Source organism: Armigeres subalbatus, chromosome 2, assembly GCF_024139115.2.
Source record: "Armigeres subalbatus isolate Guangzhou_Male chromosome 2, GZ_Asu_2, whole genome shotgun sequence".
Taxonomy (NCBI): Eukaryota; Metazoa; Arthropoda; class Insecta; order Diptera; family Culicidae; genus Armigeres; species Armigeres subalbatus.
In genome coordinates, this window is record NC_085140.1 from 437,593,341 (window position 1) to 438,046,959 (window position 453,619).

Genomic DNA, 453,619 nt, shown 5'->3' on the forward strand with positions numbered 1-453,619 from the left:
GAAATCATGCAGCACCGTAACCGCGCTTATTAAAATAGAAAACGACATTAGAGAAGCGTTAGACAAGAAGATGGTCACTTTACTGGTTCTTCTTGATTTTAGTAAAGCATTCGATTCTATTGATCATAGACAATTGTGTAACAAGTTAAAATATAACTTCTATTTAGATCAATTCTCCATAAAATTAATTCAGTCATATTTGTCCAACCGATTGCAATACGTTGACTTCAACAACCAACAATCTGAATTAATTCCTGTTCTAAGCGGGTGCCTCAAGGCTCAATTCTCGGACCGCTCCTTTTCTCAATGTACATTAATGATCTTCCATTGAATCTGTCACATTGTCGATTCCACCTGTATGCAGACGACTGTCAATTATACATATCTGGGGTCCCTGGCACAATATCAGAAATGGTAAATCGAATGAACTCTGACATTCAGAGTATATTGCTATGGTGCGAGCAAAACGGCCTGATTCTTAACGGAGGAAAAACCCAAACGATTATTTTTCACACAAAACGTGCCGTTTTGTCGAATGTACCATCAGTTAGAGTGGGAAACGATATAATTGAATATTCTAATGTCGTCAAAAATCTCGGTTTAATGATGGATACTAACTTGAACTGGTCACCTCAGGTTAATGCCGTGTGCAGTAAAATTTATAATGCCTTACACTAAAAGATATTTTAGTTACTAGATAAAGATTGTCGCTACTGTTCCCTTTGTTTTGCTGTCCGAAACATGTGTGGTACATACCTGTCAAATCGTATGGATTTTCCATCTTTGACATTTAGCTCCCCTATCCTCGCCAGCAAAAGATGTTCCGGACAGCGACGACAGCGACAATCTTTATCTAGTAACTAAAATATCTTTTCTTACACTCGCTTGTATTATTGAGACGGTGTACTCCCCATCATATCCGGATTCAACTGGTCAGGTCTCTTTTAGTTCCACTGTTTGATTATGGTGATATTTTGTTTGGCCTTGTAACTAAAAAAAACACGAAAAAACTAAATCAAGTATTCAACGCTGCTACACGATATGCTTTTAATCTGAAAAAGTTTGATCATTTATCCAATTATAGAAAGGCTATTCTTGGAACTGATTTTACAAATCATTTAAAGTTTAGAACCTGTATCCAAACATCCAAAATTATTAACAACTCTCCAATTTATCTTCGAGATTTTTTTAGATATACTCGTTCTTCGCGAGGTTCGTTACTTATCGTTCCTAGATGTTTCACAAACAGTTTAAGAGACTCCTTCCGCCTACGAGCTATAAGAATTTGGAACGATTTACCTAGGAATCATAGGTGCGAAAGAAGTTTTTCTTTATTTAAGCGGAATCTAAATATCTTATTCAGTATGTAGTTATTGGTATTAGATGTTGCATAGTAGCATAAGCATTGAAAATCAATATGTGATTATTTATGTTGCTATACGGTAATTGTTAACCTGTGTCTGTGCTCAAAAAAACTTACGTTGTCTGTGCTCTGGGGTCAAATTGACCCCAAATTGAAATTGCTATAACTTTTTTATTGTTTGGTCGATTTTGGATTTTTGGGACTGTTTCGAAAGATAATTTAATCATCTTTCAGGTCGTAGCCAGAGATTGACTATTGGTGGGCGGGTACATCGCGGGGAGGGGTTTTAGTGAACAAGGGTACAAAAACAGTGATTTTTCATGATTATTTTACTTATATCCGAAAATCCTACCCATTTTGAACTGCACCTTTATTTAAAAAGGTTATGCAGGAAGGCGTGTGTTTTGGCATGAGGCGTTGATAAGTTTAGATCTTGGCCGCTAGGTGGTGGTATATTTGAATTCATTATTTTAGACTACTCAAGATATTCCGATATATAGAATTTTCCTCATGTTTCCTCACGCCATTTCCTTTGTAAAAATGGCGTTTTGATCAAAGGTTATATAGTGGGAATTGAATAATTGGGAATTTTACAAATAGGCGGCAAATTAGCTGATCTTTGGTTATGCATGTAGACCCAAAGGCCTTAATTCCAGGGTTTTCTTGGATGACCTAAAACATATTCTGTGAACATATTCTATTATTTGCAGCATCGCTGGAGCAGGTTGAATAAAAATTCAACTTTTGATGAACTCTACCACAACATTCATGTTTGCCAAAAATGCTGCAAACCAAAATACATCAGATCTCACATGGAACAATATACTCAAATATAACAGCTCACTAGCGCCGCATCTTGGAAGAAGTGCTCATTATATTGAGCACCGCTTTGTAGTCCTGGACATCCTGAACAATGTTGCCGAATACAACTTGGGTGTAAGTATGAGGGATCTCAAGCTAAAGCAATATTTCAAATATGCAAGATATTGCAAGTACACTAGCGCCGCCTATTTGTAAAATTCCTGATTATTTATTCCGTCACATGACAGCACATTCCCACCAGACGAACTTTGTTAAAGACGTCATCTTTACAAATTTCAAATTTGTGCGATAAGAATATTTACATTGAGGAAAATTCCATATATCGGAATTACTTGAGTAGTCTAAAATAATGAATTTAAATATACCGCCACCTAGCGACCAAGCTCTAAACTAATCAATGCCTCATGTCAAAGCACACGCCTTCCTGCATAACCTTTTTGAAAAGGTGCAGTTCAAAATGGGGAGGATTTTCAGATATAAGTAAAATAAGCATAAAAAATCAGTGTTTTTGTACCCTTTTTTACGAAAACCCCTCCCCGCGATGTACCTGCCAATGTATAGTCAATCTTTGGTTACGACCTGAAAGATGATTAAATTATTTTTCGAAACAGCCCCAAAAATCTAAAATTGGCCTAACATTAAAAAAGTTATAGCAATTTCAATTTATGGTCAATTTGACCCCAGAGCACAGACAACGTAAGTTTTTTGAAAAAAGTACACTGTAGCGCATATTTTCAAGATTTTTCGAGCGAATTTGCACCTAGGAGACAGATCTCGGCGAGTTTTACCAAACTACCAAAAATTATGAGAATCGGTTGAAAACTAAAAAAATGGCAGTCACTAAAAGTGGCCTGGGGTCATATTGACCCCAGAGCACAGACAAAAGGTTAATAAATAAATAAATAAAATAAATAAAATTTCGACCTCAACAGTAACAGTACAGTTACTGTTGAGGTCGAAATACGTATCTGTCAAGATACAATTAAGTGGTGGAATTCAATGGGATTGTATAAACTCGTCTTATGACAGGTGAAAACATTCCACTAAAAAGCTCAAGATAATTTTCTTATAATTGAGTTGATACTTCGGCTTGGGACAACATGAAGACTTTGGTTGATTCGATAGACCATTTGATTTGAACTCCAGGACAATTTGGAGATCTTACCACATCTCATATGCCTGTATTTGAGACGTAAATGAAAGACTTATACTCAAAAGACATAATTGGGTTGACTCCACGGCTGGGAACATCGTGGAAACCTTGGTTGATTCGGTAGACCATTTGATTCAATCTCCCGGACAATTTTTAGATCTTATAACATCTCATATTCCTGGATTTGGAGAGATCTTACAATACCTCATGTAAGACGCAAGTGAATGTATTTAAAAGTATCCAACGATCAATAAATTAAGTGAAATACTAGAAATTTTAACAAAAATTCTTTTTACGTCACATTCGGTTTACGTCCCCCCAATAAGTGACGTAAAAAGAGAGTTGAGTGTATATAAACTGGGTAAAGACTGCATAGGGTGATCATTTTATATTCGGATGTTTGAAACTAAAACAAAACCAAATATATATTTATATTTATATATAGTATACTTCACTATACAAATTACCATTTGCGAAAAACATTTAAAATCGAAACTATTTGAAGCTACATAAAATCAGACTTGTGGCAGATTTGGAATGGTGTATTCCTCACATCACGCGGCCATTTAAAGATTCGAGTCAAATCGGTCGATGGGGAACATAAGCAAATGAGCTTTATGTTCTTAGTTGTTAACTTTGAACACAGTTCAGACTTCAGAGTGCACTGGGTTAGTATGCAAGCAAAACGACCGTGGTATCTAAAGCTCCATAGATTTGGAACTATGCAAAAATATACGAGCATGCTTGATTTCCATCCGTAGATGTCCCGGGTTTTACTTTACTAAACGAAAAATGTGAAAAATGCTTTCATTTCAATTTGTTTTCCAGGGTACCAGTAAGTGCTCAGTGAGCTGTGTTCAGAATGTTGTGGACATGAACACGCGTTCTCGTGTCCGAAATGCTGTGAAGACTTCAATTGTTGAAATCTGAATTCTTGAGTGAGCATATTACTGAATAAAGGATAAAATCTGTGGTTACTATCAGAGTAGAGCGATAACACTTTTTTCACTACTTCTCCAGTACTTATTGAACTCGATTGTTTACACATTTTGATGATATTCCCGACATCAAATAAAATAAATATCAACCGATGTGGCCCAAATTTAAAAAGAGCATCATAAAAATGCAGCAGGTCCGTGATGCGAAGGTTCATCCTAAATTTTACAAAATCCTAGGCACCCTAAAACACTTGTTTTAAATTCTTACTAATCAAAATGATTCAAAAAGCTTTCTCTCAGTATTGTAGTTATGTGTAAACATCAGACTTTTCAAATTTCTTCTTCGATTGGTTTGTAATCCGGCAATAGTTCCCAGATCTTCATGCGCCACCTTTGGCGACGCTGTTCCGTCTCTTTCTCAATTTTTAAAATAATATGCAGCCGCTGCCAACGTTCGAACACCTTCCATTTGAGTTGCCTGGTAAAATAATTAAGAAATATAAATGCGATTGTGTGTGGTGTATAAAGAAACTATTTACCATTCATAATGCGCTGCGGCATGGGACATTTTGCCTTGAAGAATCAACAGCGACTGTTTGGTGCGTCCAATCCACACCGAGATGACCTTCTCAGTTAGACGAACCTCCCACCAGTCCATTGCGACCTGCATCTTCTTGCGTTGCTCGTGGCAATACTGAAATATATCCAAAGACAAAACAGTATTAGACTGTTCCAACATCTAAAATCGACAAAGTTTTACCTCTTTCCAGCTGTTCATTCCTAGCTTCATCAGTTTTCGGTGAGCCAATTCGTTGGCCATTTCTTTCTTACTCTCCCACACAGAATTGGTCAATATCCACCATTTGCGGAAGTATTTCTTTTTGTAATACCGCTTGCGCGCCACCATCGCACGTCTCTCGTTATCTCTTCGTATTCCCAGTAGTAGCTTGAAGGCCATGATTCCCAATCGCTTCAGCTTCAGTAGCCTAAACTCCTTGGCTATCTGATTGTTAGCGATCCAGGCCTGTCGTTCCTGTTCGCGTATGATTTTTTGCAACTTCTCCAACTTCCGTTTCTCGCGCATCTCCCTGTAGCGCTTCTTGCGTGCTTCTTCGTCTTCCAAGCGTTTAGCTTCCTCTGCTGCCATTTTGGACTCTTCTCGTTCCTTCTCCAGTCGCAATCGACGTTCTTTGGCTTCCATGTGGCGTTGGCTACGTTCCATGGCTCGCTCCTGCATTTTCGCCAAAAATTTCGGAATCATTAGACCTTGCGCTTGCAGTTTCCTCATTTCATCCTCTTCGCTTGTGTCGTTCTTCATGTTGCCCACAATCTGAATACATTTTGCTTTGGCACGCAGCCGCACGTGGCCGGTGCGCATTGCCTTGTGCAATTCACTTTGGATTTCCATTTTCGATATTTTCGCTGCTTCGGAAAATTTGGACAATTTCAGTTCGGTAATGATACGCTCCTGTCGCTCCAACTTGAGCTTCTGAAGTTCAATGATGTCCTGCTGGACTTTCATGCGGTGCTCGTAGTCTTTCTTGACAGTGATGACCTGGGTGACTGTGGCGTTTGGTTTGGAAGCTTTCTTCTTGTTCGCACGAATGTTGTTTATGAAGTCGTTTATTCTTTTCAACTTTTGTTCTCGCGTTGACGTTATCCCAGCTCCTTTGGAGATTTTCTCCAGAATAGTATACTGCAGCCACTTAAAAAAATATTGCTTAAGCAGAGCGCGATCGTAGTTTTGCATAAAACCTTCTTTGAGCGCGGCGCTGATTACTTTGCGAGATTCTTCAGATATTTCCAATTTATCATCATTTGGCAGAGTTTCCCCTGGGCGGTAGTTCGTAACAAGCAGCTTACTGTAGTCTTTTTCCTCCATTTCGCAGCGCTTCACCATTATTAGGTCTCCTTCTTCCAGAGGAATGATGGGTTCCTCAACAACCTCAACTTCGTCGTAGTTATATGTGAGTTTTTCTTTTCCGAAATCAGCACTATCGTCCTTAGACGATCCGCCAGAGTCTTCAATTCGAGTTACCGTAAAACAATCATCACTTGAATCAGTGTTGAAAATCTTCGGCACCGGTTCATCTTGGGTTTGTTCACTCTCAGTGGATAAGAACTCAGCATCGTCGAACTCGTCCAAGTCCGAATCGAGTGACTCAAGGAATAGTTCGTTATCGTCAAAGTCATAATCGGAACCGTCAAGCGAAAACGATGATTCCTCAGCAGGGTATGTGATCACTTGGGTATCTCCGAAACGGACGATCTTATTTTCATCTTCCTCTTCTTCAGCTAGACTATCGCCGTTGCGTTCGTCATCGTCTCCGTTGGTTCGTTCCGAATATTTTTTCTGCAGAGCGTCCGTTTCCTCTCGGATTTCCTCGATTGTGGCTGGCTCTTTGAACATCATCAGCTTCTCTTGGCGCAACTCTTCGATAAAACTATCCGTTCCGCGTATTGCACTTTCGTAGAAGTCGTTGGTAAACTTTTCGCATTCATCCAAGCTTTCATAGATAAAACTATTGTCGATTTTGGGCAAATCGATGTATAGGTAACTTTTCTTCTGTTCGCTGACTTGATTCTTCTTCACGTTGGTTCCATTTTTGGTCATTTCTTTGCGAAATTTATTCAACTCGTTCTCGAACAGAGTCGACTCGATCACCCGTTTGTGGTTATTGAGTGCTTCTTGCTGGTATGCTCGTACAGGATCTGCTGATGGTTTGCTATGTGCTGTCTTAGGTTTACGTTTGATCATTTCATGCCTAAACAAAATGTTGGGATTTATATGATTAAGATTCGACTCACGAGGTCTTACATACATTTAAAAAATATTATTTGTTGAATGATTCCACACCTAGTTTTATTCTCCAATATCTCTACATTGTAACTGGAACTTGGACTGCTTTTCAAATATTCTATTAGCATTTCCTTGTGGCAATCACAATGGATACACTATGTCCAGTGTCGAGAATGTTTCCCACCCGAAAACTTCCTAGACCGGAACATAAATCAGAATCGCCATCTACAGATTAGCAATCCTACGCCTTTACTTGCAAGGCTAATTGGAGACCCCTAGTATTTTGTGAATAAAATAGTGAACTGGATTAGATCGCTCCTTGTAAGGCCTTTACTCTTGTGATGTGAGATAGTAGGCGATACTCTTAAGCACTTTCATCGTTTGTTCTGCGATTCGATTTAATTTGGTAAAGAAACCTCAAATGTTTTTTTTTTCGCATGCCAAATTGGGTTCCAATCGCTGGATTAGTTCTCAAGTTATACAGAAATGTGTGTTTCATTTCCTAGCGCGGGGAGGAATCTCAACCCATCATAGAAACATTTCTTGTCTTCAAAAGCCACTCCATGCCAAATTTGACTCCATTTGTTTGATTAGTTCCCGAGTTATGCAAACATTAGTGTTTCATTTGTATGAGAGCCCCCCTTCTTGACTGGGAAAAGATCTCGAACCATCTTATGAACCGTCTCCGGCTCCAAAAATCTCTGCATGAAAATTTTTACGCCGATCGGTTTAGTATATAATATAGTTTCCGAGTCCATAAGCGCCAGACAGACGGAAATTCTGTTTTATGTAGGATAGAAGAAGATTATGTTGAAGATACGCATCATAGTAGCTTGCAATATAATAATCAATCATAGTAGTCTATTTATATACATGTCAGACAAATAAAATTCATTCCATTGTTCATCATTAACCTAGCTACACGCATTTTCCCTTAATTCGAAGAGGTTCTGGACCCAGCTAAAGCTAGGAGTAATATTTTTTTTAAGATGAATCTCGCCAAAATCCGAAGCGAAATGGAATCAAAACTCATTATTGAAAAACTCACGAACGAGAACTACTCTCAGTCATCATTATAGGGAAAATGTCAGGGGTCAGGAAGGCTCGAGCGACGATTGCTTTACTAGTGGAAAAACGTCAACATCCGCTTATTCGAGATGCCAAAACTGCGAAGGAAACCTAGTGTTAGCAGGCCAAACTTAAGGCCTAGAACATCATAGCAATCTATTACTATTACTTTGACACTAAAAATAAAAAGCATTCTTGTTTTCACCTCAGTACAATCAAGACGTTATTTGTCCAGATCTCTGACTGTCCCATATATAACAGTTTTGGCGACGAGGATTACGGAAATTCAAAGATTTTTAATTTCAAGATGAATCCAGAGTTTCAAAAATCGCTTCTGGATATTTTTCAGAATCAACAACGGATTCTCGATAAACTGATGGAAAATCAATCATCTGCTGGTCAAGACAATGGAAGTTCATCAAGCCAACAATCCACGTTTTCGACCCAGAGGAACAACAATCAGGAGTTTATTATCGAGTCTCTGTCCAGTGGAATCACAGAGTTCATGTACAATCATGAGAACGGCGTAACATTTGCAGCGTGGTTCTCAAGGTATGAAGACTTGTTCCATGAAGATGCAAAAAACCTGGATGAAACCGCAAAAGTTAGACTTTTGCTTCGGAACATTGGTACGGTGGCACATCAAAAGTACATTAGCTATATCCTTCCGAAGAAGCCCAAAGATCAAAATTTCGATCAAACCGTATCAATTCTGAAGACCATTTTCGGACGACAGATTTCAGTGTTCAACGCAAGATATCAGTGTGTACAGCTGTCAAAGAACTCCAGTGATGATTTTTACACTTACGCAGGAATCGTTAGTCAAAAATGTGAAGAATTCAAGCTTAACGAAGTGCCGCCAGATCAGTTCAAATGCCTTATGTACGTGTGCGGCCTCAAATCACACCGGGATGCAGACATTCGCACCACTCTCCTGTCCAGAATTGAAAGGAATAAGCCTGATGATGATATGACGGTACATAGGTTAGCAGATGAATGCCAGCGATTGATCAATCTAAAACGCGACACAGCAATGGTAGAGAAGCATAGCAGCACGGAGCAAGCAGTATGTGCCATAACTCGTACAAATCCATCAAGATTCACTTCCAGCGATGAACCTAATGACGTTCCGAGATCACCATGTTGGAGATGTGGAGAAATGCACTATTCGAAGCACTGTTTCTTTGTCAATCATGAATGCCCCACGTGTAAGAAGATTAGTCATAAAGAGGGTTATTGCGCCTGTTTTGAAAAGCCGATCAAAAAGCAGAAAGATAAACGATTCAAGCAAAAGTTTCAAGCACAGGGGGTGTTCACTGTCAATCAAGTAGAACTATCGGATAGATGGAAGTATGTCACAGTGGAGATCAACGGAGTACCAATTAAACTTCAGCTCGACTGTGCTTCAGACATCACCATCATTCCAGAAGATGTTTACGTTCAACTAGGTTCACCCGTAGCAAAAGTACCATCCATTGATGCAGTTAATGCTAGTGGCGAAGAGGTTGGACTTATTCGTGAATTAGAGTGCAGCGTTTCTTTAAATGGAACAATAAAAAAGGAAGATGTTCAAGCTATGGGACGTTCCAATAAATGCTGTGTGTAACACTGTACAACTACAAAAAAAATCCTCGGACGGAGGGTCTTATTCAAGAACTTCAACATAAATATGATGCAATTTTTAGTGATGAACTTGGACTTTGCAAAAAGAAAAAGGTATCGTTCACAGTCAAACCTGGTATCAAACCCATATTCCGTCTGAAACGACCAGTTCCTTATGCATCTGCAAGCAAGATTGAAGTAGAACTGGATCGTCTTCAAAAACTCGGAATTATCATACCTGTATCGTATTCAGAGTGGGCTGCTCCGATAGTAGCTGTGACAAAACCAAATGGACGTGTCAGAATATGTGCCGACTACTCAACAGGATTAAATTCTGCATTGGAGCCACATCAGCATCCGTTACCTCTACCTCAAGACATCTTTGCCAAGCTGGCCAACAAGAAGGTGCTCAGTCAAATTGACCTATCAGACGCCTATTATAGGTCGAGATTGATCAAGATTCACGAAAGCTGCTCACAAGGGACTTTTTAAATTTACACGACTTTCTCCTGGTGTCAAGACAGCTCCAGGTGCTTTTCAAGAAATTGTAGACAACATGATCGCTGGTTTGGACGGAGTAAGTGGCTATTTAGATGATATCATCGTGGCAAGTGATTCAGTGGAAGAACACTTGATTCATTTAGAGCGTCTATTTGCACGTATTCGCGAATATGGGTTTACTCTCAAGATTGAGAAAAGCAATTTCTTCATGAGTGAAATTAAGTATCTGGGGTTGATCGTTGATTCTCAAGGTATACGTCCAGATCCTGAGAAGGTTCGAGCTATTAGTGAGATGCCGGCACCGCATGATGTCACTACCTTACGATCATTTTTGGGTGCGGTGAATTATTATAGCAAATTTGTGCGTGGTATGTATAAACTACGTGAACCGATGGATGCATTACTGAAGAAAGACGTCAGGTGGTACTGGTCTCCGGCTTGTCAACAATCTTTCAACCAATTCAAACGGATTTTGCAGTCAAACTTGTTACTCACACACTATGAACCAAGGCTCGAGATTATTGTTGCCGCTGATGCTTCCATGAGTGGAGTTGGAGCGGTTCTGCTACATCGTTTTCCAAACGGCACACTTAAGGCGGTTTGTCACGTTTCCAGAACCATTACTCAAGCAGAGAAAGAATACAGTCAAGGCAAGAAAGAAGCATTGGCGCTAATTTTTGCCGTCACCAAATTTCATCGAATGTTGTTTGGACGTCCATTTAAATTGCAGACAGATCATAAGCCTTTGGTTTCCATTTTCGGATCGAAGAAAGGAATTCCGGTTCACACCGCTAATCGGCTACAACCGTGGGCGCTAACTATGTTGTTGTATACTTTCAAAATCGAATTCAAATCAACGGAATGCTTTGGATATGCCGACTTTCTATCACGACTCATAAATCAGCATGCTAAACCTAAAGAGGAATATGTTATCGCAAGTACTCGAATGTAGACCAGCATTAGAATAATCCAAACCGAATCACTTTCTTCGCTTCCAATCACACACGAAATGGTTGTAGCTGCTACTAAGGAAGATAAAACACTTCTGAGTGTACTTCAACAAATCAAAACTGGATGGTCAACAACCAATATGCACGACAAGAATCGTTATACAGTTCAGGGGATTGCGTCATGTTATCGGATAGAGTGGTCATTCCAGATGTTCTCCGTACACCAGTTCTAAAGCAGCTACATGCTGGACATCCTGGGATGGAGCGAATGAAAGCTATAGCACGCAGCTACGTATTTTGGCCAAACATCGATGCGGACATTGAAGATTACGTTTGTGGTACCTGTCGCACTACGTAAGTATGGCAATTTAGATACTTGTATTAGTATTAGTAAGAGTTTGGTCAATTGCGGTTTGGCGGTACTCTGAATGAATGGTCACTCTCATTCTAAGATACACCTTGGCGTGCTCCGGTCACCACATATTGGCGACGAGGTGAAAGTTTCTCGGAAAAATTTACAAAGTGAAGTTCAAATTTCAGAAAATTTGGTTTTATTTGGTGTGGTTTGTGAATAAGTTTTCTATTCATAAAAAGGAAAAAGGTAAAAGGTGTGATGTTTAACGTTAATTTGAATAAAATGGAAACTCTCAATTGGTCAGTGTTGCGGCGGCCATATTGGCAGCGTGGGTAGCGTGGGCAGTGAAGAAAAGGTGAACGGATTAAACGGTTGAGTAGAAAAATAATTTTATAATGGAAAAAAAATGTGCTCGAATTCAGGAATGAAAATGATTTAAAAAAAAAACCGGAAGATTTTATGCAGAAGTTTTTAGTGGAAAAAGTGTGACTAGCTATGAAAAAAATAAAATCTGAAAGCTCAATGAATAACGACCAGCAAATGTGATTTGAGAAAATTCTAATACATCTATTCGGCCAAAAATTGAAGAATACTTGTGAGAAGATGAAAATGTGAGTCAGTGGCTGAAAGAAAAAAAAAGAGTGATCGAGGTGCATAACTACGTGCACATGAGCAATGAGGAGTACAAAACACGTATGTATGGGTAGGCTCATTGAGTAGCCCTGACTAGTGATCTGACCAGACTGTCCAGACCATGCTGTTTCTTTGTGTAAGATGTTACTTTACCATGATTCAGGTACGTACATGTGGTTGTGGTTTGAAATGGAACATTTTGACAAACTTTTGGATGATTCGGAGATTCTAATCAGATACTTTATTAATAATGACGATTTTAAACAAGAGTACCAATATAATATTCAATTATTGCTTTAGATCTGCTTGTTAGATTATTCTATTTAAATTCATTCATCTCAATCTAGTTGAAACATACAAATAGATGTATCCATTATTCAGGAACCAATATACTCCATCTGGTTCTAGTGTGCTAGAGAGAATGAAAGAAGAATCGATTTATGAATGAAGACATTCACGCTGTGCTATATGAATGGTTGGCATACATATGCTTGGAAATATAAAATGGGGTAGTTCATAATTTGATCTGTTTAGTTGTGTTGTGCATATGTTGAGAATGGTATAACACAAAATGAACGAGTGTAACGGTGGCAGGGTGGCAGCATCAATGCGACTGTTCAGCATCGAGTTAGCCTTTACAAGGGCTCGTTGTGGAGGGGAAATATATGTAGGTATGTGTTAGTTTCTTTTCGCTTCGAACAGTCGCTGCAGTGCGCGAGCCAGTTAGATTGGATGCGCTCTCTTTAGCAATTAGGTGTTTTTTTTTCTCTCCGGCTTAGCATGAGTGTCGTTCCAACGCCAACGCATTGATAATAAGGGAGAATACATATATATGTGTGTGAGTGATTCAATTCACTATAGATAGCGGGAGCTGAGTAGAAAAGTAAAAGCTGTATGTGATTCAATTCACTATGAATGGAGAGCCTCATTATAAATAGCAAGAGCGGCGCAGAAAAGTAAAAGCTTGATGTATGTGATTAAATTCACTTGGAGGGAGAACTGAGAGCAAAGCAAATTATTTGGGTGTGTGATTCAATTCACTGTGATGTGCGTTATGAATGAATTTGAAAATGGAATGCATGTGATTTAATTCACTCAAATACAGGAGACAAGATAGGGCATGTTGAAATTAAGCCAGAACCTCCGTATGAAGTAAAGAAATTGATGACGTGGTTAAATTCACTGATTAGGAAAATGTTACCAAAATGGGTGTGATTCAATTCACTATGATAAATGCCTGCCTACTCTGCCGATTGAGAGTTTTCTATGTTGTAAGGATTGTATCTAAATAAAATTCATCTTTAGGCAAAATGGTAGATTCCGTGGAAGAAATCGTTCAGCCGACATCGTTTTTCAGTCCTGCGTCGTATAACTTGCCGCAGTTTAAATTCTTGCATCTGCCATCATCGGAGATCAGAAATGCTTGGATCGGGTGGATTCGATGGTTCGAGAATGTCATGGTTGCTACCAATATTACTGAAGGCAGATATCGAAAAGCGCAATTACTGGCAATGGGCGGTATTGAGTTGCAAGGTGTGTTCTATGGATTACCTGGAGCGGACATTGATGGTATTGATGGAAGGGATCCATACCTAGTAGCTAAGGAGATGCTAAAAGAACATTTCTCCCTAAACAACACGAAAGCTTTGAGAGGTTTCAGTTCTGGGCGATGCGTATGGATAAGGACGAATCTATTGAAAAATTTCTATTGCGAGTGCAACAAAAGGCGGAAAATGTGCTTTTGGTAGAAATGAACACGAATGCCGTCAAATTGCTGTAATTGATAAGGTTATACAAAACGCTCCAGAGGATCTTCGTCGAAAGTTGCTCGAAAGGGACCAACTGAAACTTGACGACGTATCGAAAATTATCAATGCTTATCAATCTATCAAACACCAAGCGTCCCAGATGACCACTGGACCCAATTCTGTTGATGTGAATAGTTTGATTGTCAAGGGATCAGGAATACCGTTTTACAAGGACACTGGTATTCCTGCCTATAAAGCGAGATGTTCACGTTGCGGAAGGGTACAACATCAGAATATAGAAAAATGTCCAGCAGTGGACAAATCGTGTCATCGTTGTCGGCGAGTTGGTCATTTCCAAACAATGTGTAAAGCAAAATTGGAGAGAGAAGTAAATTGTAAAACTGTTTCGTTATCGTAAGATTTCCAATATGTTTTCTTTTCATTTAGCCTGCGAGAGTGCAAAAGCGAAGGTACTCGCCACCGAGAGGTGGTTCCAACAAACGATTTAAATTTGTACGACACATTGAGTCACGCGATGAGAGTGGTGATATTAAGAAAGAAGATCTTCCGGTGTATAAAATATTAGACGAACAAGATGAGTATATCACTTGCTGTGTAGGGGGTATTGGCATAGAAATGCTAATTGATTCTGGGTCGACATACAATCTCATAGATGACACTACCTGAGAGCTATTGAAGCTTAAAGGGGTGGAATGTCATTCGCAAAGATACGATTCCACAAAGCAATTCCTTGCATATGGAAAAGTACCGCTAAAGCTCATCACGGTGTTCGATGCGGAACTCGAAATCAAAGATGGTTTTGAAACAATTTCCTCCAATACAACTTTCTATGTGATCCAAGGAGGACAACAATCACTGCTGGGGAAGATCACAGCGCGAGAATTGGGATTGCTTCGAGTTGGATTACCTAGCACTGTCAAGGAAGGCGTCAACCGGGTAGAGGAACCGAAGGCCTTCCCTAAAATAAAAGACTTCAAGTTAGTTCTGCCCATTGATAGAACGGTGCCGCCTGTTATCCAACCACTTCGCCGGTGTCCAATTCCCATGCTCGATCAGGTGAAAACGAAATTAGATGAATTATTGTCAATGGGCATCATCGAACGAGTAACAAAGCCGTCTTCCTGGGTATCTCCCCTGGTACCTATCATGAAGAGGATAACGGTGAGCTGAGGTTATGTGTAGACATGCGGCGCGCAAACAAGGCGATTCAGAGGTTGAATCACCCCTACCAGTTTTTGAAGATCTATTAGCAAGGTTCAAAGGAGCGAAGTTTTTACGACATTGGACATACAGCAAGCGTTTCATCAAGTGGAGCTCGATGAAGACAGCAGAGATATTACCACATTCGTAACGAACTGGGGATTGTTTCGGTACACGCGGCTGCTGTTTGGTGTAAACTATGCACCAGAATTCTTTCAAAATCTAATGGAAAGTATACTTGCTGGATGCAAAAATACAGTAGTATTTATCGATGATATTTTCATGTGGGGTTCGTCAGAGGCAGAGCACGATGAAGCGGTTAAGAAAACGTTATCCGTGATAGCTTCACGGCTTATTGCTCAATATTCGGAAGTGCAAATTTAAAAGGACAGAAACTGAATTTCTTGGTCATAAGCTCTCAGCGGACGGAGTTTTGCCATCGGATTCTAAAGTTAACTCACTGTTACAGTGCCGTGCCCCTTGCAACAAGGAGGAACTACGCAGTTTTTTTGGGTCTGGTTACGTACGTTTCCAGATTCCTTCCCGATCTTGCAACCCTAAGTCATCCGTTGAGAGAACTGTTGAAAGATTCAAACAATTTCTATTGGCTTGCTAAGCATCAACATTCGTTTGAATCTCTTAAACGACAGATAGGACGTATTGATCACTTGGGATACTACGATTCTAACGATCAGACCATTTTGGTAACAGATGCTTCAGGTGTTGGCCTCGGTGCTGTATTGGTACAGATACATCAAAACAAAGCTCGTATAATCAGTTACGCTTCCCGAAGCTTATCGGAGACTGAACAAAGATACCCACCAATAGAAAAAGAAGCGCTCGCAATCGTGTGGGGTGTAGAACGATTTCGAATATATCTTTTGGGGATATCGTTCACCCTAGAAACCGACCATCGTCCTTTGGAAGTTTTGTTTACGACAAAGTCACGCCCCACAGCACGTATTGAACGATGGATGCTGAGATTACAAGCGTTTAGATTTAAGGTCGTCTACAAAAAGGGGTCATCTAACATTGCTGATACTCTCTCACGCCTTGGATCACATGTGAATGATCCAAGCTGGCAAGAAGAATCTGAGGTGTATATACGAAGAACTGCCGCTAATGCCTTAGCAATACTGCATAATGACCAATCGAAAACTGATTATGACACAGATACCGAGATCACGATTCGTGCTATTCAGGAAACGGCTGCTATTGATATATCGGAAGTAGTTGAAGCAACGAAGAATGATGAAGCAATGCAAGCTGTATCATCCTCCATCATGGAAGAAGACTGGACTTCAAGTATGGTTAAACAATATTCCCCGTTCCGCAGTGAACTTTCGTTCGCTAATGCGTGGATCTAAAATAGTAGTTTCATTGAGTCTCAGAGAAAGAATGGTAATGCTTGCCCATGAAGGTCATCCTGGCCAAACGTGTATGAAGCGACGATTGCGATATCGCTGTTGGTGGCCAAATATGGATCAGGAAGCAGTCAAAGTTTGCGAAAAATGCGAAGGATGTCGTCTTGTGCAAATACCGGACCCACCAGAACCAATGGTGCGTAGAACTCTTCCGGAAAAACCGTGGATTGATATCGCGATCGATTTTCTTGGCCCTTTGCCAACGGGAGAACACATATTGGTGGTGGTTGATTACTTTAGCAGACATGTTGACTTGGAAATAATGATGTCAATAACTGCCAAGGAAACTATTAAGCGTTTGTCAAAGATTTTTGGATTGTGGGGCGTGCCTCGCACAATCACGCTGGATAACGGAAGACAGTTTGTTGCTACAGAATTTGAGGATTTCTGCAAAGTTAAAGGAATATATTTGAACTATACCACACCGTACTGGCCACAAGCCAATGGCGAGGTGGAGCGCCAAAATCGATCGCTTCTGAAACGTTTAAAAATTGCAAATGCCCTTTACGGCGACTGGAGGTCGGAAATGACACAGTATTTAGAGATGTACAACAACACTCCTCATTCTACAACTGGAAAGTCTCCGAATGAGCTTCTACAAAACCGACGACTACGATTCAAATTTCCGGATGTAGAAGATTTATCTACGGCCGTTTCGTCAACAGAATATAGAGACAGAGACACGTTTAATAAATTCGTGGGAAAGGAAAGAGAGGATGCTAAGCGTAATTCGAGATCCAGTGATATAGGTCCAGATGACATAGTACTTCTACGCAACCTGAATCCAACAAATAAGCTCTCGACCAGCTTTCTAAGGGACAAGTTTTTGGTTGTAGATCGACGTGGAACAAACGTCCGTGTTCGTTCAATGGATACAGGTAAATCAATTGAATTACTTTCGATTATTTCAGCAAGCATAATAACCCTATCACTTTTATTAATTATTTCCCTCAGGCAAAGAATATGACAGGAATGTTTCTCATTTGAAAAAGATTCCAGGTACAACAACTGATCCCTGTAATAGCAGCTTATCAAATGATAAAAACGAATCAGTATTACTTCGTCGTTCTGAGCGTATCCGTAAACTTGTTGATCCTTAAGTGTTCTGTTCGGTGTCTCAAAGAGATCAACTAACTCATTACAGTACTAACGAAAAATGTGTTTAATAAAAACAAAAGTAAATTACCCGCATTATTAATCATTCAATTTAATTATAGAAAAGGGGATGTGGTACCTGTCGCACTACGTAAGTATGGCAATTTAGATACTTGTATTAGTATTAGTAAGAGTTTGGTCAATTGCGGTTTGGCGGTACTCTGAATGAATGGTCACTCTCATTCTAAGATACACCTTGGCGTGCTCCGGTTACCACAACGTTCGACGATGCTCCCGTTGTGCAGCAGTAGCCGAGTCTCCCACAAAGACAACACTTTCATCTTGGCCAATTCCTACACAGCCATGGTCTCGTATCCATGTGGACTATGCCGGGCCATACAAGGGCAAATTTTTTCTGGTTATCGTCGACGCTCTCACCAAGTGGCCAGAAATATATTGCACGAACTACATGACATCATCCGTCACTATAATCAAGCTTATAGAAACCATAGCAAGGTTTGGATTACCAGATGGTATCGTGACTGACAACGGGACACAGTTTGATTCAAATTCCTTCGCAAAGTTTTGTGAAAAGAATGGAATAGAACATATTAAAATTCCATCATTTCATCCTCAGTCGAACGGACAAGCCGAGCGGTTCGTCGCTACATTGAAAAGGGCGTTAACAAAAATGGAATGTGATGCAATTGAAGAGGCACTTCAAACGTTTCTGTTCACGTTTAGATACACTCCAAACAAATATATTGAAGATTCAAAATCACCTGCCGAAGTGATGCTTGGAAGAAAAATCAAAATGAATTTGGACCATCTAAAAAAAAACAACAACCCAAGTCGTTACAGGCTAATCACCAGCAAAATTACCAATTTAATAGATCTCATGGAGCCAAAGAAAGGATGTTTGCTGCCGGTGAGGAAGTATACGCAGAAATTCATATACGCAATAAACGATACTGGGCTGCTGGAAAGATAATCGAAAAAAAGGAAGTGTGACGTACAACGTGTTTCTTGACGACGTGAGAAGAAGAGGACTAATCAGATCGCATACAAACCAGCTAAGGCACAGACATGTTAGCAACACAATTATGGCGGAGGAAGAACAGTTACCAATATTAACGCTTTTGAATGAATTCGGAGTGTTGAAAAATGAAGTCGAAATCAGTCAACAGAATCTAGAAAATGAACCGCTGCTTTCTGGACTCAGTGTATGTATATCCAATGGAACAATTATTGACAGCTCCCGAAGTACGAGTCAACCAATCAACTGGACTTGAAAATGTTGATGCATTACAAGCCTCTGATGTTCCCCCGAATACTCCGGATGGACCACGAGAAACTGCCCAAATTAATTTAAACATTCCAGACACACCAACTCCAGTTTCCATTGTAAGGGAATCAAGAACACGAAGGTTTCCAGCATTTTTTAAGGATTACAATCTTTTCTAAGGGGGAGATGTTAGCAGGCCAAACTTAAGGCCTAGAACATCATAGCAATCTATGTTACTTTGACACTAAAAATAAAAAGCATTCTTGTTTTCACCTCAGTCCAATCAAGACGTTATTTGTCCAGATCTCTGACTGTCCCATATATAACACCTAGAGTCGGCTGAAAGAACAACACCAGAAGACAACAATGTGTTCAAGAGTATCACTCATCTGTCAAGTCTGTGATAAGAACCTTTCAGAAGGTGGAGATCTTGAAGCACACAATTACGAGCTGGAGGAGCTATTTTCAAGACATCAGGGGGCAGGTAAAGATTAGGGAGAAGATGTTCAGGTGGCGATTCTACTACGAAGTCTTCCGTTGTCTTTCGAGAGCATCCGGACGGCGCTGCTGGCTGGTTTTGAAGAACGACGAATTGAAGATGAATTTCGTCAAAGGAAAAGAACTAGAAAACTGCACGCAGCAGATTCCGTCGTTGATGAAGCTGCTCTAAAGGTAGAAGCAAAGAAGTCAACTTGTCATTTCTGTGGAAATAAAGGACACAAGAGAATAGATTGTCCATTGTCCAGATTGTCAAAAAATGAATCAGCAAGACAAGAACGGAAGCAAGTATCCGAAGTCGAAGAACAAGTTCAATAAAGACAAGTCGTACGCTTTCGTTTTGGATGGAACTGATCTGAGGAAGGTGGACTGGATCATTGACTCTGGAACAACGTCCCATGTTTGTTGCGACGGAACGTTTTTCGACATCCTGAAGTCAAGCTCAGAGAAATGTGTTTTCCTCGGTAAGGAAGCCAAAGTTTAAGGTGCTGTTTCCGTGAAGATTTTTTGCGTCGATTCCAATGGTGGTCGGACAGTCATAACCTTGTCCGACGTGCTGTATGTCCCTGATGGATTGGAAATGAATCTCATCTCGGTTAGTAAGCTGATTTAGAAAGGCGCAAATGTCGAATTTGGAACGAACGGTTGTAAAATGTTGTCAAAAAAAGAAGTTGTTGCTGTAGCGTTCAAGTATGGTGGTCTGTATCGATTGAAGATTCACGGAGAGCGAGCATTAGTTGCTGGAAAGAGTCATACGAAGAACTGTCAACATACATGACATAGCCATTTAGGTCACCGAGAAGCAAACGTTATTCAACAGATCATCAGTAAGAATTTGGCAAGGGGAATTTAAGTACGTGAATGTGGCATATTTGAAGTGAACGAACCTTGCCTGGAAGGAAAACAAGCACGGAAGCCGTTTCCGAAGTCCACTGAGAAGAAATCCACGATTCACACGGATGTTTGCGGCCCAATGGAATCGTTCTCGTTAAACGTATTCAAGTATTTCGTTACAATGATCGACGATCATAGCCGTTTCTGTATACTATTTTTTTTTAAGAAGTTCTATGTACCAGAAACGATTCAAGAATACGTTGAAATGGTTAAGACGCAACATGGTCGAGTTCCAAAGGCCATTCGATCGGATAATAGTGGAGAGTACACAAGTGTAGCCCAAGCAGGTTTTATCAACAGAATGGGATTCTAGCGCAATACACTACAAGTTTCTCGCCACAACCCAATGGTGTTGCTGAACGTAAAAATAGATACCTTTCTGAGATGACAAGATGCTTGCTCATGGACGCGAAGTTAAATAATCGTTTTTGGGCAGAAGCAATGAATATGGCAGTATATCTACAAAACGTACTTCCGTCGTCATCTGTTGGCACTACTCCTCATGAAATATGGTTTGGACGAAAGCCTAACATGAAGCACTTGCGCGAGTTAACGCCCGGCCACCCGGACTTAGCACATTCCATCGATGGCACCACCGACGTCAGCGATTTGGGTGCCCTCGGCAACGGCGACGGCACGGAGCTCGGTCAGCAGTATCATCGATTGGCATCGAGGCCAGGTGTAGGGTGCTGATATGGCATTATTAGGTTAGGTGGTAGGTTACATTAAGACAATAAATCAGTTTAAGTTTAGTAGTCAATCGACTTGGGTCTTTTTTAAAAAGAAATCCCAAACGCGAAAACGCGAACTGGCGCCCGAATAGGGACCCGTCGACGTGGGAATAGTATAAGTGTCCGGTAGTGAAAAATCGTTCAACAAGTGAAGTGTAAAAATCCTCAAAGTGATCTATCACACCATTGGTGGAAGGAGCCAAACACCACACCCTAGGTTCAACGAGCCTACCCTACGGACGAAGCGAGGATCAGGACACCGCATCCAGCCGGATCGATCGTTATTAGGGCCCGGAGTAGCCGTCAGCAGCAAAACGGACCAACCGGAAATAACTGCCTGGTTCTCCCCCATAGACGGAGTCCCGCTATCAAAAATCATCCCAGGAAAACCCAGGAAGTCCAACGGAGGATGTTGGCAATTTTACTGTAAGTTTCTTTTATTTTATTCAATCAAACAAGTGCTAGTGATAGTTTGTTAAATCCGAAAAGTGAAATTTGAAGTGAGTGAAATTTTTATTCCAATATCTCAAAAGTTTTAATTTTTGCTCCTATCTGAGTGATTTTTTTTATTACGGTGATTTTGTCGAAGTTCTCCTCAAGCTCTTGCCCAATTTGCTCAATATTTTACCGAAGAAGAAATCGCGAGTAAATTTCTATTACTCAAATATGATGAATCCTAACCCTAATCCAGTGCCCCCGCCTCCTGCTATGAGCATTCAACAGTTTATTGATTTAGGCAAAGTTCCAGACTTTGTCAAGGAAATTAAAATTTTCAAGGGTGATCCTACCAGACTTATTGATTGGATCACCGATGTTGATTCCATTCTCAGAACTTACCGCGACAACGGTGCGACACCGTCGCAAATTAATATCCTTGAACGGTCAGTGCGCCGGAAAATTGATGGCGAAGCTGCCGATATTTTGAATGCGAATAATATCTCGTCCTCTTGGACGGATATAAAAAACACGTTAATCCTGTATTATCGTGACCGACGCGATGTTAAGACGTTAGATTTCCAATTAACATCTATAAGAAAATCTGCCGAGGAAAGCCTCAGCAGTTATTACAGCCGTGTCAATGAGTTATTATCATTGATAATTGCTCAGATACAAACGGACGATAAACTGCGACCGAATGCCGCAGCACATATCGACTACTTCCGTGACAAGTCACTCGATGCATTTATCAGAGGATTGGATAAACCTCTGAGCATCCTGTTAAAAAGTACAAACCCAAAAACCTTGGGTCAAGCTTACAACTTCTGCACTGAATATTATAATTTAGATATCCGTTCTGCCCCCTTCCGAAACGAACATGGTGGCCAATCATTGCCTAAGCCAAAGGAACCTCCAAAAATACCTTCCAGGACACAGTTTTTAAATCCCAAAATTCTACTACCGCCACCATTACCTCCAAGAAGGCCTAGTGTGCCTCAAAATTATGCTTTACCTCCCAGAGTCCCCTTGCAAACCAACCCATTTAGGCATCAGCCTTCCCAAAATGCATTCTCATACAATCCATTTTCACAAAACCCCTTCAGGTCACCTCAAACTTCCCAAAGAGTAGAAGCCATGGAAGTTGACCCGAGTCAACAATCGAAATTCGTAAATTATGGTAATCGGCCGCCAATGAATTTAAAAAGGCCAGCTTCTCAACAATATCACCAAAATGTCAAACGACAAGCACATCCGTTAGAAAACGCATACCCTGTTTATGATTATTATGATAATTACGATAATTACAACCAGTATGCTTATCAGTACGATCAACCGTGCTACAACGAGTGCTATCCAGATTATCCTAGCCCATATCCCATGCAGGACGGCTCATATGACGAAGCGCCTCCTGCTGACAGCTTTGAAATAGGAGAAGCCTCTGGTACCGCTCCGCCAAAACAGAATGCTACTGAACAACAAGAACAGCACGCAAATTTTTTAGAATGGCTCCCCCGTTGGTAACCCCAACGATGCCTTACATAAACCTTCAAACAAACATTGGCGAATTCCCCTTTTTAATTGATACAGGGCAAATATAAACCTAATACATCCAATGCTAGCATACAATTATTCATTAACAAAACCGTATCCTTTCACGGCAAATGGTATCAGTAGCGCTAATGGGAAATTCAGCGCTAACTCGGCGATTGATATTGAATTTTTAGACCAAAAATACATTACCGAGCACAATTTCTACTACATGATTTTCATCCATTTTTTCACGGTATAATAGGTACCGGAATATTAAACGTACTCAGCGCAAAGATTGACCTCAAAAATAACACTCTCCAGCTAAGTAAAGACAATGAATTTCTGACTATTCCCCTTCTTCAATATTCCCCCACACAAATTGTTAGTTCCCTGGAAACAAATCCAAGACCATCCAGTTGCCTACCCCAACAATTGGCACTCGAACCACGGGCAAGCAACGTAGACAAAATGTTCAGAACAGCTCATCTTTCAGCCGACGAGAAGGACAAATTATTCGAGGTGATTGAACGGCATCAAGAAGTGTTTCATCAGCCCGATGCAAAACTGACTTGCAGTACCGTAATTGAGTGTGCTATAAACACCGCGGATGATATTCCAATCCACCAAAAAGTTTATCCATACCCTGCTGCATATGCAACAGAGGTAAATAAACAAGTTAAAAAACTTCTCGATGATGGAATTATAAGGCCATCACGATCCGCTTGGACGTCCCCAGTATGGATTGTTCCAAAGAAATCCGATGCCTCCGGAGACAAAAAATTTCGAATGGTAGTAGACTACCGAAAATTAAATGAAAAACTTTATCAGACAGGTACCCGATGCCTGAAATAAACTATGTTATTGACCAATTAAAAGGTCAACAATATTTTATCACCCTCGATTTGGCATCTGGTTTCACCAGATAAAGATGAAAGAGAGTGACATCGAGAAAACTGCTTTCTCGATTAATAATGGCAAATACGAGTTTACTCGTATGCCATTTGGACTCAAGAATGCTCCCGCGATATTTCAACGTGCAATCGATGATATATTAAGGAACATATTGGGAAAATATGTTACGTCTATATTGATGACGTAATCATATTTGGCAAAACACTCGAAGAAGCACTTAAGAATCTCGAGATAATTTTAAAAGCGCTGAATGATGCTAATCTGAAAATTCAATTGGATAAGTCAGAATTCTTACATAAAGAAATTGAGTTTCTCGGTTATGTCATCACATCTAAGGGTCTTAAACCAAACATAAAAAAAATTGAAGCGATAGAGAAGTATCCCGAACCATCAACAATCAAAGAGCTGAGATCATTCTTAGGAATGATGGGCTATTACAGACGGTTCGTAAAGGACTTTGCGAAAATCGCAAAACCCCTTACAAGCCTTCTGAGAGGGGAGGGATGTACCTCAAATAAAAGATCAAATTTAACGAAGTGGAATCAAACTGTTTTAGGAAAATGAAAAGTATTTTATCTTCCTCAGACATTTTAATTTATCCCGACTATAGCAAGCCTTTCATTCTCACAACCGATGCATCTGATTTCGCCATCGGAGCCGTCTTGTCGCAAGGTGAGGCAGGTAAAGATAAGCCTATCCATTTCGCCTCCAGAACTCTCTCGAAATCCGAAGAAGGATTCTCAGTACCAGAAAAGGAGATGTTAGCCATATTTTGGGCACTACAAACGTTTAGGAACTATTTATACGGTTCCAAATTCAAAATTCTCACAGATCATCAACCTTTAACTTTTTCTCTATCAGCAAAAAATACAAATGCAAAGCTTAAGCGTTGGAAGGCATATTTGGAAGAACACGATTATACCATTGAATACAAGCCAGGCAAAAGCAATGTGGTTGCTGATGCTTTGAGTCGAATAGTGTGTTCCATGACTGCTACACAACACTCAGCAGAAAATAGCGATCATTTCTATATCAAATCTACGGAATCCCCTATTAATGTATTTAGACACCAGGTTATTTTGAACAAAGGTCCCGATAAAGTCAATACAGAACACCCCTTTGAAAATTTCACCAGAGTAAATGTTTTTTATCAGTGATATTAACGACAATTCTCTATTGCAGGTATTGAAAAACCATTTTGATGTTAATAAGTTAAACGGACTCTTAACAACTGAGGAAATTATGGGTAAATTACAGGAAGTGTATAAAACTCACTTTGGAGATAAAAAGCTGTTAAAAATCCGTTTCACTCAACGTCAACTCCAGGATGTCCGAGAAGAGAACGAGCAGTGGGATTTGATACACAAAGAACATTATCGTGCGCACCGCGGCGCAGATGAAAATAAATGGCAGCTTTTGAGGAAGTTTTATTTTCCAAAGCTTTCTCAAAATTGCATGACTTTATAAAAAATGCCGAATCTGTCATGAAAATAAATATGATAGAAGCCCTATTCACTTCCCTATCCAAAAACCCCAATACCTAATCGACCGTTTCAAATAGCTCACATCGACATTCTTTTCATAGACAATCTTCAGTACTTAACTTATGTCGATAAATTCTCAAAGTATGCTCAAGCTCGTTTAATTGAATCGAGAGCCGCTGTAGACCTTATTCCGGCTGTAAAGGAAGTGTTATCAAAATTTAGTTTTCCTGAAACCTTGGTCATGGACCAGGAAAAGTCATTCATGACGGGTGAGCTAGTAAATTTTATAACACCAACAAAATCACGCCATATATAGTGGCTACTGGTCGAAGCGAGATGAATGGGATCGTAGAACGCTTCCATTCGACTTTACTAGAAATTTATCGAATAAGCAAAGCTGAGAATCCAAATCAAACCCTACAAGAAATCATGGACATTTCAATAATAAAGTACAACAACACCATTCACTCCACCACGAAACATACCCCATACGAAGTAGTCATTCCCAGCTCTCAAAGCTCGACAATATGTGAAACCGTTTATAGAAATTTGCTGGCGACACAGACTAAAGACCTGAAACGTCACAATCAAAAGACAAAACATACAGAAATTAAAGCAGGAATTGACGCATACGAAAAGACAAGACGTAGAGTAAAAACGACCCCACGATATAAAAAAGATTAAAATAGCTAAGGTCAATAAAAGTACAATAAAAACAGATGACGGTAGACGTGTCCACAAAAACGACATAAAAATCAGACAAATTTGACTGACAAACTCCAACAAACTTTTCAGAATCTCATCCCTACTGACAGAAGCATGGACGTTACACATACAACGACTGGAACAACCTATTTTCGTCTTCGACCACGGAATGAGCAGATTAAAATATTCATCGTATCGTTACATCCACCACTTCAGCATAGAGCCATTAAGAACACATGTCGTAGATCTCAGGAATAGATTTGATGAAATAGATAAAACCAATTTTCGGAAATAATACTACAAAAATTCGATGAAATTAATAAGTCTTTGGAAAGTATAATCCCTATTAGAAGGCAAAGAAGATGGGATGCTGTAGGAACTGTTTGGAAATTTATTGCTGGGTCACCTGATGCAAATGATTTAAAATTGATTAACAATAGCATTAACAATCTCATCTACAATAATAACAAGCAAGTCAAAATTAACAGAGAAATGACTCTTCAGCTAAAGGAATCCGTTTTCAAGACTAAAGAAGCTATTCAGTTATTCAAGAACAAATCTTCAGAACTATATTCAATAAACATTCTCTTTAACCTTAAAGATTTAAACGAGAAAATTGGAGATATAATAGATACGATAATGTTAGCTAAATTAGGGATTTTAAATGGGAAAATATTAACTAAAAATGAGAAGGAAATGTTTAGGAAAGATTTGGAGAGGGAAAATGTAACTGTCCATTCGTCAGCCGAAGTTGTCACCTATGCCACTACTTCAATAGCCACCAACAACCAGGAGATCATACTGTTCATCAAATTGCCGAAATTGGATCCTCGAGTTTTTCATAAGATCCTTGTTTGCCCAACCTTCCACAATCGACAACAAATACACACGACCAAGAAATATTTCTTAATCCACCCATCTGAAAAATTTACAGTCCACACGCTAGAACCAACAATTTACAATTTGGAAGATACTGAAGTAGCCGATTCCTCATGTATACCCAATCTCTTGGACGGAAAAACAGCTGTCTGCAACTATACATCAAACCCTATCCAACAAGAAGTCATTTCAATTGACACACACCATATACTTGTCAACACCGCCAAAAACTTCACCTTTTCATCCGATTGCAGCGGTTCTGAGAGGATCCTCTCCGGATCGTATTTAATCCAGTACGAGAATTGCACCATACAGATCAATGGTGTCCCATACACAAGTAAAACCAGAAACATTGCCGGAAAACCGATATATCTCCCTTTGGACGGGATAACCATCTCTAAAAACGGAGACGTTTTGAACATCAGCATGGAACATCTCCACAAACTCCAGTCAGAAACCCGAAAGGAGTTGGATCTACTTCGCTTGGAAACCAAAGCCTACATTTTCCACATTGGCCACTGTTTGGAGGAATTGCAATCCTCCCCATCATAATCGGTATTGCTATTTTCTTCAGTATTTTCTTCCATAGGACTACCAAGATCAAGCTGCAGACGGTACCAAGCAACAAGGAACATCATGGAGCAAAGGAGCCTAGGCAGGGCTTGGAAAATTTCAAAACCTTTTCCATAGTGGATACTATGAACCAGGAGATTCATCTCTAAGGAAGGTCGAGTTAACGCCCGGCCACCCGGACTTAGCACATTCCATCGATGGCACCACCGACGTCAGCGATTTGGGTGCCCTCGGCAACGGCGACGGCACGGAGCTCGGTCAGCAGTATCATCGATTGGCATCGAGGCCAGGTGTAGGGTGCTGATATGGCATTATTAGGTTAGGTGGTAGGTTACATTAAGACAATAAATCAGTTTAAGTTTAGTAGTCAATCGACTTGGGTCTTTTTTAAAAAGAAATCCCAAACGCGAAAACGCGAACTCGCGTATTTGGATCTCAAGCTTTTGTTCATGTTCCGAAACAACGACGTAAGAAACTCAACCCTGTGTCTCACTAAACGACTTTCGTTGGACATTCCTTGAATCATAAGGCATGGAGGTTTCTCGACATGAAAACGTTGAAGTTAACTACAAGCAGAGATGCGGATTTTTTTGAGCTAAGCAATACAGAAATGTTTCATAGCAGCGAAAGAAAACGTGAAGTATGTGAATATGATTTAAATCAGCAAGAACCGAAAGACATTATTGAGTATGTAAACCCAGTAGTTGCAAATATCGAGCCAGTTGATGATGAAGATAATAATCCCCCAGAGGAATTCGAATCTGCTGCGGAGTCATCATTCGATTCTATGTTGGACCAAGATGTGGATGTCACTGTTACACCAAGGCGATCAGAACGAGCTACTAGAGGAGTTCTACCATTTCGATATAGAGAGCTAACAGGTGCTGTTGTCAACTTGCAAGATGATCCACGTTCATACACCGAAGCGGTAAACTGTTCTGAGCGTACACAGTGGGATGCGGCAATACAGAAAGAAATGGAAGTCGTTCGTTATAAGGCTAGATTAGTTGCCTAGGGTTTCTCGCAACGCTATGGTTTTTTTAACGATTGCATCTCGTGAAAATCTTCTCTTCAAGCATGTGGATATAAAAACGGCATACTTGAACGGTGAGTTACAGGAAACCATAGACATGAAGTTGCCTCCTGGTTTGCAAACGTCGAAGCCCAATATGGTTTGCCGGTTGAACAAAAGTCTCAAGCAAGCCGGTTGCGTGTGGAATAAAACGTTCTTTTAAAGATGGGTTTCGTTGCATCTACGGCTGATCCATGCTTGTACAAACTGGTAACGAAGAAGCAGAAGATTTTTATCGCAGTTTATGTAGACGACATTGTATTGGCTTGCAAGAGTGATGAAGAATTTGAAAGCATAATCGCTGCGTTGAAAATGAGGTTCAAATTCAAAATGTCCCTGCTCGGAGATCTGAAGCTATTCCTAGGCATACATGCAGAGGTCAAGGATGGATGTTTTTCATTAAGTCAAACTTCTTACATTTGCAAGATCGCTGAAAAATACGGATTAACTAATGCCAAGCCATCGTCAATTCCTATGGATCCAGGGTACATCCAACAAAAGGAGGAGGATTCTGAGAAACTTCAGAGGAACCATGAATACCAATGTTTCCGTGATGACCAGACCTGACATCGCAATTGCAACATCAATTCTTGGAAGAAGAGTAAGCAATCCATCCAGTGCCGATTGAACTGAAGCCAAACGAGTTGTACGCCATCTATATACTACTCGGGATCTGCGCTTGCATTTGGGAACAAATAATTTCAAAGTTTTTGTTGATGCCGATTAAGCCGGCGATACAAGGGATCGAAAGTCTAATTCTGGCTACTTTATCTTTTTTGGAGGTGGATTGATCTCTTGGGGCCCTCCTTAGCCGTGCGGTAAGACGCGCGGCTACAAAGCAAGACCATGTTGAGGGTGGCTGGGTTTGATTCCCGTTGCCGGTCTAGGCAATTTTCGGATTGGAAATTGTCTCGACTTCCCTGGGCATAAAAGTATCATCGTGCTAGCCTCATGAAATACGAATGCGAAAATGGTAATCTGGCTTATGTCGAATTCGTTTTTAAACCTGGGTCAGTGCCAACCCGAACCCTGAATAAAAACACATTTTCAGGTCCATCTGTCATTGGATATGTTGGTGTTCGTAGCATCGTATTTGTTTTGATTTGAAACATATGATCCAGGACATCCAGTGCACTAGCAGTGCGTTGGCCTTGACTAATCAGATCATGATAAATATGTTAAATATCAATATACATAAAAATGAATTTCTGTCTGTCTGACCCTTATAGACTCGGAAACTACTGAACCGATCGGCGTGAAAATTTACATGCAGGGGTTTTTGGGGTCGGGGAAGGTTCTTAAGATGGTTTGAGACCCCTCCCCCTTTTGTAAAGGGGAGCTCCCATACAAATGGAACACACATTTCTGCTTAACTCGAGAACTAATCAGAGAATAAATCAATTTTAGGCGAAACAAAGTTCGTCGGGTCTGCTAGTGATAAATAAAAATGTTCAAGTGCGTGAACTGTTTTTGCGGATAATGGAATTTACTTTTGGGCGGCGGATATAAGTATTCAATTATTTATATTCTATAATGCCGTGCCCATTTTTATACAAAGAATTCCGTATAGGATTCATGTAAAGGAGATTTTCTATTCTACAAAAATTCATCTAATAAATCATATTGAAATTCCAATCACTATTTCTCCAAAGTTTTTTTTTCTTTTTAACACTCAGAAGCATGTAATAAAAATTCCTCCTGATAAAGGTAGCCTCACACCTCGGGAATATTTTCCGCCGGATTTTCAATGGGGCCGGGATTTTGATTTTCCGTGCCCAAATCCTGAAAACATATGTAAAAATACAGGGGGAAAAATCCGCGGACCAAATTCCCGAGTTGTGAAGCTACCCTAATGCTAGGATTTCCTTCTGAAATTCCTTATCTTTCAATAGTCCGACATAGAAAACATAACAACGTTTTGCTCCGGAAGTTCCTTCAGGAATTACCCCCCCACGGGTTTCATTTCTACATGTTCCTTGAGGCAATCCTACGAAAGTTCCTTGTGGATTTTTTCCGGAAGTTCCATGAAGAATTCCTCAGAAAGTTCCTTGAAGGACTCATTCGAAAGTTTCTGCAAGATTTCCTCTGAAAGTTCGTTCAGGATTGTCTCCAGAATCCTTCGGGATTTCCTCCGGAAGTTGCTCCAGGAATTCATCCGAAAGTTCATTAGGAATTCCTCCATTAATTCATCCAGGAATTTCTTCGAAAAGCTTCCTGCTTCCTGGAGGAGCTTCCGTAAGAATTTCTGTTTTAGCTTCCGGTGAAACTGGTGAAGGACTTTCGGGGGAATTCCTGGAGGATTTTGCGGAGGATTTCTTGGAAGAACTTCCGGCAGAACTCCTCCAAGAACTTCCAGAAGAGCTACTTCCCTTACAGAGGAATTCCTCAAGGAACTTCCGGATGAATTCCTCAAGGAACTTCCAGAGGAATTCTTCAAGGAACTTCCGGAAAAATCCTTAAAGACCTTCCGGGGGAATTCCTTAAAGACCTTCCGGAGGAATTCCTCAATAAACTTTCAGAGGAGTTCTTAAAGGATCTTCCGGAGGAATCCCTCAAGGAACTTCCGGAGGAATTCCTCAAAGAATTTTCAGAGGAATTCCTTCAAATTAATTCCTGGAGCAACTTTCAAAGAAAATCCTGGAACAGTATTCAAAGATATTCCTAGAAGATTTTCAAAGGAATTCATCTCGAAGAGATATCGCCAATGAATTCATACAAGAATTCAAGAAAGAATTACTGGAATTTAATGCTGAAACGCACGAAAGAGTTTTTGGAATTATTTCAAAAGAGATACTGCATATTATTTAAGAAAGAATTCTATTCGGTATTCCTCAAATATATTTGTCTTACAATCCGCTAAGATTTTGTGAACGGGTTTCAAGGGGAATTTCCAAACTAATTCCATCCACCAACCTAATTTAGGACACAATCTGTGTGGAAAACCCTGAATGAACGTATGAATAATTATTAATAATAACAATTATTTTTAAAACTGAATCTAGATAACAGTACCGGATTAATTTCATATAATACTACAATAACAAATATAACGAAATTCCTGAAAAAAAAATCAACGCGCATTTTATTTGAATAACAGATAGTTTCGTTTTTCCCTTCTGCTTGTTTATTCCGCCCAGTCCCACCCACTCATATGGTTTTGACTAAAGAGGCTGCACTCATAACAAAGAGACGAAGTGTCAAAATTGGAACAGCGCATTTGCTGTCAAATCAGTTGTTCCAATCGAGCACAAGGTTTGTTAAAGATAGGAGTATTGCGTCTCTTTGTTTTTCCAGGCTCGTTAGTTTTGACAGTTGAAGTACAGTTGTATTGGTGAACCCGGTGCGAAACCGTGAAAACAACTCAGTGCGAACCCGACAGCTTTGGGGTTGGAACTAGTGCGAACCTAGTTCCAACCTGAGCGAATAAAAAAACACTTTGACAGCACCAACCTAGGTTGGAACTTTTTAAAAACGAATTCGACATTAGAAACCTCGCAGTTAATAACTGTGGGAGTGCTCAATGAACACTAAGCTGCGAGGCGGCTCTGTCCCAGTGTGGGGACGTAATGCCAATAAGAAGAAGAAGAAGATCTCTTGGGGCGCTCGAAAACAGAATTTCGTGGCGCTGTCATCAACCGAAGCTGAATTTGTGGCATTAACAGAAGCTTGTCAAGAACTGCTATGGCTGCAAAAATTACTTGATAAATTCGGAGAAAAGAAAAAACAAACCACAATTATGAAAGACAACCAAAGTTGCATACGACAATTGGAAGGCGAAAGAATCGAAAGAAGATCGAAACACATAGAATATGCATTTGCAAGAGATCTGAAGAAATTGGATATAATCAAAATAGAATACTGTCCAACAACTGCACAAATAGCTGATATGATGACTAAACCCTTGGCAAGAGTCGAGCTACAAGAATTCAGAAGAAGGATTAACGTTATTCAAGACAACTACGCTTGATGAGGAGTGTTGAAGATACGCATCATAGTAGCTTGCAATATAATAATAAATCATAGTAGTCTATCTATATACATGACAGACAAATAAAATTCTTTCCATTGTTCATCATTAATCTAGCTACACGCACTTTCCCTTAACTCTAAGAGATTAACCATCAAATACGCATTGTTGTTTTAAAACAACAAACCGAAAATACGTTTAATGTTAATTATTTTAATGTTTGTTTACGTTAGAAATATTTTTAACGATTTCTAAAAAAATCGCCTTGCGCCTTTAAGGGTTAAAAGCAATAATATACTCTACGTATTTGAAGTCATTCATATCCCATGAAATGCTATAAAAACGGTTCAGATATACCAGTTCGACAGAATAAATGAAAATTTATTTCAAACTTAAATTATTCTAAAAAATCAAGATAAACTCATTCGGTACTGTTCACAAATTACGTAACGCCAAATTAAGCGATTTTAAGCCCTCCTATAAGGCATTTTATGAGACGTTTCGTGGTGGCCCGTTCATTTACTTCTAATGTTTTGTTTTAGTATGATTCTGCGTGAACATTCCGTTAGGTCCGAACACAAAATAATGTTTGTATTCGTGTTTTCTTAAGCATTTCATGCTTAGAATGCAATGGTATGAATTATCTAACGATACATTTTAAGAATCATATAAAAAACTATGTTCAAAAACCCTGGTAGACGAAAAGTAAAACAGGCACAATTGATCATGGGACCCATGGGAATGTTCGGCGCGAAATTACCAAACAAACGGGCTCCCATTAATTGTCAAAGTAGATAAACACGAGAAAAACAGCTGTTTCGATCTGTCTCATAAAATGCCTTATTGAGATTCTTACGTCTGAATGTGTGAGTGGCGATAAAAGGAAAACAAACACTCCTAGATGGTGCAACTCCTATATTTTTTGACTCTTTTGAAATCATTGTGATGACCCGATCATTTTTGAGGTTATTAGCAGAAGGAAAACAAACATGTTTTTACACATGACGAATTGCACATTAGTGTGCGAGCGCTAAACGTCACTCATCTCTATTTCTCCTTGTAACACTTTTTGCATGGATGTTACAAGTTGTTTGTATGTAGGGGAACTGTTCCGTTTCCCATCTAACTAAACATATGGTCGGGGTTCAGCCAAATCACACCAAGCGCCAATGGAAAATTTCCAATTTTTTTGATAAAGTTTTCGTACACTGATAAAAAAATACACGTTCGATTCATGTTTTTCGGAATATGGATATTTTCAATCAGCTTACACCATCAATTCTAGTGCAATCCACATCACTACGATGTTCTTGACATCCTCAGTTCAAATGTCATTGTATACATCCAAATTCATTATTGATACACTACCATATGATATGCACATCCATGAATAACCATAACAAATACACGTTCGACTCGTGTGTTTCAGAATATTGATATTTCATTCCAAATTACACCATCAAGTCTGATGTATTTCACATCACTGAGATGTTCTTCACAAACTCAGTTCAAATGACTATGTTTATAGCAAATTGTATAATTGATACACCACGATGTCATATGTTTATCTAAAACATGTTATGAATTACTTCAAACGAATTTGAGTATGCATTCAGACGATTCAGACGATCCTCCATATGTCATTATTTCAATAAAAACGGACATGTTCATGCATGTTTCGAAAGGCCGCAACATTTTTCAATTTCAATTATCGGTAAATAGTGAACTGATTTTATATTAATTTGCACTTATTAATTTATGAATAAAAAAGAAGGGATATTTTATTGTTGAGTGACCGGGAGGGCAGAAGATGTGTGGAACATGCAACCCTGCCAAATAAATGAAAAAAGTGAAGTTCACCTGCTATCTTAAGTAAAAACAAGTAGTACAGTATACCCCCGCTGATCCGACAAATGTATGGCCGGACTATCGGGGTTTCTCTCGTTAATCCGACTGTCAGATCCATACAAATGAACCAAAACAAAATCACAGCACAAATTTGAAAACTGACAGCATAATGTGTTTAAATGGGTGTTGATACTTTTTAATCCGGAAAATTCCGAATTAGCGAGATCCGGACTAACGAATCGTCGGACTAGCGAGGTCCGGATAAGCGGGGGGATACTGTATAATGTTTGATTTATAAATCTACGAAGGAACTCTAAAAAAAATTAATCCATATTTTTCGGAACTGTACACACTTAAATCATTTCACAGATTTCGGTGAATTTTGCTTCATTTCACCGAAATCTCAACAGCAGATTTGTTCGGTAATTATTTCACCGATTTTCTGCGGTATTTTCCTTTGTTCAACTGTCAAAACCACCAAAAAATCTGTAAAATTTTCACCGAACAGTTCTGCTGTTGAGATTTCGGTGAAATTTCACAGAAATCTGCGATTTATTTTAAGTGTGTAATTAAACGACAGGAAATGTAGATTTTTTACTTCTTTTTAACAATTTGTTTTCGTTTAATTTAATCTATCCGGAGTACGACTTTCGTTATACGGTTGAATCCCATTAATTTAATACATATTTATATATTAATATTTTAAAATAAATTTTCTTGCTCTGGAAAATCTGGCTGACCTGCTGTGGCTCCTCGTTTATGTTGAATCGCATCAGAGCATACTAATTTGGTACTTTTTCTAATTGATTGCATGTTCCCTTCCTGCTTTAGCAGCAGCAGGATCAAATAAGATGGAATTATACTCAAAACGGCGAAGACGCATCGTCAATACTGGCCTCTTCCGACTATCCTTTGCGACGTATGTACTTCGTGGCGGCTTCTTGCTAGCAGGAATAAGCACCGAACCGATCATGTTCTCCGGCAGCAGCTCTTTTAGATGTAGGTAACTTGAATTTTTTGTGATCTGTGTGGATAATAAAACCTTATTTACCGGTTGCAGATTTCGGAAAATAAAAGCACTTACCTGTTCGAAGACAAAATCGCCGGCCTCAGCTCATAAAATAGTATTAGTTGGTGTGGTTCAACTTCTTTTAAAATAATAAATGCAACCACCCACTGTGGATATTACATTTTTACCAACTTGATTTTTTTTCTATCTGTCCGGATATCAATTTCCGTCAGAGGTTCGAAAACCAACGAGACGTTTTTCTATACTTCCACTGTTGATTCGTCGAAGTTATAGGAAAACTATGTTTCTTGAAATGGATTTCGATCCGATGACGGAAATCGGAATCCGGACGGATATCTAATCATTATCATTATTAAAATGTGAAAGAAAACACGAAATTCACTCACAATTCAAATGAAAATCAACACAATTATTCTTAGATATCATATATCAAACAAGCGACTATGACAAGTCGAGCAACCGAATTCGATTTGCTTTACACGTTAATACCGTGTGGTTTGTTTATAAAAAAATGCTCAGTTTTGAATGAGCCATGTCATCTGTTTTACACGTGATATTGATTTGTATTGACAACATGCGCAAATTCATGTGTAGAACACACGGTCCTCTCGTGTATTTTTTTTTATAGTGTATAACAGATTCAATTATTCACAAATCGCATCAGACATCGTTCGACGCCATAGCTGAGGATATTTTACAACAAACAAATGTACGCATGAAGTGACATAAAATAATTCTTATTTTCCTTTTGCGAACAAAATATCACAAGTCAGTCTAAAAGCCGCTTGGTGCGGTTTGGTTGAACCCCGGCCATATATTCATCTCATCGCAAAACAGAAAAATACGCACCACCAATCTTGTCGCTTCTTTTTGCTAACATGCGTGCTCACTGCTAAAAAAAATTACAAAAAAAATAACAAATCAAATACCTTTTCATTGCTTTGTTTTTGATGGGATGGAAATGGGAGCTATGAGATGAAGTGCCGAACCGTTCCCCTATAAACTTTAACGCTTGAACTGGCTTTCGAATCCTATCACGGCACGCCCCTATGAGTGGACGATTGCTTATTTGTACAACTTAGATTAATAGAAGAATCGATTATTTTATCTTTCCGTTTCGTGAAAATGACTCCTCTTGAATTGAATTTCCACATCTTGTAAATAAATCAAAATTCAGATGGGTGTTGTCCATATTTTTCATTCCCAATATTATCATGATAGTAAATTACTTTTATTTGTCACTAACATTAGAAAAAACGGCCTACTCAGAAACGCACCTGATGTCCATCACCAATACCGGATTCAATGCGGATCGCTGCTGCGGTCCATCACCGTTCAGAATTCGCATTTGGCTTTCGTCGACAAAATCCATATTGAAGAATCGCTTCACTGTTTTCGATGTGACTGTTATGTTATTTAGGTGCTTCCGCCTGATACGGTCCCAGCGGTTTTCTTTCGGGTGAGTTTTGCTTAACAACCGTTCCAGCAGCTGTGCTGAAGTTGGCTCGGAACCAGGCGGTACCGGCTGATCCGGAGTATTCCCGTTGCAATTTATTCCGTGGAGGGTAAGTTTCGTTCGATTATCCATTTTTTGTTTAGAGAATCTATAAACTTTTCACTGCTAATGATGTAAAAGTTTGCTTTCTAATAAACAAGCCACGTGGTTGCTAAGGGCTACCGCACGAGGTACAACAGAGAGAATAGAGAGCAACGACCGACCAATAAACATCCTTCCGATTCAGACTTATGTTTGGGGGGTACGTTTCAGAGGATAACATAGTCTATGCAGTTGATTCAAAAGTATAAGATTGCTAATGTCGTTGCTGTTCGCGTGACTAACATCTAGGTTACTTCAACCTGGCAGCCAAAGTACTGGTACTACAAATGTCAAACCGAAGCTGGTGATAGAACCAAGCATGCACTTCAACATGATGCATAAATTATGACCAATTGAAACTTGTTGAAGCATAATTTGGCAAAATAATTGAAATGACTACAGCGTCACTAGCGTTCTAGTACTTATGCTTCTACTGTCTGTGCAGAATTATGAAGGTATACGATTGCTAATGTCGATCATGTTCGCGTAACTGGTTGTGCCGGTACAAGTAGTGTCAAACCAATGAGGGTTCTGAATTTTGTTTGATGAAGTACTTTCAGTGTTTCATCTTGTAGTAGTAGATAACAGATTGTATTGAAATTAAAATTAAAATTTTTAATGAAAAGCAAGATTTATTTGAATCCAAATGAAACTGTTGATCCAAGCAATGAAACAATATTTCGTGAAATTCCGTAACAAATTTTAACCATTACACCTGAGCGGCCACTAATTGGTCATCGGAATAGTTCTGAGTTTCCAATTATAAAACCGTTAGACTATTTAAAATCGGTTTTTGCAGCATAGTGAAAGCAAAACCATGTAGCAACACGCTATGACACGCCACCCATAAAAGTTTTCAAGTTCGTTTTTCAACATGCGAGGAGGCAAAGCATCCACCTTGGAGGCAAGTGACTGAATTTGAAGAACTTTTTAGATGGCCGTCCTTTGACCCTGGGTGGTTCGATGCTTTAGAATTTTATTACAGAAATATAAAAAGAAAAGTAGTTCTTCAGGCTGTATGTTTATAGAAGTGACCACTTCTCCAAGTGTTGACCCGAGCAAAGCTTGAGAGCAAATCGATAACTCGTTTTGATGTTGTGAAATCGCCGATTATGATTTACTTAATTTGATATCTTTTTGGTCGTTTTAACGGTTAAAATAACAAAACGTATACATAGCTGAAAAATATTTCTGTGACATCAAATCGAAAACTATTCCTGCTATCGATGAGAGCAAATCGAAAACTAATGTTGTTATTGGTTCCGATAACAAAATAAGTACTCAGTTTGATGTCAGATCATACAATTTAGAAATCTACAGCAAAGTGAGATCAAAATATGTAATCAATCAAGATGATTCATATTTGAAAACAAATTATGATTTCAATTTGATGTCGTAATCAAAATATGTTTTCTATATGCTCTTATTATGTTCTCAGACTTTGCTAGCGAAACGATTTAGGGAAGAGTATGTTTGTAGAACAAATTTGGAAAATTTGCCACTTTTCTAGATGTTATATTGTAGGAAATGCGCAAATATATAATTAAGATCATTTAGATAAAATCACACTCTTTAAATCATACTTTTACATATGTCTTCCTTTTTACCCATCCGTAGAACCAAATGTTCTCCTTTCAGAAAAAAACATCTCGTAAGCCTTCTCCCACGGCATTACTACCAGACAAATCGCAATCTGTTTGTTGTTACTGTTGGATACAAAAAATACGAGAAAGGCAAAAACAATAAATGAACAAGAACGTAACGCTTTATCATTACTTGGTGGAAAATTTGAAAATGCTCAAAAACTTGCTCAGCAGTTTAATAGTGCCCATAATTTTAATCTAGGTCTCACTAGTCCAATTGAGGATCAGATTACACGGAGCATTGAAGACATTCTCAATAAAGAGAATGTTTTTGACCCTTCGTTGAGAACTAATTTGGATTAGGTGAGATCTATTACTAGAAAATTTAATGAAAGCACCGGGTTGCGATGGTATTTTCTACATACTTATTAAAAAATTTCCTGAGAGCTCTTTATCCTTTTTGGTTAATTTATTTAACAAATGTTTTCAATTGGCATACTTCCCAGATAAATGGAAAAACGCCAAAGTTGTTCCAGGCTTCTAGTTATCGCCCAATTAGTTTGCTTTCTACAATAAGCAAACTGTTTTAAAAGATTATTTTAAATAGAATGATGGTTTGTGGTATTGATGATAATTCTATTTTTGCTGATGAGCAATTTGGTTTCAACCACTGATCAGTTATTAAGAGCTACGAATTTAATTCGACTCAACAAATCTGAAGGATATTCGACTAGAATTGCTCTTCTTGATATAGAGAAAGCAATTGACAGTGTTTGGCATGAAGGTTTGATTGTAAAATTGATGAATTTTAATTTTCCTCTGTACATTATTAAACTGATCCAAAATTATTTATCAGGTAAACTATCAGAATTCGAAATCTGATAGATTACATGTAAGAGCTGGTGTTCCCCAAGGCAACATACTGGGACCCATATTGTATAACATTTTTACTTCTGACTTACCTGATTTACCACCAGGGTGTCAAAAATCTTTGTTTGCAGGTGACACGGGCCTTTCAGCCAAAGGTCGAAGTCTTCGTATATCATTTGTAGTAGATTATAAAATGTTTGGATATTTTCTCCACTTTCTTACAAAAATGGAAAATTTCCCCGAATGCTTCCAAAACTCAGCTTCTTATTTGAATCCTTCTAGCAGACATATTGTCACTATGAATGGGTTTCCAATTAATTGGTCTAGCGAAGCTAAATATTTAGGGCTCATTTACAAATTACATAACGCAAAAAAACACAGATATGAACCCCCACCCACCCCTCCGTGACTTGTTTGTAACATTTCCTTTATACCCACCCACCCCCATCTGTGACACATAACGTCTCACCAAAATTTCACGAAAATGATAAATTGGTATTTTAGCGAACTCTTCCTTAACTTTCTTCATGGTACATAATAATACTGTCGAATTTGAATTTAATTAGGTGTTTCGTTTTTTATATTATTTTATTATCTTAAATGTCACCCGTAACAGAACTAAACAAACCCACCCACCCCCTAGACAAACCGTAACATTTTGTAACGCAATATTGTGTACCCACCCACCCTTTAATGCGTTATGTAATTTGTGAATGAGCCCTTAGGACTACTGCTAGATCAAAAATTAACTTTTAAAAGTCACATTGAAGGCATTCAAGAACAAACTTTTGATTTACAAGCAAATTTTTAGCCCAGCCTTATCGTATGGTGTGCCAATATAAAATAATTGCTGCAATATCAGAAAGAAGGCACTTCAGAGAATTCAAAATAAAATTTTGAAAATGATTCTGAAGTTGCCATTGGTGTAGTATCAATGAACTTTATAGAATTTCTAATATTGAGACAACAATTGTCCAATAAAATAATTTCCAAATTTAGAAAAAAAAAATCATTGCGACCATTAGCTCCTTGTACCCTCTGTATAAATTAGGTTAAGTTTAGTTTAAGTTTAAAACAGTGTTCGACACCCCACCTATCTTTAGAAAGGGAAGCTCCCATACAAATGAAACACCAACTTCTTCACTCCATTCATTCACTCCAATAATTATCAAGCAAATGGAACCGAATCTTAGATGTGGAGGTTTCGGAAGGGAAGATATGTTTCTGTGGTGGTTCGAAACTCTTACCCCTTCTGGAAAGGGGGGCTCCCATGCAAATGAGACAGAAATTTCTGCAGTGTTAGTGTTAAGAAAACACGAAACACCTAGTCTTAGAGATGAATCCATGTATTAGATAATTAGCTTATATAATAAGTTAAAAAAAGAAAACATTACTTCGTGGAAGCTGGATATTATTCTGATATTATGTTGTGAACGTACATGTATCCAGGTTGCACAAAGTTTGTTCTAATGACCTGCTAATGACTATTATAGAAATCGTTGGGAGTGAATTATGCCCATCTTTTATCTATCTCACTTCTTATTAGAACGAAGATACCTTTTACATCCAATCTATTACCAGAATGCTATTCTTTAATTGTTTGTAATTGATTCACGTGTGTCGTGACTGGAAATCGAAGTTCGTGCCAATCCGACCAAATACACGAACATCCGTGCCGTTTGTAACAGCACTGAAATTTGAACCTCCAATACTTCTATTTCAAAAACTGTGCTTGTGTTTCGGTCCCACTTGGCAGAGACGTTGATTATAGATATAATAATACCATCGTCTCTACCACTTGGTAGCTGCCAACGAACATTGCTGTGAGGCAAAATGAAGAGCCATCATACAGTGTGCAGTTTGCCCTCTCACAAGCTTATCAGTGTTCCGCTGCTCTTGCTGTAGTGCAGTATAGTACTATTCACGGTCCGGAAGCTAGACGGAATTAGCAATTGAGTTATGATTTACGGATGGAGTCCACCAAATTGAAGTGCATTCTGTGTAAAAAGTATCCCAATGAGGAAGTATACGAATGCAATAATCGTCACGTGGGATGTATATCATGTGTAAACAATAAGGATACTCGTCTATGCCCGGTACGTATTCAAATTTGAAGGCGTTTTACACGAATCAGGCTTTTGTACGCGCCAATTTGTATCGTGAATTCTGCAACATGCTTCTAAGTAAATTCAGTGAATATAGTTTATTGTAAACACAAATTTGAATATCATTTGCGCTAAAATGCAACAATTCAAAACCACATCCACCTACCCACTTGTGTCGTCATCAGTGTTGGTAAAAACTCAAAATCTGAAAACTCATGGATGATTCAAATCAAGCGTGAATTGAAACGCACCCGACTCAGCACCTAAAAACTAATGGATGAGTTGAATCATCCATTTGAATCATCGTAGGTTTTCTTTTGTTCTCCTTCGTTAAAAACAGTGAATTAACGTTTGTCGCATAAAATTATTTACACTCTTTTATGTATAAGCAATAAATTGCCCCCAAATTGATTTTAAATGCGTTTTTGAACCAAAATGATTTTTTGGCAAATGAGTGAAATGATGCGTTTTAGCATGAGAAACTCAAGCGTGATGCATTCCTTTAAAATCGCAGACGATTTCGTTCGCACGGGAGCGCTCGTTGATTGAGTTTTATGAGTGATTTTACCAACACTGGTCGTCATGCAGATTATCGAATGCAACGATACTGATGCTTATTTTCAAGAACTTATGTACACACAACAATGAGTCAGTATTTATTGAAGTTTTGATAGGTGAAGAAAGTTGCCCATTCAGTGAAACAGCGATAAGAGGGAACGTTTACCACGGCAAATGAATGTTTTTGATTTTGTTTTTCCAGTGCACACAAACATTCACCAGGAAGAAGCAGAATCCGATTGAAAAGCTGGAGAAACAGACTAAAATACCCTGCGAGTTCAAGGAATCCGGATGCACTTGGTTGTTTGGAGTTTCGCAGCTGGATAGCCACCAGCAGGAGTGCAAATTTCGCCCGTATCGTTGCATTATCGCATCGCTCAATGTTAAACCGTAAGAGTATTTTCATTAAGAAAATTATTTTGAGCTTTTTAGTGGAATGTGGAACTTGTCATAAGACGAGTTTGTACAATCCCATTGAATTTCACCACTTAATTGTATCTTGACAGATACGTATTTCGACCTCAACAGTAAGGCCGGCTTCAGTGTCTCGTACTCGAAAGTCGAGTCAAGTACGAGACACTGAGGACGGCCTTACTGTTGAGGTCGAAATACGTATCTGTCAAGATACAATTAAGTGGTGGAATTCAATAGGATTGTACAAACTCGTTTTATGACAAGTGGAGTATTTTCATTTTTGAACACATGCAGAGCATTTTCTTCTATTAACGGGTGGCCACTAAATAGCAGGAATGGAAAGACTGGCTTGGGGAGAAAACTACAAAGAAGTACATGTGGTAGTAGCGGATTGTAGTGTCTACTAAAGCCTACCAACGCAACGTTAAATTTCGGACACCCATCTTCCAAAGCGATTTTGTAAACATTTTTACCAGCCACTGAGACAATCTATTTACATTACAGCTCAATCTCTTCGCTTTACTGCTGCTTTCAGCATGTTTTAGTTCTCGTTCGAGTTGATAAATGACAACAATTACAGTCGCCCCTTCTCATCTCGATATTGAAGGGACCATCGAGATAGGGAGAGATCGAGGAATGGAAGGAAAATTGAATTGGCTACTAGATTCAAAGAAGCTCGTTGCTATGAAAAAGGACAACAAAACAAATGTCGTTTCCTGTTGTTGATATGTTTTTTATTGTCGAAAGATGGTCTAGTAGCCTAAAAATTAGAGCATATCGACATAAGGAGAGACACATCGAGATAGAGATAGAGAGGTTATCGAAATGTATAGAAAGCTCAAATGTATGTAGATTGGAGGGACTGAGGAAACCATCGACATAGGGAGAGATATCGAGATATAGAACATCGAAATGTAGAGAGTCGACTGTAAATTGAACATTAGCTAACTATCCGAAATTTTACGTGGACACTGGACAGGCTTCACCTGGAAAAATCTGGAAAACCTGGAATTATGGAATTTTTCCCCACCTGGAAAAATCCTGGAATTATCAGAGAATTCCTGACACAATCAGGGATCTTCTTCTTTCTTCTTCATTGTCATTACATCCCCCACTGGGACCTTGCCGCCTCGCAGCTTAGTTAAGCACTAAATTAAGCACTTCCACAGTTATTAACTGCGAGGTTTCTAAGCCAAGGTACCATTTCTACATTCGTATATCATGAGGCTAACACGATGGTACTTTTATGCCCAGGGAAGTCGAGACAATTTCCAATCCGAAAATTGTCTAGACCGGCACCGGGAATCGAACTCAGCCACCCTCAGTATGGTCTTGCTTTGTAGTCGCGCATCTTACCGCACGGCTAAGGAGCCCCCCCCCCCTATCAGGGATATTCAAATTTAAAAAAAAATCAAACATATCACAAAAAACACGCCTGCATATAATATAAGTAGCAACGTTTAAAGGCAAACTACAAGAAATCAATTGTAAACTTTTCGTTTCGTACTTTCCGTTTCGATGATACGAAATCATGCGATTTTCAAGTCGGAGGAGAATCTTTTTTCGGAGATTGTAGTGAAAAACATCTTTCTCTCACCCCTCTTTTCTCTAATGCAAACCCAGAAGATAAGCAAAAATCGTGACTACTTGATGAATTTCGTTTTTCGTTTCATCACTTTTACGGCTCACTCACTTTTTGCGAAAATTTGCGGTAAAACAATTACAAAAATGTTATGATCGCAAGGAGATTCGAACCTAGAACATAAACAAAAATGGTGATGGAATGCGGGTTAGGTTGTTAGTTTTCAAAAGAATTTCTTAAGGTATATACATATAGGGGAAGATGGTCGGTTGTCGGTAAGCTAATAACTATAGTGGAGAGATTTGTTTTATTTCATCTATTGGAAAACAATTATTACCAATTTTGTTAAGCGCTGATTTTATGTCGTTTCGAAAAAGGTGGTCGATTGTCGGCACCTTAAAAAACCCACTCGAAATTTAAAAAAATAAAGAGGTGGAGGCGTTGTGGCTCGAAAGATCAAAATTTAATGTGTCAATAGCAATGAAATTTATTGCATTTAAGTACATTATACACACTTTACTAAGATTTCAAAATTGGTTAGTTTTTTTAATCACTTGGCCTCTAGCCTGAAATTAGGCAATAAACTGATGATTTCCCTTGATAATCACCTGGGTGCCGACAACCGAAATAAGTAACCCTTTTGAAAAATGAAAATAATAGTTAAATTGTGACCGCTACGGTGGCATTCAATATTGAATCACAAAATAGAGTAAATTTGCTTTGTAAATACATAATACGCTTACCATTTCGATCGTTTTACGTTTTACTACGGTTAATAGCACTAAGCAAATGACAAAAAAACGAGCAATGGGTAATTTTTCAACCATAACCTCAAATTGACGTAGAACTTATAAACGTAACGTATTAACATTTAACTTTTGATTTAAGAAGTTTGATTATGGGTATTGATATTGAAAACAACAACTTCCATGCTTCTGGAAATAAAACTTAAATAATTAAATGTATGATTAGAATTCTCGCTTAACTTTTCAAAAGGATCTAAGTAACATTTTTTTCATGAATTAATTTGAGTACTGCAATCGAAAGCTTTCATGTTTTCTGTTGATTGTGCTATTCAAATTAATTCATGAAAAAATGTTACTTAGGTCCTTTTGAAAAGTTAAGCGAGAATTGCTTTGTTTTTAACTATAAGCGCTTATTTATTAAAGCAATTGTAGGGCATTTATAGCTTTCATATTCATGATAGCATTTAAAGTTAAAAAAAATTAAACAAAATTTTTAGAGTTGGGAAAAATGTGCTATTTTAGGGGAACTATCTCTCTGGGCTAATTTTATTCTTTTTCATCTACCACCGCCTGCTGTCACAAATTGTAATGAATCGCACACTGCAGGAACTGCTTCTTTTATACACAAAGAAAATCTTGCGATGGACCCAAATGCCCGTGACTCACTGCATTCTGATATCCGTGTTAGGAATGCATGGGATTGGTTACATATGAAATTTTTGCTGGCTTTGACAAGAATTAAAATATAGCTTGTCGTTAATAATCTTAAGTTTCAATGAAATTGACTGGAGAGTGTCCGAGTTGAATGATATATAAATATTCAAAATCCATCGATAGATGAAGGCGCTAGTAACGTTCGAAATCTTCCCTTTCAGTAAAGAAAGGCGTAAGTTCTACGTCAAAATTTTGGAGTAGGCTTTCACTTGACAAAAAAGTGTTTACTCTGTAAAACGAAAAAAAAAAAAGCTTCCACGGTGCTCCCCAAACCGTTATTAACAAAAATTCTCAGCCAAAACTAACACCTGGAGCTGAATTCTAAGGGCTATACTGCACCTCTAGAAGAAATTTGAAAAAAAAAACGTAGGATCCGTTTTGGAATTACGTTCTTTTAAAGGTCACTCCTTACGAAATCCAAGTTTCAAAGTGCTCGCGTTTTCAGGGGCACACTATTCGATACGGAAGCAACGCACAACTGTCATTTTTATTTTTTCACGCATGCTGCGACGCAGCAAAGCTAAATCAACAAAAATGACAGTTGTGCTAAATCAACAAAAATGACAGCCTCCGTATCGAGTGGTGTGGCCCCGAAAACGCGAGCACTTTGAAACTTGGATTCCGTAAGGAGTGTCCTTAAGACGTAAATGTATGATATTGAAGAAAATCAATATAATATCTCGTCAAATGCATATTTCTCAACTTCCGTCAGTAATAAAAGTAGAATCCTGATATACCAGTTTCATACTACAATAATGTACCAGCTTTGATTCAATGTATTAAAAACAGTAGGCATATCCTCGATTTGTTTCTTAAAGTTGGTATCGATAACGGAGGGAAATTATCAAAATAACACTCTCCCTGGTTTAAAAAAATCAAGATCAAACCAGTGTTCTTGTGTCTTCGAACCAATTTCTAAGGGAATTTTAAAAGGAACTTCTGGACGAGTTTCCAAAGTATTTTTTAATATTTCTGATGAAATTGCTGAATGAATTTCTGAAGGTTCTCGTAACAGAATTTACGAATGAACAGAAGAAGGGTTGCACTGCTATCTCGTTCAAAACCATTCTGATAATTTGCTGAAGGAATTTTTGAAAAAAGAAATTCCCAAACAAATTTCCGGAACAAATCATTAAGAAGTTTTCTAAAGTTTTTCTGAAGAAATCACCGAATTGAATCCAAAGGAATTCCTATAAACATTTCTAAAAAATAAATTTATCTTTCTCAAATGAATTTTAGACGAAATTCCTAACGGAATTTTCCAAGAAATTTTAAAAGAATGTCTCCAAATTTTTTTAATAAGATATTTCCGAGGGGTTTTCTCAAGAAATTTTCGAATGAGTCGCTGAAGGAATTTCCAAAGAAATTAGTGAAGGAATTACCAACGACATCTTTAAAGTAATTTCTTAAGGAATTTTCGAAACAATTCCTTGAGGTGATTTCTACAGAAAGAATGAAATCCTGAGGAAGTTCCAAAGAATTCCTGGCGGAAATTTGGAAGGAATTTTTGGTTGAATTACTGAAGCAATTTCTGAATAAGTGCCTGTTTTGTCGTGTTTCTGCTCAGTAAGCAGATAGTTCGTGCGGGCCAATTTTGTTTGTTCTGTGCGGTAGAAATGAAAACCAATCGGTGCATGTTTTGTCGTAGGACGCTGAACATTCGTGAAATCCGCGTTTGTGGTTCTGTTTTTAACGTTCGGTGAATAAGTGTGCGATTGAACGTGTTTTGTATATGATGCAAAACATTTGCAAGATCCGGGTTACTTTGTTTTGCTTTGGACGGTTCGTAAGTAAATTAATGAATATATTTTAATAATGTTTCAGCATATACTGTTATTGACAAACACTCTATATTGTCAAATAGAGCTCCCTATTATTCATCTTACCCAGTAACACAAATTTTCCTTCCCGATATATGAAGGTAGTATGTAGGGATCCTATAATGAGAGATATGCAAATACTTTTTCAGACGATTTAGCAACGCTGTTACTTTTGTTGGCAAACGCTTCCAGCACTTGCCGCAGCGCATAATGTTGAAGCTTGTATATGACTTTGCATTTGATAACAATTTGTAATATGTTTGTCTGTCCACTAACAGTGTCTAAATAAGCATTATCACTAAAATAAAAGTGCAATACAAATAGGCGAAACACGATACATAAACTAGATTACTTCTAATCGCGAAAGTAAAACAAATTGTTTATTCGATGAAACTTTTCTTAAATCTATCTCAATACCTCTCAACCTCGTCTCAATCTGCAACAATAACAACGTTAATTTGGCTCACGTTTTGACAGTTCTCAATGCTCGATTGGCTTACAATGGCCGCTTTCGCATATCTCTCATTATAGGATCCCTAGTAGTATGGGTTCCCTGCATCTTCAATAGTACATGTTGAACTAACATTCTTTCCTTTCCTTCCGTGATTGTAAGGACGTGACCAGATATACAACTGCTACTGTATAGGAAAAGGTACTAATCCCAAGTACCAATATATAGTAAATTGCTCAATTGAGCATTGTATAGTATAGCCACCCATGATTTGTATAATCACATATGTTATGTTACGCTAATTTCTTCTTTTTATTGGCATTACATCCCCAAACTGGGACAGAACCGAACCGCAGCTTAGTGTTCAATTATGCACTTCCACAGTTATTAACTGCGTTACCATTTTTGCATTCATTTTGCATTCGTATATCATAAGGCTACCACGATGATACTTTTAGGCCCAGGGAAGTCGAGCCAATTTCCAAATCTGAAAATTTCCTAGACCGGCACCGGGAATCGAACCCAGCCACCCTCAGCGTGGTCTTGCTTTGTAGCCGCACATCTTACCGCACGGCTAAGGAGGGCTATGCTAATAACTGAAGCAATTTCTGGATGAACTTCTGATTTCCATAATGAATTTCTTAAGTATTTCACGAGAAAAAAATTGTGAGGTCATCAATAATTTTCTTTGGAGGACCTTTTTCGCAAAATTCATTTTTTTAATTGACTACTTTGCTGCATACGGCATGTTTGTTTTTATCTGGAAACCATTGTCCAGCAGGGAGCAAGGAATTTTTTTAGAGATGAGTATAGATACCCTGAAAGATTTGGCCTTAGTCTTTAAACTTAGATTAATTAATAATAGCATATGGTCCATGGTTCGCCGTGCGGCGTAGTTTAATCTGGCAGGTATCACATGACCGCTGGACGGCTGCCATTTTCGGATGATGCTTGTGATCTTATTGATGAATTGCTTCGTGTCTTTGGCCTTTCAATCACCTTTGTATACAATGGAGCTGAGCAATGAATGTACTAAATATACGCGCCGCAGTACTTCCTGTTTTGACGGCATGTTGTAAACAACTGAACATATTGTAGTGAAATTGTGTGTCCGACAATTTCTGAATATTTTAAGGATTCATTCACATAAATAGGGAAATACTTCTAATGCTTTAATGTTCTCATAGAAAAGTAATGAAGTTTTGAAATTCCCGTTTTTTAGTGGCCCCCCGTTATAAATAATATTTTTTTAAATGACGATTTCGGCGTAATATGTGTCGTTTTATCCAGTCTTGGAGTGCGGCGAATTTTAATAGAGAGTCTCCCGTTAGACTTCGGTACAATTGCTTAATCGGTAATCGAAAATTGATTCTCGGTCCTATCTAGGATGATAAGTGTATCTATTGTGCTTCGCCACCGCCACACATGATACTTAATCATGCAATGGCAGTCAAAGAAAAGATTCTAAATAATAACTGTAAAAATACTAACAGAACTAACTTAGCTATGTTGAATTGCAGACGTGTGGGTTTTGAATAAATGAACGGCAACAATGATTTGATTTCCCCTTGCATTCAATACTAGATGTGAATGGACTGGACCACAGCACGAAATTGAGGAGCATTTAGAGGATGACCATCTGGAGCTAGGGACTTCCTTCAGTTACTTTCAAGAATCAGCGCAGGTTCCATTCCGTGCGAAGGAATCGAACACCGTGGTGAAACTGGTGGATGCTTTCAGTAAGAACTTCATGTTCTACTATCGATCGAACATCGACAGCCGCATGGTTTACTTCATGATCGTCTATTTCGGACGTCGCGTGGAAGCTCATCAGTATTTTTACGAGTTCGACATACGGTCGACGGCCAAGCACGGCGTTCCTCGAGCCAAATTCACCCAACAGTGCGTGGCAGATTGCGAAGACTTTGAACAACTGATGGAACAGGAGAAGGATTGCATTGCTATCTCGTTCAAAACCATCCAACACTATCTGCGTGACGGCAATTCTATTGAGTTTCGCTTCATCGTAAAGAAGGTGGAGAAGGATGTAGATAAAGGGTCTGGTCGAGAGCGTAAAATCTCTGAAAAGGGAAAGAAAGAGTCTCCAGGAATGGAGGAGAAAAGCAGAACAAGATACATATCCGGTTCATCTGTGGAAGATCCACCGTTGAATAAGCAAATCCCGAAATATGAATATCCTATATTTTGAAAATAAATCTGCAAAGAGTATAATTGATGTTGCCATTGTACTTACAATTTAATTCACAAACATGGAACCGACAATCCCAACAAACTATTGCGCATTGACACACCCCTGTAAAACGGCATTATCAATCTCGTAGTACATATACTTTTTGCCTATTCATCAAATATTTACAGACATAGTATAAAATAGTATCAGTTTGATTTTCGTTCAAATTGATTGCTTTATTCTTTATTGTTGTTGCATAAACAGGCAACATTTAGACCCAATGATGTAGTGTAGAGTATTTGAAAAAAAAGTGGACATGAAAAGATATTGTCAAGAGATAATGCAAAGTAGATATAAAACATTTAAACAAACATTGTCATTGTCTTCGTCTGTTTATGTCTGCGAAGAACGATGAAAATCTTCAAATCTTCGGCATAACATGCTCCGTGTTCCGGTTTATTTGTTCCAACAAAACTCCACAATCGATTTGTCCCTGTACGGAGTAATTATTGGGTAAGTATGCCCTGAGCTATGCTGAGACTCCCTTAACCAATGGCCTCAGGGTAGGCACGCTTACCTCAAGCTACTCGCGGGCAGGGAACTCTCGCAATCAAAATTCAGGGAAAACCACAGAACTTCACTTTGCGACACTTTATTAACCTTCCTCTTCACTTTCTTAAGCCTAACTAACTTGTCTTTGGGGCCCCTCTTCCTGGCAGCACTCCACCACTTCACTTCTTTCCTTCCTCTTCTCTCGTCCTTCCTCTTCTTCCGTCCTTCCTCGTCTTCAAACTTTCTTTGCGAGGCGACTCCAACTCGCTACGGTAACTAGGCTTCCTGCATCCTTGGGCGGCCCACGCGGCGACGGCGGCGAACTCTTCTCCTCGCGACTTTCTAATTCCTCTCTAGCTTCCTTCTACGGTCACCTACGCGTCGGTAGCCGATTATTCTGCATACTGTGGACCCGGTAGTAACGTCGGGGTGGCTGGGGATACTCCTCGCTTCTCGCTGCGTTCCAAAACGACCAATAAGATATCCGAGCGGCTATCGGCCGAATCAGGCCGACAATGGAACCTGGATACGATGGCGGTTCTCGATGGGCTTTTTAACTATAAAACGGCGGGGTTCCGAGAAAAAGAAAATGCTGGGATCAGTTTCTGTTTCCGGAAGCAGCCACTCCAAGTTACCTGACGTCCTCTACGCCTGGTCTTCTTCTTCCTCTATCCCTGGTCGCCTGGACATCCGTACACTTCGAAATGCGTTAGAATAGTGAACGATTTTAGGCTTGATTCCCACATCTTAGGGTCATCTTTTACAGGTCAGTCCCCTCGCATCATTGCATCAACCCGATTACGCCACCCTTTCATGGCTGCTTGACGGTGGTGCTTCTGGCCCTCTGGTGTTAGGTTGGAGGACTATGGTGTGTGGTTGGCTACGGTCTTAAAGCTTGTGGAGGCTAATCACGCTCTACTGCAGTCGCTACTGTACTGGGAAAACATACACATAAATACGAGTTTTACCTGCCATTCACAAACAATTCATGCATAACACTACAATTCCGCGAATTTCTCGGCAACACTCATCACATAACAAAACCAACACTTACAAGGGTATCGGCGGCCATAATGGCTTTGACGGCATCCCTCCTGTGGAGTGAAGTAGCTCCAAGTTGATCAGCTGACATCGGCTTTCGCAACTCGGTAGGCGAAACGGATCCTGCCAAGGTAGCCTACGAAGCGCGAATCAAAGGAAACGGCGTTGAACAGATTCGATTCTCTCCGCACCGTTGTTGTGAGACAGACTCCAGACAACAGAACAGTACTCTAGAGTCGAGCGCACAAGAGAGCGTTAGAGAGCTTTTAAACAGTATATGTCGGTGACATTCTTTGCAACTCCGGATGCTTTGTCAATGATGAATTAGATATGTTGCTTGAATACTAGTTGTGAGTCTAGGATTACGCCGAGGTCCTTCACATGGCTCTGCCAAGAAGGCTGTAATTGCAAACGATGGGCTGTTTTTTTTGTTGTGAAGACGTAATGGCAGAACCCTTGGCGTAAGTACATCGTTGAAATAGATCAGGAAGATCAGTGGTCCTAGATGTCTCCCTTGCGGTATACCGGATGGTGCATGAAAAATTTTAGAGGTGCATTCCCCAATAGCGGTCAGATGACGGTCAGAAAAATACGAATGAAATCAGTTCAGTAGACTGCCGCTGATTCCGAATCGGTCCGGTTTTGCAATGGCTAATGAGTGATTAATCTTATCGAATGCTGCAGAGAAGTCAGTATAAAACATCCGTTCGAGCCTGTTCTTTGAGACTGTTTGTGACGTAGGACGTGAGGCACAGTTAATTGGTGGAAGTCGAGCGACCGACAGTAAGTCCGTACTAAGAAGTTGTTTACAGCAATGGTTCCATAATGACAAGTTCGAATAGCTTCGAGACGGTACACAATGACGTAATCCCTTTTTGTGGACTGGAAACATTAATGCAAACTTCCAGCAGGAGGGAGAAAATTCCATTGATGGTCGAAGATCTGAACAAGAAAAGAAATGGGACGAGAAAGCTGTCAATATGCCTTTTGATGAAGACGGCTGGTACGCCGCGGGTTCGGGATTATGTGACGATTTTAGCTGATTTGCGGCTCTCAGGATCATGTCATCATCGATGTTGATTGCACCCAAAGACTGGTTGTTTAGGGAAACGTTCCTTGCTGCGTTAGAGACTTGGCTGTCACTCATCCTTTCGTCACTGAAAACGCTCGCAAATTTTTTGGCAAATAGGCGGCATACTTCCTGAGTAACTGAGGAGTAACTTTCACCATTCAAATTCATTGTCGATGGAAGCCCGGATTCCTTGCGCTGTTCGTTGAAGTAAAAATGGGACAGATATGCGATTCATGGCAGTTAACTCGTCTTAGACGGCTCAAGATCTCGTTGGTACCGTGCAAAGCTTTGCCGACAGGCTCGTTGGTATTCATGATTAAGCCTCACATAATGGTTTCTCAGAGGTAGCGTTCAATTTTTTTAGTGGACATCATTTTTTGTAGTTCTGTCGAAAACTGATGCTAGCAGAGTCATATTTGCCTCAGAGTGGTGTTTAGCGGATCCCTACATCAGACTCAAACCCAGGGCTAGAACGACTCTGGAGACAAGAAGCATTGCGGTGAAATCCGGAGGGACTGGGTTGAACGGTTCGGGGTCCTCCTGGAGGCGGCAAGCGATACGTTCTGCTAATGGCGACCGGTTATCAGGAGGCTTGGGTAAGGATCCATTGACGAAAGGCAGCATAAGTGCCTCAACGACACAGGTTCTGCTTGGGCGTCTCAGTGTCCAGTTGGTATCAATTGCGGAGGGACTGGAAACAGCAAACGATGTGCGAAATAACTTGATACTTTTGTTGGGGCCTATGTTGATCAACCCGTTGAAGCAAGGTTTTGTGATATAGCAATAAATAGCGATACTCAATATAGCTTGAGAGTGTTTGATAATGGGCAGGTAAATTATTATTGATGATAATTATGACTCAAATTCCTATTGATAGAGGAATGGATGCAACATGATGAACCTTCCGGTGTATAGTTGACGAAACGGGTTATGTTTTGTTTTCTTCGATAGTTTTGTCTAGAAGTTACGTTTAACAATACAAGAGAAATTCGGTACTAAATTGTGTGCACTTGCAAATTGTACGTTTTCGGTACTATTTTGAAGGATAAAGAAATTGTACGCGTGCAACGAATACTATCGGATTACGTAAACAATGGGAGTAATCACTTCTGGGCCTAGAATTCTAAAATCAACTGGCTATATAGTGGCACGTTTCCCATCCAAAATGAACACCAATCATACTGGGTCTTGCTGGATAGTGCGCGCCGTAATACGTCTTAAAGTACTGTTTTTTGGTAGATTCTTTGCTTCTGGGATCTGATTAAGTATTTGCATGATAACTGGTTTTACGAGTGTTAAGAGGGAATAAAAACTATAAAGCCAAGTTCGTTTTACATCTTTCGCTAGATTTTATCAGTCTACTTTTCAGCACTGCGCTGTGCTAGAGCTAAACACAGCACACATTAGAATCGATCTTCCCATTTCGGTAGCCGATTCAAACTGCTCCTCGTCAGAAATGGGCGCACTCGATCTATCATTGAGATTAGACTAATGAATTGATGATACTCTTAGTACTCTTAAATATAATATTTAATAGATCGGATAATTATTGTGTTGAGTATTATTTTGCTCTGCCTTCCTTTCTTTGTACGAGCAAAAACGATCATTTTAAAAGTTACTACTTACAGGCTAAGGGGCTGTTGGACTTAAGTTATTCAATGTAATAATTTGCCTTAACAATTATCTTTGCTTCACAATCAATCGTAATCGCGGGAGCAGGAAAAACATGAAACAGGAAACTCAACTGTTTTTCATTGATTTTATGTTCTTGTTACCTTCAACAGATGTTTCAATTCGAAGGCGAGAATTCTCGTCTCGGACCGTATATCGGTACGAATGTAAGGAGAAAACTTTTAAAACGGTTTAAAATACATACTTCTATGACCTATGTATACCGGATACTAATGATGGTAATAATAATAATCATAATATAATGATGCTCATACTCTTAGTCATTCACTCCGCCAGGTCACCATGTGTGCCATGTGTGAGGCTTTCTTATTGTCCCAGGCAGAACATCTTCCAGTTGACTAGACAATTCCGCCGGTTGATATGCTCACCTCGCTGCCACTCGGTTTCGGTGCATCCACGGGAAATCAGACAGGTCTAAGAAGTGTAAACGAAAGGATTAATATTGATACCGAATGAAACCCTTTCTTAATGTTACCTGTTTCAGTAGTGAGATTAGAATGAACAGTGACATCAGCAGCGCGTAGATGGCACCGGTGAAACAGAGAGCAATGCTGGAAAAGAGATGAGAACTTATTCACACATGTATTCATTTATGTAAGATTGATCAGCAGCACATGGATTTCTGGAAAATAGGTTACAGGAGGTCTTCCAAGTTTAAATAAGACGTTGGGACTCCACATGAATCCCAAAGCGATAGGAAAATAAAATTTTCCTGGTTATACAGGTTGAACAGGTTTACAACAATTTCCCTAGCGGAAGAAATCGGGATTTCATTAAATTGGATTTGATTTAGATTTAAATTAGAATCGAATTGAATTTAGATTGCATTTGGATTGTATTTGGTTTGAATTTGGATTGGATTTGTAATGGATTTGGATTGTATTTTGATTGGATTTCGATTGTATTTAAATTGGAGTTGGTTTGTATTTGGATTGGATTTAAACTGAATTTGGATTGGATTGTTTGAATTTAGATTGGATTTAAATTTGATTTGATTTTGATTGAAATGGATTTGCATTTGTATTGAATTTGAATTTAATTGTAATAAAATTTGATTTCTATTGGATTGGATTTGAATTTTATTTGGATTGGATTTGAATTTAATTTGGATTAGTTTTGGATTTGTTCTAGATTCAATTTAGATATTTGAATTGGGTTTGGATTTGATTTGTATTTGATTTGGATTGGATTTAAATTCGATTTGATTTGGATTTGGATTGGGTTTGTTTTGGATTAAAATTTGATGAGATTTGCATTTGGATTGGATTTGAGTTAAATTGGGATTGGATATGTATTGGATTTGAACTGTATTTGCATAGGAAATGGTTAGAATTTGGATTGTATTTGGATTGGACTTGGTTTAGATTTTCTTGTAATTAACAATACACAGTGGTTGAAACAGGAACAAAAGTTTATTGATCAATGGTAGCTTTGACTCCGATTATATGTATCACACCCCCTCTTAATCGGCCAGTCCAAGGGATTTGCAGTTCTAGAAAGTGACTATTATCGAGTGCTTTAGTGAAAACATCTGCCAATTGCTTGTTGGATGGAACAGATTCAATCTTGATATTTCCTTTGACGACATGGTCTCGCAAAAAGTGGTGCTTGACATCAATGTGTTTCGCCCTCTTGCATTCAAAATTCTTTGCCATTGAGATACATCCGTGATTATCTTCATAGATAGTAAACGATTCATTCATCGACATTATCTTCAAATCTGTAAGGATTCCCTTCAACCATATGCCTTCAGAAACAGCCAGACTTAAAGCACCATATTCCGCTTCACTTGAAGATAAGGCCACTGTTTGTTGTTTTCTACTGGCCCAAGATACCGAACTTACAAATACTTGAAAAACGTATCCACTTACTGACTTTCTGTCTGTACTGTCAGAGGCCCAGTCCGCGTCGGCATATCCAATTAAAACTGCTGAGGACTTGTTACTCGTATATTGAAGTTTGAGATTTTTCGTGCCTTTCAAGTAACGAGCTACCCGCTTGAGGGCTTGGAAATGTGAATCCCCAGGGGTTTGTTGATATCTCCCGAGGTATCCGACAGAATAACTGATGTCCGGTCTGACACACAACATTGTGTACATAATACTTCCCAGTAGCTCTCTGTATGGCTTAGTTGTCGAATTATTTTCTTGCACGTTTAACTAACACCCTTTTTCCATTGGAGTTTTCGCAGGGTTACAATCTTGCAGTCCGAACTTAACTAGAATGCGGTTGATACCAGTTTCATGCGAAAGATACAGTTTTCCTGCGACTTTATCATATTGGATCTTCATTCCCAAAAAGCAGTTCACATCACCACAGCAGTCATTTGAAATTTCTTGAACAGTATCTTTTTAGCTTCCTGTACAGAATTGATTTCGTCTTCAAAAATTAAAACGTCATCGACATATATTATCAATTAGTAAATATTGCCTTAATTGTTTGACTTGGTTTAAAGACAGTAATCATGTTTTGAGCGTGTAAATCCATTCGACAACAGGGTTTCGTTGAGCTTGTTATTCCAGCAACTAGGGCTTTGCTTCAATCCGCAAAGTGATTTTCTGAGCTTGCACACCAAGTTTGACGCTGCTCTCACGCCATCCGGAACAGCCAAATAAACTGTTTCTTCAAGATCACCGTACAGAAAAGCGGTCTTGACATCTAATTGTTGAATATGCATCTTCCGTTGAACAGCTACTGACAGGACGGTCCGAATCGTTGCCATTCTCGCTACTGGTGCATAGGTTTCACCATAATCCATTCCAGCCTTTTGTTGAAATCCCTTAGCTACAAGACGGGCTTTATAGCGGACAGGGTTTCCATCTTCGTTTTCCTTGATGCGAAACACCCATTTCGTATTGATCGGTTTGATTCCTCTAGGACATTCTTCAAGGCACCACACATTGTTTTGCTTAAGGGATTCCAATTCTTCCTTCACAGCTTGGAGCCACAATGCTTCATCAGGACGCCCGAAGATTTCCTCATACGACTCAGGAACATCGATAGAGCAGGTGGATATTGTTTCAAATTCTGTAGATGAATATTGTACGGCAGAAAATATTCGTCCAGTCAAGAAATCTTTAAACTTACCAAGGAGTCTGCGCTCCCGTTCGCTGTGCCTCGTGGTTACCGTATCAAGGTTTGAACCAAGTTCTTGTTGCGATGGGAGTGCTTCTGGTATTGAAGTGTCTGTATTGGATTCGTCATCTGTCATGAGCACTTGACTCGACTGTCATGGGCACTTGACTCGACCAGCATCAAACGCACCTTTTCTATTATCGTCCGATTCAATCTCTCGGCTACTCCATTCTGCTGAGGTGTATATGCGACTGTTGTTTCAACTTGAATGCCTTTTTCTTCATAGTATTGCTTTTGATCATGGAACAATATTCGCGGCCTTGATCAACTGTGAGTTTGGATATGACATGACCTATTGCTGCAGTTGCCATTGCCTCAACAACGAAACTTCTTGAAAACCTCGGACTTAGCCTTGATTAAGTAAACGGCTGCAAAATGCGTAAAATCATCTACAAATGAGACGAAATACCGCGAGCCATCCCAGGCTACAGGAGTGATAGGACCGCAAACATCAGAATGGATTCTTTCCAAAGGACGAAGAGTGCGGGCTCTGGTGCCGATGAATGGTTCACGGCATTGTTTCCCAAAAACACAAGCATCGCACATTTCCAGCTTACCATTCCAGTTCCAAACTGTTTCATACCTGTGACCATATCGAATCTCAAGAGCGATTGATTTCTTGCACAGCACACGAGTTTGCAAATCCATCAACAGAGTAGAAAACATCGAGCTCGTAGAAATCGCCTCTTAGCGGGCACTTTGCAATCACCGAGTTATCGTGCTTTATTTCTCCAAATTTTGGTCCAAAACTCACCATCACACCAGCCTTGGTCATACGCTTCACCGATAGCAAGTTTGCACGTAGATTCGGCACAAACAGCACGTCGTAAATGGTCATAGCTACACCTTGATGGTTGACACCGCAAATAGTACCTTTATACCATGCGGTCATTGACTGGTCATTCTTCGCCACACCAATAACGACAGGTTGCTCCAGTTTCTCTAATGACTTGAATACTTTCTTCTCATTAGCTAGATGGTGACTCGCCCCGGAATCTAGCTTGAATGTTATTATACTACGGGTATCCTTTGTTGTTTTACCTACTTCCAACCATGAATGCAACGGCTTTGTTATCCGTGGCAACGTTGGCTTCTCCATCTGCATTGGATTTAGATTGAATTTGAATTGGATATGAATTGAATTAGGTTTGGATTGGACTCGAGGTTTGGATTCGAATTGTATTAGATTAAAATTTGTTTGAATGTGGATTGAATTGAATTTGCATTTGGATTGGATCGGATTTGAATTAGATTGGGATTGTATTTGAATTAGATATGGAATGGATTTGTTTTGTTTTGGAATTGGATTTGATATTATATTTGTTTTGTTTTGGAATTGGATTTGATCTGAATTGGATTCGAATTTGCTTGGATTGGATTAGGACTGGATTTAAATTTGATATAGATTGAAATTCATTTAGATTTGGATTAGATTTTGTTTTAGAATTGATTTGAATTTTAATTGGATTGGATTTGGTTTTGATTCGGATTGGATTTGTATTGTGTTTGGACTGGATTTGAACTGGATTTGGACTGTATTTGAATTAGATTTGGTTTGAATCTGATTTGGGCTGAATTTGGAATAGACTTGGATTTGTTATTGATTGAGACTGGATTAGAATTGGATCTAAATTAGATTTTGATTTGAATTGGATTTTTTTAGACTGTGTTTTGATTGAATTTAGATTATGATTGGATTTGGATTAGATTTGGATCGATTTGGGATTGTATTTGGATTGAATTTGCATTAGACTTACATTGGATTTAGACTGTATTTGCATTGGAAATAGTTTGAATTTGGATTGGAACTAGGTTTGGATTTGCATTTTATTTGGTTTGAATTTGGATTGGATATGAATTGAATTAGATTTGGATTGGATTTGAATTGAATTAGATTGGGATTGTATTTGGATTGGATTTGAATTGGATTTGGTTTGGATTTGGATTTGATTTGGATTGGTTCGGATGTGTATTGTATTATGTTGGGATTTGGATATGAATTGTATTGGATTTGGATTGGATCAATTTGGATTTGAATTAGATTTGGATTGAATTTGAATTGTATTGGATTTGATTAGATTAAAATTTGTTTGTATTTGGATGGAATTGGATTTGCATTTTGATTGGATTTGAATTAGATTGGGATGGTATTTGAATTGGATATGGATTGGATTTGTTTTGGATTTGGATTTGATCTGAACTGGATTGGTTTTGGATTTGAATTGTATTTAAATTTGCTTGAATTTGGATTGGATTTGAATTTTATATAGATTGGATGATTTGGTTTTAGATTTAATTTAAATTTGATTTGGTTTTGATTCGGATTGGATTAGGACTGGATTTGGACTGTATTTGAAAAGGATTTGGTTTGAATATGGAGTATATTTTGTATGAATTTGGACAGGACCGTGTTTGGATTGGGATTGGATTTGGACTGGACTTTGTTTGGATGTGGATTGGTTATGGACTGGACTTGGTTTGGATTTGGATTGGATTTGGTTTGAATTTGATTTGGTCTCGATTTGGGTTGAATTTGGAATAGATTTGGATTTGTTTTTGATTGAATTTAGACTGGATTTGAATTGGATCTAAATTTGATTTGGATTTGAATTGGATTTTTTTAGACTGCGTTTCGATTGAATTTAGATTGTATTGGATTTAAATTGAATTGGACATGCTTTTGGAATAGAATTGCATTAGATCTGATTCGGATTTGAATTGGATTTAAATTTTATCGGATTTGGACTGTATTATTTGAGTGGGATTTGGATTGAATATTGTTTGGATTGGGATCGGATTTGAATTGGACTGTACTGGATCCATGAAGTAAGTTCAATTCAAAAATATATGGCCAGGATCCTATTTTTCGCTTTATCATACAGGCGACAAGATCAGAAACTTTGATTGCACACCGATGTTTTGGGAATACTGAAAAATGTATAGTATCTTGTTATTTTGTCCCAAGGAGCTGTTCTTTGACACGGTATCTTTGCGAGAAGTGGCTTTTTTTATCAGTAACTCTAAAACACCCACTAAACGAAAGTATAGGCTTTCCTTTTTCATGTAGGTGCCTTTTTAAAATGTTCTATCGGGAGTCATTTTTTCATACATTATTGGGGGTTAAACCGGCTATCATTTGAGATTTCTATGAAGTTTGCACCAAAAATAGTGAAAAAAATAAAAATTGTTCTGGATCCCTCGACAGAACATTCTAGTTTCTAGTTAGGAGATCTTCTTCTTTCTCGTGGTGGGTGTTTCAGAGGTTCTGATTTTTGAAAAATATTATTTCCAAATAGAGACACCGTGTTGAATTACTCTGTTGGCCATGTACATCATCAAAATCAAAAGTCAATTGAAGTTTGGATCACTTTTTGAACAGGTTTAACCAGAAATCATTTTGAAATATGGTTAATAAACGCATTCTATTGGTTAATGGACGGTCCCTAAAACAACTGACGACATTTAATTTAATTCCACCCATTTTACCATTTGATTGTAACATTGCAGAAGTGTACTTCGTATAGCCGTCTTGCTAACAATGCTAAGGTTAAATATGTCGTTTGCCAAATGTGTACATCATCATAACACTATTAGTCTCCTGGACCTCCTATCAAAAGTTCGTTTTTGGAGTGATGCTGTAATAGCGTATAATGCACTTTGTTAGAAAGAAAGCGAAAAAATATCACTGAATTATAATTTCAGGCCGTTTTACTTTTTTCGGTCGCTATCTGTTTTCTTTTCGGCAGAATTGGAAAAATATGCAGATCAGACCCAATTTTAAGAACAAACTTGATTCAAGCAATGTTTACTCCCGCATATAACGAAAAAGTCACGTAGACAGATAGATAGATAGGCAAACACCCCTTGCCATGGGATGGGAGAGATACATTAACAACATGCTGGGCTCTGATTAGCATTTTAAACCCATTCTGAAAATCCACACCCACCATAGCTTCATGTCGGTACTCACTCGTACTGGAAGTAGATATCGGCGCAGTCGTCTGGCAGCATGACGGTCACTCCAAACAGGGTGAAGATTGGTGTCGGATGGCACACGGATGTCAGCGAGAGATTGGCAAACAGCCACAGCGCCAACAGAGACGAAACACACCCAAACAGGAAGTACCGATGATTCGATCGCCCAATGCAGCAGTTCAGCCAAACACTGTGCTGGTCCTGTTTGATTACACACGTGGCACAAACCTTGCAGTGATAGGTTCGGGGAGGAACATACTTCCGACAGGTTTGACATGCCAATCGACCATCACTCTCGTCCGAGTCCTCGCGGTCTGATATCAAAATCGCCGTCTGTGAGTCTCCATTGCCCAACGGGTCGTCCTTGTACTGGGGTTGATTGATGTGATTCAACGATGCACGAACGTTAGTTTTGTAGAAGCAGAAGAACGACAGAGACATCAATGCCACGAAAGCAATATTCTCCTCTGGTAGCAATTCCAACAGTGGTACGGTTGACTCAAATAACACCACCAAGTAGATGCCACTCCAAAACAGCCATAGTGAGAAAAATTTAGTCCTAGAACGAGCAATTCTTGATAGATCTTTATATTTTTAATCAATTGACGGTATTATATACTTACTTTGGTAGCACTCGTCCCAGAAATCGTTTGAGAAATGCCATCAGCAGCGGAATCAGTGGAAATACTACCAGACTGCAGTAGAAGTCCAGCGCGGCCAGTAGTTGCAAACTAACGAGCAACACAACCGGCAGAACATTGTCCACGGTGACCTGTTTGGCACCGCCCCGCCACGGTATACGGAGGCGGTCCTGGAAGGTCAGCAGCATGCCACGCTGCTTGTCCACCGGGATCGGCCGACACGAGATGAATCTGCGGTGCGTTGCCCGAACCGACGACAAGACGCACCAACCAGCCAGTCGTCACGATAGCCGACGACAGAACCAAACGATAGTCAAACACACAGCAGCGACCAGAGAGAGGGAAAAAACGGGAAAAATCAATAACAAATGCGGTCAACTTTCCACCAACCAGCCAGAAGCCTACGCTCCTATGCGGCAAACGAAGGGGTGTTCATTTTCGCACTTATGAAGGGTGGGAATGATGTTTATGTGCAGATGAAGGGAGGAAGCATGTTTATGAAAATGAAGATAGAATGTATGTACTGGCCCTGGAGTTGCATGTATGTAATAGTTAAATATTAGAACTACCAAGACCTGTAACATATTCTTCTGAATACGTTCTAAAGTGTAGGGACCAATATTTCTAGTTTGATAGAAGAAACCATTAACAAAAATTATCATTCACTACATTCTTTTATGAATGAACTGACGTTTTTCACGATCGAAAAATCATTTTGGTATTGAAACCAGCATTGTGAATAATAAGTTATTTTGACAAGGAAGAAAAAGATAAAAGAAGATAGCAGAAAGATAAAAAGGAAGAAAACGGAGGAATAAAGAAGGAAGAAAGAAAAAGTAGGAAAAAAGATGGAAGAAAAAATAAGTAAGAAAGAAAAAAGACAAATGAACAGAGTAGAAAGAAGGAAAAAGGAAGAAAAAAGTTGGAAGAAGAAATAAAGAAGAAGGACGACGGAACAGGGAAGAAGGAAGGAATAACGAGGAAGATAGTTGGAAGACAGAAGAAGGAAGAAGAAAAATAGAAGAGTGAAGTAGGAAGCAAGGTAGAAGAAAAAAGAAATATTAAGAAAATAGTAGGAAGAAAAAATAAAGAAGATAGAAAAAGGAAGAAGGAAGCAGAAAGAAAAAACAGTTTGAAAGAAAATAATGTAGAAGGAACAAGAAACAAGGAAGTAGGGAAAAGAAAAATGAAAGAAGGAATAAAGAAGAAAAAAGATGAAAGTAGAAGAAGAAGAAATAAAGGCGAGAAAAGAAAGAAAGAAAAAAGAAGAAAGAGGAAAGAACAAGGAAAGAAGAAGGTAGAAGGAAGGAAAAAATAAATAAGGTGAAAAGAAAGAAGGAAAAGGAAGAATGATGAAGGAAGAAAAAAGAATAAAGAAGAAGAAGGAAGAACGAAGAAGAAATAAGGAACAAGGAATATGGTAAAAGATAGATAGAAGACAAAAGGTAGAAGAAAGAAAGAAGGACGACAAAAGAAGGAAGATGGAGAAAGGAACACGGAAGAAAGAAGATGGAAGAAAGAAGGAAAAAGAAAGAAGAAAGAAGGAAGGAGGAACAAAAAAGAAGGAAGAAGAAAAGCGGAAAATAGCAGAAAGAGAAACAAACGAAGAAGGGAGAGAAAATTAAATAACAAAGAAGAAGGAACTACGAAGAAAGAAGAAGCAGGAAGAAAGAAAATAGGAGGAAGAAGGATGAGCAAATAACAAAGAAGGAAGAAGAGAGTAGGAAGAATAAAAAATATAAAAGTAATCTTGGCAAGAATCAAAAATCAAATGCGAGAATCAAGAACAATTAAGTTTGTCTGTGAATTAAGTATTGTTTATTTCTTAGACTACCTCCAAATTGCTTGTGCTGTACCACAGATAACAGATATTGATGCTAGTATCCGGGACGTGTGTAAACATCCACAACCGTTGCAACACTGGACGGTGCACTGCAACAACCTTTATTTAATATGTCCACTATAATACGAAAGGATCTTCATATAGTTTTCTAAGTTATCTATTGATTTGTTCTACTATATCGGCCGGCCTTATTTTATTATTCTAGTGATTTGCTAAAATTAGCACAATTCACAAAATTCTCTCGAACTTTTATTGATGTTTTTGTGCATTAAAAGGATTTCAATGTATAGGGGGTATTAGACAGAATGAGACACTGGACAATGCACACTAAAAGAGATAAAACCTCTCTTTAATAAGTCCACTAAGTAAACAAGGATGCTAATATAATTTTTAGAGTTATTATCTATCTTATTTTAAAATTTCATTTAACTATAGGGGATATTTGGCAAAATCAGATACTATTCAACCCCCTAGGAAAAGTCGCATGTCATTGACGGCGACCTATCGATTTTCACATAATTTCCACGAGCTTTCAATTTGTGTGTTCTGAATCTGATAAATTGAATAAAAACGGTTCAACGTATAAGAGATATTGGACAAAATGAGACACTGAAGGGACACTGCAAAAAAAGGAGTATTGATATGCCTACAATAGTCTTCAAGGATCTCAGTACATTTCCTAAAATGAAAATTGATTTGATGTTATACTTTTGAAGATAATTTTAAATTATAGGGGGCATCAGACAAAAACGGACACTTAACATATTCCCAGTGAATTGTCCAAGGATATCACTATTTCATTGTCCTGAATTCCATAACTGACAGTAACTCATTTGATGATCTTCTCGAATCTTAAATTTGTATCATCTGAAGCATTTTATAGGGGATATTAGACAAAATGAGACACTTATTGTGTTCAACAATATATGGGAGCCCCATTATGATATTTCCCCAACACAAGTCAAGGTTTTCCCTGTCTTTACGATCGATGTGAACATATGCATTAGCAGAATCCTCTATTTGTAGGGGAAATTGGACAAAATAGGACACTTCCAGTATTCTAACGGCAAAGGGGGCACAATCAGATTCTTTAGATTTTTGTGATTTTTTAAGGTAATCTCCGGATATGTACATACCGTGGTTGAATTGCGTCCGTTTTTGGCTCGAATTTGCACACTGTGGCGTTCATTCAAATGTATCGAACAGCAGAAACGCAATTGGCATTCGTTTGGAGATGGCGCGACGATCATGTTAGTGTAAAACTCAGACAAAATGCGACTGTCAAACGTATTGACTGCGTTCGATGGTTGCTAATCAGTTGCGTCCGTACATACGGACGTTGTCAGTTGAGTAGATGGCATAGTAGTGATCGACGTATATCAATTTATAAGTTTACACAACATTTTCAATAAAATTTGTTCTAGCTTAAATATCTGTTAGCTGTGGCTGTACAGACAAAAAAAAAGAAAATCGTGTATCAAAATCGATGGACAACAAGTAGTTGCAAGAGGAGTTCTGTTAATTTCTGTTTGAGCCTCCATTCACGTTAAATGTGATTTTTTCCATTAAAATCTCAGAAAAAATATTTTAGGCTCTTTTTAGTGGAATGTATTCAACCGTCTAAGACGAGTTTAGTACTCTCCATTTAATTACACCAAATATTTTGATATCTTTGCAGATACTTATTTCGACCACAACTGTGTGATCGTCTTCAGTGTCTCGTACTTAGAGTCAAGTACGAGACACTGAAGACGACCACACAGCTGTGGTCGAAATATGTATCTGCAAAGATATCAAAATAATTGGTGGAATTAAATGGAGAGTACTAAACTCGTCTTAGACGGTTCATTAAAATCTGTTACTCGCGATTTTTCAGCCTTCCGTTATTTCAACCTCATGTAAGATTCTTACTTTTTGACTTTCGTTTTCACCCATGAGTTTTTAGCCTGATGTGATTCAGCCTTAAGGGTGCGGAAGGCAAAATGATCGGCCGGTCGCCGTAATTTTGCTCTGTTTTGCGCGGGTGAGTAAATAAATCAGAAAGTGAAAGTTCGTTTCTTGTCCCATCGTGTTTCTCCAGTAAGCGGATCGGCCGGTCGTCGAAGTTTAGTTTTGCTTTGTGCAGAACGCAAAATGATCGGCCGATCACCGTAATTTTGCACTGTTTTGCGCGGGTGAGTAAATAAATCAGAAAGTGAAAGTTCGTTTCTTGTCCAATCATGTTTCTCCAGTAAGCAGATCGGCCGGTCGTCGAAGTTTAGTTTTGCTTTGTGCGGAAGGCAAAATGATCGGCCGGTCGCCGTAATTTTGCTCTGTTTTGCGCGGGTGAGTGAATAAATCAGAAAGTGAAAGTTTCAGACAGCGAGAGTGTTATTTCCCATCCCATAGATCGCATCACTTACCGGAGTGAATCCAGATAAATTATCCTTTGTAACTAAAACGATATCCTATCCCAAGACAATCGTGGAGATGCAGAGGTGTTCTCGGTCTCTAGTAGCAACGAGAGTCGGACTAACAATCCTTCCCTTTTTATATGACCGTAAGGACGTGGCCGGCGCCGTTATTGACTTTAGATATTTGAGCTCCCGAAACGTGTACATTGGGAATGGGTAGCTAGTCCCAAGCCCCATTTATTGTGTTCTCTGTACAATTTCGCAAGTTCTAGTCAATCACGGAGTAGCAACTACGAATTGTGCGGTCATAATGCTCATGCTCATGATGTGATTCAGCCTTATGTGGAAATCACCTCACGACTCAAATTTCGGGCAATCGGAAATAAAATGTTCCACTCAGGGCTGGTAGCGACCAATGCCACTCAAAATAGTGACTTTAGTGACCAACGCTGACGAAAAAAGGGACCAAATAGTGACTTTCAGTTGCAGAAAAAGTGACCAAATAGTGACTTTTAGTTTCAGTTGCAAGTTTGATGAGACGAATTCAAGTGTTTTTGGGTCGAAGGAGAATGTTTTTACGTAATTTCTGGCGGAGAACATCTTTCACTCACCACTTTCTCATAACGAATCCAGAAGAGAAACGAAATCGTGCGAGCTAACTTTTATCTACTCAGTTACTAAGTAAAATTATATTGGCCGCTCTTTTTTTAACCCAAGGGAACTTCACTAAATATCAGTCAAAAGCAGGTTTACTCAAAATTATGAGTAGTCCTACTAGCAAATCAAATGTTTGCGCCACTGGAAGTGAACGAAACAAGGTTATCACTTATAAGACCTGTGTTTCTTTCCCGAAAAATAATTTCTACTTAAGAAAGATGCAGATTTGTCAAATGTGCCAGGGAAATTTTTGGAATTGTTAGTGCGAAAGAAACAACAGTACGGATCGTTTTGGTAGAAAACGAAACAACGAGCCTGGGATTAAACACTCGACCTCCTGCTTATAATGCAGGACCATCGGGCTCGACTTCAGATTCAAAAGTTATCAAAAGCTAACAAATCTAACAAAATCTAAAAAAAAATCTTACGTTTGGTCGGGGACGCACCAAGCGGCTTTTTGACTGACTTGTGATATTTTGTTCGTAGGTACAAGGACAACGGAAATCGTTTCATAACAATTCAAGCGTACATTTGCAATAAGATATCCTTATTTATTGGATTGAGGGATATCCGATACAATTTGCGATCAATTAAATCTGGTAAACGAAAGTTTGGGCAGAAAAATGGGTAATTTTTCGTTGGCGCTTGGTGCGTTTTAGCTGAACCCCTACCATTTATGCCATTTAAAATGTATAAATTATCATCATAATATATTTTGGAGAATTCTAAAATATTGATCGAAGTGGATGTTGGGAGGAAAAACGGCTTTTATTTTCTCATGTTCTTGCAGCAAAATTACTTTGGGGATCCCTTACATATTTAATGTACCTCCCCTCAATTCGATTGCAGATAGATGCAAATATCATTATTTCGATATAAAAATAAATATCTTTATTTTACCAAAATACCACGCGCTGAGAATCATTTGGGTATTAATCGTTTTCTCTTAATCGATTTGTTTCGTTAATAACTCAACTGTTTCCAAAGTTACAACCGTGATTGTTGCGTCTGGTGCAAGATACAATAATCCTTTATCGCACCAAACCATACAATCTTCGGCAAACTACCGCAATTAACAAAGTAACAGTAACATGAATAGGGTACTGTTGAAATTATCGGGGTCCACCTTGTCCAAAATGCATATCGGGATTCTAACGTGTATCTGAAAATAATGAATTAATGCAGTTACGGCCCCATGATTCTAAGCACGAGGTTTTCTCCATGAAATGTATAATTTAACTTCACGGATGTATGGTAGTCTGTAACTGTTGTTGTTATTGATACATAATTGATTTTTTGGAGTGCTGTCATCATGAAAAATATTCGAAGGGTATTGTTCCTTCTCCAAGAACTTGCTTTAATGAACTCTGAACTTTTAAATATTTAAATAATATAAAAACGCAGATTTTTCGACTTGCTGTGCGTATTCATCAATGATTTTTGCTATGGAACTCGACAGCGCATGCCATCTTCGAAATTGGATAGTCTTGGGGAGACATAGATGTAATGAAGGGGATTATTTAAACGATATCTACTCAATAAATATTTTTTTCGAGCAAACCCTTCATTACATCTATATCTACAAAAAAATTATCTGCTTTAGCACAATTTATATTTTCTTGAATTTTCTCGCCAATTTTATGTGTGACTAATGAGAGATCAAGTCCCCTCATATTGGGGCAACAATTAAAAATTCAAATATCTTTAAATCGTAATGTAATGCAGGAATTTTTATCAGTGCAGACAATTTAGCATACTTATGGCTTTGTGCTGTAAAAAATGATAGCATTTGGTCATTGTTGGGAGGAGATGTTCAAATTCTTTGTGGCCACTAAAAAAATCTTCAGGAGGGACAAAACACAGTAAGTAATGGAGTAAACAAGGTTGTCAATCCAAAAAACAACTCGCCTTATAACGATCATTTGTCTAGACTCTAGAGGATTTATTAGAAAATACCGCCAAGTCTCCCAAGGGGTCAAGTCTCTCAAGGAATCAAGTCTCCAAACCTTCCCTTACTGTGGAAAGCCTGATAGTTAAAAAAAATCCAAATAGGCAGGTCTCCTGCTTGCATGACCATATACCAATTTATAAATTCTGACGTAAAACACCTTCAATTAGCTACTGGTGAAATGCCAATAAGAGCGAGTAAAATTGCTGGCGAAGTTTCAGAGCAATCATTTTCCCAAGATCCGTAATTTCATTTCCGCCACGAACAAAGCATCATCCGATGGATACATAAAGCTTCATTCAAAAATATTAGTCAATAGTTTCAAAATAGTTGAAAATAGTGACTTTTTGCGAGAAAAAGTGACTTTAGTGACTTGAAGTCGAAAAAAGAGACTTTTTAGTGACTTGCTCGAAAAAAGTGACCAAGTCACTAAAAAGTGACCCGCTACCAGGCCTGTTCCACTGAATTCATTGTGTCGCATGTCTCACATTTCACCCGGAAGTCCCCACTGCTGGTGAAGTTATGAGTAACCTTGTGTGTCCTACCCGCAGGCTTGATAGGACTTGCTGGTCCTTCATCAACTTCATGTCCGTTAACTTCTCCTTTGATTTTCCTGACAAATGACCCGCTATTTAAACCATTTTTTTTTGGCATTCTGACCTGGTACTTCTTTAGTGAGAAAACGCCTGTTGAACCCAAGAGACGCCATTTTGTCAGCTGCGTAATTTCCAGGTATGTATATATGTTACTGTGTCCAGGCACCTAGGTAAGGAGGATATTTGTTGTTTCGTTTAGATGCTGTTTGTTTTTTTTTGTAATCCATGATCTAGATCAATTGTAATCAATAATCTAGAAGTTTGTGAAGTCAATGCTAAAAGTGCGCTTCATGAGTCAGTCACAATAAGAATTCTGCTGGTTTGTACACCGCCAACCAAATTTCCACGGCTTCCGCGGGAAATACAGAGTATGAATTCGATAACCGAAAGGATTCTCGTATCTCTCGGCCATGTACGTCAACGCCGACCTGAATCCTTAATTCACCGAGTAGTGATCAGGGATGGAAAAAATCAAATTTTTCAAAAATCGAGGATGATCAAACTCACCCGCGATCTTACTTTTAAAATATCAAGTTATAAAAACTCGCCAGCGATTAAGAATCGTTTCAAAAACGTATATTGATTTGAAGCATTTACCGTTACATTTTAAACTCTTTTACTAACTTTTACCAACATAAAACCATAACGCCAAATTGGAGATATAACGGGACTGTTGACAATTAGCTGATATTAGTAAAGATTAATGTTTGAATGAAAATTCTGTTAATTTACAATGTTGTGAAAACTTATATGTGAATATGTACGTTATGTGGAAGATATTGATTTGGAAAATGTATTGGAGGTAACCACTTTCCCTTCGATGGGACTCGAACCCATGACCCTACAGTACGCTAGACTGGTGCTTTAACCAACTAAGCTACGAAGGACCTCCGTAGTCCTTCGCAACCTAGCGGCTACTGAACGAGCTCAAGATTCCCAAATTGGACGCATAGTCAAATCACTCGCAATCCATTTCTCAAGCCAACACTTCCACAAGGGGGTCCGATGGTTTTCCTCGTTATATCGCTTATAACGGTGATGTAGGAACCGCAATCCAGTTGTAACTTTGCCACAGTCTTGTTGAAAATGACGGATATGTACTTCCTGCGGCAAGTGACCTGCCGCACGGTTTGGATGACCTTTGTAGAGAAAGATTTCTTCTTCTCGTTTCCAACGGACTTCGAGCTTGATTGTGTTGCGAAGCAACCCCAATAGTTGTCTTTGTGGCCTATTTTTCCGCACTGCTTGCAAGAGTGCTTAGAAAACTGGCAGTCCTTAACGAAATGCATCGCGCCGCACTGCCTGTACGGCGATGGTGGTGACTTACCGTCTGGTTGTTCGGCTGCTTTGTGTGCCGAACTGCTTGCACCGTGGAAGATGTAAGTTTCTTGGCACTCATTGGCAGTCATTGGCACTCGGTTACCAGTTCATCCAGGTTGATGGTGACAGCTTGGTCTGATTCAAGTTTTGCTAGGAGCCGTGTCCTAACTTCGGCGTCTTTCGCTAATTTGAGCTAATTTCACTCTTCTCCAGCTTGAGACAGTCGTAGCGCTTGCTGAACAGGGATTTTTGTTGACTGAAAATTTGCTTCAGCTGGACAACGTCGTCAAAATCGGAATCACGTGGGTGGGATGGCAGGATATTTAAAAAAAAAATCATGCATGGCACACTAAGGCTACGCAGCAGTAGTTTCGTAATATGTTCCAAAAGGATCAGCAGCTGGCTGTTTTGCTGGGCCATTTGCCGCATCATATCCGATAGCAAGATTTCTCCTCCAGTTACTGCTTCGGACTCGTTCGAATGGTTCATTTTCTGAGGTACTTCGGGCTTGATACTCGTCGCCAAATTGTTACCTTCCGGGTTTCTTGATGAAGAATAAACAGAAGTACTTGTGTCTATTTGCGTAATTGCGTCTATTTAATTCAAAAGGTAACTCATAACTGATGAAAATTTTACTCATGTACAAAGTAGTGAAAATCATGATTTGTACTATGATTTGTTATTTGAATATCCATGACAATGCTTCTACGGTAGCAATATCGATTACAAGCGAGACTACTAAAAGGTGAACAAAAGCGTCTTTTTGTCACAATACCAAACTGTCGACTGTATCATCACTCCACCTTAAACTAGTTTGTGGGCATCACCAGTTTTTGTGGTGATCAAAAAGGGCAACATTATTAGATTAGAAATTAACTGCAAAGTTTTTATCATGATACTGATTCCTAAACTTTATCAGCTGCCCGGCTATAGCAACCCTATAACCAGAGACCGGCGGAGTGAAAAACTGTCGGAATGGCAACGTATGAAAATGCATGATATCGTGAAAATAAGACTGGCAGCTCTTGAAGTTTTTGCTTGCTTCTTTTGGATGCAAAAAGTAAACAAGTCGAAATGGAACCGCTTTTGACGGTTCGATTGGAAACAAGATGGCGTCTTCGCCGATCTCTTATTGTAGTATTTCTACCCGGCTAAACAAAGATAAAAACACTAGTTCAATTAGGTTCAATTCAACGAACATCCCTATCGCCAATAAGGATATCACTAATTCTGGTTAGGCAAATTATATTGTTTCACACACATACACACGACACTTTGAAAGGACGAAAAGGTAAAGGTAATAATAAGAATAAAAATACAAAAATGTTTACCCTTTCGATTTGAATGATATTGCAATTAATATGAGTGATGGCTATCTACGACACCGATGGCCCCATTTAATTTTTGGTCTTCTTGGTCTGTTCAATCTGTACCAATTACGATATATTCTTCAAAAAACACACAGCCGGTTGTTGTGCCTCCACATGGAGGGTTACTACTAAATGAACTAAAGAATCGCAAAAAATAAGGAGTGAACCTAAGACTATATAAACATTTTCCTTGAGGAAGCATCAACATATAGGAAGAAGCACAAACGGAAGTAGCCCAGATTGCAGCTGTCGAAACATTTCCATCTATTTACAAATCAATTTTCATCACTACGTCAGACATAGGCATATTCACACGCCTGATGCACTCACTCCGGTGTCCAATATGCTGTATATGGGGTGCATTATGATATGATTTCTAGGAGGTTCCCAATCAAGTTTGAATTCAATATGTTATGCACCCAAGATGCTTTCATAAAGAGAAGAAACAAAAAAATAATTTTCCCTAGGTATGCATATACGAATAATTTAGCAGCGTATGATTAAAACGCTAGAATGTTGAAATTATTACAAGCTCAGAACCTGAACCCGAGGCTGAATATTCAATAGACGACTCTCAAATAACCTTGATTTACGTGTTCATGCAATCATATTTTAGTGATACAATGAAATCGGGTTTCTAATTATTCTAGACTAAACACTCAATAAAGAACGCAATGCTAACAAATTCAAACTGCTTGGGAACCTCTGCTCTACTAAACGACTACCCCGAAATATGAAACACAAAAATAACACTTCCGAATCAAATGTCCGACCAGGTCCGTTCGATCAAGAGAAGTAAGCAAATCACCATAAGTCTTTAGCAGTCCATGGATCGATGAATGGCCTTAGAAGCTCTTCTTTGAAATTGCACAAACCTGTCAAATGAATCGTCAAAGTCCACGCAATTACAGCAGCAAGCTAGAATGTGATTACGTTCATCGGTCCGATCGAAATATTCACAACAGCACAGCGGATCCGTGTCCACTTCACCCAACGAACAGTGCGAGGAATAGTAGTCCCGCGGATAGTCGGAATTCATAGCGCCGCCATGATTTTCACTGGGGCACTAACTTATGGACTCGGTATTCAACACTGGCACTGTTATTTCCAGAGAATAATTATTTTCAATGTTTACCTTGATTTTATAGGACTAATAGCACAACAAATTTAACACAGTCTGGATAATGGCCATTAATGCAGATTTACACAATTTTTTTCGGAATTGGAATGTTTGATGATCCTAATTTTATTGTAAACAAACCGGGTTGATAACTCCACCCACTATATGTAACTCAACCTGCCGAAAGTGGGTTGATGAGGTTGATGTTTATGTGCATGTCAAAGCGTTCAGAGTAGCCAGAAACTAAGATTTTATTTCTACATATAAAATTTAGTGGTCTTAATTTTATGCGTTTTTTTGTAAGTTATATTAAATTATCGATATAAAATTAAGTTTAGTGTTATTGATCAATAGAAATTAATATAGGAAGAACCTCCCATTTATCCATTAGAGAAATGTTCCATAAAAACGAGCCTGAATTAACTTATTATATAGTTTGTTCCGTTGTATAAAGTTGAAAAATTGACATCACTGCAAAGCAGTACTAGATTGGACAGCAACATAATTATGTATATGTTCAATGTTGACAGTTTCGCGCTATGGGCCACAACGAAAAAATACCAACAATAATTATTAAAATAAATACAGTGAGTAATGAATTTCAATATCTGTTAGGCACCACACAAGCGAATAAGACCTATGAACGCTGGAATGGCATTTTGCGCTTCTCACTCTATGTATTAACGATAAGTTCTATAGCGTTTCTTGATGCACAATGTGGCCCATGAACATGATATTGGAAGGTTACAATGAAACGATTAAATTGAACGTGTAACCCATAGTGTTGCAGTGAGAAGTGAGTTGAGTCCCATATAGGGTGCATTAATCATTTTTAACACTTTACTTGACCCATGCGCGACTATTTAACGCATTGTACCGTGCAAATTGTTTATTCGCCATAGAACTGAAGCTAAAATATTTATTATAAGGTTTATAAGCAAGTGATATAACCAACTTGTTAATTCGTGAATACATTCCAGGCCGAGGCGCCGAAAATTCAATCAAATGGACAGATATTGTCGTACTTGCTATCGCACGAACGCAGTCCGAAAGTTCGATATCAATACCGTATCACAGGTGACGAATGAGCGAATTGGAGATATGGTTATCTACTGCCTGCAGATAGAGGTTTGATATGATGTTTGATTAGCTTAATATCACCGGAATACACTAACTTATTCATCTATACCAGATCAACCCGTACGATCTGCTTCCGCAGACAATTTGCGAAGCTTGCCTAAATTCCTTGAATGCAATGTTTTTGTTCCGAAAGCGTTGCTACAACTCGGATACAGAATTGAAAAAAATACTGAAGTATGCACCACCTGAACATGTCACAACAGTCGTACCCAACATGGAACACGAGCTGGATCTCATAGATGCCATGATTCCAATTTCAACAGAAAGCCAGTCCATTGAAAACATAGATTCTTGTTCTAAAGAACAAAATTCTTCCAGTAAAACCGACCAGCCTGCACCGCACATCGACACTCTAGAAACAACTTCAGAAACATCCCACGTTGATAATCTTTCGGAGAATCCCGTCGTAGTGGAGAGGTACACCCAGAAACTATTTGAATGTGAACAATGCGACTACAGATCATCCTTCAAGTGCAATGTAATTCGTCATCAGCAGTGTAGGGATCACATCGGCATTAGGATTACGATTCCCAGCGGCAAGACTCCCTTGAAAGCCGTCAAGAAATTACAATGCTGCGATGAATGTGGTTTTCAAACCTTTATCCGATCCAACCTGTTAAGCCATCAGCGGGTCTGGAAGCACACTATGTGCAGCACAAGAGACGTCGAAGTGAAACGGATCCTCGAGAAGTGTCCCACCTGTCCGCACTGTGGAGTACAACGGGCCAACCTACAGGCCCACATGGCTCAATGGTGTAAAGTGTTACGCGGGAGGAAGAAACAGCATCCTCCTGTCATCGTCAATCAACCGTCTGAAAATACATCAACCGACGAAGTCCCTGCAATTGAAATGAAGTTTGAAATCGACGATACTAATGGAATGGTTAGTTGAATATGAACGAGTTCTTAATTAGTTCATGGTCTTGAGATGCGTGACGATTGTCGTTTCATACAAAATCTTTTTAAAAATATATACAAAAAGCGCGACATTTAAATTAGTTTTTTCATGTGATTCATGCATTTTATACAACTTAAGTATTGTATGAATATAGTCTTTTAAACATTACACCAAAAGATTTTTTTTTCTAAAATTAGTGCAGTCTAAACGGTCAAAATTTCGTTGCGACATACGGGATTAAATTAGAAATGTTTCCAAAAAATGTTAAACAAATATTGTTTGTTCACCAACGTGTTTAAATTTACCATCGTAGATCGTGTCCTTTTTTGTTTAAAAATTGTTCTTAGGTCACAAAAAAACATTTTTAAAATAACTTCCTATAATGCTTCGTTTAGACCTACAACTCATCATCACTCATATGCCAAACGTTTTCCAGATGTCGCTTCGGAGTTTTTACTTTGCGAATATTTTTGTTTGGGAGTCAGATTACCGGTCATTGTTTATAATGGCTTTTCAAATACTAACAATTCCACCAGTTTTGTGATGTTTTTTAAGTCGTTCAGCTCGTGTCCGCGCCGATTTCACGCAATGCATACTACACTAAAAGTAATTTTCAATATTGTGTACCGTGAAGTACTCTAATTTCGCGCACTTAAGATCTGACAAAGTTAAAACGTTCATTAAAAAACATGTAGTGGCCATTTGGAAACATTTGCTACTGCATCACGTAGTAGAAGGATTCTAGGTTCTCAAAAAAATGTTACTTGCAAATTTTGCTGCTATTTAAAAAAAATTGGAGTATGAATCCGAGACCGTTGTATGCTCCTTATTTCGCGCAAGAAAATAGGATAGTTCCTAATTTCGCGCAAAAGTGTTCCTAACTTCGCTCATGTTTGGAATTGAATATCGTTATTGGTTTGATGAAATATAATCAATTAACCAATAGAAGCATGCATCCATTGTTCAAAATATGCAGATAACGGTATCAGACAGCCGTCAGTGACCCATTCTTTAATCGAAATGGTATGTGCCTATATTTCGACCCTGGAGCTTTGCTTAGATTTTACTTCATGCATTTTAGTTGACACAAGTCATAACTCCTAAAATATCGTTTGCTTATGAAATATGTACCATATTTTAAGAAAAAAGGCATTGTGTAACAATGTTCAGCTGGTGTATGAAAAAAGTTTAAATTTTCGAGACGTCATGAAAGAACTTCTTAAATTCCGCTATCTCTTACATAGGACATCTTCAAATATGTGTTTTATTCAAGACATTTTCAATATTATATACATTATCGAAAAAGCTGCTGTAATTTTATCTTAAGTTTAGCATCATTTTACACATCGCACATTTTAGCATAATTTCACACATCGGATTAGATAGCTATTGCAGGCACTGATCTATAAGATTTTTCAAGTCAACATGTCGGTGGTTATCCGCCTGAAAATTAGATAAAAAGCGTATGGGAATGAACTTTTCGGGTTCTATTCAGTGTGAAACTGTCCTGTGTATTATATTGCTTTTGTTTAATTAGAATGTTGCAAATGAAACTACGCAACAACAATAAACGAAATTAGGCACCATAATTACTCTCATATACCTAATTTCGTTCACAAAGCGAAAGTCTAAATAAACACAAAATACATAAAATTTTACACTTTTCAATAGTAATGACGAATAAACATATCTAACAGAGCATAATGGATACAAATATTTCCAAAAAGTAGCCAGTTTTGTACAATAAAATCATTTGCTTACTTGGGTCATGTTCTTCGTCGCTGTGCTAAGCACAAGCAAATATGGCGGTCGATGGGAGGATCAAATTGAAATAATTTTATTTGGTGTACTAAACCAAGTTTGTTTTTCAATTTTTTTCGTGAAAAACATTCAACAACAATGATATTTTGTAATCCTCCAGATTTTTCAATTTTGACTGGTACCTAAAAATTGAAAACAATAAATGATTTTATAATGCGCGAAGTTAGGGCGCGCGCGAAATTAGGGCACATCACGGTACATCATTATGCTTTTAACATTTTGGTGTGGATGGTACTACGTTGGATTTAAGTTACTCTTAGATAATACATGGTATGTTGAACTAAACCAATAAACACGTTATTGGAATTAATTTAAGGTTATTATTCTATTGCTTTCAGCATTTTTAAATAAAAACATAATAATGCTTACACAGATTTGTTACACAACTAGACAATAAAACAAGTTGATCTGTACTTTCTTTCGGTCAAAAAGTAAATTTGAAAAGCAAAACAAATATCCGTTTTTCAATGATACGTTAGATGACATATCACATAAACCACTCGACACGCAAAACAGCAACGATCAGCGATACTTTTCTATAGGACGATTGAATGGATACTCGCATGGAAAGTCGTAGCAATAAAACATTACGTTGAGATAAGAAAAAAACAAACATTTATCTGCAGTTGGGAAAGTGTATAAAGGAAATCATATAGTTCAGGTTCAATGGGAATAATCTGTCTGATCTGTGAGCAAACTAAATTGTTGAAAAATGTCTAGGACTAATTATAAAACCACAAAAAAAATCCGCCTAAATTTTCACTTGACTTACTTGTAGACAATGGTGAAGTCAAACTTGGGCATGATAGGGCACGTCATAAACATCTCTCGCGTGCTATTGCTAACAAAGTAGTAGTAAAGAGAAAGTTGAAATTTTTTCGGTTAGTTCATTTCAATCAATGTTAATTGCCTATATTCCGGGGATTAAACCACCCGACTTGGACATTAATTTACAATGTTGTGAAAACTCATATGTGAATATGTACATTATGTGGAAGATATTGATTTGAACAATTTATTGCAGGTAACCACTTTCTCTTCGATGGGACAACTGAGAGTGGTAAGTTCGAGTCCCATGAGTTTTCACAACACTCCATTCATTGTTTAATTTTAACTGATTTGAAGCATAGGGTAAAATGCCCAATAGTGGACCCCCTAGTAGCGAAATTTTGCTCTTCCTGGCATAACGAGTGGAAATTTTCAAAATATTAATTTTGCGTGATATCTAATATCAAGCTCTGCATCTAGTCTCCACGATACATACATAAAACATATAAATATTCGACGTTATTCGTTGAAATTAACATTTTAAAGGCCGACTGAATTGGCCCTATAGTAGACCCCCTGGGGGTCCATAATAGGAAATTGCTTCCCTATAGTCGACACTTCATTTGATTTTTATGTTCCGTTTCGGGACGTTCTTCTTCCCTATTATGGACCCTCCAAAATATTCCTATAATGGACACTCTCGTGTTTATTTTTAATAAAATTGTAAAAAATCATCTAATTTTACTTTCTATAGCATTTCCAATGCATGTAATCAAATCATAGGACTGTTAGGTAGGTTCTCCCGATGGAATTTCATAGCAAAATATTTAGATTGTGCTGTAATAATGCAAAAATAGCTGAAGGGTCCACTATTGGTTGGGGGTCCACTATTGGGCACTTTTCTTTTATAAATGGGGAAACTCATGTAGGGTAAATGTGCCATTTTTGGCCATGTTTTCAATTTGATCAACTTTTCGCATAACTCCGAATATAAAGCAGTTTTCAAGGGTTTTATTAGCTCTAACAGGAAATATATCCCTTATGCTTCTTTGCTGTTGATAGTTCGATAGTTTTCGAAAAATATGCATTTTTCATGGTTGGCCAAACTAGGCACTAAGGTTGCCAAAACAGGCATTCACCCTATTTGTTCAATTACCAAGAATAAAGATTCAGCAGAAGTTCACAAAGGCAAAAGCCAGCGTGATCGACGTCAATTGCCTTCCTTGTGCTAATCCTCGTTGGGAAACCTTCAAGAAATAAAGTTACGGAACGGCGAAGTAAGTGCGCCAACAATAACGAAGCAATGAGCAGCGTGCTTGATTGACACGTGATTGACGTGATATTGCCAATTGCCACCTCGCGTTCTGGCCGACTCAAATGTTGAAACCAAAGTAGGCGTCGACTTGTTAAAATCGATCGTCCCTGATCGTCCTTTCGAATTTGAAATCACAGTAGGCGACGATTTTTATTGAACGGCTGAAACACTTGTTGAGAAAAACAAAATCTTTAAGGTCACTCCTGACAGAATCCAGGTTTCAAAGTGCTCGCGTTTTCGGGGGCACACCACTCGATACGGAAGCAACGCACAGCTAAAGCTAAATCAACAAAAATGACAGTTGTCCGCCGCCTCCGTATCGAGTGGTGTGCCCCCGAAAACGCGAGCACTTTGAAACTTGGATTCTGTCAGGAGTGACCTTAATATTAAGCAATAGCTGGACGTGAACGGTAACAAACCATTGAAGTTTGGTTTAACTCCGTGTCCATTTTGACGTAAACTACGACTAAGGGGAACGCTCGAATACAGGGTGTAAATAATGAAAATTTTAAAATTGGGAACCGTCACGAAATTATTTAAGATTTGTAAGAACATTAATTGGCCCTTATTTTTCAATGGATTTTAAAGATTTATATATCAATCGATTCGCAAACTCTCCACCAATTTGCCAGTAGTATTGAAACTTTTGATCATCAACGCTAAACTATTGAAAATTTTAGATTGTTCATGCATCATGCATCTCCTATGCAGCGTGTTCTAATCCTTGGTAATTGCCTACTTTTACTTAGCTGCTAGACAGTGGAGTCCCTACTCCCTCACAGAGTGGGAGGGGCTGCTAAAGCTGGGTAGTTGTGTCGGTGGGATGGTTCCTTCTGTTCTATATAGGGCGGAAAGATTGGTTCAGTGTATTTTGTTTTACGTAGTTTACGTCGAGCGGTCGTGTCTTGTATACTGCCGTAATACGCATATTTATCCCATGTTTGCTAGGATACGTATGTACATGGGACAGTTATGCGTATAACGGCAGTATACTGCCGTTATACACATAACTGACCCATGTATATAGGGAATCACAGGAAACATGAGACAAATATGCCCCAAGATTTTTTGAGTTCCGGCTGAAAAAAAATCTTTCAAATGTCAATCCAAAGGCGATTAACAAATCTGAAAAACATTCTTTGTGGTTTCTTTAACTGAACAAAGATAAAAAAACTGCTTTTCATTATTGTCTTTCGCTTTTGGTGTTATGTGCCCCTGAAAGTGTGATGTAGTTTAGAAATTGAATTCAAACGCGATTCACCTAAGTGATCCTCGATCGAGAATTGTGCTTCTGTCATTATTGAGGAACACTCAGTTATCTAATTGATGCTATATCTGCATGCAAATTGAAATTGAGGCTTTCGAATACTGAATTGAGGGCAATATAAATAGTTTTAAATATATTTAATTTACACAATTTTACAAATAAATTATCGACCCAGTAGATTCCATAAGTTTTAGTGTTTACAAATTGAATAAATTAACTACAACAGAAAACAGATTTCTCCTTCTATAAAAAAAAAACAATTTGAATTTCTCACGAACAAATTATATAGGCAAAATTTCCCTGCCTGCACGTTTTACTCGCTCCCAAACCGGGAAAATACCGAAAGCTTTCAATGAAATATTTAAATATATTTGCAAATGATACCCAACGACTATGAAACATGTTTTTCACTAATGCTCAAGCAGTTTTTTGGCTTAATCGATTTTTCATATCCCCCACAACCTGCGTAAGCCATTTTATTACCTTTTTGTATTTAACATATCACAATTCAGCCAAAACAGCGTTGCACGGGGTAGCCCAAACCCAACCATGCTATTCCGACTTATTCGAGTTTGCTGTCAAGTTCCTTCAAGGTGCTTTTTTATCGAAAGGCAAAATGAACTCGAATGTAATTGCAATCTACTTTGTTGAGCTCTCATTGAATAAAGCCAATCATATGTAGATGGGCTCTCTTGCTTTCGTTAATTTAGGTATAAAATCTACCAGGCCCATGATGTATCCATAAATGTTCAACAAAGTGCTGTTCTGATTAATCGACCGTGAAAATTAGGGATCTTCAGTCATAGTTTGCTCACTCGTATATTCATCATCAACATTCGGGAGCTCGATCTTCACCTCTACCGGTTCCTCCTGTGTAACGGTTTCTGCTGCAGGTGCAGCTTTACGTTTCCTCCGTTTTCTCGCGTTGCTGCCTTCCATCAACTTCCAGAGGGCAAGAACGTCATCGACACTCGAAAAGGAGGTAGTGTGAGTGGTGGTAGTGCTAGATGCACCTTCATTAATCCTGCTCAGGCATGATTCTCTACGATGGGCTTTCAGTTCATTATTGCTGAGGAATTCAATGCCACAGTCCCGACACTCCAGCATACTTCTCCATACGGTGCTAGAAAGAGGAGAGTCTTGGAAAGTGCTAGTCTTCGTGTGCTTCCAAGTCCCCTGATGGCGTCGGAAATTAAAGCTGTTATAGTTTTGGTAGCCACAGTCATCACACCTATAGAGGGTTCTGGTAGATTTGTATTGTTTCCGAGGTCGCACGGCTCGGGGAGCTTTACTTTTATCATTTTTCCGCTGCCTAGGAATTTTTGGCGGAGGCTTCGTTATTGACGGTTCAATATATTGTTTTAACACATGTTTAACCACATTTAACGGGCGCCTGGTTATAAGTCTGCTGAAAGAAAAGTGTTTTTGTGTTTGCTGGTGACGCTTGAAGTTGAAACAGCTCTGTGAAATGTAGCCGCAATCCTTGCAGGCATAGGTCGTCGGTCCCCAACCTCGCTTCTTGCGCGGCATAACTACACCCTCCGGCGGATTTTCAATCGGTTCCAGTGCCTCTTCAAACATTAAAGGAATAGCTGTACCGATCTGCGGATCTTCCAAATGTAGCTCCTCCTCTTTTATTCCCACGTCAGGAAGAATTGATTCGTTCGTTTCAAGTGGCATTTGAATTTCGGGTACGGTATCGCTCTGTAGAAGGTCGTCATCAACAGGATCCTGAGATTGATGATGGATTTGGACACTCATGGCGTTATCGATTATCTGACGAAACCCATTCTCCGAGTGTTGGGTCAATTTGCGAAACAGAAACGCGGAGTTTAGTGCTGTGAAACATTCTGCACATACCTGCTGCGGTAGACTATCACCGACGGAAACCTAAAGTATCGTGAGAATTACAGAATAATTATAATTTAGATCGTGTAAAAATGATTCTTTGGTGAAATTTAGCATGGCAAAAACCTATAGTGTTATATTTCAATCAAATCAGCTCAACGAACTAAGCAAATAATGTCTGTCCGTCCGTGTAAATGACAATTATATATTATATATTATTATTATCGTCAAATATATATCTTCAATTGTAGTACTAGATCCAATATTTTTTTTAATTTTTTATTAAAGAGGCTTGCTTTTATTAAAGAGGCTAGGCTGGCTCACCTCTGGATCATCCAATATAAATTTTATTTTATAAAGTTTAGAACAATATTTTTTTTGTCTTATTTTTGCCTTTCTCGTACAAAGTTTCATTAGTAAGATGATCATATTTTTTACATTATCTCAACCTGCTGCTGGGCTATCTATTACCTGCTGCTGGGTGCAATCGACGAGCATATCATCGATGCGAACATTACTGATCTGGGAGATGGTCGAGAGTTCGAACCTTTGGAACTCTCCAGTGCGAGAGCAACTGCGGCAGAAGTCCTCCATCCCGCCAAATATGCACGTTTAGTTTTGTGCGTTTCACAAAGATACACTTTGGTGTGGAAATTGAATGGTATTTTAAACTCTTGAAACTATTTTCTATAAAAATTTTACAGCAGCAACGGCAGCAACAGCTCAAAGGTAAATAAACTGGAAACGTCACTGTTTGCGGTGTATCTAGAGATGTCGCAAAATAATCGATTATTTAGATTAATCGATTCATCGATGTGATAATCGATTAATTTTGAATCGATTATGTACTGCGCTGCCTAACGGCTTATAGGCCTTTGACGAGACGTTTAAAATCATCCGATTTTATCGTCAATTGACAGTTCTTCTATGAAAGTGACAGCTTCGGGATTGCAGGCCTGTTCAGCGGTTGTGAACAATGGGCCTTTTCACGAGACGTTTAAAAACAGCTGATTTCATCGTCAATTGACAGTTCTTCTATGAAACTGACAGCTTTGGACTTGCAGGCCTGTTCAGCGGTTGTAAACAAGTGCAGCCTCGGCAGTGTCACATGAAAAGGCCTATATCCAGCTTTCCACGCTCGGTAATGGCGGCTTGTCGGTGTGTAAAAATCAATCGGCCTCACTGGCGAAAAGGCCTTTTTTCCCTTCCCCTCACCCAGGAACGCCAGTGGGCTTTCCTCCAGCTAGTGTCAAACAGTACAGTGGCCGATTGATGTTTACATACCGACAAGCCGCCATTACCGAGCGTGGAAAGCTGGATACTCAGGGTCTGTCTCATTTGGAGAATTAAACCGAAATTAAACTTAAAAGTGACATTTCGGGACTAATTTGCGATTTGGGCGTAATTTATTTTGTAAACAAACATTGGAAGGCGAATTCCAGCTACAGCAAGCATTTTCCGAGAAAATCGTGCTATGTATCCGATAGAATAGGCTTTCCTCTAGCAGGCAAGGGAATTAGTTTTGGAGAAAAACGCTTCCATTCTACGGAATCCACAAAACAATGTTTGTTTACAAAATAAGTTACGCCCAAATCGCAAATTGGTCCCGATTTCAATAATTATCAAATAACCCTGCTCAAAGAGCAAGCTTACTTTTGACAGATATCGAATTACTTCCCATCGATGTCCTATTGGGTAGCACCCAGCCATTCTTATGACCGTGTGATTGTTTTTATTTTTGAACTGTCACTTTTAAGTTTAACTATCCAAATGAGACAGACCCTTAAGTGCAGTCTCGGCAGTGTCACATGAAAAGGCATTGCGCGCGGCAAACCTAACCTCACTATTTTGACAGGTACTGGTCCTGTTGCTTCCCAAGCAACCAGAAGTTCGGATAAGAAGGGCTATTTTGGCGTAATCAGCTCTCATTTTAAGTAATTTTCTGTATGGTAGGAGCGTAAAAGTGAACTTTAAAGTTTCGTTAAGGATGCTTGGAACTTGATGTGAACCGTAGTGAACCAATTGGGTCCTAAAGCCCTACCTCGTTTATGGTTGCAAACGATAGTGCATCGGTCAAGAATACTTGAACCCATGTTATAAAAAATCTGGTAAAAGCAAGGGTAAAAGTCTAAATCAGTAGAAAAAATAGTATTTTTATGTTTAATACATTTTGAGGCAAATATTGGCCTGTGCAACATTTCAGAACGAATCAACCATCAGCCCAAAACGTCAGGCCCATATATTAACTGTCAAAGGTTGAGTCAAGTACCCTGCGGTGTTTTGCTAGTGCGTTTGAATCCTTACGTCAAACAAGATCGAAAATGTCGAGGAAGCATTTTTCATATATTTTCAAATTTCAAATTAAACAATGTTCAAAAGGAGTCAAAAGAAAAACTGACGCGTTCAGGATGATTAACTTTATCGTTCCCTGAAAGAAACTCCAATATCGATTCTACATTTTAGGACCCAATTAGTTCGGTTAAGAGTAAATTTAAGTAAAATCTGAACTTCTGGTTGCTTGGGTTACGTTTCGGACTTTTTTTTGATCCAAATTAAATCTGCATATTTTTTTGATTCTTTTTCAATGCTAAAGGTTGGTATCGTGTTCAAAAGAAATTCCTTTTTCTATACCAATCACATGTTAAATTCCGTTTACTGAATCGGAAAAGTAAAAAATTGAAATGAAATTTCTTCAACAGTATCCACCTGAAAATGACAAAAATCAAAAAGGGAATTTGTAAGGTTCCCACGCAAACTAATGGGAGCTGTCACTTTACTTTTGGAAAAATAGTCTGCTCGATTATTCCGCAAGTAAAAGTGACATTTTGCTCCATGCAGATCAGTTGTCAAAATTCTGCTTGGTAATATAGACGAATCCAAGTAAAAATAAGAAGAAGACACACGACGGTGTTAACTTTGACAGATCCTACAGCGCAGCATAGGGAGATCATTTTAAAATGCTTATAATAAATTCTAGACAAATTGTAATTAAAATCTGATTGATGTACGGTACGGAAAAAGTTCTGAATAACATATCTGGAAGCTTAGGGTTCATTCACAAATTACATAACGCATAAAGGGGTGGGTGGGTACACAACATTGCGTTACAAAATGTTACGGTTTGGCTAGGGGGTGGGTGGGTTTGTTTAGTTCTGTTACGGGTAACAATAATAATAAAATAATTTAAAAAAAAACAAATTTCTAATTAAATTCGAATTTGACAATATTATTATGTACTATGAAGGAAGTTAAGGAAGAGTTCAATAAAAATACCAATTTATCATTTTTATGAAATTTTAGTAAGACGTTATGCGTCACAGATGGGGGTGGGTGGGTATGAAGGAAATGTTACAAACAAGTCACGGAGGGGTGGGTAGGGGTTCAAATCTGTGTTTTTTTGCGTTATGTAATTTGTGAATGAGCCCTTATCTCAATTTTTTTAATATTTCTCGGGTACTTATTCAAAAGGACGTATGTGATTTTGTAAACAAAGATTCAAACGTCGATTTGTCCGATCTGATGAAACTCCCACGCAAAACAACACCACCAACAGGTAGCCAAAGCCTCTCCCTATCTGTATATGGTGATGGTTTGCGTGGGAGGGCAATCAGATCGGACAAATCGACGTCTGAATCTTTGTTTACAAAATCACATACGTCCTTTTGAATAAGTACCCGAGATTTTCCAAAAATGTATCTATCATGGTCCAATGCACCGAGTTCATCATTGACGTTTGAGCGGTGCGCTGTTTACTAAGAATGAATACTTTTTCATTCATCGAGTTCATGCAAGTGTTCATTTTTAGTAAACAGCGCCCGCCTCAAACGTCATTGTGTTCATTCGGTGCATTGGACCATACAGTTTTTACCAAGATGAATACAGTAGTAGGTGCTCCAACCTGTCAAGTTTGTAGAAGAGAAGACGGCGGGGGTGAAAAATTCATTTTCAGTGCAAAACGAAAACAAACCGGCTGGCTCTCCCATACTAAAATCCAAGATGGCTGAATCGTGAATTTGGCAGATTGGAACACCTAGTGGTGTATTCATCTTGGTTTTTACATTCCATACCCCCTCGTAGCTACACCGCGCACGGCCATATCGGCGGTGTATTACACTCGGCGTTTGCTGTCAAAGTTCGCAAACGGCAGCAGCCACGTTTAGAACGGGAACGACAGGAGTCGCACAACACAATTTTTCCGAAAGTTTTCTCACATTTTCACGGTGATTCAGTTTGTCCGCAAAAGGTTCGATTTCATCATACAGATTCATCGCGAGTAATTCGTGTGGATTTACTACTCAGTGTGCGTGTTCGAAAAACCAATCACCGAAATGGTTCTGGATCTGGATTTGTTTCGCAGCGATAAAGGCCATGACCCGGCCAAAGTGCGGGCGAACCAAGAGCTTCGCTTCAAGGATGTAGGCCTGGTGGAGACCGTCATCGAGCAAGACGTCGAGTGGCGTAAGTGCCGCTTCAATGCGGATAACTTCAACAAGCTGAAAAACCTTTGCAGCAAGGAAATCGGCGAAAAGATGAAAAAGAAAGAACCACAGGGAGCGGAGGATGAACTGGTGCCAGAGGAGCTTGCGAGCAATTTGCTCGAGTTGAAAAGCGAAGATCTGAAAAAGCTGACGGTGAATCAGATTAAGAAGGTAAGAGGGTTAATTGACTCCGCGGTGGTCGAAAACGAGAAAAACTTGAACGAGGCAGAAGGAAAAAGGAATTCGGCTCTACGGGAAGTAGGAAACCACCTGCATGAGAGCGTTCCCGTCAGCAACGACGAAGACGAAAATAAGGTGGAGCGTACCTTCGGAGATTGTGAAAAGAGACTTAAGTATTCTCACGTCGATTTGATTGTAATGATTGACGGTATGAACGGTGAGAAAGGAGCCGTTGTTTCAGGTGGTCGCGGGTATTTTTTGACCGGTCCGGCTGTGTTTCTCGAACAAGCTCTGATTCAGCATTCTTTGCACATTCTTTACGCCAAGGGGTACACCCCACTTTATACGCCGTTTTTTATGCGGAAGGAAGTTATGCAAGAAGTGGCTCAGCTGTCCCAGTTCGATGAAGAACTGTACAAAGTAGTTGGAAAGGGAAGTGAGAAGACGGAGGATGGTGGAAGCGACGAGAAGTACTTGATTGCGACTTCTGAACAACCAATCGCAGCTTATCACCGAGACGAATGGATTCCGGAAGCATCTCTACCGATTAAGTATGCAGGATTGTCCACCTGTTTCCGACAGGAGGTTGGTTCGCACGGGCGCGATACCCGTGGTATTTTCCGAGTTCATCAATTTGAGAAGATCGAACAGTTTGTTCTGACTTCTCCACATGATAACAAATCGTGGGAAATGATGGACGAGATGATTGGCAATGCAGAACAGTTCTGTCAGTCACTGGGAATTCCCTATCGTGTTGTCAATATCGTTTCTGGAGCTCTCAATCACGCAGCCTCGAAGAAGCTTGACCTGGAAGCTTGGTTTGCTGGTTCCGGGGCATTCCGAGAACTGGTTTCCTGCAGCAATTGTTTGGATTACCAAGCGCGCCGGTTATTGGTGAGATACGGTCAAACTAAAAAGATGAACGCTGCCGTAGATTTTGTCCATATGTTAAATGCAACCATGTGTGCTACGACGCGAGTCATTTGCGCCATTCTGGAAACGCATCAAACGGAAACAGGAGTTAAGGTTAGATTAGTTAATTCCTAGGGATGGCGAAATAAAACTAACATGTTTTTTTGTACTTTTTACGTAGGTACCGGAACCACTAAAAAAATACATGCCTGAGCAATACCGCGACGAAATTCCATTTGTAAAACCCGCTCCGATCGAACTAGAAGCGGCTGCCGCTGCTGCTAAGAAGGACAAAAAAGGAGGCAAGAAGGAAGGAGCTGGCGCATAATCAACGAACACCATGACCAGTAAGATATATCTAAGAGGAAAGCATTTACCGTTTGCAAATTGCATCAAATTTGTCGCTGTTAGAACGAAGGGGAAGTTAATTAATTTATCTCAATTTATCGCTGATTAAGAATTACTTTTAAAATCCGTTAATAAATCTTACGCATAAGCTTTGGGTTGCTTTCTGAGGCAATGTTTTCTATGGAAATTCACGATACGATGACATTCTTTGCCTTTTCGAAAAGTCCAAAAGTATTGGCTAGTGTTGAGATGATTGGCTCATATATCATAGAACTCAGTCATAGAGTTCTTTAAGCAGTTGAGAACTGTCTTACAAAGTTGGGAAACATATAAAGAATTATTTAAAACCTTCACGGATCCATGACAAATTTATTATGTAAGTTATAATTTAGATATAGAAGTCTATCTTTCGAAGCAATGAAGTATTTTTTACGTTTGGATAAGTTTAATGCCATTTACTATCATATCTGATTGAACCCTTGGACACATTCATTCCCCCTCAGAATCTGACGAACCAAAATAAGTGGACTCTTTGCGAGGAACTATCGAAGTACAGGTTTTCAGATGACGATTCATGTTGCCGCGTTTATTGGTCCCATAGCCACAATCTTGGCAGCTAAACAGCGATCCTATCCTTTCAACTTGTTTTCGAATAGGCGGTATTTCGCGGTTGATGTTCTTGCGGCATGTTCTGATATGTCGGTTTAAATTGCCCCGTACTTTGGTGGAGTAACCACAAAATCGACAAACAAGCGGTAATTTTTTGGTTTTAGCTCCATTGATTGTTTCCACTGGTATGATGATGGGTTGTGATGATGGTGTTTCGGAGCACTCCTGGTTTGGATCGTTCGAAGCTTTACAGATCATATCTAATGGATCATACTCTTCAATTTTGATTTCTGTTGCAAGTGATTCCAGTTCATCGTGTTCCTTGCTCAGCAGTTGCTCATCGGTGTCCATTCTGTTCGGTTCCGTATTATCCGATTCGATTCGTTTTCTAGTTCTCATTAAAGAAGCCAAAGTACATTTGCTCCGATGTCGCTTCCGATTTGCTGTTGTTGACAGTATTCTACCACAGAATTCACATGGGAAATTTCTTACGGCCACAAGCCGTGTTATGATCGATCGACGCACCCCTTGATGATTTTGGTTCGACTGATGTTCCCTCATGTTCCTGTTTCTGTAACATTGGTAATTGCAAGCCTCGCATTTCAAACTTTTCATCTGACGTATCACCAATGGGCAAAAACCAATAGCAAATGAATACCCTTGGGAACAAGTTCCGCTCTTGAAGTGATATTCCATTTCCCCAACACTCGCAGCTTGAAATATGCACGATTTACAGGCATAATACAGTTTAATTTGTTTTTTAGAATACTTGAGCTCTTTTTGGTGTAATCGATCAACGAATGTTCTATTTTTCACAATTTTATACTCTTCTTGGCTGATGCGCAAGAGATCGTCCGTGCCTTTTGCTTCGACTATACGTCGAATTAATTCATTCTCTAAAGCAGATTCTTTGTTTGTTTCATTAAATTCCTCTCCCGTATCTGGCCTGCACCCCGATGGACCGTCATGCAATGCTAATTTTTCTTCCGAATCAAACGTCTCACCACATCTGATACAGTCGTGAAGTTCGTGTCGTATTTTAATGCGTCTTTGGTGAATCTTCCATAGAGATCGATTGGAGAATCCTCCCAGGCAGATGTTACATATTAAGCGGTGATCCTTTTGTCTTCTCATCGCATTGCCATGCCTTCGTGCTTTGTGACATTTTGTCGCGTGTTCCTTCAGCTTATCGTATTCCTTTGTCCTCTCGTTACACCGCTTAAAGCAGCACATGAAAAACAGCGGCTTCTTCTCCGGTTGATCAGACTTCTCGTCGTCAGACTGTTGTTCAATCCGATCGGTATTAATCGCTGAGTTTGGAATGTTGAATAGAGTATAATTAATGATTAATCACCGTTATTAAACATCTGATGACCAATTTCAAATATAAATAGAGTGTGCAAAAATAATCTACTATCAACTTTAAATAGAATGATTCTACCTTATAATTTTCTGGGGTAATGAATACTTGTGAAACACTTACCTTGAAGTTGTTCCATGAACGAAACATCGACTTGCTCAATACCGATGTTTGGTTTCGATTCTCCCGGAGCGACGCGGTGCGGGATCTCACTGGATTCCATCCTCCGTAACAGATCATGAAATATTGCGTTTGACTGACGGCATTGTTTACGAAATTGAAAAGCGGATGATAAGTTCTTAAGACATGCATTGCAAATCTTTTGAGGTAGCTTATCGCCGGATGAAACCTATAAATAAAAAAAATATATTAATGAAACGTAACCTCGGTGGATTGACCTTCTGCTAGGAACTGTTTTTATTGTTGCAGCATCACCTCTAGTTGGGTGCAGTACGTAAACATATCCATGATCGTTTCTTTGAAAGATTCCGACCAAGAATTCAACCAAACCGGATCGAAACTTTCTGTTCTACAACAGATGCGGCAATTATTTTCCATGGATGCCATTTTTCATAGAAATATGTGCAGAACCACAAAAATTACAAAGTTTTGTAAATCGAGAAGCTGAAATGTAGACTTTTTTCTGGAATATGATTAAAATATATTCGCAGCACTTTTTTTTATGAAAATTTATTATGCGAACAATAACACTTCGCGTATCATCCATCAGAAACATCATCAGAAAACGTTAACAAACATTCTGGCGGAATAGGCCTTTTTATGACAGCTCCGTCGACTAGAGATGGGCGCTCCGCTCAGGAGCTGTTCCAAAGATTCGCTTCCTTACATTGAGCTGATGAGCCATGGATCTTTTTTAAAGAAACCCAGCTCAGCAGCTCACTTTAAATTGATGAAATCATTGTCAAACACGCGCCTAGAGAAACTCCCTCGAGCGTACGCACTCGAGTACGCGCGCTGTTGTATTTTGTACAGCACAAACGAAAATACTACGCTCGCGGTACACAACACAAGTGAGCTTGTATGAGCATTCCAGTCCAGTACCGCGCACGTGCTGATCGTTTATTATTTGTACCTCAAGCACCATCAAGTCAAGCGACAGCACCATCTAGCCAAGCAACAGAAATCATTTCTGCTGCAGAGAGGAATAAGAAATACACAAGCAAAAATAATCTAGCTTGCCGTCTATTTCTTAACCCATACCCACATACTCGGCACGGACACACAAAAGATACCTAGTAGTGCGGTAGCGAACGAACCGTACTAAGCAAAAGATCCGAAGATCCGAACAACTCTCAGTTTCGCATGTCGCCGTCCAGCTCGAAATTGCTGTGACATGGAAGCGAGAGCTGCGCCTCCAGCTCAGATCCGTGCGACACGGATCTCGATCCGGATCAGTCGCGACCGATTCTAGCGAGCGAACCGTGTGGTTCAAACGAACCGAACTGGGAGCTGTGTCTTGCAAGGAGCGGATCTTTTACTTGCGACGGGTTTTCCCGCCAGCATACTGCTACATGTGCACTCGGTTTGTTTGTAGCACCGTGCTCTGTATTTTTTTTTACTCTCTTGTTTTTATTCCTCTCGCATTTCGGGAACCCAATATACAGTAGACGTTCGATAACTGCAAGTCTTTTAACTGCAATGCTTTTTAACTGCAATTCGATAGTTGCAACAGTTTTGCAGTTATCGGACCGCTAAACTTCAAATCGGTGTCAAACTCAATGACAGCTGCATTGCGCTGCACATTTAGATGCACTTTTATTGCATCTGACGTCGATTGACAACCGTTTGACGTCCAGAATGCGTTGCAGTTATCGAACGGCATTCGTTAACTGAAAAGTAAACATTTTGCAGTTATCGAACGGCTACTGTAGATGAATGGGCTCACTTGTATGAAAATGTTAACTACGCATGGTTAGAAGGGTTAGAAGCGCGCGCAAACAAGGCATTGATTTACCTACTGCACCCAGTATGAAGAGAAAACTTTTGACACGTGATATGGTTCATATACATATCAGAGACTAGGGACTGAATTATTCAAATTAATGATTTGAGAAACGTTATCAACAAAATGTAACTTAGAATTATGAATAGAAAATAATGTTGAGTTAGTTTTTGTATAGAAATAAATGTGATGGTTCTAAATGAACTCCTAGACTTTAAAACTAGACGGTCAGAAAAAGCGTAATAAATGTTAGTAGTTTAAAATTGTCGGTTTTTCAATAGAAATTATTACCTCACTGTAGCTTAGCATTTTAAAAATTTCAAAGTGAGGTAAATAGAGATGAATGAATGAATAAATTAATGAATGACATAAATTTTTCAAATTTTTGAACAATAATTAACCCTTATCCTCCCTTGATACTTTTTAGGCACTAAAAAATGACTTCAAAAAATCATAACTCCGTTGATTCTCAACCGATTTTGATGATTCACCTACCAAACGAACCGGTTAGGTCTCTAGTTTTCAAACCTGAGAAGAGAATCGGCATTGGCCTCATGGTTCCGGAATAATTCCGGGGTCGAGTGGGGTACCTTTTTTTTCTCAAATCAAATGACCATGCTAAAACTCTGAAAACTAATTTTTTGATGTGTCCCACTTCATGAAATCACGAGACATGTTCATTAGTGCCTGTTCCAAGGTTCCCTGGTGGGTTTGGACAGGTTCTGCGGCATTCCGGGGACCTGGTTCCCCCGGGACATGGCCACTTTTCGATTTTATCCGAAACCCATCTTGCGATGTCTCAAACTTCATGATTTTGCAAAACAAGCTCAATAGAGTCTAATTTGAGGTACCTAGTTCCCCCGGGGAAGTGGCCACTTTTTGATTTGATCCAAAACCCTACTTGCGACGTCTCAAACTTCGCGAAACGAGCTCAATAGAGTCTAATTTGAGGTAGCTGAGTGGTACTGGTCAGGTTCCGTGGCATTCTGGGGACCTGCTTCCCCCGGGGAAGTGGCCACTTTTTGATTTGATCTGAAACCCTTCTTGCGACGTCTCAAACTTCATGATTTCGAGTAACAAGCTCTAAAGAGTTAATTTGAGGTAACTGAGTGGTTCTGGTCAGGTTCCGTGGCATTCCGGGGACCTGGTTCCCCCGGGGAAGTGACCACCTTTCGATTTGATCCAAAACCCATCTTGCGACGTCTCAAACTTTATGATTTCGCGAAACGAGCTCAATAGAGTCTAATTTGAGGTACCTGAGTGGTTCTGGTCAGGTTCCGTGGCATTCCGGGGACCTGTTTCCCTCGGGGAAGAGGCTGATTTTTGGATTTGATCTGAAACCCATCTTGCGACGTTTCAAACTTCATGATTTTGCGAAACGAGCTCAACAGAGTCTAATTTGAGGTACCTACACTCAAATTAATGTAATGATTATTTTTATATGCGAAACTCGCATAGAAGTTGAAAATTGATCTTGTTTCCCATTTTAAGTGCAACTTATACGAATTATATGTAATCGTATTGGATAACAAAACCGTCTGCAAGCATTTTATATGCAACGTTCTGATAGTTATTACATGCTACATATAGAGTTGCTTCTATAGACAACACAAATTGAAAAAAAAACAAAGCAACGAAACGGAAGTTTGGAAACGATACCAAAGGAAAACCATCTGAAATGTTGATATCGATTCAAAGGTAAGTTAAATTACGTTCATGATACCGCCTAAACAATCATTCCGAATGATTCATGATTATTTGATTCTTGCAGTTTACAGCTTATTGCCACAGCAGAAAAAAACTTTGTGAAGAAAATTATGCAGCACACACCAAATAGACGCTGACGCTCGATCATCCCCCGCCATCGGATACCTAGAACACGTTTTGGCGAGAAGACCGCGGATGTGGGTACGGAATTTGGTGCGGCTGAATTCGATCTCGAAATCAGAAGGGATTTGGAGCTGTAATCTGCATTTTTACATAACAACTTTGACCATCCGATATCAATTCTTAACCCTTGGACGCAATGTAACGAATCGATGATGAAAACAAATGTCGATCCAGCCGTTTCCGTCCATACCGCTGCATTGCGTAGGATGCTTAACAATATAATCCTCCGAATCCTGTTTTTTCCGTTATCGTTTTATTGCATTACGTTATAAATAAATGTGAATCCATGTGAATAATGACAAAATTACTCTAAAAATATAAACAAAATTGAAAAAAAATGTGCGTTGTTAATATATTTCGACCAGTAGGTTCAATATTGAAAATTATATGCAATACTAATCATGACTAACCTTAATTCGTAATGCGTTTTATGTGCGAAATAATGAAAATATACTCGCGACGCACATATAATATATAATGATTAAATCGACAAAAATCTAACAGCTCTGCACATACTTTTTAAGATCGAAACTCACTGGTCAAATTTTAAGTGCAAAACTAATGCAAATAATAAGTATATTATTCTGAGTGTAAGTGCTTCTGGTCAGATTCCGTGGCATTCCGGGGGCCTGGTTCTCCCGGGGAAGTGACCACTTTTCGTTCTGATTCGAAACCCATCTTGCGACGTCTCAAACTTCATAATTTCGCGAAACGATCTCAATAGTGTCTAATTTGAGGTACCTGAGTGGTTCTGGTCAGGTTCCGTGGTATTTCGGGGACCTGGTTCCCTCGGGGAAGTCGCTGATTTTTGGATTTGATCCGAAACCCATCTTGCGACGTTTCAAACTTCATGATTTTGCGAAACGAGCTCAACAGTCTAATTTGAGGTACCTGAGTGGTGCGGGTTAGGTAACGTGGCATTGTGGGTCCATCAAGGAAGTGGTCCTTTTTGATGTGATCTAAAATCCATTTAGCGACGACTCAAACTTCATGATTTCACGGAACGAGCTCAATTTAAAGGTACTTGAGTGGTGCTAGTCAGGTTCTGTTGCATCCCAGGATCCTAGTTCCCCGAGAAATGGCAACTTTTTGCGGTTACGACTTCTTGCGACGTCTCAAACTTCATGACTTCGCGAGACCTGGTTCTCCCGGGGATGTGGTCATTTTTTAATGTGAACTGAACTGAACAATATTTTGACGTCTCAAACTTCATGATCTCGCGGAACAAGAAGACGTTTCTCATTATGTCAGTAACCTGGTGTCCTCGGGGATGATTAAACTGCTCTATGTATTCTGAATCCTGAATCATGTAATCTGTAACATGAACAACGAAACATGAAATTCTAAAATGTTGTACATGCTCTTGAGTATACGATACGATGAGTGATACGATTCAGGAAGGGTTTAAAAATGCATCAAGAACCTGCCTGGTAAACCAGATTCCCTGAACGCCACGGAACATAACATGCACCACTCGAGTACCTTGAAAAAATCTCTATTGAAAATGTCTCGTGAAACCATGAAGTTTGTCTAGAGATGGGTTTCCGATCACTACAAAAAAGCCCACATCTCCAAGAGAACCAGGTTCTCGGAATGTCACGAAACCTGATGAACACCATTCAGATACCACGAAATAGAATCTATTGAGTTCGTTTCGTGAAATCTTGAAATTTGAGACGACGGAAATGGGTTTCAGATCACATCAAAAAGGGACCACTTCCCTGGTAGAACCAGGTTCCAAGGATGTAACATAACCTGACCAGCACTGCTCAGATACCTCAAATTAGACTCTATTGACTGCGTTTCGCGAAATCATGAAGTTTGAGGCATCGCAAGATGGGTTTTGAATCAAATCGAAAAGTAGCCGCTTCCCCAAGGGAACCAGGTTTCCAGAATGCCACTGAATCTTATCAGCACCACTCCAGTACCTCAAATTAGACTTTATTGAGCTCGTTACACAAACTCATGAAGTTTGAGAGGTCACAAGATGGATTTCGGATCATATCAAAAAGTGACCACTTCCCCGGGGGAACCAGGTCCCTGGAATGCAAAGGAACCTGACCAAAACCATTCAGGTACCTTAAATTAGACTCTATTGACCTCGTTTCGCAAAATCATGAAATTTGAGACGTCGCAAGATGGGTTTCGGATCGAATCAAAAAGTGACCACTTCCCCGGGGGAACAAGGTCCCCGAAATGCCACGGAACCTGACCAGAACCACTTAGGTACCTCAAATTAGACTCTATTGAGCTTGTTTCGCGAACTCATTAAGTTTGAGACGTCGCAAGAAGGGTTTCAGATCAAATCAAAAAGTGGCCACTTCTCCGGGGGAACCAGGTCCCCGGAATGCCACGGAACCTGACCAGAACCACTCAGGTACTTCAAATTAGACTCTATTGAGCTCGTTTCGCTAAATCATGAAGTTTGAGACGTCGCAAGAAGGGTTTCGGATCAAATCAAAAAGTGGCCACTTCCCCGGGGAAACCAGGTCCCCGGAATGCCACGGAACCTGACCAGAACCACTCAGGTACCTCAAATTAGACTCTATTGAGCTCGTTTCGCGAAATCATGAAGTTTGAGACGTCGCAAGAAGGGTTTTGGATCAAATCGAAAAGTGGCCAGTTCCCCGGGGAAACCAGGTCCCCGGAATGGCACGGAACCTGACCAGAACCACTCAGGTACCTCAAATTAGACCCTATTGAGCTCGTTTCGCTAAATCATGAAGTTTGAGATGTCGCAAGAAGGGTTTCGGATCAAATCAAAAAGTGGCCATTTCCCCGGGGGAACCAGGTCCCCGGAATGCCACGGAACCTGACCAGAACCACTCAGGTACCTCAAATTAGACTCTATTGAGCTCTTTTCGCGAAATCATGAAGTTTGAAGCGTCGCAAAATGGGTTTCGGATCAAATCGAAAAGTGGCCACTTGCCCGGAGGAACCAGGTCCCCGGAATGCCACGGAATCTGCCCAGAACCACTTAGGTACCTCAAATTAGACTCTATTGAGCTCGTTTCGCGAAATCATGAAGTTTGAGACGTCGCAAAATGGGTTTCGGATCAAATCAAAAAGTGGCCATTTCCCCGGGGGAACCAGGTTCCCGGAATGCCACGGAACCTGACCAGAACCACTCAGGTACCTCAAATTAGACTCTTTTGAGCTCATTTTGCGAAAGAGGCGTCACAAAATGGGTTTCGGATCAAATCGAAAAGTGGCCACTTGCCCGGAGGAACCAGGTCCCCGGAATGCCACGGAATCTGCCCAGAACCACTCAGATACCTCAAATTAGACTCTATTAAGCTTGTTTCGCGAAATCATGAAGTTTGAGACGTCGCAAGGTGGGTTTCGGATCAAATCGAAATGTGGCCACTTCCCCGAGGAAACCAGGTCCCCGGAATGCCACGGAACCTGACCAGAAACTCAGGTACCTCAAATTAGACTCTATTGAGCTCGTTTCGCGAAATCATGAAGTTTGAGGCGTCGCACAATGGGTTTCGAATCAAATCAAAAAGTGGCCATTTCCCCGGGGGAACCAGGTCCCCGGAATGCCACGGAACCTGACCAGAACCACTCAGGTACCTCAAATTAGACTCTATTGAGCTCGTTTCGCGAAATCATGAAGTTTGAGGCGTCGCACAACGGGTTTCGGATCAAATCGAAAAGTGGCCACTTGCCCGGAGGAACCAGGTCCTCGGAATGCCACGGAATCTGCCCAGAACCACTCAGGTACCTCAAATTAGACTCTGTTGAGCTCGTTTTGCGAAATCATGAAGTTTGAGACGTCGCAAAAAGGGTTCCGGATCAAATCAAAAAGTGGCCATTTCCCCGGGGGAACCAGGTCCCCGGAATGCCACGGAACCTGACCAGAATCACTCAGGTACCTCAAATTAGACTCTATTGAGCCTGTTTCGCGAAATCATGAAGTTTGAGGCGTCGCAAAATGGGTTTCGGATAAAATCGAAAAGTGGCCACTTGCCCGGAGGAAGCAGGTCCCCGGAATGCCACGGAATCTGCCCAGAACTACTCAGGTACCTCAAATTAGACTCTATTGAGCTCGTTTCGCGAAATCATGAAGTTTGAGACGTCGCAAGAAGGGTTTCGGATCAAATCAAAAAGTGGCCACTTCCCCGGAATGCCACGGAACCTGACCAGAACCACTCAGGTACCTCAAATTAGACTCTATTGAGCTTGTTTCGCGAACTCTTTAAGTTTGAGACGTCGCAAGAAGGGTTTCGGATCAAATCGAAAAGTGGCCACTTCCCAGGGAACCAGGTCCCCGAAATGCCACGGAACCTGACCCGAACCACTCAGCTACCTCAAATTAGATTCTATCGAACTCGTTTCGAGAAATCATGAAGTTTGAGACGTCGCAAGCAGGGTTTCGGATCAAATCAAAAGTGGCCACTTCCCAGGGAACCAGGTCCCCGGAATGCCACGGAACCTGACCAGAACCACTTAGGTACCTCAAATTAGACTCTATTGAGCTTGTTGCGCAAAATCATGAAGTTTGAGACATCGCAAGAGGGTTTCGAATCAAATCGAAAAGTGGCCACGTCCCGGGGGAACCAGGTCCCCGGAATGCCGCAGAACCTGTCCAAACCCACCAGGGAACCTTGGAACAAGCACTATTGAACATGTCTCGTGATTTCATGAAGTGGGACACATCAAAAAATTAGATTTAAGAGTTTTAGCATGGTCATTTGATTTGAGAAAAAAAAAAGGTACCCCACTCGACCCCGGAATTATTCCGGAACCAGGTGGCCAATGCCGATTCTCTTCTCAGGTTTGAAAACTAGAGACCTAACCGGTTTGTTTGGTAGGTGAATCGTCAAAATCGGTTGAGAATCAACGGAGTTATGATTTTTTTAGGTCATTTTTTAATGCCTAAAAAGTATCAAGGGAGGATAAGGGTTAACCCTTATAATAATATTATTAATAATTATATTAATTAATAATTATTAAAAAATAATTATTAATATAATAATTAATAATTAATTAATTAATAATAATATTAACAATTATGTTTTAATATATGTTGCATTAAAGAACTGAAGAGCTGATCCAAGGAGCTGACTCTTTTCAATGAGCTGAACGGATCAGATCCGTTCATTGCAATGAGCTGTTTTGCCCATCTCTACCGTCGACCGTCAGTAAATGTTGAAGAGCAACATAATGTACATCGTAGCAATACATAGCAACATTGCCGTAGAGCGGTGTAACATAGTTACCTTGTTGTGTTAAATAAATAAAATTTTCATTCTCTGTTCTCAACTCACTGAAACAAGACGTGTTTCATTTCCGTCCACCTGCATAACTCTATCAGGTTATGGGCCCAGAGTAGTGAGGCGGATACTGGAGTATTATAGAAAGCGAGAATCTTTAAAAGCGAAGCAGTTGTTATATTGTGATGGAGTGGGGAATAATTCCAAAACTCAACAGTTCCAACTACCAGTCGTGGTCGTTTGCGGTTCAAGCGCTGCTGAGACGGGAACAATTATGGAAATATGTCGACCCAGGGACAGCACCGGCTGAAGTAACCGAAACGTGGACTAATGGCGATGAAAAGGCACTGGCAACAATTCATTTAACTTTGGAAGAAAGTCAGTACAGCATTATCCAACATAAAACGACGGCAAAATCGACATGGACTACGTTGAAGGAACACCACAATAGAGCATCGCTGGGACAGAAGGTAACTCTCTTGAAGCAAATTACGAATCAGAACTATCGAGTTGGAGAAAGCATGGAAATGTATTTAGAAGATATTCTGAAGAATTACGCTCGATTGGAGAGCTCTGGATTCAAAATGCAAGAATGTCTCAAGGTCGCCTTAATTCTCCGAGGACTTCCAGATTCATTCAATCCTCTGACGACAGCTTTAGAAGCTCGCAACGAAGACGAACTCAAACTAGAAATGGTGAAAATTAAACCAATTGATGAAGCCGAAAAGCAGTCGAAACAGAGAGGAGGAATAGAAGAACAAGCCTTGAAGATCGCGGGCAGAGGTAAGCAGCTAAAATCAATATCCTGCTACTTCTGTGGAATGCAAGGTCACCGGAAGAAAGAATGCAAAGCGTTTCTTGCGGAGCAACATTCAAATGAAAAACATAAGAAGAAGTATCAGAAAGAAAAAGCAAAAACAGTTCGAGAAAACGATCGCAGCAAAGCCTTTACTTTTATGGTCCGGAACTGTGGTAATCCAACGAAATCCTGGATAGTGGACTCGGGTGCGACTTCCCACTTGGCAAGCGATGAAGAACTATTTCAGCGATTGGATAGATCAGCACGACCTGTGATTTCTTCTGCCGATGGAAAACTGATTCGTACCGCCGGAATCGGTGATTGTTTGATTCAATGCATGAATAACAGAGGTGAAGTAATTAAAGTCACGTTGACAGAAGTTATCTACGCACCGGAACTTGAAGGAAATCTTATTTCTGTGACCAAACTGGCGAAAAAAGGTGTACGTGCAGTATTTGATGCTGAAAAGTGCAGTATGTTTTTTTTAAAGATGAAGAAATCGCGACAGCAGATCGAATCATTAGTTTGTACCGGTTAAACACGGTGGATGAAGCGCGATCCATGTTGATAGGAAATCGTCAGCATAATAAGGATTGTCAACATTTGTGGCACCGGCGACTTGGACACAGAGACCCGGATGTTCTTGCAGAAATCGATCGAAAAACTTGGTATCTGGTATGAAAGTGAGAAATCGCGGAATACGAATGCCATGTGAATCATGTATCGAAGGGAAGATGGCAAGGCCGGCGTTTCCATCGGTTGCTGTGAAGACTACAAAGGATGTTTTGGATATCGTACATACTGATGTGAGTGGCCCAATGACGAAAACTTCAGGTGGATGCAGATACTATCTAACCATGATCGACGACCACAGCCGCTACACAATTGTATATTTTCTGAAAGAAAAGTCTGAAGTTGAAAGCAGAATTCGTGAATACGTACGATATGTTGAGAATCAGTTCCATAAAAAACCGAAGATCATCCGATCGGATAGAGGTGGCGAGTATATAAGCCAGAAACTTAGGCAATTCTACGCTGAAGAAGGCATTAAGGCAGAATATACGGCTGGATATGCTCCTCAACAAAATGGTGTGGCAGAACGAAAAAATAGAAGCTTGAACGAAATGGGACTTTGCATGCTTTTAGACGCTGGGCTGCCGAGAAGGTTTTGGGCGGAAGCTGTGAATACGGCTGCTTATTTGCAAAATAGGCTGCCTACGAAAGCAATTGACGTTACACCCTTTGAAACCTGGTTTGGCAGGAAACCCGATTTCAGTCATCTCAAAGTTTTTGGATGTCAGGCATACATGTGGAAGCCTCAACAAAAGCGCAAGAAGTTCGAACCCAAAGCCATCAAGTTGACGTTTGTTGGATATGCAAATGAAAGCAAGGCGTATAGATTACTCAACACTACTTCAGGAGAAATTTCAATTAGCCGGGATGTGAAGTTCCTTGAAAATAATGATGAAGCGATAAAGGAACCTACTGAATTCACTGACGAATCGATCAATACTGATGGAGAAGTTCAAGTACGATTGCTAGATGAAGTAGATGTCGAACTAGGTAATGAGATACGTGATGAATTGGATGATTCAGTGCAATTTTACGAGGCCGAAGGCGGAGAAGTAACAAATGAACCTAACGAAATGAGCAATGTGGATCATCATGCAAATGAAGAACAATGTATTGAATCTGTTACAGTACGCCGATCCACTCGAATGAATATTGGAGTACCACCTGGATGATATACGGAGTCAATTAGCATAGCAGTTCATCAGGCAGAACCTAAAACTTTTACAAAAGCAGTATCCTGTTCTGAACAAGAAGAGTGGAAAGCTGCAATGAAAGAAGAGATGATATCACACCAAGAGAACGGAACGTGGGAGATCACCAAACTACCTCCAGGACGCAAAGCCATAGGTTGCAAATGGGTATATAAACGAAAGCTAGACGAGACTGGTCAAATAGCAAGATATAAAGCCAGGCTGGTAGCTCAAGGTTTTTCTCAAAAATTTGGCACGGACTATGATCTTGTATTCGCTCCTGTAATAAAGCAAGCAACTTTTCGGGCTGTTTTAACACTGGCTAGTAGGGATCGGAAGCTGGTGCGTCATGTAGACATCAAAAGGGCATACCTGTATGGAGAGTTGCAGGAGGAGATCTACATGAAACAACCTCCAGGTTTCAAGATTGATGATACAAGTAAGGTGTGCAAACTACGACGTAGCATATATGGACTCAAACAAGCGGCAAGAGTATGGAACCACAAGATTGATGGATTTTTCAAAAAATTGGGATTTCATAGCTCAACTGTGGATCCCTGCCTATACGTTAGACGAACGAAGACTACCAAGATGTACCTTCTCCTATACGTAGATGACATTGTAATTGTGGTTCAAAGCGAAGCTGAGTATCAAGCCTTGGTAGCAGCATTTCAAGAAGAATTTAAAGTAACAGCGCTTGGAGATTTACGTTTTCCTTGGAATACAGGTTAAAAAGAGAGAAGGAAGATACACATTGAATCAAAAGGGCTATATTTCAAAAATTATGTCCCGTTTCCGAATGGAGAATTGCAAGCCCTCGAAAGTTCCTATGACAACCGGCATTCTACAACAAAAGGAGGAGAATATACTTGAAAATCAAGAAGAGTACCAGAACGTGATTGGGTGTTTGTTGTATATCGCTGTCAATACTAGGCCTGACGTAGCAATCGCAACATCTATTCTTGGAAGACGAGTATCTAAACCAACCACAGCCGATTGGAATGAAGCAAAAAGAATACTTCGATATCTCAAGGGCACTGCAGAACACGAACTGTATTTAGGCGGAGGGCCATCATATAAAATGGAGTGTTACGTAGACGCAGATTGGGCCGGAGAAGTCGGAGACCGTAAATCAAACACTGGATACATATTTAAGCTCGGAGGTGGACTTGTTCATTGGCGATGTAGCAAACAGACAAGTGTTTCATTGTCAAGTACTGAGGCGGAATACATCGCACTTGCAGAATGTCTTCAGGAATTGCAATGGATGCGACAGCTGATGGAAGATCTAGGCGAACCGTTGAAGTTACCCGTGCGTGTAAATGAAGATAACCAAAGCTGCATAGCTCTTACTATTGCAGACAGAATTACACGAAAATCAAAACATATTGATACAAAATACTGCTTTGTCAAGGACCTTGTGAAGAAGGAAATAGTTAATATCCAATATTGCCCAACGGACAAAATGGAGGCAGATCTTCTAACAAAACCTTTAGGAGCAGTCAAACTAAAGCAACTAAGAGAAGCAATTGGTGTACGATTAGTCAATGTTGAGGAGGAGTGTTGAAGAGCAACATAATGTACATCGTAGCAACATAGCAACATTGCCGTAGAGCGGTGTAACATAGTTACCTTGTTGTGTTAAATAAATAAAATTTTCATTCTCTGTTCTCAACTCACTGAAACAAGACGTGTTTCATTTCCGTCCACCTGCATAACTCTATCAGTAAAAACAACGTTTTTCGCGTTACGTAAATAATATTTGAACAGAGGCTTTTAATTTTTTTTGTGATAATATATGTGGTAATTTACCTAGATTATATAAACCTTGCCATTATAGCGTTATATAGCGTTAGCTGAGCGTTAGTATCCTTAAATCAAAATGTCATATTTGTTAAACGTCAAACCACCGCGTCAGAGTCGTGTCTTGATGGTGCAAAAGCTTAAAAAATTGACGCGAGTTTTTCTTTAATTTAGGAGAGAATTTCTGTGTCAAAAGTGGAATTTTGTAGTGCACGTAATGTCCGTTCCACCGGTTGCCGGAATGCAACATTTTCCAGCGCTGGTGCCATTTAGTGTCCCACCACCCGGTTTCGGCGCACCTGCTGCCGCCGGAGATGGAGCCGCCACCGCCGCGGCAATATCGATGATCCCCATTGGAGGGATGATGAGTGAATGGACAGAACATAAAGCACCGGACGGACGCGTTTACTACTACAACAGTGTGACCAAGCAAAGTTTGTGGGAAAAACCGGATGAACTTAAGTCCCCAGTAGAGAAGCTTCTATCACAGTGTCCTTGGAAAGAGTATCGATCGGACCAGGGAAAGGTCTACTACCACAACATTAACACCAAGGAATCACAATGGGTGGCTCCTCCTGAGTATTTGGAACTGAAGGAAAAAGTAGACGCGGAAAAAGCGGCAGCCGATGCAGCAAAGGCCGCTGCTTTGAAGACAGTTGCAGCCGCAGCTACCGGCATTCCAATGATGATTCCACCGGTGGTAATGCCCGTTATGTCTCCTGCATTGGCCGCCAGTGATTCGCTTACATCGCTGGCCGGAGTTACACCCGGATCTGCGGAAAACTCGTCATCTGCATTGGATCAGGCCATGGCAGCAACACTGGCTGCGATAGAAGTCCCTGAGGACCCGGAACCGAAGAAAGAGGAAGGCGAGGAAGAGAAACCACCGGTTGAGGAAGAACCCGTTGTGGAGTTTAAAGACAAGAAAGAGGCGATTGAAGCGTTTAAAGAGTTTCTGAAGGAGAAGAACATCCCGTCGAGTGCAAATTGGGAACAGTGCGTGAAAATTGTGCAGAAAGATCCAATGTTCAACGTGTTCAAAAAGCTACAAGAAAAGAAGCAAGCATTTAACGCTTATAAGACGCAAAAGCAGAAAGACGAGAAGGAAGAGCAACGCCTAAAAGTAAAAAAGTCTAAGGAGGAATTGGAGAAGTTCCTCATGTCGTCGGATAAGATGAATTCCACCTTGAAGTACTACCGATGTGATGAGATGTTTGCCAGTCTGGATGTGTGGAAAACAGTACCCGAACAGGACCGTAGGGACATTTATGAAGATTGTATGTTCAATCTGTCCAAACGAGAAAAAGAAGATGCCAGAATTCTCAAAAAGCAAAACATGCGGGTCCTTGGAGAACTGCTGGAAGCAATGACCTCGGTAACGTATCAAACAACATGGTCAGAAGCGCAGGTGATGCTCTTAGAAAATTCATCCTTCAAGAATAATGTTAATTTGCTTGGCATGGACAAGGAGGACGCCCTGATAGTTTTTGAGGAGCACATACGCACTTTGGAACGCGAGGAGGACGAAGAGAAGGAACGTGAAAAAAAGCGTCTTAAACGGCAGCAGCGTAAGAACAGAGATCAATTCCTCGCGCTACTCGATACCCTTCACGAGGAGGGTAAGTTGACGTCGATGTCACTTTGGGTAGAACTGTACCCAATCATTTCGGCCGATTTACGTTTTTCTGCTATGCTCGGTCAAATTGGTTCCACTCCACTGGATCTCTTCAAATTCTACGTGGAGAATTTGAAGGCTCGATTCCACGACGAAAAGAAGATAATCAAAGAGATCCTCAAGGAAAAAGAGTTTATTGTTCTGTCGATTACGACTTTTGAAGACTTTGCCACTATCGTCTGCGAAGACAAGCGATCTGCCACACTGGACGCAGGAAACGTCAAGCTTACCTACAACTCACTCCTAGAGAAAGCAGAGGCCGCCGAAAAAGAACGATTGAAAGAAGAAACCCGTCGCATCCGAAAAATGGAGAACGAACTCAAAGGAATTTGGATCGAATCCGGCCTTTCAGCGGTTGACAGTTGGGAGGTGGCGCAAAAGTTGGTTATGGACCTGGAGGTTTACGATGCGTACGAGAAAGAAGACAAGGTGGAACGACTTTGGGAGGAGTTCATCAAGGAAGCAGAGGACTCCTGCAGTCATCACCACTCGCGGTCCAAAAAATCCAAGAAGAACCGCAAGCACAAAAAGAAGTCTCGTTCGTCGTCTAAATCGGTAATTATATTGAATTATTGCAGTAGTTTTACATTCAATGTGATCTGCATCATCTATCGGAATGTTTTACTTCAATATTGTTTTCTGACATGGCCACTCAGTTGCTTTTTCAATGCGCAATAATATGCAAAATTCGCTCTCAATTGTTAATGATAGACAATAACATAGACTGAGGAATTATTATCCCAAAAACTCCCTATTATGCACTTATCAGTTTCCTTTGAATAATAAAATTTCACACATTTTCGTTAAGGAATCGGAGGCATCAGAACCGGAATATGAGAAACCATCAAAAAAGAAACGCAAGTCTCGATCACGATCGCGCAGCAAGTCCTCCGAATCGGTAAGTGACGAACAAGGTGAACGTGATCGGAAACGTAAGAAGAAGAAGAAGCACCGAAAACATTCGCGCACGCCATCATACGATGATAGTGCCGCACTCGAAGCCAAGAACGGTGGTGGTTCAGTTTCACGATCACCCTCACCTGAGGTTGAACGTAAGAAGGTAAATATGCTTGAACAAACTACAAGATTGTCACAATTCTCATTTCGTTTTTTAATATTCAAGAAAAAGAAAGACAAAAAGAAGAAAGAGAAGCGGCGCTCCCGCTCTGTGAGCAGCACCCGGCACCGGTCACCGCAGAACGGCTCGGGCGGTCGTAATGGAGATGGATCTACCCCCAAGATTGGCGATGACGCTGCCCTGTCCGAGACAGAGTTGGAGTCGCAACGAGCCGCCCTGTTGGCCCAGCTGAACGAACAGATGGATGAGTGATCCTTGTACGAGCCGATCGGTTTACACCGGACCGGATCTGGCAAAAGGATACGCAAGTAACGACGATGGTAGCACGTGTTCTGATGGATAATTATTAAGAAGAAAACCGCTGCGAGAAATGAGTTTGTCTATTTGATCCTACTATGAGAGTAAGGAATTGCGATTAAAAATATGAATATGCACTCATATTGACGTTTAAATTTTTCCTTAAACCTTCCGAACGCCAAGTGTACAGCAATCAACTATATTCTTCGCATAAGGAAAAAACGACATTCATTAGATAAGGCAAGATGGGTTCTGAGCTAACACATACATTTTATTGTAAAGATTTAAGAAAAATTAAGATCAATTATTGTAATATAGAGATTGTTCCAGACAGGGAAACCAAATTTTCTGAACAGCTGATTTGTTTTTAACAACACCGAACTGCAATTTGTTTTGTTTTGTAAATTTCAATAATTATTTGCTTATATAATTTACTTCACAAATAAACTGGTTTCCTTCTACAACTGCTTTTTGATACTTTTTTGTTTGAGTGTTGAAGTAAGGCTCAACAACCTTACCTCGTGATTGGCGGACTTGATCGTCACACTGTTATTCAAATATAATTTGGCAATTATGAATCAATATTCCTGCACTTTCTGGGTTCTACTTACGATCTACACATAAGGGACAGGGGATCAACCTAATTTGCCGTTTGTAGTTACTCCGATTAGATGCTAGGAGCTTCACTGTATCTGCAGGTAAGTATTTACAAATTGTTTATTTGTTATTGACTATTTTATCTGTCTTTTCAGATTTTACTCCTACCTGGATACCTGGTTGGCTACAGCGTCGTTACACCTATGCCTGGCGTATTAGAGCTCCATAATCATCGGTCTTCGGCGATGTTCCTCCGGTTTCCCTAAACGTTCAGGGTAACCAGGTCCGATTCCACCGCGTGCAGCCAGCTTGTTCGTGGGCTTCCACGAAGTCGCCGGCCCCTATCTGGTTCTCTGTTGAATATTGTTTTCGCTATTCTTTCTTCCGACATTCGCACTAAGTGACCAGCCCACTGAAGTCTGCCGTATTTTATACGATTCACAATATTTTCTTCTTTGATGCAGCTGATGATTCATGCGCCTGCGCCACACACCTTTTTTTTAGTTTCCTTCCGAGTATTGTACGCAGCACTTTTTAGTCACTGGTATTCAAATATCATCTGTCCGACACTTTTTCCTAGTGATCGTAATTCATTCGAATCCAATTCTATCAAAAATTACTAGGGTTACTGCTCCTGGACTTCATCTCATAGCTCCGATATTGGTCCTACGAAAAACAAAGCAACGAAAAGGTATTTGATTTGTTTATTATTTTTGTGATTTTTTTCAGCAGTGAGCATGCATGTTAGCAAAAAGAAGGAACGAAATTGGTGCCGTATTTCTTTGTTTCGCGATGAGATGAATATATGTACAGTGAGATTGAAAACGGAACAGTTCCCCTATCTTGATTTTTAATTATTCGATAAAACTTTGCAATAAACTGCGATGGCTAAGTTTGTTCATTTTTGGCTCATCTCTTTATCTCCTACACTATCTACCACCATGTAGCCCACTATGACAAGTAGCCCATTATTCTGCAACGCTGCTAATGCGACGTCGTAACACCCTAGCCCGTAACTATAGGGTAGGGTGTTATCCCACCACGTCTCTGAACCTTGCCGTCCGCCATTCGGATCCGTCTGTCCGAACCCTTCATCACCGCCACCACAATGCCTCGAATACCAGGTCGCCTTCGTCGATCGGCTTTTGTTCGTCAAACCATTTCGACCGTTGGTTGATCGTCGTAAGATACTCCCTGCACCACCTTTTCCACATTTTGTCTACCAGAAGCCGGGACCGCTTGTACACGTTCCTCAAAGCTTCGGCAGAACCAGTCGCAAACTTCTCCACTTCCAAGTCAGCACCCGACACCATTTCCCGTAGGAAATGCTTCGGCGTCAGTGCTTCTGCTTCGCCAGAGTCTTGCGGCAAGTAGGTCAACGGACGCGTGTTGATCATATCCGCCGCTTTCGCCAGAGTTGTCGCCAAGATCTCATCGTTTAGCTTTCTCCCGTCATCGAGCACCCGCATCGCTTCTTTGGCTTGGCTTGTCAAGTTTGCTGCGGAAACGAGCGAAGGCCATCCGACACGACTCGATTGTGAGACTGTGCACAACCTAACAGCCAACAGGTGAAAACTGCCACTCAACGTTTTTCCTTTCGCCGAACTAACCCTACAGAGCTGAAAAGCCGAAGGTGAGAAGTGACCCGTTCAACTGGTAGCTCGGTGTTCGTGGACGACACTTGTTGACATTACACCATATGCACTTGCTCACCACCTGCTGTATCGCCGGACGTATTTTCGGGATCTGAAATCGCTGCCTCATTCCGTTGAATACAGTCTCCGGATGACTCTGTCCGAACTGTACGTGGTAGTGCTGCATCAAAAATTCTGCGTTATCGCGTGTGAACGCGACAGAATTATCTGGTACACCTTCGTCGTCTAATGCCGGTGATAATGTAGATTTTTTCGCCCAGCCGGATACTGGTTCGACCTCGGGTTCGACCTTGATCACTCCGTGGAATAGGACAAAACCTCGAGCTTCTTCGTAGGTCTCTTCGAACCCTACTTCACGCGTTGGCCACAGTTTTTGCGGCCGATATACGGACGGTCCGCAAAACCATTCTCCCTCACTTTGTAACGGCGGATCTAGACCCCACTTCGTCAGCATGTCTGCGATGCTCAGCTTGGTCGGGATCAAGGATTTTTCTCTAGTTTGACGTTTGCTAACTACCGCCATCTGGTTCGTGATTTGCCTAACTAACTGAAATCAACAGATGTCGTTAGTGTTTAAACGACGACGAATTCAAGCTCTATCTGGTAAATCTCTTAGTCGACTTCCTTCTTTTTTAAATAAAAGTGACAAGCAGAGGATTTCTTCGCGGTTTATCACCACAGAATGCAAGACAGAATGCAAGTTTTCATTCTTTTCTTTCGTTCTGAGAGGAGAAACCGCAAAGAAATTCTGCTTGTCACTTTAATTTAAAAGAGGGGAAGTTGGGGAAGAGAATTCTCTAGAGCTTGAACTTGATGAGTGATCAAGTTCGACCACAGGGCACCGGTATGACCCATGAAGCTGACTCCGAACCCTTGGACCACCACTTATTTGCGCCTGAAATAGCCATCCTTGAGTCCACCTTCTGTGTAGCTCCGAGACGATTTGGACGATAGCCGATAAAACGGCGTTCCAGCCAACTTCATCTTTACACATCCTCCGAACTAGGTTGTCCGGGGTAGTGTCCAGACCACTTGTGGCAAGCATGTGGTCACGCATTGCGCGAAAACGTGGGCACACGAACAACACGTATTCCGCCGTTTCCTCTAAGCCTGCGCACACCGGACACTCGGGCGAGTCCACAATTGCGATCGAGTGCAGTTGCAGTCAACTCCACCTCTTCGATCGGTTCGCCGTAGACCTCCAGTGTAATATCGTCAGCGAAGCCGACGATTACCACGCCCACCGGGAACTTCAACCTCAAGACACCCGTACATGACGTTCCACCGGACCCGGTATGGAACCTTGCGGAACCCCTGAGGTTATGTCAACGCACTTCCGGCCCGCCTCCGTGTCGTATACCAGTACTCGATTCTGGAAGTAGCTTCCGAGAATCTTGTACAGGTACTCGGGAATTCCAAGACGCAGGAGCGCATCTGCAATAACTGCCCAACTGGCACTATTGAATGCATTTTTCACGTCGACAGTCACTACTGCACAATAGCGAACTCCCCTGCTCTTACGCTGGATAGCTATCTCCGCGGATTTGGTAACCGACAAGAAAGCGTCTACGGTCGACTTACCCTTTCGGAAGCCAAACTGGTTACTCGATAGACCATTCGCACCCTCCAACCTGCATCAACAACCTGTTGGGGATGATCTTCTCGAGCACCTTCCCCTCCGTATCAAGCAGGCATATTGGTCTATATGCCGACGGATCCCCCGGTGGGTTTCCCGCCTTTGACAATAGGAACAAGCTCTGCCTTTTCCATGATTTAGGGAAGACTCCCTCGTCCAGGCATCTCTGCATGACAGATCTGAACATCTCGGGAGCCTATATCGACTCGGCCCCGTTACAGCTGTAGGTACTTTTGGTACCGACATTGGCCAAGTCCACATCCAACATGGCCAGTGATTGCCCCCGTTGATTTCTTGGAACGGCTTCCCCATTCCACGGCCTAAGCGTTGAAGTCCCCATCTATCACCACCGGCCTACGCCCCATCAAGTAAGCCGTCAAACAATCCAGTATACGACCGAACTGCTCGATCGGGTTCGGGTCGGGTTCGGGTTTAGAAAATTAGAACAATGTCGGGTTCGGGTCGGGTACGGGTTTGTAAGATGATAAAATGTCGGGTCTGGGTCGGGTACGAGTTTAGGAAATGAAGTATTGAATGTTTTTTTATTCGCTTCTGGTAATTTTAAGGCTTGTTCGTTGTTTGGGCTTATACCCTTTTGAGTGTAAAGAGAAATATGAAAAATCCAGTTTGAGTTTTCCGCCAAAAAAATGTTCCGGGTCCAGCTCGGGTTTAAGACTGCAAAAATTGTCGGGTACGGGTCGGGATCGGGTTTGATAACAATTTTCATTCCGGGTTCGGGTCGGGTCCGGGTTTGAAAGGAATTTCTAAATCGGGTTCGGGTCGGGTTCGGGTTTACAAAATGTGAAACCCGACCATCTCTACTGGACGCCTGCTGACCAGCCAGCATCCTACCGAACGTTCCAAGCTCCTGATGAATGCCATCCGGCGCTACCCAAGACTTACGTGGCTGATCCACGATCCCACTGCGCCACGCGACTTATGCGGCCGATCCATGATCCCACTGCGATAACGTCGACGGCCATAACATCGCACTAAGATGGAGAACGGGAATCGTTCCTGGGCCCATAACCTGTTGGCCGGAGAAGGGAACCCCCTCACGAAGAACAAAAATTAGAGTTCCCTTTCACTCCACGGCAGGCTACTGACTGATACTTCTGCCAGCAGCTGCAGTTCTCTTTATTCAACAATAGGTGTATACAATACATCCATAACAATAACAATAGGTGTATACAATACATCTTAATCTATACCAAAGAGCAACTACAACTAACCGGCGCCCGCTTCTTATCCATATTCGATCTACAGCGAAGCGTCGCACACTACCTGATATTCCAACAGATTCTTCTTCTTTTCGCTCGAAAAAAAGACATCCGCTGCGGGCCGATGAACATTTGAGTGAATTCGGAGCTTTTAGTTCACCGGATGTTCACGTTGATGTTCATTTTTTGTAAACTTGACCCTCAGATGAGGTTTTCTTCTTACTGAAAATCGACGCGTACGTTGGTGTTGGTGTTGGCTACGCTAAACATGAACTCTTAGGGTCTCGCCGACATTTCTCACCAACACGAACGCACGGTTAATGGTTGCAAACAATCCCATTTGATTTTGCCGTGACAGCTGCTCGTGGTTGCAAACAAACTGAGTAAAAGTGTGAGTGAAAAGTGCGTGTGCGTACCACGGGACTGACACTTGTATACCTCTACCACAGTTCATTTCGTAGCCAACATAGAAAATTCCGCACTGACAGCCATAAGAAGAATCATGGGAAAGAAAGAAATAGGTGCGTTCCACACTGACAGTTCCATAAACGACAAGCAGAAGAAAGGAGACTGATCTACACTACGAAAACACAACCAAAACATCAGACCCCCGGTGCGTACACGCTCGCAGAAAGCCTAATTAGCATAGGCCTGGAAACTACTCAACCGTATCTCCGCTCGTCTATCGAATAAATTATGTTATAATGTATAAGATGAAGTACCAGATATAAACAATACAATCTAGTACCTCAAGAATGAAGTGAAATATCTCCTGAGAAAATAAATATTTAACAGTGCTGCCTCGATTTATAATAATTTTTGTTTTGATATTGTGATTCAGGGATTTGCTATAGATTTGTATACAGAATCTTTGATGTTCGTTTATAATATTATACCTATAATTATAAAAATAATATTGCTCGCACCTACTTTACTAATTTTTTTTTCTCCGTTTCAACGTGGATTAGAGTGCAAACTTGATAGACGCTGTCGACATGGAGGATAGCTGCCGTATTTGCTGTAAATCGGATCCTTTTGAACCAGTTCGACTGAATTCATGGTCCGATATTCTGGAGTCTACCATATCTGATATGTTTATGTACTGCACTCAACTGGAGGTATGTAGGCAACTAATTCGTAGCATATCACGATATAGCTTGAACTACCGAATATCTTTTTTCCAGGTGTCCACTGAAGATCAATTACCACAGCAGATTTGCAGTCAATGCTTAGGGAATCTTACGGTGGCATTTGAATTTCGAAAACTATGCCGCCAATCGGATGCTGCACTCCGGGGGCTAATTCGGAATAAGAAACCTTTGAATCATCCAACTGTTACTATACCATTTACATCAACACAGAAATATGGGCAATCCTCAATACATCTTTTGTCGGATAAGGCATCCACAGAAGAGTTACCGTGTTCTACTATTCCCTTGGAATCGGAGTTAGAACTATCAGGAAATAATTTACCGAACACATCGGAAGCGAACATGCTTGTATACCATTGTTGCATTACCCGATGCAAATGGAAAACCAAGGAATACAACAAGCTGAGAGAGCACGCCGTCAAAATTCACAGGGCCAAAAGAGCCGGGAACGAGCTGGGAAGGCATGCGAATCACCGTTTTACTTGCTCAATCTGCATGTGCGGATTCAGCAGCCGAACGCAGTGGAAAATTCATCAGGGGTTTATCCATGGAAATCAAAGACTGTACAAATGCACTACATGTGGCGAATCATTCGTTTCTGATGAGCAATTGACCACGCATGACGCCGTTGGATGCCAGGTGAGCCAAAAGGGTTTTTTTTTTTTAAATTTCACTCATTAGTCCTCTCATGCAAATGAGGGGGTGTAAGTGTCAAAACTTAGTTTTGAAAAAAAGGTGCAGTTTTTTAATATTTTTTTGTCGTTTAGTAAGAAATTGTATAGAAGTTCAAAAAAATACTAATTTTCTATGATTTTTCACCTTTATTATAAACAACGTAATAACTATATCAACGCTGTATATCAAACTATATTTGTTGCAAAGCGCTAAACCCAAAGCAGTCTCATATGTGAATATGTACATTATGTGGAAGATATTGATTTGAAAAATGTATTGGAGGTAACCATTTCGAGTCCCATCGAAGGGTAAGTGGTTACCTCCAATAAATTTTTCAAATCAATGTCTTCCACATAATGTACATATTCACATATGAATCTTCAGAACGTAGTAAATTAATGTCCAAGTCGGGTGGTTTTTCTCCCCCAGAGACAAATTTTTTTGAAGACATTTTTTATTTCGAAAAAAAATTGTTCGCCCCACTCTACTCTAAGTGCACAAAATTAAGAGTACTTCATGGTAATTCTTCAATCTCTCATAGGTAGACGCTAACAGGCCAAATAAAGCAAACAACGAAAACGTAGACATATCGATTGAAGCTAATCTGATTCGGAGGATACTGGATACCAATGAGTCGGACAGTCTCTTGCGTATCAGCTCGGAAGAGCAAAAAATAGTACAAAATGGAAAATTACTTAGTCGATTGAACAAAAATGAGTTGAGGCACTTATTGAAACAAATCAGATTGTATTTTGTCTGCGAAAATTGCAGCTTCAAAGCGAAAAACATACATCTTATACGAACCCACTTGGCAATTGGAAAGTGTGCGCAAGGGTACTACTCCGCCTTAGGATTTTGCCAAGTGTCTATGCGCAAAATACAGCGCATGGAATGCGAGACATGCGGCTACCAATGTATTAACACCAGCAATGTTCGGCGACACCAAGAAAAGAATAATCATTATGGGATACGGCGATCGGTCATAGCCCGTCCGATAGCGATGAGAAACCTTCCATGTGAATATTGCGGTAAAGTGTTGACAACTGCGGGTAATCGAAAAGCTCATATAAGAAGATGCTCACGCACTATTTTTAAAAAAGAAACTAAAAATCATCCATCGGAAGTCGCTGATACTGTTCCAAAACATACTCACGAACGTGACGACAATCGAGAACGTGGTATTAGCAGGTGCTTGAGGACTACTAGTGAGAATGAGGACCTTAGCCATTCATCTTTATCTACGACGAAAGGCCGAAATAAAAGTTCAACCAATATACTTGAAGGACATTGCTTGTCAAATGAATACGATGATCATCAGACGGAGGAACCAGTCGTATCGGAAATCAAAATTGAAGAATTTGATGCATTGGACATTTTCAATGAATCTACCAATGGAGGAGAATCGGAAATGGAACCAGAGACAACCCATCCCTCTCCTGTCTTGCAGGGGGAACATGTATCGAATGACGAACCGAGATCATGCATGATTTGCGGCTATAGTACCAACAAAGTAAGCAACCTGAAACGACACTTTCCAAGATGCATTAAGAAAGTTCCGGCCGATCAGTCGATTTACTTTCGTTCGATGATAGAACGCGAGTTGGCCAGCAGACGTAAGAAGGCATTACCGCGCTCGTGTGACATTTGCGGATATTCCAGCAAGAAAATCGGAAATTTGAATCGACACGTAAAAAGATGCGTGGAGAAGGTTAGGCTGAAATAAAATGTCGAAAAACGAAGTCGAAGTGTATTGATTTTTTGAAAGAAAAAGGCTTTTCATTAGAAATTTTTTTGCCTTTCTCGTACAACAAAGTTGTACCAAAAGGCTATCATTTCACTCTGAAAACGAACTTTTTACAGGAACATCTGATAGTAAAGTTTCTTATACCATTCGACTCAGTTTGATGAATCGAGATGATGTCTGTGTGTGTGTGTGTATGTTTGTGTGTCTGTATGGTCACTTTTTCAACCTCAAAAACTCACACGATTTTCATGTACTTAGACTTACACGCGCTTTAAAGTTGAGAGCGGACTCGATGTTGATTATTGCCATTATACACTCTAACTTTCACCTACTCAGTGACTGAGTAAAATTATATTGCCGTCTCTCTTCTTCCCACGGAAATTTTACTCAATTTCCGTCAAAAGCAGGATTACTCATAGTTTTGAGTTGTCCTGCTTTTGACGGAAATTGAGTAAAATTTCCATGAGATAGAAAGAGAGAGCAATACAATTTTACTCAGTCAATGAGTAGGTGAAAGTTAGCGCACAGACAAACAGACATAACACTCGACAAATTTCCATCGTTCACTGATTTACTGGTCAATTCAAATAATCATTAATTGGCCAATCGATCACTCGTGGCGCGCGCATCGTTTTTGCTGGAGTTTGACGTTTGCTCACTACCGCCATCTGGTTCGTGATTTGCCCAACTAACTGAAATGTGTTCAATGTGTTATGTCTGTTTGTCTGTGGTTAGCGTGTGGCAACAGAAATTGCACTCGATAACGACACGATTAACTGCTGGTTCGTACGCTCGTGGCCATGATGTTGTTTGCGTTTGTTTTGTGTCATACATTGGAAGGGGAAAAGAGGGGTTTCATTGATGCTTCTACATGCTGTTTGGGTTGGGTGGTGTGGAGTAATGGTGAAGTTTGGGTGATTTCAAGGGCAAATTTGAAGTTTTCGTTTTATACATCTCCTTATTTCCATATTATATTATGTATGCGGTTTTGTTAGTCTTCTATTTATATTAAGGAATCTTGTAATCTTGTAATATCAAGATTACAAGATTCCTAAATAAATATTTATATTTAGGAATCGTTCAAAAATGACATCGTTGCCTTGGCGAAGGGGGTGGGGGTGTCGTTGGTTGAATAATCTTAAATGTATTTAACGTCATATTTAAGTCGGCCTTGAGAATTATTGGCTTAATTTTCAAAATGTTCGAGTACATTTCACTCCGAAATCGAACCTTTTATAGAAGTCTTGGAGACCCATTATGTTATATACCAACCCGACCAGTTAGTCATAACAATTATATCAATATGTGTTACAAATAACAATACTTGAAATAATTTTGTTATAAATTCTTTGTCAAAAATGGATGAAAGAAAATTTAACGATCGTCATAACTTGATTATAACATAATGTATTATGCTTATTTTACAGAAAAACAAAATTGCCAACATTTTTGGTAGATATAAATTGGAAAAAACGAAGTTACCACCTTCAGTATATCTTGATTTAATCGAGAAAGGCATCGTCACCGCTAGGTGGATTAATTTGGGTTTTTCTATATGATCTTCATGATGAATCGCGAACGTTAACCGTTAAAGGAATTTCGGCTGTTTCGATCAGTTGTACACCCGGGGGGTATTTTTAGCTTACCTGTGAGTGCTGTTGTCGGTTGCATATTTATTCGAATTTTCGCAAACGCTTCACTGCGATTGTGGAGCAGGCCTACAAGTTCGTAGAACCATAGCAATATACTCGCCGCGGGCCGCACTGGTTTGTGTCCGGACGAAGCAGTCTCCTCCTAGCGATGACTACTTTCGTCTGGAAACTTCGCAGCAAACCATCGTTTTGCCTCAACGATGAATGTTGATGTGCAACCCCGTGTTCATGATTCTCTTGCACGCCCATGCCGTATAAAGAAACTGACCGGCCCGTGCCACTGATACGAGTTTTATTCGAGTTCAATGCCACGGGACGGCAACCGGCAAATCGAAAGTTAAATCGTGACGTCAAGGTTTGGTTGAGCTGCGGAAATTGCTTCTCGTTTCGATCGGGGAAGAAATCGTGAATCGTCGGCGGGGGCTTCAGATGGCAGGGTTTGGGATGAACGTTGAGCAGTACTTTCGGCGAAATTTTGTAGCATTGCTTGTTCTGGTTGGCTTTCTCGCGCAAACGATGATACTTTTGATATTTGCCTTCAATATGATCTATGTTCGAAAACAATATGTGAAATATTGAATAATTTGAAAAATAATTGTTGAGTCAAAAAAATGGAACTTACGTTCATACTGAAATATGAACGGCATCAAACCGTTTCCGCATATTTCGTAAAGATATTCATAGAGGAAGATATCACTTCTACCACGAAGAAACAATCCAGCATTCTGTAAAACAAAACGACATGTATACTGCCGTGAATCGCATATTTGTCCCATATGAATAGGAAACCCATCAAAGATGGGACAGATATGCGATTCACGGCAGTATAATATGTAGGTATATATTGTAATAACTACGCGATTGGCAACAGAATAAAACTAGTGATTTGGTTTAATTTACGAGGTAGGCAAACAAATGACTCAAAGTCCCATTTTTTTAAATATACTTACATTGAAATGTGGGTACACAAATTCCGGAACGACATCCGGTTCTATTTTTTCCAAATACGGTATCAGCTCACGGAAGGCAAACTCACCGACCGACCACAAACCCCGCAAAATACGTGACAGCCAATGGTAGTCGATCGACTCTGGCTTCCGGTGGCCGCCAAAGTAACGCTGCAAACGTTCCACTAGCAGGAAGGTACATTCTTGTTCCAGGAAGCCCCACTTGCTGGAGCAGAGCCCAATCACTCGGCAAACCTCATCCGCAAAATAGTCCGCACAAATCAGTGTCGTGATGTTCTCGCTTTCCAGCGTGGTTGAATTGGGATTGATCACTTCGCCGTTGGTGCTCTCGGACATCTGAAGACTAACGTTGTCGTCAGGGTCCTCTACTGGACTGGGTTCTTGCTTCAGTTTGGCGGTCATCTCCGGCGGCTTAATATCGTAGTTAATATCTGCCTCAGCAATCATTGGAGCAGGGTGCTGTACCATGAACCCTTGAGTGGAAGCATCAAACTCATTGTTGAATTCGGTTTTGATGTGAAACCCATTGCCTTCGCTTATGTGATGTTCCTGGTCTTCACCGACCTCCTGCTTACCCAGCCCTTGAACCATCGAGAATAAAGCTTCATATTCATCTTTGATGTTGTTGATGTCGATGCCATCTGGACCTTCCTTGATATTTTCAATGCTACGAAGAAATTCTTCCGTTGCATTAGAGTTCGAGTTATTAGAATCCTCCGACGGCCCTGGCATTCCACCTTCCATGATAGTCATAGGAACGGATGAATGACCGAAAGCACCAGCTGACTGACGCGGATCCATTGTGTCTTGTGGTGAAGGTTCAGTGCCGTTATGATTAATTGACAAAGGTTGCTGGACCTGTGTGGTATGTGACTGGGACTGCAACTCGATGTTTAACTGCTGAGTTGGGATATATTTTTCTTGCATAAAGCTGGCAGCTCCCAATAGGAGATTGACAAAAATTTGACTGAGGAGACTTAGTTCCAATGTAAGATCCGAATGAGAAATATGGTAGTTTCGCACTAAGGCTTCCAGAAACTGCAACGAACGTTCCAATGTGCATTCAGTGTACTCAAATCCTAGCATTTCGATGACTTTGGTCAAAAGCAACTTCATCAACGATGGAACATGGGCATTAGTGGACAGAATATTAATAGCCTCCTCGAAGCTTTGTTCATCACCTATATATACGGCATCGCAAATGTTGTTGTACAATTCGATTAGATCCTCTGCTAAAGCCGACTCAGCCATCCAGGAAGTTGTTAATACTGGTATATTGCTCTGTTCCATCGTAACATCTTTTATATATTCCTCCCGTAAATCCAGTACTTCATCGGAGTTGAAAAAGTATACGCCATCGTATTCAATTTTGTCCCATGGTTCATTATTGGCTCCCACAATTGGTGGAACGTCACAATCCTTCAGCACCTCGTTAACCAAATCGTACGTCACCCGGCCGCTAGAGTGTCGGCTGTAGGTTTTAATATTCTACGGGTTTAGAAATAAAGTTCAACCATCCTTCATCGGTTTATTTAAATATGTAATACTTACGTTGGCAAGTTCCCATAGTTTGTAAGTTGTGTCCTCCGCCAGTTTGGTATAAACATCCGGGGCCACCTCTGTCTCCTGCTTATCATGCTGCTCCCAAATCGTACGCACTGATCGAGAACTAAACCCAGCATAGGATTTGTACGAACCCTGAATGGTAAGTAAAAAAATCAATGATTAGGGAATCCTAAAATTCAAAACGGAACAGAGATTGTCGTTTCCCGTGGCATACTTTTTCTTTTCCGATTGAGGACGAATTATTCAAATCGTTTCCCGATGAGTTTGTATCGCTTCCGCCGGTAACCGCAGTGGACCGCAGATGATGTACCACATTACTCCCCACCGGAGTAATGTTGTTTCCAACGTTGTTGTAATTATTGTTCAGAGCGTTTGCCGCCGATGATGAGGATGAAGAGCAAGAACCGATAGATGATTTGCTACGTTGCTTTACTTTAGATGAAGCTGATTTCTTAGGACTGGGCTTCATGATTTCTAAGGGGAAAAATGTGCTTAGTTCAATCTAAATATATTTAAAAGGAAAAAAATACTTTTATCTGATGAAGAGTTTTGTGCTAGTACGATATCATTTCAAATAAAGCAACAGTTTTGAATAAAAATGAATAATAATTAATAATTATACAGAATAATGAACCAGAAAATTCCTATTTAATACCCGAAAATATTTACCAAAACAAAACTGTGTTGTCAAATCAATGATGATTTATTAAGGTGAGGAAATCAACACGGAAGAAATAAACTATAAGGAAAACTATCACTCCTAGATGGTGCAACTCAGCAAAGATTGAGTAAAAATGAGTATATTTCCGTATATTTTTTGACTCTTTTGAAATCATTGTGATGACCCGATCATTTTTGAGGTTATGAGTATAGATAGTGGAATATATAGATGAGCGAAGATAAATCCTCTGTCTCCAAACGAACTGTCAAACGTGTCTCCAAACGAGCATGACGTCACGATTTCAATGGAAACGCTAAGGCCCGCATTGAAAAATGTCTAAAAGCGAACAGGAATCTACCTCATTCAGACACAAACCACCCTAGTCAAGTTTCAAAGTAAGTTTGGACTCAAACCAAATGTATATGGCATTTCGATTTTTGCGAGTGTGTTTGTTTGTTTACCTCTATACATTCGACTATGAACCAGTTGAACCGTTGAACCGGTACAGCTGTCAAGTTAATTTTCCTCGCGCTTTTTATTGTCGCCATCTTTTTTTACTGTTATACATATTTACCATAATCGGAAGCGGTTTCTAATATTTTTAAAACTCCCGGAATGAAAAAGAAAATTGCGGAAATTTGACCAGTGGATTCTGCTGGATTGTTTCGGTGAGGCGGCGGTAGTAGTGGGGGTGATTTCGGCGGGAATCCATCCGAAGTGCTGAACGTCAGACATGTCAACAAAACATGAAGCAGCCAATTCATCTCCTACCGACGAAAAACGTTATCTTCCGACCTTTCGTGCTAATCCAAGTTTAAAATAAAACCATACACTACCTGTCGACGCCACCGTTCTCCTAAGGCCTTTGATTCCGTTCCTCTGGGGATGACAAGGCCTATCGAAGCTCCTGGGCCAACGTTTGTCGCCGAATGATCTCGAGTAGTTACTTGGTTTCCAAAGGAGAACACTTTCGCTACCGGCGACCTTTTGAATTGCTTTCAGCTACTTTTTTCTCCAGTCAAGGAGAGAAGTTTTCACTTAAGCAATGAACTAATTACCTTCTATTAACACTGAACTATTTACCTGCACTTAGTCAGGAGTTGTTCGGATTCATTCACGAGAACCCTGGAGTGAGTTTTGAACTTGATTTATTTGAGGCAATATGTACAATATGGGTCTTAATACTACATGGTGTAACATCGATATGTATATTAAATAATGGTTTTATTTCAGCTGGTATTTTTCCGAATCCCTTTCAATACCAGCTTTTTAGTCTATTTCCCTACTGTAATCTAAAAATAATACTATGGCCTCATAAGGGCTAAATTTTATTATCATTTTCCTATTTGCTTATGGCATTTCCAGATCAGGAGAAGATTGCAACACATTTGTAGAGCTTAACGTATCCTTGCTAAAGGATAAAGAGAGATGGATAATTTATGCACGCGTGTGTATTGCGTGGGCGTGTTTTTCTTATCTCATGCGCTGTCTCAAACTAACATCTGCTTAGCATAGAAAATGTTATGCAAAGGAGAGGGTTCGTTTTTGCCTATACTTTTCATTTCATTTTCTCAAGAATTGTATCTGCATCTAGTCGGACCAGAACTTGCCAGTTCGTTCTGATTTTCATTCGAAATTAATTACCTCGCGTCTACATCCCGGAGCCCGTAAACACCTAGTTTACTCAAACCCTTTCGTCAGTACGCGAGTATAATTGTGGATATAACGGTGCTAAAGGTTCCACTACTTGCGAAAGTTTTCATCCTGATTCGGAGATTGTATATTATTTTCATGTTGCGTTGATCTTTGCATATTATTTCTATGCGAAAGAAAATTAGTTATTGAGTCCCAAAACGACGCTAGTAATTGCCAACCCAAACCATATATATCGTACAAAATGCGTCCATGTATTATTGTGTCGATCGCGAATTTTATAATCCGACCAATCATATAGATACCTATGAATGTTGACGTTATGTTTCCCAAACGCGCCGACCACGACATAAATTTATCCCAGTATTTGTCTATGACGTCTTCGACTAATTTATTGGATACAAGTGCGTCGAAACGGAAGCCTTGAAATTCTGGTTGTTGTCCAATCAAGATTTTATGCAAGACATTGGACGCAACGCGTCTGTCTCCTTGCTCGTATATCATATTCCTCATTTTATGACACTATCTGCGTCGTATACCCCACTTTGCATTAGATTATGTAAATGTGTATATGTCCAGGAAGTTAGTATATCTGTCGAAAGTTTTAATGGTGAAGTGGTTTCCCTGATACGACTATCTGTTGTATACCATCTTCCACCTATTTGGAATTTGCTGGTAACAGAGGTGTACAGTCAATTTGCGTACCTCTTGTCTGTAATATATGAGTTACTGGGGCAATATACACGGATTGATTATTATAGTTAACAGGTATCTCCTGATAACAATTATCATCGGATCTTGGTGTTACATATACAGGTTTACATTCTAGGATGTGTAACACCTCTCCTGCTACTACCGCTGTATATCCTGATCTCTTAATTATGCTGGTCACAAATTCCGTTGGATTGAGACGCGCCAACGTGAGTTTCGTCTCCATTAATGTCTTATCGACTTTGCACATTTCTGTCATAACTGTATTATAGAGCTCTGACATACTTTGGCCGATATAATTTTCTACAAGGGTAATTTTAGAGTTAAAATATGTGAACAAGTCAAAGTTTCTTCCTGTTATGGATTTTCTTCTAAATGGAGAATTGAAACCTATGACTTCGACAATAAGAATTCGAGGATGGTCGGTCGTAAATCCTACATGGCCACAAATTTTGTCGGTTCTCTTGCTCGAATTGAAAACAGATGTGTATTAGAAACTGTGCTATAAACCACATTAGTTTTTCTACCGTTCTCTTTGCTGTTTTCATTTTTGTCTTGTTTACTATACCCTCAAAAATTACTTCATATTCGGTATCTTCGCATTTATTATTCAGGACTATATTCCAAGTTATATACCCATCTTCTGAGTCTAGACATCTCCCTTGAGAATGAACACAAGTCAATCCATTTTTAAATGAATTATATCATTTTCATAGTCTACAGTTGCAATGTAATCTCGAAGTGTTATTTCATATTCGTAGAACACAAGGGCGTCAACCCATGTATATACTGGTGTTCTGTATGTCCCTCCTTTGCAGTTACTTCCCAGACTGATCCTACAATCAAAGTTTCGCCACGGGTGGTTCCATTGCGTTTTAGTTCTCGCAATTGATGATCGTGTGTCAACTTTACTATTCCTAGTTGGTGCGACAGACGACACTCTTCAGATGTAAAGTCTTTTACGATATATTCGTAACTTCTTTCATATTCTGAAGTATGAGAGTGCATCCCACAATGTTGTATACGTCGCTTTATTATTACTTTACATTGAAAGGCTGGTATTTCATTTTTGACACTTCGTTGTAGAACCTGTATTTGGATCTCACTAGTAGAGAGATTATTAGTTGGGGGAATGCATGATGCAACATCCAACAATGAATAACTTGTAAGATTTACTTCAGGGTTTCCGCAATCATATGCAATCAGTCCGGATCCTTCAAATGATAATGCACTTCCAAATATTGCGCATGCTATATACAATATCGCCATCCAGTTAAACCAGTTTACTGGTCTTATCCGTGGTCCTTTCTTTATGGGCTTCGGTCTAGCCAGGGATGCGGCAATTTGCTTTACTTTATCTATGTCAATGCGTTGTCGTTTACCGTATTCGTATATTTGAACATTCCTTCTGTCTTCTTCTCGTACCATTCCCACAAAATTATTTGGTTTTGGTTCAGTGGTATTTTTACCTTGTAGGTTCATCCTTCGTTTTATGGCACCGCTTTGTTTGTTAATGTTAGGCTCATGCTCTTTGCTTTTTTCCTGCTGCTTTATTTGTTTATTTTGGCTTTGGTTTTGGGAATTACCATTCTGTTGACTCAAGGCTTGTTTTATTGTAGGTGGTATTGTTATTTCATCCAAACTATTTGTTTTAAATATGAATTGATCGTTCAGAGTATTCCAATGCATTCCTAGAACCTTATGGTAAGATTCGTCTTCGTCATCAAGACTAACTTCCGATAGCAAAGAGATTCTGTCATTCGGTATTTGTTTCAGTAACGATTTGGAGTTTGAGATAAAGTTTCTCATCCTAAAGTTACCTGCATCATGTATTTGTATGACGTCCGTTGTCACCTTGATTGCTTTATCCAGATCATGAAAACTATCTAGGTAATCATCTACATAATGATTCTTGATAATTGCTTCTACTGCATCTGGGCTATCATTTCTGTATTTCTCTGCATGTGAGTTTTTCACAAACTGTGCGCAGGCTGGTGAGCATGTAGCTCCAAATGACATGACCTGCATTTCATATATATCTACTCGAATATTGGGTTGTTTCCTGTAGACGATTCTTTGCGCGAACCTGTCTTCCTCTTTAATGGCTACCCGGTGAAACATTTCCTGGATGTCTCCGGTTACTGCTATTGGGCCTTCCCGAAATCTAATTTTGATTCCTAATGATGATTCAGTCATATCTGGTCCCGAAAGCAATTGTGAATTCAATGATATTCCGTTTATTTTAGCAGCTGCATCGAACACCATTCTTGGTTTTGCTTATTCTTGTTTATCGTTATGAAGTGTGGCAAGTAGAACGTTTTGAGGTTCTCAACCATATATTCCTCAGGGCTTAGTTTCTTTAAGTATCCTTTTGCTACGTACTCATCGATTTTATCATGATACCATTTTTCAAGTCATTCTGCTTTTCTAGCTTCTTTTCCTGCATCAAAAACCGACTTAATGCGGTTTGAAAGCTGTTAGGGAGTTCCACTTTATCATTTTTCCAAAGCAAACCTATTTCATATCCTTTCTCCTTTGGTTTCCAAGTGTCTTTCATGATTGCTAAAGCACGTTCATCAACCTTTGATATTAATTCGTTCTGAGGTATTTTAACTCCGAATGCTTCTGTGGAGAAGTAATCTGACATAATTTGTCTTATAGATTTCTCCTCGCTAACATCTTCCATTACAACCAGCAACCGTTCTGGTCGTCCGAATGGATTAGGTGGAGCTCGACTATTGCCAAACAATACCCAACCTAGTCGAGTTTTTGAAGCTATTGGTTCATTAAAACCTCTCGACCTCTCTTCTAAGCTTTTGAATAAATATGCATGCGGCAGTCCTAACAATATCGTAGGACTTGCCTCTTCGTAAGACTCCAACTCAATCCCGTCAAGATAAGGATATTGCCTTTTCAATGATTGGTAATCAATTGTTTGGGAAGGTAACGAAAGTTCTTTCATTGTACACAAATCTTTCAACTTAAATGACTTTCCTTCCGTGCTGCATATTTTCACCTCAATTGATTTGCTATTCTCCTCTTGAATGTCTCCATTCGTCCAAGCTAGGGTCAAGGATTTGTTAGTTCCAGATGCATTAAGCTGTTCCGACATATTTTTATCAATCAAACTTACAGATGACCCAGAGTCAAGAAACATGTGTGTTCTTACTCGTCGATTGCCATTGATTAATGTAATGGGTAAGATTTGATAATAAACTTTGTTACAACCTTGCGAATGGTAATTAACGTTACCAGTTATTACCTTCACTTCTGACTTTTTACTTTCCCCAGAATTGGAATGTAATAAGCGATTGTGATGGTTATTACAACCTTCAATATTACAAGGTCTTTTTTCCCGACAAGTTTTCAGCGAATGATTTGGTTTGCAACACGAGAAACAAAGCTGTTTATCGGCAACAAATTGTCTTCGTTTCTCAACAGTCATTTTTCTAAATTCAAAACAAGTCGATAATTTATGGTCTTTACCACACTTCAGACACTTTCTTCGTCTTTCGTTAAGGAAGTTTACTCTGTTTGGTTTATCATATCTTGTTGTTCTTTCGATTGGTTTACCTTTCTCTGCCAACAACATTGTTGCTAATTTTGTTGTGGCTTCAACCAGTCGTAGAAGTCTCCTATTGTTGGTGCTCTAAATGGATTTGCTAAAGAGGAAAGTTCCTTTTGTTCGTGTAAGTTAGTTAGCCAGTTCTGATGCAAACTAGGTGGTAACTTACAAGCAAGATCTTTGAGCAATCTGGGGTCGTTTAAATATTCCTCATGGTCGAGGCATCTCATATTTATGACCAAGTTTTCAATCCCAGAAATAAAATCTATCATAGTTTGAGGAAAATCAAACTTTGGGTTTTTAAAGCTAGAACATCTTGTAAAAGACCCGCGTATATTAACTCAATGTTACCAAATTGGTCTTCTAGTCTTTCCATAATTGAATGCACGTTACAAGAATCTATAAGGAGTACATTCACTGAACGCAATGCTTCTCCTTTAAGACTCTTCTGTAGTCTGTTCAAATTTTCTAAATCTGAGAAATTTCCTTGCTTAGTTGTTTCGAGAAAAATCTGTTTGAATCTAGACCACACTCTGTAATTTCCGTCAAAGTAAGGCAAGTCCATTAAAGACTGTCTTACCATGTGTCTTTCCACAGTGACGTTCCCTGTTTTATCTATACTATTAACTTTGTTCACAATAGCATCTAGAGCCTTTATTTGCGAAGTTTGAGGGTCGTCGTTTGATTTAGTACTTAATAATGCGACCTTTTGTGTAAGTGCCTGATAGTCGGCTTTAATTTTACCACATTTGAAACATGTCCATGGCTCTTCTGCTGTTGGACGATGTTTTAGATTAACACAGGGTAGGTGAAACCAGCGATCACAATCATCGCAGGCCACCATACAACTCTTGTCATCTTTGTCCTGGCAAAGACGACAATGCCCATTTTGTTGATGGTAAATTTAAAATCCATCTTCTCTAAGGATACACAAACTCTAAACCAAATGTAATTTTGTTATTCCTGATCTGGATTGAACGTGTTTGGAAACCCTATCAATTAACTTTCTTTGTGAAAAGGAAAATTTGACTATTATTCACTAGTGCTTCTCTCAAATTTTGAATATTCACAAAATATGCATAAATATATATTTTTGGAATTTTTGTTACGACTTACTTTTGTTGCATCGGCTTACGATCTCCCGGAAATGTTAACCGTGTCTGCAGCAGCGGATATTCCTCCAGATGATAGTCACCAGTTCCAGAATTTTCTCCACTTCGTCGGTGCTCGTTCCTCTGACCTCTGTGGACGCTGGTTATTTTAGCGAACTATGCGCAATCACTTTTCTTCTTCCTTTTTGTTTTTGTGAGTTGATTTTTTTTTTTTTCACAAGACTTCTTCTTCGTGAACTATTTTCGCGATTATTCCACGAAACAAAATCCTTCGCAAAGTTCACGCGATTTTCACTATTTGGTTTGAAGCTACACTAGAACAGTCAGATTTCAACTGACTCTGAGATCGCAATTGTTCACGCGGCTTTCACTAACTTCTTGAAGCCACACTAGAACAGTCAGATTTCTACTGACTCGAAGTTCGCAATTGTTCACGCGGCTTTCACTAACTTCTTGAAGCCACACTAGAACAGTCAGATTTCTACTGACTCGAAGTTCGCGATTGTTCACGCGATTTTCACTGACAGCTTAAGCCACACTAGAACAGTCAGATTTCTACTGACTCGAAGATCGCAATTGTTCACGCGATTTTCACTAACAGCTTAAGCCACACTAGAACAGTCAGATTTCTACTGACTCGAAGTTCGCGATTGTTCACGCGGCTTTCACTAACTTCTTGAAGCCACACTAGAACAGTCAGATTTCTACTGACTCGAAGTTCGCGATTGTTCACGCGATTTTCACTGACAGCTTAAGCCACACTAGAACAGTCAGATTTCTACTGACTCGAAGATCGCAATTGTTCACGCGATTTTCACTAACAGCTTAAGCCACACTAGAACAGTCAGATTTCTACTGACTCGAAGATCGCAATTGTTCACGCGATTTTCACTAACAGCTTAAGCCACACTAGAACAGTCAGATTTCTACTGACTCGAAGTTCGCGATTGTTCACGCGATTTTCACTGACAGCTTAAGCCACACTAGAACAGTCAGATTTCTACTGACTCGAAGTTCGCGATTGTTCACGCGATTTACTAACAGCTTAAGCCACACTATAACAGTCAGATTTCAACTGACTGGAAGTTCGCAACTCCTAGACGGACCTCTCCTTTCGTTAATGACCGTCCTCCAAAGGTTCCTCTGCTGGAGCCACCAAAATGTCGACGCCACCGTTCTCCTAAGGCCTTTGATTCCGTTCCTCTGGGGATGACAAGGCCTATCGAAGCTCCTGGGCCAACGTTTGTCGCCGAATGATCTCGAGTAGTTACTTGGTTTCCAAAGGAGAACACTTTCGCTACCGGCGACCTTTTGAATTGCTTTCAGCTACTTTTCTCCAGTCAAGGAGAGAAGTTTTCACTTAAGCAATGAACTAATTACCTTCTATTAACACTGAACTATTTACCTGCACTTAGTCAGGAGTTGTTCGGATTCATTCACGAGAACCCTGGAGTGAGTTTTGAACTTGATTTATTTGAGGCAATATGTACAATATGGGTCTTAATACTACATGGTGTAACATCGATATGTATATTAAATAATGGTTTTATTTCAGCTGGTATTTTTCCGAATCCCTTTCAATACCAGCTTTTTAGTCTATTTCTACTGTAATCTAAAAATAATACTATGGCCTCATAAGGGCTAAATTTTATTATCATTTTCCTATTTGCTTATGGCATTTCCAGATCAGGAGAAGATTGCAACACATTTGTAGAGCTTAACGTATCCTTGCTAAAGGATAAAGAGAGATGGATAATTTATGCACGCGTGTGTATTGCGTGGGCGTGTTTTTCTTATCTCATGCGCTGTCTCAAACTAACATCTGCTTAGCATAGAAAATGTTATGCAAAGGAGAGGGTTCGTTTTTTCTCTACTTTTCATTTCATTTTCTTAAGAATTGTATCTGCATCTAGTCCGGACCAGAACTTGCCAGTTCGTTCTGATTTTCATTCGAAATTAATTACCTCGCGTCTACACTACCCAGGTGGATGGTGCGACGCCATGTTGTGGCAGTCAACATCTAAGTGTAAAATTAATGATAGTATGTGTTTTGTTTACAAACATCACATTTGATTCTCATTAGGATACAGAACTGTCAGTGGGATACGGTCGCGCAATGTTGGCTGCAAAACAAACCTATTGTGTGAGATAGGGATGCCACCGGGCTGACACTACCATGAATCCCAATGATCAGGTCCAGTTTTCTGCCAGTTCGATTTGTGACGATCGTCGGATGTCTGGGCATCAGCGAGGAAGGTGCGATTCCCCTCGAAGAGGAAGTCCATGGAAGTGCATTACTGAGTTGCGATGGGATGAGTTCTGCCAAAGCAAGAATAATGTTTCAGCTCGGATGCCAGGTATGAACAATTCTTACTTGTTTTATTGTTTGTTTATCATTAGTGTTCAACAGGAATCAGCTAATTATAATCATTTTTCACTCCAGAAGCTGCAAAAGCAACAGGATCAGTTCTTCGAACTATAGCAGGAACATCAATGGACCAGCTCCAGTTCGTCATCCACCAACGGGAAACAGTCTTCATTGTACTGTGGAGTGTACCATAAGTGTAAGTGTCAAAACATAGTGTTCTTAAAAGATTTTTTTTACGCCAATTACGAAGTTCCTTTTAAAATTCAGAAGGGGTTTCTCCCGGAATCCAGTAGTGATTCCTGCTGGAATACAGTTGAAACTGTAGGTGTAACTGGAGTTCCGGTTTAGGAAGACCTCGGGCTAGTATATTTTGTTAGTCAATGTAGGGCTACGTAAGACATTGCATGTACGCGTAACAGAAAATTTCTTTTCAAAAAGCAAAACAAATTATGGCGATTCGTAGATTTAACTTTTCGTTTTTATTTGTAGATCCAGAAAACCCGGAAGTGGATAAACCCAAAACGGTGGTAAAGCTGCTGAGCCGAGAAACCGAAAAGAACCGACCATTGCGTGCCCGTGCAAATCTATGGCAGAAGAACCTTAAAGCGGACAATTCATAAAATATTTATGTATTATAAATTACGAATATAAACCATAAAAATATGTGTATTTAAATTTCAGAAAGTTATTTTTTAGATTACAATGTAAACAAGCCGAAAATAACAAAAAAAAAAGAATAAGAACAGAGAAAAGAAAAAGAAGAAGCAATATGGTACCCACATCTAGAAGAAGTCTAGAAGCGAGTCTAGAAGACCCGTGGTATTCGAGTCTAGAAGATATCGAGGTAATATCTAAGAGACCACACCTGTCATATCCCTATCGGTTCAAACGGTCTACTCGTCTAAAATTTGAGGTAGACACCGGTTTAAACGGTTGTTGCATTTGAGGCGGATTTGAGGTCTGACAGGTTCTAGAAATCGACCAAAAATATCTAGGAGACTAATTTTTTTGTCTCAGAGATATCACGGGAGATTTCTAGAAGACCTTTCCGAGCGGGGCTGTGACGTCATATGCGCGCGTGCACGGTCAAAAAAATCGACTCAGCCATGCTTTCGCTCATCTATAGATTCTACTATCTATAGTTATAAGCTGGGAGGGAGAAACAGATACGAAAAATGTGTGTGTCAAGCCGAGCCGAAATCAAGCTGTCAGTGTGAGCCGAAAACGAAACTCTCGGCAAGCAAATTTTTGAAGGCAATATAACAACAATAACACGCAAAACAGAATTTAGTCATTTCATGTGGCGCCTACGTTGATTGTTTTTTCTTGTTGAAAATTTACTTGTTGCATGACGACAGTATATACTTAATTTGAAGTGTAGTATCGAGAGCTCCCTCCCAGGTTATAAGCAGAAGGAAAACAAACATGCGATTTTACACATGACGAATTAGGGTCTCGCCGACATTTCTCACCAACACGAACGCAGGTTCGTGGTTGCAAACAATCCCATTTGGTTTTGCCGTGACAGTTGCTCGTGGTTGCAAACAAACCGAGTAAAAGTGTGAGTGAAACGTGCGTGTACGTACACGATCGCTGAAAGCCTAATTGCACATATGCATTATTGAAATGTCACTTAAGTTTAATTTCAGTTTAATGAATCGCCTGCTTTGAGCGTGCTTACAGCGGCACACTATAGGAGTTAACTTTCTGAAATCAGTATGGCGAAAGGCATCTAAGGTTCGATTTCTCAGAATTAAGTACCTTGATCAAAAAAATATTTGGTAGGCGTACTAGCGGACATCATCCTACATAACCGGTACCAAATAGCTTTTCATGAAAAGTTCCTAATTTTGAGAAAACCAGCGTTAGATGTCTTTCGCCATACTAATTTCTGGTATAAATAGTAGAATCTATAGATGAGCGAAAGCATGGCTGAGTCGATTTTTTTGCATGTGCACACGCGCATATGACGTCACAGCCCTTAACGTTTCCATTGAAATCGTGATGAGGTCATGCTCGTTTGGAGACACGTTTGACAGTTCGTTTGGAGACAGAGGATTTATCTTCGCTCATCTATATATTCCACTATCTATAATTTCTGGCGGTTAACTCCTGCTGGCTATTTTGCGCATATACTATAGACGAATCCAAGTAAAAATAAGAAGAAGACACACGACGGTGTTAACTTTGACAGATCCTACAGCTCAGCATAGGGAGATCATTTTAAAATGCTTATAATAAATTCTAGACAAAATGTAATTAAAATCTGATTGATGTATGATACGGAAAAAGTTCCGAACTGTATGATAGATACGTTTTTGGAAAAAATCAAAAAATTGAGATAAGCTTCCAGATATGTAATTCGGAACTTTTTCCGTACCGTACATCAATCAGATTTTAATTACAATTTGTCTAGAATTTATTATAAGCATTTTAAAATGATCTCCCTATGCTGAGCTGTAGGATCTGTCAAAGTCAACACCGTCGTGTGTCTTCTTCTTATTTTTACTTGGATTCGTCTATAGCGCCTGGATGTGGCTGCGGCGGGTAGAAAATCAGCCACTGCCAATAATTCATTCTCCAAATGAGACAGATCCTATATTATAAACGTCTCGTGAAAAGGCCTATTGAATTTAAAAAAACATTGTTTTGTTTACTTTTGTTACATACGTCCCTATGAAAAATTATGCTTGTAATTCGAATTAATTTTACCGTGCAGTGCTCGTTTTATGTTGCATCGCAAAAGAAAACAAAAAACATAACCTCAACATTTTAGCAAGCGCTTATAAGAGACAAGAGGCGGTCAGTATCGGCATTGAAGGTTGTTCCGCAATTTTGTTGTGAATTTATTCCAGATTCCCAACTCTAACCATGTCAAACTTCAACTTGGCTTCGATAACCAGCGCACTTGATGAAGCGCCAACCAAAACGGGCGTCAGTTTCCAGGGAAGAGCACTCAAATGGGAAACCGATGCTTCAGGTAAGCGCGATGCTTTTTCATTTAACACCTGCCGGTGACAGCTGCCTTTTTTCAGCCAAGGAACTAATCGACGCCATCGATGCGTGCGCTGGTCTACATTTCCTTAATCTGGAAGGAAACACGCTAGGCGTTGATGTGGCTAGGAGAATTGGTAAAGCGCTGGAAAAACATCCGGAACTGAAGGAGGCACTATGGAAGGATTTATTTACGGGGAGAATGAAAACGGAAATTCCGCAAGCTCTGAAGGCACTAGGTGAAGGTATGAATATTGCTGGGGCCCAGCTTACGGTGTTGGAATGCTCGGACAATGCCCTGGGTCCGGACGGGATGGTCGGTTTGATAGATTTACTGCAAAGTGCGAGTTGTTTCACACTTCAGGTAAGTTGTCTTTGAATGCAACAGGGCTGGTAGTGCGTTTGAGGAAAAAAAAATACTTGGGTGGGAAATAAAAAATAAATGATAAAATTCTTCAGTTTTCCGCTAGTTTTTTATGAGAGATCAAATTTTTATTATCTTTCGGATAACAATTTGAAGTCCCCCTCAAAAAAATTAAATTGGGCTACGAAATTATGTAAGACAATCTATCATTCATTCGTGTATTACCTTGTTTTGGCAATTTTATCTCTTGTCCAATTTATGAAAATGAATACCATGTTACTCTTTTCAATAATACAGTTGCAGTGTCTGGGAAATGCTCAAACTATACTGCAATTTTGTTGAAATCAATCAGTTTTATAGTTTAAGCTATTAACTCCATAAATAAAACACGCTAGAGTGTTATAAAACGAGTCGGTAAAACCATACACAACTGAAGCGACCATGCAATTCTCACTTCATTTTGAAGAAAGAGAAATCACTATTATTCGTGAAATAAATCCATTTTAATCAATAATCAGGCCTGTGTAAACACGTGAGATGACGTCAGAATCGTGGATCGTTTGATAGATATAAATTGACGATTGACCTACTTCTACAACTTCTCCACATCTTTCTACATCTCGTTCTATTCGTCTAGCGATTCGAAAAAAGAAACCCTAATAAATTTATCATTTCACAGGAATTGAAATTGAACAACTGTGGCCTGGGAATCACCGGCGGAGGAATGTTGGCTAAAGCCTTGCTGGCGTGTCATGCAGCTAGTTCAAAACAAGGAAGGCCTCTGCCATTGAAAGTTTTTATCGCCGGGCGCAACCGGCTCGAAAACGATGGTGCTAAGGCTCTGGCGGAAGTCTTCGGAGCTGTTCAAACACTAGAGCGTGTCGAAATGCCCCAGAATGGAATTTATTACCCGGGCATTACTGCGCTATCGGACGCGTTTAGACAAAACTACAACCTGAAGGTGTTGAATTTAAACGACAACACGATTGGACCAAAAGGGGCGGCTGCCCTTTCGGAAGCCATTTACGATCTTCAGTGCCTGCAGGAAATCAATTTAGGTGATTGTCTGCTGAAGACAAAAGGAGCAATACTTCTCGGTGAAGCACTTCAAGAGGCGCATACCAACATTGAGGTATTGAATTTCGGTTTCAACGAAATCGGTCCGGATGGTGGTTTTGCGATTGTTCATGCCACATACAACAAGAGTAATCTCAAGTCTTTGACACTAGATGGCAATCATTTTGGTTTTGAATGCCGTGAACAATTGAGAGAAATTTTGGTGCAGTACGATAGAATTGACGCTTTTGGTACCTTAGACGAGGATGATTCGGAATGCGAGGAAGAAGAAGATGAGGACGATGAAGACATTGACGAAGAAGAGGATGAAGAAGATCAGAATGAAGAATGCGAAGAAACTGAAGGTGACGAAAGTGAGGTCGGAGAGTCAGATCAAACTGAACCGGAAGAGTTTCAACAAAGTCCCAAAGAAACAGACGAACCTGTTATTCGTAACCTTCTGGTGGAGAACAACAATGCCTCAACGATAGACCTAGATCAGTCACTGCCGAACACAGTGGAGGCTTATTGTCAGACGCATTATCCATCGGAAACTATGTTCAATTCGTTAGAGGAAACAAACAAAGCCGAAGCGTTCAAAGAATATCTTAAATCCCTTCCCGACGAAGACTATTTAGTTTATCTTGCATTCACGATCCTCAAATTGTCTGAAATTTCTGAGAAGAGCAAGGAAGCGCTGGAAGTTTCCGAATCTCTGTTCGCCGATGCCTATGAGTATGCAAAAAGCAACAATCGACTCAAGAGCTTGAGGGACTTTCTGCTGATTCAACTAGGCCTGTTGAAATGCGAAGACCGGACCTTCAAGCCCGCTTACAACACACAAGGATGTCGCCATGCGCTGAAGAATGCCATCAAAAAGAACATCGTTCCAGAAGAGGAGCAGAGTTTCTTTAATGTGTTCCTAGAACACCGAGGTTAGAGATGTGATTTTACTACTTCTATTGTGTATGAGCTTCTACCTGTTTTATTATGCTAATAATTTAAAATATCGTCTAATAAAAAGAAAACAAAATTATAACTAAATTGCAGTTTGTTTGTGGCACTATTTCGACTATGTAAGTATTTTGCTCCCTTCCTCTTTAAAATCAGGTCAAAAACATAAAATCGGGGTAGATAAAGCGGGCCATGACAAAATCAAAATCACTAAATCGTCCTATGACTTGGATTATGGCCAGGGGGAGGGGTGGGGGATCAGCAGGGACTATGTCGAAGGGTTTTATGACCCCTCCCCACGGCCTTTGCGAGTTAGGGGGCCTGCCTAGGACGAGGTGGGGTTTGGCAGGTGGCTCTGTTAAACCTCTACAAAACGCTACATGTATCCGCAAGCAGGTCCTATCAAAGCGTACAGGAGCCCAGAGAGTGCCAATTGGCATGAGGAGTGTCCCTACTTTGGTAGGGTAGCGCGTGTGCTGCTTCAGCAGTCGCGTCACCACCAGAACTTGAAATATCCCGCATAATAGAAAACAACATGTTATATGGTCAGAATCATTATTACGATGTAAAATATAGCTTCACAGTTTTCGTTGCGGTTATCGAATACTTTTCGATCGATTCAACCATAACTGCTCGACATCATCACTAAATGTCAACATATAACATGCTGTCTCTAAAATGTTCTTTATTTCCTGCATTATATGTCAACATTTTATCATACTGTTGAGCGAAAATTTTGCACGCGAAAACAGACGATTTTTTATGGTGACATAACTTAACAACCCATTCAACATATTGTTATTTGTCAAATAACCGTACCACAAACTGTTAAAACTTTATATGAGATGGTTCATTTACAGTTGTCAACAGTAAAGGATACTGTTGTCGACCGCACGGGAAAATATCCATGTACAGTTTGTAATTATGCGGGATTTCATGAAGCAACTTCGGTCCGAATTTTGACAAACATCGCATGATTATTCAAAACATAGAATAGAATGACGACTACTCCACAAACTCATTCATTCGACTGTCACTGAGTTTGCTTACTATGTGCAGAAGAAACATAACTAGCATTGTTTATATTGATGTTGACCGTTAAAAGTGCCACGCGGATGAAAATCGGAGTTAGTTCCACGTGATAAATTACATTACTCATTTAAAACGTGTTCAGATTTCAGATAATTTATCAATTAGTAGAATGTGCCTAAATATTCAATGACTAATATTCAACCGAATATTGACAGTCCAGAGCTGACTATGAATGTGTTTAAACAATTTGAAGTGAGCTGACAAGTGAAGAAAGGTATATTTTATTTATTCAGACTAAGGCCGGAGTGGCCTGTGCGGTATATAAGAGTCTTCTCCATTCGGCTCGGTCCATGGCTACACGTCGCCAACTACGCAGTCTACGGAGGGTCCGTAAGTCATCTTCCACCTGATCGATCCACCTTGCCCGCTGCGCACCTCGCTTTCTTGTGCCCGTCGGATTGTTGTCGAGAACAATTTTCACCGGATTACTGTCCGACATTCTGGCTACGTGCCCGGCCCACCGCAGTCGTCATATTTTCGTGGTGTGAACGATGAATGGTTCTCCCAACAGCTGATGCAACTCGTGGTTCATTCGCCTCCTCCACGTACCGTCCGCCATCTGCACCCCACCATAGATGGTACGCAACACTTTCCTTTCGAAAACTCCAAGTGCGCGTTGGTCCTACACGAGCAGTCAGTGTAGTTTGGTACGGCGTGAACTCTATTCGTCTTGCGGAGTCCAAAGTATATACGATTTCCAGCCACTATGCGTCTCCGAATTTTTCTGCTGGTATCATTTTCGGCAGTCACCAGTGAGCCCAAGTACACAAATTCTCCTACCACCTCGATTTCGTCACCACCGATGCAAACTCGCGGTGGTTGGCTCACATTGTCTTCTCTTGAACCTCTTCCTACCATGTACTTCGTCTTCGACGTGTTGATGACTAGTCCGATCCGCTTGGCTTCCCTCTTCAGTCTGATGTAGGCTTCCTCCATCTTCTCAAAGTTACGTGTCATAATATCTATGTCGTCGTCGAAGCCAAATAGCTGGACGGACTTATTGAAAATTGTACCACTCGTGTTAATCCCTGCTCTTCGTATTACCCCTTCCGAAGCGATGTTGAATAGCAGACACGAAAGACTATCACCTTGCCGTAACCCTCTGCGGGTTTCGAAGGGACTTGAGAATGCCCCTGAAACTCGAACTACGCACATCACCCGATCCATCGTCGCTTTGATCAACCGTGTCAGTTTATCCGGAAATCCGTGTTCGTGCATTAGCTGCCATAGCTGGTCCCGATCGATTGTATCATATGCGGCTTTGAAGTCGATGAATAGATGATGTGTGGGCACGTTGTATTCGCGGCATTTCTGCAGTACTTGGCGAATGGCGAACACCTGGTCCGTGGTGGAGCGTTCGCCCATAAAACCCGCCTGGTACTGTCCCACGAACTCCCTTGCAATTGGTGCTAGTCGACGGCATAAAATTTGGGAGAGTACCTTGTAGGCGGCGTTCAGCAATGTGATTGCGCGGTAGTTGCTACAATCCAGCTTATCGTTCTTTTTGTAGATGGGACACACGACACCTTCCATCCACTCCTGCGGCAAAACTTCCTCCTCCCAAATCTTGGTAATGACCCAGTGCAGCGCTCTAGCCAGTGCCTCACTACAGTGTTTAAATAGCTCTCCTGGTAGTTGGTCAACCCCAGGGGCTTTGTTGTTCTTCAGCCGGCCAATCTCCTCCTGGATTTCCTGGAGATCCGGAGCCGGTAGAATTATGTCCTGCGCGCGTTCCCCCAGGTCCATCACCATACCGCCATCTTCGTCTGCCACATCGCCATTCAGGTGCTCTTCGTAGTGCTGCCGCCACCTTTGGATCACCTCACGCTCGTTCGTCAGAAGGTTCCCGTTTATGTCCTTACACATATCAGGATGTGGCACGTGGCCCTTACGTGAACGGTTCAACTTCTCATAGAATTTTCGTGTGTTATTAGCGCGGTAGTTGCTCCATCTCTTTACGGTCTCGATCTTCTTGCTGACGCTTTTTCCTCCGGAAAATCGAGTTTTGTCTGTTCCGCGCCTGTTTGTATCGTGCCTCGTTCGCCCTCGTGCGGTGTTGCAGCAATCTCGCCCATGCTGCATTCTTCTCTTCTCCTAACTGCTCACATTCGCCGTCATACCAGTCGTTTCTCTGATCCGGGGGCACCGTGCCAAGTGCAGCGGTTGCGGTGATACCAATGGCGGATCGAATATCTCTCCAGCCATCTTTAAGAGACGCTGCGCCTAGCTGCTCTTCGGTTGGGAGTGCCACTTCCAGCTGCTGCGCGTATTCTTGGGCTAGTCTACCGTCTTGTAGCCGCCCAATGTTAAGCCGCGGCGGACGGCTTCGACGCGTGTTGTACACCGTTGAGAGTTTTGAGCGCAGGCATACTGCAACGAGGCTGTGGTCAGATTCAATATTCGCACTGCGGTAAGTGCGGACGTTCGTGATGTCGCAGAAGAATTTACCGTCGATTAGAACGTGGTCGATTTGGTTTTCCGTTTCTTGGTTAGGTGATCTCCATGTGGCCTTGTGGATATTTTTGCGGGGAAAGAAGATGCTTCGGACTACCATTTCGCGGGAGGCTGCAAAATGTATGTATCGTTGGCCGTTGTCATTCGATACGGTGTGCAGACTATCCGGTCCGATGACCGGTCTATACATTTCCTTCCTTCCTACCTGTGCGTTCATGTCACCGATGACGATTTTGACGTCCCGAAGTGGGCATCCATCGTATGTCTGCTCCAGCTGTGCGTAGAACGCTTCTTTCTCGTCGTCGGGTCTCCCTTCGTGTGGGCAGTGCAGTTGATGATGCTATAGTTGAAGAAACGGCCTTTAATACTCAGCTTGCACATCCTTGCGTTGATTGGCTGCCACCCAATCACGAGTTGGCTCATCTTTCCCAGCACTATGAAACCGGTTCCCAGCTCGTTGGTGGCGCCACAGCTTTGGTAGGCTTTGGCCGCTCGATGCCCGCCTTTCCACACTTTCTGTCCTGCCCAGCAGACTTCCTGCAGTGCCACGACGTCGAAGTTGCGGGGATGTAATTCATCGTAGATCATCCTGTCGCAACCTGCGAACCTAGCGACTTGCAGTTCCATGTTCCAAGCTTCCAATCGTGATCCTTTATTCGTCGCCTAGATCGTTGCCGATTGTATCGAGTTGTATTATCTTCTATGTCGTTCGTAATGGTTGTTTTTAAGGCGGCTTATTGGGCCTGCGCAAACCTTCTGTCTCGTCGGAGGGCCGTCGTGTCGGGGCTGTTTATAGCGTCCCACCTAACACTAGGACTTGGGCTTGTGCGCTTTGAGCGATACACAGTCGCTATGGCGGAGGCTACTTGCGGATACATGCAGCTTTTTATAGCTGTGCAGCTGTCAAATCCCACCACATCCTAGGCAGGCACCACAACTCGCAGATGGGCTGGGGAGGGATCGTCAAGCCCTTGGACATAGTCCCTGCTGCCCACGATGCGTCAACCAATTTCTCTGCTGGTATCGTTATCTGAGGTCACCAGTGAGCCCAAGTCCACGAGCTTTTCAACCACCTCGATTTCGTCATTTCGTCTTCCTATCATGTACTCGTCTTCGACGCGTTGATGACTAGTCCAATCCGCGGGATGATCTACGATCTAGATTGCTATCAGAAATCAATACATGAATAAATTAATCGTTGATTCCAATCTAGGATAAAATGATATAAGCATGAGAATTTCTTTTGTGGACCACTCAATTCTGGCCACTGAGGATATTAGGAAATGTAGTATTTGTTGTGTCAGAATTGGCCAAGAGCTGGCAATGTGGTCATGGTAGTACTTACTCCGTAACAGATCAAATGAATGTGTTTATCCTGCGTTATGGGAAATTCTACCACCGACGAACCGACGTGTCACTGGCGCTCTCTGATTGTCTCACGCTTTTTAACGGTCATTCGCTTTTGCGGGCGATCGCTCCTGTCAAATGAGCTAAGACACAACTCCGCTGCAATGTTAATACCGTTAATACACGTAGGCTGGTGGCTGAGCTATGAAAACCGATTTTTCATCATGGCGTCGGGGGCAGCAAATTTGAATTATTTTCCATGTAGTGACACGTCGGTTCGTCGGTGATTCGACACCACACTAAACTTCTGATGTGTTTAAAACATTTAAAAAATAGGCCTTATGGAAATTTTTAATGGTTTTCTTTTTATTTCATTACATTTTATTCATATCCTCGTAGTAGCTTTATAATAATTGACATAATATGACATTTATTTCTTTCAAAATCATTTTACAATCTGTTCATTATGGCCAAAGCGCTGTTTTTAACATCCGGACACGTTCAAACTAGCCGTTGAAATATACTTAAAAACACCTCCCGCGTTTGGATCATACTCGTGTCTAATGGTTTCAACATACTTTCGTTGAAAGTCCACGCTGGTTCGATATTTTTGATTGATTTTCCAGAATGCTTTCCGCTGCAACTCGAGCAGACTTTCCTGAAAACAAACCTTGGGGACCTGCCTCTGAGCCAGGTACATACTGGTTACGTACATTGCCTTGCCTGTTGCAGCAGCAGAGAACTCGGAAGCAATGGATTCAATGGTCCTGGGTTCCAGCTGATTGCGACGTCTATTCGAAAACATTACAATTCAATAAAAAAAAAGATAGGAATACATATGTTCAAACCCATTACACTTTGCTTAGAATATGTATATGGAAAATATTTGTTTTATTTATTTATCATTATAATAATGCATGTGGCATGAATGCTTCGCAGCTAATGAAGTCAAACGCTTTTCTCTATATATTTAATGTGACCAGCAAGCGTCCTGCGAAACGCGGGACGCCTATCTGGATTTCGTCACTGGCTTGAAAATGGATCCTCCAAAAGTGCATTTCACATAGATTTTGGCCCACAAAAAAATGGAAAAATATTTGTAAGGCTGTATGAATTGTAATAAATTTGTAAAACGAAGTTGAAAAATGCAAATCTTATATATAATTATATATATATATTGAAGTGCTGAATAGCGTTTCATTAAATAAAAACAATGTACCATTCATCGAGCTTATTAAACGTGATGAAAACGACCTCGCGTAAGGGGTCTGTGATTGAAACGTCTTCGTGGGGTAAGACCTGGTAGAGTTAGATTGTGCACCTTCAACATGTTTCTAATTTCAAGAAAATTTTGTTTAAGTACAATCCCAACCCTGGTTTAAAGTCAACGCAGTCAACGTTATGGAATTGCTGCATAAAAATTCGTTACAGGTAGCATTACAAAACGATTACTTAAAAGAATAAACGAATTTACTTACACCTTTACTTCGTATTGCTCGAACACGTGTAGGCGCAGATCACCATCCGATTTCCCTTCCGAGACCATCTTGTAGATAAAGGCTCCCGTTAGATAGTGTCTCACGTTTGGGTTTATTATCGCTATATTGTTGTTGGTATCACGAGCTTGCTGTGGTGTTGACGAATGACCGGATGTTATCGGACGAGTTACTGACTCTTCTCTTGGAATCTTCGGGCTGCCCATCGATGAGGCATAACTAGCCATATGACGCAATCGTCGACGACGTTGAGTGTAACTGGTTGCCGTCTTGAGTTTCTTACCGCGAGTGGGAGTCATTCTGATTTAGTCTACAGCTAAGTGGAAATACAAAACTTATTAGGTACATATCATTACTATTAGGATCGTTACTATCTTCCTTGACCTAAAATATGGGATAACCTGTAGGCTTCCGTTATGACAATAAATAATTTACAAAATTTTTTTGTCCTGCCGGCACCTGCCAGTCACATCACATGTGCTGCACATGTGTTATCATGCAGGATAAACTAACCGATTATTGTTCCTAACAAAATTATTAACATATTTATTTTGGAATAACGCGTGAAAATAACCTCCAGCTGATAACAGATCCACGTACATTAACTGTTAATAAATTACAATTACAATACATTTAAATGAAAAATTCACCTGATTAAATATTCTGATGTTTTGGAATGTTTGGAATTTCATCACCAAGCGATAACTACACTGAGCCAAAATTCCATCCTTAGAGTAAAATCAGCAGTGATTCAAATCGTTCGAGGCTGCCAGTTTGAATATGAATCTGAAACATTCATTTTCCCAATCACGAGATTCAAATATTTTCCAATTCAAGCATAATTTTCCATAACGACGTATGTAACAATTGGGTTGTTTAGCTCAGAAAAATATCGAATTTTTGGCAGTTTAACATAAAGAGCATGCTTTCCTGATCTCCAACATATTTTTATTTTGTTTGTAAACCTTTTATTTACATTTCTATACAGCAAACAATAAGCCATTTTAATCGATAGAATGACACTAACATTCATAGAATGACAGTTAGCCCATGCAGCATAAGAACAAATTTTTAGTCCCATATAAATTTAAAATGCAAATTAAAAATAGTTCCGGGGCTCCAAAAATTCTGAAAAATTGGGGTTAGGCTCAGTTTTTAATGCAGATTCAGAATATGTAAAAACATATATACCCCTAAACAACCCAATTATGAGGATTCGAGAAATCCTTTGCAGAAAGTTGGCAAAACTTTTTCTAAAACTGTTTTAAAACTAAAGCCCCAAACGCAATATAACGGAACGGCGACGGAAACGGAAAATTTGACAGTTAGCCCATATATTTTCTGTCAAATTTGCCGTTTCCGTCGCCGTTCCGTTGTATTGCGTTTGGGGCTTAAATCATTTTTCAATATTTTTTTTCGCTGACGTGCATCAATACATGACACGTAATAAGCGTGATCGCTTAACTTTTCAAAAGGACCTAAGTAACATTTTTTTCATGAATTAATTTGAATACTGTAATCAATAGCTCTCACGTTGTTCTGTTGATTGCGCTATTCAAATTAATTCATGAAAAAAATGTTACTTAGGTCGTTTTGAAAAGTTAAGCGAGATTTATATCATAGCTCAATTCATTCAAAATTCCTGAGAAAAACGATAAAATTATACATACACCGGTATGCTGTACATACGTCGCTGTACATTGGTCGGTTTTCCATAGTGCACGATTGACGCAACTGCAGTTTTGTTTTGTTTTGCTTTTTTGTTACATAGGTCGTTCTTAGTTCCCAGCGACGTATGTAACAGTGAGACTTCAAAAATAGAAATTTCTACATACGTCGATTCATAAAAGATTGAATTAAAGAATTCTAAGATCTAAAATCAGTATAATCGATGCGTATTATATAAAGTCGCGTGTGACTTTGCAATTACGGCGCCTTTCTTGGTGCCAACATGATGATTTCATCTAATTGAAAATTTGAAAAGCATGAATAGAACACTGCTGAGGAAACCAGCGAGTTTGTTCTATTTGCTCCAGATTCAAACTAGAATAGTGGTCGAAAATTTGGAATGAAACTGAATAACTCCTGATTAATTTCACACTAAGGCTGTGAACCATTCCACCGATTCGTTTAACTTTTAGTTAAAATTTGACAGTTCGATGGTTATTTCGCCGTGGTTAAAAATAACCCTGTTTCGGAGCATGGTTAGATTTGACAGTTCAATAGTTAAACTTTGTTAGCGAGAAAATTGGCGCCAAATCCATTTCGTTCCGAATAACTATCAATCTGTCAAAACTCAAATGGGTCGGCTTCGGAGTAAAATTTTAACCACGACGGGAAAATAATTATCGAAGTGTCAAATTTTAACTAAAAGTTAAACGAATCGGTGGAATGGTTCACAGCCTAAAGGTAGCCTCACACCTCGGGAATCTTGCCCGCGGATTTTTTCCCCATGTGTTTTTGCATATGCGATGTTTTCGGAATTCGAACACGGAAAATCAAAATCCCGGCTCCCTTTAAAATACACGGGGACCAAATTCCGGCGGAAAATTTTCCCGAGGTGTAAGGTAGCCTTAGACTACGTTCAGATTATGAGCTATAATACTTGATATACAGCATCTTGACATCAGTGTTTGTACATCTAGTTTTCACTGGAAATAATGCATATGGCATCTCATGTCAAGATTCGCTATATCAAGTGATATAGCTCATAATCTGAACGTACTATTAAAAGCAGACATGCAAGCAGTTTTTAGCACGCAGCTTGTAAATAACTTCTTTGTCGGATTTGTCACATGGGAAGGCCTTTTGGATGTCGTCTTTTTATTCGCCAGACTACAGTAAAGAGTGACGTCACTATAGTCGACATTCGACGGTTTTTGACAGCTGTTGTTCAATGCGCAAAAAGGATAGCTACATAGTTGTGAAAGATGCGAAGCAATCCATATCCAACAGGCACATGAGTAAATGAAAGCGAAGACAAAACGACGTCGATGACGGATGGCCGAAATTTCACTTCAAAACGACAAACGAAAGGAAATTTACGACGAGTGTGAAGTGGAAATCGCGGAAAATATGTTTGCAGAAATTTCATATTAACTTTGCGCGGAAAATGTGAAAAACTGTGCTATTTAGTTGACATCTCTGCAATCAACTAGACGCGAGTGCTCGTATGCCAGTAAAACTTTCCATCAGCGAAAAATCAGTGAAAAGAAAAGTCCTTTACGTATACTCTCCTGGTGAGAAAATAAAAGAATTTAGGGTAGCAGCAGGTCTGACCCCGTGGCCTTGATCCGAGTGCGCGAATGGGACGACGTTGGTGGTTGAAACAGTATGAGCCATCGAAACAACGATAATGTTCCGTGGAATAATCGGAACCCACGGAATAATAACGACGGAGGTGGTGGTGGTGGAGGGGGTAATTATAAAGCTGGAAATTGGGGAGGAAACACTAGGTACGGAGGACCGGATAACCGATATAACAACAACAACAAGGACCGCCGCAACTATCGCGGAGGGTACGGTGGTGGAGGTGGTGGCGGTCGGAGAAGCTATGAAGACCGACGACCCTATCGGAACAATTCGTGGAACAACAATAACGGCGGACCGGATGGAGGGTATCCCCGCTATCAAAACAGCTGGCACCAGAAAAATGGCGCTGGGACCAAGTATAATATGGGTTCACAACTGCCTCAAGAGTCGGAAGTTATGCAGCAGCAGATTCCCCCCTTGATGATTGATTTTGATGATAGTGCTCCACAAGGGCAGCAAAATCAGGAAAAGGGTGCACAATTAGAAGCAAATGACTCCGTAAATGGTAATGAAATCAGACCCGAAGGAAACATTACTGAAAGGTGTGTATACATTTAAAAGCTTTTATATTTGTTTAATTTAAATTCGTCAATTTCAACAGCAATACTAACAAATCATGGGGACAGGAAGGTTTTGTCAGTCCCGTAGATGGTTTTCAAGGATTCACGGATGATGATTTTATAAAGGCTTCGAACGGAGGCTTGGATTCGAGGGTAAGTAATTTAAATGTATTTTTTGAGGATAGTAATCAAATTGCAATCGTTTTTCTTGACCTTACTAAAAACACTAGAACAATATGTAACTGTAAAACTATCAGTACACTATTTGTCATGATGACAAATATTTGTCAAATTTGTCTGATACCCAGGTCGATATCAAAACATATTGATAGATGTATGAATGAACTTGACAAAATATTTTTCATTATGACAAAAAGTGAACCACGAGCTTAATATATTTGAAAAATAAAATATACTGAACTGCAATTTACACAACGATGGTTACATATTTTCAAGTTTAGGTTAAACAATTATTAAGAATAAACCTAATTAAAAATGTTCAACACACTCATTTAAACCAACGAAGAATATTTTGATTTTTTTCTATTGAAGTGTTATTTTATTTTAAGCGATGTTAAGTCAAAGACTTTAGATTTTTATTTCAAGTGACTTGTTCAATCCACTCAAACCTTTCATTAATGTCTTCTAAGCACCCCTAGCGGTTCGCAGGACAAACGTAAAATATCACCATCCTGGGTGGCTGCTCGCTTCAGTTTTGACGTGGAGATCAGGTGAATCGAAGTCGTTTGATGCTCCATAATAATATGCTACCAGAGCAGCCCAGGCTACGGTTTGGTTTTATCTTCCGGGACGGAATCCTTCCTGCTGCCATCGGAGAGTCGTGTCTATTTTTTTCTATATCCGATTAAGAATAACTTTGCCCAGGACTTTGAGAACAATGCACAGTAGAGTGGGGCGCAGCTGTATGGAAAAAAACGAACTTCATCCAATCAAGAGAGATCAAGGTTTTTCTGAATCATTTTGGGACTGTGCAAAACATGTGCTCGATTGGTTGCATCTTTGTTTTCCGCTTAGTATTGAAATTAGTATGGAAAAACGTATTTTTTTCCTTTTTTTTTGCTCTCAGCGGCTTCAATTTATCGTCAATCACGTGACTCAATACGATAGCATATAGTCTGCAAGATGCCAAAAGAATGCGAAATGTTATTACACTTAAATTGATTGTACAAACCATATGTAAGCACTACCGGACAACCTATGGGTGTCAGAGGGCAAAACCCAACTTCCTTCTCATCGAAATTTTTACTTTGTGAAATGATTCCGAATAACTCCCAGTAGCTCCAAAGTCCTATAAGATCAATAATTTCGAAATAACACTCATTTAAATTATTGGTTCACGTAGTTCGGCAGAATAAACGATTTCTTGCATATGGTTTGAACAACCAATCTTCGGAGCATTATAACTTTTTTCGTAGACGTTCCAGCAACGTACCTTCTTCAGCATTGTTGTTCGGCATCCTTTGGGTTATAGGAGCGCAATATTTAACTTGGTTTACGATCACCTGTGATACCTCTAGATATAAAAATGCAAAAAATACGTTTTCTTATACTAATTTCCATACAAACTTGAAACGCGATGCGAAAAGCAAGGAAGCAACCAATCGGGCTCAATTTCTGCACAGTTGTTTGAGACCCAGAATGGTTTCGAAAAACCGTTGATTCGAAAAAATGACCATGACCTCTCTAATGCACAGTAACATGATGCTCCGCCAATTGTTGCACACAGCAAGATCCCCTTTTTTAAATCTATGTTTTGAGCTAGAGCAATAAGTTATGGTAATTGATGACTTATCTTCCAACAGCAGATTTTGAACGAAGTATAACAACATTAACATTACCTTGAAAGACTCGAATTCCCTCCGTTTGAGGCTAAACTTGATGCAGCGAAAGCAAATCGGAACATTTCGGTGCCCGATGTCCTGGGCTGAATTTCTAGCTAGGAAAAAATACGTACTGACAAGTTACTTTATAACCATCGCGCGAGCATGTTGTATACAAAATGTTTTTTTAAATGCAAGGAATGCGTAATCGGATTTCGCTGCGTTTATTCCGTTCATCAAGAGGCTCCATGTTCGGCTGATGCAGATGTGGTCGATTTCATGTTCAGTTTGTCCATCATGAGAGCCCCACATGACTTCGTGCACTGGACGATGGAGAAAGAGCGATCTTCCAATCGCCATGTCGTTAATACCATTGAATGTTGCAAACAGCTTACCGTTTTCACTCATTAAATGACGGTGATAAATTTTATCCAAGATTATGACGTCCCATGACACGCTCATGTCCGTGTTGTCGGAGCCGATCTTCTTATTAAAGTCGTCGGAATTTTATCCACGACGGCGTACAATTCCCTGTAGAATTCCTTATCCTTAAGAAAATTATGTTGAGCTTTTTAGTGGAATGTCTTCACTTGTCATAAGACGAGTTTTACAATCCTATTTAATTCCACCACTTAATTGTACCTTGACAGAAACGTATTTCGACCTAGGATTCGACGATAGGATTCCCCATCGAATAGAATTTGCTGCGAGTAATTCGTACAATGATCAGTTCCGAAAAGTGTGTCTACAAAATTTGTGCACATACATACAAACACACACACACTCTCATACAAACACACATACATCAACTCAGTTCGTCAAGCTGAGTCAATCGGTATATAATACTATGGGTATTCGGGCCTCCTATTAATAATTCGTTTTGGAGTGGTCAAATAGCCTTTCGGTACAACTTGTAGGAGAAAGGCAAAACTGGTTTCGATTTATTTTGATAAAGAATTCCTAAAGAAATTTCTGAAGGAATACCTGAAGAAAATTCTTAGAGTTTTGACCTTGAGAAATTTCTGGATTTATCTGGAGGATTTTCTGAATGAATCCCTGGAGAAATTTTATAAGGAATTCTTGGAGGAATGTCCAAAGAAATTGTTTAGGAAATTTAAGAATGTTGATCATTCCTTCTAAAGTTCCTTTTGAAATCGATTCAGGAATTCGTACGGAGATATCTGAAAATTCTTCCAACAATTTCGGAAGGAAATTCCGAAGGAACTACTAGATGAATTTCCGAGGAATCTTAGGAATACCAGAAAAATTCCAGTGTAATTATTAAAATAATTTCCGGAGGAATTTTGTAAGAAAAATTAAAAGTATGAATGTATGGAGTTATTGACCATTCTCGCTTGAGTCTTGCTCTGCATACGGCTCCACACAATACATAGTACAGTCGAATTTAATTACCATTCTGCTTTAAATGCACTGCTGTATGGAGGGCAAAAAACGTAGGTGACGAACCTGTAAGCAGAGGCAGTTACGCAAAGCCCGCGGCATAAAGAGAATGTCCTTTCAACGGTGTAATCCCACAGACTAATGAATAGATTTCCTTTTTGAGCTTTCCGAGCCGGATGGTTTCTTTGAGGAATCAATCAAATCATTACAACTCAAATCCATTATTCCAACAGAGGCCGATAGCAACAGAAATTCGGGATCGGAAGTGGGGCTGGGTCGGCCACACTCTACGTAGGGGCGGAAACGAAATCTGTAAACAAGCATTAGACTGGAACCCAGCGGGACATAGCAGCAGAGGCAGACCCAGAGGCTCATGGCGGCGAAGCCTCAATAAAGAAATAAAAGAAGTCGACCGAAATCTAACCTGGCAACAGGTTAAAGCGATAGCCGGGCAACGCTCAGGATGGAGATCTTGCAAGTCGGCCCTTTGCACCACCGGAGGTGTACAGGATCCATAAATAAATAAAAAAATCAAATCCAAATTAGCCGTAACGGGGGACGGAATATTCTTCCATTCTTCTTTCAACACTAATTTCAATTCGTTGTTGTTGGGAATATGATTTTCACGAATTTCACGAAAAATTTGTCGTCCAGAACCTTCCAATGGAGTTAAATTGGATTCATATCTGAGCTCTGAGGAGGCGTTTTGAGTTGATTGGGCTCTTATAGAGTTGCTACAGCTCAGTACTTTAGGCTGTGTGCTTGAGGTAATTATCACCCCGTAAGATGTATGTTCCCTGTAAGCCCAATTTTTCAGCACTGGCGTTAAAATTTTGTTTCAAAATGCGGATGAACATTTTGTGATACATAATTCCTTCAATAATGTGAAATTTTGCGCTCAAGCACCTCAGAGACTATGACGGAGCCCCAACCATGCTTTACTGCTCAAAAGAGATTCTGCGGCTGTATCTCAATATTCCTTTTCCGCCATACCATACATCGGCCATTTGATCCAAATATGCTGTACTTGCTTTCATCAGATAACATGACTTGATTCCGAAAGTCATCCTTCTTCCAGCGATATTTTTAGCTGAAATCGAGCTATTTTTGATAATTGGATGGCTCACTTGAATTTTCTTCCGTGATACTCGGCCATTATACCCATACTTTTCACAGGTATTTCTGTTCGTATTGGTTCATACCTGAGCTGAAGATTTTTTTTATTTTCCGTAATATAAATCCCTCATCGTTATCAGTTTATCATCGCTGACGACCACTCTGTTATTTGATTTTTGTGGCGCTGATGCGATCAATCACCAATTAAATGGTTGAATTCTTGCTATCCTTGGTCTACCCACATTTCTAGCAAAGTCATAAGTCAAATTTCACTAATTCTGCAGGCGTAGAATAAGTTTTTTTTCATTGGGACTCATCTTTTTACTTTTCCCACCCATGGTGCTTTTATTTTCCGCGTCAAGTTCAACCAAAACAAAAACATTATTTGATCTGTCATTGAATATTGACAAAAATGTTGCTAGACATCACTAGAGTGTGTTAGTGTAACTACATGCGAATAAAACTATTGTATTCGTGTTTCACTCAATTATTTTCTGAATAGACGAATACTTTTTGAGCGAGCGAAATTGACGAAATTTAGATATTCTCTACATACCAGAAAAAGGAATTGAAATTTGTATTTGTTTTTGAATAATAATCATGTGTTGATAAGTTTTCTACCAAATTTAGAAGAAAGTTTTTTGATTTCACTTCTATCACGCCTAAGTTTTACATTTTACTAAAGAATATGCAACTAGACGAATACTTTTTGGACCCACTATATTTTATGTTTACGTATGGATTTGTTATCCAATTGTTAACGAAGAAGAACACGCAATGATGCAAATCGCGAGTCGAATCATGGTCGATTCTCAGGGCCATGAGTCAGGTGAGGTTTACCTCGCGCATGATTTAAATCGTGGATGAGATTTGAGAATTTGAGTTTTTACCAACACTGCTTGTGAACCGGTCGATGAAGGAAGAACGATCCTCCGATCACCATGTTGTTATTACCACAGAATTCTGCAAACAGCTCTCCGTTTTCGCCCATTTCTCCGAGACCATGGCGTCCCATAATGCAGTCATGGTTCGAATTGTCGGATCCGATCTTCGCATTGAAGTCGCCCATACAGATCTTGATATCACCCTTCGGAATGCTATCTGCGACGGCATTGAGTTGGCTGTAGAAGTACTATTTGTGTTGCAAATCGGCAGCATCGGTTGGCGCATAACATTGGATTATAGTAAGGTTTCGGAGCCGTGTTCTAAATTATTGTTCCTAAATTATGTTCCTTTCACTTATAGGCTCCCACTTCATAAGCGCAGAGAGTGCCTGGGCTTAGTAGCCAACTCCATGATGCTGAGGAGCGTGTTCACCTCGTTAACTAGAATTTTCAGAAAGATTATTATTAGTACCAGACTAAGGCCGGAGTGGCATGTGCAATACATAGAAGTCTTCTCCATTCAGCTCGGTCCATGGCTACATGTCGCCAACCACGCAGTCTGCGGAGGGTCCGCAAATCATGTCCACCTAATCGATCCACCTTGCCCGCTGTGCACCTCGCCTCCTTGTTCCATTCGAATCGTTGTCAAGAACCATTTTCACCGGATTACTGTCCGACATTCTGGCAGCGTGCCCGGCCCACCGCAGTCTTCCGATTTTCGCGGTGTGAACGATGGATGGTTCTCCAGTGGTTCATTCGCCTGCTCCACGTACCGTCCGCCATCTGCACCCCACCATAGATGGTACGCAGCACTTTCCTTTCGAAAACTCCCAGTGCGCGTTGGTCCTCCACGAGCATCATCCAGGTCTCGTGTCCGTATAGGACTACCGGTGTAATAAAAGTTTTGTAGTTAGTTAGTTTGGTACGGCGGCGAACTCTATTCGATCGAAGCGTTTTGCGGAGTCTGGAGTCCGGAGAGCGTACGATTTCCTGCCATGATGCGTCTCAGAATTTCTCTGCTGCTATCGTTATTGGAGGTCACCAGTGAGCCCAAGTATACGAATTCTTCAACCACCTCGATTTCGTCACCACCAATACAAACTCTCTCTTCCTATCATGTACTTTGTATTCAACGTGTTGATGAATAGTCCAATCCGTTTAGCTTCGCTTTTCAGTGTGATGTAGGCCTCTTCCATCCTCTCAAAGTTACGTGTCATAATATCTATGTCGTCGGTGAAATCAAATAACTGGACGGACTTTGGGTAAATCGTACTACTCGTGTCGATCTCTGCCCTTCGTATTACCCCTTCCAAAGCTATGTTAAATAGCAGACACGAAAGACCATCACCTTGCCGTAACCCTCTGCGCGTTTCGAAGGGACTCGAAAATGCCTTTGAAACTCAAACATTACCCGATCCATCGTCGCCTTGATCAACCGAATCAGTTTATCCGGAAATCCGTTTTCGTGCATTAACTGCCATAGCTGGTCCCGATCGATTGTATCATATGCGGCTTTGAAGTCGATAAATAGATGATGTGTGGGCACGTTGTATTCGCGGCATTTCTGCAATACCTGACGTATAGCGAACACCTGGTCTGTGGTAGAACGTTCACCCATAAATCCCGCCTGGTACTGCCACCCGAACTCTCTTGCGATTGGTGTTAGTCGGCGGCATAAAATTTGGGAGAGTACCTTGTAGGCGACGTTCAGCAATGTAGTTGCTACAATCCAGCTTATCGCCCTTTTTGTAGATGGGACACACGACACCTTCCATCCACTCCTGCGGCAGAACCAGAAAGATACGTTAATGTTATTTACTGCTATGTATAGAAAATTTCGTCTTCGTTTGCAGACTACGGGATTTCAGCTGGTTACAAAATCCGCAATAAGCCCTATTTGCTGCAATACGCCGTTTCACCTCGCGGGTAACATTATTATTGCACGTCACAAGATTTCCCAGGTACACAAATTCTACAAATTTTACTGGTACAGCATGAAATTGTTAACCATCTAGCACCACTACTACCTCCACCCTTTTGAACCAACGTTGATTGCCAACGATGTATTAACTTCGCAGCCTCCTGTGGAATGGTAGTCCTAACCAAAAACGGAAAACCAAATCGACCACGTTCTACTTCTTTTTCTTCTTCTTATTGGCATTACATCCCCACACTGGGACAGAGCCGCCCCGCAGCTTAGTGCTCATTAAGCACTTCCACAGTTATTAACTGCGAGGTTTCTAAGCCAGATTACCATTTTTGCATTCGTATATCATGAGGCTAACACGATGATACTTTTATGTCCAGGGAAGTTGAAACAATTTCCAATCCGAAAATGGCCTAGACCGGCACCGGGAATCGAACCCAGCCACCCTCAGCATGGTCTTGCTTTGTAGCTGCGCGTCTTACCGCACGGCTAAGGAGGGCCCCAAGGAGGGCCCGACCACGTTCTAATCGACGGTGAATTCTTCTCCGACATCACGAACGTCCGCACTTACCGCAGTGCGAATATTGAATCCGACCACTACCTCGTTGCAGTATGCCTGCGCTCAAAACTCTCGACGGTGTACAACACGCGTCGAAGTCGGACGCCGCGGCTTAACATTGGGCGGCTACAAGACGGTAGACTAGCCCAAGAATACGCGCAGCAGCTGGAAGTGGCATTCCCAACGGAAGAGCAGCTAGGCGCAGCGTCTCTTGAAGATGACTTACTTACTTATGGATCCTGTACACCTCCGGTGGTGCAAAGGGCCGACTTGAAAGATCTCCATCCTGAGCGTTGCCCGGATATCGCTTTAACCTGTTGCCAGGTTAGATTTCGATCGACTTCTTTTATTTCTTTATTGAGGCTTCGCCGCCGTGAGCCTCTGGGTCTGCCTCTGCTGCGATGTCCCGCTGGGTTCCAGTCTAATGCTTGTTTACAGATTTCGTTTCCGCCCCTACGTAGAGCGTGGCCGACCCAGCCCCACTTCCGCTCCCGAATTTCTGTTGCTATCGGCCTCTGGTGACAACGACGATGGAGCTCGTTGTTTGAGATCCGGTTGTGAGGCCACCAGGCCCGAATTATATATCGCAGGCATCTGTTAATGAACACCTGCAACCGTTGAGTGTTCTCCACTGATACACACTATGTTTCGCTGTATATCAGAGCGCCGTTGTGCGAGGAGCGCAACGTCATCAGCCAATTCGAAGTCGTTTTCTGCCGTGTCAAGCATATATGTCCCATGTCGAAAAATATGCAACTGAGAAAAATGCGATTGAAGTTGGAAACATATTTTTCAGTTTGTAGCTAAATTGCCCCTTGAAATTTTGATTAATAAACGTATATCGATGAAAATAGTGTATTTCTAATGGCTTAGTATGTTTCAAAGGATAAACACTGTTTTTTTAGTGAAATTTATTCAGTGGGACATTTATGCTGCGAAATTAAAGACAAAATTGATAATTCCAAGCATATTTGTCCCAGTGCTAGAGTATCATCAGATTACTTTGCGCTTAGCAAAAGTTTAGTTGGGTCTGGATAATAACCTGGTTCAAATTAGGTGCATTAGGTCTTTTCAAAGCGTCTTGTAGTAAGGGGCTGTATACTAATAACGTAAGCTTTTGGGGGAAGGGGCTCTTACGCTCCATCGAAGAAAAAAAATGTGTATAAGAAAGCTGACATGGGGACGAGTGTGTCTGAAAAACCCCAGAGATATTATACCTTACATAAGGGTAAGGACAGTGAGAATTGGTTCCTATACATAATTTGATCCTGAAATAAATTCCGGATAATTATGTTTCAGCGCAGATGGGTTTTTGGATGAAGCATCAAAATCAGGTTCCGTGGTAACTCAATACCGCAATAATGTGAAGGTTTTTGATTATTCCTATGGAGATTCGGAGGTGAACTAGCCTTGGGCTAAAAACCTCTTTAAAAAAAAGATAATAATAATAATAATAATAATAATAATAATAATGATTCCTATGGAATTTATTTCAGACTAGCAGACCCGACAAACCTTGTTTTGCCTGAAATCAATTTATAATCTGATTAGTTATCAAGTTGTGTCGAAATTTCTGTTCCATTTGTTTGGGAGCCCCCCTTTCCAGAAGGGAGAGGGGTTTCGAACCATCACAGAAACATATCTTTCCTTCCAAAACCTCCACATTCCAGATTTGGTTCCACTTGCTTGATTAATTCTCGAGTTATGAAGAAAATAGTGTATCATTTGTAGGGGAGCCCCCCTTTTCAAAGGAGGGAGGGGCCTCGAACCATCTTAAGAACCTTCCCCGGCCCCAAAAACCTCTGCATACAAATTTTCACGCCGATCGGTTCAGTAGTTTCCGAGTCTATAAGGTTCAGACAGACAGAAATTCATTTTTATTTTTATTTTATTTATAGAAGAAGAAGAAGAAGAAGATTAGCATCTGATTTGTCGAGTAGAAACTTCCACCTGTGTGGGGTGCGTGTATGAACATTTGTAAACACATATTTAGGACCATTTTTTTTTGTAATAAGTTGCACTCGAAGGGAAACTCGGCCCCAGTGTTTGCTATTGAAAATCGATTAGTCACTTCGTTCCGAAGCTATTCCAAAAATCTTGCATATATGTAAATGAATTGGGGCTACCTTATAGCCATGCGCTTAGAAGCACGACTACAAACCGATGATGTATAGGTGGCTTGGTTGGACTCACGGTCAAAGGAATTTTCGGGTGCAATTAGGCATAAAAGTATTATCGTGTTAGCCTCATTATATACGAATGCAAAAATGGTAATGCCAATGAAGAAAGAAGAAAAAGTGTAAATAAATACATAGAATGCGAATAAAAATGAGAGACTATTCTCACTTAAGTTTTAATATAAATCATCTAAATATGATTCAATTATTACTTTTCAATTTTCATGATGCACAAGAATGGCGTCAACAATGTTAGGTGGATTAACTTTGTTTTACCCATTGAAACTATACCACAACCCATATTCTTTCTCTGAATGATTTGATAATGAAAATTGGCCTCTTCGAAGTAATTTAATACATGTTGTATGAAATTTGTTTCAGTGGGACAGTTATGCTTGGAAATTCTACAATGGGACAAAATGACCCGATATTTTTTCGCTAAGTTTTCGAACAAACTATATGTATTTATTTGTTCACAATAAAATATACATTAATTTAGAACGTTTGGTGCATAAAACACAAAAATGATAAAAATCGACATGGGACAGATATGCTTGGGACGGCAGTTTAGGTGCTCCATGGTTATAGGCTGCCATAACAGCCCGCGGTTTGGTTCACGGTCAATCGCATCTACCAGAATCTCATCGATTACGATGAGGAACAGTAACGGTGATAGAATACATCCTTGCCTCACACCAGCTACGACCCGGATAGGGTCGGACAGGACCCCATTGTGCAGCTCTCTACACGAAAAGGCCTCGTACTGTGCTTCGATGAGGCCGATGATTTTCCCAGGAACCCCCTTGCGTCTCAGGGCGCCCCACTTATTCTCGTGATTGAGACGGTCGAAAGCTTTTTCGTAGTCAATGAATACCAAGTAAAGGGACTCTTGGAATTCGTTGACCTGCTCCAGAATTATGCGGAGCGTGACAATATGGTCCACACAGGATCTTCCGGCACGGAATCCGGCTTGCTGCCGCCGGAGAGTCGCATCGATCTTCTCCTGAATCCGGGCTAGGATAATTTTGCACAGAACTTTGAGAACGGTACACAGCAACATAATGCCTCGCCAGTTATCGCATACAGTCAGGTCACCCTTTTTGAGCACCTTCACTAAGATACATTGTCTTGTCTTCTCTTGAAGATGGCTGGAGAGATATTATATCCGCCATTGGTAGCACCGCAACCGCTGAACTTGGCACGGTGCCCCCGGATCAGAGAAACGACTGGTACTGTGAGCAGTTGGTAGAGGAGAAGAATGCAGCATGGACGAGATTGCTGCAAAACCGCACGAGGGCGAACGAGGGACGATATAAACAGGCGCGGAACAGACAAAACTCGATTTTCCGGAAGAAAAAGCGCCAGGAAGATCGAGACCGTGAAGAGACGGAGCAACTGTACCGCGCTAGTAACACAAGAAAATTCTATGAGAAGTTAAACCGTTCACGTAAGAGCCACGTGCCACAGCCTGATATGTGTAAGGACATAAACGGGAACCTTCTCACGAACGAGCGTGAGGTGATCCAAAGGTGGCGGCAGCACTACGAAGAACACTTGAATGGTGATGTGGCAGACGAAGATGGCGGTATGGTGATGGACCTGGGAGAACGCGCGCAGGACATAATTTTACCGGCTCCGGATCTCCAGGAAATCCATGAGGAGATTGGCCGGCTGAAGAACAACAAAGCCCCTGGGGTTGACCAACTACCAGGAGAGCTGTTTAAATACGGTGATGAGGCACTGGCTAGAGCGCTGCATTGGGTCATTACCAAGATTTGGGAGGAGGAAGTTTTGCCGCAGGAGTGGATGGAAGGTGTCGTGTGTCCCATCTACAAAAAGGACAACTACCGCGCAATCACATTGCTGAACACCACCTACAAGGTACTCTCCCAAATTTTATGCCGTCGACTAGCACCAGTGGGGCAGTACCAGGCGGGTTTTATTGGCCGAACGCTCCACCGCGGACCACGTGTTTGCCAAGTATTGCAGAAATGCCGCGAATACAACGTGCCCACACATCGTGGACTGGGGCGTGGGATCAAAGCCCACCGAAGGGGCGGTTACCTTCCAATAACTTTTCCGAACTAAATCTATCACATGTTGTGCATATGCATAATCGAGTTTCAGACATAGTTACTTCTGATTTCTGCCTTATGTGTTTCAGCCTTTGCTAGGACATTCCTTTTCCATGACCATATCGTAGACAAGATTAATTTTGCATATAAGTTATGATCGGGAGTGCTTAATTATGGCCTGCTGGATCAATTCCAAAACAGGACCATTTTGAGTACAAATTATTGAAAATTCGACATTATCGTCGAAAGGATCCGCGAAACGAATTGCACAATAATTCTGCTCATGCTCATTCTCACTCGATTTTTTTTTGTCAAAGTGTTGCCTCAACTCCGTAATGCAATGGCAAACAAAAATAGGTTAACCGTTATTCGCAAATCGAATAATGCTTAGTAGGTGCAAATTCCTATGATACGGCATCGTCCTAGAGATTTCTTGAGTGTGGTTAATCTCATTCAGTTAGTCCCATGTAGTCCGTTATCTCAAATAGAAAACAAACTCCCAGTATTATTCTAATAATTCTGGTATCCATTTCAGGCACCCTCCGCAAAGCAGGACAAGGGCGATATGTCGCTGCAGGAAAATGAGCTTAGAACACTAATTGTGGACGAAGCAATGAAAATAATTTCAGACGCAGAGCAGCCTTCGTGTTCCAACGCAGCATCCCAAAGCAGTACCCCAACTACAAGCGCGGCTGCGACTGTCCCCACGGCTTCGGCCAGCAATCAATCAAACCCCGAACGTCGAGCTTCAATTGAAAGAAGTGCCGAGCAGGTGACTCGCAAGCTGATCAATCAGCTCACCTCGATGAACAAGCACAGCCTGAAACAGGTAATCAACAATCCAGACAGCAAGTATGAAACGGCGTTGAAGACCCACGCCCGACAAAAGTTGCGCGCCGAAGTGCGACGGCAGTTAAGGAACTTTAATTTGAATGATAACACGGCACAGACGAAGACTTCCTGCGGTATGTTGGAACCGGACGAGTGCGTTGATTCCGATAAGATTCCGGAAGCTTTATTGGAGCAAATTGGAAAGGTGCTGGATCTAAATCTGTTGGATTTAAATGTAACGGAGGAGCCTGAACCAACTACAGCGGGAGGAGATGAGGATGATTGTGTAATGCACACTGGCGATGTGGATTATTCCGCAACGGAAGTACTGGATAAAAACCTACGACTCACGGATGAGGATGATCAGTTCGATACGGTCGATTTGTTTGCCCGAGCTGAACTCCTATTGATGAAGGGTAGCGAGTCCGTGAGGCAGGGTAATTCATCGTGTCCCAGTTCACCCACCGATGAAATGTTTCCCAATGAGCAAATAGATTCGATCGTTAGTGAAGATAATAATGCAGACGCCAATGATGCCGAACCCGATACAGATCTCGATGGCGATCCAGATCAAGAGCAGATCGAAAAAATGCTCGACGAACGTCTGGCTCCTAATTTCCCTTGCTTTCTGAGAGTCAGTACAGTAGAAGAGTTGAACAAAAAAGTGGATGATCTACCTGTTCCCATGGAAGAACCAGAGACGCCAGTTGCAGACCACTCAACGTCTAATGTATTGTCGAAGGAACAGTTGAATGAGCCAACCAGTTCTAATACTCCTTCAGATGTCGCGGTATCACCAACAACTGTTGCTCCAGAACAGCCAGAAACACAGATTTCAACAGATGAGATAGCACCTGTCACCGCTGATGATCAATCGAATTTAATTGAAAGCATTTTGTTACCTGTTAAAGAAGATGTTGAAGAGCCAGCGACAGTTGATGAGACGACGGTGGTGTCAATTGAGGTCGCACCTAAACAAGAATTGAGTACAGGTAAATATTTTTTTTCTAAAACTTTGTAATACCAGACAAGAAATCGCACGGACTGAGTATTTAAAATCTAGCATTAGAGAACGGATAACACAATAACGCAACAGTGGAGAGTTATGTTTTGGATACTTTGCTTAGTAACTTGACTATTACACGCGAGTACTGATCATTTCTCGCGTGATTTTTGAAAACGTCGTAAGTCCAAAAGAGAGGCTCTCTTTGCTTACTTTCTCTTTCGATTATTACAAAGCCATACTAACATTTACATTGGATTTTCCAGTACCGATCTGAAGAAAATAGCTTTGTCTAGTGTGCTGATTTCAAAATATTGCAACAAATTTTAAACTAGCCTTGATATTAGCAAAAGAGAGCGTAATGAAAGAGAGTCTCTGATATGGACTTACGACGTTTTCAAAAATCACGCGAGATTTTTTCTTTATTTGAAGGCGTGGACGCTGTTCTAGAATCAAGCATATCTTTACAACTGCTTGTTCGATTAATCATATTTTTATTTGTGACGTCATTTTTTGTTTGTGACATAAAATAATCTGCAATGATTTTTTCTTCAACAGAATTGGTAACTATTTCAGAAGAGGACAAACCAGTTGAAGAAGCACCTAAGCGAGATAGCGATCCCAGTGCTCCTTCACCCGAGAAAGCAATCACCCCTGAACAACCTCCAGCTGCAACTATCAGGGCACCTACACATCCCGAGTTAGCTGCCCGCAAGCCGAAGGGTTCTAAAACCTACAAACCGAATCTCGTCCAGCATGAACACTCTAAACGAGACGGTGGTAAATCTACGGAATCACCATCACGATCGTCCACTGCGTCCAACAATGCAACATCTTCCAAAGCAATCACGAAGACCTCCAGCTCGTCGAATCTCAACTCGTCCAAACAGAATAAACACCAAAATAACAGCAATAATAACACTAACAGCACCGACAAAAACAATTCCAGTAGTAGTAGTAGGGGACGGAGTAGGGGAAGAAGAGAAACAGCCACTAGTCAAGCCACGAAAGACAATTCCGTCGGTTCAAGCGATACTGCAGCTGCCAAGAAGGACACCGATGAATGCCCTCCGAGTGCGACCCCATCAACAGCTTCGATGCATTCGGCAGCAAGCTCTCCCGCCCAGCAATCAGCGACGGAGCAACCACCTCCCCAGCGGTCTGCGAGAGCTAAAACGCCAGGCCCATCACTAGCCGGTGGGCCCATGGACCATTCGTCGCCGCTCGGGGTGAAGAAGAAAAAGAAAAAACGCAATAAACGTAAGGATCGCTCTCCTCCGCCGGACATGGGCATGGTGCTGGAATGTGACCTGCGAATTTCTAGACCCGCCGTAACTCCCACACCACCTCCAGTGCAATCGCGGTAAGTTATAGCTTTTACTGTTATTTCGTATTTTGTGGCATTGATTGTAGGTACTACGTTAGAGCAGCGATTCTCACCTGTGTTCTCGATTGGTAACCCTTAGAGGGGGAAGCCCATATGGCATAATGTAATTTGGCATAAAAAGTTAAATGTTTACGGGCTATAGCATAAATACCATTTGGCATAATGCGTTCGGTATCTTGCACTACAAAAAAGTTGTCGACTCAACTATTACATGACAAATATTCAACGCATTTAATCATTTGGCAATGATAATTGTGAATCCGATAATAGAACTTGTTATCATCTGATAAGAGACTGCCCATTTTATACGCAATTTCGTTTCCAAATATGTGAAAATTACTTAAAGAAACCTGAACCTTCAGAGTATTCCGTTGTTCATAACTCGTTGCCAAGAGCTAAAAGCCTCTTTAATAAAGAAGAAGTTCATAACTCGTTGTGGTCAGTGTCTCTTAATTCATGAGACTCATCGCATGCGCTAGGAATGCATAGCTGGCGTTCCTTAGGCGACGATATTATTGAGACCCGCATGCGCTAAATTTTATGTGCGCGTAGCTCAATCTCGTCTTTTTATTACGCGTGCAAAAATAGGTGGACATATGGCCTGCGATGCCAGTCCAGGTAGGTGGGTGTGTGCACAAAAGAAAGCACCACCCAAACAGAAAGAAGAAGAAGAAGAAGAAGGTTTTAATTTGGGCGATTTGTACTCGAACGTATCTTCCATGAAAAATCTAATTTCGCTAAACTAATTTGACGCGTATTTTTGAAGTGGGTTTCAATTTACGTGTATTGCGGAACTTATGCGGGTTTGAATTTAGTGTTCAGTTCAATTATGAAATTTAGGCGATTTCTTGACAGATAAATCATCTCAAAGTTTAAGTTAAAAATACTTACTGATGATAAAATCGCAGCAAATTTTATTAAAAATTTAAACAGTTTTTATTTTATTTTCCATGATATTGTCAAAAATAGGATGCATGGTTCCACCCGAGATTGTTCAGTACAACAACCCACATTTGAGTTGAATAAAGTCAACTTTAGGTAAACTAAAGCTACTAAACTTTGTTTTGAGTAATATGTTCTTACGTGGTTTAAGGTTAACTACATAGGGGGCTACCCCAAATGGCATAATTCCATTTGGCATAATGACGTTTGGCATAAGTCCGTTTGGCATAATGCCATTTGGCATAACGAGTTGAATAGCCAGGGGCCATTTGGCATAACGACCGTTTGGCATAATAAAGAAAAATAGTCATAATGATTTTAGGGCCATTTGGCATAAAAATTAAAAGAATTATAAAAACTCTAGGAAAAAGCTCAATTCACATCTGTATTATTAAAAAGGCAATATGCGTATTTTAAGGAGTGATTTACTTTTTCTCCTAACGGGTGGCAACCAAAAAATAGGATTAAAAAAATGGCTCGGGATAAAAATACAAAGAAGTACAGTTTAATCTGATATATGTTATACAAAGAGTTGTCCTTAGTCTTCAAATTTAGACTAATAAATATTGGCAAATATGTTCCGTGGTTCGCCGTGCTGCTTCTGATCCTGCTTATGAGTTGCTTCGTGGCTTTGGCATTACAATCACCTTTGTATACAATAGAGCTGAGCAAGGTGAATACAAACAGGTGTAGCAGTATGCCAATTACATGATTCAGCCATCTTGGATTTTTATATGGGGCAGCCACCGAGTTTGTTTATGTTTTGCACTGAAAATGAATTTTTCACCCCCGCGCTCCTCTCTCCCATCTACTGTCGAAGTGAGTGAACCCTGATATAAGAACCCTGGAGTAGACCAAATAATGCATTGGCAGTTTTCACAACATTTTCACGTTTAAAATGTTCGACCGTGTACTTTTCCCATGATCTTTGTTCGCTTGAAAAATTTAAAAAGCGCGTCGCAGTATTTTTTGTTTCTACGGCATGTTGTGAGCAGTGTTGGAATGAAAGTGTGTGTGTGTGACAATTCTTAAAGTCATATTTCTTTTGCCTTATTTCGGGTAAATGCGTACTTTGAAAGAAGGAGTCATCTGCTCTTTTGCTTCATGCGTACTTTTAAAGAAGGAGTCATCTTCTTTTTTGCTTCATCCAGGGCACATGCATACTTTTAAAGAAGGAGTCATCTACTCTTTTGCATTATTCCGGGCAAATGCGTACTTTTAAAGAAGGAGTCATATACCCTTTTGCTTCATCCCGGGCAAATGCATACTTGCAATCGTAAACAATGCCTTTTCCTGCAAATTTTTCAACAACTAGGACCGCTCCCAGCTAACAATCACTTGGAACTGGTGGCGCTCCGCGCCTTCTATCAAACAGAAGTGGAAAATATCGCCAAAAGTCTTCAACCTTCCTGAAATCAGCAGAAGAAGTCAATGTTTACGTTTCCGACTTTCGCCCTTTTGAAACAACAATGTCGATATATTCCTACGATTAACCTTTTTTGTGCCAAATGGTAGTTTTGCTAAACGGCCCGTTGTATTCAATTCATTTTTCGAGGATTATGCCAAATGGTCATTATGCCAAACGGTCGTTATGCCAAATGGCCTCGAGGTACCCAACAAATTATTCCAAATGGTCGTTATGCCAAATGGTCTTTATGCCAAATGGCCTTTAGACATTTAAATCGTTATGCCAAATGGCATTATGCCAAACGGCCTTATGCCAAACGGCATTATGCCAAATGGCATTATGCCATATGGGCTTCCCCCCTACATAGTGTTAGAAGAGTAATTTTACGCAAAATTATGTTATTGGGTCAAAGAATGGTTTTAAGCTAAAACAACCCACTTTTGAGTAGTTTAGCGTCCACACCATTTGAATATTTGATGTCAGCACTTAAGGTATTTCTGCTTTCTCCAGAGTTATTTAAAAAATTACATATTTCTCAGTTTTGTATTGGAACGAGATATTTTTTTCCTAATGCATAGTATTTCACTGTATGGTAATTTGAAGCACTTTGAATAATAGTTGCTTCCTCTGTTAAGTCGTTAAAACGGTTAAAACAATAAAACGATATATATATTTACTTTGCACAGTTGAAATAATAAAATAAAAGTTACTTGTAAATTAAATTACAACACCATTCATACTTGTAAAAGAAAGATTATTTATGCAACGGAAAAATACAAGTTACAAACTACTCTACTAATATTATTAGTAAAATTTCGATTATGCTACAGGCCCCTGGTTGTGGTAAGGAACTATACACTCTTGTACGTTTATGCGTTGTGTGCCCTCTTCAAGGGCCTCTTTCCCAAACTTTCCTTTTCTCCCATCCACATTTCTTTCTTTTTTTTTTTATTCATTTCCTTTTCCGTCAAGTGTGAAATGAAAAAGGCTCTGAAGGCAATGGCACAAATCTTCAAAATTGAGGTAAATGTGCCTCTGGAGCTGACGTTCTGATACCTGATACCCTAAGACCTTACGACCATTTTGCATAATGACCATTTGGTATAACCGTTGGAAAATTGTGTCGAAATCAGTGAGGAGTGAAGAATATGAAATATGTACTTAGGTTAGTAACCCCTTCTTTAAAAGTACGCATATGAACGCTCAGGTAGGAAGGGAGGAAATGTATAGACCGGTCATCGGACCGGATAGTCTGCATACCGTATCGAACGACAACGGCCAACGATGCATAAACTTTGCAGCCTTCCGCGGAATGGTAGCCCGAAGCACTTTCGTCCCCCGTAAGAATATCCACAAGGCCACATGGAAAGTACCTAATCAAGTAACGGTGCACAACACGCGTCGGAGTCGTCCGCCGTGGCTAAACATTGGGCGGCTACATGACGGTAGACTAGCCCAAGACTACGCGCAGCAGCTAGAAGTGGTACTCCCAACGGAAGAGCAGCCAGGCGCAGCATCTCGTGAAGATGGCTGGAGAGATATTCGATACGCCATTGGAAGCACCGCAACCGCTGCACTAGGCACGGTGGCCCCGGATCAGAGAAATGACGGGTATGATAGCGAATGTGAGCAGTTAGTTGAGGAGAAGAATGCAGCATGGGCGAGATTGCTGCAACACCGCACGAGGGCGAACAAGGCACGATATAAACTGGCTCGGAACAGACAAAACTAGATTTTCCGGAGGAAAAAGCGCCAGCAGGAAGATCGAGACCGTGAAGAGAAGGAGCAACTGTACCGCGCTAATAACGCACGAAAGTTCTATGAGAAGTTAAACCGTTTACGTAAGGGCCACGTGCCACAGCCCGATATGTGTAAGGACATAAACGGGAACTTTCTTACAAACGAGCGTGAGGTGATCCAAAAGTGGCGGCAGCACTACAAAGAGCACCTGAATGGCGATGTGGCAGACAACGGTGGCGGTATGGTAATGAACCTAGGAGCACGTGCGCAGGACATGCGACTTCCGGCTCCTATGACATTCGCCTAGCTCAGGGCTACCTTTCTCAGGGCCGTAATGGTTTGCTCCGGGAGGACAACCGGTCAACCTTTTAAATAACAAATTTTACTAACAAAACCAGATAACAAAAGCCATTTGCACATGGACAGACAGCAGACATCTTTCAGGGAACAAAGGAATTCAATACAAAAGCATGGGCTTAATCTAGTTTTTATTCTTAATTACTACACAATAATTCTTCACAATTAAGGGGGAAGGGGTATCATTGCGGCCGATAGCTGGTGCATGCAAATGACGAAAAGGAGTGTTTTGGTGGCATACTTGTCCGAGCATGTTGTTGATCGATGCGTGTTTCCCGGGGGGGGGGGGGGGTTCTTTTCAGGTGGCTTAATAGATTCACTGAAATCTTATCCGGAATTCCACACTGCCTGCAAGCTGACGTCCTACATGCTCGCGAACGGGGCCAAAACCTATCGGATATTGAGCACAAGGCTCTCACCTCCATAACACAGGCCATGGCTCTCCCGTAGCGTGTGGCGTGGCGATATCTTATGGGGCTCGCCAGCCACCAGCACAAGAAGGCTCGCCAGCAGCTTCTGCCAAATCGTCGAAACCACGATGCACTTCGGTAAACCGCTGAACTCCGGTTGTTAGTGTAGGCACTATGGTGTGAAATTCCACTTTGCGGTCCGTCTCTCTTCCGCGTTATCCCGGATTCACCGGTCGACACGTCTTTTTTCACTTTTTAACTTTCCGGCACCTTCGACCGTACATGCACGCAATCTCTATCAGACTCCTCCAAAATCTTTTCTCCTTACCTCCTCTCCTATTCGTCCATCCTTCTCCCTTTCCTCTAGTCCATTTTCCTTTTTTCCATTCCAGAAGCGATGACAGTGACCAACATTGGAGAGTACAAAAAAGAGCACACATAGATATGTGCGTCGTTGCCGCAAATTAAATTCAGGGGGTACATAAGTTGTACAAATTTAAGGAATTCAAATTCAAATACTAATTTTTCTTTACAACAATACTTTTACATTAAGGTAAAGCAAAATCTATATGCCTACTGTCTTATTATCAAGGATTTAGCATTTGTTTCCAATTGTGTTGGTAACACTCCGAATCCTCCAGGAAATCCAGGAGGAGATCGGCCGGCTGAAAAACAACAAAGCTCCTGGAGTTGACGAACTACCAGAAGAGCTGTTTGAACACGGTGGTGAGGGATTCGATTGGCTAGAGCGCTGCACTGGGTGATTACCAAGGTTTGGGAGGATGAGGTTCTGCCGCAGAAGCGGATGGAAGGTGTCGTGTATCCCATCTACAAAAGGGCGATAAGCTGGATTGTAGCAACTACCGCGCAATCACATTGCTGAACGCCGCCTACAAGGTACTCTCCCAAATTTTATGCCGCCGTCTAACACCAATTGCAAGAGAGTTCGTAAGGGCAGTACCAGGCAGAATTTAAGGGTGAACGCTCTACCACAGACCAGGTGTTCGCCGTACGTCAGGTATTGCAGAAATGCCGCGAATACAACGTGCCCACACATCATCTATTTATCGACTTCAAAGCCGCATATGATACAATCGATCGGGACCAGCTATGGCAGCTAATGCACGAAAACGGATTTCCGGATAAACTGATTCGGTTGATCAAGGCGACGTGCGTAGTTCGAGTTTCAAAGGCATTCTCGAGTCCCTTCGAAACGCGCAGAGGGTTACGGCAAGGTGATGGTCTTTTGCGTCTGCCATTCAACATCGCTTTGAAAGGAGTAATACGAAGGGCAGGGATTGACACGGGTGGTACGATTTTCACGAAATCCGTCCAGTTATTTGGTTTCGCCGACGACATTGATATCATGGCACGTAACTTTGAGAGAATGGAGGAAGCCTACATCAGACTGAAAAGCGAAGCTAAACGGATTGGGCTAGTCATCAACACGTCGAAAACGAAGTACATGATAGGAAGAGGCTCAAGAGAGGTCAATGTATGCCACCCACCACAAGTTTCTATCGGTGGTGACGTAATCGAGGTGGTTGAAGAATTCGTGTACTTGGGCTCACTTGTGACCGCCGATAACAATACCAGCAGAGAAATTCGGAGACGCATCATGGCAGGAAATCGTACATACTTTGGACTCCGCAAAACGATCCGATCGAATAGAGTTCGCCGCCGTACCATACTGACTATCTACAAAACGCTTTTTAGACCGGTAGTTCTCTACGGACACGAGACCTGGATTCTCGTGGAGGATCAACGCGCACTGGGAGTTTTCGAAAGGAAAGTGCTGCGTACCATCTATGGTGGAGTGCAGATGGCGGACGGTACGTGAAAGAGGCGAATGAGTTGCACGAGTTGCATCAGCTGTTGGGAGAACCATCCATCATTCACACCGCGAAAATCGGAAGACTGCGGTGAGTCGGGCACGTAGCCAGAATGTTGGACAGTAATCCGGTGAAAATGGTTCTCGACAACGACCCGACGGGAACAAGAAGGCGAGGTGCACAGCGGGTAAGGTGGATCGATCAGGTGGAGGACGATTTGCGGACCCTCCGCAGACTGCGTGGTTGGCGAAGTGCAGCCATAGACCGAGCTGAATGGAGAAGACTTTTATGTATTGCACAGGCCACTCCGGCCTTAGTCTGGTAATAATTAAATAAAAATAAATAAATATGCCCGGAGTGAAGGTGAAGATTAAATGATTTCTTCTTTAAATGTACACCTTTTTTTCAGAATAGGAAAAAAGAGTAGATGATCACTTCGTTAAAAGCATAAATTTGCCCAGAATAATACCTCCTTCAAATAAACGCATTTGCCAGGAATAAAAGACAAAAAGACCACAAAAGATCGAAAACCCAGACGACCAAACCACTAAAGGCCGAATGATACAAAATGCCGAATCTCCAAATGCCCAATCATCTGGGGGCGTTGGTCAAGTAGTAATACGAATAATTTGATCAGATCTCATGCTCCGTAATGGTCCCCTTTTTTATGAAGTCTAGTACCACAAAAAGGTTGCACATCTGAAGCGAGAAAGGTTTATTCTGGTATTGCAAAGAATGGGATGTACGAGTGGTTCATAACACTATAACAGGTACAACAAAACCTCACAATGACGCCCTCATTCGTACTGACTACTCAGGGAGTAGAAGGACGAGAAGAGCTCACTGCGACATCAGAAGAAATAACTTTTCCGGTTTTAGCTATTATGGTTTTAGCTAAAAGCTTTTTATTACTCACGATAATAGTGTATTTCATTTTCTCCAAATTTAAGTAAAACTGGCTTTTGACAACCACAACCCCTTGAGGTCAGCGAAGGTTCCCCCAGGGGTGCATGTAGCCCAGGTTGAGAACCGCTGTTCTAAATTATTGTAAGTCGAGCCTTTTGTGATTCGGCCTTATGTGCTTGAGGTCTCTCGTGGTTTCGGCTTTTTGTGCGTTCAGTCTTTTTTTGCTTTCGGCCTTTTGTTTTTCGGCTTTTCGTGATTCGGCCTTATGTAGTAGACCTATTTTTAAAGCACACAACTTCCCTTTATAACGCTAAGGATTAAATAACTCATTTATCAAACGCACACATTTGCTTGGAAGAATACTAATGAGTAGATCATTTTTCAATTTGAAGCACGCACGTAAAATGGCAAAAGAGTGAATGACTTCTTTTAAAAAATGCCTCACAGATAGGAAAATTAATACATTCTTCATCAAAATCACGAATTTGCCCAAAATTAGGCGAAATAGTAAATTATTCCTCAAAAATCACGCATGTAGGCAAATGCAGATGGATATTGTGAAGCAGGTTGCCCGGAAGTTCTTCTTATAGTTCTTTCAAATGTTATGCCAAATGGTCGTTAGACCAAGTGGCCCTTAGGCTCTCCAAATCGTTATGCCAAATGACATTACACCAAACGAAAGCTTATGCAATTTAAGGTAGCCCCTACTCCTACTCTGGCTATTATTATAAATTCAGTAGAAAATCGAATTATAGCCGCTATCAAAATTGGATTTTTCTCACAATCCATACGTTAAACCTAATTTCGGAAGTGGTGCGCTGTATAGCACATTACAAAATGAAAACAGCGCACTACTTCCGAAGTTAGGTTTAACGTATGGATTGTGAGAAAAATCCAACTTCGTTTGCGGATATAATTCGGGTTTGCACTGAATTGATAATATATTGCTTTCAGTACCCTTTAATATTTACAGTTTAGGCGTTTAGGATTGTAAACTATCATTTACCATTCAATTAATCTTTGGAGAAGGAAGAGTATTATTACTAACAAGAATTAATACTATCTCCGTAAGCCAGTTAGTATTTTAAAATTTTCCTCAAGTTGTGATCCATTTTCTAAAACTGCAATTTGTTTTTTTTAGTGAACCGTCATCGTCAAAAAAAAGTGTCGACCCGGAGCGGAGCGGCAGTAGCAGTAGCAATAAACCATCACGGGAAACGCGCGCCAAATCGGCCGATCCTAAATTCTATAACGATTCTAGGAAAGAGCGTCAGAAGGAGAGGGACAAAGATAAGCAACGGAGTAGGGAAGACGACAACAAAAAAGGTAGGAACAAAGAAGATAAGAAGGACCATGATAAGGATAAAGATAAAAATAAGCAAGAAAAAATGGCGGAAATTGTGACTGACAACGGTACTACCGCGATAGAAACAGGGAAAACAGATCGGAACGTGCGTAAAAAATCACCCTTGTCAAAGTCAGCTGGCAAATCATCCATTGACGCAGCTAAAAATTCCGCTAAGGATGACGTCAAAGAAGATCCAAAGGAAGAGGTTGCTGTACAAAAAGAGAAAGAATTGCCAAAAGATCCTGCTAAAGATGAACAAGACTTGAAGGTAGAGGAGTTTCCTTGTGAAAAGGATAGCATACCCAAAGACAAGGGCTTGGATGTTCCTGATGGCAATGAAACAAGCAGGCCAGTCGAAATACAAGAAAATCACGGGGCGCCTGAAATTCCTGCTGAGCAGGATAAACCAGTAAAACCGGAAAAAAAGAAAAAGAAGAAAAGCCTATTGAAAGGACCGAACTTGATTAAAGGTCGACGAGAAGTATTGGTAGAGCCGGAGACGCAAGAGACTCAAGAGCAACAAAAACAAAGCGACGATGTTATAATGGTCATTGAATCCACTCCTTCGCCATCAAGACAAAGTGAACCCGATGAACCACCACAAACTCGTGCTAAACAAAAAGACACGAAGCAATCACATCCAGCAGCTGCAATACCACAAGTTGAACATCCAATGCCTGTGGTAACTTCGACATCATCACTCGTTCAGAGAACGGCTTCTCCGCGACCGTGGAAATCTCCGGGAGAGAAGAAACTAATCCCACCCGCTATTACAAACTTGATCACTCAGCATCCAATGTCTCCGCCACCGTCCGAGCGAGCACGGAAAACTCCTACTCCAACACCACCTTCTCCAGTTATGTCCCCGGAACCACCGATTCATCTTCAACGCGCACATCTATCAGCTTCACCCGTCATCTCCGTAGCCCAGTCAGATGTTATTAGCAGAATGCCTCTTCAATCAAGCCTTGCTCCTTTGGTTACTCCACCAATGGGCACCTTTGCGCCAGTTATGACCCTGTTGAACCAAATGCAAGAGATTGACAACAAAATGAGCGAATTCCAAAGGCGTAAGATGCAAATCGACAGTGACATGATGCGACTCAATTCCGAGAAGTTCCAAATTGATCAGAACTCCATGCAGCTCCAGAACGAAAGATTCATGCTTTTAAATACCCTACGAGCTGCTTTGGTAGAGTGTGAGCTCACGACGATAGCTTCCATGCAGAGTGTTTCCCACATGTCGGTAGCCGCGACCAGTCCAACGGTGGGAAATCGTAGAAGAAATCCTGAACCAGAACCGGAGCTGGCTCCCAGGACCAAACGTAGGAAAGAAAACCATCATGAAGCGGCTTCCAGTACCCCGCAATCCTACCGACAAGCATCAGTGACTGCGTCATCATCTGTTACCGATCTCTCCGAAACGGAAGAACCGCCTACCCCAACAAGCGCCGCGGCAGGCGGTGAGCGCACCATTCGTCGTATAACGAAAATAAGTGGAAATACCGAAATTTTGAAGCTGTTCCAAAGAAGACGTCTGATTTCGGATCGCTCTGCTGAAGAAAGTCAACCGGAAGATAATGGAGCACCGTGCATCACGACGGATACGGTCCTCGAAGTTGCAGTCGAAAAGCCTGTACCAGCTAAGCGCCGTAGAACACGCACCTATGGTGGGGGTCAGACCGAAGTGCTCAGTACCGTAACTCGGTTACGTAGTGATTCAACTAGATCGATTGAGTCGGGAAAATCGATTGAAATCATCGACCAACCACCACCAGCAACTTCTGCAACAAAACGATTGAAGAGGGACGAAGAGATTCCCTTAGCAGTGCATCGGAATATTTTACCGCGTGAAGTTAAGGTAGTGGTTAACAAGCTCAACGTGGCTGGTAGGCGCGGTCCCAGCGAAAGCATTTGATCGGCGGGTCGACGATCCTTGCGATCAACTTCAGAAAAGCAAGTCAATGACGAATTTCATTAAGTAGGGTTTTCAAATACTTAATCTTCTTTCTTTAATACTATTTTGGACTGTTATGAAACAATTACAAAATACAACCTTCCCATCTTTGGAATCTAGGAACTAACAAAAATGCCTTGGAATTATAAATATGCAACTGTCTAACACTAGTTTACTTTCATACTTTTTGTTATATCATTTGCTTTTGAACAAAGCCTTCATCGTTTATTGTAAATAGACTGACTTGTACGTTTAGGAATGCAAATCCTTCAATTAATGAAATTATTACAAGGGACGAGTCTCATGCTAAGCTAAGTATGTATTGCCTCATGCCTGTGTTGTTGTGCAACAAGCAGAAAGGAGGGGTAATTTAACTGCGTTAAGAATGTACCTATCTACCCAATCTAATATTTAAGCAGAGAAGTTGATGTAACTGTAATCGTAACTGCCGCGAACCGTCATCATCTGGTTATCACGAATCGGACCGCGGGTGATCCCTTCTATGGCCATGTTTAGGGGCTGAACAAAAAATAGTTTGAGTAGCTATTTGCAGAAAATAAGCATAAGCTGGAAAATTATAGTAGAATTTATACAAGCAAGTCGGAAGTGCAACGAAATACACTTCAAATTGTCAATGTCAAAAAATAACTGACTTTGAATAAGGTTAGAGTATAATATCACCGCCCTTTAGAATAAGTTCATTAAATATGTCACGCTTGTACACAAATATACTGCCGTGAATCGCATATTTGTCCCATATGCATAGGAAACCCAGCAAAGATGGGACAGATATGCGATTCACGGCAGTATAGTATATTAACAGTATATACCAGTGCAATCAAAGTTAATTGCCTATTTTCCGGGTATTGGACCACCCGACTTGGACATTAATTTACAATGTTCTGAAAACTCAGATGTGGATATGTAAGATTTTGATTTGACAAATGTATTGGAAGTGACCACTTTCCTTTGATGGGACTCACCCTCGACCCTCAGTACGCTAGACTGGTGCTTTGAACCAACGTTTACCAACATTTAACCAACTAAAGTCGGACGCATAGTCGAAGCACTCCCAATCCATTTCCAAAACCAACGCTTCCACATGTGTGTAGTACACATTCACATTAGAGTGAGCGTGAGTATTTAACTGTATTGTCTGGTTTCTCAACTATTTGTCACTCTACCTGAATCCTTCGATCCTTTGGTGACTGCCTTAGAGAACCTTGAAGAGGATGCGCTAACTCTGGATGTAGTGCGTGAGCGTCTGTAGGGCGCTTGCTGGTCAGTTTGTGTGCCCAACAGATTCCCTTTGATTTTGCTGGGAAACGTTTTGTAACGAAAATTGTGTATAGCAAATTCCCTGTTAGCTGAAGAGCTGAAAAAGATTGACAGAATGGCAGATACTAGCAGGGTTGTTACGACTACGCGGATTTCGCGGTTTTCGCGGATTTGGCGCGGATTTAAATAACGATTTTAAGGTTTCGCGCGGATTTGGCACGGATTTAGTTTTAGTTGTAATTTAATAAATAAAATGCTAAATCTAAGGAATTTTATTTGAAAATTAGTTTGATGCCTAGATGGGTTTTATTTTCATGGTCAAATGTTGTTGAGAACAAATTAACGTTTCAAGGTTATTAACATTATTTATTTAATTTATGTAAGTCCTTATTTAATGGCATGCATTACACTCTCAAGCATTATTTAAACAAATGTTATGAGGAGAGATACGCCACTTGTTGTTATTTTTAATCCATTCTAAAACAAGACGCACACAAACCATGTCTATTGAAGGACATGAACACCCATTTTCATCTTGTCAATTTCTTTGTAATTCCAAGATATTTGTCAGTTTCTGTTTGTTTTTTTTTACGATGGGCCACTCAGCATGATATATTATATCATTCTTCAAAAGTCGTCAGGAATTCTTTCATAATATTGGAACATTTTATATTTCCTTTATAACATTCATCTAGAACGAATAAGGGTTTATACAACAATTGAAAACATAAAAATGTTCTGTGATTTAATGCAGATGCCTCATTTTAATAAGTTCTTCCGCAGAAAGTCGATCAAAAATTAGAAGATGATTCTCAAAAGTTATTTCTGGCGGTTTTTTTTATGATATTTTCGGTTAACTCCGATTTTACAGGAATACCAACAGAAAATGAAGAAACTTCCTAAAGAAGTTTCCACGAGGACCCTGTATAAATTCCTTGCAAATAAATTTCCACAGCGTAAAGAGGATTTCTGCAGCATTAAAAACTCAAAAAAAAAATATGAAGACGTTTCTGGAGGAATTTCTTGGAGCGGTGACCGCAGTAATGACTATAGAAAATCGAAAAGAATGCCGCCTTGAATTTACAAAAAGAGTTATAGCGTGATCATCGAAAAGAAATTTCTTTAATAAGTTCTAAAAAATAGAACCAGGAGTTTTTCCGCAGGAAGTCATCAATCAATTTCTGCAAGAATTTCTAAAGCGATTTCCGTAGGAATTCATGAAGGGATTTCTGCAAGTAAGCTCTGAAGATTTTCCGCAGGCTATTTTTGGAGAATTTACTTGAACTCACGACAAAATTCCCAAATGAATTACAAAATAATTTCCCTGGGGTATTTTTGTAAGAATACTCGGAGGAAATCCCACAGATAATTTTTAGCGACTTCTGCACTTCAGCAGATTCAAGGGCAGTTGGATTTCTGCAAACATTTCCATGAAAATTTCTGGAGGATGACCCGCAGAAATTTCTGGAATGAATCTGCACACGAAAGATGAATTTCTAAGGAGTTCTTGGAGTTTTTAAATAAAATTCCAGTAAGAATGGTCAAAAAATTTCTGCATGAACTTTTAGAAAAGCTTCCTTTCCATTAGTTTCAGTACTTCTAGTGGTGAATAAGACCATTTAGAAGGGTTGTAATACTTACTGCGGTTTTATTAATCCTATTAACATTTTGATACAAACATATGTTGCAGTTTAAAATCATATTTGAAATCAGTTATATTGTAAAAAAATGAACTTGAAGAGAAGACGTTCAATAAATTGTTATACAAAAATTGACATTTAGGGCCGATGCCCACGTAGCGTTTTTTCAACGCTGCATGCACGTGGCGTTGAAAAAACGCAGGTGTGCATCGGTGCGGCGACGCTGCGTTACCGCTTTTTCCCGATGCACACATGCGTTCGTTTAACGCCGTGTGCACGCAGCGTTGAAAAGACGCTACGTGGGCATCGGGCCTTAACGTGTATTTGCTTAGAATTTAGATCTGGATCGCGCGGAATGGATTTTATGCCGCGCGGAAATGGCGCGGATTTGATTTTAGTTGGCGCGGAAAATATTTCAGGATCTCCGTAACAACCCCGTACTGGGGCTGTCCACAAACCACGTAGACCGAAATTTCACATTTTCAAACCCCCCCGTCCCCCCTAGTAGACTTTCGTAGACTTTTACGAAACCCCTCCCCCACCCTTTGAAGTCTACGAAGACTTTTCTAAATTTTATAAAATCTTCGTCTTCTTCTACTATGACTTTACATTCCAACTGGAACTTGGCCTGCTTTTCAACTTAGTATTCTATTAGCATTTCTTCAGTTATTAATTTAATGCTTTTCTATGCCCGCTATTGCATGAGTATGTATCTTGTGTGGCAAGTACAATGGATACACTATGGCCAGGGTGTCGAGAGTGTTTCCAACCCGAAAACATCCTAGACCGGACCGAGAATCAAACTTGCCATCGCCGGATTGGCAATCCTACGCCTTTGTTCGCATGCCTACTGGAGACCCATTTTATAAAATATCATATGCGATTTTAAAAATATGGAGATCAAACACTTTTTAAACTATTCAGATATTCAAATCAATTTCAATATGTAAATATTACAATAAAATTCGAATTTCAAACAAATTAAACTGAATAAAATCCAACAAAACGAAAATCAATTTAAAACGTACTTAATCAAATTTAATCTTTTATCCATAGCTCCCGAAACCAAATCTCAACGCCAATTTAATTTCTGTTGAACTCAATTCCTGAGGTGTGCGGCACCGCCGCCGACACTTTTGCATAACCTCTCAAATAAAGACAACGCACAACTGTAACGCATCTGAACTATGATCCTCTGGGCTAGTTCAAATTTGTAGAAAACCGAACAATTTTCAGAAAGGTCACAGCGAACGATGCGTTACAATATCCAGCGATTGTCGACGGAAGGAGTATCGGCTGAGTACCGCCAGAAGCTCGACGAACGGATAAGTGCAATCAACGTTAGCGACAACATCAACGATCTATGGGAGTCGATCCATGGAGCGGTGAGCACAACAGCACGAGAAGTGGTAGGCACTGCAGAGGCGACCCAGGACGGGTTGGTTCGATGTGGAGTGTCAGAGAGTGACAGACGAGAAGAACGTTGCCAGAAGCCGGATGTTGGTGTCAGGTACCCGATCGAATAGAGATCGGTACAAGGAAGCAAGAGCAGCCGAAAAACGAACCCACCGCAGGAAGAAAAAGAGTACGAAGAACAAGTTATTAGTGAGGCGCAGAAAAAATGGAGCAGAACGATATGCGGAGGTTTTATGAGTCTGTCAATGGCGTGCGGAGAAAGACAGCGCCATCTCCCGTCATGTGCAACGACCAACAAGGGAATTTGCTGACAGATAAAACTGAAGTGGCTGCCAGGTGGAAGCAACACTTCGAGACTTTGTTGAATGGAGGAAGTGACGGTGCATCGGTGAACAGAATAAATAAGAAGCTGTTAAAGAGCTGAAAACAATAAGGCTGCGGGGAAGGACCAGCTCCCGGCTGAACTTCTCAAACATGCCAGTGAGCAGCTTTATGAAGTTCTGCACCATATTATGTCGAAAATATGGGAAGACGAGGAAATGCCTTCTAGCTGGTTGGACGGCCTCATTTGCCCTCTCTTTAAGAAAGGGCACAGACTGGAGTGCGCCAATTACCGAGGAATAACCCTCCTTAATTCGGCGTACAAAATTATGTCCCATATTCTGTTCAACAGATTCTGATTGAGACCGCTTGAAGAGTCCTTCGTCGGCGAATACCAAGCGGGTTTTCGTGAGGGCCGATCAACGACGGATCAAATGTTTACCCTGAGACAAATCCTTGATACATTCCGGGAGTACAACTTGCAGACACGTCATCTGTTTATTGATTTCAAGGCGGCGTATGATTCAGTGAAACGGAATGAATTATGGCAAATTATGCTTGAACATGGTTTTCCGGTGAAACTGATACGGCTGATTCGTATAACGTTGGACGGATCGAAATCAAGTGTAAGGGTTGCGGATGAAATATCGACGTCATTTGTTACCTTAGATGGATTAAAGCAAGATGAATACACAGCTAGGTGTTTCAATCTGTCCAATTTATGGACGAGAAGAAGGCGGGGGTAAAAAATTCATTTTCGATGCAAAACATAAACAAACCAGCTGGCTCTCCCATACTAAAATCCAAGATGGCTGAATCGTGAATTTGGCAGATTGTAACACCTAGTGGTGTATTCATTTTGGATTAAAGCAGGGTGATGCACTCTCGAACCTACTGTTCAATATAGCGCTCGAGGGAGCGATTAGGAGAGCTGGTGTGCAAAGAAGCGGTACCATTATCACAAAATCGCATATGATCCTGGGATTTGCGGACGATATCGATATTATCGGAATTGATCGCCGTGCCGTGGAAGAGGCTTTTGCCTTTTAAGAGGAGACAGCGAGGATTGGACTCACGATCAATACCAGCAAAACGAAGTACATGGTCGCTGGCAATCAACGTGGGTTCATTAGTGGTGGTGGTAGCGAAATAGTGCTGGATGGTGAAAAATTTGAAGTGGTAGAAGAATTTGTGTATCTTGGAACATTAGGGGAAGGTGGGTAGACTTGATCCCCGGGGAGACTTGATCACCCCCTGTTTTATCGAAGACTAAAGTAGTTTTGTTCTAGCGTATTTTTTAGTATTAATCCTCTAGACAAATGACCTTTATGTGGTGAGTTATTTTTTGGATTGACAACCTTATTTATTCTGCAGGGCGGTTTGCATGTTTTGACCTTCCTAAAGATTTTTTTATTGACCAAGCAAAATTTGAACAACTTTTCATAACAATGACCAAATGCTTTCATTTTTTTCACAGCACAAAGTCATAAATATGCTTAATGATCTGTACTGATGAAAATGTTAACATTCCATGAAAGTTTTAGGATATTTGCATTTGAAGTTATTGCCTCAATATGGGGACACTTGATCCCCCATTAGTCACCCATACAAAAATTTGGCGAAAAAATTCAAAAAAATATAAATCTATTCTCAGGCTTCTATTTTTTTGTAAATTTGACAGATTTGATGAAGGGTTGTCAGGAAAAAATATTTATTACGTAGATACCATAAAATGGGGATCAAGTCTCCCCTAATTTTAAAATTGCATGTGCTGTCAAGTTCAATAACAAAAATCGTTCACGTATACGCACAGCAATTCGAAAATTCCGCGTATTTTGAAGGGAAAATATTTTAGAAACCTGAGGGCACCTTTCTAATTTTATCAAAGCAAGTTCTTGGAGAGGGATCAATTTCCCCCGAATATTTTAAAAGTCGATTTCCAAAAAATGGCACTCCAAAAAATCGATTGTGTATCAATAACAACAATAATTTAAAGACTGTCATACATCAGCAAAGTTAAATACTATATTTCTTAGAGAGTCTCTGAGGAAAATGCGTATATAAACATTTTTGGTTGTGATACATCGGAAATCAGAAAAGGGGATCAAGTCTACCCAGTCTCCCCTATAGTGACCCCTATAGTGACGTGCGATAATGATGTTACCCGCGAGGTGAAAAGGCGTATTGCAGCTGCAAATAGGGCTTATTACGGACTTTGTAACCAGCTTAAGTCCCGTAGTCTGCAAACGAAAACAAAACTCGCGCTGTATACTACTCTGATTCTTCCGGTGGCTTTATACGGCCATGAGACATGGACGTTAAAGGAGGTTGATCGGAGAGCTCTCGGAGTGTTTGAGCGTAAGGTGCTGCGGACATAGTCGGCGGTAAATAGGAGAACGGTATCTTACGGCGTCGCATGAATCACGAATTGTACCAGGTGTATAAAGGGCTGGATATTGTTAAGCTTATACAACACGGCAGATTACGGTGGGCTGATCACGTTGTTCGTATGCCGGAAGAACGTCAAGCGAAGATAATATTTAGTAGAGAACCCAGAAGAGGCCGCAGGCTCCGTGGAAGGCCGCGTACACAATGGCCTGAAGGGGACCTGAGAGCGCTCAATGTTCAGGGCGACTGGAAGCGATTGGCCCAGGATCGAGTCCAGTGGAGAAGGATACTCCATTCGGCGTAGGTTCATCGAAGAGCTGTAGCCCATCAAGTATCAAGTAAGTAAGAAGATACAAGAAAGAAGGAAGACAGAAGGAAAAAGGAGGAACAAAATGGAAGAAGAGAGTCAAGACGAAAGAAAGAAGAAGGAAAAAAGGTGTAAGATTGAAGGAAGTAAAAGGAAAAAGTAGGATAAAGATGAAAGAAGAAATAATGATGAAGCAAGAATAAACAAGGAAGAAGGAAGGATAAATATGGAAGAATGAAGAAGAAAGTAAAAAGAAGGGACAAGAATGAAGAAAAACAGAAAAGGAATAAGGAAAAAAGAAGAAAAAGGAAAAAGGTAAATGGAGGAAAAAGAAAACAGGACAAAAGTAGAAAGAAAGATGAAGAAACAAGGGACAAGGAAGAAAGAAGAAAAGAAAAAAGAAGTAGAGACGAAAAAAGAAAAGGAAATAAGGTTGAAGGAAGGAAAAAAGATGAAGGAGATAGAATAAAGAAATAATAGAGAAAAAGGAAGAAGAAACCAGGAAAAGGAAGCAGGAAAGAAGACAGAAAGGGAGGAAAAACAAGGTATTGAAAGAAGGAAGAAAGAAGAAGAAAAAACAAGTAAATGGAAGAAGAAAGAAATAAGAAAGCAAAAGGAATGAATGAAGAAGGGAGAAGAATAACAAAAAAAATGAAGAAGAAACCGAAAAAAAGTAGTAGGAAGAAGAAAGAAGTAACAAAGAAGGCAGAAGAAAGAAATAGGAACAAGGAGGGAATAAAAAAATGTAATAAAAAAGAAGGAAGAAGAAAAAGTAGTAAGAATTAAGAGAGAATATAGAAGAAAAAAGAGAAGGAAGAGGAGAGGAGAATAAAGAATAAAAAATGAAAAATTATGAACCAAGAACAATAAAGTCTTCAGTACATTCAAAGTTAATTGCCTATATGCCGGGTATTAAGCCACCCGGAGTGGAAATTAATTACTATGTCTGAAACTTGATTATGCATATGTACAACATGTGATAGATTTAGTTCGGAAAAGGTATTGGAGGGTAACTGCCCCTTCGGTGGGGTTCCTCCAATACCTTTTCCGAACTAAATCTATCACATGTTGTACATATGCATAATCAAGTTTCAGACATAGTAATAAAGTCTTGTTTCTTTCAAATGTTACCTCAAAATTGTTTAAGCTGTGTAGACTAAAAAAATAATTCTGTATAAAAATTGAAAAACAACAAGAAGTTGCAAGAAGGTTGCGGATTATTTAAGTTTGTGCCTCTTTTAACGTCAAATGTGAATTTTTCTACTGAAATTAGTTTCTCACGATTTTTAGCCTTTTGAGTTTCAGCCTTTTTTTATTTCTGCCTCATGTTAGATTTTTACTTTTTCAGCCTTTCGTGTTCAGCCTTATGTGATTCAGCCTTTCGTGGAAGGCCCTATAGCAACTGACAAAACGCGGCCATTAATGCAAGCAGATTGGCCACCGAACCGGGAATAACGGGAAAAAGGCGGGAAATTGAAGTCACTATAAAAAAGAGGGAAACTCGGGAATTCAGGACATGGACCGGGAAAAAAAAGTTTCGTCAAGTTATACTCAAAATTTTTCAAAGTTTTTAATAGAGTTGAGATAAGGAAATGATTTAATCTTTAATGCCTATTCCTCAGTCGCATTCTAACAGAATTATTTGATTTTAGTTCTTGGTGTGTGTGAGATGCAAAAAATAAGTAGATCTTTCCCATATCCAGTTTGCGTTGTTACTAGATCAGTTTGATTTCAGTTTTAAGTGACATCATAAATATTTTCCATAGAATCGATTATAGAAATATTCATTCTTTTGAATGCATGTAGGGGAACTGCTCCTGGAATTCAGCTCATGGCTTCGATATTCATCCCATCATAAACAAAGCAATGGAAAGCAGTCTAACTTGTTACACGAAAAATAAGATCCAAAACTTTGAAAATTACAATATTCTAGTTTTAAAGAATATTCTAAAAATTAAAAATGTAAAATTGATTAAATTACGAATCGAATGTTTTTATTGCCCAAAATGCACTTAAATCCATTTTGGAAAATAATGAATACATATTTTGATCAGAAACGAAGATTTGGGTCTTTGAGTTAAATCTTTGTTTAAATTAGCGGTGTTATAATTTTGTGGATTTTAGGAAAGCGATAAAAATGTAGATGGGTAGAGAGAAAAGGGTGTGAAATATTGCCAAAGCAGATTCGATGGATGCAGGGAAATTGACTGATATTCCATCGTTATTAAATAGCTGGTTATGGAAAAACTTCTCGCAAGGGCAGCTGTTGTATAATTGGTAATACGTCCGTGTACTTAATGGAATAGTGTGGGTTCAAGTCCCACCGGCAGCCGAATCTCTTTTCGCAATATCTCATAAAAACTCCTTTAAAAAAAATGGCAAACCTAATTATGTGTATTGCTAGTCAAGCTGAAAACCGAAATGAGGGATTATCGAAGTTGGATTTTTCTAGCAATCCGTAAGTTAAACCTAACTTCGCTAGTAGTGCGCTAGTCTAATTAGGCCCTAATTAGACTAGCGCGCCACTAGCGAAGTTAGGTTTAACGTACGGAATGCGAGAAAAATCCAACTTCGCTAGTCCCGTATTCCGGTTTTCAACTTAATCGAGTATATCAAAATTAAACATCTTTTCCAAAAAAAAAAAAAAATCTGACTTAGTTACGCCAATAGATTGCATTAGAATAATAATCGAAAATACTGAATGATAGCATGAATTATTTGAATACCGTGGAAGCACCACGGCACGGCAAATGCTGGGTAAAGAGTACCATTGGTACTTCGCGTACCTGAAGGAATAAAATAGACCCCATCTCGCGGTCCTTAGCCTCTTACCCAGCAACTCCTATCCCTACCTCCCCGCGGTGCTGGCCGGGATACGAGCAACCTTAGGGAAGATCGGGTAACCAACCCCGGTGGGAACTATGGTCGTATGCTGACAGGGAAGGGGGGGGTTTGCTCCTCTCCGGAGGTGCAAATCTTATTGAGCGTCTGTTCTCCATGTCAGGATCGGCTCACAACAGCGTCTGTTCTCCATGTTAGGGCGGCTGATCATCGTCCGAGTGCCAGCGAGGGACTCTAAGTGAAACTGTGCACCATGGTCCACCGGAAATAAGGAGGAATGGTCTTCCTGAAATTTAGGGGCCCTGCAAGCCAGCCTTTAAAAATCATAAGCAACGAACAATCAACAAGAGAGTACGGACCGGAACCATCGGCGAAGACCACTGCGACGAAAAAGGACTAGCGATTGGAAACTCGGTTCGTGGAACTGCAAATCTCTCAACTTCATCGGGAGCACACGCATACTCGCCGATGTGCTCAAGGACCGTGGATTCGGCATCGTAGCGCTGCAGGAGGTTTGTTGGAAGGGATCAATGGTGCGAACGTTTAGAGGTAATCATACCATCTACCAGAGCTGCGGCAACACACACGAGCTGGGAACAGCTTTCATAGTGATGGGCGATATGCAAAGGCGCGTGATCGGGTGGTGGCCGATCAATGAAAGAATGTGCAAGTTGAGGATCAAAGGCCGGTTCTTCAACTTCAGCATAATCAACGTCCATAGCCCACACTCCGGAAGCACTGATGATGATAAGGACGCATTCTACGCGCAGCTGGAACGTGAGTACGACAGCTGCCCAAGCCACGACGTCAAAATCATCATAGGAGATTTGAACGCTCAGGTTGGCCAAGAGGAGGAGTTTAGACCGACTATTGGAAAGTTCAGCGCTCACCGGCTGACGAACGAAAACGGCCTACGACTAATTGATTTCGCCGCCTCCAAGAATATGGCCATTCGCAGCACCTACTTCCAACACGGCCTCCCGTATCGGTACACCTGGAGATCACCACTGCATACAGAATCACAAATCGACCACGTTCTGATTGATGGACGGCACTTCTCCGACATTATCGACGTCAGGACATATCGTGGCGCTAACATCGACTCTGACCACTATCTGGTGATGGTTAAACTGCGTCCAAAACTATCCGTCATCAACAATGTTCGGTACCGACGACCGCCGCGGTACGACCTAGAGCGACTGAAGCAACCTGATGTCGCCACTGCATACGCACAGCATCTCGAGGCAGCGTTGCCGGAAGAGGGTGAGCTCGATGGGGCCCCTCTCGAGGACTGCTGGAATACAGTCAAAGCAGCCATTGACGACGCAGCGGAGAACGACGTCGGGTATATGGGTCGAAGTCGACGGAACGATTGGTTCGACGAAGAGTGCAGACAGATTCTGGAGGAGAAGGACGCAGCGCGGGCGGTCGCGCTGCAGCAAGGTACCCGGCAGAACGTGGAACGTTATAGACGGAAGCGGAGACAGCAGACCCGAAGAAACGCCGCCTGGAAGAAGCGGAGTGCGAGGAGATGGAACAGCTGTGCCGTTCTCAAGATACACGCAAGTTCTATCAGAAGCTCAACGCACCCCGCAAAGGCTTCGTGCCGCGAGCCGAAATGTGCCGGGATAAGGATGGGAGCATCTTGACGGACGAACGTGTGGTGATCGAAAGGTGGAAGCAGCACTACGAGGAACATCTGAATGGTGCTGAGAGTACATGCAGTGAAAGTCAAGGCAGCGGAGGAGATGACTACGTCAGTTCAGCGGACGATGGAAGCCAACCAGCCCCCACCTTGAGGGAAGTTAAGGATGCCATTCAACAGCTAAAGACCAATAAAGCAGCTGGTAAGGATGGTATCGGAGCTGAGCTCATCAAGATGGGCCCGGAAAAGCTGGCCACTTGCCTGCACAAACTGATAGTCAGAATCTGGGAAACCGAACAGCTACCGGAGGAGTGGAAGGAAGGGGTTATATGCTCTATCTACAAGAAAGGCGACAAACTGGAGTGTGAGAACTTTCGAGCGATCACCATCCTTAATGCCGCCTACAAAGTGATATCCCAGATCATCTTCCGTCGTCTGTCACCATTAGTGAACGAGTTCGTGGGAAGTTATCAAGCCGGCTTCGTTGACGGCCGCTCGACAACGGACCAGATCTTTACTGTACGGCAAATCCTTCAAAAATGCCGTGAATACCAGGTCCCAACGCACCATCTGTTCGTTGATTTCAAGGCGGCATACGACAGTATAGACCGCGTAGAGCTATGGAAAATTATGGACGAGAACAGCTTCCTGCGAAGCTTACCAGACTGATCAAAGCAACGGTGGATGGTGTGCAAAACTGTGTGAAGATTTCGGGCGAACACTCCAGTTCGTTCGAATCGCGCCGGGGACTAAGACAAGGTGATGGACTTTCGTGCCTGTTGTTCAACATTGCGCTAGAAGGTGTCATGCGGAGAGCCGGGTGTAACAGCCGGGGTACGATTTTCAACAGATTCAGCCAATTTATTTGCTTCGCGGATGACATGGACATTGTCGGCCGAACATTTGCAAAGGTGGCAGAACTGTACACCCGCCTGAAACGTGAAGCAACAAAAGTTGGACTGGTGGTGAATGCGTCAAAGACAAAGTACATGCTTGTGGGCGGAACCGAGCGCGACAGGGCCCGCCTGGGAAGCAGTGTTACGATAGACGGGGATACCTTCGAGGTGGTTGAGGAATTCGTCTACCTCGGATCCTCGCTAACGGCTGACAACAACGTTAGTCGTGAAATACGAAGGCGCATCATCTGTGGAAGTCGGGCCTACTACGGGCTCCAGAAGAAACTGCGGTCGAAAAAGATTCGCCACCGCACCAAATGTGTCATGTACAAGACGCTTATAAGACCGGTTGTCCTCTACGGACATGAAACATGGACAATGCTCGAGGAGGACTTGCAAGCACTCGGAGTATTCGAGAGACGGGTGCTTAGGACCATCTTTGGCGGTGTGCAAGAAGACGGTGTGTGGCGGCGAAGAATGAACCATGAGCTTGCCCAACTCTACGGCGAACCCAGTATCCAGAAGGTAGCTAAAGCCGGAAGGGTACGATGGGCAGGACATGTTGCAAGAATGCCGGACAGCAACCCTGCAAAGATGGTGTTCGCTTCCGATCCGGCAGGTACGAGACGGCGTGGAGCGCAGCGAGCGAGATGGGCAGACCAGGTGCAGAACGACTTGGCGAGCGTGGGGCTTATCCGAGGATGGAGAGATGCGGCCTCGAACCGTGTATTGTGGCGTCAAATTGTTGATTCAGTGTTATCTGTTTAGATGTTAACTAAATAAATGAAAAAAAAAATGAATGGAAGCACCATATTTGACGCAGGTCCAAACTTGGCGCACTCTCAAATCAAATGATGCAGAAAACCTATTTTCGCCAAAAATATATCAACGAATCAAGCTAGATGGATTTATTTGCGCTTCTTCTTTGCATATATGGCATAAAAAGCATATTATTGATGAAAAATCAACATACCCGAATAAAATATATGGAAGTCATACTCATAATGCGTCAATTTTTTTCTTTCTTAGCCACAATGCTAAGGATCGAATGATCATTTTTTCACGCAAAATAACTTTTGTGAGAATCTTTTACCCCTACCTACAAACAGCTGAGCATTATTAGTAAGCTTTACCTTTTACGTTGAACATTCCAACATTCGAACGCATTTTTTAACCCAAAATGTTCTGCGTCAAATTTGGCTCACAATGCATTGTGATGTTCCTAATTAATCTTATCATACGAATAGACAAGGCAGTGCTAATAAACCTCAACCTAGTCATAGGAAAAGCAATATGTATTCATTAAGTTTTAACTAACTCTCAACTACTTTAAATATTAGTCAACATTGGATCATTCCACTGAGTGTCCAGCCCATGATAGTATGCCTTATGCTGCCTTCGATTTTGATGCGTTTATTTGACGCGTTTCTTACCGGTATTTGGTAATTATACAGTTTTCATACGCTAGTTTTAGAATTCTTGCGAGAAAACAATATTTTATAATAAATTAGTATCATATGATTCAATTTACTTTCTTTGTACGAAATTATAACAAGCCAAAACAAATTAACATATTTTCAATTTGTTACTCTGTCGCTACTAGTCGTGCAACCCTGAATATGAAATCAAACAAAAATATGGCTGCCTTTCTCATATAAGCTTCAGTTTATGTTAATAGTTTATTGAAAAAATGTATAAGACGGGCAGCTCATATTTTTTGAGATATATCTGCCGGTCACGTAACACTTGCAGATTGGTAGCTTCAATGTGGTTCTGAAAGCGTTCATATACAAGTTGCGTTTTCTGTATCCTTCTCAGTTTAGACAGAAGCTATACGAACTTCTCAGTTTATAGATTCAAAATTGCAGATTACCAAAGAAAGTAATTTTTTTATTACAAATACAACAGACTATGGTAGGCTGGTTATGTAATGAAATGTGAAAGTTAATCCTCCCGTAAATATATATTTTGACACGATTCTTACACCTAAATGAGAAGCATTTTGAATGATGTGCAGGGTTCATGAAACTAACAAAACACTTACATGCCACAGAGCATATAACCTGCAGAACAACTGATAAAAAAAAATGCCTCTTTGTATAATTAATTAACTTGTTATTTTATATCGTACCAAGTTCTATTACACTGTCTTTATATAATAATAAAAAAAGGCATTTAATTGATTGAGTTTTAACATAGTTTTGAAGTGCGTCAAATTAGGAACAACTTTGCGTCAAATAAGGAACATAGTAAAATTAGTGCGTCAAGTTGAGCACCTCAAGTACTACATAACAACAGATTAAAAACTAAGAAATAAACTTATATTTCGAAGTTTCATTATTTTTACACATTCTATAATAGTAGAAAGCTCGTTATGCAGAATATTAAGCGAATCCATATTGGAATTTTGTTTTAAATAATGATTCTTTTTAAAATTTTCTGAACTGCGTCAAATATGGTGCCTCCACGGTACCATGCGGTGGTATTTTTTGTGTAAAAGAGAGAAAATAGGAGGAAAAATTCGTAAAAAAAATGAGATAAGAAATACTTTCCGGTGGAAATAGACGGGGTAGCCAGAGACCAAGATGAATAATGCAATCTGCTACCACCACATGAAGATTTAGCAGTTTTAAAAATATGCGTATTTTGTCCCTAGATCTAAAAATATATTGGAAATCAGTAAATTTTAAATTGTCGTCCCTATTCAATCAGAGAATGGATATTTTCTTTCTTTTGAAAATTTCACTCTTTGCCACTAGATTTTCGACATTGGATTACTTCATCCGATATCGCTATTTTATTTGTATTAGGTACCTCCCTGTTTTAATGCTATGTGACATTAAACTGTGTTCGTTTAACAATTGGTTCAATACTTGGTATGTTGCCGAATAAACGCCTCCAGAATCGGGAGCGGATTACACTTAGTATATCTAGTCTATTCACAATCAAACATTCCTCAACAATGCCGTTCCAAGGGTGACACTATGTACAATTTCCAAACAATTCCATACATACATACAAATGCAAGCAAGTCTCGTAAAATCAGTTTCGTCCGCAACGATGTACGGTTTAGCCTACCGAATGGTCCACCTGCATAGGTTCCATCGATGCCGGTTCCTGTTCAAAATCCGACAAGACGTCTTCTGCCGTACGATGCGAATAGTCATGACTGTCAATCACCGTCGTTTCTTCATCATCTGTCACAGATTGGGGCAGCCTCACTTCCGGAGTTGACGACTTTTCTCGCTCAGCGTTATTGTTGTCCGTTTGCGGGTGCTCGTCAGGAGGAACTTCCGATGGTTGCTCAACAGATTCCTCCGCCGGTGGATCTGTTTCATTCATGACATCCTCGTCCACTTCTTCCATATCGTCCTCCGACGTAGGCAACTGATCATCTTGCAGAATTATTTCCTCCTGAACCGGTTCTGGAACTTCGTCAACAGCTTCGTGTAGCATGGGAGAATCCTGTGGTTGGTCGGCAGGAATTTCTACTGGGGATTGTACTGTCTGCTCAGATGTACTTGGGGTGCTTGGTCTGACTGGTTCTGGGCAGCTTTCCTTGGAAGGTTCGGTGAATCTTCCTACATTAGTTTCACTTGGAAGGTCCAATTGCTCTTGATCTGCTGGCTCTGTCATTGACTCTTCTTGTTCTTCATTTTCTTCGAGTGTTGAATTCACAGAATTTGCGGTATCCGGCCGTTTCAACTCGTTGATGCTTTTATTAGTAGTAGTCTGAAGAAATATAAGAGCAATAGAAACACAATCAGTAAATCTCCTAATGATTCACAACCTCTAATTTATTATTAATTTTGATTTATTTTATTATTTATGTTATACATAAATTATTATGATGAGTGTTTTGTGGATCTATATTTTTTAATACGCGAAATTATTATAGAAGAAAAAATAAAATAGCGGTAGAAAATTGGTCGTCAAATACAAAATTACATATAAGAATAAGTTCGTGTTTCACACATTAAAATAAATCTCTTGGATGTCTTGAGGTCATGACCGATATTTAAAACAAATTGAAGTAATATCCATTGCATAGTATACCTCGTTCCCACCAAAAACCATACTCACATTATCCTGATTAATTAGTTTGCACTTCAACCGCAAGTGCCGATCCAAATTGCCTTGCCTGGAGAATCGCTGCGAGCAATGCTGACAAACGATCGCAGCGGCGTCTCGTTTCACCGAACATCGCTGAAGGTGCTTCCGTATCAGACTCTCCGTGTCGAATTTGAGCTTACAGTACTCGCAGGGAAAGCTAGGATACTTCTTGTTACTACTCGCTAGTTTGCTCATCGGCTTTTTGCTTTCGATCAGCGAAGATTTTGCTCTGGCGACGTTGGACTTTAGAGGTTTGTGCAGTTTTCGCTGTTTTAGAGGAATGTTCTCCATTTCGTCATCTGGGCTCTTCGAATGATTGGATTTTTCCCTTTTGATCTTTTTCTTCTTTTTGACTAACTCTTCATTTTTGACTTTTTTCAACTTAAGGGGTTTCTCAGACTTTATGGGTTTAGCCAGTTTTTGTGGCTTTTCTAACTTATGCGATTTTTCCGTCTTATCCGGTTTTTCTATTTTTTCCAATTTGACATCTTCGGGTTGTTTCTGGAATGCACAATTTCCGTTACTGTACTGTCGATGTAAAAAATAAGGCCGATACGAATATTTAATAAAAATTATGCCCTAATGGTCTCAGAATATGATTAAGGGGGAAAATAAAAATAAAAAAATATAATAAAACACCTCTAAATTGTAAAAGAATGTTTTGAAAATCCTCAAAATTTCTTGAAAGTTTTATTGTTGCCTCTCAAATTACCATTTTTGACCATAAAAATCATAATCATTTTTAATATTTGTATCGGCTTAATAAAAAATACGTTTTGATTTCACTGTGAAGAACTAAAGAACTAGATATAATAAGAAGAAATATCAATTATCACAGTACTTACAAGTGATTTGCAGTAGGCCTTCTGATGCTTCTTCAGGTTCCCCCGGTTGGAGATCATCGATCCGCAGAACTGACACTTGACCTGTTTGTGCTGCTTCCGGACGGTACAGATCCGTTGATGCTCTATCAGGGAATCCCGAGCGGAAAAACCCTTCCGGCAGTACCCACAGTTGTAGCTGACTTCATTGTTGTTGAAGCATCGCTTCTCGGCGTGTTTCTGTCGGTCGGAGTCCCGGATGCGTTGGCGACAGTGTGTACAGAACTCCCGTTTCACAATGCTCGTTGGGGTTTCCTGCTGAAATTCGAGAACCTTTCTACTTGTGTTGTGCTTCACTGGAGTCTTCGTCTTCACTAGTGCTATCTGCTTCGGTGTGAGTTTGGCCAGCCTTCGTTGCTTTCGTTCCGGTTCCATGCTAATGGTCTTCACTGGCTCTTTTGTACTATTTTTCTGTTTCTGAAAAAGTTTTAAAAATACATATACTAAAGATGTACTTTTCATATGAATTTTGTATTGAACCTACCTTCTGTACAAGATCACACCGATGTTTTAGCAGGAGATTACGAGTCACGAATGCTTTCGGACAATGAGGACACTGATGATCGGCGTTTACTCGACCCAGCACGCACCGACCATTATGATGAAGGAAACGGGTTTTCTTGCTGACACTCTGCTGACAGTAGACGCATTTGGTTAACTGTTCCACAATGACAACAGGCCGCTGGTTCACCTGTGCTATTGGATCCTTAACGATGGCACTTTTATCGTCCAGCGAAGAAGATGATGGTGCGGGTAGTGGTAGCGGTACACTTGTAGTCACATTCTTAGCGGAAAGTCTCTCGGTACGTCTGCGGATCCACACTAAACACTGCTTTTGGAGGTGCCTGTTGAGGGCACTTTTCTTCAGGAATTTTCTGTTACAATACTGACATACAATGTTCCAGATTCCAGTGGTTTGTGGACGTTTGGGTTTTGACTTTTGATCGGAAGTAGCTGGCTTTGCGTTAAGCACTGGGGGGACTACGACTTGTGGAGCCTTGGTTCTAGCCGGTTCCGGAGTCTCACTGGGAACGGAAGAGGTGTCATATGGAGACGAAGATTGTTCGGCAGCTGGGATATTTATTCCCTTCGCTTCGCACACCTGGCGATACACGCGACAGCTGTTTCGCAAATGGCTTGGTATGCCTTTGCTACTGGAGAATGTCTGATGGCAATATGCGCACTTTGGTCGTGATGATGATTTGTTCTTCGGTTCCAGGCACTTGCCATTCCGATGCTTGTAGGGTTTCTTCATTTTCTTCTTGCAATGCTGGCAACGTTGCTGCTGACTTGGGTTGCTGCCCACTGCTGGCGCGCTTGTGCTGGCCAGCAGCGAAGCCTCTGGTATTACGCTAACAGAAAAGCGACCCCAGTCGCCGGTTTCCGAGTATCGGGGGGCTGATCCGGTCATGCTTGATGAGATTTCCTAGAAAATGGTTGATTCAAAAGGTGCACTGATAAAGATTTGTCATGGTCTGTGAAGCATAGGGCACTACAGAAGGGTTCGTTGCTTGGAGCTGCATTGAAGTCTTTCATCCCAATCGCCAATCAAGCTTTATGGGAAAATTTTCCCATTATTCTTACCAGTGTGTTCTCCCGATATCCGTATGTCCTCCGTATTTCTTGAATTCCGTAGAAGTTTGATATAATTTCCATTCATGATGACAGTGTGAAAATAAATTTCCCTATGCTTGCAAAAAAGTTCTTCATGCCATCCGTAATTTAACGAAATGATCGATTCTATACACTAGTTTTGCTTCAACCAAATTAATAATTAGAGGGAGATCCTTTAGTGCCGGACACACAAGCCCTTTGACAAAAAAAAACTCCCTAATCATTCGGATTAAGTTTACTGATACCATACAAAATATGATTAATGATGATTCATTCGAACCATATTTGGTCGGGGTTCAGCCAAACCACACCAAGCGGCTGTTTGACTGGTATTTTGTTCGTAAAAAGAAAATGGAAATCATTTAATAACAATTCATACGTACATTTGTTGAAGGATATTCACTATAATGAGGTTGAGAATTATTCGATACTATTTGTGATAAATTAAATCAATTAAAAAGCAAAATGGGTAGTTTTCTGTTGGCGCTTGGTGCGATTTGGAAAAACCCCGTCCATTTGAGTATTGGAACACGGTTTTAGACGATGTAATTTGATGATTAATTTTGGTGGAAAATTTCAAAATTCAGAAAAGTGTCCCCTAGGCCCTAGTACCGGACACTATTGCAGCATGTTCAAATATGACCAAGCTCGTATTACATGAGTAAAGACATTATTTAGAAAAGTAATATTCTTCACTTGCTTAGAGTTGTAAGATATTAAAATGCGTTAGTAGTATTTTTTTTACACTCCAGATCGATTTCAAGGCGGCATACGATAGTATAAACCGCGTAGATCTGGCTGCTTTTTTTGCCTAGCGGTGTTGATGCCTTTCTCGTGCAAAAAAAAACTAAAAAATATGACTGAGTGTTTTTTAGCGTGTTTTGCGCATAAAAAATAGTATTTTGGCCATAACTTTTGATCCCATAGTCCAATTTTCAAAAGCAAACAATGGGACAGGATTCTCAGTTGAAGGGAACTTGTTACGAGTAATGCGGCCAATGCTAAGTTCCAAAAAGTGTGTCTACAAAATTTTGTACACATACACACACACATACATACATACACACAAACAGACATCACCTCAATTCGTCGAGCTGTGTTGATTGGTATATAACACTATGGGTCTCCGAGCCTTTTTTTTTTTAAAGTTTGGTTTTGGAGTGATCATATAGCCTTTAGGTATACTTAGCATACGAGAAAGGCAAAAAGAATAACTGTGTAATTTGTGATAAAAAAAATTAAGGAAGTGTATAAATGAGTGAAGCCCCAGTTTGATATCCCATGACTTATGCAGCAGATTAAGGTTTGTTTTCTTGATTGCAATAAAGAACTCTTCCTTACAAGAGTTTATTTTTTAAGTATAATTTACTGTTATCCTTTTCATCTTTTAATATATAGGGGAACTGTTCCATTTTCCATCTTAGTGCCGGACTAGTCGATTCAAATACGGGACACTGAAGACGACCTTACTGTTAAGCGGTGGAATTAAGGTCACTCCTGACGGAATCCAGTTTTCGGGGTACTCGCGTTTTCAAGGGCACACCATTCGATACGGAAGCAGCGCACGGCTGTCATTTTTATTTTTTCACGCATGCTGAGACGCAGCAAAGATGAAAAATGAAAATTACAGTTGTGCGTTGCTTCCGTATCGAATGGTGTGCCCTTGAAAACGCGAGTACTTTGAAGGTTGGATTCCGTCAGAAGTGACCTTAAAAGGAATTTTACAAGCTCGTTTTATGACAAGTAAATACATTCCACTAAAAGCATAAAATAATTTTCGTATACAATTATCATGTTTAGTTCTTATCCAGAGAACCATTTGAGCACCTCCGAAATTTGTAATGATGTGCGACGAGAAGATATATAGATTGCCATTTGTTTTTCAATAATCAACCCGTTCCTCCTGTTCAGACATTGGAATGCAATCGCTCTTTCCGGTTATTTTTTTGTGTTGTTGAATTTAACCATTTTAGAAATTTGACAAAATCTACATTACTGATATGCTCTTTAACTCGAATCAGCATATCTGTAATCTAAATATATGTCGCGAGAAATGTCGATTTCGACTTTTTTTAGCGCAAAACGACCGTGTAATTTAAATAAAAGGTATCAAAAATTTTCATTACATTCAAAACGCTTCACTCTTAAGGTGACAATAAAATCGCTTAGAATGTTTTGTAATATTTAAATAGGGGAAAATACGGCTTTGGCAGGTTTTGTTCTATTATTGGCAAGGGGGTTTTTGTCGACCAAATTTTATGAAATTTGGCCACAATATTCTTCGATATGCTAAGAATGTTTAGGCCAAATTTGAGCATAATCAGTCATAAAAAAAACCCCTGACAATGATAGAACAAAACCTGCCAAAGCCGTCATTCCCCCTACGTTTATACTAAAAATATGCTCAAAAAATGGACCTAACAGTATCCTATTTACATTTTATTTGGCTAAATGTTTAACCTCATAACTTATGTTACCCCAGAAATCATCTTTTATTATACAACATGTTTATTGTAGACTTATGTGAAACGGTGTTCTGAATATTTTTTTTTAATTTCGAGAGCTTGCTCCAGTGTAGTACTACGTTAGCGAAGAAAGCACGCGGGTCGTACACAACATATATAAATAAATTTAATAAAAAAAATTCACCCACATATATTTACATACGCTATACTTTCATAATCCTACTCCTACCTATGATGGTCGTACCGGAGTTGCCGGAGCAAAACCGAATGTAATGTAATAAGTATACCAGTTCGCCAATCGCTAGTCCCCCTGAGGCCTGAAGCACATCTTCCTCGATTGCACACAGCCAGCGTGTGCGGGGTTTACCCCGGAGCCGACGTCCTCTTCCAGTTCCTTTGCTAAACATCACTTTTGCTGCTCTCTCTTCCGGCACACGCACTACATATCCAGCCCATTGCATTCTGCCGCATTGTAGCAGCCTGCCGATATCTGCATTTTTGTACAGTTGGTGCAACTCGTGCAATTCATGCTTATTTGCCGAACAGTTCTGCTGTTGAGATTTCGGTGAAATTTTACAAAAACCTGCGATTTATTTTAAGTGTGTACGTTGTTTAAATCTAGCATAAGGTAAAAAAAAATTAAAATGCTTACAATCAAGACAATAAAGCCATTTCGCTTGGCTAGGGCATATTGACCCTTTCCCTATAAGTTATAATCAATGCAAGTGTGTTGAAAATAAGTTGTGTTTTGACGGAGATAATCGAGATAACAGAACAGGCACGGAAAATATGGAACTGTTGTAAGTAAAATTGTTATATTGTTATCGATTTATAGGGCTTCAATTATTTTTTCATCGCTATGGTTAGTTTCTTTTCTTTTTTTTTTCGTTCCAGAGGGCGAGTAATGGCGCTTGAACCTAGGCTTGTATGTACACTGGTGGACATATAAGCCATTGTCATGTTTCCATATTGATCTGCATGAATTCATACGAATACTTTTGTTAATCAGTGTATAGTCCAGGGCACTAGGCTAAAAACTGTGCCCCATCTCAAGACGTTGAGGACCCGCGACACCAAGGAATGACTATATTAATCATCTTAGCTAAGTCACTCCCAACGATTAAACAACCATCACCTAATAATGCTAACGGAACGGTTGGTACGAGATGTCCCTGTTCTATGGCTTACATGTGAAATCAAGTTGAGAATTTGTTTTCACTGTTATATTTAACAACGCTGCACAGTAGCCCTGGCCGCTTTTATGTTTGAAATACAATTACGATGTTCTTACAATGTTAAGTCTATCACTTTCCAGGATTCTTTCACGTACTGGGTGTGTATGTGCAGACTAGCATGTCCGAGATAAGTGAAATTCAATAGTCTGCTGAACCGGTTAACCAGGTAACATAAAAGTGTTCATAGCATCAATAACGTTTTCATACGTTACTTCAAATTCATTATTACATATAATTAATAAAAATCTTCGCATGGCAGCTGCCGCGTCGAAGTCGAATGCCGCGGCTTAATATTGGGCGGCTACAAGACGGAAGATAGCCCAAGAATACGCGCAGCAGCTGGAAGTGGCATTACCAATGGAAGAGCAGCTAGGCGCAACATCTCTTGAAGATGGCTGGAGAGATATTCGATCCGCCATTAATAGCACCGCAACTGCTGCACTTGGCACGGTGCCCCCGGATCTGAGAAACGACTGGTATGACGGCATGTGAGCAGTTAGTAGAAGAGAAGAATGCAGCATGGGCGAGATTGCTGCAACACCGCACGAGGGCGAACGAGGCACGATATAAACGGGCGCGGAACAGACAAAACTCGATTTTCCGGAGGAAAAAGCGCCAGCAGGAAGATCGAGACCGTGAAGAGACGGAGCAACTGTACCGCGCTAATAACACACGAAAGTTGTATGAGAAGTTAAACCGTTCACGTAAGGGCCACGTGCCACATCCTGATATGTGTAAGGACATAAACGGGAACCTTCTTACGAACGAGCGTGAGGTGATCCAAAGGTGGAGGCAGCACTATGAAGAACACCTGAATGGCGATGTGGCAGACGAAGATGGCGGTATAGTGATGGACCTGGGAGAACGCGCGCAGGACATATTTTTACCGGCTTCGGATCTCCAGGAAATCCAGGAGGAGATTGGCCGGCTGAAGAACAACAAAGCCCCTGGGGTCGACCAACTACCAGGAGAGCTATTTAAACACGGTGGTGAGGCACTAGCTAGAGCGCTGCACTGGGTCATTACCAAGATTTGGGAGGAGGAAGTTTAGCCGCAGGAGTGTATGGAAGGTGTCGTGTGTCCCATACAAAAAGGGTGATAAGCTGGAATGTAGCAACTACCGCGCAATCACATTGCTGAACGCCCCCTACAAGGTACTCTCCCAAATTTTATGCCGTCGACTAGCACCAATTGCAAGGAAGTTCGTGGGGCAGTACCAGGCGGGTTTTATGGGCAAACGCTCTATCACGGACCAGGTGTTCGCCATTCGCCAAGTACTGCAGAAATGCCGCGAATACAACGTGCCCACACATCATCTATTCATCGACTTCAAAGCCGCATATGATACAATCGATCGGGACCAGCTATGGCAGCTAATGCACGAACACGGGTTTCCGGTGGATTTTTCGGTGGTGTTCGCATACCCTACATCTTGCTTAGTGTCCCACACTTTGCAAGTGTCTCGATCCATTTTCGAAGCCAGCTGATTTATCAGCATCCCTCCCCCCAAGCCGTCAACTTCCAGTCCCAAATTTTACAGGTCTTGGACGTTTTTTACGCAACTGTCTACTAGCTTCCGGAGTTCAATCGAACTGTTCTTCGTGATTCTCGGAAGTGAAAAGATAGCGTCTATATGTTTATCGATTATCAACCGCTTATCTTCAAATCTGTCCGTGAGAATAGCCCCAAGCTGCATCATTATTAATCATGTCCTGATCGATAAATTCAGCTGCTTTCCCGACAAGCGCGTTCTGAAGATGATACAATTAGATAGCAGGACTTTCCGTTGCGTATCGTGCCATGACGTTTTGGAACATGGACTTGAAAGAATACCATGCCGTCGAATGTAGGTATTTACGCTTACACGCCAACGGGTCGGCGACCTTCGAGTCGCGTGTGTTTGGGGGAACTTTTTAAGGTGTGTATGTAGCGGAATGGCCGGCAAGGCGCCGATAATTTCCCGCCTCTTTCTTTCCGGGCAGGCAGCAGACGCCGTGGGATACACTGCTACACAACCATCCACTCGAACAAAACAGTGGGATAATTAGGCTAAGTTAAACAATAAAATGGTAAAAAAAAGTATATTTTACTTCACCTTACCCTCCCCTCGGATATGTGATGTTGATGCTATAGGTGGGCTTACAGCATTAGCACTGAGATGGTAACCAAAGACATATCCTGTCGTGGTGGTATCCCATGTTGACTATTTTTATTTGGTGCCGCGTCACATATCTGGCATTGACGCATTGATTTTACGCATGTGCCTGTGATCCAACGGACATCGTGTCTTGGAGCCTTGAATGATAGTGCAGTCAGGCAGAGGCCTTTTTCATCAGTGATAATGATGTGAGAACTCTCCCTTCCGACAATACTTTTCTGATGCGTTCCCTATGACAATGAGTCGTAAGCTATCGGTACACTGTTTGTCATAATGACAAATATTTGTCAAGTCAGCCTGATATCCATGTCGATTTCTAATCGGTTGGGAATCGACTGCTGGATACACTGAGTAGAAGTTTTTACAAAACTAGGAACGTTGCGCCAATCTTGTTTTGTTATGTATCACTTCGAAGAGCCATAATAAAAAATACCACACATTATAATGATGGTATATGAACAATCTTATGACGGCATTATTTTCGATTCATAGATGGTGTGCCAATACACGTACGAACGCATATACAGCAATGACTGCTAGTTGTGTTTCTACGGAAACTCCAACCATGTTCATCTAGAGAACATTTGAAGTAAACGTCCTAATTCTAGTATGAAAGATGATTAAAATAAATTTTATTCCATCGTTCTGTGAAAATCAAAGTGAGTAAATAGAATAAGGTACAGTGGGGCAAGTGGGTAAAGGAAATCGTATATTTCATATTCATCAAGTCATAAAAGTTGAATATAATATTGAAATTGATCATATTTATAACATAACGAATCATCTATTCAATCTTGATATGCCTGCGAACAAGATCTTTGAAACATACTTTTAGGATACAAAATATTTGGAAAACAAAAAAATCGGTTTCAATTTTTCACTTGCCCCACATGTGGGGTAATTTGGTTTCTGATTTAGTATTACCACGTATCACCGTAATAACCCACCGTAATAACCAAAAGCCTTCGAATTGAATATCATTTGTTTATATACGCTTAATAGAAATTATTTTTTTTGGAAAAATAGAGAAATGCATTCAGTGTCGGAAAATTTTCACTTGCCCCACCCATGGTAAAAAACAGGCAAAGCAATAATTTTTTTTTTCAAGATTTTTGATGTTCATATCAATATTTTTGTGGCTGGAATTCAAAACAACAAAGAAAACCAACTTATCAATGCACTAATTGAATGTGTTATGGAAACCAACATAAAAAAATATTTGTATTTATTGACACGCAAAACAACTTGTGCAAAAGATAAACTTGAAAGGTTAATAAATTTTTACTCTCGCATGTTGAAATGGTTCATTATTTCATGTTTCACTTATTCAACGCGTTAATTTGAATAGCCTTGTATGATTGTGAAATGAAATTGAATAATTCTGTACTTCATCTGTGAAATACTTGCGTTTTTTTCACTTACCCCATCTACCCACTTACCCCACTGTACCTTACTAATATTATTTGCTACCTTTTTTTTTTTTTTCAAATTTCGTATGCCTGCGATGTCTAATTGGCGAGACCCAGCGATTTCCCATACTAGAAAAAAAAATTACTTTAAATGTAGTGGCGACATCTCTTAAAAATAACACCTTTGCTGACTTGTTTTTAAAACTTTACTGCCGTGAATCGCAAGTCAGTCCCATCTGTATATGGGATTCATATACAGATGGGACTGACTTGCGATCCACGACAGTTTATAGATAATCACAGTTCATTGATAATAATTGCTATTCCTTTACACAAGTCGCTTCGCGTTTAATCTGCCCGCATGGTTAACGGACTGCCAATGTGATAGTATGGATGCCGATCAGATCTCGCTCATTTCGAATTATAACAATTACTGCTAGAATTAGTCAAGTTGTAGGATTAAGCTAGAAGATGGAAATGTATAAAGTCAATTTCCAGTACTAGCGATTGCTATAACATGGGAAATGTATGGAAATATTTTATAATTTAATTACGAGGGATGAAACTGGCTGATCCCAAGATCTCCTACGTATGAGGCAGAAGTGGTAGCCATAAGGCCACCAAGCTCTTTACTGTTTTGCGACACACCTAAGCTGCCCTCATTCGCATATCAGTCCCATACCGTTTTTTTCACATACTGAGATAAATTATAATAAATAATAATAATAATAAATTCCAATCATTTAGTCTAAGTTACTGCAACTAGCGCTCTAACTCCGTTATTAGTTGAATTCTAATAACGAACCATTAGGCGAAGTTGTAGAAAAACCTTCGCACTAGAAGTCCACCATACAACATATTTTGAAATTCAGCTTCTGGAATGTGTTATTGACAAACTACTAAATGATCGAACGCAAATTACTGAATGATCGTTAACATCCTTGGAGATAATAAATAGCCATTGAAGATCCAAATCGCATCTTCCTTATAAAACTTTAAAAAAATTAATAAATTTAAACATTATCGGATCTTGTTCAAATTTTGCTGAACTGTTCATCATTCTAATGATTATTGTGTTTGCTTGGTTTTGTGCAATCAGGTCATGTAAATTCCTCATGGGAATGTTATGCGAATATTTCCAATATGGGACGCACATGACTTGCTCATGGACACACAAAATCGCAATTTTTATTATTTTCTAAAAAAAAATATTATTCTAAAAATGAACACTATTCATTGGGTTAACTCAAAAGTGATGAAAAATCAAATGGGACTGTTATGCGTGTGGGGGAAGTAAATATTTGCGGTAAACTCAAATTTTGCTTTGGAGAGTTTTCGAAAGAATTACCATTTAAATTCCCATTGACTACACTTCTATAAAGTGAACCGTTGTTGGTAACCTAGATTCTAGGGCCTATAACAAGAGCGTATATATTTTTAAACAATCGTGTATCTGAACGGGGTACCTACAATCATTCAGCAATTATTAGTTATCACTAGTTGCAAAAAAAATTATAGTTGTGGGCTTTGTGGCCGTGTGGTTAGCGACGTCAATCGTCTAGACGCATGTGCTGTGGAGTGTAGATTCGATTCCCGCCCAGTAAGGAGCAAACTTTTCTTATAACGAAAAGTTCTCCACTGGTCCACTGGGTGTTGTGAAAATGTTCTGTCCGTTGTCTCATGCTAGATGTTAAGTGTTCAATCTGTGCGACCTCTGGCCGAAGATGGTGATTAATTATTACGCCTTTCGTTCATCTGGTAACTGTAGATCTCCATCCAGTTTTTGATAATACATTATTATAATAGTGCTAAAAAACTCACAAAACTTTTCCATTCATTTATCAATACATTTGTTCATCAAGCTGATGTCTTTCTCGTATACGTCTTATAAAATAATTATTTTATCATAGAATGTAGAATAATAGAATTGAATAGAATAAAAGAATGAACCCTTTTCAAGTTAGGCGTTGATACAAAAAAAGGAAAAAAATGACTTATTTATAAAGTAGCACCTTTTGTCTAGCAACTGAGTTTTATTCAAAAAATTCTTCAGTTTCATAAAAAGTAATGAGAAAAACACATAAGAGAAATCAAAGTAGCTGTTTTCGTCAATGATGCGATCAATAAATCCAAAAATACACATTCCAGCTCCTAATACATCAGCCGAAAGCTGAGAAAAAGTTCATTTAATTATCGTACAATGTTCTGTGAAATTGTTCTGTAACATACCAACTGCCCTTTTTGCAATTCTGAGCTCAATCGAGCAATCAGAACCAATTTCCAGATCGAATGAGTGACGGAGGTGTATTTTCCTAAATATTTTGGCTGAAATCCCCATACAAACTTCAAATCAAATGCGCCAGCTTATGCAACAAGCGATTAAGCTGAAATTTTGAGAAATTGATTTTCTCACTAAAAGACACAATCCTGGCTGGCCCGGTGGTATTCGACAATTTTTTTTCACCCCATACTAAGCTGGGCCAGTCTAATACATACAGAGGACAGAGGCATCACCTGAATTCGTCGAATATAATATAACACTGTTTGTTTCGGAGTGAACATATACAATATATATAATATTATAATATATTGTACATGAAAGGCAAACATTGTATATTTTACCATTTTATGTTGCTCATAAGTATTAGATTTTATTAATTTACGGTAACCTATTCTTAAAATAACAATATCTAGACAAAATATAAAATTACGAAATTACATCCACAAAACTTCAAGCATTCATATTCATGAATAATCACAAATGACGTTGAGAATAAATTATTGAAAAGGGACATTATGTAGCATATGGATCTTGTGATGCATTAGCTTGATTTTCTTTCTATTAATTGGGTCGCTCGAAAGGACTGAAAATAGACTCAACATTGAAAGCCTCGCTAGCAGTGGTCTCTGTCACTTCCATCGAAGAGGCGTGACTACTAGAGCTTGCACCAGTGCTGTGCTTCTGGATATTATACTTGAGATTTTTGGGTCGATTTCGGTGCTTGGACGTCGTCATTTTGGACAGAACTCTCTGCTTGCTATTCTTCATAATTCGTTTGAAAAAGTTCTCACATTCCATCTCGTTAAAGCTGCTATCGGCAAGCATGATTAAATTCAAGAACAGTGCTCGGAATCGCTTATAGAATTTCAACGCGACTTTTCCGGTTTCCATCTCGAGGAAAGGTTCCTGATTGCCGTTGTCTGTGGACGTTGATGTTCGCGAATTTCCGGTCCACGAGCATTGCACAAGGAAGGGGCGTGTTATAAAGTGGTCTATAAGTTTATAGCAACAATCAATTCCATTGGCCCTGCCGCTGTTGCCGCAGATGAAACTGAGTCTGGCTACGTACTGCTGCATGCTGGCATCATCCTTCAGCAGTTCCTCCAACGCGTTTAATTCTTCAACAGAGTTTACCGGGTTCATGATGTCCGAGGTGAAGCTAACTGGGACCGATGCGTTAGCCGTGGATCCTGCCGCTGCAGCGGCTGCAATCGCAGATGCACTTGCTGCTGATTTGAAGCTTTGCGTTAAATATTGGACATTGGATATCGTATCGACTATCATTTGCATCATCTTCTGCTGGTTTTCCATCATTTTCGATTGATTGTTCACTATCGAATCAAGCATTTGTTTGGACTTTTCGCTGCAGACGAGAAGGCCGCCACGTGCCGGCGGTGGTGGTGGTCGGAAATGGGGAAGAACGGGTTTCTTGGCGTGTTTGGCATAATTTGGCACTGTGTCGATGCACTCCACATCGGGCTCGATCTAGAAGGATGCAGATGCGGAGAAGAATTCATTCATTGTAGAGATGCATAATTTTGACTGGTTTGGGATTTATTTACGAATTACGTTTTGGTAATGAATCAGCGGTTGGTTTGCACTTCTCCCGTTTCTACAATGCACGAAACTCTTGTTCGATACGAGTGACTTGAACGAGTACGTGACAAGGAAACCCGGTGTCTATTATGGTTGACTGAACGTGTGTACGAATTATTACCTTGAGGAAAATGAACAAAATATAAAAATGGGGTAATCCATTTTCAGCTTTAAGTACATATCTTTAAAATTGTAAACGTAGAATAATGCACCTGTCATAAGATGAATTTAGTACTATTCCATTTAATTCCACCACGTTGAAATCCTTACAGATAAGTATTCTAACCTCAACAGTAAGGCCGTCTTCGTTGCCTGCTTAACTCGACTTATGACAGGTGAAAACATTCCACTAAAAGAGCTTAATAATTTTCGTAGAATAATTGTTTCTATTCGCAAGTTATCGTTGGTTTCATTTACCAAAGTATTATTATCCTTTATCTTGGATTCAGTATAAGGTTGAAAGCGTGATCACCAGTTACGCTGACCAAACAAAATTTAGTCAAACCGTTATTCTAGTCTAATTAATGATTTGAGTGTATTACTTCTACGTGAAGTTAAACGATTTACAATGATATGGAAATGCTAATATCATCTTCCAAACTTGACGTACATGTTCATGATAGAATTAGAGGCGAAAGTATAGAATTGATAGTTCCGTTAGGATACGGCAGGCATGAAGAGTGGAGAAGGCAAGTGGAGATATATCAGCTTCCACACTGATATTCTTCCCTCCCCATTCATACGGGAGCTTGACAAAAGGAAGGTCGTGCGATATGTGCCATCGCTTTCAAATCGACTTCTAGGTATAAAAATATTTTTCACGGAACTATCAATTCTATACTTTTGCCTCTAATTCTATCATGAACATGTACGTCAAGTTTGGAAGATGATATCAGCATTTCCATATCATCGTTATTCTAATGTTATAATTTTCTCTTTTAATATAAACAGAAATCACGAATATTTCGGGATTTCGGATAGTTCTATGTCAGACTAAAAATAGCTCATGCCATCAAATAAATTCGAAAAGCTTTTTTAATACTTTCACAGTGGCATTACAGTTTCCACTGCAACGTTACAGAACATCCGTCAAGAAATCACATTCATCGACCCTCGCTGCCAAAATTGTCCACTATTGTGTCAAGAAACTGTAACGTTGGATAGCTCGTAAAGTTTGTCGCCACGTTCCGTACGGCCTCGTTCCGTACATCGTCATCGGTTCTCCGCGAGGAACCCATCCCAAATAAGCAAGTCGCCAGTTTCACCTGAGCTTCCTGCTGCTCGTGCTGAAAAGATCGGAACACATTGTGCGGATCTGAGTGGTAGGCCGTAAGAATACGAGCCATTCGGTAGTGCCAATCTTTACTATGTTGGTATGTACTGGGAATGGCTTGCATGATGTTCGAGTGTAGTGACCAGAAAGTTGGCGGAAACGTAGGCGGACACCGCACGGGTGCTCCATCAACAGTATTGACGACGATTTTACCAAAGATGTAGTTCTCCGCGAAGTCGTCTAGAAACCGATGAAGCTCTAGTGGGGCGTTCGATTTGAGAACAAAGTATGCATCTGGAATGTGTTCTGGAGGCAGATATGCTAGGGCTTTGAGTCGTTTGTAGTTTTGCAGGAGCCAGTAGTTCTTCTCAAAGGACATTGTTAGACCGTGCTTCTCGACGGATCGGAACAGATGGTGGGAGAAATGAAAGAAACAAAGGGACTGCCTTGTGTGAGGAAATTCTGCTTCCAATGCATTGACTAGTGGTTTTTCGAAGTCTGTCAGCACCAGCTGGGGATTCAATTTCTGTTCCATACTGTGAACGATTTGCTTCAGTTTAGAAAACATTTGCCGATATAGAGGTTCATAGGAAGCGGCTGCGAGCACGTAAATCGCTGGACTCATCTGTTGATGTGATGGACTAATGCTGCTATGAAGTACAAGCACTTGGCGTTGCAACCCCGTCTTGGCGGAAAAGGTCGATGCAACTATCCAGAACTTTGCATTAATAAGATTTTTAATATCAGCGAGAGTTGCAAATATGAAGGCCGAGTGGCTATCCGCTCGTACGTGTGCTTGATAGAATTGAGTACCGTCGATGGCTTTTACCAGATCAAAAGGCACTTCCATCGTGTCCAACGACATCGACTCCGCGGGATGTTCTTCGTTTCTGGCACGTTTGATAATTTTCCGCTGAGCATTCATGCTAAGACGCTTTTGATCCGGAGACAAAGCCGTCACATCATACACCTGTCGGATAATGTCAGAAGGTTTGGCGTCATCTGTGGCGGCAGCCTCTTTGAGCATGTTCCTTTGTTTGATTTCCTGTATCAGTGTCTGATCCGGGGCGTGAGTGTGGAATCCTTTGTACGATAGCAATTCGTGTCTGTTGTCGAAGAAATCGGTGGTCACTCGCGCCGGACACTTGGGCAAGGGTACTTGACCTTCGGGTTTCCGACTACGACCTTTGCATTCCCAGTAGCACCGGTTGCCTCTCTAAAATTGAACGAAAATATTACTTTTTTTCATCGATAGACCCCCACAAACATCACTACTGACTCACCTGGGAATTCCTGTAGAACACATACCCGTCCAACGCTAGGAGATCTTTGCCTCTTGAAGTTTTCAGAATTTCAACTTCTTTCGAATTGTGCGCACCGTACTCACCACCAACTTCTTCACTCTGGCAAGGAAAGAACAGAAAAATAAGCACACGATTGGTTCCTTGCGATGAAAAGAGGTTACCAGGTTGACTGGTTGATTGTAAGTAAGACGAGAAATCAAATCAAAAGAAAAATATGGAAACCAATAGGAACGGATAAACAAAATTGTAACTTTCTGTAATATCCTATTACGTCTTAGTACTAAACTTGAGCTACTTATGGAAGTGACCAAGATACATTTCGTGTGTAACTCCATACAGGTACCAATACATAGTTATACATTGGAATCGAACTCTGTAATGCATTGTCGATGAAAATATAGATCAGTTTAAAGTGATCCGTAAGTGAGATCGGAAGCTTATATCCTAGTGTTCCTAAATTACAACTAAATAGAAAGAGAATCCCTAAAACAAGACATTTTAAGTGGCGACGAGGAAAAGTGACTCTGTAATTGGATCTTCGTGGAAGATTAAGAGATCTCAAACAGAAACGTAGTTTCTAGAGTGAGCAGACTGTAAGTCTTTAGCAGAGTTGATTTGGTGATTGGTAAGGCGCCAAAAATATACTTGAGCAGCAGACAGTCGCTACTGGCCAGGGCGATTGTTGAGCAAATTCATATTTAATCAGTATACTGAAAATATTACTTTTGTGAAAATTGCATTGTAAGATTGTGAAAACTGTTTCTAATATCGCCATTTGCTTTTCTTCCTTTGTCTAGCTGTTCCACTATTTATCCAATCTTTTGTGTCGAGGCCACAAGAGAACGCTTTATTCAATTTCTTCATCGCAGCCAGCGCTCGGGTTCTTCAAGCAGAAAATTTTCTAGTCCGGCGGCGTACTGTGAGAGCCAAAGAGAACAAACAGCACATTGTTTAGTGGTTCGTTGGACGGTTGGTGGCTATCGAATTGATTAGTGCGAGAACGAAGGAGAGCAAGAAATACCATCGGCGAGCGGTTCATGTGACGGCCGGTAGTAAGCTCGGCGGCGAGTTAGCTGAAATATTTCATTTTTACAAAGCAGCCGTGGGAGTGGAATCGTGCTCCGGCTTTTGGCGTTGGACAGCACGGAGTTGATCAGCATTTTATCAGAGCGGATAGTGAGGCAGTTACGAGTATCTTACGGGCCGTGAGTGTTTCTGTATTAGCAGTTCCCGGTGGTGTGCTTTGGCAAGTGCACGGAGTAAGTCTTCCCTACAGAACCTTGGAGAAACTGTGAGTAACTTTCATTGATTGTTATTTGAATATTGTAGAATTGAATATAACCGCGTTATGACGTCTGCATCAACATCATCTGCGCAGATTGTGCAAGCAACACCAACAATGATTGGTTCGATGGATGTTTACCATATAGGTAAATCCTTCGGCAACTGGGTCGAACGTTTCGAAATCTTGTGTGCCTTGCATAATGTGACAGTTGATTCAAAAAGATCTTGGTTCATTTCCTTGAGTGGGGAGGAAGTGTTTGATGAGATCAAACTACTTTTTCCAAAACAGGATGTTAGTCAGATATCTTATGATGATATCATTAAGAAACTTAAGGCTCGTTTTGATCGAACGGAGCCAGCATTGATGAACAGATATAAATTCTACAATCGTTCGCAAGGCCATTCTGAAAGTTCAGAAAACTTTGTGCTAGCGGTGAAACTCTTGGCGGAAAATTGCAATTTTAAGGAGTTTAAAGATGAGGCTGTTAGGGATAAATTGATACTCGGGTTACGGGATAAAGTTTTGCAGCAGAAATTACTCATGGAAGATGACGTGGCGTTAGATGCGGTTGAAAAAACCATCATTAGCACTGAGTTAGCAGGGCAAAGAGTGAAAGACATTGTGGAACAAAATGATTCGGAAGTTTTATCTATTAAACATAGACTAGGAAGGAAAACACATGATTCTAGAGGCAATCGTTATGAACAATCGGTAAGATTTAGGTCGCGTAGTGACAGTAGAGAGCGTAGCCTTAGCAAGAACAGACAACCATACAAAATGAAGCGTGATTCTAAGAAATGGGGCTCTCACAGTAGTGCAGTGTGCAATTTATGTAAACGCAGAGGTCATATTAGGAAGGACTGTTGGTTTTTAAACAAAAAGAACACAGTTAAGTTCGTGGAGAAGGAGATAGAAACTCAACCAGTTGTGTTTGACAAGTTTAATAGAATGAAATTGAATGATTCGGAGGAAGACTCAGATATAAACTGCATGAACATTTCAGGATCCTGTGAGAATGATGCTTGTTTAGTGAAGGTTGCGGTGAATGATAAGTATATAATAATGGAAGTTGATACAGGGTCAGCAGTGACTGTTATCAGTGAACGTTTGTATACAAAGCTGTTTAGTACGATTACCCTTTTAATTGTAACAAGTCTCTCGTAGTGGTAAATGGAGCAAAACTAAATGTAGTTGGGCATATGGTAGCTCATATCATGCTCAATGGACATGAAGCTAATGGAAAGCTGTTTGTGCTTAAAACGGACAAGGACTTCAGACCATTATTAGGAAGAGATTTAATGTCTACGTTTTATCCAAACTGGAAAAACAATTTCATTAAACCGGGGAGCATTAAAAGTTTGCAAATCAGCTATAAACACGAAGAAGCTATAAGTATGCTCAGGGAAAAATATGCAAAGGTATTCAGCAATGATTTATCCAACCCTATTTCAGGTTTTGAGGCGGGTTTAGTTTTTAAATCGGACCAACCAATTTTTCGAAAACCTTATCAAGTGCCTTATAAGATTAAAAACAAATTCTTAGAACATTTGGATGGATTGGAGAAACAAGGCATCATTACACCAATTAAAGCAAGCGAGTGGGCTGCTCCCGTAATTGCTATTTTGAAAAAGGACAATGAATTGCGCATGATCGCTCTCGGTACGCATTTGCTAACAGCTCACAGGAATCAGCTAAAGATGGTGGAGCAAAAGAAGGAGAGAGTGAAAGTGATGATTACCGGACAGTTCAAGGCCAGGCGAAGTTCCATCGACGAACAGGAAGAATTCTTAGGTTTCCCCGCCGAAGAAGCACCGGAAGAAAGCCATGCTGAAATACCAGGGATAGACACGGTTGAGAAATCGAGACCGGTCGAACATACGACTGAAGCGGTTCGTCAATCTAGAAAGAGAAAACATGTCGAAAGGAGTCCAATTAGGACTCGATCAAAGCTACGACGCTTAGTTGAAAACTAAAAAAAAATAATAATAATAATTCGAAGTTTATTTTGTATTGTAAGAGATATTGAAGCACAAAGTGCAATCTGAATTCTAAATTCTTGTAAGAATTAACTGAAATGGAAAGAATTGTAATATCCTATTACGTCTTAGTACTAAACTTGAGCTACTTATGGAAGTGACCAAGATACATTTCGTGTGTAACTCCATACAGGTACCAATACATAGTTATACATTGGAATCGAACTCTGTAATGCATTGTCGATGAAAATATAGATCAGTTCAAAGTGATCCGTAAGTGAGATCGGAAGCTTATATCCTAGTGTTCCTAAATTACAACTAAATAGAAAGAGAATCCCTAAAACAAGACATTTTACTTTCTTGGATCATGGATAGTTTGTAGTTTCATCACCGTTGAGTACGGAGGCAAACGGATTATTCTACTCACAGCATGAAAACGCTTAAGAAACGGTTATTTATACTATACCGATTTGAGTCATTGTAGATGACCTTACAGAGAACGTCGAAATACGCTTTTGGCGTCAAGATACTGATAAAGTATTATTAAATGCTTGATATTTTGAATAATTCTTGATCTTATTGACCTAACTTCCCTAAAAAGATATTTCCATTAATTGATTGCTAAGGTTTTGGCCCGAAGTTACCCTTAATTGTTTTTAATACAATTCCGTTTTCATACGATTATATCGCATACAGAAGTACCTACAAAAAGCGCGAAACAACGGGCACGAAAAGGAATGAAAACACATGATGAACACTAGTCGAACAGTGTAGATTGGAACTACTTGCTAATGTAGCACGTCACATGAAATTGAGAACTCAGTTAAGTCCGCTGGCCAAACTTTGGAAAACACACAATGCCATAGGGACTTATATTACACGAATCCTGATATACTCTGTTTAACGAGGTGACCACGCTCCTCGGGACCGTGGAGCTCTCTACTAAACGCCCAGGCTCACTTTTTGCTCATGAAGTGTTTCCTATAATGATAATCGTTGCCAGATTTACAACCTGGTTTCGAAACCTTACTATAATTCAATGTTATGTGCCAACCAATGAGTTGCAGCAAGACAAAGAGAACTTCTACAGCCAACTCAAAGGCGTCGTGGACAGGATCCCGAGGGATGATCTGTATGTGCAACTTTAATGCGAAGATCGGATCCGGTAACCGGTCTCGGAGAAATGAGCGAAAAAGGGGAGCAGTTCGCCAAATTATGGTAAGGGGCCGTACACTAATTACGTAAGCAATTTTTCTGGGTTTTTCAACCCCCCTCTCCCCATGTATAGATTTTTCCCATACAAATCATTTTTTATTTATATGAAACGTAAGAAAATGTCAAACCCCCCCTCCCCCCATAAGTGCTTACGAAATTAGTGTACGATTCGACAACGGCATGGCTCTTCTATTATCGACCGGTTCACAAGGTCACGTGGGAAAATCAAATCGACCATATCAGTGTCATCCAATTTCACCCAAATCATGGCGAAAAAGGTAGGCATTTGGTTAAAAAGGGGGACATGAAAAACATCGATCGATTTTTGATTTTTAATATGATTAAAAATATTATATTTGTTAAAGTTTTGCTCACTAATGTTTATTAGAAGAAGTTATTGTAAGAACCAGCAAGTAACCCAGCAAACAAGAGATCGTATAACATTGCGAATAAGTGCACAAAGTGGCCATATACGTCCATAGGCCACTTGGCATGAACTCAAATAAAGGCATGTGCCTATATCACCTCCACCTTATACTTATTCGCTAGCACATGCAACTTTGTTTTAGCCGGGAGATACGACATCTTCTACTTTATTAGTATTACATCTCCAGATGAAATATTCCAAACTGTCATTATAGTCTTTCCAGTTATAAACTGCAAGCACCTTCTTTGTAATGGTAAGATTTTAGCTTCAACTAATTTTGAAATCAATAGAGAACAGAATTTTAACAAGAACAGCAAACAGTTCTGAAAATTTGTCAATAGATAATTTACTGAACATTAGGATCTATAAGGACCAAACACAATATGCTTAGTAGACCTGTAAAATTTGTTTCTTGAATACCATTAAGAATCACAATTTAAGGCATGTAAATGAGAATGATATAGTTAACTGTATTACCAAGTTCTTAACTGAAGAAATTTAAAACTGTTCAGATTTAGACTAAAGAAACTCAACTGTACAGATTAGTTCAGATTTCTATTCCATTCTAGGCATGGAATAGGGGCTGCTCTTTGCCGAACATATTCAAGAAACGTACCATGCAATGGCTTATCTTGGTAGTCAATATCTTGGTAGCCAGATGGCGTCAGACGGAGGTACCAAGATCGACATAGGCGCACGGATCAAGAAAGCAAGGGCTGCCTTTGCGAGTTTAAGAAATATCTGGAAAAACAGGCAGATAAGTGAACGCACCAAAATACGAATTTTCTACTCTAACGTGAAATCTGTGCTGTTATACGCTAGCGAAACATGGTGTGTATCAGTGGAGAACACTCAACGGCTGCAGGTGTTCTTCAATAGATGCCTGCGGTATATAACTCGGGCCTGGTGGCCTCACAACTGGATCTCAAACAACGAGCTCCATCGTCGTTGTCACCAGAGGCCGATAGCAACAGAAATTCGGGATCGGAAGTGGGGCTGGGTCGGCCACGCTCTACGTAGGGGCGGAAACGAAATCTGTAAACAAGCGTTAGACTGGAATCCAGCGGGACATCGCAGCAGAGGCAGACCCAGAGGCTCATGGCCATGGCGGCGAAGCCTCAATAAAGAAATGAAAGAAGTCGATCGAAATCTAACCTGGCAACAGGTTAAAGCGATAGCTGGGCAACGCTCAAGATGGAGATCTTTCAAGTCGGCCCTTCGCAACACCAGAGGTGTACAGGATCCATAAGTAAGTAAGTAAGTACAGTGCGATGCGTTCCAAACACAATTCGATGGGAAAATTTTGAAATGCATTTGCATTTTTCCTAATCCGTTTTTCCCAAAAACCTATTCTTCTGTTATCTTCGACATCTGTGTTACTGTAACTCAAGCCTTTGATTTCCGATATTAACATTGATTTTATTCAAAAACTTAAAGGAAAATATTTCATATAAGAGAGCAAAACACCATACACGCACAGCTGAAAGTATGCTCTTTTGGGGAGAAATATGCTCTTTTGCGGGAGAATGGGACTACCCACAAAAGGAGTAAAATTTGATGCATAAAAAGCATAAGTTTTACACATTTGCCTGTTTTATGCATAAAAGTTAATCATTTGTGAATAAAAGATAGTCATAATTGTGCATAATATTTATTCCTTTTTGTGTGTAGTCCCATTCTCCCACGAAAGAGCGTACTTTAAAGTCATAATTGAATACTTTATAGTCAAAAGAGCATTCTTCAAAGTCTTTTGTGTGTGAACATTTTTAGCAGTGTAGTATGTGCAACGATTAATTTGCGAATGGATCTCTGTTGCAGTAACTAGAATTACTATAGAAAAAAGTTATTTTTCAAAAAATATCCAAAAAGGAGGACATTTTAGCGCAAAATAAGGACATCTGCTTTTTAAAGAAAAAGGAGGACATGTCCTCCTTTAGGATACCATATGGTCACCCTATCCAAAAATGGCAAGGAAGCCTTCTTGATGTACCTACGCAATAAACGTTGTGCCGATATCCCTTCTATTCATCCTCGGCGAAATACGCCTGCGCGGAGGAAAGAGTTTGATGACGGTTTAGGAATAGCCGACTGTAAGATGCCATGGTGAAAAGGTCATTAGTTGAAGAACTGGAGACTCGTACTGTAGATATTCCAGAAAGTGTCAGCATAAAGACCAATGTACCGCCTTCAAGAACGCTTTCACCCAGAGAAAACAATGGACCTCCGATTTGACCTGGAAGATTATAGAGGAGTGAAGAGAAGCCAAAGCCGGGTAGAGTGAACACAACCCAGAGGATCCAGAATTTTAGCCCGTCAACGATAGTCGGCTCTTGAAAAGAAAGTAAAACGCTTATATCTACTTTCGCCGACGAAGGTGAGTAAGCCATATCAACTGGAGTAATTCGCCATGTAAAGTAATTCTAGCTCGGATTCAGGAGAAGATCGATGCAACTCACCGGTGGCAGCAGGCCAGATTTCTTGCCGGAAGATCCTGAGTGGACCATATGTCCACGCTCCATATCTTTCTGGAGCAGGTCAACGATTTCCAAGAGTTCCTTTATTTGGTTTTCATTGACTACGAAAAAGTACGAGGTCTTTTCGTGCAGAGTGCTGCAAAATGGGATCTTTCCCGGTCTCATCCAGCTTGTAGATGGTGTGAGTCAAAGATATAGGGGAAAATACCTATTCTTGGCAGTCTAAGACATTCGCCAAATTGAATGTTAAAAATAATTAATAATTACACTAAAACATAGGTACAGCTTAACTGGTATACATTTGTATGCTCTTTCTTTGATGATTGGTGTTCACCAAATATAACAGCTTTTACCACAAACTCAGTAAATTTATCATAAAGTAACAGGTCAACGGCATAGCAATTTCTATTATCAGCAATGGATTTGCTCCCTTTAGCAACTAGACATGGAAGTGAAAAACTGGTAATGTATTGGTGCCAAATGCTGGTTGTTTATATCCTCCAGGGAACATCCATAAATTACGTAACGCTTAGAGGGGGAGGGGGGTTGAGTGAAGTGTGACAGTCCATACAAAAAGTTTTGATGATTCATACAAAAAGTGTGACATAGGGGGGACGGGGGTTGAAAATGGTCGATTTTTGCGTTACGTAATTAATGGATCTTCCCCCAGTAGTAAAATTCATTCATATTAATCGGCCGCACGCTCATCTCGCTTCACTCAATTTTGGAACAAACTTTATTGTTTATCAAAACTGGCTTAACACAAAACATTAATTTTTAGCCTTGGCATAAATTTTATGTCATGTACACAGATAGGCAAAAGCATTTAAACACATTGTAAAACAAATTTAACCCTTATGAAGCCAACAAAAATCAGACATGAATGGCAGATAGGGTACCCGTGTACCCAGATATTGAAATTTTCATTACTTTTACCATTTTCAACCTATTTGAATAATGTTTGCCATTTAGGAGAAGGGAACTTATATGCTTTTTGTCCGCTGCCTTAGAGTCACGTAAGCAAAAGTCTATCAACCTGTTTCAAATATACAACTTGCTCTTTGCGGTCCTTACATGATGTTAGTTGTTAGGCGAAGCTCTTTCAACTGGAATTTTCAAGTATTATGTTCTCGCTGATTGTTGAAACACAGAATAATGTAATTGAAATGCTTTAAATGGAGATCATTGACCTCCAAAACAACGACGAGCTCAAATTGAAATTTTAGAAATATCTCTCATAAGATATTTTCTCTATTCGGAAGCTGTTTTCAATATTGAAAGCAGTAAACAAAATTGTTCCTATGTTTCCCATTAAATTTTCAACCAAAAGACCTTTTACGTAAAAAGAATAACGAAAATACACAACAAAATGAATTTCTAAGCGCAATAAAATCGTGTGTAGTTTCTCTTCAAAAAATTTCTGGCCATTCTGAAGAAATAAAAAAAAAGATTATTAAATATATATATATATATATATATATATATATATATATATATATATATATATATATATATATATATATATATATATATATATATATATAAAATTATGTAGGGGAGGACGAGGCAAGATCGCCACCCGGGGCAAGAAGAGCACTCCATAATTTTACCGCTATTGTGCTATTTTCTCTCTAAATAACCCAACAACAAATTTGACAATAAAAAAATATTATAAAAATAAAATGATTCTGAAAAACAGATGAATTAGCAAAAGTTGGTGAAAACTTGAATTTTTTTTATAAGAGATCAGCATTAGAAAATAGGGTTTTTAAAACATCTTAACCAAAATCTTGACCAATTACACATATTATATGTCTTCAAAAAATATTTTAGAGCCATTTAAAATATTCACAGTAAAATATCTGACCATGCTTAAAAAGACTTGAATAATTTATCTTATATGGGGCAAGATGAGCACCCCCTTTTAAAACAATCAAATAATACACAAAATACTAAAATTCGTTTGAACAACTTACAATTATGATTTACTATGCGCTGAATCTGTTGAGTAACGTACATTATAAAATTTACTGAAATTTTAAACTAATTTTTGTTATTCAATGTGATTTTGATGATGTCAATGAAAAATAACAACACATCGATCCCAAAAACTGTTTTATTCTTCTAATATGACCAATGCACATTAAAAGCTATTACTTTTTGTGAATAGTGGTGCTCTAATACTTTTCAGTCAGAAAAAATGATTTTTAGAAGGGTGCCCTTCTTGCCCCGTAGGGATGCTCATCTTGCCCCTTAGTGTATTTGAACCAGTCAAAAACAGAGTCTTAGTTAAGTCACATTTATCGGGATTACCGTTCTTTTTGAAATTCGCGTTCTAGTCTAGATGTTAGATGAGATGCAACAAAAAAGAACTGTTGTATTGTAATATAGAAAAGTATGCTTGCTGAGAAGGTATTAAGAATCATTCTTAGGGTGCTCACTGCTCATCTTGCCCCCTTCTACCCTACCGAATATTTTCTGGCCCGCCGCCAGCTGGTGTTACTTTAATCTAATTTAATTGGGAAAATATATTAAGCTCGTTTAGTGGAATGTATTAAACCGTCTAAGACGAATTAAGTACTGTCCATTTAATTCCACCAGTTAATTTTCGTTATCTTTGCAGATACGTATTTCGACCACAACTGTGTGGTCGTCTTCAGTGTCTTGTACTTGTACTTGTAGTCGAGTCAAGTACAAGACACTGAAGACGACCACACAGTTGTGGTCGAAATACGTATCTGCAAAGATAACGAAAATTAACTGGTGGAATTAAATGGACAATACTTAATTCGTCTTAGACGGTTTAATTTAATTGAATACAAACGCACCCAGCACAAAAAAAAGCATCCTGGAAAATTGAATTAGAATGAAGGCCCGCCTGCTCAGGTCTTACGTATGAAAATTGATCCGTGGCTTGAAAACGTTGGACAGACCTCATTTAAATATATTCGTAATGAAAACAATTGGTTTAAATTATAGTAGAAGATCGACGCCAGTTGTATGATTGGTTATCAGATTGAAGATAACCTGCCAATATTGTGACAGATTACTACAAATATCAAAAGCATCCAAATCAGTTAATGATGCTTTCAACGTGAGGCTACCGATATGTAATTACTTGCGTTTCAAGTTAAAAGTAAAACAAAATCGTATTTTCCTTAAATTACTAAAGAACTATCAAACATGTTAAAATGTAATAAATACTTTCAAAGAGCAGTCGATTTTTATTGCAACAGAAGGGATGTAGATTTGTGATAACATGCGATAAATGCATACCAAGGTATACTGCTTGGGCATTAGACTAGAATGTTTGAATGTTCTAATTTGAGAACAAACTAAATGTCAATGAATAGTAGACAAACCAGTTATGTGACAAACAAAAATTTAAATATACCGGAAGACAAATGGGTTGACGGATCAAAAGAGATAAGGCACTTTAAATTTTCAATTTCTGAAATTACATTTTTTCTGATTGTAATGTTTGTATATTTACAAAATCGACAGTCATATTTCATCAGTTCTTAACAAATAATAACGAATTCATGCAGATAATTAAACTGCAGAAGAAACTGTATTTAATTTTTAAACTACATAGATTTGTAAAACAAAAATAACAAAAAAATGTTTTATAAAACGTAAACTAAATAATAATAAAAAAAAACTCTTGTAAATCACTGCGTTGCTTCATTAGATCCTTCAGCCTTTACTGTAATACGAAACTCAGAGCCATCATTCAAATTTACAACTTCAGTTGACCCGATGGGATGCGCCATTATATTTCTAAGCGTTTCACTGCCGTGTGATTGATTTGATGTTTCGGTGTTACATGCTGGAATGGTTTGCCCAATAGGAACGCTTTGAGAAACCACCACTCCACCTGTAACCCGGCTGCGTTTTGCATATTTCCAGATAGTTGGTGAAGGTATCTGAAATGTGGTTGACGCTTTCTTGAAAGTCATGCCGTTCTCGACCGCCTTCACGGCATTCAGCATTTGCTCTGGAGTCCAAGGCACCCTAGAAGAGGAGGTTCCTGCACAGTAGGTATCTTTTGGCCGCGCCACTTCATGCTTCACTCGTTTGTAGATGGTGTTCTTGGGAATCTTAATCATAGAAGTCTTAGGAATATCCATGGACTGGACTGCCGCGAAGGTGTTGCTCATATGTTCATGACTTATATTTGCCTTCTCTAGTGCAACACTTGATGCATTACTGGGTTGTACAATTGTAGACGTTAGATCACGTTCACAACTTTTATTTGCTTTTAGTCGATTCCTTATTCCCGATCGTTTAGCGTAATCCCAAAGTGTTACAGCTGGAATGTTGAACAACACGGATGCTTTCCGGTAACTCATACCATCCTGGACAGCATTCAAGGCAATGGTCATTTGTTGATCAGTCCAATTCAAGTAAACAGGCGCAGCCCTTGTGCGCTTTCTTGATGTCGACGGCATCTGGCAAGGCAACAAAAAACCTTTATTAAGACCAACTGCCTTAGCATTTTGATGCGCTAGTTCAATCATGTGGAATATATATTGATGTAAAAAATGAGTGAAAAATGTGACGTCTCCAACATTTTTTCTCATATTTTCCGTACGACCTTTTATTGAATGTTATTTTTTAATAGCTAAGGTGCTAAGGCAGCTGATACGTTAGAATTGTAGGTAGTACGCTACCAATTTGTCTTCTAAGTAGGATAGCACATATAAACGGTTTCATGACGTTACATAGTATCAATAATGCAATAATGTTCTAAAGTAGCAACAGTAGGTATGGTCGTGACCCAGACGATGTTTCTAGCCTCATCAATTTTTCGCAGCAATACTTAGCAATCTGATTCGCACTTTGTTTTTACACGATCGTTGCGAAAAGTTTTCATGGTGCATTTAATCAAAATATCTTCAATCTAAGCGCGCTTCACATTCAAAAGAACTATATTTTACCAAAAGAGTATATTAACACATTTGCCCAAAAGTACACGCGGCGCTCCCTACATGAAACGATACTTTGGGTCATGGGGTGTCTAAAGCTGATGTAAATCTTTCTATGTGTTATATAGACCGCATCAAATGGAAACAGGTAATAGTAGACATTAAAACGGGGACAATGCATGAATCACGAGTTATATCAGGTGTATAAAGTAATGCATAATATAATGTTAAGCTGATAAACACGACAGACTACGGTGGACTGCTAAAATTGTTCGTCGTGCCACAATATGAACTGGCCTGATGTTGGTTCAATAAATGTTAGACCAAAATAAAGCTGCAGAAATTTTTGTCTTTTTTGATAAAAATTTAAAAATATTTATAGGCGTCAAAAAATCCATGATTTTGTGAGAAATTTTATCACAAATAAATTGAAAGACAAAAAAATTGACGAGAAAGGTCAATTATTTTATTTTCACTTAAAATTTATGGAGCGTTGAAAAACACGATCGCGCAGACTATCTGTGAAGTTAGCAGAACGCGTACTAATTAATTTTATTTGCGATCATACAAAGCAGCACAAAACTGGATCGCACGAACTGTCTACGTACTGAACAGAGAGGCGATCAAACGAGCACTAATGAATTTACAAAATCGGATCATGCGAACTATTCGCGTGCTCTGAGCAAAAGTACGATCAAACGCGCTCTAACTTATGTAATGTAAATTTAAAAAAACACCTAGGTACATAAAGATCACCTTGCTCGTTTCGTACCTCGCCTTCTTGTTCCCCAGAATCGCCGGGAAATTGTCCGAAATTCTGGAAACATGCCCGGGCCACCGCATTTGTCCTATGTCTGTAGTGTGAACGATGGATGATCTCCCCACAGCTACTGGATTACGTGATTCATTCGCTCCATGTAACGTCTTCCATCGCAAGTATGCATTGGTCTTCCACGAGCATTGTCCGGGTCACGTGCCTGTAGAAGACTCCCGGACTAATGAGCGTTTAGTAGAAAATCAGTATGGTATGACAGCGAACAGTATTCGATTGAACTGTCCTGCGGAGTTCAAACTATGATTTCCTGACGATCTGTTTCTAAATTTTTCTACGTATCGGTTTCCACGTTTTTTAGGTCTCCAGTCAGCCTTGCAAGCAAAGGTGTGGACTGTGGAATTACCAATCCGGAAATGGCAACTTCGATTTTCGATCCGATCTAGGATATTTTCAGGAGGGAAACATTGACGACTTCCGGAGCAAAGTGCATCAGTTACGCTTGTTACTACTTTTTCTTCTTCAATGGCTCTACATTCTAACTGGAACTTGGCCTGCTTTTCAACTTTATTCTATTGGCATTTCCACAGTTATTAATTCGGTGTCAATGGCTGCCATTGCATGAGTAGTAAGTATCTTGTGCGGCAAGCACAAAGGATACTCTATGTTCAGGGTGTAGAGAAAGTTTCCAACCCAGTCCATTCTAGATCGGACCGAGAATCAAACTCGCCATCTCCGGATTGGCAATCCTACGATTTTGCTCGCAAGGCTACTGGAGACTCATGGAGGCGTTTGCAACATAAGATACATATTCATGCAATAGCAGGCATGTATGGAAAAATCAGATTAAATGTGTGATAAATTTGCATTTTCCGTCTTTACATGGATCCATCGTTTCTATAACATTCTCCAGAAAACCACTCCCCAAAATGTACCATTCCCCAGAAAACTATTCCCTAGAATGAACCATTCCGCCGGAAACCATTCTCCAGAATGCACCAGAGTTTGTATCCTATATTCAAAAACAATTCTTTCAATGATTTGTATTTCTATATTTTTCTAATTTAGTAACTGTAGAAGCATATTTCAATGAGTGTAAAAATGGGCCTAGTTTCATTCACACCGTTGACACGGGATGTAATGAAGTGTCGCTTTTATCTGATTGGTATAAGCAAACTTTCCTGAAACAGAAATAAAATTTACAATAGAAGAACGCTAAACGCGCATCATTCCCTGTTCTTCGTTAGAAGCGAGCAGTTCGTTTTTTTATTGCTCCCATCTCGCGTCAAGTTTTTCCTAGTGTTTTTCTTCGTTTGAAGTTTTTTACACTCGGTTTTTCAACGCGATTTGTGCCCTGTGACTGGGAAGCAGCACACCCTGGCCGAGACCTCCGGTGTGTCTGTTAAAGGCACTTCCGGCTACGACAAACTGCCGGATCGCAAGTCGCATTTCTTGCAAAAGCTGCATCACCATCAGCAGCAGAAAGTGCGGCAATCGTTTTGCTACAGAAGCCCCCGTCCCCATCGTAGCAGCCAGTACGACGACGAAAGCCTGCCTGCAGAGGAGTTGCCATCGACACCGGTACGCTACCTACCTACACAAGGCTGTTATTGTCGGTAAATATCTCGCCTCTTGTTTTCGGTCTCTCGCATCTTGTGAATTGGTAGTTGAATTGGCAAGTGGAACTGTGAACTGGTAGTGAATTGGCAAGTGGAACTGTGCCAAAAGTTCATCAGATAAAAGTTATTTTTTGACGTAAACTACGTCTAAGGGGAAGACTCAGATACAGGGTGTCAAATGAGAATTTCAAAACTGGAGACCGTCACGAAATCATGTAAGATTTGTAACATCAATAGGTCCTTAATCTTTCAATGGATTTTAATGATTTATATATCAATCGATTCGTAAACTTTCCACCAATTTGCCAGTAATATTGAAACTATTGATTATCAACGCTAAACTATTGAAAAATTTAATTCTTTCATGCATTATGCATTCCTCTTACAGCGCGTTCCAATCCTTGGTAATTGCCTACTTTTAGGGTATTATCTTTTATTGAACTGGGTTTTATGAATAAGGTGGCCCAGCCGCTAGACAGTGGAGTCCCTACTCCTTCATAGAGTGGGAGATGCTGGGCTGGGTAGTATTGTCGTGTGATGGTTCCTTCTCTTCTATATAGAGCGGAATAGTTAGTTCAGTGTGCTATAATTGGTTTTACGTAGTTTACGTCGAGCGGTCGTGTCTTGTATACAACCCCAATTTTTTTACCGTTATTTTTTTTTATCGTTATATTTTTTTTTTCGTTATTAATTTTTTTTTTCACTATTTTTTTTTTCTTCATATTTTGTTTTCTAACTCTTTCGTATATATTTTTTTTTCGTTATATTTTTTTTTTCATTTTTTATTCATTGTCCCTAACTTTTTTATTTTTATTTTATTTATACGCCACTTTTTTTTTTCCTCTTTGTTGGAATTGTTGGAATAACTGCAATATTCTGCGTGCTCTTTGTTTCGATATTGGAATCATCTTATTTTTCGTTGCGGTGATCATTCTCCGCAATGGAAACTGATGACAAAGGCGGGGGTGATTCGCAATTCGAAATTTCTGACGATGATTACATTCCATCCCCGGTATACGAGCAATTTAATGAGCGAAATTTTCCACCACAAAGCGAACATAGCACCGAAACCGGCTCAACTCCCGCTGAAACTGTTTTGCACAAACCGGTCATCAACTCAAATTCTCCTGGGACTTTTAACCTGCCTTCTCCTGATCCTATGGATACTAACCAGGCAAGTGGATCTTCACCCCTGGCGACACCCCGCCTAAAAGCGTACCCGCCCGGATCTAAGGGCCCATTTCTGGTTTTCTTTCGGCCCAAAGGTAAACCGCTAAACAAATTGCTAATCGAAAAAGATCTGGCAAAATCGTTTCAGGGCGTTATTGAAGTGAATGCCCCAAGCCGTAATAAGTTACGAGTCACTGTAAGTGATCGTGAACAGGCCAACAGAATTGCTGCCTTCGAGCTCTTTCGATTGGAATATCACGTATACATCGCAAGCAGTGAAGTCGAGATTGCAGGAGTGGTCACCGAGCCGTTTCTAACATGTGCTGACATCAAGACTGGTGCTGGGGGGTTTAAAAATCGAGCGGTCCCAACAGTTCAGATTGTTGATGTCAGACAAATGAATTACGTGTCAGAAGATGGCACCAAAAAACCGTCTGATTCGTATCGTGTGACCTTTTCTGGGTCTGCCCTTCCTGACCACCTTGTTCTAGGGAAACTTCGATTACCAGTGCGCCTCTATATACCGACCGTAATGCACTGTAAAAAGTGCCAGCAGATTGGTCACACAGAGACCTACTGCTGCAATAAACCACGGTGTAGCAAATGCGGTGAGCAGCATGCCGAGGGTCTCTGCAGTAAACAGCCGAAGTGTACCTGCTGTGGCGAAGCTCCGCATGAACTCACTGCGTGTGCTCGGTATATAGAGAGGTGGAAACATCAAATCCGCTCAATAAAACAGCGGTCAAGGCGATCCTATGCAGAAATGCTGAAGACGCTTGCCCCAGCCGCTGTTCCATCAACCCGTTCTATCGCCAGCTCAAATGTCTTCTCTTCCCTGCCCTTAGATGATCAAGGCTCAGACTCTGGGGACGGTGAAGAATACACTGTCATCGAAACAGGGACAAAAAGAAAGCGAGCAAGGTGCAGGCCAAAACGCCAGCACGCTTTTCTAGATGTTCCTGTCGTTGAACAGAGTACTCGACCCTCCCCTGGAAAATTAGCAAGTGGTGGGAAACCCCAAAAAGTTTCTCCTATGGGGTTCAAGTTTGCGGCTGGCAATTTCCCGCCACTTCCGGGAACATCTAAAACCCCAGCTGTTCCAGTTTTCGCCCAGGAAGCTTACATCAGCAACAAAGTCATCAGGCGGTACAACCTAACCATGCTGAGATACCCGATAAACTGACTCTTACAGGGATTGTGGATTTCATCTTCAATACTCTAGAAATCTCTCCCGCAGTGAGAAACATTATCAACATGATAATCTCACTGGTGAAACCCTTATTGAAGCAATTGATTTCAAAATGGCCTGTTCTTGATTCAATCTTATTCCTCGATGGCTAATTTAACCAACGAGGTCGGGGATAAGATCGTAGTTCTGCAGTGGAACTGTAGGAGTATTTTTAAAAACCTGGATCCGTTTAAGTTTTTAGTTCACAGCTCATGTTGTGACGCATTTGCTCTTAGTGAAATATGGCTTTCTCCAGACAAAGTTCTCTCTTTCCACGATTTCAACATTATTCGCCAAGATCGAGGAGATGGATATGGAGGGGTGCTCTTGGGGATCAACAAGCTCCACTCCTTTTACAGAATAGATCTTCCCTCGATGACAGGCACTGAGGTAGTCGCATGTCATGTCACCAGACGAGGGAAAAGCTTCAGCATAGCCTCTGTGTATATACCGCCGAATGCTTCTATGCGACGCAGAGATCTTAACGAAATCTGCTCCGCTATGCCTGAGCCACGGTTGATTCTAGGAGACTTTAACTCACACGGTACGGCCTGGGGGGAACTTACCGATGACAACCGTTCTTCGTTGATTTACGACATGTGCGACTACTTCAATATGACATATTTAAATAACGGAGAAGCAACACGTGTGGCACCTTCAGGACTCGAAAGTAGAATTGACCTCTCAATCTGTTCGATTTCACTAACATTGGATTGTACGTGGAAAGTAATTCAAGATCCCCATGGTAGTGATCACTTGCCGATCGAAATCTCAATCACCAATGGATCGTATCAGTCTCGATTGACGTTGCGTACGACCTCACGAAACACATTGACTGGGGAAGATACACCGAGGCGATCATCGTCGGTGAGCATTTGGTCGATATTCTTCCTCCGCTGGAAGAATACCAGTTTCTCTCCGGGCTAATCCTAGACAGCGCAGTTCAATCACAGCGTCGATCTATACCGGGATCTCAAATACGTCGCCGTCCGCCTTCTCCTCTTTGGTGGGATGAAGAGTGTACCAAAGTCTATCGGGAAAAGTCCAACGCGTTCAAGGACTATCGAAAGCGTGGTACTCGAGATAATTACGATCGTTATGCCTCTCTTGAACGTAAGTTTAAGAGTCTCGCGAATGCTAAGAAACGCGGTTATTGGCGCCATTTTGTTGATGGTCTTTCGCGCGAAACGTCGATGAAAACACTTTGGGCCGTCGGGAGAAGAATGCGTAACGCGTCATCGATTAACGAAGATAGGGAAAGTTCCCCTCGATGGATCTTCGCTTTCGCCAAAAAAGTGTGTCCGGATTCCGTCCCAATTCAACGGTTCGCACGCGAAGCAACCTCCGGTCAACACGAGATGGATGCCCCATTTTCGATGGTTGATTTCTCACTTGCTCTCCATTTATGTAATAATACCGCTCCAGGAATGGATAGAATTAAATTCAACTTGCTTAAAAACCTCCCAGACGTCGCGAAGAGGCGCATGCTGAATTTATTTAATCAATTCGTGGAAAGCAACATTGTTCCGGATGAATGGAGACAAGTGAGGGTGATCGCTATCAAAAAACCCGATAAACCCGCTTCGGATCATAACTCGTACCGTCTAATCGCGATGTTGTCGTGTATACGGAAGCTGTTAGAGAAGATGATTCTCAATCGGCTCGACAGATGGGTCGAATCAAATGGCTTTCTATCAGATACTCAATTTGGATTCCGCAGAGGCAAGGGAACGAACGACTGTCTTGCGTTGCTTACTACAGAAATCCAACTGGCCTATTCTCAAAAAGAACAAATGGGTTCAGTTTTCTTGGATATTAAGGGGGCTTTTGACTCAGTTTGCGTTGACGTCCTTTCAGACAAACTCCACGAGTGTGGGCTTTCACCAATACTAAATAACTATTTGTACAACTTGTTGTCTGAGAAACATATGAGTTTTTCTCATGGAAACTCAACAACTTCAAGAATTAGTTACATGGGTCTCCCCCAGGGCTCATGTTTAAGTCCCCTTCTTTACAGTTTTTATGTTAAAGACATCGGACAATTTGTCTACTTGGGCTTTGAAGCTGGGTATCGAATTCTCTCCGGAGAAAACTGAGCTGATTGTCTTTTCTAGGAAGCATACGCCAGCAAAATTAAAGCTTCATCTTAGGGGTAAGAAAATCTCTCAAGGCATTTCACATAAATATTTAGGGGTCTGTTTCGACTCGAAAGGCACCTGGGGAATGCACATTAGACATCTGTATCAGAAATGCCAACAAAGAATCAACTTCATGCGGACAGTTACCGGTACGTGGTGGGGAGCCCACCCGGAAGATCTGATAAAGCTATATCGTACAACGATCTTGTCGTGTTATCGAATACGGTAGTTTTTGTTTTCAAGCCGCCGCGAAAACTCATATATTGAAGCTCGAACGCATTCAATATCGTTGCCTCCGCATCGCGCTAGGCTGTATGAACTCGACTCATACAATGTGTTTAGAGGTACTCGCGGGAGTACTTCCTTTATCAGATCGCATCGCGGAAATATCGTTCAGATTCCTCATTCGGTGTGAGGTTTTAAATCCATTGGTAATTGAGAATTTTGAGAAGCTAATCGAACGAAACTTCCAATCAAAATTTATGACACTGTACTACTGGTACATGAGCCTGGAGATTGGCCCTTCTTCGAACGTTCCCCATCATGGTTGCTTCTTAGACTCCTCCAGTTCTTCTGTAGTTTTTGATCTGACCATGAGAGAAGAGATCCATGGAATTCCAGATCCTCTCCGAATGGAGTGTATACCACCAATTTTCACAAGTAAATACAGCCATGTCAGTTGCGTCAAAAAGTTTTTCACCGACGGGTCAAAAATAAATGAATCCACTGGATTTGGTGTCTTCAACGAATTGCATAGCGCCGCTCGAAAACTTCAAAATCCTTGTTCCGTATATGTTGCAGAATTAGCAGCTATACACTACGCATTAGAGCGAATTGCCTCTCTTCCCTCTGATCAATACTTCATCAATACTATCACTTTGGTATGGGTCCCTTCACATTGCTCGATCCCGGGTAATGAGAGAGCGGACTCACTTGCCAAGGTGGGCGCTATGGAAGGTGATATATACGAGCGTCAAATCACCTTTAACGAATTTTTTTCAATTTCTCGTCAACAGGCCTTGCTCAGTTGGCAACGAAAATGGGATGAAGGAGATTTGGGTAGGTGGTTACATTCCATTCTCCCGCAGGTCTCGAAAAGACCTTGGTTCAAGGGGTTGGACCTTAGCCGAGACTTTATTAAGTTAATGTGTCGTCTAATGTCCAACCACTACTCACTAAACGCGCATTCCTATCGAGTAGGGCTCGCAGACAGCAATCGATGCGGTTGTGGGGCAGGCTATCAGGACATCAATCACGTTGTCTGGAACTGCCCCGAATACGGTATTGCCAGGTCCGATTTATATGCATCCCTCCGTGCCCGAGGGAAACCAGAAAATGAGGACATTAGAGATGTGTTGGGAAAGCTTGATATTGACTACATGGCCCTTGTTCACAATTTTTTGAAGCGCATCAACGTCATTGTTTGATTCCCTCTCCCCCCATTCGTAGGGCCATGTCCACCTTGTATTCTCCCTCTCCGCTCGGTAGAAACGTTTTGCTTATATCATTGCAGTTTGTCCCTGTTCTGAACCACACCAATCATCATGGGAAGACTGCATCAACGCTACCTACGGACACCAATATAATCCCAAGCCCCGATCCCATCCAATTTTTTTTTGTATGTACTCCTTAACCTCGACTAAGCCGCGAGTTTTTCGGCTCCCCAAAACTAACATAAGAACATAAGAAGCAAAAGATGAAATTGTAATAAAATTTCAATTGACTTTCGGCTCCGTTATGCCTTCGAGCGCTTGAGCCTTCAAATAAACGCTAATTGAAAAAAAAAAAAAAAAACGCTAAACGCTTGCTTAAAAGCCATTTATACTCTTTTGTCTCAGTTTGAGAAAACGTGTGCGCCTCCAGAAGCATCCATTTATGCTTCCTCTTATTCCGAGCCATTGTTTTTAAAGAAGGAGTCATCTACTCTTTTACCCCGTTAAATGCCTAGATTACTCAAGAGGAATACTCCGGGAAAATGCATGTTACCAAATAAGGCATCATCTACTAGTTTAATCTATTCGTAGATATCGGAATAATTGGTGGAATTAAATGGAGGTTGCTTAACTCGATTTAGACGGTTGACATAAGTCATAGATTTTAGTGTACTCCCAGTTCGTCCCGATGCTAGGAAAGTAAAGCAATTTCTGGATACCGATATCAATCTGAAGTATTCAGATGTGAAGAGCATACAGCTGTACTCTGTGTGTGCTTATCGAAATGCATTCACATGAAATAGTAACGCGCTAAGACGATTCGGGTCATGCATCTCTCCACCATTACATAACTCCACATAGCTGATTTCATACTGAAATTTGGTGAAGTTATTTCGATCAGGGATGAAATGTAGAACCACTATTTTCCAGGAATATCTAACGGAGTCCGGCTGCTGAGAATGAATTTACTCAGGCATGTTCCATCATTTGTCACTATTGGTAACGAGACTACAATGGTAACATATTTAAACCAGCCTTAATCTTGCCTGCAATGTGGCGAAGCGGCCCATCGGGGAACAAAATGCAAGGACACTTATATTCGTTAGTAATAAGATCCCATCAGCAGCTTCATCCTTGGAAATCGATGAATTGTTTTCTCAGGCTGATTTCGCTCCTTTGAACATAGAACTGCAAACAGCATCTACATCGACACAAAACGAATCTACGTTTGATAAGATATACGAAAAGAGAACGAATACGAGTGGGCTGACGTTGTCGAATTTGATTCTAGTTTCTAACAATCCTAAATGGCCTCATATGTAATTAATTTAAGCACCCTAAATTCCCTTCCTTTCCTTCAATATTATTGTATTCCCTAACCTCGACCAAACCGCGAGTCTTACGGTTCCCCAAAACTAACATTAGTGTATAAGAATCATAATAAACTGTATTTGAAAACATGATTCCGGCTCCGTAACGCTTCACGGCAAATGAGCCTTCCAAATAAAAGATAGATTAAAAAAAAATCCTAAATGGCCCTTGCACATCTAACTCGTTTACTTACTTACTATTCAGGGAAATGGTTTTCCGGAAAGTGGTACTTTCTGGGGAAAAGTATAGAACCGTATCCATCAGACAAATAAGACAATAATCGCTGGGCAGTGCACAACTGCGTCGCAGTTGTGTAAAATGCGGATAGCATTTAACATAGTGATGAAATCTCAACGAAAGGTAAAACTGTGGAAACGTGAAGGTTTTGAGAATTGTCAATGTCAGTGGAATCGAGACGATATAGATGAGAAAATGAACAAGTAAGTATATACGATCAGCTTCAAACGGATTGATATTTTCCTCTTAGTTCAATGGATTAACATGCAGCAGCAGCAACAGCAGTCACGTACCCGAAACAACGAATAGTGAATTCGCTCGTACGGTACACAACAGTTGGAAGATCTAATACCCAGCGTCCGTCGCACGTGCACAACAATGGAGAAGATTCTACCAATCATTTTCAATCAATACCTATATTAAATTTTAATATTGATATTCATTTAATAATTTTGTATTAGCTTTGTTAGTATTTTTAATAATACAAAAACAAACCTTGAACAGAAAATTTCTGGCAAAACAAGGCCTATCTGAGAAAAACACAGCATGTATCCGATGAAATAAGCTCTTCTTTAACAGATAGGGGAACATAAAATAATATTGGTATACAAAACCGTGTACGCCCAAATCGAAAAGCGATTCCGAATTGATAACGATGACAGCCTTTTTTATATCAAAATGCCTTAATAAATAAAACAATTGAAAATATAAATTCTAATGGATAAGGTTTATTTTATTTACAATATTATAATATATTATGAATCATAGTACAACAACTAAGGTAAGATTTCCTTCATAAATTTCTTGAAATTATTCTGTAAACATGCCTAATATTCCACTCTTGATATCTCCGCTCGTGCAAAACATTTCTTCATTTGCTACTTCCGGAGCAGTTTCCGTGGGGAGACGTGGTGGTTTATTTCGCTTGGTGTAATCGTATAGGGTGCCGGTAGGAATGTGAAATGTAGAGGACGCCTTTGATAAGCTCATACCGCCTTGGATGGCTTGCAAAGCGTTAACCATCTGTAGGCTGGTCCAACTTCTTATCTCTCGTCCTTTAATGCCATAATGCTTCGTATGCCGCTGTAGGGTAGCGCGTGGGATGTTGAACTTTGTGGCCGCAATTCTGTAACTCATACCACCTTCAATTGCTTGCAAAGCTTCGGCCATTTGTTGCTCGGACCAGTTTTTAACAGTGGATAGTCTTTGGGGCTTAGCTCCGGAGCGCGCTGCATAGTCTTGCAGTGTTCTACACGGCACATTGAACAGAGAGGCCGCCTCGCGATAGGTCATATCTTTTTGAACCGCTTCCACGGCCTTGAGCAACTGTTTTTTGGTATATGTCTTGTACTGCCTCCGATGTGTCATTTCGGAATTTTCCATTGTCTGCTTTTGCACACTATTATCGACTGCCATTTTTCGCTTAGATGCAAATTTTGGCGGCACCTGAAAATAGTTCGATTTAGTCCAACTACCTGTTTGCGACTGCAGTACATCAAACAATTATGCATGTATAAACCATTTTATCCCGATTAGTAAATATTTCAAACGGCTCTCACTGTACCAACAGTTAACCCCTGTATGCTGAAACAATATGAACATTGATTGTGAAGTCTCAGAGATAGAAAATTATATAGGAGTGAGAACTGAGAAGTCATCGGAATAAAACAATTACTATACGATACTTGTTTGACGAACTGAGTGCAGTGAGGTTATGTTGGGATCTAAATCTTAATTCTTGGTGTCCTCCTATTTTACTCTAGGAAAATTTTTGCCATAGGACTTAAAAGTTTGGCCCAGCTTTTTTTATTCAATATCACAAAGTATATAAAAAATTAAAATCATAGTTACAATCAAAATGCATCAAACGATCGTATTATACTTAATACCTAAAATCCGACAGCCCATATTTGATTATATAGTCTTGATTTTTATAACAGCATTGTCCATTACCCACAGCAATTTAATATTGATTCAAGGCTGACAACTCTCATCATTAGATTTACAAGATTCTGAACGACTACCTTCAATTAAGTGCTCCATGCTTTTTGTAAATAAGTTCGGTACAGCATTTCTCATTCATTACCGATCAGATTAAAAAAAAATCTATAGTGTACTCACCTGGCGTCGGATGCGCTGACTGTAACGTTCCGGGTTGGGAACATTTTTCTTCAATTTGTCTCCTGCCTTCAGCCCAAGGCCTGAGCTTTCACCCATTTCCGGTGCATCGTCCATTGCGTGAATCATACCCTGGCCTTCACGATCAGGTGCTCCTGCGGGCTCACCAGATGTAGCCGCCTCGTCGTAGTACTGTCCACCGGTGTTGTGTACTACTGTCATCGCCCCTTCACCAATGGTTCGGGGGTTCTGAATCACCCACTGGTTATCGTGGACAGACGGAACACTGTATTCGTAATCATAAATATCCACCTCTTCTTTGATATTTGTGGCGACCGCCTCAAAGGAACTATCATCCGGAACTTGAGATTGTGAGCGACGAGGAAGGTTTTGCTGCTGGCTCTGATGTTGTTGCTGCTGCTGTTGATCAACTGATTGTGCTGGTGTTCTTCGTCCCCAGTATTCACGAAACTTAGCTTCGGAGCGACGACACTGCTTCCGAAAGGAATATGCCAAACTAAGTGTCATCAAGCAATCGGGACAGATGTGTTGTGGTAAGCCGTCTTCTGTCGAAACCTAGAAAAAGACGAATATTCCTCATTATTGTTTTTGAATTGTGTCCTTCCACTTCGATTTTTTTTAAAGAAAATAAAGAAATCATAAACAATACAGAATAGTAATCCTAATAATGGGGCCTTTCTGAACCTATGGATAAGATACGCAGCTACAAAGCAAGACTGCTGAAGGTAACTGGGTTCGATTCTCGGTCCTCGGTTTAGGAAATTTGGTCTCCGAAATCTCCGGATTGGCTACCCTAAGCCTTTGCTCGCAAGGCTAATTAGAGACCCGGAGATACGAATGCAAAAATGGTTATTTGGCTTAGCAACCTCGCAGTTAATAACTGTGGAAAAGCTGATTTGTTGCAACTAGCAGCACCAGAATCTCCCCAGCAGTGATTTAGGATGTGGGTGGCCGTCAAGGAACTCGATAATATCATCGAGTTCGAGAGAGCAAGGCAGAACATCAGTAATAGGAACTGAAACAGAACCTTTGGATGCTCCGCCAGGCTGTTCCAACAGAACAGGACGCTTTTATCAGGCGGGTGGTGGCTGACAGAGGTGCCCAAACCGATGCTTTCTGCTTCTTTGGAGGAGCGACTATACTCCAAGAGGCGATTGATTTCGCACTGACGGCCAATGAAGAAAATACTGCGCCTAACCCGAAACAGCTCCTACAAAAGCGCCCAGAGCAAACGGAAACCTAAACTACGTGCGACCATTAAGGCCAAACTTCGTCTGGACGGAGGAGATCGGGATGCAGAGCCCCAAAAAGGCGAAAAGCAACAACCAGACGACTGAAAAGCTTTCGGCGCTGGGTCAGGACATGCGAAGCGTCCACCGCACCAAGACCGGTGAATTTATCTTGGCTCTGAAACACGGACCGCAAGCTAGCGGAACGGATTACAGTACAGGAAGCTGATCCAAGACGTCTGAGCTCGTTGGGGGCGGAAGTGACCATCCAGTGCACAGTGTTGCTTCGTTTCTGTTGATTTTTTCTAGTGTCTTCAGGAAAGTTGCAGCGGATGGTATTTCAAGCCACTTTGCCAAAGACACCCCATACCTGAGGCTTATATAGTATAAGATAAGTGACGTTTTCTGTGGAAGGTCCCTAAAATCAATTTTGAGCGTATGCTTCAGGCACTTTTACCATCTTTTACAAAGTTTTTTTAGCGCAAAATGGCGCACACAACTTTTTAGTACACTGAAACTTCTGTATTTTTATTGTTTACTCTTGTCTAGCGGTTGAAGCTTGTGTTTAAATACACAAAATTACACGTGAGTTTTTTAGATTTTAAATGTCCCACTTTTTGCCTTACTCGTACACTAAGTAAATGCCAATATGTGGGATGTGGGATAACAATAAAAATTAACCTTTGATAGGTGATATGAAAATAATTTTTAGCCTTTAGGACTCTTCTACAACAAAATGTTTTTTTTTTTTGAAACACCTACAATCAAGTGCTCTAAAAATAAGGACACTCGCCAGACCATAGCTTACCAAAGTTATGGGTTCGCGATTCCCTTCCATAAGATTTACACATGCTGGGGGGTCGCGACCTCCCAACTTTGGGAAACTATGCTCCAGAATAAATCAAAAGTCTCCAATCATTAGTTTCGCAGATGTCCCACTTTTTTCAAGCCCATACCACTGTGGTCGTGGAGTTCCTCGAGATCCACAAGTATGAGTACTACACTCATGACCATCCCGGCACTAAGCCGCTTAAGGCTTTGCTGTGAGGACTCCATGATATGAAGGAGGAAGAGCTCCAAGCAGAGCTCGAAAGTTGCGGACTGAAGCCAGTGGCCGTGCATAAAATCGCTCGTCACGACAAGACGAGGAGATATCTCGACCAGCTTTACCTGGTACATCTGGAGTATGGTTCCACCACCTGGAAGAACCTGAAGGTGGCCGGTGTTATAGATAACACCGTCGTTGACTGGGAGCGATATCGGCCCGTGCATCGCGACGTCACGCAGTGCACCAACTGCTGTTTAACCTGTTCACCAACGACATGCCAGAACCTCTATAAGGTGGCATTCTGTCTCTGTTCGCAGCCATCGTTTACAATGGTAGAATGAGCAGAGCGCTAGTGGCAAAACTCCAACGAGGCCTAGATGCCCTGACAGAGTACCTCACCAGCTGGAAGATCTGTATCAACGCGGCGAACCCAGGTCATCATTTTCACCAACTCTAAATCCCGTAAACATATTCCGCATGGGGACTGTAAAATCATCCTCAAGGGCACGACTGTGGAATGGGTCAATGAGGCCGACTATCTTGGCTTGACCTTCGACAGCAAGTCTATTTTCCAACAACAGGTTGACAAGACGGTGCCGAAGTGTAACGTTTTGTTGAAACTACTGCATGCTTTGATCAACCGTCAAGCAAATCAGCCTCCCTGTGGTCGAATACGACATACCGGTCTGGCTACTCTAAATCCCACCATCTAAAACGGGTTCAAAACAAATTCCGGATGACCATGGACACCCCACCCAGGACAAGAACATCCGAGATTCAACGTCTGGCGGAGATTAAAACTATACATGAACGCTTTGGTGAGTGCAAAGAAAAGTTTTGGGTCCGTTGCTTGCTCCAGCTCGTTCCAATCTAGGTTTTCAAATTGAAGTGTGAATAGGTAGTTAGGATCAAATTTAGGCACAAGTCCTTTTAAATTAAACAAAGTCTTGCCAAGGCTGGTGAGGCTCCATTAGCCTAACGGTAAGATGCGCGGCTATAAAGCAAGACCATGCTGAGGGTGGCTGGGTTCGATTCCCAGTGCGGATCCCTTTCCCTTGTCATAAGACAAGTTTGTACCATCCCATTTAATTCCACCACTTGATTGTACCTTGACAGATACGTATTTCGACCTCAACAGTACGGTCGTCTTCAGTGTCTCGTACTTGACTCGACTTCAAAATAAGCTCAAAATAATTTTCTTAACAAATTTTCGGATGGAAATCGTCTCGGCTTCCCTGGGTATAAAAGTACCATCGTATTAGCCTAATGATATACGATATACTGATGATATGTAAAGTATATGAAAACGTATATGAATGATATGATGAATGAAAATGTAAAGGATATGGATATGATTGAGTGACAAGAATGAGTTCAACCAAAATTTGGACTGTTACTGATTTCTCTGCATTTAATGCAGAATTTATAGGGAGTGGTTTAAATATGAGATTTCCAAAAAAATATCAACGTGCTCTATGAACGATTTATTATTTCTATTATAGTCATGACAAAATATGCATACTATCTTTACACCATAATGTATCTTTTTTTCACGTCGTTAAATGTGCTAGTTCATATAGAAATATGTTAATAATTTGCTTGAAAATGATAAAAAATCGCATTTATTTCAAATAGCACAAATTTTAAATTGTGGACGTTCGCGGACGAGTTTTCATGTGCTATACTTAGTTCATAGCTGGAAGGTACACCCTACATAATCCTCTTTGCTGGATCTTTCCGTATAGATTTACTTTTCTTCTAAAGAAAAACTTAAAAAATATAGGGAAATGTTCCGATCTCAATCTCACTGTACATATAGCCATCTCATCGCTAAACAAGGAAGTACGGCACCAAATTCGACGCTTCCTTTTATCAACATGCGTGCTCACTGCTGAAAAAATCACAAAAATAATAAACAAACCTAATTCCTTTCCATTGCTTTGTTTTTGGTGGGATGGAAATAGGAGCTATGAGATGAAGTGGCGAACCGTTCCCCTACAAGTGGCCTTCACTTCAGGTTCTGCAGCGTCTGTATCTAAGCTCAAACTGATGACAGATTAGTAGTACTTCGCGTTGGACTCGGGGGCAGCCAACCAATCACGAACTCGAACCTTGTCGGAGTCCTCGTCGGAGTCAGTGCAAAGTACTACTGAACTGTCAAAAAAGTTCATTTGACGAGGACCGAATTCTTTCGTGACGTCATGCTGCAGAACCTAATAGCGATAAATAATAATAAGATTCTGCAGCATGACGTCACGAATGAATTCGGCCCTCGCCGAATGAACTTTTTTAACCGCTTATACTAGACTAACGCAAAATGAACTCCCCCAATTAGGTTCTGCAGCGTCTGTATCTAACCTCAAACTGATGACTGATTAGTAGTACTTCGCGTTGGACTCGGGGGCAGCCAACCAATCACGAACTCGATCCTTGTCGGAGTCAGTGGAAAGTACTACTGAACTGTCAAAAAGTTCATTCGACGAGGACCGAATTCATTCGTGACGTCATGCTGCAGAACCTAATAAATTGTGACGTTTGAGCGGGTCGCATAATGAACGCAAAATGAACTTTTGTTCGAGTGGAAGACCCGCTCAAATGTCAAAATCCATCGGGTGAGTGAATTTGATGAACTCCTGCAAAGGTCTATACGCTAGGAGAAGAATGAATTCTGTCATCAAAAGAAAAAGTAGAATCATGAAAACAAATTCACAGCGAGGTATGGAATGCAGCTTTCAAAATAATTTTCAAAATTTCAAAATAAAATTTATTTATAAATAATTTATAGCATGAGGTTAGAATTTTTATTATCTACATTATACATATATTAATTTGATTGTTAATGACAATGAAGTTTTTTCTTGAAATGATTCCGGAGATGGTACTACTTTTAATCCTAATTGAATTTCTAATCCCGCCTAATAAATCATTTTCAAAAAAATCTCTGCTTGTAATTTTTAAAATTATTTTCAATTCCACTGGCTATACCTTGCCGTGTTAAATTTCAGTGATTCTACTTTTCCTCTGATGACAGCGTTCATCCACTTTTCCTCGCGTATTAGGTTCTGCAGCATGACGTCACGAATGAATTCGGTCCTCTTCAAATGAACTTTTTTGACAGTTCAGTAGTACTTTCCACTGACTCCGACGAGAACTCCGACAAGGGTCGAATTCGTGAATGGTTGGCTGTCCCCTAGTCCAGCAAGGAGTACTACCATAGACATAATAATCAAGATGTTGGGGTCAGAGCAAATTAGTACTCATTTTGTGGTTCCAGTGTACTAATGTTTCGGTACCCAGCTTTACCCGGTATAACTAAGCAATCCTTTGATGAAGATTTGAATTTGTTCTAATTGTCGTCGCCATGTTCGTGTTTGTTTGTTTGATTTTCCTGTAGAATTTGGTGATGTCGACTAATATCATTCATTCGATTATAAGCTTCTTATATTTACTAATTATTCTCTCATTCTAGTCAATAATCGGGGATCATTCGGAAGAACAAAACATACAAAAAATCTAGTGATGTTATGATCGGCCAGCCCTGTGGCTATACCCTCTCAGGGTCGGCGACAACTTTCTGAAAGAGGACTCAACAACACTCATATGTGCGACCAGACCATATCAGTATACTTCAGGGCTGACGTTGGTTGAACCGCTTGGCATTCGAAGCAAATTCTTTCGCCTCGGTTTATCAGTCGGTTTACGTGCCCGCTGGCGAAAGCAAGCCGCACTGGATAGGGTCCCCGGTAAGCGGGCACGAAATCACACAACCTTACCTGGTCCTTCTCCTCAGTAACAAGCGTGCTTGCCCACCAGCTGAGTCTGATCTTGTGAATTGGCTTCTGGGTCTCGCTAGTCACCGGCACGGGTATCCTTGGTCCGTAAGTTGATGCTCATTATGTAGGTAGTCAGGGGTTGCGATTGCCCGCCGACAGACGCTAAAAACCTAACAGTTAAGATTCCAGCAAGCGGGCGCAAAACCACACAACCACACAATCTTACTGGGTCCTAACCTCAAAAACGGACGTCCAGCGGTCACGTGACGTGTGGCCTAGCAAAATTGGCGAATGGTACTCGCTGATCACTGGCAAGGAATGCTGAGACGAATCGTGCGCGGTAATTCCTGGAATGGAACAACACTCCACTCCCGGCTACAAGGGTGTCAACAAGCTTCAATTTACACGCGGTAACGTCCCGGAATTTGTTACGGCAAATTTTATCTTCAACGGACACCAGTAGCTTGGTGAATGGATTAACCTCGCCTCCTCGGCTACTGTATTTTTTCCACATCCCCAGTTCTCTCCATCCTTTGATAGTAATTATTCTCTTTCCATTGCTCTAGCCTTCCGTGTTGTCGTATATCACTTTTTGTTCCCATAGAGTTGAACAGTATTTTATAGCACTCAAGCATTTTTGTATGAGGAGTATCATATTATTGAGTTATACAATTCAAATTAAAAATTAAAATAATAGGTATTTTCTTTATAGTATAAGGTTTTTTCCTGAAATGATTTTCGTTTACTTTCAAGTTAAAATGCCATGGGACAGCAAGAAACATTTTTTTTTTTTTTTTTTTTTTTTTCGAGAGTTGACCAGCTGTAGTCTTAATAGACTGGTATCTCGGCTGGGCTCTCCATGTGATACACAATACTAGCAGACGACTCAAGCTATGTTGCTCACTAGGTCACTGCGGCCTGGGTTTGTATTGTGATCATACCGATACATTATTCTTTCTATCTACAGTCTGTCAATTATAAACCGAACAAATAATGGAAGCTCAACATGTACATAGATGTTTTCTGAATAAGTAGTTAACATGTAAATTTAATTATTAGTTACTTGGAACCGACATTCAATACCTAATAGTAGTCTATGTTGACAACGGGTGGTACTGTTGCCATTTCCAAGTAACAATTTCGAATAAAGATGTAATGATATCATTCTGGTAGGGTAGTTTCAAAATAGATTAATTTAAGTACTATTGTAATAAATGGACATATTGAAGAGCTTCCCTTATTTTAAAACGGTTGAGTATCGGATGTTTGTCAATACGTTGTCGAGTTAATTGTATCCTATCAGTCACAGTAATGTCATATGTTAAATGTTAAAGTTTCAGTAGTCTAATAGTGATCATTATACAAAATTTCTGTCCAGTTGTTCCGTAATTGCTTTTTTTGTCAAGTTCTATTCCCTTTTCTAATATTCAAACCTTTATTATTTATTAAAATAATGAGGTCTAAAATTCAGTTATTCAGATTCAGGGTATACAATATTCAACGCATCATATGGTCTATCCTCATTTCCGTAAGTGGTCAAGTTATTAGTCTTGTAGCAATAATAGTGGTACTAGTTATTCTCTATCTTGTGAGTGCAATGGTCTCAATTAACTATTCTAAACAGAACTCTGTCTCTTGTCTTTCTGTCCACCGATGGTCATGTATTTATTTTTGTTTTTTATTATTTATTTGATATCTTTAAATTTCAGTCATTTATTTTACTATCGGTCATTTATTTTATTATAAGGTAAAGGTCAGCGAATTTGTCTTAATACGAGAAACACTAAGTCATGTCCCCTATATATCCGCTAATTTTTCTAACTAACCTAATAGAAGGAAGAGAGAAACAGTTTTTTTGCGTTGATCCATGCAGCTAGAGAGACTAAAATAAAAAGATTATCGAGAAGATATAATAGATACATTCACTATCTCCAATGCCAAATTAGTAAATCTACAAATTCTACTTTTCACTACTAAAATTCTACTTCAGCTATACGGGTACAAAATGAATTATTGTTAGCTACTACTACAAGTATAAATAGATGTATGCTATTTGGATAAGCGTTTGTTTCAGGGTCTTGTTAGTATTAGAGTTATGTTAGTTAGACCCTACTGAGCCCTGCCGGCACCTCCAAATTTACCAATAGGCAGTTGTTGTTAGATCGTGCGACACTAACCATTAGTTAACTTGGAGGCATGGTACCTCAAGTGTTTGGTATAACTGTTGACCTTATTTAAGTAAGATGTGATAAAAGTTTCTCTACGGAGCTTATTTTCAAACCATTACCATTAAAATAACGATATTCTTGTGAAAGAGATATAAAAAATGGAAAAATATCCTAATTTTTTAATTTAGTGTTGAACTTAACCTTTGTTTGAAAAAAGCACTCTATTAAACAACAAAAATAAAAATAAAATAAAAATCTTTTTAAGACACTTGAAATATCAACGTCAAGCCCCTTATCCATGGACAGGGATTTTCGTTTACTTTCAAGTTAAAATGCCATGGGACAGCAAGAAACATCAACAAATACAACTCGTGACTGTCCAGCAAAGATGAGAATCTTGGACAGTTCGTTCAATATTTCACTAAGTATCTAATCACTGACCAAATATGTCGGTCCTCTTAAATTTATGTTGTTGTGATGATAATGTAAGAATTGCTTTATAATTGCTAACCATATTTCGTACACCAACTCTAATAAAAAAAAATGTTTTGAAACTATAATAGCGATAATAGCGTATTAGGTTTTAGTGATTATCAAATGCTTAAGGCTCAAGGAAAGTTGGACAAAGAAAACAGCTTTCTGAATGATTCACCAGTGGCGGTGTGTCGTCTGTCTCTTTTCGTCCTTCGGAAAATGGTGATTGTGTTAGTGCAACACCGGGCAATATCACAAACACTTTTTCAAAAAATACGGATTTTTGTAATGGTGTGTTGCCAACCTCCATTCCCCTTAAACATTCAAAGATTTTCTATGTAAATCAGATGGATGGTCAAGTCAAATGATTTGGCTTGTCTTTTGAGAAACACTAAGTTACATCCCTTTATATGTTTACTTAAGACTTAACTTTCTCTCTGCAAGAGGTATGTTCCATCTCGACATAACCAGAATACAGACAAGGACTCGATCATACATATGTTGTTCCACGCAGTCGAAGAGAAATTGAAAATTAAATATTAGTGCTGTCCAATGAGAGCTTGAAGTAGCTCGAAGTTTATCCTTGTCCTGCTCATGCCCATTTGTTGACAAAAAAGAACGAGCTGGACGGGACAACTTCGAGCTACTTCGAGCTGTTCATTGGACAGCACTATTACTGCACTATTACACGTAAAGTAAGCTTTTAGGTAACTCTCGTACTGGACCCTGCACCAGGTGCCCTTAGTGTGGGGTTTAAGTAAGTTACTTTCAGCGTGTGATTATACATGTACATCTCAGCGTGTCAATCAGTGAGCAGCTAGCCATAATTCGGCCTCTTCTTGTCAGATTTCCGTGGCGTGCACACGCACCCACGGAGTGCTGCTATCATCGTATTGTCGGCGTAGCACCAAGTTAGAATTCGGAAGTCGGGACTTCCGAACCGAACTTTCTTCCGAAGTTTTATTTGTCAAACTAATTGATGCGTTGTTTAGCGCATTTTTAGTCGAATCCAGCGCACTACTTCCGAAGTTGGGAAAGTAGCCTGTATCTGGAGAAAAATCCAACTTCGGTATAAAAAGCGGTATAAATTTATTCCGGATAGACAATATTTCGCTTCGGCTATTTTGGGCCACACACTTAGTACACGGTTAGAAAAAAGTACCTAATTTTAGGTACTTTTCACTCAAATCGGGGGTTCAGTGTGGGAACCCAAAATTAAGTAATTTTTCCTTGAAATTAAGTAAAATTCACTTAATATCAAATAAAATATACTTAATTTTACATAGAAACTAACCAAAAGTTAGGTAAATTTCACTCAACTTTTGTAAACATGGGATTACTCAACGTTGGGTTCCCACACTTTAATGCCCTTGTTGAGTGGTTTTGCTCTTCATTTTATGACAACAAAGGGAAGAGGGAGGGAGATGCAAGAGAAAAAAGTACCTAAAATTAGGTACTTTTTTCTAACCGTGTAGGATTAAAACAAGACAAAATTTTCAAAACGACTTATCTGCTTTTGTAAACAAAGGTTCAATCGACGATTTGACTAATCCGACAGCTCTCCCACGCAAACCAACACCATCAACAGGTAGCGGAAACCTCCACCTACCTATTGGTGGTGTTAGTTTGTGTGGAAGAGCTATCAGATTCGTCAAATCGTCGTTTGAATCTTTGTTTACAAAAGCAGATAAGTCGTTTTGAAAATTTTGTCTTGAAAGTAGTTGTTTTTATGACATCGTCCTTAAGTACATATGCAAAGAGTTTAGGTACTTTTATCTCTTGCGTCTTCCTCTCTCTTCCTTTTGTCGTCATAAAATGCAAAGCAAAACTACTCAACAAGGGTAGTAAAGTGTGATAACGTTAAGTAATCTCATGTTAACAAAAGTAAAGTAAAATTTACCTAACTTTTGGTTAGTTTCTATTCAAAATTTATTATATTTATACTTTTTAATAAATAAATTTTACTTAACTCGAAAAAATACTGATTTTGTGTTCCCACACTAAACCACCGATTTGAGTGATATCAAATAGTTGGAATGCGCAACCCGGAATAGCGGGAGGCAATAGAGCTTGCTGACGTTAATCATCTTTCTCTTGCACTCGCACGGAGGAGATAGGATTTGTTTTCATCGGGAAACGCTTCCGAAGCGTTTCCCGATGAAAACAAATCCTATCCTCCCCATGCGCTTGAAAGAGAAGGATGAGTAAACGTCAGCAAGCTCTATACGGAGCAGAACTGGGTGCAACAGTCGTGGGAAAGAAATCATCCGATCGCACTAAAAAGGGTTTTGGCATACTACTCGGACTCTGACAATTCGTAATATGATAGTAACATGAATAAACTAATAATTACACTCTTTCCAATATTTTCTGTTTATAAGCTTCTTTAGCTGAATATATTTGGTAAAATGTTCCATTTTGGACCCCTAGAGGAAGTGCTTACCGATAACTGCTCATATGTATCAAATGACCTGTTTTATATAGGGGGAAATCACACCATTTCATAGATGGGAGTCTCATTTATGAATTAGAAATTGGGATCAAGTGTTGATAAATCGCTGAAAATTGTAACTTTCTGAAATGGAAATATTCTTCGTTTTGGACAGTACAGTGCAACATATTTTGGACCCCAAAAGTACACATTTTGGACACCCTCAATTTAGTCTCTTCAAAGTAGAATTTCTAATTTACCATGGTCAATTATCGCTATTTTCGTACAGGACACTAGTGAAACAGCTGCTGAATAATATTCTTTTCCTGAAGCCAATGGGGGATTTAGCAGCGACATTGTTTTTAGTTCAGAAATCAAGAAAATGTAGCCAGGAAGGTCCAAAATGTGTAGGGGTCCAAATTGAGTTGGATAACCTAATTTTCCTATAATAGTTTCTCTTTTGGCCTGAACTGAAATCTAAATAATCAAATTATAGGGTTGAGGTATCTACACTGCCGTGAATCGCATATCTGTCCCATCTTTGCTGAGTTTCTTATTCATATGGGACATATATGCGATTCACGGCAGTACATGTTTGCGGCACGGGAGACAAAAAGAAAAACAAAAGATGTGTACCCTTTTCCAGGCAAACATATATTCCCGCAACAAAATATTTTTAATAGGTGTTGCGAAATAACATTACTCCGCTTTACGGTGATGTCAAATGCAGCATAAGCAGTTGTTGTATAGGTAATAAAATATTTATGACTGTAAGGAAGGAAATCTACTAATCCACCCTATTGCAAAAGGGACCACAGCAAAGGAAAATAAAATTTCATGTGAAGCCAGAAAATGATTGTAAAAGAAGCGATTTGCGTGAAGAAAAATAAAAAGTTTTTCTCCAGTTTATTTACACTCCTCTTCATATTCTTCGGAACATTTTTCACATTGTCCTTGGTAATTTCCACATAGTGTTTTTCCTCTCGTAAACATATATTCTACAATTAGTTTGCTCAAGCAACCCAGTGAAATCAAATTTAAAAATGCATCGAAACATCCTAGCTCCCTTGGGAGCATTATCAATTTTGAATTTTGGGTGGCGCATCCTCCATTAGAAAAAATCATGAAGGCAGAATATACCTGAGTGTCACTGGTGTCTCGAATCATGTTGGCGATCACTTCCTGGCTCACTTCAGCGACCGCGTACAGCGAAAACCGCCGGAAATCATCACTCCGCGAACACGCGCGACAGCACGACTCCATCGCGGACCAATTTACGGACGCTCCGGTTAATTTACGGACACTTTTCACGCGGATAAAACGGAACCCGAACGCAAAAAGTGAAAATTTTACGATTGACAAGATGCCGGCGCGCTGGTGACGAAAATGTTGAAGCGAAACAAGGTCAACGCAAGACAGGTGATCAACTTTGGAATGTCATTTCAAGTAATCCCTTCAGAAACGTTCTCAAGCTCGCAGGGGTGTTCTCATTGCATCTCATTTAACTTTTCAAAAGGACCTAAGTAACATTTTTTTCATGAATTAATTTGAGTACCGTGGACCCCCGATAATTTGAACGGTACCTCATTCAAATTAACGGGGTTCACTTTTAATTTGAACTTCTGGTTACTCTATAAGCATCAGAAAAACTGGTTTCTGGCTGCTCTCTTTACTGGTTTGTTTTGATTCTGCGTTCCATTTCACGATGTTCCATTTTTCTTCTCTCGATTCCACGTGGTAAATGACGTTTGAACCATTTCTAATTTGAACGATGTTCAAACCAACGGGGTTCAAATTAAAAAGTGTTCAGATTAAAAACGGTCATATTACCGGGGGTCCACGGTACTGCAATAGGGGACTGAAGAGAAGACTAATACGACTTCATTCAATATGGCGCACAATGTTTTTGTTTTAACCTCGTTTAGTTCATGATAACAAAGCTTCGGACGTATCGACGGGCTAGTTTTCGACATAATAAAGCCATACAAACACAAAAGGCTCGATAAAACTCAAATAATTGCAAGTTTTCGCCAAGAATAGTTAATTGCCGATAAATAGCACCAACTGCGTACGAACCGAAAACCCAAAACGAGCAGCTGAATTCGGGTATACCAAAAGATATTTTAGTTACAAGATAAAGATTGTCGCTATCGTCGCTGTCCGGAACATCTTTTGCTGGCGAGGATAGGGTGCTAAATGTCAATGAAGGAAAAATACATACGATTTGACAGTTAGGTACCCAACATGTTTCGGACAGCGGAACAAAGGGAACCGAAGCGACAATCCTGTATGTATCCTGTATCTTGTAACTAAAATATCTTTTGGTATACCACCTAAAAACTACACGTAAAAAAATAACCTTATATGTTATGGCAAAAAACCATTCGAAAATACTTATACTCTTCATTATGCCACCTAATGAGCGATCCCATATCAAAAAGCTAATAACATTCATAAGTTAATGAAAAGTATAAGTTTCCAAATGTATGTGACTAATGCGATGTATAAGTTTTTTCTTATACATGTCATTAAGCGCTTGCTTTGGCAAAAAAGTATTAGAAATATTAATAATAAACAACATTAAATTTTTTTACGTGTAGGTACCAAAAACAATGTTGAGTAGAGTGCCGTTGTATACCGCGGATGACAAGCGTTTCGCCCTCCTGACTGCAATCAAAAGCTTTCATGTTGTTCTGTTGATTGCGCTATTCAAATCTATATAATAAAAATGAGTTGAGGTTTCCTTCCTGACGATTTAACTCGCGAACGGCTTGATCGATTTGCAAGATTTTCCCCCTAATCGATTCGTTTTGGGATTCGCAAGGTTTGTATATACAAAAAGTTGGTGAATTTAACGGGGAAATGTAAAAAATCATTAGAATACTATTTTGGGTCAGCTGTTGAGGAAAACAAAACAAACGGATGGAAATTGATCTAGAGTGCGGTGCTGCAAATAGCGAGCAAATTATAGTTCATTGGCAATCATTGGGCCATTTTCAACACCTGGGCAAAGCTGGGTTTCTTTCGCTAGATAATTCATGAAAAAAATGTTACTTAGGTCCTTTTGAAAAGTTATGCAAAATTTATTTATCATGGCGCCATGGACTAAACCACGATGACATCATACGCCGATTTCCAGTAAGAAGAAAACGTCCGCCGTGGCAATGTTTACAAAAAATGAACCTCGACATGAACATCCGGTGAACTAAAATGTTTCGAGTTCACTGAAATATTCATCGGTCCGCAGCGGATGTCACATTTCCTACTGATAAGTAGAAGAATCGTGGAAAAAGAAGATGCTCGTGGTTAAGTCCATATGACATCATTATGACGGCATTTTTGCCGGGGGTCTGGTGGTTTGGTTGTGTTTTCGTAGAATAAATGTATAATTTTCATCTGTTTTTCGTTTATGGAACTGTCAGTGTGGACCGCACCTATCTTTTTTCTTCCCGTGATTACCCTTTCAACTGTCAGTGTGGAATTTCCAATGTAGGCTACGAATCAAACTGTGGTGGAGTTAAACAAGTGTCAGCCCGGATAAAAAATATCATTAAAATATCATAAATTTTATTGTTACAACACCATTTAAAACATATTTTTTACCATTGAATATAATGGAATTTTGACAATAAAATCACATGAGAAATAATGGTTTTCCACGATAAAATGAATGGTAAATGGGACTTTTACAATTAAAAAGGGGGGTTGTTATGTATCTTTACAATAAAAAAATCGAAAATTTTCCATACAAAATTCGGAGCAAAACAATTGATTTTACGGTTCTTCAATGGGATGATTTCGAGCGACAAAACAATAAAAAACATTGTGTTTTGAATGTTTTCAATTACTGTTTCTATTGTTTTACAATAGAAATACAACAGGATTTAGAATACATTATACTCCAATATTACAATAAAAATACAATACAATTAATTGTTTTACAAATTATTTTATTTTCCTCCGGTTGTTCAGCATATCTTTAGACGAATCCAGCGCACTACTTCCAAAGTTAAGTGGGTTGCCTGTATCTGGAGAAAAATCCAACATCGGTTTTAAAAGCGTACTAACTTTGTTCCGAATAGACAATACATATAGATATAAACCTGTGAAAAATGTAAATTATAAAAGAATGTCAGTTTTATTAGAAAAAATACGTCGAGAAGAAAAGAAAAAATTACCTGCATCAGTTCTTATTATATTCCGTTGGTGAGATTGGCCAATGGTAGCCACTGAACGATCTTCAATCAGTGACCAGCAGTATTTTATTTATCATAAGCTTCATTTCTGTAAAGGAACAAGGATACATGTTAGCAGGCATGTCATCAGGTATTATGATGATACAATTTTAACATATTATTTCAGGATGAACCACTGCGTTCAATATGTACATTGAACTTTTGTAGTATAAGATTACAATTACTGGTGGTGAGTATAAACCGTTTGTCAGCGCAGTATCATTACTTGACACTTTACCGGTTTCTACTAAACGCGCTGCTAAAACAGTAGCGCAGCTGACAGGTGACCAAATTGATCAAATAACAGCACTACTATTTGATGAACATGAACTATCAAACGTCGAACGTCACCGATACAGAATGCAGCCACCGAAATGATAACCGAAAATACCGAAAATAGTGACCGATGCGAAAAAGAGTGACCAATCTAAAATGACAGTACAGTGAGAGTGATAAAAATACTCGCGCCCAGTAATGATGCTCTAACGCACTTCAACACTTTAGATACTCACCACGGTACAGAAGCCATAGTGATCTACCGCTTTCCCAGCAGCAGAAACTGCAATGAAAAAAACACTTCCTGCACCATACAGTTTCATTATTTTCATCTCTTCACTAATTATAAACAAAACTGTACACGCTCAAATGAATCCAGCCATTCTCCGAGTAAAATTATAAGCAAAAGTTTTTGTTCCGTTTAATTTTTTTGAAATAAAATTTTTATTGCAAAACATTTCTAGACCTGCAACAAGACCTGCAATATGAAAATATATACTTGAGAACCGGTATAACATTTTTATTTATTTAACAAACAAAGCTATTGTAATTTTATTGTTTTCAATTGTTATTTCATCAATATAATAAATCCATGAAATATTCCAAAATTATATTAATTCAATAACATTAGACGGATTTCCAGATCATCCAAACCGAATACATTTAAAAATTGTTTAGTTTTTGGATGAGCAATACTAAACATAAGCGAACAATAAAAATATAATAGAATATATCGGAAACATTTAAATATATTGTTATTTTAATGTACGTACAATAAAGATCTTTTACAACCGTGAAAATTTTACAATAAGCATACAATAGTTTGTATTTTTTGCCACACAATCTATTGTATTTCAATGGGTTATGTCATACAAGTTACTGTAAATTTTTATCCGGGAGAGTCCCTTGGTTTTCGCCTTTTCTCATACAACAAAGTTGTATCAGCATAGAAGGACATGACCGACTCGACTTGACTACAACAGTATTGACTACAACTGGTTTCATTCGCGGGACAAATAAGTTCCTTTGGACACTATTGTTTTTCAATAAATCAAGCAGTTTGAATTATATTTTTATTTTTCAATCAACAAAAACGCTGTTTACATTCACACATTCAAGCATTAATCATTTTGGCCGTTGCGTAACGGAACGGTGAAGGAAACGGAAAATTTGACAGAAAATATATGGGCTTACTGCCAAATTTTCCGCTTCCGTCGCGGCCCGTTGTATTGAGTTTGGGGCTTTACTCTCATAATTGAATCAAGGATGTTATCGATCAATTAGTAATGTTTGTTCGATCCTTTAGAGCATCATTATTGGTCGCGAGCATTTTAATCACCCGCGCAGCGCTTTCATTTTAGTTTCGTCACTCGTTTCCGTATCGGTCACTATTTTCGGCTCTCAATTTGGTTGCTGTATTCCGTACCGGTGACGTTTGACAGTTGACAGTTCATCAAATAGCAGCGCTCTTATCGCGCTACCAAATTTGATCACATGTCAGTCGCGCTACTGTTATAGCAGCGGGTTTAGTAGCGACCGTAAAGTGTCAAGTAATGATACTGCGCTGCCAAATGGCTTAAACTCACCACCGGTAATCTTGTTCTTGTTCCGCCGAAATCAGATGGGACTTCTTTGACAGCAGCTGCTCCGGGAACGAGCGGGTGCTGAGTCCTGTTTTATTTGACAGATAAAAAGTTTTCTGTTTTAAAGGATGAACTATTGAATGTGCTCTCAATTAAGGTAAAGAATACTTTTAAATCAAACGAAAAACTTTCACAGAGGACAAATTTACTTTCATTTCAATAAAATCGAAACACCTTTCGAAATAAAAGTTCAAAATATTTAATTGAACAATTTTTGTTTTTTCTGTGTAGTACACGTAAAAAAATAACCTTATATGTTATGGCAAAAAACAATTCGAAAATACTTATACCACCTTATACTCTTCATTATGTCACCTAATGAATGATCCCATATGAAAAAGCTAATAACATTTATAAGTTGTTACCGAAAATGGTAACAATAAGCAAACCAACGGACTCGAGTTGCGGTAATATGTAAATTAATAACCAAGTATTGTAATACTTTGCACGCAGTAAAAAGTAAGACTATGAATAAACACATCGATCCTCAATCAATGTGAGTATTCTAGCTTAACAGTGTATAAATATGTACCACTAATACTTCACACACCCCTACTCGGTGGCTCAAATAAAAAAAAGGTGAATCCATCGCGACAACCCCTGGAATTCGTGGAAATGTGGAAAGAGGAAAGCGCGAAGAGAAAGGATGATGATGTGAGATAAACGGGGAGTCGAGCTGAAACCATCGTTGAAGGAGGATGGTAACGACGATCGCAGAAGAAAACGGAAAGGAACTAAAACCGCGTGTGAAACAGAACGCCAGCGTTTGGTGTGATCCGCGTGAAAAAAAAACGTGTTCTGGATACGGCCCGAAACTATCGATCGGTCCTTATCAAACAGTGTCAACCAGCGGGTGCAATTCTAGCTTTTTGTTTACGGTATTCGTGAGCAGTAATTAACTCCAGCGGCCTCCGCCGCATGTGAATCTTGTCCCTCACTACCTGGCCGCCACCGGGCACCGAGTATCCGTTTTGATCCGGTCCAAATCGATGTTAGCTCCGCACAGGAGCGTTTGCCAAACCGGGACTAGATTCGGCCAATTTCCGTTCGCCGCATGGGAACACACAAGCCTCCACGTGTCCAACCCTCGACCTCCGGCGGATACTCCAGACGACAGTATCAACGATATCCCTCAGTGACCGGACGTCTTCTGATCGTCGGTTCAAAGCCTCTACGCTTCCAACCCTTGCCATCCGGCGGACAATCCAGACGGAATTATCGTCGCTACCCGTCAGTGGCCGGCCGACTTCCAATCGCCACAAAAGCCAGCACGGTCCATCCATCGCCATCCGACGGGAAATCCGGTCGGAAATATCCTCGCTACTCCGCCTTGGCATGTCTGCGGAACCAAAGTCACCACGTGTCCAAGCCTCTTATGTTTCCGCGCATCACATCGCTTTCCACCTTATCCGAATACGGACTCAATCGGGCTAATAGAGCCGAACGCTACAACGGTGAAGCCGTAAGCAGGTACCATGCAGACAAGGTATGTCAAAATTCAGCGCATGCCAACAATGGGTCCCAACGATCCGATCGGCCGCACCTTTACTAACCCTAAATAAAAACTAACCTTTTCGACAAAATTTAAATAAAAAAAATGCTTTAAAATAGACTATAAATATTCTTTTTCACTATACCTTTCCGCATGTTTGTCAACTCGTCATTGTAACGTCCGCTTTCGTACAGATAAGGTTCGTGTGTTCCCCTGAGCAAGTGTCTAGCCGACCCTGAGAACCCCAAAATAGCAAAGAGAGCTAGTTAGGAGGACGTGAGGACGTCCACTCCGCAGGCGTACGGACGCCGTCATAGGAGTATGTTACAATTGGCGATCTAGCGAAATAAAAAAATATTCTTACTTTGTTTCGAATATTTTGCACCTGCTCGGGGAGAGCCACGAAATCTATATTCGTTGGTTTATTGGAAAACTCTTGGTGGCGTCAATGAAAAGGGCTGTTTCGGGAGAAGGCAAAGGTTTGTTTGAGCTTCTGTTTAGCTCTTGCTGGTCCGAGTCACACCCTGCGATCATTCGAACTCTTGTGATTTGACTTGCGTTATATTTTCTTGTTTTATTGATTATTACAATCTTACTATTCTTCGCTATTATAAATATTGAACTCGAACTAAAAAAAGCTAGCTTAAGATTTGAATTTTGCATTCATAACGGTAGTATAGTAGTATAATCAATGGCAGAAGGAGGCCAGGAATTAGTGCTGAGAGATGATCTGAAAAAAATGTTTTACGACATCCGAGTTGATCATCTCAACGATGATGAACTCGACTTCGAATTAGAAGTTCGAGACATTATTTTTGAAAAGGACGAATCAATGTCCAGAAAACGTAGGGCCTTAAGAGATAGGTTGAAACAGGAAAAATTGGATGGGCGATGAAAGAGGATACGCGATGCAACTTGATCCTAGGAATGAGATTGGAGTTCTTAGGGAGCCACCAGCCCATGCGTGAACTCTTTCCTGACGCAAATAAACCCTTCTAAATCAGTTGCATCGGATTTAGAAGGACTCTGATTCCGTCGAATCCTTGATCATATCTTTATCGCAGCACAAAGATAATCGGCCTTATGCCACAATTCAAATTAACGGAGTAATCGTCAAAGGGCTTCTTGATTCGGGAAGTCAGTTGACTATAATTAGCGAAGCAGTTAATCACAATTTGAACGGTGCAAAAATAAGACCTCTTCAACGACCTATTAAGATCAATTCGGCAAATGGCTCCGAGCTTCAGGTTCAATTTCCAAGACCGGATTGAAATTCTTTCAACAATTGTGGTCCGAAAACTGACCGATGATTGCATCTTGGGGATTGATTTCTGGCACAAATTTAGTATATGGCCTAACGTTAAAATTTGTGCCTCATTCACTGCAGTAAGCACTGGCGTTACGAATGCCAGTAATTAATTTTTTTAACGAGTCCAACTCCGATAAAGTGAAGAAACTACAATTTCGGCTAACAGGAGTCGTCATATGAACTGAAGGACATCGATGGTATCTCCCTTGTTCTTGAGCCAGCATCATATCTAAAAGCGGAGTAATAACTCCTCTCTCTCATATGAACCAGGTAGGCTATCCAATAGTAGTATATAGGTACTCCGCCGTATGAAAATCTAAATGTATTTTATTCCAGGCTAGCTCTCAAAACGAACGATTATCTCAATCACTATGTTTTGATTTATATAAACTTTATTTTACTTTCATTCGCGAACTGTCAAATCGCAGAATGAAGTTCGCTGCGATGTCAGGTCAGCTGCGAACCGCACGAAAAGGGAGCGTTCACGAATTCAAATTCGCCGGTTTTCAACCGGATTGATTTCAGTAGCGGGATTGTTTACTGCTAAATTTTCCCACAAAATAGGGTAAAATGTACCTATTATAGGTAGTTGGGAAAAAACCCAACGAAGCATAAGAAATGTATCATTCGAGGCAGGAAGTGCCTCGGTGAAATCCGAATAAGACTGTAGGAGTCTTACGGAGACCTCGATAAAATCCGTATAAGACGGTAGGCGTCTTATGGAGACCTCAATGAAATCCGTATAAGACGGTAGGAGTCTGACGGAGGTCTTGATAAATTTCTGATAAGACGGTAGGCGTCTTACAGATAGTATATGATAGGCAGAATAGAAATAGTAAACTAGAATAATTTGTTAATATAATAGTATTGAGAGTGATTAAAGGAATGGATGAGTAAGGGCCCAATGAGTGTTGATGCATGAGAGGGACGTACGATAGTATGTAAGAAAGTAGAATAAAGGAAGATAGAAGCAGAAAGTAGCTTCTCCACATGGTTCAATTATGTTCCTTAAAGCAAATAGCGAAAAATAAATAAGTAATTTGACGAAAACTAAGAACCTCGAGAATGAGTTCAAACTTCATAGTCATTTCAGAAGAGTTCATTGTCCAAAGAAAGTGAATGCAAATTAGTACGAGCTCTTAAATATACTAGTTCCGAACTGGCGCTCAATCTGGATAGCTCCTACGTTGTCGCTGTCAAGAAATTATTTCCAGTATTCAACTTAAATACATCACTTATCACAAAAAAAAATTAAGCTGAAGCTTAATTTTTCCTCCTTCAGAGGGGTAATTGTTACCGAAAATGGTAACAATAAGCAAACCAACGGACTCGAGTTGCGGTAATATGTAAATTAATAACCAAGTATTGTAATACTTTGCACGCAGTAAAAAGTAAGACTATGAATAAACACATCGATCCTCAATCAATGTGAGTATTCTAGCTTAACAGTGTATAAATATGTACCACTAATACTTCACACACCCCTACTCGGTGGCTCAAATAAAAAAAGGTGAATCCATCGCGACAACCCCTGGAATTCGTGGAAATGTGGAAAGAGGAAAGCGCGAAGAGAAAGGATGATGATGTGAGATAAAGGGGAGTCGAGCTGAAACCATCGTTGAAGGAGGATGGTAACGACGATCGCAGAAGAAAACGGAAAGGAACTAAAACCGCGTGTGAAACAGAACGCCAGCGTTTGGTGTGATCCGCGTGAAAAAAAAAACGTGTTCTGGATACGGCCCGAAACTATCGATCGGTCCTTATCAAACAGTGTCAACCAGCGGGTGCAATTCTAGCTTTTTGTTTACGGTATTCGTGAGCAGTAATTAACTCCAGCGGCCTCCGCCGCATGTGGATCTTGTCCGTCACTACCTGGCCGCCACCGGGCACCGAGTATCCGTTTTTGATCCGGTCCAAATCGATGTTAGCTCCGCACAGGAGCGTTTGCCAAACCGGGACTAGATTCGGCCAATTTCCGTTCGCCGCATGGGAACACACAAGCCTCCACGTGTCCAACCCTCGACCTCCGGCGGATACTCCAGACGACAGTATCAACGATATCCCTCAGTGACCGGACGTCTTCTGATCGTCGGTTCAAAGCCTCTACGCTTCCAACCCTTGCCATCCGGCGGACAATCCAGACGGAATTATCGTCGCTACCCGTCAGTGGCCGGCCGACTTCCAATCGCCACAAAAGCCAGCACGGTCCATCCATCGCCATCCGACGGGAAATCCGGTCGGAAATATCCTCGCTACTCCGCCTTGGCATGTCTGCGGAACCAAAGTCACCACGTGTCCAAGCCTCTTATGTTTCCGCGCATCACATCGCTTTCCACCTTATCCGAATACGGACTCAATCGGGCTAATAGAGCCGAACGCTACAACGGTGGAGCCGGAAGCAGGTAGCATGCAGACAAGGTATGTCAAAATTCATCGCATGCCAACAATGGGCCCCAACGATCCGATCGGCCGCACCTTTACTAACCCTAAAAACTAACCTTTTCGTCAAAATTTAAATAAAAAAAATGCTTTGAAATAGACTATAAATATTCTGTTTCACTATATCCTTCCGCATGTTTGTCAACTCGTCATTGTAACGTCCGCTTTCGTACAGATAAGGTTCGTGTGTTCCCCTGAGCAAGTGTCTAGCCGACCCTGAGAACCCCAAAATAGCAAAGAGAGCTAGTTAGGAGGACGTGAGGACGTCCACTCCGCAGGCGTACGGACGCCGTCATAGGAGTATGTTACAAAGTTAATGAAAAGTATAAGCACAGACAAACAGACGTAACACTACAGAAATTCCCATCGACTATGACTTCAACGCTCAATTTGAATTTGATCGATTGCGCGTTTCACAACTAGAGGCGCTAGCGTCGAAACCCTTCGAGTTTGACATTTCACTCCAGCGCCTTCTGGTGACGATATCATACGAAATATTGTTTCGTGTAACATGCTCGCAAGATGGTGATAGAGCATTTGGGCGATGGATTTTTCTGAAAAATGTTCAAGCTGTTACGTCTGTTTGTCTGTGGTATAAGTTTCGGAATGTATGTGGTTAATGCGATGTATAAGTTTTTTCTTATACATATCATTGAGCGCCTGCTTTGGCAAAAAAGTATTAGAAATATTAATAATAAATAACATTAATTTTTTTTACGTGTAGTTTGTCAATAGCTCATTCCAGCAGCTGATTTTACAAAATGTGTTTTATGGTGGACTTCTAGTGCGAAGGTTTTTCTACAACTCTGCCTAATGGTTTGTTGTTGTAACGAAGTTATACACTACTAAAAATCTACACATATTTATTGGCAAAAAAAATCTATAGATTTAACTTATGATGTATATCAGCGCACACATAACCATTCTCCACGCAAACTACTAATAAAATATACATCCAAATAAACTTTATGTGTGGTCTTGAATTAGTTATATAGCTATAGTTTGAGTAACATAGACTAAATGGTAACACAATTTCGATCATTTAGTTTAAGTTACGGCAACTAGCGCTATAACTCATCTAGAACTTAGCTGAATTCTACACACAAAAAACAAACATGGTTTCAGAGAAAGTTTTGCACTTTCCACTTGAAAAGTGCTTAGTTTTCTTAAAAATGAAAGTGGTTTTAGTTGTTGTCAAAGTATTTTTTTCATTTGAAAGTTAATTTTTACTAGCTCTCATTGTGAAATCAAAAGTGCTCCCATTCAATCGGAAAATTGTAGAACTGTTAATTCAATCAACACGAGGAACCTTTGAGCATGAAAGAGAAGAAAAAAACGTTCTCACATAAAACGAACAAGCACTATGGAATATCTGGAGGTAAAAACACAATTATTTGGATTATCACCTAAATGATTGGTTTGTTATCGATCGTTAGAATTATCTCGAGAGTTATTAACTTTGTTTACACGCATATGAGAAAGCCATACTAAACGTGACGGCGCCATACGTTATATATTGCAATTCGACAAGCGAAGCAATGTGCGACAGACTCATGCGAATTTCTTAAGAAATTCCTTTGCATGGGTTTGTCGCATCGCATCGCTCTTCGTGTTTTCTCTGGCAGACTCCTAAAATAAAATATTTTCCATAATATTCATTAAAACTGTGTTTTGTCCATTTATTTTTTAAATAATTCCCATAGTGCCTCTCATTTTAAAGCAGCTGTCACTCTCATCAACAAAAAACAAAAGACAAAAAAGGAATCAGTTTTTTCAACCGCGGCTTCGTCCGTCCGCTGTCCGGTGGTGCGTCTAATTTTAAAACGGGATAAGTGGTGCGTCGGAATCTTGCTAGGAATGGAGAAGCTGAGCTGACGTGAATATACCATTCTGGTTTTCAGGCCAGGGAATGCCACGGTCGAGGCCACGGCTTAGGTCCTGTCCGCAACGGAATTGGAAGGTAAGTTAAGTTTATAAAAAAATCGTCTTTGGAGTGAATATACTAGCCTTTTCGATACCACCTTGGTGTACGAGAAAGGCAAAAAGGATCGAAAAACTATTTCAATAAACAGCAAGAACGAAGTTAGGCATTGTTTTGCTGGTGAAATCAGAGCATATAGTGGTATACTCATAGGATTCTCGTTTTTTTTTCAGATAATATGCATGTGTCTACGTGCCCAATATGCGCCTCCGAGGGGTGCTTTGGTGATTCTGTTGAAGCGGCAATTTATTTGAATAATAAATTATAAAGAAAAAACTTCATTGATTTATTTTAATTTGAAAAAAATGGGTGGGGTACAGGGATGGAGGGCTCCTTTCTGGGAAAATGAAATAATTTCCTAATGAAAATATTCTACTCTGTTTCCCGTAGTTTTTTCCGCTGTTTAGGTTGACAGTTCTACAACTTTGTTTTGAATGCTCAAACTTTTATTTTCACAGTGGTATGTAGCTTTTTAATCCATGGTTGTCGCAAAAGTTGGCGTACTTTTGTTTCTAATGTACGCAACTCTCTTCGAAAAAGAACCAACGCAACTTTTTATTTTAACCAATGATTTTCTTAATATTACTAATGATTTTTCTTTCTGTGTAACAACTAACCGTTAGGCAGAGTTGTAGAAAAACCTTTGCACTAGAAGTCCTCCATACAACACATTTTTAAATCCGGCTTCTGGAATGAGTTATTGACAAACTACTAAATAGTCGAACGCAAATTAATAAATGATCGATATTGTCGGCGTAGCACCAAGTTAGAATTCGAAAGTCGGGACTTCCGAACCGAACTTTCTTCCGAAGTTTTATTTGTCAAACTAATTGATGCGTTGTTTAGCGCATCTTTAGGCGAATCCAGCGCACTACTTCCGAAGTTGGGAAAGTTGCCAGTATCTGGAGAAAAATCCAACTTCGGTATTACGCCTTGCAAGAAAAACTTGGAATGCTGGAAAATTCAAATCGCCCCCAATGAATATTTTCCCGGTATGTGATCATAGGTAGCTATTGCTAAATTCGCAATTTTATGTTTATATTTATATTGATGACATTTCTTTATTCAAATCCTTTTCGATCAGTGGGAATGTTTCAAAGAATGTTGATAGTTCTAGATAACGCAATAAGGTTGGTATCGTGTTCAAAAGAAATTTCTTTTTCTATCTCAATCACATGTTAAATTCCGTTCACTGAATCGGAAAAGTAAAGAATCGAAACAAAATTCTTACAGCAGTATCCACATGAAAAGAACAAAAAACAAAATTGGCATTTGTAAGGTTCTCACGCAAAGTAATGGGAGCTGTCACTTTACTTTCGGAAAAATATTCTGCTCGATTATTCCGTAAGTAAAAGTGACAATTTGCTCCATGCAGATCAGTTGTCAAAATTCCTCGTGGTAATATTGAACAAAATTCCGTAACCTCTCTACTTTTCAAGTCGATACTGGCCTATAGGTGTGAAATAGAATACAAATGATTTTTGTTTTCCAGAGGTGCGCCAGCCAAGGGCTGAAAGCCTCCTTAATAAAGACACAAACACACACATGAATTAATCAAATCGTAAAACTTCATTCAATCAGTTTAGGTATTTCCCAGAAAGTCCTATGTTTTTAGTTTTTCTAATACCCCTCTCTAAAACAATAAGGGGAATAACGATTCTAAAATAAAAATGTTTTACTGACCGGGATAGAGGATGCCGTACAAGGTTTTGGCAACATCTCCTCTGACCGCTGAGAATTGTGGGGCTTGCCTAAGATGTGATATGGTATCACGTATCACAATGAGCACTGTTGAGCTATTATAAAAAGCTGTATGTATTAGAATGTACCTAGGTCTTACCGAAGCGAACATTTTTCGCTCAAAGCACGCTAGCTTAAGGACTGTTTTTGGGAAGACCTGGCACGATGACCCTTCGCCTAGACAGAAGGTTTACGCAAGCCTGTAAAAACAATCAAAAGTTTACTTACATGAATCTACCTACACGAAATCATTCTTCCAAAATTAATTAAAACAGCATTCCATGTTCCATGTCAATGCAGGCACACGCCATCCCAGTCATGACAGTTGATTTGTTTTTATATTTAAACTTGAATCAACGCACACTATGCATGATTTGTTCTATGCGGGGATTTACCTCTGCGCGTTATTTCCGCGTAGCCTTCCAAATTTTTCTTTTTCTCCGTAATATAAAAACGGTATAAATTTATTCCGGATAGACAATAACATCCTTGAATTGAATAATTCGACATTGATGTTTCATAAGGGCGAAAGTCGCAAACGTAAACATTGACTTCGTCTGCCAATTTCAGGAAGAGAGACTTCTGGCGGTATTTTCTACTTCCGTTCAGTAGAAGGCGCGTAGCTCCACCAGTTCCAAGTGGTTGTTAGCTGGAAGTGGTCCTATATAGTTGTTGAGGAATTTGCAGGAGAAGGCATTGTTTACGTTTGCGACTTTCGCCCTTATGAAACAGTGTCGAATTTTTAAGCAGCGTAGTAAATAAAATTGCATCAAATCTTACCGCCAAAATGTAGGCAATTAGCACTGCATTTACAACACTAATTCGAATATGCCTTTTCATGTAACACTGCACTTGAGATTCTCACGTCCGAATGTGTGAGTGGCGATAAAAGGAAAACAAACACTCCTAGATAGTGCTACTCAGCAAAGATTGGGTAAAAATGAGTATATTTCCATATATTTTTAGACTCTTTTGAAATCATTGTGATGACCCGAGCATTTTTGAGGTTATGAGCAGAAGGAAAACAAACATGTTTTTACACATGACGAATTGCACATTAGTGTGCGAGCGCTAAACGTCACTCATCTCTCTTGTTTACAACCTGCACTTGTTTAAAAACGTTGCACTTGTTTACAACCGTTGAACAGCTCCGCAAACCTAAAGCTGTCACTTTCATAAACGAACTACTGTCAATTGACGATAAAATCAGCTGATTTCAAACGTCTCGTGGAAAGGCCTATTCAACATATATTGAATTCTCGTTCGGAACAAAATGGTTATGGCGCCAATTTTCTGGCGAACAAAGTTGAACTATCGAACTGTCAAATCTAACCATGCTCCGGAGCAGGGTTTTTTCAATCACAGATAAATAACCATCGAACTGTCAATTGACGATAAAATCAAATCTAACCATGCTCCGGAGCAGGGTTTTTTCAATCACAGAGAAATAATTATCGAACTGTCAAATTCTAACTAAAAGTTAAATGAATTTGTGGAATGGTTCACAGCCACACACCCAAAAAAATCTGCACGTTCTTTCCACCTGAAAAAATACGTAGATTTTTTCTACCTGAAATTCACGTAACTTTTACCTGATTTTCCGATAGAAATTTCATTCTACGTGAAAATCAGGTAAGTTCTACCTGAGTTTTAGATAGAATTCACCGGACACGTAAGTTTCACCTGAATTTTCTGAAGCATTTGCAGCTACGTGTGCACGTAAAATGTACATGAAAATTCAGGTGGAAACAACGTTTAGATTATTTGGAGTGCAGTAGTCTGAACAGGCTTAACGCGATTCACCTTAACATTATTACAAGTGTGCATTTTTTTCTGCGTACATGATAGTGTTTCTGAAGGGATCGCAGTTTTCGAAGCTCGCACGCTTACTTCAGTTCACTCAAATATGGGTGAAGAGTACCTAAAATCCCCAAAAAGTGCACATACCTAGATATGGGTAAATCACCGTTCACCCATATTTGGGTGTTTCAGTATATGAACTGTTTATAGGTGAATATTACCCAAATTTAGGTACTTTTTTGAACTTTTACCTGAGGTCCTTTCTATTATGGATTCAAAATTGCATTTTGCGTTTTCCGATTTCTGAAGAAACAATTGTTAATATCAAACAAAAATGTACAAATAATCTTTATTTATGTATATAATATATTCCTCCAATATTATTTTTTAAAAGGGTATAAGCCGCGTTATGTTATGCCAATACGCTGCCGATGCAACATATGGCCCGTTAGCATTCCTGCCTGCTGCACGGTTGGGAACAACTCGTTGCGGAGATCATGTAGGATGGTGGTGACTTTCATCTGGTTCCACGGCTGTTGCTTGCCAGTTCTGTGAACGAGGAAGAAAAATTATATCAATTAGAGAGTGAAAGTATTGATAGTGATTAAGTTTTACCTGTTGATGATGCGTCCATTACATGGACGGTTATGGGGGCCAACAAGGGCTGCTGCTTCCGGTTTCCCTCTGCTTCCGAAGCGCATTGCTAGGCACAGGTCTGCGCCGAGTTCCGCACCGAAAAAGACTTATGTAAATGGTACCTACGAACAGTTGAGCCAATTATATACCTTATAACATGATAAATGGCAAATTAATGGAAATATATTCACCTATACGGGACAAGTTCAGCGCGTCCTGATTCGGTCCGGATTCGGTCGGTCATCTTTGTCTTCGTGCATTCCATTGCGTCCCAGAAACTCCGGGTAGATCAGTGGGACTGCTGCTGCTGGTTTACCGGATGATTACACTGCTGCGATACTGGCCCTTTCGGAAAAGATTCCCAATACCTACGAATAGATCAAACAATGTAATAGAAGAAATTATCAATCAGGTCAGGATGTACTTACGTATGCTGCTGATTCGGTGGGAATCATTTTTCTTCCGCATTTCATAGCGTTCCGGAAACGCTGGTGGGATCAGCAGGCGCGCCGGTTAGCTGCTGAGTTCTCAATAGATGTTCCGCTGCTAGTATCCATGAAGGAAGAGCATATTGCAATTTTGTAGTGCACCACCCTCCTCGGTGAAATAAATATAACAGTTAGTCCGAAACCTACGAATAGAATAAATTATAAAAAAAATAACTTTGACGATGAATTTCAACGATGATATATTTTCTTACCATTTAGTCCGCATTCTGGTGGTTTTGAAGTTCCAAATCCATTTTATGAAATCTGTCAAAACATTTTTTTTTCATCCAAATTTGGGTAAAGAAGATAACGCATAAATGGGTAAACTATAGATTTACCTATATTATAGGTAAATTTTACCAACTTTTTCGGTAAAATTCACCCATATTATGGGTATTGCTTAATACACCCAAATATGGGTGAATCAAGTACCTATTTATGGGTGAACTGAACTAAGCGTGCGGCTCGCATTCGGGCTTTGTGGAGTGTTTCCAAATATACAGATTGAAATGTATATTCCTATTATTTGGATTTTTTGATTATTTTTGTCTATAAAAATCTGCTTTTACAGTCTAATTTAAATTATTTTCGTATTTGAAAAAATGAAAAAGATTTACAAACTTTACAAAACAATTCGAATATCGTTTGAACAGAAATTAACGCAGATTTTAGATAAATTTCAAAACTAATTCAAATTTGGCAACTATGAACCGAAGTGCGTTGTCTTGTCGTTGTTGTTCGTGATTCTTCATTTCATTTGTTCATTCCATTCTGTGTGGTTTGGTTAGATCGCAAAATTCCTTTGCTCTCTCCATTATCGGTCGGGTGTTTTAGGTTATTAGAGGTGCGCGAGAAATTGGTGAAAATCCAGTGCAGTGTGTTACTATTTCGGTGATAAAACATAACTATTTGCTGTTTTCCGCATACGAAAGTGAGTAATTCGGAAGATATTGGGTGTGCCCTTTTTGTGAGTATCAAACTTTACTGGAAATGTGTGGAATTTAAGGATAAAATTGAGGTTGAAAAAATATTAGGCTTTCGAAAAGAACCGCTGATTGCAGCGTCAACACTTTCATTTTTTGGCCGATGGTTGCATTGGGTTTATCTGAAACAATAAGAGAAGGGAGGGAAGAAGGGTAGAAAAAGAAAAAAACGATGTAATTCACTCACTGCTGCTTGCCTGCTCCTTGCACTTGTTAATTTTTTTTTCTTTATTGAGAGTCTGCAAATTGCGCTTCTCTGTTTTGTGACTCCTATGAGAGCGGAAAGAGAAATAAACATTGCAAAATGGAAATTCCAATAAGATTGTTTATCACTCATGTTTATCATCTTGTACATATTCTAAACATACTCTACATAAGAGAGCTTTGCTCATCCCTTTCCTGTATTATCTTCAACTATGTAGGTATCTTGATTTTTTGTCTTGATCTATATTTTTCCAAAAAGTAAAAGCTTCTTTCGCTTCGAATACAATGTAACAAACATTTTGACGTAGAACTACGTCTGTCTCTTCTTTATTGGGGTACACTTTACGATTGCAAAAAAATATAAAAATGTCACGAAAATATGAACGACTTTGAACCATTCAATCAAGGAAGAGTCAACGCTTCATATTCGATGTACACTGAAGTTGTTTATTACGCGATTTTTCTCACGCAAATAGGTTTCTATGATAATCGGAATTTTTTTTTGACGTAGAACTACGTCTGTCTTTTCTATATTGGGGTACACTTCACGATTGCAAAAAATCGAAAAACGTCACGAAAATATGATAGACTTTGATCGTTAATTCTTCAGCCGTTTCTCGATGGATTTTCAATTTTCTTGGACCATTCGATCAAGGAAGAGTCAACGCTTCATACCCAATGTACACTGAATTCGTTTTTTACGCGTTTTTTCCCCCAAATTGCTTTTTATGCGATTTTTTTTACTTGAATTTCGAGATTTTCGTGGTTTATTCAGAAATATTTTGGAATTTACGCGGTTTTTTTACGTTGTGTTTATTTACGCGGCTGATATCCTCCGCATAAAAACCGACTCCAGTGTGTTACAATATTTATGTATGATAATATTTACTATTGAAAACTTGCTAACAGTTTAGCAATCGGTCAATCTCGTAAGTGCATCGCAAGCTTCTTCTTCCATAGCACTACATTCCAACTGGAACTTGGCCTGCTTTTCAACTTAGTAATCTATTAGCATTTCTTTAGTTATTAATTGAAAGCTTTCTATGCCCGCCATTGCATTAGTATGTATCTTGTGTGGCAAATACAATGGATACACTATGCCCAGGGTGTCGAGAATGTTTTCCCGAAAACATCCTAGATCGGATCGAGAATCGATCTATCCATCTCCGGACTCTGCGCCTTTATACGCAAAGCTAAAAGGAGAACTTAAGCCCTGTCCATGGATAAGGGGCTTGACGTTGATATTTCAAGTGTCTTAAAAAGATTTTTATTTTATTTTTATTTTTGTTGTTTAATAGAGTGCTTTTTTCAAACAAAGGTTAAGTTCAACACTAAATTAAAAAATTAAGATATTTTTCCATTTTTTATATCTCCTTCACAAAAATATCGTTATTTTAATGGTAATGGTTTGAAAATAAACTCCGTAGAGAAACTTTTATCACATCTTACTTAAATAAGGTCAACAGTTATACCAAACACTTGAGGTACCATGCCTCCAAGTTAACTAATGGTTAGTGTCGCACGATCTAACAACAACTGCCTATTGGTAAATTTGGAGGTGCCGGCAGGGCTCAGTAGGGGTCTAACTAACATAACTCTAATACTAACAAGACCCTGAAACAAACGCTTATCCAAATAGCATACATCTATTTATACTTGTAGTAGTAGCTAACAATAATTCATTTTGTACCCGTATAGCTGAAGTAGAATTTTAGTAGTGAAAAGTAGAATTTGTAGATTTACTAATTTGGCATTGGAGATAGTGAATGTATCTATTATATCTTCTCGATAATCTTTTTATTTTAGTCTCTCTAGCTGCATGGATCAACGCAAAAAACTGTTTCTCTCTTCCTTCTATTAGGTTAGTTAGAAAAATTAGCGGATATATAGGGGACATGACTTAGTGTTTCTCGTATTAAGACAAATTCGCTGACCTTTACCTTATAATAAAATAAATGACCGATAGTAAAATAAATGACTGAAATTTAAAGATATCAAATAAATAATAAAAAACGAAATAAATACATGACCATCGGTGGACAGAAAGACAAGAGACAGAGTTCTGTTTAGAATAGTTAATTGAGACCATTGCACTCACAAGATAGAGAATAACTAGTACCACTATTATTGCTACAAGACTAATAACTTGACCACTTACGGAAATGAGGATAGACCATATGATGCGTTCATCCACTATTATATTGAATATTGTATACCCTGAATCTGAATAACTGAATTTTTAGACCTCATTATTTTAATAAATAATAAAGGTTTGAATATTACAAAAGGAATAGAACTTGACCAAAAAAAGCAATTACGGAACAACTGGACAGAAATTTTGTATAATGATCACTATTAGACTACTGAAACTTTAACATATGACATTACTGTGACTGATAGGATACAATTAACTCGACGACGTATTGACAAACATCCGATACTCAACCGTGTTAAAATAAGGGAAGCTCTTCAATGTGTCCATTTATTACAATAGTACTTAAATTAATCTATTTTGAAACTACCCTACCAGAATGATATCATTACATCTTTATTCGAAATTGTTACTTGGAAATGGCAACAGTACCACCCGTTGTCAACATAGACTACTATTAGGTATTGAATGTCGGCTTCAGAAAACATCTATGTACATGTTGAGCTTCCATTATTTGTTCGGTTTATAATTGACAGACTGTAGATAGAAAGAATAATGTATCGGTATGATCACAATACAAACCCAGGCCGCAGTGACCTAGTGAGCAACATAGCTTGAGTCGTCTGCTAGTATTGTGTATCACATGGAGAGCCCAGCCGAGATACCAGTCTATTAAGACTACAACTGGTCAACTCTCGAAAAAAAAAAAAAAAAAAAAAAAAAAGCTAAAAGGAGAACTTAAGCCAGCATAGACGTCAAATTAATGCAACTTACAGGGCTTTTAGCGGGTGCAGCTTCTTTCTGCTAACTTATACGTGCGTTTTCTCTCGATAGCTTGGGAGAGTTTGACGGCATCTTCTCGCTTACGTCTATTGATGCCAGTAGAGGGGCTCGGAATCTCCTTCGCTGCTGCAATGGATGCGTTCTGGGAAACTTTCTTCTGCTCGTTTTTGCTAATTACTAGGTGTCTGCCGTAGTAAACGCAAAGTCCGACGCAACTCACGTGAAGGAATAATAATTATTATCAATCAACTGTTAAACTTCTTTTCCGCGTCTAGTCTGACTTCCTCCATAGGATGTCCACCAAACGCCGTTAACAGACCATCTTTAACGATGGGCTTTTCTGAGCCACCGGGGGTTTAGATAGACTTAGTGGCGGGTGCTTAGTCTCTGTTCCAGTTTGCGTCGGTGATGGTTTAAGTGGTACACTATCAGCCAGGGTTGTGCTGAATCATTCTCATACAATAATTATTGAAATTATCTTTTGATAACTTCTCAGGTGTGAAAACTAGGCGAGTTTTCATCGGCGATAACTTTTCAAATCTTGCAATCGATCGATAATAAAACCAAATTAATCATTTAAATGTAAACCTAACTAATACCAATTTAATGTCAACAATGAACTTCAATCGGATGTTTGGCATTGTGTTTTGGTTTTATGTAGGAAAATAAGTTAACAAGTAGCATTTATCAATGCTTCGAATCGAGATACAATTATTGAACGATTCTTACTCTCTAGCTAGTTTTTATCAATTTATAATTTGGTTTCCTATGTGATCGCTTGAGAGTATTGTGCATCCTTGATTATTTGAAAAAAATATTTTTATCTCCTTTTTCAAATATTGATCTAAAAATTATATACATCACCAGGGCCCGTAATGCTTACTCAATCTCAGGAGCACATGATAAACTTGCTTTGGTCTCATCGAAATCGAACAGAAAAGTCGAAATTCTGTACATTACAAACAGCTACGTAGTTCAACGTCACCATTGCGTACAACCCGATTGGGCTGCACCTTTGAGTTTTTCACTCGAATTTCGGCATTTCCGTGGTTCAATCAGACATATTTAGGGATTCACGCGTTTTTACGTTATTTTAGTTTACGTGACTTATATCCTTCGCGTAAAAACCGACTCCGGTGTGTCACAATATTTATGTATGATTATATTTACTATTTAAACTTGCTAACAGTTTAGCAATCGGTTTCGGTGAATCAGTTTATCTCGTAAGTGCGTCGCAAGATTCTTCTTCCACAAGATTTCTACATTCCAACTGGAACTTGGCCTACTTTTCAACTCAGTCATTTATTAGCATTTCCTTAGTTATTAATTGAAAGCTCTCTATGCTAGCCATTGCATTAGGTGTGGCAAATACAGTGGATACACTACCTGACCAGTTAATCATAACAAAATTTTATTACGATTATATCAATATGTGATACAAATAACAATACTTGCAATAATGTTGTTAAAAATTATCTGTCAAAGATGGAGGAATGAACATTTCATGATCGTCATAACATGATTATAACATAATGTGTTATGTTTATTTTTATCGAAAAAAAATTGCCTACACTACTAAAAATCCACACATATTTATTGGCAAAAATCCATAGATTTAATTTATGATGTATATCAGCGCACACATAACCATTCTCCACGCGAACTACTAATAAAATATATACCCAAATAAACTTTATGTGTGGTTTCGAATTAGCAATTATTTAATTTATGTGGTTCTATATCGATTATATTGGGGGCCCTCCTTAGCCGTGCGGTAAGATGCGCGGCTACAAAGCAAGACCATGCTGAGGGTGGCTGGGTTCGATTCCCGGTGCCGGTCTAGGCAATTTTCGGATTGAAATTGTCTCGACTTCTTGGGCATAAAAGTATCATCGTGTTAGCCTCATGATGTACGAATGCAGAAATGGTAACTTGGCTTAGAAACCTCGCAGTTAATAACTTTGGAAGTGCTTAATGAACACTAAGCTGCGAGGCGGCTCTGTCCCAGTGAGGGATGTAATGCCAACGAAGAAGAAGAAGATATCGATTATATTAGGGTGGAGCTATTGCAAAAAATTTATAACGGCGACACATATATCTTATATAGATATTTTTGGCAGTCTACATTTTGGGTAGATAAGAATTGGAAAAAAGTGAAGGTACTAACTTGAACCCACATTCATAGTTAAACCAGCTGAATAAAGTTAATTGCCTACATTATGGATAATCATAATCTTTTCAATAACATAATTTGTTATAGTATATAAGCTATTTTCACCACGTTTTATGTAACACATCGAGTTGTATTTTTATTCAACTGCTAACATATTTGTTAAAACTAGAAGAGATTTTGTTATTTTAACTACTAATGGTACAAGTTTTTTAGAAACCGCTGTTATAAAAAACTGCTGTAACAGAATAACAAGTTAGGAAAAGAAAGAAAGGAAAAATCACCGAAAATTTTGTGAAATAATTACCCGAAATCTGTGAAATGATTTAAGTGTTATACAGGGCTTTTATCTAGAGCAGTCCGTTTCTACTGACTTACACGAGCGTTTTCTCTCGAAAGCTTGGGGACGTTTGACGGCAGCTTCTCGCTTACGTCTATTGATGCCAATATGTGATCGCTTGAGAGTGTTGTTCATCCTCGATTATTTGAAAATTTTATTTTTATCATTTTATCATTATTTTTATCATTATCACCAGGGTTCGTGATGCTCACTCAAGCTCAGGAGCACAGGATACACAACGAAAACAGATTTACTCTGGGCTTGAAAATCGCTTGCCTTGGTCTCATCGAACAGAAAAGTCGAAAACCTGTACATTACAATTACATACAGTTACGTAGTTCAACGTCACCTTTGCGTACAAAGTGTGAAGGGGAATGAAATGGTCGGATTTTTAAAATCTAAAATAAAAAAAAATGTTAAAAAAGTCACTATTTGGTCACTTTTTCTGCAATGGAAAGTCACTATTTGGTCATTTTTTCGTCACCATTGGTCACTAAAGTCACTATTTTGAACGACATTCATTGCTATCAGCCCTGATATAGTATACTAGTCGATCCGGCAGACTGTCCTGCATAGTAGGCGAAAATGCGCCTGCTGAACTGCCCATGCGAAGTTTCCATACGATTCTTAATTTTAGTTTTTCACAATTTACTCAACATAACTCATAATTTTCGCATGAGGAATTATTATATACTGATTATACCTGCAAACAATGAGAAAATATGATTATCATAAGACGCTAATGGAATAGCCCTAGATCAAAGTTATACTTACAATTTTGAAAAATCCGAAGGAAAAATGCAATCACGCCTGAATCATTTTTTCCCCAAGGTTTGGTGTTTCCGAGTACTTAGGTAGGGGAACAGACGGCTTTGGCAGGTTTTGTTCTATTATTGGCAGTGGGGTTTTTGTCGACCGAATTTTATGAAATTTGGCCATAATATTCTTTGATATGCAAAGAATGTTTGGGCCAAATTTGAGCATAATCAGTCATAAAAAACCCCCTGCCAATAATAGAACGAAACCTGCCAAAGCCGTCATTACCCCTATATTTTTCTTCACTTTATATTTTTATCACATCAGTAGTCAGGCAGAAAACTCACTGACAATCGAACAATTTAAAAGTTTAGTTTGTTCTAAATTCAGTTTTGGTTTGTTTTCAAAGTTTACAAAGATAGAGTTTGAATCAAGTTATTCTTCACGCTAAATCAACCTAATATTTTATGTTGATATCAAGCTATCACAAGAGAGACAAATAAACTAATTATTGATTAATAAAAACTAAATTTTAGAATAATTCAACATAAAAATAAGGGTTTGAAACAACCAAAATTAATGTGGTAATGACATATTTTTTCAGGTAGAATTAAACCAAAAAGAAACTTAATTTCAAACACAAAGGTTGGTTTAGTTAGTTATGGATCCTGTACACCTCCGGTGGTGCAAAGGGCCGACTTGAAAGATCTCCATCCTGAGCGATGCCCGGCTATCGCTTTAACCTGTTGCCAGGTTAGATTTCGGTCGACTTCTTTTATTTCTTTATTGAGGCTTCTCCGCCATGATCCTCTGGGTCTGCCTCTGCTGCGATGTCCCGCTGGGTTCCAGTCTAATGCTTGCTTACAGATTTCGTTTCCGCCCCTACGTAGAGTGTGGCCGACCCAGCCCCACTTCCGATCCCGAATTTCTGTTGTTATCGGCCTCTGGTGACAACGACGATGGAGCTCGTTGTTTGAGATCCAGTTGTGAGGCCACCAGGCCCGAATTATATACCGCAGGCATCTGTTAATGAACACCTGCAGTCGTTGAGTGTTCTCCACTGATACACACCATGTTTCGCTAGCGTATAACAGCACAGATTTCACGTTAGAGTTGAAAATTCGTATTTTGGTGCGTTCACTTATCTGCCTGTTTTTCCAGATATTTCTTAAACTCGCAAAGGCAGCCCTTGCTTTCTTGATCCGTGCTTGATAGGTGCTCCATGGTTATAGGCTGCCATAACAGCCCGCGGTTTGGTTCACGGTCAATCGCATCTACCAGCGATTACGATGAGGAACAGTAACGGTGATAGAATACATCCTTGCCTCACACCAGCTACGACCCGGATAGGGTCGGACAGGACCCCATTGTGCAGCACTCTACACGAAAAGGCCTCGTACTGTGCTTCGATGAGGCCGATGATTTTCTCAGGAACCCCCTTGCGTCTCAGGGCGCCCCACATATTCTCGTGATTGAGACGGTCGAAAGCTTTTTCGTAGTCAATGAATACCAAGTAAAGGGACTCTTTGACCTGCTCCAAAATGATGCGGAGCGTGACAATATGGTCCACACAGGATCTTCCGGCACGGAATCCGGCTTGCTGCCGCCGGAGAGTCGCATCGATCTTCTCCTGAATCCGGGCTAGGATAATTTTGCACAGAACTTTGAGAACGGTACACAGCAACATAATGCCTCGCCAGTTATCGCATACAGTCAGGTCACCCTTTTTGGGCACCTTCACTAAGATACCTTGCATCCAGTCGACCGGGAAAGTTGCGGTGTCCCAGATATTACGAAATAAACGATGCACAGGGTGGCCACCGAACCGGGAAAAACGGGAAAAGCGGGAAAAAGACGGGAAATTGAAGTCACCGGGAAAAAAGCGGGAAAAACCGGGAATTCAGAACATGAACCGGGAAAAAATAAATTTTTGACAACTTACATTCAAAATTCTTTAAAGTTTTTAATGAAGCTGATATAAATGGAAAGATTTACTCTTTAATTTTTATTGTTCAATCGCATTTCAACTGAGTTATTTGATTTTAGTATATAATGTGTGAGGTATAAAAAATAAATAGTTTTTTTTTCAGATCTATTTGCCTCTAGATCATTTTGATTCCAATTTCGAGTAATCGGCTTTTTCCCTGTCCATGGATAAGGGGCTTGACGTTGATATTTCAAGTGTCTTAAAAAGATTTTTATTTTATTTTTATTTTTGTTGTTTAATAGAGTGCTTTTTTCAAACAAAGGTTAAGTTCAACACTAAATTTAAAAAATTAAGATATTTTTCCATTTTTTATATCTCTTTCACAAGAATATCGTTATTTTAATGGTAATGGTTTGAAAATAAGCTCCGTAGAGAAACTTTTATCACATCTTACTTAAATAAGGTCAACAGTTATACCAAACACTTGAGGTACCATGCCTCCAAGTTAACTAATGGTTAGTGTCGCACGATCTAACAACAACTGCCTATTGGTAAATTTGGAGGTGCCGGCAGGGCTCAGTAGGGGTCTAACTAACATAACTCTAATACTAACAAGACCCTGAAACAAACGCTTATCCAAATAGCATACATCTATTTATACTTGTAGTAGTAGCTAACAATAATTCATTTTGTACCCGTATAGCTGAAGTAGAATTTTAGTAGTGAAAAGTAGAATTTGTAGATTTACTAATTTGGCATTGGAGATAGTGAATGTATCTATTATATCTTCTCGATAATCTTTTTATTTTAGTCTCTCTAGCTGCATGGATCAACGCAAAAAAACTGTTTCTCTCTTCCTTCTATTAGGTTAGTTAGAAAAATTAGCGGATATATAGGGGACATGACTTAGTGTTTCTCGTATTAAGACAAATTCGTTGACCTTTACCTTATAATAAAATAAATGACCGATAGTAAAATAAATGACTGAAATTTAAAGATATCAAATAAATAATAAAAAACGAAAATAAATACATGACCATCGGTGGACAGAAAGATAAGAGACAGAGTTCTGTTTAGAATAGTTAATTGAGACCATTGCACTCACAAGATCGAGAATAACTAGTACCACTATAATTGCTACAAGACTAATAACTTGACCACTTACGGAAATGAGGATAAACCATATGATGCGTTGAATATTGTATACCCTGAATCTGAATAACTGAATTTTAGACCTCATTATTTTAATAAATAATAAAGGTTTGAATATTAGAAAAGGGAATAGAACTTGACCAAAAAAGCAATTACGGAACAACTGGACAGAAATTTTGTATAATGATCACTATTAGACTACTGAAACTTTAACATATGACATTACTGTGACTGATAGGATACAATTAACTCGACGACGTATTGACAAACATCCGATACTCAACCGTGTTAAAATAAGGGAAGCTCTTCAATGTGTCCATTTATTACAATAGTACTTAAATTAATCTATTTTGAAACTACCCTACCAGAATGATATCATTACATCTTTATTCGAAATTGTTACTTGGAAATGGCAACAGTACCACCTGTTGTCAACATAGACTACTATTAGGTATTGAATGTCGGCTCCAAGTAACTAATAATTAAATTTACATGTTAACTACTTATTCAGAAAACATCTATGTACATGTTGAGCTTCCATTATTTGTTCGGTTTATAATTGACAGACTGTAGATAGAAAGAATAATGTATCGGTATGATCACAATACAAACCCAGGCCGCAGTGACCTAGTGAGCAACATAGCTTGAGTCGTCTGCTGGTATTGTGTATCACATGGAGAGCCCAGCCGAGATACCAGTCTATTAAGACTACAGCTGGTCAACTCTCGAAAAAAAAAAAAAAAAAAAAATTTCGAGTAATCGGCTTTTTGACTGACTTGCGATATTTTGTACGTATGCGTACATTTGTTGTATGATATCCTCAGTTATGGGGTTGAGGGATATCCTTTAGTATAGGACCTAAACGATTTGTGATTAATTAAATCTGGTAAACAAAAACTTGGGCAAAAATATGAGTAATTTACCATATATCATAAATATTATAAGACATTGTGGTGCGCACTACCAACATAAAAGCATAGAATCGAATATCGAAATATTCATTTTTTCAAATGAATGTTTTCATCTATAAGTTATTCTTTTAATGTCCTAGTTTGCCTTTGTATGTACTTCTGTTATTTGTATGTAATTTCCAATTGCACAGAATTCGAAAAAAATGAATGTGGTAAATCATATATATGTTAACACATGTTCAAGAGTTTTTTTTTTATATTTGAAAATTCTACAAATCATTGAAAATGGTAATTTTTTAATACTTCGTGAATATGTCTGTAATATTCTAAAGAGTAAAATATCTTTAGTTTAGTTTTTTCACAACTAGCATTAGCATTGAGCAATTCGCACAAATTCGTAGGTGGTACAAGCCAAGACTATTGTATGAGAGTAGCATTACTTTCATCCGTTACCACAGATATTGATTTGGGACCAATCTCTTAGATGAAAGCAATGCACTTTCCAATAGAAAAGATCTGTCCTAGCTACGTTGGCTAGGATTGCTAGTTGGACACCTATTTAAGAAAGATGCAGAGAACTCTATGACCTCTCATAGGTGCCACGGGAGGTTTTGGAATTGTTAGTGTGGAAGGATTTAACAGTAGGAATCGTTTTGGTAGAACGTAAAACACAGAAAGAACTAAGATAGAAATACCAAGTAGGAAAGGGACGAGTCTGGAATTGAACCTACGACCTCCTGCTTATAAGGCGAAGCGTTAGTCACTAGACCACCGAACTCATCATAGTTTAGTATATTTTTCCACAACTAACCTAATATAATAGAATGTTATGATGGTGAAAAGGATACTCTAAGATAGTTTTCTAAATTGTTACACGGGGAATAATGAATAGGTTTCAAAGTTTTAAATAAAAAAATCCAAGATTTACTTTCTAGACATTAATTCTATAAATTAAAAAAGTGAAATTGAATAAATTACGAATCCAATGTTGTGTATAAAATGTGTATAAATCTTTTTTAGAAAACTGAATCATTATTTTGGTCGGAAACGAAGATTGTCTTTGGGTTAAATCTTTGTTCAAATTAGTAAATTGATAATTTAAGTATAAAAGGTATAAAAACTCTTACCCTGATTTTTTTTAAATTAAATTAAAACCGGGAAAATTTGACAAAAAATACCGGGAAAAGCGGGAAAAAACCGGGAATTTGAAAATCGAGTTTCAGTGGCCACCCTGGATGCAGTAGTTGAGCGGATGTCATGGGGTCAGCTTTGAGCATCTCGGCTGATATGCGGTCGACCACTGGGGCTTTATTCGATTTCATGCTTTGGATGGCTGTTTGAATCTCTAGCAGTGATGGAGCTTCGGTATTGACACGTGTTATACGTCGGATCCTAGGCAGATCATGCCGAGGTGGTGATGGCCTGGCTGGCACTTGAAAAAGTTGTTCGAAGTGCTCGAACCAGCGTTTCAGCTGGTCAGTTGGGTCGGTCAATAACTGATCATTCGCGTCTTTCACAGGCATCGTTACATTCATCTTCGCCCCGCTTAAGCGTCGTGAGATATCGTAGAGGAGGCGAATGTCCCCGGTTGCGGCGGCTCTCTCTCCTTCGTCGGCCAGAGAGTCTGCCCACGCTCGCTTGTCCCGTCGACATGAGCGTTTTACTTCCTTCTCAAGAGCCGTGTATCGTTGACGGGCTAAGACTTTGGCTCCTCTGGTTTTCGATCGCTCTATCGCGGCTTTGGCTTCTCTTCGCTCCTCTATCTTCCTCCAGGTGTCATCGGTGATCCATTGTTTTCTCTGGGCGTAGTTCGCCCAGATTGTTCTCGCTGGTGGCGATGAAGGCATTCTTGATGGCGGTCCATTGGTCTTCCACGCTGCCACCTTCCGGAATATCTGCAGCACGCGTCTCCAGTTCTTCAACGAAGGACCGTTTCACCGTGGCATCTTCCAGTCGGCGTGTGTTGAATCGTCGTCCAACTCTTTCCTCCTGCCGACGAATCCGCGCAATGCGCAGGCGTATTTCGCCGATGAGGAGGTGATGATCAGACGCGATATCGGCACTACGTTTATTCCGTACATCAAGAAGGCTCCGTTTCCATTTTCGGCTGATGCAGATGTGGTCGATTTGATTTTCTGTAAAGCCGTCACGGGAGACCCACGTGACCTTGTGAACCGGTCGATGAGGGAAGAGCGATCCCCCGATCACCATGTCGTTATTACCACAAAATTCTGCGAACAGCTCTCCGTTTTCGCTCATTTCTCCGAGACCATGGCGTCCCATAATGCGCTCATGGTTCGAGTTGTCGGATCCGATCTTCGCAATGAAGTCGCCCAAACAGATCTTGATATCACCCTTCGGAATTCTATCTACGACGGCTGTGACGAAGTCGACGCAGTCGTCACTGGAGTTTCGGGTGTAAGAGCTACTTATTTCTCCGTGTGAGGAGACGTTTTTCGCAAATGCACGCCGGCTTGGTGATTCCTCGAAACTACTTGTTTCTCCTGTTAGGGAGAGACCTTTTCGATCCAAGGAACCGGGTTGTGACGACCTCGCTGGACTGTCACTAATTTTCTGGGTGCAGGAGCTACTTCTTTCTCCGGTTAGGGAGATGTCCTTCGCAAATGCACACCGCGAGGTTACTTTCCCAAGGAACTACTTGTTACTCCTGTTACAGAGCAACTTGTTTCGATCCAAGGAACCAAACCAAAAAGTCCTTTTGATACTACTTGTTTCTCCTTTACGGAGAGACGTTTTCGAGTCAAGCAGGGAAGTTGAAGACCGGAGTTTCGAAATTCTAATTAAAGAATCAGGAGTAAAACATCGAACTTAATCTTATTTGAAACATTCACCCGGGTAAGGGTCTTACTTCTACATGATACATTAGTGATTTACAATTTAGAAATATTTGGGTCACATTTTTGCTCTCTTTTGGGCATTAGTGATTAATCTACGAATATTTTCTATTTCACTCATTACAACTATTCTTCAATGTGTGGTGATCTTCCACGTTGCGCCTAATGTAACTCTTGAATGTGTGGTGATCTACCACTTGTATAATAGTATTGAGCTTATTAACTAACGCCCATCCAGATCTGGTAATTATCCTTATTCGATTCTCTTTCGCTTGCTCTTACGGCCAGATCGGGAAGGGCTCACAATTTAAGGCGCGGCTTATCTTCTATGATTGCATAACATTAGCTTCTTAGGATTGAAAAACATTTGTATCGTTCCTGCCAAAGGACTGCATTCTGGCAGGACGAAAGAGAAAGGAAAATGTTTATTGCCACATGCGCCTACGCGTGGGCGTGTTTATCGCCTAATCTGTGTGCGATACTCGTTCCTAGCTGTCCTTATGTAAATTAGTTATGCCTTTTTCCGCTCTACTTATCACTTACAGTTTCTTAATATGACATCAACATCGGTATGGCTTAGACCAACGCGTTGCAATGCTGGGTGCAACGGCGTGATTGATTTTATGATGAACTAATTTTGTTCGCGCAGCGACATTCCGGAGCCCGTAAAACGCTAGGTTTACTCAAATTTGCTCATTAATCCGCGAAAATAAATTTGGGTAGAATGGAGCGCTGGGCTTGTCAAAATTTTCTTGAACGACTTCTACTTCGTGTTGCGGTGGATTTTCATTTTTATTATTTTGTGTTTCTGTTCTTTTCATAGCATTTCTATGAGAAAGAAAACTTGTTAAAGAATCCCAAAATGATGCAAGTAGTTGCCATCCCAAACCATATATGTCATATAATATGCGCCCGTGCATAATAGTGTCAATCGTAAATTTAATTATTCTTCCTATCATGTATATACCAATAAAGGTAGAAGTTATGTTTCCCAACCAGGTTGACCATGAGAGTAACTTAGACCAATATTTTTCAAAAACATTTTCAATCATTCGATCCGATATCAAAGCATCAAAACGGAATCCTTGAAAATCTGGTCGCTCTCCGACCAAAATTTTATGTAAAACATTAGATGCTGCTCTTTTGTCACCCTGTTCATAGATCATGTTTCTCATCTTGATCACGCTTTCTGCGTCATAAACACCACTTTGTATTAGGTTTGGAAGATGAGTATAAGTCCACGTGGTTATTAAATCTGTAGTTAGCTTTAACGGCGACGTGGTTTCTCTTATCCGTCCGTCGGTGGTGTACCATCTTCCACCTATTTGAAACTTGGCCGGAAGAAGAGGTGTACAATCAATCTGTGTACCTCTATTTTGCAGTACGTGGCTTACTGGTGCTATAAACATGGAAAGATTGTTATAAGTTACAGGTATTTCCTGATAACAATTCTCGTCCGACCTGGGAGTTACATAAACTGGTTTGCATTCCAATACGTGCAAAACTTCTCCTGCCACCACAGCGGTGTATCCAGATCGTTTTATGATACTGGTTACAAATTCTGTAGGGTTGAGACGTGCCAGTGTTAATTTGGTTTCCATCAGTGTTTTGTCTACTTTACACATTTCGGTCATAACCGTGCTGTAAAGTTCCGACATGCTTTTCCCAATATAGTTTTCTACTAGGGTTATTTTGGAATTGAAATATGTAAATAAATCAAAGTTTCTACCCGTCGTAGATTTCCTTTTGAAAGGAGAGTTGAAGCCTACCACTTCAACAATAACGATACGAGGATGATCGGTCATAAAACCTAAGTGCCCACAAATTTTGTCTTTTCCCTAGCTCTAATAGAGAACAGATGTGTGTCTGAAATTGTGCTATAGACGGCGTTTGAGATTTTGTTATGTTTATCCCCTTTTTCGTTTTGGGTTCGATTTACCAAACCCTCATAAATTACCTCGTATTCTGATTCTTCACATCCGTTGTTGGAGACGGCGTCCCATGTTATGTATCCGTCTTCCGAATCTAAACATTTTCCTTGAGAAAATCTGCATGTGAGACCGTTTCTCAAGTGTATAACATCATTTTCATGATCTACTACTGCCATGTAATCTCGCAATGTGATCTCATACTCGTAATAAACCACGGCATCTTCCCAAGTATATTTTGGAGTTCGGTAGGTGCCTCCTTTACAGTGGCTTCCCAAACTGATCCCACTATCAGTGCCTCTCCGCGAGTGGTAGCATTGCGTTTCAATTCGCGCAGTTGATGATCGTAAGCTAATTTAATTATGCCTAGCTGATGTGATAAATGACATTCTTCGGATGTGAACTCTTTCACAATGTATTCATAGCCGCGTTCATATTCTGAAGTGTGAGAATGCATTCCGCAATGCTTAATCCTCCTCTTGGCTATTACTTTACATTGATAGGCCTTGACTTCACTTTTAACACTCCTCTGCAATACTTGTATTTGCAATTCGCTTGTCGACAAGTTGTTCGAGGGTGGTATACATGAAGCTACATCTAACAGGGAGTAGCTCGTAAGATTGACCTCCGGATTTCCGCAATCAAAGGCTATCAATCCAGATCCATCGAAGGATATCGCGCTTCCCAAAAGAGCACATACAAAGTACAATATAACCATCATGCTTGTCCAATTTACGGCTCGTATCCTTTTCTTTTTTATCTTGGGCTTTGGTTTTGCGATAGCCGCAGCAATTTGTTTGACCCTTTCGATATCAACGCATTTTCTTTTACCGTACTCGTACCCTTCCGGTAATTTGTTAATTGCCCCGACAAATTTATTGCACTCAGAAACATTTTCAGAGGGCGCTTTCCTCTTATTTGACCTTTTCTTTTTCGGCTTGTCTTCGGAGGTAGTAACGTCATCTGGTGGTAGTACATCCAATACCGCCAGTTTGGCTACCGGACGAGTAAATTCGCCCGTTGCCGTTTTAACTACCGCTGATCGAATTTGACCTTCTTTCGATGGGTGGACTTTAATGATCATTCCCTTTCGCCATCTTGCCTTTTGATCGTCGTCAGCGATCATAACGATGTCGCCAACCTTAATGTTGTTAACTTCTTCAGCCCACTTTGATCTTTTGGCCAGGGAGGGAAGGTATTCGTGCAACCACCGATCCCAATAATTCTTTGCCATATGTTGTACCCTTTTCCACTGCTGTCGGTTCGCTTCAGGTTTAGAAGTATCATTTAATGATGGTTCCGCTCCACCAGCACATCCAATCAAAAAATGGTTTGGAGTGAGTGGTTCGTCATCGGTTGCATCCAATGATATAGCGGTAAGAGGTCTGCTGTTTATGATACCTTCAATTTCGGTTAGCAAAGCTCTAAATGCGTATTCTGACATGGTTTCATTAGGTAAAAGGCTCTTGACTTCCTTTACCATTCTTTCCCATGCTCCACCAAAATGTGGTGCTGCTGGGGGATTAAATTGCCATCTTATTCCCTCTGATGCTAGTCTATGTTGGATTTTTGCCATCTCGTTATTAGCTCCTACAAAGTTGGTACCATTATCGCTATAAAGGAATTTAATTCGTCCCTTCTACTCTGTATAGAATTCAGGCTTAGCAAAAAAGCTGCCGCGCTTAGATTATCGGCATTGCCCAAATATACCGCCCGCGTAGTCATGCAAGTAAACAAGACTCCCATCTCTTTTCAGTACGTCTCCCAATAGATACGTTATAGGGTCCGAAGTAATCTACTCCGGTATGAGTGAAGGGTTTCACATATGGTTGTAGCCGACATTCTGGTAACGGTGCCATCTTTGGTATATTTATCTTGGCATTTTCGTTTTTGCAATGTTGGCATTTATTTTTATTCTTTTCATCCCAGAATCAATATTTACTATATGGTACTTTTGTTGTATGGCTGCCACTGCCGTTTTTGTTTTCTGGTGTTTGAATTCCTCATGCTTGTTTTTCAATATGAGGTCCGATACAATATGTTTAGCCGGTAAGATGTACGGATACCTGGCAGAATATGGTATGCATTCTGCGTTTTGTATCGTGTTTCCGATTTCATGGTGCCATTCTTATCCAAGAATGGTGTGAGCGTACGAATCGGACTCGATTTATCAACTGTTCGCTTGGTGCTTAAATCCATCATTTCATTAGGGAAAGCTTCCCATTGAGTTTTTGTATAAGCAATATCTCAGCTTCCTCTAAGTCTTCAGCTGAGATGATCATATCAACGGTGACTTTTCTAATGTTGGCCTTTAATTTTCCCAAATATTTGAGTGCTCCACTCACGGCTCGTTTTAAGCGTGTCCAATCAGAGCACCATTGGATATTTATCCAATCCAGATCTGGTTTAAAGGTTTGCATTGTTGCAAGAACAGGACGTAATTCCTCATGGCTTAAATCGTCCGAGAAATCGTATTTAGTCACGTGTCCCCAATTTTCTTCCTTAAGCGTTAGAAATGAAGGACCTTTAATCCATGTTGTTTTCGCATTAGTAATTTTGGTACCTTCATCTGCGGGATTAGAATTCGATTTTATGTACTTCCATTGAGATCCCAGCGTACTCTCTAGTATCTCTCCTATCCGATATTGTACAAATTGCTTGTACTTGCGAGTTTCTGATTTTATCCAGCTAAGTACAGTTTTGGAGTCTGACCAAAGGGTAACACTATTAATCTCTACTCTTATTTCCTGTAGAACTGTATTGTGAAGTCTTGTTCCTAATACAGCCGCTTGAAGCTCCAAACGTGGTACAGACATAATCTTAGTAGGAGCTACCTTGGATTTACCCACGACTATTGTTACATCAATATCGTCGCGACATATAGTTCGCATGTAAATGACTGCTGCGAATGCGTGTAATGATGCATCGCAAAATACATGAAGTTCTCGTCTGATGGGATTTTTAAAATGAGAGTAGCATCTTGGAATTCTGATGTTAGTAATGGAAGATAGTCTATTTAGCCAAATATTCCATTTTTTGGATAAATCGTTTGAGATTTTATCATCCCACCCTATTCCGAGTCGCCAGATATCTTGCATTAGTATCTTCGACTCGATTGTTATATGTGCTATCAAACCCAACGGGTCGTACACACTCATTATAAATGATAAGACTTGCCGCTTCGTAGGTTCATTAGTGGGTTCACTAGGAAAGTTTATTCTGAACAAGAAGTTATCTTTCCGAATGTCCCAATACATTCCTAGAATTTTATCGTAGTCGCCTTCTTCATCATCTAATTTAATCTCCTTCAAAGGCGACACTCTGTCGCTTGGTAATTGATCGAGCAATGATTTTGAATTAGAAATAAAATTTCTCATTCTGAAATTACCTTCGTCATGAATTCTAATAACATCGGACACGATGTTTACAGCTTCACTTAAATCATCGAAACTGTCTAAGTAATCATCTACATAGTGATTCTTTAATATCGCGTCCACTGCTTTTGGACATTCGTCCTTATATTTTTGGGCATGATTATTCTTTACGAATTGCGCGCAAGCAGGAGAACATGTAGCCCCAAATGACATGACTTGCATTTCGTAGAATTCGAGTCTAACATTGGATTTTTCCCTGGAGATAATTCTTTGGGACCCTCGATCCTCTTGTCTAATTCCAATGCGATGGAACATTTCTTGTATATCCCTGCGACGGCAATGCTTCCTTCTCGAAATCTGATTTTTATCCTGAGAGATGATTCCGTCATATCGGGTCCAGAAAGTAACTGAGAATTTAATGATACGCCGTCGACTTTGGCAGCTGCATCAAACACCATTCTCGGTTTCGATTTGTTCTTATTTATAGTTATAAAGTGTGGTAGATAGAAGGTCTTACTATTCTCAATCATGTACTCTTTTGGACTCAACTTTCTTAGATATCCCTTTTGATATATTCCTCAATTTTGTCATGATACCAGATTCTTAAATCATTATCACGCTCAAGTTTCTTTTCTTGCTGTAAGAATCGACTTAAAGCTGTTTGAAAGCTACTAGGAAGTTTCACATCATCAGTCTTCCACAGTAAACCTATTTCATAGCCTTTATCTGTACGTGTGAGAGTGTCGTTCATAATTTTTAAGGCTCTCTCATCGGACTTTGAAACTAATTCCGTCGATGGTACTTTTACCCCAAAGGCCTCTGTTGAGAAATATGCGGACATTATTTCTTTCGTGGATTTTTCCTCTTCCTCCACCTCGTTGAGTACAAAGACATGGTTGAGAGCCGAAAAATTATTATTATTTGTGCAACCGTACAAGACCCACCCTAGTCTAGTATTGGATGCCAGTGGCTCGTTGAACTTACCAACTCTATCTTCGATGCTTCTAAAGAGATAAGCGTGTGGAAGCCCCAATAATATTGTGGGAGTTGCGTTATCGTAGGATTCTATGTCTAATCCTTCAATATGAGGATAACGTCCCTTTAATTGTTCATAATTTAGAGATTGCTTTGGCAGGGAAAGTTTTCTTACTGTGCAAAGATCCTTCAAAGTAAAATACCTCCCGTTTGATCCATTAACTCTAAGCTTGATAATCTCACTATTATCATCTTCTTGAACTTCTCCGTTAGTCCAAGCCAAGGATATCTTCTGTTTTGAGCCTTTCGCTTCTAATTCATCAGCTGTTCGCTGATGAATTAGACTAATAGAAGAGCCTGAATCAAAGAATATGTGAGTATTGATTTTATGCTCACCATTAGATAATGTAACTGGAAGTATAGGGTAATATACCTTTTGGGTTCTCCTCGAGTGATAATTTATATTTCCTTTCACAGTTTCGACTTTATCTTTACCCCCTGGGTTTTCGTGAAGCAAACGATGGTGTCTAACAGCACATCCATCTATATTGCATACGGTTTTATTTCGGCAATCTATTACTCTGTGGTTCGGGCTGCAACAGGAGAAGCAAAGCTTCTTCTCCACTGCGAACAACCTTCGCTTGTTCACAGGCATCTTCTTAAAATCGGTACAATCTACCAATTTATGGTTTTTGTTACATTTGGGACATTTCCGTGGCGGTAACTTATGGAAGTTTACACGATCGGATTTCCCCAGTTTGTTGGCTCCCTCATTACCCTTCAACTTTTCCGCCAACAACATAGTGGCTAATGTTTCATGTGGTTTCAACCAATCATAGAAATCATTAAGGGTGAGTGCAACGTATGGGTTCATTAATGAAGACAATTCTTTTTCTTCATTTACGTGCATCAACCACTTTTGATGCAAATTAGAAGGCAATTTATTTGCTAAGTCTCTAATTAACCGCTGATCGTTCAAGTATTCTGTACGATTTAATGTAGTCATGTTGACAACCAAATTTCCCACTGCGGAGATGAAATCAATCATAGTTTGGGGATTTTCAAATCTAGGATTTCTTGTCGTAAGAACATCCTGCAGTAATCCTGTGTATATAAGTTCTATATTCCCAAATCGGTTTTCAAGTTTATTGATTATGACCCCACATTATCGGGGTCTAACAAGAGCGCATTGACTGCACGCAATGCCTCTCCCTTTAAACTCTTTTGGAGCCGTGTTAGATTCTCCAAGTCCGAGAAGTTGCCCTGTTTAGTGGTCTCTAAGAAAATCTTCTTAAATCTGGACCAAGTCTTGTAGTTACCATCAAAATATGGTAACTCTATCATAGACTGTCTAGCAATATGCTTTTCGATAGCCGTTTGCCCATGGATGTTGATGTCGTTAACCTTTCGGATTAGAGCTTCAAAAATTTCTACTTGTGGCTCTATTTTATTTATGCCTTTCAACTGTTGGATCTGATCCTTCAGTGTTTGGATTTCTAATTTTATTTTGGCACATTTGGCACAAGACCAAGGTTCTTCTTTTAACGGTCTATGTTTTAAATTTACGCACATAAGGTGAAACCAGCGACTACAATCGTCGCAGGCCACCATTACATCCTTATCATCCTTACCCTGACATAAGCCACAATGGCCATTCTTGTTAATCTCAAATTGGAAATCCATTCCAACGTTTGTATATAAATTTTCTTTAATTTGACTCACTTGACTCCTTTCCTGGTTAACGAATGTCCTCTTGGTTGGAACTTGATGGTCTGACGTGCTCCTTCCTTGTACCGTCCCAGACTAGGCCCTATCGGTCGGGCGGTTAGTCGACAGTATTGATGAGCTGGTCACACCGGTCAGCTGGCCTGCTCCGAGGCGGGAGCTGATCCGATGGTTTAAGGTGCGCACCCGTATAGCTAGCCTAACGCCGAGGCGGAAGCTTACACGGTTGCGGTTTTTCTTTCTATGTGATAACCACTATCGTCTAGCGGGCTGGCCTGCACCGAGGCGGGAGCCCGTTACTGCTACTATGTTGCGTGCACCGTACGACGGACCTTCACCTGAAGTGTCGTTAAGGATGCGGTTCCGACGGATTCCGAAGGCGTACTCCTCCTGTGCTTTTTGTTCCAAGTGCACTGTTGTTCACCTTCTGGCCCAGCGAAGGGGTTTATACTTCGTGATGTTCTGCCGGTGTGTCCTTTCTTCGGTAGTCCCGGGCCACAATGTAATGGTGTATGTTCTTGTCTCCTCAGAACTTCTGCTGACAACGGTATCCGCATCCACCTTTGGTGCGCTGGAGTTTGTCTTACAAGACTCACTTGACGATCTATCTCGTTGAAATATTCGATCATGTAACGAACCTCGTCTTCCAACGTGGTCATTACTCGGTTCACTTGATTCACTTGGCCCAACTGGCCTACCACGGTTCACTTGGCTTACTGCCTACACAACTGATTCTTCTGGCGATCAGTACACCGTTGGCGCGAAGCCTACTTGGCTTATTGACTACACTTGGCCCAACTGGCCTTCCGCGGTTCACTTGGCTTCCTGCCTGCGACTGATTCTTATGGCGATCAGTACACCGTTGGCGCGAAGCCTACTTGGCCTATTGCCTACACTTGGCCCAACTGGCCTTCCGCGGTTTCTCAGTTAGATTTCGACTAACTGGAAGCTCTTGGCTTACTGCCTACACTTGGCCCAACTGGCCTTCCGCGGTTCACTTGGCTTACTGCCTACACAACTGATTCTTCTGGCGATCAGTACACCGTTGGCGCGACGCCTACTTGGCCTATTGCCTACACTTGGCCCAACTGGCCTTCCGCGGTTTCTCAGTTAGATTTCGACTAACTGGAAGCTCTTGGCTTACTGCCTACACTTGGCCCAACTGGCCTTCCGCGGTTTCTCAGTTAGATTTCGACTAACTGGAAGCTCTTGGCTTACTGCCTACACTTGGCCCAACTGGCCTTCCGCGGTTTCTCAGTTAGATTTCGACTAACTGGAAGCTCTTGGCTTACTGCCTACACTTGGCCCAACTGGCCCTCCGCGGTTCACTTGGCTTACTGCCTACACAACTGATTCTTCTGGCGATCAGTACACCGTTGGCGCGAAGCCTACTTGGCCTATTGCCTACACTTGGCCCAACTGGCCTTCCGCGGTTCACTTGGCTTACTGCCTACACGACTGATTCTTATGGCGATCAGTACACCGTTGGCGCGAAGCCTACTTGGCCTATTGCCTACACTTGGCCCAACTGGCCTTCCGCGGTTTACTTGGCTTACTGCCTACACGACTGATTCTTATGGCGATCAGTACACCGTTGGCGCGACGCCTACTTGGCCTATTGCCTACACTTGGCCCAACTGGCCTTCCGCGGTTTACTTGGCTTACTGCCTACACGACTGATTCTTATGGCGATCAGTACACCGTTGGCGCGAAGCCTACTTGGCCTATTGCCTACACTTGGCCCAACTGGCCTTCCGCGGTTTCTCAGTTAGATTTCGACTAACTGGAAGCTCTTGGCTTACTGCCTACACTTGGCCCAACTGGCCTTCCGCGGTTCACTTGGCTTAATGCCTACACGAGGCACGAAGCCGACACTTGGCACAAAGGCCTGTCACTTGGTTCACGGCTGATTCTTTTAGGTGATCAGCACACCGCTATTCACTTGTTGTTGATTCTTTAGGTGATCAACACACCGTTCTTGTGGCACAAAGGCCTACACTTTTGGCACACAGGCCTACTGCAGTGTCTCAGTTAGATTTCAACTAACTGGAAGCTCTCAATTCCTGACGATGATTCGCCCTCCGAGTTCCTCTCTGGAGCCACCAAAATGTGACGAAGTCGACGCAGTCGTCACTGGAGTTTCGGGTGTAAGAGCTACTTATTTCTCCGTGTGAGGAGACGTTTTCGCAAATGCACGCCGGCTTGGTGATTCCTCGAAACTACTTGTTTCTCCTGTTAGGGAGAGACCTTTTCGATCCAAGGAACCGGGTTGTGACGACCTCGCTGGACTGTCACTAATTTTCTGGGTGCAGGAGCTACTTCTTTCTCCGGTTAGGGAGATGTCCTTCGCAAATGCACACCGCGAGGTTACTTTCCCAAGGAACTACTTGTTACTCCTGTTACAGAGCAACTTGTTTCGATCCAAGGAACCAAACCATATACTACTTGTTTCTCCTTTACGGAGAGACGTTTTCGAGTCAAGCAGGGAAGTTGAAGACCGGAGTTTCGAAATTCTAATTAAAGAATCAGGAGTAAAACATCGAACTTAATTTTATTTGAAACATTCACAGGGGTAAGGGTCTTACTTCTACATGATACATTAGTGATTTACAATTTAGAAATATTTGGGTCACATTTTTGCTCTCTTTTGGGCATTAGTGATTAATCTACGAATATTTTCTATTTCACTCATTACAACTATTCTTCAATGTGTGGTGATCTTCCACGTTGCGCCTAATGTAACTCTTGAATGTGTGGTGATCTACCACTTGTATAATAGTATTGAGCTTATTAACTAACGCCCATCCAGATCTGGTAATTATCCTTATTCGATTCTCTTTCGCTTGCTCTTACGGCCAGATCGGGAAGGGCTCACAATTGAAGGAGCAGCTTAAATTCTATGATTGAATAACATTAGCTTCTTAGGATTGAAAAACATTTGTATCGTTCCTGCCAAAGGACTGCATTCTGGCAGGACGAAAGAGAAAGGAAAAATGTTTATTGCCACATGCGCCTACGCGTGGGCGTGTTTATCGCCTAATCTGTGTGCGATACTCGTTCCTAGCTGTCCTTATGTAAATTAGTTATGCCTTTTTCCGCTCTACTTATCACTTACAGTTTCTTAATATGACATCAACATCGGTATGGCTTAGACCAACGCGTTGCAATGCTGGGTGCAACGGCGTGATTGATTTTATGATGAACTAATTTTGTTCGCGCAGCGACAACGGCATTGAGTTGACTGTAGAAGTTCTCTTTGTCTTGCAGATCGGCAGCATCGGTTGGCGCATAACATTGGATTATAGTAAGGTTTCGGACCCGTGTTCTAAATCTGGCAACGATTATCCTTTCACTTATAGGTTCCCACTTCATAAGCGCAGAGTGTGCCTGAGCGCTTAGTAGGAAGCCAACTCCGCGATGCCGGGGAGCGTGTTCACCTCGTAAACCAGAGTAAAGCAGAACTTGTCCCGACGGCGTTCTGTGTTCTTCAAAATTTGGCCAACGGACTTCACTCAGTCCCAGGATCTCAAGCTTCATGCGGCGTGCCTCATTGGCAAGTTGTGCCAATTTACCCTGCTGGGCTAGGGTTAAAACGTTCCATGTTCCTATTCGTGTCCGTTGTTTCGCGCTAAGAGTCGTCGCCGTAAAATCAGTCCGTATTCTTTCATTATCGGATTCTCGAACAAATTGATGTTTCGGGAACAGTAGGTTGTTGGCCCAAGGTTCCCTATCCACCGGGATGGGGCTGCCATCTTAGGTATAGCTTCCGGGGAATAGCATTTCTCTTGGGATACCGAATTGATAGAAGAGTCAAAATGCGTCTAGCTTCAACTGAGGTTTATTGTAATATAACTGTTTGTGAAAAATAACAAGTTCCAGTAACTAGGGACAGGGTGTAGCTAGGGTGTCTTGATTGTTCAAATGTTAACTTGATTACACCCCCGCTCAATCGGATAATCCTAGTTCTGTTCTCAGGGTCTTGAATCTGTTGAACTCCAGCGCCTTTGTAAAAATATCCGCAACTTGGTCTTGAGTCCTAATTGGTTCAATCTTCAAAGTCCCTGAGGCCACATGATCGCGCACAAAGTGATGCTTAATGTCTATGTGTTTTGTGCGCTTCGTCTCCAGATTTTTCGCCATACAAATGCAACTTCTGTTATCTTCATAAATTGTAATGGGTCTGGACGATTGTTGAAGATCTTCAAGTATTCCTTGCAGCCATAAGGATTCTGCAACTGCTGCACTAAGTGCAACGTACTCCGCCTCGCTAGACGAAGTGGCGACAGTGGTCTGCTTTTTACTGCACCAGGCTACCGTACACCCAAACACTTGAAAAATATATCCGCTGATGGATTTCCTATCTTCAGTGTCGGAAGCCCAGTCTGCATCTACAAATCCTATTAATGCACGACTTTTGGATTCCGCTTGAACTGCAACATCAATTTCTTTGTGCCTTGCAAGTAGCGAACGATTCGCTTTAGAGCTTGCCAATGCTTGGTAGACGGCTGTTGTTGGAACCTGCCCAGGTAACCAACGGGATAGCATATATCCGGTCGAACACTAAGCATAACGTACATTAGTGAACCGAGTAATTCCCGGTACGGTTGGTTGATATTTTCTCCTTCACGTTTTAGCACCAGGCCTTTCTCCATCGGGGTTCGCGCTGGATTACATTCGGACATTCCGAAACGGGTTATCAGCTTATCAATGCTTGCATCTTGAGATAACTGCAGCTGTCCATCTTCGTGGTTGTACTCGATCTTCATTCCTAGGAAGTGTCGTAGCTCTCCACAGTCGGACATCTCAAACATTGAGGCTAAGTCCTTCTTCAATTTAATAATCGCCGCCAGATTGCGGCCTGCCACCATCAGATCGTCTACGTACATGATAAGTACAAGTTCGTCTCCATCTTCTAGCTTTGTGTATAAGCAGTAGTCGCGTTTTGACCTTTTGAAACCCATGTTCAGAATTGCCTCGTTAAACCGGTCGTTCCAACACCTTGGCGACTGTTTCAACCCATACAGGGATTTCAGCAATCGGCAGACTTGACCAGGTTGCGCTGACACGCCATCCGGGACTTCCATGTAGATGGTTTCCTTCAAGCGACCGTGCAGAAATGCTGTGCACACATCCATTTGATGAAAATAGTATTGCCGATGCACACCAACTGCCATAACGGTTCGAATAGTGGCCAATCTGGCCACAGGCGCGTAGGTCTCGTCGTAATCCTGGCCTTGCTTCTGGAGAAACCCCTTTGCTACAAGGCGGGCCTTATAGCGAACCGGTTGACCATTTTCATTTTCCTTCAGCCGGAACACCCACTTGGATTTGAGTGGCTTAATATTTTTCGAAGAAGTCGTCAGTTCCCAGACGTTATTTTTCTCCAAAGTCTCCAATTTTCCGGCAACAGCACGCATCTAGTTGTCTCTGTCATATCGATGGGTAATCTGACCAAACATATCAGGAACATCTGGAGACAAAGGAACACCAGAAATTGCTCCGTAACCAACGAAATAGTCTAGTAGCTTACCAGGTAACGTGCGCTCCCGTTCGCTGCGCCTTACCAACGTTTGTCCTTCGGACTCGTGGTTTTCTATTTGCGAAGGGAGCGCCGGTGCTGTTCGTTCGTCCTCTTCTTCATTCACGTTGTCTAACTGGCCCTCGCACTCCTGCTCTTCTTCGTCATTGGATTCATCTGCATGGTCTGTCTGCTGTCTCATCATCGTTGGCATTTCAAGTTCGATTACGGGGTCTTTATCCCCCTCTTTTCCGTAGGAATACGGGACGATTAACGGTGATTGGTTCGTTGACTCACCGTTTAATTTATACGGAAAACGAGCTTCGTCAAACTTTACGTCTCGAGCAATGATAATCTTCTGTCGGGTTCGATCCCAAAGCCGATAGCCGTTCGGCGCGTATCCTACCATGACTACTTCAAAACTTTTAGCGTCCAGTTTCTTCCGCTGTTGGCCTGGTATCCAGGCAAACGCACAGCAACCGAAAATACGCAGTTTCTCCAGATTGGGCTTCACTCCTATCCACACCTCCGCAGGGGTCGATTTCACTGGAAGAGCTGCTGTTGGACTTCGGTTGAGAAGGTAAACTCCAGTCAACGCAGCTTCGCACCACATATTTTCGGCATTCGGGAATCTAGGAGCATTGCGCGGACTTTTCGATGAGCGTTCGGTTGAACCGCTCTGCCACCCCGTTCTGTTGTGGGGTATATGCAACCGTAGTTTCGATTTGGATACCCTTCGTCTTGTACCACTTTTTCTGTTCGTTCGAGCCGTATTCTGTGCCTTGATCCACCGTGAGCTTTGAAATTTTCTTGTCGAATGCTGCAGTTACCATAGCTTCATATTCACGAAATTTTTCGAAAACTTGCGACTTTTTCTTTATCAGATATATCATCGAGAAATGACTATAGTCATCGATGAAAGATACGAAATAGCGTGAACCATCCCACGCAGGGGATCGATCGGACCGCAAACGTCCGAATGAATCCTTTCCAAGACTCTAGTCGCGCGTTGACGAGTTCCATGAAAGGGCTCGCGGCATTGCTTGCCCTGCACACACGGTTCGCAGATTCCTGTCTTCTCTGATTTTGAATTTATCCCGTTCACCATGCCTTGTTGCACCATTGTTGAAATTGCTTGATGGTTGAGATGGCCCAGCCTGCGATGCCACAAATCACTCGCTTCAGCTTGACATGAATTCGCATAGGAGTTTTTAACTTCAACATCTAGTTCATACAGACTTCCTTTAAGATATGCCGTTGCAACGATCGTGTCATCCTTCCGCAAAGTAGCTTGATTACCGCAGAATAGTACCGAGATTCCTGCCTTGGCTAGTTTCTTAACTGACATCAGGTTATCTCGCAGATCCAGTATAAACAAAACGTCGTTGATCTTCACCTTTGTTGCTGAATCCTTCGATGATGCCCTTCTTTCGTGCTTCCAAAGTTTGGCCATCTTTAGCAACGTTGATAAAGACAGGTCTGGACAATTTGCACAACGATGAGAACACTGCAGCGTTGTTCACCAGGTGATCGCTTGATCCGGAGTCAAGCTTGAAAACTAACCGTTCTTCACCGCTTCGACGTCCTCCTGTGCGACCGGCCATGAAACTTACTCCCTTTCTTCCAGTTGCCACGTTTGCTTCGTTTGGAACCTTCAGACGGCAGTCCTTCTTCATGTGCCCTTTCTTACCACATCGGTGGCACTTGCCTGCGAATTTCTTCGAATTTACTCGATCCTTATTACCAGCAAAAGCAGTAGACTTGTCGTTCGTGCCTTCTTGATGGCGATCGTGTTGCTTCACCTCTTCACCCAAAAGCCGTTGCTTCACCACATCTAGCGTCAGATCATCATCACCGAGATTTTCCAGGGCTGTTATCAGTGGGTCGTATGATTCTGGAAGCGTCCCGAACAATGTAACCACCATGTCAGGCTCCTTCAGTTCCGCTCCAGCCACCCGTAGTTGTCGAATAAGGTCGTCGAAACACACCAAATGATTTCGCATTGATTCACCTTCCTTCATCTTCAAACGCCCAAGTTGCTTTCGGATCAGATTCTGCGTCGCTAGTGATTTCTTGGCAAACGAGTTTTCCAGAGCCTTCCACATCTGCTTCGCCGTTTGTTTTTCACGGACAATTTCGAGACAATCATCTCCCAGGAAACTGATAATAATAGATTTGGCCTTTTGTCCGCCTCGTCGAACTTCGCTTTTTCCGCCGCCACGTCTGGGGCATCTTCCATCAGGGTATTCTTCACTCCCATAGCGTCCAGATACATTCGTACACGAAAGCTCCAGTTATGGAAACCTGGTCCCCCGTGAAATTGAGGAATTCCGTGCACCGAATCTTTACTGGTGGAGCCCATAACCTCTTGGGATACCGAATTGATAGAAGAGTCAAAATGCGTCTAGCTTCAACTGAGGTTTATTGTAATATAACTGTTTGTGAAAAATAACAAGTTCCAGTAACTAGGGACAGGGTGTAGCTAGGGTGTCTTGATTGTTCAAATGTTAACTTGATTACAATTTCCTACTCAGTCGCTGGATGCCAGAACAGACGCTGTTGGAGCCGCACCTCCTTGGTGGACAGACGCTCGATCAGTCGGGTCAAATTTGTTTAAAGTCCCACCCAACACCAGGACTAGGCTAGTGCGCTTTGAGCGGCACACGGTCGCTTTGATAGGGCCTGCTTGGGGACACATGCAGCTTTTTATAGAAGTTCAACAGAGCCCACTGTCGAACCCCACCACATCCTAGGCAGACCCCACAGTACGCACCCTCTCACTCTAGCTGATGTCAGAAAGACAACAGTGCCCAGGCTGCACTACCAGCTAAGTACGCAACCCTTAGCTGGCGGTCAATTGTCATCGGAAGACCCGTGGAAGCGTGAGTATTGGAACTTGTGAGGACCAGAGCTATGTTAGGCGCCCCTTCCCGGATGTCAACTCACCATTTCGCAGCCCCAAAAAAAGGTTGGTTTGCATTTACAAATTAACATTTAGAAACAACCAAAATTGTAGTTTGAAAAACAACCAAAATTATGGTTGCTAATGGACGATTATTAATGGCTAATTGACGATTATTCTCCGTGATGGATAATGGCAAACATATGGAAAACACGCTTGAAGATGAATCATTTATATGTCAATATTTAACTTTAATCAAACGGTGCACAGGTTGAAAAATTGTTCACGCGACGCCTCCTGCGATTTGACAGTTTGGTACCACAATGTTTCGGACAGCAGAACAAAGTATACCTTGTAACTAAAATATCTTTTACTAATATCGAAGCTAGTTATGCATTTATAACAATATTTCCACATCAGCACGCTAGACAAAGCTATTTTCTTCAGATCTGTGTGAAAAAAAATGTAAATGTTTGTATGGCTTCGTAATAATCGGAAGAGGAAGTAAACAAAGAGAGCATCTCTTTTGGACTTACGACGTTTTCAAAAATCACGCGAGAAGTGATAGAACGCTATTGACGCGGTTATCCCTGTGTTATCCCATACAGCATTTGTTATCAACATAAAAGGGTCGGTACCTAGAATGTCCAGACTCGGATACAGGGATACAAGGAAGACTAGCATACAGGGTGTACAATTAAAATTTCAAAATTGGGGACCGTCACGAAATCATTCAAGATTTGTAACATTAATAGGTCCTTTATCTTCCAATGGATTTCAAAGATTTATATATCAATCGATTCGCAAACTCTCCACTAATTTGCCAGTAGTTTTGAAACCTTTGAATATCAACGCTTAACTATTGAAAATTTTAGTTCTTTCATGCATCATGCAATGCATCCCCTATGCAGCGTGTTCCAATCCTTCGTGATTGCCTACTTTTAGGGTATTATCAATTGAATTGTTGAACTGGGGTGTATGAATGGGGTGGTCCAGCTGCTAGACAGTGGGGTCCCTACTCCCTCACAGAGTGGGAGATGCTGCTAAAGTTGGGTACACTGAACGAATAATTCAGTCAGTTACAGTATGATTTTTGCCTCACCCAAGCCCCATAACAAAAATCAGATGATTTGCAAATGACCATCATTCAGTTTATCATACGCCAATTCTATGAAATTCCATGTGATTGTCATCCAGAACACGATACATAATCATTCAAATGATAATCATAACAAACGAATCAGTGGATGATTTCCATTTGAAAATTAAACAGATAAGCATTCATTTGTCCAATGAAAATTGTTTGAAATAAGAAAGAAGTTAATATTTTTATTGGATCCTTTTAATACCAATACCAAAATCTCGCTCAACATAATTAAAAAAATATGAAACATAGTTACATATTCGTGATAAGGATAAATCTAATTCATTTCTTTTTTAGTTTCGATGAATGATCAAGTTGCATGGTAGAAAATAAAACATGGTAGGGGAAATTAATAACATAAAATTAAGCAACGTTCTGTAATGAAAATTATAGAATTATGCTGTAGGACAATTTATAATGGTTCGCCAACTTTGCGGAAATTGCTCCAGCCCTGGCGCCAATCTTTTTTGTAGGTCTTTGCTGACGGTATTATCTGTGAAAAAATAATAAGTTTTTCTCATTAATTGAATCAAATTTCAGTGTCTATACACTTACCCATTGATGTGTATCCTGCAAATTGCGTTTAGACATCAAACTGTTGTGTCCATCCTATACCGTCGTGAACCGTCAGAAAATGATTCCAACAGACATGATTACTGCAATAAAAAATGTACATTATTGTAGATTCTGAGCTTTCGATGCTCCTTCTTACATTGGCAGAATCTGTAATCACAACGCAATTATAATTACGTGCTGTTTTTGTTAGCGATTCCTTGAAGAAATGAAACTTACCATCTTGCGGAAACTTCTTTTCTTCTGTAGACTTGAAAACAGACAGTCATGACTTGCGACGACCTAAAGTCACATTTGGATAATTTTTATATGATCATGATGAAACGGATTTTTTTTTTTTCTTTTTTTTTTTTTTCCCTGTCCACGGATGATGGGATCGACGGTGGTTCGTCAAGTATCTCGATATAATATAGTTTAATGCAGTTAAATTAAATCCATTACCAATAATTATTTGCTCTTTGTATTGTGTACACATTATTTAATATTTGGCAAATCGACTAAGGCTTAAAACAAGTTTTCAATTACATGCATATTTTTATATTGTGAAACATACATAAAAATGTTGTCTAATTGTAATCTATAATTCTTAAATATCTGAACGGAATCATTTGAAACTTGACGCTCCACACCCCTAATATGCGCATTGAACTCTGGCACACCCTATATCGTCAGTAGACTATGCGTAAAGTTAGAGGTGCCGGCAGGGCCCAGTACGCGTCTTTACCAACCTTATACAGAAATAAGAAAGACTGCGGAAGCTAACGATCATCCACTGTAGCGCTTAGGTGTAGTTACAGTTGTCTTAGTAATTATTATATTATTCGTAGTAAAAGCATTAGCAATAGTAGTATTACTAGTAAGTAGTACCAAAGAGCTAAGTAGATACACTGCCTCTATTCGCGTATTTATATCAGGTTAATTCTTTTCTTGTAAAGTATATTAGCGTTGAGATTTTCGTATTCATTCTGTAAACACTTAATAGTTAACAAAATTGCAATCTCTAGAAAAACTCAAGACTGTTATCTTTATATTTATATCATCATAGAAGGTGATGATGTAGATATAACATAGGTAACCTTTCGTAGATTGGTATTAGACAAACAGAATGGAAGTAGTAAATTAACTGTAGACGCAACATAATTTGCTAATTAGATAAATATTTGTAGAAAATGGATTCAAATCTATCGACATTCATAGGAAATTGACTGCTATATTCATTGAGACGAATAATATTTTAACCATACTTACAGTAGCAAATGAAAATAGTGAATATTACATACAGAAGAAAACATAGAAGACACTTATAATGGAGCATATGCGTTATGCTAGAGGAAGTGTGTTAGTGAGAAGAATGCCTTCAGATGGACACTGCTTGTTCTCGGCATTAGTATGCCAGTTCTACCACTCGGACCCAGGTGAAGCTGAACATTCAAACAAAGTTATGGAGCTTCGAAGGCAAGTAGTGGAATACATAAAAAACAATATGGAAGACTTCCGGGAAACACTGAACGACACCGCAAGCACGTTGGACCACCTAAACGGCTATGATGTAGAAAGCAAAATAGAAGACTTTCTAACCAGGCTGTCAGAAAGCAATGAATGGGGCGGAGCAGAAACGATCTCTGCGGCAGCTAACATCATGAGAAGAAGAATCGACATATATAATGAAAACGGAGAAATAATTACCTTCAACAGGAGCGACACTTGCAGAGGAGTGCTCAGAATAGCATATCGTCTGGGTATCGATAAAAGGGGAAGGAAAGGAAGGGCCCTAAACAGGGTACACTACGACAGTGTAATCCAAAGAGTAAGACCCGCAACCGAATCTGAAAATAGTAAAGGAATCACCAACAGCTCAGGAAACTTTGCACCACCGAATTCGCAAATTCATAACTTCCAAAACATTGCTGGAAACAATGTATCCCAAATACCAAATGATCTGGGAATCCCTTCTGAGGAAATGCCAGCAGAACACAACGAGAAAGATAAATTCGTATTTATGAGCTGGAACGTTAGAGGATGCACTGACCAAGCAAAAAGAAACGATATGGATAACATGTTTAAGGAACATAACTACGAGATAATCGCACTACAGGAAACCCGAATCGCCGAATGCACTCTCGAAACGAGCAACTATTACTGGTTCAATGTAAACACCAATAGCACCAAAAACAGAATAGGAGGAGGTACAGCTATTTTGGTCAAAAAATCCATTATGATGGAAAACAGTTTCAAGAAAATCAGCGATAATGCGTGTGCGATAAGGGTAAACATATTCGGGTTCAATCTAATATTCATATCATGCTACATAAGAAACGATAATAATGTCGGAAATCAAGAATTCAGTTTGATTTCCCGATACCTACTATCACTACCCGATCAGTACAAGAAAAATGTGATAATGGCTGGAGACATGAACGCCCACATTGGAACCCACGACTACTCTGAATCAGACAAATCAATAATCGGAAAGAATTTGTTCCACCAAGTATGTAACACAAATGGTTTCGATTTAAAAACATTCCTCCATGGAAACAGAATGAAAAACTACCTCTCATTTAGTCAATCACAGTCAGTCCGGATTACGTGGACCAACGGGAGGAGTTCATCCCAATTAGATCACATTTTGATGACGGAAATGAATTTTATGAAAATTCCACGTATCAGAGCGTTCTACGACAGTACACTACGAAGCGATCACAAAATGGTTGAATGTATAATTACACAAAACCACTCTGGAAAACAAACCACTCCGGCTAGTATCGAATGTAACCCTAATCCTTCTAAGCGCATTAGATTTGACCTAGAACTATTAAGAGACGAGGAAACAAGAAAGAAATACCAACAACAAATGGATAAACTGATCTCAAAAAACACGAATGCAACCACGGACCGGAAATGGACATCAATAAAAGGTGCTCTACTGGGCGCAGCTAACACTCTCATACAATCACCTGGATCTCCCCCAACACCAAGACGGGAGAAGGCTCACAAAAAATATTTCCTTGCACGACAAAAGCTAATGGCTAACAGGAACGACTATACGCTGAAAAAGGACGCTCGAGAAGCAGCCAAAGGGAAACGCTTAGCATATGAACAACATTTCTCAGAAAAGGTAGAAAATTTCCTAAACGAAATCGAAAACGAAAATTCTCTCTCTCGAATGACTCAAACATTTAAATTTATCAAAGCACATCGAAGACAACGTGAAAACAAGAGAAAAACGTACATCAATATTCAACAATGGGAACGAAAACTGAACTCATTCGATAATGAAAACGGACAACCTGAACCTCTCCCCGAAAATGATGGTAAAAGCGCAGGCCCAGAGCCAACAAGGGAAGAAATACAAATGATCATATGGTCAATCAGAAATAACAGTGCCCCAGGAACGGACAACATCAACAATGAACTAATAAAATATGCATCCGAAACAGTATTGGAGGCTATTACCGAAGTCTTGAAGGAAGTATACAGAACAAACACTGTCCCGAAAGAATGGTCAAACACAATGCAAGTGCCAATTCCAAAAATTCCGAATCCCAAAAGTACTGATGACTTTAGGTGCATAACTCTTTGTCCAACAGTCTATAAGATATATGCAAAAATCCTATTGAAGCGACTTATGGATGAACTCGGACCAATACCAAATTACCAAATGGCATTTCAAGCCAAGCGCAGTGCTGCAGACCAAATATTTGTATTGCGACGCATTCTAGACGAAAGATGGAGAAAAGGCCTGAAAACAATCGTGGTGTCAATTGACATAAAACAAGCATTCGACAAAATAGATACGACGAAAGCAGCAATGATCTTAGATCAGCTCGGGATACCTCGAGCTTTGATTAACAGAATCATCACAGCCTGCCTGCATGAAAATACGTCCATTCAATGGTTTGGACAACGCACAACAATACGAAACAAACAGAGAGGCATTAAACAGGGATGTCCTTTGAGTCCAGCGCTTTTCATTATTATGCTGAACCATGTGTTAAAATTAGTTCAAGAAGTATGGCCAGAAGTCAGACTTGAACAAACAAATTATTTACTTTTACCATGCATATTATGTTATGCAGACGACATTTTGTTTTTATGCGAAAATGAAGAAGATGTTGAGAAATTGCTGGACCAAATTATACCGTTATTAGCATCAATAGGATTGGAAATCAATACCAAGAAAACAAAAGTCCTCTATAGAGACCCGTATGATATCTACAATGTTGCCCCAGAAACAAACAAGAAATTTGGAAAATACGAACTGAAGGTAGTTACTATGATGCGATATTTGGGAATCCACGTAACAAGTAGCTTATCAAGAGGATCAACTACATCAGATAGGATTAGTAAAGCATACAAAGCATTTTTCCACCTATGCTCTTTTCTCCGGAAACATAAGTTGAAATGGGATACGGTAAAACGACTATATCACTGTTTGGTCACACCGGTGGCCACCTATGGAATGGAAGTCTCAACTATATTAAAGAGAAATAGGAATGCTCTAAGAAGAATGGAAAACGAAATGATTCTTATACTCAAAGAACTCAGTAAAAAGGAAACAGACAATGAAAACCAAGAGATAACTACACGGGAAGACATAGTGATTGAAGAAAATATGGACAACACAGATGAACGAACAGAAAATAACAATCAAACAAATAACGCTAACCTTGAAGACGCGAACAACAACGCAGAAGAAAGAGAAAATCCGCATATTGCGCCGAACTGGCTTAACAACCGAACCATAAATAACAAAATAAGAACTGCTAGACTGAATTATTTCGGACACATAATCAGAAGTAACCACGAAGGTATACTAAAAACAGCTTTAGAATACAAAATACCTTCAAAAAAGAAAAGAGGAAGACCCGCATATTCCTGGCGAAACTGCATTTGGCAAGACATAGAACGGAGCGAAATTAATATCGAACAATGGCATGAAGCTGCACCAGATAAACAGAAGATGAAAAAACTCACCAAATCACTATATAATACAATGGTTGAATCCGAATACGAAACGAATGAGGAGTCAGACGGAGATACTTCGAACAGCTCATTACTTCCATCGGATTTTGCCGGGTTCAGCGATGAAGAAGACTTCGCTGGATTTTCAGAATAAAAGATCCTTCCAAATATTTAACAATCTAACAAACATTCTATACATATTTTTCGTTTTGTTTTTCTATTTAGATGATGAGCTGAATATATAAACGTAAGATCAAGCATGCAATAATCAAAATTAAATACTTGCATATCAACCATCTAACATATAGTACTAATCGTATACATACATATATATGATTTCAGACATATTCTACATACAATGGAAAAAGGAAATGAAACTCGTGAGAAATAACATAGGTTATAAGTGAGTAGATAATAAGAACATCGTCTTCAAGGTAAGAAAAACTTGCTCATACTTTAAAAGGAAAATAATTATACAAATAATGGACGACATGTTCCATCCACATTTCGAGAATTATCCCTAAGGAAATTAATCAAGATCATTAAAACCAGCTGAATCGGACAGCACGTTTAATTTTTTTAAGTGCTGCAAAGGCTATTCAGTGCGCACATCGAAATAAACATCTTTGAACTAGAAATACAATAGACTGGAAAACTTAGACACAATTCTAAATAAAAATTTGGTAAATCCTTATATAATACAGTACAGGAGCAAAAGAGACAAACCATAAAAATGACAAAAACAAGTTAAAACAAAATCATAACGAACCTTATAGCTGAACCAATAACCTACGACAAACAGTATATTATTACAACGACATGAATGACTACCAACATTACATAAATGATTATCAATCAATCCGCTTAAAAAATATAAAACCTTTTGAAACAGTTACAACAGTGTCTTTATGGACGACATGATCCTTGTACGGCTGGCGAACTGCTTCAAAAGGAATTGCTGTGTCATGTTAACTAACATTAGAATCATTATTGTAAGTCCTTTTATTTGATCTGATAATCAACATTCTGAACCAACTAATACGCTGACGAACAGCACGACCGCATACATTGAAAAACTGAAAATTGCTCCAAAATATTCAATGCACATTAAATAATATACATCGATGAACTAGAATTACAAAAGACTCAATCAACCTTAAAAATATAATACCTTTTGAGACAGTTACAACAGTGTCTTTATGGACGACATGATCCTTGTACGGCTGGCGAACTGCTTCAAAAGGAGTCTCATGTGTCATGTTAAATAACAAAAGAATAAATATTATGAGTACTTTCATTTGATCTGATAATCAACATTCTGAGTCAGTTAATACATTGATGGAAAGGACAGGACAAGGACAGGAAAGGAAAGGACAGCATACATTAAAAAAAAATGCATCAGAGGATTTCTAGAAAATAAAGACCTATACATGAGCAAATGACTATGACGAAATGACCCGCACAAAAATCTTAAACGTAATTCCTTTGAAGTAGTCTACAACAGCGTCTTCTTGGACGACATGCTCCGTGTACGGCTGGTAAACTATCTTGAAAGAATTTACGCAACGGTATCATCAAAGGCCTGGCGAAGAGGTTTCTACTCTATTCAGAGTCCCGCCAGTAAACCTAACAAAAAAAAAAAAAAAAAAAAAAAAAAAAAATCATGATGAAACGGATTTTTCATACTGCCCACGAATGAAATTAGATATAGAGTTGGTGTGAGTGCAAAATAAGCTATTGTTTGTCATTTTTGCATTCAACTTCTGATATGCATTGCTATCAATTTCGAACAGAAAATCATCCAAATGATATCATTCAGTATTAGGAAACATCAAAATACCAGTTCACTGAATGATTTTTCATACATTAACCGGCCGGTGATTTTCCCTGTCCATGGATAAGGGGCTTGACGTTGATATTTCAAGTGTCTTAAAAAGATTTTTATTTTATTTTTATTTTTGTTGTTTAATAGAGTGCTTTTTTTCAAACAAAGGTTAAGTTCAACACTAAATTAAAAAATTAAGATATTTTTCCATTTACTCCTTCATACTTTATATATATATATATATATATATATATATATATATATATATATATATATATATATATATATATATATATATCTTCTTATATATAAAAATGAAATGGTCTGTGTTCGTATCCGCATAACTCGAAAACGGCTGGATGGATTTTTTTCATTTCTTCTGCAGAAACATTCGTTATAGTTTCCGACGGGTTTATATGATATTTCCTAATGCGAAAATTACGAGTAAAGTTGAGTAAATCGTGAAAAACTAAAATTGTGATTCCTATGCGAACTTTGCATGGGCAGTTCGGAACGCACATTCTCGCCTACTATGCAGGACAACGTCTGTCGGGTCAACTAGTATATATATATATATGTATATATATATATATATATATATATATATACTTCATACTTCATACTCCTTCACAAGAATATCGTTATTTTAATGGTAATGGTTTGAAAATAAGCTCCGTAGAGAAACTTTTATCACATCTTACTTAAATAAGGTCAACAGTTATACCAAACACTTGAGGTACCATGCCTCCAAGTTAACTAATGGTTAGTGTCGCACGATCTAACAACAACTGCCTATTGGTAAATTTGGAGGTGCCGGCAGGGCTCAGTAGGGGTCTAACTAACATAACTCTAATACTAACAAGACCCTGAAACAAACGCTTATCCAAATAGCATACATCTATTTATACTTGTAGTAGTAGCTAACAATAATTCACTTTGTACCCGTATAGCTGAAGTAGAATTTTAGTAGTGAAAAGTAGAATTTGTAGATTTACTAATTTGGCGTTGGAGATGAATGTATCTATTATATCTTCTCGATAATCTTTTTATTTTAGTCTCTCTAGCTGCATGGATCAACGCAAAAAAACTGTTTCTCTCTTCCTTCTATTAGGTTAGTTAGAAAAATTAGCGGATATATAGGGGACATGACTTAGTGTTTCTCGTATTAAGACAAATTCGCTGACCTTTACCTTATAATAGAATAAATGACCGATAGTAAAATAAATGACTGAAATTTAATGATATCAAATAAATAATAAAAAACGAAAATAAATACATGACCATCGGTGGACAGAAAGACAAGAGACAGAGTTAGAATAGTTAATTGAGACCATTGCACTCACAAGATAGAGAATAACTAGTACCACTATTATTGCTACAAGACTAATAACTTGACCACTTACGGAAATGAGGATAGACCATATGATGCGTTCATCCACTATTATATTGAATATTGTATACCCTGAATCTGAATAACTGAATTTTAGACCTCATTATTTTAATAAATAATAAAGGTTTGAATATTAGAAAAGGGAATAGAACTTGACCAAAAAAAGCAATTACGGAACAACTGGACAGAAATTTTGTATACTGATCACTATTAGACTACTGAAACTTTAACATATGACATTACTGTGACTGATAGGATACAATTAACTCGACGACGTATTGACAAACATCCGATACTCAACCGTGTTAAAATAAGGGAAGCTCTTCAATGTGTCCATTTATTACAATAGTACTTAAATTAATCTATTTCGAAACTACCCTACCAGAATGATATCATTACATCCTTATTCGAAATTGTTACTTGGAAATGGCAACAGTACCATCCGTTGTCAACATAGACTACTATTAGGTATTGAATGTCGGCTCCAAGTAACTAATAATTAAATTTACATGTTAACTACTTATTCAGAAAACATCTATGTACATGTTGAGCTTCCATTATTTGTTCGGTTTATAATTGACAGACTGTAGATAGAAAGAATAATGTATCGGTATGATCACAATACAAACCCAGGCCGCAGTGACCTAGTGAGCAACATAGCTTGAGTCGTTTGCTAGTATTGTGTATCACATGGAGAGCCCAGCCGAGATACCAGTCTATTAAGACTACAACTGGTCAACCCTCGAAAAAAAAAAAAATTAACCGGCTGGTGATTTCCCTGTCCATGGATAAGGGGCTTGACGTTGATATTTCAAGTGTCTTAAAAAGATTTTTATTTTATTTTTATTTTTGTTGTTTAATAGAGTGCTTTTTTCAAACAAAGGTTAAGTTCAACACTAAATTAAAAAATTAAGATATTTTTCCATTTTTTATATCTCCTTCACAAGAATATCGTTATTTTAATGGTAATGGTTTGAAAATAAGCTCCGTAGAGAAACTTTTATCACATCTTACTTAAATAAGGTCAACAGTTATACCAAACACTTGAGGTACCATGCCTCCAAGTTAACTAATGGTTAGTGTCGCACGATCTAACAACAACTGCCTATTGGTAAATTTGGAGGTGCCGGCAGGGCTCAGAAGGGCCTAACTAACATAACTCTAATACTAACAAGACCCTGAAACAAACGCTTATCCAAATAGCATACATCTATTTATACTTGTAGTAGTAGCTAACAATAATTCATTTTGTACCCGTATAGCTGAAGTAGAATTTTAGTAGTGAAAAGTAGAATTTGTAGATTTACTAATTTGGCATTGGAGATAGTGAATGTATCTATTATATCTTCTCGATAATCTTTTTATTTTAGTCTCTCTAGCTGCATGGATCAACGCAAAAAAACTGTTTCTCTCTTCCTTCTATTAGGTTAGTTAGAAAAATTAGCGGATATATAGGGAACATGACTTAGTGTTTCTCGTATTAAGACAAATTCGCTGACCTTTACCTTATAATAAAATAAATGACCGATAGTAAAATAAATGACTGAAATTTAAAGATATCAAATAAATAATAAAAAACGAAAATAAATACATGACCATCGGTGGACAGAAAGACAAGAGACAGAGTTCTGTTTAGAATAGTTAATTGAGACCATTGCACTCACAAGATAGAGAATAACTAGTACCACTATTATTGCTACAAGACTAATAACTTGACCACTTACGGAAATGAGGATAGACCATATGATGCGTTCATCCACTATTATATTGAATATTGTATACCCTGATTCTGAATAACTGAATCTTAGACCTCATTATTTTAATGAATAATAAAGGTTTGAATATTAGAAAAGGGAATAGAACTTGACCAAAAAAAAGCAATTACGGATCAACTGGACAGAAATTTTGTATAATAATCATTATTAGACTACTGAAACTTTAACATATGACATTACTGTGACTGATAGGATACAATTAACTCGACGACATGTTGACAAACATCCGATACTCAACCGTGTTAAAATAAGGGAAGCTCTTCAATGTGTCCATTTATTACAATAGTACTTAAATTAATCTATTTTGAAACTACCCTACCAGAATGATATCATTACATCTTTATTCGAAATTGTTACTTGGAAATGGCAACAGTACCACCCGTTGTCAACATAGACTACTATTAGGTATTGAATGTCGGCTCCAAGTAACTAATAATTAAATTTACATATTAACTACTTATTCAGAAAACATCTATGTACATGTTGAGCTTCCATTATTTGTTCGGTTTATAATTGACAGACTGTAGATAGAAAGAATAATGTATCGGTATGATCACAATACAAACCCAGGCCGCAGTGACCTAGTGAGCAACATAGCTTGAGTCGTCTGCTAGTATTGTGTATCACATGGAGAGCCCAGCCGAGATACCAGTCTATTAAGACTACAACTGGTTAACTCTCGAAAAAAAAAAAAAAAATTAACCGGCCGGTGATTTGTTTCAGTGTAGTTAGTAGTGTCGGTGGGATGGTTCCTTCTCTTCTATATAGAGCGGAATAGTTGGTTCAGTGTAATATATTTTTTAGTTTACGTCCTGCGGTCGTGTCTTGTATACAATCCCAAATTTATTTTTTTGCTCATTCGAACTTTTGATGAACTAAAAGTTTCGACTGTAATCTAATGCTTCAAAGATGGCTTTTCAGTCTTGTCCGAAGTTTCGGTCCGTTTGTGACCTTCCTCAGGAACTCAATTCTTACAAATTTATCCTCAACTGTGATTGCAATAGTGATCGATCTTGTGCCAAGTACTAAATTCCAAACAACGATAAGCGATAAAGCGACAAGTCGAGTCAAGTACGAGACACTGAAGACGGCCTTACTGTTGAGGTCGAAATACGTATCTGTCAAGATACAATTAAGTGGTGAAATTCAATGGGATGGTATAAACTCGTCTTATGACAAGTGAAGACATTCCACTAAAAAGCTCAAAATAATTTTCTTATCTTTACAAGGTTTCAACAGATGTCACTCGCAAATTTCTCCAGATCTGGATCGGTTCCAAGTAATTATTACTCACTTCTTGGACTTCTCATTACTTTCAGAAATATCTATGGGATGATTCATTGCAAACTACTTAGAAATCGTATGAACTTCAAGAATCTTTTGGGAAGCTCAGAATCCCTTTCGGATTTCAAAAAATCCTTTTAGGTTAATCTTGAAAATTTCGAATTCATCTCATTTTCAGATTCATGAAGTCTTAAAAACAATCAGTAGATTTTTTCAAGATCCCAGAAATGTATTTGATCACTACTTAAATTCTGATTAACTTTGAAATCCCTATTTGCTAACACCCTGGTCTTGCCAGACAATGACTAAGTCTTCATACAAAAACTACATACTTTAAACTACCTAATATATCATGATATTTTTATAGACCTAGGAATTGGACAAACTAGAGCGTATTGCAAATAAAATTAATTAAATTATTACCTAGATATGTTCGAACCATAATCATGGGTAGGACAATGCCATGACTGTCCCACCCAGGAATATTCATGAGTAGGACAGGTCCTACTTGTCCTCCCCACTCCCGGATATCGGAGCAGAAAAAATGATCATAGACCAATTAAAATGTGTCTTTGCAAATGGTGAATAGTGGTTAAGGTCCACTGATGAATATCATATTCATCCATATTACAACACTTTTATCTCCCAAACAATGTTTTGGTAAGCTGAATTTAGATAGTAATGTTTATTTATTTTATTTGCAGATATCAAACAGGCGGTTGAAGGCAATTCCTTTTGGCTGAAAGGAAAATGTTTGTTTAGTTCTATCTTTCACACGAACGAAATTTTTGGTAAGTAAATATATTCCTGATTGATTTGAACATTATTTTGAGCTTGTCTTTCATCACATCAAGTGGTGAGATTAAATTAAATGGAATTGTACAAATTCGTCCTTCGACAAGTAATTTCATGATTTTCTATTAATTTTCTATGAATAGTAGTGAAATATTTTTCCTTTTATTTTTTGATAGCATTGTAAAAATACTCGGTTTATAAACATTCACCATGAACACAGCTGGTCGCTTCCAGTCTGCTAAAAATCTCCAACCAGCTAGATCACTACGCACACCGGCTCAAAATCGCAACGGTCCTGGCAACTACGGTCTACCTTTGGAACAGAACCAAACATACCATCAACAGAACAACCGCGAACAGAACAATAACGGTGCATTCGTAGCCTACAATAGCACCAATAACGGCTATCGAACGCCATCCTTGGTTTCATCGGTTTCGTCGGCAAATGGGTTCAAAGGGAACAATGGTTTCGCCAATGGCTTCAACAACAACAACAATACAGGAAATGGTACGGGATTCCATAGCTCGAAAGGTGGTCCACGTCGTCACGATGTACTTCGATCGCCCAACACCAGTTTAGGAAGCAACAATAGTTCAGCAAGCAGTGGAAGCAGTGTTAAGGAAATTCCAACTATAGTGACCTTCAGTTCCACAACGTTGACCATTGGTTCTGTTCATGAAGTGTATCTCTCCTTTGTGGAAAACGGACCGAAGCTCTTCACGGTACAACTTAAGGCGAAGGAAAAATCACTTAACCAAATGATGGCAGCACTGGAAAGGGTTCCCTTACGCAATCTGACACGCAAGCCGACGCTGGGAATGGCCTGTATTGCCCGGTACTCCGAAGATCGCGTTTTGTACAGAGCTTTGATCATGGGAATTAATCACGATTCTTGTGTTGTGTCTTACGTTGATTATGGTAACACGGAGACCGTCGAATTCAACAATCTGTATGAAATTCCCCCGGAATTCCTCAAGCATAAAGTTTTCTCGATGCGGTTTACTCTGTCTAACGTTAAAACCTTGGAAGATTCCAACGCAGATATTGCAGGATTGTTTTCCTCTCTGGTGATGGATAAGGTACTAAGCTTGAAGGTTATGCCACTCGAAGGGCCTGCTTTTGTGCAGTATTGCGAGTTATACGAAAACAGTGAGAATGTTTTCGAGAAATTGTCCAACCTATGCAAGGCAAAACCATTGAAGTATCCAGCTGCTCTAACGATGGATCGTGGCAGTAGCTGTATGATCATTATCCGTTACATTGAATCGTGTCGACAGTTTTACATTCAACCGTTGGAAAATATGGAACGTTTCGACAAATTGATGGACCAACTGGCCGAATTCTGCCGCAAAAGTTCGACGTTCAATGTGTTGAATGCGGGAGATTCCTGTGCCGCCTGCTTGAGCGATGAAGAATGTTACCGAGCTGAGGTGGTAAGCGTAGCTGGCAGTAAGGTGAAGGTCCGACTGGTCGATTACGGTAACACCATCACCTTAGAGCGAAATCAGGTGAAGCGACTTTCTCCGAAGTTTGTCGATGAGCCGCCGCAGGTTATTGAATGCTGTTTGGAAGGATTCCAGGTAAGTTTTTAGAACTACTTAGGTACATATTACTACTTTTAGGAAAATGATAAATTAGGGAAATGCAGTTTAGTTATTCAATATCTTTTTGAATGCCTTGTTTGTTTTCTACCCCACAGACAATCTTTTTGAATGCCTTGTTTGTTTTCTACCCCACAGACAATCAGCGATGATAATTTGTCAACGGCGCAACTTGAAATGCTAGCCGAGAACGAGAGTGGTGAAAGAAAGCAGTTCAGAATGATTGTGGCAGACGTTTTGAACGGGGTAGCCATAGTAACTTTGCTAGATGAAGCGTCTACTCCACCTTTGAACATCTCCAAACGGCTACTAAAGCTGAACAATCCTGCCAAGTTTATGAAAGAGCAAATGCAGCAGGCTCAGCAGAACAAAATGAATCTTGCTCCTGCTGCAAGCAAACCACAGCAAGTCTACGCTTCGCCTCCAGCAATGGCGCCACCCCAGCCCGTACCAATCCACCACATCTCGTCTTCCACTAATCCATTCCATTCCACGTCGATCATATCGGAAGTACCAAATCTGTCACAGACTACCCCGCCGCGAGCTGGAGAAAGCGAAGTTATCGATTTGACCAACGACGAGTGGCCCGGTGCTAACGCGCAGCCACTTGGTCATCACAGTTCCGGATATGAACAACAACACAATTACCAGGCAAGTACTGGCAGCGGTAGCTACCGGTCGGGAGGTAGTGATAACCGTGGATCACGAGATAACTTCAACACAAGTCGTGATACCAGTCAGAGCAGCATCGGAGCTAACAAGAAAGAACGCTTCCAACGGCCGGACATTCCACGGTTTACTAAGGAGAGGTACGCAATGTAAGGGTTCACTAACTGGGCGCATTTTAACTGGACTAATGTATAAAGCGGCATTCGTTAACTGCGCTACTGTTTTGGTGCAGTTAGCGAATGGTTCCTGTAATCGTGCTTTACATTTGAGATTTTTACCGTAGGAACCAAACACCGTATTATATCGAACATGACGATCGATGCGAAACCAACAGTAACTACGATCAGCAGGATAGAGGCTATGGACGCCGGGATAAGCCAAACTCAGGTGGTCAACGCACCAGCAGTCGTTATAGCGGAAGTGGTAGCGAGTCCGGATTTAATACGCAATCCGGGGACAGGTGTGTTGTCTGTTAGGTTAAGAATTATCCCACCATACTAACCCATCGATTTGGAAACATTATGAAATCAACATCCCTTTCGTCTGATTTGGATTAACTATTACTATAATAATTCATTTCTAAAGCTAAATTCAAATCATTTGACTGCAGTATCTCTATGTAGGAACATGTACAAATGTCATCAGTTCGCGATTTTAATTTTCTGTTGGGTTTTTTAATGGAAATACTATACCTTGATAACATAAGGTATCTGCGAACAGTAATTAAGTTTTGTTAGAAAGACAACATTTTTCTCATATTAATTTGTTAAAATAAATACAGGTGTTATTTTTGTCGGATCACAATTTATTCTATTATTTGAATTTATTGCCAAATTTTATGATTTATGTTCGTTTCCCGGTATCTAGAAAGTAAGGGTGACATTTTATTTTAAACTAGTTTGTCATCCTTTCGATTCTATAACATTCCACAGAAAATCATACCCCAGAAAACCTCTTCCTTTTTTGCAATTGCCGGATCACAATAGGCAAAATGGCGGTTTTGACAGACAAAGCCGTCATTTCCTCTACCTTACAGTTCTTACAAGTGATAAAACGGCCTTCTATTTCATACTAAAAAACGATTGCTTTGTACTCATACGCAGGAAGGCCGTGTCGTGAGTTTAATCCCAGACAAACCTTCCCCCCCGCTTCCGGTCTTTTCCTCCTACATTGTATCCTTCCATTATTTCTCATGTTCTAGCAATCGCTAGAACTGAAAATGGGTTTTCATACCGTTTCCACCTAACCTTAAAACTTGACTAGTTCTAGCAGGTAACTGTTAGGATTTGAAATGGGCTCGTTTCGGCATCCAATGAGAATAACACTACTCTTTCATATACCTCGTTAACCAAGACGAACCACTGCCATAGAATCTAACCCCCCAGTTCCCAAAAAAAAATCCACATGGACTCGTGACGAGTGCAGAGGTGTTCTCGGCTTGCAGTGATTGTACCATCAATTCCTCCTCATCCCCGATAAACCGTGAGGACGTAGCCGCCAGCGCCGTTATCGACATTGAGGATGAAATCCCATGCTTCCATCCATTGGTTCCTTGTGCAATTGCGATTGCTTTGGTCTAGCAACTACGAAATGCACGGTCAATCATCATGCGCTGCGCATGCTCAGAATAAAATTTCAAAACGTTACTGAATCAAATAAAATAGAACTACTCCAATACGTCTTTTTGTAATTCGTCCTTTGTAAATTATTATTTATGGTTACGCTAAAACATCTGTTGGTACTGTTTGATTGTACTTTGAACAAACAGTATTGAAGTAAAGTTTTCGTAGAAATAAAACAATATACAGCAAACATATATTTATGGAACACATTACTATTTTTCAGAGCTAATTTGTCACAGGACACATGGAAGACTTCCACGGCAAGCATCGACTGTATCGAGGATTACGTACCGTGCGAATTTACGTTTACCGAACAGGTGATTCCCATGAACACCAAAGTTGACATCAAGCTAAGCTGGTGGGTCTCGCCGGAGGAATTCTACGTTCGCATGAAGGACGAAGAGACTAAGTTCGAAGACATGATGAAGCAAATTCAAAAGTACTACCGTAACAAACCGACCGTCAGTGACATTCCGCCGGTGGCTTCTGCTGTGATCGCGCGCTACAACAAGCACAACACACTCTACCGAGCGAAGGTGATCAAGTACAACGAATCGCTCTGCAAGTTTAAGGTTGAGTTGGTCGATTCGGGTATGCGGGCCATCGTTACAAGCTCCGATCTGTGGAAACTTGAACGACGCTTCGTGAAGCTTCCCAAGCTGGCCATCCAATGCACGTTGGCTAATATCAAAATCAACTGTGAACCCAAAGAGTTGCAGAACAAAATCGACCGGTACATAAGCAATGATAAACCAATCGATTGTGTCTTTTTGGATAAAAGCGACGACAAGTACCTGTGCGACGTGGAAACGCAAGGAATGGATCTCAAAATGGCGTTACTGAAAGACAACCTGATTGCGCAAATATTGACTGGTGGGTATAATAATATCACTTTTGAAGGGTTTTTGTACGCATAATAGTTTTTTTTTCAATTAAATTTGTTTATTTAAAGGCTCACTCACCGTACCCAGCTCTACAGAGCCAAAATCCATGTTAAATTTACCATTTTCTGGTATATCCCGTCCCGCTTTTATTTTTCATGAACGTTATTTTTTCTTTTCGCACAACATTTAAAATTCTATCATTGTGAACCGTGTTTGATGAACAGTGGCTGCTACAATTTTTTTGGCTTCACTTTCATCCTTTTCGTTAGCCCGTCGCCGCTTGTGTCACTTCATTGTAGTCGGCAGATGAGCTCGATATATTGTCGTCTACGTCGGTCCATCGTATTCCTTCTCTTGCCTCCGTTCTTCAACAAGAGATTCGTTCGTTTCGATTGTTGATGGCTTTTTTTTGTTTCTTTATTAAAGTGATTTTTAAGTAGGACAAAGTTCATCACTAAAGTAGAGAGATTGTTGATGGTGTTTGCAGTTCGTTGTTGATCGAAGGGAAATAAGCTTGAGTGAACAAGGTTTAGATGTTGTTGGTATGGATGGAGTTAGGGCAGATGCCCACGTAGCGTTTTTTCAACGCTGCGTGCACGTGGCGTTGAAAAAACGCAGGTGTGCATCGGTGCGGCGACGCTGCGTTACAGCTTTTTTCCGATGCACACATGCGTCCTTTTAACGCCGTGTGCACGCAGCGTTGAAAAAACGCTACGTGGGCATCGGCCCTTATATTCTCAGTTGCGGAGGATGACTCGTGACATTTCTTTCCCCGATGGGCCACATTGCCGACATGATTTGGGCTGTTTCATGTATATGTCACCATTGTACACAGAAAAAATAAAGTAGGGTAAATCACTACTTGGGCCTATGGACCCGATTCCCGGCTCACTGCACAGAAAACTAATAATTTATACTGTTTACTCAAACCCCATCAAATATAGGCGCTAGCCGCTAGGATATACGATTCGTTGCCGCGAACAGAAGTTCCCATGCATGAGAGCGGTTGCTGCTGAAATAAAGAACAAAACACTATCACAGGACAGATGTTTCCACCATATACCGGACAAAGCGAAGCAGTTTCGTTCAACTTAGCAATCAACCTAAAATTCTAACTAAGAACATTTGTGTGCGATGTTCAAATATGTAAAACTTTCAACATTTGCCTGTTCTGAAAGTGTTACGGGGGGAATGTTACGTGAGAATGTGATTGTGAACCCCTGAACATGTGCCTAGCTGTCGGACTATCGTTATTATATGTGTCTGTTATTCTTTGGTGTTTTTCTGCTTCACTGTGACGTGCTTGTTGACGCCCAAAGAAGCAATAAAATATAGCAACAGCACGGGCGCAATGGAACCCAATCCACTGTTCCGAAGCGTAAAACATCGAAGATGTGAGTATTTTGCTAATTATTATTTCATGTATTAATTTATTAAAAGATGAAAATATATTTTAGCTTTATAGCATTTGGCAAAAACACAATTGTGTACTTTTTGTCCTGCTGGAAGATCGGTGCCCTTCGCTGCTGTTGGTAACACTTGACCTCAGGAATTTTAACCTAAACATATTCAAAAAAAATTTACGATGTGTAGCATGCAAGTTTCAACACGTTATATTGAAATTCACTGATGCACATGTTTACTTTCAACCACAACTTTAACTTAAATTTCAAATGTTTACACAATTTTATTTCATCATCATTTTCCTTTTTGATTCAAAATCTTCCGCATTTTTCTTCCGAACTAATTTGTTTTTATATTTGACTTTTGAGAGGTACATATTTGCAAGTTGGGATTTAGTGCGTGGCCCCGGCCGCTTACAAAACCTTATGTACCAAAATCAATATATTTTGTACATTTTTGCCATACTTTCCTTTCCTTTTGTACATTTTTGCAACACTTTCCTTTCAAAAACTCCCAGTGCGCGTTGGTCCTCCACGAGCATCGTCCAGGTCTCGTGCCCGTAGAGAACTACCGGTCTTATACCGTGATGTGCCCTAATTTCGCGCGTGCCCTAACTTCGCGCATTATAAAATCATTTATTTTATTCAATTTTTAGGTACCAGTCAAAATTGAAAAATCTGGAGGATTACAAAATATCATTGTTGTTGAATGTTTTTCACCAAAAAATTTGAAAAACAAACTTGGTTTAGTACACCAAATAAAATTATTTCAATTTGATCCTCCCATCGACCGCCATATTTGCTTGTGCTTAGCACAGCGACGAAGAACATGACCCAAGTAAACAAATGATTTTACTGTACAAAACTGGCTACTTTTTGGAAATATTTGTATCCATTATGCTCTGTTGGATATGTTTATTCGTCATTACTATTGAAAAGTGTAAAATTTTATGTATTTTGTGTTTATTTAGACTTTCGCTTTGTGAGCGAAATTAGGTATATGAGAGTAATTATGGTGCCTAATTTCGTTTATTGTTGTTGCGTAGTTTCATTTGCAACATTCTAATGAAACAAAAGCAATATAATACACAGGACAGTTTTACACTGAATAGAACCCGAAAAGTTCATTCCCATACGCTTTTTATCAAATTTTCAGGCGGATAACCACCGACATTGGCTACGACAATGTTGACTTGAAAAATCTTATAGATCAGTGCCTGCAATAGCTACCAAATCCGATGTGTAGAATGATGCTAAAATGTGCGATGTGTAAAATGATGCTAAACTCAAGATAAAACTACAGCAGCTTTTTCGATAATGTATATAATATTGAAGATGTCTTGAATAAAACACATATTTGAAGATGTCCTATGTAAGAGATAGCGGAATTTAAGACTTTCTTTCATGACGTCTCGAAAATTTAAACTTTTTTACACACCAGCTAAACATTGCTCATACAATGCCTTTTTTCTTAAAATATGGTTTATATTTCAGAAGCAAACGATATTTTAGGAATTATGACTTGTGTTAACTAAAATGCATTAAGTAAAATCTAAGCAAAGCTCCAGGGTCGAAATATAGGCACATACCATTTCGATTAAATAATGGGTCACTGACGGCTGTCTGATACCTTTATCTGCATATTTTGAACAATGGATGCATGCTTCTATTGGTTAATTGATTATATTTCATCAAACCAATAACGATACTCAATTCCACACATGAGCGAAGTTAGGAACACTTTTGCGCGAAATTAGGAACTATCCTATTTTCTTGCGCGAAATAAGGAGCATACAACGGTCTGGGATTCATACTCCAATTTTTTTTTAAATAGCAGCAAAATTTGCAAGTAACATTTTTTTGAGAACCTAGAATCCTTCTACTACGTCAGAGGTTCCCAAACTTTTGGATATGCGACCCACCTATCAGAATTCCATATTGCTTGCGACCCACCAGGTACCAAATGCATTGATTTTGTGAAATTAGATAAAAATGAGTTCGCGTTAGATTGGACAAATTATAATAAATTGCTTTATATCCCATCATTGTATTTGTCAAAAATTCGTCAATTTTTTGGATTGGATGTGGATGGAATTTGAATTGAATTTGGGTTGGATTTGAAATTTATTTAGATTGAATTTTAATTGGATTTAAATTTTATTAGGATTGGTTTTCAATTAGATTTGGATTGGATTTTAAATAGATTTGGATTTGATTTAGATCGGATTCGAATTGGATTAGGATTGGTTTTGGATTGGGTTCGGGCTTACATTTGGATTGTATAGGACTTCTTTCTACTTGCCCAAATATCGTATAACAAAAAAAAAAGGCCGTTGACCTCGTCAGGTTTGTTGTTCTTTAATCATCCAATCATTAGCTAGATCCTAATTTAAAATATGGAATAGATTTGTGGGACAAAATAGTAACAAAATTATGAATTAAGATTTGTCTTTCGCGACCCACCACTGAACAGCCCACGACCCCCCTGGGGGTCGCGACCCACAGTTTGGGAACCTCTGTACTACGTGATGCAGTAGCAAATGTTTCCAAATGGCCACTACATGTTTTTCAATGAACGTTTTAACTTTGTCAGATCTTAAGTGCGCGAAATTAGGGTACTTCACGGTAAGCGTTTTGTAGATAGTCAGTTTGGTACGGCGGCGAACTCTATTCGATCGGAGCGTCTTACGGAGTCCAAAGTACGTACGATTTCCAGCCACTATGCGCCTCCGAATTTCTCTGCTGGTATCGTTATCGGCGGTCACCAGTGAGCCCAAGTACACGAATTCTTCGACCACCTCGATTTCGTCACCACCGATAGAAACTCGTGGTGGGTGGCTTACATTGACCTCTCTTGAGCCTCTTCCTATCATGTACTGCGTCTTCGACGTATTGATGACTAGTCCAATCCGTTTAGCTTCGCTTTTCAGTCTGATGTAGGCTTCCTCCATCCTCTCATTTTTTTTTTGTTCGGGATGAACCACTGCGTCCATTTCATTGAACTTTTGTAGTATACCCGTGTCATTTGTTTAGTGCATGTCTTTCTGCTCCATTTCTATTGAGAAGAAATGAAGTAGTCATTTTTTATTCATATATTTCTCAAGCTTAATGTAAAGCCTCTTTAGATTAAGGTACCGCTATTTATACCCTTCGAAAAATGGCTTATACCAACTCTCAAAGGCGCGCCCCTCAATCAGTTTCGGCTCAACAATAAGCGGGATGATACTGATTTTGACCATGCATCGGTACTGAGTCCCTGTTCATTTTTGCATTCATTCAAAAATCACTATATTGCAATACATTTCAAAACATGTAGTGGTTACCTGCTGTCTTGTAGCTTTCACTAAAATTTCACGTAACCAGTACGTACAAATCACGTCTGGTTCACCTGATCAAATTCGTAACTACTTTCAAGCTTCACGTCATTAGTACTGGAAGATCCAGTCAGAGTCACCGGAAAAATCACGTAACTCAAGGAAACTAAATTTTGTTCAGGTTACTTGTCATTCAGGTCACTCTTACGTGAAAAGTAGTGTGGATGAGAACCACATTTGTTTTCAGGTAAATATGACGTGAAGATTTTTCTGAGTGTAAGTCAAGTTCTACTAAAAAATCACCCAAATGCGAATTAAAATCAAATTAAACTTAAAAGTGACAGTTCGGAAATTATGAAATCTCCCGCTCATAATGCAGCGTACACACTAGTCAAGCAGTTTGACGAACATTGACTCCTCCCCCAGGAAAACGATTCGGTTGCAGCTTTGTTTGAACGTGTGTGAAGTTGTTCGAACAACCACTTCTCGCGCTTAGTTTCATAGGGGCGTAACTGTATTGATCGATTTCTCTTCGTCGATATTTTCTTTTTATTATTGTACCGAATTGCGTTAATTAGTCGATTATTTAATGGTTTGGTGTGATAAAGGGTGATTGTAGCTTGCACCAGAATCAATAATCACGGTTATAGCTTTTGAAACAATTGAGTTATTACCAAAATATAAAATCGATTAAGAGAAATCGATCAATACAGTTACGCCCCTATGAAACTAAGCGCGAGACTTGATAGTTGGCGGCTCGGTTGGAAAAAATTAAAACGGTTTGATTTTGGTTTGAGTTGTCGGGGGTGGAGTCAAGGTTCGCCGAACATGTTTGAGCATTTGTAGTGAAGTTGCACAAACCCCCATATATTTTTTGATGGTTGGTGCTCAAGTTGGCGCTTCAGTTGTTCGTGTGTGATATTGTTGATCGAATAAATTGATTGTTCGTGCCGCTGTTGGTGAAACATGATGGATGTTTGAATAAATAAGAGGTGGAGTCGATGTTGGTCAAACTGCTTGATCGTGTGTACATTCCATGAGAATGGCTGGCGCTACCCAGCAAGATCAACAAAACATCTATCAAAAATGATTAAATATCTGTCAAAAGTAATCTTGCTCTGCGGGCATGGTTATTTTGAAATTATTTTTTAATTTAATTCTAATTAGCGAATCGGACCAAAGCCTCAATATACCTACGGAAACTTAAAAATTATAAATCAGCGAATATTTTTTGTTCATCTATTGAAGCACCGATGATTTGGCTCAGTGTATGGATGGCCAATAATGGCCATCATTTCACCCCTCCATCAGAGTGTGATGTTATTTTTAAGGTCGTTTCCAATTTCTTTGTTCTTATTTTTGTGTTGACTTTGTGCAGAAAACAATGGGCTATTGTTATCGAATATTTTTTTTGCAGATGTTGACTTAAATCGATTGAAAGGGCAGATTGTAAAACTGAAGCTTGTCGAGATAGCGTCGCTTGAGCAATTCCGGGTCAAACTACAGGGAACTGACGCGATTCTGAATTGTCGACACGTAGAGCACGCCGCATATCAACAAGCAGTTGTGGAAGAAATTAAAACCAAATGTCTGGACCAGTACTGCTTCGGACACATTGAAGATGTATCAAACGATGAAAGGTTAGTTTCCACGTATTATGAAACAGTGGTCGCGCAAAATAAGACTAGGTATATTTTTTAAAATAATTAACATATTATGTAAGCTATTAAAAAGTCTTATTTAACGCGAAATTATCATCTGAAATATATATACAGCAACCGTTCGCTAACTGGGCTAAAACACCAGCCCAGTTATCGAACGCCGCTTTTTAACTGGGCTGACGAGGGAATTCGCGATGCATTGTTGTGATTTTGTTTTACATGAAGCTTAAAGAATATACCATTCCGAATCCCCTCGTCAGCTAGTCTTTGTTGTTGTTTTTTGACGGATAACTGCTTTTTAACTGGACTTTGGCCCAGTTAGCGAACGCCCAGTTAAAAAACAGTCCAGTTAAAAAGCGCCCAGTTAGCGAACTGTTGCTGTAGTAGCTTTGTTCTCTTTTAAATTAATATTTTATATTTGCTTCACAGGTTGATACTAGCACTGCTGATGGCACCCTTATCTAACCAAGCGCAGCCGACCATCGTCGACATGCCCATCCTCCAGAATAGATTCACCGTCACGGTTCCTTGCGTGCACGAAGTGAACTGTGTCTACGTTCAGAACACGAAGTGGACCGGTGAAATAGAGAAACTGCTGGACGACATGTTTGATTACTACGAGAGGAGCGGCACAGTGATTACGAACCTTCAGATTAACGAGCTGTGTGCTTCCAAATCGAACGACGGCAACTGGTACCGGTCGAAGATCATATCCCTACAGGAGATCGACAATATTGAGGTGCTCTTTGTGGACTATGGCAATCGGGAACGGGTAAGGCACGAGGATTTAAAGGTTTTGGAACCGCAGTTCCAAGAGTACAGCGCATTCGCCCATGAAGTGTATCTCCCTATGGCCTGCCTAAACGAGACTGAGGAGAGTAAACTTAAAATGGAAATCGCCAGCATTACTGGTCAGCACGAGATGGAGCTAAAAGTTTTGGACTACAGAAACGGTATATGGATCGTGGACATCGCATCCAACGACTACAGCATTGTCAAGGCATTAAAAGAAAAGCAGTTGGTAAAGGACCTGGATCATGAGGAGATTTTCAATCGAAAGACAGTTGTGAATGAAAGTCTAGAGATGACCACGGTTGATAAACCCGAGGCAGGCGAAGAGGAGCAGAAGTATCAGAAATTAGAGGCCTTTGTAAGTCACGTGGACAATCCGAACCAGTTGTTTATCCAGATGAAATCCGATCTGGAGGATTTGGACCAGCTTCAAGAGAATTTGCAGATTATTTCGCAAGCACTGCCGGGATTGAAAGATTTCTCTGTGGGAAGATTTTGTATCGCTCCGTTTTCAGCCGATGATTTGTGGTACCGTGCAAAGATTATCGACAGTCACGACGATCTCATTATCCAGTTTGTGGATTTTGGCAATAGCGATGTGATAACTAGCAATAAGAAACACGAGCTGAAAGACGTCAATGACAGTCTGATGAAGTTCAAGGTTTACGCCAAGCAATGCTCGTTGTTGGTTGGGCCAGCTGCCGGAAGAAGCTGGAGCGAAGAGGCTATCGATATTTTGAGAGAAATGGAGTATGTGGATGTTCAATTCCTGGTTGAGTGCCGAGGAGTAAATTACATCAATTTGGTATGTGACGAGCGGGACCTTGCACAAGAACTGATAGCAAAAAATCTAGCCGAGAGAATGGAATATGTTCCCTCTAACCAGCGATGTTTCACTAGTCATATTGAATCAATTCAGGAGTTCTATTTGCAATTGGAACGGGATATAACTCCGTTGGACGTCATGGCAGATTACATGGCTAGATTCGAAGAATTCAGTAGCGTTTCGGATCCTGCCGTTGGATCAATTTACGTTGCCGAGTTCACAGACGATGGACTCTGGTATCGTGCCAAGATCCTGCAAGTACTCGAAGGCCCATCTTATGAGGTCTTTTTCATTGATTATGGTAACACATCGGTAGTGACTAACGTTAGAGAGCTAGAGAAATCCATCGCTGAGCTGCCACCTCTTTGCAATAAATGTGTCCTGAAACTGCCCGATGGTGTCCGGAGCTGGTCCGATGAAGCAGAAATAAAATTCAAAGAAATCGCTGCAATGGGGGAGACTGTATTCACAGTTCAACTACATAATCCGGGACTATTGGCCACGGTGGAACTGTTCCTGGATGAGGTTAACATCAATGATCAGCTTTTGGATCTGTGCGAGAAGGGCACAGCAAACGTGATGAATTCCAGCTTCTATCTCAATGAAGAGAAATCAGTTGACAACAGTTTTCCTTCGGAGGGATTCGTCTATGTAAGTCATGTGAACTCTCCAGCGGATTTCTACATCCAGTTTAAAAATTCAAACGATGCTTTCAAAAATATGGAAGAACTCCTAATGATAAAGGCAGCCCAAAGCGATCGGTTAATGGACGACGACGTCTCCGAAGGAATGCATTGTTTGGCGTATTCAAAATTTCTCGACAAGTTCCATCGGGCCCAGGTCATCTCCAAAGATAAACATCAATACAAGGTGCATTTGCTCGACTATGGCTCTGACGCTTTTGTTAACGATCTCCGCCAAATGCCCGAAGAAATCAATAATATTTCAGTCCTAGCCAAGCGGTGCTGTCTCGAAACGTACTCTCTGGACACCAGTGCGTTGGAAGTGGTCCAAAAGCGATTCCTCGATTTGGTCGATTCCGGTCGTACGCCGTTCTCGTTCGAGATAGTCCGCAACGATGTTGAGCCGAACATCGTGCGCTTGTTCACGGAAGATGGCCGCAACGTAGAAGATCTTCTCGAACTACCAGACGTAGACAATAACGGTAACAAAGCTCCAACGGTGGCCGTTGCGCTTCCTCCTCCTACACCGTCCGAACTGATAAAAGTGTCCACACGCGCGAAACCGAAGCAGGCCTTCATGCGCGAAAAAAGTGACCTGGAGTTTGTCCAGTGAAACACGAAAGTAAACGAACCAAATATTTAAACGAGATTCTTGATTAAACAAAAAAAAATGTGCGAAAATTACAGAAACACTAAAATTATTTATTCGAATTTGGTTATTAGATAAGAAACGAACATGAAGAGAACGAAAAAACTGCATAATTTTGAATTATTTGCTTTCACTTTTTTGATACTCTGTGCGGTTTTATTTTATCCTAAAATCAATATTTTTTGTTATCTTAATTACTTATGAAAAACAGCAAGATAATAATTATCTCACTAAGGCAAGTGAACAGAGGCCTTACACTTGTTATACTCTTGATCAAACCCCAGTGTTAACCGAACTGATCTTATGATTTCTAGTTGTAGTAATGCATATAACGATGAATGCTCTAAATTTGGAAAGTTTTTAAATTACAAAGCAATGGATTTCCTCTTCCATTTAAAAACATATAGACTAAAAGGAACCTAAACCACACGTACTGTTGTTTGTTATATCCCAATAAAAAGCAATATGAACTTGATGATAAATTATGATAATTAACATGCAATGCATATTTAGTAACGTGACGTGAAGTCCTAAGAAAATATTTATTATATTTAATAGTTACTAGTAAAAATGGACTTATTTAAAGCGACATACCACCTAGACAAATAAATCAATATATCTCACTTTTGTAATTATTTTTTGTTGATTTATTACTGGAAAGAACACGCATATGACTACCTTTATCCCACCAGTAGGCACGACAGTAGTCAACGTCTTTGAGCTTTACATTTTTATTTATTCATCTTACGGGCTTTATTACGGATTTTGAATCTTCCGCTTACTGCATTTTTATCTCTTGTATTAGCATGGGGTCTCCAGTAGCCTTGCGAGCAAAGGCGTAGGATTGCCAATCCGGAGAAGGCGAGTTCGATTCTCAGTCCGGTCTAGGATGTTTTCGGGTTGAAAACATTCTCGACACCTTGGACATAGTGTATGCATTGTAATTGCCACACAAGATACATACTCATGCAATGGCGGGCATAGAAAAGCTTTCAATTAATAAATGAGGAAATGTTAATAGAATACTATGTTGAAAAGCAGGCCAAGTACCAGTTGGAATGTAGAGCCATAGAAAAAAAAAGAAAATTAGCATGAAAGAATATTGAATACTGAAGTTTAAACATCTTATGAATTGGATTTAAAAAATATGTTTTTTCGGGGCGCTATCCCCTCGGGGCAAGACGAGCAAGGTCCATAACATCTAAATCCAAAATTTTAGTTTTAAATGTTTATTCTGTGATCACTGGTCATTTATTTGACTGAAACTAATTTTTATGGTAAACTTTATATCCGTTGTTTTGATTCAAGTTTTCTTCTATTAGTTACATTCTTGTTTAGTTGTTTAGTACAAGAATCTATCGATCCACTGTCAAATCTTGATGCCGATCACCCAGCGTTTGATTTATTGCTGAAGCTATCTATGCGAATCGAGTATGATGAGTCCCCGGTTGCTTCCACATACAATTTCTGACGATCCGACTTCGGAGCACTTCAAGCAGAGTTCGTCCAGATAGACAGGTTGTAGTTTAGGGTGAAAAGCGTTTCTTCTCCACAACAACCTCCATGGTCGAATAGTAGCCTGCGGAGTCTAAATAGACTAAGGGCAGCAGCTTTAAGAAGATACTCTAATCACCGTAACGTTTAAACGCAGCAAAATTTTACCCGCTGCAGGAATGACTACCGACTGTACAATCGATCCTTGTGTGGGGGGTCCCGTAGCGTAGTTGGCTATACGTTCGCCTTATAAGCGGATGGTCTCCAACGTTACCCTGATAAAATGGCAACCGAACAAATGCAATGATCATTAGATGCACGGCATGGACAAACAGACACAATGGACTCACGATGAGATGGACTGGCAACGACAACAATAAATGAGTAATGGAAATCTAAAAATAGATTCTGTGTGGATTCTGTACTGCAGAATCAATTCTTGTACGGTAAATATGTTTTACGGATGCAAAGAGACCTACGACAAAATCCAAAACGATTCTGGTCGTTTGTTAACTCGAAGAGGAAGGAGACTGGTTTTCCATCATCGATGCGATTTGTCTCAGGGTAAACATTCGATCCGTCGTTGATCGGCCCTCACGAAAACCTGCTTGGTATTCGCCGACGAAGGACTCTTTAAGCGGTTCCTCGGTAATTGGCGCACTTCAGTATGTGCCCTTCCTTAAAGAGAGGGCAAATTAGGCCGTCCAACCAGCTAGCAGGCATTTCCTCGTCTACTTATATTTTCGACATAATATGGTGCAGAGCTTTATAGCATTTTATTTGACGTTGTTTCCTCTAAACTAGCTTAACAGGAAGTGACGACTGGCGAGAGTTGACTCTGTGCAAAGGCAATAGTGGTTGAACTGAAATTGGAGGGATAGGGCTACTACTACTACTAAGGTACATACTGTTGAGGGGTAAGCCAATTCATTTTTTATCTTCTACAGCTCGGCCATCCTACAAAACACTCGCCAGTCCCTAGACCCTACATCTGATTACATTACATATTTATCATTGCGATCTGAACAGTAGGAAATACAAAATATCTAATATGCCTCGTCGTTTTCCTAAAACAAATAGAAAATGTAAGTTTACTCATCATGGTCACTAGATTCGCTTTCAGATTCATCATTGGATACTGGTGTTTGCCGCTTAAAAAGGCGCATATTCTGTGGGTCGAATATTCCCTCAAACCGTTTCCCAGAAACCTGATACCCTTCAATGTCGGAAATTACCTAACGGTTGTTGTCCAATACTTTATTCACCTGATAGGGGCCTTTGAAATTTATTTTCACCGACAACCGGGACACTACGTATCACTACCAGATCACCTTTCTTGAAAATGGTTTTCAAACACCCATCGTCATGTTTCCGCTTGTTATAATCCTGAATCTTACGTATATTTTCAGCTGCTTCATCTCGAGAATGCTCTATATCCTCACGCTCCGGAGACTCCAGAATGTCTTCGAAGTACTGCACGGCATCATTGTTAATCTTGCGCTGCTGCAAAACACCAAACAAAAGCTTCGACGGAACCGACCCTGTACCACGATTCAGCGTGTTATTTAGGCAATATTCAGCGTCAATTAATGCACTGTCCCAGGAACAACCAGAAGACTCAACTATCTTCGACAGTAGGGGCACTAGAGTGCGATTATACCTCTCCACTTGCCCGTTGGCTTGCGGACAAGCTGTCGCCGCAAGATTGTGGACGACACCGTGCGTTTCAACAATACTTTTGAAAGCTTGAGAAGTGAAACAAGTCCCCCTATCTGTGACCAATATTCTTGGAGTACTGTAATTGATGAAATAAGCCTTTAGATGCTTCATAACTTCGCAGGTGTTTGTCGTTTTAGTCGGATAAAGCTTAATAAATTTTGAGAAGCCATCAACCACTGCCAAGACATATTTATTTTTACCACGCGTGATTTCCAGTGGTCCCAGGTGATCGACATGAACCATCCAAAATGGTCGGTTACCCTTATCAATATTATGAAGCTCTCCGTCTGCCTTTCTAATTTTAGGGTTATACATAATGCAGGTAATGCACCTTTTGGTATGCGCCAACACTTTTTCTGCCATTTTTGGAAACCAGAAGGATCGCTTTATTAACTGTACGACCTTGTCTTTGCCGAAATGACCAAGGGAATCATGAAACCTGTATATCACCGATTCTTCCATCTCTTCCGGAATATACAAAAGAAGACGACCATGCTCTGATTTATACAACAAGTTATCGCGGACTTCATAACCAGTTAGTTCACCTTCCTCCACAGAGATTTTGAGGCGACACAACTTGTCATCCTTAATCTGGGCAACATACAGTGAATTTTCGAACACGCCTGTATTTTCTTCTACATCCACAGCATGCACATATACTCTAGATAACGCATCGAAGTGTTGCATTCGATTTCCCGCACGGTGCACTATTTGCTTGTCGAACTCGGATAGAAAATCAGCCCATCTAGCAATCTTGTTATTTTTTCGTTTCGCGTTCGTTTCTTCCGTATCGTTGTTCCGTATTCACTTTTGAACGGCCGCCGCGGATTACTGTTACGTTGGAAGACCGATTTCAATTGGACTAACTGAGTAATCCCACTTCTGATTTTCTATAGCATTTTATTTGACGTTGTTTCCTCTAAACTAGCTTAACAGGAAGTGACGACTGGCAAGAGTTGACTCTGTGCAAAGGCAATAGTCACAAACATATATGTTATGTGTTACTAGTGCAATCATAATGAACAAATAGTTTTACAAACAAAACTTTTGTAATTAAATAAAAACAAGAAATAAATCTTCTAGAATCAACTCCAGTTAAAATCAATGTTTCTTGGACAAATTATACGATTAGTTGTATAGTGGGAATCAAATGCGGTTACTTTTAACTTGGGACAAATCGACTTGGAATTTTTTTTTCGAAAAATTCATAACATATTGCATAGGGAGCATCCACAAATTACGTAACGCTTTGAGGGGGGAGGGGGGGTTGGCCAAAGTGTGACGATCCATACAAAATTTTCAGACGTTTCATACAAAAAGTGTGACATAGGGGGGAGGGGGGGTTGAAAATGCCCAATTTTAGCGTTACGTAATTAATGGATCTTCCCATAGTTTCATTCAAAGGCACAAAAATATATGAACCAAAAAAAGACCAATGCTAATCAAAACTCAAAAATTATGGAAAAGTCATATGGGACAGTTATGCGATTACAGGCAGAGTAGTGTGTTGATCCCAGTCAGACGGTGGACCTCGGAAGTTCGCATCATCCACAGCAACTTGTTTTGAACTTCTTTAAGTTTCAGTTTCAGTTAAGTTGGGGGCCCTCCTTAGCCGTGCGGTAAGACGCGCGGCTACAAAGCAAAACCATGCTGAGGGTGGCTGGGTTCGATTCTCGGTGCCTGTCTAGGCAATTATCGGATTGGAAATTGTCTCGACTTCCCTGGGCATACAAGTATCATCGTGTTAGCCACATGATATACGAATGCAGAAATGGTAACTTGGCTTAGAAACCTCGCAGTTAATAACTGTGGATGTGCTTAATGAACACTAAGCTGCGAGGCGGCTCTGTCCCAGTGTTTCAGGTGAAGCGTTTTTGCGCAGCACTACAAGACCGCCATGCCGTATTCGATCATGGGTATGATGATTTGCTTGTAGACAGCAAATTTATTTTTCAACGAAAATGATTACCGACGTTTGATCAACGGGTACAGTGGCAGTAGCTTCAACAAGACGTTACATTTTGTCACGGTTTTGTCAATCTATTGCCTAAAAATGAGCTTGCTGTCGAAGGTCAAGCCAGTAGTCGGCCTCATAGGCCCTCTCACTGTCGTGCCATTGAGGGTGATTTTACGTGATTTTATTAAGCGGAACATGTTTGAGGGATTTTGAGTTGGGAAGATGATTGCTTGGGTCTCCGCCGAGTCGATACAAATTCTCCTGCTGGCGAGATTATATTTTTGAGCCGTTCAGCTGTCGACGTAAAAACAATTCCTGTCGGGTCATGGATGAAAATGGCGTGAAGACCAGAGAGCATCTAGCAATGATAACAGTAGCACGGTCAGTTACAGAGAAACTTCCGACTTCGGGGAACTTCCTGTCGGGGTAGGATAGATTCGCCGCCGGGGACTGAGTAAACCGCGATCAAGCCGGGAGTCTAATGGATCAAGATTACAGAAGATTGGTTTCGGAAAGTTTCCACCGCCGGGGAGCTTCTAGTCGGAGTAGGCTAGATCCATCGTCGGGGACTAGACCGAGTAGATCGTGATGCGTTATAGTACTGGTTTCGGGTCGTCGGAGCACCATTCACCTGGACGCTATGCTCCACCCGAAATTTCTGGACCGACTTCAGCACACGACCAGTCACTCGCTGAGTTAAGAAAGGGCTCCATATCTGCGCCGATCTGGGAAATATCAGAAATATGTAAGGAGTGATGAATGATATTCAACAAGCCGAAGCGAGTCGTTGGTTCCGAGGGAAATTCCAACGCCGAACAACTCCCTGTCGAAGTAGGATAGATCTGTCGCCGGGAATCATCTGAGAAGTCCGCGATTTAGCTGGGAGCTAAATGGCTCAACGAAAAAGTGTTTGAGAATGACAAGAAAACCTGCTGGGAGTTGAATGGCTTAGTGTTCAAACAAGTTTAGTTCGGGGGAGTTTCTGCCACCGGGAAGCTTCTAGTCGGAGTAGGATAGATCCACCATCGGGGACTATGGTTGTCGGTTTCCGGGGAAGCTCTCGCCGGCGGAAATTATCTGAGTAGGTTGCAAGCACGTCTATGTAATGTTCCATTTTAGAGTGCAATGACAGCCTTTCGGTACAACTTTGTTGAACGAGAAAGGCAAAAAGGACAAAAATGGCCGTGATATTCCGCAATCGTAGATCAGGGTAAACCATGCAAAACCAATAGATGTATAAATAATAGAAAAGAAGTCCTATGGAACATCTTTATTATTAAGCTAATAGTTAATCATTAAAATAAAAAAAAAATCGCGCTCAGAATATGCATATGTACACCTAATCATATTATAACTCATCCTTACATTTGATTCGTTTTACGCAATATCCGGTAAATGAGTTGAACCAGCTGCATTTCAGATGCTCATAGATTATTAAGATGTTCAAATTTCTTTTCTAAAGGGGCTGGTAAAATAAATTATTGTTACTATCAAACAAAAACCTAATCGCGTTTTGCCTAGCCTAACTAAATAGTAACACGGTTACCGATCGTGGAGTTTGAGTCCGGCCTCAATCCGAGTCGGAATCGCTTTGCTCGTCTTCGCTGTCCTCTAGCTCCGGCATCGGGAAGCGAAGGATGGCCGCTACACCTGTAAGCTGGGCCAGTTCTGCGGGGGAAGGCGATATTTTGATTGCTTAATTGTTAACATTCTATTGGGCACGTGGAATACTTACGTTCGCCGGATACATGCATGCTAGAAAAGATTTTAACCTCACCGCCGGAGTCGCGTATTGAATCGACCAGCTGGACGTACTCTTTCCTCGTGGCGACGTCTTGGCATCTGTAAAATAAAAAAGTTAAACAAATGTTCTTAGAAATAATGTCTGCAATTTTGCACCAATAATAAAGTGATTGTTTGATTATAGTAAAGACTGTCCTCAAACGGTCACGTTACTGACATGGACATTAATTACAGTGTTTGAAAACTCGATGTTCATATGCACAGCATGTGCAAGATTTGATTCAAAAAATGTATTGTACGTGGTCAATTTTTCTCGATGAGATTCTAACCCACAACCTTTAGTATGCTACGCTGGTACCAATTAAGACTACGATACAATGGTTCGTGAGGGCTGGTGGCTGGTAGGTTAGTCTTCCGTGGTAAAAGAGTGAGCCAGAAATCTAAGAACATTCACACTACGTGGCAGTGTGTGCCGCAACTGTGTACCAACGAGATCGTCTAACTAGTCTAAAAGTCTGCGAATGTGATGATTATTGAAAGTGATTTTCTATTCGGATATGGCAATAAGTATATTCGTAAATTAATATGAGACGCTTCGAATGGAGCGTGAGATGTGGTGGTCTATCGAAACCTCTCATACCTAAGAAATATTGTGCACGGATTTTGTTTCCATGTATTTTCAAAGAGACGGGATTCACGGAGATCCACAGATTCTTGTACATCCAGTTCCATTTGCAAAGAAAGGGGACGGAAATTTGGACTATCTGACCCAAGATGAATACACCACTAGGTGTTCCAATCTGCCAAATTCACGATTCAGCCATCGATCTGACCTTAAGGTCACTCCTCACGGAATCCAAGTTTCAAAGTGCTCGCGTTTTCGGGGGCACACCACTCGATACGGAAGCAAAGCACAACCGTCATTTTTATTATTTCACGCATGCTGCGACGCAGCAAAGGTAAATCAATAAAAATGACAGTTGTGCGCCACCTCCGTATCGAGTGGTGTGCCTCCGAAAACACGAGCACTTTGAAACTTGGATTCCGTGAGAAGTGACCTTAAAGCTGGCACGGCAAATGCTGGGTAAATCGTACCATTGGTACTTCGCGTACCTGAAGGAATAAAATAGACCCAATCTCGTGGTCCTTAGACCCAATCTCGTGGTCCTCCATGTTAGGGGCGGCTGATCATCTTCCGAGTGCCAAGTGAAACTGTGCACCATGATCCACCGGGAATTTAGGGGGTTTGGTGTCAGAAGCTGCAAGCCAGCCTTAAAAAAACTTACGCAACGAATAATCAACAAGAGAGTACGGACCGGAACCATCGGCGAAGACTACTGCGACGAAAAGGGACCAGTGATTTAAAACTCGGTTCGTGGAACTGCAAATCTCTCAATATCATCGGAAGCACACGCATACTCACCGATGTGCTCAAGGACCGTGTATTCGACATCGTAGCGCTGCAGGAGGTAGATTGGAAGGACCAAACGGTGCAAACGTTTAGAGGTAATCATACCATCTTCCAGAGCTGCGGCAACACACACGAGCTGGAACAGCTTTCATAGTGATGGGTGAAATGCGAAGGCGTGTGGTGGTCGATCAATGAAAGAATGTGCAGGTTGAGGATCAAAGGCCTGTTCATCAACTTCAGCATAACGCTCAGGTTGGCCAAGAGTAGGAGTTTAGACCGATTATTGGGAAGTTCAGCGCTCACCGGCTGACGAACAAAAACGGCCTACGACTAATTGATTTTGCCGCCTCCATGAGTATGGCCATTCGCAGCACCTACTTCCAACACAGCCTTCCGTATCGGTTTACCTGGAGATCACCACTGCAGACAGACTCACAAATTGACCACGTTCTGATTGATGGACGGCACTTCTCCGACATTATCGACGTCAGGACATAACGTGGCGCTAACGACGACTCTGACCACTATCTGGTGATGGTTAAACTGCGCCCAAAACTATCCGTCTTCAACAATGTTCGGTACCGACGACCGCCGCGGTACGACCTAGAGCGACTGAAGCAACCTGATGTCGCCACTGCATACGCGCAGCATCTCGAGGCAGCGTTGCCGGAAGAGGGTGAGCTCGATGGGGCCCCTCCTGAGGACTGTTGGAATACAGTTAAAGCAGCCATGATTATAGAATGAAGCCCGTGGTGAATTTCAAATTCACACACGTTTATCTACATACATTTCCAAAAGCCCAAATCTGGCGTAATAGTTTTCGTACAGTGCCGAAACTCAAATTACGATTGTTCAGCATAACTAAGCAAACGATCTACCATTATTTCAGCCCCATACATGTTATGGATCTTTCATCTCGTGCTCTTGAAAAAAAATATTGGAAAAGCACAAAATGGCCGATTTCTGGCTTCATTCTATAATCACCTTTACGACGCAACGAAGAACAACGTTGGGTTTGTGGGACGAAGTCGACGGAACGATTGGTTCGACGAAGAGTGCAGACTGATTCTGGAGAAGGACGGGCGGTCGCGCTGCATCAAGGTACCCGGCAGAACGTGGAACGTTATAGACGGAACCGGCAGACCCGCCTTTTTCAGGAGCAGAAACGCCGCCTGGCAGAAGCGGAGAGCGAGGAGATGGAACAGCTGTGCCGTTCTAAAGAAACACGTATGTTCTATCAGAAGCTCAACGCATCCCGCAAAGGCTTCGTGCCGCGAGCCGAAATGTACAGGGACAAGGATGTGAGCACGAATGTGTGGTGATCGAAAGGTGGAAGCAGCACTACGAGGAACATTCAAATGGCGCTGAGAGTACAGGCAGTGAAAGTCAAGGCAGCGGAGGAGAAGACTACGTCAGTTCAGCGGACGATGGAACCCAACCAACCCCCACCTTGAGGGAAGTTAAGGATGCCATCCAACAGTTAAAGACCAATAAAGCAGCTGGTAAGAATGGTATCGGAGCTAAGCTCATCAAGATAGGCCCAGAAAAGCTGGCCACTTGCCTGCACAAACTGATAGCCAGAATCTGGGAAACTGAACTACCGGAGCTACCGGAGGAGTGGAAGGAAGGGGTTATATACCCCATCTACAAGAAAGGCGACAAGCTGGAGTGTGAGAACTTTCGAGCGATCACCATCCGCCTACAAAGTGATATCCCAGATCATCTTCCGTCGTCTGTCACCATTAGTAAATTAGTGGGAAGTTATCAAGCCGGCTTCGTTGACGGCCGCTCGAAAACGGACCAGATTTTTACTGTACGGCTCATCCTTCAAAAATGCCGTGAATACCAGGTACCAACGCACCATCTGTTAATTGATTTCAAGGCGGCATACGACAGTAGAGATCGCGTAGAGCTATGGAAAATTATGGACGAGAACAGCTTTCCGGGGAAGTTTACCAGACTGACCGAAGCAACAGTGGATGGTGTGGAAAACTGTATGACGATTTCGGGAGAACACTCCAGTTCGTTCGAATCGCGCCGGGGACTAAGACAAGGTGATGGACTTTCGTGCCTGTTGTTCAGCATTGCGCTAGAAGGTGCCATGCGGAGAGCCGTGTGTAACAGCCGGGGTACGATTTTCAACAGATCCAGTCAATTTATTTGTTTCGTGGATGACATTGGACATTGTTTGCCGAACATTTGCAAAGGTGGAAGAACTGTACACCCGACTGAAACGTGAAGCAATAAAAGTTGGACTGGTGGTGAATGCATCGAAGACAAAGTACATACTTGTGGGCGGAAACGAGCGCGACAGGGCCTACCTGGGAAGCAGTGTTATGATAGATGGGGATACCTTCGAGGTGGTCGAGGAATTCGTCTACCTTGGATCCTACCTTGCAAACGGCTGATAACAATGTTAGTCGTGAAACACGATGGCGCATCATCGGGCCTACTACCTACTAGCGTAGGGCGCATTCGAGGATGGAGTTATGCAGCCTCAAACCGTGTATTGTGTCGTCAAATTGTTGATTCAGTGTTATCTGTTTAGATGTAAACTAAATAAATAAATAAAATGATCTTAAAGCTAATAGTGAAGCTGAATCCAAAAAATGAAACCACCAATTATACCGAAATTTAGCTTCAACCATTTCAGATCAATACCGTCTGTCGAATTCTACTGTTTTGAACGAGAAAAGCAAGGAATCTAATTAAAACATAATGAGCTACTGTAATATTTTAAAATTGTTCATTCAGTATTAGTACGAAACATAACTTCATTAACACCTCTTCAAATTCAGTTATTTAGTTATGAAAGTCATATTAATTCATGGTCTACTGTGTCGTGCATTATCTGCTGTGGTGCACGTGGTTCAATGGAAATATTCCTAACGGACGACTGCTTTTTGTTGGGATATCTTATTTGCAATACTGGAGATACTAACACCGCACATTAAAATATTACTTATCTATTATAGAATTACTAAAGTTGCTGGTCTCTGAATTTAATCTCATGTACCCATTTCAATCACTATCAAAAACAAGTAATTAAGGCGTAAATTGTTTTGTTTCTTATTATTTTGATTTTTCAGTCTGATAGCAATAAGGTGACTCGGGGAGGCACTACACACCGTGTTATTTTTCCTATCTTTTGTCTCTTTCTAGCATTGCCACCTCGTAATTTTGGAGCGGCGTATTTCGGTTTTCAGTTGTTTGATGTAACTGTAAATGTATCAGCATGTAGATTGCGAGTAAGCACGCGCCTGTGATGCTTTTTCAACGTCATATTTGTTGTAGAAAAAAAATTAAGCATTCAATGATGAAATGATGACGATTTGATGATTGTTTGTGCTTCCCGTGTCACCATAAAAACGACACATATTAAACCAAAATTGCCCCATTTGTGAATAAGAATAATATAGTCAGAGCATGTTGATATAATGGAACGAATACCCCATACCGAAACAGTTCCATCTTGAGATAACGAACAAATCGTTCATTATCCTAAGTGTGCAATGATGCATTCCCTAAGTAGAGACTCGAGCACCACTTAACAAAGAAACAACACTTTCGATTGCCGCACAGTCGCACGAACCAATCGAACGGTGTAAGTTGAGTCAATAAAATGTGCAAATATGGTGCGAAACGGTTGTTTTATGTGTTGAGTACTATTATAACGCACTCGAGAGTCGATGCGGCCGCCACAGCTTCTGGACTCTGGCTATCGCTGGTAGGGCGGACACTCTTTTCTTCTTCTCGCCGCAAAAGAGATAAATAGCTTCGTGTGTGCATGTAATTAATACGCCCCAGTTAAAGTTCTGGTTCCAAGTTCCAGATATTGTTTTTTTTTCTAATTTGCCGGTTAAAGTTCGATGATCCGATAATCATTTTTATTCCTCAACTATTTCTCTGCCTATCTATCCCTTTCTTATAATAATTTAGTAATTTATTTTATTTTTTTTTCATTTTTTTTTTATTTTTTTAACTAATTTTATTTGCTAATTATGTAATACATGCATTCATCTCTTAGACTAGGTGTTCCGTGTTTTCTTAACACTATCATCCTTATTTTCTATGTCATATTTTTAGCTATTATTAATACATTTCAATTGCCTCTGGCAGGTCTAAAAATTTGTTTGTAAATCAAAAGTTTGTTCTTAAGACAAAGTTTTGATTTTCTGTTTATAAGTGGATATAGACACTTAATATATTTGTTACATTTAGCTTGAAGGCCTTCAATGTGACTCTTAAAAGTTAATTTTTGATCTAGCAGAAGTCCTAAATATTTAGCTCCGCTAGACCAATTAATTGGAATCCCATTCATAGTGACAATATGTCTGCTAGAAGGTTTCAAATAAGAAGCTCTCGGCTTATGTGGGAAAATTATAAGCTGAGTTTTGGAAGCATTCGGGGAAATTTTCCATTTTTGCAAGTAAGTGGAGAAAATATCCAAACTTTTTTGCAATCTACTACAAATGACACGAAGGCTTCGCCCTTTGTCTGAGAGACCTGTGTCATCTGCAAACAAAGATTTTGGACACCCTGGTGGTAAATCAGGTAAGTCAGAAATAAAAATGTTATACAATATGTCCCCCAGTATGCTGCCTTGGGGGACACCAGCCCTTACAGGTAATCTATCAGATTTAGAATTCTGATAGTTTACCTGCAGTGAGCGATCTGATAAATAATTTTGGATCAGTTTAATGATGTACAGAGGAAAATTAAATTTCATCAATTTTACAATCAAACCTTCATGCCAAACACTTTCAAATGCTTTCTCTACATATATCAACTCTCAAGAGCAACTCCAGTCGAATATCCTTCAGATTTGTTGAGCCGAATTAAATTCGTTACTCTTAATAACTGATGGGTGGTTGAATGCCCATGGCGAAAACCAAATTGCTCATCAGCAAAAATATAATTGTCATTAATATGAACCATCATTCTATTTAAAATAATCTTTTCAAACAGTTTGCTTATTGAAGAAAGCAAACTGATTGGGCGATAACTAGAAGCTTCAGCTGGATTTTTGTCCGGCTTCAAAATAGGAACAACTTTGGCGTTTTTCCATTTATCTGGGAAGTATGCCAATTCAAAACATTTGTTAAATATATTAACCAAAAAGGATAAAGAGCTCTCAGGAAGCTTTTTGATAAGTATGTAAAAAAAAACCATCATCATCCGGGGCTTCATATTTTTAAATTTTCTAGTAATAGATCTCACTTCATCCAAATTAGTTCCCAACGAAGGGTCAAAAACATTCTCTTGATTGAGAATGTCTTCGAAGCACCGTGTAACCTGATCCTCAATTGGACTAGTGAGACCTAGACTAAAATTATGGGCACTCTCGAACTGCTGAGCAAGTTTTTGAGCCTTTTCGCCATTTGTTAATAAAATTTTATTTCCCTCTTTAAGCGCTGGAATTGGCTTTTGAGGTTTTTTAAGAATTTTTGTTAATTTCCAAAAGGGTTTCGAACTGGGATCCAACTTCGAGACATTATTCTCAAAGTTGGTATTTCTCAAAATAGCGAAACGTTTTGCCTTTCTCGTACAACAAAGTTGTACCGAAAGGCTATCATTTCACTCCAAATTCGAACTTTTGATAGAAGTCTAGGAGACCCATAGTGTTATATACCATTCGACTCAGCTCGATGAGCTGAACAAATGTCTGTCTGTCCGTGTGTGCGTGTGTGTGTGTGTATGTGTGTGCGTGTGTGCGTGCACAAAATGCCATAAAAAACATTAGCCAAATTTTCACATAGAAACTCTTAACCGATTTTCTTGCAACAAGTTGCATCCGACAGAGACTAAAACGCTGTTGATCACTATTGAATTTCATAATAATTGCAAATTGCAAAAAATAGATAATATTAAAATAGTGATGAGACATAGTCACATAGAACAATAATGTGTTATGAAAAATGCATTGCATCTATGAATATTTTTAAAGTTTATCCGTGGCTTGCTCCCATTAAGAGTTGCATCGTACTATAAAGATGCTCGTGTTGCACGCATTCAGGCGTAAGTATGCTCTTCGTTCAGTTTCATAGTACCATGAAATTGTCCGAAAGTCAAAATTCGAACATAGGAAATTCGAGAAACTTTTGGCAGCGCCATCTGTCGTCTACTAGTGTAAATTTTCTATCATAACATTAGACGGTGTAACTGTTTTGTCTTTCTTATACATCATCGAGGTGTAAGCGTAAAGGCTACATTTTTTACCTTTTTACGCGAGAAAGGCGCCATCACCGCTAGGTTGATTAATCTGGGTTTTTTAATTTCATTTTGCAAATCTCGCCAAATAACTTTCAACGCGGGATCGCGAGTTCTTTGGTATTGCCTTCTTCTCACATTTTTAAGACGGATCAGTAGCTGAAGATCGTCGTCAATAATAATGGAGTTGAATTTAACTTCACATTTCGGAATTGCAATGCCTCTGGCTACGACAATTAAATTTGTCAAAGATACGAGAGCATTATCAATATCACTTTTGGTATCGAGAGGAATATCAACATCAAAAGTCCTATCGATATACGTTTTATATAAATCCCAATCAGCTCTATGATAATTAAAGGTAGAACTGATTGGATTATAAATGGCTTCTTGTGAGATTTCAAACGTCACAGGAAGGTGATCAGAGTCAAAGTCAGCATGAGTTACCAATTGGCCACATAGCTGACTTGAATCCGTTAAAACTAAACAAATTGTAGAAGGATTTCGACTGGAAGAAAAACAAGTTGGTCCATTGGGATATTGAATAGTATAATATCCCGCAGAACAATCTTCAAATAAAATGTTGCCGTTGGAATTGCTTTGAGCATTATTCCATGAACGGTGTTTGGCATTACGAAGAATTTTGATTTGTTGCGAGTCAGAATTTGAAGATCAGCTTTCAACAAATTCTTTTGCTGCCCATTGCATTGAAAAGGCAAGTAGGCTGCAATGAAGGAAAATTGTCCAAAATTTGTTTCAACAGAAACTCCCAAGGTTTCAAAAACTTTGGTTTCGAACGAAGAAAATAATTTATGTTTGATACGTCTATTGATGACAATGGCGACCCCACCACAGGCACTGTCAAGACGATCATTTCTGTAGATAAAATAATTTGGATCTCTTTTTTTTTTTATTGCGCGGCCGGTAGTAAAGTTAATTAGTTCAGTGCGAGTTGGCTCTTGTTTCGGACGGCAGAACGATCGCGCGATTTGCCGAAATTTTGTGTTTTGCATTGCGCGGCCGCTAATAAAGTTAATTAGTTCAGTGCGAGTTGGTTCTTGTTTCGGACGGCAGAACGATCGCGCGATTTGCCGAAATTTTGTGTTTTGCATTGCGCGGCCGCTAATAAAGTTAATTAGTTCAGTGCGAGTTGGTTCTTGTTTCGGACGGCAGAACGATCGCGCGATTTGCCGAAATTTTATGTTTTGCATTGCGCGGCCGGTAATTAAGTTAATTAGTTCAGTGCGTGTTGGCTCTTGTTTCGGACGGCAGAACGATCGTGCGATTTTCCTAAATTTTGTGTTTTGCATTGCGCGGCCGGTAGTAAACTTAATTAGTTCAGTGCGAGTTGGCTCTTGTTTCGGACGGCAGAACGATCGCGCGATTTGCCGAAATTTTGTGTTTTGCATTGCGCGACCGGTAATTAAGTTAATTAGTTCAGTGCGTGTTGGCTCTTGTTTCGGACGGCAGAACGATCGTGCGATTTTCCTAAATTTTGTGTTTTGCATTGCGCGGCCGGTAGTAAAGTTAATTAGTTCAGTGCGAGTTGGTTCTTGTTTCGGACGGCAGAACGATCGCGCGATTTGCCGAAATTTTGTGTTTTGCATTGCGCGGCCGGTAATTAAGTAAATTAGTTCAGTGCGTGTTGGCTCTTGTTTCGGACAGCAGAACGATCGCGCGATTTGCCGAAATATTAGTTCGCGCGGCTGAGTGAGTAAACAATTGGTGCGTGATCGGACGTGTTTCGGGTAGGATTTAGAACATTCGTAAAATCCGAGTTTTTGGTTCTGATTTTGATGTTCAGTGAATAAATGTGCGGTTGAACATTTGTAAAATCCAGGTTACTTTGTCCTCCTTTGGACGGTTCGTAAGTAAATTGATGAATATATTTTAATATTTTTTCAGCATATACTGTTATTGACAAACACTCTATATTGTCGAATAGAGCTCCCTATTATTCACCTTACCCACTAACACAAATTTTCCTTCCCGAGACATCTATGAAGGTAGTATGGGTTCCCTGCATCTTCACTAGTAGATGTTGAACTAACATTCCTTCCCTTCCTTTCGTGATTGTAAGGACGTGGCCAGGTATACAACTGCTACTGTATAGGAAAAGGTACTAATCCCAAGTACCAATTTGCGACAATATACAGTAGATTGCTCAAATGAGCATTGTATACCCACCCACGATTTGTACAATCACATATGCTACGCTATGCTATGCTATAAAATAATTTGGATCTCTTTTAATAGAGAGTCCTGGTTTTAAATAAGTTTCTGTTATAATGGCAATATGCACATTATGAACTGTTAGGAAGTTGAATAATTCATCTTCCTTACCCTTTAGAGAGCGGGCATTCCAATTTAGAACTTTAAATATTTAGTTATGTATTATGTTATGTATTTAGTTATTTATTATGGATTTTTTTAAATAACAGTTTGCAATGGTTTAAGTTTCCAACAAGCAAAAACAGAATAAAACTTCATATTACTTGATCGGAATGGAATCGTTGCTTTTCAGCAATAATTTTGTGAGGAATTCGATTTTGTAATTTGTTGCAGTGTACATAATAGATGCTATAGATTCTATAGACGAGCTGAGTCAAAGGACTTGAAGAAATGTATTACAGGAATGTATTATAAGATAAGTGTGCTTATAACGCCAGTGCATAACTATTCTTATTACGTTATGCATAACGGTTAACGCAGCACCTATTAAAGATAATTATTTGTCTCAAAACTGGTTTCTCGCAGCAGCAAAAAACAGCTCTACTGACATTTTTTAAATTGTTGCTCCCTAATTTGCCTAGTAAGAAAAGATTCTAGACACCAACGTTGCCTGATGTGGATACAAATGTAGGGTATCCAATCATGGTTTGAACTAGTGAAAAACGTATCATGGTTTAATACGTATCAAAAGTATACGTATGAAAAGCGTATCATGGTTTGATTTTGAAATCTTCCATTTCATTGGCAGGAAATGAATCTGAAACAGTATGAATGGCATATTTAGGTGTACTGGAAGTGATAGAGTTCATTTAAACTTCCGCACATAATGTTTAAGTAGTAAAATGGAGCGATTTGAAAACGTCCTGAATTTGCGCTAAATTCTCCTTACCAGTGGCACAACTTCTAAAAGCTCGTAAAGGACGCATTTCATGACACAGGAGTGAGATCAATATATGTATCAAAAGAATGCCATTTTTATCTGTAATCAATTGACATCAACGTACAATCGAGAAACAATTTCAAATTGTTGAAATAATAACATTTATACGAGGTAAACACTGATCCTGGATTTAACTAAAATGTATTGTGGTTTGAACTTGTAAATACAGTCATCACAGACCAACAGACCAGAAAAATTACCATCGACCATGACTTCAACGATTTATTTGAATTTGGTTGATTGCGTCTAACAACTAGACACGCTGCGTCGTAATCCTTCGAGTTTGACATTTCACTCCAGTGCCTTCTGGTGACAATGTCATACGAAACCGTGTAACATATGCTTACAAGATGGTGGTAGATAAGTTGGACGTTGGATTTTTCAGAAAAATGTTTAAGCTGTTATGTCTGTTTGTCTGTGCAGTCATGTTCTACTGCTGTCCGCTAGGAGCGCTGCATGCGCCTAGCTGAAGCATTGTGTTTACATTTTCCATATGCAAAAATCGCCATTTTCATATCGATAATTTAGACGATTTTTACATGCTTCGAATTACTAATCTAATGTAAAAAGATGAATAGTAAAACAAATTTGCTTTGCTATAGGTTTCCTCAGCGTTTAATACATCTTCTTCTCTTTGGCATTACATCCTGCACACTGGGACATTACCGCCTCGCAGCTTAGTGTTCTCTAACCATTTCCACAGTTTTTAACTGGGAGGTTTCTAAGCCAAGTTACCATTTTAGCATTCGTATATCATGAGGCTAACATGATGATACTTTTATGCCCAGGAAAGTCGAGAAAATTTCCAACCGGGAATCGAACCCAGCAATCTTTAGCATCGTGTTTTGTAGCCGCGCAGCTTACCGCACGTCTAAGGAAGGCGTTTCATACATGTAATTAGTATTATATTTAGGAGCTGCTGCCAGTAGTTCAAACCATGGTACGAGTCAAAGTTATGTAATTTTTTTTTTCAAGGAAACTAAGCATATTTATGTGAACCTAGGATGTTTTTAGAAAGATAATGAACCAAGCTTTCATATAAACTAGAGTTCGCAGTTGTAACATGCCTTATGTTTTGGTGGCTCATCTGGCATCTGCCATTTGGTTCAAACCATGGCCGGGGTTCTGCCAAAACGCACAAAGCGGCTTATCGACTGTGTTGCCCATAATGCGCATCCAAAATTTGAACACCGATAACCGTATTAAACTTTGACAACCCTAAGTAAAACAGAAGAGCAGAAAGTAGAGATCAATTGCTAGTGAGGAGGTGCACGCAGAGTAGAAATTATTTGTTTCTATAATCTGCCACCGAATTTGTAAGTTTTAAATGTTTGTAGCTGATTTCGTTTAATAAACTTTATTTTTTAGCTTTGTAGCTGATTTAAGGTTACTCCTGACGGAATCCAAGATTAATACTGCTCGCGTTTTCGGGGGCACACCACTCGATATGGAAGCAACGCACAACTGTCATTTTTATTATTTCACGCATGCTGCGACGCAGCAAAGCTAAATCAACAAAAATGACAGTTGTGCGTTGCTTCCGTATCGAGTGGTGTGCCCCCGAAAACGCGAGCACTTTTAATCTTGGATTCCGTCAGGAGTGACCGAGCCTTATTAAACTGACTATCCACAAAACGCTCATTAGACCGGTAGTCCTCTGTGCACACAAGACCTGGACGATGCACGTGGAGGACCAACGCGCACTTGGGGTTTTCAAAGACAAAGTGCTGTCTATGGTGGGGTGCAGATGGCGGGTGGTACGTGAAGGAGAACGAACCTCTCCGACTTTAATTTGAGTAAAATAAAGTTGAGTTAGTAAAAAGGAGTATATGAGCCATTTGACCAATAAAAAAATCCTTAGTTTTCGAGAAGAATAGAAAAAATAATAATGGGAAGTGAGCAGTGAGAATTACGAGAAGTGTGAAGTACATTTCTCACTTCTCATAAGGAATAAGACGAGTAAGTAAAAAAAGTAAAAAAATGAAATAGATTTCGTGTCCGCTCCTACGTAATGATATCAAATTGTGAGCCCTCAGGCTTCAATTATAAACTGAACTCGCTGAATGATCTTCACTAATACCTACACACCATATTTCACATGCGTACAACAGCTCAGATTTTACGTTGGCATAAAAAAGCTCGAATGTTGGTGCATTGACTGACCAGCCTGTGTGAATCTTAAACTCCAAGCCCTTCTAGATCTAAGCAACTAATGGGTGTACGGAATCAAATTGCATCAATTAGAAATAGTTGCCAAAAGTAAGTTTATTAACAGATTGTCATGAAATTTTCACGAACTGAGATACAATATGTAAGCTTGATATATGCATAACTATTTCACTTTAATTCGTTAATACATTCAAATGCTGGAACTTTTTTCTTAAATGAACTCATTAGATTTTGAACAAGTCCTAAATCAACATTTAACTAATTTTATTGTCGCAGTCGATTATTTGACATAATTAGGTTTAAGGACACTCCTTGCGGATTCCAAGTGACAAAGTGCTCGCGTTTTCGGGGGCACATCACTCGATACGGAGGCGGCGCACAACTGTCATTTTTGTTGATTTAGCTTTGCTGCGTCGCAGCGTGCGTGAAATAATAAAAATGGCAGTTATGCGTTGCTTCCGTATCGAGTGGTGTGCCGCCGAAAACGCGAGCACTTTGAAACTTGGATTCCTTAAGGAGTGACCTTAACATTAACAAAGAACCCATATTTTATTTTAATAACTACTAGTATTATGTACCCGGCCTTGCTCGGAGTTGCCAGTTTGGTTTGCAGTTTTTTTTCACAATCGGAAGATAATAAAACCGGTATTTGTGTTTACTTGTTGATACTTCATCATTTGATTAAAAGAAGGCTTTTGGAAATATTGACTGATTTTGAAGAAGGGATTGTGGGTTTGAATAGCCTTATTCCGGGCAAACGTCTATTTCTAAAGAAGGGAAAACATCCACCGATGTCTTATTCCGGGCAAACGCATATTTTTAAAGAATGGATCACACCCACCATTGCCTTATTCCGAGAAAATGCCTACTTTTAAAGGAGCAATCACATCCACCATCCAGAAGGAAACACATTATTCATTGCTTTTCACTGGGCAAACTATGATTCCGATGAAGGGTAACAATTATCATTGCTTCATACCCAGCAAATGCATGCTTTCTATGAAAGATTTTTCTGATGCTGTTCAGTATTATCCCAAATTCACTTCAGGTTGAATGACCTTAGGCCAAATAGTGTTATGTTAATGGCCTGCTTCATTTAGGGATATGTCATTTTCAGGGAAATGTCATATTCTGGGATATGTGTATCGGGAAGTATCGTTTCGGGAAATATCATTTTCGTTAGTCATTTTTTGGGAAATGTTATTATTGCGATTTTTTTCACCATTTAGACTCTTATGATATAAATTTCGTCGTTCTCAGATTTCGCTGTTGGCTCCCGTGCGCATTTCACTTGAAGATGTGACAGTTGCCGCCAGCCCTCTCATGTTTACAAAAATTTTTCATTGTTCTCAGCTCTCCAGCTTATCATCCCGCATAATAAAAAACAACATGTTATATGGTCAGAATCATTATTACGATGTAAGATATAGCTTCACAGTTTACGTTGCGGTTATCGTATACTTTTCGATCGATTCAACCATAACTGCTCGACAACATCACTAAATGTCAACATATAACATGCTGTCTCTAAAATGTTCTTTATTTCCTGCATTATATGTCAACATTTTATCATACTGTTGAGCAAAAATTTTGCACGCGAAAACAGACGATTTTTTATGGTGACATAACTTAACAACCCATTCAACATATTGTTATTTGTCAAATAACCGTACCACAAACTGTTAAAACTTTATATGAGATTGTTCATTTACAGTTGTCAACAGTAAAGGATACTGTTGTCGACCGCACGGGAAAATATCCATGTACAGTTTGTAATTATGCGGGATGTTTACACAACAAAACCAGCTAGTGCTTCGATGTTTACATTCAGTCCCATTGTTCTCAATCGAGCACGTGCCTATGAACCAAGGTATTCTATAAAAAGGTTGTCGAAATTGCCTCTTAAGACAAAATTGACAACTCTTGAATTTCGTCGAGCGAATCTAATCATTCGTTAAAAATACAATACCTGGAAAATGTTATTATCAAGAATTTGCTATTTTTAAGGAATTCGGGCAATTTGTTTTCGGAGCATTGTACAATGTCAAAGATCCTCGGATGTACTAAATAAAGGGAGTTTTCTAAACAATACCCAATCCCAATACCCCCCTCTTTCCCATTCCAAATGTCCCATCCAGCCTCTCTATAATAGTTTCCTTTGGGTGGAGATTACGTGTTTACGTAATTGGTTTTAAATGACCTATGCGATAAAAAGGCATACTAAACTGTTCGTTTAATGAATATACCCTCTCTCTAATTTAACTATGGCACTCCTACCCAGTCTGATATAGTCTTCCTTAGACAGATAATAAAGGTTCCAAATTTGGTGGACATCGATAAATGGGTTCAGAAGTCATGCTGAATTGATCGATAACTAAACAATACCCCTCTCCCACACCCTCCCTCTTTTAAAATGACTTAACTACATCCACTAAAATCGCTTCCTATTATTAGACAATATTTGATACAAATTTGGTTCAAATCGGTCATGAGGCTCAGGATTTACATTGAGTTGATCGATTGCTAAAAAATACCCCTCCCCCCATCCCCTCCCTCTTTTGTAAAGAGCATCCCGTCGTCTCCTTATGATAAAGAATTCGTGTTCCGAATTTGGTTGAAATCGGTCAAGGGGTTCCAAATTTACACTGCGTTGACCGATAATTTAGCAACATACCTCCCCCCACATCCTCCCCCGTTTCCAAAGAGCATGCTTAACCCCCCTATGGTCCCCTCTGTAAGATAAAGAATTTGTGTTCCAAATTTGGTTGAAATCGGCCAAGAGGTTCAGAATTTACACTCAGTTGATCGATATTTAAGCAATACCCCTCCCCCTTTTCCAAAGAGCATGCTCAACTCCCCTATCGTCGTCTCCTTAAGATAAATAATTTGTGTTCCAAATTTGGTTGAAATCGGCCAAGGGGTTCAGAATTTACACTCAGTTAATCGATATCGGGGCCCTCCTTAGCCGTGAGGTAAGATGCGCGGCTACAAAGCAAGACCATGCTGAGGGTGGCTGGGTTCGATTCCCGGTGCCGGTCTAGGCAATTTTCGGATTGGAAATTGTCTCGACTTCCCTGGGCATAAAAGTATCATCGTGTTAGCCTCATGATATACGAATGCAAAAATGGTAACCTGGCTTAGAAACCTCGCAGTTAATAACTGTGGAAGTGCTTAATGAACACTAAGCTGCGAGGCGGCTCTGTCCCAGTGTGGGGATGTAATGCCAATAAGAAGAAGAAGAATCAATATCTAAGCAATACCCCTCCCCCCCCCCCTCCCCTTTTCCAAAGAGCATGCTTGACCCCTATTGTTCCCTCTGTAAGTTAAAGAATTTGTGTTTCAAATTTGGTTGAAATCGACCAAGGGGTTCAGAATTTACACTGAGTTGACCTATAACTAAGAAAAACCCCTCCCCCTTTTCCAAAGGGCATGTCTAACCCCAAATTTGGTTAAAATCGGTAAATGGGTTCATAAGTTATGCTGGAACATACATACAAACATACATACAAACATTGAGTTTTATATATATTAGGGTGGCTCAAAAAACACTTTTTGAAATTTTTTGATGGGCCGCCCTCTTATTCGGTTCTATTTGACGCCCTGATGCTCTGGACAAAATTTCAGCCAAAACGGTCAACGTTTGGGCGGTGCTAAACTCGTTGGAAGTTTATATGCAAAAATGTATGCAGAAACATCCAAAAACAGTGAATTGCAGTTTGACGGCACAACTTACGATGAAGAACTATGATACTCATTCAGTTCTTGTAGAATTAAATACAGAATGTTATGCTGAAAACCGCGAAGAGATTAGAGTTTATTAGGCAAAGATATTAGCATTTTACTGGAGTGTTGTAGGGGTGAATTTATTTCTTCTCAAAGGTAAAAGAAACGAACCTTGCTCAAACCCCACTTCAGAGAAATGCTAATAACTTAGCCGGGCAAACTCTAATCATCTCGCGGTTTTCTGCATAACATTCTGTATTAAATTCTTCATGAGTATCATAGTTCTTCATCGTAAGTTGTGCCGTCAAACTGCAATTCACTGTTTTTGGATGTTTCTGCATACATGTTTGCATATAAACTTCCAATGAGTTTAGCACTGCCCAAACATTGACCGATTTGGCTGAAATTTTGTCCAGAGCATCAGGGCATCAAATAAAACCGAATAAGAAGGCGACCCATAAAAAAATTGAAAAAAGTTTTTCCCATACTAATTTGAGCCACCCTAATATATGAATATATATATATATATATATATATATATATATATATATATATATATATATATATATATATATATATATATATATATATATATATATAAATATAGAAAGAAGAAGATAGATAGAAGATATAAGATAGATAGATAGATAGATAGATTACAAAAACAAAAATTCAAAAAAGTGCTTCAGTGTGAACCAACCTGAATAATGAGACTGACGGTGTTTACTTACTATAGAATCGATGAAATAGATGAGGTTTAAGGAAAGCTAACTTGAAATTAATCAAAGAATTGAAAATGCGGACGTTATTATTATTAGCCAATAAAAAATGTTACCGCTCGAGATCAATACAGCATTTTATGTTCCATAATGCAAAATTAAGTTGGATTTCTAGCATCTTTTCTTAAGATGTGGATTGTTCAGTTAACCAGAGTTCCGCTCGTCAAATATTCTGTGTGTCTTAGATAATGCTGCTTGTGTCCATTTATGATTTTATGAACCTCTCAAATACAATCTCTACATGTTCAATGGTTGATTGTAGTAGATTTTTACAAACTAAATGGCGCCAAGAGCTGAGTGCAAATGACCTGTAGCTTCGAATGCGACATTTAATAAAAAAAATTGTTTATAACGCCATCTGAGTTGTCTTGTCTCTCGCCTCAACTCCGGTCGTGTCGCTGACCTAATAATTCAACGGACGCTATTTCGCGTTGGATCTTTTGCATTACACAAGAAAATTCCGCTCATTTGAATCAGCACAGAAGCTGTGAGCACACACGACTTATGTTTGTTTAGGACAGTGGTTCTTAATTTGGGATATATGTTCACCTTGGTACAGAAAAAAAATGTAGTAAAGTACGAGATTTTATTTTAAATTTCCACGGGAAATTCTTCGGCGTTACCATGGAAAACTCTTTAAATGTCATAAAACGAGTTCGAACTATCCCATTCAATTCAACCCCTTGATTGTAACTTTAACAAATACGTATTTCGACATCGACAGTAAGGCCGTTTTCAGCGTCTCGTACTTCTGTTAAAGTCACAATCAAATGGTGGAATGAAATGGCATAGTACGAACTCGTCTTATGACAAGTGAAGACATTCCACTCAAAGCTCAAAATAATGTTCTTATCAAATTCTTCGAAATTTTCAAGGTTTTTTTCTCGGAATTTTTTACGAACATCTCTTGGGAATTTCGTTTTCAAATGAAACTCTTCTGAAATTCCACGGAACTTCAACTTTCAGTTTCGACAAAGAGAAGTGATTCTTTTTTAATTTTAAGTTGTAGTTTCTGTAAGTTCAAACATACATTTTAAATCTGTAACGGATGCATACAATTATCCTAGAACTGTTCATTTCCTAAGTGAACTTATTGTCTTTCCATACACTATACACATACAGTATAAGAGAAAAGCAAAAATAAGCATCTCGTCCTAGAACTATGACCTGGATGTTGTACAACATATTTTATTTGAACGAAAATAGCATCGATCGTAAAATAAATACAACTAACTCGGTCTAAGTCCTCTCATTCTGTACTGCCATCGGCTGCTGCTACATTAAGCGATGTAAACATGGTCGATTGGTCATGATCTCGTGCAGCCGCTGCCGGTGAAAGCATAAAAATAGCATCCATTTCACATACATATGCAGTATTCCCATGAGCAGACATATGTTTCAATCCTGGGTTGGCACGCAGAATGGCAGCTATAACTATTTCTGTAACAAATCTAATAACGATCTGGACAGACATCCATATTACAACTGTAACTGTTGGATCGATAAGACGTATCGAACCTGTCTGTTACTAAAGCAATTTCAAAAACCAAGTAACAATATGCAAACTACGTTTTGGATAGCCACTGTTTCAGTGCCTAATTAGCAAATATCGCGTCCGTTCACGTTTTTCGAATGATCATCCAGCTGCTCACTGTTCATATGCACGTGAAGATCACGGATCTGTTGTATGCATAGGAGAGAGGAGGCGAACTGGGAAGATGGTAGACAACAACAGATCTGGTCCGTTTGTGCTGTACAGCTGCCGAGCTATAATGCAGCACTATGTTGCTTGTTTCATTTATTTAATGAGAGCAATTTCTAAACACCATGTCTCTGGCTAGTGAGAATTTATTTTTCACTGAAATTAGCATTTGCCAATTTACTAGGGCGCTGTCTTTAGAAACGTATTTACCATAATGTAAGATGGAAGAGCCTGAAGTTTCTTTTGAAATTTTTGTTTTGCTTCATAAAGAGTTACTCTCAGAGAGGCCAGTGATATTCTCCGTGTACTGAGTATACTGGGTGTATTGAAACAAATATGTAGGGAAGTGGTGGTAAAATAAACAGTTGGCTATATTTATATCAAGAAGAGTTCAAGAAACAAACCATATCAAATAGCGAAGATAAAAATTTGAATATGTAAATTTAATTAAAAAAAAAAACCCTGAATAATCCACCTAGCGGTGGTGGTGCCTTTCTCGCGCAAAAAAACTTAAAAATATGAGTGAGTGATTTTATGCGTGTTTTGCGCATAGAAAATAGTATTTCGGCCATAACTTCTGATCCCATAGTCCAATTTGGCCAATTTTCAATAGCAAACAATGGGACAGGATTTTTAGTCGAATGGAACTTTTTGCGAGTAATTCGGCCAATGCTAAGTTCCAAAAAGTGTGTCTACAAAATTTTGTACACATACACACATACACATACATACATACATACACACAAACAGACATCACCTCAATTCGTCGAGCTGAGTCGATTAGTATATAACACTATGGGTCTCCGAGCCTTCTATCAAAAGTTTGGTTTTGGAGTGATCGTATAGCCTTTACGTATAATTAGTATAGGGGAAGGTGGGTAGACTTGATCCCCGGGGAGACTTAATCACCCCCTGTTTTATCGAGAACTAAAGTAGTTTTGTTCTAGCGTATTTTTTAGTATAGATCCTCTAGACAAATGACCTTTATGTGGTGAGTTATTTTTTTGGATTGACAACCTTATTTATTCTGCAGGGCGGATTGTATGTTTTGACCTTCCTAAAGATTTTTTTATTCGCCACGCAAAATTTGAATTTGAACTTTTCATAACAATAACCAAAGTCTTTCGTTTTTTCTCAGCAACAAGCCATAAATATGCTTATTGATCTGTACTGATGAAAATGTCAACATTCCATCAAAGTCTTAGGATATTTGGATTTGAAGTTAATGCCTCAATACGGGGAGACTTGATCCCCCGTTAGTCACCCATACAAAAATTTGGCGAAAAAATTCAAAAAAATATAAATCTGTTCTTAGGCTACTAATTTTTTGTAGATTTGACGGATTTGATGAAGGGTTGGCAGGAATAATGATTTATTGCGTATATCTCAAAGAAAGGGGATCAAGTCTCCCCAAATTTTAAAATTGCATGTGCTGTCGAATTCAATAACAAAAATCGTCTGTGTGGAAATCGAGAGAGTCTGTGTGGAAATCGCGAATGTTTATTTATTCTTGGCAGTGATACATCGGAAATCAAAAAAGGGGATCAAGTCTACCCAGTCTCCCCTTAATACGAGAAAGGCAATAACTGATATTTCAAAACTTTTTTTCCTGTTTTTATTATTTTGATAATTAAGAGCTTCTCAAAAGATATACCAGATTTTTCAAAAGGCTCTGGTAATCTTAAATAGTTATATACATATTCAGTGCTGGGAGTTAAAAAAAGAAAATTAAATGTTTCACAAGGGTTTTAGAAACAATGTTCATTTTACCACCAGGCAGTGGTCATTTTACCCGCACTATTTTTGTACATACGAAATTTAGTTGTTTTTTTTTTCAAAGAAAAACTATATAAAACAATGCATATTAGCGAAAAAATTGCTCAGTGCAATAAGAATATGAGTTAAATTGACTTGGATTTTTTCACGGCAGAATTGCTTTAACCCTTTCAGGCCAATTTTTCTAAGCGGTATTACGCAGTAAATTTGATGTGTTCCATTTGTTTTCGTGATTTTATTTATACCTAAATGAGAACTGACAAAGAAGGTTGAAAAATATTATTTCGGGATGTACTAGATCATCCAAACTGTCCTTGAGTCCGGAACTTGCGATCTACAGTTACAATGCGAGCTTTTAACGTCACTATAAGCTAGGGTACGTATTCAACCACGTCCATAACATATTTCTAAAGATCAAAAGACATGGTCAGATGGTTTTGGGATATCCTGGGTCATCCAAAATGTCCTGCGATCTACTGCCACGAAACAAGATTTTTTCGCCACTATAAGCTTGGATTTGTATTTAGCCATGTCCATAACATACTCCAGAAGACCATGAGACATGGTAAGATGGTTTTGGGATATCCCTGGTCTTCCAAACCGTTCTTGAGTTCAGAACTTGCGATCTACAGCCACCACACTAGCTTTTTTCGTCACTTCAAGCTTGAATATGTATTCAACTATAACCATAATATATTTGTGAAGAACAAGAGACATGGTTAGATGGTTTTGGGATATCCTGGGTCATCTAAACTATCCTCAGAGTCAGAACTTGCGATCTACAACCACCACTCTAACTTTTTTCGTCGCTCCAAGCTTGGATATGTATTCAACTATATCCATAACATGTTCCAGAAGACCGGATGACAAGGTAAGCTGCTTTTGGGACATCCTGGATTATCCTTAGCCGTGCGGTAAGACGCGCGGCTACAAAGCAAGACCATGCTGAGGGTGGCTGGGTTCGATTATCGGTGCCGGTCTAGACAATTTTCGGATTGGAAATTGTCTCGACTTCCCTGGGCATAAAAGTATCATCGTGTTAGCCTCATGATAAACGAATGCAAAAATGGTAACTTGGCTTAGAAACCTTGCAGTTAATAACTGTGGAAGTGTCCTTGAGTTCAGAACTGGCGATCTACAGCCCCCACTTTAGCTTTTTTCGTTGCTTCAAGCTTGGATATGTATTTTTTCGTCGCTCCAAGCATGAATATGTATTCAAACATATTCGAGGATATCAGGAAACATGGATTGTCCAAGCTGTCCTTGAGTTCCTAACTTGCGATCTACAGCTACGACACTAGCTTTTCTTGTCACTTGAAACTTGGATATGTATTCAAGCATATCCATAACATATTCCAGAAAACCAGGATACATGGTAAGTTGGTTTAGGGACATCGTTTTTCGTCGCTTCAAGTTTGGATATGTATTCATCCATATCCATAATACATTCCTGAAAATCAAGGGACATGTTTAGATGATTTTGGGATATCCTGGGTCATCAAAACCGTCTTTGAGTTCAGAACATGCGATCTACAGGCACAGCAGTACATTTTCCAGCTAACCGTAAGCATTCAAAAATCCGTACGTGCGACTTTAACGCTGTCATAGTGCAAACATGCTTTATACTGGCTTATAGAGCCTGGCTTATATAGCTTTATATTGCCGAAAAGGCAAAATATAGTGCTAATGGTTACTTTGGTATCCGTCACTCAAAGCTCTGATATATCGGCACCAACATTTCAAATTTTCTCAAAGTTACTATTGCCGTCAACTGGGGGGAAGATGATCATTGAGGTGAAGATGATCATTTGATCAAGGGGGCCCTCCTTAGTCGTGCGGTAAGACGCGCGGCTACAAAGCAAGACCATGCTGAGGGTGGCTGGGTTCGATTCCCGATGCCGGTCTAGGCAATTTTCGGATTGGAAATTGTCTCGACTTCCCTGGGCATAAAAGTATCATCGTGCTAGCCTCATGATATACGAATGCGAAAATGGTAACCTGGCTTAGAAACCTCGCAGTTAATAACTGTGGAAGTGCTTAATGAACACTAAGCTGCGAGGCGGCTCTGTCCCAGTGTGGGGATGTAATGCCAATAAGAAGAAGAAGAAGATGATCATTTGATGTGTCAGTCAAAAGTGCCAAATTTTTTTATGAAACAGTAGTCAACAATATTCTCCGTTCAAGTAATGTTACCGCTAGGTAGAAATCCGAGTTTTTCGATTATAATCATGAAAATGTATTTTGTGGAAGAAATAGAGAGATAGTCATAAATGACGCTATTTTCGTTTCAAATATTGACTTCGTAGACTTCTTTACGTAGTAAATTCAACATTCATACAAATAACCTAGTGTATTTTGACTACTAGGTCATAATAATTTTAGTAGAGCTGTCTTGATCAACTTCACCCCAAACCAGATTACTCAAAAAATGCGTGATAAATTAATTTATTTCAATAAATGCGAATGCATTTCAAAAAACTAAAGTTGTTGATAATTGCAACATATAGCAGTACATGTTTTGAAAATATTTGTTTTGATTTAAAATGTAAACACACATTGTTATTGCATGTTTTGTCTTAAAAATGATCATCTTCCCCCCAGTTGACGGTACTCAAAGTTACTATATGTATTTGATTGACCTCCCGGGGAAGTGTAACGGATACAATGGAATTCATATTGAAGCTTTGAATAACGAAAAGAACTTCTTAACAGCTGTAGATCTGAAGTCCCGAACTCAAGGACAGTTTGGATTGCCCAGAATATTTTATAACTATCTTACCATATCCGTTAACCATCCGGGAGGTGCAATGGATATAATTGAACGGATATTGAAGCTTTGAGTACCAAAAAGAGCTTCTAAGCAGCTGTAGATCTCAATTCCTGACCTCAAGGACAGTTCGGATTGCCCAGAATATCTCGAAATTATCTCACTATATCCAAGTCGGGTGGTTTAATCCCCGGAAATAGGCAATTAACTTTGATTGAACTGAGGATATCCTACTGCAAATGTATGCTTAAATTGATGTGAAACAATTTACGTTGTCCTTGAACGAACAAAATATCGCAAGTCAGTCGAAAAGCCGTTTGGTGCGGTTTGGCTGAACCCCGACCATTTGTCTAGTGGAATTATTTAGTTTTTCAACAATATGTATCAAAATTTCGAAACAAAAACTATGGATTAACAACGAAAATAAGATTGCTTATCACATAACTATAGGTACGAGCTTATTTTTTGTTATTATTACTTGTTTTAAGTTTTTTTTGGCAGCTTACTGTGAGTTCAAAAATTATTGTTGATTTTGTTGTTCAAATTTTGGCAAAAAATAAATGCAAATTCATCCGAAGGTTATATCATTCAACAGCAAATTTAGTCAAGATTAGGATACCTAACTCACAATAAGTAATTGTGATAACAGGAAATAATAGTTTATTCATTTCTTGAAAATGGTGAAACTGATCAATGTTTCCCTGGTGATCAATGTTCCCCCGCATTGAGGTAATCGTAAAACCGAACACATGTTTGATGATTTAAATAAATACACGCATAGATCTAATCCGGCGTTCAATTTAGAGGCTTTTTTAGCGGCAAATGTCAGTATAATCAAGGCTAATTATGTTTCTTCTAGTGCAATTACCATACTCAGTGGTAATCAACTGAATGAATCTATGAAGAAGTAAACTGAGTAAGTCATTCTATGTTTTGAATAATCAAAACACGATTGTCAAAACTCGGAGCGAATGTGCTTCATGAAAGTGAATATTTTATGCTCTGAGTGCAACTAATAGATGGATATTTGAGTTTTCGAAATGTCACTTCAATCTGACAAAATGGTACACGCCAAATACAAGCGAACAAAGACACTGATGGCGTGTATTCTACACGCCGTTGTATCTGCTGTGCGTGCGCCCGCGTGCCTCCGACGTGTATTATTTTGACAGATCGAAGTGATATTTAGAAAACTCGAATATCTATCTATTAGTTGCATTAACTAAATAAATTTTATTCGATTGTTAAAATTTGTGAAAAATAACAGAGCAGATTTTTCGCCAGCTGTGTAGGACATCTCTGCCAGCATCAGGACCCTGAAACAGAACCTGGTTACCAAACGTATAAATGGGCAAGTATATAAGGAGTGTCTCACGAGTTCGGTGGCTAATGGCTACCGCTTCTGCCTTATAAGCAGGAGGTCGTGGGTTCAATTCCAGGCTCATCCCTTTCCTACTTTGTATTTCTACCTTAGTTCTTTCTGTGTTTCACGTTTTACCAAAACGATTCCTACTGTTATAACCTCCCACACAATCCCAAAACCTCCCGTGGCACCTATGAGAGGTCGTAGAGTTCTCTGCATCTTTCTTAAGTAGGTGTCCAACTAACCATCCTTCCCCTTCCCAGCATTCGCAAGGACGTGGCCAGGACAAATCTTGACTATTGGAGAGTGCATTGCTTCCATCTAAGAGATAGTGATTAGTCCCAAATCAATATCTGTGGTAACGGATGAAAGTGATCCTACTCTCATACAACAGTCTTGGCTTGTACCACCTACGAATTTGTGCGAAATGCTCAATGCTAATGCTAATGCTAAGTATATAAGGAGTGTCTCAGAAGCGATTTTTCCCATTCATTCAATCGCACTACGGCCCGTGATGCTTTGACCTGACTAAGCAACCTGTCATTACAGACGAGATGTAATGGAATGTTATCTCCAATTTTTTTGGGCAATTATCAGAGGTAAACTTAAGAAATGCTAGAAAACCATCTGATATGAAAAAGTAGTGTAAAAAAAAATGGCACTAACCGTTCCACTCTACTATGTCTACCGGACAACAGGCGCAAGAATCTGACGTTCGTCGGCTATGCGATACGCGGCAATGTCCCAGTCGGGGATGTAATGGCAATGAAGAAAAAGTAGAAGAAGTATGTACATATGTATGTAGTTATCGACCATCCTAGCTTAGGTCTTGCTCTGCAATGTCCGAATAATCCGTGTGTGAACCCAAAACCCGTCGGAAGCCACGATCCTGCCCTAACAAATTGTTATTCCTGTGCGTGAGTCGCGTCGGATCGCACGTTGCGTTTACCTAAGAGCTAAGCTAGGGTTGAAGAAATCGGCCCTTGTTTCATAAACGTATATTTAAACATTGACCTGTTCGGTGGACATGGACATGTTCCTCGTTTAGTTGGCTGCACTTCCCTTCAAAACAAAAACGAATACATATGCTTACTATAAGTGTGGAGAGTAACAATCGCTCCCAGTGAGCAAACGGCTCATGGAATGCGCCAGCCTGAGCGCCAAGTCAGCGAAACTGCGGTTAGTCAGTCAGTCGTCGTTCATACGTCGCCAAGATTGAAACGCGCTAGTCACACTTTACTCAAGTAGGCAAGAGGCGCGAAACCGCGGCTTAAGTCCACCAAAGGGAGCATTTCACGTGCGCGCTCGCGACCAATATAATTCAACGGGAAACATCTTCTTACCTCCAGACGTTGGTTGGTTATACATATTCAATTATTTTTGATTGAAATTGATTAATGGGTTGCGCGATTTGGTCTTCGTTTTCACGTCGCGAATTTGTCGCTTAGTGGATGAATAGGGTACTGAATCATCGTTGCTATTTTTTGTTCAAATCGGTACCATCGAAAGTGTTTTGGAAAGCGGGGAAGATAACGCGGTATACGAACGCAATCATCGGAATTTCGAATCTCTAATCTTTTGCAAACTTGCAATTGAGATCCGCGTGCACCTGCGGATGATGCAGCAAACTGAAACCTGACCACAGTCGCAGACACGCAGACCAGTTGGAAACGCCACAACTGGAATTAATCTGATCGCGTATTCAAAGTGCATCATTATTCAAGAGTTGTTGGGATCTCGAAATCGTCGCCGTCGTCGTGAATGCCGAGACTGCTACAGTGGGGGACGCCGGGCGCACAGTTCAGAGTGGAATGTTATATAAACCGGCGAAGCAGCAACGTGAACTAATAAAACAAGATAGTATCGCACAGAAAGACTTTTGGGGACACCAAGTAGTCGGCAGCAGCGTGGAAGGGCGGCTAGTGACGAATTAAAATCATAACACGCAGAAAACAAGCGGAGAACGGAGAGCTGAAAATAATAATATTTAAGCAGCGTCGGTGGCAGTCAGCATTAGGAAAGTTTGTCGCGAAGGTGAAAATGGAAACCACAAACTCTCGATCAGCGGATGGAAATGGAATGAGGAGTTGAAAGTGATTGCAAAATGCGCAATGTTTAGTTAGACTTATTGAGGTGCATATTTGCGTATAAGAGAAACGAAAGTTTTCTTCAAATGAGATTTATGATGAGCAAGATGAAATAGGGGTAATGTAGATGCACCCAGTGGAAGAACGTTTCTGTTTTAGCGTTTTCAAATAGCAATTACATTTTTTTTTTGGTAATTTCTTGACCGATTCCTTCGCAACAAGGTGCATTCGATCCGGATTGATCCCGTTTTTTTATTCATACTGGATTGAGGGAGGTTTTCTCCGCATAAAGTGACCATTTACAAATTTAAGGTCGTGTGACACCTCAAACTTCATTATTTTACAAAACAATGATGGGAATGATATTTTCAGGGTTTCTGCGCCACTCGGGTTCAATCCGGCCACAATCTGGGGGACCTAAGAAATGAACATTTTTTAAATTCATACAAAATAGGACGTGTGCAATCTTATACTTGATGATTTTACGAAACAATGCAATGGAATAAATTCTGTTTTTGTGGCTTTTAGGCTATTTGGTCATATTGGCTGCGATCCGTGAAACCTACTGAAGGAAAATTTGTTCAACTGAAGGAGGCCTAAAAATATCACTCCCAACATTGCATTGCCATGAAGCGGTGTCATACGACCTGTTTTGACTCAATTTAAAACCATTCCGTAGGTTCTACAGATTGAAGCAGATGTGACCAGGATGAACTCAAGTAGCCCAGAAACGCTGAAAATATCCCATCGTTACATTGTGAATTCATGTTTGAGGTGTCGCCCGACGCACTTTATTCAATTTAGAAAATAGCCATTCCACAGATCCTTCGGAATGTGACCGGGTTGAACTCAAGTGGCCCAGGAACCCTTAGAATATTATTTCCTATGATATCATGATGTTTGAGGTGTAACATGGTCTGTTTTGACTCAATCTAGGAACTGGCCGTGAGTCCTCCGGATTGTGTCACTTTTGCAGGGCTGGTAGCGATCAATGCCGCTCAGAATAGTGACTTTGGTGACTGAAAAAAGGGACCAAAAAAAGGGCGAAAAAAGGGACCAAATAGTGACTTTCAGAAGCAGAAAAAGTGACCAAATAGTGACTTTTAATTTAATTTGTAGTGACAAACATTGACTTTATTATGAAGGTAATAATTTTCAAAAAATTTCTCTCCCTTTATATCCGAAATTTGGGAGGGGGTTATCCCGCCCATAGTGTCTGTGGAGCACCATCAAAATTTGCACCTTCTAACCTTCACCGAATTGTATCAACAACAAAAAGCAATATTTGGCACATATTTTGGTTACATTAGACTGCAAATATAATCAATTTTGAGTGCACATAGCTAAACTATTGAAAACAATGAGTTAACTATTGATTTACAATTGACACTTTTTTCGTTTTCCACTAATTTTAGTTATGCCAAATAACTTTTGTTCTATCATTTTTGTTAAAGATGATTCCTTCCTATTGAAATCACTGAAAAAAGTCGTGGGCGGGAAAGGGTTAAAGAAGCAACAAATTAAAAAAAAAAATGAATTTCCAAAACATTATTCAACAAATCCGATGAAAAGGAAATTATGTGCTTATTTAGTGGAATGTCTTCACTTTTCATGAACCATTTAATTCCATTACTTTGAAATCTTTACAAGTATACGTATTTTGACCTCAACAGTAAAAACGTTTTTAGTCTATAAAGTCGATTCAATTATGAGACACTGATCAAAGTTTGCAAAGTCGTGGAATTAAATGGAATAGTTCGTCTTATGACAAGTGAGATCTGATGAGTTTGCTTTATATGATTATTCTCGATATTTTTTAAAATTTTCTTCCCTTCACCAATGGAAAAGCACAACTTTAAGGCAAGTCATGCAGAATAATGTGCACTCATGTTTAATTTGAATACGAACTTCTTCGGAAAATCTTTGCTTGTGTGTGAAAATGGATTTATGATATAAATTTATTTAATGAATATTTAAACATAGATTTAATCCGACTCACAAAGTTTATAAATATGAAACCCAAGAATAATTTTGAAACCTGAATATTTTTTTCAAAACATTAAAAAGCCTTATCAAGCAGTGCGAGCAACCAACCAACAAATTCACGATGTTTCTCGATGGAAGATCCAAAGTTTATGCAGCTTCAAATGTTCAAATTGCCATCAGATTGTATTTTGGAGTTCTTAAGTATTTATCGGAGCAGTTGTCGAGAGACTATTTATTTTGGTCCTTAAGATAGTCTCATATCTCGGGAAAATTTTCCGCCGAATTTTGGGACCCGGGTATTTAAAATGGGGCCGGGATTTTGATTGTCCGTGCCCAAATCCCGAAAACATCGTATATGCAAAAATACATGGGGAAAAATCCGCTGACCAAATTCCCGAGGTGTGAGGCTACCTTTACGAAAACATCATGGAAAATAATCTTTCTATGGGGGATCCCTTATAAACTTAGTTTTTTATTTCTGCAGCTCGGCATAAAACCGCGGAGCCGTGAGCCCAGCAAAAAAAAAAATACTGACCTCCCGGCAAAACTTATTTTTGTTAGCTTAGCTATAATTATTCGTCGATTGAGACAGATATCTCAGAAAAAAAAACTGTTTGCTGAGGCGCGCCTGTGCGAATCTCGATACAAGTTCAACAAATTGCAGAGATCCCATTACTTTTTGAACTTATTTGTCTACATAACACCAAAATAAAATTTGAGGTGACGCACGACCTGTTTTGACTCAATTTAGGAAATGGCCATTCAGGAGGTCCTCGAATTGTAGCCGGATTGAACCCGAGTGGCCCAAGAACCCTGAAAATATCATTCGCATAATTTCCCTTGTGAAATCATGAAGTATGAGGTGTCACACGACTTATTTTGGGTCAATTTGGGAAATGGCCATTCTGGAGGTCACCGGATTATGTCGATGTGGCCAGATTGATCTCGAGCAGCCCAGGAAACTCAAAATTATCAAATGATGGAATCCAAGGTGTCGCACGACCTATTTTGACTCAATTTAGGAAATGGTCATTCTGAAGGTCCCCCGGATTGTACCCGAGTTGAACCCGAGTGGCCCAGGAAACCTGAAAATATCATTCCCATCATTGTTTTGTTAAATCATGAAGTTTGAGGTGTCACACAACCTGTTTTGAGTTAAATTTGTAAACGGCCACTTTATCCCGGGACAGTTGACCCCAACAGATTCTGGAATCCTAAAGAGAATGAACAAGTCTCTCACTTATCATCTCTGTATACTAGACCTGTTCACCATTTTCAAAAGTATTCCAGATTCAAAGTGCCACCCCTCTATTTCAATGAGTATCTTAAATGGAGTCTCCTGACCAATTTTCAGCCAAATCCATGGAGATTTGGAGGTGCATCAAATGAGATTTGTGATTTTTTAGACTTTTTCATAGAAATGTCGTCTGAATGCATCAATTTTACTCCACATAGTAGAAGCATTAGTCGTGAATAGCTTCTTTAGACTATTACCTACCACTTTGTCATTGATACTAGGATGTTTAGAGGGCTTATTCTATGACTTTTTAGTAGATTTTGCTGAAAAAAATGGCTAAAAACCAGAAAAATAATTTTAGGTGCTTCTGGGGGTAGTAAAATTTTTCAATGTGTGCCCAATTCAATTATTCCGTTTATTTCCTTCAACTGTTGCGGAAGTTTCGTCCATACATCAGTTTATTCTGAAAAATAAGCTTAAGCATGTAATAATGCAGTTTTCATGAAATACTCAACATTTGAATAGGGTAGTCAAGCAAGACCATTCCCCCATGCTAATACCAAGTTGACCATGATTTATGAGCAATATCATCCAGTATGCTTGACCTACTGGTATGGAACTAAAGTGGGCTATGTGGTAGTGTCAGGGCCTGCAGATCAAGAGGTCCACGGTTCGAGGCGCCGAGTAGATAAAGATTTTTTTTTTGTCAAGTCTTATGGAAAATGTTATGTTTTCAATGACCTTTCGGGGTCGTTAACTACATTTGAATGTGACTGATTCTATACCCTTCTCCTAGCTATTGCATCACTCATGCCACTGACTAATTTTAAACAACCTTCAATTATTGAGATTATAATAAGTTCATGTCCATCATTGCAGTCACCAATGAATCGTCTACTTTGAGCGTGCCTACAGCGACACACTAGGAGTTAACTCTCTGTAATCAGTATGGCGAAAGGCATCTACAGTTGATTTTCTCGAAGTTAAAAACCCTAATCGAAAAAGTATTTGGTAAGCGTAGTAGCGGATTCCTTCCTGCATAACCGGTACCAAATATTTGTCCCGATAAAATTACCCTTTTTGAGAAAACCCACGTAAATTACATGTGTTTTGCCATATACAAAGTTCTGGCGGTTAACTCATATGCTGGCTATTTGCGCATATACGATAGCGCCTGGATGGTGGCAGCGGCGGGTAGAAAACCAGCCACTACCAATAATTCATTGTGAAGTAAGGATCGATCCGGTTTTGTTTGTGCCATGAGTGTGGTACAATAACTAAGGAGAGGATAACCAATAAATCAGAATGTTATTTAAACTTTAAACTAGATTTTTTTTATCACGCTCAATAATAAGTTTCCGACCGCGACAGATTATCGACAACATGGAATTAGCCACCTGGCTTGATAAATAAAATATCTTTAACTGCTTGGCGCCTCGAACCGTGGACCTCTTGATCTGCAGGCCCTGACACTACCACATAGCCCAATCTAGATGCATATCAGTGGGTCGAGCATACTGGATGACATTGCTCATAAATCATGGTCAACTTTGTTTTAGCATGGGGGAATGGTCTTGCTTGACTACCCTATTCAAATGTTGAGTATTTCATGAAAACTGCATTATTACATGCCGAAGCTTATTTTTCAGAATAAAGTGATGTATGGACGAAACTTCCGCACCAGTTGAAGGAAATAAACGGAATAATTGAATTGGGCACATATTAAAAAAAATTACTACCCCCCGAAGCACCTAAAATTATTTTTCTGGTTTTTAGCCATTTTTTTCAGCAAAATCTACTAAAAAGTCATAGAATAAGCCCTATAAACATCCTAGTATCAATGACAAAGTGGTAGGTAATAGTCTAAAGAAGCTATTCACGACTAATGCTTCTACTATGTGGAGTTAAATTGATGCATTCAGACGACATTTCTATGAAAAAGTCTAAAAAATCACAAATCTCATTTGATGCACCTCCAAATCTCCATGGATTTGGCTGAAAATTGGTCAGGAGACTCCATTTAAGATACTCATTGAAATAGAGGGGTGGCACTTTGAATCTGGAATACTTTTGAAAATGGTGAACAGATCTACTGTATACATATTAGACCTCTTCATGTTTTCAAAAAGTATTTAAAATTCAACTGGTCAGCCCAGAATCACAATTCTTATGCTAAAGTAAGTCTCCTGTCAAATTTTCAGCTAATTCGGATAAAATTTCGAGGTGGCTCAAGTCGATTTAGTGTTTTTGGGCTATTTTTAATTTTGGAAAAAATCTAACATGAGATATAAACGTCAAAAACTATCGCAACAACCTCTATACGGAAGCTATTGGTATCCTCTACAAGTCTTGTGAACATTGCGAGTCGTTCCGTTCACGTTTTGTCCATGTTAAAGTGATTTTTAAGCTTTTAAGTGCATAAAAATACTGTTTCCCCCAAAAGTCGTTGTTCTACAAAATTCTTGAGTTTATGACAAATGATTGTTAATTTATTATATTATTATTCCTCTTTTTTCCCTGGAAATTTGAGTAATATAATTGCCCATGTGCGATTTACCGTTAAATTCTTAAAAATCAGAAGCTGAACATTTGTCATAAATTTGCACGCTGAGATTTCTTCAAACAAGTTGTTCAAACAAAGAAGCTTCGATTTCACTTGTTACTACGATGCGCTCAATGTTAAAAGCATGCAGACATATGATAAAATTAACAAAATTTGGAAGTCGTTTGTTGTAAGCATCAAATATCATATGATTTGATTTATGTTTTGTTCGAACAACTTGCTTGAAGAAATCCTAACGTGCAAATTTATGACAAATGTTCAGTTTCTGATTTTTAAGAATTTAACGGCAAATCACACATGGGCAATTATATTACTCAAATTTTCAGGGAAAAAAGAGGAATAATAATATAATAAATTAACAATCATTTGTCATAAACTCAAGAATGTTGTAGAACACAACTTTTGGGGGAAACAGTATTTTTAGCACTTAAAAGCTTAAAAATCACTTTAACAAGGACAAAACGTGAACGGAACGAATCGCAATGTTCACAAGACTTGTAGAGCACATCAATAGCTTCCGTATAGAGGTTGTTGCGATAGCTTTTGACGTTTATATCTCATGTTAGATTTTTTCCAAAATTAAAAATAGCCCAAAAACACTAAATCGACTTGAGCCACCTCGAAATTTTATTCGAATTAGCAGAAAATTTGACAGGAGACTTATTTTAGCATAAGAATTGTGATTCTGGGCTGACCGGTTGAATTTTTGATACTTTTTGAAAACATGAAGAGGTCTAATACATATACGATATGTATCATACCGCGAGAAACTTTTTTCGCAAGCTGTCATGATAGAGAACTGATTCGGGAGGCTATAGCTTACTTATTTAGCTTGAGAGCTTTACGACACAGTCACAGTTTTATTAATCGAACAAGTGGAGTTTGAGACTTGCTTTCTCTTTTGATGTGCATGTCTCGAGACGTATTCTACAACATGAGTCTAGTGCTAGTGTCTATATGGCCTACGGAAAAGACAATTGAATCAATGTGGCTACTATCATTACTATAATCATTACTATAAACACCCTAAAACATCTATATCATCGTGATTGCCAATCAACTACCAGCTGGTGCTAAATTTTTATTTTATATAATTTATAAGAATCATATGAAACCACGATTCAAAATATAAATGAAGTGAAATCTTAACATATTCAAAATTAATAGGTTTTTGTGGTATTGCTAAACTAAATAAAACTTAAGGATTATGTAAAACCACGCCAAACTTGCTGAAACGAAAAAAAAACCTCGTAGTCAGCAATGTTTTGTTTGGCCGTGTAAACAAATTTCATACAACATTTTTGCAAAGTTCCTCTATTTTGCATGAATGCATGATTCATCGATAAATAATAATTAAACCTTTTTTACACGGATTCCCAAATTTTGAACTGAAAACTTTTTTTTCACGGAACGTATCCCCCGCATAAAAAAAAAGAATCGGTTGAATCCACTGATCTCGAGCCTCAACATGTTCTGTGGTGTTTCATAAACTTATAATTTGTAAGAGCAACGATTGGATTGATTCTGAAATCACAATTGATACTAGGTACTGTATCGAAGAGCTGTAGCCCATCAAAGAACAAAGAACTGTATATGTATATATTTTTTTCGGAGTGCCATTTCAACAAACACCGCACCGCCGCCGTAGCAGAGGAGACTACCGCCATTAAGTCTGAATTTATGGTCACCGTTGTCGAAAATATGCAAATTGGACATTCCTTTGCGTACGTCATTGAGCTTGAACCAAGTATGAGCGATCGCGAATTGCGTCCTTTTTTGGAACTCACTAATCAGACACGCAACTCGCGCTGGGCAAATTTTTGACACCTTCAACTAACCGCAAGTTAATGCATAGCGGCTTATATGGAAAATATTAATCAATCTCTACCTTTTCGATTCAGCTTTGGATTTTTTTAAAATATGTTCAAGAATTTTGGTATGCATTTTCCTAGTGAACTTTTTTCCTTTTCTCACTTTCTTACAGCTTCCTTGGGTAGGTGTAGAAATCAGTTCTTCAGTTAGATTGAATGTACACAAGCCTGCAACACACCGTGAGAGTTGTCTTTGCCACAACTGTAAATGAATGTAATTCCCACTGATTCCATATCCCCAGAAAAGCATGTAATTTTCGGAACTTTTTAGGACTTAACGTGCAACGTTATGCAGCACAGCATGAACGAAAGAGAAAAAGGTGTGATTAAGCAAGTTTATGATGATAGATTGAAGACTTGTGCTGCGCCAGCTCAACCGGTCTTCTGGTAGGTATAGCCCGCTTTACCAATGTTAGTGGGTGAATGGATTGGACAGCCAACGGAGGGCGGTTGTTGGTCGAGAACATGAGGTTGAGCGGCTCCGAGAATGCTGCAAGAGAAACAAGTTTGTCTTGTTCTATGCAGCCTGAGATAGGTTTTGTATCATTGCTTGGCATGTGGGTTCGGTCCATTGCGAAGCGAACCTATTAGAATCGGTTTCACTTAGTCTAGAGCTACGCAACGACGTTGTGCTACGCTTAAATGTCCAGCCGCCTAGGGACAAGTTTCCAAAATTATAAAACTCCCTCGCATTTTACCAACCGCACTTACCGACTGACTGACTGATTGACTGGGTGATTTCGCTAAGTTTGCGCACAAGGCCAATCAAGTTGATTACATGGTTCGGTTTTATTCCGTGTTGAATGCGAAAAGAACAACCGAACGGGTATTTGTGAATCAGATGGCATTTAGCGATAATGAAGAATGAAGTTTCGTGACTTGAATAAAATTAAGAAGAAAAACTAAGATTAATCCACCCACCGGTAGTGCACTATAAAATGTGATGAGAAAAACATATAAGAGAGCACTAAGTCTTTAGGGATTAATTGAATAAATAAAAATAAAAATTTAACACACGTGATCAATAACGGCGCCGGCCACGTCCTTGTAGTCAGTTCGGAAGAGGAAAGGAATATTAGTAGATGGATTTTGCTGTTTGAAGAACGTGCAGGGTTTGCAGAAATCGCTCTCAATAGATAACGAACAACGATATAAGAAAGGCAAAAACTGTTTCGAATAATAACAAGCCATGATAACAAATTTATCAAACTTGTATATAAGTGCGTAAACACAGAATCGGATAGGCAGCCCCCACAGAGAGGTGATGATTTTCTTTGTTTTCGCTCATTTTGTGTTGAAGGCCGCACAGTTGTGTAAAACAAGTTGAAATGCATCATCAGAACCAGTGCTCCCCGCGTTTGGAGCTTTTTAAAAGAAATTTATCATGGGGTAAAGGTATCCGAATCAGTGCTTTATCATGACAGCTTGCGAAAAAAGTCTCTCGCGGTATGCTACATATCGTATATGTATACAGAGATGATAGATGAGAGATTTCATTCTCTTTTAAATTCAATCCTTGAGAACGTGTTTACCTCTGCGTCTTCACAAAAATCATAGGAAGGATTATCAGTTAGTCGGTAGGCATCGTTGAATCTTGATTCTCTCTGATAAGCTATATGATCGTGTAATTGTTTTACGCAATGATTCGGCCAGAACAAACTAACTACCTGCACACCGAGCTGGAACACGATCAAACGCTTATCAATTGAATTCATTTCTCGACCGCACAAAACACATCAGATCGTTCGACGTGTCTATGACCTCTGTACTCAGCACTCTGTACTTACTTACCCGATAGCTACTGCAAACTATGGAAGATCGTACTTGACTCGACCGGAGCGAAGCGCAATATAAGCGCATGATCCACCGAATATCCAATAGATACTTTTTCCTCTGTCCGCGACAAATAAAACAAGCAATGCACTTACTTTCACGATGACTACCGCTAGCTATAGAAGATCGCAACTGTCTTGACCGGAGTGAAACGCAATACAAGCGAATTTTTTATTACATTATTTCCACCAATTGACATTTCCATTTTTCAATTTTAGTTTTATAATGGCTTTGAAGAGCGTAATTTACTCTACAAGAGTGTTATAAAACCAGTTTAAAACCAAAATGTTAATGGAGTTCTTTGCTTTATTTTTTTTTAATTCTAAACAAAATTGCCCAGTCCAAAAATGATTGTTTGAACGATGTTGAGAAATGGCATTTCGGTATCATGGGACTGATTTGATAATATCTTCCTCTTCTTCTTATTGGTATTACATCCCCCACTGGGACATTTCCGACTCGCAACTTAATGTTCATTCAGCAGTTCCACAGCTATTCACTGCGATGCTTCTAAGCCAAGTTACCATTTTCGCATTCGTATATCATGAGGCAAACACGATGATATTTTATGTCCAGGGAAGTCGAGAAAATTCCCTAGACCGGACCGGGAGTCGAACCCAGCCACCTTCAGCTCAGGGGGTCTCTCGATTTCTTACGCACCATTCAATTAAAAATTCATTTGTATTAAGACAATCATACATGGGGAAAGATCAATGGTTGGGGTCTTAAAACCTGGAAAATCCGTCGAGTCAAGTACGTGGCACTGAAGACGGCCTCATAGTTGAGGGCGAAATACATATTTGCAAAGATAACAAAACGTAGTGGAATTAAATGAAAAGTACTAAACTCGTCTTAGACAGTCCACTAAAAGAGCTTTAATATTTTTTTTCCCAGAAAATCCCTTAAAACCTATTCAGATTACGCCATTCATTATAATGAATCTATGACAAAAGGTCGAAAGACAGAAGGTCGAAAGGATATAATGTCGAAAAGACAAAACGTCGAAAGGGACAGAAGGTCGAAAGGACAAAAGGACGAAAGCCACAAAAGGTCGAAAAGGACAAAAAATCGAAAGGGACAAAATGTCGATCAAGGACAAGTTGATATCAAGTTGGGTTTATTCCCAAAGGAATTTGTGAAATGCATTCAACTTCAAGCAGAAATAACACACTTATCTCATCAATAAAAGTTGAAGAATGAGCAATTTTCAAAGAAGGAGTAATTACTATGGAATAATATTATGAATATTTAGATAGCTCTGTCAGAGATGAGATAGATTGTTGATTAAGGAAATGAATAAAACTTGTTTTGTGCGAACTCTGTCTCTACACAGTTGGCAATAAAATGACTATTTTATGTTTTACTATTTTTTAACTATTAATTAAAATTCATTCAATAAGTGCAAATAATAGATGGATATCTAGTAATACACGCCGGTGTATTTGATGTACGCGCGCTCGCGTGGCTCCGGCGTGCGCCTTTTTGACATATCGAAGTGACAAAATTCAAACATCCATCTATTAGTTAGTTAGAATGAATTTTATTTAATAGTTGAAAATGTGAAAAATAAAAGAACAGAGTTTTTGCCCACTGTGTAGGACAACTCTGGTGTAAGATTGATTCGCTCCGTTTCAGTTTCTTGTCTATTTCGATTTTTGTTCACTTTGACCTTTTGTTCTTTTTGATCTTTTGTTTCTTTCGACATTTTGTCCTTTCGACCTTTTGTCCCGTTTGACGTTTTGTCTTTTTTGTCCTTTTGTCCTTTTCGACCATTTGTCCCATCGGTCTTTTGTATTTCGATCTTTTGTCCTTTCGACCTTTTGTCCCTAACTCCATTATAATATATCCTGATAAAGAGTGACATGGGGCCAATGCTTAAATTTTCTTTCTCCTCTTGAACACATCAATTAGCTTGTAATTGGAATAGGCAGACTTTACGTACCGTATATGACGGGACAGTAACGTTTTTAGGCTTTATTGTATTGATCAGTCGTTATACAATAACCGTAAATATGTTTATCGCTGCAACTCCATCTATGATTTGTGCAAGGGTTCATGCTTTGCTATGCTATTGTATTGTCCCGCCGTTATCTAATAAATCCTTAATTTGTCTCGTTTTTTCACTCTGAAAATCTTGTTGAAACGAATGTTAATACATCATTCGATTTTTCTTCTAGGTTTCCACTGTCGATAAGAATAACAAATTATCAAATTTCCTTCGATATTTTTTCCATCGCTTGCATTATAATTCATTTCAGTTTAATTTTGAAAGTTTATTTTGAAAATGTTCATCCATTCCATTCGTTGTTTCGGCACTGGAAATTTGGTTGATAATCGTTTTCTTCTTCTTCTTCTTCTTACTGGCATTACATCCCCACACTGGGACAGAGCCGCCTCGCAGCTTAGTGTTCATTAAGCACTTCCACAGTTATTAACTTCGAGATTTCTAAGCCAAGTTACCATTTTTGCATTCGTATATCATGAGGCTAACACGATGATACTTTTATGCCCAGGGAAGTCGAGACAATTTCCAATCCGAAAATTGCCTAGACCGGCACCGGGAATCGAACCCAGCCACCCTCAGCATGGTCTTGCTTTGTAGCCGCTAAGGAGGGCCCATGCATAGACATGAAGAAAAACTTAAATGCAAAGATAAATATAAAATTTGATAAAACAACTGGACAAACTCGAGTTTACAATAAATTATTGAGGTCATTCATTTGATTTTACACCGACTATGTAGGTACATAAAATAATTAAATACTAGTCGAACCTGCCCGATTTTGCTCGGGTTGTTTTTATTTTGACCTAACTGACGATTAGTTCGATTAGTTTATTGCAGCGTCGCCCTCTAGATCGATTTCTGTTCAAGCTTGATGGTTTTCTGCAGAACTTACGATAACGTAGTATTTTCACTTTTGTTCAACTTTCTCAGCAAAATGTTCTATCTTTTTATTAATATAAACACAGCTGATCCCAAGACGAATCGATTAGTGAAGAAATCTTGCAAATCAAGAGGTGAGCCAGCCTAGGGCTGAAAGTCTCTAAAATAAAGACAATAATAATAATAATAATAAAATCTTGCAAATCGGTTAATACATTCGCGAGTTATAATGCTTCAAAGGAAATGTTAACTCATGTCTTTCCGCTTGGTACATTGGCAGTCTTCCCGCTTGGGACATTTTTCACGGATTTTTACTCCCACTTGCATTCACACAAGCGGGTATCACGAAGTTTTGTTACGCATGTTCAAAAATCATTCTAAAAGCTTAAAAAAACACGGAAATCAGAATCCGGCGATAAATACTTGTAGTTTTTCTCATAGTTAAACCAGAACAAATATTAAATTCTTTTTCTGCCGTCTAAGACGAGTTTAGCACTCTCCATTTAATTCCACTACGTTTTGTTATCTTTGCAGATACGTATTTCGACCTCAACTGTGAGGTCGTCTTCAGTGTCTTGTACTTGACTCGACTAGTACGAAGTCTAGTCAAGTCGATCAAGTGAGTACAGTGCGTGGTGGTGCGTGTTTTGTTCGTCGCGAAAATAAAAAATATCTATCTGATGTTCGGTGGCTCATGCGCATTTATTGCGCTTCGCTCCGGTCGAAACAAGCGCGGTCTTATTAGTTCGCAGTAGCCATCGAGCAAGTAAGTAAAGTGCGTAGTTCGTGAATGAACATGTTACGTTCTTCTTCTTCTTATTGGCATTACATCCCATGACTAGGACAGAGCCGCCTCGCAGCTTAGTGTTCATTAAGCACTTCCACAGTTAATAACTGCGAGGTTTCTAAGTCAGGTTACCATTTTTGCATTCGTATACCATGAGGCTAACACGATGATACTTTTATGCCCAGGGAAGTCGAGACAATTTCCAATCCGAAAATTGCCTAGACTAGCACCGGGAATCGAACCCAGCCACCCTCAGCATGGTCATGCTTTGTAGCCGCGCGTCTTACCGCACGTTATTGACTTAAAATACGTGAGCTTTTGAAACGTGTACATTGAGAATGGATAGCAAATCCCATGCTCTATTCACATGGTTCTCTGTGCAATTTCACAAGTTCCAGTTAATCACGGAGTAGCAACTACGAATTGTACGGTCATAATGCTCATGCTCAAGCTCAAATACAGGCAATACACATATTTACTGCAGACTGCAGACTGATAAATACATATTTACGAAAAATCTCACTGAACTGCAAAGGCCGACGAAAGAGTCGACAAGCACCTGTTCAGCGAACTGGGGTCGTGGGTTCGAATCTCACCGATAAAATCTTATTCGGCTCAGCAAAATATTGTTTATGTACACAAAAAAAAACATAAGAATGATTCAAACTTGAAAAAAAAAACCGTTGTATGAAACAAAGTCATTTAAAATGGAGAATGTTTCGTCTCGAAATTCTCTTGAATTACATTATAATGACTAATGAGCTCTTTTCATGGTAAGATATGCGGTTACAATGGAATCCATAACCATAATTCGTTCATTGTAGCCGCAAATTTCCTTTTAATACTTTTTCCTTCAATAAAAGAGATTCAAGAATGCCTATTTTTTGGTAAAGGAAAAATATTCAGAAGTTAGAGAAAGCCAGAAGTTTTTGATGTTTTAATTCCTTTTCGATGCTGATAGAGTATTTAAGTCATTACACAATCCACTACTCTTGCTTAAAATTAATAGGCTTTCAATTTCCACATCATACAGGGCAAACGCTCAACCGGCTTCCAGCAACGCCAACGGCACGACGAGCATCAACCATCGCGGACAGTTTTTCCCATAGCACTCTAGCGGTACCGGCCACAAAACCACGCGTGCATTAATCAGCAAGACTCGACGTCACACCAATAGCGGCAGAAACGAATGTTGGGGATCCCGCGCAAAAAAAAACACAGTTTCAGTATACCGTTGTTGCTTAACTGTGGGTACAATGTAGCGGCCTGATCAGCAAGAGTTCAGTAAAAATTACCTTCTTCAGTGCCGGCCAATCACTTCAGATGTAGGGGCAGGCTACAATCAGAAAGAAACAATCTTCGGTGTCCGATCACCTTGGTGGGAGAACCAAGCACCAAAGTAAGACCCGGCGTTTCGCTTATTTATTACCGTCGCTCGTCCACTGCTAGATAGCAGCTCACAGTGCGAATCTCAGTTGGCTGAGGGCTTCACCTAAAAAGGGAATGACCGCAACGCTTGCCGCTCTTGGTTGCCGCAACGCTGACAGCAGTAGCAGACAACCAGACTACTACGTTGGATCGAGCGGAATTCCGCGACTTGTGGGAGGAAGAGCAGTCAAAGCGGTTGAACCTTGCAAGCCGACGACACAATCGGGTGCCGTTGACCAGCATCGTAAAAAGATGAATCAATGTGGTGCTAGTGGTGGCATTTCGTTGGGAACGGATCCAGTGAAGTTGAACAAATGTTTACACAACCTAACGGTGCGCAATGGAAACGGAAGCAGTAGAATCGAAACTGGTGTAGTGATAAGAAGTCAATTTAGTCATAAATCAAAATATTCGTCCACTAGACGTAGTGTTAATGATAGCAATAGTAATCAAACGGGTGCGGTATCGTCCGCGTCGTCTTCATATTCCACGCCTTCAACATCGACCGTGTTAGCAATGGGATTAGGCGGTAGCCGACGCAGTTCCGCAACATCATCCCGTTGTTCATCGTCGGATCCTAGGAGCCTTCCGAATCGGACTCCCCCCAGCAGGAATGATCATAAATCGAGTTCAGTTAATGGTGGCAGCATAGGTGATAGAACTAATGGTATTAGCAGTAGGAGGTCGCACTCAACGCTACTTAACGATAGACAACGCAGGAATGCGCCTCCAGTGAGCGATAGCAATCGTTTTGATGACGGAGAATGCCTGATGAGACAGTGTAGGTGAGTAATTGCTTGAGGAAATAATCTTGTTTTCAGTGATGACTGCCAGATGGAATAAATTAATAGTATTAAAAGCCATAAATTCCACATCAGATTCAGTACCACAAATTGACTAAGTTCTTATGAAATGCTGTATAATGTGAAATTCATTTCTGCACTTGTCAAAATGTTTGTAAAATTTTTCATCATTCTTATACAAGATTTAAAAAATATCCGACAACCACAGCACTGGTTGGATGTGTGTATCATAAGCTACGGTCACCACGTAGGTATGATATTTAAATTTCACAATATTTTAGTAGGTCAGCTTTGTTTACCGCAAACCTTCCTCAACAATATGAAAGATCGTAAGTTTTAGATCTGCCATCAGATGGCAGACACATTCCATTCCATTTAGCTAAAGCAAGATTTTAGCTAGCTTGTCTGCCTTTGTTTCAATGCGTATGGCACCACGTGCATCCGATCAATCGATCCGCATGATGATATCGTGTATACAGAATAGTACCGAGCGTGGCGCGGCGATGATGATGAAGCGTGAAAACTCGTAAAAATGTTTCGTTCAACTCATCTCAGCGCGCCAATCGTCTATAAGGTAGCGGGGGCTGTTTGGTCAGCATAGAAAATAAAAAAATAAAAGCAAATACAGAGAATAGGACATACTGGACCAGTTATCGTATTCCGTATCTTAACCGAATTGACAAGGTCATGTAAAATGCCATGAAAAAAGGTCTTCGAATCGTAAATTTCCTTAAAGTCATCCCGAAGAAATTCAAAGTTGTACTACTTTTGCCAAATTATTCCGATCTCCGCTATAAAATGTAGGAGAAGTTTCACAGTAACCGGATCATCATCATTATCTTTACGTTGCGTGAGTCTTGTTTTTTTTGTCGTGCTGCTCCATTTACCCGTCGACCCGACTTGACGTCGTCGTCGATTCCAAGACGTTCGCCATACGATCAATTATGGTATTTCCACTCGAGTGGTGACTTCACAAATCAAGATTGATTTGCATTCAACGGGTGTATTCGCCGCCAAGGTGTTCCCTGCCATCTTCGGTCGATGCAATTTGCTAATGGATGAGTGTACGCGACGATGCCGACTGATAGCAAAGCAACAAAAGTACATATTCAATTTGATTCCTTCCGAACCGCCTCGTATACGAGGAAATGCTCTAATTAGAAAATTTAGATAAGACTTGGAACTTTGGTTTGAGCACGAGCAAATATTTGCGTTCTGATAAGGCTATTCATTACTTGAATAGCAAAACAAATATTGTACATTTGCTTGTATGCAAATTTTTCAACGTAACATAATAATCGAATTTGCAGATTTCATTATAATCTCAATAAAACAGAAAAACTAATCGACTATTGAATAATTTGTATAACGTTGCATGCACACATTAACAACGTATGATTTTAAATTTGTTGTTAAACTTTGATTGTGTACATTCCATAGCTGAGCAATAACCAACCGACCGATTGATTGATCGATCATAACCAATTTTAGCTTGATTAGCAAACGGTTAGCTCATTGTCAGATGTTAAGTTGTTGTAAAGTTAAAATACTAACTATAATGGACACATTCGATGTTTACCAACAGAACTGAATGAAACGATGAGCGAGCTCAACTGTGTGGTTGTTGGTGGAGCGAAGAATGGTGAAAATTGCGTGTTGATCGATGATACGGTTGGTTAGCGTTAATTAACAATTTGATGCGGCGATACCGGCAGATAGAGGAAGTTTGCAAGATTTCTTGATTTGCTGTTTGACTTATTGACCTAATGCCGATCTCGTTAACCTTTTGTTAACATTTTCGTTTTTAATAGGGACGATTTTCTTTTCGAAAGGCAATATTTCGGAATTTTTAAATAAGGGGTCGTACACTAATTACGTCAGCACGTATGGGGGGAGAAAGGGTCTGCCATTTTCTTACGCTCCATCTAAACAAAAAATTATTTGTAAGAGAAAAATCTTACATGGGGGGAGGGGGGTTGAAAACCCCAGAAAAATTGCTTACGTAATTAGTGTGCGGCCCCATAACTATGTTTATCATGCTTTATTTTTTGTACAATATAGCTTCCTTTCAAAATCGATCTCTATACTTAAAAGGATTTTTCATAGATCATATTATTTGACACTATTGATCAGCATAATTTTGACACGATTTTTGGAATTTTAATTAAGTATTGGACTCCTACAGGTTGATACAATTTTCACCACATTCTACATATCGATTCAATCAGTCACAGTTCAACTCGCCCACTCAGAAGGAAACATCAATTGATCTTGGCAGCGAATACGGACTCAAGGTCAATTATCCGCTATTGGCTAACATGCTCACACTCTTTTTTCTTTTTATATCGAACGAGAATCATTAGGTGATCAACACAGTGGGTTATATACTTGCACTAATTGATTCAATCGTCCACATCATACAACTCGTTGTTGGCACCCCAATTAATATAAATTTCTCCCAGTGGATTTGAGTTGCAAAGTTTTCAATTGTATCCACAGAATAATAAGTAAGTTAAGTATGTATGAATTATTATTGAACAGTACGTAAACGTACCGTGATGTTATTATTTCTTTATAAATTAATGTCGATTTGGTATATAATTTGGCTAGAATTGTTTGCATACCTAATATGGTTGAATTGCATACCTAATATGGTTACTGCTCCTGGACTTCATCTTATAGCTCCTATGTTCACCCCATGAAAAACCAAGCAATGAAAAGAAATTTGATTTGTTTCTCATCTTTGTGATTTTTTTTCAGCAGTGAGCACGCATGTTAGCAAAAAGAAGCGACAAAATTGGTACTGTATTTCGCGATGAGATGAATAATACCTATGTTCAGTTAGATGGAAAAAGAACAGTTCCTCTTCCTGTCCCATTGTTTCCTATTGAGAATTGGCCGAATCGGACTATGGGCTCAAAAGTTATGGCCAATATACTTTTTCTTACACGGAACCGCGAAACAACTCACTTTACGGTTACTTTCACTCAAATCCGCCCTTGCGTGGAAGAAGGCAAAAATAAGTAAAATGCGAAAAAATCCGGTGAGTACTTTGCCTTTACTCCCGTGCTGAATTTTCACCCACTATGAAGTTTCACCAACTCAAATTTATGTTATTTTCACTCACTCGAGACAATGTTGGAAACAGCTCAAATTTGGCTTCTTCCACGGAACAGCACACGTTGGTTAGATACAGCTCTCTTTGTTTATAATATCATTCATGAGAGGGAGTGAGAAAACTACCTAAAATTGAGTTAAAAATTTGAACCTCGTAGTCAAAGTTGAGTTCTTTGAACTTTTTTTTAGGTTCTTTATTTTTTCTGTGTAGACAAAAACGAGTGTAAAAGTCTAGCTCATTTTTCGAGCACTGAACCTTAACCAATTTGCTTGCAACAAGTTGCATTCGACGCAGAATCCTGTCCCATTGTTTCCTTTTGAAAATTGGTCGGAGCGCACTGTGGGCTAAGAAGTTATGGTCAAAATACTTTTTTTTCAGACAAAAACGAGTGGGAAAGTCTAACTCATTTTTCGAGCACTTACTTTCAACCAATTTGCTCGCAACAAAACTCATTGGGTGGAGATTCCTATCTCATTTTTTCCTTTGAAAATTGGCCGAATCGGACTATGGGCTCAGAAGCTTTTCTTTGCACACAAACGAGTGAAAAAGTCTAGCTCCCTCTTTGCAAACTTATCTTTAACCAGGGTTTGAATCCAAAGTGTGAGAAAATCTCTCACTTATGTCTGTATACACTCTCGATAGGTAGCAAGCATACCGTGAGAGACGTTTTTCGGTAGCTGTTACGATAATGAACTGATTCGGGGGGCTACAGCCCATGATAAATTTCTTTCCCATTAAAATTTAGGCTGACGGGACTCTGTATTCAGTATTTTTAATCAATATAGGGGAAATGACGGCTTCCGCAGGTATTGTTCTTTTATTGTCAGGGGGTTTTTCTGTAACTAATTATGCTCAAATTTGTACTGAACATTCTTTGTATATCAAAGAATATTGTGGCCAAATTTCATAACATTTTGTCAACAAAAACGCTCATGACAATATAGGTCATTGCGCGCGGCAAACCTAACCTCACTATTTTGACAGGTACTGGTCCTGTTGTTTACGTTTCGGACTTAGAATTTTTTTATCCAAATTAAATCTGCATATTGCACGATGTTGAAGACATTCTGTACATTCCGCATTCAAATATTGGTAATTATCGATAAGTTTAGGTAATTATCGATCAGAAAATCCAAAGAATCATAGAAGAATCTCAAAATTAAAATAAAGTCGTCTGTAAACAACAGGACCAGTACCTGTCAAAAGTCGTGCGTGACGTCACTGTGCAATGGAGTATTAGAACAAAAGCCGTAATTTCCCCAACTATTTTTCACAAAAAAAAAACAACCGGAGACATTTTTTTTGTAAAAAGCATTTCAAAAATTGTTAGGACTCTTAGTTTTAACTTATTTACTCACAGCAAGTTGTATACAAACTTAAATTAATTTGCCGACCTCAGCAAAATTTTCGCCGAGATTTCAACAGCCGAGATCTTGGTATTTTTTTTACCGAGATTCGGTAATTCTTTTACCGAAATTTCGTCATAATTTTACCGAATTTCAGGAAAGTTGACTTTTTACCGAGATCTCGGTAACGATTACCGATGACTCGAAACTAAAAACGACTAATGATTTTGACCTCTCTACAGAACTTTTCTCGATCCATTTTATAACAAGCGAGAAAGGCAGTTGATTTTTCGGAATTTTTCTTTAATTTTACTTTACTAAATAAATACCTAAGAATTTATGGCATGCGATGGAATACAAAAAAAAAATTTCTGCAACCCATCAGAACAGAAAGCGGAAACGGATCAAACATGAAATTTGGAAAGCAAAAATCGCCAACATTCGGCTCAAATTTGGGCTTAACATTCTTTGCATATCGGTAGGTCAGCCGATAATATTCCATTCCATTCAACTTCACAATTTCAAAATAACGTTTTGTCTCTTCGTAACCCAATATCCGACAGTGAAAGTCTCCGGAACATAATGTCCAATTGCAAAAAAAAATAAATGCCTTCTTGACAATGTTAAAGCTTCCGTTTAAGCACAAAAGAGTTTTATTCGGACAATAGACGGCTGAGATATTGATGTGACAATATTTGATAAATTTTCTAAAAATATGCCTCATAATCGTATTTCATCGCAATCTCCGAAACCAAAAAAAAATGGTTCAATAGCAAAGACAAAGCTTTCATTTAAATATAAAAGCATGCAAATCGGTTCTCAGACGGCTGAGATATTTATGTGCCATTATTTTGTTAGTTTTCTGGAACCAAATTCAATGTGTTCAATTATTGCAAAAGTATCCCGAGGAGAGACTGCTGTCAAAACATTATCACTATAATAACAAATCAAGTTTTTGAAATCATATCAATAACGCAACTGTCAATGGCACGCGGCATGAGACTGCGCCAGTGCCAGCTATGTGCAATGCCCGAGAATTAGGTTCTGCAGCATGTCGTCACGAATGAATTCGGTCCTCGTCAAATGAACTTTTTTGACAGTACAGTAGTCGTAGTACAGTAGCCGTTCGATAACTGCAAAATGTTTACTTTTCAGTTAACGAAGTTCGATAACTGCAATGCATTCTAGACGTCAAACGGTTGTCAATCTACTCCAGATGCAATAAAAGTGCATCTAAATGTGCAGCGCAATGCAGCTGTCATTGAGTTTGACATCAGTTTGAAGTTTAGCGGTCCGATAACTGCAAAACTGTTGCAACTATCGAATTGCAGTTAAAAAGCATTGCACTTAAATGACTTGCAGTTATCGAACGTCTACTGTAGTAGACAGTACTTTCCACTGACTCCGACGAGGATTCCGACAAGGGTAGAGTTCGTGATTGGTTGGCTGCCCCTGAGTCCAACAAGAAGTACTACTAATCTGTCACTAGATTGAGGTTACGTACAGACGCTGCAGAACCTAATGGAATTTGCTGACAAACAAGACTACATGGTGGCAGCCAGGTGGTGGAAGGAGCACTTCGAAGTTTTGGTGAACGGTGAAAATGAAGGTGTATTAAGGAGCACGATGGACATAGTCGGCGACGGTCAAGCTGTGGAACCACCAACGCTGAACGGGGTAAAGAAGGCTCTATTCAACAAAAAACCGGATAAAGGCCGGCCACTTCGTGGAAGGTTTCGAACACGGAATCGGACCTGAGGAGAATCTCCTTCCAGAAGAAAGTTCGTACAAATAATAATACAAACAAGCCTTCGTTTCCCAGGTTGACCCAATAGATGGGGAGAAGAGCCCGCCCAAGTAACCATGGAGCTACATTAGAGCTCTTTCATGTTTTCAAAAAGTATCAAAAATTCAACCGGTCTGCCCAGAATCACAATTCTTATGCTAAAATAAGTCTCCTGTAAAATTTTCAGCTAATTTGGATAAAATTTCGAGGTGGCTCAAGTCGATTTAGTTTTTTTGGGCTATTTCCAATTTTTAAAAAAATCTAACAAGAGATATAAACGTCGAAAACTATCGCAACAACATCTATACGGAAGCTTTTGGTGTGTTTTACAAGTCTTGTGAACATTGCGATTCGTTCCGTTCACGTTTTGTCCATGTTAAAGTGTTTTTTGAGCTTTTAAGTGCATAAAATACTGTTTCCCCCAAAAGTCGTTGTTCTACAAAATTCTTTCTACAAAATTATTCCTCTTTTTTCCCTGAAAATTTGAGTAATATAATTCGAAAACTGGTTTGAAAAACTTGTTTGAAGAAATCTCAGCGAAATCTTGATATAACTTTTTTGTAACGCACACCATGGTAATGGTCTGCCGGCCAGAACTTTGAAGGGCATACTTAGAATTGTTTATTTTTATTTCATTTCATTTTATTGATGAAATCAGTAGTGATTCAGTTTCATTCTAAATTTTCGACCACTATTCTAGTTTGAATCTGGATCTGAATCAGTTTGAATAGAATAAACGCGCTGGTTTCTCCAGCGGTGTTTCATTCATGTTTTTTAAATTTTCAATTATATGAAATCATTATGTTGCTGCCAAGAAAGGCGCCGTAACTGCAAAGTGGATTGATCCAAAGATAAAATGACGCATTCGTACACAAAAAAAAATTGAAAAATATTTGAATCTCGTGATTCATTCGTGGTTCAAATCTGCAGAAAATAGAACTGAGCGTTATACCAGTTCTAAGTTTTTGACAGTTGACTGGTATAAAAAATGAATCTAGAACAGCTGCTGGGGAAATTAATGTTTCAGATTCATATTCAAACTGACAGCCACGAACGATTTGAATCACTGCTGATTTTACTCTGAGGAAACAGGGGCTAATTTGGAATTCACATTCACATCGTCGATGATACACATTGGCTAAACATTGGGCGGCTACAAGACGGTAGACTAGCCCAAGACTTCGCGCAGCAGCTTGAAGTGACACTCCCAACGTAAGAGCAATTAGGCGCAGCGTCTTTTGAAGATGGCTGGAGCGATATTCGATCCGCCATTGGAAGCACCGCAACCACTGCACTAGGCACGGTGCCCTTGAATCAGAGAAACGACTAGTATGACGGCGAATGTGAGCAGTTAGTTGAGGAGAAGAATGCAGCATGGGCGAGATTGCTGCAACATCGCACGAGGGCGAACGAGGCACGATACAAACGGGCGCGGAACAGACAAAACTCGATTTTCCGGAGGAAAAAGCGCCAGCAGGAAGATCGAGACCGTGAAGAGACGGAGCAACTGAACCGCGCTAAGAAAGGCACGAAAGGTCTATGAGAAGTTAAACCGTTCATGTATTTAGGGGCATGTGCCACAGCCCGATATGTGTAAGGACATAAACGGGAACCTTCTTACAAACGAGCGTGGAGGAAACCTAGTCATCAACACGTCGAAGACGAAGTACATAATAGGAAGAGGCTCAAGAGAGGACAATGTAAGCCACCCACCACGAGTTTGTATTGGTGGTGACAAAATCGAGAAGTAGTGTACTTGGGCTCACTGGTGATCTCCGATAACGATACCAGCAGAGAAATTCGGAGACGCATCATGGCAGAAAATCGAACGTACTTTGAACTCCGCAAAACGGTCCGATCGAATAGTACCAAATAGCACCGCCGAACCAAACTGACTATTTGCAAAACGCTTATTAGACCGGTAGTTTTCTACGGACACGAGATCGTGGAGGAGTTTTCGAAAGAAACGTGCTGCGTACCATCTATGGTGGGGACCGAGCTGAATGGAAAAGACTTTTGTGTACTGCACAGACCACTCCGGCCTTAATCTGGTAATAAGTAAAAATCTCTTATGCCCAGAGATCCAAAAATGTGTTCCACCCGAAAACCTCCGAGGACGATAATCGAACTCGCCATCTCAAGATTGGCAATCCACTGTTCGCAAGTTTAACTGGAGACCTTTAGTTGTAAGCGCCACAAGTTTAACGTCAATCATTTTTTACCTTTCTCGAACAACAAAGCTAACAAGCTATCAAAAATGAACTTTACATAAAAGCTTCGAAGACCCAATCGACTCGACGAACTGAGCTAATGTTTGTCTCTCCGTGTGTACAAAAGCTAAGAAAAACTAAGCCTTTTATAGTAATTGAACCGATTTTTTTGTAACAAATTGCATTTGACAGGGGCAAATTTTAGTTGATCTATACTGAATTTATTAACAGTTGTTGCGTTTTATTCCTGAATTACGTAATAATTCATGGCAATATAGCTTTTTATCGGGATAGATTAATAACAGTTATCCGTTAAAAAAAAACAAAAAACGAATTCTAATAGTATATTCTTCTTCTTCCATATAAAACACTGATCATAAAAATACATCAGGAATACCCAGTTACAAAGCGGCATTCGTTAACTGGGCTGATGTCTTGGTGCAGTTAGCTAATGGTTGCTGTATTAGGATCAAGTGGGATATTACAGTATTTCGATAACAAGCATTTTCAGAAACCTCTTCATTAATGATCACACGATTAAATACCAATTTTTTTTATCATTAAACTGTATCCGGCCAAACAGCCAGAAAGTAAATGCAATAAATTGCCATTAATAACAATCCATTTCTATCTCTCTTCCCACATGCTTCGTTACAGATTTACGGTAGCAGTGCGGAGGCCACCACCCACATCAGCCTCGACCGACAATCGGCTCAACTATCAACGAAAGTACGACCGCTCCATCTTCGGCTACAATCGATTGGACCAGATCGTTTTGCCTCCGTTGCAAATTTAAGCTCATCACTCACCGCCCCCGCACAATAAAATTTAAAAAAAGACTTGATATCTCGATAGGATACCGCTACTACCTATATAAACAAAAACAATGCGTTTCACTCACCGAAAGAGATTATCCGAAATCATGAGAGTTTCGATGGCCTGCGCGTCCGCAGCTTTGATCACGTGCTTTTTGCCGTAGAAAGCCTTGGCCGGCTCGCACTGCAGCATGGTGTAGAACTGTTCGAGGGCTTTAACCTCACCGGCCGCTTTCGTATCGGACATTTTGGCCATCACGGCAGAGTCTTGGAGGATTTCTGCTCGGTAGAGGAAGAATAGAGACATTGAACACGATTACGATTATTTCTTTTTTGTTGCGAAGGAATGATTCGATTTACCTTTCAACGAGTGTTTGAATCCTGATGACGAATGAACTAACATAAATTTACTTTTGTTTTCTAATAGCACCTGTAAAGACAAAAAAAGAAACGTTATTACCGACAGAGTTATTTTTGTCATATGCGAAAAAATGATACACGCATATCAGTCCCATTGATTACTTTTTGTCTTTCTCGTACAACTAAGTTGTACCGAAAGGCTATCATTTCATGTAATTTTTAAAGACTTTCAATAATATTTAAAAATAAGAGTTCATTACCTTAGTGTAATAAGCCTGCAGGAATGTACTGCCGTGAATCGCATATCTGTCCCATCTTTGCTGGGTTTCCTATTCATATGGGACAAATATGCGATTCACGGCAGTGTAGTAGGGATAAATCATACACTGCGTTCACAATCTGCGATAACCGTTCTGTGATTGAAATTTAGTATTATTAGTCTTAAGCCGTAATAATATCACTTGCTTCCAAACTCTTTTTACCTTCAATTTACGCGAATTATTCTCACATCTGCTACCTCTGTGCACTAACCGTACTATTTATAATTAATGAGGATACTTCTAAGTAATAGACTTAAGTTTAGAATCTAGAATTTAAATCGACTTCAAGGCTGCCTAAACAGATATTTATAATAAACAATCGATGCCTGCTCATTCACAAATCGGGACTGATTTGCGATTTGGGCGTAACTTGTTTTGTAAACAAACATTGCTTCATGGATTCCGGAGAATGCAAGCGTTTTCATCCCAAACTAATTCCCTTATCTGGTAGAGGAAAGCTTAATCTGTCGGATCCATACCGTGGTTTCCTCATGAAATGCTTGTTTCAGCCGGAATTCGCCTTCCAATGTTTGTTTACAAAATAAGTTACGCCCAAATCGCAAAGTGGTCCCGAAATCTCCAGTTTGTTTTGTTCCGTTTTCTGCGGTTCCCTAAAGCATAACTACTGAGCGTACAGTGACGCCGATTCACTAGTCAACAGTGTCAGTTAACATTCACAAAACTACGTATTCTTATGGGAATTTGGTTTCTCTGTTCTGTAAAGCTGGTTATAAACCTTTGAGAAAGAGGTTTGAATTATATAGAAGAAATCGTACAAGATCTAAGTAAGCTGTTGAATCTTATTTGACAAGTTAATTTGTTGTGAAAAACGGAATTCAATTCACAAAGTACGTATTTTCATAGAAATTCGGCTTCTCTGGTTTGTGAAGCCAAAAAATCCGTTTTTCACAACAAATCAATGCGCCAAATGTCATCCAAACAACCATATGGACTCTGCATGGCCTATTCTACAAAATTCAAACTTTATTCCCAATGTGAGGAGCTGAAATTCAGCCTTGCAGAGCAGAGAATCCAAAATTCTATGAAAATACGTACTTTTGTGAATTAAATTCCGTTTTTCACAACAAATGAAAGTGCCAAATGAAATTCAAACACCCAAATGCATTCTACAAGGCCCATTCTACAAAATTCAAACTTTATTCTGAAAGTGAGGAGCCGAAATTCAGCTTTGCAGAGGAGAGAAAACAAATTTCTATGAAAATACGTACTTTTGTGAATTAAATTCCGTTTTTCACAACAAACGAACGAGCCAAATGAAATCCAACAACCCAAATGCATTCTACAAGGCCCATTTCACCAAATTCAATTCAGTACATTCAAAGTTAATTGCCTATATGCCGGGTATTAAGCCACCCGGAGTGGAAATTAATTACTATGTCTGAAACTTGATTATGCATATGTACAACATGTGATAGATTTAGTTCGGAAAAGGTATTGGAGGGTAACCGCCCCTTCGGTGGGGTTTGATCCCACGTTTGAACTGGGGTCGTGGGATCAAACCCCACCGAAGGGGCGGTTACCCTCCAATACCTTTTCCGAACTAAATCTATCACATGTTGTACATATGCATAATCAAGTTTCAAATTCAATTGTTATTCTAAAAGTGAGGAGCCGAAATTCAGCTTTGCAGAGGAAAGAAACCAAAATTCTATAAAAATACGAACTTTTGTGATTTAAATTGAAAAAGTTCGTGGGGCAGTACCAGGCGGGATTTATGGGTGAACGCTCTACCACAGACCAGGTGTTCGCCATACGTCAGGTATTGCAGAAATGCCGCGACTACAACGTGCTCACACATCATCTATTTATCGACTTCAAAGCCGCATATGATACAATCGATCGGGACCAGCTATGGCAGCTAATGCACGAAAACGGATTTCCGGATAAACTGATACGGTTGATCAAGGCGACGATGGATCGGGTGATGTGCGTAGTTCGAGTTTCAGGGGCATTCTCACGGCAAGGTGATGGTCTTTCGTGTCTGTTATTCAACATCGCTCTGGAGGGAGTAATACGAAGGGCAGGGATTGATACGAGTGGTACGATTTTCACGAAATCCGTCCAGTTATTTGGTTTCGCCGACGACATTGATATCATGGCACGTAACTTTGAGAGGATGGAGGAAGCCTACATCAGACTAAAAAGCGAAGCAAAATGGATTGGACTAGTCATCAACACGTCGAAGACGAAGTACATGATAGGAAGAGGCTCAAGAGAGGTTAATGTAAGCCACCCACCACGAGTTTCTATCGGTGGTGACGAAATCGAGGTGGTTGAAGAATTCGTGTACTTGGGCTCACTGGTGACCGCCGATAACGATACCAGCAGAGAAATTCGGAGGCGCATAGTGGCTGGAAATCGCACGTACTTTGGACTCCGCAAGACGCTCCGATCGAATAGAGTTCGCCGCCGTACCAAACTGACTATCTACAAAACGCTTATAAGACCGGTAGTTCTCTACGGACACGAGACGTGGACGACGCTTGTGGAGTACCAACACGCACTGGGAGTTTTTGAAAAGAAAGTGTTGCGTACCATCTATGGTGGAGTGCAGATGGCGGACGGTACGTGGAGGAGGCGAAATGAACCACGAGTTGCATCAACTGTTGGAAGAACCATCCATCGTTCACACCGCGAAAATCGGAAGACTGCGATGGGCCGGGCACGTAGCCAGAATGTCGGACAATAATCTGGTGGAAATGGTTCTCGACAACGATCCTACGGGAACAAGAAGGCGAGGTGCACAGCGGGCAATGTGGATCAATCAGGTTGAGGACGATTTGCGGACCCTCCGCAGACTCCGTGGTTGGCGAAGTGCAGCCATGGACCGAGCTGAATGGAGAAGACTATTTGGTGCAGCACAGGCCACTCCGGCCTTAGTCTGATAATAAATAAATAAATTTTCACAACAAACGAACGTGCCAAATGAAATCCAAGAACCCACATGCATTCTACAAGGGAAGATCCATTAATTACGTAACGCAAAAATTGGCCATTTTTAACCCCCCTCCCCCCTATGTCACACTTTTTGTATGAATCATTTAAAATTTTTGTATGGATTGTCACATTTCGAGCAACTCCCCCTCCCCCCTCTAAGCGTTACGTAATTTATGGATGCTCCCCAAGACCCATTTCACGAAATTCAAACTTTATTCTAAAAGTGAGGAGCCGAAATTCAGCTTTGCAGAGGAGAGAAAACAATTTTCTATGAAAATACGTACTTTTGTGAATGAAATTCCGTTTTTCACAACAAATGTACGTGCCAAATGAAATCCAACAACCCACATGCATTCTACAAGGCCCATTCTACAAAATTCTAACTTTATTCTTAAAGTGAGGAGCCGAAATTCAGCTTTGCAGAGGAGAGAAACCAAATTTCTATGAAAATACGTACTTTCGTGAATTAAAATGCGTTTATCTCAAAAACTGGACGTGTCACAGAAAATCTGAAGACGTACCTGAATTCAGCGTAAAAAATCTATTGAGTACATTAAAAATGGTTGAAGGGAGCGAAAAAAAAGTTCAATTTTGTTGGATAGTGTTATAATTCGAAATAGTGACCATTCGGGGAAATGGGTTATTCGTAGCAGGCTCCACCCCACTACCACGAATGCCTGTACCTCGAATTCCATTGCCCCGAATGGTAAAGTACCCCAAAAACCATTACCCAGAATGGGACACTACCCCGAAATCCATTATCCCGAACACATTTCAAAATCTAGTAGAATTTCATTATTTTGTTTAACAGATATCAATTAATCTTTGCAAAGAATGAACAAATAGAGTTACTTAGAGAACTGCATTAAAGATTCTGTTTAACCAACAATTTTGATTATCCGGCTAATTAACTTAAACTGTCATTCTACCCCATTATAACATGGAAAAAAATTATGAATGTCTCGATAAAGCCTATGGAGATGTTATCGGAGATGCTAACGCTCAGGTCTTTGGAGAGGACTTTTTCCGTCCCATAATTGGTAGGGAGAGCCTTCACTCCGCTACCAACGCACAGTTTTTTCTAACCGTGATCGAAAATGTTTTGGCCATGAAAAGTTGATTTTAGAGGCTCAGTGACTTCGGAGAAAGTTTCAGTATGTTAAGCTCCATATTTCGGAAAAAAAATTGTTGACTCCAATTATGAAGATACATCATTGGTGTCTTCGAGAAAGTTGTAGAAAAAGTTTCTACGAAAAATTTTGCTATATAAACTTTATTTCTATCTGCTATAGAAGTCGAGATATGGGTCGTTATTTACAAACGACCACCAAAAAAACAGGTTTTTCACGATACTTTCGTCAATATATTTTTGGATTTTTCAAATGTTCTACAAAGATCTCCGTCGAGATAAAAAACATGAACCTTTCGAAGACAGTTTCTTCTTATTTTCAATATTGACGAAGCTATTGCCGATTTTTTGTTCAAAAATGAGCATTTTGACATTAACTACATACATGTAGGGGCAAAATGGGGCAGAATTTTAATTAGGAGTTTGAAAGTATAACTCAAGCACTAACGGTTGCATTGCAACATATATGTGACTTAGCTTGCCGTAAGTACCGTATGGATACGTTTTCTTCTTCTTCTTGTTATATATAAAAAATGAATTGGTATGTACTCCGCATAGCTAAGTAACGGCCCCGATCAAGAATGCATAACAAAATTATAACAAGGGGGGTTATTTATTTCAGAAAAATATTGTAACAAAATGTGTTATAAATTTTGCTGGTTAGTTGGTAAAATAACAAAAATTATATCAAAAATACCTCTCGCCGTAACATAATTGAAACAGAGGTTGATACCTTCATATAAACATTATACAAGCGTTGATATAATTTCTGTACAAAAATATACTTTCAAGGTAATTGCCTACATCACGGATAGAAATCTGGTACGCTACCACGCCGGATTTCCATCCATAATGTAGGCAATTAACTTTGTTCCAGCTATGTATTAATATCGAGCGGGTTCAGGTGATACTGAAGGTGATCACCTCCGATTTTTTTGTAATGTCTACAAAAAATGTAGGCAATTATTTTGTGAAAATATTCATAACTAATGTTGTTATAATTTTGATATAAAATAAAACTGGCCGAAGACACATTTTTATCGAATTATCTAATTATAACACACGTTGTTTTAAATAACAACAATTGATAGAATTGAGTTATAATTTTGTTATGCATTCCTGATCGGGGCTGGGTTCAAATTTCTTCATCACCATTTCCGATGGGTTTACATAATATTTTCTTATGTGAAAATCACGACTTAAAATGAAAAAAATTGAAACATTCAAATTAGAATTTGTATGGGTATTTTGTATAGGCACATCACAACACGCATCCTCACCTACTGTGCAAGCGTGCAACCCGACCAGTAGATAGTAACAGATTTATATCAGACCTTGTTATTCTGTTACAGCAGTTTTTTATAACAGCGGTTGTTATAAAACATGTACCATTAGTAGTTAAAATAACAAAAATTGTAACAAAATCTCTTCTAGTTTTAACAAAAATATTACTAAATATGTTATGAATTGAACAAAATTATAACTCGTTGTGTTACATAAAAAGCGGTGAAAATAGCTTATACTATAACAAATTATGTTCTTGCAAAGATTATGATTATCCATAATGTAGGCAATTATCTTGTCCAGCTGGTTCAACTTTGAATGTAGATTCAAGTTATACTATAGGTGACACCTTACTTTTTTTTCCAATTCCTATCTACCAAAAATGTAGGCAATTTTTTTTCTGGGGAAATAAACATAACACATTGTGTAATAATCATGTTATGACGATCATGAAATTTTATTTCCTTCATCTTTGGCAGAGAATTTATAACAAAATTATTGCAAATTTTGTTATTTGTAACACATATTGATATAATTGTGATAAAATTTTGTTATGACTAACTAGTCGGGAAACCAGCTTTTTATTATTCCGGGATATTTAGAAAAGTAAATAGGTAAAACAAGTACCTTCGAAATGTTTAGATAAAATTATATTTAAACTTATGATGTTTGAGGCGTCACTAACCATAGTTCCCATTCAATAAAGAATACTGATTTACCCGATACTGCAGTTCCTCTCATCAACATTCCTGGCTGTATGGTGATTAGACTGGCCCAGGAAACAAAAAGTTGTCTAATTCCACGGGGCACCCCCCAGGATTGTGTCTTTTGATGAGAAAATCAATCTCTGAAAATTTCAGCTCAATCGCTTGTTGCATAAGCTGGCGCATTTGATTTGAAGTTTGTATGGGGATTTCAGCCAAAATGTATAGGAAAATACACCTCCGTCACTCATTCGATCTGGAAATTGGTTCTGATTGCTCGATTGACCTCAGAATTGCAAAAACGGCAGTTGGTATGCTACAGAACAATTTCACAGAACATTGTATGATGATTAAATAAACTTTTATATGGGTTTCGGCTGATGCGATTCGATCAAAAAACCCAAAAATACACAAATCAGCTCCTAATAATTCAGCCGAAAATCATATAAAAGTTCATTTAATCATCATGCAATGTTCTGTGAAATTGTTCTGTAGCATACCAACTGCCGTTTTTGCAATTCTGAGGTCAATCGAGCAATCAGAACCAATTTCCAGATCGAATGAGTGATGGAGGTGTATTTTCCTATACATTTTGGCTGAAATCCCTATACAAACTTCAAATCAAATGCGCCAGCTTATGCAACAAGCGATTGAGCTGAAATTTTCAGAGATTGATTTTCTCACCCAAAGACACAATTCAGGGGGGCCCCGTGGAATTCGACAACATTTTTTTCTTCCCATAGTAATCTGGGCCAGTCTATTGGTGATTTCTAAAATATGTAATACAATTTGCCCAAATACACTGGGGTCGCTTTTTACGTGACTTTTGGATGATTTTTTTTTGTTTACGCGTTGTTTTTTCCCGCGGAATTTGAAATTCATGTCAGTTCTGTATAACATCCATCCATAATCATTTAGAAAATTTTGTATTTGGCTAAATCATAGGTCTGGCGTAGGTGTAAAGACTAAAGATGACCCTGCAGACGTTGTCCTGCACAGTAGGCGAAAATGTGTGTTGTGATGTGATCTACCTTTTTAAAATTTCCATACAAATTTTATTTTCAATTTTTCATATTTTTTCCAATTTTAGTCGAGATTTTTACATGAGAAAATATTCTGTAAATCCGTCGGACATGTTGATGAACAAATTTGCTGAAGAAATGAAGAAAATCTATCCAGCAGTTTCTTATTTATGAACAATACAGACATTTTTTATATATAACAAGAAGAAGAAAAAGATGTTCATACGGCACTTATGTCAAGCCACAGAGAAACAGACGTCTCACATAGAACAAAATGCAATCAATATCATCGTCACGGAAACATTGGTACCCAATGCTAAAATCACTGTGTTTGGCCAAGCGGCAACCAGATGGCGGTAGTGCGCAAACGTCAACCACAAGCAAAAACGATGAAAGCGTCATCGGTGGCCGATTGACCACCTACAAAAAATTAAATCAACCGTTAAAAAGGTGAACGACGAAACATGTGTCGAGTGAGACGTCTGTTTCTCTGTGGTCAAGCTATGTCACATATATGTTGCAATGCAACTATTAGTGCATGAGTTATACTTTCCATTACCTAAATAAAATTCTGCCCCCTTTTACCCCTACGCAGTTAATGTCAAAATGCTCAATTTTGAACCGAAAATCGTCAATAACTTTGTCAATATTGAAAATAAGAAGAAACTGTCTTCGAAAGTTTCATGTTTTTTATCGCAACGGACTTCTTTGTAGAACATTTGAAAAATATAAAAAATATATTGACGAAATTATCTTGAAAAACCTGATTTTTGGTGGTCGTTCATAAATAACGACCATTTCCAGGCATTTCCTTGTCTTCAAATATTTTAGACATAATATGGAGCAGAACTTCATAAAGCTGCTCACTGCCATGTTTGAGAAGTTCAGGATGCTGTTTTTCAGCTTTTTAACAGCTTTTTTAACCTCATCTAGTGCAGGTGACTCCACAGCTTGTCCATCGTCGCTAATATTTATTCTGTTCACCGACGCACCGTCACTTCCTCCATTCAACAAAGTCTCGAAGGTGTTGCTTCCACCTGGCAGCCACTTCGTTTTTATCTGTCAGCAAATTCCCTTGTTGGTCGTTGCACATGACGGGAGATGGCGCTGTCTTTCTCCGCTCGCCATTGACAGACTCATAAAACCTCCGCATATCGTTCTGCTCCATTTTTTCCTGCTCCTCACTAACTCTTTTTTCTTCCTGCGGTGGCTGCGTTTTTCGGCTGCTCTTGCTTCCTTGTACCGATCTATATTCGATCGGGTACCCGACACCAACATCCTATATTGCTATATTGCGGGTACCTATATTGCTACAAACAGCGCATGCGTGTTCGGTGAAGGCCGCGCTATTGAATAAAAAATGTATAGAAAGTAACCACTTTCCTTCAATGGGACTCAAACCATGAACCTCAGTGGTTACCTCCAATACATTTTTAAAATCAAAAATCTTCCAAATAATGTACATACGATTTTTTTTACACGAGAGATGCGTTCCATATAAAAAAAAGTTTTCAGTTCAAAATTCGAAAATCCGTGTAAAAAAAGTTTTATGATTTCTCCATGAATCATGCAAAATTGAGGAACTTTGCAAAAATTTTGTATGGAATTTTTTACACGACCGTCCGTGTAAATCCGTGTAAAAGCAGAATCGGGTGTACATACTTGTGGTAGTAGCGGATTGTGTTAAAAGATTAATCGAAGATACGAAATGAAAGCATGAATTATTTGAATGAGATTTGAATTTCTAAATCGAAGCAATCGGCGTTCGAATAGTAGGCGCCCATTAGCACACGAATATGAGCTCGATTGACAGAACGAAACAAAGAAAGAGACGATACTAATCCGAATATTAGGTACATCGTCATGTATCACTAGAGCTACTCGTTCTGTCAGAACATACTTGTGAGTACACAGCCCACGATAATTCAGATATTCGACGGATGTTCTAAGGATATTCGCTCGGCCACGACAATACTCACACCTGAGTTTCAGAACATTGTTAATTAATGTCCAAGTCGGGTGGTCAAATACTCGGAAAATAGGCAATTAACTTTGATTGAATGAATTCACATTCTATACCGTCCCGCCCAGTCCGTTACTGGGGGGCATGGAGTGCGATCCTCTCGTTTAATAAACAATGTGCACTCGCTTGACTGTGGATATACAACAGTAAAGCACATGTGGAGATTGGGCAAATCAAGCATCCGAAAGATATTCAATTTGCAAAAAAGAGAGCTAACCGCGGTGGAGGTTGGTACTCGGATTCTGATGTCTTTTCCGCAAACGTGACCTTTAACCCTTTATAAGGCAGTGGCAACAAATAATATGTTTTTCTATTTATTAACAAGAGCTCTACTTATTATTTCACATGTAGTGACTTTATTTGCTTCCTAGTAACAACCCAGATGAATTTGAGCCATAAAAAATTGAAATGTCAATTTGAGAACAGTTTTTTTACGAACAGATCGTAAGTTTCGAGTGGAAGAAGGATTTTCAGTTATAATTCGTTAAAAAAACGACAAAGATATATTTTTCCCGTTGGTATCAATTATTTTGAATCTCCTGTGTTAGATTACTACGTGATTAGCGTGAAAAAAGCTTTGCCTTTCTGTATATTTGGTTTTTGGATTTTTGACGAAATTGTGTTTTTTTTCCCAAGGGTCCCCCTTGGGAGAAAAAACGCGAATTTTTTTTTTTCACTTATGATGCGTTTTCTGACTAGGACTCTTCACCAAAAAATGTAACGTACCTTGATTTGACTGGTTCTACGTAAAATCAAATTTTTAAAAATCTTTTTATATTTTTGTTGTTGCCTGTTTTCCCGCTTGCCGGGCAGTGGAAACTATATTGCCACCAATTTTTCAATGTTTCTGAACTGTTTAATGTATAACAAACATACATTTGAGTTTAATACCATGTCAACATTGTGTCCTATTGTTGTTTTTGTTAATTTATTGTTTAGATTCGTCTGCCTTATAAAGGGTTAAGTGGTCTTGTTGTGTAGGGGTTATCACGCCTATCTAGAGAGTAGGAGGTTGAGGGTTCGAGTCCCTCCAAGACACGTGGATTCTTTTTCGCAAATTTCATATCAATTTGTCCATTTCGAAACATATGCTGTGCATATGCACAGCCAAGTTATTTAACAAAAAAAAGGACAGTCACCAAATATTTATTTCGGCAGCAGAAATTCTGCTACATGGTGTTTATTGAATGACGATTGGTTACAGAATGCGTATAATAAAAGTTTCTCACTTCCAGCATAGGAAACATCATGGCACGCTGATCTGCTACAAAAAGCCAGTGTCCAGCGTTGAATTTCCGAATAGCCGAAGGACAGAGATTAATACAAATCTTTTGACGACAACTCATCATCTAGCCTGACAGTTATGCCGTCCATCAATATGAATGACTCAACTGTAGTATCAAAGTGCCGGCTGTCGAACCGAACCTGTTCGGCGCAGTGTTGTTCAATCGCGATCTACACGCAGATCGAAATTGCGCCAATATAAATGAATCTTCATTTTCTTCAGGAGAAAATGTAAATGTATAATAAAATGAGAAGGGAAAAAGAAAACCATAAAAAAATATCTCTGTGATTCCCTAATAAGCTTTTCAAATAAAGAATTTAAAATAAATAAAGGGTAAATATGCTTTTTACTTTTGTAGGATGTTTTTAAAATGTTGTTTAAATGAAAAATGAAAAAAAGTAAGAGCCAAGTTTAAAGGGACCATATGTAGAATGAAAATGGTTATCATTAGACAACTACTCACCTTATTATCTGTTTTCACCGCCTGTTGGAACATGTATTCAAAGAATTGATCCTTCACGAACCCAGGTGATGCAATTAACACACACTTAACGACATCGAAGTTAACGTGCCGAATAATTCCCTGAATAACGGCATCGTAAAACTTGGCCAGTCCCTTCTCGTGCTGCTGGACGTTTCCCTTTCGCTTCCGCGGAATGGCGACATCGATCTTACTGCGAACCAGCGTCATGCTGGCCGTGATCAAGCACACGTGAGCCAGCCCATCCTGCATGATCACGGCCGCAACGTCAGCACTCTGTGTCACGTCGCAGGCCATTTCGACCCGCTCGATAGCAATCGAGTCCCACTCCGGTTTCGTGAGTTGGAACTTGCGATTCAACTCTAGGTCCAGCGTATGGTAGGCACCCATCTGTAATGTCCGATTTGTATATAGAAGGGGGGGAAACAATCCCGAATTTATAATGATGTTACCTTTACGAATTGATTTTCCTCGATGTTCCTACCCTTCAACCGAAGCACCTGAGCCTGGGTATCAAAATCGATGGACTCGACTCTGATCGTGAGAGTGGTGCGCACCCGGCTACTTGATGAAGAACCGGTGGAAGTTTCGTTTTGAACCTAGGAAAGAAATAAGTTTGCTTTCAATAATGATTCGCGTTCTAATGAAAAGATTTTATTTACCTTCCGGATAGTACTGCTTCGAACTTGATCTCCTTCGGCGATCAAATTGTAGGCGTGCCACATATCTTCCGGTTCTTCGGGAATCAGCACCACGCTCCTAAAATTCGAAAGTTTATAATCGCAAGTGCAATTCAATTAGACGGCCACCTGCAAACTTACCCATCGCCGGCCTTGTCAATGTTTTTGTAAACCAACTTCATTTTCGGACGTTGAGCTTCTCACTTTTGTAGGTAAGGATAACACTTGGTCAGCACCAGAGTGAGGAAATATTCAACAAGTTCACACCAAGAAACACACGTTTAATTCTTTTTGAAAATTTATGTTCATGTTTTCTATTGTTTTACGCGGAAAATGCGATTTTTTAGGAGAAAATTGATTCGACAAACGGCGACCAGGACATTATCGCGAAAAGTGAAAGATCCACGTTCGGTTCGGTGTTGTTGTTTTTAATTTTTGGGTTCTGTCAAAATCTTTCTTTGTGCTCCAAGTTATCTCGCGTCGTTATAGTAAGGGCTTCACTCTAGAAGGTCGAACTTAAAAAAAAAGTTGAGTTTGAAATATTTTAAAAAAATGGTGATGATGTCTCTCTCGTGCATCGTAAAATGTATGGAAAAAAATCACATAAGAAAAGTCCAAAAAGCACTTTAGGAGAATAGATCGCAATTTTTCTAATATTTTGCATGTTTTTTTGCATTGCCACCATTCTTGAAAAAAAAATCGATTTTGATTTTTTTTTTCAAGGGGTATAAAGTCGCGATTCGCTGGTTGGGCCACGACCTCGACCCAACTAACGAATTCGGTTTTTTAGTTGGGCCAACTGACAGCCATTTGAACACGTGTATTTTGACTTGAACATCACAAATGATGTCCAGTGACGCCCAATCCCGTTTTCCGTGTTTACATTGAATTTTGACGTACGGTTGCTTTTTAGTTGGGCCATGACCCAACCAGCGGAGGCCCAACTAAAAAGTGACCCAAGTATTCCCAACCAGCGAATCCCGACTGTATACCCTTGGAAAAAAACAATGATTTTTCAATAATAATTATTCTGGAATGCAATGTCCGATCGGGCCAATTTTCAAAAGCAAACAATGGAACCGCATTCCCCGTCGAATGGAATTTGTTGCGAGTTATTTGGGTAATGCTTAGTTCCAAAAAGTGTGTCTACAAAATTTGTACTTATACACACATTTTATTTTCATTATTTGTTTTACGAGAAAGGCGAAAATGAACCGTGGACGTCACCCACAATTTGACCGTTCTTATTAAAACTGTAAACTTTATAATTTAAAAAATGTGCAGGTGAACATCATTTAAATCAAATAAACTAATAAAATGATATTTCAATTTAAAAAGGGAAACAAATATAAATTAATTTAGCACACATCATTTTCCATATACATACAAACGCGCTCAGACATTTGCCTCAAATCGTCGAACTGAAGCGATTGGTATATAATATTACGGGTCTCCGAGCCTTTTATTTAAATTACACTGACAAAAATCCAATCATATTCATTACGCAAAAATATTACATTACATAAATTTTGACTATAGCATTTCCCACATAACGGCAATGTGAATTCGCATAGCATACCGTGGACCCCCGGTAATATGATCGTTTTTAATCTGAACACTTTTTAATTTGAACCCCGTTGGTTTGAACATCGTTCAAATTAAAAATGGTTCAAACGTCATTTACCACGTGGAATCGAGAGAAGAAAAATGGAACATCGTGAAATGGAACGCAGAATCAAAACAAACCAGCAAAGAGAGCAGCCAGAAACCAGTTTTTCTGATGCTTATAGAGTAACCAGAAGTTCAAATTAAAAGTGAACCCCGTTAATTTGAATGAGGTACCGTTCAAATTATCGGGGGTCCACGGTATATGTGGAAACACACATAACGGTTATTAACTCAATACTAAATTTTCAAAACGACTTATCTGCTTTTGTAAAAAACGATTCAAACGTCGATTTGTCGAATCTTAAAGCACTCCCACGCAAACCAACACCATCAACACATAGGTGAAGACTTCGGCTACCTGTTGATGGTGTTGGTTTGCGTGGGAGTGCTCTCAGATTCGACAAATCGACGTTTGAATCTTTGTTTACAAAAGCAGATAAGTCGTTTTGAAAAATTAGTATTGAACTAATAACCTTTATGTGCCACAGCAAAAAAAGTTGTTGAATATTACATCGAAACAGCTGCAACCCACTGAATCCATCGATGGTTGAATATTACATCACACGATGTACTCGGAAACATTCTGCGTAATAAATAGGAACGATGTAATTTTGTACCGACGTACCAAATTGGACGACGTAATCGAAGCGATGTAATAAAACGAGATGTAGTACAGTAGGATGTACATGGCATATGAATGATATAAATAATGGAGATTTCTTTCTTGATTTTCTTCAATATAGTGCATGCTTTCTACTTATATTAAATCAAAGTTTATGATTTATTTTTATAAGCATTTAAAATTTATTCTTTAAGGGTCTTTATCGAAAGTGGTTGCTTGTGGTAACCATCCTCATCGGCGTTCCCTGGTTGTGCCGGAATGCGATGGTCTCCTTCGTTGTTACTTCACTGTCCTTCAATAGTACGACCGCGGGACCGAGAAGATATCGCCGCCGCCAAGAAATCATAGTATATAGATCCAGATCATCACACCGAAACAAAATTGTACGGTTTCTGCTTACCAACACGTGACAATTGTTTTCTCAGACTGCGGCGCGGAGAAATTACCGTAGAGGGCTTACAGGAAGGCGATACATCGACCTAGAGAAAAAAAAATTAGAATATCCGTTTCAACCGCAATTACCAGATAGAACAAAGAATGAATGGGTATTTGATGCCCTATACGTTGAATTGGGATAACTTATTCGATATACTGTCCTATTTATCAACAATTAAATTATCTGAAATTTTATTCATTGATTAATTCTTCCTTAAGGTAGCACACCTCGGGAATCTTGCCCGCGGATTACCAGGGATTTCAAAAGAAATCGTCCATGGATTTCAAAAGAATGAAATCCTTCAGAGATGCTGTAGGAAATATTTCACGGATTCCGAAGGAAATCCTTCAGGGATTCCAAACGAAATTCTTCAGGAAGTTCGAAGGAAATCCTTTAGGAAGTCTGAAAGGAATTCTTCAGGGGTTCCGAATGAAAATCTTCAGGAATTCCGAAGGAAATTCTCAAGGGAATCCAAAGATAATCCTTCAGAGATTCCGATGGGAATCCTCCAGGGATTTCGAATGACATAATTTAGATATTCTGAAGGAAAAACTTTAGGGATTCCAAATCCTTCAGAAATTCCGAAGAGAATCCTTCAGAGATTCCGAAAAGAATTCTTCGGTTTCCGAAACGAATCTTTCGAAAAGTTCGATGGGAATCCTTCAGGGATTCCGAAGGAAATTCTTCAGAAATTCCGAAAGGAACTCTTCGGGGTTTACTATGGGAATCCTCCAGGGATTCCGAAGAGAATCCTTCAGGGATTCCGAAGGAAACCCTTCAGATATTGCGGAAGAAATCCTTCAGATTTTGCGAAGGAAATGCTTCAGGAATTCTGAAGAAAATCCTTCAGGGATAACCAGAGAATTTGGATTCCGAAGAGAATCCTTCAGGAAGTCCGAAGAGTATCTTTCAGGGGTTCCGAACGAATTCCCTCAGAGATTATGAAGGAATACCTTCAAGGGTACCAAAGCAAATCCTTCAAGGAGTCCGAAGGACATCATTCAGGGATTCCAAAGGAAATCTTTCAGAGATTATGGAGGAATTTCTTCAAGGAATTCCGAAGAGAATCCTTCAAAGATTCCTGAGAATCCTTCGGGTTCCGAAGCGAATCATTAAGGAAGTCCGAAGGGAATCCTTCAGGGATTCCAAATGGAATTTTTCAGGGATCCCGAAGGGAATACTTCAGGGATTCCGAAGGACATCCTTCAGGGATTCCGAAGGAAATCCTTCAGAGATTATGGAGGAAATCTTTCAGGGATGCCAAATCAATCCTTCAGGGATTCCTAAAGAAATCCTTCAGATTCCGAAGAGAGTCATTCGGATTACGAAGGGAATTCTTCAGGATGTTCGATTGAAATCCTTTGAGGTTTTCTAAGGGTAGATATTCCGATTGGAATCCTTTGAAGATTCAGATGGGAATTTTTTGAAGATTCCGATGGAAATCCTTTGAGGCTTCCGATGGAAATCCTTTAGGAGTTCCAATGTAAATTGTTTAGGAATTCCTATGGGCATCTTTTAGGGATTCCGATGGGAACCCTTCAAGGAGTCCAAAGGGTATGCTTCCGAAAGTCTGGAGGGAATCCTTCAGGGATTCCGAACAAATTCCTTCAGAGATTATGAAGGAAATCGTTCAGGGATACCAAAGGAAATCTTTCAAGGATTCCGAAGGAAATCCTTCAGGGATTCTGATGGAAATTTTATTCAGGGATTCCGAAGGGAATTAATCACAGATTCCAAAAAAAATCCTTCAATGAATTCCGAAGAAAATCCTTCAAGGAAATCCAAAGAGAGTCCTTGAAAGATTCCGGAGCAAATCCTTAGGATTCCGAAGGGAATCCACCAGGGATTCCAAAGCGAATCATTCAGGAAGTCCGAACGGAATCCTTCAGGGATTTCGAAGGGAGTCCTTCAGGAAGAAGAGATACTTTAGAGATTCCGCAGAAAATCCTTAAGGGATTCCGAAGGAAACTCTTCAGAGATATCTAAGGAAATCCTTCAGGGATTCAGAAGGACATCCTTCAAGGACTCCAAAGAAAATCCTTCAGAGACTATGCAGGAAATATTTCAGGGATGCCGAAAGAAATCCTTCAGGGATTTCGAAGATAATACTTAAGATTCCGAAGAGAGTCATTCGGATTACGAAGGGAATCGTTCAGGAAGTTCGAAGGGATTTCTTCAGGATGTTCTATGGGAATCCTTTGAGGATTTTGAAAAGAATCCTTTAGATATTCTGATGGGAATCCTTTGAAGGTTTCGATGGGAATCCTTTAGGAATTCCGATGGGAATCTTTTAGGGATCCAATGAAAATCCTTTAGGGATTCTTATGGGCATCTTTTAGGGATTCCGATGGGATCCTTCAGGGAGTCCGAAGAGAATCCTTCCAGGATTCTGAACAGAATTCTCCAAGGATTCCGAACAGAATCCTTCTGGATTCCCGAATTGAATCCTCCAGGGACTTCGAACGAAATACTTCAGGGGTTCCCGAAGGAAATCTCTAAAGCCTTATGGAATTTCAAAAAGAATTATACTGGGATTGCAAATAGAATGCTTCAGGGATTCCAAAGCAAACGCTTCATAGATCTCAAAGGAAATACGAAAAAAATTCTTCATGGGTTCCGAAGGATATCCTTCAGACATTCCGAAAAACATTTTCCAGGGAATTCATAGGAAATCCTTCAAAGATTCCAAAGGGAATGCCCCTCGGGATTCCGAAGGGAATTCCCCCGTGATTTCGAAGGGAATTCCCTCGGTATTTCGAATAGAATTTTCCCGGGATTTAGAAGAGAATCATTCCGGTTTTCCAAAGGGGATCCTCCCGGGATTTCTAAAGTAATACTTCCGGGATTCCGAAAAGAAACCTTTCGGGATTTCGAAGCAAATCCTCCCAGGTTTCCGAAAGCAATCCTCCCGGGGTTCTGAGGGAATACTTCCATTATTTCGTGACTCCGTTCCGAATTATAGAGGATTCCTTTCATAATTCCTAAAGAATTACGTCCGGAATCCCCAAAGCCTTGCGATCGGAATCCCCAAAAAGTTCCGCTCGGTATCCCCAAAGGATTCCATTCTGGACCCTCAAAGGATTGCGCTTAACATCCCCAAATGATTTTGACCGGAATCCCCGAAGCATTCCACTTGGAATTTCCAATAGATTCCGCTCGAAATTCTCAACAGATTCTGTTTAGGATTCCCAAACAATTTTGCTCAAAACCTCTAAAGGATCCCGGTCAGAATTTCATTAAGATTGTGTTCCAAATCCAAAGAGGGTTTATATCAGAATTCCCAAAGAATTTCTTCTGAATCCTCAATGGATTTCATAGCCTTCAAAGAAGGATTCCGTTTCAGAATCCCAAAAAAATAAATGCAGTGCGGAATACCTGGATTAGATGGAAATTCCATGTGGGATTCCCAAGAGACTGAAGAGAAGACTAATACGCCTACTCACCATTTATTCAATATGGCGTAAAATGTTTTCGTTTTAATTTCGTTGATTTCATGATAACAAAGTTTCAAAAGTATCGACGGGCTTCTTTTCGACATAAAAAGCCTAACTTTCTGAAATCAATAGAGTAGAGTGGGGCAAGAGTACGCACTTAGTTTTCAATCGATCACGTGGCCCTTATGAAGCAAGCTTCTGCATATCAAATCAGTGTCGATGATTCATATACTCTTCCTTTATGTTACCCAGTGCAAAAATTTTTGAAATTATTGAGATTCGTTTTAGTAGAACCCTTATTGCGAGACAAGTGAAAAACGCACTCTTACCCCAACGGTGGGGTAAAGGTGCGCATCGGGTAGGGTAAGAGTACGCATTTATCCAATCATGTGCTTTAAGTATATATTAACACAAATAAGAGTTAATAACATTTAATAACTGATGTTTAATGAGCATGTATTAGGGAATGTTTAAAGATTACGTAACTCTTAAAGGGGGAGGGGGTCCTAAAAATGTGCACTTTCATACGGAAAAACCATTGTTTTTCATATATACAAAAAAATACAAAGGTAAAAATATATATCAGGTTTCGCGTGGCGTATACAAAGGCATTTTCCTTAAAGAAAGTCCACCAATCACGGAACGTAAAATTTGGCTATTTCATCACCCCTCCCCCCTATCTTACACTATTTGTATGAATCCTCAAAAAAATATATGGATCGTCACACATCTCACAACCCCTTTCAGCTAAACGTTGCGTAATTTATGAATGTTTCTTTTGATTAAATGAAATTATCATATAGATGAAATTGTGTTTTCGTACTATGTTTACTGCCGTCATACGCATAATTGTCCCATGTTTGCTGGGATTCCCTATATACATGAGACAATTATGCGTATAACGGCAGTTTAGGTGTACAACAAGTCCTAATACAATTTCATTATTTCGCTTCAGTGCTTTGTTCGCTAAGTCCTTTCTAACACCGAATTACTTCAACTAATCCTAAAAACTTGTTATCTTTACGCTTTGGAAGAAGTCTTATTTCGGCCGGAGATACGAGTTTGACATCATAACTTGAAGATTCATATGCGTACTCTTTCCCCACCGGTTCCTGCGTACTATTACCCTACAGTCCCAAAAATTATTCAAGTAATGGTTTTGACTTCTTGAAAACCAACCGGATTGGTGTTCTGTACCATAAGGTACTCTATACAATTGGTTATCGAAATAGTATAATGTTCACCTGATTGAACGTATATATGGTAATTTTCGCTCCGTGGTCTACAAAAAATTCCGCTCTAAATACACAAAAAAATGTTCTGAATTTCCAAAATACTCCGGCTGAAATTCCCAAAGAATACAGTTCAGAATCTCCAAAGGATGCAAAAAAGATTCCGCTTGTGATCCCCATAGTATTCCGCTCAGAATCTTCAAACAATTCCGCTCGGAACACACAAAGGATTCCGCTCGGAATCCACAGCAGATTCTGTTTGAAATCCGCAAAATATACCGGCCGGAATCGCCAAAAATCACGTTCGGAATCCTCAAAACATTCCGTTCATAATGTACTTGTCATCCCAAAAAGGAATTTGGTCGGAATCCCCAAAAGTCCACCTGGAGACCCCAAAAAAAATCCGCGGAAAACTATTCCACTTACACTCCCTAATAAAAGATTCCACTCGGAACGAACAACGAATCTCGCTTAGAATCCTGAAAGGATCCCTTTTAAAATCCCTAAAGGAATCCTTTCGCAGTCTTCAAAGATAATTGTCCGAAGGGTCCAATTTTTTCCGTTCGGAATTCCCTATGGGTACCTTTTCGGAAGCCCCGAAAGATTTCGCTCAGAATCTCTATAAAAATCCTTTCATAATCCACAAAGGATCTTGATTAGAACTCCCAAAGATTTTTTTTCAGAATCCTTGATGGATTTAATTTCCTTCAAAGAAGGATTTCATTTCGGAATCCCAAATAAAATAAAATCCTAAGAGATTCCGTTCGGATCCGATTCTGTTTAGAATCCTATAGAAGTTCTCCTTTCGGAATCGAATATATGCAGAAAATCATTTGGATATCTAACTTATCACTATATACTTACGATACGTCAAGTCTTTTTCAAATGTTCTTGGAGTTCCAAGACATCAATGCAACGGCAATCCAATCCTTTTCAAGTGGTTGCAAAATCAGTCTGGATGAGAAGTTCTCAATAGGCGTTTCAAAGTTGCCGTGAGCGTAGGTGTTGACCAAATCTGAATAGAGATTAGAAATAAAAAGTAAGTAAGTAACTCTTTTATAATAAAAACTTACCATAATAGATAATAGACTTTTCCTTCCACATTAAAAGTTGTATTCATGCAAAAATTGGCATTGATTGTGATCTAAAGGGAGATCCGCTTCGAACATAGAAGAGCCATCAATACGATGATTTACGGACCCTTGGTAGACTGTCTGGTTGGCGACATACAGTTATGGACCGAGCGAAAAGAAGACAACGCAGATGCCACTTTGTTCTTAAGCTGAAAAAGTAAAAGAAAATAAAAACAGCAATAAGGTACCAGTCAAAACGAATAATGCAAGAGATGGCGTTTTTTCAGTGGTAGTAAAATCGAAATTTAATTACTATAAAACTACTAATCACTACAAAGTGCAGGAGATAATCTTTTCACGTCATACTTCATTCCTTTCTTCTAAAACGCCTTACCTAAAAACCAACAGGTACAAACTCGTCTTATGACAAGCACATATCACAGATGGATTAAATACTGAAAAGCAACAAATTATTGCCATAAAAGCTTATACGCTGATACCAAAATTTTGAATAACTCATCTTCTCAATGGTAATCAATGCTGTTTATCTGTTTATTTTGACTCTTACACTGCCGTTATACGCATAATTGTCTCATGTATATAGGGAATCCCAGCAAACATGGGACAATTATGCGTATGACGGCAGTACCCGTCTCCGCCAATTACAAAATTATTTGAAATACAAGAAATCGAAAATTTATTCAAAGTGTGTTGAAGTTCTGTTAGATAATCGCTTAAAATAACAGATTTGGACTGGTGTCGGTTTTACCCGCAGTGTCGGCGTATCTGTTTTACCCATAATTCCCCTACTCTTTAAAAAGTGATAAAGCCAGGTTGTAAGCTGAACATGCTATTACTCACCAGAGAAATCAATTGAACGTGATGCTGCGTCCCGTTAAACACAGTTTGGGCGTGTTTTTGAATCCCCTCACGGACCAAAAGAAATGAGGCGAGTCCTTCCGGCCTTTAAAAGAATTTCAAATGCAGTGCTGTCGGAATTTACGACTCTACGTCTAATCGGATCAGCGTTGGATCGCTTAAGTCAGCCCTCATCGACCACCAGCTTGCGCAGAACAGGAGCATCTATTTTAATCGTACAACTACCGCATAGTCTCCGTAACTTCTCGCCGAAACCAATCAAAAAGACGATGTCCTGGTGCACTACCGCTGACAGTTTCGTACTGGCGTTGAAACGATCAGATCCGGCAGCATTTGAATGGCCGTAAACTGCGCATTCATCGCATCGTCTCGAAGTGCTAGCTAGTTTTAAAATCCGTAAACATTACCAGCTGTTTAAGATTTTGTACTTCCAAATAACAACATAAGTAACGCTCTAGGACCGAACTTATAGACTCGTCGGAATCCGGATTCACCAAGCCAGTAATGACCATTGCAACCACATCACGGTTCATTAAATCAGTGCTCTGATCCCACTGCAGTGATAGATAGTTTTGTGTTGGATGTTAGTTGGCAGTTTGTATCCCATTTGAAGGATTGCCTTCAGGATCGGCTTGCACAGTCCCGTGACCTGAAATCCGACTTTTTTCTTCCTACCCGTCGTCGTCGAAATACGCAAAATCCTAGCCGATGTTTACGGCCAACACCAATCGCGTTTTGATGGTAAATTGCACTTAATAAAATACGTTTATTTGCCAACTGTTCCACGACACTCACGAATAAAATATTAACAAAGAAAAACTTGTAGCGAGCCGCGAGAAACAAACCGTGCAAATTACCGAGTAAAAATCAGCTTCCACAACATGGCGACGAAACAGCGTCGACCGCGTCGACGTTGCTGACATCAACTCCGCAGTGCTGCGAGAAAATTATATTATCGTGAGATATAATATTGTGTCAAATTTGTGTAATTTTACACAAATCTGTTGAAACCTATTGGTTGCATAATTTTCTGTGTAATATTCGATGGTTTGACTATCGAATATTACACAAAAGCGACGTGCGGGAAATTGGTGAAACTGACTTTTGTGTAATTTCCAGGCAATGTAAAATTACATCAAAATAAATATTCATATGCATTGAGATTCTGGCATTACATAGAAATTTTGGTACATCGCTTAAATTACATCGATGCACATTACATTATTTTTTGCTGTGTGGGTTCTCCTATACTGCCCATGATCGCATATTTGTAAGACTCGGATTTTTGTTCATTTTGTGAAAAGCCTATGAATCGTTCAGAAGCTCAATTTACTGCATCTAACCCCGAGACAGTAAAATAGGCTTTACTATCTTGGTTATCTGTAGTAAGCTGGAAATGATTAAGTTTGAGGGGAAGATTGACAAACGATTTACAAAATCAACCAAAATGAAAATGTTACAAATATGCGATCAAGGACAGAATAGCGGGTGGTTATAATTTAAGTTATTATTTAAGCCCCATCGGAACGGAAACGGCAAATTTGACAGTTAGCTCATACATATTCTGCCACTGCCGTTTCGCTGACATTGTGTTTGGGGATTTAATCCACACATAAATTTTATTAGAAAAATTTCTTTAGATTTTTGCCAATAAAAATGTGTGGAGTTTTATTAGTGTAGGTGATTTTCAATGTCTGAAGAAAATAACATAGGAGACAGCGTCGTGCTGTGGTATTTATAAAGCATGAGCATGAGCATGATTGAACGCCCACGGTTGCTACTCCGTTATTGCCAGGTCAGCTGTAATCACACAGAGAACCAACAGATGAAGTTTGGGACTAACATCATCTTCAATGTGTAAGAACTGGTGACCCAAAATATAAGCAATACCAGCGCCGGCCGTGTCCGAATGCAGGTCAATTAGGGAATAGGTAGGAAATTGTTGACCCACCTTCAGCATATACGTCGTGCTGTGGTATTTATAAAAAATATTTACTCGTGGTAACATCGAGGTGGAATAATCTCAGTGAATCACATTAGCACTAAATTCCTACACCGAAAAAAAATTTTATATTGAATATATTTGTCGCACACATATTTTTTTGCAATTTGGCGACCCAAATATATACAATTTGTACCCACACATAAATTCAATAACTGCATATTAGAGACCACACATACATTTTATTTGATTATAGATTATATTTGTATTTCGCGTGGAGAGTGTGTGCACTAATTAGAATCATGAATTAAATTAATGGATTTTTGCCAATAAAAATGTGTGGAATTTTTGCAGTGTATAGGACATATCAAGACTAAATTTTCAAAACGACTTACCTGCTTTTGTAAACAAATATTCAAACGACGATTTGACGAATCTGATGGCTCTCCCACGCAAACCAACAACACCAATAGGTAGGTGAAGGTTTCCGCTACCTGTTGATGGTGTTGGTTTGCGTGGGAGAGCTAACAGATTCGTCAAATCGTCGCTTGAATCTTTGTTTACAAAAGCAGATAAGTCGTTTTGAAAATTTTGTCTTGATATAATATATTATATCAAGCATAATTTTTCATAACGACGTATGTAACAAAAGTAAACAAAACGGGGTTTTTGATACAACGTGACAATCATACGCGGCTTTATATAATACGCATCGATTTTACTGATTTCAGATCTTAAAATTCTTCAATTCAATCTTTTTGCGAATCGACGAATGTAAAAATTTCTATTTTTGAAGTCTCACTGTTACATACGTCGCTTTAACATATGGGAACTAAGAGCGACCTATGTAACAAAAAAAGCAAAACAAAACAAAACTGCAGTTGCGTCAATCGTGCACTATGGAAAACCGACCAATGTACACCGACGTACGTGTAGCATACCGGTGTATGTATAATTTTATCGTTTTTCACAGTGAATTTGAATGAACTGAGCTTTGCTGTGAAGTACGCTTATTACGTGTCATGTAATGATGCATGCCAGCGGAAAAAAGTATTGAAAAAAGATTTAGTTTTAAAACAGTTTTAGAAAAAGTTTTGCCAACTTTCTGCAAAGGATTTCTCGAATCTTCATAATTGTTACATACGTCGTTATGAAAAATTATGCTTGATATTATTGCTAATTTTGCGCCGTGTTCGACTCCCATGCAAAAAATACTGTCCCACCAAAATATGTTCCCACCAGTTTCTCCATATATGGATGACGTCTCCACTGCAAGAAAGAGCTTTTTGAGGTGTGAGATAAGGTGCAAGAATGATGTTTTGGATTGTGGTTTCACTAATTTCTATACAATTGGACGTGTGAGCATTTGTTTTGGTACTTTGACAAATTTGCACGGTAGTCTATTCTTCGGTGAGAAAAGCAATAATATGTACTGAGAAAATCTATTACGTATTTTATTAATGACACCTTCGTTATCATTGAGAGCTTATGTGGCGTAGCGTTGTTTATATTTTCAATGATGGTTGATTGAAATCATCATCAGCTTGATAGCATCGAAACAGCTGATCGTTCCGTTGCTTTTGTCAGACACAAACAAACAAAAACTTGTTTACTGCAGCAAAGGAATTTTCTTTACCAAAATATTTTAATGAAATTTAATGTGTTTAAAGAGTTTCAATTAGTGCTAACTATTTTTATTGGTGGATTAAGTGTTTTGGGTTTCTTTAGAACTATCCCTGCCTGGTAAAAGTTGAAGTCGCATATGCCAACAGATGATATTTCTTTGTTTGTGATTATTATTTACGAATGTGTTTAGTTGCCAAAGAACAATAAAAAACACAATCGTTATGAAAATCTAATTCTACGATTGTTTTCTGGTGTGTTCACATAGTGATAGAAAATTTGTTGGTGTAAAAATGCCTCCAGAAAAGAATATTATTACTAAAACCTGGGAAAGATTGGACGATGACGTCATCATCAAAGAAGTGGCCACCATGGGTAAACACGTCAATCTTTGCATCGCCTTTCTGGCCCAACGTAACGAGCTATCCCACAGCGAGGCAACCAATTATTTTCTGCAGAAGGTAAGAATAAAAGTTATTTCACGAGATGATTACGGTATAGACTGTACCTACGTTACCTACCTTCACCTAAAATATGGGATAGGCTTCCATTATGGCAATAAATTACAATGACAATAAACAAATTAATATTTTAATTTTTTTATACACGTTCATTTGTAGTAATTGTCCCCAGTTTCTCCTAAAGGCAGTGATCGTGATCTACTTACCTGTAGGATGCTTGGCTTTTGGTAGTTGAAGCGTTATATTTTGTCATTGTATCAAATAAATATTATGTACAGTAAAATGCGTTTTGCGGTAGAAGCATTTTATAATTATCGACTATTTAAATAAAATTTACCTCAATCCATTCGATTCTGATCGCTTTTCTGGATTCATTAGATAGGTTTTGTCAGTCTACATTACGAATGTTCTCAAAGATTTAATAGAATTTGATTACTAGCTTCAAATCATTTTTGGGGATCAAGTGTTATGGTGTTTTTTGAAAGAAAAAAAAAGGTTTGAGATGATGGATGCGTAGAAAGGGTAAGTAATTTGCATTTGTTCTGCATAAGCATTTCCTGTTCAGAAACTAAAGTAGTAATGATGTACAATCTTTTAAAAGATTTGACCTTTTCCCGTTCACTGGTCTCGCTGCGTTCTTATCAAAACACCTAGTGGCTTTGTCGGCTTGCAAGGCGCCACATTGTTTGCATGAATCAATCAAGCAAGTAGGTACCGTGCTATTTCACGCGTAAGTAGTGCAATAAAACGTCCCATCCACTGTGAGCTTACTACACCAGTAGCAATGCCCTCATCTGTTGCTGTGTGACAGGCTGTAAATATTTTTTTTCGAATTTCAGGCTTTACGTTATCAATTAGCAATTATCGCTAAACCATGTGTCAGTATTCTCTAAATTTAGTACTGGTTAGAAGTAAAATATAAACTTTAATCTTAAACAATAACGTAATATTTATAAGCAGGGAGACACTCACGAGAGCCTTCCTTAGCCGTGTGGTAAGATGCACAGCTACAAAGCAAGACCATGCTGAAGGTGGCTGTATTCGATTCCCGGTCCGGTCTAGGAAATGTTCGGGTTGAAAATTTAAATAAAAGTATCATCGTGCTAGCCTCATGATATACGAATGCAAAAATGGTTTAGAAACCTCGCTGTTAATATCCTAGTGGGGAATGTAATGCCAATAAGAAAAAGAAGAAACTCACAAAAACGCAAAACGATTTGAAATTAAAATACTAGAAAACTTTAGAATTAGTTTAAGTAGCGGTTTTGTTCTTGTACTCTTTTCTGGTGAATTTGATATAAATAACCAGTATTTTTTGACGTAGGACTAACGTCTTTTTTACTATACTGGGTGCCATTTAATTTTTGGAAATCGTGAGCCACAGTGGCGGGCCCCCATACAAATGCCGGACAAAACCTAATATGTTGCTCGAATCTTTCACCAAAGAGTAATTTTGGAACGCTAAATTCATTTTGAGGTTAGAATTGTTATCCAACATATACTATGCTACTCGAGTACTTCTGGAGGCGCAAGGCTTAAGGTCTGAAGCATTAACAGCGTCCTCATTCTAACATTGAAGCATTGCACAGTGGGGAAAATGCGACTCAAAAAGGTACCTATTTATTGCGGCTACTTGCTGCGCCGGAAAAATACCATTCCTAAAGGGAAAATTTCCGACAAATCGAATGGTGCTATTTTCATTCGCCGGAAATTATGGGAACTGGTCGTTTTGCCCCATTTACCCCTAAAAAGCATATTTTTCTATGACAGCAAAAATTTAAAATCGATTGCGGCTAATTATTTCTATGCTTTCTGATGCTAATTAGTTATAAAATACTAATGGTATCTATTTCGGCCTTATACCATGACTGGAAGTGGCCGTTTTGCCCCATTTACCCCTGGAATCGTATTTTTCTATGACAGCTACAATTTAAAATCATATTCGGCTGACCATTTCTTTGTGTTTTATGCTAGTTTAGTAGAAAATTCATTTCATTTATTTAGTTAACATCTAAACAGATAACACTGAATCAACAATTTGACGCCACAATGCACGGTTCGAGGCCGCATCTCTCCATCCTCGGATACGCCCCACGCTCGCCAAGTCTTTTTGCACCTGGTCTGCCCATTTCGCTTGCTGCGCTACACGCCGTCTCGTACCTGCCGGATCGGAAGCGAACACCATCTTTGCAGGGTTGCTGTCCGGCATTCTTGCAACATGTCCTGCTCATCGTACCCTTCCGGCTTTAGCTACCTTCTGTATACTGGGTTCGCCGTAGAGTTGGGCGAGCTAATGGTTCATTCTTCGCCGCCACACACCGTCTTCTTGCACACCGCCAAAGATGGTCCTAAGCACCCGTCTCTCGAATACTCCGAGTGCTTGCAAGTCCTCCTCGAGCATTGTCCATGTTTCATGTCCGTAGAGGACAACAGGTCTTATAAGCGTCTTGTACATGACACATTTGGTGCGGTGGCGAATCTTTTTCGACCGCAGTTTCTTCTGGAGCCCGTAGTAGGCCCGACTTACACAGATGATGCGCCTTCGTATTTCACGACTAACGTTGTTGTCAGCCGTTAGCAAGGATCCGAGGTAGACGAATTCCTCGACCACCTCGAAGGTATACCCATCTATAGTAATACTGCTTCCCAGACGGGCCCTATCGCGCTCGGTTCCGCCCACAAGCATGTACTTTGTCTTTGACGCATTCACCACCAGTCCAACTTTTGATGCTTCACGTTTCAGAAATCTTCACACAGTTTTGCACACCATCCACCGTTGCTTTGGTCAGTCTGGTAAGCTTCCCAGGGAAGCTGTTCTCGTCCATAATTTTCCATAGCTCTACGCGGTCTATACTGTCGTATGCCGCCTTGAAATCAACGAACAGATGGTGCGTTGGGACCTGGTATTCACGGCATTTTTGAAGGATTTGCCGTACAGTAAAGATCTGGTCCGTTGTCGAGCAGCCGTCAACGAAGCCGGCTTGATAACTTCCCACGAACTCGTTCACTAATGGTGACAGACGACGGAAGATGATCTGGGATATCATTTTGTAGGCGGCATTAAAGATGGTGATCGCTCGAAAGTTCTCACACTCCAGTTTGTCGCCTTTCTTGTAGATGGGGCATATAACCCCTTCCTTCCACTTCTCCGGTAGCTGTTCGGTTTCCCAGATTCTGACTATCAGTTTGTGCAGGCAAGTGGCCAGCTTTTCCGGGGCCATCTTGTTGAGCTCAGCTCCGATACCCAAGTAGCACATGTAACAACTCTTAAATATAAAAAATAAATGAAAGGTTGCATAATGGTCGGATTTAGGATGCTTGAAACATTCCAAGTCGCGGTTGATTGCATTTGGGTCATTTTTCAGTCATCTTGAAACTAAATGTGTTATAAGTTTTTAAGCAGTTACAGGGTCACTGAATTGTAACCATAACATTGAACTGTCATAAGTACTTAGTCACAATAAAGTTTTTAATTAGTTACCGAAAGACTATCCGAATAGTAGTTGCCAAGTAACAAAAACACCACAATAATTTCATGATATAAAGTGAAAGAGCCTCCATCCTGATTTGAATTTCTAACACCATTGATGTTTGGTGCTGAATTATAATTTTGAGGCAGAGATACTGCCCATGCACACTTTTTTGTATATTCACTAATTTGGAATTGAATTTTTTAAATAAAAAAATAATGCGAACAATTCCAAAAGTTGCAAAACGTCAAACGAAGCTAGTTACCCTGAAACATCAATAGCTATGGAAGCAAATTACAGTGTAACATCAGTGTTGCAAAAAAAAATATGTTCCATCTCCTCGCACTCCGCTTCTTCCAGGCGGCGTTTTTTCTCCTGAAAAAGGCGGGTCTGCTGTCTCCGCTTCCGTCTATAACGTTTCACGTTCTGCCGGGTACCTTGCTGCAGCGCGACCGCCCGCGCTGCGTCCTTCTCCTCCAGAATCTGTCTGCACTCTTCGTCGAACCAATCGTTCCGTCGACTTCGACCCATATACCCGACGTTGTTCTCCGCTGCGTCGTTAATGGCTGCTTTGACTGTATTCCAGCAGTCCTCAAGAGGGGCCCCATCGAGCTCACCCTCTTCCGGCAACGCTGCCTCGAGATGCTGCGCGTATGCAGTGGCGACATCAGGTTGCTTCAGTCGCTCTAGGTCGTACCGCGGCGGTCGTCGGTACCGAACATTGCTGATGACGAATAGTTTTGGGCGCAGTTTAACCATCACCAGATAGTGGTCAGAGTCGATGTTAGCGCCACGATATGTCCTGACGTCGATAATGTCGGAAAAGTGCCGTCCATCAATCAGAACGTGGTCGATTTGTGATTCTGTCTGCAGTGGTGATCTCCAGGTGTACCGATACGGAAGGCTGTGTTGGAAGTAGGTGTTGCGATATCTTGGAGGCAGCGAAATCTATTAGTCGTAGGCCGTTTTCGTTCGTCAGCCGGTGTGCGCTGAACTTCCCAATAGTCGGTCTAAACTCCTCCTCTTGGCCAACCTGAGCGTTCAAATCTCCTATGATGATTTTTACGTCGTGGCTTGGGCAGCTATCGTACTCACGTTCCAGCTGCGCGTAGAATGCGTCCTCATCATCATCAGTGCTTCCGGAGTGTGGGCTATGGACGTTGATTATGCTGAAGTTGAAGAACCGGCCTTTGATCCTCATCCATCACTATGAAAGCTGTTCCCAGCTCGTGTGTGTTGCCGCAGCTCTGGTAGATGGTATGATTACCTCTAAACGTTCGCACCATTGATCCCTTCCAACAAACCTCCTGCAGCGCTACGATGCCGAATCCACGGTCCTTGAGCACATCGGCGAGTATGCGTGTGCTCCCGATGAAGTTGAGAGATTTGCAGTTCCACGAACCGAGTTTCCAATCGCTAGTCCCTTTTCGTCGCAGTGGTCTTCGCCGATGGTTCCGGTCCGTACTCTCTTGTTGATTGTTCGTTGCGTGAGTTTTTTTTTTGCTGGCTTGCAGGGCCTGACACCAAACCCCCTAAATTTCCGGAGGACCATTCCTCCTTATTTCCGGTGGACCATGGTGCACAGTTTCACTTAAAGTTCCTCGCTGGCACTCGGACGATAATCAGCCGTCCCTAACATGGAGAACAGACGCTGTTGTGAGCCGATCCTGACATGGAGAACAGACGCTCAATAAGATTTGCACCTCCGGAGAGGAGCAAACCCCCCCTTCCCTGTCAGCATATGACAATAGCTCCCACCGGGGTTGGTTACCCGATCTTTCCTAAGGTTGCTCGTATCCCGGCCAGCACCGCGGGGAGGTAGGGATAGGAGTTGCTGGGTAAGAGGCTAAGGACCGCGAGTTGGGGTCTATTTTATTCCTTCAGGTACGCGAAGTACCAATGGTACGCTTTACCCAGCATTTGCCGTGCCACACACAATAAATCATTAGAGTAGAGTGGGGCAAGAGTGCGCGTGGGGTAAGAGTACGTTTTCGATTTTTTGAAGTAATAAAAAAAGATAAACTAGCAGCACTGCATCAGTTTGACAGGTATTTTGGCCAAATATTATCATGTGTAATTGTAAACGATTTAAATAAACAACAAGGGAGATATGGAGTTAGATAACTTTTTGTTCATTTTGCTAAAAATAATTGGATTTCCGCAACTAATATTTTATTACCATATATACGTTCAATCAGGCGAACATTATACCATTTCGATAACCTATTGTATAGAGTACTTTATGGTACAGAACACCAATCCGGTTGGTTTTCCAAGAAGTCAAAACCATTACTTGAATAATTTTTGGGACTGTGGGGTAAAAGTACGCAGGAACCGGTGGGGCAAGAGTACGCATATGAATCTTCAAGTTATGATGTCAAACCCGTATCTCTGGCCGAAATAAGACTTCTTCCAAAGCGTAAAGATCCACAACTAAGAAAAAAGAGATAGAATTCGAAATTATCACAAGTTTTTAGGATAAGTTGAAGTAATTCGGTGTTAGAAAGGACTTAGCGAACAAAGCACTGAAGCGAAATAATGAAATTGTATTAGGACTTGTTGTACAACAAAATATAGTACGAAAACACAATTTCATTTTAATGATAATTTCATTTAATCAAAAGAAACATTCATAAATTACGCAACGTTTAGCTGGGAGGGATTGCGAGATGTGTGAAGATCCATATAATTTTTAGAGGATTCATACAAATAGTGCAAGATAAGGGCGGAGGGGTGATGAAATAGCCAAATTTTACGTTACGTGATTGGTGGACTTTCTTTAAGGAAAATGCTTTTGTATACGCCACGCGTAACCTGATATATATTTTTACCTCTGTAGTTTTTTGTATATATAAAAAAACAATGGTTTTTCGTATGAAATTGTACATTTTTAGGACCCCCTCCCCCTTTAAGAGTTACGTAATCTTTAAACATTCCCTAATATATGTTCATTAAACATCAATTCAATGTTATTAACTCTTATTTGTGTCAATATATACTTAAAGCACATGATTGGATAAATGCGTACTCTTACCCCACCCGATGCGCACTTTTACCCCACCGGTGGGGTAAGAGTGCGTTTTTCACTTGTCTTGCAATAAGGGTTCTACTAAAACGAATCTCAATAATTTCAATATTTTTTCCACTGGGTAACATAAAGGAAGAGTATATGAATCATCGACACTGATTTTATATGCAGAAACTTGCTTCATAAGGGCCACATGATCGATTGAAAACTAAGTGCGTACTCTTGCCCCACTCTACTCTACCACTAGATTTAGCGCTAGTGAGTGAGTCACTAGTGAGCCCAACTACACGAATTCTTCAACCATCTCGATTTTGTCACCACCAAATAACTTGACGCCGACGAAACTAAACGGACTTCGTGAAAATCGTACCACTCGTGTCAATCCCTGACTTTCGTATGACCCCCACATTATCCGATTGTGGGCAGCAGGGACTATGTCCAAGGGATTGACGATCCTCCCATCTGCGAGTAGTGGGGCTTGCCTAGGATGGTGGGGTTTGACAGTGGGCTCTGTTAAATTCCTATATAAAAAGCTGCATGTATCCGTATCCCCAGCAAAGCGACCGTGTGCCGCTCAAAGCGCACAAGCTCAAGTCTTGGTGTCAGGTGGGACGGCCATCCGACGAGACAGGAGGTTTGCGCAGGCCCAATAAGCCGCCTGGAAAACCAATAAACGAGCAATATAAGATATAATACGACTCGATATAATCGGCAAAGACATAGGTGACGAATAAAGGATCACGGTTGGAAGCTTGGAACATGGAACTGCAAGTCGCTAGGTCTCGCAGGTTGCGACAGGATGATCTACGATGAATTACAATCCCGCAACTTCGACGTCGTGGCGCTGAAGGAGATTTGCTGGACAGGACAGAAAGTGTGTAAAAGCGGGCATCGAGTGGCTACTTTCTACCAAAGCTGTGACACCACCAACGAGCTGGGAACCGGCTACATAATGCTGGGTAAGATGCGCCAACGTGTGATTGGGTGGCAGCCAATCAACGCAAGGATGTGCAAGCTGAGGATAAAAGGCCGTTTCTTCAACTATAGGATCATCAACGTGCACTGCCCATGCGAAGGGAGACCCGAGAAAGAAGCGTTCTACGCACAGCTGGAGCAGACATACGATGGATGCTCACTGCGGGACGTTAAAATCGTCATCGGTGACATGAACGCTCAGGTAGGAAGGAAGGAAATGTATAGACCGGTCATCGGACCGGATAGTCTCCACACCGTATCGAATGATAACGGCCAACGATGCATAAAATTCGCACCTCTCGCGGAATGGTAGTCCGAAGCACCTTCTTTCCCCGCAAAAATATCCACAAGGTCACATGGAGATCAGCTAACCAAGAAACGGAAAACCAAATCGACCACGTTCTAATTGACGGTAAATTCTTCTCCGACATCACGAACGTCCGCACTTACCGCAGTGCGAATATTGAATCCGACCACTAGCTCGTTGCAGTATGCCTGCACTCAAAACTCTCGACGGTGTACAGCACGCGTCGAAGTCGAACGCCGCGGCTTAACATTGGGCGGCTACAAGACGGTAGACTAGCTCAATGATACGCGCAGCAGCTGGATGTGGCACTCCCAACGGAAGAGCAACTAGGCGCAGCGTCTCTTGAAGATGGCTGGATAGATATTCGATCCGCCATTGGTAGCACCGCAACCGTTGCACTTGGCACGGTGCCCCCGATCAGAAAAACGACTGGTATGACGGCTAATGTAAGCAGTTAGTGGAAGAGAAGAATGCAGCATGGGCGAGATTACTGCAACACCGGACGAGGGCGAACGAGGCATGATATAAACGGGCGCGGAACAGCTAAAACTCGATTTTCCGGAGGAAAGGTCGAAACCGTGAAGAGACGAGCAACTGTACCGCGCTAATAACACATGAAAGTTCACTTGTCATAAGACGAGTTTGTACAATCCCATTGAATTCCACCACTTAATTGCATCTTGACAGATACGTATTTCGACCTCAACAATGAGGCCGTCTTCAGTGTCTCGTACTTGACTCGACTTGAAGACGGCCTTAATTATTTTTTTTACAACATGAAAGTTCTTTGAGAAGTTGAATTGTTCACGTAAGGGCCACGTGCCACAGCCTGATATGTGTAAGGACATAAACGGGAACCTTCTTACGAACGAGCGCGAGGTGATCCAAAGGTGGCGGCAGCACTACGAAGAACACCTGAATGGCAATGTGGCAGACGAATATGGCGGTATGGTGATGGAGAACGCGCGCAAGACATAATTTTACCGGCTCCGGATATCCAGGAAATCCAGGAGGAAATTGGCCGGCTGAAGAACAACAAAGCCCCTGGGGTTGACCAACTACCAGGAGAACTATTTAAACACGGTGTTGAGGCACTGGCTAGAGCGCTGCACTGGGTTTGGGAGGTTTGGGAGGAAGAGGTTCTGCCGCAGGAGTGAATGGAAGGTGTCGTGTGTCCCATCTACAAAAAGGGCGATAAATTGGATTGTAGCAACTACCGCGCAATCACAATGTTGAACGCCGCCTACAAGGTACTCTCCCACATTTTATGCCGTCGACTAGCACCAATTGCAAGGGAGTTCGTGGGGCTCCACCACGGACCAGGTGTTCGCCATTTGCCAAGTACTGCAGAAATGCCGCGAACACTACTACCAAGTACTGCAGAAATGCCGTGCCCACACATCATCTATCCATCGACTTCAAAGCCGCATATGATACAATCGATCGGGACCAGGGAATCAATTTTTTGGAATGCGCATGCGCGACAAAAGATAACCAACGACAAAGTTTTGTTGTTGTCGGAAATAATAATGACAAAGATCTGAAAAATTTTGTCAGCAACAAAAAAGAAGACAATCTTGTTGCTAACTTTTTATCCCGTTATTTTGCATTATTTCTTGAGCAAATTTCGGTTTTATCACTTGTCATAAGACGAGTTTGTACAATCCCAATGAATTCCACCACTTAATTGTATCTTGACAGATACGTATTTCGACCTCAACAGTAAGGCCGTCTTCAGTGTCTCTTACTTGACTCGACTAGGTTCGGTTTTTATGCTATCACAGTTTCTGGTTTTATGGAAATATTCGAAAATCGAACAATGATTCCAAAATTAACACCGTATTTTCGGAAATATCAGATCATGCAAGGCAATTGATTCTTGTCATATTGTGTTCGGGTTCTGATAAAGGTGTGTCGCTAGGTGCGTTTGTCAGTAACAAACTCTGTTGATGACAAAGAGTATATTGTTCAAATTGTTAGGCATTGCTCGAATATTGATTCCCTGATCGGGACCAACTATGACAGCTAATGCACGAACACGGATTTCGAGTTTCAGGGGCATTCTCGAGTCCCTTCGAAACGCGCAGAGGGTTACGTGGAGGACCAACGCGCACTTGGAGTTTTCGAAAGGAAAGTGCTGCGTACCATCTATGGTGGGGTGCAGATGGTGGACGGACGGTACGTGGAGGAGGCGAATGAACCACGAGTTACATCTGCTGCTGGGAGAACCATCCATCGTTCACACCGCGAAAATCGAAGACTGCGGTGGGCCGGGCACGTAGCCAGAATGTCGGACAGTAACCTGGTTAAAATGGTTCTCGACAACGATCCGACGGGTACAAGAAGGCGAGGTGCGCACAGGGCCAGGTGGATCGATCAGGTGGAAGATGACTTGCGGACCCTCCGTAGACTTCGTGATTGGCGACGGGCCGAATGGAGGAGACTCTTATATACCGCACAGGCCACTTCGGCCTTAGTCTGAATAAACAAATAAATAACATTACCCGATCCATTCCTTTTATTCAACCGTATCAGTTTATCCGGAAATCCGTGCTCGTGCTTTACAATACTAAACCCTATATATGCTAGTTTTGAATCTAGATTTGGTTCTCACGCACATGACACATGTGCTATTTGCCTAGTCTGAATATGTTACTAAATACTTTACTCATATAATTAACAAAAAGTCAAAGGGTTAGATTTCACTGTTAATTAATAATCAACATTGAACCAGAATGTTTTTCTTGTTGCGTTTCAATTGCACCTCATTAAATTGAAGACATGCATTGATTGTATTTCTTTATAGTGTACTACTGTACTATCAATCTAGATGCGTCTATGAGGTTTTGAGGTAGTTGTTTAAATTAACCGGTCTGCGTCCCCACTCTTTTCCTTTGCAAATAAGCTGCTTATCAGCCAGTGCGTGTTTGCATCAATAGGCTTCCCAGCACCAGATGTAACGAGAATGTGCCACTAACTCACTAACTATAGACGCGAGCGATAACGTCCAGTTTGATGCTACTATGAATAAGTTGCAACAAACGACAGGACAGAATATTATTAGCTTTCGCGTGCGTCGAGCGAACAAAACTGCTCTAGATCCTGCAGGGAAAGCCGCTCCCGTATCAATCCCGCGCGCACGTTGAACCCTCATTTCATCAACGATGGCTGTAACAAATTACCTCAATAAATTTCAGCGAATTATCTGCTAATTAATTGACCGTAAACACAAAATTTCACTCGCTCCCCTCGTATTGGCCAATTCAACGGCCAAGACGACAACATGGCTCTTATCAGCAGCCGGTGACCGATCTTCGAATTGAATCGAAGCTTTCTCCGGGTCTCTCGACGTGTTCTTTTGCATTCTCTCGCACTCTGTCAAGTAGGCAAACCGCAGTGAATCAATCAAAAGATCTTGCTTCCTGCTTTAAAACCGTTGATGCTTCAGTGAGAAGCATTAACTACACCTTACCGATCGAGTTTCATGTGGCGCTCATTCAACGTTTGTACCTCTTCGATTTCGCACGCAGGTTAACGCGTACGTCTACCGGTTGCTCTCGAACCGTCAGCTTCTCAAGGCGGAACAAATCCTAACCAACATCGACCGTGTCCCCAAGTATGTATTCTACCAGATCGCGGAAGAAACCAGTGATCACAGTTTGAGGGATTTTATTCGTGAACATTTGGCCCAAACGATTGAACATTACTCCAGCGGTGCCGGCGGGTCCAGAGAAGCCGTTGAAGATAGCAGTGAAGGTCGGCTGATTGAGGCCAATTGGAGAGTCTACTGCCTGTTGAAGGCAAACGTGCGCCAGTTGGCGGATTTGCTGCAGCAGCTGGACAGTGAATACAGTGTGCTAGAGGTGGAAACCATGTCATTCAATACCTTTTACACCAAGGATGAGGTGTACCGGAACGCTGTGGCGCTGGATTTGTTCTTCAAGAATCAAGGTGAGTGGATGGGTAAGGAAGGTGGGGATGTAGCAATGCAAGAGTGATTAGAAATTGATAGTCTAGAGATGATTGACGTAACGTTTTATATGCGACTGACAATAACCACAACAACGGCGCAATTAGAATTACTTAATGATGTTGTTTTATTATGTGATTTTTTTTTATTTTCTATATGAACGTCTTAGTGGAAATTGTACAATTATTAGATCACAATTTATTCTTCTATTAAGGGTATAAGTTTCATTGAAAAACCATAATTGATTCAACTATAGTAGTGATATTTCTTTTTCGCCTTGTCTTCGTTACTTTTGAACGCATAAGCCCATGGTAATCAACTTCAATTGTGATCAACAGGGTTTGATGAATGACAGTGAAATAGTGATAAATGATAGTGAAATAGTGATATGACAAATGGCATAAAATTGATTTTTCAACACGCCGAATACCGAGTTCAGATTTGAAGAGAACTTAAAATTTAAATGTTTCTCTTTCTCAGCAACCCGTTGACCGATTTGGCAAATTCTTTTATTGATCTTTTACCCATCTCATATCTTCAGGGGTATTGAGTTAGCCTTGAGAAAAAAGGCGTAGGTTTGCCACCGATGTGCTTTACTACAGGTGTGGGCCAAACCCCAAAGTAGTATTTGTTTAACGAAAATTTGCTCTTTTGAGAGATAAACTCTCAGCTGGGTTGCCGAAGGTGGCCGAATGTGACGTCACGTCTGGCATACTCAGTACAATTTGTATAACAGACGTGACGTTTCATTCCGCCCACCCACTGTGGGTGGCAATGTTTACGTTATTTTTTCGACTACTACAGACATAGAGGACTTTGGCCCACACCTTTACTGAAGCACATCGGTTTGCCACACAACACCACACAAGATACATACTCATTAGAGTGGGGCATCTGGGTATTTTTTTTTCAAATCAATGGTTTTTCGAAACCTTTGTGGGTCCCAAACAATTGTGCAGAATTTAGGCCCGATTGGTTGCATGGAAGTTTGTATGGACATTAGTATGTGGAAAACGTATATTTTTGCATTTTAACTTCTAGAGGTTTCAGTGCATCTTAAACCAAGCTGCACATTGCGTTAAAGTATAACCCAAAGGATGCCGAAAAACTTTGCTGAAGAACGTTCGTTGCTGGAACGTTTACGAAAAAAGTTATAGCACCTCTAAGATTGGTTGTTCAAACCATATGCAAAAAAATCGTTTATTCTGCCAGCACTGCCTCTTCGGATGAGGTCCCAATGGAATGAAAGACGAAGTATTGATTACATATAAAACTTTAATCCTCAACGAATGATCCTATTTATGAGGATAAACCCATCATCTCGGCTAACTTTCGATGCTTGATGTTTCCTAGCGGTTTAGTCAAAATATCAGCCACCATCTCATCCGTCGCACAGTATTCCAGACGTAACACATTGTTTTCAGATAACTCTTTTACATAATATTGCTTGGTTTGGTCGATGGAAAGACGAGTAGACCTTTCTGCACCAATGATCTTTATGCAACTTTGATTATCCTCTCGTATGATGACTGGACCACCTTGTTGCACACCAAGATCGTTGAACAAACTTATCAACCATACTAGCTCTTGACTTGCTTCGCTTAATGACACATATTCCGATTCCATAGATGAAAGCGTCACACAGTTTTGTCTTTGGCTCACCCATGACACTGCCCCACCAGCATAGTGGAATACGAATCCTGTAGTTGATTTTCTTGTCGCAATATCTCCTGCCCAGTCCGCATCAGAATGTCCAATAAGACCTTCATTAGTACCAAACTTTAGTTTCCAATTCTTCGTAGCATTTAGGTAACGAACCACTCTCTTTGCTGCTACCCAATCTGCTTCAGTTGGAGCACTCACCTTTCGTCCAAGTATCGCAGCAATTGCTGCTACATCTGGTCTAGCACCAGGGCCGGATTTAGCCGGAAGGGGGCCCCGGGGCCAACGGTATGTGGGGGCCCCAAAATGTACATAAAAGGTTGGTTTTGGTACATAAGATTTGTGGGGGCCCGATGCCACAGCCCCCCGGCCCCCCCATAGATCCGGCCCGTCTAGCACACACCGCTACGTATACGAGTGCGCCGACTAAACTTCTATAGATTGTTGTATCGGTTGCTTGCTGGGACCTCTCCCTCGAGCTGATCCGCTTCTTCCGACAGTCACGTTTGAAATGCCTTTCCTTTTTGCAGTATACACAGTAGTAATGGGACACTTTCTTCACTGTCAACTGTTGCGCCGACTTCACCACTATCTTCTTCCACGATCCGGTTGCCAGCACCTTTTCATTGAACGACGCGTTCTCCATTCGGCGTCTTCCCTCGTCGAGTAGCTTTTCACGAAATAGACAGTCAGATCATCGTCTGGTCGACTCTCGAGGGCCATGATCAAGCCACCGTAAGAATCCGGAAGACTAGACAACATCAGAGCTACCATCCAGTTGTCTTTCACGTCTTCTCCCAAAGCAAACAGGCGAATGAGTAACGCCGTCATTTGTTTCAGATGTTCCGCCATGTCACCTTTCTCTGACATCCGCAACGTTATCAGCTGTCGCACTACGTAAATTATGCTTAAAATGTGAAGATGTGAAGAACGCTCGTGGTAGTCCTTCAGTGTATCCCACATCTCCTTTGCGGTTGACTTTTCCATTACATGGATCAGTTGAGCGTCTTCAAGTGCCAAACCGATTAGTGCTTGCGCCTTCTCGTCCTTACTGGTCCAGGATGCATCAACAACCGCAGGCTTCGGATTAGTCACTACACTCAATACTTTTTCCCGTGTCAATAAAAGCCGCATCTTGAACTTCCATATTGCGTAATTTTGGTCGCTCAATTTGTCAATCGGCACTTTCGCGTCCGCCATCTTGTCTTTCCGACACGATCAACCACGATTTTCCGATCAAAGAAATGTTCGCACAACTTACACCTGCGACGGCTACTTACGCACTTTCCGCGATCACTGGGCACATAACCTCTTCGGATGAGGTCGGTCCCACTGGAATGAAAGACAAAGTATTGATTACATATAAAATAACTTTAATAATCAACGGTGCGCACTCAGCGAGATAACTTTCAAGAATAACCAAACAAAATGGCGCGCCTTGCGTAGCCAACAGAAAAGAATGAAAAAACAACTTTAGGCTGAAACAAAAATAATGAGGATTATCGTTGTTCTAAATACACTGCCGAACTACGTGGACCAATAATTTAACTGAGTATTATTTCAAAATTATTGATCTTATAGGTCTTTGACGCGGGCAGCAGGGACTTCTATAAACTTCTATAAAAAGCTGCATGTATCCGCAAGTAGGCTCCGCCAAAGCGACCGTGTGCCGCTCAAAGCGCACAAGCCCAAGTCCTGGTGTTAGGTGGAACGCTAAACAGCCCTAACACGACGGCCCTCCGACGAGATAGGAGGTTTGCGCAGGCCCAATAAGCTGCCTTTAAAAACAACCATTACGAACGACATAGAAGATAATACGACTCGATACAATCGGCAACGACCTAGGCGATGAATAAAGGATCACGATTGGAAGCTTGGAACATGGAACTGCAAGTCGTTAGGCTTCGCAGGTTGCGACAGGATGATCTACGATGAATTACATCCCGGCAACTACGACGTCGTAGCGCTGCAGGAAATCTGCTGGATAGGACAGAAAATGTACAAAAGCGGGCATCGAGCGGCTACCTTCTACCAAAGCTGTGGCACAACCAACGAGCTGGGAATCGACTTCATAGTGCTGGGAAAGATGCGCCAACGCGTGATTGGGTGGCAGTCAATTAATGCAATAATGTGCAAGCTGAGGATAAAAGGCCGATTCTTCAACGTGCACAACCAACACGAAGGGAGACCCGACGACGAGAAAGAAGCTTTCTATGCACAGCTGGAGCAGACATACGATGGATGCTCACTGCGGGACGTCAAAATCGTCATCGGTGACATGAACGCTCAGGTAGGAAACGAGGAAATGTATAGCCCGGTCATCGGACCAGATAGTCTGCATACCGTATCGAACGACAACGGCCAACGATGCATAAACTTTGCAGCCTCCCTCGGAATGGTAGTCCGAAGCACCTTCATCCCCCGCAAGAATATCCACAAGGCCACATGGAAATCACCTAATCAAGTAACGGAAAACCAAATCGACCACGTTCTTATTGACGGTAAACTCGGAACGTCCGCACTTACCGCAGTGCGAATATTGAATCCGACCACTACCTCGTTGCAGTATGCCTGCGCTCAAAACTCTCGACGGTATACAACACGCGTCGAAGTCGGACGTCGCGGCTTAACATTGGGCGGCTACAAGACGGTAGACTAGCCCAAGGATACGCGCAGCAGCTGGAAGTGGTACTCCCGACGGAAGAGCAGCTAGGCGCAGCGTCTCTTGAAGATGGCTGGAGAGATATTCGATCCGCCATTGGTAGCACCGCAACCGCTGCACTTGGCACGGTGCCCCCGGATCAGAGAAACGACTGGTATGACGGTGAATGTGAGCAGTTAGTGGAAGAGAAGAATGCAGCATGGGCTATATTGCTGCAACATCGCACGAGGGCGAACAAGGCACGATATAAACGGGCGCGGAACAGACAAAACTCGATTTTTCGGAGGAAAAAAGCGCCAGCAGGAAGATCGAGACCGTGAAGAGACGGAAGAACTGTACTGCGCTAATAACACACGAAAGTTCTATGAGAAGTTAAACCGTTCACGTAAGGGCCACGTGTCATGTGTAAGGACATAAACGGGAACCTTCTTTCAAACGAACGTGAGGTGATCCAAAGGTGGAGGCAGCACTACGAAGAGCACCTGAATGGCGATGTGGCAGACAACGGATGCGGTATGGCAATGAACCTAAAAGCACGCGCGCAGGATATACGACTTCCAGCTCCGAATCTCCAGGAAATCCAGGAGGAGATCGGCCGGCTGAAAAACAACAAGGCCCCTGGAGTTGACCAACTACCAGGAGAGCTGTTTAAACACGGTGGTGAGGCACTGGCCAGAGCGCTGCACTGGGTTTGGGAGGTTTGGGAGGAAGAGGTTCTGCCGCAGGAGTGAATGTAAGGTGTCGTGTGTCCCATCTACAAAAAGGGCGATAAACTGGATTGCAGCAACTACCGTACAATCACATTGCTGAACGCCGCCTACAAGCTACTCTCCCAAATGTTATGCCGCCGACTAACACCAATTGCAAGAGAGTTCGTGGGGCAGTACCAGGCGGGATTTATTGGTGAACGTTCTACCACAGCCCTGGTGTTCGCCGTACGTCAGGTATTGCAGAAATGCCGCGAATACAACGTACCCACACATAATATATTTATTGACATCAAAGCCGCATATGATACAATCGATCGGCCGTCCAGTTATTTGGTTTCGCCGACGACATTGATGTTGTGGCACGTAACTTTGAGAGGATGGAGGAAGCCAACATCAGACTGAAAAGCGAAGCTAACGGATGGGGCTAGTCATCAACACGTCGAAGACGAAGTACATGATAGGAAAAGGCTCTAGAGAGGACAACGTAAGCCACCCACCACGAGTTGGTTGAAGAATGCGTGTACTTGGGCTCACTGGTGACCTCTGATAACGATACCAGCAGAGAATTTGGAGACGCATCGTGGCAGGAAATCGTACGTACTTTGGACTCCGAAAAACGCTCCGATTGATTAGAGTTCGCCGCCGTACCAAACTGGTAGATGACGAGCATATTGTTCACTTGATTTATTGGAAGAATATTTTGTTCCCTATGTCTCTAAGGCCTACGAAAAACAAAGTTTTCGGCAAATGGTTCCAGGCGCGAAGAAAACGCTAATTGCAATTGTCGTGAAGCTTCGTCAACAAGCAGTTAACACCACTTATAAAAACCAAACTGAAGTAGTCATCGTCGATCAAATTATCACCACAAAGACTTCAAGGGGATCCCGTAGCTTAGTCGGCTACACGTCACGGGTTCGATTCCCAGTTCCCCCATCAACCTCTCGTCAATCACAGCAGTAGAACGGCGTAATGGGGAACACATCTGACCAACACAGCTGCCTGACGGCGACTGACAAACTGACCATCTTCTCGGTGGCAAACCTCCAACGGAACGGAACAAAGCATCAACATGGACCCACGATATGGGCGATCGAACGGACGATGATATGGATAATAGGTAATCTAAAAATAGATTCTGTGTGGATTCTATACGAGAATACCACAATAGATCTCGGCACAGTAGCGGTTTTCGAACACCAAGTGCCTATACTTAATAAACAAAGGAATAAATAAAACAAAGAATTCATAGCTGAGGAAGAAATGTTTAGAGAAAGACCGATCACCTGACGAAGTTCTGGCAATCAGTCGTTCACTCGAATGGGTTGCAATGCAGCTTAAAGTGTGTGATCAAAATGGAACGATAACGTGGAACATGGCTCTGAAAATTGAGTTCTTGAAGTCAAGTCATCCAAGAAGTATCCAAAGAATCCCCTGTGTTTCTAATGGGACGGCCCGCATCTATCATCGGATCCGCTGTGCCCCGCAAGAAATCAAAAATGCAATAGCTGCAAACAAACAGGACATCCCAACTAACATTTAATGTCAATGTAAATGTTATTTCAACTCGTCTATACGGCTCCAAGCTGAATATGTGTGCTATACATATGATCAAGAACTTCTATTCAATGCTTTTACCAGCAAATCTGGCGAATCTATTCAGCTGTTTTTGACGTGTCTGCACAACTACTTTACAGCATGTTACACAGTTTTTTCCTCAATCTTTACAAAACCATTTAGTAATATAATTCGCTTCAATGGCGCTTATTCAGATTTTTTGAATCTGCTAAATAAGTTTTATACAGCCACTGAATTCAATTTGATTAAATATTATTTGAGAGGAGAGTAAATTTCAGGAGTTTATTCGATGTTTTTTGTGAAAACTCAAATATCAATTTTGTTGCTACCTAGATTCGAACTCCTGATCTCCTGATTCAATGGCCGCTGCTCTGTCATCACCGTCACTTTGACATATGTAAATAACAAAGAAAATTATGGATGTGCTGCTTCGCATACCCTATAGGTTGTTTTACTAACGCTATTTTCAGATTCATGCTGTATAAACGTTAGAAAGAGGCCTACATGCTGCTTTCAGCACATAAGCTTAAAAATTATGCTTTCAGCATTATTTCAACCATTATTCAAACATCTATCAGCATGTTCTGTTGGCTAACTTTTATCCATCATCAATCGCTGGAATTGTTTTTAGGCAACATTTTCTCGACCTGTATAGATGCTACTTTGCTGCTAATCGTTTAACAGTAGCCGTCAACAGAAATATCGCTTCTAAATGGCTTGTTTTCTTACGCTATCTGCTAGCATTAATGACAGCGCTTTGTCAGTTGCTATAAGAGCAGGTGAATATCTTTGTAGCTGCATTACAGAAATCAATAGCGCATACACAGCTCCGGCAACAAAAATCAAATGTAAACATAGCGGTTTTGACGTTCCATACTGACATGCTATTAAAAGAAGCAGTAATAGGTTTACTTAAACGTTGTGTAATCTTCAAAGGTACAGAAGTTGCCTAAAAGCTTCGTTAGTTCATTTATAGCGCCATTACACTATATTGTTAGTGCTATAACAACAGCAAAAACGTTTTCATTGTGAATGCTACTCACCGTAATATGGGAAGTTGCTAACAAGCAACTCAGTTACATACATGAGCTCTTAACCGATAAGCTTTGTTGCTAATTCAGACAGAGCTGTTTTATGACTATATGAAAGCTGCATAAACGATAAAAGATTAAATATATTCGGCACACTGACTAGCTGATAGATATTTGGGTAATAGTCGAGTTGAAGTTTAAGGGATTATTTGCGGAGGCTTTTCTTTTATTCAGCATTGGCTGCTTTTATTCAAATATTATACAGCCAAAGGCTAGAAGTTGAAGCTTTTAGAACCAAAAATGTTAGTTGGGATATCTTCGGTAGTGGTGAACTACATAAGAGATACAAAGGAATCATTCGATATGTTGAAGGATTGTCTGCGAAAGGAAATCGGATGTATCCAATTTGTTTCTTTTTGGATCAAAGCTATCACTCATGCCTATTCTCTTCAGAGTGTGGGTGTGTGTGTTTGTGTATGTGCAAAAGATTCAATTTTTACTACCTTTTCATAGAGTTGCGCCAATCTTATATATAAAAATGAAATGGTCTGTGTTCGTATCCGCATAACTCGAAAACGGTTGGATGGTTGTTTTTCATTTCTTCAGCAGAAACATTCGTTATAGTTTCCGACGGGTTTATATGATATTTCCTAATGCGAAAATTACAAATAAGGTTGAGTAAATCGTGAAATACTAAAATTAAGATTCGTATGGAAATTTCGCATGGGCATTTACGCCTACTATGCAGGACAACGTCTGCCGGGTCGACTAGTGTTCAATAGTTATGAAGAAAATGATGTACCGAACTAACAAGGTTGCTATCTTGCCAAACGTACCGCACCTTTTTCAAAGCGATGCGTTTTAAATAATCAAAAAATTCGTCAAAAGCTTGTTTTGAAAGCGCAAGATAGATTTTACTTCCACCCTGCTATAGATGCTTGACCCATAAAATCATCGACGTCACGTACGCTGCACTCAACGGTTAGGTTATCTCTTTTATATTAATGAGTTGTGAACTTTGTATACTTTATTGTATTTTCGTGCACATGCGGTCCGCTATTATGGTTATTATCGGCTATTGATTCCGAACCACAACAATACCAATTTCATAATAATTGCCCAACCGAGATAGATTACAGTCTCGTCATGGCGCCGCCGCAGCCATCGTTGTCGGCTACCTCCCAACGACCGATGGCGACAACTTTCCGAGCCAAACCGGACAAAGCGCCACATCTGTTGCTTGCCACCATTATCGGAGGTAACCTCATTTCCACCGGTTTGCGTATTCTACGGCGGCGAACTATAACAACAGAATCGTCATACAACGATTGCGATGGACCTGCATCGTTATTGTCGAGTAAGGTTTCATTCAAGAAAGCATAGCGAGAGCGTAGTCAGTCGAATTAATTCTCTTTATCAACAGAGCGCAGAATAAATTAAAACTAAATACCTATCACATGTTCCTACGAAGTAATTAATTAGTCTGTGTTTTCTACGGTTTACCCGATCTTTCTAGAAACGGAAATCTCTCCACTGCTGGACAAATACGCCGTGTGGAACTATCTCTTGCGGAACAATATAGACAATCTGGTGAAAATATGGATTCAGATCAATGCGTGCATTCGTTGGTCTCCGGAGTTAGCGAGGAACGCCACGTCCAAAGAGTTGTCCAAGATAAAGATCGACATCTACGACGATCCGCGTTTCAACGAACGCCTGCGACAGTTGTTCCAGCGTTGGGAAATCAATGACTTCATGGTTTCTCAGCTATCCAGCCAACGAAGTATGTGCCGAAACGATGTTCTGCTCAACGCGTTGGCCACGTGTGGAAAATTTGTGGATCATGAGCGAGAGGATTCGCAGTTGGTTCTGCGTAGACTGTTTACGACACAGACATTAGCAGTGAATATGGAGGTGATCCAGGGCAGGCAGTTCCAGGAGGGCTTTACAAAGTATTTAGTGGAAAACAGTTTATTTCAGCTGTTCGATCTGAGTGTAGTCAACGAAGAAGGCCTACGAAATTTGAGTACGGATGAAAACTGTGATACAAGGAGAGAAGTAGAGCTGTATTTGTTTTTAAATGAACTTAAAAATAGTGGTATTAGTAAGGATGATCTTCTTAGGATTTCTTGCAAAGTATCAGAATATTTGTGTAATTTCGAGCAAAGTTTTTACGAGCAAAATCCAATTATATTTCTATTTGAATATTTTCTTAATCCGGATCATAAAACTTATCCAGAAAAGGATCAACGGCTTTGGAAGCTGCCTCATTTGAATAGCTTTATCAATAGGCTTCAACACAATCCGGTATCGTCGGTTTCTACGAAAGAATTGCTCGCATTGCATGATCTGCCCTGTCTGGAAACGATACGCAACAACCTTTTCAACATTCGCAACGGCGACGAAGAAGACAAAGATGGAAGTCTTGCGAAATATGCCATCATCAAAGAATACGGTTCAATACCCCACTTTAATCATCCTATCCTTTGCGAAAAATATGGCACACCAACGAATCTTAATTATCTACATTACGTTCAACAATATCGTTCGTGCTATGCTCTCTACCTATTTTATCTGGATCAATTGAGGTGCTACTCCCGAATAACGCCTCCACAGATAAACCTAGCGGCGCGATCAGCTGCAGAAATAGCCGTCGACCACTACCAAGATTCAAATCTTGTCACGCATTGTGTCGCATTCATCGAAATGTTGGGAATCGATAGCGCCAAGACACGAGCCTACGTGCGATGCCTGAACATGGTCCCGAAGACAAGCGATTTGGCTAAGGTATCAACGCAAGAACTGTTGGAACGATGTGAGGCTGTAGTTGTTGATAGAAACTTGGATGATCCAGAACTTTTGCTAGATTTGGAGGCAATGACCACGTTGTGCCGAAGTAGCGCATTGAAGTATCCGGAGCAATTAATTCGGCGACTGCTGGACGACAACGATTGGTTTCGGTTCTTGTTGATTGTAGAGTATCTCGACTATCCATGCGATCAAGTGCTGGATCTGTGCCAAAGTGGTTTCTGCGATAAAAATATTGGAAGCAACGTGATAAGAGCAATCAAGTACTACGTTGAAACGGTTCAGCATCGACGGAGTTCCTCACCTACGCTACTTCAGAGAAAACCATCTCGGAGAAGAAGAAAGGTAAGTGTAACTGGATAGTTGGATTCATAAATTCTTTTCATGAAATTTTGTTTGTGGGTGATAACTTGAGTACCTAAAGGATGTTACAACATACTTTTTCGATCAATGTTTCCAGGTTAGCAGCGGTGCAGCACAATTAGACAGTTACTCGAGCGTATCGAGTGAAAGTGACATCCAATCCGGACAACAACGGGGTCATATTCCGAATGAAACATCGCTCTATGACGGTGCACAATTTTTATGTGAGGAGTACAACCAAGATCTCTTTGCCACGGTGCTATTGTGTTCTAGAAAGACCAACATCTGCGCCCGGGTCGATCATCAGGAATCAGTGCTTCCCGTCTTGTTGGATTACGACAGCTTTAAGCGTTTGACCTTGGGTGGATTAACTAACACGGATACGTTCGTAAATCTATTAAAACAAGCGGTTCAACTCAAATGGCCACTGCTCGCCGTACTGGCAGGCATGACAGCAAATGCAAATCTACGATATTGCTGGATCACTTGGTTGATGATATCGGTTGAGTATCCGTATCACAGCAAGATGGAAAATGTCTCGGAAGATCTGCTAGTACAAGACCTTGTAGTTTACTGCGTAGAAAAAGGACTCGTTCAAGCTCTGCAGAACAGCGTGAACATATTTTATCCAGACTATAACTTCAGCTTACTTGTACAATATCTCCTAGAAACCTATGCACTAAACTTTTCTGAAGAAACTACAGAACTGCTGAAAAGTTTTTTGCACAACGCCTTCAAATGCCCTTTGTTGCAGCTCGCAAAACTCGACTCAATGAACTTCACCGCAAAGTTGTTAACTTTACACCTTGACAACAACTTTGTGTCTTTCTATTATCGAGTCAAGCTACTGAAGTCTTTAGTTGATTCAGACATCAATTATTTTACACATAAAATTGACTACAACACACTGCTGACTATCAGTGAAATCATTCAGCACTCCACGGTAAGGGTTGAATTCATCAAGTTTTACGATTGTCCGGATAAACTTCAAGAAGAGTATGAAACCCTCTGTGAAAGACTTGTCGCTGGGAAGTTTTACAAGGCTGCTATTGATATTGCAAACTTGTTCGATTTTCCAAAAGCTACGATCATCTTTGACCATTGGGTTAACGAGTTTGATCTCCATGGAGCGTGTGATTTCGAGCAATATCAGGCAGATGTCAGGCGTTATGGTTTCGCTCCGGAAGTTCTGCTCAAGTTCTACGTTCACATTGCACACCGGCTAAATGACAGTGACCCCAAGAGATATATGCTGCTGAGGAAAACACTAGACTTGATTAACGAATGTGATTTGTACCCGAGCGAAATGTTCGATCGCGATCGTTTGGAGTACGAATTGGCGGTAGCCTACGTTCGATGTTCTCAAGAACCATCAACGCTTGATCTATATCATTCGCATTTCTACAACACCACGTTTACTCGCGATCGCTGCGTTCTATATCACACCTTCTTGGAATTGAAAGAGGTAGCCGGAATCAACGACCTAACCATCTCGAGTCTGAAGCTGATCGATCCGGGCGAAATCATGCAGCTTGACAATCTTATCTGCCGGTTACTGGAGAAGGGAGACATTGTGCAGGCCTTACGTTACCAGGCGATTTTCGATCAGCGACCCAACGATCTGCACTTTATCGTATTCTGCATGGCCCTGGCCGAATCGTTGGTCAGCTTGTACAATCTCACCAAGGAAGAGCGGCTCATGTTGAATGAAGATTTCAAACGAGCCTCGAATCGTTTTCAACGGCGTACGTTGCGATCCAGCAGGGTAAGCCAAAGCTCGGGCAACAACTCATGGATCAGTTCACCGCTGAAGGTTAATGCGAACGATTCGTTGGACACCAGTGCCGGAGCGTCAGAGTTCGAAGAAGTGCCATCTCGCGAGAGGCAGGACATTTATGAAGCGATCAATGTGAGTAACGTTTCTTGTTGTCTTAAAAATGTTTCTTTTGCTAAGGGTGACAAACAGGATCTTACGAATTGAAATTGACAATTGTATAACATTTCGTGGTATGCCAATTCGAGATGTATTACTACTGACACGTTAATTAACTACCATTTTGCGGTCTCTACTATTTTACGGTGAACCAATTCGCGGTTGTTATAACGAGCAATTGCGTACCTACCTACATTTAAAGAAGACAAAACTCATTACTTTTTCAATGCAAGCATACACATTAATTCGAAAAAGTCAAAATCAAATAGTAATATGGTATAGAATTTTTTTTTAGCTTTTTTGTGGAATGTCATAAGACGAGTTAGTTCTATCCCTTAGAATTCCACTTCCAAAACTGTAACATTACAGATACGTATTTTGAGCTGAACAATAAGACCGTCTTTAGTGTCTCGTACTTAACTCGACTCGAGTGGTGGAACGAATAGGATAGTAGTGATCAGGGCTGTCAGATGATTTTTTCGTAAATCTGTATTGGGAATCGTAAAAAATCTGTATTGTCTGTATTTGGGGGAAAATAGTTTTATTTTTATAAATTATGCAAAATATCGATTCTGATGATTGTAATGTGATGTACTTAGATAACATTATCATTAAGTATTTTTTAAACCAGATAAATAAAATTAGAAATCACAGAAATCCGTTAGAATCTTTTAAGTGGGCTCCCCTGCAATTATGTAGAAGCATCACATCACTTAAATTCTCTCGGTTGTTATAATTCATTTTAATAGCTCAATCTTTTCTGAAATTCATGTCGTCTTTTAAATTCTACATCTTAATTATTATACGACCTCAACAAAAAAATTATCGTCATTCTACAAGTGATGTTTTTCGGATATTTTTTTCAGCTTCTTCAATATTCCACCGACATTAAATGTTAAATGTTATAATTCGGAAACAATGATTTTTGTCAATGTCCAAATACCGATTACTAAACCCGATTACGTCAACATATTTTGCCATTTTTGCATGCCCAATCAACTGATTGTTATAAGACAGGTAGGAATACATTTCTTATGCAGTCCATAAATATGTTTTAAACCTTTCTATTTACTTCTATTGTTTACCAATTGCATAAAATAATGAAAGAAAAACATATTACAATGACAATAACATTTTCCAGTGTGCCTGTGAATTATCTTAATTTGTTTAATAATTCTATAATTATTTATCAAAAATAATACTGATGGATGCTAAGCAGTCAATTCGATATACATGAGTATGGTGACGGAATTTTCCTTAAGAAACATTGAACTGTCTTAAAAACTCTTATATTCGAAACTTCTTTAAAATATATTTGGAGTTCGTTTTTAAGACTCAATCAATTTAATTAGAAATACATAACTCTATCTGAAACTCAACTAAGTTTTCCAAGTACGCATGAATCAGTCACACCTCAATTTATGGTTTTTATGTGTGGCAGAGAAATGGTACTGGGTTTGGATTGGCCGAGGCTATGCCAAATCGCACCAAGCGCCAACAAAAAATACTTGTTTTTCTATCCAAGCTTTCGTTTAGCAGATTTATTTGATCGGATATCCATCAACCCCGTAACTTAGGATACCCTGCAACAAATGATACGAAATGGTTTCCCTTTTCCTTGTTCGAACAAAATAAATATCACAAGGCAGTCAAAAAGCTGCTTGGTGCGGTTTGGTAGAACCCCGACCAATTATGGAAAGGCAACATCTAATAGTTTTGAAAGCATCGCAGTAGACTTTATATGAACCACAACGGAGAGCCACCAAAATTTTAATCAAAGCAATCGTGGCAATTCACCGTCAGTCAAATACATGTGGTGAACCATCGAAGACAGGAGTGATAGTTTTCCAGCAAACCTTATGTGATTTTTATTGGGACGATAACATTTAAAATAACAAAAAATCTGTACAAATCTGTATTGTTTTGAAAAATCTGTATAAAATCTGTAATCTGTATCAAGTCTGTATTGACGTTAAAAAATCTGTATAATACAGATAAATCTGTATATATGGCAGCCCTGGTAGTGATAGTATTAAGGCTCAAGACAAGTTGAGCGATGAAAAGAGCTTCCTGAATCTTTTACCACCGGCGGTGTGTCGTCTCTTTCCGTTCTTCGAAAAATTGGGATTGTGGTAGTGCAACATCGATACATACCACAAACACTCATTCTAAAAATAAAAATTTATGTAGTGGTTTAATGCCAATCTTTGTTCCCCTCAACTCGTCTTAATATGACGAGCAAATATTTTTTTACATGTTTGGTCTATTTCTGAGTGTACGTCAAACAAGACCGAAATACAGAGGAATAATTTCCATCTGACACTTCCCGCGCTGTTGTCGTCACAGTCTCAAGGATATGACGCTGGATAGGCAACCCCAAGGTAGTCGTCAGAGTCAATGTTCGGACCTCTGAAAGACCTTGCGTCTATAACGTCTGAGAAATAACTTATTGTTCGTTGGGGTGTAGATGCTGATCATGCGGTAGTTGAAGAATTTGCTCTTCATTCCTAAAGCCCTCTGTACACCTCCCGTGAACATGAACATGAACAAGAGGTGAGAAAGAGCGATAATTTCACAGTGAACATCGTCGTGGACAATCGAGTCTAGTTGGAAGTGTTGAATTATTGCCCACGAATGCAGGCAGCAAGTAAGTGTGCAGTAGTAAACGAAGAAAATAAAAATGAAACATATTGTCGCATATATGTATATGAATTATTTGAGTGGGTAATCTAAGGAACGATGTTGATCAAGTTATTTAATTTTAATCGTAATTTTCGTTGAAATATTCGGGAATTTTGTTATGAAAAGTCAGTAGTTACATATACTTAATGATTTTTAAATGGCAAATTTTCAACTGTGCTATCAAATGTATACATTTTGCACCGTTCAAAGTTGAATTAACGAGTTCCGGTGGTCAATTAACCTGAATCCAAATATTATCTTTCGACTGGTATGCATCAAAGAAGAGAACAACACATTTTGTTAAATCTATATATATATAAAACTCAATGTTTGTATGTTTGTATGTATGTTTGTATGTATGTTCCAGCATAACTACTGAACCCATTTACCGATTTTAACCAAATTTGGAACACACATTCTTTATCTTGAGGAAACGACGATAGGGGGGTTAGGCATGCTCTTTGGAAAAGGGGGAGGGTGTGGGGGGAGGGGTATTGCTTAGCTATCGGTCAACTGAGTGTAAATTCTGAACCCCTTGGCCGATTTCAACCAAATTTAGAACACAAATTCTTTATCTTAAGGAGGAGACGAGTCGAGCATGCATTTTGGAAAAGGGGGAGGGTATGGGGGGAGGGGTATTGCTTAATTATCGATCTACGCAGTTTAAATTCTGAACCCCTTGGCCGAATTCGACCAAATTTGGAACACAAATTCCTTATCTTAAAAAGGGGACGATAGGGGGTTAAGCATGCTCTTTGGAAAAGGGGGAGGGTGTGGGGGAAAGGGTATTGCTTAGTTATCGATCAACTCAGTGTAAACTCTGAACCCCCTGGTCGATTTCAACCAAATTTTGAACACAAATTCTTTATCTTAAGGAAGGGACGATAGAGGGGTTGAGCATGCTCTTTGGAAAATGGGGAGGGTATGGGGGGAGGGGTATTGCTAAGTTATCGATCAACGCAGTTTGAATTCTGAACCCCTTGGCCGATTTCGACCAAATTCGGAACACAATTACCTTATCTTTAGAAGGAGACGATAGGGGGCAAAGCATGCTCTTTGGAAAAGGGGAAGGGGGTGGGGGGGGGGGGGGTTGGGGTAGGGGTATTGCTTAGTTATCGATCAACTCAGTGTAAATTCTGAACCCCTTGGCCGATTTCAGCCGAATTTGAAACACAAATTCTTTATATTACAGAGGGAACGATAGGGGGTTAAGCGTGCTCTTTGTAAAAGGAGGAGGGTATGGGGGGAGGGGTATTGCTTAACTATTGATTAACGCAGTTTAAATTCTGAACCACTTGGTCTATTTCGACCAAATTTGGAACACAATTTCCTTCTCTTAAGAAGGGGACGATCGGGGGTTAAGCATGCTCTTTGGAAAAGGGAAGGGGTGTGGGGGAGGGGTATTTCTTAGTTATCGGTCAGCTCAGTTTAAATTCTGAACCCCTTGGCCGATTTCAACCGAATTTGAAACACAAATCCTTTATCTTACAGAGGGAACGATAGGGAGGTTAAGTATGCTCTTTGAAAAAGGGGAGGGTATGGGGGGAAGGGGTATTTCTTAATTATCGATCAACGCAGTGTAAACTCTGACCCCTTGGCCAATTTCGATCAAATTTGGAACACAAATTCTTTATCTTAAGAAGGGGACGATAGGGGGTTAGGCATGCTCTTTGGAAAAGAGGTAGGGTGTGGGAGGAGGGGTGTTCTTTACAAAAAAGGGAAGGTATGGGGGGAGGGGTTTTGTTTAGCAATCGATCAACTCAATGTAAATCCTGAGCCTCATGACCGATTTGAACCAAATTTGTATCAAATATTGTCTGTCCTAAGGAAGCGATTTTAGTGGATGTGGTTAAGTAATTAAAAAAAAAAAGGGGAGGGTGTGGGACAAGGGGTGTTTAGTTATCGATCAATTCAGCATGACTTCTGAACCCATTTATCGATGTCCACCAAATTTGGAACCCATATTATCTGTCTAAGGAAGACTATATCAGACTGGGTATGAGTGCCATAGCTAAATGAGAGAGAGAGGGTATATTCATTAAACGAACAGTTTAGTATACATTTTTAATTCATAGGTCAATTCAAACCAAACACGTAAGCACGTAATCCCTACCCAAAGGAAACTATTATAGAGAGGCTGGAAGGGACTTTTGGAATGGGATGTGGGAAGTATTGGGATTGGGTATTGTTGTTCATCGGAATAATTGTATGCCCAGTGAAAAGCAATGATTAATGTGTTTCCTTCTGAATGGTGGATGTGATTGCTTCTTCAAAAGTAGGCATTTGCCCGGAATAAGGCAATGGTGGGTGTGATCCCTTCTTTAAAAATATGCGTTGCCCGAATATGGCATCGATGAATGTTTTTCCTTCTTTAGAAATAGACGTTTTCCCGGAATAAGACCTTTCAAACCCAAGATCCCTTCTTCAAAATCAGTCAATGTTTCCAAAAGTCTTCTTTTAATCAAATGATAAAGTATGAATAAGTAAACACAATTACCCTGTTGATCAATTGGTTTTATCATTTTCCGATTGTAAAAGAAAACTGCAAACCAAACTGGCAATTCCGAGCAAGGCCGGGTACATAAAGCTAGTTATCTATATAATTCTGTACAGGATCATTACAAAATGTATAAACAAATTGGGCCATACAGAATTGCTAGATTTTTCTATGTACAACAATGTTGGCCTATATTTTTAATGATTTTCTTCGAAATGTATAAATATTAATTTATCAAATATTCGTTGAATGAAATAAGGCCGTTACAAATATTTAATTTAAATTATGTCCCACTGTTCTTCGAAAGGTTAAGGGGGAGATAATAAAAAATAAACATTAAAATGGAAAAAAAATCAATAAAACTCCTCGGATTTGTTAAAGAATCTTTTGAAAATCCTCAAAATTGCCCGAATTTTTTTTGTTGCCCCCTCAAAATATTATTTTTGGGCAAAAAAAACGAGAGGGGGGGGACATAATTGGTTTTAAATATTTGTATCGGCCTAATATTAGATAAATAAATTGATAATGCAATTGAAATATGAAGCAATTTGTAATGTTGCAAGAAGCAAATCTACTGAACAGAGAGATACGAAAATAAAAATAAATGAGATGGAAAGTAATCACTCACGAACTCGTGAGGATGCGAACGCAGCGTTTTGTCGATGATGTTTTTTTTTAGCTCTAGCGAGTTTGAGTAGTTCTGGTAAACCTACCCACGAAGCATGTAATTCACATGATCACAAGAATATACGAATGTACGAAAAGAGAAGTAATTTCTTCAAATTCTAGTGACTCATTCTAGTGCTCAATATCTAGTGACTTCTATCCCATTTGAACGATTGATTTTGACATGTAGTAACAAGTTTAATTTGATGTGGAATTATTTTTTTTTTAATTTTGCTAAATATAATTTTTGGCTTTCTCTTTTGGCTTACATTTGTTAAATACTTTTTTTTATCACATTTTTTATTTATTTATTATTCATTTGTTCGAATAGTGTTAATTAATGTTTGAAAATTTGACCAGAGTTCGCCAAAAAAAATCCAATTTTTGCTCAAGTTTTGGTGTTCAAAATTCAATTGATCACATATCGTATCGTATATAATTGTTGTGCTTACTATTGAAAGTCTTAATATGCATTTAATAACTTTTGCTGTGCTAAGATTTTGTTGATAGTCATTATCTAAGTTATGTAAATAAGTCACAATAAGTCACTTTCTTGAGTTTTCATGGAACTCATGTTTTCTGATTTTCAAATAAACACCTTTATTGAATAAATTAATTCATACCATGTACCCAAATCAATACCATTCGAAAACAAAGAATCGGTGCGCAAATTGTTTTATTTTTTATTTTTGTGATTTTTTCAGCAGCAGGATTACAACAAAACACGACACAAATTGAGCCTAAATTGACTGTTTCGCGAATGTTATTGATATAGGAGCATGTTATTATTAATTGAACAGATACCCTATACCTAATCACAAACATTTTGAATAATAATTATTATTAATATTTGTACTTCGTGGACGGTCATAACGCAAAGAGCATACGAGCATGTGTGTACAAAAAAAACAAGGGCGGACTGACAGGCAGGATGAAAACGTCAGAGAGGCAATCTACACATCTTGTCTTGTTAGATTCTTCATTCTCCTGTATCGCTGTGGTGTATATGGCGTATATGGTGTAAATATCAGAGAGGAGAGAAGCTTTCTCTGGTGAATTCAGGTAAAAAAATTCCACGGAGCTCGTTCACGTTCGAATGGCAAAAGCATTCTGAAAATCTGTTCACCGTGAACGACAGAGACGATGCGCAAGCATTTCAGAAGCATATCAAATGATTCAGCAGTAGCCTAATAGGCAAAGTAGAAAAAGTATGCCCAAGCATTTATAACTAATATAGCTAAGACTTTGAATAAACAACTGAAACAATAAATAAATAAATAACTTGAAATTAGTGGGTTGATAAACTAAAAAATGAACAATCGATTAAATTACAAAATTATTGATTGATATTATTATTGAATCAATAAAAAATAATAAATAATAAATATAATAGAATAATAACAAATTAAATAGTAGAATTATAAATACATATTTCATAATAAATAAGTTTATAAACTTATATTAATAAATTATTAAATTAGCAAATTGATAAATAAACAAATTAATAAATTCATAAATCAATGAAATAATAAATTAATAAATGGATGAATAAAAAAAAGATGAAATAATCAATTAATAATTAAAAAAATACTAAACTTCCGCTGCAAGCATAACTGTCCAATATTTACAAGATTTGCTATCTATATGGGAAAGTTATGCTTTTATGAGCAGTGAATTAATAAATTAAAAAAAAACTAATAATTCAAAAATCTAATATATCAACAACAAAAAATAATAAATCATTTAATCTATTTTAAACACCTAGTAACTCCACGACTCAACTACTAAGCACCTGTACAAATTATAATTAATGAACAATAATTGGTGTTGTGTTGTAAAACACACGAAAAAAAATGATATTTTTCCTTCATTGCACACAAGGTTTCAAAAGAGGAAAAATAATAACTTTTTTACGGATAACTTACAGAAGAGATGACGCGCTTATTCAAAAGGGAATTTTCCAAAGAATTTAAGAATCAAGGACGTGGAATACTTCTGTATGTAGTTAAGAGGCTCGCTTTGCCCCAATATCCCATACATCACGAGTTTACATATTTTTGTCATTTTGTCTTTAGGACATTGCTCTTAATTGTGTTTATCTCTTCACTGTGGATCGACAGAAGGGTACTACCTACATATATTTTGCTGGTAAAAGTTGAAAATTGAAGGGATTTTGTTGTTTAATAAGCGTCAATATGCATTTTATTTGAATTTTTCGGCCGCGTCGATTTAAGATCGTCGCAAAGCAAATTGTCGCCGAAATCGTCGCCAGCAAACATGGCCATAAGATCTGTTAGATCAACTGTGAACAAAATTGTTTGATTTCAATAATCAGATTATTTCCAGAAATTGAGTACTTTTTTTTTGCATGTTTTAATGATTTGGCTTTGCATTAACACACATTTAAATTAAAGATATTGGCGACGATTTTAAAGGTACAAAAAAGTGATCGATGCGTTTTGTTACCAGCGAAACTGACAATACTATTAATTCAAATGATATTTGTCAATGATATAATGAAAATAACGAATAATCATATATTTCATTGAATGTATTGAATTATAGGGGACTTTGGGGTCATACAAGTCTCAAAGATCATTAAATATATTTTTTTACAAAATAGAATAACTTTTTCACGGACGACTCACAGAGGAGAATAAGGGCTTATTCATAAGGAAATTTTCAAAGATATTCGGTGAGTGATTTTTATAGACGCGGGATACTACTGTATGTAGTTATTAAGCTCGTTTTACTTCAATGTCCCATAAATCAAAATTTTTAATTTTTTGTCCTTTTATCTATAAAATATTGTACTAAAATTGTATTTTCCTCTTCATCGTGGATTCTCAAAAGTACTATGCATATTTTATTGGTAAAGGTTGGAAATTAAAGTGATTTTGGGGTAAAATAATCATCAAAGCGCATTTTTGAGAATTTTCTTTTAATATAAAATAAGCTTCTTAGCTTGTTTGACCTCAAAAACCCCAAATTTTTTCAATGAATATACGAACATTTGTTGTTTTATAGTATAATTGACAAATTATCATTGAATTAATATTACTCCATAATTTTTTAACGCACAATTACTGAGCTTTATAATTTCATAGAGGAATTTGGGCGAAAAGGCATAAGAAAAGAATATTTCCGATCTCATCCTATCTATTGTCACATCGACCCTCAAATAATATGATAACTATTGTCTAGTTGTGCATTCGGGTATGGTGTGGAAATGTTCGGCATCAACTCTATTCAAAAGTATTTGAAAATCGTGTTTTATCCAATAAATCACAAAACAAAACATTTGCGAAATGATTTAGTTCGTTAGTTATTGTTTTACAAACATTTTTCAATATCTGTATAACATTTTTGGACAATTATATCAACAATTATTTGTAAATATGATTCATTTTTACAGAATACATGAAAGTTCGTATAAAATGCACTTTGATGTCTATTTGACCCCTAAATTCCATAAATTTCTAACTTTTACCATATTTAGTGCCCCTCTATGGATCCACAGTGAAGAGATGAACACAATTTTAGAGCAATTTCCTAAAGATAAAATGACAAAAAATATGAAAACTCGTGATATATGGAACATTGGGGCAAAACATGCACAATATCTACATACAGAAGTGTTCCACGTTCAATGAAACAGCACTCACTGAATTTTCTTGGAAAATTCCCTTTCGAATAAGCCCTTGATTTCTTCTATAAATTGCTCGAAAAGTTCGAAATCGGGTTTTCGCAGTGTGCATTGGCTCTACATTCCACTGAAACTTGGCTTACCTTTTAACTTAGTGTTCTATTGGCATTTCTGTAGTATGTATCTTGTGTGGCAAGTAAAATGGATACACTATACACTGGAAGGGAGCCGATAGTGTTTCCAACCCGCAAACATTCTAGGTCGGACCGAGAATCGAACTCGTTATTTGGGTTGGGAATCCTACGCCCATGCTCGCAAGGCTAACTGGAGACCCGTATAAATTAATTAAATTTAATAAAATATAAATTAACTATTACATTTAATATAAATCATGAAATAAAAAAATAATAAATACAATGGTTTCAAGTTAGCCTTGTCAGCAAAGGCGAAGTATTCTCGATTTTCGTTGCGGCCTTAAGGATTTTTTTTGGATCTTCGGGCATTCTTAACTCACTGGACATAGCGTATCTTTGTACTTGCCACATAAGACACATATCCATGCAATTGACGAGCACAGAAATAGAAACATCAAATAATAACTGTGGAAATGTTTATGGAACATTGAGTAAAGGAACTAGAAAAAGAAAAATAATGAATTTTTTTTATGAATGAAGAAAACTATCTATGAAAATATAAATTTTTCGATTGAATATACGAATGATTGAAGTATTAAAATGAAACATATTTAAAACAGAAAAAATAATATTAACAAATAATAAAAAAGTAACACAATTCATTTATGAGAAACTACTGAGTTAGTTTCCTTCCGACCAAACCGAAACGAGGGCGACAGCGACACACAAAGCAGGAACCCACCCGACACCGATTCAACGAGAACAGTAAACACTCTCGGTCGATGTGAACTCCCAATCAAAATCAATCTCTTCTCCTTGTATTTTTGAATTCACCACAGCTCCACGTTCATGTTCACCGTCGCGTTTACACTTGCGATGAGTTCACCACAGATACGATTTCACGATGATTTCACAGGCATGACCGTGGAATGCTCATAAATCTGATATTATTGATATTTTTAATGTTTTTATGCATCTCACTACTAAATGTAGCATCTGCCTTTCATTTGAACATGATTCCCTCCCAATTTGAGTGTGTATCAAGAAGTTATTATCGAAAAACAGTTTGTTCACGTTCACGTTCACGGGAGGTGTAAAATGCGCTTAACACGCAAATGCGGTTGCTTATCGATTTGACTCGGATAACTAACTTCATCTGCTTCCCAATCACTCGGTAAGTTGTTTTCGTTCGGCCAGTGTTGTCCTACACTCATGGCGAGAAAATCTGCTCTTTGATTTTACTCCATCTAAACGATTTTATAGTCTTAACTAAGTAAGTTCAACTAATAGAGGAATATTTGAATTTTCTAAATGTCATGGCAAACTGTCAAAATGCACGCCAGAGCCACAGGAACGCGCGCACTGAAAATACACTGGCTTCAGCGATTCTCAACCTTATTAATGAAAGGTACTCCTTCGAACTTTTGCATCAATTGATGTACCCCCTATGTTTTGCTGTAAATAAAAATAAGCGTAACTGAAAATGGACCTGGAAACTAACGGCATATAATGCCCCTATTCGTATAAGCTTCCCATGTCAGTTTTCTTCAACTTGAGAAATATGTCGTTGAATATTTCAAACTCGTTTTACATGGAGAAATTTAAAAAAAATCTAATAAATCGATAAAACCAGCAATCTTTCTGGAAATTTGGCATAATATTCTTTATCTGCATTCATTGCCATGGAACTATTAAATAGACTATAATTACATTGATGTTTTGTTGCGAGATTGTATAAAAATCTGGAATGTGACTGTTATGCGAATAAATAGCAAGGTGGGATAACACAAGTGGGTTTTAATTTTCAAAATTCTAGAACAAAGTTTTTTTTTAACAGTTTTTCTTAAAGATGAGTTCATTTTAAGCTTATTTCGGAAAGAAAATCAAAATCATCAAAAATTGGACTATTGAAGGCTTCTGAGCCCCGAACCACTTGAAAGTAGGCTTCTACGCCTCTTGAAGGGAGGCTTCCGAGCCTCTTGCAGGGAGGTTTCCGAGCCCCTTGAAAGAAGGCTTCCGAGCCTCTTGAAATGAGGCTTCCGATCCACTTGAAAGAAGGTTTCCGAGCTTCTGGAAAGGACGCTTCCGAGCCTCTTGGAAGGAAGCGTCTGAACTTCTTCAAAGGAGCTTTCCGAGCTTTTTGGTAGGAGGCTTCCGAGCCTTTTAAAAGGAGGCTTCCAAGCTTCTTAATAGGAGGCTTCCAAGCTTCTTAATAGGAGGCTTCCAAGCTTCTTAATAGGAGGCTTCCAAGCCTCTTGATAGGAGGGGTCCGGGCCTCTTAAAACGAGGCTTCCGGGCCTCTTGAAAGAAGGTTCCCGGGTCTCTTGAAAGGAGGCTTCTTGTTCTCTTGAAAGGAGGATTTCTGGCCTATTGAAAGGAGGCTTCCTGGCCTCTTGAAAGGAGGCTTTCTGGCCTCTTGAAAGTAGGCTTCCTGGCCTCTTGAGAGGAGGCTTCCTGGCCTCTTGAAAAGAGGCTTTCTGGTCTCTTGAAAGGAGGCTTCCTGGCCTCTTGAAGGGAGGCTTCCTGGCCTCTTGAAAGGAGGCTTCCGGACCTCTTGAAAAATAGCTTCCTGGCCTCTTGAAAGGAGGCTTTCTGGCCTCTTGAAAGGAGGCTTCCTGGCCTCTTGAGAGGAGGCTTCCTGACCTCTTGAAAAGAGGCTTCCTGGCCTCTTGAAAGGAGGCTTCCTGGCCTCTTGAAAGGAGGCATCCTGGCCTCTTGAAAGGAGGCTTCCTGGCCTCTTGAAAGTGGGCTTCCTGGCCTCTTGAAAATGAGGCTTCCTGGCCTCTTGAAAGGAGGCTGCCTGGTCTCTTGAAAGGAAGCTTCCTGGCCTCTTGAAAGGGGGCTTCCTGGCCTCTTGAAAGGAAGCTTCCTGGCCTCTTGAAAGGAGGCTTCATGGCCTCTTGAAAGGAGGCTTCATGGCCTCTTGAAAGGAGGCTTCCTGGCCTCTTGAAAGAAGGCTTCCTGGCCTCTTGAAAGGAGGCTTCCTGGCCTCTTGAAAGAAGGCTTCCGGGCCTCTTGAAAGGAGGCTTCCTGGCCTCTTGAAAGGAGGGTTCCTGGCTCCTAAAAAGAGCCTTCTGAGCTTTCTGAAAAAAAAAAAAACTTCTGAGCCTCTCGAAAGGAGGCCCCTTAAAACGAGGTTTCTAAACCTCTTCAAAGGAGTCGTCCAAGCCTCTTGCAAGGCGACCTTCGAGCAGCTTGGAATAACGCTTCCGAGAAGCATAGAAAGATGCTTCTAAACCTCTTGCAACGATACAACCGAGCTTTTCGAAAAAAAAAACCCTTCATGGCTCTCATATGAAGGCTTCTAGATTTTAGTTAAGAAACATTTTCTTAACATATTCTTTTACATTTTAAGCTCTCTCTGGAATAAGGGCGAATGTCACAAGAGAGGACTCTCTTCGTCAACTTTCCCTCTTTTATATAAAAGTGACAAGCAGCGGATTTCTTTGTGGTCTATCACCTCAGAACGATAGAAAACAATGCGATCTTGCATTCTGAGGTGATAAACTGCAAAGAAATCCCCTGCTTGTCACTTTTATTCAAAAGAGGGGAAGTCGACGAAGAGAATTCTCTCTTGCGACATTCGCCCTTTTACCAGATAGAGCTTGATTTTATATCGATTTTTTGTAACCGTAGCCCTTGGTTGTGGAGGTTAGGATTCAGTTGGCTTTGATTTACTGATCGCTATGCATATTATGTACAAGTTTTGATATAAAAAAAATACACAATTATCAAAACATTATCAATTGTCCGCCATTATGCATTTTTGTCCGAGGTACCCTCTGCGGCTAGCAAAGGTACCCCCAGGGGTACATGTACCCCAGGTTGAGAACTGCTGGGCTATATTGTTGTACTTGAAAAGGAAGTTAGCAATGGATTTCACCGCTCTGAATTCATGTTTTCCAGCATATTTTCTGGTTGCTGTCACGGTCACTCCGACTTTTTGCAGCTCACGAGCAAGGAGCACAAGAAACTGGATTATCAACTGTGATGCAGAGAAGAAAATGTCTCAAAACAAGGATTGCGAGAAAAATCTAACTTCGATAGTCCACCATTTCGGTTTTCAACTTGACTAGTGATATGATCTTCGAAGCTCTTCCGCCGGATAATTTTACCTCTATGTCTTCCATCAGCACACCATGGAGAAAAGCCGTCTTGACATCCACTTGGTGAAACCAGGGAGTAGCCTTAAATAAAAGCGACAGCTAATATCACACGAACCGCTGAAAACTTTGCTATTGGAGTGCATACCTTGGAGTATTTTGTATTTCTAACTATTTTAGAGTATCCTCTAGACTGCCGCCACGCTTACCAGGAATGACAATATTATGGAACCTCCGATCTATTGTCACAGGATTCTAGTACTAATTCTCCCCTTTCAGGCGATCATGCGATCAAAATATTCTATCGGTGAAATTTTGAGAAAATTGAATTTGAATTTTTTTTACCGTTTAGCTCCTGCGCGTTCCTAGAGCCCTCATGCAGGCTCGCTCGTGCTGTGTATCGCGAACGATGGTTTTCCGTTAGTGTTATTCAAAATACAACGACGCGCGTGCTCAGGTGTTAACATAATATAGTTTAAGAATATTTTCTCTTTTCAATATATTCTCGAATGGTAGTTGTTAAACTATTTTATCAACATTCAATGATGTTTAACGTTGACAATTTTATTTGATTCATTAGATACGGCTACTATTCTAAACGACTACAGCATTCAAAAGTTTCGTGTCATATTTCGCATGCGTTTTTCCGAATTGCTGCGAAATCACTGTGAATGGTTCGATTGTTTGTGCATATGATCGTGCCAAGCCTTAGCCAGTAATTTCGCAATAGTCCGTAGTATGAAACTTCTTTATGTGTTATATTGGAGTGATAGGTAGATTTCTCGATACAGAGCTGTCGCAAAACCTAACAATGAAGTTTTTTATCCTTTCAGCAGATTTTTGCCTAAGCATGAATCCAACATTTCTTGCAAATTTTCCAGAAAATCTACCCTTAATAATGGGCAGCAGGCCTTCATTCCTCAAAATCGTCCGATTGCAATGTATCGTACAATACGCACACGGATGGGATGCACTATTCGTCATAACCTCTGACAATATGTCAATGACTTTCGAGTAACATGTGATAATTAGTGAATTCAAAAATATTTAATTGGAATTGATATACATGCTACAATAGCTTTATGCTGATGAAGTATAAAATGAATAACTCATATATCATAAATGTTCTCATAATTCTCTTGAACATTTGGTACCAGAGCAATAAGGAATGTTTGACGATACGTGTTTTTGAACCTTTAAAACATCTCTGCATCATTTGCACCCTTTTTATTTAAAGAAATATTCAGTGAACCTTGTCCTTCGTCAATACCAACTTTGTGTTTAGCCTGTACAGCATTACGCCTGGCCTTGACGTACCCAATCGGCCTAGGAATACTCTCACAAATGGTTGCATTGCCACAGAGTGAGCTTTCCCATACTGGGTAACCAAGTGTAAAGGCTTCACTTCGAAGAAATAGTCCAGTTCGTAAACAAGGCTTTAAAGTTCTGGCCCAAATCCAGGACCCAGGTTAAATAACTCGTCGGTATTCCTTTCTAATACTGTGAGTCAATTTAATCGCCTGGGGTTAAATTATCAAACATAAAAAAGTGTAGGTTGTATGAAAACTAAACAAATAAATTATCTTTTTGATGCTTACATTCAAATCGGTTTTCCACACAATTACATTCTCATGAGAAAATTGTGCAGATTTTTCATTCTTCTCTGTATTTAACACTATTCACTCTTATAACGCGTGTTGCCTTGCCGTGCTCATTGGTAAACGAAATGTTTCCATATTTCGATGATACCTTTTCTTGGATGAGCTTCGCTGTGATTTGATCCTTACAACATTCAGCCATTTTGAAGGGCCCTCCTTAGCCGTGCGGTAAGACGCGCGGCTACAAAGCAAGACCATGCTGAGGGTGGCTGGGTTCGATTCCCGGTGCCGGTCTAGACAATTTTCGGATTGGAAATTGTCTCGACTTCCTTGGGCATAAAAGTATCATCGTGATATACGAATGCAGAAATGGTAACTTGGCTTAGAAACCTCGCAGTTAATAACTGTGGAAGTGCTAATTGAACACTAAGCTGCGAGGCGGCAATGTCCCAGTGGGGGATGTAATGCCAATGAAGAAGAAGAAGAAGATTCAGCCATTTTCGATAATTTCTGTAATTTGGGACGCTTTCAACATTCATCCCAACTAACAATTTTGGTGCTAAAAGCTTCAACTTCTAGCCTTTGGCTGTATAATATTTGAATAAAAGCAGCCAATGCTGAATAAAAGAAAAGCCTCCGCAAATAATCAATTAAACTTCAACTCGACTATTACCCAAATATCTATCAGCTAGTCAGTTTGTGCCGAATATATTTCATCTTTTATCGTTTATGCAGCTTTCATATAGTCATAAAACAGCTCTGTCTGAATTAGCAACAAAGCTTATCGGTTAAGAGCTCATGTATGTAACTGAGTTGCTTGTTAGCAACTTCCCATATTACGGTGAGTAGCATTCACGATGAAAACGTTTTCGCTTTTCTTATAGCACTAACAATATAGCGTAATGGCACTATAAATGAACTAACGAAGCTTTTAGGCAACTTCTGTATCTCTGAAGATTACACAACGTTTAAGTAAACCTTATAATGCTTCTTTTAATAGCTTATTTGTATGGAACGTCAAAACCACAATGTTTACATTTGATTTTTGTTGCCGGAGCTGTGTATGAGCTATTGATTTCTGTAATGCAGCTATAAAGGTATTCACCTGCTCTTAAGCAACTGACAAAGTGCTGTCATTAATGCTAGCAGATAATGTAAGAAAACAAGCCATTTAGAAGCGATATTGCTGTTGACGGCTACTGTTAGCAGCAGAGCAGCATCTATACAGATCGAGAAAATGTTGCCTAAAAACAATTTCAGCGATTGATGATGCATAAAGGTTAGCCCACAGAACATGCTGACAGATGTTTGAATAATGGTTGAAATAATGCTGAAAACATAATTTTTAAGCTTATATGCTGAAAGCAGCATGTAGGCCTCTTTCTAACGTTTATACAGCATGAATCTGAAAATATCGTTAGTAAAACAACCTATAAGGTATGCGAAGAAGCACATCCATAATTTTCTTCGTTATTTACATATGTCAGAGTGACGGTGATGACAGAGCAGCGGCCATTGAATCAGGAGATCAGGAGTTCGAATCTAGGTAGCAACAAAATTGATATTTGAGTATTCACAAAGAAAAACATTAAATAAACTCCGAAATTTACTCACCTCTCAAATAATATTTAATAAAACTGAATTCAGTGGCTGTATAAAACTTATTTAACAGATTCAAAAAATCTGAATAAGCGCCATTGAAGCGAATTATATTAAACCGTCTAAGACGAATTAAGTACTGTCCATTTAATTCCACCAGTTAATTTTCGTTATCTTTGCAGATACGTATTTAGACCACAACTGTGTGGTCGTCTTCAGTGTCTTGTACTTGACTCGACTCGACTAGTCGAGTCAAGTACAAGACACTGAAGACGACCACACAGTTGTGGTCGAAATACGTATCTGCAAAGATAACGAAAATTAACTGGTGGAATTAAATGGACAGTACTTAATTCGTCTTAGACGGTTTAATACATTCCACTAAACGAGCTTAATATATTTTTCCGAATTATATTACTAAATGGTTTAGTAAAGATTGAGAAAAAATTGTGTAACATGCTGTAAAGTAGTTGTGCAGGCACGTCAAAAACAGCTGAATAGATTCGCCAGATTTGCTGGTAAAAGCATTGAATAGAAGTTCTTGATCATATGTATAGCACACATATTCAGCTTGAAGCCGTATAGACGAGTTGAAATAACATTTACAAGTTTTTTCAAAAAACAATAGGCAAACTTTGAACCGCTTTTCATTGTGATTTCTCATAATTTTAAATTGAAACTCATTCAGAACTTAGAAAATAATTTGATACTTCAAGCTATGAAAACTGCTTGTGACCTTCGAGGCCGTGCGGATAACGGCGACAGTCGTCTATGGGCATTTGCGTGCTGTGGAGCAGCGGTTCTCAACCTGGGGTACATGTACCCCTGGGGGTACCTTCGCTGGACCCAGGGGGTACCTCGGACGAAAATGCGTAATGGCGGATGAATTACAATTTTAATCAAAACCTGGAAGGCTTCATTCAAGTGACCCGAAATCCTTATTTTAAGAGGTTCGGAAACTTTCTTTCAAGAGGCCCGAAAGCCTTCTTTGAAGCTTTTTCTTTTAACTTTATTTTTTTTCTTTTCTCTTTCTTTTAAAACCTTCGGGAAGCTTTTTTCAAGAAGCTCCAAAGGCTCCTTTCAACAGGCTTCAAAGCCTGCTTTTAAAAGACTCGGAAAGCCTGAAAGCCTCCTTTCAATAGGTCCGGAAGCCTTCTTTTAGGTTTTTTTTTAAACTTTTTTTTTCTCCTTCTTTTAAAAGCTTCGGAAGGGTCTTTTCAAGAAGGTCGGAAGGCTCCTACACCCAATCAGCGGATGGAAGATTTTAATACAGTTCTTCAAAGGAACCTTACAGAAACTGTATAATAATTTGGCATATCCCAAGTAACATTTTAGGATTTATCAAGCTCTATAAGAGGTTTTCATGACCAGTTGATAATAAAACTAATAACTCCACCAAAACCTCTTCCTAACATCATTAAGATAGCCTTCCGGCCTAATGGACCAATCTAGAAGAAGTTATTAAAACCGTATTAAGAGTAGTAATAAAACTGCAATAAAACATAGTATTGAATTTGTTGATACTCTATAAGAGGTTGTCGTGACCATCCTAAGAGTAACAATAAAACTGTTTCAATTTCATATTATGGATTATATTTATTGTCATTCCATTGCCTTTGTTTTTATTTTCACTAGATAACAATGTCCCCTGATGTCTGGAAATTGAAGCTTCTGATTTTACTTGTAATGGTTGATGTTTAAAATGAAGTATTGTTTAAGTAGTTCATACAACAGAATGACATGCGCAACCAAATTTATCGTGAATATTGAGTTTGTAGAAGCTTAAAATCAACGCGCCTCAAAATTATCGAATAATCACATGAAAATAGGAAATTGAATAATATTCTAAACTGCTCAAAATATTTCAATTTCAAATAGTTTTCAATAAAGCAACTGTGCTTCTATCAAAAAACCTCTGAAACAATTTAATGTCACTAATGAATAACCAATTTGATCGTAATTGATGTATTTTTTCAATCACGGCTATGACGTTGATCATTATTTCAACATGGCGACATTCCTTTTTATGAAAACAAAAAATCTGACGATAAATAGCTCAATGGCTTTTGTGATAACCTCAATAATTATCCTTGGTTATTTCATGACCGTTTTAAACTTGTTATAAAACTTTGTCCAGATTACACTTCCCTACAACAGATGGCCTTTGGTTCGATAACACGCAACCTAGTGACTGAGGCGGGAAGCACTTTTTCATCCTACGGGCAACGATGCAAAATCTGTGGAAATTAAAGCAGATTTGCGGATCCGTATAATAAATTTACGAATGCTAGTAATTTCCTGAAATTAGTGAACCTGCGAATATATGGAATATTACACATTCGTATTTTTGGTGTAGTTTGTAGAAATCAGATATGTGTGTATGTTACAAGGACAAATTCTTTAACCAGGAGCACATTAGCATAAAGAAAAATGCAAAAATTATTTTCTCCTTCACTTTTTCAGAAATCGTAAACTCGAAATCATTGTGAATTAATATGATTCTTCATCGCATTGGCTTTTCATGAAAAGCCGCAAGTCAATTAAATGCATATATTTAATAGCATTTCACATTTATGTGTCTCATTTCCCAAATCTAAATCAAAACTAACTTTTTTGTTAATTTGGGAAATGAGAAGCATCTTAATTTTATCAGACACACATGTCACTCACATTATGACGGTAAAAATATGCTAACCTCATCATGCGTCTTATTGCATAATTCACGTATAAGTTATACAGCAACACTGCTTTCCAAATACAACATGGCGAATAGATCGAGTCACGTTGAGTAGTTTTAAAGCAGTGACCCAAACTGGCTTTATGACGCATTGGAAAGCAATAATAAAACTATTATTAAAACTTCAAAGCTAACAAAAAGTTCAGTTTTAAAACATGGTTTATAAGAGTTTAATGGATATCTCAAGAGTGATATAAAACCTTTGTTCGTTAGCATTGTTTATGACCACCATAAAACAATAGGCTTTAATTATTCCCACAATAAAACCTTATTAAAATTCATATAAAACCCAACGGTCACAGAATTGTTACTTCGGATACAATTCCGGAAGGGTTCAATACAATTGTTGTATTGAAATCGGAAAGATTTGTTTTATTTTTACTTTTCAAGAGGCCCGGAATCCTCCTTTCAAGAGGCCCGGAAGCCTCCTTTCAAGAGGCCCGGAAGCCTCCTTTCAAGAGGCCCGGAAGCCTCCTTCAAGAAGTCCGGTAGCTTCGTTCAAGAGGCCCGGAAGCCTCCTTTCAAGAGGCCCGGAGGCCTCCTTTCAAGAGGCCCGGAAGCCTCCTTTCAAGAGGCCCGGAAGCCTCCTTTCAAGAGGCCCGGAAGCCTCCTTTCAAGAGGCCCGGAAGCCTCCTTTCAAGAGGCCCGGAAGCCTCCTTTCAAGAGGCCCGGAAGCCTCCTTTCAAGAGGCCCAGGCCTCCTTTCAAGAGGCCCAGAGCCTCCTTTCAAGAGGCCCAGAAGCCTCCTTTCAAGAGGCCCGGAAGCCTCCTTTCAAGAGGCCCGGAAGCCTCCTTTCAAGAGGCCCAGAAGCCTCCTTTCAAGAGGCCCAGGCCTCCTTTCAAGAGGCCCAGAAGCCTCCTTTCAAGAGGCCCAGGCCTCCTTTCAAGAGGCCAGAAGCCTCCTTTCAAGAGGCCCGGAAGCCTCCTTTCAAGAGGCCCGGAAGCCTCCTTTCAAGAGGCCCGGAAGCCTCCTTTCAAGAGGCCCGGAAGCCTCCTTTCAAGAGGCCCGAAGCCTCCTTTCAAGAGGCCCAGAAGCCTCCTTTCAAGAGGCCCAGAAGCCTCCTTTCAAGAGGCCCGGAAGCCTCCTTTCAAGAGGTCCGAAGCCTCCTTTCAAGAGGCCCAAGCCTCCTTTTTTCAAAGAGGCCCGGAAGCCTCCTTTCAAGAGGCCCGGAAGCCTCCTTTCAAGAGGCCGGGAAGCCTCCTTTCAAGAGGCCCGGAAGCCTCCTTTCAAGAGGCCCGGAAGCCTCTTTTAAAAGGCCCTGAAGCCTCCTTTCAAGAGGCCCGGAAGCCTCCTTTCAAGAGGCCCGGAAGCCTCCTTTCAAGAGGCCCGGAAGCCTCCTTTCAAGTGGCCCGGAAGCCTCCTTTCAAGAGGCCCGGAAGCCTCCTTTCAAGAGGCCAGAAGCCTCCTTTCAAGAGGCCAGGCCTTCTTTCAAGAGGCCCAGAAGCCTCCTTTCAAGAGGCCCGGAAGCCTCCTTACTAGAGGACGGAAGCCTCCTTTTAAGATGCCAAGAAGCCTCCTTTCAAGAGGCCCGGAAGCCTCCTTTCAAGATGCCATGAAGCCTCCTTTAAAGAGGCTCGGAAGCCTCCTTACTCGAAACCGCCTTTTTTAAGAGCTACGCTTTTTTTTTAAGAAGCTACGTTTTTTAAGAAGCGTAGAATAGCTTCTTAGCTTTTAGCTTTTAGCTTTTTTTTAAGAAGCTACGTTTTTTAAGAAGCGTAGAATAGATGTATGAACGTAATTTGAATTGGGAAGTTTCATGGAAAATGAAAATTTAGAAAAAATTTTGGAGAGCCATATATTCCTGAAAACGTCCATTTTTCATATATCTTATAAGTTAAGCTTATTTGCATTTACAGCAATAAACAAAGGGGGTACCTCAAATAATGGAAAAGCTCGAAGGGGTACCTCTCATGAAAAAGGTTGAGAACCGCTGCTGTGGAGTATGGGTTCGATTCCCGCCCTAATGAGAAAACTTTTCGTAAAGCGGGTGTTATGTTAATGTCCTATCCGTTGTCTAATGCTAGATGTTAAGTATTCAGTCTGTGCCACCTCTGGTAAAAATAGTGTTTATGTGTTTTATCGTTATATGCATTTATCTGGAACCGTTACCTATTAAGGTCAAATTCAGTTACGCCTTTAAAAAAAAATCCTCGGAATGTCTGTTTCAACCCTTAACATGTGGTGCAGATGTAAAAAGCAACAGCGGAACGCACAACACGTATTTTACGAAGTTGATTAGAATACTTGAACAATTTCAATTTAAAAATATTGAAATTCTTAAAACTTAATTTTCTCAAAATTTCAACGATAGAATATTTTGATCGCATGAGTACTAGAAGTACTAGAACCCTGTGAGAACAGATAGGAGGTTCATCTCAGTTCCATAATATGGTTGTTCCTGGTATGCGTGGCGCCGTTCTACGCATATTTGTACCAAATTTGAAAAAATGCTACTGGGAAAATCACATGTAGCATGAAACTGCAATTTTCATTTTTGTCTTCTAACGGGTATAAGATTTAAGGCGTTTACATAACTAGACTAATGGAAGAGCAGCACTATTCTATTGAAATCATTCATATTTTGAATATATAAATATAATTTACGATCTAAATCATGGAAATAGTTTAGCGGGACACTTATGCCGAGAAATACATATAGCCCTTGTTTGCAAATTTCTACGCATATTATGCAGCGTCCACACCAGTCAAGCAGTTTGATCAACATTGACTCCGCCCCCAAGAAAACGCTTCGGTTGCTGCTTTGTTTGAACGTGTGTGAAGTTGTTCGAACAACCATTTGACAGTTGGCGGCTCGATCTGTTGGAAAAAAATTGAAACGGTTTGATTTTGGTTTGAGTTGTCGGGGGTGGAGTCAAGGTTCGCCGAACATGTTTGAGCATTTGTAGTGAAGTTGCACAAACCCCCATATATTTTTTGATGGTTGGTGCTCAAGTTGGCGCTTCGGTCGTTCGTGTGTGATATTAATGCTGTCCAATGAGAGCTTGAAGTAGCTCGAAGTTTCTCCCTGTCCTGCTCATGCCGATTTGTTGACAAAAAAGAACGAGCAGGACGGGAACAACTTCGAGCTACTTCGAGCTGCTCATTGGACAGCACTATTGTTAGTCGAATAAATTGATTGTTCGTGCCGCTGTTGGTAAAACTTGATGCATGAATAAACGAGAGGAGGAGTCAATGTTGGTCAAACTACTTGACCGCGTGTACGTTCCATTAGTCCCGCTGAGTGGTCGATTTCTTTAATGACTACTATGATCAACATATCTTGCCTCATGCTTTATTTTCAAAATTTTACTATCCACGTGGTTAGTGTATTAGATTACAGGGGTTACAGTTCTATTACTTAGAATGAAGATCCTTAAAACCGGTAATTTTCACCCTGACAGTGAACAGGTTTGAAAGAAATTATCAGTGAGTACCATTTCATATATGAGTATCTCTCGGTTATAAAACAGATTCATTCAACAATGGGACAAACAGACTTGATGTTGTTTCCACTATTTTTGCCTTTCTCGTATACAAAGTATACGTAGAGGCTATATGTTCGCTCCAAAAACGAACTTTTTATAGGAGTCCCGGAGACCCATAGTGTTATATACCGATCGACTCAGCTTGACGAATTGAGGTGATGTCTGTGTGTGCGTGTATGTGTGTGCGCAAAATAATCTCACTCATTTTTCAGGCACTTATCCTTAACCGATTTGCTCGCAACAAGTTGCATTCGACGCGGAATCCTGTCCCATTGTTTCGTATTGAAAATTGGCGGAATCGGACTATGGGATTCGGAGTTATGGCCAAAATACATTTTTCAAAATCTCACTCATTTTAGGCACATACCCTCAGCCGATTTGCTCGCAACAAGTTGCATTCGATGCAGAATCCGGTCCCATTATTTCCTGTTGAAAATTAGCCGGATCGGACTATGGGCTCAGAAGTTATGGCCAAAATACTTTTTTTCACCAAAAGTGCGAAGAAATAACTCACTCGAAAAAAAACGAGAAAGGCACCATCACCACTAGGTGGATTATTCTGGGTTTTTCGAACAAAGTTCGGTGTTTTTGAATGATTTCGGAAAATATGCATGAGAATATACCGCTTCGTGATTAAAACTTGAAATCTCTTTCTCGTGGTGACTCGAGGTTTGATCTACAATATTCAAGGATATGATTCAAGATCAGAGAATATCAAAATGCAGAATTTGTGTAACTTGAAACAGCTTTTTTATTTGAAGTGTTTTGAATTTATTTTGTTGAATAACCGGTTTGAATGGGAATGAAAAATTCATAAGTATTAGTCGGGATAATCAACTGGTAGTCACCCTTAATGAAAACGGTTGCTTGATTCGCAACCAAATCTGTTCCAACAAATACGCAAGAATGATGATAATACGTACCTATTTAATCAATACAACTTTCCATTCACAGGGTCTAGGTGTTCAGATACTATACGGCCAAGAAATAGCCCAAAGAATTGTGCTTACTTACCGCATTGCGATGTATCTAGATAAAGACTACAACGAAATCCTGAAAATTCGAGATACGATAGGATTTCTCGCTGAGGTCATTCAGGAAGACTGCATCCACAAGCTGGAGGTTATCAGCGACATAATGACATCGCACAGACTAAAAGACGAGGTTGTCTCCAAATTCCTGTCGAAGGAAATCGCCACCGCAGTGGTGAATTCCAAGTTCTATCTGCTGCAGCAGGGATCACCGGTCGTCAACACGAAACCGATAGAAGAACTTCTGTGGGGCTACAATATCGATCAAGACTTTCACTTGTTTCTGGAACTCGCACCAAACACAACCATGCTAGGCAATTGTTTGCTAAAGTATTGCGATGCCATCAAACAGTATAAGCGAATGGAGAAGTCACCGGAACGTAAATCGGAATCCGATGACTCGGATTCTGGTAGAGCAGATCCGGAAGTTCTAGAGAAACTGAGATCAATCTTTAAAGGTCAAATTTTATCCCTTAAAAAACAAAACACTATAATCGTGGCGCTGCTGGTGAAGGCTCATGATTGCTTTGTACACGAGTGTTCCGTAGAAGGCATTGTCGAAGTTCTACAACGCTGCAAAGCACTCAACTCTATTCTAACTGCTGCAAAATCATGGAATTTGATCGTAAAGCTACTTGTAGGGATCGGACGCTATCGCGAGATGTATTACTGTTTCGAAACGCTAATAAAAAACGACCAGTTCGAGTCTCTGCTGGGCCAGTTCGATGAGAAGCACACAAACGGCCTCAAAACTGCCATAATTTCGTACCTCAATGAACGCTGTCCGGAACAGAAGGAATTCTTCCGACTGGCCGCGCTGCATTTTCTTATGTATAAAGAAATAGCGGAACTGTGGGAGACGGAAGCAAAGTCCACGATTGCCAAGGTATTGTCTACACACGAGAAATCAGCTACCATGAGTGGAAGTCCCAGGGCAGGTTTCCCGCGGTTGTCGTGCTCGCCCGCAGTGTTATCCGAACTGAATGGAGCTATGGAATCGTACATGCATGCAGCGGAAAATTATCTGCTGGACAACAAGATGAGCTTGGCACAGAAAACTGCTTCAAATGCAGAATTGGTTGCGTTGCAGATTTGCTTGGTAAACCAAGCACTGGCCGAAAAAACTGGTTCCGGTGAGGAGCAACGGTTTTGTTTTTCGGTGCTAAATATTAAAGATCCGGAGTACTTCGTGTACAATGCATTAAGGTAAGGTCATATTTTCTTTATAAATCAGTTTTTCTTATGTTGTGTTAAGCTCGTTATTCTCATAATCAACAATCGTTAAAATCCCTTTTTTTAAATACTTATACTGTGTTTTAAAATTTTTTTATACTTTTAATTCGATAAATCAATCTCGTCCCCGATCAGTACTAACCTTTTCTTCTAGAATTGCTTCAATTTGTTTTAATCCGCCTAGGTTTTATTCTTTCTATTGAAAAGTTTCAATCATATTCATTCCCACGTTCTCCAACAGTGTCCCGCAAGCGCTCATCGTCGCCAGGACGTACGATAGCGAAATCAACTGGACCACGGCCATCTACCAGCATTGTATCGTCGGTGGCAACTCCAGTTATCTCGAAGATTACCTGGACCGAATGCCGCTGACAGATGATATGGTCGAAGTTCTCGTCAAGAAGTTCCAACAGGAACCGCGCGTCACTCCGGAAATGGAACGTTCCATCGCCGGGCTGGTTGATTTGGTTGAATCAGTAACATTGAAGTACCGACTGGCGTCGCTGCTGGGATTGAAACGAACCATTAACGAACTGATCAATGAAAATAGTTTCTACTATCTTAAGGATTGTGATTACGGTCGAAACGAGCCCACCGTTGGTGGTAGTTGAATGTTTCTTTATTTTAATTTCCTTTTTGTATTGTTTTTAAAAAACGAGTATTACAAATATATTGTTTTAAACAACTATTATAGTTATAGTGCACACCGTGTGCTTCATTTACTTTATTTCGCCTATTTCGCAGTTAACCATTTCGCGGTGTACCAGTTCTCGGTCTACCACTTTGCGTTCAGTTCATATCGCGGTATAACATTTCGCGGATTATATTATTTGGCGGTATACCATTCCGCGGTTAGTACTATTTCGCGGTGAACTTTTTCGCGGTCAAAACCAATTCGCAGGTTTAATTTTACTAATGTTACAAGTAGCTCAATAATGTGTTCTTAAGTTTTGTAAAGCCTCAAAATTCACCTTATTATAATGTACATGAGTTTACACCGAACTTAAATAAATTCAAATCCCAAAAAAAAATATTTGGAAGCAAAACATATTTCCAAATGCGACTATGTAAGGAGGGCGAAACAACACATTTTGCCTTATACCGGGCAAATGCGAACATTTAAAAAAGGCAGCACATGATATTTCGCCTAATACCGGCTAACACTTAAGGAAGATACATTTTGCCTTATGAATAATTTTCAGTCACTCCATCTTCTGAGTTCTACCAACATAACATAGCCTTTTAGGCTATTAAGACAGCGAGCTTAATCATATAATATAGTGTATCTTGATGACAAAGTTCACACATCTAATTATCATATTGATAATAATGTATATGTTTTTTGGAAATAGCATAAAATAGTGCGTAAAAGATAGGAGAAAAATACTTGAAAGGGAAGCGCATTGAAAGAAACGGCCATATAAAGAAGAAGAAATTAAGAGTTGGTAAAAAATAATGACAAACTCTTAAAAATAAAAATAAAGGTAAAAAGATAAGCTAAGCTTGAAACCGGGCAGCAGGGACTATGTCCAAGGGCTTGACGATCCCTCCCCAGGCCATCTGCGAGTTGTGGGGCTTGCCTAGGATGTGGTGGGGTTTGACAGTGGGCCCTGTTAAACCTCTATAAAAAGCTGCATGTATCCGCAAGTAGGCCCCACCAAAACGACCGTGTGCCGCTCAAAGCGCACAAGCCTAAGTCCTGGTGTTAGGTGGGACGCTAAACAGCCCTGACACGACGGCCCTCCGACGAGACAGGAGGTTTGCGCAGGCCCAATAAGCCGCCTAGAAAACCAATCATTACGAACAATATAAGAGATAATGCGACTCGATATAATCGGCAAAGACCTAGGCGACGAATACAGAATCACGATTGGAAGCTTGGAACATGGAATTGCAAGTCGCTAGGTTTCGCAGGTTGCGACAGGATGATCTACGATGAATTACATCCCCGCAACTTCGACGTCGTGGCGCTGCAGGAGATTTGCTGGACAGGACAGAAAGTGTGGAAAAGCGGGCATCGAGCGGCTACCTTCTACCAAATCTGTGGCACCACCAACGAGCTGGGAACCGGATTCATAGTGCTGGGTAAGATGCGCCAAAGCGTGATTGGGTGGCAGCCAATCAACGCAAGGATGTGCAAGCTGAGGATTAAAGGCCGTTTCTTCAACTATAGCATCATCAACGTGCACTGCCCACACGAAGAGAGACCCGACGACGAGAAAGAAGCGTTCTACGCACAGCTGGAGCAGACATACGATGGATGCCCACTGCGGGACGTTAAAATCGTCATCGGTGACATGAACGCACAGGTAGGAAGGGAGGAAATGTATAGACCGGTCATCGGACCGGATAGTCTGCACACCGTATCGAATGACAACGGCCAACGATGCATAAACTTCGCAGCCTCCCGCGGAATGGTAGTCCGAAGCACCTTCTTTCCCCGCAAAAATATCCACAAGGCCACATGGAAATCACCTAACCAAGAAACGGAAAACCAAATCGATCACGTTCTAATCGACGGTAAATTCTTCTCCGACATCACGAATGTCCGCACTTACCGCAGTGCGAATATTGAATCCGACCACTACCTCGTTGCAGTATGCCTGCGCTCAAAAC

At 39.9% G+C, this 453,619-nt stretch overlaps 19 protein-coding genes and 6 long non-coding RNA genes across 40 annotated transcripts; 12 read left to right on the top strand and 13 right to left on the bottom strand.

The window, feature by feature from the left end:
- Positions 1 to 3,816: 3,816 nt before the first annotated feature.
- On the bottom strand, positions 3,817 to 37,232 carry LOC134213612 (calponin homology domain-containing protein DDB_G0272472). The gene is made up of 4 exons (XM_062692841.1): positions 36,797 to 37,232; positions 5,037 to 7,041; positions 4,816 to 4,970; positions 3,817 to 4,754 (listed from the first exon to the last, which is right to left on the bottom strand). The coding sequence occupies exons 1-4, from the start codon at positions 37,105 to 37,107 to the stop codon at positions 4,607 to 4,609; spliced, it is 2,619 nt and encodes an 872-aa protein (XP_062548825.1). The 5' UTR covers positions 37,108 to 37,232; the 3' UTR covers positions 3,817 to 4,606.
- On the bottom strand, positions 35,379 to 36,136 carry LOC134218027 (uncharacterized). Its single transcript, XR_009981222.1, has 3 exons — positions 35,906 to 36,136; positions 35,574 to 35,706; positions 35,379 to 35,513 (listed from the first exon to the last, which is right to left on the bottom strand). It is a non-coding gene; the product is annotated as an uncharacterized LOC134218027 (long non-coding RNA).
- Positions 37,233 to 41,411: 4,179 nt separating the features above from the next.
- LOC134218028 (E3 ubiquitin-protein ligase sina-like) lies at positions 41,412 to 50,195 on the top strand. The gene is made up of 3 exons (XM_062696905.1): positions 41,412 to 41,665; positions 42,435 to 42,622; positions 49,544 to 50,195. The coding sequence occupies exons 1-3, from the start codon at positions 41,540 to 41,542 to the stop codon at positions 50,166 to 50,168; spliced, it is 939 nt and encodes a 312-aa protein (XP_062552889.1). The 5' UTR covers positions 41,412 to 41,539; the 3' UTR covers positions 50,169 to 50,195.
- A 3,427-nt stretch (positions 50,196 to 53,622) lies between these two features.
- On the bottom strand, positions 53,623 to 73,711 carry LOC134213613 (palmitoyltransferase ZDHHC23-B). 2 transcript variants are annotated; one of them, XM_062692843.1, is made up of 5 exons: positions 73,521 to 73,711; positions 62,241 to 62,489; positions 61,613 to 62,176; positions 54,983 to 55,058; positions 53,623 to 54,921 (listed from the first exon to the last, which is right to left on the bottom strand). In XM_062692843.1, exons 2-5 carry the CDS (start codon positions 62,444 to 62,446, stop codon positions 54,814 to 54,816), a joined length of 954 nt encoding a protein of 317 aa, XP_062548827.1. In that variant the 5' UTR covers positions 62,447 to 62,489; positions 73,521 to 73,711; the 3' UTR covers positions 53,623 to 54,813. The 2 variants fall into 2 exon arrangements, with proteins under 2 accessions (XP_062548827.1, XP_062548826.1); XM_062692842.1 differs by having other exon boundaries at positions 73,261 to 73,711.
- Positions 72,332 to 77,818, top strand: LOC134213614 (zinc finger protein hangover-like). Of its 3 annotated transcripts, XR_009979489.1 has the most exons (4): positions 72,332 to 72,340; positions 74,486 to 74,633; positions 74,698 to 77,634; positions 77,703 to 77,818. XR_009979489.1 is itself a non-coding variant. In XM_062692844.1 (3 exons), coding segments are annotated over exons 1-3 (990 nt in total). In that variant the 5' UTR covers positions 72,332 to 72,338; the 3' UTR covers positions 75,538 to 77,818. The 3 variants fall into 3 exon arrangements, 2 of the variants coding, with proteins under 2 accessions (XP_062548828.1, XP_062548829.1); XM_062692844.1 differs by having other exon boundaries at positions 74,698 to 77,818; XM_062692845.1 differs by lacking the exon at positions 72,332 to 72,340 and adding an exon at positions 74,074 to 74,092 and having other exon boundaries at positions 74,698 to 77,818.
- A 3,018-nt stretch (positions 77,819 to 80,836) lies between these two features.
- LOC134218030 (uncharacterized) lies at positions 80,837 to 83,312 on the bottom strand. Its single transcript, XM_062696906.1, has 2 exons — positions 83,034 to 83,312; positions 80,837 to 82,604 (listed from the first exon to the last, which is right to left on the bottom strand). The coding sequence occupies exons 1-2, from the start codon at positions 83,154 to 83,156 to the stop codon at positions 81,501 to 81,503; spliced, it is 1,227 nt and encodes a 408-aa protein (XP_062552890.1). The 5' UTR covers positions 83,157 to 83,312; the 3' UTR covers positions 80,837 to 81,500.
- Positions 83,313 to 86,694: 3,382 nt separating this feature from the next.
- LOC134213617 (serine--tRNA ligase, cytoplasmic) lies at positions 86,695 to 88,652 on the top strand. Its single transcript, XM_062692847.1, has 2 exons — positions 86,695 to 88,246; positions 88,314 to 88,652. The coding sequence occupies exons 1-2, from the start codon at positions 86,891 to 86,893 to the stop codon at positions 88,458 to 88,460; spliced, it is 1,503 nt and encodes a 500-aa protein (XP_062548831.1). The 5' UTR covers positions 86,695 to 86,890; the 3' UTR covers positions 88,461 to 88,652.
- Positions 88,653 to 88,920: 268 nt separating this feature from the next.
- Positions 88,921 to 91,190, bottom strand: LOC134213615 (uncharacterized). The gene is made up of 3 exons (XM_062692846.1): positions 90,885 to 91,190; positions 90,573 to 90,798; positions 88,921 to 90,399 (listed from the first exon to the last, which is right to left on the bottom strand). The coding sequence occupies exons 1-3, from the start codon at positions 91,014 to 91,016 to the stop codon at positions 88,970 to 88,972; spliced, it is 1,788 nt and encodes a 595-aa protein (XP_062548830.1). The 5' UTR covers positions 91,017 to 91,190; the 3' UTR covers positions 88,921 to 88,969.
- Positions 91,191 to 103,967: 12,777 nt separating this feature from the next.
- LOC134213618 (pre-mRNA-processing factor 40 homolog A) lies at positions 103,968 to 107,077 on the top strand. The gene is made up of 3 exons (XM_062692848.1): positions 103,968 to 106,116; positions 106,370 to 106,621; positions 106,685 to 107,077. Exons 1-3 carry the CDS (start codon positions 104,104 to 104,106, stop codon positions 106,889 to 106,891), a joined length of 2,472 nt encoding a protein of 823 aa, XP_062548832.1. The 5' UTR covers positions 103,968 to 104,103; the 3' UTR covers positions 106,892 to 107,077.
- Positions 107,078 to 112,638: 5,561 nt separating this feature from the next.
- Positions 112,639 to 115,609, top strand: LOC134218031 (zinc finger protein 708-like). Of its 2 annotated transcripts, none has more exons than XM_062696908.1 (4): positions 112,639 to 112,657; positions 113,013 to 113,162; positions 113,229 to 113,834; positions 114,412 to 115,609. In XM_062696908.1, exons 2-4 carry the CDS (start codon positions 113,040 to 113,042, stop codon positions 115,591 to 115,593), a joined length of 1,911 nt encoding a protein of 636 aa, XP_062552892.1. In that variant the 5' UTR covers positions 112,639 to 112,657; positions 113,013 to 113,039; the 3' UTR covers positions 115,594 to 115,609. The 2 variants fall into 2 exon arrangements, with proteins under 2 accessions (XP_062552892.1, XP_062552891.1); XM_062696907.1 differs by lacking the exon at positions 112,639 to 112,657 and adding an exon at positions 112,786 to 112,920.
- A 1,658-nt stretch (positions 115,610 to 117,267) lies between these two features.
- Positions 117,268 to 120,478, bottom strand: LOC134213619 (uncharacterized). The gene is made up of 6 exons (XM_062692849.1): positions 120,331 to 120,478; positions 120,015 to 120,274; positions 119,786 to 119,932; positions 118,217 to 119,722; positions 117,889 to 117,991; positions 117,268 to 117,814 (listed from the first exon to the last, which is right to left on the bottom strand). Exons 2-6 carry the CDS (start codon positions 120,267 to 120,269, stop codon positions 117,333 to 117,335), a joined length of 2,493 nt encoding a protein of 830 aa, XP_062548833.1. The 5' UTR covers positions 120,270 to 120,274; positions 120,331 to 120,478; the 3' UTR covers positions 117,268 to 117,332.
- An 8,455-nt stretch (positions 120,479 to 128,933) lies between these two features.
- On the top strand, positions 128,934 to 130,517 carry LOC134213620 (uncharacterized). Its single transcript, XR_009979492.1, has 3 exons — positions 128,934 to 129,859; positions 129,946 to 130,066; positions 130,360 to 130,517. It is a non-coding gene; the product is annotated as an uncharacterized LOC134213620 (long non-coding RNA).
- A 2,067-nt stretch (positions 130,518 to 132,584) lies between these two features.
- Positions 132,585 to 135,328, top strand: LOC134213621 (ran GTPase-activating protein-like). 2 transcript variants are annotated; one of them, XM_062692851.1, is made up of 4 exons: positions 132,585 to 132,672; positions 132,726 to 132,850; positions 132,906 to 133,228; positions 133,908 to 135,328. In XM_062692851.1, the coding sequence occupies exons 2-4, from the start codon at positions 132,742 to 132,744 to the stop codon at positions 135,222 to 135,224; spliced, it is 1,749 nt and encodes a 582-aa protein (XP_062548835.1). In that variant the 5' UTR covers positions 132,585 to 132,672; positions 132,726 to 132,741; the 3' UTR covers positions 135,225 to 135,328. The 2 variants fall into 2 exon arrangements, with proteins under 2 accessions (XP_062548835.1, XP_062548834.1); XM_062692850.1 differs by having other exon boundaries at positions 132,628 to 132,850.
- A 5,202-nt stretch (positions 135,329 to 140,530) lies between these two features.
- Positions 140,531 to 142,390, bottom strand: LOC134213624 (uncharacterized). Of its 2 annotated transcripts, none has more exons than XM_062692853.1 (3): positions 142,278 to 142,390; positions 141,610 to 141,943; positions 140,531 to 140,922 (listed from the first exon to the last, which is right to left on the bottom strand). In XM_062692853.1, exons 2-3 carry the CDS (start codon positions 141,924 to 141,926, stop codon positions 140,616 to 140,618), a joined length of 624 nt encoding a protein of 207 aa, XP_062548837.1. In that variant the 5' UTR covers positions 141,927 to 141,943; positions 142,278 to 142,390; the 3' UTR covers positions 140,531 to 140,615. The 2 variants fall into 2 exon arrangements, with proteins under 2 accessions (XP_062548837.1, XP_062548838.1); XM_062692854.1 differs by having other exon boundaries at positions 142,141 to 142,280.
- Positions 142,391 to 144,600: 2,210 nt separating this feature from the next.
- LOC134213622 (uncharacterized) lies at positions 144,601 to 172,248 on the top strand. The gene is made up of 5 exons (XM_062692852.1): positions 144,601 to 145,481; positions 145,541 to 145,652; positions 158,015 to 159,302; positions 159,872 to 160,676; positions 169,437 to 172,248. The coding sequence occupies exons 1-5, from the start codon at positions 144,961 to 144,963 to the stop codon at positions 171,559 to 171,561; spliced, it is 4,851 nt and encodes a 1,616-aa protein (XP_062548836.1). The 5' UTR covers positions 144,601 to 144,960; the 3' UTR covers positions 171,562 to 172,248.
- A 14,840-nt stretch (positions 172,249 to 187,088) lies between these two features.
- On the bottom strand, positions 187,089 to 241,605 carry LOC134213625 (zinc finger protein Xfin-like). Of its 2 annotated transcripts, none has more exons than XM_062692855.1 (6): positions 241,337 to 241,605; positions 229,056 to 229,628; positions 189,811 to 190,752; positions 189,291 to 189,743; positions 188,416 to 188,973; positions 187,089 to 188,064 (listed from the first exon to the last, which is right to left on the bottom strand). In XM_062692855.1, the coding sequence occupies exons 1-6, from the start codon at positions 241,457 to 241,459 to the stop codon at positions 187,402 to 187,404; spliced, it is 3,312 nt and encodes a 1,103-aa protein (XP_062548839.1). In that variant the 5' UTR covers positions 241,460 to 241,605; the 3' UTR covers positions 187,089 to 187,401. The 2 variants fall into 2 exon arrangements, with proteins under 2 accessions (XP_062548839.1, XP_062548840.1); XM_062692856.1 differs by having other exon boundaries at positions 188,416 to 188,946; positions 241,337 to 241,604.
- Positions 241,606 to 244,162: 2,557 nt separating this feature from the next.
- Positions 244,163 to 245,043, bottom strand: LOC134218032 (uncharacterized). Its single transcript, XR_009981223.1, has 3 exons — positions 244,944 to 245,043; positions 244,375 to 244,480; positions 244,163 to 244,299 (listed from the first exon to the last, which is right to left on the bottom strand). It is a non-coding gene; the product is annotated as an uncharacterized LOC134218032 (long non-coding RNA).
- Positions 245,044 to 257,514: 12,471 nt separating this feature from the next.
- Positions 257,515 to 258,389, bottom strand: LOC134218033 (uncharacterized). The gene is made up of 4 exons (XR_009981225.1): positions 258,176 to 258,389; positions 257,939 to 258,115; positions 257,727 to 257,869; positions 257,515 to 257,660 (listed from the first exon to the last, which is right to left on the bottom strand). It is a non-coding gene; the product is annotated as an uncharacterized LOC134218033 (long non-coding RNA).
- Positions 258,390 to 258,997: 608 nt separating this feature from the next.
- LOC134213626 (maternal protein tudor) lies at positions 258,998 to 317,375 on the top strand. Of its 2 annotated transcripts, none has more exons than XM_062692858.1 (8): positions 258,998 to 259,202; positions 302,548 to 302,634; positions 302,815 to 304,219; positions 304,379 to 305,049; positions 305,193 to 305,369; positions 306,755 to 307,404; positions 313,550 to 313,772; positions 314,223 to 317,375. In XM_062692858.1, exons 3-8 carry the CDS (start codon positions 302,849 to 302,851, stop codon positions 316,705 to 316,707), a joined length of 5,577 nt encoding a protein of 1,858 aa, XP_062548842.1. In that variant the 5' UTR covers positions 258,998 to 259,202; positions 302,548 to 302,634; positions 302,815 to 302,848; the 3' UTR covers positions 316,708 to 317,375. The 2 variants fall into 2 exon arrangements, with proteins under 2 accessions (XP_062548842.1, XP_062548841.1); XM_062692857.1 differs by having other exon boundaries at positions 258,998 to 259,166.
- On the bottom strand, positions 265,066 to 265,703 carry LOC134218034 (uncharacterized). Its single transcript, XR_009981226.1, has 3 exons — positions 265,642 to 265,703; positions 265,330 to 265,570; positions 265,066 to 265,265 (listed from the first exon to the last, which is right to left on the bottom strand). It is a non-coding gene; the product is annotated as an uncharacterized LOC134218034 (long non-coding RNA).
- LOC134210380 (uncharacterized) lies at positions 291,959 to 293,319 on the top strand. The gene is made up of 2 exons (XM_062686433.1): positions 291,959 to 293,095; positions 293,170 to 293,319. The coding sequence occupies exons 1-2, from the start codon at positions 291,959 to 291,961 to the stop codon at positions 293,317 to 293,319; spliced, it is 1,287 nt and encodes a 428-aa protein (XP_062542417.1).
- Positions 317,376 to 323,148: 5,773 nt separating the features above from the next.
- On the bottom strand, positions 323,149 to 388,166 carry LOC134213627 (protein pelota). The gene is made up of 8 exons (XM_062692859.1): positions 387,870 to 388,166; positions 387,711 to 387,807; positions 387,501 to 387,647; positions 387,031 to 387,438; positions 375,843 to 375,912; positions 375,569 to 375,761; positions 323,649 to 323,755; positions 323,149 to 323,581 (listed from the first exon to the last, which is right to left on the bottom strand). Exons 1-8 carry the CDS (start codon positions 387,908 to 387,910, stop codon positions 323,484 to 323,486), a joined length of 1,161 nt encoding a protein of 386 aa, XP_062548843.1. The 5' UTR covers positions 387,911 to 388,166; the 3' UTR covers positions 323,149 to 323,483.
- LOC134213628 (uncharacterized) lies at positions 349,934 to 375,551 on the top strand. Of its 7 annotated transcripts, none has more exons than XM_062692861.1 (3): positions 349,934 to 350,861; positions 365,010 to 366,189; positions 375,325 to 375,551. In XM_062692861.1, the coding sequence occupies exons 2-3, from the start codon at positions 365,480 to 365,482 to the stop codon at positions 375,461 to 375,463; spliced, it is 849 nt and encodes a 282-aa protein (XP_062548845.1). In that variant the 5' UTR covers positions 349,934 to 350,861; positions 365,010 to 365,479; the 3' UTR covers positions 375,464 to 375,551. The 7 variants fall into 7 exon arrangements, with proteins under 7 accessions (XP_062548845.1, XP_062548844.1, XP_062548846.1 ...); XM_062692860.1 differs by having other exon boundaries at positions 349,934 to 350,762; XM_062692862.1 differs by having other exon boundaries at positions 349,934 to 350,083.
- Positions 388,167 to 390,181: 2,015 nt separating the features above from the next.
- LOC134218039 (uncharacterized) lies at positions 390,182 to 398,025 on the bottom strand. The gene is made up of 4 exons (XR_009981227.1): positions 397,055 to 398,025; positions 396,194 to 396,402; positions 395,985 to 396,135; positions 390,182 to 390,497 (listed from the first exon to the last, which is right to left on the bottom strand). It is a non-coding gene; the product is annotated as an uncharacterized LOC134218039 (long non-coding RNA).
- Positions 398,026 to 400,592: 2,567 nt separating this feature from the next.
- On the top strand, positions 400,593 to 451,688 carry LOC134213632 (spatacsin). Of its 2 annotated transcripts, XM_062692869.1 has the most exons (6): positions 400,593 to 401,098; positions 412,409 to 412,829; positions 422,005 to 423,641; positions 423,757 to 425,568; positions 449,694 to 450,976; positions 451,245 to 451,688. In XM_062692869.1, exons 1-6 carry the CDS (start codon positions 400,931 to 400,933, stop codon positions 451,612 to 451,614), a joined length of 5,691 nt encoding a protein of 1,896 aa, XP_062548853.1. In that variant the 5' UTR covers positions 400,593 to 400,930; the 3' UTR covers positions 451,615 to 451,688. The 2 variants fall into 2 exon arrangements, with proteins under 2 accessions (XP_062548853.1, XP_062548854.1); XM_062692870.1 differs by lacking the exons at positions 400,593 to 401,098; positions 412,409 to 412,829 and adding an exon at positions 421,584 to 421,845.
- The last annotated feature ends 1,931 nt before the right edge of the window (positions 451,689 to 453,619 follow it).

Excerpts from the sequence above, each read along its gene's own strand:
- LOC134213612 (XM_062692841.1), bottom strand. The coding sequence starts at position 37,107 with ATGGATAATCGAACGAAACTTACCCTCCACGGAATAAATTGCAACGGG. Across the intron at positions 7,042-36,796 it reads GTATTGGTGATGGACATCAG|GCATGAAATGATCAAACGTA; the intron begins GTGCGTTTCTGA and ends CATTTTGTTTAG. Across the intron at positions 4,971-5,036 it reads GAATGAACAGCTGGAAAGAG|TATTGCCACGAGCAACGCAA; the intron begins GTAAAACTTTGT and ends GATATATTTCAG.
- LOC134218028 (XM_062696905.1), top strand. The coding sequence starts at position 41,540 with ATGGAGTCCACCAAATTGAAGTGCATTCTGTGTAAAAAGTATCCCAAT. Across the intron at positions 41,666-42,434 it reads AGGATACTCGTCTATGCCCG|TGCACACAAACATTCACCAG; the intron begins GTACGTATTCAA and ends TTGTTTTTCCAG. Across the intron at positions 42,623-49,543 it reads GCATCGCTCAATGTTAAACC|ATGTGAATGGACTGGACCAC; the intron begins GTAAGAGTATTT and ends ATTCAATACTAG.
- LOC134213614 (XM_062692844.1), top strand. Across the intron at positions 74,634-74,697 it reads TCTACTGCCTGCAGATAGAG|ATCAACCCGTACGATCTGCT; the intron begins GTTTGATATGAT and ends CATCTATACCAG.
- LOC134213613 (XM_062692842.1), bottom strand. The coding sequence starts at position 73,424 with ATGAATTCCGACTATCCGCGGGACTACTATTCCTCGCACTGTTCGTTG. Across the intron at positions 62,177-62,240 it reads CTGGGACGAGTGCTACCAAA|GACTAAATTTTTCTCACTAT; the intron begins GTAAGTATATAA and ends TGCTCGTTCTAG. Across the intron at positions 54,922-54,982 it reads TAATCTCACTACTGAAACAG|ACCTGTCTGATTTCCCGTGG; the intron begins GTAACATTAAGA and ends TACACTTCTTAG.
- LOC134218030 (XM_062696906.1), bottom strand. The coding sequence starts at position 83,156 with ATGGAGGACTTCTGCCGCAGTTGCTCTCGCACTGGAGAGTTCCAAAGG. Across the intron at positions 82,605-83,033 it reads TCGATTGCACCCAGCAGCAG|GTTTCCGTCGGTGATAGTCT; the intron begins GTAATAGATAGC and ends ACGATACTTTAG.
- LOC134213617 (XM_062692847.1), top strand. The coding sequence starts at position 86,891 with ATGGTTCTGGATCTGGATTTGTTTCGCAGCGATAAAGGCCATGACCCG. Across the intron at positions 88,247-88,313 it reads AAACGGAAACAGGAGTTAAG|GTACCGGAACCACTAAAAAA; the intron begins GTTAGATTAGTT and ends CTTTTTACGTAG.
- LOC134213615 (XM_062692846.1), bottom strand. The coding sequence starts at position 91,016 with ATGGCATCCATGGAAAATAATTGCCGCATCTGTTGTAGAACAGAAAGT. Across the intron at positions 90,799-90,884 it reads CGTACTGCACCCAACTAGAG|GTTTCATCCGGCGATAAGCT; the intron begins GTGATGCTGCAA and ends TTTTATTTATAG. Across the intron at positions 90,400-90,572 it reads GTTCATGGAACAACTTCAAG|CGATTAATACCGATCGGATT; the intron begins GTAAGTGTTTCA and ends TTCCAAACTCAG.
- LOC134213618 (XM_062692848.1), top strand. The coding sequence starts at position 104,104 with ATGTCCGTTCCACCGGTTGCCGGAATGCAACATTTTCCAGCGCTGGTG. Across the intron at positions 106,117-106,369 it reads CTCGTTCGTCGTCTAAATCG|GAATCGGAGGCATCAGAACC; the intron begins GTAATTATATTG and ends ATTTTCGTTAAG. Across the intron at positions 106,622-106,684 it reads CTGAGGTTGAACGTAAGAAG|AAAAAGAAAGACAAAAAGAA; the intron begins GTAAATATGCTT and ends TTAATATTCAAG.
- LOC134218031 (XM_062696908.1), top strand. The coding sequence starts at position 113,040 with ATGGAGGATAGCTGCCGTATTTGCTGTAAATCGGATCCTTTTGAACCA. Across the intron at positions 113,163-113,228 it reads TGTACTGCACTCAACTGGAG|GTGTCCACTGAAGATCAATT; the intron begins GTATGTAGGCAA and ends TCTTTTTTCCAG. Across the intron at positions 113,835-114,411 it reads ATGACGCCGTTGGATGCCAG|GTAGACGCTAACAGGCCAAA; the intron begins GTGAGCCAAAAG and ends AATCTCTCATAG.
- LOC134213619 (XM_062692849.1), bottom strand. The coding sequence starts at position 120,269 with ATGAAGCCCAGTCCTAAGAAATCAGCTTCATCTAAAGTAAAGCAACGT. Across the intron at positions 119,933-120,014 it reads CCTCAATCGGAAAAGAAAAA|GGTTCGTACAAATCCTATGC; the intron begins GTATGCCACGGG and ends CTTACCATTCAG. Across the intron at positions 119,723-119,785 it reads AACTATGGGAACTTGCCAAC|AATATTAAAACCTACAGCCG; the intron begins GTAAGTATTACA and ends CTAAACCCGTAG.
- LOC134213621 (XM_062692851.1), top strand. The coding sequence starts at position 132,742 with ATGTCAAACTTCAACTTGGCTTCGATAACCAGCGCACTTGATGAAGCG. Across the intron at positions 132,851-132,905 it reads ATGGGAAACCGATGCTTCAG|CCAAGGAACTAATCGACGCC; the intron begins GTAAGCGCGATG and ends GCCTTTTTTCAG. Across the intron at positions 133,229-133,907 it reads CGAGTTGTTTCACACTTCAG|GAATTGAAATTGAACAACTG; the intron begins GTAAGTTGTCTT and ends ATCATTTCACAG.
- LOC134213624 (XM_062692853.1), bottom strand. The coding sequence starts at position 141,926 with ATGACTCCCACTCGCGGTAAGAAACTCAAGACGGCAACCAGTTACACT. Across the intron at positions 140,923-141,609 it reads GAGCAATACGAAGTAAAGGT|ACGTCGCAATCAGCTGGAAC; the intron begins GTAAGTAAATTC and ends GTTTTCGAATAG.
- LOC134213622 (XM_062692852.1), top strand. The coding sequence starts at position 144,961 with ATGAGCCATCGAAACAACGATAATGTTCCGTGGAATAATCGGAACCCA. Across the intron at positions 145,482-145,540 it reads GAAGGAAACATTACTGAAAG|CAATACTAACAAATCATGGG; the intron begins GTGTGTATACAT and ends CAATTTCAACAG. Across the intron at positions 160,677-169,436 it reads CCACCTCCAGTGCAATCGCG|TGAACCGTCATCGTCAAAAA; the intron begins GTAAGTTATAGC and ends TGTTTTTTTTAG.
- LOC134213625 (XM_062692855.1), bottom strand. The coding sequence starts at position 241,459 with ATGGAGTCGTGCTGTCGCGCGTGTTCGCGGAGTGATGATTTCCGGCGG. Across the intron at positions 229,629-241,336 it reads GAGACACCAGTGACACTCAG|GTTTCGACAGAAGACGGCTT; the intron begins GTATATTCTGCC and ends GTCTTTTTCTAG. Across the intron at positions 188,974-189,290 it reads AGGCCTACTGCAAATCACTT|TACAGTAACGGAAATTGTGC; the intron begins GTAAGTACTGTG and ends TTACATCGACAG.
- LOC134210380 (XM_062686433.1), top strand. The coding sequence starts at position 291,959 with ATGCCTTCAGATGGACACTGCTTGTTCTCGGCATTAGTATGCCAGTTC. Across the intron at positions 293,096-293,169 it reads GAAAGAATTTGTTCCACCAA|TCAATCACAGTCAGTCCGGA; the intron begins GTATGTAACACA and ends CCTCTCATTTAG.
- LOC134213626 (XM_062692858.1), top strand. The coding sequence starts at position 302,849 with ATGAACACAGCTGGTCGCTTCCAGTCTGCTAAAAATCTCCAACCAGCT. Across the intron at positions 304,220-304,378 it reads GCTGTTTGGAAGGATTCCAG|ACAATCAGCGATGATAATTT; the intron begins GTAAGTTTTTAG and ends TCTACCCCACAG. Across the intron at positions 307,405-313,549 it reads GATTGCGCAAATATTGACTG|ATGTTGACTTAAATCGATTG; the intron begins GTGGGTATAATA and ends TTTTTTTTGCAG.
- LOC134213628 (XM_062692861.1), top strand. The coding sequence starts at position 365,480 with ATGACCGCAACGCTTGCCGCTCTTGGTTGCCGCAACGCTGACAGCAGT. Across the intron at positions 366,190-375,324 it reads TGCCTGATGAGACAGTGTAG|ATTTACGGTAGCAGTGCGGA; the intron begins GTGAGTAATTGC and ends GCTTCGTTACAG.
- LOC134213627 (XM_062692859.1), bottom strand. The coding sequence starts at position 387,910 with ATGAAGTTGGTTTACAAAAACATTGACAAGGCCGGCGATGG. Across the intron at positions 387,439-387,500 it reads AGGAAAATCAATTCGTAAAG|ATGGGTGCCTACCATACGCT; the intron begins GTAACATCATTA and ends CGGACATTACAG. Across the intron at positions 375,913-387,030 it reads CGGTGAAAACAGATAATAAG|GTGCTATTAGAAAACAAAAG; the intron begins GTGAGTAGTTGT and ends TTGTCTTTACAG.
- LOC134213632 (XM_062692869.1), top strand. The coding sequence starts at position 400,931 with ATGCCTCCAGAAAAGAATATTATTACTAAAACCTGGGAAAGATTGGAC. Across the intron at positions 423,642-423,756 it reads CATCTCGGAGAAGAAGAAAG|GTTAGCAGCGGTGCAGCACA; the intron begins GTAAGTGTAACT and ends CAATGTTTCCAG. Across the intron at positions 450,977-451,244 it reads TTCGTGTACAATGCATTAAG|TGTCCCGCAAGCGCTCATCG; the intron begins GTAAGGTCATAT and ends GTTCTCCAACAG.